The 576,716-nt window shown below is 41.1% G+C and overlaps 6 protein-coding genes and 2 long non-coding RNA genes across 16 annotated transcripts in view; 4 read left to right on the forward strand and 4 right to left on the reverse strand.

Moving 5' to 3' along the window:
• Window positions 1-203,139: 203,139 nt before the first annotated feature.
• Window positions 203,140-227,737, reverse strand: LOC102058641 (solute carrier family 22 member 15-like). Of its 2 annotated transcripts, XM_055719884.1 has the most exons (12): window positions 227,628-227,737; window positions 226,008-226,154; window positions 222,092-222,224; window positions 221,260-221,424; window positions 219,527-219,656; window positions 217,564-217,785; window positions 215,757-215,897; window positions 213,925-214,010; window positions 209,605-209,713; window positions 205,828-205,900; window positions 205,166-205,329; window positions 203,140-204,136 (listed from the first exon to the last, which is right to left on the reverse strand). In XM_055719884.1, the coding sequence occupies exons 1-12, from the start codon at window positions 227,715-227,717 to the stop codon at window positions 204,124-204,126; spliced, it is 1,473 nt and encodes a 490-aa protein (XP_055575859.1). In that variant the 5' UTR covers window positions 227,718-227,737; the 3' UTR covers window positions 203,140-204,123. The 2 variants fall into 2 exon arrangements, with proteins under 2 accessions (XP_055575859.1, XP_055575860.1); XM_055719885.1 differs by lacking the exon at window positions 221,260-221,424.
• Window positions 227,738-230,176: 2,439 nt separating this feature from the next.
• REEP3 (receptor accessory protein 3) lies at window positions 230,177-272,967 on the reverse strand. Its single transcript, XM_055719887.1, has 8 exons — window positions 272,877-272,967; window positions 251,865-251,937; window positions 247,324-247,400; window positions 246,635-246,755; window positions 245,222-245,335; window positions 237,658-237,805; window positions 234,997-235,148; window positions 230,177-234,212 (listed from the first exon to the last, which is right to left on the reverse strand). The coding sequence occupies exons 1-8, from the start codon at window positions 272,906-272,908 to the stop codon at window positions 234,156-234,158; spliced, it is 774 nt and encodes a 257-aa protein (XP_055575862.1). The 5' UTR covers window positions 272,909-272,967; the 3' UTR covers window positions 230,177-234,155.
• A 19,220-nt stretch (window positions 272,968-292,187) lies between these two features.
• JMJD1C (jumonji domain containing 1C) lies at window positions 292,188-458,123 on the forward strand. 4 transcript variants are annotated; one of them, XM_055720847.1, is made up of 26 exons: window positions 292,188-292,527; window positions 346,052-346,216; window positions 400,321-400,434; window positions 418,460-418,565; window positions 423,513-423,637; window positions 424,904-425,047; window positions 425,166-425,358; window positions 425,446-427,118; window positions 430,206-430,378; window positions 430,718-432,927; window positions 435,933-436,134; window positions 437,834-438,048; window positions 439,065-439,217; window positions 442,045-442,134; window positions 443,489-443,616; window positions 443,789-444,002; window positions 444,365-444,576; window positions 445,055-445,333; window positions 445,728-445,896; window positions 446,307-446,397; window positions 446,487-446,617; window positions 447,759-447,881; window positions 448,892-449,031; window positions 451,162-451,338; window positions 456,731-456,862; window positions 457,219-458,123. In XM_055720847.1, the coding sequence occupies exons 1-26, from the start codon at window positions 292,381-292,383 to the stop codon at window positions 457,306-457,308; spliced, it is 7,596 nt and encodes a 2,531-aa protein (XP_055576822.1). In that variant the 5' UTR covers window positions 292,188-292,380; the 3' UTR covers window positions 457,309-458,123. The 4 variants fall into 4 exon arrangements, with proteins under 4 accessions (XP_055576822.1, XP_055576824.1, XP_055576823.1 ...); XM_055720849.1 differs by lacking the exons at window positions 292,188-292,527; window positions 346,052-346,216 and adding an exon at window positions 358,314-358,497; XM_055720848.1 differs by lacking the exons at window positions 292,188-292,527; window positions 346,052-346,216 and adding an exon at window positions 394,806-395,060.
• Window positions 458,124-465,856: 7,733 nt separating this feature from the next.
• Window positions 465,857-481,764, reverse strand: NRBF2 (nuclear receptor binding factor 2). Of its 5 annotated transcripts, none has more exons than XM_055720852.1 (4): window positions 481,586-481,764; window positions 470,137-470,221; window positions 468,540-468,580; window positions 465,857-467,384 (listed from the first exon to the last, which is right to left on the reverse strand). In XM_055720852.1, exons 1-4 carry the CDS (start codon window positions 481,637-481,639, stop codon window positions 466,671-466,673), a joined length of 894 nt encoding a protein of 297 aa, XP_055576827.1. In that variant the 5' UTR covers window positions 481,640-481,764; the 3' UTR covers window positions 465,857-466,670. The 5 variants fall into 5 exon arrangements, with proteins under 5 accessions (XP_055576827.1, XP_055576828.1, XP_055576829.1 ...); XM_055720853.1 differs by having other exon boundaries at window positions 481,462-481,600; XM_055720854.1 differs by having other exon boundaries at window positions 470,129-470,221; window positions 481,462-481,600.
• A 51,786-nt stretch (window positions 481,765-533,550) lies between these two features.
• On the forward strand, window positions 533,551-540,623 carry LOC129736811 (uncharacterized). The gene is made up of 3 exons (XR_008733892.1): window positions 533,551-533,621; window positions 534,640-534,726; window positions 538,088-540,623. It is a non-coding gene; the product is annotated as an uncharacterized LOC129736811 (long non-coding RNA).
• A 13,880-nt stretch (window positions 540,624-554,503) lies between these two features.
• EGR2 (early growth response 2) lies at window positions 554,504-560,418 on the forward strand. Its single transcript, XM_055721119.1, has 2 exons — window positions 554,504-555,548; window positions 555,890-560,418. Exons 1-2 carry the CDS (start codon window positions 555,371-555,373, stop codon window positions 557,110-557,112), a joined length of 1,401 nt encoding a protein of 466 aa, XP_055577094.1. The 5' UTR covers window positions 554,504-555,370; the 3' UTR covers window positions 557,113-560,418.
• On the reverse strand, window positions 559,545-562,644 carry ADO (2-aminoethanethiol dioxygenase). The gene has a single exon (XM_055721120.1). The coding sequence runs from the start codon at window positions 562,576-562,578 to the stop codon at window positions 561,841-561,843; it is 738 nt and encodes a 245-aa protein (XP_055577095.1). The 5' UTR covers window positions 562,579-562,644; the 3' UTR covers window positions 559,545-561,840.
• An 11,801-nt stretch (window positions 562,645-574,445) lies between these two features.
• LOC114018175 (uncharacterized) overlaps window positions 574,446-576,716 on the forward strand; it is a 12,546-nt gene continuing 10,275 nt past the window's right edge. Inside the window, exon 1 of the long non-coding RNA XR_003563599.2 lies at window positions 574,446-576,716. This exon is cut by the window's right edge and continues 3,850 nt beyond it. This is a non-coding gene — a long non-coding RNA (uncharacterized LOC114018175).

Raw genomic sequence — 576,716 nt, forward strand, 5'->3', positions numbered from 1 at the left:
AATTATTTTCTTTTTTTCCTGTCTGAGCTGTACCGCAGACACTCTACACTGTTTCTCTTGAGGGTATGGCTACTAACCTCTCTCACAAGAGGAAGAATTAAGTGGTCAGCTCTGGACCCATCCAAATACCTAAGCTGTCTTCACTTGAAAATCCTAAAGGGAATTATCTGGAGTGGACTCACGTAGTGGCCTTTTTCCAAGTCCTGCCTCATTCCTCATGCTGGAAATTAACCAGTTTCATCCAGACTTGTCCTTCAGATCCTCTGGCTCTGACTTCAAGACCATCAGCCCTCACCAAGATTTGTGAACCTGTTTGCTCTTACTGATTCTTCTGGTTCCTTCCAAAGACCTTTTTTTTTAACCTCTCCATTAAAGCTTCATACTTCCCTCTTTTTCCATCACTGAATTATACTTGTTTTCTATAACGAGGAAGTGTCATGGTTGACAGTGGCAGTTCAGGCAATGGGTGCTACATCAGTTTTAAACTGCTATTAAGTTGTTACCACAAAGAGAAATGCACCGAGGGTTTGGAATCTGAATAACTGGTAGTTTGGGTGAGCATGCCCCCAGTTCTGTTCCCCAGGAATTTTTGCTTTGTGACTATTGCTTTAACTTGCAACAGTTACTCTGGTTTGGTGGTTTTGAAATTATGGATTCTGTCTAGAGGTTACCAAAATCCTGCTAAGAATATAAGCATCGCCTATAGAGAAGGATTTTTATAAAAACTATGTAAGTGTTTACAGGGTGGTTGGGGGAGTTCCCTTCAGAATACAACAAATGTATGTCTCTGCAGAAATAAATTACTATCTAATGATTTCATCATCCAAACTGCTACAACTAAATAAGTGGTTATATGTATTCTGAATTCAGATAAGATTTCTATTTATAGAACATTTATTTATGTCTGAGATGCATTTAAATACAAATTGCAATACCTAATGCCAAGTTTTAGAACATGTCATTCACAATCCATTAAGTATTTAATTACATGTGTTGTAGAAGAGAGAAATTTATAGTCCCCATTTATAGTATTAATAAGGAATGATGAAACCACACTAAATATGTATTGCTTTCTGGTTTATGTACAAGTTTACCACTAAAGCATAGTTACAAGTCATGTTTTAATGTTTTATTATGACATGATCTGAGTGCTGTAATGTATGTAAAAATTAAAAGAAGCACTACTAAAGCATTATAGGCTTTCATATTTAGGCACAAATACAGATTTAGCATATTCTCGGCTGCTTTCTAAGTTGTAGCAGCATGTGGAAAATAAATAGATTTGTTCATTTAAAAGCATCTACCAGGCTCTTCATGACAGAGAATTTCAAACATACTTTACTTTGTATATGCATGTGTGTTTTTCCAAAATTTTCAAACAATTCCCTGCATCTTTTTTAAACTTCCTAGGTCATCTATTACCTAACATGTTTCTTTTCCCACACTTTCTGACCGTCAAAGTCCAGAATCAGCAGGGACAGAAAGGCTTTCCTCTACACTTTTTTCTTATCACTCAAAATTTCATTTCCTATTACTGGCTAAGGAAAAAATCAGATGTTTAGGGAAAAAAATTCCTTATTTCTGCTGTTATACTGTCCTCAGGAGAGGCTATCTTGCTCAGTTCTCCAACTTGCCAAACAAGCAAAGAACAGAGGAAGACAGATGTCTTTGCACATACATAGGGGGAAAAGGTCATTACTTTAAAAAAAGAATAATAATTTAAAAGCATCCAAAGCCAATTAACACTTTCCAAAAAATATTTCCATGGTTTTTGATGAACCCCACTCCCCCCCCATACACACACACACACTTTTAACAAAAGTCTTGGGGAAGGGGGAAGAGGTAAAAGAAAGGAAAAGGCTATTTTTTTTGATCAGTTCTGGTTTTGGTCTGAATACTTACTGCTCTCCTGCACAGTAGCTCCAGATCCTATGGTCTATGTCTTGCTAGCCCTTTCCAGAGGCTTTCACATTTATGAGTCCTCATACAATCCTCATGCAGCTGCTATTTCAAACAACATGTACCTGCACAAAATTTCAATCAAAGCATATCTGAACAGGTCTTTATAGAAGCCTTCATTATTAAAAAAAACTATCTCATGAATAATTACTGGTTGGTTTTGTATGGGAAATGGGAACCAAAACATTAACTCATAGCATTACCTACTAGTCTTTCCATTTTCTATCCCTATAATACTTGCATGTCTCTCACTAGGTTTGAAGACAGCATTTCCTTGAAGAAAAATACTTCATCCCATATCACAGAGGAGAAACAGAGGCAGAAGTAACTTGCTCAAAGTAAACACAATCTCTTTCACAAAGGACTAAGAGAATGCTGATCTCTGGAGTACTGTTTTATAACTAACATACAAATATCTACCACTGCTTACTCAGAGATTCAGAAGGAAAGTAGGCAACCCTGAAAATCATGAGACATAAATCCTAGGTTTTCAAAGGTTATGGTTTTAAGAATTTTTAAAGGTGATAAATCAATTTTCCTAACGAAAATAATTTGAAGATATACCTCCAATTAAAACAGAAGTTTGTGATATGAAAACATTAGAATGTTTTTATTTAAAGCTTGACTCTTCCTTTCATTAAGTAAAAGTGGGTAAACAAAGGTACAAGGAGGCTAAGCAAGTTACCAACCTTACAGCAAAACAGATAAAACAACAGAAAAAGCACCAAAGTCCCAGTTCTTAGCCATACAAACTCACCATGAATTCAACTCCTATCCTTCCTCCAGCTTACCTACCAGATATATTTTGACTGGTGTATACTAGTGATACTAATGCTTCTTCAATTTTGCATAGAAATTCAGAAGTTAGAGAACTTTATCAAGACTTTTTCTTTTCCAACTTGTCATGTACATCCTATATTTACATAGCAGTAGACAGCATTTAGGTTAGGTAGACAAAAATTACTGCTTAGAGAGAGATTGTTATATGGAAATACATCAGTGCCTTTGTATTGGCATTATGATAGTTATTTCAGCTTAGCCCATTAATCCTACTTTCCTTACCAAATCTTTACCATGTTCCATTTTTTACCCTCAGTTTTTCATATTTTCACTGAGTTACTATTTTAAATTCCTTTGTCCAGTCTACTTCCTCTGTGTCACAAGATGTCCTTGACTTTTCCAATTTATTTCCTTTCATCCTAAACTGTTGAAATCCATTCACAGTCTAGGCTATCCAGCCACATGCTCACACGCATCTGTCTAGAGAGAACGCTAAAACACAATATAATCCTTTTCTGGGATGCATCTAATGAGTAGGCTGCTTTCTAAGTAACTTAGCATACAAGAAGAAAAAGCAATTACAAAACCAGAATATACAAAATAATATCAAAATAGCAAAACACAAATAGCTTGGTTCACTGGCTACAGCCCAATTTCATGTGCACACCCTTCCAAACTTGAACATTACAAAGCACTAAAATGAAAGCTGGGGAAATGAACTGCTTTCCTCTCTAGGTCCACACAAGGTGCATCATGCTTTGGCAGTGATTTGTTTTCTCCCCTTCATTCCCCTCTGGCAGCGAGTATGGTCTATGCAGTAGAGACTGTACAACCTGCATCATCCAGAACAGCTGCAGCTTTGTTTGTGCTTGAGGCCAGTGCCTATAATCACAAAGGCTTAATTAAACATCACCCCTGTGCACTTCAGTAAATTCATAAATATAGCATACTACCTATGTTCTTCTGGTTAAGCAGTACTTGGAAAGGGTAATAACAGAAAATCTACATTAACTTTTTTGCCTTTCCTGATCTAGAAGTGCTGTACTTTTAACCTTGGTCAAGCCCACCATCTCTCCCAGGAGAAAAGAAGGGTGAAATGCCTGAACTTCTTCCAGAAGACATCCACAGAAGTCAGTGGTGGAGACTTCTCGGAGCAATGTTTTTATCACCCTTTTGCAGCCAGAAAGTGCCAGAAGATAAGCTATTGAAATTCACAGTGCAACTCCTACTTCATGAAGCCAGTTTCCTTCCTCCCCTGAACACATCATGTCAGGCACAGAAAAGAAAATGGATCTTGCAAAGAATCAAGCCCTACAGTGGCAATCCTACTTGAGTCAGAGCTCAGGGAAAAAGCGGGCAGGAACGATTTCTCACAAGGTAGACATTAAACCTGCACAGCAGCAGCAACAGCACTTGAGAGACCATTGAAATATCAGAGCACAAGGGAAGTATCTTTCTTCCACAGCTATTGCCATGGTCCTGTTCAATGCTTTCTCTAGCTTAAATGAGAAAAGAAGCAGTGTTATCAGGAATTACATCAGTGAAATGGAGAAAAAAATTCTGATTCAGACTGCAAGGCAGAAAGTAGAGGGAAGTGACAGACGTTCTCTCTTGCCACACTCTCATAGAGGGCCTTCATTCCAGTAGAATTATTATCAATGTACAAAATAAAATAAGAGTAAGGTCAAAAAGTTATTTAACTTTCCACCACTGGTGTCAGGACGCGAGGCAAGTCTTGCACAAACAGCAAGTGTATCTATTTTGTAAGACTAACATTGCATAGGAGTTTTCACATACTTCAGCCCTAAAGGGGGAAAGTATTCATTCACTCCCTTGGGTCTAGGAGAACACAGATGAACTTGTTCATTCTTTTCAAGAAACCTAAAATCCTCTTTCATTCTAAGAATCCCGCTTCAGAAAATGAACCTTCTGGAAGGCTTCAGGGGCACAAACAAATTGTAATGGGGATCACAGAGAGCCTCCTGAGAATATACTCTATACAACACCAGGCTCTCAATCAAGCCTGCTGATACAGGAAGAGATCTAACATAACTAGTAGTAAGAAGAAAGGGAAAATCTGAAGTAGTAGCTGCTTTGTAGCCATTTTCTGCCTTGGAGAGCCCTGGAAAACCAAGCGTAAGTAACTGCAGAAGGCAGTCTCACTGGCATTTCAGATGCAACATATTAAGAGCTTTGACTGTAACCCTGCAGGTCTTTGCATGTGACTCATCTCATTATTGTGATTAGAAATGCATACCTAGGTACTGGTCCTACTCTACAGGAATAGAAATTTGCAGGATTAGTGTTAAGACAATTGTACACACAAGAAAACAACTGTATTAACAATTTTAATTTCATATTCATTATTTTAAAAGCTCCTAACATCTACCAACAGAAGCGGGAATAATGGCTTCATCTAGCTTTTTAAGAGTTCACCCAGCACAAGCAGTGCAAGGACGGGAGCCCCATGCTCCTCCTCGGGACCTGGCAGGAAGGAGTCACAAGCCAACAGTTGGCTAGCTGGTCTGTGCACTAGAAGAGACTCTCCCATTTTAACGCCTCTGCTGCATCACTTAAGTTCCACTTCTTCCGATTAAACTGTTTAATTCTGGAGTCGTGTTAATGAAATCCTTTCCTGAACACCTGCAGTTCTCTCAGGGGTCTGCCCCTATCCTTTAAGGATTCCCCTTGCAGGTCATTACCCTCAGAGTCACACATGAATGAGATTTCTTGTGCTTGCAGAAGCCTACTTGTTCCCTTGAGTGCTACTAGCCTAATTCCCCAGTAAAAATAAATAAAATAAAAAAAGCCACCAAAAACGAAAATCCCAACCTAACACTTAAGCACAGACATTGCAGTATCTCCTGGGAGGCAGTCATTTATTCATGCACTGGCAAGCTCCTTTATTTTCCTCATGTGTCACATAATAGGGGGGTATAAATCAAGTGGACAATCCCAAAGTTGGGTGCCATTTGTTGGTCACACCACCATTTATAATACTCAACATTTCTTGGCTCTTGGTAAGCTCTTCCATGTATACATTTTAAAATACATAAGCACTTAAACCCCAGTCTCTTGATCCTTCAGTATTGTCAACAGAACTCCTTCAGTTTAAGTAGCTGTATATTGGTGGAAGGTGTTTAGTGGTACCTAAATGCTCTTAATTGCTTGTCTTCTACAAGATCGTGTAATGACCAGAGGCACTAAAAAAACCACACCAAATTCTGTCTGAGCAAATCTCGACCCCTTTCTCATACCTTTCAGCTCCCACCATTACTGCTTTTCTTGGTTTACTGATGGGGCCAGGGATCACACTTCAGACCACACAACAACCTGCTTGGCCAGGAGCCTGGGTCCCTGAGAAAACCATGTTAAATATTAAAAATTGGAGGTGGTGGGGAGAAGAAAAAAGAACATTAACTTCTCTTTTGCTGGAATTTTACAAGTGTTGGCTTCTAATCAAAGCTACTTAGAAACACCTAAAGGTCTCTCCACTAAATGTTAAGTCCCCAAAAAAATATTTCAGCTTTTGCCCTTGCAGCAAGTACTTTTTATTCTGGTTATTCTGCCTTTTTGTTAAAAAATGTACAGTCAACCACCAAAAAATTACTACCCAAAGGATATTATTTGTGTCTGTTCTGAGCTCTCTCTTATCTCCTGGTTTCATTGCTTTCTGGATGCACATTTAAGCCTGTCCCTGAGTTAGGCTACTGACACTGGTGTTATCTGTACTTTCTGAAGAGCTGTTGTGATAACTGTCCAGACTGCATTGATGAAGGGATGTCTGGACTTCAGCATGATTACATTAAGGCAGACAACAGTCTTAATGAGGAACAGATTTTATTGCTTTGGACTGGACATTTCTTTCCCTTCCTTAACTCCTTACTTACAAGGCAGGATGTGTTTCTTGGTGGTTTTTTGGTTTTGTTGTTTGGGGTTTTTTTACTGAAAAGTAACAGACTTCTTTTTTAGATTGAAATATGGTTTAAAGCTATAGAAAACTCTTATTGGGCTAAAAAGACATTTGCTAAAACTAGATTGAGTCTACATTTCAAATAAGGGATAATTAATATGGATATAGATGACAGATTTGTTCTCTGCCTCTTCATAAAGCAAATAAGATCACAGAAAGTACACGAAGAAAAGTAAATATGAACACTATCGAAATACTGATCTTTTCATTAAAACAGTTTAGGAGCCTATGGCACTCGTATCTAAGGAGTAGACAAAATCACTGGGTTTAGGGTATCATCTGAAAAATTACCACTTGACAACCTATTAGCTATTTTGCTCATTAATCAAGTATTATGAATATTACCTTTTGCAAAACATCATTTGCATATGCAAATAAAAGGTTTAAGCTCAGACAGGGAAAACTGCAGAGTGGCTGGAAGACATCAGACATACTATGAGCAATCCAGACCAAGCAACTGTTATAATAGCAGGCCAAAGCTGTAACAAGCTGCAGGTGTTGTGAAAGACATATGCAAGGCCAAGGGAGACAAAGGAACCATGTACTGGCAGAGAGATAAGAGAGCTGGACAGAAAGATGAGAAAAAGCAGGATGCCTGCACAAGGGGGGAGCAGCGTGTGGGCGCCACACTGGGACCAATCATAGGGGAGATGGAAGCGTGTGAATGAGTAGTTTTAACCTATCACCTTTTACATAAAGCGTGCGTAGCGTGTGTATTTTTAGCTGGGGGTATAAATTGTTGTGGGTCTATTAATAGCACCTGTAGAGTACAAATTGCTGTGTATCCCTTAATGAAGTGGCACTAACTTGATCACGTTGGTCGTATAAGTTGTGTCCGAGCCTTCTGCGTCAACAGAAAACTACATCTTCAATTTAAAAATGCAGGGCATTATTCATTGGCCAATGCAGAGCAGACACGGAAGGAAAGGAAAGAATCATATAATTGCTTCCCAAGTCACACCTTCTAATTAAAATAAAAGAAACCCCAAACCAACAGTGAATCAACAAGATTCAGGCACTGGAAGCACTGAAGTAATTTTTGGAAAAGTGCAAGCCCATGGCTTGTAAGCTCCCAGTTGTTCCATATTTAAGAACACCTGTGCTTGTGCATACACAATATGCTTTCCAAAACTATGCACTGATCAAGTTCATAATTACATGAAATAAACACTCTTCTAGAACTTTTGTTTTGCAAAAATTAGAAAACATACTATTTCAACTTTATGCTCCAGAAAGAAAAAAAAGCCATACTTTCGCTTTCAGGCAAACAGAATTAATACTTTACTGACAATACACTGAATATACTGTGATTATGCAAATTGATGTAATAGTGCCCCTAGCTAAAATAAACCGAATGGTGGGACAAAGATTGTCCTATGTTACTAACTGAAAAGGCATTGTACATCCATTTGACCTATGTTTAATCTCTACCATAGACAAATATTCCAATGAAACAGTTTTAACAGCACTTCAGTTGCCTAAGAAACAGTCTTAACAGCACTTCAGTTGCCTAAGAAACTGTCAGCTGCTGTTCATATGCTGCTATCTTCATACAAGTTTGGTTTCCACATGTCAACTACTTCTGGTTAAAAAAAAAAAGGCACTGAGATCACATGAAAGGAAATTTTGTTCAAATATATTTTTTAAAATATTCTTGAGAATTTTTCTGTTTCTTGTTTGTAGTTGCAGACGCCCTTGCTCAGTTTGTTATATATAATTATTGCAAAATTTGAAATTATGACACTGAGGTTATATGCGGTTAATCCGATATATTACATGCCATTACACTACACAGATATCCTGACTTGGAAGCAGACAGCCAGTGTCTGATACCTGGAACAACTTCTCTATTAATACAGTTATTAAAAGCTTCTTTTTTTTTTGGGGGGGGGGGGGGGGGGGGCGTTATTTTTTTTTTGGACAGTCAAATGTTTCTGTTCTTGAAACTTTTTAAAGTTTATAAATGTGTCAACTTTCTGCCACTTAAGGTATGGGAAATGATGTTTAGCTTATGGACTGGCTTGAATTTGTCCTGCAAAGCTTGCAGTCCCCACCTCACCAGACTGAGGGAACCATGGACAATCAGGTAGCAGCTGCAGCACACTCTGCACTGACACAGCCATGGAGCAGCCCCACCAGCACCACCCCCTCAGCCACCCCAGAGTGATGCTGAGGGCTTTGCTGGCACAGGATCTGGGAAAGCTTAATGGAGACCATAGAGAAGAAAAAAAATGGAAGCTGCAAATCCAGAATTAACTTTTCTGACTAAGCACTTAAAATTGTTACTAGTGAAAGGAGCTGTACTATAAGCAGGCACATAAGTATTTTTTCTGTTTTCATAAAATCTTAATCTGCACATTTTTTTTATTTTTTAAACAGGAAAGCCTATCCACAACTACACACGTAAGAATTTGCTGTATATAGCACCACAAAGCTTTGGTTCTTTTTTTACAAGCCATATAATTTGTGGGACTTCAAAAATATATCCAGAATTGATGACTTGACTACTTAAACATCCCTTTTATTTTCTTCCCAAACTGAAAGCCACAATTTAATCCCTGCAGCTCAAGCAAGGAGATCAGTAGATGAAAAACAAGCTTTTGGGTCTTTAGGCAAATCATGCCACAGAAATTCCAAATCTTCTCTACATAGCAACTAACTGTTCCTTTGTCAGGCAATCCCCCTTCCTTCACACTACCTGCTTCCCCTAGATAAACATCACTGGGAAGTATGAGAGTACAGCTTAAAGGGCAGAAGCATAAGCCTCTTTCCTCCTGCCTCTGCAGAGGATATCCAGGCCACAAACAAGTGCTCCAAGGGCCAGCACAGCACACTAGGTGCACTGCTCTCCTTTCGTGATGAGTCCTGAGCATGCCAAACAAATCAGCTGCTTCAAGTCACACCATTATAATTAAGGCACTTTCCTACTACTTCCACTGCTACATGACATTTCAAGTGCACACTCCACACATCAAACAACATCTGAATATGCTTCTCTGCTTGGACATATGTTTAGAAACATCTTCAGCTTGGGAAAAACAGGTTTAGCTTGCTTAACATAGCAGCACACAAATGGTCTGTGTTTTGGTTCACATCAGTCAAGGCTTATTGTAGGGCGTTAAATTTTATTTCTACCGGATTATACTTCAAACACATTCTGAAATTAGTAACAACCTGGAATTGTTACTTCATGTTTCCAAGATATACTTGCTTAATTAACTTATTTTCTTCTACATTATTAGACAACTGCAAAGAACTAAGCTCATATTGCATGTCTGAATTTTTAATAATTAGAGAACACAAGTCACTTAGGAAATACAGCTATGCGCTTTGCACTGACCAACATTTCATAGGGTATATTTTACTCCCTCTCAGGCCTCAGCCAGGTTCCCTAATAAATCTAAAAATGAGGTAATACAACGGGGTGAATTCATATAGGAAGTCTCTGGACCACAATACACCAAACATCAAACAGTTCTTCACTGCTCTTTTGCACAGTTAGACACCTCTTGTACAACCTCTTTTAAGCAGTTCACCTACATAAGAAAGTTTAGCCCAGGTTTCAGTCCCAGCTCCATCCCACACAAAACTACTAAGACTTTAAAAGGGAAGGTGTCTTGCAGGGTTCCTAGGGCAGTCACATGGTCAACGTTTATAGCACTAGCACACCAATAATCCTGCTAGCATTAAGAGAAAATAAAACAGCTTGCAGCAGGGCACAAGTGCTTCATGTCACATACCTTTTCCAAATTTCTCACCCTAGCATTGAGGATCCTTCTTCTGCAAGCCAGTCCTGCACTCCAGACCCTGATAATCACTACCACTTCCAACAGACACTGCCTCACTCCTTTGCTGCTCATGGCCCTCCACTGCAGTTTGGAAAACAGCAGTTTTTTCAGGTATATTTTTAAGTTAACATGCATGAGTAACCAACAAGGAGGACTGTATCTTGCAAGTCTCCTCAGAGATCATCTGTCATCTCAGGTATGGAGCAACTCTACCAACTCTGGCAAGCCTGAAAGCATTACGGCAGAGGACATCCAACGTGTTTGAATGATCGCAAGGATGCATCTCACCCTCTGCATGCACTTCCAGTAATTTCTCTCTGTACGTACAAAAGGGTCATTTTTAAGGACAGCTGGCTGACTTGAAGTAATCACAGTCATAAACAACCAGCATGCACAGCTGTAGGCCTTTGTAAGCAGGTTCATGTGGCCCAAGAAATTCAGTTAATGCCCTTCACCCAGATCCAGAGTCCTAACACTTCATGCATGAGTCCTGGAGCCTCTTCTCCATCAGCTCTACAAGGGAGACAGACTTCTATGTATGTGTACAATTAAAACAATGTCATTGTTCTTTAAACATCAAAATCCACATGTTCCTTTACTGAGAAAAAAAAAGTACTCAAAAAAGAACTGTTTTGTCCCCTAAAATGCATAAATAGAACATATTCTCTGCCACCAGCTCAAATTTAAATTTGAAGGTGTGACAAATGAAAAATGCACACAACTTATTTTTAATAAAGTTCTTTTAACCCCAAGAAAAAAGCCTTTACTCTAGTCACTGAAATATCTGATGACTCTGGCAAAAAAACATTAGTCGGCTCATTGCTGTCAAACTTAGAATGCCTTTATTTTACATTCTAGCAACAGTAACTTGAATCATATCCTTCTCCCACAGTAACTGGACAGACTGCAATACAACTGTCATCATATGAGGCCTGCCTGCAAGTCAGATGACCTTTATATTTGTGAGCTCCTTCCCTCACTTCCAGAGTGCAAATTAAAAGGAACAGTGACAGATGCAAACCATGGGAGCCTCAAATCACTGAGATGTGCCAATGCAATGGGTACCCAAGCCATTCAGCCTCTTCACGCAGAGCCTGTGTATGCAACTATAGAAAAATCAAGGCTGACTGTGTCTGTAGAGGAGAAATAGTTAACAAAGAGATCTTGAGAAAGCCTCTAGCTTTCTGAATAATTCTGTATCCTAATATGAACGCTAACAACAACAAGCAGTGAAATAAAGGAAGCAGTGCAGTAGGGTAGCGGGGTAGTTTTTACCTGAACTGGTAAATACTATCACACAGGGAGACTCATCTTAAAACAAAAACCTGATAAACTTGAGAACTGAAAATAGCAGAGCCCTCCAGCAGGTAACTAACAATACACCCAAAGTTTTGAAACCTGTAAAGAGGTACTATTTTATGACGTGTTTTCTCTGTTCTTGTGCTTCTGTTTTAGAGGAAGTAGGACCGTGATGTGAGACCTTGTTGCAGTGTAAGTCTGCCGCTGTGCCCAACAAGAACTCCACATTCTGGCCTAAAGTCAGGCCTTTGGAGTATAATTACAGCAAGTGACAAGACAGCTGTATCCTCAAGATGTTGATTTGAAAGAAACATGATGTGTTGTGCAGATAAAATGTGATAGGTAAATGCTTCTCCTTTGGAGACTGAGAGGGGCAGGCTGAGCCTGAAAAGACCAAAGGCACAGGTAAACCCTGAGCTCTGAAAAGACCCATCTGTCCTGCTGGTGGAAACAGCACTTGTGACAAGGGTCCTGCAACCTGGGACTGGGGAGCTGCTAGTGGGTTACTGTCAGACCCTCACCCCAGAACCCAGTGCCTGGAGTCCTTCACCAGCAGCCATTCCTCTCTCAAGGAGGAAGCAGGCAGCAGCAGTCCCCTCTGAAGCACCCCATCTGCAGGGGGGACTCTTACCATCACACTGTGATCCCATCTAATGGGGAGGCAGGAATGGTGCCCCTCTGGCAAAAGAAGAAACTAAGTGGCCAACCCAGCCAGAAAGATCAGGCACTACTTTATCTGTGGTATGGATTAAGCTCTCCAACAGTACTACTGCATTTATCTATACCAGCAGATCCACAAATGCTCTTTGCAGTTTATTTCATAGTAATAGAAAAATCCTTCAAATAGATAACGAAACCAGAATGTGATTAAGACAGATTTTTAAGGTTCCAGTGGTATTTGTCTTTTTAAGATTGTTTACCTTCAATTTCATGTCCATTATTACTCAAGTATGCATTTTAAGGTCAGCAGCTAAGCAAAAAAATAAATAAATAAAAACCCACACCACCAAAAAAAATCCCAAACAAACCTTTGGTTACTTTTCTTTACTTGTTACAAATAATGCAGTATAGAAAGCCCTGCTAAGTTTGCTAGGCCTTCCACCTATGAACAAAGAACGGCCCTGGAGACAGAACAGTCAGATTCCTGACCTCATCCCCACCAGACAGTTCCGTTATTAACTTTAGGGATGGTCTAAAAGGGAAGAGTACGAGCTGCAGTTCCAGGAGCCAGCTGCATGGGCAATTCACAGACTGAAGTTTGCTGCCCATCAAAACTTTTCAAGAAACAATGGAGTAGCCTTTCTCAGCTAACACTCTGGGTCACCTTCAGCACAGCTACACTGCCAGCACAAGTGGAATCAACAGATGACAAAATAAAGCAGGCTATAAATTACAGTGTTTTCCAAGAAAACATTACAATCTGCTGAATATTCTCTTGTCGAAAACAGTTAAAGAGACAGTTGTTGATTGCAGATACGTTTAGGCTTCTTCTCCAGTCCTCAAGTTGCATAAAACTCTGGCTGCCACCAGTCCAACTGAGTACTACATAGCACATGGACCTAAACTTGTGCACAGAGTATTGCTATGGATCTAGAAAGCAATTCTTGCACCTGGCTCTTTTGACACCCATTGTATCCTACTGCTATCAGCACAACATTCACTGAGTAACATACAGATCCCAAGTGATGTTTTTTCCTCTTACAGAAGCATTTTGAACAAAGAAATGGAAAGAGAGCCTTCTAAAAGTTGCACTGAAAAGCATCCAACATTCAAGGCGATGCTTCCACTACCCATTGATTATTATTATGTAAACCCTTTCAGCAAGAAGGATAAGTTGCAACAGAAGTCATGCTTCTGTTAGCTGGAGGGCTAGTTGTTTATTAGAACAATAACACTGAATATACATCCTATGAATGTAAGTATCAGCAAGAAAGTGTTTTTCTCTAAGGCTTACCACTTGTTCAGATGCACCAATCAGTATTTGCTTTCCAAATTCCAAGGCAAGTGCATCTTTGGACACAGAATTTTACTGACAAAGAGAAAGCTTTGACAAAAAGACTGCACATTGAAGACTACATAATTTCCTAACACTTACTGTTTTGTTAATCTCCAGCTACTCAATGCCTCAGTATTCAAGGTTCCATTAAAAGTGGTAGATTTGAAGTCCTTTTGGTTGAAGGGAGGAACGGAAAGCAAAGAGATCCCAATTCAAACTAACTACGTATCAGTGTCTGCTTTAGCAGCAAATCAAAGGCACTTCCCATGAAACACCAGTAACGCACAATGCGCCATCGCAGAGCAAGGCTCCACTTCGCAGACAGCTTCTCACCACCTGCATCTTCACAGAGCCACCATAATCAATATCTCTTGCCTCCATGATTTAGACTGTTGAGTTTACAAAGACTGTTTGCTTCTTTTACTAACAAGACTTTCTCAGGGGTTATCATCACCCTAAGGAAAAAACCTTTTCAAATTTACATGTTTTTTACATGAGAAGCTGCTCACAGCAAGAATATTTAAGTAACTCAAGTCAATATATTAAAACAACATGCACAAGAGCACATAGTTGGAAGCTTCTATTGACACAAAACCAGGCTAGTACACTATAATTAAAGGGGAAGCTTGAAGGCCTAAAGTTTTCCTGTCTCTTCTCCAGGAGAAGTAAGCATTTGGGACCGGGGTAGGAGAGAAACATAAGACCCTGCTTTTGCAGCTATTAAAGGGAGGAAGAAAAAAGAAAATACTTCTGCGTGCATTTTCCAGTGAGGCAAGTGGGCTTTAACCCACCCACTAATTGCTGTCTGCTCCTTAGCAGCAGCCTATGAGCTAATGGCAAGGATGAAGCCAATGCCTCCCCAGCCTGGACCCAAGGCATCAGGCTTCAGCTGAGATGAGGCTTTAAGTAGTGAGGCCTCACCATTTCACAGGGCACTGCTAACAAACAGTGTAACTGAGGAGCACTTACATGTATCTTGGCCAAGGAGTTTTAGCATGCGCTGGTACTCAGCCTCCAAGCTCCACATCACTCTCTCAGTTTAGAGACACCCATCAGCTGCAAGAAACTAAATATGATTATTGAAGCTTTCCTATGTTAACTTGGGCTACGAGCATATATTGTAACCAGACTAATAATTTGAATTACTAGACTATTAAAACATTATTTGAAATAAATTCTTGACTTCAAAGATAGTTATTCTTTTATGGCCAACATAAATGTGACTGATGCATTCTGTGCTAAAGAAACAGTAATAGTTATGCAAAGCTCCTTCACAGAATAGTCAGACTTTTCTACACTTTAAAAAAAATAGAAATATTTAATTCATCTTTACCATACAGCAATCAAATAGACTGAATGAGTGTCAGACTGCCAAAATATACATGATAAAGCGCCCACCACGGGTCAAAGGCTGGCAGATGGCTGATCCCTTTTCATAGCTGCATTTCCTGTTATTCTATTAACAGGGAAAATACATAAAAGAACACTGTCCACATTCATTCTATGAACGTCAACCATTTAGTACAGCAGGAGTTCAAGTTGTATAAAGTTCAGTTGTAGCCGCACATGGACAAAGTTAACCACCATCATCTTATTTAATTCCTTTCTCAGATATCACAGCAGTACCTGTTAGGAATCCATAGGACACAGATACAGGCCTGTTCTCTTCAAACCCCCTAGCTGAAACATACTACTTTTTAAAAGCTGTTGGCACTAATAAAATATATCGAAGTAATTGAAAAGCAACTAAAGTGGTGTTGCCCTGATATCTCTGCTTTTGTCAAGAGCTATAGGAAAATAAAAATGCATAAATAACTTCACCATATACTCCTTTATTTCTTGCATCTCCAGAGATACTTCTGACAACAACAAATTTAATAAAAGATAAATGTCATAGTTTCTTGCAACTAGGAAAGTATGTTAACATTTACTTGTCATGAGGTCACCATCCCTTCCTTTGCAAAGCACTGGGGTATGCTGGAACTTAAAACCTGCTGTAGAACAGCAGCACAAACAACTTCTCAGTGAGTATAAGGGAAGTTGTGTACTGTCCCAAAATTCAAAAACAGGCCTTCAGAAAATGTGGCTCAGCCTCAAAACAGAGTATCGACATCTTCACTCTTCCACTGTTCCCACCTGGGGCAGCTTCAGACCCAAGCCCTACAGAGCTCTATCAGCCCCACTAATCTACCCTTCCTCTCAGCCAGCAAGTCCTTCTTAAGTACTCATGGGCTGTGACTACCAGGAGCTAACGCCATGCTTTAGTGTGCAGTTCAGGTCATAATTCTAGTGGAACCACAAGTACACTTGTAGAACAAAAAGGCAAGAGAACTACAGACTCAGGCCCCTGCAGTCATTAAATTTTACAAGTAGCAGTGATACAGCAGGACATTTTCTCTAATATGTTATGGACAAATTTAGACATCTATCACTGGAATAATTACAAGAAATGTCTAAAAACTAATTACATCTGTATCCATCAGCATATTTATGCCAACACTGTGACCATGTGGTATCTAAGCATCTTATACAATTTATGACCAGAAGACCATTAGTATCATCTTCTTTGGCTTGCTCAATAATACAGGACATAAAACTGTACAATAATTTCTACATCAAGCTAGGTGCAGCCAGAACCTTGCCTCTCTATTAAAAAATCTAACAGTTTAATACTGAGCAAAGGAGCAATTCAACACATACTTAAAAACTGCTTTTTGCCATAACTGGGGGAATGCATACCCTACTATGTGCAAATTTCAGCAGTTTCAGCACTCAGCTGATGGAACATCATCATCAACACAGTTCAAAAACTTCAGAAAGTACTGTATTTATATACGCTCTTGAAGATTACGGTTGATGAGCAAACTGGACAAAGTAACTGTATTGCATAGCGAACAACCTAGGAGGCTCAACGTAAATTATTTTCTTCAGAAGAAACAAGGTCCTTTCCAAAGTTTTAGTATCAAAAGGCAAAAAAAAAAAAAAAAAAAAAGAAAAGTTGCCCTTTCCATGGTGGCTGAGAAGGATAAAGCAACAGCTAAAGCACTGGAGAGCACAATGCAACAGTGAAAATGGAAGATGAACTGCAAATGAGGACTCATCAGCTGTTATGGCTTTTAGTGCTGTGCTGAAGTGCCCATAGAGCTGAAGTGCCTCTGGAACTTGCCTTGCACACAAGCCACCTGGCATCTTATCAGAAAATGCATCTCAAAAGAGACATACCAAATTGTATGAGAGAACAAGACTTACTACAGCTTTTGGCTAGGAATCCAAAATCAGAACAGGGATTTATATTTGTCACTGTGAAGTGGTACATGCTGAGGTGTTACAAAACCAAACCACAGCTGTTATTTGTCTGGACCACAGCTCCACTGTGCTATAATTAGAGAGCAGACAAACCAGAGTGCATTAGGCCTGTAAGTACCAGTATAAATTGCATAACTTTCCACTAAAGACCATGTTGGATACAATTTACCAAATTTATTAAAATATGGAAGGAAGAAAACTGCTTTAGTTACTGCTCTGAAAAGTGGAATTATTAGCACATAAGATGGTGACTGGAATGAGAAAGCAGGAAACACCTACCCTTCCTTCTCATGCAGAGGGCCTGAGCAGGAGTTTCACCTCTCAAAAAGCCTCCCTCGAAATCTGACATCTCTCATCTATGGGGCAGAACTGGCTGAACCCAGAACAACCTCTCTCTGTTCCTGGTCCCTTCCCTTTCAATAAGCATGGCGGGACCTCTGGATGGTGAGAGTACTGCAACTCTTGATTTGCAAGTTGCTTTTTTGGCTGAACAGAGAGACAATATTTGGGGCTTTTTCCATGCAATTAGACTTTGGTGAGCTAGAGAGCTGTGATTCATAAATTCATGGGTGATACACAAGTTGCTCAGTGACTTCACTCCTTCCATTTCAAAGTCACTACACCAAGATCATAAATTTCAGCTTCACACGCTGAACTGGCTGATTTTAATGATGCCTTTACAAGGCATCCACATCTGCCTGTATCTGTAGACTTTACAGTAACTTCTGCTGCATGCTAGTTGCAGTAACAATAATTATGTTCTTGAGGATGATTTCTTTCTACTTACTGATTATTATGATAAGGAATTATTGGGTCTTATTGAGAATATTCTGAAAACAGAGAACTAAAGAATTACTGTTTAAATAAGCAACATTTTCCAAAAGTAATTGTGTCATAGGGTAATGGTAATGACATTCAAAACGTACAGTTCCTCTCCTTCAGGATTCCCTTGAAATGATCTCACACACCAGCCTACTTTTTGTAGGGAATCTTGTGATTGGTACAAGATGGCAGTTTACATATACATATCAGTGCACATGCAGCCATTATTAAAGCATACAGAATCACTGATTTAGCAAGAACTGACAGCTGCATTTCATAAGCTCCAAGGTATACTTTGTGGGGACAGTCTCCCAGCTCATTTGCTTATTTGCATGCAACACATGTATTGGATGATGGAAGCAGGCTGAGTTGATGCCACCAATTTTAAACGAGGAGCTGATGACATTTGTCACCTTCACCATAATGCAGTTAGGGGCATAAAGATAGCCCTTGTTTTCTCACAATCTGAAACATCATTAAATTTTAGAAATTGTATGGAGTTCCTAGGCTTGTAGAAACTTCTAACTTGTTGATAACATTCCTTGTATAGGTGTCAGCTCACATTTGTTGGACTGGAAAAACCCAGAATTATTAAGCTAAAGTTGAAGTAAAATACCCATATCTTTAGCAACAATTGTTAGCAGTTTGCTCTACTGTTTGATGCATGCAGTAGATCCAGAACAAATCTGCTTGTTTGCAGATAATTTGAGATACTGTACTTCCCCATAGTGGTCCCAAAGGGGAATGCATCACAAATTGTACAGAAATTTAATAATACAGCTTATTTAGCTTGCTTTCAAAAGTTCTCTCCCTTCTTGGGCTAAGAACTGATGAGGTCCGATTTGTTGCCAGATACTGTTCCCTATCCAGATACTATCACTGCTGGACCTTGTGATTCACAGCTGTATTTTTAAAAGGAACACTTCTGTCAGATACAGCCATTGCATCTTAGTGTATTTTACTGAAAGCTGGCAAATTCAATTACACCACCGATTCTATAGCTCTCCAAATCTTCATGTAATACTGAAGATTCACAAAGCACATTTGTTTCATGAGTGCTTCAAATGTTTTGCCGACATTACAAATTTCTGCACAAGATTAACTTCATTTTCAACACAGACAGGTTTTGGGATGGTTTCAGTGGTGCCAAGTCTATATGCACACTCTCTCTACCTACAGAGATCCCGTTTACATTTTATTATTGCCAGTGACCTACGAAGCCAGTGGACCACCACCTAAATAAGCATAGAAACATGAATAATTCAAACTTCAGAAGATTCAGGCAGAAATATAGTCTCACTTCAGGACACAAAATCTATGGGTTACAACATTAAAAGTTGCCCAGGTCAGCAGTCACATTGCAGTTTCACATGCTGTCAAAAAGTTGTATGTGAATACTGTACCACTGATTCAATCTTATTGAAAATGATGCATCAAACACAAGAAAAACCAAACAAACCACCACAAACAAAAAACCAAAACATGTGGAAGGTATTATACCAAAAGGGCAGAGCAGCAGTAACTGAGAAGGGAGAGAACTCAAGTCAATGAAACAAGCTCAGCCTACTAAAAAATTAGATTAGATATTGTAAATTGAATAACAATCCCCCTCCTCAGATTACTAAAAGCAGCAATAGCAGAAGAACGAGCAAACTGACATTACTTTACTGGATGTATATTTCAGTGACCATCTTGGGGAAAATCCATCCCCAACAAAAGACTTGTATATTAAAAGACTTTACTACACTGATAAAACCGCATGACTGAAGTTCTGCTGTCTTGAGTAACAGCAGCTCACAGACTACTTCAAACAGAAGAAGTCTTCAATTGCTGGGAAGAAACCTGGCAAAAGCAGCTCTCCCCACTTCAAGTGGCTTTGCCCATACTACAACACTTCTCATCATTACTGCTAGATTTGGGTGATTTGGGACAGGGAGCAGCATGCAAAGTTACAGTGGCAAGTTGGTGGACAATGCTGGTACTGTAAACTAAAATGAAACCTCTAGGGGTATCAAAAACTTGACCAAAATTAGCAGCACTCGAGTGCAACTTTTAACATACACACACAGACACAAATCAAGGTAGATCACAACTACATAGAGGAGCCATTACTGCAGAAATAGGATTCCATCTTCTTTTGTTTTGCAAAAGAAAAATGTAACTAGGACTGCACAATTAGTCCTTATATAAACATAAGTAAGTTCATTTTCCTACAACTGCCAAGTACTTGTTAGATTCAATGGTCAGGTGCTTTCTCAGTACTGATTTATTAACAGTAATTAGCCAGGTATTCAGAAAAAAAAAATTGCTAGCAACCATAGTGCTGTTTCCAAACTCATTTTGCAGTTCTGGAGCATTAATGTGCTGAGTCCTGCTGCTTTTCCTATTAAGCATTAATGGGGAGAGCTGTGAGTCTGGGCACATTGGAGCTCTGGCAAAATACGACATGGTTGCTGGTAACATTGCACACACCATGTAAATATCTTTTTTTGCCTGAAATGTAATGTTGATATTCTAGAGAACACCTGTCGATATAAAAAGATAGTAATTCATAAATCTCTCTAGAGCACAACAAACAATACTTCAGGTAGTATTTAAAGCAGTGTGCCCTGACAAAAAGTTTGACATTTTCTCTTCAATACAGCTAATACACCATTTTCACACAGAAAAAAAAAAAATGCCATTAAAAAAAACCAAAAAATATTGTAGCTTGTGTAACAAGGTAGAAACCACAGGGATGCAGAGCAACTCCAATGAAGAAGGGGACTTTTTCTCCTTTGGTCTATGGTTTAAAGTTAATTAAACATGATCTAACTTTCCTTGGCTTTTCAAACAGTATTTCATTTTATTTTTTTTCCCCCAAGGCTTTGAGCAAGTAACTAATTTTTTAGAAATGTTACAAAATGCGGGTAGAAAGGTAGCAAGAAAAAAAGGGAAAGAAAAAACAGTCCACATAAGATGAGGCCTGGAAGGTGGATGATTCAACATGACTTCAGACAAGGTCTTCCATCACCCCTATAGACTTGTCTGCAATACCTTGCGTAAGCAAAGCACAGACTATAAGGATCCCACACCTTGTGCAGGGTTACAACACTCTTGCACCAGACACCACAGGGATCACCTGACCTCACATCGCAAGACAAACTCTTTTTTAACATTAAATTTTATTCTAGCTGAAATCTTAATTCTGGAATAAATGCAGCAAATAAAGCACAAATAAATTTGCCCATGCATTTCTGGTCTCTCTGCTAGTAAAAGTTCAGGAAAAAAACAAACAAAAAAAGACATAAAGCATCATCTACTTCCCTTGTGTTTCATCCCTTTTGTACAAAACCATGCTATTATCAGTAAAAATGATCAGATCTACAAAAACAACCTACATTTTTGTATCTGTAATAGCCAATACTCTCCAATACAACCAATAAGCCATTAATAGAAACAGAAACACTCTGGATAAAGGAAAAGGCAGATGGTATATATCCCAGGATCAGCAGGGCAGACTGATCACCAACCTAGGTTTGGCAGGGACAGCCCTGAGCCACAACTCTTCAGACCTGCCAGAGACGGGCAGACTCCTGCTGAGCTATTCCCCACCTCTGTGTCCAACTCCCTGGCATGCCGTGCACAAAGGGCACACAGCTAGACGCCGGTTGCTTGCCAAAGGCAGTAAGCTCTCCCCGAGTAGTCAGGGCAACAGGAAGTGCTTTGGACTACAGGGACACGGTTCATACAACCTCCAACAAGTTTACAAGAGCCCAAACTCTCACCCTCCCAACACTTCTTTCAAAAGGATGGATGCAGGAGCCACCATATTTTTCTCTGCCTGCTAAAACAAAGCTCCTCTTTCCCTCTCTGGGAGGCTGCACTCAGAAGGACGCACATCTACCGCACCCGGCTCTCCAAGACAGATCGCAGCCAGACATTAGTTACTGTTGGAGGACATAAGGCCACAGAGGCAATGTGCATACTTGGTGTGTATCTCATTGCTACAGTCTATCCCCAGCTGCAAAACACTACCTTCTTGTTATAAGGTACTTCAGTACAGTGGAAACCACTCCTAAACCAATCTGGTTCAGGTTTTCTTCTTTGCAAAGATATTGATAAAGGTTCTCATATTGCATTTTAAATTCTTTTTGTTGTATTAATATAAAAATGAATTTTTCAAAAGGTACTGTTAAACAGAGTTATTAAGACAACACAGAACGTAGAAAGTGAATGTAAATTTAAAAATCTTTAATGGAGCAGTTTAACTAATTCAGAGGTTTCTTGAACACTCAGATTTCCAATAGGTTTTAGAAATATAGTATGTTTTTGTTAAACCCAATTTTCATTCCATCTAAATCAAATTTAGAGAGAGCCATTAATAGCTTTAAATTTGAAATAAAAACTCGCTTGACAAATTCAGACCCTCTTAAATAGCGGTGTTCATCACAGAATTATTTTCACTTTACATTTTCAGAAATTTTAATAAATGCAACTCCAACAAATGCCAGGTTAAAAAAAAAAATAATCCATTACCAACTATATTTACACTGGAGATTTTAAAGTGAAAATACAACCTTCAAAATATTTTCTATGTATTGACTTTCTTCCTCCATCTGAAGCTTTGGAAAAAGAGAGAAAATATTATCTCCCCGATATTCCTCCTATTCTTCACAGTGTATGGGGGAAGGGAAAGTAAAAATCATATTACATCAAGCAAAATACTATTTTCACAACTTGCACACTAGAAAAAGTTAAAATTGGTCATCCTCAATGGCTTTACTTCAATTCCCTAATTGCTTTACTTCAATTCTTTTCACCAGAAAAAACACAGAGGAAGTAAAATACAAAATACAAAGACTTGTCAAATTTAGCTGTTTAAACTGCAAAGGTGTTCAGTAACTACAGCTCAAAAGTAAGTGAACTATGTTGTTCTTATTTAAATTTCTCGAAATTCATCTTACACTACAAGATTTTTGGTATCAAATAATACAGGGCTCTATCATATCCTGCCATGTAAAACAACTGTTCTGTTTTGGAGGAAGTTCTCAGTATCTTTAGTTAAAAAAACAGGTGCTTTATATTACCACAATAATTAATTTCTTAAGTATTTTTATATTCCAAATGTTCTGTTTCAATTTTTACATATGAATTAAAAAAATATATTAAAGGGAAGCTGATAATTATAAACACACAACAAAAATTACACCCTCTCACTGATTTCACCCACCCACTCTTTATGAATTGGTTTGAATATTATAGAGGAACATCTGTCTTACATGAACTTACCTGAAACAAAGCCAGAAACAGCAATCAAAACATTTTTAAGATTTGACATCAAAAACATCTGGTAAGCTGCTTCATTATGCCAGTGGAGTTTTTTAGCCGTCATGGGCCTAAGTAGACACCAAAACTAAGATGCAATACTGCCTTTCTCTTAAAATATGAAATACAAATGGAGTGCCTTATGTGAGACATTAATTCTTCTCTACCAGTAGAAAACTTCACAGACAACAGAAAATAAATCTTCAATTCACAGAGTGAAATGTTGAGTAATGCGCAGAACATGGAAGGAAATGATTGTTCATTCTCTATTCCAAAACAAGAACAGAGTGTCATGTAAATCAGCAGGAACAAATTTATTTCCAGAATACATAGTTCTACTGTGGAAGTGTTTGTAGATGTACAGTGGCTCAAAACTGAACTGGAAAAATCCACAGCAGAAATATTCAGAGATGGCACCTCAGTCTCAGAAAGGTCCTAAACACACAGCCCTCTGTGCTCAGTGTACCTAAGAAAAATACTACCTGCCTTTCCACTTTTAGGTGGTCACAACCCCCAAGGTCTGACTTGGAGAAGAATTCATCCTTCAAAACACACATTTTCAAAAAGTGGGGTTTTTTTCCTTTGTAAAAAACAACAAGAATACATAGATCACAGCCAAACTGTTACTTAATAGCATTTTGATTAAAGGTCATAGGAAAACTAGATAAAAGCTAATGAAGGGCTCACAACTGAATCCCACATACTGTACTCACTGTAGCCTGGATTCAGGCCAGGCTCCGGGCAGATACAGTATTAGCAGATGGTCTCCTAATGCCAACAGATGATAAGCAAGCACGGCTCTCACCCTCCCAGACCTCTCTAAACCTTTTGACACTGTTAATCAAGCAACACTGCAGCGCACTCTAAGAGGTTCACAGGAGTCAGGGGTGATTTGCTAGAACGGCTGCAAGTCCATCAGAGAGAAATGCCCTGTATGACCATACATTAACAAGACAACGTAACAGCATGGGCAAGATTACCTAACAGAAGCTGAATCCAAGTGAAAAAAAGAATACTGTATCAGAGAACAGAAGAAAAAGGTCACATCAATAATGCATTTTGTTTCAGTGACACAGATTTATTGAGAAAAGGAAATCTTGGACTTAATGTTGAAATTAGCTCTTACAAAACAGTAACACTTTAAAACCATATTAACAGCATTGGTTACACCAACTGGAAGCATCCTCTTGGTGAACAACCACCTGGCCTCAGCTATCAGAGGATCACAGACTATTTCAAGTTGGAAAGGACCCATAAGGATCATCAAGTCCAAGTCCCTGTTCCTTGGAGAAAGAGCATACCTTGACTTTTTATTATCTTTCATTCAGAAATCCAACATATCTGGCATGAATCCTTCAGCTCTTTGAAAACTGCAGAAGGAACAATATATTCCTGCTCTCTACTTTGGCTTCCTACAGAACATTGGAGTAGGTTCAATTTTTGTCTTTAAGGCATTTGGTGGCCTGGTTTCTGGCTTCAAAAAATCTTAGAAATGAGCTGCTCAGGCATGAAAGACTTCAAAGTATGAAGAGTAGAAAGAACATCCACCCAGGACACAGTTCCTTTAGAGGTCAGTCCCAAACTAGAACAAAAGACCAGCCCTGCCCTTTTCAAAAAGGCTGAAAATACATTTACTTAAAAAGACAAAAAATATGAAGCAATAAAAACCAACACCTGACAAGACAGGAATTAGTTACAATGAAAGTGAAACAACTTTGTCATACTATTTGGCACAAAACTCACAGAAATAAGTCTATTGTGACAAAAGCACGAAAGGAAACCATATGAAGCATCCCGTAAAAGAAAAGAAATCTCTCACTAAGTATCCCTCTCTTCGTAGCACAGATTTCTGGCTCACATTGTAAGAATCAAGTGTAAGATATAGTAGAAGGCAAGGTTATAAAACAGGAAGCCAAACTTACACCATTAGAGTTATGTTCTTCAAATAGTACGTTTCATGAGGAACTATAAATCTGCCTCAAATTTTATTTTTACCACTTACTGCTGTCTCAAAAACATATGCACAAAGTTTTCAAGGTTCAACCCTACATACACTGAGAGAAAGAAGGATTACTAATTCACACTGAAAGCTATTGTTAGGTCTTCCTTATTTACCCCTATAAATGCTATTAATTAATTTAGGAGATTATATTTTAGTGCTTTTTTATGTCAACCATTTTCATGCTACCTCTTATTGGCTGCTTTTGGCTGTGACCAGCAATTGAGCACTAAATAACTTCTGTTTATCTGTAGATTTTCAGTTTCTTTTTTCCCTGGTTACTATTGACTGCAGTCTCACTTGTGCTGACAGATAATTTGCCATTAATCATGCACTTTGACTATTCTGAGATCAGCTGTCCCACAGAGATCAAGTTAAGGAGAAGTTAATGATATGAACATACTGAAAAGGGCAGCAAAACAGAACAAAAAAGGCAGCAAAATAGTCTCTACTGTCATTTTCTTTAAGTACAGGAAAATACCTGGTGTTAGTGAAAGTATGGACATAAAGCAAACATGGCGGGGAGCGGGCAGTAAGACATCTAGAACTGATTCTATTATCAGTGTTCAAGTGATCCATGTCTGTGGTAATAGTGGAAAACATTGATCTAGAAACAATTTATTTTTTAGTAAATGGCTTATATTTTCCAGTGATAACATTGCAACTATTTTGGGAAGTGTCCCAATAAGCCCATGAATGTATCAGATGCTACTTTCAGAAAGCATATCGATCTCAACACATACTTGCACATCCTGAAGTCTTCCCTTGCTGGATGCATTCGGTTTAGTCATTTCCTCCAGCTCAAGATTAACGCTCCCCAGCTTGGCCACGCATCCCACACAATCCTCATTCTCACACAGAGTCACACGCAGATCGCTAGGTAAAGAGTTCTGCCATTGGCAGAGAAGACACACGCACTCCTGTCAGTTGGCTGAAGTGCTTAAATCTGACAAAAAGGGAATCTCTACTGATTGCACACCCTAAGTTTTTCTGGACAAAACATTTTATCCTTTCACTACAGTCCTGTTCACCTGTAAACTTTCAAATGTTTTTTTGAGACTTGTGTTACTTTTCCCTCCCAATCATTCTATGGTCAAGATGGCGAAGAAGTTTTTTATTTTGTATCAGTTGATTACAAATGTCAAAACAAAAGCAATACCCATTAAGAGATTTTGCTCTGCAAAACTCTTTCAGAATGTCAGCCCAAACCAAGCTCCACTGACACTTGCTTTACGATCAAGCCTCTTATATTTATTCACCTTGCTACTTTTTATTTATTTAAGTGCTATGAAAAGCCTTTTGAGGGTCCTGAAGGGAGGCATAAAAGTACAAGAGATTCCTGCACGGATGATCGGGCGCTCAGGAGGCACAGCACTGCAGCTTCACAGGATCTGCCCCTCGGGGCAGACCTGCTCTTACTTTGGTTCACACAGCAGCATTGCCCATCCCACCAGCACATGACAAATTAAGCTTGCTTCTGAGAACTACCTTCCAAAATCTGCTCCTTTATTGAAATGTAATTTTTCTTTTTGCAGTATGTATCTAATCCATGCAGCTCCAAACAGACTGCTGCATGTGGGAACTGCAACTACTGCCAAGGACCTGGTCACGCCTCAACAGGGATTACAGGTAGGAAGAACACAACAACAGAAAACACAGGAGGAAGGGGACTTTTTTAGAGGAAGAAGGGCTGGAGAGAGCAGAGTTTATACTACAAAGGGAAACTCAAGCTAGAATAATTCCTTTTTACACAATACCTTTCTCCTATCTCTGCTTTTTGCTGCTACTGTAACAAGAAGGGAGATGAATTTCACCACGAAATATCTAACAGCACACTAAAAGAGAAAGAACCAGGGCATGCTGGATTCAGATTCAGACACTCAAACTGTAATTAAAAGAAAGGATTGTTCTTGCTTCAGGCTGTGATTTAATTCCTCTTTTCAGTCACTTAAATTATTTTGGGGGGGGTTTAATTGCGCATACACACAGATATTATCTAAAACTAAACAACTAAGGATTGCTCCAAAGGCCATTCCTGCAAAATGTCTGTCAATTTCATGTAAAATAATTATGGTTGCCAGTGACTCAAAAAAATATGTACACTAAGGACATGAGAAAAGAACAGGTTACCTTAGACTTGAAAAAATAAACAGCTGACTTTTCCACTTCAGACACCTTCCCTAACTGTTGCAGCACCCTCCAAAGTATCAAGCTGCAACAAGGTCTTTTACCATCTCCTACCAGCATACTCTTCATACAGTCCTTCTACTGCCTTCTCCTCATCTCTCCCCATCCAGGGCCTGCTCTCTCTTCTCTTACCTCTTCCTTTCTCTGCTTCTTTATTGGCTGCCCAACCTCTTAACAGAACAGCCACACCTGCACCTCATCTGCATCAGCCAACCTGCCGTCCCTGAAGCCAACACACAGCTGTATATTATCAAAGTTAATTAACCCAGCCTCATTCCTCTACACCTAACCTCTGCAGAAGTCTGGCAAGACAGACCTGTCTTTCTCAGGTCCAGTCTGGAAAGTGGAATAGTCATTGACCTTTCTTACTGGGAAGTGTAAAGTCCATTCCCGCAACTAATTTTAAAACTAAGGCACACCTATATGTGCTGATCTGTGTGTGTACACACACACAATGCATTTTATCTGGGTAGCTTTTAAAATTTTGCCACTCCATTAGGTTATAATAGCTTTGTCAAATGAGCCAAGTCCTGTGCCTCTTGATAACAAACTTTTCTAAAGTTGGAAAACATTATAATGACCTAAAGCACATCACATCAAAAGCCTACACAGTGCTGAATTAACATAATGTGATAAGATACAATGTGACATAACATCTTCATAAACTTAAGCATGTCAGAAAATAAAATATCTTTCTCTCGGCTTATTCTGAATCTAATCCATATTTAATCAGCCAAATCACTAGCCAGCAACTTTGAAAGTTTATTTAATAACACCATCACCGATTGTCTACAGTGACCCAATTAGAACTATAGAAACAAGGTTAATAAAACACCAAGTCAGAGAACGTGTAAGTCTTCAGTAGCTCTCCATGAGTGAACTAAAAGCCCGTTTTCAGGGCTTGGCATTATTGTATCATGAGCAGAATGAATACTTCGGTAATTATTGTGTGCACAAAAACCTAAGCATATTTCATTTTTAAAACTGCCATTTTTTCTCTATGTAAAAAATAATGCAATGTATAGAATCAGCACAATAATAGAATTTACTAAAATCAGAAATACAGTAGGCAATGATTCTGTGGAACAAAAGATTTGAAGCATGGCTAAGAATACCCAGAGCAAGGCCAGGATTTTATCATCTGAGTCTGAAAAACATTGCTGCAGCTGTGACTAGAATACACTTTTTGTCCAGTTAAAAATATATTTGCTAGAGTAAGATTCTTCATGGTATCTTAGCAATTCTAATTTTAATCTGAACAAATGCTGGGTAGCAGAAAGACATGAGCATAACCCCCTCAAAAGTATTCAAAGAAAACAAGAAATATTTTGCCACTTGTTATCATCAATGCTTTTCAACAGATCTTAACAATGGAGGACCTTTCTGGACTTCAGATACACTCTGTCAGACCTCTCCCCCACCTCCCCACCTCTTTGGGTTTTTAAGCCCTTATGCTTGGTATCAAGGGAAAAGAAAAATTTTTCTATTCATAGATATGTGGGAGGCAAGGCACTTCACCTAAAAACAGGTACATGCACATATAAATACATTCAGGTAGCTTTTGCTTCCAATGAAAATGCTTTCAGGGAAAAAAAAAAACCAAAGTACTTCCTGAGCATTTATACGACCTTTTTCTGAAGCACCACAACAGTAAGTCCTCAGCTATAATGAATACTGCTGCCATAGCCTACACAGCAAACTGCAACATATTCATCAGCTCAGATCCTGTCAAAATTGAGAGAGCATGCCAATTTCAGTGTCAATGAAATTATTATATAAAACTTCATAAATAAGCAAAAGCCCAAACGGGTGCTATTTATCATTTAAGGAAAATATAGCACAGCAATATGGTTTCTAACACTAAGAAACCTTCAAATATAATCAGTTTTACTAAAATAATTTGAGTGGCAGAGGTATTTTCTTGTATTTTCATGACTGTGCTTATCAGCAGTGTTAATAATAGTTTTTCTAACTAAACTAGTGTATTTTAAAGGGCAGCATATACTTCAAAGAGCAGTGCCCCACTAAAACAACAGATTTCTCCATTTCAGCATAGTCTTTTCTATGTTACTTAACCAGTATGTGGTCACTGCTTCAATCTATCTCCAATTTAAAGAGTAAATCAAATTAAGGGGAACAAATTGGTCCCAGCAATATGAGGTCTAATTTATACAGAAGCCTGTTTAAAATCTGATTGCAAATTGCATAATATTATTTGGAGGGTGGAAGCTCTGTTTGGAGCAAAGCAGTCAACAGCTTCTGCATTGTTATGTTCTGGTTTTTCATCTAGACAAGCAGAGCTTCTCCGTAAAGTCTAGTGATACCTGAAGTAGAAAACAAATCTTGTTTAAATTCAGAAATAATAAGATTCACTTAGCTTTAGCAGACACATCTAGGGAAACTGAAGGGGGGTGAAGAGGGGCAGGACAATCTGAGATTTTAAGTGAAACAACTTCTGTTTTCAAAATTCAAAATTAAATATTCTATCAACTCTTCTGGGGGGGGGAGGTGAATATTGGACAATCATATTTCATCATATTATTTTAAATTACTTCTCAGTGAAGAAATATTGAATAACAGTGTTCCAAATATTACTTAAATGTTTCACTGGGAAATATCTAAGACCAAATAATTAATTTCAATCGAAGGGGAAATAAGAGTCAAATTACAAGAAATCATTTTGGCTCTGACAAAAGGAGTTCTACTAACAGAACAGCTTTGCTGACTGCCTCCAGTACTGGTAAGCAGGTGGAACTGGTGCTTAAACAATGAAATATTTTGCATTTCCATTGACCCTCCCATTCCTTGACATGTGCCAATTAACTCTTTGGACTACTGCTTATTGCATATCACTGCAATGATCTTTTCTCTCTACTGAGCTCTGTTATACTGGCTTTGAGAACAGCACATGCAAATAGTGCAGTGAAAACCCGTTACTCCTTGCCATTGTGGGTCTGACATCTCAAGAGAACTGGACGCTTTCTAAGGTCTCCCAGTTGCTGTACTTCAAAGGCTGCCAGACCTAGTGGTGCAGAATTCATTGCTGCGTGCCAGATCACCCACAGTCAGCATTACAGCACAGCAGGGGTTGACACAGACCTGCCATAGTCCTTTCAAAATTGTGTTTATTACAATTGCTTAAAAGCTGAGCAGACGGATTACATGAAGGAAAACTCCTGTGTTTCTGTTGATGATGGCCACTGCTGCTTTCTTCCTTCCCAAAAGTTAAAAAGACAAAAAGCAAAGGATGCGAGCCCTTCTGACTCCTCAAGTGAGACTGCCTTGGCCTTGTTTTGGAAGGCTTCACTCCCCTGTTGCCTGTGATTGCATGCCATGAGCCCTTCTGTTTTCCTTCTCCCCAAGGTCCTTGATTAACATTGCTGTTGTATACCTTACTTAACACATCCCTGACCTTGGGCCACTTTCTTCTCTTATAGCCTTCTGAAGAAACATTTGTAAGACCTTGAACAAATATCACATTTTAGAAATATTAAATCCCCTTAGTCTTCCTAATGCTGCTGTTTCTTCCCTGAGCATCAAGAAGGGTGATGACTGTATTAGCTGTAATCCTTCCCTTTAGTTGCAACTGCAGCAATAATAAGCAGGAATTTATCAACCCCACTCTCATTAACTTGGGTCTGTCATTTAAGAACATGCTTAATACAGAGTATCTCTTGGTAGGTTTTGGTGGCCTCAGAAAGGAATCCCACAGCAGCTATTTCCATGCTTCACCGACTACATTCTCCCCCATCAGTTCTCTAGGTACTGTTTAAAAAGCATCTCCTGACAGGTTAGCAGTCCACGTGACCATACGTGACTTCTGAGATTCTGGGTAAGAGGTATTTCCAAGATGCTTAGGGGCAGACACTCTCTTTGGAAGACACCTTTTCCATTGGAAAGAGTTTGGCTAGTCAGAAACACTTTACAGAAGCTTACCACTGACACCAAAGGTCTCATTAGGGTAGGACCTGTCAAGGTGATCTTTCTTGTCACAGTCACAAGACCGCCTGTAGAGTTCAATGACCATGACTCTACCCGGAGCACAGTCAACCCAGGAGCAGCACAGCTGCTGGGTCTCCTAAGTTCCTTGAAAAGAACTGTTTGCCACTCTGAGTCATGGTCCTCTCTTTGGTCAATAACAGATAAATCCATTCTGAAATTAGGAGACAAACTAGTTTTGCCGATTTTGTGAAACTTTTATGCCTTAGAACATACACTCCAGTTAAAATTCGTAAGGTTAAAAAAAAATAGCTAGCTAACTCCTTGTAAACCTATTAAAAACAAATTCTCTCATAGACTGTGCTGGTATACTTTTTGTTTTCTTAAATATGAAGGGACTGGAAGAGAAAACAAGCTTTTAAATAGTTTTTCTGGGTTTAATCTCCCAAATAATTTTGCCAAATGCACATTGTGATCAAGTGGGTTAATCTGCCCCATTTTATAGAAGCATATATTTGTATTAATCAAAATCATGGGCTTATTTCTTGGGTATTCTTACTGTTGTCCTCATACTCCTGGATTATTTGGAAGAGATGATAGAGCCTGAGCAACATCTTTCAGAAATGTAGGCAATACACAGATTTCCAGAGGTGACTGGTGTCTCTTGGGGCAGGCTGGGATCTTCCCTTCTACCTTCCCTCTAGCAAGAGGGAACACAGTCCAAGCTGATTGCTCCTGCAAAGCTAGTACAGGGACAGCTGCAGAGGATGCACGTGCACACAAATACCCACAGACACAGTCTCCTGACTGTCCTCCCAAGAAGACTGGTTGGGCAGGAGGCACAAGCAACCTTCTCAGCTGAAAGCAGCCAGTCAGCCCTCTGGCACAAACCAAGCTCCCTTCGGTTTGCCAGTTCACGCAGCTGTTTGGCAGCTAGAGCCCTTGTAATGAAGTTACTAAGTAACACAAAGGTGATATAAACCATTCCTTTGACATATGGAACCTGCCTGTGGTGGGGTTTTAATGAACAAAACACAGTAGATAAAGTCTTCTAATACTGAATAGACATTGTAAGAATTAAGTTGTAAATAAAGCATGTCTCTCTTTCTGATGCATCAAATAAGGTTACAGTGGTAAATGAAATAAGGATTACCCAGTACACCACTTTGTCTATTCAAACAATGAGAGCAGTATGTGACAGTATCCTTTTGTTCTTTGAGACAAACTGTAGCCCTACAGCCTGACAACCCTCACCCTCATTGTCTCCTCTCCCCCAGGACATGGGTTTGCTTTTGTCTCCCAAGCATGGCAGATTCGCATGCAATTTGCCAGGTACAAAGCCCACTGATACCACAGACGATTTTCTAATAGCAACAACTTTAAATCTTACTAGCACAAACACTGCAGGCTTGAGCCCAGCTTAAATCAGTGCTGTGTGCAACTAGGAGCATGAAGAGGTTCTAACAACGACTCTGCTTCCCTGGCCTCTTTAAGAAACTGATTTTCAGGATTTACATTTACTAAATCCATGGAAATTATGTTGCTTTCCCATGCCTTGTTACGTGTGACAGTTTTCTACTGCATTCTTAGAGATGACGGGTACCTTCCCAACAGCCGAGACATGAGCAGACAGTCTAGGAAGTTTATAAGAACAGTGAGCTGCATGTTTCCCCAGTGACACCAAATAAATTTATATACTTTTTTTTATTAAGCATGAACAACAAAATGCTGTTCATCACCAGAGTTTTGCTTCTGTGACCAGCTTTCATATGAATCTGAAATCAGAGACATTTCTGTTGAGTCCTGGTCATACTCTGTACTGCATGGACATAAAAAGGAACACCAGGATCCTGGTCTTGGGTACTGCCTCCAAGCTCCTAGAAAAGAATTCAACCTCAATTGTTCAGTTTCTAAGGGACTTACATACTGGTTGCAAGTGTGTACAGGACACATGAAACTGCATTTTGACAGCCAAGTGTGGATTAAGCTGCCTGCAGAGACACAAAGTGAAAGAGAAGATAAATTTTGTCAACAACTTCAGTAGCAGTGGCTGAGGACAAACTGTGAAATGCCTCAGTAACTTTGGAAGTTTTTTCTTGCCCTCATATACAATTAGTCCCAGCGTGAAAGAGAAAGATAGAAGTTTGGGTTCCAGGCAGGCAAGAATTCTACATACCACTGCTGACACTTTAATCAGCCTATTCTACAGGCACACCTAGAAAATACTGTAACCGAAGTGCAAGGAATGCCCAGTGAAGGATCTGGCCTTCAAAACCTTTAAAATAAAAGCAACAAAGTGTTTCAAAAAATTGACAAGAGATTAGATTTGCAATTACAATCCAGTAGAAAGAAAAGAAGAAAAAAACCCAAACAACACCAAACTTAATTTCTTATGCATTTCTCTTAGTTCCCCACCTTCAAAGCCTTCAAGTAACAAAAGTTAAGGAACTCCTTGCCAGCTAAGCCAATCATCTCAGTCCACTTCTGTCTAATAATTATTGGTCTTAAATATCCAACTATGAATTCTCTTCAACTGGTTTTCCTTTACCTTAAATCTCTCAAGTAGAGAAGAATCAAAATAATTCATATTTCTATTTCCTTTCTGCCTCCCAAATAAGATCACCTTGTTTTTTTCCCAGACAGATTATTTAAAAAAAAAAAAAAACAAACCAGTTAAAAAAAAAATGTTTCAAGGCCAATAAAAATGAGTTTACCTAAAAGCATGGAAGAAGCAAGGAGGGTAAATAAACCCAGAAAATTCAAAATTATTATTTCAAAAGTTCTCCATTTCCTGAGGTAAAAGTTAGGTTTGAAGGTTTTTTACTTTCATACTAAAGATGATCTTCTCTTCAGGGGTAAATATAGAACTGAATACTCTATAGTTAATAATTTCTCAGATAAAGATTATAATATTAAATGGTCTTTTTTTGTATCACAAAACCTTACTCTTAAACTGTGAAGTACACAAGAGATTGCTTTCTAAAAGACTACTCGGGGATCATATGGGAAATTTTCCACTGAAAACGACATGAGCAGTTAGTCAACAAGTAAAAATATTTGCAGAGTCAAGCCCTGAACTAAAACAAGCAAACAAACAAACAAAATTATATACAAAGCATCCTTTAGAAATTCACTGCAGATGTGAGAAAAAGAAATTACTTCATTTGGTGTTTTTTCAAGCATCTTGACTTTTTTGTATCACACACAAGAAATAACAACCTCCACCTACGTGATCTCATTTCATTTTTGCTTTTGATGACAGAAATCCAACATCCCGGCTTACAACACATTATACCCTTGTGATGCAGTGGGAGTTTTGAGTAGATAATGACAACTTGGAGAACACCCAAAACACAGTGGAGTTGATAGCAATGCAGATATGGATTCCGGATGCAGAAGCTGTACTGCTTCTGGGACTAGGTTTTTGTTAGTGCTCCCTGAGCTGCCTCTGCACAAGCAATCACAGCCCCACAAGGCTTGGACAAAAACCTAGTCTCTGAAGTACAACTTTCATATTCACCAGTTGATCCTGTAAGGATAAAGCTAATTCCCAGCAAATCAGAGACTGTTTGCTGTCAGTCAGACAGTATACATAGTTCTTACTTCAGGGTAGCTAGATGAGATTGTTGCTTATATTTCCTGCATGGGATTTACCTAACGAAGTTGAGTTCTTTCTTCACCTCCACTGGGATTCTATGTACAGACTAGATATTTTGCAGTTGTTGGGGGGTGGGGGTGGTTATAAAAAAGGAAGAAAAAAGGAAAACTCACTCATCTTTGCAGTGAAAATTCATACATAGACTGAATTTGAGGAATGGAAACCATTATTCTTCACATAAGAGATAAATGGTTCCTGACTACAAGAGAAGAGTTGTATATGTTGGATTTGTTAATTTGTGAGATTCTGACCTAATACAGGACTACATTTCCCATACAGACTTCCCTCGTTTTTTTATATAGAATTGACATAGTTTTTCACTGATTTTCCTCAAGCTTTGATAAACTAAAGCCCCTATCTAGCCAGATAGCGCATCGTGATCTGCCCCTACTGCTGTTGTTCTTTATAAGAAAGGAAAATCAGCTGATATTTGCTGACCCTTGAAGGACAAAATGGCTCCTACATGTTACATGTCAATAGGCAGTTGTCACTAAGTGGGTTACTTCTACAGATAATTGCAAAGTAACTTTAGAATTTGGTGGCTATGCTCAAAACCCCTCTCCAGATCACATGACAGAGCTCGCACTGGAAGTGCAGGGAGAAGGGAACTCCCTCCTCACCTGAAAACAGGGCAAATCTTGAGCAGAAGTCAGTCACATAACCACCATTTCCTGAGCCAGGGGACTAAGTACAATAATGTGTACAACAGAGATAAAAAACACTTGGAAGACAGTAAAAGTCAGTCATGCTGTTATCCTGGAGGGAAGCAGGGAACTTCACTGAGACAACAGACACACTGCAAAGACAATGGCCACAGGTTCAGAATTTAGATTACTTACTATCTTTTTTCCTCAGTACTTAACTCCTTTGCAAACAAGAAAGATTTCAGAAGATAAGCACTTGGCTTGTATCACTTACCCAGACTCTGAATTTTGGGTCATCACATGCAACAGAGTTTTTTTACCTGTTGCATCTTCATTCATTTAGAATTTTGAAGAGCTGCTCTGTTCACAAAGACATCTACACAAGTTTAAGGACATTCTGAAGTTCCATTGAATTAGCACTTAAAAGCACTGTTGGCTTCAATCTACTTTTGAACCATTCTGAGTAGAGCTAAATTAAACCAAATGCCAAAGCAATTTGTTGAAGTGGGTCTTATGACTCTCTAATTGTGCCTTACAGAGTGCCTAAACCAGCAAATTTAGTTGCCAGCTCTCCAGACTAGCCCTGGACTTGTATTTCATATGCATCCCGGGTTTTCAGTGGAAGAATCTAGGACATGATCTGGAGAGCTACCATTGTGGGGGTGCCAACATAATCCAAACCTCAGCACCTTCCATGACCAGCACAGCACTCAACTTACTTATTCTCACCTATAATCAAGAAGAAACGCTAGCATTTCATCATAATTTTGTAAAGAGCATAAAAGGTTAATGGTCAGATTAAGCAGAGAACAGTTATATCACTGTATCTGAGATTCTTTCATTATGGGTGGTACGAGTGACAGTATTTCATAAAATGTGCAAATTATGACTCAAAACCCTGAATATCAACTCAATTTTAAGTGTCTAGATGAAAAATTCAAATGACAACTGCCATTCATCCCAACCAAATATCTTCCACACTGTTAAGCAAATGACAAGATAGTAAAGTAAAATGGAATTTAAGCAGTTTTTCCTTCCCATTCCAGTGAAGCACAAAATCTGAATCCCACTGCTGCTCTCTCAATGACTTCTGCTAATATATTGTTGATTAGGCACTCCAAAGAAGTTTAATTAGTTGCAAGTAATACATTCATTCACATTTCTTCTTGGCTGCTGTTCATCTGGGTCTTCAGTATACTATAGAATATGAAATTGTCAGGCTATTATTTAACACTTATGCCATAGAGAGGGGTGTGATAGAAAAAGAGAGCTTTTCACAACTGAATTGATTTTCATGGAAAAAAAGCTGTTTGCAAGCAAATTGAATAGGTAAGGGAATATATTCTGAAGGATTTCAAGAGGTTAAACCTGTTTTACCTTCTACCATATCAGGCCAAGTCCTCAGTGGATAGAAATCACTGGAGCTCTATTTCAATCAACAAAGCCAGCTCAGAAATTGGCCTTTTTCTCTCTCTCCAAATACTGCCAGTAGCCTGGGTATGTGTGTTTGTTTTTTTCAGATGCCCTTTTTCAAATTCAGCCTTAAGAGAAAGCTCAGAGAATCCACCTGAATATGGCTTAAACTTGGGATATTCTAGTGGATTTGTGTTTCCTCCTAGAATCCCAACCTTTAAAGCTGCATGTCTGAGGTGGAAAAAAAAAAAAACCCAAGAAAAAAAAAAGGCTCCTTCTAGAAAAACTCAGAAGTCAAAAAACGAATCATCCCAAATTTTTGACAGACAATAACAGTTTTCCAGAAAACCTGCTTTCAAGCAAACCACATACCCTTTTTTTAATACAAACCTGAGGTATGATCCCGGATATTTTCTACAGCACAAACCTGCCCTATGCAGGTTTTGCTGGCACTGAAGCAAACCATTACACCCCACTTTTGCTCTCTATTGCCTGCACATTTGGCAGCCATTTACGTGTTATTTTCGAGAGATAACTCGCTCCTTGTGGGGCAGGGTCTAGAAGACAGCTCAGGAAGCCCCTCCGGCACAGGAGGCAGCAGCTGGCCGGTCAGGGCTGCTGCCTGCAGGCAGCCCCGTGGCCTCCTCCCTCCCTCCCCTCACAGCGCCCGCCCTGGGCCAGGGCTGCCTCAGGGGCACTCAGTCGTTCCCTCTCTCCTTTAAATTACCACCATCACCACGTTCAGTCTTTCCAAACCCTCTTATTATGCTGGAGATACTAAAAAACTCAAACAAACAAACAAAAAAACCCAGATCCTCTCACCATTTCTTTGTCTGCTTTTGAGGCCTCGCCAGAGGCCAAGCTGTGTGAGGGGCCCAGCAGCCAAAGCAAAGCCCAGCCTAGTCCCGCCTGCCAGCAGCCGCCATCTTCCCACATGGATAAAACCATCCAACCCACCGCTCACCACCGAAAGCCTGTTACTAACCTTCCTCTTTGTTTTTTACCTCATGGAAAGCTCCGCGGTGCAGCCCCGGGGCGGGGGGCGGGCGCTGCCAGGGCGGGCAGACGCTTGCAACCTCCCCCCACAGCAGTCCAGCGGACGGGTAGCTCCAGGCTCGGCAGGCGCGGTGGGACGCCGGGTGAAATCGGCTTTTGGAAGCAGTACCCACAACTATAGAGACGCCTGAGTGCCAGGGCCTCACTGCCCTTTTCCTGGGTGCCAGAGGAAAAGGACAGCTGCCTTGCACGGGGCAGGTGAGCCTACATGCCTTTTAAGCTTGAAGAAGTCATTCCCCATGGTGCTACTCCATTTTATAGGGCCTCTCCAGCTCCCAGTTGGAGGAAGGGTAAGGAGTAGCCAGCACTGGTGAGTTTGGCCAGGGGAGAACCTCTCTGCCAGGCACACTGCAACGCGGAGCGGGAGCACGGCTGGTTTGGAAAGCATCAGCGCTGAAAGCGGAAAGCAGAACCATGTAGGCTGGCTTTTCCTTCATTCCAGCCCTCATCACTGGCTGGTCTGGGATATTTTGACCTGACGCTCCCATGCGATGGCCGGTGTTCCCAGCAGCAGGAATTGTTTCAGAGGCAGGAGGGAGCTGTGCTCTTTGGTGGGTGGAAAGCACTCCACCAGGGACAATGAGATGCAAACTCGTTGGCTCCCATACATCAGACCAGCACTGGCAATGACTAGGAATGGACGTGGCTGAGTGGCTTTAGTGACTGTTAAGGAGCTGAGGAAGATGTGAAAGCATGGGGGTATGCATGGAGTGGTAAGCCTCATTTAAAAAGATGAGTGGCCAGGAGTGCTTACAGATGTCTTGGAACATCTCTTATTTAGAACAAGAAAGGCTGGGACTGCCAGGTGCTCCTCCAGTCCTGACCGTCACACTGCTGCATGTGACTAGGATGTGACTGATATACTCTGACACAATATATCAAAATGACAAAAAATAATTGAAACATAGGAGGCTTTTTATCACTAAAACCATGACAAGATCCTGTCATTTTGAAATGTCATGATCTTTGGGGAGAAAAAAAAATGTAGTATTCAGAAGAACTGTTTTTAACTTAGGAACCAATAATTATGAAATTGCACAGACTCTCATGTAGCCAGAAAAACCACATGAAAACATCTAGGTTATCACTTCAATGCCATGACAATACTTTGGGCTTCCTAGAGGGTTAATTTACCAGCATGCAACCTCAGACTGCAGATTTGTATGGGCTAATTAGCAAGGTATTCTTAAACACATTAACAAGTTCAGTCTACAAAAACACTGAAAATGAAGCAGAGCTTATCAACCATTCATGTGCTCAAATTTATCTCAAAGACCAGGAAATCAGGCTTCCAGAATGAATGCTCTTCCAGTGGCTTGTTGTTTCTGTAGTGGGTAGCCCAGCCACTGACATTTGTGATCGTAATTTTAATGATTCTCATTTGAAACCTAACAAACAAGCACCCTTGCAGAAACCAATACTAACACATCGTAAACATGAGAAAACAACCACTACAAAAGTTCATAAATAATGATGTTGGCACATTCTCCCAAGGGCCTGGTCCTCCAGTGCCTTCTCCCCTGGAATAGCTTTTAGCTCCAGAAGATACACAGTCACGGTTTTGTACTTAAGTTAGGGGACACCCTGACTGCTCACATGGCAGCTGGTGACAGCTGGTGACACCCTTGGGAATGATAGCAAACACTTGTGGCAATATCAGCTTGTCTTCCAGCCACTTACCATGTTCTGCACATCTGCTCCACTCACAGCCACCCCATAGCTCCCTGCAGCCTCTGTGGGGCACACTAGCCCTCTCCCTTAGCCACCAGCAGCATTTTGCCCTCCCACATCACGTCAGGATGAAGTAGAAGGGGCTGCAGCCCACCTGTCTGGCAGCTATCCCTGCACAAGGGTGCAACCATCCAACATCCAGCAGATGCTTTGCTTTAACTGCTCTACTTTGCCATGGCTTTAACAAAGAGAGCCAGCAGTAAACTGGCTTGCCTTAGCTTGCAAGAATGATTAGGTATAGTCAGAATATCTCAGAATATGTACTGACCTTCCCTACATCAGGGAGGGCAATTAAATGGGTGGGCGCAGCACAGGCAGAACCCTTCGCCTGCATGCTCGCAGTTGAAGGTTACAGCCACTCTATGCCTGATTTGACCCAGCTATTTTATGTTCCTGTGTGGGAGGAGAGCAATGAGCCATCATTTTTCTGCCTTAAAAATTGACAAATATCACCTGTATTTATGTGTTATAAAAACTAAGGAAGCTGACGATTTCTAAGCTAGGAATTTCTAAGAGGCCCAAGGTAACTAAATATCCATTTGCCACTAAATTTCAGTCAGATTTAGACACTTAACTCCTTTAGGTCCATTTGAAAGTCTCAGCCCAAAACTTAACGAAATGCAACAGTGAACAGCAACATAAACTGTACAAATAAATCAAAATAGGTTCAGCCTTAACTATCATTTATCTAAAGTTTGCATTAATGAAAATATAGTTGAATCGAAGTGAGAGCATGGCATGCTTTAGTGTTGGTATTATTTCCAGTTTCCAAAATAAAGCACTATAGCTGTGGTTTAAAGCAAGTATGTAAAGATAACAAATTACATTCAGACAATTTTTCCCATCACTTGAAATGCCAGACATACCCATATTAAGTGAAAAAATATTCTTTCAACTGTTTTTTATGTCTTTTGAAATGTTCTGCTTTGTAATTGGTCTTCTTTTATAGGCATTATTTTAAAGCATAGAGTCAAGGTACTATGATATTCTGAGGATCTGCTGTAGTGCACAGTGATTATGTCTACTTTCTTCTGCTGCAATAGTTATAAAATAAAGTTTACAGTCTGTACCCTACATCATCCTCTTCAACACCGTTTGACTTAAATCTTGCACGGGGTCAGAATTTAAGATTGCTGAGGGAGAAACATGGATAGAGCTTTATGCTCATCTAAATTAATCTCTTTTTAAGTTGTTGCTACTTTGCCAAAATACCTCAGCAAAAAATTTGATCCAATTATTTTCTTAATGGAGTAGATATCAACAATACTCAGCATATCAGTCAAAACACAATTTTTCTAACCTTTGGGCTTGCACTCACCACAAAATGGCTAAAATTCTCCCTGGACTCCTTTTATATTTTTACTGTTAGCACCCACAATGTGGATTCTAGTAGAACAAAAGAACAGGAAATTTTGCTAATTATGCATGAAGCAAAATAAAATATATCATAATTTTCTATAACTGCAATATATTTGGTTTTGGAATGCTGACTACTGTGAAAAAAATATCTTTATTTTTACAGTGAATTCCAATTTTTTTATTTAGACAAGCTTTCTACACAAAACCCCACATAACAGGAAATAAAATGTTTCTTAGTGGTTTTCTGTTTTAAATAGCTGTGTTATATACTGTAAACTCCACAGCAGTCATGTTTGCCATCACATTATCAAGTCTTAATAAGAATCTATTTTTCACACAATATAGTCCATAAAATTATGGTGGCCATCAACAGTGTCAAGTGGCTCAAACAGCCTAGGAAAGTAGAACATGTCTGTTACAAGAATAAAGGGGGCTGTTAAATAATGATATTTATTCCTTAACTTTATCTAATAAGGTTAAAGGTTTTAGCGTTGAATGTATTATTCTAAAATGTCTGTTTGATATCAAAAATCTAAAGATGGGATGTTTGAGAACAAAGCAATAAAGTCTTTTGAATGTCACATAAGAAAAATGAGCACGCTGTAATAAAAGAAATAGTTTGCATAGCCACACAGTGAGAGAAAGAGAGGACTTCATGGACCAGATTTTCGCTTCAGCTGAATATACTCAGTTCCACTGAGGTTAATGTGGCTATGCCAGTATAAACAAGTTGAGGGCAACTGGACCCTATAACAAAAATGTATATGAAATTGTATTTAGTCTGGATGTTGTCTCTCTGCACCTACTTTCAGTCAAATGTAAGATAAGGAAAACATGATTATATGAGCTTTGACGTTAGAAGAAATATAGGAATCAAAATTATGTTAAAAGGAAAAAATTATTTATAGAAAACAGTGGGAGCTGACATTAAGCAATCAGTCCTGTAAAGTTCACAGTCTGTATGACTTGCAAATTGAAAATAATTTCAAGTTACTTGGCTAGGGAAGGAACATGCTGTTTTCACAAAGCAATTCCATTCAGTTAGAGAATAGGGGCGTCTTGGGTGTTAGAACATGGAATATTTCAAAGCTTCACTTCAAAGCATCAGGTTTTCCAGTGGAAACTGCCATTGTGAGCTGAAGAATTCCTTGATGTAAGGTAATTAAGCCAGCAGAATTTTGGTGTCCAACAAAGTTGCACTTTTTCCATGCATACACCCCAAACCCTGAAAGGTACACATTTATTTCTCAGAACAGGCTAGATGAAGAGTCTTATTTTTTAGTTTTCCCTTCTTTTTTCTTTCCTTAGAATGATCTTAAATTTACCTTTCTACTTCTGTTTAAAAAGGTTCGTTTTCTGAAGCTGTTTTACACCCTGAGGCATCTTCTTTCAGATATGGCTTACTGAGCTAATGATACTTGTCAATAGCTATCACTAACATGGTTTTTTTATTATTATTGAATTGGGCAGCATGGAAGGGTATTTACAAGCTCTATTACAGAAATTTCATTTAAAGTTTTGAATCACTTTGGGAAGACACCTATATCTTTTTATTGATGACATTCATAGCCAAAGCATCTCACTTTCTGAGATATGAGTCTCAACTAAGGTACCTGCCTCAAGCACACAACATGAATCCTCCCTGTAGCAGATACTAGGGAAAAAACAAAGCACAGTGCCAGTATCTGTGAAGCTCTTATTATTTTCTCTATATATTTGATATATGTTGGATTACGTGCTTTGTAGGTTCTGTATACTGACCAGCACTGCTGTTGGAACTGACTGAATTGTCACGTATCAGCTGTGGTTTGTGAAAACCATGCATGGTTTAAACAACTGAAGATGGCAGCTGTCACTGTGACTGACATATATCCAGGTTCCAGGTGGCTGATCACTGGGCTTACTCCCTTTTCCTATAGGTGTTATTCTCCTTTAATGCATCTACTTTGATTGACTTCTTTTATTATTATCTTATACCAGACCCGCTTCCTGAGGAGGAATAGCAGTTTACTTAGATAACTTGTCCTGAAATTTTGCTAAATTTTCTCAGAGGGAAGGCTCAGTTCTCCAGCTTTCTATTTATCACAGCTCTTGTTTTCACCCCGTTGGAAAGCCATTTGGAAGCCCAATTCTAAATTTAACAAAACTAAAGTTAATTGAAAATAGCTGTTCACTAGTGAACTAGCTCTTACAGTCTTTCTCATTCTCTAGTCAATTCTTCTCTAAAACATAACACCTAGGGAAATCCAAATGTTTCAGACCCAAGAAACCACTGTTTTCTACTTACTTGGGTTTCATACTTGATTGGGTAGTGTATAAACTCTTCCTGAAGCTTTTCCAAGGTTTAGGTACTCATCACCTTTCTTTCCAGTGTGGATTCTCCAGGTAACATAGTATGTATTTGTGCTACATCTTCCCCTGCCCTCCCAAAGTGGAAGAGATTTTCCTCCTCTCCTGCACTGTCACTCATGCTAATGAAACCTACAAGGACCATGCTTCTACAAAATTTGATTTAAACTGGTCAAGTAGTTCAACAATTCATATGGAGAGGGGAGATGCATACACACAGTTATGAAAAGATACACTGCTTCTCCATGGGAAAACTAGACTAACAATAAACCTGTAGAAATATCCTGAAGCAAAAATTTCTTTGCAGGTCCTTTTTCTTCAGGCTCTTGATAGCTTTTTGTTTCACTCTTTGGATGACCATTTGACCTTTTTTTTCCTACTTTCTTTTCTGCATCTGCTATTTTCTCCTCCCTGTCTGTTCTTCTCTTTCCATTTCCACTCTTTGTCTCTTTTCTCTGGATCAAAGTGGAAGGAAGGACATTTCAGCATCATTAGTTTGTGGACCTACAGGCATATATCACATTGCGACAGACGTCACAAAAATGCAAGCACTTCAGCTGATCCCCAGGACTGACTGCTGGCATCAGTACCCAGCAGACAAGTGCTGGAATTTTCAAAAGAACATTATCCTCCTGAAGATGCTGACAACCTGTCATGCAAAGCACTTGCTAGCATACATGTGGCACTGAGGCAATACAGATTTTGCCAGTCCAGAGTGCCATTCTGGAAAGGTCAAGAAAGTAGTTTAGACTTTCTGTCCTGGCTTTTATCAGGTTTATTTTTGTCTCTATTGGGAAATTGAACAAAACTACAATAAATTAGTTTCCATTTTGATAAGAGGAATACTACACTTGCTCAAAATGTCATTAAAATATTCCTTCTTGCAAGTCATTCCAAAACTCTTCAGTTCAAAACAGATTCTTACTATCCTAATCCCAGGTTGGGGTTAATTTAGTAAATTCAGCCTCCACATTTGGAAAATACATCCTCAGCATTCTCATTTTGTTTTTAGGGGACCTGGGCTAGTAACTTTTTATGGGTTTATTTTTAAATCTAGATGCCTTTTCATGTCATATTCCTAAAACATTCAAAAATCTAAACCACTCAGGATAAATCCACCTAATGAAGTCAGTGGAGTTCTGCCAGGTACAAAAAAGTGCAGGATTTGTCTCCTTGTTCTCATGATGGAGTGCTCCATCAGCAAGAGAAATTGCTGTCTAGCTTTGGCAAGAACACTTGGATGCTGCTGCATATATAATATTCCCTTTAAAATGACTGCAGTTCAAGAACCTTCATGAAAGATTATTTGCTTTAATTAACAAAAACAGTACATAGGTAGCTGTAGCATAGTCTGAAAGACAATCTTAAAATTCAGTTGAAGTAATTTGCTGAAAATAGGCTAAGTAGAGGCTTTCCTGTAATTCAAATTTATACAATAACTTGCCACAAGAGCTTTCTTACAAGGAGAAAATAGCACCAGAAGTGCAAGTTTTAAGAAATTGCAGAAGCAAAGAATAGTTGACACTGGAAGGCACCTCAGGAGATTGGCAAATCCAGCCACCCCAATCAAAGCAGGGTCAACTTGAGCAGGTTGCTCAAGGCCGTGGCCGGTCAGGTTTTTAAATATCTTAGTTTACTAAGCAGGATAAGGCTTCAGTATAAGCTCATATCACTGATTAATATTCTAAAGTATTGTATTAAAAATTCAAAATGTTGATGTGTCCCATAAAAGACTAGTTTCTGAAGTTTACTGCTGACACTTTACATTTCATCTTAATTGAACCTCTGTGGCATCAGTTACTGATAACTGTGAGCAAGTAGCATCTTTTATCTTCAGTATAAAAGACCAATTACATATTTTTGGAGGAGTGATTTATACCTACATGGGTTGAGTCAGTATAGACAACATTCTGATGAAAATCTCTATTCGTGGATTCCTATTAAGCTGTATTTGGAGAAATAAATCTAAGCTTTCTGAAAAACAATCATAAATACATACATAAATTATTCCCTTTAAAATAGAAGAGTTTGACTCTTAACATTTCACAGGTCAGAATCAAGAAAGATCGAAAAAGACCCCTAGTTTGCCCTTGTTCCATATATCTGTACATTACTTCACTCTGAGCAATAGGAGGGACTCATGTGCTTCAAACAAAACCTTTACTGGGGCTGAAGCAGCCCTGTGAGACAGCAAATTTCCAGTTCCAGCAGGTTCTGATGAGCAGAGTCTGATATACTGAGTACCACTGGGTAAGCCTCTGTGGATCAGTGCAATGACCAGAGTGGAGGTGCAAAATTTAAAGTTACCATAAAAAACTGGATGCATACCCTAACTTGAAATATGATTTTATTTGCAGAGAAGTAGCTTGGGAATACTTTTTTTATAGAGCCACAGATAAAATCAAGACTGTTTAGTTTTGCCTTACCCTACAGTACAGGGCATTCTGTATGCTTTGGTTATATGCGTGGAGAAAATAAATTGCGTAACTAGAGCATGCAAACCAGATCTGACGTATGCCACACTGATCTGATTTCACATTGCATAAATGCCTGACAAGTATAATACATAAACAAGACTATATTAATTGCCTTTATCAGTCTCCTAAAATCCATGGATCTTATTCCTGAGTGAATCTGGTTAGCCAGAAAGAAACGAATAGCGGCAAGGACTTCTGAGTAGCCATTTGCAGCCTCCTAAATTGCAAACACATGTACAAGATCTAATTAAAGAGCCTATGAAACTTGCACTTCATTGCATAAATAAACTTTGGAAAACTATTAAAAAAATGTGCAAGCATCATGCACACTTCTGAAAAATTCACCTGGCAGAATAACAACATGAATTAACATTTGGAAGGTCTTAAAAATACCTGGAAAGATTAAGCATTCAGCCTTGGGAACATGACAAGTACTGCCAAAAATCCAGAGCATTTAAAACTCTCCAGTCGGAAACCCCAGGATATTAGTACACAGTGTGCACATGGACATGCATATAGAAATTATACTTGACACTATCATTTGTTAGCAATACACCTCACTACCTCTGTCAGCTTTACTCTCTTACATAAAATTCTTCGGGGCATGGCTCTCACTACACTCAGGAGAAGCCTTCCACAAGAACTGGGTCTTGACTGTAGAAACGAAATCTATCTGATGTTGTGTTGTACACTAATCCAATACTACTACTACAGGATTTGCATAGCTCAATTCACACTCTTCATAATGTTATCATTAAATAACAACACTTATTATATTAGTAAAAATAATAAGATACAGAAATCTAATACCATACTCCTAAAATTATATTAGAGTGCTGATGTTGCTTTAAGATTAAAACTTAACATCACTCAGTGTCCTGGCATTATCTATATTATCTTCCAGTCTAGTAATTACAGGAAGGCTTTACAGTCCACCCAGACAGAGGATTTATAGCAGGCAGTGGAGAATATTGGTTTAAAATGTCTTTCACAATATTTCAGATGTGGTTGTCCAATACAGGGTGCTTATTTTCTTCTTTGTTTGCTGCTTCTATGTTAAGAAAGCTTGATCGTAGCTTTTAGATACAACAGCACATTCTTAATGCTCTCCCAGAATGGTTTCCTTCCAAATCAGTAATAATTCTTCAAATGGATAACTTGGAAGTTGAATGGCAATTCACTGGAAAAAAAGATTCTGAACCTTTTTTCCTTTCTCTACGTAAGAACGGGTATCTAATGTCAATTTTCAGTTCAGTGTAGTGATCATTATTGGCAGGTGTTTTTTTCCGTGAAATATACTCTTTCACCTTCTTGAGGTGCTTTATCAATTTGTCCAAAGTGAGTTTATTTAACGTCTCTGGACTTAGTCCAGAGCTGCTGCTTCTGCCCTAATAAATCTTATTTTTTAACATATTTTTCTACCACCGAGTGACAGGCAGGCTGAACACTCTTTCCTAAAGAAGAAGTTTCAGCCTCAGGATCTCTCATATTTTGGGAGTCCAGAAACCAGATGGTCTCTTTATCTTATTGTGTGCCTTTCTGATCTGAGGAGAAAAACCTTTCCTTTTACTTTTCCTCAGTCCTGAAAGTGTCTTCTTAATCTATTGCCTTTTTTTGTGAGAAAGGTCTTTGCTCACATTCTACTCACACAAGATCTTTCTAAGCTTTTTTTCTTGTATAGGAACATTTGCCTGCTCCTCCTGCCTAGAAGGGGCTTTAGGTCTTCATGTTTCAACGATACGAATCAGATTTACCCTACAGAAGTCAGTGGGTCCTTGCTACTTCACACCACCTGAGGAGCCGGCCCAAGGTCTTAAATTTGTGGTTACTTTGAACCAACTGTATCCAAGGCTGCATCAAAAGCAGCGTGACCTGCAGGTCGAGGGAGGTGATTCTCCCCCTCTACTCCACTCCAGTGAGACCCCACCTGGAGTCCTGCGTTCAGCTCTGAGCCCCCAGCGTAAGAAGGACATGGACATCTTGTAACGGGTCCAGAGGAGGCCATGAAGATGATCGGAGGCCTGGAGCAGCTCTTCTATGAAGACAGGCTGAGAAAGTTGGGGTTCTACTGCCTGGAGAAGAGAAAGGTCCAGGCAGACTTTGTAGCATCCTCCCAGTACCTAAAGGGGCCTACATGAAAGCTGGAGGGGGACTTTTTACAATGGCATGTAGTGATGGGACAAGGGGTAGTGGGTTTAAGCCAATAGAGGATAGATTTAGATTAGATATAAGGAAGAAATTCTTTACTGTGAGAGTGGTGAGGCACTGGCACAGGCTGCCCAGAGAAGTCCTGGATGCCCCATCCCTGGAAACATTCAAGGCCAGGCTGGATGGGGCTTTGAGGAGCCTGGTCTAGTGGAAGGTGTCCCTGCCTATGGCAGCGGGCTTGCAACTAGATGATCTTTAAGGTCCCTTCCAAACTAAACCATTCTATGATTCTATGAGTTAAAGATGCTTCTGAAATTATTCACTCTAAAGCTTTCAGCAGAGAAAAGCTCTTTATCCTTTTTTTGTATTAGATGTCTTTCTTCCTGAGACCAGCATTTATAATGAAATTTATGCCTTCTACCCCCTTAACTGCCTTAATTAGCACTAAGCAGTATTGGATGTGTAAAGTATTCTTTGTCTTAGTAAATCAGGATCCCCATAATCCTGTCCTTTCCCCAGATCCCAGATGCTGTTAGATGCCTTCAAAACATTCCCAGCTCTAGGCAACAAGCCCCATTTCCTCAGCCTCACCTTACAGAACAAATGCTCCAGGCCCCAAGCATCTTGGTGGCCCTCTGCTGAATTGCTTTGGTTTATCAGCATCTTTCCTGTATTGATGGGCCCAAAACTGGACAGAGTATCCAGACGCAGTCCCACAAGTGCCAAGCACTTCCTTCAATTTTCTGGCTCTGCCATGGTTTGTACAGCCCAGGATGCTGTTGGCCTTCTTTGCTGCCAGGGCACACTGCAGGTTCGTGCCCAGCTTGCTATCTGCCAGGACTCCCAGGTCCTTTTCAGCAGAGTGCTCCCCAGCCAGGCAGCCCCCAGTCTGCATCGTTGGTCCGGGATCTTCTTTCTCAACTGCAGGACTTTGCATTTGTTCTTGTCCTCTCCTGTGCCCTTGTGCTTCTCATGTGGAAACATGACAAGCCTGCACTGTTTATCACCTCCTCCAGGTCACTGACAAAGGTGCTGAGAAGGATAGGTTCAGTAGGTACACCTGTGGTACACTTGTCATGGGCCTGTGAGTAGAGTACATCCCATTAACAACTACCTTCGAAGCTTGTCCATCCAATTAGTTCTGCACTCAGGCTGTAACATTGTAACTTGGATAGAGCAATACTGTGGGTGAGTGTTGGAAGCCTTGCTATAGTCTTTAGAAAATGATTATATTTAACAGTTACTGGGTTTGGAAAAATACAGCATGGAGACATTTTATGTTTCACAGTTAACTTTACAAAATGTTCTTTTCACTCCAGTATTTGCAATCCTACCCTGCCTTTAATATTTTTGATAAACAGTAGAACTAATTTGGTATCTGACCAGCTCTTCACTGGAGTAACACCACAAACTGTCATAAAATCTCATAAAAGATTTATGTCAATCTAAGTGAAATCAATGTCAAGCTCTAACCCTGTCCCAGCTAGGTGACTCAGGGTAGCAACAGTTTATCACTGCTTTTTTCCAGGCATGCTGACAGGATTGTGCAATGTTTTACTTGTGGTGAAATTAATATCTTCTGATGAGATATGGGGTTGGGTGTACATGTGTTTCTTCGAATAAAAAGTTTTGAGCAAGGCATCAGAATGCTTTTGATATGACATGTGCGTATCAGAACAGATGACAGCTCTGATTCCTGAGCAGTCCTACGGCACTTGCCATTGTTTTAATTCCTCTGTTTCCATATTGCAAGTGTAGTCAAAACCAATTGTTTCAATTAGCCCTTTAGAGTAAAACCATGTCAATGTCTTGCATAAATACAATGAACCCTACAGCAATATGTAAAATGTCTCTTTTCACATCTCACAGCTTCTGTGTTGACTTCTGCAGTACTGTAATTAAGTCTAATTAAGTAGACTTATGGAGTTACACTAATGGTTATGTATAAGTACATGTCCCTCATAGCTATTTGTTCAAGGCATTCTTCATATCATTTAACTTGCTTAAATTATGCATAGTGTATTTTGCCTACTGATGGTTTTGCATGGTAATTTTATAAAAGTAAACGTGACCTACAGGATTTTCAATATTAACTTAAGATCTGAAGAGATTTGACATGCAACTTAGTTTCTTCCCACTACTTTTTAAACTCAACTGCTATTAAAATTACTCCCTGCACTTAAAACTTATTTAATTTGTACTTTAATTATACCAGAGTAGACACAAGATAATGAGAAAATAGATGAAATTTAAATAAACATCTTTCTATATTTTGATATAACTAACTACAAACTTGAAAATGAAAGTTTTAGAATGGCCTTTATACAGAAAGAAATTAATTACTAGATAAAGCATATTTATTGTCTTAGTCACACAAGCTGTACTTTGCAGACAACAATTTACCAAACTGCCTGTCTTTGCTCTTCAGGAACTCTGCTTATACAATGTTGAGTTGTTAAATTCAAGAAATGTTAAACTGTTCAGCTAAAACTGGATGAGCTAGCTTGAAGGTATGTTTCTTGTCTTTTTGCACTTACTTGAAGCAGCATGTTTTTTCCCATCAGAGAATTCATCCAGCATTTGTCTTCTAGATGTAAGCAAGTCCTGAAAGTAAAACAAGCAATGCCCAAAACAACAAGCAGACTCACATACGTCAATTGTCAATCTTCAGCCACACTTCAGTGTTGTAAGTATTTTATTTCCTTTGAGCCTGGATTCAGCAGACCACCTAAATCAGTGAAAGCAACTCAGACAAATATTACCAACTCGTTACTTAGTGTAATCTTGAATATAGGACTTCCTATTAATGCAAAACACATAACCCATCTGTTGGCTGAGGGGAAGCATCTGTAACACCTTGTTAGGCTCTTAACTGCCCACAGTGTTTGCAGTGAGAAAGGAGTTCTGCTATGGATTTTTATGTGTAAGACACAACATATGTGAACAGCGTGGGATTTTTAACAAACCTATGGTATATCTGGAAGCAATGAGAATGTATAACACTTATGAGGGTTTGATCAAGAGATTAAGAACTACAGAGACCCACATCATATCCCAACAGCTCATCACCTATATAGCTTCCAGACAGGAGGAGACAGAAGATGGCCTACAGACTGCTAGCATGGTGGCAATGCAGGGGAAATTCCCAAAGGCAATAAAATTATGAAGGATTTATCTGGGGGCAAAACCACACAGACCCATATCTGAATAAACAAACACCTGCTTGTGTGGAAGTAGAGTACGATAATTAGCATGAGAGTTGACAGAAAGAGAAAGCTGGCCAGTGCTCTGAGGTAGATCCACCTAGATCTCCTCCAGAGGATACTCTCCCCAAAAGACTGAAAGACTTTTAAATACAAAAAAACCCTGATTTTGTCTGGATAAAACCTGGAATTTTTCCTTTAAAATGGAGAAAGCTCAAAGCAGCTGTGTGTCTCTGCTTTTAATCCATTCAGCACCTTCCTGAGTAGCAGCACACTCTGTCACCAGACCTCTTCAGTCATGACGAGGTCTGCCTGGCCGCTCAGTGCCTCCCCTGGCAGTTCTGCAGTCTTTATGCAGAAGATACACACTCTTAGCTTCCTGCTGTAACTTGTTTGCCAAACCTTGCTGTTCCACAAGCCTGTTCCTGCAACCACGTTCGGTAGCTCTCCACTAACCCGTTATCTCCAAAGCCCCAGTCCATCCCACCTCACCCCATCTTCTTAGAAGAACATAGCATACCTTGTGAAGAACACATGTGTAAAGCAAGTATGACCTTTCAAATTTAATTTTTTTTTTCAGTAAAAGGGTTATTGCTGAGTTGACTAATTTAACAACCCAAAAGAGCCAAAAAAATCATGAAATCCCAGAGGGAGCAGAGGAAGGGGAGACAGATTTCTGACACACAGACTTGCTAGGCATGGCCTTGGTCTCTTAGGGCCTACACTCTCCACATCCCTGAGGTGGAGACTAAGGAGACGTGGGTTACATGGACACAGATCTCCTGATGTTCTATCAAAGAGAAGCCAAACATTCACTAACAGAATGCAGTCTTAGATGTCTAGTATACACACAGACGAGTAACCCACATCAGGGGATGAAGTTAAAATTAACTGAAATTAAGAAACAGATGCATGAAGAAATTGAAACAAGCTAGTATTAAAAATGAAATAAAAGGCAGTACAGGAGAGGGGGGAGAAAGACAAGACTTTAAAAACGGAAGCACAAATAAACCCTAAGAAAATTAATTGTGACTGTTGCTTTTTTGGGTATTCCAGTTGCTGTATTTAGACTTCAGAGGTAAACATCTATGTTCTCAAAATATATGGAGGAATAACAGGCTTGTTATCTTCTTATATTATTAAGTACTTCTTATAGAAGCATTAAGAAACATCATTTTGCTAAACTTATTTGACAAATACTTGAATGCACAACTCTGGATGACAGTTATGTAACTTCCCCAGGCTTATGTATGGCCAGCAGTTTTCAAAGGATGCAAAAAAATAAGCTTTTCAGATTAATTCAATCCTATGTGTCAATCATTTAAGAAATTATTTATACCTTAAGGGGAACAAACACTAAAAAACTACCACCCTTGGCGTGTTCTACTTCATTTTGTTTTGTTTACTGCCTTTTCTATTGGTGCCTTACAGATGTTATTGTTCATTTTTGTACTTTTAAAGCACTCTTTAATATCTGGCATGTGACTGCCCTCAGTGAATAGGAGTAAGAAGCTGTCAGTGTGATAGGCTTGCTTAGAGATTGCTCTTTCTCTGTGCTGTCATTGTACGTGAGATGTACGGAGCCACAAGAAAGCTACAGAAAACAACTCCTTAGTGATGGAACAACTCCCTCCATACCATTATTACAGTTGTTTTTTGTTGCGCTGCTGTGAAGCTCTATTGTACTAGGTGCTGTGCAAACTCAAAACAAAAGTTTTTTCCTGCCAGAGCCTACATGGTGTAAACTATGAAATTAGCTTCACATCACAGATCCTGGAAGAGCACAGGAAATAAATTAGCAGATATGGGAGAAAGTTGAAAAGCCTGCCTTGCTACTCAGTATTAGCTGCACGTCAGGCAAAGTCGATGTTTTTTAATGTAAAACCCAAGTCAGAGGCTGACTGTACAGAAATTCCACTCCAGCCTTCTGTGTGTGACCACGGGATCTCTCCAGGCAGCAAGGCAAGCACCAGTCAATGGAAAAGCTGAATTAATCCATTCTTGTGCAGCTCTAATGACTGAAAAAACCCAAATACATGCATGTGTCCATCTTTTGCCACTAACATGGAGTTGAGAGGATAGATTCAATCCTACTCATCCCTGTGTAGTTTATAATACTATAGACAGTACTGCTGGAATTGATCTTTGGAGGTCACCTCAGATACCCTCCTGCCAAAAGGTAGGATCAACTACTCCTGAAGCTATTTCTGATAATCATTGCCAGATATGATCTGTTCCAACATTTAACCATTCCAGTCATTAGCAAGTTTTCCTGACTTCTGATTCCATATCTCACCTGCTAAACCTATTATGTTTTATCCCAACGGTAGTAGAGATGGAGCAGATTCATTAGGTAGCTGAAAAATAATTTCATGTTGACCCATTTTCTTCTTCTCTAGCTAAAGCTCCTCATAGGTGATGTTTTTTATACCCTTCATAGTTCTTGCTGCTGTCTTCTAGGACCTCTGAAAACTATCCCACATCTTTCTTAACATGCACAGCCACAGCCAGACACTGTACTCTGGTTAGGGCCTTAGCAGTGTGAAGCAAAGCAGAAGCCTGCCTTATCTTGTTTTGCAGACTCTCGTCTTGCTTATAACATCCTCACTGGGACGCTTGCCTTTTTCTTGACAACATGACATTGTTGACTCACATTCAGTTTGTGAGCCATTAATGTCTACAGATCACTGCAATAATGACTAGCTGTGCAATTATTCCCATTTAAGCACTGAAACTTGTTTGCATGTATCCTATTATAGCATATCCCATCTTTTTCACCTGTTTTGCAAGTTCTCAGTTTTTCTTCACACGCTTCCTCTATTCCTCCCTTATGTTTCATACTTTATGTCGAACGCCTATATAGGGAGCAATGACGTTCATCCCTTTAGTGTTAGCACTCAAATCCATTATTACAGGTCTTTAATTCACGCTTATCAGTGAGGGTCTAATGTCTATGAAGGACATCACAGCACAGCCAGTAATGCTCCTTCCCTGTTCTCCCTGCAGGCTTTGCTAATGAAACCTATTCTGGGGCAGCAGCAGCATTGGTGAATTTGTCCTATCAAATGTAACATGAATGCTACAGACAGTGATTTATAACGCCTCTAACACCATTAGAAGGAATTTACAATACAAATTGGGATAGAGACTTCAGTGTCACTAAAACAGTTGTTTGTAATTCTGAAGAGATCTAAAGGATGAGATCTCAACAGAAATGCATTAAAAACTCAGCACCTTGTCTTTGGCAGGCAAGTCAGTGATCGACATCCCTGACAAGAGAATATAGAACAGGCACGGAAGAGTCCTGCAGACTGGCATGACTCCCTTGATATTCAGTTACTACATGGACTTCAGTGTCTTTCTAAGTGGACCTTTTTAATATGAGAAACCAGTTTAAATACCAGAAATATTAGCACATTTACTGTTGCTCTTTATGGTGTAATAGTCACTTTGTGACTTATGAAAATTAATCTTTTAGTTCTACAGAGTCAGGAAGCTGAAAAGGTCAAGTTGCATTGCTCTGAACTTGCACCTTTAGTGCTTTGCTGTTGAAATACTGCATCTTTTGGTAAACACCTAGTCCTGTATAAAAACCACAAAGCTAAAACCACTTGAACACTCCTTTAGGATTAATTAATTTCCCAGAAACAAGCTAATGCATTTTAGAAATAGTTGTAGGCAAATGTTAATAAGAGATTAATCTTTCATGCCTTTGAGAACTTTTTAGACAAAATGGAGATAGGTTCAACTTCTTCTTGAAATTCTGAACGAGATCAACGAGTTTACATACTAACTTTTGTGATGAGACATCTATCAAACCAGAAACAACTTTCGCCCAGAGCAAAAGGATAATACCTTACTGTTAATCCTTTTAACACTAGTGGCAAGATAGTTTCAGTAACAAAGCTTATAATAATTGTCTCTTCATGTGGGACTTTCAGAGAACACTTAGATCTGCTTCTCAGTCTAAGACCTGCTTTGGTTTCAGAAGCTTAGAGGAAAATCCTTTGCAAGCAAAACAGGCCACTTTTGATTCATTAAGGGCAGAGTCCTGTTCTCATTACATTAGGTAATGAAACAATTGCCATGTATGGAGAAAGATGCCACTTCTTAGAAGGCTAGCAGCTTGTGCGTAGGGTGAAAACTAGGAGTGATAACTAGTAACCTTAACTCTGATAAACTCAGGCCTCCAAAAATTCGCTGCTTCTTACCAGCTCAGGGCCGGTGACCTGTCAGCCCTGGGGGGCACAGCCCTGCTGATGGTGTATAGCCCAGCCCAGACAAGGTGCTTTGCCTGTACCCCTCAGAGCCCTTTAGCCCCAGAGACACCAGCTGGCCACCTCCTGTGAGATCTTTGGCCAGATTCTCTCTCCACTGAATTTAAGACCAGCCTCCTGTACCAAAGTACCACCCTTTCCCGTCAAGAAAGAATGTTCTTCCCTAACTCGCAAAGTATAGATATGGTGTAAAATACAAAATGTTTGTAAGATGATATACTGTGAAACCTGTTTCATGCACAAAGAGTTCTTTTCACAACATGGGGGCACTGAACCCCCCCACTATCAGTTCTTGTACTATAAGTAAAACAACAATGCCTTGGCATTTTATGAAATACCTGAAACTTCAGTGTGTGTCACTCAGTGACTGAATGTAGTAGATGGTGATAAAGTTGTCAAGCAAAATGGCTGCCTTCGCATTATGACTGTTTTACATATGTATGTATATGAGACTATATATTATGAACAACAGCATTGCACCCTAAGGTTCAGCAATCATATTTCTCATTACTCTTGTCTCTTTACAAGGTTCATCCCACTGCAGAAAAAATAAACATTTGTATTCACTCTCCCTCCAGAAATAAGATCTCACAAACATCACAATGATGTAGATGTTTAAGATGCTGACATATCATGTCAAAAAAGGTTAAAAAGATTTATCCATGAGAAGCAATAAACACAACTTCCTTGATTAGTGCAAGGCTGTGAATGCAACTCACATGCTACTGCTTGTTTTCAGTATTTTCTATTCTGTGATTAATTGTTTACATGGTGTTCAGTGTTAAGCACTAGATAACACATTATTCTTAGTGTTATGACAATATTCCCTGTTGACATCTTTTAGCTGTCTACACTTCTTGCAGCAGACTTGGCAAACATTTCTTGAATATATAATGTTTGCTCACTTCTGAGTACAATGTTAAAAATTTAGTTGGGTGAGATTTTTAGATCCCATTTTTGTAGCACACTTGCTAGTCCTCTTGCAGTGCTCTACATTATTAATTTCAGATTAATTTTACCCTCTGGCTGTACACATTTAATGGAACTCCCTGTGCAAATACCTCAAGCAAAATGCCGTGTTTACAGTACTTTCCAGGCACATTTATCTAAACTGACAAAAATCAAAAGAACACTATTGAAATGCATGCATTTGTCAGTGAAATATTGAAACATCATAAAAAAAAAAAAAAGTCCCATGTAGATATTTTTTACTTCTGTAATACAGCTCCAGTTTTAGTGAATGCAGCCAATTAGATGTGCTGCTTATCTAAAGCAGGATTGACTGGTCTGTCTGGAACATCATAACAAGCCAAGCACTTATCTTCTGTGCATTTTTCCAGTGTGCAATATCCAAGTACAATGGAACTAATACCACATTCAAAGCAAAATCTGTATTGATCTTTCTTATGCTTCTCAGCCTGTTTTTCCTCCACTCTCTGATGTAAAGCAGTCTGAGTATGACAGGGGAAAAGAACTATCTGGGGCAGCTGTTTACACATTCAGTGGACACACCACTGGCTCACAGACTTCCTTTAGATAAATGGTGATTATCCTTTTCTTCAAAGAAAAATAAGGCAGCCCAAGAAACTGTCATCTTCTTATTTACTCTCAAGCAACACAGTGAATGTACAGGGCACAATTATTAAAGACTGGCATCCATGTGAGTACCTGGTGTAAAAAGAAATGAGATATACTTAGATAAATTATGGCTGAGGAACGGGCTTCCGGCCCTTTTTTCATAAAAGCTGACAATTTTTTCAGGTTATCTATTTGACAGGAAAAGAGTATATGCCATCTGCTAACATGGTACTTACATCAATCAGGTGCTCAGATGTAATGGTAAAGAAGGGGAAAAGCCAAACAGGTATGCCTGAGGGCTCTTACTAATGGTATGTGCTAAAATGCAGACACAAAGTAAAAAGTAACCAAGACAGAAGCTCTCCAGAACTGGCTCCCTCTCCACACCAAGCAGAAGGCCAAATCTTCACTGTGAGAGCAGTATACTGCAGAAGTATAGATACCAACCAGTGATGGGTGACATGAAAGCAGTTAGAAGACTGGCAGCTTCAACAGAAACAAACCATTTTTGGGCTTCAGAGACATGTAATATAGCAGTACAGTCACCCTGAGGTCTATATGGTCCCTGTGAAATGAAGAGCAAAACAAGGCTGGCGCCACCATCCCCTCTATCACTGGTACAAACCGGGCCCAGGTTCTTACAAAGGAAATGAAGAGTGTGTATTTGGAAAGAGAACGGAGATTCCTCTGAGATGGAACAAAACAATGGAGTTAGTAGAGAAGACACAGACATCATGTACATGCTCTCTAAGAACACTAAGTTTTCTTCAGAGATATCAGCAGTAAGATAATACACTGACAACAGCTGCCCTCTTAACCCCTAGGTTAATACTAACCAGCCAATCATCTAGTTAAATATTTAAAGGAAAAAAGTGAGGAAAATAAATACTTATAGTAGATGTCCAACAGCAGACGATAAGTTTCTCATATCTTGCTTAACTGGATAATGTGTATCTTTAATTTTATATGAGGGGAAGTGTGCACACCTTTCAGCTCAAGGAGCTACACAGTGCTGCTGGAGTCCATCTGCAGAGCAATGAATTCTCATAGTGCATGAACTACTCAGGCTGAAGGGATATTCCTCTAGATCCCTAACATTCAGGTGAAGGAGAAGAACCTGGAACCTGCTGGTTTGCAGAGGTAGCTAAAAGGCTAATCAGGTAATGCTGAATTCCAAAAAAAGACACAGAAGGAATTTGTGAGCGACTATGGTAAAATGGAAATAGCAAATACAGCCTGAAGAGCCTTGTGTTTCCTCTGTCCTCTACATAAGTATTCACTGGACCCAGTTAGCCTCAGTATATCCTGGTACATCTCCAAGGGATCCTTCTTTGAATGAGGAAGAATTTGTATGAAAGAAAAACACCTCAGTTACAATCTTACCATAAAGAATGTGGACGACAGGCTAAAACTGAATTTTGAAAGACATAAGGTTGTTACCATATGCAAGTAGCCTTGATAGGTAAAGAAAAATAAAACAGTGATTGGGGAAATTTTATTTTTGGGAAGGCACTGAAAAATTCCACTGGTTACAAAACATACAAGATAATTTCCCAGACTTTGTCATTTATGAATAAGGAAATTGGCTGCAATATTTCTTTTCATAAATAACTCTGCTAATAAATAATATACTAACATACCCAATTTCATAACACTAAATAAGATGAGAAAGATTCAACATTCAGAAAGCTCATTTATAGACATAAACAGATTTTGTTCCTGGTCAGTTTTCCGTTCAGAAACAGTTGTCCTTCAGTTCATAGGAAGTTTACGTTCCCAAAGCCAAGAGACAACAGAGAAAACTTGCAGGTTTTGTTCATACAAATCAACAAGTTCTGAGCTCTATACTGCTGTTTCCAGGTAGGTAAATTAAATAATAATTGCATTATCCACAGGATCTACAGATTCTCTTCACAAGTCTGATACTCACATAACTACTGAATTTCTGCCACTCTGCGTAATGCATGAAAACTATAGAAGAACAGAAGTACAAAGTATGTGCTAAGCATTTGTATTTATACAATATTTCAAGAAGTTGTTTTCCACCTTATACCAAGATTAGCATTCAGGGCAAAGAAAGTGAGGCAGACTTAGAAATCTGACCAGCCTTTTCTCCAGCCTTCTAAGTGTCTGGAGGACTCTGTTAGGGAGTCTGAGACCACAGCCATATGGACAGTAATGACAGTCTGTTCAATGTCATCCTCCTACATTATTCTGAAACACATGCAGATTTTTATAACAAAATATTATCTGAACATTGTCAGTTAAATAATATACATGCTGCATAAGTGAGAGAAGAATCAGCATCCTTTATATATTATTTTGTTCCTCTTTCAAATATTGCAAGGTGCAATACCTAAGCATAACTCCATGGCTACTATTTTTTTCTGACAGTGAAATATGAAAGGGTATATTTTCCTCCATACAGATGCAGATTTCAAGGCACAGTGAATTTCATGCTTTTCTTTGCCAGAAAATTGTTGTGATCTGAATACATTTTAAGAAAAATTACCATGCTAGCAAATGATTAAGAAAGAAAACATCACGTATTGGCAGCAAACAAATGAAAAGCAAATAATAAAGATGGGTAGAAAAGCAGCTCAAAGAAGAATTCTAATCCCCTTCTAAATTAAATAATTAAAAATAAGTAAATGCCTAGGGGAAAAAAGGTGAAATGTAGTCTGTTCTGGCCTTTTGCCCCTATCCACAACATAATTCAATTTACTGCCTTGAAGTTACTCCTGGCTTACCAAGGTGCAAACAAGATCAGAATGAATCTCTGAGCATCTGCCTCAGGGTGAACTCTCAGCCGCTGAAAGATTAAGAACAGGAGTCGCTGCAATCCTCTATGTCCTCTGCAGCACAGCATTGACTAAAGCGGTCATGAACTTACCGTAACTTATGAGTTAGGATGGCTTATGGTTGCTTTGCGTTGCCAGAGCTTTAGAAAGGAACTACAGTGTATATTGGTCAATGTGTCTCTATGCGCAACATGAAAAAGTGCAAAGACCAAAGCAGCATAACTTGCAGTCCCCCCAGCATGTTTAGGGCAGTTGCGGGGGAAGGGGGTGGGCAGGTGGGGGGTAGACAAAAATTTAAAAAGAAAAGGAAAGTGAGAGAAATCATGTCAGCAGAAGCTTGGGGCATAAGTTAGAGCAAGAAGGTAACTTGCAGATCCTAATGCTGAAATCTTCTGGCCTGTAGTCTTGCTTAAACCACCTGTCATTCCAGGCAAGCTCTCAAAACAAGCAGAACCTAAGTTATAACAAAATTCTTCTTCCAGAGCTGTGCCACTGCTCCAGGCCCTCCTGGGTCTTTGGAGACACTGGGAGCTACAGAAACTAACTTAAGATCCTGGGCTGTGTTATTTGGACTTCATCATCACAATCACATTCTTCATTTTCCTGTAAAAACAGCAGTAGCTACAGCCACATCTCACTGCTCCTCTTCTATTTCTTCCTGCTTTGCTCATTGACCTTACAGCCCCTGTTATACCCCTGTCTGGCAGAACAGTCTCTAGCAGGTCACAATTATGTTTACGTCAAACAGGGAAGGTTTTGGACCAAAGAACTGAGATCATGCTGACAAACAAAACATTCTCTGAGTCACACACGCTCCTTACTCCCATTCTTCTTCCTGGCAGAATGTAAAATAGCCAATTTGAGACATATTTCTTCTAAATAGTTTTTACAAGGAACAGTTTAAATGGGACAAAGCACTTAATTTTAAAGACAGTTTTTTGTAGAAGTTAGTGGTAATTTTTAGACAGAGCTGGAACATCTCTTCAAAGACACATTTTTGCACAGATGCACCAATTCCTACAACAATTTTTTGTACCACATGTACAAGACAGTGACTATGATCAAAAGAGAAGCGTTCTAAGAGGCAGGAGATCCAGATTAGAGTCTCTGCAGAGCAAAGGTCAGCCTCAGAAGCTGAGGCACCAGTCTGGCTACCGGATAGCAAAATTCACACTGGAGTCCAGTTTTGAACAAAACTAGACATTTTCATACATATGTACCTGGGGCTTTTGTATGCACATACACACTTGGGAGTGCATGTGTATATGCACCTACACAGATAATTGTGAAGGACACACAGAGACAGACTTGTAACACAGCCAGCAATTTCACCCTGTTTCGAAATTAAACCTCTCAGCAGCACCATCGCTCAGTATGTATCCTGACTGGAATGTTAATAATATGAAGTTTGGTCTACTTTATAATCCGTGCAGTACAATCAAATTTAGCATGATGGCAAAAAGGAGAGAGGGGCTCTTATAGAGGTGATTTCACTGGGATATACATCTGGAACTACAAAACTTGTGCTACCTTCTTGTGTTCCCATCTTCCAAAAATAATTATTCTAGAACATGCTATCAAAGTATTAGTCAACCAGCAACTCTACTCCCTCTCACAATTTCTAGAACTAATGCATTTTCTTATGTTTTTGTCAGCAATGAAGAAACCCAGCAATAGTTCTAATGGCTCATTAAGAAGGAAAACATTTTAAAACCTGTTGGTCACCAAATCACACCAGATACTAGAACATTAATTGCTAGATGAACTACTTGTCTGATCTTGAGACATATCAGTCTTTGCACAGCACAAGCCACTATGCAAGGTATGGTTACATACGAGGTATGGTTACATACATACAAGGTATGGTAACACAGGTTACCTGGATCAGTACTGAGACATGCAGGAAGAGAGGGAGCCTTTCAGGCCTTGTGTGTTGCATCTGCATCACCTGCATTTGCATGAAGAGAAAAGGCATGAGGGCGTTTGTCTGGGGTGGGCACATCTGAGCGCTGTTTGGAAAGGACTGACCTGGACTTCATCATTGTTGTGTCCTGGAACCTGAACAACTCTGCAGTCATATATACACAAGAACAACATGACGCCTTTGAGAATCCTGCTCATAGGCTGAGAATTACGCATGATCATAAGTAAGCTGAGGACACAAGGTGTAGAATTTCTTTAACGGCTGGAAATTTGCTTATTAAAGCATATGTTTGAGGGTGGCTAGCAGAAGCTCTTATGGCATGAGCACTGACTCCTATGGGAAAGCTGTGGCAGTTGGAGTTGGTGAGCAGGTTCAGCATTTGGATGCGATACTCGTGCAAGTGGAGAGTAGAGGCAAGCCACATTTCCCATGGAGCAGCTGAGGGGACAGTGCATGAGGAGATTCCGGTGGAGTTTGCTTCACCATTATCTGGCTTTTGTTCTCCTTCATTTAGATTTAATTTTTGTCCTTTACAAGCACAACAATAAGTATGACACATCTGTTGCTCCTTAACACTCCCAATGCAATACAACAACTGGGTATTCCTGGCTGAAAGGCTCAGACTTTGAAAGGAAAAACCTCCTGAGAAGTTGTCCCAGGATTACATTTCCACAGCTCGTTCACAGCCCCCTGCACTGACAGAACCCCTCCAGGTACATATGAAATTCCAGTCATACACTGCAAAACACATCCAGCTCAGAAAGAACATTTCCATCTTCCTTTTTGTCAGAAGTGACCCAAAAAAATAATCTAGAGGGAAAATATCCTTTTATTTTCAGTTGATAAGCTCTTGCCATTCAACTATTTGTTCCCTATTGATTGAAAACTTCCCTAAAGAGAGGTTTGCTTAAGCACTGACATAACAAGCTTTCCAAATTCAAGAAATATAGGGTGTGTGTAAACACATTGCACAGCACCAAAAAAGCCACAAGGTCCCTAGATCACTTCTCATCTCTTACTGGTAGGAACTAGAATTTCCATTCTACAAGAGAGCTCTCATTATGAAAGAGATTTTTAGTACTGATGATGTTAACAAAAAATTTTGTGCAGAATGGAAGTATGTTAACAATCTTCATCACTGTACAGGGAGACAAGGGGCAGGCAAGGGAGGAATCAGAAAGCAAATCAACCAGATTGGGATTTGCCTACTTACCTTCAGACTGCAGGTAGCTTAAAATACCCGCCAGGACACTGGAAAGCACGGAGCTGCTCATGGCGGTCCCAGACACCCTGCTTACTTTCCAGGCTGCTGTCTGGCAAGAACCCAGTTAGGCAAACCTGCTTTTTATCTGTGCTGAATAAAAGTGTCAATAGGATTCACACAGTTCAATTTCGACAAATGGCAGTTTTCCAATCTGGATGGAAAATTTCCACCCAGGGCTTCTTAACTGCTTGTTAAGAATTGTTAGTCTGCAGCTCACAGAGTACCAGTGCCACACTCGGATCATCTGTAAAACCCTTTTGGAAACATGTGGCTCTCCCTTTTCTTACTAGCATGTAATTTCTGAGAATCCAGTTTCATTACGTCTCAGGCCAGATACGCATAAGGGGAAGTGTGAGCTGCTCTAAACTTGACTTTTAAAATGACTTTTTACTCAATTTTCTTTCAAATATTCAAGCAATGAGCTTATTTAAATGGAGTAGCTTATTACACTGCCTAGGACAGAAATAACATTAAGATGATATAAAGATGAAATGTGAGATGATAAGTAAGCTACTGTGAGTCATTTAAACTAGGTGATGTTTTACTTTTTTAATTAATTCAAAAAATATTACTTTTACAGCACTAAGTTTTCACTGCAAGTAAAAACTATGGAACACTAAAATAGAATTGTCTTTAATAATCAGAGCTAGGGCTAATATCTGCAGTCCTCATTGAGGCAAAACGCTCAGATTTTATACCCAGGAAGCAATGTCTCCCCTGTGGAAACAAGCATACTGATTTGGGCTGAAACTGGTTTTTAAACTATATACTGTAAGTAGCATGTGAAAAAGACACAAATAATCAGGAAGACCCCAGGATTACAAGAAATTATTTTGAGCTGCTTATCAAAAGAATATTCTTGGGAATAAATGGCAACTGAGGAGAAAGAATATTTTAATATTTCCCTCACCCATGGAACAGTTTTCTATTTCCTCCTCAAATGAGAGAGATAATTTCATAGCACTTTCAACACAAAAAGCCAGCATATAGTTTTCACTTTCCTAGTAACAAATATTAATGTTGCCACCAGAGAGTCATGGGCTCAGAAAGGGCTGTTGCTTGGAAGATACAATTTTTAAAACACTTCATTCATTTTCACTTTCTGGAGTTGCAACTGAAACTTAAATTCCCAGTTTCATTCTCCACAGACAAGATCAAGTACCCTCCTGGAAAATGAATGGACACTTGTCACAGCATGTATTTAAAAATAATAAAGCAAGAAAGATCTAGGCCACTTCTCTAAAGATTTGGCCATGACACAAGTCAGGTGTGAACTCAAACCTCTTTGTCTCCTGTCAGGTGGAGTCCAAAAGACAAGTAATTAAGATCCAAATAAGGAAGTTGCTTTTCTCCAGCAGATTTACTGGACTCAGAGTTGTACTTAGGCTGACTTTTTAAGAAAATGCATTAAAAAGCAGGATGTGAAAACAATGGCTGAAAGGTACTGTGGATATTTTCTGATCTCTAATCACATGTTTCAGTGCCTGATGTATGGAGCCTTGGGCACCTAATGCATTCATCATGTGATGGTGTGAACTTCCACACTGGAAGACTCCAGTGGCCCATGTACATCAAAAGTCTAGAAACACCTATTCTTAGCCACTTGACTGAAAGGTAAGAGAACGTGGGTGAGAGCTGTCCCTATAAAAAGAAATAGCTTATTCTACATAATACAAGTGCCTAAGTACTGTTCAAACCACTGCACACAAGCTGAAAATATGGCTAGGAAGGATAACTTCTGTATTAAGTTTTACTATTGCAACTTTTGTCATATTATCTATAAATAACCTTTTGGCATATTTACTCTTCCTCAGTTCTGCACTCTCAATACCCAATAGAACATTTACCTCCACTTCTATCACCCAAATCAGCTACACGTTTTCATCTCTAGAGTGCAAGTCTGAGCTGCATCCTCTATTTTGGTTGCAACACTTGGACTGGAGGGATGGTGGTAATGAAACGAGTTAGTGCTGTTTTGATGTAAATGACACTACTGGATTAGCTAATAGGTAGCATTCATTGCCCATTAATTTATCAATGGAGATTCTGGTATTTCTAGTTCGGCTCTGTAATCTGGCAAGTATATGATTAATACCATCTCACAAAGGGGTGTTTTCAGCTTTGTTGCAGGCAGGCCCAACAAGTTGTCTGCTGATTCTAGACACTAGCTATAAAACTCAAAAGAAGAAAACAAACATGGTTGTTAGCATAAAGGCCATTTTACCATCATTTCCTGCTTTTAGCATCCCCCCTCAATCATTTTATCCCTATGAGTTTATTCTTTAGGAGTAAGCATTCTAGCCTCAGTATAGCAAAGGACTTAACTGTGCACATGCAATTCACTGCACATTAAACGTTAGTATTTTCTCATCCAGAGTTGTATCTTCCTCATGTTCACTTTTCTTTTCATAGTTATTTCCTTAATAGATAACTAATACTCCAATGGAAATAAAATCTCAAATTTTATTCTCTTGGAGCAGCTAAGGACTTTAGACTTGTCTAGTTCAAAGAATAGGAGGCTGAGGGGCAACCTCACTGCTCTGTGCAGCTTCCTGAGGAGGGGATGCGGAGAAGGAGGTGCTGATCTCCTCTCCCTGGGATCCAGTGACAAGATGCCTGGGAATGGTTCAACGCTGTGTCAGGGGAGGTTTAGACTGGACACTGGGAAGCATTTCTTTACCAAGAGGGTGGTCAAACACTGGAACAGGCTTCCTAGAGAGGTGGTCCATGTCCCAAGCCTGTCAGTCTTTAAGAGGCATTTGGACAATGCCCCTAATGACATGCTTTCTCAGCCCTGAAGTGGTCAGGCAATTGGACTAGATGATTGTTGTAGGTCCCTTTCAACTGAGTCAGTCTACTCTATTGTAATTTATCTGTAGTCAGGGGTTGACAGTAATTAGGAGCTCTGCCTTGAAAGCTGGTGGGATTTAATTTAGCCCTTAAGTGCTGTTTCCATTATGTGTATTTCATGTATCACAAAATAAACTAACCTTACATGGGACTGCAAAAACTCATATACACAGCTAAAAATGAATCTTGGAAAGCTTTCTAAAATATGGCCCAGAAAACCCTTTTAAGTATAAAATTTATTAGAATAACTTTCTGTCATAGAAAATAATTGATTGTTAGAAAGCAAGATATCACAAAAAATGCCTATTTGGCAGAATTAAAAAGTAAATTTTAATTCTATTATATACTTTCATACTACTAATGCATATTCATGCTTGTAAGTTTCCAGATTCATAGATAAGCTAGGCATTGCAAATAAAAGATAGAAAACATGTTCTAATAGATTTTTCAAAATTCATTTAGCTCATGAATTTCAGAATTCATAAGAACAGTGGTCCTCACGCCCTGGAAAAAATCTTCAGAATAGGGATAAATAATGTAAATTAAATGTCCTGAACATCACAATATTTTGTCAAGTATACCAAAATTAACCTGAAGAGGAGCAACTCTTGCAAACAATTTTTTTTTTAATCATTCATTCATTGATTTAATATTAAGGAAAAATGCATGGACTGTCCATTTCTTCCCTCTAAAATGTCAAAATTATGCTAATGAGATAGTCTATAAACAGGAAAATGCTTACAAAAAGTTATTTATATATATATATATATATTTTATATATATATTGAGGTGCCAAATCCCTTCAACTCATATTCATTGTGAAAATCACTGGCAAGATGATCAAGAATTCACTTTCTGAAGCATTTTTTTACTAGTTTGGAAAATAACTTGCTAAAAGAAAAACTGTTTTCCCTGGAGGTGAGGTGGTAGTAGGGGAAACCTGTTAAAAATCAAGCTCCCCATGGAGATAAAGACCAGATCCAACAAGGACCTTGTTCATTGTGAAGAGGTTGCTCATCCTTCCCCATAATACTTGTTCAGTCTGGTGGGCAAGAGTTGTGTTTACTAAGATGTGCTCTAAGTACCAGGTATAAGAAATACCAAAACCTGAACAAGATGGTCACCACTAACTTTAGACTGGGAAATAATGCCACTACTTACCCTTCGCTAGATTTCCTATGGTGAAAACTGAGAGAAAACAGACTTCTCACATTAGCCCTCTCAGATGACCTAGGCAAAACATACTGAGCAGATTTTAAAGCAAACATTATATATGGATTTATTTGTATATGCAAACATCTCTAATTCAACACCTGAAGCTCTACCAGGAAGAAGTTATGCCTTTCTGCATATCCATTTCCAACACAGAAGATTTGTTCCCCTATAGCAGATCACTCTATATGCAGAATATGCAAGATGGCAAACACAGTAACAGTGAAAGTCAGTGGTTTATTCAAACTGAAATCGACTAATTCATGTTGCAGCAACTTTCTTTTGCACTCACATATGCCAGAAAGCACCTTTCCATAATTAGTATTTCATTCAAAAGAGTAAGCACAAATAACTATGAATGCACAAAAGATTGGAGGTCATAACTACTGTAATAATAAACATCAGGTGATATTTTCCAGGATTATGCCATGATTTTTACTTTTTGGCTAAACTGTTTCTTCACCATCTGTTTTTAAATGATCCTCACAGGTGGCTGGCTTACAGACAGACACCTCTTGCATTTTGTAATAGGTGTTATACCTCAAAATGTGTTATCTTATTTTATTTTTTAAGTGGGTGATGGTAGTTATCCACGGAAAAGGAGGCTGATAGTCTTCATCAGCCATCCTAGCAACAGTTTCATAACAAAAAGTAAAAATAGGCTATAGGTACTGTTTAGCATCAATATTAACCCAGATGCAAGAGAGGCTTTCAACATCCTTGTAATGTGTAATGCACTGAGACCTAGGTACACAAACTGGCAGGACTCAGATAGCTTTTTTGTTCATAACAACTGGCTAAATAAGTCCACAAAGCAACGGGGAGATGCAATCCAATGAACAAATACATTTTGTGACTCCTTGTGAGAGTAGTTGGGGTTTTGCACGCTCATTAACAATGGCAGGGAATATCTTAGATTCAGCATGCACATGGGGCACTCACCTGAGTCTCTCTAAGCTTGGGAGATTATGGGAAAAGAAACTTTTAAAATTGGAAGGAAAGCATATCTAATTTGGCTACAGCATCTAGCTAAATATGCAGGTTTCTTGCTAGCAAAATCTGCTTTGTGTAAATGAAGACGGATACAGTCTCTTGCAGTACATAACCTGCTTCCCTGCTCCGGCAGTAGGAGATGCAGGGTCGCTGCCACTGTAATGACAGCAGGTTGTCAATGCCTGTTGTATAAAGCAATGAGAAGCAATACAGCTGTCCAACCTTCAGAGTCTTTCAGCTCAGGCAATAATCAAAATATTCATCATCAAACCCATTTTAGGTATTTCTCTTGTGGAAGAATCTATTTATGATACTAAATATTGATACTAACTATTATTCTGGTTTACTTCATATTAGGAAACAAAAATCAGTAAAGAATCTATTTTCTCTCTTCTGCCTTCCAGCAGGGGTAGACCAGCATAGTTCAGTATTTTTCTAGGTGGGCACAGAAAGCTAGGGTGTCTCCCCCACTCATCCAAAGGCAAGTCAGCAGCTCCTGGGTTTGGTCACATCCAGGTACAGCATACACGCACAGGGCCCTTCCCCTTCGCACATGAGTTCAGTGCTGGGAAAGAGGTTCCAAGGGAAAAGCAACAGATCAGATGTGCTCAAGCCAACTAGCCATTCCTCAAATCATGCCTAGCAGGACTAGCAGCTTTCTCTGCACACAATTTACTGTTGCTTGAAAAGTGAAAGAAGTCACAAAACACACAGCCACAAAGACAGGAGGGAAAAAATCATCTCAATGTGTGAAAAGTAACACGCAAGGCCTTCACTGTCTGAGCAGCTGTGCAAATACAGAACTAAATGATGGATCTTGCACCCCGAAGAGCTTGCTAAGGCTCTGAGGTGTTACGAATAGTCACTGATAATTTGTTAAGGATGTACTGCAGGCTTAGATGGAAGATGTGCAAGACAGAGTAATCATATGAGGGATCTCATGAGGTTCAGTAGAAAATGCATGGATCTGAGGAACTGAGACGCTGACTGCTCCCCACAGTGCTGTGTGTATGTTGTGTTACCAACACAGCTCTGTAATGTCTAAACAACGCTGGCGGGATTTCTTTGGCTCTAGAGCTTTTCTCATATGTTCTGCAAGCACAGAAGGTAGAGAAAGAAAAGGGGGCGCAAGGGAGAAGCAAGAGGGAAAAAAAAAAAGCAAATCCTTTCTAATCAATCAGAATTTTTAAGTATTCAGGTTTTTCCAAAGTTTCAAAATGGCATGCTTGTTAGACCTCGGACAGTATTATTCTAGATGGGATTGTACCTGGTAATTGCAATGCCACTTGGAAGTTACCAGTCAGATCCTGCAAATCCTGATCAACATCCCGCAAGGTTACAAGGACCATGCTTTCATACTTTGGAGGGAAAAAAGAACACCACACAGAGAAAACAACAAAAATCACAAAACCACTCTCAAATTCCCATTTTCCTTCTGCTTAAAAGTTCCAGGAAACCTTTAGTGACAGATCAGGGAAAAAAGTGGTCAATGTATATGCACAATTTAAGCAAAAGAAGACAACCACATTGATCCTATGGAATATTTCAGTCAAAACATTCAGCAGTAGCCCCTACCACAACTATACTAGGTTCAGGGGCAGCTCTGAGAAGCACTCGGCTTGCCTCTCACCACAGAAAAGCAAATAACGATTCTGTGCAGCTTTGACAGCCTACAACATACTAAACACAGAAAATAACAGAGTATGCCCCGGAAATCTGGAGATGAAAGAAATACATTTGGTTATCTCTGTCACCTTGACAAGACAACATTTCTCTCCCCCACATATTTTGCAGTATTTTATCTAGGGGTTTTTTTTAAATTCCTGAAGATTGGTATTTCCATGCCTTTCGAACACTTTCCTCAGCATATTTCATTGGCAGAGATTGCTTGGTGATGTTCAGCTTAAATGTACACTTTTCTCCATCTCAGCTGCAGCTCATGGCAGAAAAACATGTATTTCAGCTCCGTGCCACTGACGTTGGGGATGTTTGTACTGGAGCAGGGGATGCATTATGGCGTCTTGAAGACCTTTGTAGCCATGTACCCACCTTCGTAGGGGGAGCTGCTCCTCCACAGAGGGTGCAGCATCCTGAGGGAACCTCTCACCTCTCTATAGCTATCCAGTGACTTCTTGTTACTGAGAGCAACATGCTAAAGAAACTTGGGGAAATAAATCTGGCAAAGCTCCCTGCTCTGCATGCTAAATGGTTTGGTTTATGGTTCTTGGTTTTTTTAAACAATAACAGGCTTTAGCCTTACATAATTGCTTCTCTCTATAAATTACTCAAATGCACTGCACTGGAGAGTGCTGATGGACATAGTTTCATGAAGATTACAAGACAGCAGCTCCTACATTTAGCATAGAAGCAGAAAAAAGAGAAACATAACATGCACGATCTGAGAACAGCAGTGGCTGCTTTCTTATGCCTAATGCTGGCTCTTTTTTGACTAAACAAGTCATACATTCATTTTAATTATTTTGGGGGGGGGGTGTTTAAATATTAAGCATTAATAAAAAGTATACAAAATTGCTAGCTTCTGCATAGCCATATGAAGAGCTTTGAAGGATACTGGGTCCTAACCTGCAAACACTCCCTTACATGATTCCTGCTACTGGTTTCACAGAATTCAAGGACAAGCAGCATGATTTGACTTGAGCAGTCATCTTCCCCTGGCCTAAATTCTAGAAACATACTTAGATTCACTCTAATTCTGCAATGAAATTAGGCATATTAGCTTAACATATTAGTTTAACCCTGTACTTCGCATTTTGCTTCCTGAAGTCCTACAGGGCTGAAAAGCCTTAGCCAAGACTGCCAGAGCAAAAGAACAGGAAACTACTTCTACTCTAGCTAAACCCCACATGTGACTGACTGATAGTTCAAAATCAACACTGTTTCTTTGCAGGCAAGTCTTATTAGCCCATATAATTTGAGCCAGCACTCACTTTATCCTGTGTCCACTTAGTGCATTTTGCTGAAACATGTTTTTTGTGGTAGCTTTTTATGTTATCAGCTTCACTTTCATCCTGTTACATCTTCCTAGATAGGTACAGAAAAGAGCTGGCCTTGTGTAGCCTTCATAATCAGGCTGTTTCTCAGCACTAAGTACCACTTCATATATATATACAGCCTCTTTCACAAAGCCTCAGTGCTGAAGGTCAGTAAGTAGACAAAGTCAATATGTAAGATTCCTGCTGTATTAGTATTGAATTTCTCTGATGTGTTCCTGTTTGGAATTCAAGTCAAGAGAGGAGTACTGATCCACACTTTTCTTACAGTGCTGCTAAACTGCTGCCATGCATTACATCACTAAAACCTGCTGAAGCCTCAGGTGCTGCTGCATTTAAAGACTGCAAAAAATTCATACGTTGATAAGAATGTGCGCCATGACCTGGTGTCCTCTGCAGATGTGAGGAATCTGTCTGACATTCTTCACTGCCCTTAAAAGCCCATCATTATATATTCTTTACTTTTTGGCACAAGGCCTTTTTTTTTTAACCTCTTGTCAGCTACACAGGTGCTTACTTTGTACATCCAACTGACTGAAAAAACAGATACTACCACTTGCTTATTTCATACGCTACTTGCATGTTTTACTTAGCCAGTTGTAACAGCCTTTCTAGTTCCCAAGTAAAGGTTAGTTGGAGAGAACTCTAGTTATGAAAGATTTAGTACAGACCTGATGCAAAGCAGAATATACTAAGGAAGTGGCAGGTGGTAATGAAATATGGTGCAGAAAACCCTGAGTTAGTGTGATAGGAGCTAGAAAGCTCATACAGCCAAGAGCAGCAGCAGCAGCAGCTCAGCATGACAGCATGCAAACACACCAGTACAGCCCCGAACCCATTCAGGCTCCCCATGTCTCCACTTGTAGCAGTGTCCTGGTTTCAGGTGGGATGGAGTTAATTTTCTTCCTAGTAGCAGGTACAGTGCTGTGTTTTGGACTTAGTATGAGAATAATGTTGATAACACACTGATGTTTTAGTTGTCACTAAGTAGTGCTTACCGTAGATCAAGGACTTCTCAGTTTCCCATGCTCTGCCACTGAGGAGGCGCACCAGAAGCCAGGAGGGAGCAGAGCCAGGACAGCTGACCTGAACTAGCCAGAGGGATATTCCATACCATGGAACATCATGGTCAGTATAGAAACTGGGGGGAGCTGGCCAGGGGCTACTGATTACTGCTCGGGAATTGGCTGGGCACTGGTGAGCAACTGTATTATGCATCACTTAATCTTTCTTGGGTTTTATTCCTCCCTCTCTTTTTCCTTTTCATTATCATCATCATCATTATTATTATATTTTACTTAACATTTAACTGTTCCCTCAACCCATGGGTTTTACCTTTTTCAAATTCTCCTCCCCATCTCACCAGCAGAGCAGGGAGCGAGTAAGCAGCTGTGTGGTACTTAGTTGCTGGCTGGGGTTAAACCACAACGAGCAGGCAAATATGGGGATTTCAGGGGATGAGCCTTAGTCAGAGTGAATCCAAGTGGTGCTGCAGCACTGGTGCACACTGTCTTGTGGTTAGAGAGGTGACACCTGCCCTAGCTTCCCTTCAGCAACAGCACTTCTCCACTCAGGGACTTGCAGATTTTGTCACTCATAGCTAGCACAGCTTCTGGAGTTTCAGGTTAGTGAAGCGGTAGTTTCTGCTATGCCCGATGAATGAAATGAAGATCATTGCTACATGTGCATTTGCCTACAGTTCAAAGTAGGAGTAAGAGATGCCTCTATTATTTGCTAGATGGAAAGCTGTGACTATCTATTATTTTAATATGCCTGACACATTTTTCACTTCTCTGACCCCCAAGGTACACAGAAATTGCATACAATAACAGGAAAAAAAGCAAAGCAAATGCATGTCACAATGACTTGATGTTGCCTTTTGCCTAAAGCAATTTGATATAATTAGCCATCTTACAAATAAAACCTTTATATTTTAATCTTTAACCCATTTAAAATAAAAACGGTACACTGGCATGGGTAGCTTGTCATTTTAATACATTTTGATGTTTGCAAGCCTTGAAATATCATGTTCAAATTTGTATGCAAATTTGTATTTCCAATTACATACTCATTAGTTCTTCTGGAACTTCATCTTAATATTTGCAAAACGTTTATAGCTTCCTCTGTTGTTATCCCGAATTGCTTTAGAATGAAACCCAGTATATAAAAAACAAATGAAGAAATCCATTAACACTCAGTAACTTTCTTAAACATCACATTTAATTTCTACGGACGTTATAGTTTGTCACTTCAAAAAGTTCAAATATCTATGCACACCCCATCTGATAACACATTAAAAATCATAGTCAAATGTTTTTGTGTCTATAGCATGGTCAGCCTTCAGAAATGCCCACCTCCATTACATACACACTTGAAAAGCCTGGTGCATTTATCACTGTCTTTAATGAATGTTTTGGTGAATACGAAATACTGGTTCACATCCTTAGATGGAGAAATTTGGGATTACTGCCTAGACTTCAGTGGAACAAAGCAAATTTACAGCTATTATGAATCTGGTTAATTTTTTGTTTAGTTATCCACCTCCACTGAAAACATGAATAACATTTTAAACTCAAGCGAAATAACAGCCACACTGTTAAAAAGAAATACACAAATCGCCATTGCCAGAAAGATCGATTTTTGGATGCAACCTGGAGCTCATCAGTACATAAAATGTATAACATGTAGAATGAGAGGAAAGAAGGGCTGGGAGGGAGCATTAGGTCATCCAGTACCTGACAGTACCCTGCCCAGGAGTGATGGTATGGAAATATATCCAGACAGATGCTTGTCTAACCTGTTCACACAGGTGTCCCTTCTTGGAGACTTTACAATTCCCCCAAGCTATCTGTCACTAACGGATTTTTCCTATTATCAACATTATTTCTCTACATGATGTGTCAGAGCCTGAAAGTACTAAACATAACAAAGGAAATCTCCAACTGATAATGTGGCAGTGTCCTGTTTAGGAGGAAAAAATTTGGAAGGCAGTCACTAGAAATAATATGAACAATTAAGACTGAAACTGTCTTGTGCCTGTGTATGAAGGAGAACACAGGCAATACAAACCAGAAAGGCATGGCTTTCCCTGGTTTTGCATTCAAAGCGAATGCAGTCCTGCTGAGCTCCAGATAAATGCGAACTTTCTCAGCCTTCCATCCTCTGACTCCATTTTGGCTAAAACTTGCAGTGAATAAGACAGCAAAGAAATGACAAAGAGGCCAACTGCATCACAATAAATGCTTGTCAGGTTTCATACTTATTACATGGTTTTGATGTCAGCAGAGAATACTGTAAGCAAACATAACACGGGTTCATACGTCACTCGCTATTCAAGTTAGCAGGCTTGAACACATAACAAGCTTTTTAGCACTAATAAATCTACAACGATATCTTAACATTTTTTAAAAGACCTTAAATTAACACTGATCTTCTTAATTAAACTTTTTTCATTACAAAGTAAATCTGTGCATGAACCAGATCAATTTATTCTAGCATGCCACCAGCATACAAGATGGATATTATATACAAACACGGTTCCAACAGAACTAGTTCTCTTCCTACAGGCAGACAACAGTAATTGCAGTTCAGAGAGTGGGAGTAACTCGGATAAAATTTGTAGCATTATCTCACAGTTCAACATTTGAAATGTGTGAGGCTCAGCAGAAATCCAAGAGTTAGTTTTGCAGGTCTTTAAAAATAAGATACTGGCAATTTCTCCCTTGCTCTGAAAGCAGTATATTAAGGCAAGTAATTATCTAGAAGAGTGGGAACACAGTGACAGGTCATAGGATTCTGAAATCACAAGCAGAAATATTTGTCAGTGGTATCTTTAAAACAAAAGACATAAACCAATTTGAAAGCCTTCCTGGGTTCTTCTTCAACATTTTAAGCATTTTGGGTATAGTTAAAAGCAACTACACACATGAATTATCAGCAATTTCAACATAAAGTGGAAGAAATAGAAATGCTTTGACAAATTATTATAAACTGCTATCAAAAAACATTACTTGAGAAGTGGACATTTGTGTGCAATAAAGTGAGAGATTTTCTTTTACTGCCTTTCTTCCCAATTGGTGAAGAGCATGAAGATGCAGTGACTTTACTGCACGCAATAGCCATAAATTAGATACATGCATGGCCACTGTAAGGGTACTTGCTTCCAGGTCATTTGCAGTTTGCTTATGTCAAAGAGGAACTAAGTAGTGACCATGAATTCCCAGCAGACCCAGGCCATGGCAGGAAGACCAGCAGTCCTCACCACATGGTACTACTCCATGACCTGACTGCAGTGAGCAGGCTGCCCTTTGGCAAGTCTGCAACACACCTGAAGCACGAGCAGAAGGCCCCAAGAATATGGGAACCAGGAAGGCCACTGGGCCCAGCTCACTGGGCCTGAAAAACTGTAGGGTTTTTTCTTCCCTCCTCTGCATTGCTTTAGGGCTGGGAGATGAGGCCAGCTTGAGGGCTACATCCCAGTACTTCAGCCTAGAGCTGGCTCTCAGGGGGGCAGTTTGTTTGGACCGGCCGCGGAAGCATGCTCTGAATTCACTGTAAATATAGACAAATGCCTGCACAGCAAAAACATTAGTGGAGTGGTTAAAAGATGCCCACTTCTCCTAGTCCAGACCAGAAGTTAAGGAGATGAAAGGCCACAGGTTTTCACCCAGTCTGTATCACCAGATTGTTTTGTTTGTTTCAGCCAGAATTTCTCACCAACTAAAGGTCATTCTTAAAAAAGGAGATCTCTATGACTTGTCATATCAAAGATGTTTTCATATTTGAAGGCACAATCTGAATAATTTTGATATATGAATAATACCCATACCAGCCTTCCACCATAGTTATAAAGTCAATTATGTATTTTAAAAGACATATGGTTGTTACCAACGACAGTCTGCTCACTTTACTGGAGATAGAAGCCAAATGATCGCATAGATTACAGTTTGTGCCAACAGTATTTTATATTGCAACTCACACAAAAATTGGCTCTGGAAATGGAAGGGTAAACAAACATGCAGAGCATGTGTGCTGGTTTCAGCTAGGATAGAGTTAATTTTCTTCATAGTAGCTGGTATAAAGCTATGCTTTGGGTTTGTGCTGGAAACAGTGTTTGTAACACAGGGGTGTTTTCATTATTGCTGAGCAGTGTTTACACAGAGCCAAGGCTCCTCACACCGCCCTGCCAGCGAGAAGGCTGGGGGTGCACAAGAAGCTGGGAGGGGACATGGCCAGCACAGCTGACCCCAACTGACCAAAAGGATATCCCATACCATCTGACATCATGCTCAGCCTATCAAGGCTGGGGGAAAAAGAAGAAAGGGGGAGATATTTGCAGTGATGCCATTTGTCTTTGCCAGTAACCATTACGTGTGATGGAGCCCTGCTTCCCTGGGGACGGCTGAGCACCTGCCTGCCCATGGGCAGTGCTGAATGAATTCCTTGTTTTGCTTTGCCTGTGTGCGCGGCTTTTGCTTTACTTATTAAACTGTCTTTATCTCAACCCACGAGTTTTTCACATTTACTCTTCTGATTCTCTTCCCCATCCCACCAGAGCAGAAGTGAGTGAGCGGTTGTGTGGGGCTTAGTTGCTGACTGGGGTTAAACCACAACAGTATGCTAGAGCTTGGAGTGCTGGGCAACTGAGCAAGCAATTTTGGATAAGGTCCTCTAAGGCTTTTTGCACCCCAGGGTTCAAAGTCCTGCTTTTGAAAATCCAGCCAAGTTCTCATCTGCAACTTAATGTACAAAATCATGTTCAATATAAATCAAAGGAGACCTCAGTATCAAAGCAAATTTTTAAACTCTTCAACAGTGAATCCACCAGATCATCTAATAGATATCCTGGAGAAAAAAAGGAACATTTGTGTGTGTTTGACTACATTAGCACAGGATACAGAAAGACACCAAGGAGCAGAGAGGTGGCAAATATTAAGTAAAGGCAGAAGGAAGGGAAGACCCTTGATTAGATGTTCATTTTAAAAAGGGGGGGTTGGATAAATGTCAATAAACACCACTGATAAAGAACTGGGGGGCCGGGGTGTGTTCTGTGATGATGGTAGTGTTAATTGTTCAGCTGCACAGCAATAACAAATGCTAAATTTAAATTAAAGTTCACTGGTTATCCCCAGTGATTTTGGTAAATCTCTAAATCTCAAAATTGTGTGAAGGTGCATTATCACTCCTTTCCAAAAGAAGACAATTTACAAATAATTTATTTTTAGGAGAGACGGAGAATGTTAGATATCTACCATCTCAGGGGGCAAACCTGACAGGCCATCAAGTTCTTTAAAGACATTCCATGAATTATGAATAACCTGTCCATTGCTATCAAGCAGTGGGAGCAATACACCTCAAGAAACTAGGTTAGATCTGTCTTGACTAGTAGCTTAATTATGAAAGCAACAGGACTACTCACAGATAAAACAGCCACTACTGTCATGGTATGCCACCTGAACATGAGCCCAGGTGGCCAAGAAGGCCAACAGCATCCTGACTTGTATCCAAAAAATTGTGGCCATCAGGATAAGGGAAATGATTGTCCCCCTGCACTCGGCACTGGTGAGGCCACACCTCGAACCCTGTGTTCCATTTTGTGCCCCTTACTTCAAGAAAGACACTGAGGTGCTGGAACATGTCCAGAGCAGGGCAACAAAGCTGGTGAGGGTCTGGAGCACAAGTCTTATGAGGAGCAGCTGAGGGAACTGGGGGTGTTTAGTCTGAGGAAGAGGAGACTTAGAGGGGACCTTATTGCTCTCTACAGCTGCCTGAAAGGAGGTTGTAGGCAGGTAGGTGTCCGTCTCTTTTCCCAAGTAACAAGTGACAGGACAAGAGGAAATGACCCCAAGTTACACCAGGGGAGATTTAGATTGGATATTAGAAGAAATGTCTTCACTGGAAGGGTTATCAAGCATTGGAACAGGGAAATGGTGGAGTCACCATCCCTGGAGGTATTTGAAAGAGTTGTAGATGTGGCACTTAGGGACATAGTTTAGTGGTGGACTTGGTGGTGCTGGGTTAATGGTTGGACTTGATGATCTTAAAAGTTCTTTGCCAACCTAAATAATTCTATGATCCACTGTTAATCTTTTAATTCCAAAGACAGACAGGGCATCCAAAAAAGCTGGGCCAGGTCTACGAGAAGGCAATACTCAGAACCAAGACATGAATGTCATCCCACACACAAGAACTCAGCACACCCTCATTGCTCTCTAATATTCCTGTTCTCACTCATGCATAGGTCTTATATCATCATAACCTTCTGGAAGATTGATTTATATGTCCTACTGCAAGTTGCTTACTTGTCAGGATCTTGGCAGATAATTTGCCACTAACCTTGTCTGAAAAGTTACTGTGTCATTCACACATTCAGTTACAATTTTTGCACAAAAACAGAGTAGGGAGGTACATCATTCCTGCTGCAGGTATGACTTGAGATATACTTACTCATAAAACTGGGCAAAACAATGCAAATAAAGGAATAATACTGCCAAACCGTCATGAAAACTGCAATCCCAAGGTCAAAAATACTCTGATAGTTGTCTAACAAAATTTATCGTGTCCTTCCTCCTAAATGCCTTTAACTGTTCACAGTGATTTGAGACTTCTCCCCAAAGTCCGTGGCTTCTCCCAGTTGAATCTCCAACTCCTCCACTGAGCATGCTGTCGCTTTCCCTTAGCTTTTGGAGGAACGGCACGATGAAGGAATGAGTGACTAAATCCTACAGCAATGAGAGGTTACTAGAGCCGTTTCTGTACACTTGATTGGGCTTTTCTCTCAGTTCAATTAAGGGCATTTCTCTTTCTTTGTAAATTATCTGCCAGACTACAGCTTCTCCTGGATCTCAGCAGACATTCAGAGCCACTCCTGCTTTTTTGTAGCACTGATTTATGAAGCCCATATTGGGACAGACTTAATCTATCACAGGAATTGTTTTTTCCTCTCAGAACCCGGTATAGCAGATGTGATAAAGCACCTGTATAATAGGCTTTCTACGCTGCCGCTGCCCGAGGATGTGGTTTACCACACTATTTGTGAATTATGGCTTACATTCTGAGCTTAAGTAATCCTGGGCAGGGTGAATGAATTACAAAAGTGAATTGTGGAGATGACAAACACATGGAATACAGTGGCTCAAGCTCTTGCTGAAAGAAATGAATTGGTTTTTTGACAGCAGAAAGCAGAAGATACTGCTTGTGTTCGACTGTCCAAAGCAAATAATCCAGTACAGTAAGACACTAAGGCGGAGACCAGGTGCCTTTTTGAAAAGGCTAGTTTGTAATTATTGTTTCTTTTCCTACCTTGTCAGGTACGTCTGGGAATAGTTGCTTCTGGGTTTGTCCAGCTGCATTTCTTTATTTAGTCTCCAAGAAACTCTGCCCATGAGAAACTATCAAAATGTACTTATGTGAAAATCCAAGGACAGAATTTGACCCTGCACTGGATATTGGATTGTTTGGCCAAAGGTGTGATATGTGCCACTTAAAATATTTTAATATTCCAAGACTGAACAACAGATTAATTTTTTTTCGAAGATTCAACTGAATACATACATTTAACATCAGCAAATGGTTTATGCATTGTTTCCATCCATATGCCTTCAAGCCACACTTTTGGTAAACAGTATTTTTATTTTGGGAAGATATGTGTCTTTGTCTCATCTAAAAGGACAGACACACAAGAGAAGTTAATTTGTTGATAGCTCATCAGATTAATTAACTTGAAATACTCAATCATCGAGGAACAACCTACTTACAGATTTAGAGTGCTGGTCCTAGTACAGAACAGGAGTTACAGTGCAGTCTTTTAACAATAATATATTAAACACCATAATTGGCTTATCATGTTTTCAGTTATACAATTTATAAATAATATGGCATTTATGACAGATTAATTTGCAAATCTGCCTCCAAAGAAGAACTTCTACAAAATATGCAGAACACATTTGAGAACTGCTCTTCTCCCTATCAAGAGATGATTGCGGAGTTCTGCGTTCTCCTGCAGTTCAGGCAGCATTACTGCGCATTTGAGAGCTTTCACTCAGTTACAAAGAACTGAAAATCAAGATTTAACAGTTTGAAATGTGTCTAAATGAGGAATGGGAAACAAACTGCTGCCAATTCAACCGAAATGTCACATCACACTGAACCAACTGCAGACTTTGTAGGGGGAGAAGGTGGTTTTGCATTACTACCTTCCTCATACACCCTTGGTCTTGTGTCAATTCAGGCAATAGTAACAACTTCGATTCACTAAAAAAAACAACAGCATAGATGTCAACCTCTTCATAGACAGTGTTCATCCATTCAACTCAACACTCATGGAACAAGACCCAGCAGTTTTAAAAACAAATATAGCCTGAAAAAGGCACCTTTTGTAATTGTATGCAACTTATTGAGTATCTCTATTGAGTATATCTACCTGTAATGGTTACACTAGAAACTCAAAAGACTCCCCAGAAGATTTCCTATTTATTACAAGCCTCTCATTAAGATTATATAAATTGATACAAAGCTATGTAGTCTTTTCTGTGTGGCACAAAGCACATGAAAATGTGATAACAGCAATAAGGAAACACTATATATTTCGTACATGTAGAGAAACAACTGAAGGGAGGTGGATTTGGTAGCTAAAAGCCTAGGGCAAAGTCAGATCCATTAATAGCTTCAGTTCATTTGTTTAGGAAGAACGTAATTGGCTTGAATGAGATTCAAATATATCTGATCTTTTACCCATTAAAAGAAAAAAAAAGCCAACAACAAATGAGCTTAATTGGTGACTTATGCATTATTTCATGGCTTATCAGACTCAAGGGATAACAGGATTTTTAAAAGCCTAAAACCTCAACTTAACTCAGCTAATTGGTTTTGCAAATACATACGTTATTTTTAAGAAGCTGCTGCTAAGACAACTAATTTTAGAATAAGCGTTCAGAAGTACCCAAAGTGAGTGTCTAAACATGACAGGACTGATGGTGGATCCTTTTCTGGTTTTGTTTTAGAATACCCTGAACTTTATTTGACGTGTTTTTAAGTCCCAGTATTTGCTCAGCATTTTGGCATGGTTGAGCACAGGACCGTATGGCAATGATGTATGTCCTAGCTGGTTCTTTCTTGAGATAGGACTCTGTTTCCCTCCAACTGACAGATCTTAAAATCAATACAGGACAAAGAGAAAGCACACGAAAATCTGCTAGCATCTGTGCTAGGCTATACAGGTTTATCAAAAAATGTACAGTGTGCCAGCAAGGAAAAAGAAGAAAGCAGCACAAAAAAAGAAACAATATTCTTTGCATTTTTAACTTGTTTGTGCAAGGACTGTGGGAAATGCCCATTATACTTTACAAGGAGAATCTATTTCTTTCATTTTATTATGATGGTTTTTTGCTTAGAGGCTTCAAAGGAACTTATGTATCTGCACCAGCTCACTGAAAATCCACAGAAAGGCAGGCGATGCCTTTCAAACTAAAAAACCCATCAAACTCCTAACACCTTTGAAGTTCCTCTGTCCAAGGTATTCAAAGCCCTTGATAGTGGAGAAGAGGATTTCCTGGTAGAAAGCTCTGTGTATCTTAGTAATACATAGGACATTAGGCTAGGTGAAAAGCTGACCTTTGAGATGAAGAAGGAAGAATTTAGCTCTGTGAGGAAACAAAGTGAATCCTAGCTTAGTCAGAGGTGAGAGTATTTGTAATCAGTTAGGCCTGACAGAGCTGCCCAAGGCTTAGATGAAGGTACATCCTTGGTTCCTTTTAGCTCTCTTCCCTGCATGCTACCTTTGTGCAAATAATTAAATAATACACTGTTATGAGGATACCATTTCATACAGTTATGTTACTTGCCTGGACACAGCTTCTAGAGCAAAATCTCTCACAGGAGACCACAACACAAAGCTACCCTTTGAGAAAAATACATCAGTAAACTCCCTATCTGAGAACCACAGAATTGCAAATGATATTCTGAAGTCTGTGGAAGCACAGGCCCTCCTTGCAAAGATATTCTTGAGAAACACTGAAAAGAGCTGGTGTAGCTAAATCTGCTGCTATGACATCATTATAATACATGGAAGTTTTTCTTTCAATGTTGGTTAAATCTAGTCTAGATAGCAAAGTCAGGCTATCTAAAAAATGTAAGTATATTTGATTAGGTTTCACAGTTCCCCTTCAGAAGCAATAGAAACAAAGTAATATCTTAAATGGGTAAGTTATTCTATATATACTTTATCTCTGCATGTAAAGGCTAGATGACCTTATGGATAAAGCACTTTGGACTCTATCCACCACATTACTACTTCGTCATTTCACTATACACAAAACCAAGCAAGCCGCCAATCTAAACTCAGTTGCTCACTTGAGCTACTCAACAGAAAGGTCAGTCACCCTCCTGAAATCATCTTCTTCATTTACCCATCTGGATCACTGTGATATTTATCAGGAGTTGATCACAACCATTTATAAGCAGCTGAGTTATCATCCATGAGTAATAACAGCACCTTGCAAGTTTTGTGACTTTGATTTCCAAACTTTCCAAAGTATGTGTGTTTTTTCCTACTTGTTCTTCCATATTTCAGAAGGCCTCTTGGATTTGAAAGCACCTAATAAAAATGCTTCGAGGAAACAAATAGCTTTATTTTCTGTAAGGAACTTCTAAAATACCTTTACTTAAATAATCAACCACTATGTCTACAGATTCTCCACATTCATTGCTCTGATTTGCTTTAGTCTTTTTGTGCTATATTATACTAGTGATCCTCCTTGCAGAGGTTTGCAAAAGCACACAATGATCCTACATTTAGCAACAGCACTCTTTAAGACTCCTTTGTGTCTGCTAATATTTATCCCTTTATGCAGTTGTAGATTTAAGGTAATTTTTTTACTTCTGTATATTTTCATATTTCTTTTACCCACTTGCAAAGACTTATAAAGGTTCTCAAAAAAACTGCCAATTGAAAGCTTATGCTATCAGCATGATTTTCAACACATTTTATCTAGCCCTGTCTTATTATCTGAAATAGACATTTTATCTGCCAGAAATGTCTTGATGTCCCTGTAAAATAAATCATATTTTCAGACCATATTCTTTACTCCTTTTATAAGCAGCTAGAATTGAGCTAGATAGAAATGTATGCATTCACTTGTCTAAAACCTTCCAAACGACCCAATTTCTCTATAAAGAAAGTGTTTAATAGTTCAGGCTGGAATATATCTAAGAGCATATATATTGTCATTCAGAAATGGAAAACCCACGGTTTTTTTCTCATACCCACAAGAAAATAATCATGTTCTTTAACTGGAGAAAAATGATTTAATAATAGCCCCAGCAGCCTTTGCATTAAGCGGCGCTTACTCTTCAGCTGAACTCCCTAAGTAATTATGTGGAAATGGCCATTATTATTAGCCTAAGTTGATCCGTCTTCGCATTTATTGTTAAATTTGTATCATACAAAATCAACATTTCCATTTGCATCTTTAATGTTCTCTCTACCTTCAAATATTTTCCACAGTTTTTGTTTATTTCTGGATTAGGTATTTTTCTTCTACTTAAGCACTTTAAATAGTTTTTACAGATTATATATTTATTTATGTGAAGGTGAAATTTCTTCAAAGTCTGCTTTGGCTTTTTAATAGATAATTTATTCTATTTTTCTATAAACTAGGACAATATTAACCCAGACAAGAGAATTGGTTGTTTTACTACTGTAAAAGTGTTGCTATTATAAAAGAGGCAATTAAGTTTGGTGTGGCTTCTAAGTGCATTTCACATTTCACTTGATAAATATAATTTACGAGAATGCTACCATGGTCTGAACTGCTACTCAAAGCCAGCCTCAAAGTCTTTAGCAGACTGAACCCAAGACCAATTTCAGATTTAATTGACTGTCTTTATTGAGGCTACCTTGCCTGTTGTAAAGTATATCATATGAAGATATCTATTTAATTTACTCTCAATAAACACCACCATAATTTCTCAGGTGAAAGCATTTTAAAAAAACCTTTAAAAATGCTTCAGTTTACCTTCTAACTGACCTACTAGAACTTAAATGGCCTAATCATACGGTAGAAGCCTCAGTATGGATCTTTTTGCAGGACCCAGAGTCCAGGCATTACACAAAAAAACAAGCACACACCCCCACAAAAGGCTTATGCACCCTCAGACAATCTGGCGCTCTCACAGAAACACTTGGAAGAGATCTAACTAGGACAAAAATAAATAGGTTTTGATGTCATAACTACCACTTCCTTCTAAAATTCTCAGGAATAATCTTCCCACCCACACAATACTAAAACCAGCGTGATTAATGTATTCCATCCGCATATAAATTATCTGACTGCGTAAGTACCTTTCTGCCTCAGAAACAAGCCAGTCACCTCAGGAACACCTGAGTGCAGCCCCACAGGTGGTGCGTAGTTAGCCCAAGGCGTTAACTGCCCTGCCGCAGCGCCATTCGGCAGGGCCTGCGGTGTCCCATTCCTCAGATTTTCCAGCCCTGCTCAGGAGCGAGCCCAAACTGCCTCTCAGCACAGGGGAAGCGCAGCATGACCAGCCAGCGTGACCGACAGGGGAAAGGCCTGCTGGTTCACATGATTTTTTGAGACAGCCAGCCACTCAAAAGCAGGGCTTTGCCACTCACCCACACTGTCCCACTACTGCTGGGGCTGAGAGCTTGACAAAGCCCAGCGCTGACTGACCTGAGCAGCCCAGCAAAATCCACCTGCTGGGAGGCTGTCAGGTGTCATCAGGAGCTGCACGGGAGCAACTGGAGCTGCTGGTGCTCAGGGAGGGGTGAGCTGGGGGCTGGCTGGAGGAGCTGCACTGCCACAACACAAACGTGGGTTGAGCTGTGGGGTAAAAAGATACTCTTCCGCCTGAAGTGTTATAGTAATTACACTAATTTCCTTCCATCAGGTTTCAGTTTTGCTCATCACCGAGAGAAGGATCTGCTTTTCTATAAAAGCACAGAGTCCCTTCTGTGTCCTAGCATGTAAATCTCTTTACAGAACCACCTGAACCAATCCTTTAGTCACCCTAAGGTCTGTAAAATAAGCACGTATGTGAGAAAATCTTACGTTGAAAGTTTTAGAGTAAGGAAGAGCTCCAGGCCTGGAGTTCAGAGCCCAAGAAAGGACTGGAACTGACTATCAGTGTACGTCATGGACAATGGCAGCATTGTATCGACATAAAACATTTTAGCTGCACTAATATAGTAAAAAATAAACTGAGAGTATCTTGTGGTGCCTTGTGCTTATTTCCTGTTGTTCATTGTTGTTTGATTTGAACAATTTCATAATTAGTCTTCCAGTCTCAGAAAGATTCTACCTTCCAAAGGGGTAAGAGCAATGAGCAATGTAAATGGCACAAAATAAACACTACAGCAGAAGAATGTAAAAGCAACACTTGTGGTATGACTGCTGGAAGGGGATATTTTACTAGATTGGGCTTTTCTTAGTTGATATTTTTCATTAGTTACTTTTGAGTCTGTTTTCAAAATTTATTTACCCTATTCAATCTGTTACATAGATGTGAACATCTTCATTTCCTTGCTGTCTCCCTGCTAGAACAAGCCTTAAACTTCCAAGAGTTTAGGTTCACAATAACATATAGAAAAGAAATTCCAATATAGATAGATGTTGTAATTGCAAATCATTAATGCTTTACAGCTGTCAGCACCAATTACTTAACAGCAATGTGTGAGACATTATAGTTTTGTGAAAAACTATAGTTTTGTGAAAATACTTCTCAGAAATTTCTGCGAATGGTTATGAATTAGCACACATAATACACCTCAAATATAGGAAGCAAGTTCAATTGCAAACCATTCCTGTAGCATAACTTTAAAAGTAGAGGTTAAAAGTAGAAAGAAAAAAAAAAAAGCCAAAAGAACTAGAGATCTTCTAAAGGCCTATGATTCAACCTCCTTTCAACAGTAAGCCTGAAAAGAGAGCTGTCTCATTTTCTTAAGTCAGTTAAGAAAACTGGGGTTTACATGTAAACAGGTCTGATTTCCAAATGTGATGACACACATTACTTGTGACGGCAGTACCAGAGGAGCACCCAGAATACACCATAGTTCTGCTACCACTCCAAGTCTCCTTGGGAGCCCCTGTAGATGGGTACATTGCCAGGAAGGAAAGCCAGGAAAGAGCTCCCCTTCCCAAAAGGAGAACATAAAGATTTTTCAGAATCAATTCATAAAGAATTTTCAGAAGAATTACCTGTATAACATTTCCTTTCCACTAACTCTTCAGTATTGTCAGTGTATAGCCTTACTCTCGCATTTTCATTGTCAAAAAGGTTTTTTAAATTATTTTTTAAAATGCTTAAGTAAAACTAAACTAGAGAGTCCTATATATCAATATATTAAGAATAAAATGCTCATGATAGAAACCGTTAGTCTTGCTAATTTGCTAATTTTTTGGAACAGACACAGGTTTTTACTTGGCTTGGTAAACACTTCCACATATAAGAGTCTTCAGACATCTGTGAATTGAGGCTGAATATAATTTTTCCATTTGACTATCCCTAGCAATAAATACTATGCTCTACAGCAAATGCTGTTCAGATGTGGCCTGAGATCTACACCATCTGCAAATATTCAGGTGACATTTGAGGATAAGTTAAGTTTAGCACACACAATTCTTTGCAAGATGAGAGCTTATGTTAACATTACAACTCCTACAAGACCTTGTCTTGACTGGCACACACAGACATAATTTATTACTAAAGTTAAAAAAATCCACAGATGTAGGCTTGATACTCTGTACTTCAGGAGAATTTGACCTCAAATACTGGAAACAGTTCTCCAGTCTGAATACTCCATCTATTTTGTTTCTTTTTTCCCTTCCCCCCACCCCCCTTATATTTTTGCACACATCCAAAAAAACAGCAAGAAGCCACAGCAGTTTAGTCATATTCCCTTATAAAAGCCTAATTTAGCTATTCAATGTGGCAATGTGCTCTGAGTTGAATTTCTTCTGCTGCTTACCTTATTTAAATGTAACAACAAACCAGTTTCTCATCTATATTTATAGAGCAACAGAAAATAATGGTGTAGCTCTTCCACTGAGTAAACTAAATAATAGCAAGGATATAAATAAAGATCACAGATGAATTAAAGACCAGGTGAACCCCTTTGTTCTAATTGAATATTCACTTGATGAGTCACATCACTTCCTTCCAAGGAAAAGCCCATGGTAGGAGAACAATAGACAAGGAGATCATGCAAACAGAGATTGTTCTTGGCAGACATTTTTCCCCACTCTCCTCTCTCTGGGATGGGAATGGAACAGTTATGGATTTTAGCTGCTTTATAAATTTGGAGTTTTAAAATTCTTCCTAACAGCTAATGTAAATCATCTTTGCTCAAACCTAAATACATATTTCTTCCTATATTCCCCTCACAAATGAACAAGTAATTAATTTTTGGTTTTCTGTAGCCATTTAAATATTTGCAGTTCTGGTGTGCTGCTCCTGTTCCTTCTTCTTTCTCTATTCTCCTTCTCTTTCTCTATTAAACCCTTTTTTGTTGCCTTTGGCCTAAGTAAATATGGACTAATGTGGCAAATTAAATCAAGTTTTCTTCACATATTATTATATTTTGTTATTAAAATGGTCCTTTAAATAATTTGCAGGTTTTACAAAATGGCAGTAGATGATCTGAAGACTTAAAAATATGAGGTTCATACTGAGCCCAACTGTACAGTTTTGTTGAAGCTACAGGGTTTGGCAGATTTAACCACAGGCTTCAAGGGAAGTGTTTGCTTGAATATTTATGAAACTCTTTTGTTCAGACCTATTGGATGCCCTATTTAAAACACTTATCTCCAGGTCTGTACTCTGCTAGCATCTGCATTAAAACAGAAAATGACAAACAGCTCACCACACACAGAAATGTGCTGGGACATCTCTTCTGAATTATTCTAGTTAAACTTGGTATATGTCACAACAACCCCCTATATTCAAGAATAAATTTTGGCAGGCATGTTGTTTGAGAACCTTCCTGAATAACAGAGCTAAACCACAGGAGAAGAAAAAATGTGGACATTTATTACATGAGAATATCTTGCTGATTTAAAAACACAGTTTTATCACATCCTACATGGAAGGAAGCCTCCCAGTGAATCCTGCTAGCTTCTATCAATACCTCTGATTATGCAGGTTTCTTATTTTGCCTTTCTTTCTATCCTTCAACTTGTTTTTGAGAAATGCTGTCACCATGCTGTAGCTATGCTGCCTGTTGCCGCAAGAGCCAGCTATGGTCAATACTACATTAATCCCTTCTGCCTGTCATTTACTCTAGGCAGGTGGAGGGAAGTGCCAGTGTAAAGAAGTTACCTCTAGATTTAAATCCTGAGTGGAGTCAGTGTTGCATAAAGGCACTTTTATACCATGTAACAGCATCAGAACTTCAGGAAAGCTTGGGTTCAGCCAGGAGTCCCTGAGGGGTAGCCTGAGCTAGCCCTCATCACCCCTCTCCGCCCCAGCAGGGCTGGTGACAAAGATCACCCCCAGGCTGCCATTTGAGAGCCTGAGCAGGAAGCCGTGCTGGTCCGTTGACTGAGCTGCCATAACTTAAGGAGACCTCTTTGCCTATTTGATTTCACCAGGTGTCAAAGATCCAGGAGGATACAGAAATGCCTTGTAGCTGCCTTAACTATGCCATCTCCATTCCTCCTCTCAGACTCCAAGTCTAGGGCTGTCTTATGCACACCAAATAATTGCTGGGCTTTAGATATACAAAGAAAATTACTTGAGATTTAAATGGGTGTAATACATCCCTTCACCACCCCCAAGGAATATGGTGTTTTACACCCACAGATATACTTACATTGCTAGGGAAATGTAGGATTGGACACACCCTCCCAAACCAAGACCTGTTTGCAGGATCTTATCCCCGCTGTCTCTGGGGAAGAAATAAGGCAGTAACTGAACATTGTATTATAGTCTTTGTAACATTAATGTTTTGTAATGGCTAACACCTCTGCTATGGGAGATTTCTTCCTTATGTCTTACAAGCACAGAAAATTCCTTATTTTTATTAAAAAAACTAAAACAAACAAACAAACAAAAACCCCACAAACAAACAAACAAAAAAAAATGAAGAAAACTGTTTCAAAAAGCTATCTGTATCAAAGCCATCTCATTCTTATGCTCAGAATTGTATTCTCTTTCCCAAACATAAAATGCCATATCTGGGAATTAAAATTAAACCATTAGGCTTAATTGAATGGTACAGCTGCATTTAAAGTGCACGCACACTCCAAAGATATAAAACCTAACTTCATTCATTTTCTGTCACCCATTTAAATGCACAGTTCAAGTTAAAAAATGGCAGGGCTTCTTTAGGGAACTAATTGATGCTGAGGTATAATCTCTTCAGTTGAGATAACTGGCCTTTCCATTTCCTTGCCTTCTGTTGCCAATACCTACTCACAGTTTGCTTTGGTTTGGCTTTTTGCCTTTTTTGAACAAAAGCCTCAGCAAAGATGAGTTTTCTCAACTTCTGAGAAATTCTACCTACTACTGAAAATCCAGAATTTTAAATTGCTTATCCAGGTGTTAACCAAATTCCCCAATCAATCTTCTCTTTTTCTCTCAGAATCATTCATTTTTCTTATTTTTTCTATCGCAGAATTCCATTATTGTATCAAAGGGATGTGAAAATAGAGCTCTTGCAATCTCTGTCACACTTATATAGTAGAACTGCAGATGACTCCAATTCAGCCCCTGCTAAAACAATTGAAGGTAAATTGCAATACCCACATAATTCCACATGAGCAGAAAACAACAGTTTTGTTTGCTTCATCTTCAAACCTGATGCTACAATTTCATATGCATACAGATAATTAGGTAATCCTTTTGTTTTAAATCTTTCATAGCCCTTCCTTGTTTCATCATTTTCATTGAAAACAGCTGGCAATATCCATCAATGAAAACTGGGTTTGTTTTATTATTATTATTTTCTGTTCAACAGGCTTGTTAAGATACACTGTGAATCATTTAAAAGGCCTTTATAAGCCAGATATATTGACATTAAAATAAAAGCAAGACCTTTTGCTTGCAGATAGTAAGGTGGAGTATTCTATATTAAAGTTGATTTACTGAAAGGCCTAACATACATGACAGCCTAAATCAGCTAAGAGAATAGAAAGAAATTGTATTATATTGTTTGTGAAGAGAGCTGACAGAGATAAAAACATTTTTACATGACGGCTCTTTAAAAAAAAGTAGATTAAGAAAAAGGTTTGGTCAATTCATCTCCATAGCATTTCGGGTCTTGTTCCAGCAGTGACCCAAGAGTAAGGAGGAATAGGGAAGGCTGGAAAAGGGAATGCACTTGGAACACAATGGACTCCATTAGCCAGGGTGAAACGTAAGCCCTTGTTGTCATTGATGTCTCTTGCACTGCTGTTCCTCTTGCCATTAATGGACCAGCCGCGAACATTCACATTAAAAATATGCCATTTTATTTACTAAATGACATGCAGTTGTACATGTAACTTATAAGGCAAATTCTACACTTCTATGCAGAAGTTTCTATTTAAATTCAGTGTACTACACTTCTCTTTATTTTATCACACCCATGTCCTAAACTACCTATTGGCAGGTAGCTTAAAGGGATGTGATAAAACATAATCCAATAGTTATCCATAATATGCATATCCATATGCATAATTCATAGTTACACATATAGTCCGAATGTAAAATTTCACCTCCAAACAAATAACAATGACTTTCTTTAAAAGTTTTAATCCCAGTAAGATGTCAGATGCCTGGTGCGAGCTGCCATTCAAAGAGGGCTGGCTATGCACATGGCGATGAGGCCATCTGTAGTTATTTAAACCACATTCTAAGGGACAGGTGTGCTTCTGGCTTCACTACCTATCTCAGCCACTACCTGATGGGAGCTGGGAATTGTTTTTCATAATTCTACACAGATTTTCTTCTTTTGAAGGGTCTGACTCCAAGCACTCCAGTGACCTGAATGATACCTCTACATCACCCCTCTTTTCTGGGAAAGACAACCGAGGTGGCTGCACTGAAATCACTGAGGAAGCATGACAGAGCACGGTCTTTAGCAAACAGGTTTATACAAGTAAGAGCTGAGGATCCTACCTGTCTAGTCAAGTAGACTTTAAACCCACTGTGGCTGTAAGACTATGACTCTGAATTAGGATATTTAATTTGCATTAAGTCATAAACTGCACTAAGCAGGTACAAGTAGGAACAGCAGATGGAGACAGCAGAATTAGGCCCCTACACTTTTTGTACATATTTCTGGCTTGTAATCCTACTGAGATCACTAATGTAACTTCTCATTTTGAAAAGAGAGAATACCAGTTCTTCAGAGTTTTCTTTCATCTTATCAACCACATTATTACTCCAAGACAGTGTTTTCTAACATGGATTCTTCAAAAACTTGGAACTAGAGTTCCATGGAAGAACATAATCCTGCTTATTAAATTAAATGTAACTAGGGATCCTGTATACTTGCTCTCTTCCCTGCCATTGCACGATTAATTGATGACTTTTTGTTGTTTTCCCCCATGAGATTTCAATACATCATATTTGAAAATACTATTTTTGCTTTTCTCATACCAGACAAAAAATAAATGCATCCGTGCCTGTGATTTTTGTCCAGTGTGCTCTTTCCTAATTAGCAGTTTTCATGTTAAGATGGCTCTGCTGGAAAAATATTTTTGCTAGTGTTTCCAGAGTCTTGCTCTCTAGACATAACAGAGGAACTAAAATGAATACAGGTAAAGTGCAAAGAACTTGGTGCACAAAAATGCCATGTTCCTGGTAGATCTGTCCTCAGATTAAAAGTCCCTTGGCACAAAGCTAGTACAGCAGCCTTACTTTATCCCTTCCAGATCTCTGGGCAGGAACAGCAAGTTCTTTGGGTGGATGGTCTATTTTCCAGCTCAAGATGCAATTTGTGAGCAAACTCCTCTATTTCAAGGAGCTATAGAACTGCAGGGGTGGAAAATGTCAGTTCATATATTTTCTTTATAGTCTGCACCATGGAAACTTGTAACATCCTAGAGTTACCAAGTAAGTTATCAGCTACCTGTTGGGTAAACTTCCAGCACACATAATACCAAAAAGCAGGGAGCTGGATTTTTTTTCCAGTTCAGCTTCTTTCACTGAAATGAAACACTAGTGACAAACTTTTTCTCTTTTCCCCTTTCGCAGAATGTATAAAACCTTTCAGACAGTTCATGGTTAATAAAAACCATCAGTGATCACCTACCAGACAAAAGTACATCTCCTAGTCTTCTTGCATCCCTAAATTCTCTATAAATTTTAGATTCATCAGGTTGATCCAGGGACACAGGGACCTCAGCAGCCCTCTCCCACAACCTGCAGTGTCTGTCTAGGCACCCTCATGGGCTGTCAGCGCTAGTGCTGGTTTCCACAGGAACCCACAGCTCCCCTCTGACCAGTGGCCAGGGTTCAAATATTAGGAAACAGCACAAAGAGTAGCAGCAAGCAGGGAAGATCATCCACAAGCAATGGTGTTTTACATGATTAACATGAAATTTCCCTGTCTTACCATCTTTCAAACTTCAGACTACATCGGCTGTATGCTATATTAGAGGCTTTAAGTACTTTGTATACGGTGGGGGTTTATTCCTTTTTCTTTGGGATAAGGAATGGGAGGGAGAGCTACCTTTTCAGTGATATTGCTTATCTCACAAATATATTTAACTACTAACTATAGACTTGCTTTGCAAAATGCATCTTTTTGTAACACTTTGGCATCATCCTTTTGGTGTGAAGGTAAGAAAGAAGAGGCGGCAGGGGTGTCTAGGACTCCATCTCCAGAAAATGTTCCACTACAAAATGTATTTTTGTCTACCAGAGGAGAGGATTACAAGAATTTTGCTCTGCAAAAATCTGCCTGAAGCAGAATTTCTGTGCTACAGGAAGGTCATCACAAATGTAGACATTGAAAGTCGGCAAAAGAGAGGTTTTGCTGGAAGAGAGGAAAATACTGTTCCCAGAACAGCACTGTTGCTTATGTTGACAAGTGATATCCAGTCTTGCTGCATGACCTTTGGAAAAGGTTGGCTGTGCCTCAAGTTCCTCCTCATCAGAGTATTTAACCCCTAAATCACAGCTAGTCCAGCCTGCCCTGACCCTTTGCAAGCACTGTTAAGGGTCTTCCCTGCTCAGTGGGGAGGGGAGGGGGAGGGGGAGGGGGAGGGGAAGGGGAAGGGAAGCTGGACACTGGGAAGGACAGCAGCAGGGAGGGAAGGGGGTAGAATATTTGGTCCCTGGTTTTCAAATGGCCATAGCCCTGTCTTGGTCTGTCTGGAAAAACACCCATTTTGCATGCAGAGGGAAGAATTTTAAGTAGATTCTTTTGCCACTGAAATTGATCCAGTTTTCAGCAATGTGATTCCAGGCAGTCTTTTGTCCTTCCATTAGATGCAAAAAGAGCTAAGCAATAGCAGTTATCCCTGCAGCAAGATGGTGACATCATCTATTTCTGTCTCTCACATAAATACCCACTTGTATCAATTTTAAAATTAAAAATTAATTATAACAGCAATGGTATAGTATAAATTTATATGCACACACAAACACGCATTGTGTGTGGGTAGACAGATCACGTAAGCATCTGACGTTCATCTCACAGCTGAAAACCAGATTACAATAAAACTAATATTATTAACATGCCAGATACATTCTTCCACTGCACCATATAATGAGAAAGGAAAAGAAGATCTGGTGGAAGGAGCCAGCCATTAAGGGAGCCAGGAGAACAGAACAACTGTGCTCCTTCCTTTTCTGACAGCCCAATGACACGGTGCCAGGCCCTGGTGGCTCATGGCCCAGGACTGTTTGAGAACAGATGGAATATAGCATGTTCCCTTCTGAAATTAAGGCAAGTAAGGGAAAAGGAAAGCAAAAGGAAATGAAGCTCAGATCACTACTCCCTGACCTGCACTTCCTCCACAGTGCTTGATCCAGAGCTCTTTCAAGTCTGCAGAGAGAGCCCCACTGATTTCAAATGGATTTGATTCAGAGCCCAAAGGAGGATGAAAAAATATGTGGCATGCCAAAAAGCTCACTGGCATCATGGCTCTGTGGGGATGCACGGAGCTTTGCCCAGAGCCATGTGTGTTTATCAAATGTTTCCCTTCCTTGGGTTGCCCTTGAGACTTGTTCCATCCAGCAAGACTGAGTGAAAAGATTTAAAATACGGTTTAATTTGCATATATTTGATAGAGAATATAAGAGTTCTTCCAAAAGATTTGTGAGTCAAATAATGGTTTTCCTCCCCCCATCTGGAATAAAAGAATATTTCTCCTTTTTCCTGGCAAAATCTTCCTGCAAGAATATTGTATTAACTCTGTATGTTACTTGAAAGTTTGTAGTGTTTCCTTTTTATTTTTTACTGAACAGTTATTACGATCAACATTTCTTTGGTCTTTTAAGACTGGTTTGGCTCCCTAACAATGAGTCCCACTATCACCACTGATGTACATTCATTTCAGTGTTCTATAGCTGGAAAACATTTCATTTTTCCCTCTAATAGCAATTTACTTTGATGTATTAAAAATGTCCATCAAAATCTCTGCAACTACAGTCATTATAAAAGACCCCACTATTTATGTGGCTTCATATCAGAAGAATTCTGACCAAAAAAAACCCCACCTATCATTCAAACTACCGCTTAGTCCAGTTTTATGTGTATCAGATGGTTAAAATAGCTCTCTGGAGCTTCATATATCATTCTGTCTGGAAAATAACCAAACAATACTCCCTTTCCTCCCTCCCCCAAAATAACCATACAACCTTCGTAAAACACTCTGAAATAATAAATTATACATAGAACCCATTTTATATGCAAATATCCCATGTTCTGCTGTAAGCTAGGTAGTAAGCGTGACATAGTGTGAGCATTTAGCTTGTGATGCTTCCAGAGGACTCCACGCTGACTGCTCTGCCTCACAAATTAGAGTCAAGGCCAAGAAAAGATAAGGAAAATTTAGATTCAGGATGCGTATAACTACTCACAATGAAAGCTGTGATAAGGCCCTAAAATCTATAGTCTTCTGTTTGACAAAATGATTAGAAGAGGTTTCAGTGTCCAGTTGTCAGAAACTCCTCCGTTGCCTAAGCTGAATGCAATGCGAGAAACAAACCAAGCAGGAGAATTATATGAAAGTGACAACACGTTCAATGGAACAAGAGCTGAGCAGACAGCACGCCTCACTCCACGTTCCTGCACAGACACACATTTGAAATGGCAGATGGACAGGCAGCAAGGGCTTTGGAAGGGTCCAATAGGCTAAAGAAGAAATTAAAATGCCATATTTTAGAGTGTGACAAACAAAAAAGCTTCATCAAATCTGCTGGTATGGCCTGCTTACAGATGAAGCTGAAGTTTGGGCAAGAGGAAATCAAATGCCTCCAAGGCTACCAGTGAAGCAAAAAATTACATTAGATTTACAGCCTGAAGCATATTTGTTAGTATTTAACGAATTATGTGCTTCATTTAAATACCGTTGCTGGTAGCCAAATATATTAAAATCACCTCATTAGGCTTTACATCAGTGAAGTTAAAAAATTAAGACAGGCTTTTCTTACCTTCTGTCGAGGTGTCTTTCTACTTGTACAGTCAGTGGCAGCAGGGACCTTTTCCCATATCATTTTTCTCTAGGCATCCTGAACCTATATGATTATAAAGAAAGACAAGGCACACATATGATTTCAAAATACTGCCACGGTTCCAAAATCAAAAACATGGTCACTGTCATCTCCAAAATGCAACAAGCTGAAGCATTTGCAGCTCTGAAGGCCCATGTGCTGCCCATTGGTAAAGACAAAGAAACAGGCACAAGCAAACACAGAGAATTTATTGTATTTCACCAGCGTGCTGCATCAAATACAGGTATAACCCTAGGTGGGGGAAACAGGGAGGAGCCTGGACAACCAGCTTCTGCTCTTCACTTCTCCATCTCTCTTATAGCATGAGTTTGGGCAAGATGCTTCATTACGTGTGTTTTAGCTAACTTAGCTAACCTGTTTGTAACATAAAGACACTCTAAGCCCAGATTCATATTGTCTAATTTTCCCCTAAATTCCTTTGTAAAATATTTTTCTCTGTAAACATTTTTAAAGATCTACTGAGGTAGACATTAGGCTATCTGAATTTAAGCTTTTAGCCTCTTTAGCAAAGTCTTCAATTTATGGGAAGGAAAAACGCAGTATGAGTCACATATTACTTTAAGTACATATGACCAGAGTTAGGGTATCAACCTTGTATGACCGACTTAAAGAAAATCGCCATTTCCATCACGATGAATAGGACACAAAGACTATATGTAGCACTTACTAAGTATTTGCAACATTTGACCAACTCTGTTGGAGAAATCATGACAGAAAGAAAGCCAAATTCTTTTTTCTTATAAATCATTCATTGCCTGTGGAAGGCAGTTTGGAGAAGCCAACACCTTTGCAAACTTGTATTGTGCAATAGGCATGTCAGAAAAAAAAATATATTATGACATTTTCTAAGTGAAGCATTTAAATTTTTAATTTGAAGAGTTATTTTGAGACCAGGTTTAGCACGTTCATTTTTAAAAAAATATTTAGTCATGAATAAAAAGTTTTATATAATAAAAAAATCTTTCTTTCCTCACTCCCTAAGATTTATGTTTTGGCATGGAACCAGAAACATTTTTGGTTCAGGTCACCCAGTAGCTGCTTCTCTAGAATGATTTGCACAGCCCTGCTTAGGGAATATTTGAATACTTGCAGAAAATTTCTCCAACTGCACTGCAGAAAAAAAAGAAAGACTACGTAACTCATCCTATATAACTAGTACCAATATGTCTCAACATTTAAGAAAATATTTAAGATTTTCTATTCCTTAAGTGCTGATTTCCTGTTGAAGCTCTCAACATTTAAGAAAATATTTAAGATTTTCTATTCCTAAGTGCTGATTTCCTGTTGAAGCTAGAAGGACCATTTGCATACTTCCGATTAAATGTCTTCCTAAAGGCTTCGCCAAGTCAAGGTACATGAAGCAAATGATAATGAGAGAAAACTTGAATAACTTGACAGTTATCACAAAATTCTTTGAATAAATTATATGAACACTTTTACCTGGTATTGCCCTTTTGGCATGAAAGTCTTTACTTAAAAGAGTTCCTACTCTTTAATGAATTTAACTTGTGATGATGACTGATATATCCTGTCCTTGCATTCTGGCATTCCTCTGAGGTGGTGATAACCACTTACAAGGTCCTGATCGGTCTGACAGCAAGCCAATGGTGAGAAAAAAGGAATACAGATTCCACCCATCAGCAGCAAAAGTAGTCACATAAAGCTACATGTAAAAGGTGCTTTACAGTAGCAAAAATCAGTAGGAATAAATTAGCTATCCATATTGTCAGTGGCTACAAGTAAGTTAAGGCACCAGTGTTAACTCCTTGCTAGTTTACTGGCCCCAAAGTGGACAGTTATTTCTCATTAGTGGAAAAGCCAGCTGCTAGTTATGGTATTTGTGTTTCTGATGCTGCACTCTGCTTGTTCCACTGTGGAAACTTTTTGTAAAGAGAAGGTTGCCAAATGTATCAAACTTTTCATATCACTGTAATGTAGAATGAAGTCAATTATGACCTGAATTAGGTGTATCAAATTCATCGCACTTAATCTGATCAGCTTTATCGTATGTTGCCCAGGTCAAGAAAGGCAATTTATGAAATGTGATACTGGAGATACCAGTAACATATTATTGATCCCTCTGTTTTTCATTTTACTTCAGACTTAAGTATAATAGAGATGCTGAAACAGTCACATTTCTGTTAAATGTAATACCTCACATAGCATATTTAATTTTCAATTGCAATTCTCTACCGCACAAGCTATTTGGTGATTCTAAACTGTTTGTATCCAAAGCACCTATACAACCAGCACCATTTCAGCAGATTTCTGTTGGTATGTTATACAGCTATGGATTTTTGGATACATCTTTGATGTTAGTCAGTTCTTCAGAATATCATATTCAGAACTGAGCATGTATGAAAAATTAAGTACACTGTATCAGTGCATGCTGTGAAATTATACTCAAACTAAAGCAAAAACATGCTCAGTCAATTACAAAATCTGTTTTCTCTTCACTGATTATAAGAAAAATGGGAAAAGCCATGGAAGAAGCACTACAGATGCTTAGTTTGTATGAAGTAAGTCATCCCCAAGTTTTTCAAGGAGCAATAGCCAAGCTGTCCCCTAAAGATTACAATTTCACAACGTTGCTGTAAGCTGCAGTTTAAACCACATTGCCCTCTTTCCCCCTACCACTCCCATCCTGACAAACACATTGGCCTGTGGAGCTTTGCAATCAAGTCTCCAAAAGCCACAAGTCCTGGCCTTTCCTCTTTGCCAAGTGGGAGTTAAAAAAAAATCACAGATTCTGGCCCCTGCTTTGCCCATGGGGTGCAGCATTTAGGCAGCATATGTGGGAATCAATAAATCAGAGCTGTTCCCTCTACACTCACATTCACAGCACTCCCTTCCCATCTGGCAGGGAAAAGTCCATTACCCCAATTCTTACCCTGGTTTGGAGAAAGACTGGGGTTGCAGGAGCAGCAGGAGCACTTAAAACTGTAAGATATACCAGCCTTTTATCTGTTGCCACAAATAAGTGCAATTAAGGTACATCACAGTTTTCCTACAGCAGTGCTAGTTCTTCCTAAACTTGTTTTCTCACTTCCCTGCGGTCACCTTTTCTTTGGTGAGAAGAGCTTCTCACTTTGTGCACAGCAGTAAAGCAAGATTTCAAAAGAGGAAAGGTGACTCCCTAGCTAAGTACGTGACAACAGGAAAAAAATTTTCTTCTGAATCACTCTCTCTCTGCTTAGCTTTACACACACACACGGATGAAACCAACAATTCTGGATAATTTACCCAGAGAATTTATGAATGTTGCTACAGGTCAGGGGCGGGGGAAGTTGGATCTGCATTGCTCCAACCTGCCTTCAGGATTGCAACTGAAAAACCATTATCCCTACCAACACCTGGGAGCAGAGCTGAGCTAGGATCTGTAGAGTGACTTGGGCCTGGCTGCCCACCCTACAGCCCTCTGCAGGACCTGGCTCACCAGCAGAACCCTTGCAGCTGCTTCAGCCTCCTGTTCTCCATCCATCAGCCATGGGCATCATTCTGGATGCATGCTGGGATGCAGAAGAACGTTTCAGTGTCTCCACAAGAGACTACCTCATCCCCACCCGGCCAAAGACTGTGCACCACTTCCTAGAGAGGAAAAAGGAAAAAGAAAAAGGAAAGAACAAAAAAAGAGGAGGTGAAAAAAAAATCCAAAAATGATAAAAAGGAGGAAATAGAAAAATGAAAAAGAAAAAGAAAAAAAAAAGAAATAAAAATGGAAAAAGGCAAAAAAAGAGAAAAGAGAAAAATAAAAAAGGGAAATCAGGAAAAAAGGTAAAACAAACCAAAGGAGAAAGAAAAAAGGATAAAATGGTAGGGAAAAAAGGAGAAAGGAAAAAAGAAAGAGAAGGAAACAGCAACAAAGAAAGGCCAACATCCTTTTAAACACAGGGAGCCAGAGGTTAACTCAGGAGGTCAGAAGGGAGGACCAGAATGGGAAAAAAAGAAAAAAAAAAAAAAGAAAGAAAATTAAACTGCAGTTTATTTTTACTGGCATAATGAAAACAAATACCATTTTCTGTAAGCTCCTAAAAGGACAGATAAACCTAGCCTCAGTGGTGGCCTGAGTGAAAGAAGGGCAGCTGTATCACAGGGTTACTACAGCCATTAGCATTTTTGCCAGTTGATGAGAAAGCATTTCATACCAAAACGTGTATGGTCAGCAGAACACAAGCATTAACTTATTGCCTGGTTTTCATTTTTCATTTCAATGTTCTGAATTATTAATCTCATCCTAGTCACTAGTTTAACTTTTTTTAAAAAAAGTCTTTATATAATGGCAAGTCTTTATATAATCTAAAAAAGTTCAGGGCTCTGAAGCAGCAACGTTCCCAAGCATGTCTATGAATATAGGCTACTTGAAGTGCAAAATAAGCTTTCACCAAATGCAGTTACCATTCAGCACCAGCAGAACTGCAAATACATTCCTGCAGGAAGACATACATGCAGGCTCTATGGTGCTGTCTGGGAAGGCAGAGAGAAACGTAACACATCAAGGGCAGTGGGCTGATTCAGTCTCCTTGCAGAAGGCTGAGAAGCAGATGGAGGCAGCTGCCTGCTCAGAGGAACCTGTGGGTTTGTGTACCAAAGCCAGGCCAAGGCTGCTGTGACAGTCACACCACCTGGGCACCACAGCATGCATGGCATGACTCACTATGCTGGATAGATTGCAACTGCATCTTCCACTGCAAGACTTTGGTTTTACAAAAATCACAGGCATGCTTCTCCCCGATTTTGGAAGTAATTCCCACTGACTTTGCAAATGAGTTTCATGGAACCACCGTTGTAAATTTGTCCAAAGGGGCTGGAGAAGTCTGCACGGGGTCAGCAGCTGACAAGGCAGTTTGCAATCCGTGATCTTTATCTGTTAAAGATTGTACTAAAGTCTTTGCTTCAGGGAGCAAAGACACAAGACTGGGAAGACAGTAAACTTAAACTGTATTCAGGTGTTGCTGTTGCCAGGGCATTTCAACACTTGAAAAAAGAATTGTTTACCCCTGCACTGTTTTAAAGGTTTGAAAGTGTTCAGTGCTGAATGGGATTACCTCTTTATTTATTTAATTTTACAGATCAGCACAAACTAAACGAAACTTACATATTTCATTCCAGAAGATGAAATTTGGCAGGGGGGGCTGGGGACGGGACATGATAAACAAGTGTTTATCTCAACTCTGCAATTTGAAAAAGCAAACTTGAGAAGAGTGATTAAAAGCACGTGAAACAAGAGGTGTGCCCTTTAAATACCAACTTCTAATTGCAGTGATGTGAAGATGTAAATCTAATTATGCACATTTAAGGATTAGGTATTTTGTTAAAACTGCCTTGATGTAAATTGCACAATCAGTTCTTTTATTAAAACTGATCATCAATTTCCATTCTGGTATTTGTTAATAATAACTGACAAAATACCAGAGACTTACCATTTCTATAAGCACTGCAGTGATGGCTCTACAGTACAGCTAGACCGAATACCCTAGTGCTCAGCTCTAGCATACCTGTGATATTACACAAATGCAGTCCACAACAGGAGTAAAAAACAGCTTAATTTTACCTGCATAGAATATTTCTTAGAGTCTTCAATGGCAAGATATAACCCAATTAGATGAAATTTCCAGTAATTTTGCCCTTCTTCCTAAACTGGTCCACACATCCATACTGCAGTTAATTATGGCCCACTTTCCACTTGACCAAGATGTCTGACAACTGACGAGAGCAGCCCTGTTGGTTTTGGCTGAACCGCAGTCACGTCCAACATGCAGTGAGCATACAGGCACACCTATACCCCACTGCCTTCTCAGCTCAGAGGATAGCACCTCTGCAAAATTCAGGTAGCAGCCTTGTACTGAGCTCACCACTTGTGCTTCAGCTTGCAGAAAGGCAGCCAGGCTTCAGAGGACAGAGCATCTACCCCTCCAGCCACTGGTTTGCCCCAGGGCTTAGTCCAGCTCCACTGCTATGAACATACTGTAACATGTTTATCTAATTTCTTCCCTCGTTTTGACTTTAGCACCCAGTCACTGGTCCTTATTACACCTTTCTCATAAGATTAAACCATCCTTTAATGTTCACTATTTCCTTCTCTGAAGACATCAATGCACAGGATAGTTCAAGCAAAGCAAAGGCGACACCGTATCATTTTAGCCAATCAGTTACAGGACTCTGCTCATTATTTTGCCTTACAAAAAAGCCCAAAGCATCTGGATCAGAATCTGCCCATTACTTCTCTTTCCCAACTATTGAGGTGCAAGAGATCTTGCCAAGAAACATTTAAACAAATTATTCTCCAACGCTTACTACTGTGTGACTCCATTTCCTTCATCTGAAAACCAAGCATTTTCTTTCCGTTGCTTCCTGTAATGTCTTCTTTTCATTTTACAGAACAAGACAAACTGCAGTTCTCCAATAAGAACTCACTTCTCACACATATGTAGACCCATAGAGCCAGGATGTTTTGTAGACTATTGACAGCATTGTAAATTTTTGCAACATAATGATAAATGATGCAACTTAATGATAGTGATAAAGCCCCAGTACTAGGGTTAAGAAAATGCCCAAGGATTTGAGCTTAAAACTTATATGTGTACATGACTAAAACTTACATGTGTAGAACCTGTACAGGACAGAAGAAACACACTAAAATATCACAAGTAAAATGGCAGGCACCACAAACTTACTATTCATTGTACTTAAAAATTCAATTTGTAGGATCTCTTAGATTTACTCAGGACTGGCTTTCGAATTCTGAACATTTTCTTTTTGGCAATACTGAACAAAGATAAATTAATCAAATTGAAGAAATATCTCACATGAGACTGACCAAGACTAACATGTAGTCTATGAGGGGAAAAAAATATAACAGCAAGGGAAAAGCTAGATTGTGTTTATTTCATGTTTGGAGGGAAAAATCAGGTCCATTTAATCAATCTAAACCATTTTGCCTATCTCGGAAATAAAGGTTTAAGGGCAACCTTTCTAAAAGTTAAAAGAAAAAGATTTCACAGATTGTTAAATTTCATCTTCTGAACATCTTTTCCAGAACACTACACAAGTAATACTGAAATCCTCAACTTTCTCTTTCACTGAATTAATTACTGGTCATATTTCAAGCATCCATGCATAGTACTTTGAATCAAAGGTGCTCAATACAGCTCTACAATCATTTACATGAACAATTAATCTTTTGCAGTCAAATTCAATTTTATACAGAGGTACTTACTCTTACACTGTTATTTAACAACCAGAGCCCACATGAAAAAAGTAGAGGAAGCTTGAAATAAGTCTTAATGAAGACTATTTTTGACAACTGTTCTACAGATGCAGCTACCATGCCCATTTCTAAACAGTGGGGGAAAATTGTAGTACAGTGGCTCTCTGATGCTCTTGGTGTGGGGTTTCCTCTTCATACTACAGGAACAGAGGTTGATGGGAAAGATGGAGAAGATACCGGAATCAAGACTGGAAACATAAAACTTGCAAGGTCCTAGTTTCTGCTAAGGGACAAAGTTCCACGCAAACCCAGGCTTTACCTCTCAAACTGCAAATCATTAATACCATATTAAGCAGCTGTAAGTACAGTACTTAAAAACAATGGGACAGGAAAAGAAGAACACCAGGCATACACAGCACTGAGACCCCTCAGAAACTTGCACACCCCTTCCACAGCTTCAGAGCCTTTGGCTCAAAACTCACTGTGGATAAAGGAGCGCACAGCCTGTAAGATTAGCCTTCCCAGTGCCTCCAGTTCTAAGCCAAGAAAGGGAAAGCTGTATTTATATTTCTGTATTATCTTGAAATCTTCAGAGACTTCCTGGCAGAAACAAACATGGGTATTTGCAAGTCCCCCCTCCTGCCATGGCTTCTGCTCCATTCCTGTGCCTATGTGTGTCTGTCCACAGCTGGTGGCCTGGTGCAAAAGGAAGGTGGTGATGTCTTGTCCCCCACAGGCAATGGGGGAATGGGCTCCCTGACAGCTAAAGGGCTAGTGGTTCATGGGAGCAAAACTGAATTCCCTTTAAGATCTTCAACTCTGTAGGAATTTCACGGCTAAGGCAGAACAGGATTTTGCAAGGAGATCATTATTTTGAGGTTTTAGTACTGTCCCTCCACCCATACCTGAGAAGAGGAAGAGTTTGGTTCTTTCTGGTCCTTCTCTTATCTCAGCAGCTTAGAAATAAAAATAACTGGAAACTACAGATGTCAGGTCAGGAGTGGAAAATCATTCTGACTAGGCCAGAATGCAAGGCCATCAGTACCTCTGAAATAACATGCTAGAGTTTATAAGCTCAAACACCTGAGGCAAGAAAAAACCCCAACCAACAGCCTAGCTTATCTCACAGTTTATTTTTAAAACACTGTACTGAACATATTCCTTCTTGAATCACACAAAGGGCAGAAACTGTCTGGTAAATTACTGCAGCTCCAAAGTCAGTTCATATTGATAGGATGTATCATCTTTACATACATCTGAATGCACTAGTTGGCCCACTAAGTTTGCATCTTATGTCTTAAAAAACTGTGGCTGCTGGAGGTCAGCTTTGGCTTATGTTTGCTCCTGCAGTCTCATGGCAAGATGGTCTGTTCGAATCCAGGCGGCAGATGAGAACATTGCTGCTCTGTTCCCCTGCTCCTGTTGGTAATACTCAGGCCCCTCTGAGACAAAGCTCCTATCCATAAGCAACAGAGATCTGTTTGGAAAGGTGTGGACAGGGTGGACTGGGATAAAGACAGGAATTCGGGTCTGCAGTAAGATGTGAAGCATTAAATATACTTTAGCGATTCACTGGAAACCTTGATTACAACCAAGACAGGTCAGGTGGACAAAAATCTCAAAACACAGTTTTCTCCATGTAGAACTGTGAAGGAGTTTTCAGTGGAAAGTCTTTTAGGTGCCTCACATCCAACCTAGGTGACAACGGTACCCGATGAACCGAGAGGCACCTCCGCAGCCCAGGGTCTGGGTTTGCTTACAGCAGCTTGTGGCTGAGAACAGCTGCGGTCAGCAGTTTCACACAGCTCCCATTTCCTGAAGCTCCTCTGGTCTTTCTCCCTGCACCTACAGACTGGTGCACAGCCACCATGTTGACATACCTCTAATTTAAATTCCTACCCAAACTGATTATGATATTCTCACTTCACTGCCCTTGAATGCAGTTGAATTAAGACACCAGAGTAATAAACGGGCTATGATATTAACAGTGATGTATCTCCCCATTCCACCGAGCCAACATCAGACTAATTTTCGTGTGGAAGTCATATTGTCAGTAGACTTCACTGCCATTAAGCATCAGTTAAACATTAATTAATAGGCAATTAAACTTTTACCAGGACATGTTTAGTGAAAAATTCTCCATTGACGGAATAGTAATTGGCCTTCCAAATTTCACAGATCTCCTAAAAATTATATTTTCTATCTGCATGGCCCATTGCTCCACCATTTTAATGTACAGTTCATTTGGCAATCATGTACAGACAGACAGACAATTAATCTATTTCTTCTAACACTTTGTTTTAAAATCTCATATAATACGATACACTTCCCAATAAAATCAAGAATTTAGGAGGACAAAAAAAATGTAAATGGAAGCATTTATCAGCCTTAAAAGAAACACAGGAAAAGACTGTTAATATTCAGAAACTCACTGACATACCAATAGAAATAGTCATTTCCAAGCACTCTTTCCAGGACTGGAAACGTAATGGAAAATTTAAGTCTGATGTTCCCTGCTTCATGCTACTGTGTCTCCTGATTTTTAAAAAAATCAATACAAGCTATTAATCATTTCACCCCATGTCCAAAGAATGCCTTAAAAGGTGAGTGTAAAGCTCTGAGGGGGAAAAAAAACAAAGAAAGGAAAAAAAAGCAAAATTGCTATATAAACAAAGTAATTAGGAGAAAGACATTTAAACTGATATTGAAATTATACACTGTCTCTCACCTTTTTATAGATCTCAACCTCCTCACTCAGCTGAAACACAAAGCCACAAACAAGGATGATTATTTCCCTAGGCTTACTGACCAGCCCAGGAGCAAAGAAAAGGAAGACAGGATTTTATTCAACAGTCTAGAGCTCTTCTTTATCCCTTTTATCACAGGTTTTTTCTTTTCCCTTAGCTTTTGTATGTAGGAAATAAAAACAAACAGAATCATAAAACACTGGATAAAGTCAGCTTCCTTTCATCTTCTTGCAGACTCCTTCCTCTAGAATCACTCAAGATACTAATTTTGGCAACTGAGTACACATTGGTACATCTCAGCTGAGTGCAGAGCTCACCAAAAGCAGATCAGCAGCCTCGCAAGCCAGGAGAAGAAATGCGGTTCTGCACCACGCCAAACCTGCTAATCTCAGTACTGGCGAGCCCATCTGCACCCTACACACAGGTTGTGACACCAGGCTTATGCCCACAGCAGATCTGAGTAGATCCTCAGGAAAAGTAGCCTGTACAAACTCCACTGATCACATGTAGTTATACCGTTTCAGACCACATTGATATTTTCATTACAGATGTCAATAATTAAAGATCCTTTTAATCCTCCTAGCCATCTGTCAGTCTGTAAATACACAGCCATACAAACACTAACCCAGACCTTGTGGGATAAGGCAATGTATTTCAACTCAGAATTTTTCACCACCGATTAAGACAAGACCAGGTGACAAATACCACTGCTAAGGGGACATCAGACACCTCCCAGCAAATTATTTACCAGTGTTTTATGAAAGAGTAATACATGCTTTTAAAATGTTTTATTCTCTGAAACTGCAACCAGCTCAACCAGAAACCTTAAAATAACTGGATTTCTAGATGCTGACCTTTTCTAATTTTCAACAAAAAACTTATTTAATACCAATTGGAAAGAAAAGCCCACACCACTGAAAAGGTGACTTGCATATTCACAGACATCATGACCTCATCACAGCAGCATCTTTAATTTAATGCTGCCTTTAATTCTTGTGTAATGCCAGCAAATTAAAGCCTTCACATTTTAAACAATTATTGATTTGTCTGATTTATGAATAAAAAGAAAGCTAAGTAGTTGAAATGTTATTTGGGCTGACCAAGTTCGGGCTTTAGCTGGAAATGCTTCCTTCTAATACAGGCAAAGCCTGCCCTCTAGAGCATTGCTGTCCCTTGTTGAGAGAAACCCATCTGCGTTAACTGACTTACACCCAGCATTTAGCAAAGAAAAGTTGATTTGTGGGATTGTTTTAGTTCTCTCTCAGATGAATTGAAAGTGACAGATTTTCCAGTTTGAAGTATTTGAGCCTTTGAGCTAGAAAAAGGTTTTCAAGTTCAAGGTTAAATCATAACAAATTCCTAGTTGCCTGAGAAGGGACATGGCCCAATCTAGTGTAGGAATCCAAACATGATGCTTTAGTATCACTGGAGCCATCTCTGCAACAGAACAAAAGGAACTGCCTCACTGAGACACACCAAGGCCCATGCCAAGCTGCCATCCACTCTCCAGCAGCCAGATGTATGAAAAGAAGGCATAAAATTCCCACAGATACAGAAATTTTACATGTTCCCAGCTGAATGCCGCTAGCATAGTCAGTGACAGCACTTGCTGCAATGCACACCTGTATTATGACTCTGGTTATTACACTGACTGCTTGTAACAATGTCACTACATGCCACCCGGAGCTGGTGGCTGCACTGGAGAAGCATTTGCCTAGCTATTTGACAGCGCAACCTTGGTTTGTCCCCCGCTGCTCCCAAGCAAATCTGAGAGACCATGTGGGAAGGGACAAACAGACCGACAGAGGAATAAAGGTATCCTAGCTATGTCCTTCCACTACTGCACCCTCCTTTGTCACAGTAACAAATTCAGTTATGTCCACATGTTAGCAGCAACATATGGGGCATAGCAGCACAAACAGAAACTTTCAACCCTTTCATCATATACGTAGTGATGCATATTGTACCCACTTGGATAAGGCACAGTTTGACCCAAGAACAGATCATAGGAAACAGAAGCACACAGATGAAAGTCATTCACTGAGCTCATGTTGTCTTTGGGGTGATTTCAGACACCCTTTGAGGATTCCAGGCAGAGCACTTCACAAAAAAGTACAGGGTACTTTTGAAACCCAAAGTACTTTACAAAAAATGACAGGCCAGATTCTCAGGTCACTTCAGAAAAATGTATTAAAATTTGCCAACAGAAGCCTCCTGGCCATGGTTCAAGCCAGCTGGATATGCATACTTCAAGCATTGATCCACTTCTGTGCATTCCTAGACCTCTCAGGCAGTGGCACTGTAAGATACATCAAGAACATGGCAAAAGGAGTGGTTTTTTCAAGGGATTCATATTAGCCAATCTCAGAATTTCAGCACCCCACCACAAAAAGTATGGCAAAATCTTGGGGTATCTTTATACATCCACCTGAAATCTTAAGCTTTGATCTGGGACAGCTCATGCAGCGGGAAGAAGCAGAAACAAGAGTGTTGTCCAAAGTGACTTACCTTCTTTCCCTGCTTGGATTCAGCTCTTCACCCTCACCTAGCCATCTTGCAGAGCAGGGAACTAAGCTACAGGCTGGTGTGGGAGGGAGCAATGGTTTGGGGTTTCCTTACAGATAGCCTGCAGTTTGTAGTGATCTGTCAGAATGTGGAAAGAGAAAGTATCTGGCAGAAGGTGGAGGAGAGGCATTTGTGGTAAATGACAGTGAAGGTTCAGGGCTGGGCAGACAGATGGAGGATTACATCAGTGAGAATAGGCAGAAAATGAGAGGATCTTAGTGGCATATTTAATTTCCGTATGCTTGTTCTTTTAGGCAACAACCTAAGCAGCTGCATTCATTTCATGCACAGACATCTCTAAGGATCCTCTCATATATGGAAATCACTGAAATCACAAATGAAATACATCTGTCTCCCTGATGCATTGCAAGAGCCTTTTCACTAGGCACATCTACACAGTGCAGCAGACTCAGAGAAAAAATAAGCAACAATTCACAGGAAAAATGCTCAGTTGTTCCTCTGAGCCTCCTAGGAAACCTTAACTAATCACTTATTTAAAGAGGAAATGTAATTAAATCATTTGGGGTGGACGGAGCCCTGATCTGATGGGAGGAGAGCTGTGCAGCCGCAGCAGCTGAGTATGGTATGGGAAAGTGCATGTTTGCAGACAAACTGTTAGACAGAGCTGGATTTCTCCCACTCACTTCTCTTTACCAGGTGAATATTTTCCTGAGATTTGCCCAAATGTCATCATCACTTTCTGTTAATCCTCACAAAGGTGCAAGAGGATCTTTTAATGATCAAAGGAATTAAAAACCTCACTGCTACTTTGCATTCAGTGGACAGCACAATTGACATAATACCCTGTCCCTTACACTGGGAACCAAATCAGCCGAAGGAACACACCACCAAGAGCCAGCACCTTCTGCTTAGATGTGTCTTGCACAGCTCAGCTGATAAAAACCAGACAGAACACAGTGCCAGACAACATAGATGCAGACCACTTGCCTTTTTACTGTACTTGTACAGATAATAGTATTAGCTATTCTAGCTTTATTCCTTTCAACAATTTTTTCTGTTTATTTTGGAAGCTGGAAAATTTCAACTGCATTAATCTGCTTCAGTCCCTAGTCTCATCAGAAAATGTTTGTGTTCCTCAGACAGAATATGAATCATTGTAATGGACTAACTTAGCTTCCACTTCTACATAATAATGTGAGATGGATGAAGTACGAACAATCTGAAATGCACACTTAACTTACATTTGGACAAAAAGGGAATGGCACATACAAAGTATTTGCTTTTGTTAAAGTGCTTTTGCACTTCCGTGAGCTTGGTTGATGTCATTTGATGATGTTTCCCTTGCTGCTGAAAAGGCCAACATGAAAGCAACAATGATGATGGACTTCAAAGATCCAAACTGTGAGATGCAGTGACATGAAAACAAATACATGTTGTGGTTTATCTAATCCTTGAACTTCTCATTCTACTGGGATGTGAAATAATAATAGCAGAGGAGGGCAGTTCTGCAGAAGTAAATGTGCATTCGGTTTCATGGTTTACCGAGCAAGGTCTAGTCTTCCTCAATGTTTGGAAATTTTTTTGCCTCCTTGACTAACTGGAATGTCTATGAACACTTCCATACTAGGCTAATATTGCTATGGCATTTCCAAAAATGCTTACAATGTGAACTGGTGAAATAGAAGAATGACTAGACCCGAGAACAGTGTTACTGGATAATTTCAGATGAACTATCACTTCTATTTTAGTTGCTGAACATTTTATATGCTGTTGTGCTACTTCAAGGATCAAATAATTACTAGATCTAGATTAAATTGATAAGAAAAATGTGATGGCTAAATTTTTCTTGAACATTTCAAGTGACCTGGTATTTGCATCAGACAGATATTTCAGGAATCAGCTTCCAAAACTGCATTTCTAACATAATTTTTTTTCTATTGAAACTTTTCTATGGTAGTACAATATAAGTTATTTTTTTGTTAATTTTTGTTATTCTGGTTTACACAGAAAATGGCTTTCTAGAGCAGCTGTTAATGTCTCTCACATATACAAACTAATTAAGAGGCTGTGGCCAGCAGGTCAGGCACAGTGACAGACTTGGATAGGCAGAAAACTCTGTCCTCTTCTACACTACTTATCTGCTACCATTTGTCCTCTACTGCAAAAAATAGTTATTTTACCCCAGAACCTGGAGAGCTGAAACAGGCACAATCCATTTTCATGCACCTCACTTGCAGGCTTGCTGCCACCAAATCATAAATAGTACTAATTAGTGATAAGCAAACACAAAGTCACACCCTCAAGGTAAACTAATTAAAATGGTTCTTCTTTACTCAGCTGAGCCTGAATCTGCAGGCTAAACACTCAAAGGAACATTACAAGTGGGATATATATCAACCAAAATGTTAACCAAGTTCAACTAATTATCAAAGAAATGAGTATGCTAACCTAAAATTTTGAAAAATAATTTTCAATGAATTCTTTCCAGAATTTAAGCAAGAATCTTGAACATTTTGGCAGGAATATTTCTCAAGTTTGATCTCCTGTATGAAATAGTAAAAATATGGCATGAAGCCCAGTTTAATCAAGTTAGGACTTCTAAGTCTGAAAACAGACATATGTTCTTCAGACAATGACTCTCATGCAAATTTAGGAAAAAGAATCACAGTAACTTTCCCAGCTAACATAAAGCTCAAACTCAGTTGCTACATTCACTTTATTAAACTGATTTTTCACCTTCATTATACAAGGATAAGGTGATTTACAGTGGTGGATTCATGAGCTCTGTTTCGCCACTTTGGAAGCACAGATCTGTAGAAAACCAACAGCAGCAGCAGTTGACTGGAAGGGTAACTTTCAAAATGAATGTCATTTTGCATTTATGGTCAGCCATAACATTTCTTTCACAGTTGCTGGAGTTGCAGATGCCTTCCTATCAACAATCTGTATTTGTTGTAGTATTTGGCATTCAAACATAAAAAATTTCTCTTGCCAGCTATGCTCTGCCTATATTTCAACACCTTTGCAGTCTAAACACGGGTTCAACCCATAAGAAAAAATTGGCTTGGTTAGTAGTTAGGAAACACTTTACAGTATTAAGAAAATACATTTGGCATTTTTTGGTGTAACGTAAGCCTGAGAATATTGAAAATTAAGACATCTGAGGCACTCTGTAATGAACCTTTTGTTCAAAAGCCAAATCTCAGAACACAACGAAGCCAAATGCTACCACCTGTTCACTGGCATCTTAAGAAGCCTTAAATTTTGAATGCACATACATCCACCAGACTTTTCTGTCAACAAGCCAGGGAAGGCACAAGTAAAGCTGGCAAAGGGGTCAACAACCCCTCCAACTCAAACTCACCCCTGAGACTCTAACTACCAGCTCCCTGAAACTGGTAAGAGGAAAGGAGAAGATAGCACAAAGGAAAGGCCAAAGGCTCTAGTGGTGTACAAATCCTCTTGGCTTTTCGTCTGATGCAGCTGGAATAAACGGAAGGAAATGCTGACTAATAGCACACACAGCAACACTGCCACTACCCACACCTACCCTGTACTTCCCTATCTCTCCATGTCTTCCAGCTCCAGTGGAGAAAGACCAAATCTGGGATGTAACCCCCTAGGTAGGATAAACAGCGGAGGTATGTGCTGCTCTTGTAGTGTTTGCCACTATTCAGTCTTATCAGATACCAGAGAAGCACATAACTAGTCATCAGTTTAATAGCAGGGGATAGGGGAAGTCAACTGCCTCTACAAAAGCCGAGAGAAAGGAAGAAAAGCCAGGTCCTGCTTACCAACCTTTTGTCTCATATTCCAAATAACATCTGGAAGTTCAGGGAGTACATAACAGTCCAATTACAAGCCTATAACTTATGTTGAAAGAACTGGAGCACCCACTACATGGAAGAAGCCATTACAAACATGGAAAAAGCTGTGCCTTTTTGCAAGACAGGATTTGAGGACCACTGACCCTAAACGACTACCAACTGCTAGAACAAGAAAGCTCTCTTGCCTTTGAATGAACTATTTTTTCCACAGAAACTTGCATAGGGAGTGTGAGGAAGATACAGCTACACAGGCCTATTCTACTCATGTCACCTTGAGGAGAAGAGCTCCAGGGCCTCAGCCAACCAGCTAGTGTTCTTCCAGACCAAACTCAGCCATTTCATCCTTGTAAGGGGAGGACTTGACAGAAAGAAGCAGAGGTGGGGGAGGTCTTGACTTCAAAGCCATTGCACAAGATATCTAGGAAAAGAGGAAGGTCAGATGGACTGTGTGCTCTTTCCCACAAATCTGAAACTTTCCTGGACTCTGTGACAGGAAAAGTGAGTGAGAAGTAAAAAATAAGTACATAAAAGAAATTATATATATATATACACACACACATAAAAACAAAAACCAAAAAAGATTTACTAAGCTCCCACTCCAGTGTTTGACATCACTGTTGTATGAAGCAAAACCAATTAGAGCTCCTGCAGCCTGGTGGTGAATAAATCCTGCTCCTGTACTCAAAGAATCCATAGTTCCAGGTTTCACAGCTGAAAGGCAGCCAGATCTGGCGTGATGTGAGCTTGGAGACACTGGGCATATGATCAGTCCCTTCCCAGATCAGTGGTACTTACCAGAGCAAGATACCAGTGACAGAACCTTGTTACAACAGATTGGTACCTTTTCAGACAGCAAAACTGATTCAGGTTTTGACAATAAAATACAGCTTGTCTGCTTGCAACTGTAATGGATAACACAGGTGGCATTTCACCTTGACTGTTGTGATAACAGTAACATAATGGAAATTCATTCTGAACAGAATCCTTTCTGCAGGAATACAAAGATACGTTAATTACACAGGGTACTGAATTTTGATTCTATCTATCCTAAATTATACTTTTAAGTCTAAATCTTGTTCTATTCATGTAAAATGAGAAGACAGTCTTTTGAAGGCACTGTAATTACATCAGGTCAAACTGATATAAGAAGAAAATCAAGCCTTTACATTATGAGTACAGGCTGGAGCCTGGGTAGATGCACAGCAAGCACAGACCAGAGCAGATTATCTGCTTGTTGTATTTACAAAACAGCAGAGATTATATTGTTAAATTCAACTGAAGCTGTTTCAGAGTAATATAGTTAGGAGATCATACGCTGTGCTGGTGCCATTGTTTAGTGGATAAAAGTGTAATTGTAAAATTTAATTTTTCTCATTTCAAATCTTTAAAGTAAGATTGGAAGCACAGAATGAAAATTAATTTACCATTATGCATGCCATGTATGACATTTCTAAACTACTTCTATGCTAACAAACTTATGGTATATGTATTCTAGGGAAAAAGAAATCCAAGAACTGCACTGTGGCATAATGAAAAATAAAGAGGGTTGGGGAAGTTACTGAAAACTGTTAGAGTTTTCTTCCAAGTGTAAGTCTTTGAACCTAGAGGTCTTTCATGTTTTATAGACTCTAGGTCTGATTCTTCTCTTGCTGAAAATGACTTTATGTGACAGGAATTAGGTTACAGAGTTACTCCTGTCTCACATGAAAGGGAAGTCTGAGTTTGGACACTTGACTGAATGCTACCAGATCCTCTTACCCTCTCAAAGTGTTCTCCTGAAGTGGCAGAGGAACAAAATGTTCCCATTTCCACACTATCTGCGACTGCAAGTGTTCGTTCCTACTGCTTCAGCCCCTGTGTATCTTAGCCCAAAAGTGACACTTCACAGGCTCCTAGAAGTCTCCCATCTTAGTGAACTGCTTTTAAAGCACTCCTATAACAAAACCTTTACTGATTTTAATGGTTAAAGTTGCATTGGAACTTTTTTAAATAGGGAAAAGGAAATAAGAAAGGAGTGCTTTTTCTATATGTTTCCATAAAGAAAGAAAAGTTCCTTTTGTTCTTTTTCCCTTCAACTGTTTCTCAGAGCAAGCTTGATCAGGCTAGAGGGATTTAAAATGTGCAACATCTAGACAGATGCTTTTTAGGCAAAGAAAAAAACGAACAAGCAAAAAGTAAGCTGTTACATTCAAGGCTGAGGTTTGTTTAAAACCAGACTTCTCTTCTGACAGTCCAGCTTCTAAAGCCAAAAGGCACAAATTTCATCACTACAAGTAGTATTTAATAAAGGAGAAGGAGAAGTCGGCTGCCTGAGTCTCCAAGGTCCCCTCCTGCCCAAATTCTTATTTGTTTCGGAGCCCACGGGTACCGTGGCTGCTCCAGCAAGCCAGGGAAGGTAGCACAAGACCAGCTTCAAATGAAAAGGATTCCGGTGGCCAAACTTCCTGTATGGAGCACAGTTCTCCATGGATATTCTGATAAAGGAAACCTTCAGGTCTAAAAATACTCCCAGAAGATACAAAGTCAAAAGAGAACAAAACTGATCAGCAGGTTTTGCATTCAATTCTAAAATATGCATTGTTTAAACTGGAAGTGACGATTTGTCAGGAAACCAATTTTGCAATTCTTTTTATTTCATTTTTGTGACAAAATCTAACAGCATGTCTTTTGCAGTTTTCCCTTCTTTATTAATTCCATGAATAGTAGATGTTTCTGGTGACTAATTCACCCTGACTTTTTGGCCACCAATCTTTCCCTTTGTATTCATTCAGGGAACAGATTTCCTTGCAATTTTTGAATGCCAGGACTGAAGAACACTTTAGTGATGGCATGCTACACAAGTGGTACCATTCTTCCCTGAGGAGCTGATTTACCTGCCTCAAGAAAAAACCCAGTGCTTCAATTAAGGTATTTAAATTATGAAGAGAAAAAAAACCGCATATCTTTGTCAAATATTGTCAGCCATTTCCTTAGATGATGCAAATAGACACAATAAAATAATACCATCTTTTACACCAGTTTGCAATGAAGATGAGAAGAATCACTAGTCACAGCACACTCGGAGCAAGCCCCATAAGAGTACTTATGGGACTCAGTCAAAAAGGCACTTCCTTAGCTTGAAACAATAGAAATCCACTTCATATCACCCTATGACAGGATAGGGCATCTCCCTATAGATCTCAGCACTCCAAGTTACTTTAATTACACCAGACTTTGTTTTTCCATTTTAACAATGTGACTATGCCAAATAACCCCGGGTAAAATGAAGAAATCATGTCCCCAGTGAAGTTAATGACAAGCCATGCAGTCATTTCAAGAGATCCAAGATCTCAGCCCAAGTTTATTATTCTGAAATGAATAATCAACTTTTCAACTCCTATTACTCCTGGACAATGCAGAATTTAATTCAAACATCTGTTGCCAAGAGCAGCCAGTGTCCTTCAGATCAATGCATAACCCTACAATAGACAACCATGGAACAACTCGACAATGGGAAATTTCTTTAAAATCCAGCAGTATCATCAGCATTAAATAAGCTTTAGAATGAGTTATTACCTTTTTTCAAAGGCCAGGCCACAGGAACTGGTGCCAGAAAACTCAAGCATAAAACGTTTTTCTGTGCAATAAAATTGAAATAAGTAAGGAAGGCATTCATCACCTTCATTCTCAACTGAAAGTCAATGGACTCCCAGAATCTTGTTTAAAAATACATTCCCTCCATACTGGGTGAGAGAAAAGCCACAGAGCTCCTGCCTGAGCAAAAGAGACCTGTCACACTTTAATCCCAGAGCTCCTAGCACCTCCCTATTCAACTCACTGTCAGGAGGGATTCCCGAAAGTGAACTTGCGTGCAGCTGACTTCGTAATTGCTCTAAGCAGCATCTCAGCTCAGCTTTTTCCTAGTTTCCTTTTCAAAGAGTGGGATTAGCACTCCGGCCCAGGTGCAAGAGATCAGAGGACAAATTGTGTGTGTTCCAGGACCAAGCCTTCATCAAATTATTATGCATAATTTGTACATTGATGTTTTACATCTGCGCACCTCAGAAAATTAAACAATAAAAAAAAATGAAAAACGCAAAGTTCATAAAGTAACTCTTGCCCTGAAGTAAATGGTACAGCCATTAAAGAAAGAAATCAAAGTTTAAAAAGAGGAAAACATACTGTAACAATGGCCATCAGACTATATTAAGGGCCAGGGAAGATTGAAATGGAAACATGTCACTTTGCCACATCCATCCCTAGAAGACATACAGGCAAGCTCACAGCTTCTGACTATTTCTGTATGGCCAGAAAATGACAGTTTTGTACTTTATTTCTTTCATATTACTGATTCAGAGAGAGCACTGAAGCACTTTTAAACATGATTCAGTGCAATAACGACGCTATGTGTGCATACTGCAGAACCAAAGTCAAAGACCTTTTAGACTTCAGCATTGACGTTTTCTTTACACTTTGCATCACAAAATAATGAATGGGTGTGTTAACAGCAACAGGAGCGATAGATGTCATTCCCCGTAACCTCTGCTGGTACATGTTGGAAGGCTTAAGTGAGATCCTGGAGAAACCAGCACTCATTTTAGCAGTAATTCCAGATCCTGCTTCTCTTCAAAAGTACCCAAAGATCCTCAGAATGCCACACACCTTCAAAATCATGTCTCCATGAATGTATCTCTGTCACACCCAGAGTCTCCCAAACAGCACACATGGGAAGAGTACAAATGACTCCAAGAACATGGGACACCAAGAAACATGGTCAAGAAAAACCTACAAGTTACATTATTTCAGGCTTCTTTTCAAAGAATCATTTAGGTTGGAAAAGACCCTTAAAATCATTGAGTCCAACTGTTAACCCAGCACTGCCAAGTCCACCACTAAACCATGTCCCTAGGCGCTGCATCTACAAGTCTTTTAAATACCTCCAGGGCTGGTGACTCCACCACTTCCCTAGGTAGCCTGTTCCAATGCTTGACAATGCTGTTCCAATGCTTCAATTCCAGTGAAGAAATCTTTCCTACTCTCCAACCTAAACCTCTCCTGGTGCAACTTTTGTGATTTCAAATCTCTTTAAATCTTAAAGCTATAATCTTGTGGTCTCATACACAGAGAAAACAGGAGCAAGAGATGGCTTGATTTTCACAAATGGTGAAATTCAGGATTTGATGATCAACATTAATTTCAGGCTCAGTTTTCATTAATCTAGTGACATCTGTGACTCTTGGCTGGAGACTGATACAGTGCTTTTGCAGGAAGATCTGATCACTTTTGACTTCAGGAGTGCTTTTGCACTGCTACAGAATGCAGATATAAACCTGCTATGCCAGCTATGGACTTGGTATTTTAACTCCAAGTATTCAACTCATATCCTGGTTTTACACATGCTACTACAGGAACCTTTGTCACTAGGATAAAGGCCAAAATAAAGTGAATGTGAGATAAATATTCATTGAGAGCACAACTAATAGGGTTTCATAGGGATTAAGTCAGGAATCTGGAAAACAGAGCATGAAATAATAGATTATTAAATTAATTAATTTATTAATTAAAATAAAAATAAATTAAAAGCCTATAAATCATATAGAACTGAACTTGATAAACAAAGCTCTAGATACCACCAACATTATGTAAAAAAATAAAAAGTAATTTTAAATACTGTACAATCATTTCAGTTAATTATAGCAAAAGAAAACTTCACCTCAATGCTTCAATTTTAATTTACCTATTGTATAATCTGTAGGTGGGGAAAAAAACCTCATGATTAAGTTACACCCCATAAACACTCCCAGAAGATGATGTATCAGCATAATTTAAAGGATCAGAATTGAAAATTAAAGTTTAGGGTTTTTATTATCAGAGCTCTGCTGGTTTTGGATGAATAAACACCAGAGACTGCAACAGCATACACTAGTTACCAAGGATATCTGTACTGGGCTCAATCATAAAGTTGCTCCCTGCAGGAAGGATTAAACTCTGGCTCCATTGAAGTCAATGGCACAAGGATTTTTCCCTTCGCGCTTCTAAAGGCACAGTCCAGGAATATGGGAAAGTACAAAGCACCACAGCAAGTAATCTTACATCAGGAGTAATTTTTCTTCTAGAGATTCTTAACTAATGGAATAACAAAATAATGAAAAATAAAGTCCTCTAATATAATGTGATTTCAAAAAGTCTCTGACAATCTCTGTGTCACCTGTAATTAAGAATTATTCAATATTTGCAGTCCTTACTCATCTGCTCTCATCCCACAGTGCCAACCCTGCAGATGTATGGTCAGGTAATTTCCAATTATAAACAATAGCCCATAGGGCACATTTTACACAATGACTAAGTGTGAGACAGGTAAGTGTCAATGGGATTTTCAGACAGGAGTTTTCAAACAGGAGTTACATCCAACATGATTTTGAAAATCTCACTTAGCACCCATCTGGAGTGTTAGCTTCTTGAATTTTTAGAAAGACCCACGTGACCAAATTTTATATGATACCAGTGATGTACTTAGTTTAATGTTTACATTTCAGCGGAACATACAAGAATCAATCTATGCACTACTAATTAACTACAAAAACATCAGCGAACTGTGAGCCCAGGGCCAAGGTGGAAAGGTATCATATGAAAAATGCTTGTGTATTTCCTCACTTAGCCATGGAATTTTAGGCAGAACTAACAGGAGACGGGACAGCAGTGATTAAAGAACCACCACCATGCTATGGCAAACTGACTTTAGGTGTTTGATTTCCACCTTCAGGGTATTAAAAAACTAAGTTTTTGTGGATGTACCAATGATTCCATAATTGAGCTCAAAGTGGCTATTCATAATTGCACATTGTGACTTGAAGCAACAACAAAACAAAGACAGCTGTGTGATTTTTGGCATTCACCACCTTCTCACTCTGTAAGGTCCTGTATGTGGCCCATGTCTCTTCCTAAGCATTTATTTTGCTGCTGTTACTGGAAAAGAAAGTACACAATAATGTTTTAAGGGAAGATTATCAGTTTATAGTTTTAACTCCTTATCTTGCCTTTAAAACAAATATTAAAGACCAGAAACCCTGTTGGATTATTAGCAACTTCTGACTTTAACAAAAAAAAGTAGCCCCTAACTAAGCCCAAGCGAGAATCATCATCTTCAGGTGAAAACTCAGTGTTCAACATCAACTCTTCCTGTCTCTTAGTCCCTCTCTCATATGTTTTTTGTTAGCAACATCATAAGAGCAATACTTTGCTTTCAGCCTGAGTGTCTACAGTCTCAGTTATTCTTACCTTATTTAGCAACTGAAGCTTGCACTTCAGAAACACAGCACTTGTCTGGATATGGACTAATGTAAGAAACAAAAAAAGGGTCAAGATGGGATTATATAAGAAAAGCATATAGTAAACTAATTCTTGGTCTTTTCACATCTCTTTTATACTGCCCTGGCAGCCTCAAGCAGCTTCTGCCCTCTTTAAAGTTACTCTACACTATCAGGCCATTATAAAGGCTCTGGGGAGAAAAGGAATTCATACCAGACATAATTAACAGAGATCTATCATTTTCCTAGTTCCTCAAATTAAACATAACTCCATTCTTCATTATAGTACTTCAACAGGAAATAAATTAATAACTGTAGCACACTTAAGGGTAATATACTTGTAACTTCCACTTCCAAAAAAAAGCAAACATACTGATTCCTCTATACAGGAAAGGGAGCTTCAGTTCTGCAAGCAGATTCTCAAAAAACACCTACCTGTCTTAGGACACAGCGTGGCCAGTGGCTGCGGAAGCCAGCCTGGGGAATTGGGCAATAGCAGACAGTCAAACCACTTACAAACAACAAGTGGGTTGATAGACCTATATGATACAAGCATTTCACAGAATCACACTGAGAAGAAAATTAAAATGCAAAAAATAGCAAAGAGAGAAATTCTGGGGCCAGGAAGGCTGAGAGAGGCTCAGGAAAGCTCTAAGACACACCATAGACAGTAAGAGTGCACTCCTCAGCACCTGGCCTGTGCACTATAGTCCAGGGTTTAAACGATCTCTTCAGTCATTTCAGCTGTCTCCTCCATGACATAGGTTGACAGTGTTCCTGAAAGAGATACTGGACCATCACATCAGTATGGCCAGGATGACCCCCACAACACTCATTTCAGAGGCAACATTAAGTCACTCGCATACCTGTTTTACTCAGAAGAGCACCTGCAAATACACTTTGGCAGCATTCCAGAGCAACAAAAACTACCAAATGTCTCCTTTTTCACTCCTAAGAAAGCAGGGATAAGCACCATAGAAGGGTCTTACCAGTTTTTGTGGGCACTTGTGAGAATAAAGAAATGGTACATTGCCTCCTCTGGCACAACCAGCCAGTTTTCAACAGTGTCAGCGCAGCTTCCAGCTCTCTAAGCAAGAAGCTTTATCATCTGCAGTATGAGAGAAGGATGTCAGGATTCTGCTCATGACTAATGACTTCATGCTGTAATGCTTCAGGACTACACCTTGAGTTAAATAACTTTAGAAAATTAATTGAAGAGTTACCCAAGCAAGAAGAGGGTGAAAAGCTTCAGGACTGCATCCTGCACTTCTAGATGCACATCAATATTTGCTTTAATGTCTCCCTTCAGCTTGTGGCCTCTGGCGTTGTGAGATGTGGGCATAGAGGGTCGGGGAAGGAAAAACAAAAAAAAACAAAAAAAAAAAAAAAAGGAAAAAAAAAAAAAAGAAAAAAGAATCACCTGAAAAGAGAGATAAGTAACTAGGGAAATTACAAAGCTGGCTTGTGCAGTAAAAAGCACAGTGTATAGAATCGATTGAAGCTTTCAGTACAATGGAACAAGGGTCTCATTTCAGCTGCTGATCAGTTTAGATTTACAGCCACAATAAAAAAGGCTATGTGCCATGGTTGCACTTCCTGATTATTAAGAAAGGTTTCTACTTAAGGGTCTTTGTTTCGTTAAGATAGATTCAATACACTTAGTGATTTCTCACCTGATGAGGACTATTCAGACAAAGTTCACAATCAGAGATTGCAATAAATTTCACACAGTAGTAGACTTTTATGTCAACAATCCGTCCAGCTCACAAAATTTAATTCATTGAGGAAAACTTTTTGAAAGCATATGGCCTTGAAAACAAGGCAAACAAGAAAGCTCTCAACTAAAAAAGAGAAAAGTAAAGTTCAAGGAAACATCCGTAGTTACAGGCACCCACAATTCACAGGACAAAAAGCAGACACAAAAAAAGACATTCAAGTAGAAAGCAGGTGCTAACACCGTCTGCAGAACTGTAGCTTTTCTGTAACTGTCCCATTCAATGAAAAGCCAAGAAATGTCCATCTCTGAGCCCTGGATACTATCAACAGCTGGCACTGAAGCATGGCATTACTGAAGACCACCTATATCAGGATAGTTATCTCCCATTTATCTTCTCTGCCATCTAGAATTTGTTTGTGCATATCCCAAAACAAAATTTGGCAGAGAAAATCAATCAGAATTAAAACAGCCTGAGGAGTAAATTCTTCCCCTTCCTATAGAGAACATTTCTTTTGGACAAAAGCAGGTACTGAATAACTACTGAAAACATGCTTAGTGAACTCTACTGCAGGTACAGTCAGGTAGCCAGGAAATAAGTTTGATTTAGCTAATAAAGTAAACAGTTATGTGTGCAGTCTTCTGCATTCAGAAAAATAAGGGTCATTTCAGTTGCTCTTAAGTGAGAACACAAGATTTGAAAATGCAGAATTTGTGTATTAAGAACCTATATTTAAAGATGTCTAAATGGGCAGTATTTTCCTAAAATTCCACATGGCCAGCCTGTTGCATCAGATCCTCAGCTGATTTAAACTGCTGCACTGGTAGCATAGACACCAAGAGCAGCATCAACTCGCGTCTTCCAACATGCTCCTTCCCCAACACATATGGTTCTGGTTTACATAGAGGGAGCAGAAAAAAGACTCCAGTCTTGTGGCTTTGCCAACAGTTTATTATTATTATCTCTGGAGTGCAGAAACAGTTCTTGGTGCTGGGACCAAGACGGGCATTCTCCCCTACAGTCACGCAGGCCGAAAAGGTAAGTCCTCTTGTACGTTACTTTCTCACTTCAGTACATAAACACCATCATTATGCCATTGCCAGTCACTGAAACTTAAAAGCTGACCATCACCCCTGACAAAATCTTTAATAATACTGCGATCTCTGCATGCCTGCCTCAGTTTCTTCCTTTTGCCTTACACTGTTTAAAAGGAATGATAATGGACTAAACACTTGGTGCGAGGTAATTGCTTAATGCAAGTGTGGTGTGTGATAGACCATTGGGACATACCATGGCCCTTCACGCTCAGGAAAGATCTTATGGTCTGCACATGATCAACCTACACTTTTTCCCCTCCTCTCCTGGAAAAAGGAACAAAGAACATATGCAAAGCATAGGCTGCTTTTCAAGATGAAAACAACAGGATGGATTGCAGCAGCAAAAATGCTGCATTATGGTCTCTTCTCTCAGGGCATTTACAAAGAGTCCCAAATACTCTGACCAAAGACACACACACACACCTTTTATCACCAGATAGTCAACAGATGCTGATCTGTTTATGGAGAAAAATTACTCACTCAGCTGTAGTTTACTGCTATGAACCTTGATTCTCCTTAAGGGTAAGGAACACTCATTCAAAGTTGATTTAGTTCTTTCTGGTGGAGCCCTGAGAGCAGACTATGATGACACCGTGTAACACCCAGTGGTAGTGTCAAAGGAACTAGGCACAGCAGCAGAAAAGGGTAATTCACCTTTCATCAAGAGTCACACCAGGTCAGCTCTGAGGGGTGTTATTTAAAGAGGCTTTAAAGGTAGAGCTCTGATTAAGAACTTGCAGAAAGTGTTAAACATCCCTCTTCATCTTTGCACTCAGACTACATCTAAACATTGCAAATTCTTCCCGTGTAACACCTCTAAGATACCAACTTGCAAGATCACATAGTCAAATCCACAACAAAGCTCTCATTTAATATTCATCTGTGTATTGGAGACATCCTCTTCTTTGTATGATACATGCTAAGACTTTTCCTCACCTGTCATTGACTCACATCACACTTTTTCTCTAGTTGTTCCCACTTCTCTAGCACAAACACATGCTACTTGTTTTCACTTTCAAGGCCTTTGCAAAGCTATCCTTTCCCTCGCCACCAACTCTTACACAAACATTCCATATTGCAACCATTTCTCCAAATGCGTTAACAGCCTGGGGGCCTCATACACACAGCAGGCCAAAGAAGTGAATACCCTGCTCAGACAGCAAAGCTGGGATACTTCCACAGCCCACAGCCCTGATTACATCAGCTATTTTTAATGCCCCAGAAGTCATGCACTTCGTGAAGATCTTGTACACAGAGAAGGACTCAGCTCTCTCTCTGCCCTGACAACTCTCTAGCAGTACTCCACTGAGGCCATTTCTGCCCAAGGCAGAGTTCCTGCCATGCAGGACCATTTGTAAAATCTCCTTTGGCTTGTCTGTAGCATTCTCTCAAGTTTTTCCTCCAACGCAGTCATAAATCTGTCCGATATTCCTCCCTGAGTAATGTGTTGACTGCCATGGCATTCTCCCAGACTTGACCTTGTTTCTTTGAGTTTGTCACAATGGACTATAAAGCAAATTCAGCTTTAGCTTCACTGTAGCATACAGACCGCTTATAAATACGCAACTGTTAACTAACTCAAGTAAGGCAAATGCATTCAGTGGTACTGTATTTTACTGCTGGGGAAAAAGGGGTCAATAGGGATTGCAAAGCAACTCCCAGTCACAAAAACTAACATTTAAAATAACATTCAGAAGTCAGGTTTAAAATTCTGAAAAGAGTCACAGATAACAGCAAGGTTGAAGTCTTATTCCAGGCAGCAAAGCAGAGAGTTACACGCTGTAATGATCTGCAATAATCAGATGATGCCAATACCAGCACATGGCACCAGACCCAGGCAACCAGCACAGGGACTCTGGGCATCACCCTCTGCCCCCCTTAGACTCCATCCCCGTCTGTTGTGAGTTGGCCCCCAGCAGCAACCGCTCCCAAGCACAGAACCATTTGAATCAAATGCTCACAAATGGCATATTTCATTTCTGACATCTACTTTTCTCTTTAAAAGTTGTTCAGGTTCCAGACAGGGAAGCTCGAGCCAGGTGTTGGTAGGTGAGCTCCTGGCAGACTATTAACTCTGAAATTCCCCAGAGGCCTCAAAAATGCATATGTTGTGTACAATCCCCCATGGAAATGTAAAGGAAAACCGCTGATTTCTAATATAATCACTTGTCAAGATAAAATGAATTTTTTAAAAAGCACCGAAAATTGCCAAATCAGAGTGTTTGTTAACATTGCTGTAACAACACAAATGATCAACTGGTATAAATGGCTTTTTTTCCTACAGTTACTGAGCCCGACATGCCTAGAGAGGAAGCTGATCTTGACTTGAGTCAAAAGAGTTTGTGCTGTAGCCATTGATCTAACAGCAACAGGACACACCTGGCAAAGGGCAAAATAAAAGAAATTGCCTTAATTTTCAAACTTGTATAATGGCCTGAAATAGCACCCTAATTTTCAAAACTCATCCAAAAATATCAACTTCTGTAATTCATCTACAGAACTTCCAAATATTTGCTTTAAACTTAATGAAGCCTTTGGAAAGATCTTTACCATTCCTCATTCAAAAAGAAATTAAAATTTCAATTCTATTCTTCCCTTAATTCTGAGGAGAAAGTTTGAAAGGCTCATCGTCAATAGGAATAAAATATAAATGTCAACTAGTCCTTTTACCTAATATAGTCCATGCAGTCTGATTCCACTGCTGCTTTCGCCAACATCTCTATAGCAGTTTAGTATGAGCGCTAAATACAGACAAGGCTTGAAAGCTGTTTTTCTGGCAAATTTCTGTTTCAATGCAGAAAGCATACGAGACTCAAATGAAGAACAACTCCTACACTTGGTGTGGATATGCTAGTCATGTTCTGATATTTCTGTTTTATAGTTTTAATAGGTGTTTCTATAGCTTTAGCAGGTGTTAAAATAACAGCTTAGCTTTCTAGCAGCCTAGACCCTCACACCAGTCATAATACTGTCATCTAACGTTCATTTCACTTACTGTGAGTAACAGAGTAACAAGAGGATTAGCCACCTTTTTCGGGGGGGGGGGGGGGGGGGAGGGTGTTGGGTTTGTGTTTTTTTTTTTTAATGAGGAAAACCAGAACTATTTAATAACTTACATTAAGTTCCTGATGTGGAAACTGCTGCAGTAAAACTTAACTGTTGGAAAAGAATTCTGTGAGGCTCAACAAGACAGAATGATTTTGTTTGAAGTAGCTGGGTAAATCAGTCTTTATATTTCATAGTAAGACAATGAATGAGGAATGCAGCACATTTTCCTCTATGTTTCGCAGCATAGTGAATGTCTCAGTGAGTAGTTGTATTACCGACAGCACTAGAAAATTACAAATTTCAGAATGAAATGTGTCTTACCATCACATAACAAAGTAGATACTACAGTAGTGAAGAGATTATCTCAACTGTATTTAAATCACAGATTTCACTAATATCCTATTTTTTCTTAGAAATGAGCTGCGCATATACCAAAGTTCCTGACAACCAAATACCAATTCATTCTCTTGCCTCACTATTCAACAATAGCAAAATAGTAGCTTAGGGTCACAGTAACACTTGTATTGCTTTTCCACTGTGCTGAGAAGAGTCTAAAAGGGAACATGTCATGGTGTTTTGCAGGAGGAGGAAGAATCTCTGACTTGGCTCCAAGGAGAGCTGAGATATGACGGTTGTGGTGGTGAAGGGAACATAAGCATTTCTTTGGCATAATGTTCTCTGGAGCTGTTACTACAGAAAGCTCCAGTGACAGAAAAATGCAAAGTTGCTTTGGACTAGCAATTATGCCTCAGAGTGATACAACAGCCTATTTAATTGTATTTAAAATGCAGCCAGTCTAGAGATTTGAAAAGTGAAGTTAAATCTCACAGGACCCAGAAGGAAGGACTGTGCCAGGATTCACTGAATAACCTTCGCGTTTTTCCATCAGGTTAACAGGCAGCTGCACCATGCTCAGGCCCATCTTCCATGGCTTGCAGCTCTAGCACGAGAGCAGATTTTATCCCGCTTTACAAAGCAGTCACTGCAGTCTCTGTGGTGTTCCCTGTGAAAATGTTTCTCCATCTCCCCAACAGTGGCAGTGGCACTCATTTTTCTGGGGACCGATGGGGAGCAGATATGGTTGTTAGTGTCTTTATAAAGTTGATAGCAGTACTGCTGTGATTCTGCTGCATTTTGCTTCCACATCACACAGGATGCTGTAGACAGACAGCTGGAACTTCTGAACACATATTACATGCAAAATTTGTTGCATTAACCTTCCCTGTTAATCATTTGATTGAATTCAGTGACTCACAGACAAAACAGAGAAGTCTGCCTGTTCTCTTCTGTTCAGAAGCTATGCCTTCCCTGAGCCACATTACGCACAGAATGTATGTGGGGTAACCCAGAGTGAAGAGTGAGTGTAAACCAGCTTTTTCAGAAGCTGTGTAACAACTTTGCGTAGTCACGACTGCCACCACACCTGGCAGGGTTAAAGTAGTACAGCAGTTAAGATGAAGGAAAAAAGTACGTAGAGGGGTGACAGATTTTCTTGTCAGAGAACTCTGAATTTAGCACTATACAGGCTCTCCCAATGTTATTCTGGGCTAGAGGTAAGGAAGCTTCTTGTGCTCATCAAACCCTGCTGTTTCATAGCACTACGCTTTGGCCAGTACTTGCACATTTGTTAGGAACATTCATGCCCCAGAACAGCACAGCAGAATGTGAGATACTTGGAATGCAGGTATATCCAGCTGCCACACAGTCCCATTTTTTTCTCAACACTTATGCAAGAAAAGACGTGCCACACTGGAGTTCCACACTGACATGAGATTGAGGTTTGCTTTTCCACAGAGACTTTGTTTTGCCACATGTGGACTTTTACAACATTAGCAATGTCTACAGCAAATAAAGCAGCAAGACTCTGCATTACTACACTGGGAGACAGGCACTATCCAGTTTACTCCAGATCACACTAGTAAGGCACCTGACTCAGGACCTGTGCAGCCTTCCCTGAGCTTTTCACTTCTGCCTTATCAGCACCACAAAGCAGCTACTGATTTGGCTCAGCTTTTCATTTCTGTTAAAAAAGTGCAGGATGACAACGTGTAGGCTTTTACTGACGGATTATGAACCTGAAGTAAAGTGCTACTGCTTACCTCTGTGATTCCAGACAGTTCCAGCACACACTTGTTAAACCTCTCAGCAATTGCTGTATGCTGCATTAAAAAGCCACAAGGAATGAAATTAAAACTTAAAGGGAGATTGTCAGCATTGACTGCCACAGAAGAGTATGTGCAAAAACCAGCATATTAGAAAGCTATACAACAAAACAAAAGTAGCAGATAATTTTATGTGATCATTAATGAGACTTGATATCCACACTGTGATCAAAGAGAAAAGTGGCCTTTGTTTCAAGACTTCTAGCATTTTCACATACAACTACTCATATTCATAAATGTCTGCAGGATCCCACTGTATACTATGGAGTCTGCTGCAGGAAAACATGAGCTTTGTACCATCTTGCTTTTAGTATTGCCAAAAGCTGTATTCTATACATTTAAAGATCAGAACAAAGCTAACATTTACCGAAATAATAGAGGTACTGGTTTGTTGGCTGTTTTCAATGTTACAGATTGTTTCTGTTGTCTCAGTCTCTAACCAATATATAAAGAAATAGAAATTGCAATTCATTCAGGAAGAAAGAAAAACAAACACACAAACAAAAACCTCTCACGCTCTAATCCACTCATCCAGCTTTGCAGCATGCTTGGTTGTGTTACGCAGGAACCCATTCTGAGTGAGTTTATTGATTTATTCTGGTCTTCAAATAGAATTAGAGTTTTAAAGAAATACATGGATAAACAGGCTTCTCTTTAATTTCTCAAAATTCACAAACAAATCTGCCTATGCACAGGAAAAATAAGCAGGGCATATAAGAGTTCATGATTTTTAGGTAAAAAAAAGACCATTTAGTATTAGACATACTTGTGTCTTTCAGACTACATCAGCTGTCTGCAGACATTGTTCTTTTCTGGCTATTACTGAGTTATTAAAGTTGTCTCTTGCAGTCTGTGCAAAGGAATGTTTCAAAAAGCAGGTTAGTGCAACTGTTGGCAAATACTGGTGTCCAGTTACTACTTAGACAACAAACCAAGGAGCAAAGGGTGTTTGTCTACCTCCCACAGTTAGAACTTACGTAAAACATTTTGGAAACAGTTTTAAAATCTCAGTAACTATCCCCACCCTAAAAACCTTAGTGAAAAAGATTTCTCTCATAGACTGTCTAATTGAAACAGGAGCATTCCATGAAGGAGTATACCACATGAAGCATGGTAGAATGAGTGTAGCATGAATTTGCAATAGCTTAGAGTCACTTCTCAGAGATGTAATTCCATTGATTTCAGCTAAATTGCTTCTGATTTGTGCTATTGTAAGAAATAAAAAAAGAGAGAAAAGAAGAGCTTTCACCTTGATTTTGCACTAGAGAACTCGATAGCAGTTATGCTGTTGACTGCAGTGAGTGCCAGATTCAACTCAGAGCCTGAAGAACACAGTTTTTAGAAGATCTAGTAAATTCTGTTGCAGCTCCCTGGGAGCAAAGACCGAGATGGCAAGTTTCTGCTGAAATTTTTTTGCCGTCCACTATTTGATCTGAAAACATTGGTAACAAAGAGCAACTCTTAAAAAGAAAAAAAAAATCTTAGAAATACCTCTCCCACTGTGCACAAGTAGAGTGAAAACTACTGATGTGTTTCCTTTAGCAGGCACTAAGGCAGCAATGTATGGGACTTGATCCTGCAAACACCACATGCTAGTTCTGCTTTAATCACCTAGAAGGAGTGTAATTTCATGAGCGAGAGCAACATAACTAAGTAGCACTAATGAATCCTGGAATCCATGTGGTGAAAAGAGTGAGAAGAGGAGACTTCAGGTAACAGCACCAGAAACAGTCATTACGTTTGTTCTCAGCGCTGACCCTGGCTGGAAGCTGAGCCTGCTCTTTACTTGGCTGCTTACTATGAAAATGTTAAATCTTGCGCTACTTAGCATGTATGAATATCAATTTGTTTGCTAATAAATAGAGTAAAAAAGCAGTATTTAAACGATCATAAACCAAACTGAATGACTCAGCCCAGCGTGTTTTCTGGATTCTTAACAATTTGCTACAGCTAATAGTCCCTGCTTTCACCTCACACCATTAATTTTCCAAGTCACCATTAATCTCCAAGAAAAGCATTGAGCTTTGATCATTGTTGCTTAATTAGATGGAAAAATAGACAGGTTGTTAATATTAATTTGCTTTACAACAGGCCAACTAAGTTATCTTCAATTCTAAGTGCATTCTACAGCTGTCATTTTGTGCCAGGTAAGAATTAATAAAATTATTAATTTAAACAAAGCTTTTTACTTTTACCAGTGAGATAGAAAATCCTTATCTGAGCTCATGAACAGTCATATTTTACTACCCAACTCCTATTGTATTTTGTTTACCATATGTGAGCCCCCAAGGTAAAGCAATTGCAAGCTTTACCTTGACATTTCTATGTAAATTGCTTGAAGTTATGCATGGAAATCTCATAAGACAGGTTCTGTCTTTCAGGGAAATGAGAGAATGTTCTTCCAAAAACTAGAAGGACAAATTTAAGACCAAAGTCATCAGAGTAAAGGTGGACTTAGATATTTAAAGTCAGAGAATTCCAACTTCTCAGAGAAGCAAGGAACTTTTTATGTCTTGAAAGACTTAGAAATCTCAGCTACTCCCTTAGACTTTAGCTTTCCACAAGCCCTCAGGGGACAGCTTGGTCAAAGTGTCCTATTTTTTTAATCAGAAAAAAATTTTTACATCACTTTTCACAGCTAGTCACTGAACCACTAAAGGGCAGTTTCTGAATTAAGAGAATAAAAAGGTAGTTTTTGCATGTATTTGTCAGCCAAAGAATGGCAAATTTTGTTTGGGTGTGGTGCCTGCATAAGGTCTTCTTTTACTTCTTTATCACCTTGAAGAGAAAAGGGGTAAGGCCTGAGGTAGTCAAAGTCTCTATATATTTAAATGGGTTTCCTGACTAAGCATATGAAGGGTCAAAGAAAGGGGGAAACAGAACACCTTTAACTGCAACTCTAATTCAGGTGGATTTCTTCTATGATATTAGTAGAAAGGCTCCAATTAGAGATAGGTATAGGCTCCCATGAGGGAGCAGGGGAGGGCATTAAATCAACAGTCCTCCCAAAAGTCTGAATTGTTTTTCACAAATTCATATTTTTCCATGCTTTGCGTTGAATATATAATCTGAATTATAGAAATTCAGGCTGAAAATTACTTCTGGAGACACCATTACACTTTCAGGATCAAACATGTTGATATAACTAGATGCTCATTTCATGTCCCCCTAAAAATTCCTACGGTCTCATACAGCTTCCCCACATATCTTTTACCCTTTCAAATCTACCATTAAAATTAGGGCACTTTGCCTATTTTGTAACTGAAAAAAACTAGTAGCATCACAAGTTCAATGAGTTGCTCCTTAGAGTAGCAGTAACACAGTAATCATTATTCTATTTCCAAAAACTGCTTATATATTGGTAAACATAACCCCTGCCCCTCAATCCCCCTCATCTGCCAGTCCTTTTTAGCAAAACCAAACACCATTCCTTCAGCCTTCCTTCACAGGCCATGTTCTCTAAAATTTTTGTCACTTCCCAGCTGTCATTGCATGTGAACCATCTTTCAGTGTGTCAAGATCAATTTGTCAGCTTTAGTGAAGTGAGACTGTCCTGCTGAGATGTCATGAACATGGTGACCAACAGATTGCTTCTTTGGCCATTGATCTTCCAGGAGAAGCAACCGAACAGTATTTTCCTCCAAGACAGGCAATGTTTGCACCTGAATGGCTGACTCAACAATTCATTTGAACATATAAATAATGTTATTAATTTATTTATACATTAATTCTTGGTTTAAAAATATGATAGGATGAGGAAGGCTACTGATGAAAGCTCTGCAGTGGAAGATGACAGACAAAGTAAAATTAGAGATGATTCTCCCTTTAATCAAAACATTCCTCGCATTTTTTTGAGGTTTCTTTCTTGAAATGGGGAGAAATTGCTCTTTCCTGAAATTGCTTTCTGTTATCATGTGATGTACACTTTCCTCCCTCTCATTATCAAAAAGCACATTCACTTATTTTTCCTTTTTAACTTCCTTCAGAGGACAAAAGACAATAACAGTTTGTGTCCATCTAGGAAACAGAGAGCAAAAATTACATCAAACCAGAACACAGCTGATTTAATTCCACTCAGGAACATGGGAGATTTGAAGTGCACAGTTTTTGTGACACAAAGATTAATGAAAAGTTGACAACATAAAATGGAATTCTTTTACCATTACAAGCAAGTCTGACAAGGTTTTGGGTCACATCCTCTGATCTAGATTGACTTTTAGAGGCAAAATCCCAAACCCTTGTCATTGATAAGGAAAGGGTATACCTCATCTTCTGCTGAGCTCCCTAGCAGAAAAAAACAACGTGATGGTTAGGAATTCTTTGACAATATCTCTGAGTCCAACCCCACCCACCTTTTTTCACTGTATAATTTCTAAGTTGTTAATGTATTGCAATAAAATTCAAGATATAAACATTTACACAGTATCATATTTTACTATATACCACACATGGCAAGTAAACTATTTCTTAGATTATAGTACATAAAGGAAAAAGCCCCAAGGGACACCCAAAAGCATACTGAGATGATACTGACATACGAGTACTTCAGAAGTGCAAAAGGAGAGAGATTTCCCTCTCTTCTTTGAGCTTACCCTTTATCCTACCAAGATAACCAGCACCAAAATTACTTTCATTCTAAGAACAAAAAAATCAGATCAGATTCACACATCAGACTATCAGCGAATTAGTATTTCATAATTCTCCCCCATATCTGCAGTGCTGGATGTTCCTTTCTTTTCTTCCTCTGTCACACTATCTTGCCCCTCCCAATTCCCTGCTTGGCCACAAAATACTGAATCTTTCACAGGCATCCTTTTTATGATGGCGAGTGTGACCCTATGTACAGGGTTTCTACTGCCTGAAATGCCTTTGGTTTTCTCTCTTTTCTCTCTCTCTCATGCTGTCCTTCTCTCTTTTAATCTCAGTTGAACAAATCTCTTTTGCCTTTTACTTCCAGTAACTAAGAGCCAAGGCAGTAAGAGATTAACTCACCATAGGATGCCTTTAACTCTGTGAAGCACTGGGGGTAGAGTCAGCACATTAGAGAGTTGGCAGGTATTAAAGCTCTGGTACTGCAAACAAGCATGTTATTAGATCTTTCTACAGAATTACATATAGATATATTTAAGCACTGACAAGGTTGAGGAGTACAGCTATCTCACCTTGGGGTGGGGAATAAATATAAGTACAAAAAGGCAACATGGCAATATAGCATGCCTTAGAAATATTTTCCTGGCATATCCACATTGCCACCCACAAAGCATTAAAACAAGCAAAAATTTGAGGACATCTTAGAGGCCAAGAATAACTATGTACCACATTACTCCATCACCCAGCTTATTCATGCTATGGCTTTTTTCTTTAGGGTTTTGGGGGTTTTGTGTGCATGTGTGCTCAAATCAGCTCCTAGGTGTTCAAGGTGCTTATATCAATGCTATCGATATTAGAGTTTGCGTGCCATGGTCCATAACGATTAGTTGGTTTAGTTGCCAAAACTCACCACTCCTCTAAAGAGGTTATTTATCTGTCCTTAAGGCTGCAAAATTTAAATAGCAGAATTTGTCTCTCAAATAACTCAAAAATAACCAGTTCTTTCTCCCAGTTAAAATCACTGACCTCTAATGACTATGTTTTTACTAGTCGCATAGTGACAAGTGTCGGAGACTGTGAATACAGTATAAAAGACAAAGAAGAGAGCCAGATGGAGGAAGGTGAGTGAGCCGGTTTTAAACTCACCTCTGTTACAAAAACCTTGATGATGCTTATAGGCATGGACTGCACCGCCAGGGGCTCAAGTCTCTTTGCTGAATCACTGCTCTCCAGTGCTCCACTCCCCTGTCTGCTCCACCAGCCTGCTATACCCTCTGTTAGCCCCCCATTCTCAGCTGGCAGAGCGGGACACTGCTCCCAGTGCAAGGCTCAGCAGAGGGGCACAGCTACAGAACCAGAGCTGCACAATTTAAACCCCAGACAAAGTATATTCCTGCATTTACAATCAACTGTTTTCAAGAGTTATATGCACATTTAAAAAGTCACAGCAGACTTGCACACTGCTGTCAGCCCATTTGTTTCCGTTCCGTTTATTTCACTGCAGCATTTGTTTCATGCAGCCGCTAAGAACATGCTTCAGCTATCTTGCTGTTAGTCAATCTCAAGTACAAGGGCAGAGCTAACACTCTCCATTAGGTCAACAAGGCATGACTGTCCCCAGGTTCTTCAAGGCCCTGTCCCTTCACAGATCTCTAATGCACAGATCTCTAATCCAGGTGTAATTCTCCTTTACTCTATACTCCAGCAATAGTAGTAAATCATTCTGCTTCTTCAGCAGCAGCTGCCTGCAAAGGACTAAATCAGGTCTTCACTTTTTTTTTTTACCTGAAACAAGGCAGCTAAGTGGTAAAAGTAACAAGTACTCCCTATTGCCAAAAGAAGGCTAAACCTACATTTGTGGAAGCAGAGGGGAACAAACCAAACCAAAACAACAAACCCCCTCGTTTCACTGGCCAGTCTTCCTCAGCAACTGCTTCACTCCCTGAAGACCACTGGAAAAACATGAAAAAAGAAAACACAGCCTGATTTTTCATCCAATTTATTCTGTCATTTATTTGCTGAAACCAGTCCCTGTTTCCTTTCAGGGTTGATATGTGATTCACATTGATATGTGAAGTACAACAAGAACCTTAATTTATTCAAGTGATACACAACGAAGGGCCAAATAGTCAGACGTTAGACCTTTTTCAGACTTCAAACCCTGCAAGAGGTAAACCCACAGTGACAAAACCAAGCCTTTCTTTTTCTTCCACTACAGCGGTACTTTGTACTACCCTGGACATCCTCAGGGAAGATCTTTCTTTTCCTTCTTAATCCTTTCCAGATTGCAGGCAGTATAGGACAAAGTAAAAGCACAAAGTGAAAGCACTTGGGATAGTAGTTCACAGAAAAAAAATAGCTTTTTTGACACTATGCGCTAACCTTGCCTGAAGAGCAGCAGGACCTTATAACTTAACATGGCCCCAGTGAGGTCAGTCTGACCCTGCAGACATGCAACACTACACTCATGGTGTTCTCACCACACAACCCAAACCATCAGAGCTGTAAAGCCAGCCCACCCCTGGCACAGCTTTGGGTAACAACACATTCACCTGCCTGGAGTTTCCTTCTCATATTTACTCTCCCTATTTGGTACATCTTGCACAACTTCTTTAGACAAAGCTAAATGTCATCCACCACAAAGATGCTGTAAGCAACAGCATTCTTTAGCGCCCCCTTCCAGAGAAAAATCTGTGGTGAAAATGAAAGTAGTAAGAAAACGGAGCACTTACAACATAGGTTTTTGACATTTTGAGGAAAATTCTTTTCATGGGGATGGTTACAAAGTAGATCAAAAGTATATGCTCAGTTTTGATCCTAACAACATAAACCCCATTATACTAAATCATTTCCCCATGGAAAGATTTCAATATATATGAAACTGTCAAAAATCTCCATTTACACATAAAGGGTACTATGTTATGTATATAAAAAAAAAAAAAGTAATATAAACCTACAGAGAAATGGTTAAGATAAATGAACATTTACCACAGAGGCTGGGCAATTCCTAAATGGCAAAGGGTCAGAAAAAAATCTTCAGGTTATATTGGGAAGCATTTCTATTATCTTTGTGACTGAGTAGAGCATAGGGCCTGCTATCAATAAATGTCCATATATATTTTATGGTTTGGCTCACTGCAGCCTAATTCAATTTTCACTGACTTGTTGGAAAAAAACAAAACAAAACCTCAAAAAAGCAGGCCTGCCAACTGTACAAGGAGAGACTACTAAACACACTATTCTATACTTTGACTTTAAACCTTCTGAATTGTATATGCATGGAAGTACCACTACCTTCCTTCATGAGCTAATAAAGAAACCTCAAGGAAACATAAACCATATGCTAAGTTAAGCACATGCTGGGACATTAGTCATGACTTTGTGCTTCTTCTTAGAATTGCTTTAGAATATTCATGTCAGATAATCATAAAACATCCTGAATTTTAAAGAAGTTGAAAGGAAAAACAACTGATCCTAAAAAGTAAGTTCCCCGTTTCCAAGTACAAGCCTGCATCCACAGGGGGCTGTATTCTTTTGCTGGCTCCAGTGATCTTTGGCTGATACAGCTGCGTTGACTGAAATAAAGTTACACTGAACAGGCACCAAGGTAAGATAGCTCGCAGTGTGCTCTGAGCTCTTTGCTCCCTTTTCTCCAACTTAATTTATCTTACCTGAAATAACGTGTGTTTATTACAGGGGTCAAAGCAAGCCTTTGAACCTTTGACTCAAAACATTTTCCAGATTTCAGCCTATAAAATTTCACAAGCCTCCTGAAACCGCTTATATAAAGCAATACAAGGACCACCTACACTTATGGGTTTCTTTTATACTGATAAGAATCAGCATTATATAATATTGACACTGTAATGTCTGAAACAGATAGAGCATACACAGACAACCAGTCTGAAGTCTGTTCTGCAAGTCCCAAAGTAATTGCTTGGTCCAAACCTTGAAATCCTTTATTGCTTCACTTCCTGAGTATATTTGCCAAACTCAGTGACACGCCATTAACATAGATGTTTGTTTTATATCACCAGCCTTTCTTCATACTCATTTGTTACTAAACAGGATTGAAAGCAGGAGGATCAGACCATCTCCACAGTTAGCGTTGGATTCTAAAACACTGAAAACGGTGAATTTACTTTCCTATTCATTCTGAGATACTGTCCCCTCTATCCGAGATATTTTTCCCATAGATTTCAATAGCTACCAACTGTTTAAGATAGTATATTCTCACATCTGCCCAGTCTCCAATTTTTAGATTGTCCACTAATACCTATAGAGCAGTCAAGAAATTAAATCTTTCTGGAAAAAGCCACAGGGATTAAAAGGAAGTGTTGTATTTTGCAGATTTTTGGACTATTCCAAAACAGTACAGTAAGGTACATTCTTTTTCCGACTTTACCATAGAAATTCTGAACTACTTTGTGGAAAACATTTGCCTTCTGCATCATTCTGTAGATTAAGAGTCATTTCTACACCATTCATCCTTGTCAGGTGTGATTCTTTCGTAGTCTGACGTAGCAGGGCTCCACAAAATAGCAGTTAAGTGCAGTGCTCCGTTAGAGCTGAGGAAGATGCAGACCTGTGCGTGCAAATGGTTTCAGTTAAACTCCTTCCAACTGTGTGACAGAAGAGGGCCATACTCTCCAACACAACAGCCAAGGTCATGGCCAGGATGACAACTTCTAACTCAAGTCTTCAATTCTCAGATCTACAACAGACTTTATTTTGTAGCCTCATTCTAATTTTTCCACACCTCATTCTGTGAAATGGGAAGAGCCGGTGTTCCTTCCCCCAACTTCCACTTCCTTCTTTGCATTATGACACTGAACAGGTGAAGGAAAAGAAAAAAAATACAGAAAGAAATAGGTCACCGAGGTAATGACATGCAGCTTCGAGTTAACATGTTACACTCCTTAGGACTCCCCTTTATCTTGGTATATACGTATGCAGCAGCATCAAGCCAAGAGGTCTCTGAGCGAGCTGGCTTGACCACCAGAAGCAATGTTAAGTGTGTTAATATGGCATGCAAAGCTAAGATGCTTCTGGCTAATACCATATTTCACCATAGTGAGATATCATTTGGCACACACCATCAGTCGGCCACCCACCATGTTTAGAACAAACAATAATCCTATCACATCTAGTGCAATATGTTGGCAATTGCTACATTAACAGTGAAAGGAAAATACAGTTTGGCTGTTTTGTGTGCAAAAGAGGCTTGAACCTGCAATGTCAGGCAGTCACTGAGACACAACTGTACCTACAGTGTTGTAAAAAAGTGCACAGCAGGATTAGACTAAAATGCATTAAAAAATTCAGTGGTCGCAAGCAGGTTTTAGAGTTAACATGCACATTAACAATTCCCCTGATACTCATCTCTACCTGGAATGTCAGTGTAACAGTACACATGGAAAAATACTACTTTTTCTCTAGCAAGAAAAATCATCATTTTTTTTTTAATCCATTAAAACATACACATAAAAAGAGTCCTATGAGACATCAGCAAAATCTACATTACAATAGGTAAAAAAAAAAATTTAAAAGGCACAAAAAGCAAGAAAGGCTTGGTCTTGCAAAGTTAAAAGCATCCTATCTTCGAATTAACAAAGCATTTCTGTAATTTCTCTGTCTTCAAGTTCATGAATATTCCTCATGGATCTCAGCAGAGCTACGTAAATGCTTAGATTTAAGTATGTGCTTAAATGCTGTGCTGGGTAAGAAACATAGCAGTTTGAGCTCTGCAGAATCAAGGATTATGTTTAAATCTTCTGTGACTGATGTCGTGCTAAAGTAAATGCTAGTGTTTACCTGAATTACTTATTCTTCTCTCATTCATTTCCACTACATCAGAAATGCATCTTGTTATATTTCAAACTAAATATTTGCTCCTATACATCACAATTAAAGACTTCATGATAAAGGAGAATGAGGCTTTTACTGGGCTCAGAAGTGCTCATTTCTTGACGTATTTCTAGTATTATAAGCTGAAAACTTTTTGTCACTGACAGAATTAGTGTACCTTCTCTGGATGAGTCTGGTTTTCTAGCAGAAGACTAGTGTAAAGGAGTAAAAACTATTTCATTTCTAAACGTTACAGATTATCAACTTGTGTGCTAATTCCTTTTCCCACTTTCATTTTGTTTTGCACTGTACTGATGCTGAAGCTGTAGTGTGCCTACAAACAATCTAATTTCCATAGAAGTTAGCCATGCCCTGGATAGACATGTAAAAAGAAATTGAAATAGATGTTCTCCTCTGCACAAAGAGGTTGGGATCACATGGTTCTTTGATAGCTACACAGCTGAAGCACACTTTCATCTCAAAAGAAAGAAAGTATTCAGTAGGCAACAGAACTACCAACGGTAGCATTCTAGCTACTTACCACTGCTCAGAGAATAATAATCCAAATACAAAAAAGCCACAAGTGATAAACAAATCACAGTTAATAAATCACACAAACAAAGACATGCAAAGGGAACAATAAAGTCATTACAACTCTGACATTGCCCTTGTATTGTCTGTACATGCACTTCTCATACACAATTTTTTCCTGAAGCCTTAAGTCTCTGCTAATTGCTAAGGGAACAAAAGGGACAGAAGACTTAGAATGAATTAATGTTATTTCACCTTAATATCAAATAAATATGCAGCCAAAAGAAAAGCTACCTTACGACCGTGCTATTGGCCTCCCATACTTTAATTCCTTTGTCTTGCAGAATATAGTAGGGGGCGGGGGAGGTTGTTTGGTTGGGGTTTTTTAATATATGTGGACTTATAACAAACCTGAAACTAATTAACTTATTTCACAATAGAAGTTCTCAATTTTTTCAATACCTTTATTGTCTGACAAGAATGAGAAATGCAAGAAAGTAAAATGCAAATTAAGGTCAGTTTGAGCCTTTGGGTGTTTAATGGATAGGAAAAAAGTATTTGCAAAGAAAAACAAATTTACTCTACATTCTAATTTTTCAGCATTATGAGGAATGAAACAGCAATGCAGTCAGACAGTGCCCATTTTGTTAGAAACGCAAACTTGTCACATTTTGCAGGGGAATGAATTTACTGAAAACAGGTCAAGCTGGTGTCACGCACTGCTCTTACACCCAAGGTCTGAGTAAAAATTCGACCAAAAGGCCCAGACCTGTGAAGCTGGCAAAAACATCATGCAAATTGCCATAAACTACATGCACAGTACACTTAGAAAAGATGCCAATATTATTCTGCACTGAAAACACTAAAGGACTGAAAAAGTTTAAAGTCTCTTTTACTTACATTATTGCACATTTTAATTCTGAAGCAAAACAGCTCTTCCTAGTGTCTTTGTAGCCTATTTTCCATGAGCAGTTCCTGCAGATTCAAAGATGCCTCATTGTTTGGTGGGATTACAAGTTTGGCTGATAAATACAAGACCAGAAATGCAATATACTCAGAATTCTGTAAGGTTTTTAAAGCCCTAAAGTATAGAGTTAGTGGATTAAAAACTGACTAAATGACATAAATGTTGAAAACAAGAAGAAAAGAAAGAGAAAAAATTTGTTAGAGGTAATCATGACTCAATAGAAGTCAGTCTCATTGACACGACGGTATTTACAGTTTGGAGGTAACTAGTACATCCCCGCAAATACAACTAGCATCAAACACAACCAGAATGTTAAGCAATGAAGAGGAAAAGGTATTAATTCAGAATGGACCCAGATGCTTGTTAAGTAGAGTCTAAACAAAAAAAAAAAAACCAAAGTTGTTACACACCCCAATTTAAAATTATAAAACAATGAATATAGATTGTCATCCACATCTACAGAGTGGGGGACTCCGCCTTTCACAGCAGCAACTCCAAAATTTAAAGTGCCAAGTTCCAGTGTGATCCTTGGTTGCACAAAAGTAAAGTAATAAGATCAGGAAGTGGTTGCTCATCTCTGAAGAACTGTTGAGATCCATAACCGCACATAACATAAAATACTGCACATGGACTTCTTCTCATGATTCAAGGACACTGAAAAATCAAGAAGGATGCACAGAAGAGGTCTTAGGAATCAAACCAAGGGACAAAGAACAAAAAATAAAAAAGCTGCCTTGATTATTCTTCTTTTTAAGGAGAAAATACCTGTTAACATGGCTCTTAAACCCTGCAGAATAAATCTAACAAGACACAATAAAAATAAAATAATAAAAAAAGAGGCAAACTGAAGTAAGATAAAGCTTTTAATAGTAAAAATTATAAATTACTGATATAAGAAGAGAAATGGCAGGTTCCCTGTTCCTAATATATTCAAATGATTGGATGCCTTTCTCTTAATGATGCTTTTCTCAAACATGATCAAGGATCACTAGGTGAAACCATGTCCTGTATTCCCAGGAGGCTGGAAAATTTATCTATGGACCCTGACGTAAGAGGCGATTTCAGCAGTTTACAGCCAGCAACATGAACTTTCTCATTTATGCTGTCTCTACAATTGATCCTGTGGGCAGCAGGAAAAACTGCCACCTGAAACTGGGGTTTGAACCAAGTAAAAATCTTCTCTCTCCCCTTCCCTCCTTTAACTCCACTGCCACAGTTTCTCGGTGCACTCTCCAAACCACCAAGCCACAGCTAGATCTACTCCTTGCAGCTTTGCTCAGAAAACCATCTGCTGTTCTGAAACAGTAAATTCACATGAAACAAACATCTTCAAAGCGTGCATCATAGGTGAAGTCTGTGAGCTTCTAAATAAAATAGTAATCACACCATTAAAATATACTCCAGCTTATATTGCAAATGCATCTTCCTACCCTTGATTTTCTTTAATCATAAACAAATGTCAAGTTTTGCATATTCCTACTCTCAGTATTCCCTTTTATGATGGCCAATACCAAAGCTGTCTCAAACCAGTCAATCATCACAGAATTCTTATCGTTCTGTCTTATTTTTTTCCCCACAAATGCACATCAATAAAACAGAATACTGTTATGAACTGGGATAACAGAACTTGACTTGAGAGCTTATTGTAGTGAAAGAAATACCTCTTTTCAACACAGCATTTGCAACAACTGCTGTATAAAAGAAAGTTCAACTGTATGATTGTGGCTATTATGATTTAAAAGGATTTCTTATTCCCTCCCAGAGGCATCCGCAGGGTTAGGTAAATCCAGAGAGAGAAACTGCCTAGATGCACAGAAATAATAGCTGACTAAGGAGTTTTCTGAAAATCTCACCCAAATTTAGATGAAACTGCCCAGGTATTAAGACAAGACCATGTGTCTCAAGGAGTAAAGATGAGTTTGTTTCCTGCCTGTTTTTCAGCTTACATTGTTTATTGAGATTCTGCATGTGGTGACTGCATTTCAGGCTTCTCCCTGGGAGCTGGAGGAGGTAGGTCCCACCCACAGCAACTGAAAGTGCACTGCCAGCTGAGAGCATTAAAGTATTCCCCAGGGAGCAGCAGGGCACCATCTTCCCCTTGCGCAGTAGAAGTCTTGCGGTCTCTCTCACTTGGAAAATGACAGTGAGGCAGCCCTTGCCCTATGAAGAGCTCTCAGATTTCACTGATGTTTACCAATGAAACTTAATGCCAGGCAAGGGTAAGAATGTTACATTGTCCAAACAGATCAGTTACTCTTTCATATTGGTCACAGTAGTGAGTATAGCTAAAGCACACAGCCTGGAAAGCTGGTACAGTCACTACCAGTGATGCAGAATAACCAAGCTGCTGGGCACCACTATGCTTTGCATCTGTTCAGGAAAAGTCTTTAAGGGCAGTCCCACATATAAGCATATCCAGACTAAATCAGTCACAGCAAGAAGCAATCTGGGAGAAGAGAGACAAACCCTAAAATAAATCAATTGTAAGTATGGTGCCAAGCAAAGAAGTAAAGGCATTGTAGTTGACATTACACGTGGGTTTTGGGGAGTATTCAAGGAGCCAAAAGCACACACGCACCTCTCCCATGCGCCATGAGAGAATTTGGCTGTCTTATGACACTGCTATGCTCAGCACCACTCCTCATCTGACCTTTTCTTCACTAACTTTTGGCTGGGGGGCATTGTCTCTCTTATTATACTGCTATCCATTCCCATCATCTTCTTGATCACGGGTTTCCAGACTTGCAAGGGCCTTCTGGACATGTGCTTTTTTTCCTTCCTCTCTCTCTCTGCTGTCTTACTGAACCCTCATACTTTATTCTCTCTACTCTCATCAGTGATTTCTTCCCTCCTTCTGCATTCAAAAGGTTTTCGCACTGCCTAATCCAACTTCTTAAAAAGATCAAAAATAAGGATGCACAGTTATTTATTTAAAACTTTTTGTGTGTGTGTGACTGAAATCTAGATTAACCCACAGGAAAATTACACAAGTAACAGCATCTCCATTCAACAAAATGTCTGTTTATCTTCATATACCAAGAAAGACAAGACTGTGTTTAATTTGATGTGTTTTAATCTACATTGTTTTACTTTCTTTTTTAAATGTTGTCATTTTTTTACTATTATGAGGTAGTCCTCACTCCTTTCTCACATCTCGATTCAAGTCTTAACTTGTCAAATTAAGCACAAGCCTGGTAGAAAAACACAAAATTGCTTTAGAGTAGTTAATGTCTTTCCATTACAGGAAAAAAAGAAAAAAAAAGTTTATTTTCTCTACTTTTTGGATACTTAGCTAAATCATGCCCTGAAATTAAAAATTTACATTGTATAGCAAAATATTTTTTCCTGCAAGTTCTTCTGTGCATTATTTCTCTCTGCCAGAGAGCCTTTATCAGCTGCCTCTCTGGACTTCTTCATCTCCACACAGTATTCCTGTTCAGTAATTGACCGAAACCATTCGAGTCTTTCTACATCGAGAAGACTGTTACCAGTGCAAAGACAGCCTGGCTAGGAAGTCCCTGAAGAGAATTACTCTTTTCAATATCATCCTTAATTGTATTACTCAGCAAACAGCATTACTTCCCTGTGCAGCATGCAGTAGCTTGGATGACTCCTGTTCGCGTGGAACTGGACTGGAACATGACATTGGGCTTTTAGCAGAGCCAGACCTCATGGTCCAAGAAGAAGAGCAGCCAACCCAGCCCTCCCTAATTAAGCTCCATGCTTTCCCCGGGACAATACAAGATCAGTCATGCCATGCCAGGACTTCCCAATGGCCGTTCCCTGAGGGCCACTCCCCAGGGTCTGCCTTGTGCTTGCATGTATGATGGGTCACAGTGTAGGATGGAGCTGCCCTTTGTTGGCCTACTCATCTCTTGGCTGTCACCAGCTCCTGCTCTCAGATGTTAACAGCACTCAGCACTGTTCCCCTCTCCTAAATCACAGCTTACAGGACACACTGTCCCCACAAGGATACAACCAGCACACCAGCCACCTCAGGAAAATGGCTGCTGCACATGGGGCACCTCAGGCAAACAGCCACCTCACAGCCACCACCACATGTGAGGAGCCTCAGGCAAATATCTGCCTCAGGTAAATGGCCATCACACATGAGGCTCTGCAACAAAATGGCTGCCTCAGGAGAATGGCCGCCACGCGTGGGGCACCCCTGGCAAATGGCCACCTCAGACACACAGCAGCTACATGCACTCCTACCTTTGCCTATGTGCCCTGCAGTGCTGAGGGTTGCAGGACACAGTGAAATCAGCCAGCCCAAAAGAGAGTTTTTCTTTCACACTCCCAGCACAGGAGGACTTGGAGTCCTGCACTGGAGCCCTGTCCCCAGGGAGCTGCTGGCCATGCTGACCACCTCTCCCCCACCACAGGGCCACCAGGCCAGCTCAGGGCTCGCTCCCCTACCTCTGCTCCACAGACTTGCTATCCAGAAGTGACTAGTGTGACCTCTCAACATGTGGTTTGTGGGCTGGGGGTTATTTGGGGCAGAAAGATGACAGGGGTCCCCCACGCATGGACTCTCCATCACAACCTCAGCTGCTGGGGCACAGCGTGTTTCCTCCCCTTCCTCCCCGAAAGCCCTGAGGCATCCATCACCAGCGAGCTTGTGGCAAGCCACCCTGTCTGGGAATTGCACTCAGGAAGTTTGCAGTGTGAAATTGGAAATAGAGAAATAAATTGTGGAGGTAAACTCTGCTCCCGGAGGCTAAACCCATTGCCACAGTGATCACAGAGAAATGCAACTCACATCTGAAAGGCGGGGGGGGGGGAGGTGCTGGGGCGGGGAGCTGTGCTGCAGATTTCCACAGCCACTTAATATAACTCACCGTGATCAGCACATCTGCCAGGCTGGAGGACGGCGACCAGGGGAAGGAGCGGGAAATCACATTCCTTTCTCAGGCCATTTTAGTTAATACCTGCTGTGACCGTACATTTCCCCGTAAAAACAATCTCTGCATCAAATATTAAAGCATTTCCAGGGAAATGTGTAAATTCAGTACTTACTGCACTCAATCTTTTTTGTTCAGTCCATCAGTCCTTATTAAATAATAGATAACAGGTAAAAAATGATCTTTCACATTAATATAATTCCTACTACTGTTCAAAGAGCAGCTCCATCTGATGTCCACTACCTAGGACCAAGTGATGCATAGTGCTGATTTACACTTTGAGCTAAAGGACAATTCTTTTCCCCTGGGTACAACTGAAACTCTCTACCCGAGCATGCTTGCAAGAGGGTTGCAACCCTGGGGACCAGCTCCCAGGGAGAAGCAGGCATCACACGTGCCCTCAGCCCTCTGGTCTGGGCCATGGCTGGCTCCTAAGGCTTCACCCACTTGTGCTTTCACACCTTTTGCAGCTCTATATGTTCACCCAGGCCTCCAGCCATCTTCCTCCTCTCAGGCACCGGCACCACCAGCAATCCCTTCTCCCAGCTTTCTGCATGCCTGCTGTAGGCTGTCAAGTCAGCAGCCCAAGGCCATGTGCTCCTCTGAGACCCTGCACCAACCCTTGGGACAGCTTTCATCAGCTGCTCCTGTTGCTTCTCCCACACATTTTCTCTCTCCTGCACCTTCTCTTTTTACCTTGCCAGCTCCCCCGAGACTGTTGCCATGGAAATCCCCAATTACAAACCCTCCTCAGCCTCTCTGAGCCCCAGGAACCAGCCCTTGGAAGCTTCTTTCTTCTGCTAGCAACAGCCTCTCCCAGGTCATGTCCCCAGGTGGCCCCAGTTGCCACCAAGGGGGACCTTGCTGCCTGCCCTGCAGAGCAGCCCTTTGGGTTCAAGCTGCTTTCAAAAGAGTCCCAGTACTGCCGCAAGACAAACCCCACACCACGAGCACTTCACAGAAAATCACTGTACAGCACGGCAAATAGCTTGTAATTTATGCTTACAGGAATAGCTGAAATGTAATCAAAAGTGTCGGATACATCAGTGGGAGGGAAAAAAAAAAAATTCAGAACCACTGTGGTTCTTCAGTTTTCCAGTGCTGTGCTAATAATGTTCTGAGTGCTCTACTTTAAGAATTAAAATGGGTCATTCTATCACAATGAAGAAGAAAAGATTTCCAAAAGGAAAAGGAAATGCTAACTGACATATGCCATTGAAAATCTTCCCCATAAATCTTTATTTTGGCTTTGTATACTTTTGATATTGCTGCTGGTTAATTTTGTAACAAGTATTTGTATTTAAATTAGGTTAAAGAAGTTAATATGAAAGAATAAACCTGTATTTTTCAGCATAAGTACAAATAATATTTTCTTATTTCTTGATTAAAATGTCATAGAATCAAAGAAAATGTTATTTTCAAGAAAATGATGCTAATGCTATGCTCCAAGTAGAATGATACATAATGCAATAGGAAAGACAGTAAGAAGTGATTCAAATGTATTCACCACAATTCAGTGATAGGCGCTTTTTTTAAACCATTATAGTGTCTAATGGGCACAATAACGGGAATATGAACAAAAAGCCATTTTCACTTCCAATACACTTTACAATGATGCTTTTGCAATTTAAGTACCATTCCTAATCCATTTCCACAGGCCTTTACCTTAATGCAACAAAATGAAAGTGACCTTAGGGACATTTTTTCCTCTCCATCACACACAATACAGGCAAACTATGTGAACTCCAAAATATGAACTTTTAAATGGGACTGTGTCAATCAGAGCACAGAGACACTTTACAGCCACTGAGGCATAACTACATATTTACTTGCCCAGCAGCATAATTTGCTGCACTGTGATTGCTGCTGCAACTATGGTTTACAAAATCATATTACAATTATTTAACGTAGTTCAATTTGCAAAACCCTCTCTGGAAATTGGCTAATAATAACTGACTTAATCTGAGCAAAGCATTCTCAATAATCACTGTATTATCTTTTTTTTTTTCAATTAATTTGTAGTTAAATGCAAATTTCTTACCTCTGAACAGCCCTACTTGAACTTACTTAAAAATGACCACCCTTGCCAGTTACAAAAGCAACATTAGCTTTTCTTTCCCTTACAGTGAAACATTGCAATTTCCAATGTGACACAATAATAAGTAAATCTAATAGGCATCCACATGTGAGACACTGTGAAGAGGACATAGTTTTTAGAATTTTCTTCGAACTGCCATTGAAAAGCAACCTTATATTCAATAATGAAAAGAGCAACATGCAGAAAAAAACCCTATACACTTTCAATTAAAATTACTCATTTCAGTCATACAAAAGAACACAAGTTTGTCAAGCTACCTTGCTCATCACAGAAAAAAATGGAGGAAAAAGTAAATGTCAAAAAAAAAAAAGTATTCATAATATTTTCAGAAACATATTTTTTCAATTTTTGTTTTATATAAACTTATCACATGGTTATGTTTTCATAACTACTAAAAACTGAAATTAAAACCATTTTATCCAAAAATTATAGATATTCTCCAATCTTGCTTTAGCAAAAAAATCAAAAGAAGCTATTCCAGACTGAACTTTTTTCAGGATGTTTGTCACCTGGTATTAAAAAAAAAAAAGAAATCTTATTCAAAAGCTGTGTTTAAAAGATACAAGTTTTTCATCTTTAGAGAAAACCTTAATGCTTTTTTTTGCTTTTCATATGAAAGGACTGAGGCAGAGCTCAGGAGTTGCATGCTCCTATCTACTATCTCTATCTAGAAATAATTAAGTAATTATTGTGACCCAGTAGTTTGCCGGGAAAAAAGAATTGGTTTGTGAGCCCTGATTACAAAAGCATGGAAGACAGAATGCTGTTTACATCCCTGTCTCTTTCAGGACTGGTACATATGTTTAAGTAAAACAAATTGCCCTTGCCCACCAAACTTGCATCTCTGAAAAACTGAATTGCAAAGCCCTATATAGGTGCTGTGGTGTGGCAGGGAGACGGGTACCAAAATCACAACATCTATCAGAAGAATGGTTCAAAGTATACAAGGTCACCCCCATTTCTGCTTTTGAGAGAAGACCAGCTCCCAAGTAGCCAATGAAACATCTTCCCTCTGACCTAAGAGGAAGTAGGATCATGTCCTGCTTCTTCACAATCACGTTCTGGCGATTAAAAATAAAGACTGTATTCAGCTCTGTTGGCAATTGCAGTAGGGGTGCTAATGAAGGAATTAACAGGCACAAAGTCTAAGCTCTCCTGCTCAGCTTTTAAAAATCAATATGCTACAGTGAGGAATGCCATCTCTACATCTTTGTCTACATGGTTGTCTGCCATTTGTTACACTGATGTTATTAGCTAGTTGAGATGAGGGATGGCAGAAAAGTGGGCCCTAAAAATCCTTTAATTTGGCATTTGGTCAATGTTCTGACAAAGGTTATCAAACAGGTTGAGTGATTTTCATGGACAAAGTGTCTGCATGGTGATAAGCAGTGTCATGGACATAGTGACACAGAAAAATTAATTCTCTTGTCACCCTGGGTAATGCTAGAGACATCCTTGTGTAGTTTTACTGTCATGGAATAAATGATATACTATGTATATGGCACAATATCGTGCTGATTTTGGGGAGGGCATCATGAAGGTGAAATGCATACCTTCTGCTCATGAATGTCAATCTAAATGAAGTCTTGGAAGTGCATACTGCTGTCAGACTGCTACAAAACAAAGAAGACAGAAGACAGGTTGTCTGGGTGCTTGCCATGAATGAGAACTGAACAGAAACTTCACTTTTGGAAAAATCAAAAATCAGAGATCAAAAAAACCCACCTTGTGGGATAACAGAGTTGATTTTAAAAAGCTTTGCTTCAAGGCTGGGGCACATCAAATTCTCTAAGCATTGGAAAGAAGAAAGAAACCATTGCTAGCTAGACCTAAATAACGAGGTTAAAAATCAGTAACAGAAAACACTGTTGGATCTCAAACGTACCATCTGTATATTCTGTCTTTTCTAGATTTTTCCAGGCCAAGGGCTTGACACAACTCCTCAAACCGCACAATGCTCTATCTCCTCCTTGCCTGGTGGAGACTGGCTGTTTTTCACACACATTGGAACATGACAAATGCTTCTGTAAAATGTAAATAATCCGCAAATGCTGATGACACAAAACAGAAAGCAAATATATGCAACTTTCTATAGAGGTGTGTTTATCTTCTGACATATGGATGCATATGCACATATTTTTGCCCCAAATATCAAGAAGCATTAAGTCCCTACCGCATCTTTGAAAGTATGTGTGTACTTTGATTTTATTCTAGTTTCAAGATAATTTCTAACATACAGTAATTTTCTTTATATAACATAGCAGTAGATCAGTCTAACCCTTCCAATATTTTTAAGGAACCTCCTGGATTCTTTGCTGAAAAGTAAAACATTTCATCACAGAGAAGCTGCTGACATCACATGAAGGCAGGTGCTGATACCTGCTTTTGGCACATACAAGAACATGAATGCAAATACTACCACACCAATAGCACCCTTATGCTGCCCCAGGTACCTGTTGCCTGTGACTGGCAGCTGTTAGAGAAACCCAAAAGTCAGCTCTGTTTGTGACTGTATATGACCTACAGCAGCCTGAGATTTTACTGACCATATGGGACCCATATACAGAGCTTTATGACTTAGTATTACATTGACTATACAACTTGAAAATACACATCCAAGGACTAGAGCTAGAAGAAACATTTATGTTACAGGGAAAAAGAACCAAAGACAAAGATGGGATACCACAGAATGATAGCTCTAGAAAGTCTGTAAAATATGCTCGGGAGTTGGGCTTGATTTTATCCTTTGACATTAACAGGAGCTGCTGGCATCGTTTGATACTATATCCAGTGCAATCAAACACGTAATTGTTGTATGTATGATGCCAGATATCCCTTAAGAGCTTCATCTGACATGTGTCACTCATACGAAAGAATTTCATAAAGACACTGCATATTGAGATGTACAAACAGATCCATGAATGCATTATCATTGCATTGCAAAAGGTCAGCTTTTCCTTCTTTTTATTCTCTATACTATTTTTTAAAGAGTGGAACAACCACTTTACTAATATCAGGACTTGTTCTACATCTATATGTTACTATCATAGAAAACATATTTGATTTATTTTACCCTTTGCTACAAACAAAAATATTTTTACCCCTCGGGAAATGCTCAGAAGATTACACGGGGCACAGTCAGGCTTCAGATGGCTTTGTGGTCCTTCAAACACAACCGCAGTACTAAAATCACCTTCTCAAAACACCGTATCAGCTTTGATTCTGTCATGCAATGTACAAAGCAAGACTTATCCAGAGATAGAGAATCTGACATCTGATTGCTCACTGAGCAACACAACCATTGTAGTTCATGGTAGAAGAAAAGGTCTTAGTTCATGTTACAAACTGATCTGCCCACAAGGAAGTCATTTTAAAAGACTGAGCAATAGAAATGGAGCTCTAACTAAACATACCAACACAGCTAAAAATATAGTTTTAATTGTAATATTGAAGACAGTGAATATGAACCCTGATCACCCTGATCAATGAGAGAAATCTGTTTCTTCCATTATAAGAATGTTTCTTTCCATTGCAAGGAAAAAAAAAAGCAAAAATAAAAAAGCTTGAAAGCAAATGTCTTCCAATGGACCCCCAAGATTTAAATAAATTTGTATTTCCTGAACTTTGTGCTCCTCCACCACAGACCTTTACAAGAAAGAATTTCAGTTTTCTAGTTCTTCATTCATTGGGAGTAGAAGTGAAATAGAAGTATTTAGACTCTCAGGAAAAAGTTTGCATCCCTCCTTTGCCTTACTTGTATAAGATCATGGAAATTAGATCAAAAAATGACAGTGGACTGCTTATTCGCTTGGAGCGTGCTCTTTAAAAAAGAAGCAGTATCTGTCATCACCATGAGGGAGGAATAATGATATCAGCTAACTTTCTGTTTCTGTGGGCAGTATTTCTTTTAAACTGAGGTTTTGTAACACTCACTCATTTTTGACTCAAACGATTTACCAAAATTCAGGATTCTGACAGTTGTTTTGATTAGGAGGAGGACATCATGATGGAGCCAAGTAATTTTCGGTTTAAATCATGTTTACTTACATAGGATGTGTGAAGTTCTGTTTCTATGATCACAGGATCAAACACTACAGCCTGTCATTACTCACAGCTTGAAGCCTTGTCCAGCCTGCATCAGACAAAACAGACTTTTTCTTCAGTGGCGCAAACCCAATGACACATCCCTCTAGTTTTTGCTCTCTATCGTGCTCCAGTTCTGTGCTGTACCTTGTTTTTCTCACACGTCATTTCAGTACATCCAGTTCTGTGCTGTACCTTGCTTTTCTCACGCATTTCAGTACAACCCCTCCCTTCCTCTTAAACTTGTTAACATGAAAACAAAAGCTCCATTGGACTGCTTAACTAAAGCCTTGCACATCCTTTCATTTTGGGTGAAGTCTGATAGGGCTTTCTGCCACTCACTCTACAAAGCATATTCCATGTCTATATTTTATACCAGTTGCTCACTCCAGCTTTATTGAGGTTTGGCCTATCTTGTAAGTTTAAAATTGTAACAGGTATGATATGGAATGAAACAGTTCAAATCATTTCCCAGAGCACATTTTCAGTGCTCTAGCTGGAACAGCCATCCCACAGACAAAATACCTTAAGTGAGCAAGATTTCAGACAGAATATAGAAAAAGCTACCAGAGCACCACAAGAATAACAGTTCTGGAAAGGAAGATACTAACATATAGAGTTATCAAATCCAGATAAGGAAGTTCAGTCTGTTAAGAGATTTTACAGTCTGTTAAGAGATTTTATTCAAAAAGTTTAAAAAAGACTAATTTACTTGGGGGGGGGGGGGGGGGGCGGGGGGGGAGAAGAATAGTCATACAGAATAGTCACACAAAAGTAGGGTCAAATTGGTACTCCAGACACCCTACTTTTGCAATCCCATCTACCAAAGGAGGCGTTGGGTACATCTCCACTCCCGTTCCTAACAAATATCTGGCCAGCCTTCTTCTCAACACCTCCCGATGAGGAGTCCAGAACCTTTCTGAGGGATCTATTTCCATTTTACATTACATTTTTTTAACCTCCAACCTGAATTTCTTTCTTCCACACTAAACTGATGTTTTACTGTTCTGTTGCAAGTATAAAAGGAGAACAACTAGCTTCCACCCTCTGTACAAAGCCTGTTGCAAACTGGGATACCGTTATCCTATTTTGTTTTCTTTATATTAAAAGCAATCACATCTTTCAACTTACATTCTATGCTTTCTAAACTCTCTCTGGAGTTACCTCTAATTTGTCCACATCCTTAACAATAAAATATGTGGTTTTGCAAGAACACCACATCGCTCACCTATATCCAGCTGTTGTTCACTCCAAGGTCTTTTCCAGCCATTCATGGTGCCTGGGCAGCTACTATTCTCCTTTTTCCACTCCAGCTTGTCCATTATCTTCCCCAGGTATAGGACTTTGAAAGGCTGAACCTGGTCTTGTTAATTTAGTACTTGCTTTCAAATTAATATGGTCCTTTTGAATTCTACTTTTGTCTTCCATCATTCTTACAGCATAACAGCTTGATGTCCTCTGTTCATTTGACCCATATAACCTCCATTTCATTACCTGAGTCCTTAATGAAAATACTGAATAGAAACAGGTTAGTTCAGCCCCACTTTAAATGCCCTATCACTCTGACAGTGAACTACAACTAGGTTTTAGTGGTTTCCACTCCATTATGTGCAGTGTTTTCATGCTGGACATATTTCCTCATGTAGTATACAAAGATATCATGAGAAAAAAGTCAAAAGCTTAATAGAAGTCAAATTATAAATCCTCCCTATGTACTGTGTCTATTATCCTGCCCAAGAAAGAAACCAGATTAGTTTGACATAATTTGTTCTTCACAAACCCATAGGGGTTTTTTAATCACTTCATCATCTTCAGCAGCTAACTTGACTGTTTAATAATTTGTCACAGAACCTTTCCTGGGGCCAAATCTGGGCTAACTGCTCCCGGATTTCTCCAGATTAGTCCATTTTTCCTCCTTTTATCCACCTGAATCCTGTAAGTGATAACTTTGTAAAACTCAACCTATTAATAAAACAGATTCTATGAAAAAGATAAACAGAACTAATGTCACAGAAAGTGATCTGCATATGAAGAAAAATACTCTTTATCTGAACGATCCCAGGAGTTTCACAAAGGACCATGGCTCATCCAGTGAAATTGCCAGAAAACAGGAACAACTGGGACTGCTTATTTTAGTAAGAATATGAATCAGAGGGGACATGCTGGAAGGATACAAATGAGTGCACAGCATAAAGAAGTTAAGCCAAATGCCCCAGTTAATCCTCCTGTGATGCAAAACAAGTGAGCAAGCAACAAAACTGAAAGGCACACTTTTAAATTATAAAAAAACCCCACATTCTTCTTATTTTAAAAGGACAACATACATACTCTTGCAAGTATTGCCAACAGTCAATAGTGAGGGAAAATGCCGGGCAGAAGGGATTAGTCGTTTCTGTAGATAAGAGCCAGAAGCAAATGCCACCCACTCCACAGAGGATGAGCAGAACACCAGTTTGCCTTCGTGAATCTAAACTAAGAGCACGGCCACAGGGAATCGCTACCACAATTAACGCCAGGGTTTCAGCACAGCTCTTGATGCCCAAGTGCTGATCATGCACACCACCAGCTCACTCTCCCAGCATGTTCCTACACTTGTGCTTCTGCCAGTGATTGCTGGCTACATTCTTCTTCCCCTCTCCCCCTGCTTTCCAATCGTTTCTTTACCATTTTGCAGCCATATAGCACCTGATCAGCTTCGATCACTCTGCACTAAGTACTTGCTCTAGGACCAGAAATCTAAATTGCATGACCAGCCCACAGAGTACTGTGGTTAAAATCGCCAAATTTTCCCTTGCTTACAGCTTCTCCATCTGGTCTATTATTCACATTTCCATGCGTACACTTTCACAACTCACTTGGCCTTTTCTCTTCCTTCAAAATCATCCTCTTAACTGAGAAACTGAGGTGGAAGACCCATTTAGCCGGAGCACACATCAACTACCACACTGCTCACCAACCCCCTCTTTCTCCACAGCAGGCCACTTTCTTTTGTATGATTAAACCTAAACAACTTAACAGCCTTTTGTTTTAATATCTTTGTGAAGTCCACCTTGGCCCAACTTTTATTTGTATTCCCACTTTAGCCCTATACCCCTTGCCTACCAAGATATATTTACTGCACACTGTTCAAAGTTTGCTCTGGAGACAGAATTAATTTCCTCAGGCTTTTTAATATAACCTGTCAGGATAATCTTAGCACTTCAAAAGTATTAGAGGTGTTCTGAAATAAATGCCATTTGTTTGAGGAGGGGGGACTCCACTCACTCCACGCACCCCCCAACACTTTTTAAGGCAAAGAACTGAGGCAAAGAGAAAAAAATGCAAATATTGCACAGGAATTTTGTGTGCCCAAATGAGACACCTCACACCTGACTTTTTCAATCAGGTAACGCAACATTGTGGTTATCAGTTCAAAGCACATCTACCACTGACTTGATGTGCAGCTGCAAGTCAGCACTTTGCAAATCAGACCCCAGGGTCTGTAATGATGCATCAAGGAAAAGAACACACAAGCAATCATGAGAAAAGTGCTTAGTTCACACAACTTGTACCGTAAGAATACACTGACAAAGACACTGAGCAAATCCAGCTCTTGGATTCAGGTGAGCCTTCATTGGGAAGGCACTGTCTTGTGCCCTGCAGTCTCTGACTATATACAACCCAGACCACTGGTCAACTCAACATGCTTCATTCTTTTCCCTTCATTCTTATTCCTTCTTTTTTTTTTTTTTTTTTTCATTATCTGCCCCAAGAAACAGCTTGCAAGTCACATCCATTATTCATTCTTCCCACACTGATGCTTCCCTCCAGTTTGTGGTTGTGTATTTAAAGGCCATTTCCTAGACACATGCACACAGGGCTTCATCAGGGTTGCACAAGTATTCTGAGGGCTTGACTTTGCAAATTTAATGTCTTTTGCAAGTCTGTGGTCACATATGCTTATAATACAGCAGAATTAATAAATAATCGTGCTTTTCACTTTTTCACTTAGTGCCTTATAAGAACCATGGGAAGAACACCACATATCCCATGCCCTCTCTCTCACCTTTTCCTTTGCATATGCACATCCCCAGGCTATGTGGATTGCAACCTGAGAAAGAGAAGACAAAACACAGGCCTGCTGCAGAATGGCATGGCCTCTGTGTGTGAGACCAAAACTCAGGCACTTATCCACACACACTCCCCACACTCCTCTTCCCATGTTCAGCAGCAGCAATTTTTCCTTCTCCCTCGGGATTAGGACACACAAGACATACAAGACAGACTGCAGCCAAAGCCAGGACGTTCTGTTTCCACACCAGTTTCAGCCCTGCTTCCAAGGCTCAACTTGGCACCAGAAACTCATGACTGGCTGAGGCAGCCCCACCAGTCAAGCAGAAGTGGTCCTGGGACCAAAACTCACTGCCATAGCTGAAAGTGTGGAGATGGCCATGTGCTGAAGGGCTCCTGCTTTTGCCTGAGGGATGGTCACACCATCACTATGTGCCCTACCACAATAGGGCAACGCCTTTTACCGCCCCAGAGCAGAGCAAGCTACAGTATTTTACCCCAGTTTCCTCCTCTGCTGAATTTACTATACCATCCATTTCCTCCAGCTCACAGTTGCCGATTCCCAAATCAACTATTGAATGGAAAGACCAGAAAACATCTAGGTCATGCAGAAAATAAAATACTACTTGCATAGTGCCGTTATGTTCACTGATACCTGTACGGAAAATACTCTTCACAATCACTGCAACCAAATCTTCTCTGCTGCTGCAAAATTCAAAACAAGCAGGCAGAAAGAATAACAGGGGATTTTTTAAAAGGCAGGGAGAATTAAGAGAAAAAGTGGAGGGAAATAAGAGTTAAACTTGTGTAGCTAGCATTTTACACCCAAGGTTTTAGCAAAAAAAAAAAAAAAGAATTGCACTGCGTTGAGGGCAAAGACTCATTACTAAGATTGTATATTGGTGGGACCTTGGCGGGAGGAATGTGATAGGCAGTCTGGGCTTTGGCTGGAGTTAAACATGCCCATCAGTGATTCAGATCATTTTGTCCGATAAGCAGTCATGGGTATCTGCTGAAAAGAGACACTGCAGTTTGTGTTTGTTGTGTTGTTTTCAGTACAGTGACCTAACATCAATGCATTGCGGACAGTTAATATATTTAGAGATTTGCAGAATGATTACATTTAATCTTTTCAATGCCCTAATTCTAGCTAGAAAGGCATGTGTGGGAGCAACCAGCTTTTTCAAAAAATACCATGGATTGTGTTATTAAGGTTTAAGTGCAGATTTTAGTTATTGGAAGTGGATTTATTTTGCTAGAGAAAGGGGGATTTCTCTGCTTGGCTACCAATAGAGTGTGTGCCCTTGAAAGATTAATGTTTGCCTGAGGAATTTTTACATTCCTCAGCTACAGGCTTTGCTGTCACACCACTGCTTCTGAAGTTCACTCACCGCAGTCAACTCGAGGGCTTTCAGTACACGGCATGTAGTACAGCTGGTGCCCCCACACTCCCACAAGCTGCACAGGATCCCGGTCTCCATCAAGGTCATCCTCACCCAGCCACCACTGAGCAATGCAACCTGTCTGAGAGTCATGGTGTGTGCTATGGCCCTGCAATATTCCTCCCTGATATCAAGTGTCCCTGCTGAAATTTAGCTGGTGACTAGAGTGGTAAATTATATTACCTGGATAACACTGTTGCTAAAACACTAATTAAAAGGGCTGTTTATCTTGGGAAAGTAAAATATATTAAAAAAAAAAAATATATATATATACATACACACACACACACATACTACAGCAAAAGTACTAGTGCTGGATGACGAGCACCTGTCTTCTATCTAGGCTTTGTGGAAAAAGTGGACAAATATTTTTAGTTAGCAATTGAGAGAGATCACCCTACCAAGACTGCAATAATTAGCAAGTTCCTAAAAATACTCCAACATGAGTAATATTCCCTAATCCTGTGATCTGAATGATCTTATGAACCACCTGGTTCAGATGAAGAAACCACGGAGGCTGAGCTAGGCAGCCTACTCAAAGTCACCCAGTAACTGCAGCCTGGTGCTGAATACCCAGGAGGCCGATTTCCTCTGAAGTTTATTGTCTTCTCTATGTTTTCTGCTTGAACACTTAGTTAGCAAAAGGGTATTTACTCCTCACCAGAAACACACATGATTTCTCAGCAACTTGCATCACTGCATGTTTTTACTGTTTATTTCAGTCGTGTAAGTTACAAAAGCCATTGCTCTTGGCAAGTCAATAAAAAAAGCTCCCATAGTTCACAGGTTCAGCCCCCGTGTTTGTCAAATCTATTAGAAGATAGATTCTGTCATTTACAGCACTTTTCATCTTGTGTAGCCCTAAACACCAGCAGCTGGATTGAGATTGCCTTTTCAGAGTTCACAAGGGACTGTTACTGCTGTCAGATCTAAGCAAGACTTAAAAACTATTTCTCAAAGCAAGATTTATTGGAGGGCTAGCATCTGGTGACAAATGCTGAAGGAATAACAAAATCTTTTGTATTGTGGCGTTTCTTGACCTGTCTGTTTATTCATGTTCATCTTTCCTCATAACTCAAAAGCACAGCTCCATGCTTCTGATGCACCCTTATGGAAACAAACAGAATGCTTCTGCTGCTTCTGTTTGTCCACACCAAAAAAATCAGCTCATTAAAATAGTAGTGTGGAAGCTGCCAATAACTGCATTCCATTGCTTTCACTGCTTTCCCTATTCAGACTTAACAAATCTCTACCAGTTCCACAAAAGGACTGACATGTCTTCCAGGAGTTAAAAGGTAACATACTTCGAAATTTTCTTCATTTTGTATTTAAAAGCTCTGAATTCTGCCATGGGCAGGGACATTATGCAAGAGGGCATAACTACTGCCATTTCAGTGCAACTTCAAAATGTGAGTGAGGAACCCTGGTGTGTCATGCATTCTGGAAGTTTACTGTTGCTAGCAATGTGAGGTTTTGCCTGAATCTTTTCTAGCCCCAGCATGCTGGAAAAAAACTGCAAGAGAGTCTTTTCTGGCTGTCCTTATTCAGGCAAAATTCCCAGCGCATTTAAGAGGTTTCTGCAAGATTGCATGCTTGGAGTCCAAGAAGTGGTTGAAAAGTAGTTTCCCCTACACACATTCAGACATTTGTGCCTGGTTTCCAGTGGGCAAGAATTTAGCCTAATGGGACACCAGCACCGAGGAACCAGAGCACTGTAGAGGAGTAGTCCTCTGTGTAGCCTACCCTCCTCCTAACAGGACTGCTTGCTACCTTGTCACCTGAGCCACAGCCAGAGCAGCCATTTCCACCCTCCTAGACTCCAATGACTGAATTTAGAAGACAAAGCTAAATCCAATCTTCTCAAACCAGCTAATAGGATTGCTGTGCTCCACCAATCTTGAAGTCCCTCTTGTTCTGTGAATATCTTACTGGGGATAATTCATCAAAATAATACCCTAGATCCAATCACAATTAATTCCTTTGTATAACGCAGGCACATAGTGAAAGCTTCCATTATGTCTGTGTTCTTACATCAATATCAGCCAGAATTGTATCACTGCAGCACTTCAGTTCTGACTAGCGCACTGCTAACTGTGACTCTTAATTGGCTGCAATATTGCTGCTTTCCAGGTTTCCAATTTGTATGGGAATCAAATTTGTATTTGTATCGCTGTGTTAGGCATAATATTCCTCTATCAATCTCTTCAGTGATACAGTCACAGACTCCATTCTGTTACAGATGCAAGTATCACAATATTTTAAAAAACAAACAAACAAACTCCAAACGTTAATCAAAACTGGTCGGAATTCCCACCTGTTCTATGTGGACGGCTATCACCCATAATCACATTTCTGTGAGCATCTCCCAGAGTAATTTATTGGCTGGAACCTTCTTAGAAGCAGATAAGTATTATATGTGGCTTACTTTAGAATTAAGGAAACAAAACTTATATTGCAACCAGAACCTGATTCAAGAAAATAATATTATTCCCCATCAGGAACTGAAAAGATCTGACACGTATCAGTAGAAACCAACACAACCTGAATTTTAAAACCTTGTTACAAGTTATTTTCAGGCAACCTATTCCACAAAGACTTGAAGATATATCTAATTTATGCCCCAAAATTAATCCTCTTGTTTTCACGAGATGATATTGTGGCACAAGAGCCCTCTCTTGGGCCAGCATTCCACACAGTTTGCAGGGGGATTCACTGTAAAGCTAAGCACTAGCACAAGTTTTTGCAAAACCAATTCCTCACACTGAGGAATCAGATGTGTGTTTTGAGGCAGCAGAATTATACACTGGACTCCCTGGATGCACGTACACAAAATGCAGTATAAGAAGTTCTCAGTCCTGATCTTTCTGAGAAATAAGCAGATCTCAACTCAGAAGACTGAGATCTGACTGCTTAACTGCATAGTGGTATAAGCAAGTCTTCCTCAACACACTTATAAATCCCTAATAATAAAGGAGTTTAATTATTTGTAGTAATTATTGAGAAATTCATTATGAGCTAGAAAATAAGGGGCCTCATTGGCCCCTACCAGGAAATTTGTCACAGAAAGAAATAAATTCATCAAAAATTATCCCATATGAATTAATCTGGATAGCCCTGGTAAATATATAACCTCTTCCCAATTTTAGTAGCTGCTGTCCAGCTCTCGCACACAAAATGCCAGTGATTGCACATGCAATAAATATTAATGGTTCATAAATTAAATAGCATTATTCTTCTTGACATAACACTATTTTGCAAGGCCCCATGGAAAAGGTAAAGGTGGTTTGCTGAGCAAGCTCTGATAGAAGAAAAATATGCCTTTGGTTTTCCTTTTAAAAGCATTTGTCAGGATTTATAGGGTATATCCAGAAGGCAATTAAGGCGACATTTTACAGAAAGCTACCATATGCCCTCAAATAACAAAGAGCAATAAAAAGAAAGTGTGATCTGTGAAAACAATTTGATTTATAGAATTACATTTATAAAATGTAGATACTTTCAGTCTAAACAATTTGTATAGGAAGAGCTTATGCATATAGATAACCCAGACTCTTCATAAGGAGTAAGCTGCATTGTTCATACTATAGCAGTGCATTGCTAACAAGGCTTCATTTTTGAATGATAAAAGCAAGGTGGGCTCTGTGCCCTCAATTACCACTTCCTAGAAGACATCATCACCAGAGCATAGACGCAAGAACAAGGCAGTGCACTGGGGTGTCTGCTGCCACACAGGCATTAATACTAAAGGGAATCTCAAGGCTAGCAGCGTAGTAGGCACCCAAGTTAGGCTGCCCTGCTGGAGTTACAAGGAACTTTGCCCACCCCTAGCAGAAAACATACAAAAAGGTGAAGCAGGAGGGTGAGAAAGGTTGGCATCACCTTCAGGGCAGAAATGAGAGTTAACGGCTTCATAGCCTCATGGGGCAGGCCTGGAAGGGTCTTAAAAAGCGAAGAACGACAGCATATAAAGGGGAGGAAAGCAAGCCAGTGGAGAGATACAAGAGTGATGAAATGCTTAAATTAACAAGACAAGAAATTAATCTCAGTAGAAGCATTTTAAGCAAATATAAATGAAGTGTGAGGGTTCTCCTAGGTAACTCCAAACATGAGGTGATGAAACCTGAGCCAGAATTTTAATTCTGCAGACACAGAGATGATGCTGCACAGAACAAAATGGCAAAGTAGGATGTGAGAACAAGGGACACACTGAAATAACACTCACATTGCAGGCTGGGCCATGGCAAAGACACAGTGTGGTCTTGTCTTCAGTGCCTGGGGAAGAAAAAAAAATGAGAGAGAAAGTGACCTTTAGCAAGGAAAGGGCAAAAGACTGAATTTTGTTAAAACTGAATTTCCCCAGAAAGTTGTCCAAAGCACTACAAACTTAGCTTGCATTTGCTCAGTGTGAATAGATCCTTGAATCTGAGTCCACATATGAGACTTCCAGAGACAGCACATCACAGGAAAATAAAGGAAACTTAGTTAGATCTCCAGCAAAGGTCTGTCACTGCTGAAGGTGCTTCATTTCAGAAATAAGGATAAACTAAAAGTATCTACCATAAGACACCAGAAAGCAGTTCATTAAGCTTCAGGGTGAAAGACAACAGATGGAGTGAGGGTAATGGTCTGAAGGGTGGCTGGTTTATTTTAAGGTATAGAACACTACAGTGAGATCATATTTTCTGTGGAGGAGCCTGAAATTATACTAGTTCAGAAAAAAGGGTATAGAAGGAAGGCTAACTGAGAGGCCCAAGGGACAGGGGAACATATAAAATGTGCTGGTGAGTTTTTTAGTCACTCAGAAAGTAAGTTTAGAGTTGCTAAAGTAAAAAGAACAGACATTTTGATGGTACAGGTGGACTGAAACTTAACAATTCAGTCAAGGGAAATGCTGAGGTCTCTGCAACTCTCTCTGTTGTCAGGAAGCACCAAACTACATCCCAGTGGAAGGACCAAGCCACCAGCAAGTAAGTTTAATGCAGACAGTTCATAAGCTGTCCATTCCTCATTTGAGATGGGACTTGATCTGGTTTTGAGAAGGCTATGGTTTGAATTAATACGGAGTAATGCCGATGTGGAGATACTGCTTCTTTCTCTCTCTTTAGCACATACGTAATACAGAATGGCATTTGCTTTGTCTCACAAATATTGATTCACTATAGACAAGCTGAGTTGAGGATCAGCACACTTGGGAATGGGTAAGGAAAACCTATTTCTCACCTTGCAGAAACAGAGGGGGACATTAGGTGCAGAAAACAGAGTGACAGAGAACACACAGAGGTATAGAGCTCAAGAACAGCTCATACCCAAGCTGAACTCAAAAACACATGCTCTACACTAGCAGATACTTATGGAGGACACAACACATTTTCCCCATTATTTGAAAGACTTCTGGTTGCTCTGGTGACTGGAGTTCAAGGCCTCATCCTTTCCTAGGGTGTTAGAGAGAGGGCCTCAGCTGAGAAAGTATCTTAGGAGACACTAAGAAGGAGAAAGATCTTGTGCATGTATTAGTGCAAAACTGAAGGATATTCACACCTTGATTCTTCATGAAGCTATTTCTTCTGCTCACTCTATTTCTTTATAGCATTTCAGAAACCTCTAGGATTGAAAAAAAAAAATACTGCCAGATTCGATTAAGAGAAAAATTAAGTAACCCTAAATGCTAGTTATTTGGACTTTGTTTAGTTTCAGGTACTTGACAGTAAGTAACAAAGCTCTCCTGGGGACTGTTTCTGCAGTTTTACCATGATCCCAAACTGAGCTCCAATGCTGGTACTTTGGCAGTTAATTCCTTTATAAATAGAATATTTCTGTGTGAATTCACCACCTGGGTCAAAACAGTCACATATTCAGCATCCAAAGAATCCCATGTGCCCCTGTCACTTTTTATGATCAGCAGAAAATACAATCTCTACATTAAAAGTAAAGGATATAAAAGTGCAGAACACCTGCTTGCTACAACCACAACAACTGCCTCGCTCTGAACTGATGAAATGTGGCAATATTCAGTAATTTATAGAGCAACAAAGACAAAACAGTAGGAGGTTGCACTTTCATGACCAACAAGCCAATAAAACAAAAAAGAGAGGGAATGTGATTTGAGGTAGTCAGACCAAAAGTGACACAGATATTTCTGCTTCCTGCAGTAAATAAAACATGCTGTGTCAGCTGGGAAAAAAACACTCCAGCAATGCTGTCCATCTTAAAAGAACGGTAGCAGTGAGGGAAGGTCATCCGCCACAGCTGCAGCGTATTTAATGTGGAGTTTGTTCCTCAGAAGGAGCCAGTACCGAGACAGACAGGGTCCAGCTAGCCACAGGAGCTGCTCCCAACAACAGTCTTGCAGGCAGCTCAAGGGCAGAGCTTGCAGCTGGACTCATGAGAGACAAACTTCAAACGACTATTTCAGAAAATTACAGGAAGTTATTTCCTCATATCACAGCACCATATTTCTAGGCTATGGACTGAAAAAGAAAGAATCAAGTTTTTCTAATGTGTCCATGTTACCCTGGTGATTTCAATGCCTTTACCTCTGCACATGTCCTGCAAATGGAAGCAATTTTTTTTTCCCCATACTAAGCATTGCTGTTTTTACATCTAGAAATGCTTTCCATCCCACAGCCAGGAGAAAAGGTAATGACTTCAGGGACTTTCACCAATATACAAAAGCTGGACAACAAGTCACTACCGGTTTTGTTTAAGGATTTCAACACCAGTGCATGCAATTTCAGCATAAAGAAAACACCAATTTATACAGCAAATACCTTATGGTTTCTTGCAGCCAACAGAAGAGAGCTTGAGCCATGTGGCCTGTCCCACCACATCAGCCAGAAAAGTGCTTATTTCTCACAGCCAAGGAATAACAAATCATCAGAGAGCAACAAGCTGGCATCTTAAACTGTCCAGCTTTTCCTGCAGCAGGACCCCACCGCTCTGCACATGGAATGTGTTGTCCAAACTACAAAGGGTTCACACATACTAATCTTTACTTTATCTAGCCAGTGATTTGCAGGCAGTGGAAAACAAACAAGCAAACAAATAATGAGATCACAAATTTCCTGAAGCTATGAGAAAAGTAGGTATTGTTTGTATAGTAATTACCCTAGTTCAATTACAGTAAGAATAGTCTTAAAAGAAAAGTTGGTCTCTTTCCTCTAGGGGCAAAAATGAGTAAGAAACTATAATTATCTTCCCTACTTATTTCCATGAGAGTTGAAGTATTTCCTGTAGAGGATGAAAAAGACAGTACTTAGTGTGAAAATAAGACATTTATTTTCAAGAGATATGGGAAATTCTACAGACTACACCTCTCAAACCTTCTGTTCATTCCCCCTAATGTTCAATAATTTTTATCTGAAAGTACTACTTCTTCTTAGATAGACTATCAACTGCTCTCCAGTCACATTATTATACACCAGGCGTGTTAATATATACCTGCAGTCATTCTGCTGAGGTCCATGTTCTAAAAGTGGTCTTGATTATTTTTCCATACTATCTTAGTGTAGTTTCACAGATGACACTGATAGTCCCCATTTACACAGTGAGAATAAATCCCTAAGATCATAACACTAGCATTTCGAAACCTGCAGATGACTTTCCCCAAGAAATTGCACAAATAAATCACTTGAAAGCAATAACAGTATAGGAAAATTCTACAGCTCTAGACAATGTGCAATCAGCCAACGCACACTGTATATATTCCTTTGCCTTTATCACGTCTGACAAGCCTACGGTTTGAGACTGACAACGGAGACTGCCTGTTCATCAGGAACAGGGCAGAATTTATAGAAATACCTCTTGAAAGGAAGCACTCCAGATGGAGCACCAAATCTCCATGTCAGCTCCAGAGTGGTAATAATTTGTGCTCTATTTTCCTATAAAGCAACCTTTTCTTATAAGAATATTCAAAGAGCTTTTGGAGCCATGTGTAAATGCTTCAGCTATAGTACTTCGACTAAAATGACATAGTGCAACTATGAGGATAACAAGCACAGATGATTCAGGATGTAGCAAAGCATATAGATGTGTCTTTTGCCTCCAAATTACCATGTTAAAAATTGTTTAGGTCAACTGGATGGCTGCCTAGCAAAATTTGCTGCTGAAAAAGTCCAGTTTCTAATTCAGAGGAGCCAGATTCTGAGCACATGTCCATTGACATGTGATTGAGAAAATATTAACAGTGAGGGAAATGTCAGGGTTTTATTGAATCCAAGGTACAAGAAATCACTGCCATTGTCAATGGCACAAACCCACCATTTTTACCATTGCTGCCAGCTGTGGGAGTAAAAATTCAGCAGCTCTGCTGAGAGGCCAAGGACTGTGCAGCACTTTTCATACTCACTGCAGTGATACCTCCCACGCATTATCTATACACCATAAAAGAACTCACAGCTCTAATGTGTGTTATAGTTCCAACTGTTGCAGGTAACTGCTTTCCCAACAGGTGATGCAGAAGTACATCGCTGCTGCTGTATTTCACTGTTGCATCTTTAGGAGGCTATCAGAAGGTCTGTCCTGCCTTTGCATGCCAATACTGCCATGTGTGGGGTCCTCCTGAATCTGGGTCTTTCAGGTAGACTCCACAACTGCAAATGGCAAAAGGGTTTTACCTGGCAACAAATCTACCGCTCACAGCAGTAAGGCAATAGAAACCCATGGAAACCTCTCTCTGCAGAGGAGCTGACTCTTGGGAAACAGCTCAGCACCCTGGTTATTTCTTTGTGGGGTTCTCCATGGCACAGGTAACAGGTCTTAAATACATGTGGGAGCACAAGCTTTGCCAGAAGCAGTGGCAAGCTGAGAGATGGCAGGGAAGAACACAACTCTGTTAGCTTTGCACCACAAGGACTTTCTGTGGTAAGTCTTTCCCTGCTGCCTTGACAAGAAGCAGCAAGCTCTGCTTTGTCAAACTTGAACAGATGCTGAGAGAAGAATAAATACACATGCTTTGGGTCAAACCCTGAGAAGTCACCATAGTAGGAGCAGTACAGGGGAATGGAGTAGTCTGCCAGTAAAGAAAATGGCATACTGGGCAACCCAAAGGACCATTTAAAAAGACCCAAACCCAAACCATTTGCAGACACCCTGCAGGCAAGGTCAGATGGCATTTGCAGGCAGCAGGAAGAAACAGCCTCTGCAGCTGCAACCATTCAAACAGAGGCAAAGAACCACCCTGGGGGCCACAGCATCACCCCTCACATCTACCCACCATGGCCCCTGAGAACAGTTGCCCCAAACACTGTATCTTTATGGCTACTGACAGATGGCAAAGCAGGAAATTATTGGCCTTGGGACCTGAGCTCAGACTGATGCATGAAAAACACCCACAGAAAATCACCTTATACAGCTGGAATTGGAATCAATAACTTATCAAGACTAGAGAGAAGAAGGGGAAAAAATCCCAGTTCTCTCTGGCCTGGTGGTTCTGCTTACTAACTAGGGCTATTCTGAAGCAGTCAATATTTTTGCAGAGTGGATGTAATTCATGCACGAGTACAATATGGATTGAGGGTGGCTGAGGAGGAAGGGAGCTAACAGAACAAAACCTGTGACTGGACAGTATTTGGATTTGGAGGAGTTCTAAAGCATCTCCATCAAGTGACACAATTTCTTTCTCTGTGGCAGCTCAGAAAAAAAATGGTGGCACAAGGTCACCATTAATTCTACTCCCAAGGGGAAAAAGAAGTGTTGTCATCATCACTGGTAGGTGAGGAGAGACTAGAAAAATATTAAATCCTGCCTTTGTGTGTTGCAATTGTTATTACAGCTTCCCAATATGTCATATGATTTTCATAAACAAGTATTACATGGTGTCTGTTTTTAGAAGAAATTTTCTGGCATGCTTCAAAAGCACAAAATTCACAGAGAATTGTTTTTTAAAGGAGTTAATAGTGTCTAGAAAACTGCTTCATTTACAGTCTAAAGGAAAAACATAAATACCTTATCAACCCTCAAACTGCATGCAATTTGATGTGCCAGTATCAAGTTAAAAATGAATAAATCCATGCCTAAAGGAACCAACTCTCACTTTCACTTTAGTTGAGGGTCATTTACGTGAGTCGTGTGTATTTATCCAGATGAGAAGAGTATAATACACAATTGCACGGGAAAAAAAACAATCTATTTTTGTAATTCTATCGAGTTTTCATATTGTCATGCAGACAAATTGGTTCTATATTCCTGAGCCATACTGCATTATGCCAGGCGAGAAAGGTACATCCCTGCTTCACTAAGTTGTGGGGGAGTAGACTCAGTGGGATGGAAGGGGAAAAAAAAAAAGCCAAACATAAATTGATGAAAACAATCAATTCCTAGCTGAAGTTGTGGGTGGGCTCCAAGATATTTTGGTAACTCACTTGCACAATATACTGCTGCAACATGTGAAAAAAGAAATGACACGGGAGTATTGCACATACCACGGTTTTAAGCTCATGTAAACCCAGTCACACATTTTGACCACAGTGTTCCTCTGGATGGAGGATGCAGTGAGTGAGCCGGGGTGCCCCATCAAGCCACCAGCAGGAGGCTGACACCCTGGTGGGATGGCAGGCAGCACACCCCCAGGCTCCTCCACGTGCAACCCCCATGGCAGCAGCACAGGGAGGTGCCACCCTTCCTCCCCAGCACAAAACTAAGGGGGACACTGCTGAGGCTCTGCACACCCACAGTCTAGCTCAGGTGCCCACTCCTCTCCATGCCTCTCCAATGCCCAAACCGTAGCTGGCAGTGGCCCAGGGCTGGCCCTAGAAGTCCAGCTGCCAGGACAGGCCCTTGGCTCACCCTGCCTCTGCCCAACACCAACATTGCACCTAGGGAACTTCCTCCCTATGCAAGCAAATGCATTCACTGAAAATATGAACCCATCTCCCTGCCTGCACTGGATGCTCCAAGATAGTCCTGGAGAGGTCAAAAAGCCCTCAAAAACCCACCTCCTGCCCAGACATTAACACAGACTCTCTTGTGCACACCCTTGACAATTTTCTACAGTGAACAGTGGAACATACATTGCAGAATGCAAAGATGAAATAAAAGAAAACAGTATTTCTCTAATGGTGAAAAAGTGGACAGCCAAAGGCTGTTTTCCCCCATCATTTAATACAGCCTGAAGGAAAGCAGTGTCACAGTGTTAGATTACATTTCAACGACAAGATGCACTAGGTGTCCTTGAAGCATGTGTCACCAGCAGTTGCTTTCATTCCATCTCAGCATAGTGGTGGTGCCCGGCTATTTTACATGAAATCACAGCAAGTTTAACCAATGGCAAGTACTGGCTTCTGTGAAGAGCCTGAGAAGCAAGAGGTATATGAAAGAAGAAATTCCTACTAACAGCAACTATGGTGTTAGAAATACATCAGTGGTACACAGAGAAGCCTCATTTTCTAGCATTCAAGTACTTCACAATCGCTAATGTTTTTAACCTCTGCATTCTGGAAGGGTGGAAATACAGGTAAAGGAAGTACCATTTCTCCCATTTTAGAGAGATGCATTCTCCAACTGCATCTATTTGTGTGTAATCGCCATTGAAATTCTTTGCACATTTGGGCCTAAATTGCTCTACAAGGTCATGTCGGGCATGATGGCTTTGCTGCAGTCTTTTCTCAGACCCTAACTCTTCTTTCCTCCGAGAGCCTACCAGCAAGGAAGCAGCTTTTAAGGCAAATCAGAGACCTTCTGACACCCTTATTCATGCAAGGGGCCCCCCTCTCTGCTCAGCTGGACCAGTTAGAAGGAATTTATCTACCTACTAAGTTCAGGTTCAAGGTCCCTTAGCATGTTATTTCTTACATTGTGATAGGCATTTGACTCCACATCCTGAGTATTCAAAGACAGCTAGGTGAATCTGACAACACCAAAATTCACCTCTGAGCTCAGAGCAGTATTATCACACTACTAGGATTCATTCTGGGGACCACTACACATACTGAGGAAAAAAGGGACTATGCAAGAGAGCAGAGCGCTCCCAACCTTCTCATCTCAGTGAACTTCAGCTATTAGCGAAGACTAGCCCAACACTGACAGAGAGGAAGCAGTACAATAGAAAAGCATGCAAACACAAAACACTGTTCCAGAGTTTCTAAGATAGTCTTATTCGGCCCTGTGGAAAATATGCATATCTCTATCACATTGCTAAGCTCGTGAAGTTTTCTTTGACATTTGAAACTTATAACAATCTGACTCAATTTAATACAAGTATTTCTAAGCACATACATGTGGCACTTCTTTCAAAGTAATTTTCTTCTATTATTATCAGCATAACTTGTTATGTGTGTAACAAAGTCTCTGCATCAGCCCAGTCTAAACCTTACAAGAACAGGATTGTAAATTAGGTCTTTCATATCAAATGCATCTTCAGCAGACTCAAGTAAATGAGGAACAAAAGTTTAACACCATCTGAAAACAAGTGCGTTTGTCAGCTGCTGTTTTTCAAATGAGCTGCCCAGTACTCTCATTCTTGGAAAAGTAGAGATAGAGACAGAGAAATTAACTGTATCCCAAGAGCTTAAGACTGAATGCTGAAAACAAACAAACAAACAAAAACTCACTTTGTGTTTCTTCAGATTCAACAAAGCAGCAGTGAAAATTAAAGGCTTGTTTGAGGAAACTTTTTGCCACTGGACAATTGCATAGAAGACAGTTCAAAACAGTGAAAATTATTACCGTAATAAAAATGAAGACATATATATGGTGCACTTAGTTAACAACAAAATTTTGTAATTACACCACCGTTGTTGCTCTTAGCAAATATCAGCTCTAGTCTCACCAAAAGAACTCTTGTTGCTCCCACTGATTTGAACATGGCTGCTCACATGAATTTATCTATTTATCTATCCTAAGGTCATATAATTTTGGAAAAACAAACAAAAAACCCCAAACACGGAAGCCCACACTCCATGTGCAGGATCACAGAGCCAGATCAGAGCCACAGGGCATCCCACTCAGCAGAGCACCTCTGCCCCTGTGCTTCCTGGGCTGCCCCTGAGCCAGCTCTACTTCCCAGCCTTGCTGTGCTCTGTGGCAGCACGCCAGCCTTCAGCAAGTATTGAACTGGACCCAAGTATTCACTATCTTTTGGGTTCAGCTCATCTTCTATAAAATGATGATAAAAAGCAAGCTTTTTGTTGTGGGAAATTTTCAGCTGGATCAGGCCTACAAAGTATTACTGCAAAAAAGCCGAGCAACCAAAGGGGAAAACCAACAAAATTCCCACACCAGCCAAACCACTATGTATTCAGTGAGAGTACTGCATGTATATACTGTTGCTTCTGGGAGGGGTGCTCACAGAGAAGCAGAGGAGACAGTCATCCGTGTTTGGCTGCAGGTTCCTCTGTTGTGAGCACCTCACCCCATGCAACATGTGCATAAAAATGCATGGTGTGAAAGGAAAACCTTGCACAACAACGTAGTGGCCTGGTTGATACAGCTTAACAATTGGCCGTGAAACCAAACAAAACAAAAAAAAGCCACGCCTGTACTTGAGAAATGCCTGTTTGTCAACTTAATTCTTATCATAGAGTCAGATCAGTCAACTGCAAACACAGTTACAGATCTCTGTAATAAAATATTAATAGTTCTTGTATACTGCTTCCACAAGGTAATGTAGGAAAAAAATGAATGTTGCTTACAGATTTCCACATTTTCTTTTTTGTTACTGCTGAAAGCTTATGTCTGAGAAAGCCAGTTTACTGCAGCATTATTCCTTTTTTTTTCCCGGGCAGTATTTTTCCTTTAAACCTTAGAGAATAATTAAAATTCCTCTCACAGGACAATGGTAAATAAGATTAGGGTATGCATTTCAAATGTAGCATACTAATGGCATTTTTGGACTCCATAATAAATCATCTCTATTCACTGCAAGCAGTAGAGTAAATGGACAAAATCTCTGAAATATAAATACCTATATACAAGTCCCATACCTTCACTCTAACCTTATCTCTGGCTTGCCCAGACACCTTGGTATTGTAGATACAATATTAGCTTTTTTTATACATAACACAACAAACCAGTAATCTCATTAACTGCAAATACTGTAGGAATGCAGCAGGGTGCTGATACGTACAAAACCATTTCAGCCTTCGCCAAGGCCAGTTGTCAGCCATAAGCAGCCAAACGGACATTGCTCTATCTGATTCACTTTATCATTTGATTTTACACTTCCATTTAGCACTGAACTGATAGAAGGGAAACATTTAAGTGTTCAGTATGAGGACCACTTATTTCAATATACTGAAGCTGCTTTGTTTTTGTACCTAACCTTTGGGTAATCTCATCTCTCCCATAGGTTTCTGACATTTATGTTTGTCCTGAGTAGCTGCAGTTTACCCTACTGCAAACAGTAAGATCATGACCGGGTATTTCCATTATCTGATAGGTTTTCTCTCAGCTTGCTTTTCTTCTTCCTTCCACATAACATTAGCACAAACCATTGCTGTGTTTTCCATTTCCCCTGTGCCATATCACACCGACTTTATTGAAACAACTACAAATTTTGTTTCCTGGTTTGGGGAAAAACCAGTTCTCCTGGTTCAACTTCCAGTTCAGGTAAATCACAGCCTCTGTTAAACCCTGAAGAGCGTGAAATGGCCAGGCCATGCTATACCTGACAAACCCTGCCCTCGTTTGCAAGATATCCTGCTGGTTTTGCACATTAGACATTTCTTGACATTTCTTTCTTCTAGGAAGTCTTTTTGGCTAAACAAGAATAACAAATGAGTTTGTTTTCCAGTTTTCACAACTAGTAGAAATGAAAAAGGGAATAAAAGATTAAGGAATACAGAGGGTGGGTGCATTTATATTTCAGAAAATGGCATAGATAAAATAGAACCTTTTTCTTCCAACAGACATTCCCCATATCCCCTTTAAGTTTAATTTTCTGCTGTACTTCCCAGATAAGCATTCAATACTACGTGATTTTAGCTCATGCAATCAATGTATATCAGAAAATTGTTATCCTCTAAATGCTAACACATTTTCTTTCTTCAGTAACTTCAGGCTAGAGCAGGTACTCCTCACATGGGTGACTGTTTGGGGGCTTCACAAGGATGAAATGTTTACTATGGGCTTTGGTTACTTCACAGTCTTTACTATTGACTTTCATGTTCCAGTGGCAAGGAAAGGCTGTCACTTTGGGCCCAGCCCTCAGAAGACTTGAGCTTATTTACAGCAGAGTGAGTGGGACATGCCAGCTGACTTGTGCCTTATTTTTGTGTTTGTAGGAAGGCTCCTTTTCTGCACCAGAAGCACCACCAGCATCACAACAGCCATCACAGCCCGAAGGCAGGCGCAGACCCCAATGGGGCTGGCATTAGTGCTGGCTCAGCTCCCTAAAGCTAGTGCCAAGTAGGCAGCTGGAAGCTGTGAAGTTCAGTCAGAAATTTTGATGGAAGTTGCCAAAAAGATAACTAAAAGCTGCTGCAGCTTTTCTTACATCAGGGACTCAGAAGTTCCACTTACAGAAAGCTTAGAAGTGAGATCAGCAATTCAGGGAGCTGGAGAATTTGGTAATATGACAGCTGAGTTATCGTGATTGTAACAGCAACACCATCTGAGGCTACAACCACTTCCCAGGTCATCTCAGCTATTCAGGATGTGTCTGGTCTGAAGGATCTTGTTTAGAAATAGCTGTTAACTCTTTTTGGAAAGATTTCTATGGCAAGGCAGCAAAGTTTGTGATGCAATGATATTAACAAAGCTCACTCACACAAAAATCCAGTAACAAATGAGAGAAATAAATGCACACTCATTTCCCAAAGTACAGCATACATTAAGTCCTCCCCTAATGGATGAGCACCAAAGTGGGTGCCTGAATCATTCCAGTGCCTTTCCAGCACAAAGTATGGTTGTATACAGGACTTCGTCACAATTTTCAGTTCAGTACTTGGAAAAAGCAGTGAGCTTCTTTGAAGGGGAGTCAATCCATTAATTAATAATGGGAGACAAACTAAAACACGATAATGTTAAAACAATATGAGAAGGAAGGTGTTACTGTTCACCTAGACACAGGCAGCTTCCACACAAGCACGGAATTAAACACACGAGCAGGCTGGGGTGACAGCCACATAAGTACACCCTCACCCCACTGCCCACTACACTGCACCTCTGGGGGTGTCCCCACCACACAGCCCAAAACACTGTGCCTCCACAGATGCCCACAAATTATTTCAGACACAGCAAACCCCACAATCTCTTTGTGAGGCAATTCAACATTTCTTTTTGACCCCAAAACAACCTGACATTATTCTTGAAGCTCTCCAGAAGCTCTTTAAAAAGATACACCACAAACAACAAAAAACCCTCCAGATTCCCTCAATCACCCACAGCTTCCCCAGTTTGTAACCCAGCTTTACTCATCATCTAGCTACATACAGCATGTTTTGCCAGCTATAATCCATTTAACTACAAAATATGGGTCCAAGCCACTTCCATTTTTTTCCCCACAGAGGAAAACCTTCTTATTTAACCCACTTCACAGCTTATCCTTCTGACAACATAGCCACACTGCTTATCAGAAGGAGCAGAAAAGACAGGAATGAAAAAAACATAGGCAGAAACAACTCTTTTTAAAATCAAATGCCTGTATTTCTTTCAGAAATTTCAAATGTTATCATTCTCTTATTGCAAGGCATCCTGCTCACCTCCTTCTCCATGTAAGTGTGAGCACCAGCAAGGGTACAGGTCTCAGAGGTATTGCACACAGCGTTGCTTTATAGCTGTCGTTTCTGATGAAAATCTGCATGTGTATCCCACTTAAGCAAGGCTGGATCTCTCTCCAGGACTGCCGTCAGTCCGCATAAGGCCTCCACATAAAACAAAAAGAAAAAAAAAAAAGAGAGAGAAAAAAAAAGAAGAAATGCTGCAGCTCTTTATGTTCATCTGGCTCAGCAATGAACATCTAAATATAAAATGTTTATTGTCACTTAAGGTGAGTTCTGTGTCCCAAGCCAATGCGTTGGCATCCTGCAAAGCCAGGCATATATTTGCAGTTGTTGCCATCCAATATTTTGCATTGTCATGAACAAAATTTAGTGGTTACACTCTGTATCTATTACCTATTCAAATTACTCTTCCAGCATGTGAATGAAACACTGGAAGAGGAAGATGAATGCCCGTACAAACTGCAGTAAGAAAAGAATTATTCAAATGAACATTGTTCTAACAAATTTTTTAATGGAAATAAGTAGCACCTTGACTCCCAGTGATGTTTCACCCCTCTCTGCTAAGCCCAGAACTGGATGACATTACACCAAACTTGTTATGCCAGTAAATAAAATATTTCCATCCTTAATATTGTCCTGTTTGAGTCTTGATGTAAATTTTACACATGAAAGTATTTTTAAGAAAATCCTACAAATTGGTTTCTCTGACCTAAACAGCAATAGCAAAAAAAAAATGCTATCACCAAGCTGATTTTGATAACTTTTTTCCCCATAAAATGCTTTCTGCAAACCAGGCGTTCTTCCATATTTATTTCCAAACCTTTCTTCCATCTTTCAGACTTAAGGGAAAGAAATTCAACACTTTCGAGCATGATTCCAAGTGCCATGAAGAATTATTGCTCTGGGGAAGAAAGAGGACTTTCCAGGACTTTCCCCTCAAATTTTATTTATTTATTTTTTTTAATCTGGTGCCTAGGACATGGACTTCTTTCCATAGACTATTTCTAAAGCTAAGCGCTTGGGAAAGTCCTGTCATCAGGACACTGCAGCAGTGTTCAGATCGTTCTGCACTGGATAGCCAGTATCACCAAAAACTTCCTGAGAATTTTTGAAGGAAAAAAATCTCTATTTTGATTTCAAAAGACACCACTGTCAGGAGCAATTAACATTGTCTAATACCTCTTTTATACCAGGCAATTTAAAGTCCCTGTCACAACTACAAACCAGTCTGTAATTATCTCTCATTTTTCTCATTCTCTTCTCTTGCTTCTGGGAGGGAGACATCCAGCTGTAGCTCTGTAATTTCCCCCTTAGCATGACACCGCATTTCTTTGTTACAGCCAGCTCCGGGAAGTCATTTGGCAGCACAGTTAATGTCCAGCCTGTAAAGGACCAGTCCAAGTCTCCCTGCCAAAAGACACTGTAAGGACATCATGCTGCCATGGTCCGTCCCCACCATACAAGGCAGAAAAACAAGCCAAAAACATTATACTATTTGGAGTCCCTCTGAAGACAGGGAAGGGGTTCAAAACCCTTCAGAGGTTTCAAAGGGGTGCAAAGTTCATTGTGTGAAGGTGCAGGTACAAAGGGCCCCCACACATGAGGGGACGACAGTCCCTTGGTACAAGCCCTTTGGCACAAATGTCCTTCATAGCACTGGGGTGGAAGGGAACAGTCATCAGTCAAGCACATCCCTCTGTGGATCCTTTGAACTGTACCCTGATCCCTCCTATGTATCTGAACTGCTCATCTGGATTTCTGCAGCAGCTGTTTACACCCTCCCTTGGCCTCCTCCCAGCCAAGCTCCCCAGCCTTTGCAGGGCTGGCTGGCAGAAGGTGCCACAGGACCTCCTGCCATTTTCCAAAGCAATAATCCCCATAAAATGTAATGGATCCCAGAGGTGTGGAGTGGGGTTGGGAAGATGTAAACAAAACCCAAAGAAACAACAACAAACAACAGCAAGAACTTGCCAGCATGAACAAGTGAAAAAACATCCTTTGGATTACCAGATCTTCTCTGCCTCCCTTAGCCAGTTCTGACTCTCCAGAACTACCGTAAAACAAACTGAAGAAAAAAAGAAGGGGGGGGGCAGGGGGACCAATATTCAGCCTCTGGTGAATAAGACAGGGAATTAATTATAGGGTAGCAGATCCTTCACAGATGAAGCTTGCCTGCTCTCTGCTCTAATTTTATTGTGCAGCATCTGCCTGCTGCTCCTGGCCTGGCAGTAGCTGCCGCTGTGCTGCTACTGCACCACTACCTGTCATGGGAGAAGGGCGGCAGCCTCTTGCAGGGCTTGGAGGGACAGTCTCACATGTAAGGACAGTAATTCCCTTTCTCAGTTACTAATTGAAGTTGGTATTGCAGTTTTCCTCTCTGACCTCTGGATTCTTGCAGCACGAGCATTACTGTAAGAATCTCACAGCATTGTAATCTGAACATTATGGGGTCTTACTTCCTATAATTTGCTCCCAGGGCAGCACACTGACAGTCCTCCTGGTGCAGCAAATGCCATATACATCTGTGGTAGCAGATCCCCCCCAAGTGAATGGAGAAGCTGGGGGATGGATCAGCCTGGTTTGGTGAGAGCCCCTGCTAAATATCGCTAAGTGCTGCTCCTCCCCATACCTCTGCTTCTGCCCTTGTGAGCGCTGTTGTCCCAGAAAACCTCCAGGCCACAGGGCTCAAACCTTGGCCCTGGCTGCAGCCCTGTCCTGGGGAGTTGCAGGAACACCTCAGATAAATATGTGTGCACACACGTGCCATCCTCAGGCACTGGGGCCACCAAGGTCCCCAAATGCAGTGGTGCTCCCTGTTGGGTGCTAGGTAAAAGGGTGCTTTAAGGGGATTCCAGCCAGTCTTGCAAAAAGGAAACAGCCTAGAAAATGGCCTAAACATTTATATAAATACCATCAACCATGGAGAAGGGGTGCATAGCTATATACAGAGAGATTTTAATCTTCAACTTTTCCAAAAGATATAAAACACAGAAAACAAAAAACAGCCCAAACAATTAGCTGAGTGGTGAGCTTTCAACTCCTCTGATTTTACAATACCACCTAAAAATAACACGCAACCCCCATACCCTGATGATCATCATGAAGAAAAATTTCATTTATTTTAGATGCCTCCTCAGTACTAAGTTCCAGATAGTTCAGAAACTCAGGTTAAAAATAGATAGAATTCCACTTTTTGTTCTGAAACAAGTGCAATCATTAAACTACTGTTAATAATATGTCATTGGCAAGTAGTTGCCCTCGCAAGATACCTGACACCTAATCTATTACCATCAGCTTATATTCAGCTACAAATGAAATGCAACAGCATTTAAAGCTGTATAGAGCTCTTTCAGCTGGATAAAAAAGCATGAATGAAAATCACATACAAATTTTCTTTGCTTATCTCTCAGTTTGGCTCATACCTCAAGGTCTGCATACATTCGAGGGAGTGATTTTTACATTCCTACAGTCTTCTCAGAGTTTAAGCTTTAAGTTAACAAGAAAAGATAGATCTGCGATACCAACACTGCAAGATGCCACTGTATCATCAGTGGCATCAACAGTAATGCCATTTTAATCAACGAAGTTCCCATTCAAGGAAGCACATTTCTGATCTTCAGCCAAATCATGCAAGAGAAAATTGCATTCATACTCCCTGGTACTGCTGCTTCTCAGTAATCCATTATTGCACTGAAGCAGGTCAAAAACCCTTTCTCAAAGGCATTTCTTCTATCAGATCTTCAGAGGAAGGGCAGAAGGGGCAAAAAGGAGCACATCTCTTCAGCCCATAGTCCCACCAAGGATGCTTTATTCACAAGTAGGGACACTCACTGAGCTCAGGACATCAGCGAAACAGTACAGCAGTGTAAAACACTCCCAGCAGGAAAGCTGCCTTGCCTGCCCTGAAACATGAAGCCAGACCTGCCTAAAGCTGAAAACAAGGTTGTGGAAACTGTTCTTTGCAAACCCCAGAGAGTCTCTGCAGAGGGAAAGCTCCTCTCTAGCTGCTGGCACAGGTGCGTACCTGGGACAGAGAGCAGAAATCACGATTTTGCATCTCAGACAGGGACACAAGAAGCCACTCCCTGCCTGTTACTGATATTTAGCACAATGCCGAGATGATGAAGAGTCAGACAATGTCTGAAAGACTGAATCATCTCTGATAATCAGGAAAAGGCTTCACCTGCACCCTAGGACCAACAAGCAGTTGGCAGTGAAAAACTTCATAATCCTGAGCCTTTACCTCCAGTTCAAATATTTCATTTACAAACAGGTAAGCATTCAGTATCTTTGGAAAAGAGGCAATCCACAACCTGAAGGAAATACAGCATGGCTTCTTCTGACTTTTTGTATATTTTATATTTAATACATTATTATCAGCCTACAATATGTGTATGATTTTGGTTCGGTAATTAGGTTTTTTCTTACAGTTGCACTTGGGAAGGCAATCTTTTCTGGAAGCTGTCTTTTCTGCCATTGAACAATTAAAGGGGTATTTTTGGCAGGACATTTTTCTCTCTTCCATCATCTTGGGTTTTGTTTCGGTTCATTTTTCTTTATATCTAACCTCCTGTTTCCAGGTTTTGCACCCACCTGTATTTGCACTGTGCTCAGTCAACACTAAAGCCCAGATATCCCGTCTTTGCAGTCTTAGCGAGCTTTATGGGTTCTGAAAAACATGTAGCTGAATTTCTCACTAGTCTTTCAACAGGACCTTAACCCTCAGCACCTCTAAAAGATTCCTGTGTGCCATGTGCACATCAACTGAACAGCACTCCGCAAAGCTTTGTTAAATCTTTCAAGTTTCCGAAAGTACATACAAATTTTATACCATATTTGAGAAAAGAAAATTAGTTCAGTAGTAGAGACAAAACAGAGAATAACTAGCCATATGACAGGATTGATGGAGGGTTACAGCAGAATATTAACTGCACCAAAGTCAAAATCTCAGTGAAAACAAAGGTAAAGCTCTTTTTGGACTTAGCAAGTGTGTCATCAAAACAGAGTTCTCAAGCCAAGTCTCTAAACCTCAAAAATGCTTTGGGGAAATGCTTGGGGTTTTTCCCCCCTCTGAACGTTGCTTCTTTAACTTGCAATTGTGTCTCATTTTTAGGTTTCCCGTTACCACAGGCTCACAAGCCTAATTGATGCTAATGCTCTGACACACTTAGGTTTGCCCTGGAGCTGTGGCATTAGCGCCAAACACCACAATGCCAGTAAAAAGTCTTGAGAGTTGGCAGAACCAATAAGCAGTGGAGATCCCTTAAATTACCTTTTTCCAGCACCCTGAACTCCCTTTCCACACAGAGAATGAACCAGGGTTATTGCAGAAGCTTTTGCATTTCTCTCCTAATAGTAGGAGCCATGTTGTATAGGGGAGTGGTGGGAGAACAATGCTCCCTGAAGTTGTTTCCAGGTCTCACAAATTCAGTGTGGTGCTGCAGTGCCGTACTCACTTTAAATTCAGGTTCCTTAGGCCACATGCGTAAAAGAAAATCACAGCCTCATTTAGAACTAGATACATCTCTGGAACCTCTGGTCCATAAATATCTTGAAAACACAGGAAACGTGTACTTGCCAGGTCCCCTAAGTACTTTGGAAAAACTACATATTACAGTGTGGTCTTTTCTTGTTTGGTTAGGGTTTATTTTAAGAGCACTGCTGTACGTTTGCAAAGGTTTAAGGCCAAAGTACTGTACAGAGCACACAATTTCTTTCTGAAGCAGTAGCCCAGTGTAAAGAACAAGGGAGAAAGCCAAGACTCTGCATTTTGCTGGGTGTGCTGGCAAAGAACTGTGTTCCCAACATAAAATCAATCCCTACATCCTACCTTTAAAGCCACTTCCACTAAGGTCAGTCCAGGGGATTAAAATCTCAGTTAAGGTATGTTCTTACAGCATGAGTTTGCCTCTAAGACGTCCTAGCTAAGCCCATCCTAGGCACCACTCCATACTTATGTAAGCCACTGACTGTTACCTGCTGTGCCCAATGGACATGCCCTGACTCATAAGGGACTTACGCACACACCTGCAGCAAGGAGACTGCCTCAGATCCAGCCACACTCATTTAACTTGACAGCTACATCTTCAGCTCTAGGTAAGTGTTCCTCAGGGCTGGTATTTCAGGCAAGAACAGTTCCTTGGCATGTCTTTACTCTGGAGAAAAGCATTTTTGTTTGGGTTTCTGCTTCCTCATTTTCCAAACGCTAATGTACTCTACTTAAAGCTGTTGTTTTTACAATCACATTGTTTACTGCCCATATCTGAATCCTGCAGTTTAGGATTGCTGGGACAAGCCTAGCTGCTGGTGCCTGGCCCTAGAGATGGCATACCCCACAGGGGCACACCTGCTCATCCAGGACACACAGCCCAGGTTCACATGGGCTCATACCACCCATACACACAATTTGTTCCACTCTGTTGCATTCTCCTCAAATTGGTGTAAGTTTAAACAGCTCTAAGATGCTTTTAGCCATCAAATAATAGAGGCTATGAGCTCCTTGCTAGCAACCACAGCAAGAGCTGTGCCTACTACTTGAAGTCAAATTTCTGTCTCCAGCAGGGGTTCCCTAACTTGCTCTGCTCTGCTGCATCCTTTCCAAATAGCTATAAATTCAGGTTATTGTTAAGACACTCAAAGCTTTTAAGTAGCAAATCTGAGCTCTGCTCCTCTCTGACATTCACACCAAGCACCACACAGGAACACGTAAGGCAGTTTACTGCAGGACTTCCCAAAATCACTTTACTTAGGTACCCTAACAAAACCAGGAAGCACAAGAGCAACTTTTACGGTTAGCTTCCTCCAGAGACAAAAGTGCACATGGTGTTTCTAATAATCAAAAGTTGCAAAGGCAACAGTTGCCTGATTTACTGTCTTTGAAATGGAAGAGATGACTGGAGGGGAGTGCTTGCCCTTAGCTGCACTTTAAACAAAGTTGTTATGTGAGCAACTAAATACAGCAGCTGAGTTTATGAGAACTCAGCCCTATCATGTAGAGGTGGCACAGGGATCTGTTCAGGTGTTACAGATTCAATTCACTGACATTCAATCTAGGTCATGAAGCAGCCTGGAAATGGCCTAAAACACGCACTTGACTTCAGGCTTAATCTGGATGGACAAGGGAGTTTGTGGTTGGTGCAGATACCTCATGTATTACTCAAACACTCCTGTGATGCCAGCACTGAGCATGCACATCACACACAACACGGAGGAGAGTAGCCATGCACAGTGTGGGCTGCTTAGACCTAAGCACGGACACCAGACAGTTACAGAAATCAAGGAAACACAGCAGCCACTTCGCCACAAGCCAGAAGCATAGTCAAACATAGACATGCATGGGAGAAGAGCAGAGCAGGTGATCCTCCCTCCATACTATCAAGCCTACATTGGTACACAGTTTTAGCAAGCCTGATACTGACTTATTGACAATTTTGGATAGCTAACCAGGCACCTTGCTTTACCAGTGAGCAGCCTTCAAAATTCAAAGTGTTTCCCCAAACAGCCTTCTTTTAGCATTTCCTAGCTTTTTTATCATGACTTTGCAATGTCAAAATGTGTTTATATATATTTAAATACATCATATATAAAGTGCAGTAACCGGACCACTTCACTTTTATCCCCAGCAATCCACAGAAAGAGAAACAAGGATTGAGGCACTTTTTTAAAAAAAATACATTAACATTGTTCTATTATGCTACAAGAAATAAAAAAAAAAAATAAATACAACACTTATTCCTAATCTTCCATGCAAATCCTTGCCTGATTGCCTGTTGTCTGCATGATCCCAAAGGGAACATAAAAGCAGAGCAGTAAAGAGGACTAGAGAAAGAGCAATGCCGGTGGGATGAGAGAGGGTTTGCCAGGTCATCCTTCACTCATCATACCATTTGCTGATTTTTCAGTTAACAGCTCTTGCCATTGTCCTATTCAAGTTTTTAACCTTTTTTTACCCCTTTGGATTTTTCAAGCAACCATGGACATTTCATTGCCTGGGCCCAGCACTGCACCATCCACAACAGGGCTACTCTGCACCTAGTGGTAGGCTGGAAGGATTTAGGTTTGAACAGCGAAACACTGCAGAGGCTTTCCTTAAGCACTTGTAGTTCTCAAGGTCTCATTCTCCGTGCTACAGCCATCAGCCAGCTGGGAAGCAGTGCCTTATACTCTCCCTCCGCTTTCTCAGCTGTTTTATGTAAGCGGATTAAGAGGATGTAGGAGTGGTTCCTTCCTGGTCCCTATTAAACCCTGACAGAGGAATATTGCAAAGTCTCTGCAGCCTCGCAGCCCCTGGTCTGCCTGTCTGGTTTGTTGTCTGGAAGCCCTTTTGCAGCAGGGAGCCAGCAGCACAGACAGACACAGACTGCAGACTGAGAAATGTGGCTGTCTTCTCCCCTTTGATTCACATTGATCTTTATTTTGCTGCCAGAGACCTGGCAAACTCAATCTCCTGTGTTGCAGCTGCCATCTGCAGGTACCCAAGCTCCTCACTGGGGAACAGCCTCTCTCGGGCATGGAAATGGTGATGCGTCTCGCAGAAAGGCTTTTCCTCCCCTTCCACCTTGCTCACTGTTTTTCTACCTCCCATCTGTTCATCCCTTCTCCCTTCCTGGCTGCTCTACATTCTCCATATGCTTGCACCACCAACATCTATATTCTTCCTCACCTTCACATATGTCCATCTGCCAATACGATAGAGTTGCAGTCTAAGCTTTCAGCTACCACCAAGCATCAGAAATAAATGTAATCCCTCATCCTTCCTTTAGTTCTCACCCACCCTCAACAGCATCAAGGAAACCAGCCACCAATGTTGCCCTCTTTAAATTTTATTGGGATGCTACTACTTAACACAAAACCACCAGGAAAGATCAAAATCCCCTGAATTAACAGGTGATTCCCTCCTGTCCTCAGTGTTTAGAGCAACCTTCAAACCCCATCATTTGTAGCTGCTCCCTAGTGTTGGCATCCCAGTCAGAGTAAAAAGCAGTAATTTCAAGGGGTACTTCACTGGCAGCCTCAAAAGCCTCCAAGACTGTCCCACACCTGAGGCCAAACAGCAGGGGACACCAGACATCCAGCTCTCACATCCTGCCTACCCCCTAAACCACTTCCTAATTAAAGATCAATCCCTCTCCCTGTACCAGCATGTTAAAGGTGCAGAGCTCTGTCCTCTCATTGCCTTCCTTAAGCAGAGCATTTTTTAAATTACCTACCTACCTTTGGAAGTAAAGTGCCTGTTTAACAAGGCACACACACCATGTTATCTTTTATCATCTTGTCAGCAAGCTGAGAGTAAAAACTGCAAAACATGATTCTGTTAGAAGGAAGAGCTCATTGTCAGAGCCAAAAATGTATTCAATTACCTTCTCTCCCTACCATAAAGCCCTACTAATGAAACATGCAGACCCCAAAGGGAAAAGTAGGTTCCTTAGCATATCATAAAAGCAAACAGGCAAGTACTGGTCTTACTTCACTTCTAACCATCCTCCTTCACAACTGGACACATGTTTCATGTGTTTGTTACATGAACCTCCACCTCCCCCTCCCCAAACAAGTGTTGAAGCATGAGACAGTTTACAAACCTGCAGTGACAAATATTCTCATTTTCTGCCTCATCACTGTACCATGCACCTCATGACAGCTCTTCTCGTAATAAATAACTCAGAAACATGGTAGATGGCAATTAAACTGTTACCTCAGTTTGCGTATGGGAGTACCTTTGCTCATCTTCTGGCTTTCAATTATATTAGAGCAAAGACTTTTGTTTTAAGAATTGGCAAAGAATAAAAATTAACACTTTGAAGTGCTTGTTTTTTCAGATGTACCCAAAATATTATCACGACTTGTTTTCAGTCCTTCTGTCCACTGCCTAAAACACATCACTTTAGAGAAGGTAACAGAGCTATTCTGTATTTGTATTAACACCTATTTGTGCAGGTTGGAATTTTCCAGGCTATCAAAAAAATATTTTAACTCTTGAAAACAAAGTTGTGTGATCCTTGATTACCATGAATATTCAACAGAGGCAATGTAAAACCATGCTCAGCAGTAGCGCTGCTGCTTCCACCTTACTCTTTGCTTAATTCAAGACTTTCTTCTGATAGCAAATCAAGGCACTGTGTGGGCACCAAAACAAACCTGATATAGCTTGTGAGAGCTAGAAAATCATTACCTAATCTAACACAACAGCAGGCAATATTCCTCTTCCTCCTCCATTACCTTAAGTACGTAAGGTAAGAGTCATGCTGAACACAACTACCAGGTAAGCAGGGTATTAGAAGAAATGTGCTCTCCCTACCATGTCCCCTGGAGCATCTCATGGATGAGCACTTCTGCTCATCCATATGAGGATCCAGCAGGGTATTAAAAAGAAACAAGGAAAAAAGACAAAACCAGAAAAGATCCCAAAAATCAGCACAGGAAAGGGAGACCAACACAGCTTCAGCACCACCCTCGCTGAGGGAAACACACCAGCCATATCAACTTGTATGCCTTGCCACTGAACAGGATGCAAGCACCAAGGGGTGGGGGGACTCCCTGATGGGAAAAAGGGAAGAGAGATCAAAGAGGGAAATAAATGAATAAATAAATAAATATATGTTCCCTTAAAACTTCTATGCGGTGCACAGCTTTCACCTTTCTTTCTCATTTGAACACACTCAAGTAGTCAAATAGCCTCATCCCTGTCAGGAGGTACACACTGTGTGCGTGCTGCATCTCCTTCCTCCTGGGGCTCACCAGCAACTTGGTGAGACACAGGGATGCTGAAACAGATGGATACGACGAGCAGAAGTGCAAATGTCACTATGAACATTTGAATTAAAACTGTAAAGGTGGCATATTAAAAAGTTAAGAGAAATGACATTTTAAAGCAGGTCAAGTTTTGCAAATGGGTGCATTTTTTTTCCATCATCATAACATTCGTACACCTACATCTGAATCCTCTAGAAGGCTTCACAGCTCCATGGACGCTGCTCACAAACTGCAGGGAAGCCCTGCAAGGATGGGAGCTAACTTCCACCCTCCTGGAGAAGCACTAGCCAAGAGGAAAATTCATTCTTGGATTCCCACACAAGGTCATCAAATCCAGCACAAATAAATGGCCGCCTCATTACAAAAGCCCTGCTGAACCCAGGCTTCCCAGAGTGCAGTACCTCTCACTTCACAGTCCTCACCATGCAAGTCACTGCAGCCACAGCCAGCAGGTGGGCACCAGACAGGTGTCATCGTACATCCACATCAGGTGAGCCAAGCAAAGTCTGAATTAATACTGAGAGAGTTTTAAATAACAATGCTGTACAAAGCTATACTATAGCCAAACCCAACTATGCTGGTTTTTCACCCAGAAACTTCATCTCTCCCTTTGTGAGCATGAGCCAAGTGCAGCTCAGCCCCTAGGTGTAGCTCTCCAGTGATGCCAGGAGCCACTGCTGGAACCTGACCACCTGCACCCACACCCACCATGTCTCCTCTGCTAATGCAGCACCCGCACACAGCAGCTTGTTCACTGAGTGTCCCCAGCATAGCTGTTATGACAGGTTTATTCCAGTTTAATATTAAAGCCTAGAAGACTATTTGCATAATTAAACATTGATCTGTTCTCCCTCTCTGCATGTGCCTCTCATTCATGTGAGATACATTAATTCAGTATCTGCCTCAGGACAGAGGTCCTGCAGACATGACGTGGTACCTGTCCCCTATGGAAAATTCTGTCCGTCTTTACAAAAACACACAAAATTTTGAAAACATAAAACCAAGATGAAGGCCAGGGGCATCTTCCTTTCTACACCAGGGAACAAAAGGACATGGGGATTAGCCTCCAGGCTGGCACAAAAAAGGGGATATAATTTTTAGGCTTTGCTACTGCAATGCCCATAATCTTCAGCTGTGGATATTTCCACAAATCAGCATACCCCAGAGTAAGTAACAAAATAAAAATACCAAGCAAGAGGTATATTACAGAGCTGGTTTTCAAAATGTATTGTAAGCTACTAACAGTGGCCATCACTGAACCCACTCTTTCGTCAAATGGTATTTCAGAAAGTATAATGCTCAAGCAATCTAAAGTATTTTTTTATTATTATTTTTAAGAAACTAGAGGAACCTGCTTGACAAAACAGAAAAGAGACCCTATGACCTGTAACACAAATATTGGGCTACTGATGGTCAGCATGCTGTCCCACAGCACACTGTCCTTTCTCGGCTAAGTCTCAACAGGAACCTCACGGGGTGAGCAGTTGTTTTGTCCCCTGGAAAAGCAAGACAGCACTAGTCTGGGAAGATAACCAACAGCTCCATGGAAAGGCAACTGATCACAAATGAGATTGCAAAATCACAGGGTAAGCCTATACAGCTTTGCATAGCCAGGGATGGGACAGACATGGACTCTCATCTAAAGAAGAATCAGCCTTAGTTTCTCCTTTGGGAGAGAAATGACACCACTGAAATTAGTGACAGAGCACTTCCAGCTGCTCCTGGTAAAAGGGAAGAAGCAATTACAGCTCACCACTGATGGTGTAGGGGAAATATTCTAAAAGTAATATTAAGGTTAATATCTGTATGATAGTCCTGTTGCCCAGGCAAAATTTTGTCACTGTGTTACTAAAGTAATTCAAATGGAGGGACACATGCACAGGATCTGTGCTGAGAGGACTCAGCATTTGATGGAGGGAAATTAATAAAATATATATATATCATACATATGGATGCTCAGGGGAGACAAAACCAAGCAAATCTCCATAACCAAATCAGCTGACAAGGAAAAACTCAGGGGATCACTTGTGGCAACACTGGCATCTGGACAAATTTTTCCATGCCAAAAGAGAGTCATCCCAAAGCCGCCAAAGTTTGCAAATATCCACATCCTCAGAGGGGCATTGCCACCCCACTGTGGCAGCACCTGGCCTCAGCCCAACTGAAAAGCAGCAGCAGTTTTCTCCAGCTGCCTGACCTGCCCAGGTTTCACGCTCACCCATGAGCAAAGAATATTGCCTTTAGAGAACAAGCTGCCCCAAATTGGGGCTGAAGGAGTCCCCAACTGCTTTCCCTACCCTCTGCAGAACCATGTGATGGGAAGAGGACTTCTGCTCATGCCAGGAAGGGGCTGGGACAGCTGCCAGGCAGGGCGGGAGGCTCTCCATGGGAAACTGCAACAGGCAATGCCAGCCATGCCACTTTGGGGAAATTTCTTCGGTGTATGAGATGTAAGTTGGAAATAAGCAATTTCTCTATGTAAACTACATAAAAGCATCCCACAGAATTCATGAAAATACCCGAGCGTGCAAATTAATTGCTTGCATGGGAGGCAACCAGTAGATAAACAGCCAACATTAATATTTTGAGTTCCCATTTCCATCTTCTGCTACCATAAATTATTTTCACATTTAAATAACAAACTTGTATTTAAGCTAATCAGGGTTTAACAGTTGAGACACAATTAAAAAATATCAGGAGAATCATATTTTTGCTGCTAGCACTGATTATTCTGTATTTTCAAAAATTGTAATTGGAGGATTTAAACCTTTTTCCCCCTAGCTATCACAGCAGAAAATTGCATTGGGTTTTTTTTTTCTTCTAAAGTCACTTTATCTGAAATTTTTGCTGGGACCTATTAGAATATCTTTTGTCTGCATCAGGTCTTTTACTTTCCTTATATGAATATATACTGAGATCGTGGCAAGTAGTTGAGGGTTTTGTTCTGCCTAATATTTGTAAAACCCATTTTACCTTTTGGTTTGGTCCCTTCCTTAAAGGTCAGCAAGCATCACACCTAATCTGACTTGTAATTATGCTGGAAAACGTGGCTGAATAGGTAAATGCCAACACATTTAAGTATATAACATTAAATGCACTGTTTTCTGTTCCTAATGTACTAGATAACAAGAAAAGCAGAACAAGAGCACTTCTCTAGTGCTGATTTGTAAGCCAAGATGAAATGGAATTATTTGTGTGTCTTTCAGCCAGTTGAAAAGGTCCCTTCCCCCACACAACACTCTGACTACTCCTCCCTGCTCTTATTCAGGAGCTGCAGGACAGAAAAAAACAGCTGTTCTGCATGAGAAAGGAAAGAACCAAAGGTGCAACAGGTCAGCTCATAATGTAATATACCTCACATAGCAGGGCCCACTTGAATTTTGGCAGCCATCTGTTATATTGATGAGATTACCTGGTGACAGTAAAATTCAAAGGATGCATATTTCAGAAGCTTCCATGGATGGAGAGAGCCAGGCAAGCCAGTGAAGTAACTAGCATCACATCCAGACAGTGTCATGCACAGCCTCGTCCAAGGACAGGCTTACCCCCTCCTAGGGGGGAACAGCAATAAATCCATAAATTTAATGAGTTAAGATAAATAAACCAAGGAGGAACAGAAGAGCATGTATGCAGGGAGCACGATGAGGCTGCAGGGAGTCTCCCCCAGCACCAGCGTGAGGCTGGGCAGGAAATGAGAGCCATCACCAAAACAAAGGGAAAGTCACCGAGAGCTCCAGTTTGGAGGCTATCAGCACGAAAAGCCCTGCTGGCTTCTGTTCATGGGAAAAGCAACCCCTAGCAAGCATCCTGCCCACTTCCCTCCTCATCCTGCTCAGACACAGCCCTCCTGTTGACAGAGCTGCCACGGCATCTCTGCTAGTCCGGGTTCAAAAATCATATGTTGACTTCTCCATGTTCAGCCTTTTCACAGTCTGGTTTTCCCACATCACTCCTGGAATTTCCATAAGGGCCTGCTGTCCCTGGGGTGCCTTCCTCTGTACGTTCATACAGGGCTGGACCGCTGAAGCCCAGGCTGACAGCAGCTACAAGGTTGCATTCCTCATCCAAGCTTCTGCGTACTATTTTCTCAGCAGGAGGGCAGTGGAATATAATTTCCGTACTTTAAAAAAAAAATCAGGCAAAAAGCAGACAAACCTAACTTCTTCTGTAATGCTTCTTCACTATCTGTGTCTGTAATCAAAATATAATTTTTCAGCAGCATTTGCATTTCTCCTGTGAGAATGGAGCATAAAAGCAATCCAAAGCCCTAACAAAAGGAACCACGGGTTTCCATGTAAAAACAAATAGCTCTCATCCCACTAAACCCCACAGCTACTGCAAATCACTTGATACAATATTTAATACAAATACCAGACTCCAGTCCCTGACTGAGTCAGGATAAAGAGCCTACTTAAAAAAATAACCACCATATATATCGCCCCACACATCAATATTAAGTGAAATGAAATAACAAAAGAAAATCATAATTTTCCAACCACAACTCTTGTCAGAACCCAGCCTAAGAAAATTGTCAGCCAGTACTTGACTAATACTCACATTAATTTTATTGAGCCCACTGAAGACTGCTGTGAGACTGTTAATATACCGCACTACTGCCACATGCCAGGATAGAAATAGCTAAATCAGATCAAGACTGGTACATTGTAAGAAATTAAAATCTCCTGTCAATCTAGGAAAGAACACAATACTTTTCCCCATGAATATATCACATGCACATAGCAGGCAGAGTAAGACCAGAGGTGCATTAACTTCGACTTTAAATAGCCACTTTCTGTGCTATCATTTGCATTGGCATGGTACCACCACCCTCCCTGCCACAGCCAACGTTTGCTCAGTACAGATGCAGAAACACTGCAAACCCTGATGGGCTGTAAGGGGTGGCCAAACCACAACAAAGGCTACCAGAGTTTGCCACCGGTCCTCAACATCAGCCCACAGACCTATACATGCTATGGAGCCACGATAAATTACATTCGTAACTTCCTAGATCACTTTCAAAAAAGAAGATTGCTGCTTTCAGGGGAGACTCTGGAAAGCTCCACCCCAACCTGCTTGGGCTGCCCAGGACCTGCTTGGGCTGCCCGGGTCCTGCTCGCCACTGCTGAAGCAGAAGCAGCTGAGGAGAAAACAGTGACCTGCTGCGCACCTCACCCAACTCTCATCGCCTGTGGCACCAGCTGCGATAGCGTTTCACATAGCAGTGGCACCTCTCACACTTCACTCTTTTTCCAGCTGAGTTACACAGTTTGGAATACTTCATAAATACAGACACACTTTGCATTTAATTTACTATATGCAAGAAGTTTTGCCAAAAGGCCGTGTGTTACAGCATGTCTCCAGGTATGACATTGACTGGGATTCTCCACCAAGAGCTTGGTCACGAAGGAAATAAGCCTTGTTAACCTGTGTGCCAAGACTGGAACTGTGCAATTTCCTATACCATTTCCAAACCTGGTGTATATCAGTTCCCCATGAAGCATCATTAAAACATATTTACACAGTCTCTATTCAGCTACATGTGCACTACATCTGACTTATATTTTGTGCAAAGTATGCACATGCCAAATGTGATATTTACACATTATTTAAGTTTTCACATATCCCTAAGAGCTGAACAAATTAATACTTTGATTAACTTAGCTGTTTGTTCATATGCGATTATTTTCCAAAATTAATGCATTATTTAAATTTATTCAATAAAATAGCTTCGGGGGTGTTTCTTCTCTGGGTTGATTATAAGCTCTGAAGATCAAACATTCATAATTTGAGCTGTGTGGCTTTGATTATAATTGTTAAGGTAAATCACAGGACACTCCAGCTCTCCCTGGATTGGACAAGTACAGGCATGCTCCTGCACACCAGCCAAATTTGGCACTCAGGGCAGGCAACACAACCTTGACATTTGCTTTCATCAGACTTTCAGCCAAATAAATTTAGACAAATGTTTGTGATAAGGGAATAGGAAGTGTTCATGAGTGCAGCTTGAGCTAGTTCTCTTTAAACTGTGATTGAATACGTGCACAGAACATCTCTCTCCTTCCTGAGCCACCTCCCCAGGATCCTCCCCAATAGCAGCATACTGACAGTAAAACCCTACACGCGCAGTCTGGGATTTCCCATTGCTCAAGAACAGTTATTAAAATGCATCTTGTTCTTTGTTTAATTTATAATATGCTCTCTTTTCTACATGCCCTAAATAATTGCTTTTTAATAGGTAATACAGTTCTACATCATACTGTATGTTAGTATTTCCCATCGGGAGGCTGGGACACGCTCTCTAACAGTGCTGGCTCCCGTACAGAGATTCACTCACTGATGCTCCTGCTCTGACCAGGAGCAAGTGTGCAGATATATGGCTTGTAATCAGCACGTAGTGCCAAGGAAAAAGCACAAGGGGGAAAACAACACTGGAGTGCTTCATGCCAGGGAAGGGTTTCAAAACATGGATGAGTCCTTCACAGTCCAAACTATCCCTTGTCTTTCTAGCGTACATCTGAAAAACTACCAACAAAAGCAATTAGCTCTAGAGAGGTATTTAATTCCCAGCAATATATTTAAGTACTTTGCTATTGCTTTTTAATTGGAAAACATGCTACCAAGAACGTTTACTGCAGATTTTGAACTGACCCTGCCAGTATCAGAATGAGTCCCTCTGTGATTTTCACTTACTATAGTACAACTTTATCAGTAATAACAATTAGTACTTTTTAAAAACAATCTTCTTTACTCAGCCTTACCTCAGCACTCAGCCTTAGGCATTTTGGTAAGTTTCACCAGCTTAATCATAAGCCAGTGCAGTGCAACTTAAAAAACAAACTCACACACACCCTAGGATCCCAGTATGTATACAGCACATGGACATGCATCTGTTTATACAGTGAGCTATCCGAACCACAGAAGTCCACCTTTACTTCAGCACATTGTCTCTCTCAAGTTCCCCATGGCACGCAATAAACATAAGTACATTCTTTATTCTGACTGAAACAGAGAAATAAATGTGTGTATCCTAAATGAGAAAGCACTAGATGACAGATAACTCCTAAGTTAAAAATAAATAGAGCATGGGAGACAACAGTCTGTTCAATATTTCTTTGCTAATCCTTGAATTAAGGTCTTCTCAGTAACTAGAAACCAAACTGAGATTGATAACATCTCATGTATTTAAGTTCACAAAGATCTGTTCAAGGTTTTTCTGTGTAACACACGGGACATAGAGCAATACACCCACTTCTTAAATTCAAATGGACAAGATTTTGATTGGGACAAACATAAATAATATACCATTTCAGTTACTTACCCAGTTGGAACACAGTAAATAAAAGCAGGACTCAGTGAGAATTTACAGAACAGTGCCAATGCTGCAAAACAACCACCAGAAACCCACCCCAGGGGAAAGCAGTGCAGGGCATCCCAAAGGGAGCAGGAAGTGTCATTATTGTTATGGAACACATTATACCTAAAAGGAGCTGACAAGTCCTTAAAAATAAGGAATTTTGGCTTTAAGAGAAGGTTTCTTGCAGAGATTCAAATTTTTGCCATATGCCAAGCTTCTGTGGAGAAAGGAAATATAATACATTTTTTTCTGTAAAACTTAGCCCCTACTGCCACCTGCAGTTCCCGTAAAATGCAGTCAGTCCCTGATTAAGCGGTTCCATTTCCAAGCAGAAGCTGCTGCACACCCCCGGGTGCCATCTCAAACCAGGCAACAGTAAGGATCGTCTTTTCCACAGTTAATATTTAACTGCTTTGCGCTTTTTGAACGAGAGCAGGCTACATCTTGCTCTCACTCACACACACATACACTCCCACCCACCAAAACATATGAAAATGCCACCAAACTCAGCAGGGATACAGCCTAGAGACCTGACAGGTTAAAGCTCTGCCTTAAAGTGTTTGCTGTCCCTTGTGTAAGCGAATTGTGCATATTCACATAGGCAAACCCTGACAGCCAACAGCATCTGTGCGCTTCTCAATTTGTTTCTCTGGCCTTACCAGTCTGGCATGAATTTTGGCAGGGCCATTGTCTCTTCTGTTGCACCCCAGGAGCCGCATTGTGTTCCTTGTGTCTCTCCCCTGCCAGAGCCAAAGCAATGCCAGCCCCAAACCACCTGTTGCAAACAAACAAATAAATAAAATTCAAAAGAACCAAAAATACTTTAAAAAAATCACTAATATACAGGTAAGTGATCCAGTCATTTCTTCAGGGGAGACAATTTAATATCTAAGTGTGTATATGGGCTCCTGTATGGTACAATTTGCATTTTGATTCACGACACACATACTGGAGAGCACAAGAGGTCCTAGCAGTGGTCAGTACCAGAACGTCTGCTGCTAAACCCCACCACAGTTAAATTTTAGGGCCTACCCACCCACTCTCTCACACCCCTTCCTCAGCAAGGCAGGGGAGAAAACACAGTGAAAAAGCTTGTGGGTCAAGATACAGACAAAGGTAAATACAGACAGGGAGATTCCTTACCAATTACCATCACAGGTGAAACAGATTCAACTTGGGAAAAATTAATTTATTTTCTTACCAATTAAATCACATTTGGATAGTGAAAAACAAAGATAAATTACTCTCCCTTGCCCCTTCTTCCCCACCTCAGCCTCCTTCCTTCAATCTCAGCTCCTCTGCCTCTCCCTGCTCCTGGCAGTGTTTCCCACACCATCACCTCTGTCCCCCCAAGGTGTCACCTGTGGGCCTGAGGGGCTTAGCGAGGCCTGGCCATGGGCCACCAGAAACAGGCATGCCCAGCCCATGGCAGCCCGCCCCTCTCTTCACAGAGACCACTCAGCCCTCCTGCCACCCCTGGATGCAGGCACCCCATGCATTCCAAAAGGCAAAAAAAGGGAGTAAAGGACACACGTGCAGTCTTCAGATGCTCTCTTGGGCACATGACCACATATCTCATTATTTTAGGAGTAATTACAAAGCAGCGTTGATTGCATGCATAGGCGGCGTTATCCCCTTTGAGATACTGAGGGCAAAACCAGCCTCTGGCTCAGTGCAGAAGAGGACAAGGCCAAACTGCCTCACACGCCATTCCTGCTCACCTTCACCACCTGCTATAGTCAGCTGCCTTTTTTTTTTTTTTTTTTTTTTTTTTCTTCCCCCATCTCTCCTCTCTCTGCATGGTCAACTCTGTCAATATTCACAACTGAACAAAAACTGTCTCAAGATTCTGTTCATTAACCACATACTTAAAGCAGACAGCAAGGCTTCACAAACCGGCTTGTGCATAAACACCCATTCTATGGCAATTTACTTTGTGTTCTCAAGTAATTTTCTTTCATCTTTTACTTAGCCCTTTCCTCAGTCATTAAGTGGCTTCACTGACGTTTCTTCAAGGTTTTCATGCATTTACTCCAACTTTTTTTTTTTTTTTTCATTCTCCCCCATTGTTTTAGCAGGCTGTGGGCAAGCATAATCCACCACTAAGCTGGTCCCAGAAACCTGAAGGCAAACATCTCACCCAGAAGACAGCAGTGAGCACCAGCATCTGCACCTCACCACCAAAGCTCAGCAAAACAAAGAGGCAGCTTTCCCAGAAGGGAGGAAGGGGACTGCACACTGTAAATGAGCAAGATTAAAAACACTAATCCAGGTGTCACACACAAAGACATCTGCAAGTTATCGTGACTGTGCATCACCCATCAGGTGAAACCACAAGCCAAGGACAGGAAGGAAACCAGAATGAAGCAGGGGCAGGGATTTTGTTTTGAAAGCACTAAAATGAAGCTCAAAGAGCTCAAGCCTGTTTCAACAGGACCTTCTTCAAAAGCCACATTTTGAGATGTTCCTTTTTTTTCCGTCTGTCCCATCACAGTCTTTTCATGGTTCCATTGCATATAATATGCAATTATGGTTCAGTGGAAAAAAAGCAGAGACCAAAACCACCAGGGACATTTATTAATTATAACTCCAAATAACTGCAGCCTGCCTGTGAAGGCAGCTGCCATGTCGAGAGCAGAGGTGAGGCACTGCTGCCAGCACAGCTGAGCTGCCACCCCAACAGGACAGGACCAGCAACTCAGGGGGATCACAGAGGCCAGACAGGAAGGTCTCCTCTACCTAGAGAAGGCAATTTATTCCAGACTGGAAAAACAGTCTCCCTGGATGGATTTTAAAAATTCCTACAGGAAAATGTGGCTGGCTGATGGAGTGTGTTTGTCTGTGGAGTTTTTAGCACAGAAAAACCCTACAAATGAAAAGCATCTAAACCTGCTACCATACACATACCAATACATTGACATAAATAGAGAACTTCAATATTACTAACATCTACAGCTAATAAGCTAACTAAATGAAAACAACCGCACTTACATCTCAGCGTGGTAATGGATCATGGCTCATGCTCAGGCTGAGGGCCCACCAGAGATGGAGCCCTCATCCATGTTACTGCCAAAGAAGCAGAAATCACCTGACGTTTTTTTCAAAGCCAGTCAAATTTCCTCATGGCCGTCCCAAAGCCAGACACCACCATCCTTCTCCCTTCCTAGTTCTGCTTGGATGTGGTCAGAGGTGGGCTACAGCACCAGTGGTGGTCTGAAGGACAGAAGGACTTTTACATCCCTTTTCATTTTTCAAGAACAAAGTATCAGTGATAGATTACTTAAGTCATAGGGATTAATTTTGTTTGCCATTGCAGTTCCATTAAAAGTCTATGCATTTTAATGCTCTTCAACAAAGCCTCCAAATTATAGATTCAGATTAATAAGCACAAAGAGAAAACCCACCTTTCTGCCTTATTGCTGCTGTTTCCCCAAACTCGTTCAATTACCTTAAGTTTTTATGTAACAAATGCAAGATGAAGAGACTATCACCGCTCACCATTAGCCTCCTGAAGCATAAATACATTAGCTAATGGCTGTTTGCAAGCTGCAATGGTCAATTAAATATACAGAAAACATCATCTGAGTGACAGTACAGCATCCCATCTTAATCCCATCAAGACACTGGCAAACAAGCTCATCATAGTTTGCTTCCAGCCCTGCCATCCTCTTAAAATCAGGAAAAACAGGTGAATTTTCCCCAGCCCCTTTGAACTGAAAAGCTAACATTGTTTAGAGCACAAGTGGATTGATTAACTTTCAAGAGCACTTAAGTAAAGACCAGACACTTAGTCAATATTATTTTGCTCTTTCAGCCTTCTTGTCAGAGAGAAGTATAAAACTGCCTTTTAGGCACAGTATAAAATTTTATTTTCATCCTCTTTATTTCATTGTAATTTGTTGCTCTTGAAAAGACAAAGAAAAAAGATTAAATTTTTTAATGCCATTCCCAGATCTTCACGGCTAGTACAGCAACAAGCATGGGGCTACCAGGAGCACATCAGCAGGTGCCAGAGAAGCCCCCGTGCTTCATGCACAGTGCACTGCATGGGCCCCATTGCAGATACTGCAGGTGTCACAGGCAGCCACCCAGACACTTGTCCTGTGCCCAGGCTGACAAAGCCTGCTAGCACTAACCAGAGCTTATCTCAGGGTCGTTTGCCAGCCTGAAGACAGACATTTTCCCTGCAACCTTTCCGTATGAAATCTTAGTATGTGGCTGTCCCCCAGGGCTGTTACTTTTTTGTTGTTGCTATTTTGGTTTTGCTTGGGGTTACTTGCTAACAACAATATAAACATGCCAGGGAAGCACTAACGATCCTCTTCCCATTTTCCCACTTTCCCCCATAACAGTACTGAGTCTGGGATGACACAGTACCCATCCAGGCACTTTGATCTCCCAGCCATTGCCACATGCATCATTGGTTTCTTTGAGCAACTAACTGTCCCCGGAATAAGTCATTTGAACAGAAACTGTCTCGCAACCAGTAGGGAAATGGACATGAGCCCAGCAAAGGCAGGGGGCAACAGCAAAGCCTGCTCCACCCAAGGGCCAGCTCTGAATTACCCACAACATGGGAGGAAAGATCCTTTCTGCCCAAACGAGAGGCCTTGCTGGGCTGGATGCTCACCCAGCAAAACCACACTGCTCCTCAATGCTGTGTTTGATAGCCCAGGTGATTGTCTTGAGCAGGACAAGACAATTCAATGCAAAATTCAGTGCAAAATTTCATTTTGAAGCATGACAGGAAAAATAAGGCAAGCTCATTTCACACAGTGCTCTCCTGGTTTAGGAAAACCCTGGACAGTTATAAATCCATTGAATTTTTAGTACTTCCAGTATATCCTACTGGCACTAGATGACTGCACAAAGATAAATTTCAGTTAGAGAAAGCACTGTTCTCCCTTTCTGGTATATACTTGTGCATACAAAAAGAGAGAACAAAAGAAGACACCTGTGTCAGGTGTGAATTTCAGACTTGAAACAAAAAAAGCATTATTTAAAGTTATTTAGAAGTTATTTATTGATGTTCATTTGATTTCATTACTAATGATTAGGCTAATGCTCAGTGGTGACTAGAGAGGAAAGGGCATAATTTCTGACCCGAGTTGCCTGATACTACTGTGGGTTTCCAGTTGTTGCCTGATACTATTGTAAATTTTCAATTGCATGACTGTGAAATCCTATGCAAAGAGGGACTGAACATAGTCCAGTAGATTCATGTGGGTACCAATGATACACACAGAAAACATCCTCTGGTAAGAAAGCATCATATTCCCATGAATGCTCAGCCATGCAAGAATTAACTCAAAAAAGTTTACCAACAACTCTGTGCTCTGCAAATCTCGTACAGATAGTGATGAGCAAATTCCTTAGGACAGAACTGATGATCATGGTGTGCACATTGCCACTGCAAATACAGACGTTTAAGCAGGAAAGATCTCCTTTCTACAATGTGCAAACCACCTGGTCACTTCAAATTAGAAGGCAGCCTTGATGTAACTGTCTCTGTAACAATTACCTACAGCCAGCATTTGCTTGAATAGTTTCTATTCTAAAGCACAGAAAATACAACCATTTTATTTATTAAATAGGTAACGTTACAGGAAATCCTGCAAAATTGAAGTCACCCGCTGGGTCCTCGGCAAAGGAGATTTGTCTTGGGGATGAGACGCCTGCTCACAGCCCGGGCTCACGCTGGCCACTGTGGGCACCCCCAGCCCTGCCCGGTGCCCGTGGGTGCTGGGAGAGGTGGCTGCTTCGCCATTCCCACACGAAGCCATGGCCAGCCCTTCCCACACTAACACCCATCTCCTCAGGGCCTCTTTCTCGACAGTTCAAATTAAATCGAGTCTTAACACAAACCAGAGATGAAAACAGCCCTTATTATGAGCACGGTGCAGTGCACAGCTTTCCTAATAGAAGTATTATCCATAATTAAATGACATGTGTGTCCATCAGGATAAGAATTAAACCTAACGCAAAGAACTACTGCAGAGGCTCTGAACGTGACAAAACTACCAGGCACTAACCAAAAGGACAGTAACTGACAAAGAAACCAAGCCCAAGCACCGAAGACAATCTATGCCATGTTTTTTAACTTATGAAGACAGCACAAGCGTTTATGCTACCCTGGGACAACCAACGCCAGAATACCTCAGCCAAGGAAAGCGGGGGAGGCCAGGCCGGGTGGCAGGAGCGTCCGTCTCCCGCCCTCACCCGCGCGGTGCCTGCTGGGAGGACGCCCCGCCGCGCTCCGCGGCGCCATCTTGTGGGCAGGCGGCGCAGCTCAAGTAGCGCCGCTGCCGCCGAGGGGCCCCGGCGGGGTGACACACAGGGACGGCGCAGGGGGGACGCGGCCCGCCGGCCTCTGTGGGAGGGCCGGCTGGCCGCAAGAAGGCAAGCAAGGCAAAGAGAGCTTGAAGACGTGTTGTAACTTCGGCACCACAGTAACTGAATTCATCAGTTCTAGTTTACTTCAGAGCACTGGCTTCAAACAGGGCCTTGGCAGGTGCATTGATAAACACTAGCTGTCAAGGGGATCTCTCCCCGTGAGTCTGGCCCACGGCCATCAGCTGGTGCTGCACACCTCACGCCTGCTTCTCATCTCCTCCTGAGGAGAACTATCTATCCCCCATCTCCAGCAAATCCACCACAGGCTCCTGGACTCCCAGGAGAGCCCTGGGAACCCTTCTCAGAGGCGCTCAGTCTGCCAGCGCACACCCTGCTTCCTCACCACATGCCTCCTCTGAAGCAGGTAGGTGCGAAGGTCGACCCGAGGAACACTGATCTTACTGTAACAAAAAACTCTGCTTCTGCTTTAGTAGCAGAAGAATTTAAATGGCAAAGAACCAGCTTTACCAATGCACGCAAGACTTACACGTTTCAGTTGCAAATTCTGAGCAGGCTCTGCTCCCCACCACCACCACCCACCCCCCTTTTTTATGGTTATTAACTGATCACTATTGCACTACAACTTTTCCACCGTAGATTTCTGGCTTAAAAAAACAGCAAGCTGTCAAAACTTATATACTAACCTACAAGTGTAAGGTAGTCTCTTACCAGAAGCAATTTTTAAAAATCACATAGATCTTGCATGATGCATACCATAAACCCACTACAAGTGTAATTATATATAATTAGTTGCGTGTTTGTAAACCCAACAGTTTAATCATGTTTAATTAACCACACTGTAATTGGAACATTTGATAGTTAAATGTTGTCTTGCTAAACTGATGAACACCTGGAACACACAATTAGTTCCACCACCAATAAATTAACTTTAACTAAAATCTGTCATTAGTAATTATGTTCCTTCCTTCCTGGTAGACCACTAGGATTAAAGATAATAAATAGCCAAATCAGATCCATAGCAATTTGTTAAGACCATGCCTGCAGGAGCTCTCCTGCTGCCAGCTTTACTTTTGTGTGATACATTCTTCAACAGAGATGACTAACTGCTGCATAAGTAATTGGTTTTCCTTGCTATTTCATTTCCAAAACTCATTTTTACCATTGTTGGGTATTTTGGGGTTTTGGATATTTTTTGGTTGCATTTTGGTTTGTTGGTTGTGGGGGTTTTGGTGGGTTTGGGTTGGTTTGTTTGGTTTTTTTTGGGGGGGGGCAGGATTTTGATTGGGGAGGTTGTTTTTTGGTTTTATTTTTTTTTAATTGGCAGGTCATAGCACAAGTAAAACTGCACACGCCGAGTGAGTTTCTTTATGCAAGTACTTTGAGCCATTGGCTTACCCATTTCAAGGCACACAGACACGTAAAAAATGAGAGGCCTTGGAAAAGTGTCCACTCACAGAAATTACTGGAACATTTTCAAAAGAAGATAAACCAGACAATACAAAATATACACCATTAAACTGCAGGGTGTTACCTGTAGGTCAAGCATTCATATTTGCTGTCATTATACATGATCATTGGTATCTCCAGTGGAACTATGAGACAGCAAATCTAAACCAGTAAGAGGAAACAAATATACTGCAATGACAGACTGCTTCACTGTCGTATCATAGCCTTGATATCAAGAGATGAGGAGGCCTTAAAAAAGAATTAGACATTTGTATGACCAATAGCATACATTATCATAAGGATTTAATAATGGTTTGAAACAGAAACCTGGTGGGGAGAACTGGGTGTAACATTGCCACCGCTCGGCTTCTTGCAAATGTTCAGTGCCAGCTCTCACAGAATATTGACACCTGACCAACCATAAGATATAGGATGGTGAAAAGAAACAAATTTCTTTCAACCCGGACACATCTGGATTAACTCCATGTTGTATACACAGGTTCTAGTTTCCGTAGGTGTGCCAGCAATATACTGCAGTCTCTTCCTTTGCATATTGGTACAGAGAAATGAGAATCGGGCCCTGCATCACTGTGGATGGGTATAGTAGGGAAAAAAGCACAGAGGAATATAGGAAATTACATGAGTGAGGCTGTGACAAGCAAGAAATGAGGTGCTGCAGATGCAGAATCTCTTTGAAAGAGAGTTAAGAAAATGTGATCACCAGTTTTTGCGGGAAGCTTTCATGACAAGGACACAAATACAGCCAGCTGAATGTTGGCAGTACTGCTCCCTGATAGACAAAAGCCCAGCACAGATATTTTCAGCCCAGGTGACTGAAGCTGTTGAAAAAGCTAGTCAGCCAGTCTATTCAGCTTTACCTGTCATTAGCATGACTATAGGTTGCTATTACATGCGAAGAGGTCACTTAAGCAGTGTTTCACATGCTCCTTTCTTATTGAAAAGCCAGCAGCCTGCACAGCTTCCAGTCTTTGGACCACTGTAGGAACCCACACTGTCAAACCAGTCCAGGCAGAGCTGTGCTGTGATTTCACAAGCTATCAAAATTGCTGCAACATGTTGGTTTTCTGGTTTATTCATCTCAATACCAGCTTGTTTCCTCAACCAGGAGGCTACTCAAAGGAAAAAGAGCATGTCTAGTAAGTACTGTAACTACTTAAGATCAATTTAAAAGGAGCCCAGCATAATTCAGGATCGTGTCACAAGTATGCAGGAGCTGGAAACAGTCTGATTCCCAAATCTCCTCTGTTACTCTTCAGCTGCACTCCCTTTCCCTCACGAACATTTCCAGCTACTGTGGTCAACCACCCTCAGGTGGGCACAAACAGTACTTCCACTGCACATTACAGCCCACACACTTCTTCAGGTTTGGAAGTCTTTGTACAATGAAATTCTGCTACTACAAGAAAAGATCATCCCAGATTTATATATAGTTTACCTGTAGCTGTACATCTGTCTACTATTTTCACAAATTTAACTCTAATGGAATGATTGCATCTATCAAAAATCATCTCTAGGAAATTTTACATCTCCTGTAACAAGTGATACAACAAAAGATGACCTTTCCAATGAACTGCTGATAACTGACTGCAAGGAAAAAATTAGATCTCTTGCATGCTGTAATACAGGATACAGCTATTTGCCTCAAGCAAACTAAAAATTGAATGGCAGAACCAGCTGGTTACAGATGGTAGTGTGAAAAGTTCACCTCCTCCTTTCTCTGCTGCTTAGCTGCAAGAGTATTAGTCAACAAAGCAAAGGATTATTTGTACTTCACTTTGCTCAGATTAAAAAGGATAAATTCTAAAAATGAATCCATAGCCTTCACTTCAAGCAATAACATACAGTGCTCCAACAAAGGAGGAAAGAGCTTTGATGAAACATCAAATGGGATAATGAAAAAGATCACTGAGATGAGTGTGACATGAATACCGGGCAAAGTTTACTTCCCAGAAAAAAGAACTCAAGCCCTGCCTTTATACCTGACCTGATTTTTAACATGGTGTGGGGGTGTATATCACAGGCTGATGACAAAATAAAACAGAGGGTATTTGTCAGCCAGGAAGATTCAGCTGAACCCCTGTTGTTTCTCTGTGCCAAGTCAGCCACAAGGATGGCCTCAGAACAACAAAACGTGAAAGAAAACACAAAAGAAAGCATAACTTGGAGTAGCAATGGAAAAATATTTCTGGGTATTTACAACTCATATTCTTCCTCTGACAAGGGGAAAACTGGGGTGGCTTAAGAAAACCTAACCAAGAATTAAAGAACAAATACCGCCTAGCAACAGGGAAATAGCATTAGAACTTGGCGGTATAAATGAATGTTCAGGCTTTGCCTCTGCTCAGCACTCTTGGCACCTAAGACAGGAAAAAAATCCCCAGCACTCCTTAGAGTAAAATACAGTAAGATTAAACGTAAAACACAGAAAGGAGTGAAAAAACTGAAATCAGTTCAGACTTCCTTTGCAGGCAATCTGTGAGTATCACAGATATATTCAAGGACAGTGCAAAGCAGCCAACTTTTTTTTTGTTTTTTTTGTTGGGGTTTTTGGGTTGGTTTTGTTTGTTTGTTTTTTATCTTGGAGATTTGCAGGTGAAACATGATAAAATCCAGAAAGCAGTAGGATTTTCTCAAATGCTTAAGTAATACAACTTCAAATCAGTTTAAAGGTAATTTCAGATAAAGGTAATTTCACACCGAAGTGCTGAAGCACTGAAGATATTGTTCTAACACAGAAACAGATGAACACTGCAGATGCAACATTATAATCAAATTTCTACACACAAATAAAGCACAGGGGAAGAGCCAGAAGTGATATTTAAGGATGGCGATTGTGACCTTGTGTGTATAATTAAGTCACTTAAATTAACTCAGCTCCCTTTGTTCTTTTTACAGAGAAATGGAAAGGAATAGGTAAGTCCTACACTGAGTAAAGAATTTATTAGGGCATTCCTCCCCAAAACTGCCTTGTCTTCATCAAAAATAATGAGAAAGAGAGCAGCTCTAAGTGAAGAATTTCTAACTCTACAAAGTTAAAAGCTTTAAGGGAAGATACCTCCTCAAAAAATGCAGTTATGTGACCAAAACCGATGCTTTTTCTGACTTGCTATGACATATACGGTAATGAATGACACTGTTTCTTAAGACCTTATAAGATATAATGGATTGATTACATTAGTCCAACTGACAATATTTCTAATAAAGCTGTAAATAATTATTTCTAAACACATAACTGGAAAAACGCTTCTTTCTTCCAAATAGCATCTTTTTACCCAGCAATAACAAAATGCAGCAAGGATATCTAAATAAGTCAAACAAGGTGTTAAACTGATTTGAAAAGATAAGCAAAAATGGAACTCTATGTTTCCATCTGTATTCTCTTCTGGATCTTGGAGACATAGTACCAAACCAGCTTCCACAAAGGCCTATACTCATAAAAAGAGCTGCAGGTACCATGAGTCATGCCAGGGCCGCTGAAAAGATCATTAACTACTTTTCAAGACACACGGCTTTCTGGTCATCAATCCACAAAATTACAGAAGCCATCCCAGGCAAAGAATTTATTAATTCCAAATCAAATAAAGCAAAAATAAGCATGTTCAAAATTTAAATTATCTTTGTTTCCTGTTTTTCACAATGTGGAATAAAAAGCAGAGGAAAAATGCTCTAATACAGCCTGATACATGTGGCAGGAGGCAGAAATAGACCACATAATGGTACCTTTACAATCCTCCTGTTCCAGAGTCTTGTGTCTGCTTTGGGAATACAACTTTATATCATTCTATTTCTTACTAAATTTTATTTCTTGTAATAAAAAAATTGAAGTCAACAGTAACAAAACTTGGTCTTTACCATATCCCTGCTGACCCAATTATCCTTTGAAGAGGTATAATCAGTCACTGTGGTTATAAATGTTAATGCAAGGGAAGGCATTAATAGTATTCAGAAAAAAAAACCATCACTAATTTAATTCTAATCCTCATGAAAGTTAAACATTACAAAAATCATGAATAAATGATCAGAAGATAAAAGTTTGCAGCATATTCTATAGGCTGTTTGTCATCAAGCTTCAGCCCCAGAGGTTAAGTAAATGCACATGCAATCCACTGGTATGTCAACATTATCTAAAAGTTGTTCTGATTGCCAGTTGACTTTCACCTCTTGGGGACCTGATCAGGCTGTCTGAAAAGCATGCATGGATACAGCACAGATTTCAGTGAGGCAGAGCAACCTGTGTGTGCTTATCTCTGCATGCGTGTGTGTACTTATGCACGTGTGCATGTTCAGTTGCAGAACTATTATTTAACCACGGAACTTGCTCAAAACATCAGAGGCCTTTCAGTAACCTTTTCATACCAGATGCATTACATTAAGGGCCAAAATCAAAATGATGCAATTATTCTTCAAAAAGCCTGGGTAAACATCCTGGAAAAAGCAGCAATCACAATATAGATGTTAAATAATTTTCTTTTTAATAACAAAATTGTGTTGCCCATCAAAAGGCTGTAATATTTGTGATGGATCTATTCCAATGTAAATACATTAACTGTTAACCAAAGACACACACTGCCCCTTGCAAGGAGGAGTTTCCAATTCATAGATGAAATGTACAGGATTACATATTATTACATGTATTATACAATATATGACTCCTGTTCAATAATTTCTAGTTCCACAAGTACAGCTAGAATTTGATAACCTTTGTCTAAAAGGTTACTCATCCTGTCCTTTAAATGCACCTCTTAAAGACCTGAAAATTTTCCAATATAGTATTATTTTTAAACAGTACATATTTTTTAATGTACAACTGTATTAAAAAATTATTTACTCCACAATAAAATCCATTTATTCCCCTTTCAAATCTCCTGTTCAGGTTTCTTATGCTAGACATACTGAGGCAAACAACCCATATAAAAATCTTTGGTCTCTTCACACTGTGAGGTATAGTGTAATCTAGAGGCAAAAAAACCTGAAGAGAAAATTAGCATATACAGGATGCTGTTACTTTTCATGATTACAGCTTGCCTGAATATATAAGGCCATCTAAATTTTAAATTATACACATAACTTCAATTACAACGTTATCGCTTAATCTGAAGCTTGCAATTACATTTTGTAAAATAAATTAATACTTCACTTTAAGACACCGTAGAGAAGTCCAAACATCCAAAGTATGCTTTTCGTAAGTCATTAAATTAATGCACAGATTTGTCACCTCTTTTCTCACAAGCTTTGATCAACTTCTTCCATCTTCTCAATCTGCCTCCGCATAAAACTGTTCAACATGCTACAAACAGCATTATACATGAGTCCTCCAACATTTCCTGTCAGATATATAGAACAAGGCTCTGCCCTTCAACTGGTATAGCACCTTCTCAACGGAGGCTTCATTTTCCACCACAGACAGACATTCTGAAACTTAAGTGTTTTCTTCTAACCGGTTTGCCTGTCAGACAGAAGGAAAATAATTATTGAAAAACAGTTTACATGCCTTATTTTTCTTGTCCTATTTTATAGGCTAATATCAAATTATAAAACCAGAATTCATTGATTTTTTTTAATTGTAAGTGAAACAATATTCAAAAAGCTCAAAAATTATTTTTTTCCATTTCAACTGAATGCAGTTTTACTATGTATTAGGCATAATAATAAAGCATAGTAGCGTGTAGTATAATTAAACTGATTAAGTACAATAATTACCAGAAAAATAACAAGCTAGCATATCAATAGAAGCCATAAAAGAAACCCATATTCTTTTGTATCTACACTAAACCTGCTTCGTTCTAAGCTAACAATTCCTTTCTTATAAGAATTTCACACATACACACAGCTTTATTCTCTCCCCCTCCGTAATTCTTCCAGGAAGCCATTCCTAAATTTAGGGGAACGTACTTCACATTTTCTATTCTACTACCTGTTGAAACAATCAAAACTTTCATTTCCCACTTCAGAAGCTTTATTTAGTGCTACCAACAACAGGAAAACATTTTAAATGCCTCTAACACCCAGGATACTAATGAAGGATAAAACACTTCCTCAGATATATATTAATTTTAGATTATGTTCCCCTACAAAACATGACAAAAAGTCATAATCCAATATATGAAAAATATGCCAAGTTATTTTACTGTAAAAGCACAGTAATCTTGCTGAATGTGTTGTCTCCAGTTATTTTAGACCACCTTTCTAAAATTTGTCTTCCTTTAAGGAAACAAAATAGTACTCATTTACATATGATTTAATACATACAGGTGAAAGCTGTTAGCCTTTACTCATCTTTAAGAGCCAAAGAGTAAATTTAATCTCCACTGAATGAGAAAGATGGCTTTAAAAACTTCATGCACATTGTTCGTTCATGCACAATCTAACCAATATGCACTAAATCGTGACTCACGTAAGATAGAGGGGAAAATAAAACAAAGCTACAGTAAAAAAAAAACAAAAAAACAAAAAAACGCCAAAACAAAAACATTACTCTGCCTCTTCGTTTTTAAGCACTTGGTATTTGGGACTCTGTACATCTTCAATGCTCTCGGCAATTGGCTTATTTAGTGTTTCTGGCAGAAGGAGAGTCAGGAATCCCGCTGACAGTCCACTGATTCCAAACACCACAAACGGTACAGAAGGACTAAGAGATTTCTAAAATTAAAAATACATAGTAAAAACCCATCATTGTTTCCTGCTCTTAAAATATATAATCCATATGAACTGTAGTCAAAACCAAAAGACTACAACTTTTCACTTTAGCAGTTTGTGCTATTATCCATGTACTGGCAGAACAAAGAACCCAAATAAATGTCATTTCATAGAAACAGCTTCATAGGAATACTTCCTTTTACGGGCCTAAAAGAACCCAGATACCGAGGGAGCCTTCGCAGTACTGAATGTGTTATATGACAACCATTTCACTAACAGATGAAATATTAACACAATATAGAACTTCAAATTATTTCCAAAAGGGATAAAATACTAGGTATTTTTAAACATCTTGTTCATTTATTCTTGACGTTCAGTGAATGTTACTTTTCATAAAAACATTTTTTTTCCCAAGGAATATAGGTGGTAACAAAATCAGCAATGTCTTTTTGAGATAATTCGGTAAATCTGAGTTACATAAAAACTAGAAAATAATCTTACCATAGACGGCACAAATGGAGCCAAAATGCCCCCAAATCTGCAAGACATGGAACAGACACCCAAGCCAGCATTTCTGTTTCAAACAAAGGATGAAAGATTTATAGTTTCAGGATACACAAATGAATCATGCATGAACACGTCAAAGGTTTTTAAAGACCTCCAGCAGTTACTCTGAAGTAACAACTAGCTGCTAGCAAGATAAATCACACCCTCTCAAACCCTAGCAAAACCACCTTGTTGTGCAATCCTTGAGAAAAGTTTTAACAAACAGAGAGGTTTTCCAGCCTGCCATATGTGGCAATTTCATTGGACATCCCTGTGCTGGATGGAGAATGATTTCAAAATTTGGCAGGATCTTCAGACAGAAGAACAGGATCGGATCTGAATGCTATCTCCAAGAAATAGCTGCTGCCGCAGCAGCCTCTCTTCTGCCACCTCAGATTGCACAGAGGACAAGTCAGTAGTCACCTCCAAAGAGAAAATGTTTGCCAGTGTGAAGCCTGGAAACATTTGGCCAGATGTATCACTAGAGAGGCTGCTGAATTCTGTGCTCACTTCAGTTTTCAGGCAAATCTAAAACAATCTCATCTAGACTGTGACAATCAAAGCATGGGTTAGAACAGCAGGATCCTCTTCAAAGGAAGTTGCAAAAATCCTCAGTGTCTTTCGTTTCCTGATCAAATGCAAAAATCTTCCATCTCTGCGTTGCTCCTAAATATGGTATTTAACAGCCACTTCAGGGACCTGACATCCGCACCAGTCATCTGTGAGACAGCAAGAACTGGCTCATGGCGGCTGCTCTTCTCCCCAAAAAACAAGAGTTGGGGTTGTGCAGAACAACGCCATGGTATGCAAGAGGAAAAAAGCGTTATCACCCAAGAACTATTAGTAAGCATCCTTGAGGTGCTGCACTGCCAACAGCTGACCACCCACAGCTTATCTGACCTTACTGCCCCAGGTTTACCACCACGCTTACTAGGAGACCTACTAAACCTGACTGACTGCATGTGCTCCTACCATCCCACCGAGCACAGCACTGAACTAATGCCAGCCAAAACAGGTCTACAACCAGGGTAATCACATCAGCCTGGGGCTTAGTTCAAGCCAATTAGTCCCGCTGCAGCTGCCTGACAAGCGATGCATACCACGTGGCACTCCTCTAGCTGCACTGCTTGCCCAGCTCTGCCTGGTAAGCGGGTTGCAGCCCTGCCCAAATGCAAAAGCTTCTCTGCTCCTGGCACTGGCAGCTCTCAAATTGCACTATGCTCACCAAGGATTGCTGTTCAACAGAATTATGGAGAGTTCCTTGCAAAGGAAGTCAGAGATCAAAAGGCCAAGTATTTCAAAGAAGTACAAACTTACCTACCGCCACTACCATTATGTGAAAATACAATAGTTTCTCCACAATGAGAATAAGCAAATAAGCTTTCCAAAGCTATCCTAGACAGTCCAATGATCCCGCTCTGATTTCACCCATCACACACAAGGATGTTATTATTTTGCAACCATCTTCTCATTAAAAAAACATGAGTTTGTTTTTCCATCTATATTACTAGAGCTACGATTACATTTATTTCCCAAAGACAACCTTCCTTTCTGTCCAAAATGCACAGTGGTGATGTTTTCTATTTTTAACTGTTTTGTTCTCCCAGAGATATTTTAAAGACACATCAAAACGGAAAAAAAAGCCCAAAGCACAAACATTTTCTCCAGCTTGCTGCACCTCCCCACTTCTAGCATGAGGCGTATTTGTCATTACAATACCAGTTAACTTAAAATATGCTTAACAGTCCTTATGCTTAAAGTAATAAGTAGGTTTAAATAAGGAGCATTAATACTGAAAACATTTATTTTTTCTGCAAAACATCCAATTGGGGAAACAAAAAATAAAGTTTATGCCACCTCCTCTCCACTGACATCACACGGCAGGCCCCAGCGCTGCTGTCAGCGCCATGCCGGGATCGCTACAAAACTTTGCAAACGCCACCAGATGGGGATGTTTTGCTTTAAATTCAACACTTGCCCATCACTGCTTTTCCCGTATGAACTGTAATATTTGCAATTAAATTTTACCAGAAAAATATCAAACATTTTAAACGTAGAAACTGTCACACGTGAGGAACTTTCATATGGTTTAATGTTACAGTCTGATATATTATTTAAAACGAGTGGTCTAATACAGTTGCTGATTTTTTAAACTGTCTTTATTCTTGCATTTTCTCCACCAGCAGTCTGTATATTTGATGCAAAAAGTTACTGTTTTGCCAGAATATTTGTGCAGATTCTCAAATGAAGCAGCACTTTACTTGATTATTTTTTTATTTGAAATCTTCCTAATCACAAACACTTAATTCCAAACACACAGAGCCACTGCTGTAATTCCTGCTAGGTATAAGCTGTCACATACTTGGCACCGAATGTCAGTGGAACTCAGGAAGACAGTGTAACATGAAAACACACTGAAACAAGCAAAAGCTGAGAAATTAAAGCATTTTCAGATTTAATTCTCTTGTTTCTCAACTCCAGAGAAGCAGAGGGGACAGGAAAACAAAAAGTCAAAAACCATGCACACTAAAAGAAAAAAAAGAAAATAAGGCCTTTATTTGTATTCTTTAAGAATACAAAAGTTTGGGCAGGGAGAACGTAAACAAACCCCCACATCCAATTTCAGTCAGCGTGCTTGGGACTTGCATATTAAACCTAAACCTGTGCCAAGAATCACAAACTTAGTATCTAGAAACAGTCAATCCACCTCCATCCTCACAAGTTCTATTACAAAACATGCATTCAAAGCCTGGCTTTTATGCCTCTGTAACATATGGTAATTTGTGAACCTCAAAAGAGAAAAAAAAAAGCCAATGCAAGGAGTCACACCCTCCCCCTGCCCCCCAATCCCCCAGCATCCTGGAATCAAGTGATATATGTCACCATCTTAACTACTTCTACAATGCCATAGGACAGATCTACCAGCCAGAATGCCTTCCTACTCCACGTCAGCTTCCAACTTTGCTGCTTTCTCTAAAGAGGCTCAATTTTTGCAGTAGTTTTGTAGCTGCTATTCTTGAGCTCAAATTCTGAACACGTACTTAAGAATACCATTCAGAAAATCATGTGGAACCAGGACGGGGGTGAGAAGAACAAGCCTGTGTGGTATTACATATTCCTATCTCAGGTTTATCTTGGGACAACAGGCGAGAAAGTAACCTCACAAAGAGTTAGTAAGAACCGTGAAAAATAAACCAGGGGTTTATCCCACTTGTTCAGTAATTAAATGGTGTAAAGCAAATTACTGTCATAGAGAAACTATTAACATGAGTTACATTATGAATATTTAATTAAATAGCAAAGATGTAGAAAAGCATAATCATATGGGAGATATAGGTATATAAGACTGTAAATAGCCCTTGCTGTACCGTCTCCATTTATTATTAAGTTAGCATACACTTCCATCCCATTGTTACATTTGGTTTTGCACCCTGTAATTTTACTCCCAAAAATCAATAATAGAAATGAGAAATATGGCACCTACCATTGCAATGTAAGAAGTTGGTCTTCTTATTTTTATTCTGGATTCACACCTAGAGGAAGTTGCCACAAACAGCCTGGGAAAGCATGCTGGTGCAAAACATGTGACTAACAGAAGAAGCCCTGGCAAGCTGCCTTAACTACAGAAAGAACTCATACTGATATTTCAGGTAAGAATAATTACAGTTAAATATTGAAGCACACTTGTGCATGAAAAGTATTGTCATTTACCCAGAAACTCTGTTAAGTTACCTCAGTACTGTCGGGTATAGTTCAGATGTATAAATATACACGATGTTGAAAGCAGCGCTGACCATCATTTTTCCACACAAAGCTAACAAAGTGGGACTGAGGAGCAGACCTTTCAGGAAAGAGAAAACAAGCTGTGAGCATACATAGTCCATTTTCTTTCTCTTTTTATCACAATGTTGAAAATATGCAGTCCTTTTTAACAGACTATCACTCAAAAAGAATGTTTCATCCATAGATTTTTTTAACTACAAGCACAAAAGCAGTATCTCAGTTCTTCCCAACCATTTTAAGAGCTAGCATAAGAACAGATACATAAAATTATATTTAGGACCAAGAAAACAGGACCTATTTTTTAGAAAAGTATAAAACTTTCACAGCTCTAAATGGAAGGGCTAACGCTTCCAGCTGTAGAGTCAGGATACCTTACCAAGTAACTACATCTTTTGACAAGCACAGACAACATAGCTTCCTTAAATAATTTATTAGATTAAAATCATAGAACTTGATTCACCTCAACAGTTTATTTGCTCCTCAAGAACATCCTGTTGGGACTTAAAATGCAACAGCTTTGTAACTGGAAAGAGTAAATCTAATGCAGCCCAGTTTACTAACAGACAGAGTTTAGTTGGCTAAACTGAAGTGTGCATCTTTCAAAGTGCAAAAGAAACCTGGCTTTCATTATCCTGATTTTGGTTATGTTTGCACCACCCATTTTAATACAAAGATAATTTAATACATTCTCCTAAGCATGAAGAAAGAATGAGTGCTCTGATCAGCTGTATTTCAGGTTCTCTTCCTCAGCACCGCGTTCAGCATGTTTCAGTTTGGATCAGATGATGTTGATTAAATAATGGGAAAGTCTGACTGCTTCTCAATTGCTTTTCTTTTAACTTTGCCCTTGAATATTCTCTGTTCTATTAATCTGATCAAGTCAGATTCTATTTCAACTGAAGCAGAAATTCATTTGTACATAAACTGAAATCCAGAAACTTTATTTAATGTCTTTAAGTATGATGCATTTTTGCCGTTATTTCTGTAGTTGATGCAAAAAAGATGCAGCATTGTCATCCAAGTTCGCCTGTTGCTCAGTAAGAACTGGAATATTGCATACAGTTGCCAGATCGAAAGGTGTGAACCTGGTCCTCAGAGCTGTGCTGGGTGCCATCACAAAGCTGGGACATCCCTTTTCTTCCATCAACCAAACATGAAGTGATGAAGAAGAGATGTGTAATTCTTAAATGTGTTTTAAAGCTAGCTGTTTCTCTCCCAGGGAGACTTCAATTGAATACTGCATAGCCATGTATTATAAATGTAGTGTTAGTGCACTTGGGAAGTTTTGGACTTACTATCAAAACAGAAGAAAGAGTCTGTCTAGACAGAGAAATTAGCACTCCAAAGCTCATGAGTCAATTTAGAGTGCACCGTCTTCTCCAAGTTCCCTCCCTCAGGGGAGGCTGAAGGCTGGCCACGTGGGGAATTACTGCGGGATTAAAAGCACACTGGAAATTCACTGCACATCAGCTTCCTTCTGTAAGTAAGCCCAGACATAGCTGTTACATTTTCCTCAGTCTCGGAGCATATTTTTAGCAATTCTTGCAGAACAATCCACTATTTTCTTTATATCTATAAATTGTAATGCCATTAGCATAAGGAATGCACTTTTCCTTTGGGGATTCTGGTCACCATTTATAGGTTATTTGCTAGGTCTAGCCAAGCAGGTCCACGCAGCATCTTTAACACTTCTACTATATTGTCTAACACCCTTTCACCTGGACGTCCAGTAGCAGTGGTATGCACACAATTCCGCCTGAGACAGTACCGTCAGGGCAACTGTTTCAAACTTTGGTAAAAGGCAAAGTTGTAAGTACTTAGTAAATTCATGTATTTCAGTTTTAATTAATAAGGGATAATCTTCCATTAATTGATCTTTGGATTTTAGAGAAGCAAAATTGGGGGGGGGGGGGGGGGGGCGACACAATGACATGGGGACGATAAAGATGGTGCTGATGTTTAAGACCACCTAGAACATGAGTTAGTCTGTGATTTCATTTTGATGCCATAAACGCCATTAGTAGTCTCATTCGCAGTGTCATTATGTAGATTCACCCTCCTGCTGTCATCTTAATGCGCATAAGTTCACTTAAGCAGTACTGAAACTAAAGGAATCCTTAAATTTCCCTCAGAAAAAAACTATCCACTAAGAAAGGGTCGTTCTCAACACAAAAGGAAATACCCAATACTAAGAAGAGCTGAGAAAAAACTGATTTAAAGAATTGCAAATTTTCTTTTCTTCTTCAGTGGAAAGCATATCAACGGAAGTCACAAGAAGTTATGATGTGTTCAGCACAAGCAGATAAATCTAAAAGAGAATTAAAATCTAGTTACCCCCAGGTGAGAAGTCCCCTTTGCTTGCTATAGCATAAAGCTGACACAAAATGCAGTATCTTCATGCTTTACATCAGCTTTTGAAAGAAAAGAGTATTACAGCTCCATTCCCTCTCCACTGCCACTCTCCTTCACCTTCTTCTAATCTGATACTCACATGAATTAATTGATGAGTTTAAGTGATAAGGAAAGAGGGAGCTGAGGGATGTATCAGCTTTTACTTAACACTGAGAGATTTTTAGTCTCACATTCAGCACATGTTTAATAACAGAAATGTTCTTGGCTTATTCCACAGGGCAAATTGCTTGGATCAGATTCTCATTCACAAGTTAGCAGTTATTTAGGAACCAAGTGAAGATTACAGACATGAGAGACAAGTGCCCAATATCTCATTAAAATCTTAAATCCCTTGTAATAAAATAAAGGATTCTTATCAATCGCTCAGAAGAATGCAGACTTAGACAAACATAGGAAGTGTTCTCCTTAGCAATAGGAGGGTCAGACTAGAGATGCAATAATCCTCATTTCATCCAGAATGACTCATCTTCATCATGCTTGGAGATGATTTTTTTTTCTCCTTAAATGACACAGATCACTCTTGGCCAAGAACCAGCTTTACTCTTACCACAGTGTGAAGCAAGATGTAACAGTGTTAGAAGTCAAGTCAACTGGAAAAGGGAGGTTTCCTGAAATTCACCAACTCTTCAGAAATTAATACCCTATCATGATCAGTCGCTACTGCTTTTCTTTCCGTTCGTTTTAAAATATATAAAAAGAACAAAGAGCAAACTTGTTGGAACAAAGGAAGAAACCGTCTCAATAGAAGGAGCAGCAAAACAACTGAGGACTTGAACTAACACAAGCATGGCAAATGGAATTACAAGATATTTTATCTGTCTGTTTTTCTTCCTGAGACTTTTCTGAGATCAATTTGAAATGGATGCCAGACAGTATTTGTAACTGTTAAGGATAAACACAACCTGTAGAAGGCTACCTTGTAATCACATCACTCGTGCTCCTCAGTCAAAACACTGTGAAGGCTAAAGCACTTCCACTGAAGTGATCCTAAGAAAAATAGGAGCAGAGAGCAGCCACTTCTATTTGTTAGTGTCATGTAGACTTAAGTTTTCACCAGCTAAAATAAATATTATCAGGGAAAACCTGTATTTGAAATGGAATGAAAAGTGGAAATACAAAACCAAGCATACATGAATGTTACTGACAACGTTAGAAAAACCCACATCTTTTGAGATAAGAAATACACTTGATGATATTCCACCATTACCATGACCTGTCCTCACAACTGCACAGTGCAACAATACACAGCATGAGACAGAGAAAGGCAGCAGGCTTCCTGCAATCCCCATGGCTTCCGTATCGCAATTCTGACCTCCATTTCTAATTTGAAAGTAGGAAATATTTTTTAAAGCTTTTTAGTGGTTTGGGTCTTTTAATGATTAATTTAGCTTCTAATTCAGGAAAACTTCAGTTCCTCTTTCTATAAATATTGCATGCCACCAAAACAAATGTAAAATTAAGCTTAGCATCTCACACTGTCAAGATCCAGTCAAACTAACATTACACTGCACTGCAGTCTGGCTATTAAATCCAGTACTTTAAGGCTGACTGCTTAATAGTGATAAATGAATGCAGTGTCAGTATTTCAGACAGAATGCGATAGCTGGGTCTGACCTTCAAAGAGCCACGGGCTTGCAGTCAGACAAGCTTAGTCAATTAACAGGGTCAAAGTATGCAGGAAGTTAAAAGCAATATAGACAAGACCCTGACTCCCTGACCAGCCCCAGAAGCAGAGAGAGGTATAAACAGACAGGGCTTTAGGCCCTGAAATACTCTGTCACAAAATACTCACTAAATTGTTTTGTCAGCTTTTATCCAAATTAACAAACATCTACTCTAGCAGCAGTACATACTTACCAGCATTTGTTGGTAAAACCATAGTAAATATACAGGCTAATCCTGCAAATACCAGGAAAGATGTCATAGTTTTACGTCTTCCAGACCTAAAAGGAAAGAGCACCCAGATAAAAGATGGAAACAAAGTCCTTTAGTATTTTTTTAAATACCAACTAAAGTACACAGCAGCATTGCAACAGTTCTAAGTCTATTGTATCTTGGTAAGTGCTTCAAATCTTGCATTATTTTCCTAATTTTGTGTACTGAAGTCCTCCCACAAAATCTTTCCTATTTCTAGCCAAGTTTTGACTTTTAAGCTATTGAATTTGTAGCCTTGAGAAGAACCCATCTATTTCAGCAACAAGAACTCACAGACTTTTTTCTTCTCTATACTAAGCAAGGCAATGGGCCCTGTCATCAAAAGGGTATTCAGTGCATACACACAAAGATCAAATTAATATTAGTCAAACAAATGTAGTTCTAATGCTTCCTAATCTGTATTTCTCTTCTACAGCTTTGCATAAACATATGCATTTATGACACACAGTAAAACTTATTTTGTATGCTTTTCTGTCTAATAGTATACACATAGAAATAAGCAAAGGCTGTTTCTACTGCCTGGTGTTTTAAAAGAGAAGATGACAGGATAGAAAATCACCAGCCCATCTCTACATCTGCCATACCTAAATATTTCATAATTATTTGCAAAGGAGCACAAGTAACTCTTAGTAACAGTTTGCAGGCATGTAGAAATACTACACATGCTTGTTACTTCCTGAACTTTCACAGCTACTTCTAACTACTAGCCCATACTTGTAGAACTACAGTTTATCTACAACAAATGTACAATACTTGTTCTTAAAATCTTCTAAATTTTTTTGCAACAAAGAATCTATACTTTAAGGATACTGCTCAGTAAAACTGAATGAAAACAGAGCAGCTGGCTTGTCACATTCTGTTTTGCATTAAGCACCTAAAACAACACATATCCTTACTTCAGGAAACCGAAAGCTTGACATTTACAGTTAGCTTGACAAATTACAATGGGGGGGAAAAAACGTAGAAAAGGACTTGGGCGGTTTGTAGTTTAAATGTATGTCCTTGACGTAGGGCTTGGGCGCAGGCTGGGCTAGTTGTTTTGCTTTTTATCTTGACCAAGCTGACAGCTTTTTACTGCCAAAAAACCCAAAAAGTGACATCCTCACCTGACTGAAGAAAATGAGCTTTTTGCCACTGACCTCAGTGAGACCAAAGTATCATTACAAAATACTCAAAACTGAAGGTTGCAGGAAACCCTGAGTAGCTCTGGGCTGCCAGGCTGTTTGGCCTTTGAAAATAAGTACCCACATAAAGCATGGCCTCCAAATACACTGAAAATATGAAAATACAGGGACACCTATCATGCCTTAATGAAAATTGAACAACTCTCACTTCAAAGTTTTGTTTGAAGAGTTTAAGTAAAAATGAGCAATGCTAGAAATTGCTTTCAACTGCAGTTGGTATGCAGTACAAAAATAAGTTGTTCTGAGTAACAGGTGTAAGAGATATATGTTATAGATACTTAACTAGGATACTCATATTCTTTCCATAAAGACCAAACTTTTTTAATAACATTAATCACTGAAAAGCTCATCTCCTGAGTAATTCAAAAGATGAACAAAACTAAAAAAAGAGTTAGAAAATCAGAGTCCCATTTCCATAGCAACTACAGAAACCCCTGCAGTAAATCCCCAAAGAATCAACACTGTTTAAAAAAACAGAGAAGTATCTTACTGAGAAAAATGCCTTTTTTTTTTTTTTTTCTAAGCTATCTACAAATATATGCAGAAAACTAGGAAATATTTTTTTCTTACCAGGATTTCTCAATAAAAAACATGCACAGAGGAAATGCTGGAACTTCTACAAGACCAGAAAGAGCCACATTTAAATACAGATTTCCTCTTAATTCACCAGCATTTAAAGTTAGTCCATAGTACACAAAGCTGCAGGCATACCTAAAAATAACCATAAAAGTTATATTACTAACACAACTAATCTTTAGGGCTAAGGAAGTATTTAAAAGGTAAATTGGGCTGTGTTATGGATTAGCTATGTTCTAGGAAGAGAACTGTTGACTCCCCCCAAAAGGGAAACAAGGCAAAGTGAGCGGTTCCTATTTAAAGAAAGAAACTTCTTGAAAGAAAACAAGTGCTCATATACATCTACAGCATAACTTTCAGAATTTTCTGTTGGCTTAGGGTTTTTTTCGTAGGTTATTTAGCAAATCTAGTAAGCTTAGCTGTAAGTAGCTAATGCTTCACTGTTGCAAAGCAATCCTATGAAAGAAAATTCTATGTACATCCATTGCTTAAGACTAAGTGTCTTCCCCAACCCTAGGGAAGGCTTCCCCAAAAAACTATTATCACTTCCCTTGGAAAGAACTAAGCTTCCACACCCCCACCTGACAAAAACCACACTGGGTTGGAAAGGCCCCAGATATTACAAGGACATTTTGCCTGTTCCCCACTATTCTTTTACTGTCCAAGCAGAATCGGGGCCAAGTGATGTGGAAAAGGAAAGTTTTCCCTGATACAGGGAGAACTATGTCCTCAGTCAGTCACAGGTGAGGGTGATGCCAAAAGCTCCTGAACAACAGCATAAGGGGCTGGGTGACAACTGCTTTGACACCACTCCAACAGCTCCATGCACTGCATCTTAACAGGGTTTGAGACAGAAAAACAGTGCTGCAAGCTCTTCCTCCAGAAAGTAAGAATACCTTTGTGTAATTTCTCATCACCACAATTACTTGTATTAACTTACCAGCAACTTTAAGAGTCTTAAGATGCTTCTGGAAAGGTCCTACTTAGCAAAGATGTTCCTGCCGCTTCTCCCACATTCTGCACATCTCTGCTTAACCCACACATCAAACTAATGACTTTTCTCATCTACATCCTGACAATCATCTCAAATGACATCAAACTTCAAAGGGAAATCTTGGTTTTGGCATTTTGGAAAAGAGCCATTCCTCCAGCAGCTTTTGCAAGCCAATTTGCAACAGCTGCAGCTGTACCAACCAACCAACACCTTCCCTACCCCAGGGGTTCCCTCTGCACTGCCATTTATTGCTAATATATTATTATGTTACATCCTCCTGTGCTTCGGGGTGTTTGTTGGGTTCTTTTTCAAGTTGTACCACTTTTAAAGACAGCACCTAATATAAATCTATGCAATCTGTTCTTTATCTTGTCCACAGTTTTCCTCCACTGAACCCGCGTAATGTGCTGCTGGGCTCCAAAGGCTTATTCTTAAACCAGATTTCTACTGTTGTCTAATCAAGGCAGTCCTTTTCTTCCTAAAACTGGTTCAAATACACATCCTTTCAGTAATTTCTGCTTCAGCTTCTCACTTTGCTGAATGTAAATCTTATGTTCTCACCAGATTGCTTCTTGGTAGGTTTTGAAGCAGTTTCCTAGTAACACACTGAAAATAAAACCCGACAGCAGTAATAGTGAAACATCAAATTTACAACACATAATTTTAGATTATTATCGTCTGCCATCAACTGATAAACTTAAGATTTAGTTTTTGAGGGCAGAATTTTTAAAATAAAAAGATGAAAAGTTTAACCTTTTCCTCATGTCTGACTCATTCACAGCATCTCGGTGTCTTGTTACTACGTACCAGATGTACATCAGTATGATGGTTCGCCACCGAAGGACTGGGTGTTTTACTAAGTTTAGAATACCAGGTGCTGATTCATCCTTTCTCAAAGCTCCTGTGCTTGGTTTTAATTTTAGATTTAATCTCTCTTTTCCATTACCAAGCGCAATATATTGCAACACATCTTCAGCTTCTGCCATTTTCCCTTGGGAATACAACCATCGTGGTGACTCTGGGAGCATACTAACAGGAAAGAACAGAAAAATCAATAATGACAAATTCATTCCTATGAACACAGTACTAAAGTCAATCTTTCCATTTTGTAAATCAATACGTTAAAAAAGTGCCAATGCAAAATTCAGAGAAAAACATTCTATTTGCACTGTTCTGCATATTAAATTCCATGTACTCTGATAATACAGTTAAACTTACAGAAGCATTGTTGGAGATGGTTGACAAAGCACTCAGTTATGTTAGAGGAGTTCAAATCTACATCTTGACTTCTGCTGAACTGACTTCTTAGGAAATGCTACACTAGCATTATCCAGGAAACACCTCAAATCCCAATTATCTGAACAGTCCAGACAGTTTTCACAAAGTTTATTTCAAGCTTCTCCATTATGAGAGGGGCTCTGAGTTGGAGTGAAGAGGAAAGAAACCTTACTGGGGAATTACCCATCAGGCTCCAGCAGCTCGCTGCTGCCCATGTAAGCTTTAAGTCTCTTTTCCCAAGTATAATCAGAATATCCTTGCTTACCACAACTTCAGTTCGTGATTCCTGTTTTTTCCACTTTGTAGCACATGCTCCTGCTTTTATACAAGCCATAAAATAAAGAATGGAGTATCTTTAACTGAACCTTTATTTATTCTGGTACTCCAAACAGAAACATACACCCTACAACAAACTTAACTTTCATTACTTCAGAGGATCCCAGTATATGTAGTGTTTGGCGGAATTGTATTTCTATCAGAAACAGAACACCATAAAGGAAAATGTATTATGCAGAACTTCTTTCCTCAGCCCAGAGGTTTGTTTTCCTTGACTACAGGAAAGGGGTGGTGGAATGGTGGTGGTGTATTTTTTGTGTATTCTTTAGCAGAATTCATTTCAAGAGCAGATCTATCTAAAAAGTAATTGAAATTAAAAAAAAAAAAAAAAAAAGATAAAAGCTTCTGATTTTTATCTGTGCTGTACGCTAGACACAACCTGTAACAGCGTGTAGACAACCTTCTACACTAATTATTTTATTTCTTCTACAGCTTTAACTAGTGATCAGAAGTATACGAGGTGTGTTACTTGGGATGTTAAAAGAGTATTTTTAACAACACAGGCCAGACAAAGCTAGCACTTTTAATTCCTTGAATACTGATGCATTTCATAATCATTTTTATGGTAATGTCCATGTAGGAATTCTAAATGGGGCACCCAAGCACATGAGTGCTAGGAATAGACATAAGGGACCTCAAAAAACAGGCAGACACATAGTGTATCATGCTAAAAAGGCAATTCCAAGTGCTCTCACTTATTTCCCTTTGCATGCGTCTCACAGAAAGAAACTCTAAAATCCCTCTAGGATCACTTCCAAAACTTTTCAGGCGCTGAAGCCCTTCCTTGGCAGAAGACAGTGTTCCTGGCTGATGCTCCAGCTTGCAGCCTCTGGCAGGCCTTCCCTTCCCTGAGCGGATTTGTAATTGAGTTTTATTGGACAGCTGGCACACAGCTGCTCTTTGCAATGCTGGCCACCACAACTGTAACAGCATGCAGAAACACAAGCTTGTCTTCTGGGTAACCCTGACCTTCTGCTTCATTTAAAACCGCTTCTTCCTTCACAGTATGATTTTTTCCTCTTGCTTGGTTCACAAAAGCATACAGAAAAATGTCATCCTTGTTTATACCACTCTCTTGAATGTCATTACAAGAAAAAGTAACTGTTAAATTGCTGAGTATTTTTTCTTATCACTATCATGCAGGTGAACCACTTACAAAGAAAGGAGGAGGAAGAAGATTCCTGGAGTATTCGATACCAAGGCAAGGTAGCGCCATTCTCTTACACAGTAACCCAGTAACGCATAAACAGCAATGCCAACTGCAAATGTCAAATTAGTTAATGAACCTGAAAAAATACAAGACCAAAATGGTGACTACAGAAACCACTGGGAAAAGAAAAAAAAAATCTTAAGCAGAAGCCTGAAATTCCTAGCCTATGATATACCTAAATAAAAGAGCAATTTTGTGAGATATCTTTATGGCATTGTGAACCAGCTGGCTTAATATATTAAGCAAACCCAATGAAGAATACCTTTGTATAATGTAGGGGGGGGTTGTCACTTTTTCTAAAGGGTGATACATGGGAGGGAGCAAGAAATGAACAGGAACCTACAGACTAAGGAGAAAACATAAGGACAGGAAGAAGTGTTGAGAGTGAGTGATTTATTTAGGTCTATTAAAGTAATCTTGAATAGAGGTGGCAGGCTGGAACAGAAATTGGAAGTTATAAAAGTAAAAGGACCGAGTTCAGTACAGAAACAGCTGCAAGCCAGAAGTTTATTACAACAGACTTCCGATAACAAGCATAAATAAAAACGTTAAAAATATGGGGTCAACTTGAACTCCAAAAGCCTAACAGCAAACCCTCTGCAGACTAGCATGGGTCTTGTACTAACCCAGAAATTCTCAGCTATTGCCCACAAAGCCTAGCTCACAGCCAACACCTAAGAGAGCTTCTTTAATACTGCTGAGCTGCATTCAGCAGCTCCCTCTCATCAGGGGGTCTGAAGCAGTTTTTCAGCACCTCTTTCCCAACAGCTGAGCAGAACTAGAATAAAGCACCTAGAGCAAAAGCAGCAGGAAGCAGACTGGCTCTTCGGTCCGTCAGGAGGCTGGCCCTGCAGGGAGAAATGCTGGGGGGAGCAGAAAGAGACAACAGGGCAAGGGGGAAGGAGGGGTGGGAGAGAGAGAGGGCATGAGTCAACAAAGCGAACCCAAGAGAAGAAAATTCAGTACTTAAAAAAAAAAAAATAGTGAAAAGCTATACCACAACTGTCTCATACATCCCCAGAAGTCCAGAGAAGAAATAAGAAAAACAGTGGAATGAGGTAACTGAAGAAATGAGAAAAACATGCTTACAGCCACAGCAAGTCAGCATTTGGACCAAGTTTTTCCCCATGTGGTGCTAGCCAGAAAAGTGTTACAGTCTGAGCTACTCCAGCTTTACAACAGTCTGACGTGCAAGCGTTAAATTTATTTTAAGTCTTGGCAGTGGCATACGAAAAAGGACATTTGAAAATACTGGATGATCAGTACATTCAGCAGTGGAAAAAACACTATCCAGGCACTAAGTCATTTTGTGGTGCAGGGAAGCTTCCAAGAAGACTTCCAAGAATGTCTTCCCAAAAGACCATGCAGCATCGTTCAGAAGTTGGCAGGATCTGCCTAAACATATTTTTTTTAAAATGTAATGCAGTTGTACAAATTGAGAAATTTTAGGAATCAATGTACCAACTCCAAAAGCTCAGTTTTGTTATTTATCAAACAAACTCAATCCCATGTTCCTTATTCAGGCACTCTTCCCAAAGAAATTAGAACCTGGATGAATAACATCACACTTATTTGACTTATTCTACAAATTGACTTTACTTGGTACAAATATAAAATGTAAGGTATTGATAGAACAACATGTGGCACAGTAATAATAATTAAATATTCCCAAATCCCACCTGTAAATGACCAAAATGATTTTCCTACATATTCTTGTGTTAGGACAAAAGACACAAGAGACATTCCACCATTCACAATTCCAACAAAAAACCGTGAAACTGCAAATGTGTCATAATTCGGAGCTAATGCTGTGACATACCCAAAAATGACATCAAAAAACAGACCTGTAGAGAGAGAATGAAATGTAATTAGTACTTATGGTGCACAGCTTGAACTCAGAAGAAAGGCAGGAACCACATTCAGTTACTCCTGAATGAGCACTCTATAGCACTCTTTTGTCTCTAATCTCTCACACTTGGCTTTCTGAAATCACACCATATGAAAATTACAACCATTTTCAAGTCACACACTTGGAAGTCTGCAATGCCAAAGGCGATGTTTCCTTGAGACAATGTTATTAAACAAAAAGACGCTTTGGCTGCAAACACAGCTGGAAAACAAACACCAGGACATGAGTAACCCACTCAAGATGTTTAGGTAAATCATTCTCTCCTACCCCCTCCAAAAAAAAGTGGATTATTTTTATTGGGAACAATATGGTTAGGCAATGTGTGGAGTACTGTGCTCCAATAGTGACAGTCATAGCAAAAGCAGGTTATTTTTCCTCTCCCATTGATATTCCAGTGACCACTGTGCCGCTCAGCACACTCTTACTAACCATTTTAGTGCTGCTCCACTCCAAGCAAAGTGTTTATACAGGTCATTGACTCGGTAGCATGACACAGCAGGTGACCCACGGCCAGCCTCCTGGTAGGATGGCCCACAGGCAGAAAAGAGAAGGATGATGTTATCCACATAAAATGCTTAAGAAAAACCTTTTAACAATCTTACCTGAGATATACACTGGTTTCCTGCCCAGTTTATCTGACAAAGGACCAAATGTAATATTTCCGATAAGCAATCCAGCAAAAAATAGGGATGATGCAAGGCTTACTTTGTAGGCTTCTTGTTCGATTAGGTACCACTGTAAAAAAAAAAAAGAATCTCCTTATCATTAAAAGTATTAACACCAAGCTGCTGCCTTCCTCAAAAATAATAAAAAATTATCAAAATTCTTGTCTTGCCATTTCCCACTTCTAGCTTTATATCCTATTAAAATTTCTGTCACATTTTTTGATAGGGAAGCCAACAGTAGTCATATTTTTTTCCTCCTTTTTTCCTCTCTACTGTCTCCTCCCCCCCCAGTTTCATTATATTATAAGCTTTCAACTTGGAAAGTACAATTAGTTGCACCCCAATACCCAGGCTTTGACAAGGCAACTGCAACTTATCTTAAGTTATTAAAACAAGTGAAGTCTAAATTATTAACAGCTTAGCCATTTCCACATTGAACAAGCTTAGCTACTTCAATGAACAGGTAATGAGAATTATTCATTAACAAGAATAGCACGTTCACTGTTGCAGTACTTAAGAGTTAATGCTGTGCAACTATGTTTCCTGAACCACGAGTAATCCTTGGTGCCCTTCCTCATCATACACATGTTGAATTGTTGAAGAGAAGCAGAAAGGGATTAGGGAAACATCTCCTTGTTTTATAAAAGCTCTAAGAACTACTTATTAGCTACCCATTGATATTTTCGTATCTTATTGTGCATATAAATTTACCATCAAACAGAAGTTAGAAACAAGTGATGGGTTTCTTTACAAAATAAATTTTCTACCTCATCCAAAAGCTAAACTGTGGCAGCATAATCAAGAGTTGTCAGGAAAGAAGAAAATGAACAGACAGTGGGTTGAAATCAGAACGAACCTTACGCTATTTTCCTGACGGGGGAAGGCACACAGACAGCTTGTGCAGTCCCTCTGCTACAAACAAGGAGAATCAGCACTCACAGAAACGCACTGCTGAGATTACAGACATTGCTGACATCATGAACTTGGGAAAGAATGGCAATCAGAAAATCCTAAGTGGTTTTCCAGGGAAAGAATTTAACTAATTCAGTGCAAAGCTTTACCCAAAGAAATATTCAATCCTTATTTGAGTATTTCAAGTAATTCCCAGTGTATTTACTGGAAAATTTACCTTAAAAAATTGGATGAGCATCACACTGACTTTTTAAACAACATATGCAGTATGTCCTTTGGGGAAAGGAAGAAGGATCCTAATCCCATTTGATTTTTTTTAAGTAGAAGGTAAAAAAAAAAAAAAAGAAACACCAAAGGGAAGAGGCCCATGACCAAGATCCAGCACAGCATACTAGGATTTAAGCCCTGAAGCGTCTGCCTTGAATTAATACAGATCCCCAAAGAATATTAGGAATTTACTGAAACTTAAATCAGAGCAATCCCAAGAAACATATGCTTTTACTCAATCAGAATTCACATACTGGCAAAGTACAGAGAAAACACAGCTCCATCCACCCAGTAACCCACCAATTACCAGTGCTCTACCCACTACCCATCCAGCAGCCTGCAAGACACAGGCTGCAGGAGCAGGACAAGATTCAATGCCTTCACAGGACTCCTTCTTTAGTCCAATGTAGCCAGTGTTCCAGCACTTCAGAGTTTTGGGGAATTTTGGATACTCTGGGACAGTAAAACTGCTGTGCAGCAGCAGCATTTGCAGCTGGTTTCTACCGTACCCCACTGGGTAGAAGATTCTACCCTATCACTTCGGATAAAGATGTAGCCCCAGAACTTACAGTTTTTTAACTTTGAGTTGATTTCATTAAAGTATTCCTGAGCACGAATCCTCAGGAAACTTCAAGTATAAAAATATCACAGCATGTGCTCTCCAAGGCACAGAGCACTGCTGACAGAAGTCCTTCTTCTCCATCCTAGCACTCCACAGCACACAAATGCCAAACTCCCTGGTCTCATCTGCAGTGTTTCAGGCTGATTCAAGAGAGAAAACAACTTTTTGCTCCTGGATATGGCTGTAAAAATCAACTTCTGAAAGGTAAACGACCATTTCTACACCAAACGTAAAACATTTCTGAACTCACCTTCTTAAGCACCGTCACTTGTTAAAGCAGGGGACTGAGCTGAGGCCAGACCAAGACACAATTCTAACAGCTGTATTGTCCATGAACCAGGCCTGAGCTGTTCTTTACAAAATCTTAGTTACGCCAAAGTTAATTATGCCGATCAGTTTTTGAAGCAGAACTGAAGAGCTGCTCTGGAGTTTTGCTGAGCTCCAGAGAAGAACAGTGCCCCTGCCAAACCAGAAGACAACTGAAAATATTTAAGTTTATGCTCCATCACCAAAATAAAGGAGATAAACTTTAGAAAAGCAGCTTCCTCTCCCAGGATAGAACAGGAGAGAAGATTGCTTCTGCAAACTGTGACTTCTGCTGCTTCATGTGCCGCTGGAAGATGCTCATATTTTAACAAGTCTGATATAATAGTGCATGAAGAATGTAACTTTTAAAAGAATGCATCTATCTACTTCAGTTGCACAAAAGGGATTTGTTAAATATTTGTCAAAATTCACTGCGACTTGCCAACAAAAACGTTGCCAATTTTGCTATCACAAAACCAGACATCCTCTCAGCTCTAACTCCCCATGACAGTTTGATTTAGTTACTAGACCACTAGCACACAGCAAAATGTGGGCCAGCATCTAAAGATTCCACAAAAGATACTATTAACAATTAAAAAAAAACCCCAAAATTTAAAATAAAATTACTAAAATGCATGGGAACATAGATTTGTTTTGATAAGTCTTGAGAATTACTACATATTTTGGAAATTGTAACACTGACTCCTACATTTAAAAACACAGTATTAGTTAAAATCTGATCTGTGATTATAAATTAAGCACTACTCTGTATCACACATCCTGCTGAGAGTCTGAAATTGAAGGGTGATCTTGGAAGACAGGCTAATCAAAAAATCTGTCTCTGACAGAGGTTATGATCCAATATCGCACCATTCCTTCTCACGTCTAGTCACTACATTTTTCCAAGAGAAACATTACACAGTCACATTTGGGATAACGGGAAGGAAACAAAAACTTTGGCATCGGCTACACCAAGTCCTAACCTGTTGTATTTACACAAGTTGACTGACAACCACTCTAAGAATTCAATCAGCAGAACTCTGACAGTTCACGCTACAAGCCACGCCACCCACGCAGTCTTTTTTCTGGCACTGGCAGCGATGCTGAGGTCACTCACACTGGCCTGAGTGATTACAGCCCAGGGACTAGGGAAAAGCAAATGCAGCCTCTTGTATGGAATTCATAAGGCATAGGATGAAGGGTCAAGCTTCTGTCCCACTCAGCAAACTTCCATCTCTTCCATCTCCCACTCTCACCACATGTGAAAATACCCAGACACGTCGTGCGTGAGTTTCATTTTCATTCTAGTTTTACAGTTTCAGATGCGTCTTCTGTGAGAAACTAACAGAACTCATGGTAAAGCTTATGCGCCCAGCAGATTGTGCAGGCATGACAAACTCTTCTTGGTAGAAAACAGATATTAGGAGGAGCTCATCCTAAATTCCAGGGTTATAAACTGTAGTGACACAATCATTCTTCATTAGTAACAACTTCCTAAAACACACGAAGGTAAAGAAAACTGAAAACAAATAATACAAAGAAAGTTTAGCCTAAATTAAGGAGTTACAGATTTACACCAGGAAAGCTAAACCAGTAATTTTAGTCATAGACTTTTAGATTTAAAAATAGTAATAAAATGGAAGAGCCAGATGGGCGGGTTCCATTACAGTAAGCCCCGGTCAGCTTTTAGAAGCGCCACATCCTGCACAAGAACAAAGAAGCAGTAGGTGCGACAGAAGTACTTGCCTCAGTTACTATAGATGTGAAGTTGTCCGCAAAATGGATACGCTTGGCCAGCTCGGCTCTGCTCGCTGGAATTCCCTCTTGGTCTATGTGATAGTCAGGTACAGCTCCCACGAGCACAATAAGCATCGACTGACAAGCCACGTAGATCTTAAAACAAGACACAGTCATTTACCCTAAACAATCCCAAGGAGACCTGGTCAAATACTGTGAGCTGCTCATTAAACTAACGATTCCCCTTTACCCAGCATCAAACACAGAACGCAGTCTACTGCGATTACATCCCCAGATGTGACGCGGGCAGCTGGGAGCTGCAGGCACCACTCCAGAGGGAACCTTCAGGGAAAGCTTCACCTCGGCACCCTCCTCCCTGTTGCAAAGTTGTTCAGTTTGTTCTTGCAGCTTTGTAGCCAGGCACAGGGAAGGAACATTGTAAGAATTTCATCAGTTTCATAGCTAAGATCTAATGCTTACACCTAGATAATAATAATTATTATTATTACCGCCAAAAAAAATTACATGCAGTGCTGAAAGAATACAGCTGGTAGTGATAAGTCAAAAACAAAAAAAAATCCAAGATATTTGTTAAAATCTCTGCTAGTTCTTCCCATTGCAGAAAGTGAAACCTTGAGCTGATCATTAGGAAAACTAGAACATGCAGGAATAATGACGAATTTCATAAAGAAATCCTTATGAGAATATTATTCATCAACATCGACTTCAAGATGTTTTAAATGCCTTCTAGGCTTTGCACGTGATTTTATTTTTTCTAACATAATTATCCTTAAGCATATCCATACGTTAGCGATTTTCAGCACGTCACCACGGTCGGGAAGGTTTTACGTCTCGGCTGGCTGCCGGCAGCGGGCCGGGGGTCCCCGGGCGATGCGTCCCCTGCGGCCGCGCAGGAACAAGCTACGCGCAACCCACGCGCACCGGCAGCGGCCGGGGGGGCAGCGCCCAGGGGAGCGCGGCGGGCCGGGGGGCACCGCGCACGGCCGGCCCCGGCCCCGCACCGCCGCCCACGCGGGGGGTCTAAATCCTGCGGCCGCTGCCGGGGCGCCCCGCGTAAGGCGGGGGTCGGGCAAGGCGGGCGCAGAAATAAGGAAAACGGGCCGTGAGCTCGGAGAAGCGGGGCAGGCGGGGCCGCGCGGAGGGGGGGAGAGGCCGGGGAAGCAGCTGGCGAAAGGAACAGAACCCACCGGGCCCCCGGCGGTGCCCACCCTCCGCGCCACGCACCGCCCCGAGCCCCGCAGAGCGGCGCACGGACGCGGCACCGGGGGCAGCGGGGACAGGTGCCCGGAGGCGGCGAAGCCCCGAGCCCCGGCCCCCGCCGCGGCGCCGTCTCCCGGCGGGGAGCGCGGGGCAGGCGCGGAGCCCCGGCGGGGCGGGCAGCGCCGCACACCCCCGGCCCGCTGCCGGGCGGGGCCGCCGCGGGGGCCGGGGGCAGCCCGGGGCCGGGACACGCGCCGAAACCGACCGAGGCGGCGCCCGGCGCCGGCAGCGCAGCGGGGGACGCGGAAGCGGGACAGCGCCGGCCGCGGCGGCTCCCCGGGGCGGCTCCCCGGGACAGCCCGCCGGGCGCCCCCCGCCCCGCCCCGGCGCCCCCGCCGCCCGCCTCACCTGCAGCAGCACCAGGAAGGCGGTGAGGCGCCGCTGCCCGCCGCCGAACTCCCCCGCCGCCCCGAAGGCCTCCTCCAGCCCCAGCGCCATGGCCCGCCCGCCGCCGCCCCGCCCCCCCCGCCCGCTCCCACCTGCGGCCCCGCCGCCCCCCGGCCGAGACGCGGCGGCGAGGGACGGCCCCGGCCCCGGCCCCGGAGCGGCCCCGCAGGGCGGCTGCGGCGCAGAGAGAGCCCGTGGCGCTGAGCGATGCGGCGGGTCCCGGAGGAAGCGGCTGCCGGGACGGCGGGGGGGGCGCGCGGGGCACCCGGAGCCGGGCTGCGCGGCACCCGAGGAGCAGACGGGCTCAGCGGCTGCTCCAGAGCTGCGTTTGAAGGGCAGCAGCTCCCCCTCTTCCACGGCCCCGGCGGCGGCAGCAGTGGTTTCCGCCGGGAGTTAGGCTGCTGCAAAGGGGAGGGTCGCTGCGCAGCCCCCCCGCCCGGGGCCGCTAACCGGGCACCCACGGAACAAGCCGGCGCTGCCGGCCCAGTCAATACGACAAACTGAACTGCCATAAACACTCTCTTCGTCCTCCGGCTTTCATCTCATGCGCAGAGTGCCACCTAAAAGCTCCTGGTCCTGTGGGTAACGCGAAACTCCAGCTCAGCTGGCAATTCTAGGATTAAGAATAGAGACATTAACTATAATTAATCAGGCCAGGGGAAAAGGGCTCTGGCAAAAGCACAGCGAGTGGCCGCCCTTGGTGTAATTCCCTCCAGGCTGTCATACCCGTGGTTATGCCGCCGTGTTTCCTAGCATTACATTTAAGGATGCAGCTTTATTATTACGCTAGCTTTATACAGGGGGCTTGTTTTGCTTTGGGAGGTTGGTGGTGGTGGTACGCGTTTCTTGTTGGTTTTTTTTTTTTGTTTGTAGGCTTTCTCCCCTGTTAACCATATCAAGAAATTATTTCTTTGGAGGCAGTTAAGTTAGGACAACCTCCCCTTAGTATTCTTACTGAAAGTGGTGGAAGGCCTGGAGGGGATGGCAGAGCTCAGGGAGCAGGCAGCGAGCGCCATGCAGCGCAGTGGGTAGACGTTGCCCAGGAAGAGCCAAGTGAGGGTCAAAGTGCTGCTTACCTTGGAACTGTGACAGCGCGGATAAAAAGGACTTCTGAAATAATTTCTGAGCTTCCTTATTCATGTAGTCGCCGTACGTTAGCAGAGAGCAGTGAAATCCTAGGCTGTGCCTGAAGTCCTTATAGACTCTGCTCCAGCTGCTTTCATGATTCCTACCCTAGTCCAAGCAGAGTGATCTGTGGTTGAACCCTGGATAAGGCAGGCAGGCGTAAGAAAGGCTCCCGTTCTGTTCCTGAATAGATCTACAGAAAGGATGGAAACAATTTCGGAAGTCTACTGATTTTACAAGACGTGTTAGGTTCCCCCTCACGTTCAATGATGTTTTTCCCATGTTAGTGTGGAAGATACACAATGCTTAAGGTCTCTTAAAAAAAAATTTAAAAAGAGCCCCCAAGAACCTTCACCATCACTCCATCAGTTTCATCTTGCGGCCTAGGACATCTGCACCAGCACCATTTTGGAATCAATCATCCCCAGAGCAGGTCTCACCAGCATAATGTTACAACAGCAAGAAGACAGCTTTTAGCTCACATCCACAAATGTTCCCGTTAAACATTAGTTGAACAAATCAAGGAGGGGGGTGGGGTGTGTGGAATCGGCATTGTTTTCTGACATCCACAATTTCTTCAGTAGGTCGGGGTTTTGTACGACATGAACTGTTCTGACATCAGGAACTGAATCACTGCGAGGTCCCTTACAGTCAGTCTGTGCTTCTGGGGATGTATTTTCATAATGCTTACAAGACCGTAGCAATAAATAGTAGGTTTTTTAAGTCTTTCTCCTCAATCCGATCAAGAAATTACTTCCTTTTGAGGCAGTAAGTCAGGAAGCCTTGCAAAAAAAGGTCCAGAAAACATGGTTATGGAGGGGTTTTGCTTGGGTTTTGCTAGGGGTGTTAACAGCTTACTTGAAGGGAGGTTCGAAAAAGGGAAAGCCCAAGTTTACCTATGCAGCTCCTTCTCTGGGTTAGCAGAAGAATTCTGATGGGGAAATACAAAACAAAATGTTTGCTGGCACAAACAACAGTAAAGCTATATCAATTAAAAAAAAAAAAAAAAAAAAGGCTACTGTTAGGAGTGGTTTAATTTAAAAAAGAAGAAAAAAATCCAACCGTTCCCCAGGAAGCCGTACTCTTTTGGGAGACTAAGCATCTTACTTGGAGTTTACTACAAACTTAGCATCTAATCAAATAGGTAACACTACAGCACTTTCAAGTTGCCTTTAACAAGGCAAGTTTCATCAAGTCTAAATCAGCATTGGGCTCCATGGCAAAACCTCAGTGACAGTTTAACCATACTTTGAACGGTTTTAAAAGTCTCTTCACAATTCAGATTGGTCGTTTCAGCACTGGAATCATTATAATAAATAACAGAATACGGATTACATAGCGACCGGTTTGTTAATCATAATTCAGATAATAAAATATCCACTGCATCCTGCTCAAAGCAGCATTTATTAAAGATATTATCAAGATAAGTCAATGAATAATGAAGCTTTCCCTCCTACAAATATGTAAACAAGTTGACAGCAAGTTATTATTACAATATAAAAATTAAAGCTTACATTGCATTTTTGTAAAGCTACTAACTTCAGTCTCAATGTAGACAGTCTCTGGTCTGTAGCATTTAAAAATACGAGTTCTTGAAAAATGTTACAGTATTGCCTTTGCACATACACGTTTGTAGAAAAATACTTAAAAATACCAACTTTCTATTAATAAAAGCAACACCAAAAATAAAACACATCTTTTGTCATGAACAGCGTGTAAAATGCATCTAGCATTTACTCCACCGCTCCATTTAACCAAATTATCCTCTGTTCATTTTAAAATTCATTATGGTTTGCAAAAAGTGTCTTGGATAATATTCACTTACTTTCACATAGCAAAGCAATTAGCATTAAGTAGCTAGTATTGGCAATTACCTTGTAATCAGTCTGACCTAAACTTATTTGCAGCTGAGGCCATCAATTGAATCCTCATCTCAAACTGTGTATTTTAACACGTACAGTAGGCTCTTGCTAAGAAATCTGAGTCAGTCCAGCTACATTTTGGAAAGGCCTGAAACCTTTACACGATTTAACACGACATACATACTCTCTTTTTAAAGTGCCTTTAACCTCTCTCTAAGTTTTCCTTTAACTATATTAGCGATCCTGTTGGTGGCAGTCAGTCAGTTCTCAGGAAACGCTTTATTCATAAGATGATGTAATTTGACATGTTCTACTCTTTACATTCCAAAACCAAAAAGAATGTTCAATTTTTATTTTTAATTTTTTTCCCCAAGAAGTTTACTGGCAAGAGCTAGACAGATCACTTCTGCAGTTGCTAAGGCAAAAAAGTTTAAAAATTCCCTGTACACAAAGTTTAACAAGATTATGCGATATATCAAAACCAAACTCAACTGAATTCCACAAGCAGAAAGAAACACGTATTGCTGGGATGAAAGCTAATCACGCCATTGTGCCCTACCAAGCACCAGCTGACCATGAACAGCAAGGCGGGGGGGTGGGAATTAAGATCATACAGTGAACCAGTTTCAGGATAAATTCAAAGAGCAAAATCAAGCTGTCAAGGAAAGAATTTTATGGTTGAATGTTAGGCTGAAAAAGCCAGCTAGGACAACACGGGAAGTTTTATCACTTAAGACAGTATCTGAGAGAACACAAGGACATTCATATGGAAAAAGTAATGAATATGAATAACACTGCTAGCTTTCCCAGTGTCATGCATCGTTCAGAAAAAGGAGAATTTATTTAGCCTTTGTCACTGCTTAATTAGCAAGTTAAGTCTGCTGGAAGTTACAGCCTCCAGTACATAGTGGCATGTCGAGCAACTTACTGACCACGAGCGTGGTAGAGCCTAAACTACTCGAATGACTTCTAGCCTTGGAAATGCGAAAAGCACACGACCCCCAAAGCAGGATCTACACGGGCCTGTAACAGGAACTGTAATTCTGAAAGAAGGGCTTACCCTGCTCCTTCATGCAGGATTCTGGTTTGTAGGAAGATGACAGTTTTATTGCCGATAAAATAAACATGATGAGTTAAAGCCAAGATGTGGCAGCAAATGCTCGAGGAGGATGCTCAACTGGAGAGTGAGATTTAGAGATTCCACCCAAGGGCCAGCTTAGTCTAATTTTCAGAGAGGGTGAGACACAGATACAAAAGCCTGTTTCCTCTGACGTCTTACATACCTCACAACACAAGCCAGCCTTTCTGTGCGTTCAGGGAAACGGGTGAGAAGCAGAGACATCCCTGGGGCACAAGTGATGAAACAGGCCTGGGGGAGAAGCTCCTTTCTGACCACTGCCTCCCCCCCAGACAACAGCTCCCTGTAAAAGCTCGATCACAAGTTGCAGTTTAGGTTAGAGGATGGGATTTTTGCCCTCTACTCATTTGGGAGAGAGCAGCCTTCCTGTCTTACCATACGAAACCGCATTTTCCAGTACAGGGACGCAAGCTTTGGCCGTTTAATCACGTATGGACTGGTGCAACTTCTGACTAAAGCATTTAGCTTCCTCGGAGACGCTAAAAGCACCGTGCCATCGGTACTGTTATACCTGACCAGGGCTTTGCACTTGGCTTACAAACGCCTACAATAGCGAGGAACGCAATGCCAACACAGACCAGCTGCATTTTTATCCATACAGTTCAAACCCTGGCCCAAAGCCTACGGCAGGCTACTTCAAACGCCAGTGTACATTAACTGGTCATGAAGTGCCTAACAGCAGGACACCTGCTATAGATGTCATATACATACAAGAAAAAGAACTGCAGCAAGCCCAAGGTTTAAGAATACCTTCAGAAGCGCTGCAGTAGACCGTCACACCTGGGGGAAGGTCTAAGGATTGAAGTCCAAGATCCAAGGCTAAGAGGGAATCGCACGCCATTTTCTCTTCAAGAAAAGTAAAACCACCTCTCCCCATGCCAAGTAATAAAATACTATCTACAGAAAGTGGGTGTTTTCTCCCTAAATCCAGAGTAGAAAGAAAACTAAAACAGCCTAATTCTCAGAATTGCAGAAAATAGAATCAAAGGGGACTCAAATAGTCATTTTGACAAGTCCCTGCCTTGAATGACATTTCAAAATTAGTCCCTGTGCAAACAGTTATGCCATAGGACTCTAGGTTATAAAATGGCTGACTAAATCAGCTAGACCTTTATAAAAAGCTATTTGTATGTAAATATTTTAGTAACAACTTCAGCAATAGAAGAAAGTAGTACACAGCCAATTTTAGAATCTACACATGATATGAAATATACACACATACATGTTCTTTTATATATATATTTATACACACACACACACACACATTCTTAAAGCAATGCAGAGCAAAACCAAACCAGGGCCTGAATAAGCTATCACACATGCCTTTGTGTCAGCATGACTTAAAATACACAACTGATGGGCTGATCAGATCCCTGAGGTCTATCACTGGTATTACTAACAAGTTTTACTTACCACAATTTTAACCAAAAGTTGACTTAAATCGTGTTACATCTCTCTAGGTGAAGGAGAAATAAAGACACAAAACAACAACAAAAAAGAAGAAGAAAACAAAAGACCAAACCACAGACAAAAAAACCACACAGCCTTGTATACATAGAAAGGCACCTGATAATATCGTTAAGTGTTAGTAGCAATTATCTACAGCATACTTAGCGTACTTAAGTAATCATGATAAATTAAAAAGAGATAATCGAATACAAGAATTGCTGGCATTCAAAAGATAAGTCTAACCTACCTAAGAAGTCACTAAAATGACATGTGCAGCTATAAATCAGTAAGTGTGCAAAACTATACAGTTTTGCATACAGTGCTATGTGTACCCCCTAGTTTGCACCTATTAGTATTATATATGTTTGTTAAGCTTGGCAATACGATGCAAGAAGATGGTCTTAAGGATGTACCGTATCAACTTCGTCTTCCCTTCCCCACCATCTACTGTCCTTTATTAAACTGTACGTTTTTAAATTACACAAAGGCTTTTCACGAACTGTAGTTCAGAAAAATATTTCAAGTATACCTATATTTTCACGTAAACTTGGGGACTGACTATGGGTTCACTTTTCACAAGTTCCAAATACTTACAGCTTCTGCTAATTCAATTGGAATTGTAATTATTTTGACCTGTTCAGTTCCTCTGAAAAAAAGCTGCTTCCTGTTACTCATTTAACTCCTGTTTAAGGAGTGCTGAAATTCATACTGTAACTTTTCCAGATTTAAGTCTAAACAATAAGCAATTACAGAAAAGCAGAGTAATACTTTATCTGACCACTTAGGTTCATAAAACCAAGTCCTACCATATCTATTCATATATACTCATTCTAAGAATCATATACAGATCCTTGACACACCGAATTCAAGTTATTATTATACAGCAGTTTGTCTCGCAGGCATTGTGCAATACACCTAGAAGTAAACAGCAGTTCTCTTCTTTACTCTGTATTTCAGTGATCCATACCGTATCTGAGGGGGAGGAGAAAAAAAAAAAAGTAACAACGACTTGAGATCACTTCAGGCAGAAGTATTATTTACCTTTCCACTAATCCAATCTAGTGAGTGTCTTTAAATGTGCTTTGGACACTCCACAGTTTCAGTAAGAGAATCTACCTATGACTGAACGGGATACAGTTTCAAAGAACTGGGCAAGAAGGATAAGTCTCAACAGTTTTCCCAGAATTACCCCAAAACTATTAAAAGATTCCACAGAGATTTATCTTTTAAGTATCTTGAAATCTGGTGATGCGCAAATATAAAGCACTTTGATTACTGCACAGAATCTCCGCTTTGTGGGTTACAAGTCAAAGCAGGCCATGCCTATGGGAACTAAAAAATTCTGAATCTTCTTTAATCCATTAAACAGCAGATGTTTAAGTGTGCACAACCATGACGCTCAAATGCAGATGACAATACCGCTATCTACACCCCTTTCAATGTCAGCAGTTCCTGGAGTTTGGGCTTGTTAGTGCCAGAATTAGCATTACAAGCACAGAGTCCATTTCATCTCCTCTCCCTTTTTCCTCGCTTAGTTCATTTCATTCAGGTGTTTCCCTTAAACACCACAAATAACAAAAGCTCCAAGCTTGGAGCTTTTCTAATCACATACTTCCTTCTCCATTTAGCCTTCTACAACCCAGCTACCATTGATAACCCCTCTAAAGATTAAGAAAAAAGAAATAAATTTCTGCATTTCTAAAAATGCTAAGGTACACTGTCGAAAAACTCAATACTTAACTAAGATTATACTTGCCTCTTTACGGCCTTTAATAGTTTTCACAGATTTCATACTCTGAGTTCTTCGAAGGCCTCTCTGAGCAATCATTTCATCCTCCGAGTGTGTCCCCTCCATCTCTTCATCTGTTTTATCATCTCCAAGATTTTTTTCCAGTGGAGTTTTGTAACCTTTAAAAACAGTTTTATAAAAATGTTTAATAAGACGCACCTATAACTTTTAGATTTCTAAGCAAATCATGAGTTTCATCTTTAACAAACATCCTTTAGAACTGATATATATATATAATACTATATATACGGACCATAGATAATATGATCAGTCTGCCCGCTGTTTCAAAACAGCTGAACATCTAGTCTGCCAGGAACTTGTTACTTATAATTCTGCCATCTGCAAATAACAAGCCACTTCATTCCACAGGTTTGTAATGTAGTGGTTCCTCAATGGTCAAAAATTAAACCATCAGTCTGCTACCATCTTCTGCTTTACCCTGAACTGCAAAAACCTCAGTGGTCATCTTGAGAAGCACTTAAAGGTTTTTGGCCACGATCCTCATGGGAGGGTGGTTAGACTAGATGATCCTTAAAGGTCCCTTCCAACCAAAACCATTAAGTGATTCATATGATCTTTCTTCATACTTTCATACCGCTCTGCATATTTAATAGCAAATTTCCTTTCAGACAGATACAACGTCAAAATACTGTTAGGGCTTGTTTACATCCTGCAGGAACAGGACCAAGATCATTACTGAAGCTCGTCACTAGATGGCGCAAATTGCTTTAAAAACACGTCCTGGAAAGCTCCTCGGGGTCCCGAAGCCCTGAATCCCATCATAGATGTATCTTAAAGCCCCCAAAGGGTTCTTTCCCCGCGCCGAGCTCTCCTTTCACAAAGCCATTCCAGAACTTACAAGCTGTAACACTCAGGGACATCTTCTAAACTCCAAACCCATTTTTATTCATGATCAATGTACATTTTATCTTAAGTCAGTATCTCATTTAGTCTTAATTAGGTTCTTTTCCTTTGGTCATTTCATTTTTGTCCTGAAATTAGAATTGCACTCACCTACTCCACAACTACTTAAGGCAAACTTGCCTCCTCAGCCATGCTAGAGGGAAACACGTCTCTGCCTCCAATACAGTTTCAGTTCATCTTTTTCAATACGGAGGATGTGAAGCACACCTATTACTCATCTAGTTTCTGACCAGGGTATTTGCAGTGACAACCACGCTTCCTTATCTCTTACTTGCAACGCCTCTTCTGATGCATCAGTACCATATTTGCCTTCTCCACAGCAAGCACTGGCAGCTCAGTCACCCTATGATCAATGTCCTACAACTAGGTCTTTTCAGCTAATTTGCACAGGAACTCCCAGCTCAGATCACAAGAAGTAACATTCTGCCAAGTGCGGTGAAACATTCCTACGTGGTGTTACTAACTCTATCCATGGTTTGTTCTTTTTTAAAATCTCTAACGCTGAAGAAAAATCAAAGAAAACAGAAGAGGCATATACTAGATTTGGGTCCAGGAGTAGAAACAATTAAGTTAAACAAGCTCTTAAGAAAGCATTTTGACATGTGAGATTCAATCTCACAATCAGCGATTATTTACACAGCATAAGCTGTACCCGAGTAATTTAAAAAAAAACCAAAACAAACCACACCGCTGTGTTTTGAGCATTTTCAAGCTATTTCAGATAGGTAACTACAGCCATCATACTGAGAAACACCCCCTGCACAACACCTGCAGCGACAGTAACGCAGCTCTTGACGAACTCATGGGCTTTCTCTTGTGGCCAGCACCCCCCATCTTTACACGTGGGATCAATTCGCAGTTCAGCTTAGGGCCGCTCAGGTGGACATTTATTCCTCAGAAACACCATGAGCTACCATGCGATTCCCGGAATTCCTTGCACTCCAGAAGGACCATCACTCTCCAAAAATGGAGAGATGAGAAGTGACAGGCTTAGGTGAAAAAGAAATAGACTAAAGCTATTTCTCTTGTGGGAAATACCAACTACTTCACACTGTAGCCTTGCCACTTAACATGGTGCAATTGACAGTCCTCCACCGAAACCTTCCTTCAGGCGTCACAGGCTGAAGAACAAAGTGATGATGATCATAAAATAAGACTAATTAAAAAATACCTCTTCAAAAACATATATTGGTCACCACGTGCCATCTTTTGAGTGCTGATGTGCATCAGTGTATTACGACAACTTAATGCCTTCATTATTCCTATCACCACATGTCATTTTACATTTTTAACTATCACTACAGACCTATTGAATTTGTTTCCATTAATTTTCTCTTCTTATTTATTGAACTTCCATAAATTTTCATGTTTAACATCTGTACATTTGTTACAAACTACTTAATCACACATCTTTTTACTTACAATTAAGCTTTACTTTGGCAAGGAATTATTGCCGCTAATTGGCAAAGGTAAGAGTAACGAGTATAGTATGACTACAGTGTTAGTGGCTGTAAGAAGAAAATAAGAGAGGACTTCTCAGCTATCATAATATACTTTGCTGAAGTCAAGTGTATCTTCCTCTGTTCCAAGTGTACTGGAATTCTTTGTGGCCTTTTCAATTTCTAACTGGGGTAAAAGTATTTCTGCTTTCCCTCTTTTGTCTTTGGTGACTTGATCTTTTAGCTAGAGAAAAAAAATACTTACCTGAAGATTCACTTGCAGAGGCTCTGATTTTCTTTTTTGCATCTGGTAATGCCTGATAGGGTCTCTGTCCTACTGGCTCATCTCCTTGTATAGTAGTCAAATCATGCATACTGAAACTTCTCAGTTTCTCAGTTATCGCACCTTGACTCTGAAACACAAGAACAGCATCTTTGAAAACAAAGCATAGGTTTAACTTTGCTGTTCAAGTCGGTTTAAGATGTTTAAGCCCATGCTTCCTTGTTGCACTACGGAATTCATCAAACATAAGCATGCAGTAGATTTATATTTGCTTTAAGTATTGCTTTTACCCAAGCTTAACTGTATATTGCTCCTAGACAAAACAGTTACAGAAAAGGTAGCAGCTTCATTATAAACGTCTCATTTCACTGCTTTAATTTGAACAAATAAAGGCTTTTGGGGTGAGGGGAAGCGTTCAAAAGAAAAAACCAAAAACAGTCAATTCACTTCAAATGTTATTTCTCTAGCAGTGCTAGGTACCATGACAGTGGGTTTAACACTTCTGTTTTAAAAAACATGGTTGAAGATAATAAAGGTTTATACTATTTTATATTTTACCCTCTATAAATTTGAATATGCATAACAAAGGAAAAAGTGTTGAAAACACGCTCTGTAACAGTAACTCAAGTAACTGAGAAACTGGAAGCATTACAAAAAGCTCTAGTTGACAGAAACTTGAAGCCACCGACCAAAGAGGTCCTGCCTGGACTACAGGTTAGCAAGTTCTCTTACTAATGCAGCTTTACTGACACAATACCAACCCAAAAATCTGATGCTACATATAAGAATAGTTGATCACATTTGAACATCAGTATTCCTTCACCGATTCTGTATGTCCCATGTAGAAAAGACAAAGACTAAGTTCCCCTTTGGAAAGGAGGGTCGTGAAGCAGCTCTTTCACCTTATATCAGATGATGTTATTACTAAAGGACTGAAGATTATATAGCATAAGCAACTAAAAGAACAAGCACATTACTCAACGTCATGTTAAAATAACATTTAATTCTTCCCTCTCTGGCATATGAGGCAAAAAAAAAAGTATTTCAAAAGAAGGTTAACAAGCCTGTGCATGAATCCCACTTTAAGCAAGTGTTCAAGATTTTGTGTTGTTCTTACAAATGAACGTTTTCAGTAAAATTCCTCATTTGAGCATTATGTTAGCTAGCAGTAGCAGAAATCTGGGTACAATTCCACACATCTCTCTCTGCAACAGCACCAGCATAAGGCAATTCTCGCACCACTGGCCACAGCCATTTGTTCCCACTCTGATGGCAACAACTGTTCGCAGATGATAGACCAGCACACTAAATTATTCCACGTTAAAAATAGCCATGTGAAGTGAAGAGACAGTAGAGTGATACTCCTTAAGCTCACATGGCTACCAAGGCAGAGGGTGGGGGTGGCTGAAACCCAATATTCATTTTCTAATGACTAGTCATTAGTACAGCATGCAAAACTAAGACAGTGTGCTACACAGGCAAGAAGAACCTATTTTAATTCTACACCACCATTCATACATTGCCACTAAACAGTACTGAAGAAAAAGTTCCTTATGAGAGAAGTTCAAGTCTTTACTTTTCTAGTTCTTCCTACACATGTGCAGGATGACTGACAGTTCCACAACTTGCCCTACTGACAACTACAGCCTGCCTTTGAGTTAAAACGCGCTACCAACAGTCTGCGCAAAAACTATTGTAGAAACTCTTACGTTAGTTTTACTCCCTAAAATGGCTTATTTAAAGCAGGAATTCCTGCCTTTCCACTACTCCTCTTCTTGCGCTGCAGAACATTTACACAGTAAACCAAATCAGGAACCAGCTACGCCTCAGAACTTAAGAAACAGCTGCTAGGATGCTAGAGGAAAGACCTGGAAAGGCAGGACTGCTTCTTTTGACAAGTAACAGCTTACGTAACTGCTATAACACGTAAGACTGTTGATCAGTCTGTGTCCACTGCTTGAAGAGATGCAAGAGGACTCGGGTCTCAATCACTGAACACTGATGAAAGCATAAAACTGATCCAGTAGGTTCTCAGGAGAATCCATATAAACTCAGTGCAACTCCACTCACTAAGAGCGGTCAGAATCTACTAATAAAATGGTGACAGCAGCTGGATTTGGGCAGAGGCAGAAGTATAGGAAGACACACTTGCGTAACAGTTGCACAGCGAGTTCATTCATCGTGTGATATACTACAAAAAGACATTTGGAAACTGTACAAGATAATGTAATTAAGAATATAATAATTAACATGCCAAGAAGAATTCACATTACAGCCTGTATTTCCTATTCCACTGTGAAAAGAGGACTAGATCTAAGCTGGGAACATTCAGCCTTATTTTTCAGGGCAGCTTTTATATACAGAATATTGTTTTTCAAAGGGGAAAAAAAGTCAACTATGTGCCATAAAATAACATTGTGCCCCTAAACAAACTGCACACTTGATGAGGCTCGAGCTCCTGCCGAGTGCTGCCTTATTCAGGGAGGATACGGCTGATTCATACAATGGGCCCTTCATTCCAAAACGACTTGCCAAGATGGAAAGTTTTACTCAAGTTACACACAGCAAATATTAAGAAGTTTGAAAGGATATGTATACAAATAAGAGATGCAGCTCACATGCCTGAGATTCACAGCAGGAATAGGGGCTACACAAGCACTGCTGTACTGCACGTACTCGCAGCCACACATTACACCCACCCTGTGCAGGTACTCCCTACAGCACTGCCAGACTCCTGCCTGAATGCAGTCTGCATCCCACCCTAGGAAGATCCACTCTAGCCACATCAGCATTGGTTTCTACTTCACACCACTGCACAGCCTAATCGGAGGACAAATTTCAAGGTGTTTTGTGTGGGTTTTTTTCATTATGGGAAAAATAATAATAATAAAAAAAATCACTGTGCTCCTATAGCACTTGAGATTTAAGATTCTTTCACCCCCCAGGCCCAAAAAAAGCAGATAACTGCTTTCTGCCAAAACAAAGTATTCTGTGAGGATCTCTATTACTCTCAGCTCAGGATAAAAGTGTGGCCAAAAAATATTAAAGACCCTCCCTACTGCAGGAAAAGTGAGATTAAATACTCTCTGTTGCAGGAAACGTGAGAGTAATATTCACATTTAGAACATTAATGCATGAAGAGCTTTGCTACCTTGCTGAAAGTTCGGAGAGTGGCTAGCCACACCTTGCGAGCAAGATGTTTGCCCCCAAAACAGACGGCAGAGCAATACGGTTGCAGGTGGAGCTGAAAGGGGATCTCCTGCCTCTGCTCTCATGTCATGGGTATGGCAGCAGCCGTCACCTCTCCCCAGCCATACACACAGCCCCAAGATGCTGCTTATGAGAAGATCGCAGAGCAGCTGCCACCCCTGCACTGGTGTCCCATTATCTCAACAGTTCCTACCAGTAAGGCAGAAATTCAGCAGGCTGAATCCAGCCTGGAGGCCACCAACTAAATCACACCATGAAAGACAGACACACACATTTACAACCACAATGCAGGCAAAAAAGCACAGAACACAGTGCTCAAATTTCTATATAAATAAAACTTCGAGGAGAGATGAACTGTGAAGTTTGTGTTGTCTTAAAATGCAAGTCTTAAAAAATGAGCTTGCTTCCTTATTCAATAGTATTTCCTGAAACATATTAAATGCTTTTCAGAGACCACACTCATTACCCATGACCAATCTGAAACACTAATTAAAGTTGTAATAGGTTTCTAAATCCAGGTTTTGATAAATATAGCCTACTTAAAGGACTGCTTTTGAGACTACTCAGGCTCTAGTAAGCTATTAGTATGCAGTCTCATCAGCTGACTCTCATATATGAAATGCCATTCTCTATTTTGTTTCTGAGCATGTATTTTTATAGTCTATACACTTGAGCCAGGGAAATTGCTGTAAACAGACATCACACAGTATGTCTGCCTCAGGGACTCTTTTTGTTGTTGCTGTTTAAACTGGGCTTGCACCCCTCAGTGGTCCGGATCACCAACTAAAGCTGCTTGCCTCCATTAGACAAGTTCTCAATGAACTCCACATCCACAAAGCTGCTTGGAGCTTTGTGGCCGGAGAGCTGCAGCGTGCAGCACCCACATTCCCAGCTGTTCTCCCCTTGATCCGATCCCGGCTGACAGCGAATGACTTCTGTTCCCTCTCAACCTGAAGAGGGACTGCTGTCCCATGAATGACCTCTGCAGCATGCCAGGCAGTCCCAGCAGGGAGGAGGGATGAAAGCAATATTGCTGGCAAGCTGAGCTGCTCATAGTCACAGTAGCTGTACGCCACTGCTGGCTTTAACTTATCTCCTTCCTCTGCCATGCCCTGAGCAGGAAGAAGGGAAAGTCTAGGCAAGGCCATGAGAACAGTATTCAACCAGCAAAGAGATTCAGGATGACTAAAAGACATGCAGAAACACAGCCCTCATAATATATTTATTATTATTACTATCACCACCAAATAATGCTTTACAAATGAGGTCACACAAATACTGTTCATAAAGGACAGTACATTTCACAACTTAATTAGCAGCCATCGTGCATGTGTTGATATAGAAACCAGTTCTCTCTAGTAGCTTGAGAAGTCAGGTAGGTGTTAGCAAAATCTGAACATACAGGTAATCAGCATCTCAGAGGATCCAGAAAGCAGATGCATCAAAATACAAGATATACCAGTGGAATTAGTGTTGTGAATATAATTTCCACAAATCTATATGCTATTGAGCTGAATAAACTCCAACAACTTTCCTATCAATAAAGGCATCTTGTTGCTGATTATTTCATACAAAGAAAATTTTTATTAGTAAACTGTAAAAGTCAGCCTAGACCCTATTTGATTTTCTAAGTCTCCTGAAATTAGGATTTCACAAAGTTTTATTTTCTGTCATGTTGATTTAAGTAACACAATTTATTGCTAATGTATGCTATTTAGCAGGTTTTGAAACTCTAAATTTTAGATTAAATTTAGCAGGGGCTAACTAGTACCAGCTAAAATTATCCGTATAGAAATGTAAGTTATAAGCCATGACTCCTGCCAATTACATTTCAACTTAACTGCAGCAGAGCAGGTTTAAATCTATGTCAAATTTCAGCAGACTGACCTGGCTGGCTGACTGCTCCTGCCTCCCACACACAGCCAGCTAGCCTTTAAATACTAATCCCCTATTCCTGTTTCAGCCCTTGGAGAAAACCACTCTTTCCCACACTTGCTCTTGAAAATATTCCAGAAAGTTCACAAGCAATTTTACCACCCTTCTAAAGTCAGCATAAGCAGACATCGTAGCATCTTTTGCTTGGACACTTCAGTGAAGAAAAGCTTTCTTGGAGTTCCTCTTGCATAAAACTTCCCACATTCTAAACTCCTAAAACTCCTAATTTGAGATCTGATATGTCAGAACAAGCATGCCTGCTCCTTAAAGAAAAAAACCACCAACAACAACAAAAAAACCCCCACAAAACAAAAAGAAAAAGAAAGAGTGATGAAAGTGTTTCTCTTTCCCATCATAACTGATCCCACTAATAGGATTCCATTCCTGAAATCCTATAGCATGCTCCACCAGCTCATGCTGAAGGGATCATCTTTTCACCTGCTGGAGGCTGCAGTCAACTTTTGAAATACAGGGAACAAAAAAATAAAAATTAAACAATCAAAAAATATCAAGAACACATGCATTGTCTCCATTTGCTTGCATGGAGCAGTCATGCTCAGCTTTATAGAATGACAAACTAAATAGCAGTTTAACATGCCAAAATTAAAATTTTTCAGAGAGTCTCCTCTTGCATGTTGTGTAAAAGTCTTGTCTATTTTAGGTCTTTGATATTGTGGTGGTTGTTTTGCCCAAGCATCTCATCTGCACTGGACTAATTCTGTACAAATATCCACAGTTATGTTTAACAAGTTGACAAGTAGAGCAGACATCTTGCCAGTCACAGCTGAATAGCAATGAAATCTAAACACAGGCATTTAGGAAAAACTTATTATTTCAGAAGGAAGTGGGAGGAGATATTTCTCTTACTTATTTTATAATATTTCTGTAACACTGTAAGGATTAACACAGAAATATCCACCCTTAGCCAGACATAAGGAAAATGCACTGAGTGTAAGTATCATTACAGGTGCACACTGCAATAAATTCCAATTTGCTGTTTGGCAAAGAACTTGCATTTTAGCATTTGGTATAGTTTTTAATTTTTTTCCCCAGAGTACTTTGAGATTTTGTTTGTTGGGTTTGTTTGTGATGGATTTTTTTTTTTTTTTAGCAACCTATTTTCACTCGGGATACTTTCATTCCTTTAAAGGTGTACTCTATTTCATTCTAAATTATTTCATGTCTCAAGGCAATACTAAGAGTTTGAATAACAGAAGAAGAACCAGTGATCAAAATGAATCACATTCTCAGTATTTTAGCCTCATTATGTCCATATTTTAAAACAAAAAGTTGTATTTTTTACACTATCACCCACATACATCTTTAAAAAGACAGAAAATGAACAAACAAGATATGCATGACTATTTTTCCAAACCTTTCTGAGATACATTTGAAAATACAGTGTTTAGAAATGTCTTTGATTTATAAAGCAAGAATTTAACATACAGGCACATAAATTTAAGTTAAATGCTAGCTGTACCTACTTAACTTTGACAGCCAGGGATCTCTACATTGCTTCCTGTTACCTACTAACAGTGTTCATGTTTTCAGTTCTGTTACTATGGCCACAGCACTTTCATTTATTCCCATTAAGTAGGTAATCCTGATTGCTTTAAAACTGCCATTTAACTAGCATATGCACATCTTTCTTTCCATACTATTTTTGTGTTTTGGTTTAAGTTACTGTTGGGGAGGATACACATTGCCTAAAGTTATACTCGTTTTGGTGGGCCAGAAATTGCTTAGAATCTAACTTATGAGCTTGTATTTAATTTTTCGAGAACTAGAATCCTGTGAAATTCAGCTGAAGGTGATGAGTTTTGCAGAAACTTAATTTAGAAACAACCACAGGTTACTTCATAACGTAATGAAAACTACATGACAAAGCAAGAGTATGCTAAACAGCGATATGCAAGCATATGCTTAGTGTATTAATTTAATAATTAAATCAACAGATTGCAAACAAGTTAATTGTGTCAAGAGAACTTTTATCTGTGGTAGTAATCTTTCATGCCTTACTTCATATGTGGAGTTACCTCAAGTTGATTGGAGAGTAACAGCAGAAAAGCCAGAAATCCTTTAAATAGTTTGTTTACCAACAAGAAAGCACAACAGAGACAAAAAAGAAACAATGGTCATCTTTACCAAAAGCCTGCTTAGAAAACTGCATGCTATCTTTTGAATTACAGTCAACTGATCCCTATCATCCAAGAAATAACTAGAAGCCACCTTTAAACACACATAGAATGAGGAAGACTAGAGAGCTACAACCTTTAAATTGTGTTCCAGGTTTTCAATGCATTTGCAGAATTAATCTTTTTGTTTAGGAATGGCAAATCATCAGTACAATTACACTGTTCTACAGCAAGGACAAAAGCAATTAATGCAAGCAGAAAGTTACCTTTACAGCTGCTGTCACTGCAGCAGTTGCTGCCAAATTCAACCCTTGTCTTCCAAAATTCACCATGGTCTCATAGCCTCTTTCTTTGGCTTGTACGATGTACTCATCAATCTCCTAAAAGCAAAACACTGACATTTTAGAGCACTGTGTGTTAGAAAGTCACATTACCCCACAGTATTATTTTTCCATCAATAAAGGAAGACAGAAGAATTCTTTAAGAAAACATTTAATGGAACAATTACTTTTGCCTTTGTATACTGATGTTTCACTCAATTATACTCTCTCATTTAGAAAAGGATTACAGCTGGTCAAACAAGAAGTTAAAATAGATGAGTTTTGTCCGGCTCAGAAACACAGCAAGTTCCTTACAGATAGTAAGCTTAACTTGTCAGACAAAAGTTGTTGAAGAAATAACATGCTTCAGATGAAATCAGAGAGCTCCTTCGAAAGGTAGTAGGCTCACAAAGAACTTCTGAAGCCAGAGCTTTGACATAGTTAAGTACCACGGACAATACAGTCATGACATTTATCCCCAGCTGTGGTAAATGTCCGAGTTGGAGATAAAGTCTTCAAGGTAGTACACAACAGCTAGCAGACTACGTGGGAAAATCCCTTTAGCTTATGAAACTGCAAACAGTTTATGGTTCAACCTTCAGAAGGTCAAGATGACCTTACTAGTCATACATGTGGCAAGCATGCCAGGTACCTGTTTTGCCTAACAAAGGCCAAGCCCAGCACTGACTTTTATGAGTGCTATTTTCCATACTGGGAAGGTTTTTTTCAGTGGTAGTCTTCACACCTTGGCTGATTGCTCTTTCCACACATCCAAACAGGATACTGAAAAAGAGCTAAGCAGATCTGTGGCCCTGTCATACTTTGGCTGAAGCTATATATCCTTTAGCTGTTTTCTGTTGCAGACTGGTCTTCCCTTAAACCTCAGTAGGAAGGCTCTCCTCTTACCCTGTCAATTTGCACACCAGAAGAGTCATCAATGTCATTAGTCCTGAGAGTTTTTGTTACTAGGTTATGCTAAAAAAACCCACGGTTACATGAAGAGCTGTTGCTAAAACTGCACCGATGCTTTTGCACGGAGAATACTGCACCAGTTCATTCAGGAGGATGTCAAACTGCATCCCATCCATTCAACTGGGCTCCCCAAAGCGCACTAAGTAGACCAGAGAACAGCAAGCTACCTCATGGCAATAAGAAGTAGTATATTGTCTGCTCATGCAAGCTTAACAGAACCATATATATGGACAGTCATATGCACTTGCCTCTACTAGTCCAAGTTCGTGCTGTATGGCAGATCAGCAACACACTGATACGCTCTTATCGTGTATCTAGCAACAGTTAGTATTTCAGCATATTGTTATTTCCATATTAGGCATTAAAAGTAAGAAGTTTTTTTCTTACCCTTTCTTTAGAAGAAAGAAGTGGATGGAGAAATTTTCTGTAGATTAAACTTGCCCCTCTAGTATATGGGGAAAGAAGCCAAATAACAAAAGCTATCTTCAGTTCATAGTACAGTGGAAACCTACACACAAGTTAAAGGTTGCATGAGATCAACAACTGCAGTGAGAAAATGCACAGTAATTAATCATCATGAAAAGATCTCTTACAAAAAACACAATTACATATTAGCATATAGGATTCTTCACATACAAGAAGTTATATTAGGCAATTATTAAATGAATTAAAATTAAAACAAATTAAAACAATTAAGACAAGATTAAACAAGTTTAGACCTATGGATTTAATGTTTTTAATTGATTGTACCGTCATTTAAAACATTGAAACAGTTAATATACTTGCTTTGCATTACACATTCCTGCACAGAGAAATTATAGTCCATCCTTTTAAGAGTTCCATTCCTCTATTCAGTTTCTACAGGAAAGGTGGAAGTTTTATAGTCCCTACTTCAAGTGACAGTGTAGAGCAAGCTTGAACACAGATGTTATACGTCACATACACTGCGATCTTTTCCTGAAAAAAAAAGGCTATCAACAAGCACAACTTCTTTATAAAAATGAAGCCGCCACAAGTCAAAGAACATCAGGAACAAATATAGTTTCAGCCAGAGTTCATAAAAAGCAAGCTCTTACCAAGAGATTGTTAGGTCAGTTACTGTTTCAGTGACTGTGTAAAGAGCAAACACAATCCAATACATCATCCAGCGAACCTGAAAATTAAAACACCATCTTCAGAAAGAATTTTTATTTTGCCTTTACACAGAATACACTATACACTGTACAGACAGTTCAGAGCTGTCACAGCAAGACGTTCAACAGCAACTCAGTCTGCATCAACCAAGTTTCAAGCGAAATTACATGAAGGTCCCAAGGGTTTTCTGTTCATAAGTAGAACTGGTGGCAGCTGCAACAAGCTGTGTGAAATGGCTGGGTCAACAAGGTCACAGACTCACCTAAGCTGGCTTCACAGATTTGATTCTGCCTCTAGAAAGCTTTAGTGATAAGAAAAAACACTGCAAAGAGTCAGTAGATTATTGTAAGTTATGAAGTGCAATTCCCACTATAGCACTAAAGGGTATTTCACTCTCTTCCACATGTTTATACCACACACACAGAAATCAGTGTCAGTAAGTCAGGCAGCCCTTGATTTCATTTCATAGTCTACGTTACTCAGCTACACTTTGCAGTTCAGTTCTACACGTGTGCTTAGCATTATGGTATTAAACACTGGGACAAGGTAGGGAAAAAAAGCATTTTCATGGAAACTGAATTCTATTCATATACCAGGAACCACAAAATTCTTGTTAATAAAAGAGCTCCCACATAAGCATCTTAATGCTTCGCATTATGTTTACATCTTTATACTTTTTTGTTTTTGAGATTGACAGTATACATCATTGTTTTGAAATCAGAAAATGCTCTTGAAATACAGGTTTTAGTTCTGTTTTCTAATAGTTAACCACATCACTCATTTTTCTTGAACATTTTTTCAGATTTGGCTGCCTAAACTGATTACATCTTTCAGAATACATATAGAATTAGTTCTTCATTTGTCTTCTCTAAGATACCAGTGGCCAAATGCAATGTATTTCCAAAACAGGTCTGTGCAAACCACTACTGGTTATTCATACTAACTGAATGCCCACATGTTCTTTAAATTCCAATGCTATCTATGCTAGAAAAAAAAAAGCCAAACAGTTTGTTAAAAAAAATGAAAGAAAAGAGAAGAAAACCCATCGTAACCAGATGCAGGAACCTCATTTCATCTGTGACTAACAGACTAACTCTCCTGGTATACCCAGAAAGCATTAACCACATTTGTTAGACAGTAGTTCAAGTCCTAAACTCATAGTACCCTCTTTCAAAAGGAGGAACATACATACTTTCCTACAGAGGATGTGGCTCAGATTTAATCTTCACTTTTAAAGCAATCTTTTTTTGAAGTGGACTTAAATAAGTACTCAAAACTTAATGCTACCCTGCTGCCTATTTCATAGCTGTGCATTATGCTTTAAAACCACCTCCTTTGTCACAACTCGAGACCCATTTATCTTAAATGCTTTTCTGCATTTCAATTTGAAAAGAAACTCAGTCATGTGATGACATTCTTCACTTCAATCTCTCAGAGGATTTAGATATTTCAGGCTTGAATAAACTAAGACAAATGTACACAACAGCTGAAGTCATCTCTGACAGGCCATGTGACATGTAGACTAGTGACCCTCCCATGAACCAGAGTCAATACACAAATAAAAATAAAATTAACATCCACTCTTGCCCCATCAACCTAGGCATGACACAATGCAATTTTTAGGATGCCATGCAAGACTTAATTTTTTTCCAATATATTTTATCCAGGCTATTCATTCTTTAATCAACATCGATTTATCCAATTAGGAACCACAGTAGAAGTAGTTTCTCTTGTGCTGCTAGAAACAGTAAGAAATGCTCTGCAGACAGGCACATGAGATCTGCCAGGAGTCCTGCTGAGGTCTGGGCAAAGATTCTCAAAAACACAAATCAAATCGTATTCTAGTACGACTAACGTATTAAATACCAAAAGTATCCTTAACAAATGAATCTGAGCAACTTACAGCGGGTTTCATACCAGAAAAAAAAAACAAAACAGGAAAAACAGATGGTCATATTTGACACTGCCCAGAAGACTATCATCTGCTTAACTCTTAAAGATGAAGCTACAGAAGCTCTGATTGAATTTTGCTTTTTAGGTTAAAAGCGTGATTACAGATTTGTTTTGTTGAACTTTTTTTTTCTACCATCCAAGCATTAAGCCCATCTTTGTTGGCTTTGGCTGAAGCACATCCTTTCAAGTCAGGATTTTTAAGCTAGGATTTAGGAAGACTGCTCACTCAGCCTTCTAAACTAGATTTTAGATGCTTATTACAAGCACTTTAGTGTAACAGTCAAAAAACTCCTCAAAGATTTTGGTCAACTCCATTAAATCAAGGTAATTACAAGAAGAAATAAATCTCCTCAAAGACACAGATCCTAATTTCTAGAACTAAAGTCCGTAAGTCTTTTAAATTACCAAAGTGAGCAGCAACATTTTTTTTCCCCTTAAATAATTATGAACAACTTGCTGCATCATGACCTAAACAGCAAGTCAAGATGTCTCTACTCTTTGTTTGTTTGTTACTGGTGGAAGCAGTGGCTAAGTAAAAAATTTCACTGTTACGAAGCTCTTGCAATATAGAAAACAAAAACAGATGGCTCCTAGCCACACGTAATCCCGGAAAGGAAGTTGTGCTTGGGCCATAACGTGACCAGCAGCACAGCTGTGTCATTTGGAAGGCTGCAGTTAAACCTACACCCTCTCCACGAACAAAAATTACCTAGCTGAGAAGATGAAAGCCGTGGGTTGTCCCTGAGATCTATCTGGACACTCGACCCAACCAGCAATCATAGAATCACAGAATGATGTGGGTTGGAAGGGACCTTAAGGATCATCTAGCTCCAAGCCCCCTTCCATGGTGGGGACACACCTTCTGCTAGACCAGGTTCCTCAAAGCCCCATCCAACCTGGCCTTGAACACTTCCAGGGTTAGGGCATCAACTCCTCTGGGCAACTTGTTCCAGTGCCTCACCACCCTCACTGTAAAGAATTTCCTCCTAGTATCTAATTTAAATCTACCCTCTTTTAGTTTAAAACCATTACCATGGAGTGGTAATTCACCAATGAGTTAATGTCATTCCCTGTCACTGAAAAAGTCACTGTGATGGGCCTCATTCATCTCCGCCCCATGAACATTTTGTATGCAACTGCAAGTTCAGGGACTGCTCAAAGACCACAAGTTACTGAAAGGCAGTGTTTTCACAGTAAATGAAAATATACAGATGAAAAAATATGGTTCCAGGTCCTACTCAAGGTCTTGTGTGGATAGGCATCTCTGATTTCTTGGATTAGAGCTTGAAACTGCTGTCCTCTACTTAGCCTGTAGATTCCTTTTGAGGGAGGAGGGAGGAAAAGCAGATTATAAATTATTTGCATTATATAACTTCCTGACAGGGTAAAGTAAGCATGAGACAGAGGAAATTCTTCTCTGATTTTTGTTGATACTTTTTTCTCCCAGAAGCGTAGCTCTGGCAGGCACTAGCCCTATGTGCACAAATAAGCTCTAATCAGCTCGTACACCAAAACTAGAAGAAGTGGACATCGTATTCATACTTCGGAGCCTTGATGGAGCAATCAGACTAAATGTAAGACACACAAGGGGAGGAACAACAGCTACAGCATTCTACCACTACAACCAAGTATGAAGTGGAGACACCACACATCCAGGCAGCAGCATTAGGTCACAGCTACGGCTGCTGAGTTTAAGTAACGATGGCACTGAGCCTCCTGAGTCAGGCAACCAAGTTAAGAACAAGATTCAGGACAGAATACAGGTTAGCTGCGGAAATCAAGTTAGGCTACCTCTTATAGTAGGGAAGTAACTCAGTGACCAAAGCTCCTCGTGACTACCAAAAGAATGTTACCCCGCTGCAATCATCATTGCTCACACTGAAAAGTAAATTATTTAACAGACTAATTCGAAACTGCAGTAACTACAGTAATTGTGTTTTTCTCCATTTTACTCTGTCTGTTCTGCTTCTTTCTCCCTCAACACCTTAACCAAATCTTTCCCTTCCCAGGTCACATTTTTTCTCCTCTTTGAGGAATGCTAGATGAACTACAGCTACCCCTTTTTTCTCAGGCAGATTTTGAATGCCCTGTTATGCTCCATACAATGACAATTAAACTGCTGCTACTGTTCAAGTGGTCACTGAGAATTAATTTGTCATTAGTTATACTACAGGTGTTGGCAGAATTAGAGAAACCTTTTTTCTACCCCTTGCCCAAAAGTGCATTATTTCAGACACTTTGCTGAAACACAGCCAACACTCTAAGGTTTATGTTTAAAAATCCTCCTAAAAATATCCATATACAGCATGGTGTGTTGGACACATTTCAGCAAAGTCTATGAAAAGCCTGAAAAACCTTAACTTTAGCCCTCCAGACAAAGCCACAGGACTACCACTAGATTCACACAGGTGTCATATCTAATACTAAGATAGTCAAATCAAGTTTTCATATCATTTACTACACTGCATAATGAAAACTTGACAGTTGTGTGACTGCATTTAATTAAGCAATTAAAAGGAATGTGACTTACATACTCCTTCACATTTTTTGTCTTCACAGCTTTGTATGAGTAATATGCAGGATACAGCATCCCAAACACCAGCCTATTGAAAAATAAAAAGAGCTTTCAGAGTCTGTTATACCATATATGACAAAACAGTGACGACAACACATCATCAGAGCAATGCAGCCAACTTGAAAAAGTCCCGTTCTCTAGCTTGGGGGAAAAAATAATCACAATATTATAGGTTGCTTGGAGAAAGTTTAGCAATACACAAAAATAGAGCAACATGAACATAAAAGGCTGTAAGGCCTGAAGACAACAAACAGTTTCGTAAGACTGCCTCTAATAGATAAGGTAAAACTAGTAGCTCTTCTGGTTCAGCTACAAGTAAAACCAGTCCTGCAGTCTGTCCATACCAAGACTACTGCCACATTGTAAGTGCTATCACACTTAAAGAGCCTCGAAACAAATACAAGCAGGTAATCAGAATCATCTACTTTTATCAGATTACCAGAAGATTCTTCAAAAGCAATTTTAAGACAAGACAAGTTACGTAATTTCATCTCTTTTTGCTAGGAACTCTGCAACAGCAACACATGGAAATAGAGGCAAGTGGGATTAAGCTAGTTTTGCTCAGCCTATTTCTACTAAAATTAATCAAAAGTAAGGTGCAGAGCAGTGTGAGAAGATGCCAAGCAATCCATGCTGATAGCAAGATCAGAACAAAGACCTGCTCTAACACAACTCGGTTACAACACAGTATTTTCTAGTAAAAGTCTTGGCCACAGACTAGTGGAACAGTTCTTTTATGAGATATTGAACAGCAGTAGTTGCCATCTCCCTGACAAAGGCAAGAGCTCCATACTTTTATTTCACCAGTTTGTTACACTTTGCCAAGTCAAGCAATTGCCTGTCCCTAGTTCAAGCTGGCCTAAAGCAGCAATTACAGAAAGTCTGGCTACATCTCTGCAGCATCACTTACAACTTGCTCAGGATGGTTATGTGGGGGAAATTTACACTTGCAGAGTCCCCTTTTCTGCAGATACTCAAAACGTGCCTGGATGTGACTCTGTCCAACCTGCTGTAAGTGAACCTGCCTTAGCAGGAGGTTGGACTAGATCTTCAGAGTTCTTCCTTCCAACCCTGACCATTATGCGATTCTGTATGGCTATCCAGAGATCTTCTAAGAACATTCAGAACTCAATTTAACTTCTTACAGTTAGGGAAGATGCATCACATAGGGTTTTTTTTAATAAGAGTCTGCCTGGGACAGATCGGGCATGTAAGATTTCAACCCACATGGTTCAAGTTCACCAAAGTAAATAATCAACTAAAATTTAAGGCTTTATAGTTGTGTCAGGTAGCTCTAAATAAGTGGTTCTCCAACAGAGCCACTGCAGAAGACTGCATGAGACTACCAAGCTTTACTTTACTGTTAGACCCAGGAAAGAATTCTAAGAACTTGTAGCCAAATGTACTTTTTTTTCTTTTTCCCTCTCTTAAGCAACTACTCCAAGAGCCTTTGTCTTCTACAAGATGTTATTTGCAAATACTACCACAGAACTTTCCTAGTGTCCAGGACATCAATGTAAGTTTGAATTCAATCTGTTTGATACCCACTATCTTCCAAGCACCACTCCGATACACAGGCAGAAAGTCTTCTGCTTGGTAAGAAGAAAAATTTAGAGTACTAAAGTTATCTGCAACAGTTATCATATAGTACATAAATCGGGAAGAAAAAAAAGCAAGAATTGTTAACAGCAAAGGTGAGATACTTTCTTCAACATCACAGAACCACAAGACACCATGGAGAGAGGGTTTCTCCATCTTTAGTGCAAGACGTGGTTACCTGTGGAAGGAAGCCTGTTGCAGGGGCAAGGGGATACTGGTAGAGGTACTAACACTAAGTGGTAAATGGCACAAGTAAAGGGCAAGGATAAAATTATGGAAGTGTAGTTGCAGAATCCATGTCTGAAAGGGCCTTTGGAAGTCATGTAATCTAATCCCCTGCTCAAGCAAAGGTTTACATCAGACTTGGACCAGGCTACTTAAGGCTTCAGCCAGTCAGGTCTTGGAGATTTCCAAAGACAGACTTCACATTATCTCTGGGTAACCTGTTCCAATGCTCAATGAGCCTCCTGGTGCAAAGTTTTCGTGATACCCGGTCAGAACCAGAAGTTTATGCCCATCATCTCTCTTAACAGATTAGCAAAGCAAGAGAATGGGCCTGGCTCTCATAACCTCCAAAAAGTTAGGTACTAAGTCCCCCCCCTCAAGGCTTTCTCTTTTCTGGCTGAACAAGCCCAGTTTGTGACCACTTTTGTGGCCTCCACTGAACTTTCTCAAGCAAATCAACATCTTCCTTGCACTAAGATGCCCAAAGCCAGATGCAATCAAATGTACAAATCTCACATCTACATCCCCATCCCCTCCTGAATGGGTCCTATGTATGTATTTTCCTCATCACGTAATTTAAAAATTTTAAAACTCAATTAAAAAAAAAACAACCCTCAAACACTGAGCCATATATTTTTTTGCCTTTAAAGAACAAAGGTGGCTCTAAGAAAAAGTAAGACAGTAATAATAATTACTACCTGATTATAAGTAAAGGTCATAACTAGTTAATCATGTATAGCTCTTTTCTAAGATGCAGTAACTACCCACAACACAAGACTAGATGTGAACAAATATTCCAGGGCATGTTTGCAGTCTTCACACACCTGAGGCCTTTGCTCATACAACAGAGCTGCTAATGGCCCACAGCAGCAGAGGAGCTAAAGGGCACTTCAGGCAGGTCTCCAGGAGGTCAGCTTCCTCTGTAGTGGGACGGGAAGGGGCACTGCAGATGACTTAATATTGATGTGAAAAAGCATAACTGGTGTACCATAGCACTAGCTTAAAACCTGGATCTAGATGCTCAGAATTTCACAATGCATGCTAAACTGGAGTTAACAGAAGATGGATTCTGAAGCTCTTTTATATGTATAGGCAAGCTGCTGCTCCACTGCAGCAGGGCTTACCTACATGTTTCACATGTTGAAATGCCTTTTGAAAGAGTCCAGACCACTCGAATTCCAGTAGAGCATACTAATCTGTAGAAGCCTCTCCAAATACAGCTCTACTACAATCCAAAACCCTTTCATCCTAAGGCTAAGAAAAGCAACAGTCAAAAACCCCTGAATGGTTTTCTTGCCCAACTAGGAGAAACGTCTGCCAACACAAGTTAAAAAGCTCACTTTGCCCAAATAACAGATCTGGAAACAGAAGGAATACCAGACCAAACACCCTTTATTTTGATGAAATTCTGTAGACAAGAGCTCTTCCTCTCATTTTTGTCCCTGTGGAATACCCTGTTCAGTAACCCATCAGCTCTAATGGTTCTTAACTCTACTTGTTCTTCTGGCTGACATTACAGCCATTAAGTACCAGAGATAACGAAAGCTTTGTTAATCCTTAAAAGTAATACAGACTTTATAAGGGCAGAGATTTACTTGTTCAAATAAAAGATACAAAAGAGGTTCTCGAATATTATAACCACTGCTGTCAGACAGCTCCATAATTATATGCCAGCAGTTACTGGTTGTCATGCACCTCTCCCAAATTCTCAAAAAATATTCCAAAGTTATTTAAATAGACTGCATATGTAAGTTTCTTGCTATGAAGCACAGGAGAAACAGTTTGAATCACTCAGTCCACAATTTTTGGTCTATACTTTTCCACTCATTTTACTGTCAAGTAGCACCACTTCTATTAAAAAAATAATCCTATTTTTAAATTTAACAGCAATTTATCTTGTGAATCTGTCATCCTCTAAAATTTATCTTGTGAATCTGTCATCCTCTAAAATCTGGTAGAAACAACAACAGGGACAGAAAGGAATTTTGAAAGCACTGGTTCAGAAACAATTGATCTTCAAGCAGAAAGCTTATTACAGTAACAGTAAGAAGATCATAAAGCTAAGCTAAAGACAACCTTAAGTTAAAGGAGAACACTTGCATGAGACAAACACAATAAAAATAAGTAATTTTTCCCAACTAGCAAATCTTTATGTTACTCAATACTGGCCAAATCAGGAGCTAAAAGAATCCCTATTTCAGTACTCTTTTCTTTTATATAATTCTTCTAGAAATCACTTTTAAAATCACAGAAGAAACTTAACACCCCAATATATCATTACTTATTACTGTTCAATACTGCTGTAACATGGTAGTGTTCACAAAACTGCCACTTGTTCACTGGAAGTGAGTAGACAGAACCAAAATAAAAAATTTAGTCAGTAATAATAGGAACCAGTACTGTTAAGGTTTTATCTCCTTACAGCCAAAGTTGACATTTTAAGTGTGGCATGATGCTGCTGCCAGCTCTTGGCATCACTACCTCCTTCACACAGGCAAAGTCATCTAATCTTAGCTAAAGCTACCAGGCAATGTGACAGTAGAAAAGCCAACTCGTCACCAGTGCGTGTAGCTGAAGGTCAGCAAATTCACTTTACCCTCAATCTATACACGATAGATTAGCATACAGGCAAAAGGGAAATCACTGCAGCTGACTGAAGCAGAAACACACAGGACGAGCAGCAGGGAGCCTGGGCACAATCGTTAACACAGCTACAACAGCCGAGCATTTTCTAGTAGTTTTTGTTTGCACTGACACCCCCAAAAATCCCAAAGCTGTTAGCAACACCTGCTGCTACACATTATAAGCACACCCCTCCTCTGGTATGTCTACAATAACCATACTATGTACTTCATGGATGTGCCCAATTATTCCAAGGCTTTTCAAATTTAAAAGCTTGTTATTTTTAAAAGTGCAGTTTTTCACCCTGGGTATCGGCACACTCCACTAATATAGCAGTCAAAACCAAAGCCTGTTTCCACAGTTGGGAACTGATTTCAGCTGTGATGTCATTTACTTTATTTTACTAGTAGATAAGGATAATCCTGCTTACCAATGTAATTTTACTTCCAGTTGTATGCTTAGGTATTTCACTTTCTCAGCTGTACTCAGCAACTGATGTAGTGGTACAGCTACTTCCTCTACAAACATTTTGGTCATTTAAAGACAAATGTTCCTCACTAGTAGATTAAAATCAAAAGACAAAGCAAACCAAAAAGTATCAAAAAAGCCTTGAAATCTGAATTAAAAAATGTCTTTGTGTACCCATATACCAGTATTAAAAGAAACATAACCTACTGCCTGTATTATCATATAATCTACAGTCTTACAGTTTAAATAGCCATAAAGCGCACAACTATTTGAAAAGCTCATTTCTGAAGCAAAGCAACTGGATTTGCATTTGACTGATAACTGAAACATCAGTCACCTGTACACACATTGCTCTGGCACTGAGCATATTTAGCCTGGATAGTAAACAACTCGAAAGGTTATGTTTAAAAAAATAAAAAATAAAAAAATACAACTAAGACACAAATGAAAGCCATCAAGTCGCTCAAAACGACTACTTGCATCGTGACTCCCAAAACATTAAGCCGTCAAACCAACACTGCATTTAAGACTTCAGTCTGTTCCCATCTCCAAAGAATTGCCTGAAGCAAGGAATAGCGTTTGGCACGTCATTCTTTTGTTCCTCTGAAATGCAGAAAGACAAGAGCCACAAGTGTTCCCTAATAGTAAAAGCCATTCAGGAAATTCGTTCAGCAGCAGATACTTTGAAGACAATGCCATTTGCTAAGTTCCCTTTCCTTAACAAGTTTGATAACAGAGATGACACCCATTTGTCCACCCACTGACAGACTGATGATCTTGGCACAGACTGATACAGAGCCAGACATTTGCTAATGTGCCTCTACAGTGGAAATATACACCTACATCCTGAAGGATCACTTGACAGCATTTGGTAGGTTGGAGAAAAAAAGAATCCTCCCCATCTCCACAAAACCATGGAAGCAAATATAAGTAAATGCTATACTTCCTTACTTTGCAGGTAAAGACTAGTATTGGGAAGGGGAACTGGGCATAGGCAGCAAATTATATGACAGGAATGGAAGATGCCCTATCGTACACACACAAGCTTTTCTAAGAGCTGGTCAGGCACCACCGAAATACTGGAAGTAACACAGATGGCTCCCAGCTCTGTGTGTGGTATGAAAGCCTTAACTGTACTGCAGTATCTATGCAGAAACTAGGTCTGATGTTCTTAGCGTTACTTTGCTTCTACATGAAATATAATTAACATTCCATGTTATGGTTAGCAAGTTCAGTTTAAACAGTATTTCTTTTGAAGGGAAATTTGCTAATGGAAACTAAATAATGGAATGAAATCTAGTTTGAATAACAATGCTCAAGTCTTTGGCTGGCTGTTCTTGGCTTTAAAAAGGCAGATAGCACCACACTATTTAACAACACGTCCACTGAGGTTTCAATGAGCACACACTGGAAAAGCATACATTTTTTTGCTTAGATTGTATGCTATTCATATACTTGTAAGCCACTCCCATAAAAATTAAGCAGTTTGGATTTTCTCGGGGTTTTTTTTGGCTATAAAAGCAGTAAGGTTAATCAGTTATGCACTAGGTTAAAAACGCTATGCTCCTCTGTGTGGTACCCTCATACTCAAAATAAAGCAATAGGAGTATCTGTAAGTACCCTATTCAGTGCAGCGGGGAACCTGCATGTGGTGGCTTGACACAGGCCAGACCCCAAGTGCCCACCAAAGCTGCTCTATCACTCCCCTCCTCAGCTGGACAGAGGACAGAAAATATAAGAAAAGGCTCATAGGTCAAGGACAGGAAGATCACTCAGCAATTACTACCGTGGGCAAAACAGACTCAGCTTGAAGAAATTAATTTATTACCAATCAAATCAGAGTAGGGTAATGAGAAATAAAACCAAATCTTAAAACACCTTCCCCTGACCTCTCCCTTCTTCCCAGGCTTACCTTCACTCCCAAGTTCTCTACCTCCTCCCCACCAGCGGTGCAGGGGTATGGGGAATGGGGTTTCAGTCAGTTCATCACATGCTATCTCTGCCGCTCCTTCCTCCTCGGGGGGGGGGGGGGGGGGGGGGGGGGGGTAGGGCTCCTCATACTCTTCCCCTGCTCCTCTGTGGGGTCCCTCCCACAGGAGATATTTCCCCATGGATTTCTCCGATACGGGTCCCACAGGCTGCAGTTCTTCATTGACTGCTCCAGCGTGGGTCCCTTTCACAGAGTACAGTCCTTCAGGAACAGCCTGTTCCAGCATGGTCCCCCACGGGGTCACAAGCCCGGCCAGCAACCCTCTCCAGCCTGGGCTCCTCTCTCCACAGGACCACAAGTCCTGCCAGGAGCTGCTCCAGCGCGGGCTGCCCACGGGGTCACAGCCTCCTTCGGACACCCACCTGCTCTGGTGTGGGGGTCCTCCACGGGTTGCAGGTGGAGATGTGCTCCACCACCAACCCCCACAGGCTCAGGAGCACAGCCTGCCTTACTGTGGGCTTCTCCACGAGCTGCAGAAGAATCTCTGGCACCTGGAGCACCTCCTCCCCTCCTTCCTCACTGACCTTGGTATCTGCAAGGGTCGTTGCTCTCACATATTCTCAGTCCTCCCTCCAGCTGCAATTGCACAGTCATCATCCCCTTGTTAAACACATTATCCCAGAGGCACTGCCACCGTTGCAGATTAGCTCAGCCTTGGTCAATGGCAGGTCTGTCTTGGAGCTGGCTGACATTGGCTCCATTGGACATGGAGGATCCTTCTGGCATCTTCTCACGGAAGCCATCCCTGTAGCCCCCCCACTATCAAAACCTTGCCACACAAACCAAATACACTGCAATTAAATGGAAAAACCATGACACTCGGTCATGCCCACCAAAACCCCCTGAGAGTTACAACTGGGTAGTAAGTTCTAGACTAAGCCAGCTATCTTCCTAGGTTTTTACACATCTAGACAAATGAAAGCTCACCCTGGCATTTTTGTCCTGAATGTTTTTGAAAGGCACTACACTAAATAGAGTCTTGCACTCCAGCACCTGACAGGATTTAGTTCCGTTTTGCCACCAGACACCATTCAGAGATACAACGCTAACCATAATCTACACTGAAAGGCTACATATTTGAGTAACTACAAAGAATACATTTGGACTAAAAAGCTAGTCTGTTACAAGGACAGGGGAACATGAGGATAAGCTCCTGAACCTCACACCAAATTACATTCTGCTTTTTCTTCCACCCCCCAGCCTTGGGCAAGGAGCAGGGGAAATCACATAAATCCTATTAAGAAAACATGTCTGCTAACAGTAGCAAACCTTAAACTCTGCAACTTCTTTAGCAGATTAGTTACCAAAAGGCAAGAATGCGACCAGAAACAGGTCTGTTAAAATCTTCACAGCATTCATATATATAGAATATACCCAAAAGCCATAGAAAAAAAGTCTTAACAGTTAAAGGATATATCCAGAAGCACTAACAGATCTGAATAAAGCACATTCTTGAGCCAAGCAAGAAGGCTGTTAACTTTCCAACCTAGATAGATGGAATTCTCCAGAGCACCTGCCAGATTCTTCCAAAGCACAACATAACCAAAAGTAATGCAATTACTCAAGCAGTCAAAAATCACCCTAAAGTTTTAAGAGGAAAGGTGACCTCCCTACCAATCCCACTATAAAGTGGGACTTTGATGTGTCAGGCACATTTATTAAATAAGTCCTAAGTATAATAATTGCAACAGTCTGATAGGAGACAATTAAGCCTTTCTTCCAATGCAGAGCTGCAGGCTCCAATCCATATATCCTATCTACTCATGTCCATGGGGTACACTCTGTTGACTTACCCCAAAATAGGGAACCTTTTGCCAGATATTCTTCCAGTTCTCAACATGGAAGCAGCATTGCCTGAAGCTTAAAAGAAGTCTAAAAAGAGCACACCAAATAATGAGAAAAAACTATCTTCTGTAAGGCATGCTCTGTATTGAAATCCATGCAGAAGTACTGAAGACGTTATGGGCAAGATATATCAGTAAGATTAACTGCTTATTCACATAGGCTTACCAGGTTTCTCTCAGAGAAAACAAGATTTAGATGCCAAGAAAACAGTCAGGCCTTTAACCCATTTTTTTTTTCTGAAGAGCAATTTCTTTGAGTACAAAACAAGGATTTTCCTTTCCTGCCATTACCCTAACTAAAATTCACCTACAAATGCACCCTCCTAAGAATTCCCATTTGTTTTCCACATATGCTCAAAAAGAGTTGAAAGCACTGGAAACTTTCATACCATTTTCTACATTGCCTGTTACTCATTCTACTTGCTACTACAAAACCCTATATAACACAATAAAGATCAGAGAGGAGTCTTAATTAACAATTTACTTGATACCTGAATACACATTAGATGTGCTACCTCCTTCAGCAAGAATTAACCTTGAATTTCCAACTCACAGCCTACACACAGCTTGCAGCCTGTTAGGCCAGATCCATCAGCTGGCAATACACCCCAAAAACAAGCCCCGTGGAGTCCCACTTTCCCAGCAACGAACCTATTGCATGTGTGTCCTAACAGCCCTCTCTCAGGGGCCTGCAGCATCTGGAACAAGGTACTGCTAAAAAACAACCCCCAAGCAAAATCCAGGCTACCCTCTCTAACAAGTCAGCCTGAGGCAGTCTTTCACATGGGCAAGCTACTTCAGTGCTCTAACAGCACAGCTCTCCCTGTCACTCCTTGGAGTTGACAGGGCATTACTGGCACACAAACCCTGTGAAACAACTTGCCTCTTGTTCACATGTAGATCACGCACAGTACAGAAGTACTTGTGGAGAAGCTATTGCATATCAATTTCGCTGGAAGAATCTATGCCAGTGTCTGGATATGGTGTCCAAAACTTGTGTCCAGGACTGAACAACTTTTCTTGTGCTGCTGGATAGCCTAAGCATATTTTAATAGAAAGGCAGAAGCCTGGAAAGACCATCACCATGTCATAAGAAAAAACCAAAAGTCAAACCACCAGCTCTCAAAGCCTGTTCAAAACATACAGTCAAAAGACTACTGTGTAGTACAGAAAATTCCAAAAAGCTAGTACTAGAAAGCAAAGTGAAAAAGATAGTAGGAATAGAAATGGTTATAAAATTCTTAGTGACTTCTCTGCATGCCTACCTATTCACTGCTTTATTTTAACACACGTGTTTGATCACTAATGTAAAAACACCCTGACTATCCCACACTATTTCCTGTTTACAGGCTTACTAAGCTCAACCACGTGTGCAGAGCAGTCAGCAGGTGAGCTCATAACTTCCAAGCACCCACACTGAAGAACTGAAACAAGATGCATCTGTAATACTTACATGTGATAAAAACCAAACACAGACGGCCTTCCATAAAGAGTAACCCTTATTAGAGAACTTGATCTTTCACCTAGCTCTTACCTCAAGCTCAATAGCAACATGTCATCCCTGCTAGAGATGTATTAATTTCCAAAGCTGCTCACACTCAACTTAAACCTCAAATAAGTTATCTTCCTTCAACTCTAACTTAAATAGTCCCTAATTTCACCTGTTGCTAGGACTGTTCACCAGTTTGGAAGCAAAGTATTTGCGGCCTCACAGCAGCCAACTGCAGCATCAGACAAGAAGCACAACTGACCACTGAGACCTAGCCAACAGCTAGGAATGACTGTGTCTACTTCTCACACAGCTCTTAAAAGAGCCTGGCATGACTTTGAACAAAGAAAAAGTGTCCTCGTACTAAATCATGCTTGTCTTTTAATGATCAGCAACAATCAACAGCTGGATTAAAGATGTCAGAAGAGACCAACTGACTGATTTGTTATTTTCCTTTTTTTAAAAAAAAAGGTCAAACCAACTCTAGTTTTCAGCAGGTATTTTCTATTTTTATCTAGTACATACATGAATAAGCTTACTCCACGGAATGGGTAAGCAAGAACACAAAACCACAATTATTTTTGAAGTTTAAAGATGAAAGTTGATACCTACATAGATGTTGAAAGAAACTGTTGCATAAACTCTAACAGGATAAACTCTGTTTAGGTAATTATGCTTTAAAAGAGTTCACATTATAAAGGTGACTGACAGAGAAACACATTCATGAGCTTCCTTGTTTTTGAAAAAGTTCTTTATACCTACTGCTCTCGGAGGTACTACAGCCTACACAGTTTTCATGAGCAATAGGGTCCTCTCAATTTAGGATATTTCTGATCATCTGCATTGTTAGTGATGTCTTTTAGGAGCTCAAGTGCTGAACAAGATTAACATGAACATTACAAATTCAAGAATGAGGTGTTTAAAGCTCATGACAAAGTTAAAGTTACATATGCATGATACTTAGTTTTTAGCTTTGATAAACTGAAGTAAAAAATTACCACCTCTCTTACCTACTTAGTACTCTTGGCCTTGTGTCTGGTGTCTTCAAAATAATTTTGGAAGCTCCTACAATTTTTCAATTAGGTCTTAATTTCTGTATAAGAACATGAAGTCCTTCATATCAAGGATATTCCAGAAGAGACCTTGCAAACACCTTCCATTTTAATCTATCTGGTACAATAAAAAATTGTTCATTACAATAACTCATGTTAACTCATGTAAAGCCAGCAGTCACCTCTTTTCAAATGTTTCTCTGCTCTGTGCTACAGTAAATTTTGAAACAAGCAAAAATAGATGGGTTCAAGGAGCTAAAGCTAGAGTAAAAGACTAAAGCAGATAGTATTCTCTCAGTACTGCCAACTCCTGAATGTTTTAAAACATGTTTAACAAAGATCCCAACCCTGGAAGAAATGTTGTCAAAAACATGAACAACATTATCTCCAGAATAAAACCCACCCACCCCCAAACAAAATACATTCTCATTACAGCAACAGTACTTAATGTTTAAAGTAGCCTCACTCATTAATGTATCTAAGTCCCAAAGCAAGATAACTCAGTATTTTAAGTGGCAGTGATCTCTTCCACTGACAGGAAAAAAATTTTTGGTTGTCTGAAAGGATCCAAGGCCAGCTTTTTCTCTGTTAGTGCTGACTTGTGCATATTTACCCTAAGTTATATCATCTTCAATCAGGCTATGGAGGCCATGATGATAAGCCCATGCATAATTGCACACTATATACATCCAAGCCTCAACTGCATGTGATGGGGAGAAATTCTCTGTATTAAAGTGTTCAAGCATATTTTCTCTATGAAAGTTCAGTAATCTAATATTTCTAACACAATTCTCAATATTAGAGGAAAACCAGTTTATATTCTCTCAAGTTAAGACTATAAAGCTGTGCTCATTCTCAACCATTTTTAGAATCTAAAGCTTTCTTCAGCTTTGGAAAGTGGCTTTAAAGTTTCCCCATCCTGGCCTCTACCATCACGTAATAGTCTAGACACATCCCCTCTACTACCTCAGAGTACCATATAGTTAACCAAAAATGGATTTCCACTGGGATTCTGACCTTGTCACCTTTGCTTTTTCACCCTACATTGGTCTGCTAGAAACTCCGGAGAATCTCACAATTTAAAATCCACACTCATGCCACTGCTTGCTGCTCTAAGACAGCATCCTCTCCGAACATTTTTGGAGCACCATCAACATTAAAATAACTGGCTATAGGAAACTATCATTTAAAATAGGAGTGGCCTCAACTAAGAATTACTTCTGCTTGTTCCAAGGAAAGCCACATTTTATTTTTGAGCCATTTGCAAGTGAAAGACACCACACTGCATGTAACTATACATTCATCATACGGGTTGCATTTTTTTAAGTGGAAAAAAATGTGTCCAATACTGCTACAGGCCACACTATGTGGAATATTAATCTGGCTGGCTGATTCTAGAAAGAAAAGTGAAGTTCATAACCCAGAAAGCTCCTACTTATTCGTTACACATCCTAGAACCTAAGGGTGTTGTCGCAGATCAGCCTCAAGGGTCCTGCCTCTCCCAAGAAAATGCTACAAAAAGACAAGAATCAGAACAAAGAAAAAATGCAACCAAATACCACCAACTCTTGAAGTAAAAAATTAGGTTTTATTACCTCTTCCCCAGCCAGCTGGGGTTTTTTTGCTTTTGGCCATCAGAAGTTATTTACATCTCAATTTTTGCCTTAAGGTCCCTGATTTCCAAACAATTCTGTTAATCTTATGACACAGAAAAATATTCCTGAAGCCTCTTAGAGCATTCAAAAAGCAAACTTCCCCATTGTACACAGAAAAAGGCTTCTTTATGAAATTTGTATTTGGCAAATACTGTTATGATAACATCTGGACTTGCCATTCCAAAGTATACGTGTTCCCTCAATTATAACCAGTGCTTAGAGAACTCTGAATATGCTAATAAGACACCAAGTCAAGAACTGACAACATGCAGAATCTCTACTACACTTATTCATGTAGTTGTATTAGTAACTTCACCTTCATGTTCAAAAGTACCATGCTAGAAGACACCTTCATTTTCTCCTTTCTGAACCCAAATCATTTATTGCTTTTTCTTGAGAGACTTGTGCATTAATAAAGCAGTTTGAGGGATAGGTTTTGTTCTTAAAAGCAGATAATTCACACTATGCTAATTAACCAAAGGTTCACTTTTGAGAGAAGAATTCTGTTAACACAAATGTGCTTGATTGGTAATAGGTAAACAGGCTAAAAACCCAGAAGATACAGAGGGTATATGTGTGCCACTTCAGAAAGGTCATTTGCCAAATGCAAATGAAAAGGTCATTTGCCTAATTCACATCATCCTCTTTACACAAATGTAAAATCCATTTTGTCTCACACATACAGTTAACTTTTATTCAAGAAAAACTACCACTTAAAGTTCTATATGTAGAATAGTAGAACCAACACCGCTTATATTGCATATATGGCAAACTAACGACTGCCAAAGCAGTCATTTAAAACATGTATTTTATGTTTCTGTGGATATGTCGTCTTCCAAGTAAACTTTAAGCTGTTCACTGCTGAAAAATGTGAATAGGTCAGCTTCTTCTCTGGCTTCTAAAATGGTCTAATAGTAAATACACCTCAACTGAGTAACACTAGACATGCTTTTAGACATAAGGGAAACCATGTGTTCTAGAACAGAGTCCGAGTCTGGAAAAAAAGATTAGCAGAAAAGAGTGAATAATAAAAGCACAAAGCCAAAGAATTTTATTGTTTTTTTTAACATTATGGTTTAAGTTAATGTTACTATACTATCAAAACTATCGAGATACCTCTAAGCTAGTGACCATTCCCCTCACTTTCCATGTAACATCAGTGAGTTACAAAACGAGGTGTGGGGAGGAAATAACAAAACCAGACAGGGGTAGGAAGGCACAAGCACAAACTGTTTTCTGATTTTCCCCTTCAAGCACTACAAGTTCCAACAGCTTTATTAGCAGAAGAAAGTAAAGCATTATGTCAGACATCTCACTTCAGGAAAAATTCTGCTTTATGAATCCTTGCATTTAAATTCTGGGTTACAGGCTGTTGAAAGAAACTGCACTTAGTTTTCAACATCAAATGCAAGTTCCAACCATCTCCAGGATACGTAAGCAATATTTCAGAGATGACAAACACAGGGAAAACATTCATCTAGTTAAACTCACTTCCACGTCAATGCTTGCAGACTAGCTATAAAACAGCAGAAACAGAAGTAACACCCTATTATTTTGTCAGTGATAAACTGAACTGGAAAGTAACAGTGATGGCTGACAAAAGGCTCCATGCAGAGTCAGCCACTACGGGGTGGTTTATTTCCCCCTATGTCCGAAAGCATCTCATCAGATTGGTTATTCAGTGCCACCAAAGCCAGTCATGTTTAAAGTCAGACTGGTAAGCAAAAAACCTGCAATAATCTTTCCTACCTAGACTCTATATACCTCATCTCATTTGTCCAGTAGTAAATTGCTGCAATCTAGTTTGGCAGGTCTTTAAAATTGAAAAGATTCACAACAGAGAGATCATAATGTTTTCAGCTGTAAAACTGTAATATTTTCTTCTCTAAATACGTAATAGTTTCACATAATAATACAGGTTTTGACATTCCAAAATTTTAAAAGCAGAATAAAAAGGATCAGCAAGCTTAGAGAAAGTTTCTTCACACATGAAGCACCAGTACAGGGCTTTTTGCCAGACATGTTTTTACATACATCTTTTAATACTTTCTCATCAAGGATTAAAAGTATTGAGCCAAAGCTACACTAAAAAAAAAAAATAATAATCAGAATTTGGCTTGGGATCCTCCTCAGCATTATATGAGCTTACATAGAAAATAACCAGGAAAGACAAGCTGTTCCATCTAGGTTGCAGAGATGCTCAAGAGCCTTAAATATGCTCGGTCGAAGCAGGCATTGGTTTGTGGAACATGCAAGAGTAGACATTGTTTGTTTTAATTAGAAACATCCTTTTGTGCCAGACCATGCAGTTCTTGGTATTTCTTTATCTACATTGCACAGGACACAGATGTGGATTTCAGCACGTTTTGTAACAGAGTACATGCCAAGATCATTAAGTAAGAACATCAGACTCCACAGTATGCCTCTAGTTCAACTCCATCTGCTTTGAGCACGCATTAGTCCACTTCCCTGCCACAGGCCATGACCACCGACCACACATGCTCTGCATCTACACAATCCCACAAACACAGGAGAGAAAAAAGCAGCTAGACTGCATAGCAAACACTGATTTAAGGCAGTGGAGACACTTCAACAAATTGTCAGAGCTAGTCATTTTGCATTGCACTAACTTAAAGAATAGGTATTACAAGTAAAGTTTAGTGAGCAGACACTTTATGCTGTACATATTAGGATTGCCTAACTGAGAAGCTGAACTATCAGAAGTGCTCTGATGGTTTCATTGCTCAATTATGTAAATGACTTTAAACTTTCGCACAGACAATACACTTAATCCCTAGACTTACATATGCTTACACATTTCAACCTATAAAATTTAAGACCCTTTAAAAAAATCTGACACCTTGTTTGATTAGAACAGCTGCACTGTTATTACTGGAAGTAGTTTCAGCACAGGAAAGAGTAAGCAGCAATGTGCAAGTGAAGAACTTCGTCTGAGAGTATGCTTTAACTAGCCTGTTACTATGCTGATACAAAAACAACACTAGTTTTGTCCTGCAACTTTTCAGTCTCAGCGTAGCGCTTACCTAGCAACTACAGGACAGCAGCACGAGCTAGCACAGTTCAATGCAACTAATAAAAGATTAACCTCTTTCAAGCATGCTAATTTTAATTTGGGTTGACAGAACAACTAGACTTGCCCTGTGGCCACACAACTTTTGGCCCCTGTGGAAAGTGGAGAATGAGGAGAAGGTGAAGGGCAGGATGGCCCCTGCCAACATCAGGCCAGTGAGATCTGTTTAAGCATAGCATGAAGTGCTAAGGATAACTGATATGTGGTGACTGAATCTTTGCAGTTCTGTGGCGAGACAGCACATCTCTCCATCTCAATCACTCACACTATGACAGCAACTCCTTTTTCCCCACAGGTGCAGCAACAATTTATAGGCCTTTAAACTGGGAGGATACCGGAAGGTATTCAGCATCCAGCAGCACTCAACATCCTTCTTCATACTTCAGCTGGAACCATCCTGCCAGAAGAGCAGGCTACAAACAGTCAAAGAACCTCTCCCACAAATGGCCCTTCTGACTTGAAGGTTAGGCTGTATATAGCTATTCCTTCCTCACAGCATGTGGTGGTATCATTACTTAATTCCATCTGATGAATTATGGTTGTTTCAAGACAACACTTTTGACAGCTTGTTGATGAGCAAACAAGAGGGTAAATATTTTTTTACTTATTGCTTTTCATTAAAAAATTTGTATTCCAGGAGCAAGACACAATCCAGGTTTACGGTCAAAGCATACACAGTTACATAAAACAACACCACCACACTAAGCCAGGTATTTCTGATGACAATCCAAATACAGAAGCTATGGGTTCAGCCACCCATCCTCAGATGCCTAGTAATTCTCGAGCCAGCTGGATATCTGAAACGCCAAACAACAACAATAGTATAAAAAAATAGAGTAAGAGAATGCCTTGGAAACTACCGTGAAAGAAACAGCTCCAATCTGTAAGGTAGCAACAGCTGAAATATTACTACCTACCTTCAGGTCACCTCCTGCATGCCCCAACAGTCTTTGTCCCGCTTAATATAGTTACATTTATAATCTAACATCAGAATGCTTTTACTTGCATCTTTTACTAGTACATCTTTTGCTCCTTGCAAGGCTCCAAAATGGAAGTGGGGAAGACACAAGTTACAAGTACAAGCAGGCATTCTAAGTACAAGCAGACAGAAAAGTAACCACTAGTACCCAAGACAACTACATCCTCCTGTGGACCACACCAACTCTTCCTTCCAACAGTCATGACTGCTGACCAACTGTACTGGAAACAAAACACGTACTTAAACATGAGGGTACAGAGAGCGTTGCAAAGCAACACAGATGGGGGAACTTCCATTTTAAGTGAGGAGGGGAAAAAAGTTAACAGATTACAGCAGACAGTCTGCTTTAACAGATTGCAAGAACAAAATGGCCATCTACTTTGTATTTAGGATGCTTCACATCTTTGCTTGGCACAAGAGCACAGTCTGATCTCATCCATACCAGGCTGTGACTGACAAGTACTCAGCATGTTTACTATTAAATACTGTCTCAGCAACTGATGTGTATACAATTGCTCAGACCTTACAAATGAGAAGAATGAGCAATCAAAACAGACTAAAAGTCAGGCACGAGCTCTATTAGAAGTTAACAAGACAGGCAGCCACAAATTTAAAAAGCTGTTCCCACCATTAAAGACCAAGAACTTGACAAGGCATACAACTTCTTGAAGTTTTCTGAGACTCTGAAATAAATTACTATCTTGTTGGTTTTGGAAATGAAAAAAGGAAAAAATCTGCAGTAATCATTCTGAAAACTGTTGCAATAGCTAGTGTGTTTTAGAATTAATAACAACCTATACTTACTACAGCAGTACCCCATAGACACAAATTAAAAGACGTCTTAATTATGTGTTTCAAGTCTTCTGCTTCTTCACAGCAAGGAGAGGACATGCAATTAAAACAAGGTATTTCACATGTTTAGATGCCTAAGTATAACAGCATTTATAGAGCAAAGAGAAAAGATTTCATTAAAATTAAGTTTTGCCAAAGATGATTACGTGGAGCAAAGAATTTGAACCACTCCCTCTTTCCTGTGCATGACTCTTCGAGACAATTCACATGCAATTAAAAATTCTAATTCTCTACTAGCTCAATTCTCTAGTTCCTTAAAGCTTTGACCAACCTATTCTAGTGGAGCTGATTAACCCCAAATTGCCAGTTCTCAAACTGAATCAGAAGTCAGTTTCCTTGGGACACGCGTGTCAGAACAAGCCCTCCATGTCAAAAGTCAGCAGAGGGCACTGCGACACACCTGCAAATTAATACATTGCTGGTCTTTTGGCCCTGAAAAATATAGGTCAGTCAGGAGAAAATTCTGCTGCACCCAAAACAACGGCTGCTCCTTCCAATCACTAGTCAAGACAACAGGGTTTCTTGCACTTGCTACAGGCATCCGTAACTCTCATATACAACAGAAAGTCACCACACCAAAATTAAAACACTACATGAATAAGAGAACCTCAGGCCTCAGCAGCTACATAGCAGGTAAAAATATTTCCATCCTTCTTATAGCATTTAAGGAAAAGGTAGTCCACACCTCCCGACACACACACACCTCATGACACGCAAGTCAGAAAAACAAAGCCACTGGAACAGGTATGTCTGGAAAGCAACCAGGAAGGAAAGCAGATCAAATAAATAGAGGAAGATAGCATAATGAACACAGAGGGAAGGAAAAAAAAAAAAAAAAAAAAAAAAAAAAAAAAGAGTACAAGGAGGACAGCCTCAAGACCACTGAAATAAAGACTTCATGTCACACCACATGTACTTCTGTGCTACTTCCCACCTTCCTCTTCCACGTGAATTTTGCTCTATTAATCAAAATTAAACAATAGTCTCAAAGCTGTCCAAGTTCTCATTGAACACTTCCCCCTTCCTGGGAAGCTGAACACTGGCGAGCTAGTTAAGTCCCACAGCTAGGAAACAAGGACACAAGAAGGTGGAAAGGATTTATAAATAATATTAAGGACTCCCTTTTTAGCAAAAATAATTAGGGCACACAAATTAGTGACCAATGGCAACCAGAAAACCAAACCACACAGAACTGCACAACACATTGTCCTTTATTGCTTCTTGCAATAAAACTGTGGATAGCAGTAACTATTCTCTACATTCTCCATGCTATTGGTTAAGCCCACAGAGGACTTAATCCTCAAAATGCAAATACAACCCCTTTCAGGGAAAAAACAACTTCACAAGAATCTGCTCATTAGAAACTAAGGTGCTCATTATCACTGATACTATCCTTTCAACAAACACGGTCTTAGTTGTTGTTAAAATGTTTCTGGTTGATGATTTCAGGTAGCAAAGTAAAATACCCTCAACAGCTACGTTTGATGTAGCCTCTTGCCTGTAGTGCTGTGTACTGCCCATGGGAAGATCACACCGACAAAGTGCACGAACAGCAATTCTTCCCACAGTCTCTCTCTTCCAAACCAACATCATCCTTTGCCAACAGCAGAACACAATCCTCTACTTTGCAAATTTCAATTATCTGATAAGTCTCTGGGAGGGCAGGGAAAGGGAGAAGGGCTGCTACTTATCTAGGTGACTAGATCACAGCAGGAAAATGTACAGGATAGTATGAGGAAACTTCCTGACAGCAAATAAAGTTTTCAGATTAAATTGCATGAGAGAGCTTAAGGGGGATGTTTGTCACCAACAAAACAAGGAAATCCTCTTACACCCTGCTTCGGGTCACACACTCCTGGTACATACTTTGCACAAATTCAGATGTTGTCGGACTGCTTTGTGAGCAGATTCACCTCATTTGCCTGGCAAAAAGTCACACACAGCAAATCTCTGCTCAAGTGACCCAATAAGCACTGGGGGCCCCACAGTCACAGAGCTTCTCAGCAAGGAACACGAGGAAGGCTCAGCGGCTTAAATATTACTCAACATTGGTAAGGGAATATTATTCAAATGAGGAAAATAACCCACCAATTTCACAGAAGAGCAGTACAAGGCCTAAGGAAAAGATCAGAGGGTGCGCCGCAGTCTACTCCTTCTCAGATAAAACTTGGACAACACGTCAAATGACACGTCTCACCTAAGAAAGTTTTCCCCTTTGGTTGCCAAAACCTCAGCTTTATGAAGAGCAGTACGCTGTAAGGCTGCCCGGCCCTTCAGCCGCCGCCGGCCCATACCCACCACAGACCCCCGCCTCCCAAACATCCTCCTCACTCTGCCACAATTAAAAAGAAAAAGTTACCAAACGCATTTGACAGGTTAATTTGGATCAATTTACAGTCAAGGCTCAGAAATTATGTGTGACAGGCACCAACGGCCTGAGCCTCTAGGCTCTACGGCCCTGGGAAGCCGGCAGCGGGAGGCACTCGGTGCGAGCGGGGCCGCCCTGCGCACGCCAGGGCCCCCGAGGTACCCGCCTGCCCGGTGCCGGTTCTGCAGGCGGGTCTGGCAGCGCCGGGGCCCCCGAGGTACCCGCCTGCCCGGTGCCGGTTCTGCAGGCGGGTCTGGCAGCGCCGGGGCCCCCGAGGTACCCGCCTGCCCGGTGTCGGTTCTGCAGGCGGGTCTGGCAGCGCCAGGGCCCGCCGAGGCACCCGCCAGCCCAGCCGCTGCCAGGCGAGTGTCGCCCTCGGGCAGCACCGCAGCCTGGCTACCCCGCTGCTGGCGGGGCCGGGCCGGGCCGGGGGGAATGCGTTCCGAACTAATTACACAGCTAAAAGCGAAGGGGGGGTGTTTTGGCACAGCACTTCTAAGCCCTGGGTTGTATGCGGCACCTCGGTCCCCACCACCCGCCCGCCCGCCCGGCACCCCGCTGAGACGATGGGGGAGGGGGGGGGGGGGGGGAGAAGGGGCGCCACCTCCCTTCCACTGCCCCCCGCCCAGCCCCACCGGGGGAAGCCCCAGGCCCGCCCAACGCCCCGGGCGACCAGCAGCTCCCCGCCCCACCGAGGGCCGGCGCTGCCCACTCCCCCCATCCCAGCACTCACACGACGGCCCGCGAAATCATCCAGGAGACCATCGCGGCGGCGGCGGCGCGCTCCCTCAGCCAGCCCGGGCCCCAATGGCCGCGGCCCCGCCTCCGCCCGCCCCATTGGCTCGGCTGCCGTGCATGCGCGCTGGCGGCGGAGGGGGCCCGGCGGGTCGCTTACCCCCGCGGCGCGGCCGCGTCCCTCAGGGCTCGCTCCGGTGCCGGGCGGGCCCGGGGACAGGGTGCGCTGGCGGGGGCTGCGGGCGGGGCCCGCGCCCTGGGTCCCTCCACAGCCGCCCAGTCTGCTTTTGGGCTGACGCGCGAAGACAGCCCGTCGGGCCGGCGCACGAAGAAGGCGGGAACCGATACAATTAATTAATCAAGAACACCATGAGGCACCCCTGCCCCCCTTGCCGTCTCTTCCCTTCACAGCACAGTGACCAGCTCTTGCGAGAACGGCAGGTTGGGGCACTCACCCCTTGCTATGTCCCCTACCTGCGTACGCTCAGTTTGCTGTAGGCCTGGCAGAACATTCCCCTCACACCATCAACGCTGGCCGCGCTGTCCCGAGGTGGCTCGCATGCTGCAGGACCCAGTGCACCCAGCACTGGGGCAGCTTGACAGGGCCCGACAGAGGTGCGGTGCCTCACCTGGCTGGCAGGGGCTGAAGCCCTCCCGGCAGAGCCAGGCTGGGAGGCCAGCTGCCTCCCCAGGGCCCCAGCACCCCTCTGAGCCGCCACAGGAAGGTGCTTCTCCTCCATACTGGTTTACAAGCACTCAGGGCCAAAGGCCGCCTAAAGTCGCATCCTTGTGTGGGCCACACAGGCTGCTGCACACTGTCAATCCAAAAGTGCAGGTGGACAGGCAGATACGCATGGGAACGATTAGTGCCTGTGTGCAGTTACCTTTGTTCCTTCCCAAATATGTTATCAGCTGCTGCCCAAGGCAGGACACCGGGCAAGGCAGACCACAGCAGGACCCAGTCCAGACACTTTCTACAAGCTCATGGTCTGGCAGGTGGAGACATGCAGGAACAGCTGACTACTCCCTGATACCTTAGCTAACCCATCGCAATCCATCTCTGCATACCAGCTTCACACTTTGTGCGGAACTGTTTGTACACAGAAAAGGACAATACTTTGCCAAAACAGACTGCTTCATCTTTTCTCAGAAGAGGGGTTTGTAGAAAGCTCTGCCCATGCCATCTCTGGAAAAATTCAACTTCACTTTACCAATAAACGTGACAGAGCAATACCTGAAGCAGTAGATGCTGATACTATTGAACATGCCACTCAGCAGTTAAGGCAGAGAGGAAGGAGGTTACTGTTTTCAGCACTGTTCCTGCTCACTCCCGCGGTGAATGACATGCCAAGGTCAACATGACAATCTGTAGCAAAAATCAGTTACTCAACATGTCTTAAAGTGAGGATAGTAAGTATTTTTCCTGCCTGCCATATAGTGAGAGTAAACGGCTTAATCTTCGTAAGCTATTGTCTTATTCAGATGAGAGGTGCAAGGTGAGTACAAGATGGTTTCTGTTCTACACTCAAGCACCAGAATTCCTCACCGCCTTGAACCAGTAAAACCTAGCTACAGGCATCTTCACTCCTCTGCAGCCTTCAAACACAACATGTGCAGTTAAAAGGCTAAAAGTGACTTAGGAAAGAAAGAAAATGGTAAATAAACAAGCATGGAACATTTTAACAGTGACAGTGTTTGAAAACTGTCACTGTAGTTGTGTGCTGTGAAATCTGAAGTCTGAAATGGGAAAGTATACCATGATGTAAAAACGAAGGTTATTTTTACCATGCAGGGATTTGAGTCTTGAAAATACTACTTGCCATCTTGAGCCTTTCCTTATCTTGACCTCTGCAGTGGGTAACCGATGCAGGAAGAGGTAGAAAGGAATTTGTTTGTGGGCAGTTTAAAGTACACCACTCATCAATCTTATTTTTGAAACAGGCCTAACCTGAATGCATTCTTCCTTGCATTCAATGAAAGGAGAAATCTGAACCCCTACTTATATGCCCCTTGAATAACAAACCTTTCCAGTGGCAGACTGTACAAAGTAAGCTTGCACAGCAACGCATTAAAAATATAAATTACTTTGGAGAGGTTACATTTTAGGTTCCAGTTCTGTCAGCTCCTGCTCAGAGGCAGATCCTGTGCAGATCCATAACACTCCAGTGAAGTCTGTAGCATTCCAGCCCATCTAGAGTAAACTGCAAGATGAGAGCTATAGTTTATAGCATATTAAATAAGTATACAATGGATCTCTTAACTGCAAGCAGTTGTGTGTTTGATACTATCTCAGAGAACCATTCCAGAAAAAGACTGATACTGTTTTTTACTGTCCGAGACAGTGTATACATTAATTCCATAGTACCATATTTTATTTCATATGGAGTATATTTAAGAGGAAAAAATAGTCTTTATTTTTCATAAAGACATCTATTTTTCTTGTGTTTGTTACCATAGCAACATAACCTCTGGTGGAGAGCTAAATTTACATTTAAAGAGGCATTTTTTAAAAGGTAAAGGCAGATGGCATCTAACAGTAATTTATCTTGCTAAGAAGATTACACTTTCATAGAATGTTTTGAGACTTAATTCAGTGCAAGAAGATGGGTGATGTTTGCTGGGCCCTCAGCAGACAGGCACAAGGATGCCACATGGACTTCCCTGTATTCCAGTTCACAGAATGTTAAACCACACTCCTGCACAGCAGAAACACAGTGAGGAGCATAGCAATTAAATCTATGCCATGTACTTATTCAGACCTGGGGTGCCTTACTCATATGTCTATTTTTATTTAAGAAAGAGACTGCCACCTATCTTACTATAGGATATTTTGATCCCCCAAAAAAACCCACTTAATATAGTTAAAAATTGCTTTAAATAGTTTTAACAGTATTTGAAAAAACACTCACTTGAAAGTCACCTGCCCTCAATTTTCTTTGAGCTTCTTTGTATATATACATTGTATAATACCAAACATTAATGTTTAACTTTCACCTCCTTTACAGGTAAACAAACATTTTTCCTACTTTGCAGCTGTGAAAACAGCAACTGAGAAACATTTAGGAAAATACTAACGGGTTTCCAACAGAGCTATTGACTCCAGCTGTGGGATTTGGTCCCCTGCAGGATCCCCCTTGCACTAGTCCCCCTAGTGCTCATTCACTAGGGGAATGAGCTCCACAAAGACAGCACCGCTTTCACACAGCTCCCAGAAATCCACATTTGTTAATCATGGTGCTGGATTTTCCTTAACATGGGCGGTTTATACAAATATATTCTAAATTAGTCTTAAATATAGACCAATTTGAAATTTCACCAAAAAATAGTGATTTCTTTCAATCACTGAATAATAGAGATTTGTAATTTTGGAGCTAGAATATGGAACAGATTTGTTTGTTGAAACAACAGAATACAGAATGGGTGGAGGTAACTATTTCTTAGCATACTCTAAGCTGGTGTGATTCCCATAACAGATTATTGATTAATATGGTTGAAATTTGTTGTTTATGCTACCTTCTAATAATTAACTTTTTGTGTATCTTTCCTATGCATGAAGTGACAGCAAAGGTAGGCTCTGATCACTAGATAAACAGCCCAGCAGTTCTACTGCCTTAACAGGATATCCCCCAAGAGTGATGTTGGGCAATACTGCAGATATTTTATGAAATCAAAGCAGCTGAAGTTTTTTGTGTAAAATTCTGGACATGCCACTTCTTGCTCACATGTGTGTTCCAGCCTCCCAGTGCAGCATCTTGCTGGGAAACATGGCAAAGCCAGTCAGTGTCTAACACAGCTGTGTCTTAGGCAATTTTTTTTTCCCCCCCAATATGGAGATAGACAGTATACCAACAGGCCATAAGCTTATTTTTCCAGAAATATATTCATGTGAAATGTTACCGTTCCCAATGTGGAGCATTTAAATTCACAAAAAGAGGAAAAGAAAAAGTTTCAAGTTGGTTATTTCTGCATTTTGTTTATTTTAATCTGGTGGGTTTAACCACTGTTGTCCTCACAATTTTATTGAAGTCTGACATTCCTTTTAAAGCTTTTGCTTCTATATTAATAAATAAAATCCTTAGGTGCTTAATAATTTCTTCCCGTGTTAGCCAATGTACCCAAATGCAAAGCCTGAAAACTCAAACAGCAACAGGAATGTTATGTTAAATTCATGGTTGGCCATTTCGTGAAGTCAGTTTACTTACTTTTGTGGTCCTGACAATTACAGTTTATATTGAATTTTAAGCAATACAGAATTTGGAGTTAAAAAAAAAGGCATCTAGCTGGGGTTATAGGATGACTGAACTGCATAATAGAGGTAAACCTTTGCGAGCAGAGAAGGTAACTAATGCAAGAACAGGCCCAGAGATTTTTTTAATATTTTTTTTTCAAGACTAGAAAAGAATGAGGTCTAACACTGTTAATTCAGTGAGTTATAGGTCACGGAAAGCAGATAAGGTCAAGACATAGCACTGAGAGAAATCCAGAACAGCCCTGTCAATACAAAGCCAAAGCACTTTCATCACTCCAGCACTAGCCTGTTTTGACTACAGCATAATAGAATAGAACCAGGCAATTCAGACAGAATCCAATCGATCTGATTAACAGTACAAATATTAAAAGGGTACTCTGCAGACTTTTTTTTAAGAAAATTGTGCTGTGAGAAGGCTTATCACACAACTGTTGATTGGTTGTATCAATTTTTAAAGGCTGTTTGCAATGGATTAAATGCCTCTGGCTCCTTGTTTCTTAGCAGAAACATAAGAGCACCCCTTAGGATTCCACCCCCCCCACCTCACCCCCCCTTAAGGGAAACATGATCTGAAAAGGAAGGGGAAAGTTCAGAATTGCTCCATCTGAGACTTGTTCTCCTGGCAGCAGTCTTATGTCCATCCTACCTTATTGCTTCCATTTGGGGTTGAAAACATATGAGATGCAGCCCTGCAAGGGCAAGCAGAGGCAACAGAGAAGCAAATTTCCAGATCACCAAGAGTGCCCAAGAGAGTCTTGCAAAGCAGCAGTACTTTACCTGTTGCTCCCCTACTTCTCTGTGTTGATAAGCTACAGACAGAAAGGTTTTTGACCTATATTGCACACAGACCTGCAGACGTTACTCTGTAGATAAGTGTAACCACAGACCAGGGTTACACACCCATGCCTCTCAGCAGGGCAGTCCACTGGACAATTTTGTATAGTTATTTTCCCCCCTGTTCCCAAGTAGAGTAGCATTAAAGCTGTTAACTTGTTTAAAAGCTGCAGCTGAATGTTAGAGTAAATATATGCCTCTCTCAAGAGAGCAAACCCATTTAAAATGATGGGCTACACATACTCTGGCATCTGATGTTCTATCCTCTCTCTGGGTTTTGAGATCTATATACAGAGACACAGGCCAAAGCCATATTATTTCTTCCTGTCTGGGTAGTATCTATATTCTATAGGGATACTATATTTTTATATTCCATCACTACTTGTGATGCATCAAATTTAATTATTATAGCAGTCTGCTGGAGGTTTTTTTTTTTAAACACACTTTCTGCTTTTGATGTTTCTGATTACTATGGAAAGCTTACGCTATTTTATAGTCTGCTGACTAAGCTCATATGCACACCAGCTGTATTTTATCAGGGAACAATGTTTGCTTTTTGAACTGGCTGATAGATTTCACTTAAAATGAAGAGGAGATACACGTTCTTTGGCAATACTTAGAACCTTGTTCAGCACAATATCCATTTGCAGAAAGTCATAGCCTCCAGCTAAATGGTGCACCAGCCCATGGCTACCAGCCCAAAAGGGGGGAGGAAAAAAAAAATATCATCTTTTATTTGAAGTGCTTTTTGGTTCTATCTGCTGCATAACAAAAGCAGGATTACACCATGTCATTTGGACAGGTGTCTTGTCCTACCTGTTCCTGAAGTCTTCCAACAGAGATTACACACCTTTTCTTAGCTATGTTTACTAGTCCTTCATTATCATACTAGGAAGCTTTTCCTTTTATCAAAATTAAGTTGAGTCAAGGGGTATTCGGGAGTTATCACAACCCCCCGAAGCATGGAAGGAAAATTATTTCATTTCCTTTTGCAGCAACTTTAAAAACTGAAATCAGTACTTAAGCTATTACATATTCCCTTGAAGAAACAACCAAAATTCCTTATAGCACAGTTTTTAGACATTTAGATTACCTTTATTACCTCTGACTCCATTGAAATGCAGACCCCAAACACACACAGCTCCAGAAGACCCTAATTAGTACCAAGAGCTGAAGGACTACAATATACACAATCCAGCAAGTCGAAAGGCTGCCAGCAAAGGACGCTGGGCTATCAGGTTTCCCTTTCCTTCTCTCCCACCCTTCCAGGGCAGCACAGCACAGTTAGCTGGGAGAGCTGCTCAGCGGGGGATTGCTGCTCTAAGTCAGGATAGCAATTCCTATGTACAACCAAGAGTCAGTCTTCAGCCAGCTGACTTCACCATGCCTTCCTTGTTCATCCTAAGGCAGGTCTAAGTAAAAAAATGCATTTGCTGGCCAGTAGTTAAGGAAGCTGTTTGATTACACAATATCCTGATTTATTTTTTCTTGGAGAAATGCTTTCTTTTTCTCCCAAGACCTGTCCTCTCTCTGCATTCTTCCCTAAATTGGGGAAGAGGTCTTTTTTTAATAGATTTTAAAACTGGAAGGGAGTATTAAATCATTTCATATGACAAACCCAAGACACAGAAATGATTCATTCATGCGTTGTGTCAGATAACCTTTGCTTACTGGAAGCTGCCAACAAAGGGTATTGATTTGAAGGCATCAGAACATTGATTTTTTTTTTTTATAACTTCCATCAGTAAATTGTTCTTCTTTATAGGAAACTAGGCACATGGTTTTCAACTTGGAATTTGCCTTTAGTTTCTAGTCATTGGTTCTTGCTGTGCTCTAAGTGATAAAGAGCTTTCTTACTCATCTCTCCACAAGGATTTATGTGTTTAAGTCACCTTTCAATCTCTTCACAAATTAAACCGCAAGCTTCTTTAAATGACTTCTGTTTTCTAGTCCCTAAATGTTTTAAGGTATATTTCTAGCCTAACCCAAATTTTTTCCAGCACTTTCATATACTGAACTTCGTAACCAGATTTCCGTTAACTATATGACTGAGTGGCATAAGATAATAAATCTGCCAGTTATGTTTAATTCTCATTAAAGGTAACAAAATATTATCCTTTTAGCCACCTCATCTTACCAGGTGCTCACATTCAGTTGTTTGTCCTCTTTGATCCAGGCATCTTTCTTGCATGCTACTTCTGAATACCCCAGCTACTGGTCTGAAGGGTTTGTTGATATTCTCTGTTCTTGAAGGGCCCACCTCTCTAACACAGCAACGTTTACTTTGCTTTAAAGAGCCCAGGTTAATAAACACTTACACAAGGATGCTGGTCTCCCTCACTGGAAGATAAAGGCACAGGGCTCTTCAGCAATCTTCAGCCACCTAGGGAAGGGTGGAGCTGGGATGGACACAAAAGCATGGCTGGATAGGAGCACCCTTGTATCCTTGCTCCTGCAAAGGACTCAGCAGCTGATGCTGTGCAGGCTGACTGAGGATGTCCTCCCTTCCCCCCCACCCCCATCTCTGACAAAGCTTCTCAGGCTTGTCCTTAGGTCTGAGATCAAAGTTTAAGGTTTCTGTGATATATAGCACAACTACATAGAGTGCACAGATAGCTCAACATCAATAGGATCATCAGCCCTTATACTGTATCACACTTTCAATTTACAAAGCATCTATAGGCAACATTCATTTCCACCCTGCAGGTAACAAATACTTGCTTCTTACTGTACAGGTGACTAAGGTCAGCACTGAAGAAAAAGGTTATATGACAAAGACTTTTTTTGTCTTCCTTCTTGTTTAGTGTCGCTTAAACTAGCAGATAGGCACAGCAAAACATTTCTGTTGGTCCACAGGCCCCATACTGTAAAATGGAAACCATTCGTTTCTGCCTCAAAAAGATCTTTCCCATCTTCTGTGGCAAGGAAGTCACGCTTTAGTCCTTGCCTCTTTTTTAAACAGGACATTACCAGCTAACAGGGTACATTTCTATGTAGTCTTGTATCCTTAGAATACGAGTGCAAGCTGTTTAAGACATTAGCAATAATTGTCAAAGTCTTGAAGCATCTCTGGGGAGCAGGAGGAGGCTTGCACAGGAATTTTGTGCGCTGCTGGAAATCCCTACCAGAGTGTGTTACTCTGTATTCTCATCAGGAGGCATTCTGAAGATGCACCTCGTACTAGGAACTCTGCCACTTTCCCTTTCGAAACAGCCTTTTAGTTCTTAGGAAAGTTGACTCTGAGAAATTGAGCACAGACAGTCTTTCAGCCTGTCTAGACGTTCTGGATGCCGAATGTTTAATGTCCTTGTACAACATAGCTGGACTATGGCAGTGGAAAATGATGAAGACAGGAAAAACAATAGGCAGAACTTCTGGTTTAACAGGCATAAATACACCGCTGCTGTAGCTGCTCTGAGCTGGTAGCCTGCACGAGGCTAGGGAACAATTATCTACATTATATCAAGGAAGCTCTGTCTAGACAAACCAAAACTTCTTCCCACAACAGTTTACTCTTTTTTGCATACCCCTTGTCTCCCAGAGGTTGCTACAAAGAACTGTTAGCCATCAAAAACTGACACTGAAAGGCACTGTCCTGCAAGGTAAAGGTAAGAATCAGGAGTGTGTTTGTTACAGCTTCCTTTCCCACCATATTTGTGTATGGACACAGTTCTTCCACATGCCCTTTTTTCACTCTCCCACATTTTGGAAAGCAATCCACCAAGATACATGAAACCAGAAGTAACACTTGGGGGGGAGGCGGGATGGGCAGGGGCCAGGGACAACTAAAACCAAGGAACCAAAAAACAAAACCAAAATGCAAGCAAAAACTCAGGAACCTCAGCAGCTGATCTCTGAATTACTTCAGACCACTAACTCCACAGGTGACAGATGCTCAACAATTAAATGTGTGATCAGCTGAATTAAAAGACATGAAGATAACTTTATGGTTTTGAATAAACTGTAAAGTTTACATGGTTGACCCACTGGGTTCTCAGATAAAAATCAAGTACTCCAGTTCCATCTTTTAGCATAGAAGTCATCTTGTAACTAATGCAAATGCTGGAAGCAAGACATGAATATCTTCCCTCATCTTATTTCCTTGCAGATGGGTTGCATCGCATCCGTAAGCGCCAATAAGATCTCCCATATCAATTACTTCAGTCTTCAATTGGATTAGCAGTTACCACCAGATGTTTGCTTTCAGACCTTTTTTTGTATGAAAAAGCACACTTAAACAGGAAACAGAAGTGTTAAATTGCTGGGACATAACTTAGAGGGTTCAAAGCAGGCTAAGACTTAAGAAAACTGGAGTCAGCATGAGACTCTGAGGTAGTGCTTGTTATAACCATTTCCTTGAACTTCGATTTCCTCCTTCTGTTGTCAGTAATTTCAAACAAGACAGTGGATTTGCATTACATTTGGGCATGCAAGAGACCCAAATTGCAGGTTTAATAAGAGCTATTTGAGTCCTCTTCCTGTAAAGGGAACAACACTCCCCAGTCCAGGACATCAGTGCAGTCACACAGGCTGGCTCACCACCCACCTTGGACCTTGACCTTTCTGAATCATCTCAAATAAAGCTCTGTGCAGTGATCTAAAGTCTGCTTCAGGTAAATAACATCACCAGGATTACAAAGCCAGCTGAAATTACTCGCTGGCCTTTTCTGAAGTCCAGGCTACGTGTAGTGCTTTTAGATATAGACTGGCTTGGGTTGGGACGTTTCTGCACACTCTATTCTCTCATTGCTGTTACGATTGCAACTCAGTGTCATCTTTCTTTAGATGTGGTCAAATGGTGACTATTCCCATATAGTTGCTGCTGCAACTCAGTAATACCAGGGCAAAGTTCTCTGCATTTTGATTAAAGAGGAATAGATGACAGGGAGGGGAAAAATAGAGGACCAAGATCCAAAGATTTATCTTCAATTACTTTTCTTCCTTTTGCTTCCCTTCATCTACTTCTAATAACAGAACTAATAAATATTTTGGCCTACTATTCTTAAAAGCACTATCAGTATCTAAATAGAGAAAGGGTGGCACAGTGCTCCCTCTGGCACTCATTAGGTTCTTTGATTTAGGACTTGATAGCGAGAGCAAGCCCACCTTCAGACCACTTACTGGAAGGACGTTCATCTCCTGCAGACCTCTGTAGTCTCTGTTCAGGTCTGTCCCCCGCATGCAGCCACCTGCACACACCTTACTAAAAATTTCTTCAGCAAGTGTTGTATTATGACCATTTTTTAATATTAAAAGCCTGCACATCCTAAAGCAAATTGTTCCTTTGGATTCCCGCCTATCACCCTGCAAAGTAGTATGGGACAGGACCAGATAAGTCCCTGTATAGATACACATTTCAAGAGACCGATTTCTTAGGATTAATAGAAACTTCAGGTCCAGAAGTCATACACAACAGGAAAACAATGATACAAAGAAGTGTGACGGAGCATCAGTTACACTGGCAACAGCATCAATGCAGAGGTACCCGCAACTACTGAGGACTGAGCACATCTTTCTCTGCTAATCCTTCTTTCCAACAATGTTTTCTTCTAATTCAGACATATTTACTGTCAGTGATGCTTCATCTACAGAGTACGCTCTTTCCTAAGTTTTAGACTTTTACCTGTAATTAAGACTTACCTCAGTGAGAGAGGGGTAACTCCCTGGTTTGTTCACAAGGGCAGCAGGTCTGTGCTTGCACCCCCAGAGCAAATTTGCTGGAGACAGGAGAGCTATCTGCTGGCTAGACTTCAGCAAACTAGATGAGGAGAGGCAGTTTCTGCTTCTACCTTTTCCAGTCCAGGGTCACAAGCACCACAGGAGCACAAGGCACAACCTGAGCAGCAGTGAGGATGCAAACATAGTGAGCAGGTAGCACTACTGGGATGGGAACCCAAGGAAGATAACTTGGGAAGGTAGATCTGGGCAGAGAATCAGATGCCTTTGGCACCACAAGATAAATAATGTATGTATAATATAGACTTAGTCATAATCAAGGTGTTATTAATACAATTAAGAGTGGTTGCTGGAATCTTTTTTGAAGATGGAGTAAAGAAGGAGCCCCCCTCTTCCCAGTGACAGCTAGTGAAAGGACAAGAGGCAATGAGCACAAACGGAAATAGGGAAATCCCAATTAAACTTAAGAAAGGAGTTTTTCCACTGCAGTGTTGAACACTGGAACAGGTTGCCTAGAGAGACTTAAGTCTCCAGCCTTGGAGATATTCAGAACTTGACTGGACATGGCTCTGGGGCAGCCTGCTGTAGGTGGCCCTGCTCTGAGCAAGGGGGCCAGACTAGATAATCTCCAGAGATTTCTTCCAACCTCAACTAGTCTGTGTTTTGTGACTGAGACAATCTCTTCATTCAGTTAAATGACACAGCAACAACAAACCACAACCTTCTTAAGTCCAAGAAGATGAGCAAGTCCCTTATCTCTCTGCTTATGTATGTCTGTGCCTTTTCAGATTGTCATTGTAAGATGTAATGTTTCATCACAGTTCTTGCAATAAGGGCAGACTTAAATCAATTCCCTTTCCAGGACCAATTTTGAACTTAGCCTGAACCAATGTTACAGACCCTGGAACACTCCTAACAAGAACAGTAAATTAATCAAAGAAAGTTACTGGCTCAGTAGAAGATTTGTGATAGTTTTAATTGGGATAACAGTGCCAAGATAAAATAAGAAAGTCCTGCTGCTTGATCAGCATGGAATCAGTAACATCATTTGTTTACTTCCTGTGCCATACAATACTATAAAATATTAAGACAATCCTTACCAAAGAGGTAAATATTGTTAAATAATAGCTATTACTGAATTGCGAGGCACACAATGCTAGTTTGTTAGCCTTTCCCAACACAGAAACTCAACAAGACAGGCAGCTGAAATACAAGAAACCTGTTTATTGGTTTTAATCCAATTCGGAGCCAATTTGCTGGCAAAAGGAAACAACTACCATCACACAAAAACAGCCATCAGAGAAGTTTGTTAAAGGGTAGATACCACATGTGGTAGCTACTGTTTTAGACAAAGCTGATATCAAACAATTACGCTTGATAATATAAAGATATGGGGAAGTACTACAGTTACATTAAGAAAATGCAAAGGAATTTGGATAGCAGAGTAGTAAGAGAGTGAGGCCAAGACAAACAGAAATAAGTTGAGGACAACGGATATTACAGAGCCTTATGAAAGCAGATGTTAGCTAAAAACTTTTTCTAAGTGATCATGAACTTTTCTTTCTATCTCAGTTTCAGAAGGACCCAACCACCTTTCTGGGTTTTGTGTTGGTTTTTTTACAGACAAGGAAGTAGCCACAAGTAACCTAGTCAAGTCATCTTCCCCTACCTAGTGCTAGTTCAACAACACCTAAACTCAGCTGCTTATCACATCAACTTTAGATCTTTTCTAAACTCCAAAGCTTCCCATTAGCTTTTTATTGTGTAGCTGCAGACTAAACCACTTCCTTATCACAACCATCACCTGTTTTACTTGTGTCAGCATAAGTAACACCATCACTCAAGTGATTTCAGTCTAAAGCCCCTGCTTCTGAAGGGGCCACAAACACAGCATAATTCATACAGAAACTGTAGTAGGCAGCAAGTTGCCTGAATGCCAACACCAACACAGCTCTTATTAGTGCTTTTTTAAAAAGTACTTAAGAAGCTTTGAGATAAATACTGAGAAACATATACCGAGTACTAATAAAACTTCTGCCTCCTAAATTAGAGTTGTTAAAAGTTCTCACAGCACCCCACGCATAATGGATTGAAGCACTTGGAAAAAAAGAGTCTGGCTAGATATAGTTGCCCTTGTTTCCTTTTACCTTTACTACACAATTAACCAGTGATCTCCATTAAGAGTAAGAATCCTGATTTGGCTGCCAGTTAATTCAAAGATGATCTATAAGCTTATTTCAGTGCTGAATATATCCTATTATTTTCATCAGTAACAGCACCTACTCATGAAGCAATCTCCTTAAACACCTTTCATCCAACACAAAAAAGTTCTTATACAAGATTCTAGGAGACTTTAGCACATCTTGAAATTAAGATAAAAGTCTGCCATAGAAGTAATAGCTGTCTTTTCAGGGTTGTTGTTGGGTTTTTTTCTTTCTTTTTTGCTGTTGTCCACCTACTGACCTTAGAAACCTACTAATCATAAAAGCACAATAGGAACAATAGCCAAACATTTATTATCAGGTAAAAATAAATAAAAATACTCACACACTAGATAGCCCACAAAGTTGGTCTCCAGGAACCTATAGAAGAAAAGCATAGATTTCTATATACCTGACTATAGTGCTACTTAATGAGCTGCCAACAGTACCAAAGCACTTACTGGCCTTTATACAGCTTAGGTGTGAGTGGAAGGAAGCACTGCTGGAGGTAAAGGCTCCTGGGAAGGTGATTAATTCCTTTTTAAGTACGATTGGTTTCAGGTTTTACATGTAAGTGATTGATAGGAGAAAGGAGCATCGTTGCTAGGAGCAAATGGGCTAAAGGCAGGCCTTTCTCAGGAGGAACATCAGCACTACTGAGGCTGCTCAGGCTCTGCATATGCCCCATCTCTTCTGGTGTTTTGCTTTGTAGGCTGATCCCCTCATTTAAGCAAAAATTTGTTTTCCGTTCTGGTGCTTTATTCCGAGGTGTTACAGAATGTATTGTTCCAGGAGAGCTCTGTTAGGGGCTGACAGATGCACCTAAAGCTCAGTCTGATTCCTGAGAAATACCAAAGCCTCAAGCTGGCATCAGCAGCTCACTGAAAGGTACGGAAGAAACTTGAATGGAACTCTAATCTTATTAGGCTGGCCACAAAAACATTACGCTGCTGCAGCCTGTGCATCTTTTTCCCTTGCTCTCTAATGCTTGTGCCTGTGCTGAGTGACCATTAGCCAACTAGGAAATGGCATCTTCCATCTGTGGCTTGAAGAAATGGAGAATGTTTTCCTCCAAGAAAACTCAAAGAGCTTGGAGTAGTTGGAGACTGTCTGATAAGGCCAAAGCAGGGCCCAGAAATTTCACCTGAGGAGTTAAGCCTGTAGGTACTCAGGGAAAGGTGGACACTCAGAGACAGCCTTGTTATGTCTATTCCCCACCGTCTGCTTTTTATCTCTGTAAGGGTGTGAACCCGGCAGGCATGTAAGAAGCTGTTTGGTACCAAGTGTAGTGCTGGTCTAACAGTCCTCTGCCCTCAGGCTGCAGTTAAATACTTAATGCAGAAAGCAGTGGCGGCTGTTAAAGGTGGTGCCACCCTCACCTGGAGGGAGGTGGCCTGCCCTGTGGCAGAGGACAAGGGGTCAGTGCATCTCAGCAGCTCTAGGGCTCAAATCCCAGGGCTCAGCAGAAGCTGCCCCTGCAGCTGCGTTGGGCTGAGCTGGCTGTGACTGCATTGCAAGCAGATGTGGGGTGTTTGTGAGCTTTGCTTTGCTGGCTCATGTTAAGGCAATGGTAAGTGTTTGAGGGTGACAAGAAGAAAGTGGGGAATATGAATGGGTTAGTATCTTAAGATGTCAGCAAGCTTCTGAGGAAAGGAATGTATTGAAGGTCATATTTATTTAATTTGTTCAGCCGTGTTTTGATGATACCTCATTAACTGGAGCAGAAAGCATTGGTGGAATCAGAGTGTGTTGTTGAGTATTTATCTGTTCTAGGCTACAAATTGACTGTGAAACATCATGTGGAGGCTCAGTAGTGCTCCTTACTGTTGTCAGTGTTGATGGAGTGGCACCCTGTGAACTACACTGTTTTCTAGTGCAGATATGGCTGGAGCGACTCGCAAATGCAATAAACTTAAATCTTCCTCCTTTGTGTGCTGCAGCAACAGCCCGGGTGGTATGGAGGAAGTCCTAAAGGCAATACCTGAGCACGGTGGGGTGCTGCATTCACCTGCAGTGTAAATATAGCAGTAAATTTGCAGTCTTTTTACAAGTGAGAAAGCCAAGACACAGGAAAAGATCAGGGGTGGTCAGCTGACAGTTCCAGATGGAGTTGTGGCTGTAGGCAGTCAGTGATGCAAATGATAGTAAATCACCATATAGGATGTTAGTGGTAGAGCTGGGGAGGTAATCCCATGAACCACAACTCTTACAGTCATGCACGTTTGCACCCCTAGGTGTTTAATGCAGCCTGCGTTAAATAGCTGTCTTTAAATAATTGCATTTTCCCACTGTCCCTGTGTCCCATTTGGTGCTCAAGGACTGCCTCACCACTCAAATAATTATGTTTTCAAGGAAGATGTTTTTGGTAGACTGCATTAATAAAAGCCCTTGGACTCTATGTAGAAATCGAGGTGAGATAGCTGCAAAACAAAAGTTAGATTTGTGTGATGTGTGAGGAAACCCTTGTTTTCTCTTGGCTATGAATTTTCAAGTTAGGAAACTTTAAACCAAGTGATGCAAGTTTCTAGTAAATATAGATTCTTAATTTTAGGATGCTGAACCCTGGAAAACATCAAATGTGACTTTCCAGATTTCTGAGGAATTACAAATTCAGAAGAAACTGATGTTTGCTGTCTCCCAAGGAAAGGTAGCATAGATCTGGAAGTGTACAGCACAGAATTTTAGGAAGAGCTGGTTCAATATTAACTCTGCTTAGGAGCTGTGACAGCGACAAGTCATTTTGCCTTCCACTCTCAATTTTCCTTCCTGCAAAGTGGAAATAACCATTTCTAAATGCAGTATTTATCTGTATGAAGAAGGTGCAATTTCTGCCTGTATTGGCTGTGCTGCATTTCAATTGGAAAGTTAGAAATAGCTCTCAGTAAAGATCTTAATTTTGCAACTGACCAATGTGTACGCTTTCAGGGAAGTGGGACTGAAAATACTTGGGGGAAAAAAACCCTTTATTTAGCAATCTGTGATCCAAAGGATACTGTTAATACACTATATGCATGACAGCCTTTTCAGGTGATTAAATGCCCAGCTGTAGTGGGGTATGTAGCCATAGAAGCCATTTGTTGAAGATATAAACAGCACCATCAATATTTTTTTCAATTACAGCAAAAGATGGAAGATGCAGTGATTTTTGAAATCATGGAAATAGCTTTTTGCTTGAAGGGATAGAAAACTGAGTCTTGTTTCCTCCACCTTCCTATTCACATGCCTTTGTGGTAGGACCTGGTTGCCTCTTTCAGGTGGGCTCAGGTGGTTAACCTTGGTTTGATGTGCAATTTGGGTGAGAGGTGGGATGGACCAAGCAGGTCATATCTAGCGTCAGTGTTGTTTTTCCTTTGTTAGGATGGCTGAACATTTTTACTTTGCCTGTAAATCTTGGTGACTGCTGAGTCACCGTATTTACTGACAAAGCTGCAGTGGGGGAGTTTGCCCACAGGCTGTTTCCCAAGAAGAGCCATTCCTCCCTGGGCCTTAACCTAGAGGCATTTTGCTTTGGCTTTTTTTCTGGACTTCTCCAGCCTGAAAGTGTCAGGTGTGTTTTGTTGTTGCCCATGGGCACCCAGCTCTGAGTGTTGCTCCTGAGCTTCAAGAGGATGATTCCTCTAGCCTTCTCAGAGTAATCTGTGAGAAATGGCTTCCTTACACCACTTTCTTCAGAAGATGAATCAATTCATACCATCCCTAATCCTTTCCATCCTGTGAATTTTATAACTTTGAATTTTCAGTTCAAGTATTGCATAATATTTATCAAGGCAATAGAGGAGGTGTTGCTTTGAAAGGGGAATTAATATATTAGTTTGACACCTGCAAAGGCTTCTGAGAAAGGAAGAAGTCCTGCTGAAGTGTGATACAACACAGATTGTCCAAAAGTTAGTCTTTAGGCTATCTTCAGGCCTTGGCCACAGCACCGTTACTTGATGTTCTGTTGCAGCTGGAGGCTCTGAGTTGACTTATCCACATCCTGAGCATTTAGTGATCTCCCAGTTTCCAGTGCTTTGCAGAGAAACAAGGAGAGAAGGAGGAAGCAAAGAAGAAATGAGTAAGCAAACAGAGGCCAAGAAAATAAGTTGCTGAAGGTGGAAGACATGTTCAGTAACCTGTGCGTCTCTTGTATGCTGATGCACCTGAATGTAGTCATTTTGACTGTCCTAAAGCACATACGGGTGACAAATGCTGTTCAACTGAAAGAGAAAAGAGCTGTAACAAAGGGTGGCCAGGGGGCGAGGCTGCCCTGCTGATATGCCAGGGCTCTTCCTTAAGCTCTCTTCTGGTCGACGTGACAAGCTGTTTGAGCAGCGCTGTGCTGGGTGGTGTGGTGGGGAGCTGGGCAAAGGTCCTCCCCTTCTCACTTGGCATGTGGGAACTGACAGCTGACCGTGGGAATTTACACCTAAATGTTGGTGTTACTTGATCTTACTGATACTTTCAGGTGATAACAACTACAAAATGATACAGCAGCGTTGAACAATAGCGTTTAGTGAATTCTAATCTAACTAAAACACAAAATGACAGCACTTTGTGATAATGAATTTTTGGAACAAATTACAAATAGTCGAATCTTAATATATTGGTATACTGTGAAAAATTCTCAAGTTCAGTCTGTTAGAATCACGTAACTCAGCTTTTTTGGGCATATTTTATCTTTTCTTGCACACTAATGTAATCTAAGTGTATAATTCAGTATAATCTCAAATTACTCTGGCTAAACAAGAGGGAACCTAATGAAACTATAGAGTTTTGCTATGATTAATATTTGTTTGGTTGTCCTTGTAACTTACTTCTTTTTATACCCTTTATGAATAACTGCTCAGTACTTGCATAATTTATGCTCATTCTGCAAGGCTGGGGGACTTTTTTGTTGGCTGTATCATTACCTTGAAATGTGGCTTGAAGATCTTACTTAGCTCGAGCGCACTGTGGTTTCTTCTACACAGCTTCTAAGCAGCACACCTCCACGTATCCCTAGCCTACTGCCACTGGGGTGCCAGGGAGCTATAGGCACTAGGTTCTAGATGTTAGGTGTTGTAAGTTAATACTGTGAACAAACTTGTCATGGTGAATGATGAATCTTTTTTTTTTTTTTTTTCTTCTTTCTGTTAATTAACTTCTCCTGTACCAGAAGTTATTTGTTCCACTGAAATATATGGGAATGTGCCAAGCTGGCACTCCTGATTTATTGCTTTTGCCTCATAATCTATTTTTCAAAAATGCACTATTCAAATTTGCTTTCTAGTGCTAGATGAGAGATCATTAACCTGCTCTCTTGAGAGCAAGCGTACCAGTGAGGAAAGGTAGAAGCTTACCAAAGCTACACCTTTAGACAGCGTGAAGGGAAACCTCTTAATACGCAAACATGGCATTACTACAGCATGGCTACGGGCTGCATGGAAAAAACAATAAACTGGCAGCAACTGCTGCAGTTCTGTATATGTGCTCCAACCCACCCCTTGGGTGCTGCAGCCCAGGCTCTGGGTCGGGGCACACGCTCTGCGTGTCCCCCCCCCCCCCCCCGGCCGGTTCCCTGCCCTGCGGCGGTGGCGGGGAGCGTCTCCCGGGGCTGGCGCGCTGCCGCCGGACCGCCGTGGGGTGGGCGAGAGGCACCTGGCGGTCCCCCGGCGCTCCGCGGCCGCTTGCGGCAGGGGCGGACGGGTGGCCTTTGTCTGGCTGCGGGGAAGCTGGCCCGGGGGCGAGGGCACCGCGGACGGCAGAGCCGGTGCTGGCTGTACCGGGCTGCGGCAGTGTAGCCGCCCGAGCTCCCGCCGGGCCGCGGCGGTGGGCGGCCGCTCGCTCGACCGAAGGGGGATGCCCAAAGCGGCCGTGTCCCAAACCCCGCCGCAGGGCCGGAGTCGGGGCGCGGGGTGTGTGTGAGGGTGCCGGTGCCCGCTCACCGCCGAGCCGCCCGCCCGCAGGCGGTGAGGCGGGGGCCCGGCCGGCAGGTGAGGGCCGCGCTCCGCCGCCGCGGGGCCGGGCAGGGGGGTGGTGGCTCGGGGCTGCCCCGGCGGGAGGCGACCTCCGCGAGGGGGCTGCCGCTCTGCGGCGCCGGCGCCCCCGCGCACGCCTGGGGGGTCCCGCCCCAACGGCGGCGGTGAGGGGGTAGTCCCCGTACCGCCCCAGCCCGGGTGCCGGTGCCGCCGCGGCCGGACTCTTTGCCGCGCGGCGGCGGCGGCCGCTCGCCCCCTCCCCGCGCGCTGCCTGGCGGAGGGAGACGGCGCGTGGTGCCGGTCTCCATGGCAGTGGGCTGCGTGGGCGGAGTGGTCGGGGCCGCAGCGCGGCGGTGAGCGAGCGCGCGAGGGAGGGAGGGCGCGCGCGCCCCCGGCCCTCCCCCGCCCCTCGGTGTTTGTGTCAGGCTGCTGGCGGCAGCGGCGGCGGAGTGGCCCCGCGGCGCCGGCCCGGCCGAGGGGCGCCGACCCAGCCCGCCGCTGAGGCGAAGAGCCCCGCGCCTGCCCCCGCTCCGCGCCGCTCCCGCCATGGGCGGCCCGTAGGGGAGCGGGCTCGGCGGCTGGTGCGGTGCCTGCGCGGCGGCGGCCATGGCGGTGGAGACGCGGCCGGAGCTGGTGGGGAAGCGGTTCCTGTGCGTCGGCGGCGGCGGCGAGGAGCCGCCGGACAGCGGGCGCTGGCGGGCCGGGGTCATCCGCGCCGTCTCCCAGCGGGACTCCCACAGCCCCGACCTGGCGGTAAGCGCCGCGTCCCGGGCCGGGCCGGGGGGGCTGCGGCGGGGCCGAGGCGGCGCCGCGGGGCCTGCGGCGGGGGGCGGCGGGGCGCCCCGGGCGGGCCCGGCGTGACACAGCCCTTCGCTGGGGGGCGGCGGGCGCGGGGGCAAGCGCGTGTGGTGTCAGCGCCGGGCCGGCGGGGACGGCTGACGTGGAGCCGCCGCCGGGGGTCGGGGCCGGGGCGAGGCGCGCTTCCCGTCCGTGTGTGCGGCCGCCGTGCGGGGGGACGGAGGCGGCGGCCCCCGTGGTGCCCGTGGCGCGGCCGCGGCTCCCGGCCGTGCGGCTGCCGTGGCGGTGGCAGGGGGCGAGTACCTGGCCTGGCCGCCGCGGGGAACCGGCCCGCTGTGGAGCGGCGGAGCCCGGGCGGGGGGCGGGTGCGTCGGCTCCAGGGGAATGCAGAAACTGCCGTCGTGCAGCGCTGCCCGACTTGAGTCCAACGTGCTGGACGCGGTAGCGAACGCTGTTCTTAGAAGAATGTCATTGTTGCTCTTCCTTTTATGTCCGCTGTCACTGTTTTCCTAAGGGGTGTAGGAATGTGCGCGGTGGAGGTTAGCGAAGGAGCCAGGATGTGTTCTGTTGTGCTTAGGCACACTCTCGCTGGGGGGGGAAACACGACCAGGATTTCCTTGGGTTAGTGTTCTGAATGCATAATCTGTAAAATGGAGTTTTATTGTGCTCCATGGGCTCGGTCGTTATTTCAGTTCTGAATTCTGTGGTCGAATGAGTGCAGCGTTACCTCTGTGGTTGCCCCTTTCCATGTTTTTATGTCACTCGGTGCTTCTGAAAGCACATTTAAAAATATCACGACTATGTAAATGGACATTACGTAGGCTGGAAAAAGGAATCACCGAGCTGCGCTGGGCAATCCATATTGCTGCTGCTAAGGGGGAGGCATTCGCAGCCGAACGCAGGTCGGGGTGGAATGGTGCCTTTTTTATAAACTCATCAAGCAAACAATTGCCTGATTGTAGAGATTTTTGATTCCTTGGTGTGAGAAGTGTGATTCACAAAGTCAGGAATTCATGTTTTCATATATCCCAGGCTCTAAGCTTTGTTTTGAAAACAGAATGTACGTGACACTTGAAATGCCACTTTTTCTACTATATTGTAGGTGTGTCGTGTGTCCCCCCCCCATTATAATTCAAGTAGCATGCTGTTCATGCCCTTCTATATTAAGTGGCCTGTGTTTTCAGCCTTTGGTTATATGTAAGAATCATCTATGATGCTTTATTTTTAGAACTTATTTTGGATGTTATTCTTGCAGGGTGGTATTCTCTAGAATCTATATACAATTATGGAAACACTGAGTAAGGTTTAAGGAGATGTTTACTACCATTTACAAGTCAGAGCCATAATTTGTAAACTCTATGGTCAGAGCTGACATAAAGAGAGAAAGGGTGCTAAACCGAGGCATTTCAGGAGCTGTATCCATTATGTTAAATGGATAATGTAGGCTGCCTATAGTAAGTACTTGCTTCTCTTCCTAACTTTGGTATCTGAGCATTTTTTTCTTCAGGCACTCTTTCATTACAATTCTTGGTAATTTAAGGAAGAGTTGTCATGTTATAGCTGGTTTCTGAGGCAGGATGACTAAGGGTATGCTTACATGCCGTAGTGGAGCACCATTTGGATAGATCTAAACTACCTGAGAAGCAGGATGGATGCTCCAGCCTGCACTCAAAGCCTGGGTGCAGTGCAGTGTTAATGTGGCTGTATTCCTTCTGGTATTCAAGCTAGCTATGCAGCACTGCATTATGCTATGTAGATACACTCGTAGTCGTCTAGGAATGCTGGAAGTCTGGGAAGGTTTTGGAAATACTATCTAGGTCTAAAGAGTCCCAGACTAGTACTTAACTATTGGAGCATCATTGCCCCCCTCTAAGTGGAGTATTTTGTTTTCGTGTTACCTGTTCGCTGTCCCCAAGGCACAAACAAGTATAAATCACAAAGGGAGCGGGTAGAGGAGGAAATTATAAGGTTTCTGTTGGCAACAGGTAGTTTCTGTGGGTTGGCCCCTCTTTTTGCATTTGTAATGAACATTAATCTCTCCTTAGTGGATGTTTGCTAACATGAGTATTCTCTTCCCCTACCCCCAGTGAAGGACAAGGACACTTTTCTGTTAGCTCTGGTTCCATGTGTGCTATCCTAGATGGAGTGAGTGCTGCTTTTATCCTTCTGTGGCTTTTGTTTTGAGGTGGCCATCCCTATGAATAGCTCCAGACCCTTCTGCTACTCGTCAGTGGAGTGAAATGGTAACCCTTGCTGACAGCTTCATTGCTGCCCACAGGGTGCAGCATGAAAATCTTAAAATTGACTTTTTGTCAATTTTGTGTGATCCTGGTCCCTCTGGGTGGGATGGACACTGTAGGAACAGAGAAGACTCCCTCAGCCACAGGAGGGGAGGAGGGCAGCAGGGGGCATTTTTCAGGATGCTTTGCAAACAACTGGAACTGAGTTACTTTTCGGAAGGAAATATCATTTACATTGGCTCTGTGTCTTTTCTTCCTTAATAAGTGTGAAGCTCCCAGTCAGTTTCAACCAGTTTAAGAATGGGGAGAGGTCTGAAAAAGGTTACCTTCCCCCAGTCTGTGAAAGCTGACATCTGAGTGGATGTGAGAGCCCTCCTCCCAAAAACCCATAAAGGCAAGGAGGTCATGGCATTTTGTGTGCTCCTCCTGGAAGAAGAGGTGCTCTCCAGCTGGCCAACCAGCATGCACTGAGTTCAAACCAGCTACAGCATATGCTGCCTCTTGCTTAGAACCTCACAGAGATAGGTAGGTGATGGGGGATGGAGCTGATAGTATGTGAAGGTGGGTTTAAGGGTGTGAGAAAGAGCTGAGCGTTAACAAAAGCATGAGAGCAAGCGCGAGTGTTTGGATATGGGAATATATGGACAAATGGAGAGTTTTATGAGGTGAAGGATCTTAGGGAGACATGGGCAAACTTAGAGGCAACTGACGTAATTAATGTTAAGAGGCCACAGGGCTTGTAGGAGCAAATCTGCAGGAAGCAGAGCTTCATTAGCTTTGCTGTAAACAAAACTACTCATTAGATCAGGAACTCCAGACCTGAAGGCTGGACTAGCTGCTCTGCTGGTCAGAAGGCCAATGAAGACTCCAGTTTTCATGTGCTGTGAAGTTTGTTTCGTGATTTTATTTTGGTAACTAAATTATTTAATACTTTCATAGTTGAAATTACTGTCCTGGTCAAGAAACCATAGAAAATAACTGGGTTATCCAGTATTTTCTTCCTGATAGGTCTCTCCTATTCCATGAAAGTATGTTAAATGACTCTTCTCTTAAACTTTTCATGCTTGCAACATAACTGATATGTAGTCTCTGATACTGCTCTTTTTCTTTGTTAAAAAAAAAAAATACCCATTTTATGAAAAAACAAAGTGCCTTTTCTCCCACTATTTTATGGCGATTTTGCTTTCCTTAGCTTTGCTATTAGTTTACCACTACCACTAGTGGCGGTTATGGTGAGAACAACTGATGCTGGTTGCGAGTGCTGTTGGTCTTTTGGAACATGAATGCTCTTGCTATTATATGCAGATCCTTCTTGTGTTCGTCTTAGTCATTCTGTAATGTTTACAGATGTTTAGAAACACCTGTACAGGCACAGTGCATATACAATGTATAAAATTTATTCCAGGAGGTTTCTTGATTATTTTCATGGTCTGAGTCACAACTTGATAGTTAGACCTCTTGATTTTTCGTTCTTGAACGTTTCTGTTGCATGAAAAGCATTTACTTCAAAATACAAGTGAAAAAAATATATTCATATACATATATATTTATTTGCATGTGTGTGTTTCAGTAGTCATTGAGAGAATCCATAACTGTTCTTCTGTTTAAGTAACAGAAGGTATTTTTGGAGAAAGCTGGGAACTCTTTATTTTTTTGTTACTGCTGACTGCCTGGAAAAAGCCTGTGTGCTGCTCTGATCACAGTGATAACTGGGCAAATAAAGAAATGGCCAGGAGGAAAAAGGTGGAGTCAATGCCATGTAATCTCTCTGGTCTTTGCTGTCCTGTAAGAATTGCTTTCTGGGCCACAGGTTACAAAATGCCTATTTAATTAATCATTACCGACAAGATTTGACATGGTGACCACAGAGGTGGTTTTCTATATTGTGCTTAAAAAGTGATTATTTAGATGAGTACATTTTTCAAAATGTAAATCAAATTTTTCAAGTATCTCACCAGAAGTGCTTCAGAGCTCTGTGACTTGTCATGGTCCAGCAGTTGTATATTGCACATAGTCATATGTTCAGCCATATATTTTCTCCACTTAAGAGAAAATGGAAATAAGCTTTTAAACATGTAGTGTGCAACCCTCAATAGGAAGTATAGTTATAACTGTGCATAGGGAAATACATTGTGGCACAAATCACCTTGTTAGATACCCTTCATGGAAACCTAAATACTAGTGATAATTTGAAGTAGTTGTTTGATTTTTATTTACAGTAAAATTAATAAGATACAGTGGGGGAAACAATACATTAGTAGTTTTTGTAAATTGTATTTTTTTTCAGTATCTCATCTTTGGTAATGGTCAAACAAGGAATTGTTAAAAAGTCTGGTAAAACCATTTGAAGAGAATAGCGGCAAACTTTGCATGTCAATTTTAACTGAATTTGCCCTTGCTTAACAGTAAAATGAAAGTTTGCAAAATGTAATGGAAACTTATCACTACTGTATTACAGATAACATGAAAATAATTTGAAATAATTGATAATTTGAAAATAAAAGAAGATATTTTGGAGAAGTACTCTATGCTGATAGTTTCTCACTAAAATATGAGATTAAATTTGCCTCTGCTGTGTGCGTAGCTGCTCTTACCCAGTCTTTTTATGACTTGGAATTGTAAAAGTTTTCCTGCTTTTGCATTCCCAAAACTTTCTGAAAGTGATACGGCACAGAATTGCACTTACGTAGGTTACGTTTGTGTTCTGCCATATACTGATTTTTAGTGTAGTGTTTTGCATGTTGTCCTCTGTTTTCCTTTCACTAAGCTAATGAGTAAGGAGAAACTGAATCTATTAATTTTTTTAACACATTTGAGTTAATCTGTTTTAAAATGAAATGGCTTTTTTCATGTGTCATTTTAGAAGTACATGCTCTGCAGCTTGGGCTTTTTAACCTTCAAATAAAATGCGGGAAAAACTTCAGTAAAAATATTGTATAAAGTAAATAAAGAAATATGCTTTACATGAGTTGTGCGTAGCTTGTTGGTGGTTAATAGAATTTAAAAATACTACATGTTTCTGTACTAGCATCAGGGTTAAAGATGGAGAGCAAATTGTTGGTGAGGAGCCTGTCATGTTATTTACTCCAGCTCTTGGAGATGATGCTAAAAAACATGCCAGAGTGTATCATATCACTGCTGCCCCTGGTTCCAGACAAGGAATGTTGTTGTAGGATGCATGTTGTGTGTGTTTTCATTGAAGTTGATTTGAAAGGAGTGGGAGAAGGTCAAAATGCAATAGGGATTTAGACAATTTGCAGTTGTTGCTACTGTTTTGTACCAGTATTGAAGCCCACAAGTCTTGTAAGTTTTGGTACGTATTGGCTGGGCAATCTTTTCTTGGCTCAGCACTAAAGAAAACTTCCTATTTCCTTTCTGTGTTTCTAGTAGGATTGAGCTTGTCATCCTGTGCCTGTGAATGTCACCTCGTCTGTCTTCCAGAGTTAGTTCAGTTAGTGTTCAGGAAGGAGTATCTCTTTCATAGTGGTTTGACAAAAAGATCAAACACAGGAGTGTTCCTATGAAATTGACTGCCAGGATTCAGTGCTTTATATCCTGCCCTTCCCTCCTCTTTGCTTTTGTACCAATAGAAACCTGGATATAGTGTAGATCAACAAGTAAATTTACTTAACACTGATGGATTTTGAGGAAAGATTATTTCCATGTCAAGATTGAAAACAAATTTTGGGTGTCCCGAGCTAGAGATTAATCAGTTTATTAATTTGCTGCATAGTTGCAAAGTATGCAGCAGTGAATGAAATATAGAAAAAGGAAGGTTTGATACTGTACATAAATCTTTCAGAGGGCTTTAAGAAAGATATGTCAGGCATTTTCTTAATCAGAAAAGCATTCACTTTTGCCTTTTATTTACCATGCATACAAATAATGTATTATTCCACATTTGCATTACATCAAATTACTCTTGTTCCAGGCGTGTCTTAAAAAAACAGGGTATAGTCATTGTAAAGTTTTAAAGAATGAGTAGTCATTTTATAAGAAGCTATTCTTACTGTGCACATACCAAGATCTCCAAACCTGCTTGAGAATGGCAGAGCTGTTCTTTAATGTCAGATTGAGCAAACTGTAGAAGTGGTACTTTTAAAATTTGGCCCAAAATAATCTCAACCTTCTGATCCTACTATCAGTGAATCGTAGAAATGCTGAGTTCCATCGGTGATTTTGAATTTGCTGGGATCAGGCTTGACCTTCCCTTCCAATAGGACTCAGTAAGCTGCTTCTGCTTTTGCTGCAGGAAAGTAAGTATTGATCATGCAAGAAGTTTACCTGAGGGTGGCAGTTAGGTGGTTGTCTCGGAAAAGGCTCTGCTGTGATGTGCTGTTATTGCCCACTTTGATGCTTTGGATGCAGATGTTCAGTGTTGCTGCAGGGATGGTTTCCCTCCTAGCCCTACTAGGGTAGGGACTGAGGCCGGCTCTGCTTCTTTCTAACCAGCTTGTTTGTAGAAGCTGGTGGAGAATTCTAAGTTACACTAATGCTGTGTTGCTTTATTATATTATTGACCTATCCAGAAAGTTACTGTTGTTAGTTGATGTTATTACCATGTTCCACTAAGTTTGATGTTCTAAGACAGAATGAGAGTAGGGGAACCAAAAGAACTAAAGGGATTTTGCTGTGTTTTGTGTTCTGGTCAATTATAAAGAAATATTATTATTCTAGTTTTGCTTTAAACAGCTGTTATCACTTAATTCTGAATTAAGTGGAGTGGAGCAACATAATCTGCCAATGATGAAGTTGCCTCCATGTATACACAGAAACTGGGTTTGAGCTAATTCACGTACTCTGTTCAGAGCTTCATGGGCACAGAAGATGCAGAGTAAGTGTTAAGGCTTTTAGCTTGACCTTCCCATGGCAACATTTTTGGAAGTTTTGGAGACTGTGGTTCCACAGACATTTCTCTTGGTGGCACTGCTGGCTTAATTTTTTTAACCCTGAGCAGTTTCCTGATCCATTCAGTGTATGGCACATCAGGCGGTTGTACTGAGTCTGAGGAGGTGGTATGGGATCAGTCAGAGGCAAGTGGTTGAGGGTAGGAGCAGCTTGATCTGGCACAGTTTCCAGGAGAAATTTCTGTGGACCATGGCCTGAGTGAAGTAGTTGAAAAATATCTTTGACAGTTGTAGTTGCTGTAACTAGTAAATGTGTCCTAACCTGCTCAGCTGTAATGCAGGGATTTTGTATTGCAGTTGAGTTAATGATGTTTATTCACTCGGTACAAGTAATTTATTCTTTCACTTGAATAAGTAAATATCTGTTTAAAATAATCCATAACATGATCATGTGATGTCTGTTGATGCTATGCTGACTTGCAAAGGCAAGGTTTGGAAGAATAGATGTGAAATCAAATGCTTTGAGGGAAACTTAAAATATGTACACCTCTGATGCCTCAGTAAAATATTGCATATAATATTTGTGCATAAATGTGATCTTTTTGAGTCTTCTGATCAGCACTGTAGTTAATGTAGATGTTGAAGTGATTGCAGTTAAGCTTCACTGCAAGTATCTTACTGCTACGTACGACAACTCAAGCAGACACTGCTAACCTAGTAGTCAGGTTGACTCCCCAGGGTTGGGTTTTTTACTAACTTTTACTAAAGGAACAGGGCTTCTAAATAAAATGGTTTAAAATTTGCAGTATGATTGCTCTGTGAAAGAGAGCACTTGCTGAGTCATTGCCAGGTGGCCCAAGTCAAGTACCTTCAGTCCTGCAGGTCTGGTGAGAAGGGACTGGAAGGCTGTATTTTGGAGGAGTGTTGGCGAAGACAGTTCATTTTGTAACAGTCCTCCAGCTCATTTCCTTATTTTTTGCTGCTGTTGGCTTCTCTTGATTTCTGAAATGCAGAATGTAAATTTACTACCTTTCAAAAACAAATAACCCAAAACCCAGTATCAAACAAAGAAACTTGTTGGGGTAATCATAGAAAATATGTGATTTAAACCGTTCAGTTAGCATAGAAAAACTTGGTGAAGGAGTGAGAGGAAACGAGCAGTGAAGTCTTTGACTGGAGTTTGTCGTTAATCTGTAGTTTTTCTTGCATCTTAATTCTTCCTAAAGCAAAACTCAGAGCCTTCAGTTTCACAGCCTTGGTCATCATCAAAGACAGGAGCAAATAAGTGCAAGCAAGGCATGGTGCGAGCAGATTTTAGGGGAGAGGTTAATGACCTCTGGGCTGTAGACCCACAGTGATATTTAAAGGATTAGGACCTAACAGTGGTCTAGTGCCAACATTTCAGTCAAAAATACTGAAGCTGATGTAGTTGAAGACCAAATGTGAACAAGGTACAGTGGTCTTAAGAGCTGCTGTTGTGACACTTAGCTGTCATACCTCTGCAGTTCTGGCACATATCTGCACATCCTCGGTGTTTCCTTGTGGTGATTTCGTCAGGGACTTCATGCAGCAGAGGTCCTTGGGTTTTGTAGCCCTTGCTGGATTTTTCTTAAATTAATTTGTAGGAAACTTGTTTGAATCCCTGTTAACTTTTCAACATCCTGTGGCAAAGAAGGGTCAGGTTTTAACTGTGTGTTGTACGCCGGATTGCTTTCTGCTGTTTCAGACAAGCTTTCATTCCTGTGTTGTGTGGTGCAAGTCAACGGTTAGCCCTTTTTTGCCATTTGCATGCCACTCAGGATTTTATTAGCTCTGCTCCTCTTCATGCTATGCGGAAATTTTCTTTGCTGTTTCTTCATTTGAGAGATGCAGAGGTGCCTATTTGGTCTGTCAGTCCCTACCAACCCTGCCCAAATAAATATCTCTTTGAACCAGATTATTCCAAAGAGTATGCAGTTTGTTTGCATATCTTAAATGGCTATCTACACAGAGACCCATATCTTTACATTATTTCCTTTTTTGCAGGTTATTCTGAATAATTTGATTGAATACTGCTGATTTGGGTTTATATTTTTCCCAGGAAATAAAGTAACATTTTAAATGAGTTTTCAATTGTAAAAATTTATTTCTTCAATCAGGTATGTTGACAATTATTTTTTTTCCCCAGTTATGGTAAACAAATTGCCCGTTGCATGGCCATTTATATTTAGTATACCCAGGTGCTGGTCAGACCTTGGTAGTGATCTAGTTAATAACAGTTAATCAGTGAATAAAGCCTAAAAAAAAAATAAAAAAATGTGGTAATTAAATACTTCTGGCTTGCTAACTGTTAATCCAGGTGGGCTGTCCTAAATATACTTGATCCTTCTGTATACTGTCATATTTTATCATTTATATATAGGTCAGAATGTGATGTGGATATTTTTAGACAATGTCATGACCACTTCTTAATTTGATGGGTAGCTTTTCTGTATAATGGGGTACTTATCTCCTTCTGCTTGGTCTTTTAAAAGAGATAAGAAGTTTTGACTCGGTGAAAGACATTTTAATATCTTTGTATAAACAGAAAATGTTTTGGGTGCTTTGTTACTTTGTACCACATTTTTTCTTTAGAAATTTGTAGTCTAGGCTAATCTGTTCTTTTTGTTACCTGTATATAGCTTTTTACGAAATTTCAACTTAGTGAGAATCAGGCCTAAGACAACATAAAATATAAAATGAAAAATCTCATTTGATAAATTATTCATTGTCTAACTTTCTAATTCCATCAGATGGTTTCCTTTGAAACTGAATGTAGCAGTTTCATAAAGCATTGTAAAGATTTTTATACTTTAAAATGGAAAGACTTAGCTTTGTGTTGACACTTGAAAAAATGGCTTGCTGGTGCTACTTAATTTTTTTTAGTTCTGTAGTAGTGTCTTGTCCAGGTGAAGTAAGATGTGTGTACGCTTTGATGTGTTTTTTCCTCCGTCAAAAATTTTTTGACGTTGAATGGATTTTCTGTTACCTAATTTTGATTATTTAAAAAAAAATATTTTAGCTTTCGGAGATGTTTAAGCGTGGCTCACGTTTCACGCTTCGGTTTGACCACGAACATGGCAAAGTTGTGATCACAGCTCAGTGACTGGTTTCAAATGTGATGAACAGAATACAAGTTAAGTTTGCCCATATGTTACTTTTCTGCTAAAATAATGAGCAATAAAGAGCTAAATAATGGCAGAACTTAATAGGGCCCTTCAGTTGGTACCTTTGAAATGGAAGTATCTTCAGGGGGTTCTTGGGTATTTAATGCCGTCCTTTTACCTCGGGCTAATGAACCTTTTTATGTTGGTTTTTTTTTTCTAAGGTAAGTTTTATTCTACCCGTTTTCAGGTACCTGGATCTTGTGAGTTCAGTAGTGTTTACCGATATATTTGAAAGAGTTTAGAGCTTCAGTGGACATGAGAAATTAGTTCTATGTCTGTGTTTTTCCTTCTTTTCTTATAGAAGTCTGGTTTTGGTCTTGAGTTTAGCATGCCTACGCTTCAAGAAGTTATGTTGTCAATTGAGGAGAGTGTCAGGACATTCTTGGCCATTAGGGATCTTAGGACTGGGTTGGCCAGTTGGAGTGGGGAAAGAATGGAAAAGACGTACCTTAATTTTTATTTTTTTTCTTCTGAAAACCTTTTGATCAATTCTTGAGCTTTCTTTGATCAGTGCTTCTTATGGAAAGACTGAGCAGGCACATAGAGGAACTAGAGTCTATAGGTCAATTAAGGAAAGAGAGGACCGTGATGGTTTAGATGTATAAACCCATGCATAGTTTGATGTAAATTGACAAAGGAAGGCTCCTTCTGACTGTACAAAAGCCAGCATCCCTTCTTGTGAGGCTTCTGCCTACTGAAGCAGTGGGTCCATTCTCTTAGCGCAAGAAAGTACTGAGAAATTTGTGAAGAAAAAAACCCCTAAATGTTGAAGTTCAATACCTGCATTTGCAGTTTTACTCAAAACTAATGGTTCCTTAAATTCAGAAAAGCAAACTCTCAAAAAGCATTGATCATTTAAAGTCAGAGACCAGAGATGAAGCTAGTATTGCTCTTTCATTAATTATAGCTTGGGCCATGTGTGTATCTTGTTCCTGAGGCCGTCAGTTTAGTGTTTCTCAGGGCAGTTGTAGCACTGAGCTTTTTTTGTGGTGGCTCTTAATTGCTTTGTTTCCTTCTCTTGCCAGGACTTGCCTGCATCTGCTTGTTACTTGTCAGATTTTCACTGTAAGGGAAACTCTTTTGGAATGTAGCAGGCATGTGTGGCTCTTCCATGGGACTGCATGTACAGGACAGAGAGCTTGAACTGAAACCTTACTTCGTAGCAAGGTAGCTGGGATAGGTAACTGTAGGTTGGCTATCTAGCAGCATAGTTCTGGGATTTGGAAAGTTAGGTCATACATACTGCTTCCCTAATGCATACTATGGTAGAGGGAGATGTTGCCTGGTACTGCGGTAGGTTTGAACTACCTGTGGGTCACAGAAGAGTGGTTCTGAGCACATTTATGCTAATACAGTCAAGTTGTTTCTGAATTTGTGCGGTTTGGTTGGCTGCCCTTCCAGCTGATTTTTAACTAAAGCTGCTGTTGAATTCTGTTAGAGAGCTCAAACAGGCAGGTAGCCTTGATGGGGATTAGTTTATCAGATGTCTAGTAAAGTGCAAACTCTTGACTTTGGCTTTATCAACCCTCAGGCTAATCAAACTCTACTGAGTGGTGTTACTGTCTGAACCAGTAGAGCTGCAGAATTAACCTTTTCCTTTCAGTGTGGAGGGGTTTGGTTTTTTTTTCCTTCAGATCTTAAAGACAGTGGTGTCTAACTTAAATGTATGTGTCACTGAAAGCTACTTCTAATTAATACCATGTGCTTTCTTCACTGCATCACTGTTGGCTTTGCCCACATCCCATACCTTTCTTTATTGGGCCTGTCAGCTGGGCAGTGGGAGCACAAGGTTTGGAACTGCAGGCGTGCTGATTAGCCAGGCAGCTGACTCACCATCATTAAAGTGTATGGATTTGTAAGTCACTTGTTTTGCAAGCCTCTTATAAGAAATCATGTGTGGACAGAAACTTACAGATCTTCTGAGACCTGGCAGTAGCTTAAAGTTAATAGGGAAGTCTTGACTGGAAAACAGGCTTGAAAAAAATGTATACCTAGAAACAGTAGTAGAAAGTAATAAAAAAAATTGTGTGGTGGTGAGATAGTGTCTACTAGTATTGGCATTTATGGTTCTAAAAACTAGAGGTATTTCATAAGACAATATATCCACTTTGCTACAGAACTTGAAAATTGCTGCAGTAGTACTTATGCTGTGGAGTATGCAGGACTTCTGCTATGTTTTGTTGGTTGGGAGAAGAGTGCTAGAGGTTGTGGGTTCTGTGGTGTACAGCACTTGTAGTAGTGGTGAAGGCTGTTATGCTGAGTGGTAATGATGGAGTAGGGGCATTACATGCTGCTAAGTTGTGCTTAGAAGTATTTTTCTATTTCTTCATTGGTTGCTTCTGTGTAGTCCTTTTAACTGTTTCGCTACACTTTATTAACGTTATTTAAAATGGAAGATAGTTGCTCAAATACTCTAATGAAAGATGTTACTAACAATCTGGAAGAAAATAAAAGTCCTGGTTTAGCACAGTCATGCCAAATGGGTTAACAGTTTGAAGGGTGGTTAGCCTGTGACACGGTCAAATTTGCAGTGGTTTATAAATCAAAGTATGTGTGCATTGTGGGGAATGTGCACCTGGGGAAAAAGATACAACAAAAATTTTTATACAGGTTGTACTGATTAAAAAAACCCCTAATAAATCCATAAACATTTTCACAGAGCAGTTGATATCATGGCCATTCCAACTAAAAGGCATTGTGGAAGTGCTTTGAAATGAGTACTGTAGAATAACATCCCCATGCACCTTGCTGTGTTCTGTTTTTTCTTACCTTCCAATGTTAGAAATATCAATCTACCAAGGTAGCCAGCATGAGAAAATTGGCAATGGTGTTACTCAGGGAGAAGGTGTCTTACTGTCATGTAAGTATAAACAGGAGAACATGAGACGGCATTCTTTCTGGATGTATGAGTCGGGATTATTGACACTGCTTTTGATCTTCTCTTGTCCTGTGCATAACACTCCTTCTGATACTGCCCTGGTCTTGTTTAGCATTTCCTGTTCCCCACCTTCCCCACTGAGCTGTACTTTAATTTTGCCTTAGATCACAACTCTGTTGCATCTTTCTTTGGTCAGAGTACTTCAGGCTTTTCATGAACATCTTGTCCTGTCCTCCCAGTTGGAAGACTTCCAGTAAACCTCCTTTCTCTCGGGCAGTAAGGCATTGTTAGCTAACTAATAACTTTCATATTTAATGTGAAGCTCAAACCTACTGATACTGTTGGTTGCTCATCTTAAAGACATCAAGGCTGCTTCTGTTAGCAGTAGATGGTTACACAGGTTTGTTGGTTGGTTCTGTAGGTAATAAATGCAGCAAAGATGTAGTAGTGATGTGTTTTTGCTGAAGGTGATCTGAAAGATTGAGGGGGTTAACTTAAAATGGATTTGTGTGTATGTGATTTTGTTTGTCTGAAGGTAAGACTGAGATATTCGAAGGTAAATAACTGTGAGTTGCATGATAAACTTCTGCCAAGTCTCAGGGCTGGAATTGCTGAGATTACCATTTCTGTGTTCATGCAACTCTGTTTACTTTGTAGGACACTCTTTGACCAAGATCTCACTGTGGTAGGTGCTGTGCAAACAGAGCTAAAATTGTCTCTGCCTCAGAGTTTATGAAATCCAGAAGGACAAGGAGCTGAAATGAGGTTATAATGATGTGTTGTTTGTGTACAGCAGCCTAACCTTTGGGAAATCTTGTGACAAAGAGATAGGAGAGGTTTTTTAGGTGTATAACAAAGTAGCTCTACTGGTGTTTCTTGGTTATATCTGTTAAACATGAAGGTTAGCCAGGGATAAAACTCAAAGGTGGCAGGCTGAAACTTTTTTCTTTTTAATTGTTGTGGTGTTTTTTTTTTTTTTAAAAAAACAGCCAAATGACAGAAGTTTTGCTTAAGTGTGGATCAGAAGCAGGACTTGGCATTTTGTAGCTGAATCTGAAGATGTTGGAACCAAGCCCCAGTAAGTTATGTTGATAGAGAAAGGAGGCAAAATGATATAGAAAAGAGATGCTGTCATGATGATGTAGTAGAACAACTATTGTGTAGCAGTATTGTGAAATATGTGTGCGGGAGTAGAGTTTTGTGAAGTCCAAAGGAAAAAAAGAGAAGTGGGGTAAGAACCTAGGTAAGACCTAAATACAGGTCTGAGGGTAAGGACTTTGGAGGAGTTGATAGGAATGATGCTGTGAAAAATACTGAAAGCCCTGTGTTAGCCACATCGAGCTTGAGGGTACAGACTAGGCCAGTTAGTGTCAGTGAGTGAGTTTAAATGGTTTTTGTGACCCTAACTGTATGGTTGTGCTGAGTAGTCTGACTGAGCTCCTTTTTTAAATACATTCTGGACTTTTTTCCCTCCCAGCACAGAGAATGTATTTTTAATTTCCATCACACATTTTATGTTTCTGTGGTAATGAACTTGGGAAATAATTTTTGAAATAGATTATGCTAGTGACTTTTGAACTGTGTGCAGAAGATTTTCAGTCTGGGAAGTTAAGTGGTAAGTGGAACCAAGTATTTCTAGTGAAAGTGTAAGTTAGTACTGTTCTCAAAGTTTGAATGCTAACAATAGCTTTTTACTCCTAAAGGCTTTAGAATCACTTTATTTGAATATTTTTCTCATGATCTAGTAGGCCTACGGTCACTGACATCATAAGGGTTGGTGGCAATCTGAATTGCCTGCAGGCTTTTTCATATAGCTCTTGTGATGTGAGTTGTTTCATGTTATGGACGTGGCAAAGACCACTTGATTATCACTTTATTGTAGAGGTTTGAATAATTGGGAGTGGCAGAGGAGTTGAGTAATAACCAAATTAACCTGGATGGCTTAAACCATGTAATAGTTGAGATCCCTTTTCTGTAAGGAACTGACTAATTTGTCAAGATGTCAAATTGGTCACAAGCCAAGCTAATCACTTCTGTGGGTTGCATCAAGACAGACAGAAGAAATGCTCCATATGTTCTGATTTGTATTCATTCAGTTTTGCCTAACGAAATTTTAGGTGTTAAGTAGGGTTTATGACACCTTCTTGTTTTAACATCTCCAACCTGTGAAAGTGGTAAAACATGATGAAATATGGACTGTGCTATCATTAAATGCCCTCATGACTATAGTTCTTAATCCTTCCACAGGAGGACAACTTTATGGAGTTGTCAGGGAAGGCAAAAGAAATTGGTGCTTGCAGTCCTCTGAGGTTTTGTCTCTTGAATTGGGAGTAGTTACCCTAATTTGATAGATTTGGAGCTACTATGAATATTTTATATTGACCAAGTTATTGGAACGCTTAACTGTGTGAACATAATGGTTTAGTTTAATGGGGAAGAGGAGGTGGAGGTGTCTGGGGAAAATAAGCAGGAACAGAAAGAATTTTGTGTCTTGGCAGGGAATTTGAGTGCTGTTAAGCCAGTGACTGTGTCATCCCTTGGTTATTTTTTCTTTTTCTTTTTTTTTTTTTTTTTCTTTTTTCTTTGTTTTTAATTAAGCCTACAGGACCGGTGTTGTTCAGAAGAACCGAAGCTGGATATGTAAAAGAAGATATTTTTTTTCTTCATGTTTTTCAACTCCCACTCACAAGAGTGGGTTGTAATTCAAGGATTCAGACTGAGATGTAGGAGTCCTGAAAATGGGTGTGCCTGAAAAAAATCAAGATAGCCTTAAGTATCATCACAGGATGTTAAAATAGACATTCTCTAGACTGACTTTGCAATCTTTCTCTTTTCTCTGTGCTTTAATAAAAATAGGAAATCAGTTTGGTCATAGGTCCCTAAAAGGGTCATCTGAATTATCAAAGTCAGTGAACGAGGTAGACTCACTGGTTGATGAAAGGTACTAATGATGGTTATCCCAGGATTTTGTCAAAGAGCACAATCAGAGGAATTGGTTGTATGGGCAGGTTCTGTTGCAGCATCTGGGTCCCTGGAGGTGGATGTGCTGAACCATGAGTGGGAGTGAAAGCTAGTTCTGTAACTAAACTCAACTCAAATTCTACTTTTCTTCAATTCACTGTTAAGATCATCAGTGAAGTTTTTCTGTCTTATCCTGCTATGATGGGAGGGAATCTGCCTTTGTAAGGAAAAGCCTTTATGAACCACATTGATGACAGTTTTGTATCCTCTGTTTACGGTGTATGTATAGTAGGCTGTTAAGTAAAAGGGCAACTGAGATGGGAGATCATCTAGATTTGGCAAATATGTGAAGAAAAAATAGGAGCCCTTGAGAGACGGACATTGTTGCGTGGGTATTGGAGTATAGGCAAACCAAGTTTCAAAGGCAGAGAAACTGTTATTAAATGTTTTGGTGTAGGCGAGGGCAGGGGGGACACTAGACAAGCTCTTCAGCATCCAAGTCTTTGTCTTTGAAAGGGAACCAACGGGGATGAAGGAACGGGAAGAGGGAGTTGAAGAAGTGCTAAAATAAGTTTATCTTCCAGGAAAGAAAAATCATGTCATTTGTTTGGAACATGAAGAGGTGAATGGAGGGGAGAAACATTACTAGGTTTATGGCGCTTTACTGAGTTCATGGGTTTTGGTATTCAGTGAAGTTTGTTCCCAGGCTTGTTTTGGAATACATTCTGTAGGTTTCCGGTGTGGATCAGGGCAGAGAGTTGCAGAGATGATTATTTTCTGAAAGATGTCCCACTCTGGCAGCTGGATACTTCCATCCTTTGTAAATGTCTCTTTAATGAGCGCCACTATTACAGTGTCTGCTTAGCTTCCATTTAAGCACATAGTACGTTGGATGAAGGATATTACATTCTGTAAAGTGCAGGTGCAAGGCAAGATCCCAGGATTTTGGTGTCTGTGTTGCAGAATGTGTTTACTGTGGTGGCATTAGATGTGCTGGCAAGTCATTGTCTGGCACTAATGTAGCTGGTAAGCATTGGGACAGGAGCCAGCTTAGTATTTTGTGCAAAAGAGAACCCTGTAAAACAAAAATGTAAACTGAGTTGTGATCTTTTGTGGTAAGCAGCAATATGTTTATTTGACATCAGTCCTGCTCACAATTTAACCAGTTGTCATGCATTGACTGAGAATTTTGACAAACCATAGGGTGCAGTAACTTGAGAGTTTGAATGCTCAGGTGCTGCTCACATTAGTGTTCACAGATTGCTCTGTCCAACTCCTTCCTGCTGTTTGCTTAGCTGGTCTTTGCCTACCTTTCTTCCAGGGTTGGTTTTGCTAATGTGGCACTCTAAGCTAGTAAATCTGTTGCCAGTTAAGTACCAAAACCCTTGAGTTTACTTAGGCAAATGAACTGCTGCACTGCAGATGCAAGGCATCTGCAGATCCTGTGTAATTTGCACTTGCTGGTATATTCTGTTCTGGTTTATTGATGAAAGTAATCATAAAAAGGGAAACCTAAGTTTCTTATGTTAGAAATGTCTATTTACTTGTCAGTGCAGTGTATAGCACAGTGAAATCCTGAGCCATAATTAGTGTTCAGCACTGTTGGCAATAAAAGTAATCCATTTAGATGATCTAGTAATAATGATCTCTTGAATAATTGAGGCTATGAAGCTTTATTGTAGGTTGTCTTGCTGGGTTTTGAAATTATATTTAATGCAAGCATATTTTCCAGAAAAGGCATTTAGGCTTAATTTCAAGGTTCCAAGTAGCCAATCCATCTTCCTTTGTTAGTGATTAATCATTGTGGTTAAAATAGGATTGTATTTACTATTGAGAAGCATAACAGGGTGAATTTCAAGTCCTGTGATTCCCCTCTTGATGCTCTGCTGCCTACTATCAAGTCTCTGTCTAACATTGAGGCTTGCTCTTAGTGCTTGAGCAGAAGGCTGTGATTTACAGATTGAAAAGTCCATGACATCTTGGAATCCTTCAGTGTGGTCCAGAGGCAGGCTTTCAGTACAAAAGAGTTTTAGCTAAATTTTAAAGTGAATAAACTTCTGTTGAAGTACAGAGCTTTTTGTAAAAAGCAAAGCATCAATGATCATTGCTAGTGCTTGGCTTGGTTTTCAAAGTCAACTGCTTAGTGCAGCTGAGAACTAACGGAACAGATTTGCAGCCTGTTAGAAACTCAGTTCCTCAGTTCATCTGGCACTGTCTTCCCCAAACTAGAGCTCATACTGGGGCAAAACAACATTATGAAAATTGAATGTACATGTTTTCTGTGAGACTTCCTGTTGCCCAGAGTCTTTGTAATTAATTACTTGAGGATATCAATTTATTAGCATTCTGCTAATGAAAAGCTGTCTGTAGTATTAGGTTTTTGTCATGCAAAGATGCTTTTTTGAAAAAGTGTCAGATCCTGGTGGTTCAGCATTATCCCTCATCTTCTCAGCAGATGATTTGTTTGGATCATGCAAATATATGTCACCTTCATAAACAGCGAAGAGGAGAATTGCGTATCGGTTTTCTGTGAAGCTTAGGTATCTGGGGGCTGCTGACTGTGCAGACTTTTTGATGCTGGTAAGCAATAGTCTACTCTTAGTTTTAGTCAGAGAATAAAGATAATAATAAAAAAAAAAATGGAAGGAGCTCCAGTCATGACTTTGTCATAGTAGCCTATTACAGTCTGGTGTTTTCCTGTGAAGTATTTCCTGGTAATATTTGCAAGTTAGTCATGTTTGTTTCTTTGTTAGTAATCTGAGTATATAGCATTAAATGGATTTTCCTGCTTATTTTCAGTAACTTCCCAGCACTCCTCTGCTTCTTCCTCCATTTTTTTAGCATGTTTTAAAAAATGTGGATATTGGAGATGGATACAGTACTTCAGCTTCAGTCTCAAAACATATGTTGGATAAAAATAATTTTGTATTTCCTTTCTGACGTTCCTCAGCTTCATTAATTTGGCACGACATTACTTAGAGTGCTGACCTGCTACAATCAACTGTATAGCTCATGATCAGTGCTGTTCATGCTCGTAAACTATTTATCCAGTCCCAACATCACATTTTCCCCATTTGTCTTTTTTCATGATTATCTCCTGTACTGTAAATATAACCTTTCTTGTCTTTGGATGCATGACTGCACTTCTCCACTGTGGGTATGTTAAAATTTTGACAAACAGTGCCTGAATGGGGGGGGGGGGGGGGGGGGGGGGGGGTGGGGCAAACATCAAATTTGATCCTCCTGGAGGGAGTCTGCAAGCTCTGACATGGCAAATTGAGTGTATCAGCAAACACTGGCTTGTGAGCAGCAGGCTAAATATTTTAGTGGAAACAGCTCTTGGGTCCTGGTTTGGAATGAGACAGCATTGGTGTCTCAATGTCTGTGCACCTGCTGTTCGTCAGCCACAAGGGCAGAAAGCTGCTGCCTGGCTTCTGCTGAACTCCGTACCTGCAGAGCAAGGAGTAGGTATCCACCATCTCTTGCTACGGCAAGATGCTGCAAGTCATTGATGTCTTTTGGTGTTCTGTGCCTGTGGAAGGTGGGCTTTGGGCCTACTGATGAGTTTCAAGCTCAGTGGGAATGGGAAAGCAGGAGGAAAAATGTTACCAGCGTGCTTAACTTCAAGTGTAAGGGAAAAAATACTACTACCCCAGACACTTTGAGAAGTTGCCAGCTTCTCTTCTAGAGAAAGAAATGAAACAGCATGCTGTGCTGGATTCGAAGGCCTGAGAACGAAGGATTTTTGTTAAGATATGTTGACATTACATTTTTCCAGGGTTTTTACTTTTACTCCCAGAGACAATGAATTGCTGCATTCCAATTACTAAATAACTTGCTTCTTTCTGGTGTTTAATTTTAACACTAAAGCACATGCAGTATTTTTTTAAATGTAATGGTGACTCCAGATTTTTTATCTGTCTTCCTCTGCTGTTGTTCTAGTAAGTGGACCACCCTCCTACTATCTGCAGTTTTTGTTGTAAAAACTGTCCTGACTGGCTTTCCATCCTGACATTTGATATGGCTCCAGGCACTCTTACAAATAGCTCTCTACATGTGTGTTATTTCTGCATCTCCCACATATTTATTATTTGGGTTACTTTGAAACCATTTTGTTAAATTTTAAAATAATTTGTGGACTTCAGAATGTCACTAAATCTTCTATTAATCGTTCTTTACCTTGTTATTTTCTGTCTTTGTGTAACACCCGTTTGCATGAACAGCCTTCTCCACTCTTTGAGAATCTTGATGGACCAGCTGTGATCAAGTATGCCCTTCTTATGAAATATATTCCACACTGTGAGACCGACCTCGCTTGAGAAAGGAGAGCACATAAGTGGTGAGGCCCAGCACTAGGGCTGGACTCTTTAGCTCCCTTTGGCTCTGTGGAGCCTGCAAATGAGGTGATAGCAGGGGAAGAGGACTGCACAACTACAGCTCTGTGAACCAACTGCAGCAAGGACATGCTGAAGAGAGTAGGGGTAAGCGCAGCACTGAAACAGCTGCAGCTGTCTGGTAGCATCCCCCCTTTGCTTCAGTGCTGGCATTCTCATCCCAGTTTGCTCTTTACTCATCTCACAGCTCTGAGATGCCTGGCATTGCCGGTTGTGTATTCTGACAATAGTGCCAGTGTGATCCAGCCCTTCTCCCTGCACGGTTTCCCCTGTTTTCCTTTAGCCCTTTGTCCTCCTGTCATTCTGGAAAACAGATAGCAGTTATTCTCTATTTCACCAAGGAAGAGTGCACCTGAAAGGGCAGATCAATACTCTTTGAAACGTCTGTCCAGGGAATGGAAAGAAAGTGGGATCAGCAAAATTGATTTGCTTAGATGTGAATAGAGGGCTCTGCCTAGGCCACTAGTGTACTGAACATAATAAAACTCCCAAAACAAAAGAACAAACCAACCAACCCTCCCCCGATTTGGCACTCAGCAGCATTCTCTGCCATGCCTTACTTATTAATACAGTATTTACTGCTTACAGACTGCCAGTTTTCTGAAGTGGGGTGGAAAGAAGTTGGAACCACTGCCTTGGCATAAGAGGCTGCCCTTTGCAGGACTTTTTCCAGAGGAAATTTACTCATAATTTCTTCCTAGTGAAGAAACTTTGTTAGGTGTGCATGACTTGCATTTCCTTTCCCTCCCCAATGTTATTGCAGAGTAAGATCTGCACTTATGCTTTATTGAATATTGTCTGTAAATTGTTTGGCGTGAAACATCCTGTTTCAGAAGGACGTACTTTTAAAATGAATGTTTAACTAGAGGAAATACTTGTGAATTTTCAAACAGCTCTCTTTATAGTAAGTGCTGTATCGCTGGAAAGATGTGCTGTGTGGTCTTCATATAAATGTATGAATTTCTCACTGAAAGATTCTGAACTATGGAGCTGTTACTGGTATACTTCAGTATAATGGTCTCATATGCAGTTGTGATTTAGTAAGCTGTAGCAGATTTCAAGCTGTCTGCATTGCAGCCTTTTTGTTATTAATAGTTAATGATATTCTTCTCTGGCTGTAAGCAGATCCTTGCTTTCTGCCTTCCCCCCCCCCCATCCTTACAACCTTGTTTTGTCCTCTTAACTGAGGGGGGGTGGGTGGTGGTGGGCGCGGAAATAGGTTCAGAGCTATTTTGTAGATGATCTGAACAGATTTGGCTTGAGAACAATGCTAGCTGCCCTCTCTCAGGTCTGTCAGGCTTCCCTTGGCTGCAGTGTTGGCCTGTAGGCATGCTTATCATCCAAACACTGATCATCTTGCCTGGCAGTGCAGTGCGCTGGCTTTAGCCTGCTGATGACCCTGGATTATGTTCTTGTTCATGACATGTCTGCAGCGAGTGCAAGGTTCCAATTATATTTGCCTTCAGGCAGTTCTCAAGAGATGGTGGGGGGAGGAGAGGGCAGGGAAGAAGAGAAGTAATTTGTGTAACTTAGAAAAGTCTTTGGAAAGACTGTTTCAGGGAACAAATCTGGATTTCTAGCATAATCCTTATCTCAGACTTGTAAATTGCAAATACCAAATACAAAATTTGAGACTAGGTCATTTATTTATTTCTTCACAAAAGGAACACTGCAGAAGTGATCTGGTTTTGTTTTAAAGATAATGTAAGGAGAAACTAAATCCCTGAAAAAAGATAGTTTTAATGTTTTGCACTTTAGAAACATATGAGACAACAGAACCGGAATGGGAACAGTGTGAAAGGCTTTAATTTGCCACAGGTTTTTCTTTTTTGGTGATTGAATAATATCACCAAAACTGCTTGGTCAATACATCTTTTTCTTTACTGCTGTACTTGCCTGTTATCTCTTCAGTTTCAATTTACTTCAGCTTTGCTACTGCTTTTACTGGTAAGCAACCTCTTTCAAGGCCTGGGGGCAGAGAAGGCGTGAACTCTTCACATAGCAATGAATGGGTGATATTGTCATGCCAAATGCATGACAACATAAACTGTAACTGAGCCATCAATAAGACTTTGGAAATGACTATTCATAGCTTGTCCTGCAAACAGATATTAAAGAAAAAAGACATTATGTTTTCAGTTACAGCAACAGTCCCCCAAGTTTAATTAGTATTTTCAGATAGAGGATTTTCCTGCTAAAAATTTTAAGAACAACATGTGAAGTGAAGGACTTTCCAAAAGTTTGTTTGGAATCAGTTGGTCATAACTTCCATTTTAGGGTCCAGGCAGCTGGTGTAGTTCCTTATTGGCATTTTGAAAACTAATTTGAGTGGAGGGATGTTTGATGCTTTGATTTTTTTTTTTTGTTCCCCAAAATATTTTCATTCTTACACTAGAAGCAATGCAAAATTGATGAGTTTGCAAAAGTTAACATCTTTGCTGTGACTGATTTAACCATGCAGTTAGTCAACACCAAGAGCCACTGTTGGCAGACACCCTTTGCATGGGAGGTTTGGCAAGTTTTCACCAACAGTACACATAAAGGATTGTATGTCGGGTTTTCATGTCATCATGCTGTTCACAAGGGCATAAAGGGCAATTTTAAACGACCAGTATGTTCTACAGTGCTTGGGCAGAGAGTTGGAGTGAACTCATTGTGCTTAGTATGGGGAAAGTTTATTCCTGTAAACAGTGTGACTACAGAGAGTGTTTCTTCATGTGGTTTTATGTGAACAACTAGAAAGAAATAGTGTTATAGTCCGTGGCAGTGTGCTGTTTTAGCATACTCTCTTTAGAAGAGAGATTTGTGTCACTGGTGGGCCCCAAGAAAACAGCAAGATGTCCGCAAAACTTAATTGCGTCTCTATTTGAAAAATAATTAAGTTAGATTAAGGTGCTATGTGGAAGACATACTGAATGCTGTCAGTGGTACAAAACATTTGAGAGCCTCTTAAAACAGAAAATAAATAATTAGGCATAGCCAGTTCACTCGGTGAGATTTCATAGACTGTTCCTCTTACTGAGCAGAATTCCACCTCTCTGTTAGGACACTCAGAGTTTAGAGGCAGGTTTATAAGGGAACGTATGTGGAAGGCAAGGGAACCTTGCTTAGAAAGGTACCTCAGAGGGGAATAGAAATGAAAGAATTTGGATTTGGATAGTCTTAGAAAGCCTATTTAATTGGAACCCAAATATCTATAACCAGGGTGCTCATTACATCTCAGTGGATCAGAGAGACTTGGAGAAGCTTCAGGATTTTCTGTAGAAAGGGTGCTGTGACTGGTGATTTGGTGGCTTAAATGGACGCCATTCATGATCAGTCTTCTGTAGTCAGTGATTCTGTTTACTTTAAGGAGAGACAAACAATTTTCAATGTTATGAATTTTGTCCCAAGGACAAAGGAAGAAAATACCTATTAACTGCAAGTTGCATTGGCCAAGATAAAGAAAACCTGATCCTCTCATGAGCGTTTGTATGTGCTTTAATGTTGCAGACATCATCAATATTACAGTCACTGTGTATTTGGAGCTGCCAGCAAGACAGTGCTTACAACTTATGTGCAGTGCTTTAAGTTGTGACATGCTTTAATCTAAACCAACTTCATTCAGCAACAGGACATGCAGCTGCTTTTTTTTGAGCAGATTGGTACCACAGCTCTCAGTGCCTCCTATTTTTGATGTGTGGCAAAAAAGTAGCCTGCTTTTCTGGCTGCGACTCTACCTATAGCAGTGCTTTCGTAAGCTTTCAGGCATAGCAGGGTGTGAGGCTAGTAGTATTCAGTGACTGAGGGTTTGTGACTTGGGTGAATGTGCAGCAGTAGGAAGTCTGGGAAAATTAATATTCATGCAGTTACGATGTCAGAGGGATGAGATGGGAAGGAAGCTTTGTATCTCTGTACTGAAGACAGACGAACAAAAAGAAAAGGGAGGAAAAAGCTGCTAACTCCTAAGGATGCAGTGTTGTGGCTCAGTGCTGTACTTCAGTAAGAACAGTGCAGCTAAGTGGCTCAACTTAGAATATACCTTGCTTGAGATGTTTCTTTTCCTTGATGCTCTTTCAGGAGAGGAGGCTCTTGAAATGTCTGCCTTCCCCCCCTGCCTTTACAGATGTTAAAACAGATTTCTAGCTGTAGCTACCAAAGCAGGTTTTTTTATGGTTCCCTCAAAGTTGATGGGTAAACCAAGACTTTATTAATTTGTTCTCGGCTATGACCCCAATAAGAGGACTGATACCAGTGAAGGAAAATGGGTCATTAATCAAGTTTGTTTCTTAGCCCTGTCCTGACAGGTCTCAATATGCAGATGACCCCTATCCTAGGTAGGTAACTTTAAATAGAGGACTTCCAAGAGCTATTCAGAAGAGCCAAGAGTCTTTAAATTCTTTTGGAAATGGGATAATCCTCATAACACCAGTAGACGTCAACCCAAATACCTTATTATTACCTTTCAATCGGTTACTTTAAATAGAGTAGCTTTACCATGAAGGATGGTATTTTAAAGCCTGCCAAAGATCTGCAGGCCACATTGTCTTCTGTTTCCACATCATCACACCATGCTAACCACATAAATTGGATACCTTCCAAGGGGTTTGAGCATCTTTACAGTACTCTGAAATTCCTTCTGGCAGTCATGGATGGCAATTAGAACTTAAAACAATGCATAGAAGAAGTTTGATCTCATAGGCAGTTGGATGTCAGTAAGTTTTTTCTCTTGTCTGTGGCCCCCCCCCCCCCCCCCCCCCCATTTTCCAGGCAGAACAGTTCATTATTAAGCTGTACTATCAAAATTCACTGGGGAAACAATCACTGATTCCTCTGTCAAACCAACAGGGAGCTTGATAGGAAACTTTGCCACGTTGTTCTGGGTAATGGTTAATTGTCAGAGCAATGCTTCAGTTTCTTTGTGTAGCAGATACTGGTGTTATTACAAAGATGGATTCCCAAATAGCAGAATCTTGGTATTCCCCAAGAGATGCTAGGTGGTGATGCATTAACTCTACTTTGAACAAATTCTTGTTTAGTGCAAAAACAGGTAAAACTTTGTTTAAAGACACAAATACTTTACTAATTGCAGATCTTTGTGGTTAAGCAGCTCACAATTTTATGAGCTATCTGTTGGTAGCAAAGTCTGTAGGTGGGGTTATCCATTGACATGAAGATCTGTGAATCATCCCTTGTCAGAAAACAGTCATTTGTGATTTGTTGTACCTAGAGACCTGCAGGTCAGTGTCAACAGGTCAAACCTGGCTGTCCCAATCTGTGTAGTTTTCTATAGTAGTCTTGGGGTTCCAGAGTATGAAAGACTTCATGAAGATGCATTTCAAATGCAAAGGTATTTGTTGTTAAGCTTACAAGCCACACACAACCAGCATAAATAATGTCACTGTATGCATTCAAATGTGTACATATGTGATAGTATTTACAAGGGTGGGTGGCATTGGTGCATCAGCCATTTTTAAGAAAAGTAAATGTTAGAAAGTTTGTTTTTAGTGGTGAACAAAGTGAGAAAAAAGTCTTGGAAATGTATTCACTCTTTTGTTGTCTGCCAGTCATTTGATCGATTATTATTAAATTTCACATGAGCTTTTCTGAAAACAACCAACCGATTGCAAACATGAAGATCCTTCCATCTGATTCTGTGTGGAAAATGGAGATGTTCTGAGGAATGACTGGGTAGGTCAGTGTTAAGTGAATGGGGAGGTAAATAACTTGTTTGAAGTAGTTCAGGTGTGGGAATGATTGGCTGTAAATCTGAAGCATTTCATGAGTGTGGAGAGATTGACAAATCAGCTGGCCTTCTTTGTGGTAGAATCTCTGGTTCATAAAATAGTCTCCAAGATAGTCTGTTCTGAGCCCAGTGCCCCTCAAGTGAGTAATGCCTCAAGCAGATGTGCTGCTTCTAGAGAGATCCATGTTCTGGCAGGAGAAAAGGCTCAGTGTTGGATCCTGGCTCAACTGGTGTGTTACTTCTCTTACGGGGCTGTTAAAGGCCCGGGTGACCTCCCTAGCTCTGGAACAGCCTCACTGATTCTGTTTATCAGACCTTGTACAACAAGATATCTATGCTTATAGTATTATTGTTTTGGCAGAATAACAATCACGTGTAAGATTTCACATATTATCTGCAAAACTTTCTTTGGTCCAGCATGTCTCTTGCTCGTCATGCTGAAGTGAGATTATGTAGTCTGATTATTTGAAATGCTGTATTTGTGTAGAGCAAGATCTATTTGCTTAATGCCTAGATTGTTTTGTTTCTTTGCATTGTAGGAAGAGTAGTTTTTGGCACATGCTACTAAAGTGGACTACAGAGAGAGGCGTAACAACGAATGATATCAACAAATGCTCCGCTGTATATTGGAAGTTGTTCAGCTAAGTCTCAGACTGTCTTCATAGCTTATTTCAGTGAGGTCCCTGTGGTGAGGGGTTGGAGAGAGGCTACGTGGTCTTCGTGTATGCACTAACTGAACAATGTGCTGATGGAAGCACTGAGAACAGATGCAGTGAGAGTTAGCTCTCTGATCTTTCAGCTGAATTTCTAGCTTCCATCTCCTACACAACCAAGCTGCTAAGTGAGAGTCACATGCATGGATACTTGAGCAAAAAGCTGTTACTTAATATAACTATTGTACTTAGAAATGTTCTGTACTTGTCGATCCGGCAGCTTGCCCTCTGCTCATGCAGCTTGGTTTTATTTGCACAGGGGCCCACGTGGCAGCGTGGGTTGCCTTGACCCGTATGTGGATGAGCCTGGGAGTGTGAGAGCAGGGAGAGTACTTGTGTGACCCCTGACAGAGGCTGCTGAAGAGAATTTCCTGAACTTAACGTTGAATGTGTACATGCATTATGAGTAGGATCCATATCTATAAAATAACCTGTATTGTAGTTACTACTTGGCATAACTTTGAAGTAATTACTGTGGTGTAAATATTTTTGGCAGAGGCAAAGCAGATACAAATGATTATTTTGGTATTTTAATAGATTCACTGGAACTGCAGAATAGTTGTTATGCTTTCTTGTGATTTTTTTAAAAATATAATCCTAGAATGTGAATTCAATAAAAGTGTAACTGAAGGAGGCCCTTGCAATTGATATTCTTCAGTAAAATAATTGTATTGCTTGTTTTAAGTTTGTTATGTGAGAAACTTAAGCTCACTTTAACAAGGAAATATGGTCTGGTCCCTGGAGGTTATTTAGTAGATGTGATAGACCATTCTGTTTACAAGTTCATATAGCAAATATTCACAAATTTATATCGGTAGGGAACTAAAAACCCAAATGAACCTTAAACTGCAGTTGTTTTTGTTGTTGTCTACTTCTAGATCCCCTTTTTCCTACCTTCTCAATGCTAGCAGGCATTTTCAGAATAAAATAGTGTTGCCGTTTTTTGAGTCCTTTTTTGATGAAGTTTGTATCATCCGGTTCCTTCCAGTTGGATTTGGATATACAGCTTTACAGAAATATGTCATTCAGGTATAGTGTTATTAAGCACTATTAATATATATAGAACTATATATTTTATATATAAATATATAACTTGTTAACTATATATAGAACTTGTTTCGCTGATTTAAAATGATTCTTGATTTCATAGACAAAACCTATGTGTGTTTATTGCTTGCTTACTCTGTCTTCTGGCATGGGCTTTCTGAAACATGTTTCATTCTTTCCACTTAAAAGAAGAATTCATAGATATTTTCCTTGTCATGTAGGCATATGTTTTGTTCCTGTTAACTGCTATTGCATGCCTGTGTCGATTCCTAGCTGCAGGAAAATAAAAGTATGAGGAGACTCTCTTTGTAGATTTTGCTTTCAGCTCTCAAGGTAGTTTGTGGATTAATGTAGTGATGATCTAACTTCAAAATATTAGCTTCACATAATAATAAATTCCATTCTATAAATTCCTATTGCTATTACGGATATTTTTGTTCTCTGGGAGAAAGTTGATCGGTAGTTTCTGTCTGACCCACTTAATTGTTGGAAGAAATCTGATGCCTGGCTCTTGCCATTTTGGCAGTCTCACAAAAGGGCTAAATTATTTTGCGAGTCCTGACTTGCCAGATGTATGAAAATATCTCTCTGCACAGATAAATCAACAAGCTACTGCAGTATTTTTGGATCTAGTATTGCTGGGCAGGTATGGTATTCCTCAGTAAAGAACCGCTAGTCTTTTAGAAGGAAACTTGCCAGGCTGTTTCCAGGCTTGCAGTTTTTCCTTGCTTCCCGAGTTTCTGGCTTCTCAGACAACACTGTAACTCATTTCAGAATGTTTTAGGCTGCTGTGTCTGAAACGGGAAGTAAGTGGCTTGTTTTCTCTCTCTGTGTGTGTATGTGTGAGGTGACCTGGTAGCAGCTAGCTGTTTGATCTTTTTGACAAGAGGCAATGTGTTTTAGCTGCTACAAGATGTCCTTTTTTTCTAAAAGACACTGTAGCTGTAGAAGTTCAAGTTTTATTGGTGGTTTTTTTTTTTTTTTTCCCTGAGAAAGTTTAAATCATTACTTTAATTGTGCTGCATATTTTTTCTTGGCAGTATGTCAGAACAACTGACTGATTGCTTTGAAAATGCCTGGATCCCTCTATCACCACATCAGTGATGGTGCAGCACACAGGGACTGTTGATTGTGGCTCACCCCCAGCTGATGTCAACCTGCTGTCCTAGCATTGATGTATTGCTGACATTCTTAGCAGCATCACCGTTGCTGTTGGTTGACAAGCCCTTTTGCCCACTTGAAAGGTCATGCTTGAGTTCTTTTGGTTAGAGGATCCTGTAAGAGACTGGGGAAGATACTTTAAATACTGCTTATATGTATACCTTGTTACACATTTTGATGTTCTAATGGTGTTCAGTTGTTTCTCAAAGAGTATTTCAAGTGAGTTTGTGCCTCTCCTGCCAAGTTACAATTGCCCACCCAGGTGCTTCTGAATCTGTTTTTCCTATATATTTTCTTGTGTTATTGCTGTTTAGGCATCCTCCCTAATGATCAATTATATGAACCGTGTCCATACGTTTTTCCCGTTTTGGTTGGCAGAAACAGAATTTTAATGGTCTGGTCTCTGGTAGTATTTTGTGTCTGGTTGAGAGTTTGTCAAGAATGCAGAGAAACTTTGATCTTTCCTGCTCTATAAATACTAATATAGGTGTGAGGCAGTTACTAGATAGTAGATATACTGTCCTGCAAAACGCTTATAGAGTAAAGGAGATGATTTAGGTCTATTATTCTGAGTTTTTTCACTTCATCCATTTCTATTTGTATTTCAATTTTTAGTGGCATGGTTTGAAGTAAAGACTGCTTAGTGTAGTAGATACGGGATGCCTAAAAGTGCTTAGTCTGGTGTTGCTGCTTGAAGTTCATTAACTTTAATAACAACTGTCTCATCTCTCCATGATTAAACTAGAAAATTGGGGAAGTTTCTGGACTTCATTGGAAGGAAAAAACCCCATATGTACTTGAAGAGCCTTGTTTGCTGTGCGCATCTGTCTTGCTGAATAAGAATTTCCTCTTTGGCATTTAGACTCGCTTTCTCTGCCCCTTCTCCACCTCTTAACAACTTTTCTTACTGGCAGTTTTGGAGGACTACTGGTGGGCACATCTCCCCGCGTCCTTCAAGGGCAAAGCTCTCCAGCAGTGTGTTGTCTTGTGTTTATTTTAAGTTTGTGGGTGTTTTTGTTGTTGGTTGTTTGGTGTGGGATTTTTTTTTGTTGTTGTTGGGGTTTTTTTCTTTTTTTTTTCCCTCCTCCCCCAGCCTGGTGTTAGGACAGGTGCAAAGAAAATTGGAGCAGTGGTGGGGAAGCTTGAGCACTTCCATTCTTTTGTCTGTCATCACTGATATTTGAACATCTTGACCATTTTCAGTGAAATACAGGCTACGTGAAACTATGATAACTAAAGACAACTTTTTTTCATAGAGAATTCAATGAAAACTGTTTGGGTAAGTAGGTAGTCCAAAGGTAAGATAGGAGTCCAAATGAACACTTTGCATACAAAGCACAGGGAGCTCAGCAGGTGATGATTTAATTTGTCACAAACCAGTTGTGCAGAGTCGTGGATGTGCATGAGCTGCAGTGTGTGCAATCATATCCCCAGGAGTCCAGGCTGAGTAAAGCTAGTAAAGGATAGTGTTGTGGAGGTAAGTTTGCAGGGTGAGGGGGAAGGAAATTCGGGGCATAGTAAGAGGTTGGAGCGTGTTATGGGAGGAAATTTTGCAGCTCCATAGGGAATTCATAGTGAGAGTATATTTGGGAACATAAGAAACCACACACTTGTGTTCTGCTTCTGGGAAAAATCTTAGTTCTAAAAAAAAAATAGAAATAAGGAAATAGCAGTGTTGATGGTGTGTCCTATATAAGCCATTGTTAATCATTATAAACAGTGAAGCAAGATCTAATCTCCCAAGCAGTTTATGTATGTGATGTGGAGAATGTGATTGAGAATTATTTTTTTTTAATACCTGCAGCCAGGTAACGTGGTTCAAAATTGCACCGCCACAGATTTTTTCTATCTACTGATGTGAAAATGTCATAGAAACTCAGATTTTACTGCTGAAATATCATGAGAGACTTCAAGATATGTAATTACAAATCAGAACTGAAATCTGTTCACCTTCCGTGAAGTCTTAACTGTCAGATGATGACTAAATCACCTTTCAAGTTATAGCAGCACAAACTGGAACAGGAGACTAAACAATTATTAAATGAGCACAGTTCTCCCTATATAGAGTATTGGTTTTGTTAGATCTCTGATGCTTTCTCGTGCACTTGGAAGGAAAATTCAAATATTTCATTAGAATTCTGTAAGAGTAAAGACTAATGGATTATGTCTGTACTGCTTGTTGGGCTTGAGCTGTACACAAACCCAAGCCAGGCAAACCCGCCAAGGCAGAATTCATTGTTGCCTGTTGTATACCTTAGTATTTGCATCCATGCCTTTGTTTCTTTTAAGTTTTGGAATGCTAAGAATTTTGGGAGGTAGACTTTGAAACATCAGAGTAAAGCTCCCTAGAAAAAGCCTTGAAGTACTAATTCTTGGGACTTGTTTCTTCATTGCTTTTTTCCCCTCTACACATTCAGATTTAGCTGACCATATGATGCTGTTTTGTCTCAGCTCATTTCTTATGTGAAATTGTACTGATAGGCTAGCTGATAGATGAATTAAATAGGAAGTCGATGATTACAGTTTGTAGGTTTATGTGATGCTACTCTGAGAAATAATTGAATGCTGCCTGAGTATTTAATAAAATATGGAAAGGTGCTAGTTCTGGGAGGTGAGAATAAAGTGAATAAAGAATAAAAACTTGTCAGGTTTGGAAATTGCAATACTCTTGCCTGTCTATCAAGCAATCCTGAATATGCTTGTACTTTTAGAATAAGGGAGTTGTCACAACACTGAGTGGTGAGATACTTCATAGATATGGGATGAACAGTGTATTGGGTTTGCATGGCAAGGTTTTGGTAGTGGAGGGGCTGCAGAGGTGGTTTCTATGAGAAGATGCCGGAACTTTCCCCCGTGGAGCTAATGTCAGCTGCTGGCCAAGGCTGAGCTAGTTTGCAATGATGATATAGCCTCTGTGATAGCGTATTAAGAACGGGTGTGTGTGTGTGATAACCCGAGTGATTCCCGAGTGATATCCCTGTCCTTGCCTTGACCCATGAGCCTTTTGTTATATTTTCTCTGCCGTGTCTGGTTGAGGGAGAGGAGTGATATAGAGTGGCTTTGGTGGGCACCTGGCATTCAACCAGGGCCAAACCACCACAAACAGTGATCAAGAAAACTTTTATATTAAAAGAAAAAAGAATAGGCTATACTGGGGCTATTTGAGTGTCTTCCCTTCATTTTCTGCTGATGAAATAATTGAAGAACCTATGTAGCTGTAGAAGTAGCTGTTGCCACCCAGAAGTTTGTTGTATTAGTCTGTGAGAATCTAGGCTGGGTAGTGGTAAGTACTTCAGCCATTGGATTGCAAGGGGTAGATAGAGTTAGTCACTAGTAGGTTGTGAATATAATTGGGTATAATGAGTATAACAATGATACTCTTTCAAGAAATGTCTTAAAGATATTAATGTTCTTCAGTTACACTCTAGCAGTGGGTACAGTGTATGTCAGCTGTGTTTAACCTCTCAGATGCTGGTAGGTTGTCACCTGCATGAGGTATTATTAATTTGCCCTGCAGGGTCTGTGAATTATTGGTCAGATAGGGATGCCAGGGCAGTGATGAGATGTGGTATTTGCAAGCTTGAGCATAGTAAAACTTTTTCCTCGTGTTCTGTGGGTTTATTGCATTTGTGTATCTGTTGTAAGATTACAATCTTTGTACTGTGTGAACCATACCAAGTGATAATTTAATTTCCTGATCTGCATAAGCAGAAGATGTAACACTAATCCTGTTTTAACTCCAGTGAAATAAGAGGCACTGCACTGTGTGTCTGATGGCAGTTTTGGCTGTACCTGTTGGCATTAACAGTACATACACACATTTCTGCTTCCTGGATTCTGCCTGGCTGTTGGACATGCAATGCGGACTTTCTTGTGATTTGCCTTTGTAGTTCAGGCACATACATGGTTTCTTATTTTTGTCTTTCCCATTCTGCTTTTTTTATCTTCTGGAGGAGTAAATTGGTCTAATTGTTACATTATGTGGCATGCTTGATTAACTTCACAGACTGCTGCCTTGGCTGACAGTTTAACTAGAAACCTGACTACTTTCATGCTCATGGATTAGAGTGTAATTATGCTTTCTAACTTTTAATACTTCAGGTAAACTTTTAACTTGAGTATTCACACCCTTGGAAGTGGGGAGGGGAGGGAGTCTTGCGCATGTGACGTGCAAGAATATTTAAAGAATGAAAACTCATCAAATTAGCTGGCTAGCAAGCATGCTTCCTAAAATGTTGATGAAGCTATGAAACTAGAGTGCAGAAAACCTGAAGGCATCTCAATAAGCTCTAGTTGAGTATCATTTATGTAATTTCATATTGGTTTGTGTTCTTTGTTATTCCAGTGCAAAATGTAATTAAAGATAAAGGCTGCAAAATGAAGCAGTAAAGTGTTAGGAAATGGTAATGCTGTCAACTCAGCTGAATAATCCTACCTGCCACACTTTGTAGTTTTAATGGATTGCAGCAAAATCTTAAGGACTATTAAGTTGAGGTGGAGAATTTGATGAGTAATTTTGGATTTAGGGTGGGGGAAGAATGTAATCATAACCTAAACAACTGGAGTAGTAAAACTATAAACTTCAGCACAGTATTTTAAACAGGCTATTGCAAAGCAATTTTAGCAGAAAAATTCAAGGAAAATGGAATTGGCCATGTCTGTTGTTAAAGCCTGCACTTACCTGATAAGCATTATCATTATGATAAGCATAATTAATAGCATATTTTAAACTTATAAAGGTTGTTTTGGAAGTCTGTGTTGGGCTGTCTGTGTGTGTGTTTTCCCTGTGCGCCCACCCTCTTCTCTCAGTCTTCCCCCAGTAACATGTTTCCTGTGATTCAAAATTAGTGACTTGACTCAGCTTTTATGTAGTTCTCTTCTAGTAGTTTCTTTGGCTTGACCCATCTTTCACACTTCATATAGGCAGTGTTCTTACCCAGTTCATACAAAAGAAAATCCCTAAAGAGTGAATCTATGTTAAATAAAGTGGACAATTAACAATTTGGAAGGTCAGATTGACTGGCATGTGGTAGCGGTTTTATGCATTCTGGAGCTACAAAACAACTAGAGAATGCAGAGCCGGTTTAGACAGATTTACAGCTGCTTCCCCTCACTGACTCAGGGCAGCAGGACCTGCAGTTTCTTTTCACTCATCATGTTTTGTGAACTCCTGAATTTTCTCATTTCCTTTTTTTCATGCTTCAAATACGTGTATATTTCCTCCTCCTGTGAACCTGTCTTGTTGGCTAATTCAGATGCAGCAGGTTTGAGGATGTTTAGGACTCAGATTAATTTTTAGGGAAAGGATCCTAAAGGCATGTTTCCCTCCATTGTGCCTGCAACTTCTCATTTTTCAGTCTGATTGAAGCCACAACTGCCTGAACAAAGATGGCCACTACTTGCCTTCTGTTTTCGCTACTGGGAATGAAGCCAGTGGCCCCCAGGGGAGAAAGTGGCTTGGTGTCTGTAGGGATGTAGATGATGACTTTGAGAAAGGATGAAAGCGAGGTAACAGTTACTCTTTGCTGAGAGGCAGCCAATGGCATCCGTCCTTCTGAGAGTGTAAGTAAATGGCAGCTGTTGTGGAAAAAGGGCAATTGTTTTGAGAGGCTCTCTGGAGAACATTATTCTTCATTCTCTGAAGAGCCATAGGAGAAAATTGCTGCTAAATCTAAACTTCTTCTCATAGCCTCTTCATTTCACTAAATAAACTGTAAGATATTAATCTTAAATATACATGCATGCAGATGATTTGGGGAGCGATTTTGGTAGCGCGTATTTAAAGGATATTTTACATCCTTTGAACTAGTGAACTTTTGAGAATTCTTTAAAAAAAATTATCCATTCTGTACAGAATGAGTAAGTGCTGTAATCCTGTAGGAGATGACTATAGTTATGCATTACTAGAAGCTTTAAATCTTAGGTTTAAGTACTGAACTTCTTCCCAGCTATTTGAAGCTAGGCTAGTGTCTATGTAATGGTGACCTACTTGTGCTTTTCTTGGGTTAGTTATTCACTGTACAGCTCTTCTGGAAGCAGCATTTAGGCAGCTTTTTTCCCCTCTTGCCTCTGCTTAATGAGTAAATTTCTGACTTCTCCAGTACAGTTCACTCACTGGTACAAGGTGACATTGTGACTCGGGTGTGTTACTGAGGGTTGTTACTGATGACTGTGACAATTGGCTTCTCAGTAGATTCCCTAAAAGCAACATGAGTGGCCCATGTCAGAGAGCGAAGCAGAGCGAGCTGACAAGTCTCTGGATGCGCACTGCAGTGCTGAGCAGATGTATTTGAGCTGGGTTTAAGCTGTTGTAGCCACGGTAACATGGAATTCTAAGTAAATGCTTTGGCAGTTGGCCTGGTCTTTGCAGATCTTCTAGCTCACTTCTAATGTCTCTGTTCCTCATTTCTTGGCTAACCTCCAAGATGTACACCAAATAGTAAAGGTAGTGTAGGTAGAGTCTGCATGTGCAGTTTACTTTTGTCAGGTATTACAGGCACTTGCTATCTTAACTTACTGCTTTGTGGTGTTAATATTATGTCATCACAAAACCTCTGGAAACTGGCACTAATGGCTTAAAACCTCTCTAAGATAGAGGTGGATCTGCATGTGCTGGAAAGCTGGAAAAACTAACCCTGTTTGGTATCTTTTCCAAAAGTAAATTCTGCAGACTGTTGATAATACAGTTCCATTTCAGTACTGAGCATGCCTTTGTCCTCCCTTCTATAGAAAAGTAAGTAGTAGGAATGCTAGGCCAATGCTTTCCCACATGTGTATGTGTAGATGGGAACTAATACAAGTAATTTGGGCTTATATACATATTCTATATTGCCATCCGGCCAGGCTGCTTCTTGAGTATATTTGTTTAAATGAAAACTGTACTCAAATACGATAATGCAATTGGTAGTGTTTGCATATAAAAGCACCCAAATTCTGCAAGCTGTCACAGTTATAGGATATTATTGATCTATGGTCCTTATACTGAATTGCCATTGAAGCATATGTGTACGCTTCGTCCCTTATGGGCAATATGCTGCTTCTGAATATACTTTGAAAAAAACCTTTTGTAATGGCAAGTTGTACAGACCTGCTGGAAGAAATATAGAGTGTGATAGAAACTTTTATTGTTTGTTGCACTCTTCCCTGAAGCATCTCATACAGATGTTTGCTCATTTTCTTGGCTTATCTTGAATGGGGAGATGGTTGAATGACTGAAAATTAGGAGACGGATGGGCCTTTCTGGGGCTGCCTTCTGTTTTTTTAAATGTGACATAACTGCATACCCTGAAGTGTCCCACAAAACTGGCACCCGCCCAAACACTGGCAGCTAGATGAGGCAAGAAACAAATAATGAAAAAAAGCTGCTCAAAGAAGCTAAAGGCATTAAAAATTAAGTGAAACTGGAATGGAGAAATAACTGTCTCCTTGAAAGGTCCCGTAGTCTTATTGCTGTTCAGCTTTCATAAAATAAAAAAAATAATTGAAGAGTCTTTTCTTTGAGAGACTTTTAAAAAATTTTTGATTTTATAACTTCAATTTGTGTTGCAGATAATACCATGTTTTATCAAGCCATTAAAACTTTTTGTAGGTATTTGTAGCAGCAGTCTGCTTTTGTTTTGCTGTTGTGTCATGAAACATGGCTTTCTAGTGAGCCTGGTCTCGCTGGGGGTGTGCTGGTCCCTTCTCTTATGCCCTGTGGCGTGAGACTGCTGTGCAGTGCTCTCCTTTCACACGTACCTTCTCTGACCCACGGATAGTACTGATTCCTGGTGTGGTAGTGCTGCTCTGCTTTGCCAAGGGAAGTGATCCCTCTCTGCGAGGGAGTGTGGTTCATCTCGGGCACTGGAGTTTGGAGGCCATTTGGTAGCTCAGTCCCAGCTGTGGCAAGGAGGACTGGGGGTCAGGAGCAAAGCCGTGAGCGCCGTGGGGCTAGGACTGTAGCATTGCACAGCACGGGCTGCAGCACAAGGCTGTTGACTGTGTGGCAACATGATTACCTAGTAACTGTATATATTTTTTTTTTTTTGATTGGATGTTGCTTTCATTTAGGATTGACCCATGACCACGCCACTGCTGTATTAGCTGTTGAGTTGGAAGGAATGCTGGAGAGGAATTCTGCTGTATTTATTATAATATCTACTAACTTTTGCTTGCCTTCTTTTACCCGTGTTGGCTATGAAGTGAAAATGGATTTTCTTTAACAACAACAAAAATTTATAAAACAAGCCTAAAATTGTAGTTTGAAGATCACTGTGGCACGTAATTGAAATGAAGTCCCCAAATTCCATGAGATTGCTTTGTTCCTGGCCTTTGTGTCCTGTGTGCAAAAGGCTTTTCTTGTAAATCAATACCAGATTATCCATATATAAAATAATATTTTATCTGTAAAAATGAAACAAGCTCAGCTTTTCAGCAGCATCGGAATCGATCATTTATTCCTTCTGTATAGGCTCATGCTAAAGCACTGGGTTTTATGGCATGTGATAAGCTGTTGAAATATAGAGCATGTTGTTTTTAGCAGGAGCCAACGATTTCCTGATCTGTGAGGATATTGGGATTATATTTCTGAGGTTGCGTAGTAAGGATTTCAGGGCAGAATTTTTATAATTTCAGCCTATTTTTTTAACTCCAAGATCTGTGGGGGGTTTTTTTTTGGTGGTGGTTTTTTTTTTTGTTTGTTTGTTTTTTTTTTTTAAGAACTCAAGGGGAGGCAGTGGGGGGACGGGATGCAGGGATTGAAGTCACTGAGTTGAAACAAAGGCACCAAATGTGTGAATATTCAGTTTTCTGAAACTCTGTTTTTATGATGATTAACACTTAAATAAAACCCCCTTTTGTTTAAATATATGTCCATGGTTTTTGAGATGTTTCTCTGTATGTGGTATCAGCTGCACACTATTCAACAATGCGGAAAAATGGGTTAGCATTAAGTAACTGTTTCAGCTATAAAAAGCAAAACTAGAATAAATCTTAACAGCCATTGTCAGGTAGATGAGTACTACGTGGTGACGGGAGTGAAGACTTTGCTGGTAGTGTTTTGGAAGATTTCAGGCTTGAGTTTCTTTGCTTATGTAAAACAGTGGTCTTTGTTTGGCACTTCCAATGGCGCTGGGAGTGTTGTGTAGCTTCATTGATTGGTTCCATGCAGTGGAAATCTGACCTTTAGCAGATGTTTGAGAAATTGCCAGCATTCAGTGTGATCAGCAGACTAGACAGTTTTTTCCTTGTTATGTCGATGAGAACTTTCATTAGATTAGTAATGTGCGTGACAATGTTAAGCTTTTAAATAATTAGTAAGCTTTCTGAAACAAGGCAGGTTTTCCTGCAGTGTAGAGCTGTGTCGGGTCATTTATTTTTTTACTATGTAGTTTTTGCAGATTGGTTAGCTAACACAAATATTTTGATAATTCAAGTGGTGTGGGGTCTTTTTATTATAGTAAAGACATTTAGATTTTAAGTGAGTTGTGATTTGTCTGCTTTTTTCTTAAAAGATCAGTTTTAGCATGCTGTTATAGCATCAGTTTGGGATAAATGCTTTCAAAGAAAAAAGAACAAGCTTAAATGGGCTGGAGAGGGGGAGGCAGCAGTGAAACATATCCCATCTGGAGCATTTGGCTTGGAACAGGATGTTGCATGACTCCATGTGAAGTCTGCTCTCACGAACAGTATCCTAAGTAATGTAGGAGATTCAGCTGCTCAGTGGTGGGAGTTTAGCATGAAACGAGGTCTGTTTTCTCAAACTCCAACGGTTGGAACTACAGGAAAGGGGTGGGACTTAATAAGAGATTTATGTGATAACTCAACAACACCAGCAGTTGCCAGATTAAACCCTTTCCTGCAGGTGCTGGCTTTCCTCAGAGCTCTACAATTGTCTTTCAGTATGTTGCATGTGGGAAGAAAAATTACTTAAAGGATTAGAAGCTTAATATGGAAAAAATACGACTGAGTTGCCTATTTCTGGGTTTAAATTTAAAAATAAAATAATTGCAAAAGGATTGATCTTGTCATGGCATTAGATATCTTGCATACTTGTGCACTTTTTTGGGTGGGTAGGAATTTCCTTTTATATATATATATATTTTTTTTTTTTTTAATTAACATCTTGGGTGCAGAAACATGTGAAGAAACCTGCCTGTACTAAAAGCAAGGAGTAGTCTTAACTGAACAACCAGTCCTGCCTTTGTGGACTGCTGGGCAGAGTCTCTTTTCTCTTTTGTGAATATATGTTTTTTTTTTTAAATCAAGGTTGGAAAGGAAGGGATGTGATGGTAAGAGAAGCCACACACATTAGAAAGCCTAGAAATCTTTGCCCTTTGCTTTCAGTACTCAAGAACAGTTCATTTTTCCAGTGCTGTGGAACTTGTCAGGTATGTTTCTTTATTTTTGTGATACCCATGAATTTGTGCCAAAATTGTTTGGCAGCTCCTTTTGGTATCTAATAATCTATGTAACAAATCATATTAAGTTTTTTTTTTGAGATATGCAATATTCTGATCCCTTCTTATGAGCAAAACTGGAAAAGCTCTCCTTGCCTGTGTGTAGTGCACTTAATGTTACTTCTGAATCCTGTTTATTCAGCCTTTGTCTCTTGATCTATATGTGAGGTACTGGGAGACGGCAGCAACTCTTACTGATTCCCAGAGTGGGTTCAGTGTTTGTTTCTGTCTGGTTTGTCAGTGACCTTCTCCTTCCCATCCTAAGAGAGCAATGTAAGAATGGGTTTTAGCTGTGCCTTTCCATCCTCCCTCTTTTTTTCCATGTAGTGACTTGGGAGTAAGGCACCTTGGCCTTACATACACTTACATACACTGAATAAAAGTACTGGTACATGTATATGTCTGCAACGTTGAGAACTAGTCTCTATTCAAAGTATATTGCAGTTACGTGATGGAGGCCTGGGCTGTGCTTAATGTTATTAATAGATTGTGATTGGTGAGGTATTTATATCACAGTGAAATAAATGTATCTATAGCTGTGAGAAAGCCAAAAATGAACATTACTTCCAAAAGTATTTATTGCACATTCTTTTTTAATTTATGACAGTATTAATGTTAGTTGACAGTAGATGAACATTGTCTCGCCTTTTTTTGTGTCTTGGATGTTAAATGAGGTTTCATGAGTAAGAACTGTTCCTTTCTCATTCACAGTAAGTTTACTGTAACACAAGGTATATTATACATACAATTTACAAGGAAATGAGACTGATTGTAAGAAATAACATCCAGATTTTAAGTAGTTGATACAGTGAAGCAGAAAGCATTTGGTAAACCAAGGTAAAAACCTTAGTTGTCATTCCCTGATAAGTTTTGAAAACAGATTCACTTTATCATTATCAATGAATACTTCAGTTATCTTATACCACTAAGACTTCTGCAGCTGGTGACTCCTTCAGTTAAAAATACCTTCTTACACTGTGTTCATTTTCCTGAAGGGAACATTTGTGTCCCTTAAAGGGAACAGAAATTTTATTGCTTATTCCCAAGGGGAATGGGAATGACTGTGATGTGAGTATGCTAGATCTTCTCTTGTATTGATTTATCATAGTACAATAAAATTGTCAAGTGCAATTTGGCTCGGGGAAGGCTGTGTTTGCTTGAGTTACCTCTGGAGGTCATAAAGGTCCTATGTAGTTACTTGAATTTTTTTCTGGAAGTCTTGTCTATATTCTGTATAACTGTAACAGTAGGTGCACAATCTGTTGCAGTTCGTGGGGTTTTTGTTTGTTTTGAAGATGTTTCCTCATTCAGAATACTTGAAGTAGGTGAAGTGTGTTACAAAAAACTTGCTTATGTTGATAAATTTCTTTAAAGATTCTAATTAAATCTAAGTTTAAGTGAACATCAGAATCACAAGGAGCTCCTCGGAAAATAAACTTACAAATGCAGAATGAGTGCTAAAAGTTTGGGGGAAGTTGTTCTGCATTTTTGGTATGTGGCAATGGTTGAATCACTGGATGTGTAACACTGTATCTTAATTTTTAATCAACAAGATGATAGTGGGGAAATAAAGGGGAGAAAGGAGGAGGTGAAAAGTATAGTCCTTGTATTTGTGCTTCAGGTTTAACATTTTTAATCGTTCAGTTCTAAAAAGGATTTAAGTAACTTCTGTAAGCATCAGAGTCAATACAGTAGGTATGTTTATCATATGTATCATTTCTAGCATTAAAAGTTGCCTTGGACATACAGCAAACCCTATTTTTTTTCTTGTTCCAGAAACTTGCACAGATGGTGAGCAAATTATGTGCAGTTCTGAATTAATGCTTTTTTATTCTCTTCTCTGCAGCATGCATTTTGAACTGTGGGGAGGACTTTTTGAATCCCAGGCACAGCCCTTAAAGTTACTGGCTATAAAATCATTGTGCATAAACAAACTTACTTTTAATTTATCATTGTCTTTGAAATGCTGCTTATTTAAAAAATATTATCCTTGCTGTTGTTACAGGGAGTGTCTGTCTGAGTTTTTCACTAGTAAATTACCCAGACATAGCTAATGCAGTAATTAAAGTTATTCATTTGGTTCATTAGTCAGCTTTTGATATATATTCACTGCCAGTGTTTTGTTCTTATGTCTTTACTTCTGGGCTTAAGCAGTAAGGGTTTGATTGTGTTATCTGTTGGATCTATTATTCTGTTGGTGTTATCAGTGGATCTTTTGTTCTTCTTTAAAAAGATCTTTGCAAGAAACTATTAGGAGAGCAGAAAATGCATAACATGTTGTCTTCGCTATTTTAAGTTGCAGTACATGGGACATTTCTAGGACGATTTCTAATTAAAAAAAAGATGTGCTGTAAGCTTCAAAAAAATAATCATGCAGTTAAGGTAAAAATCATAAACACTTCTCTGTAGTTTGGACAATTGTGGTATTGAAATAAATTAGTTAATCCTTAGGCTATAAAAGCTTGAATGACTCTCCTCACATACTTGAGAAATTTTGTTGCAGGACAAAAAATAATGTTAGGTGAGAGAGCAAAAGTGTTATCTTTTGAAAAACACTAGTAGACAAACATATTGAGAGTATTTTCATGTACATATTGTGCATAATTTCTTTAACATTAAGTGCTGTCCACCCTTATATTCCTGAAGCTTTTATGCATCAATAATTCTGTCTATTTGAAGCAGTCCTTCCTGTACTGTAGCCTTAGCAGCAGCAACACTAGTGGGCAGTTGTTGAGAGGAGCCAGTCATCTTTGTATGTCTGTAATCCAGCATGGTTTGTATCGTAACACCTCAATTGCACCTGAAAACCCACTGACATTGGATCTCTATTGCGTTAGTGTAATGTAAACATACAATCTCAGTTCCCAAAGAATTTGTGGTCAAAACGGGCAATACTGGGTTGAAATGATTATATTCTTCCAGAATATAAATACTAAAGCACAGAGATTGCAATTTGCCCACTGTTACGAGCTGAGTGCAGAAACCCTGCTTAAATATCAATGTCTGAAGTTTGTTGTTTTGGTGTGTTGGTTTTTTTTTTTTTTACACAAACAGTCAGCTACTAGAAGACTCTTGAAATACATTGATAAAAGGTAAGTTTTTGGTTAAGCTGGGACCAAATTTTTTGTGCGCGTTACTAATGAGTCTCCATTCTGATGTAAAACATTACCTTAAGACTGTGAAATGGAAAAGATGATTGCCTAAATTACATACAGTGCTGCTGTATTTCTTTATAGTTTATAGAGTTGTAATTTTCTTGGTCAGAAATTTCAGATATCTATGACTGAGTGCCATTACAGCAAAGAAGAGGTTGAGAATGTACGTCAAGACAGTTGGAAAACCCAGGGAGCTGTAGTTACGTTCCTCCTTCTGCTCCCAAAGTGCTGCTTAATTTGGGCAGGATGTTTCCTTATGTCTTGTTTGCTTGCATGTGCCACCACCCCTGGTCTTAATCTCCTCTGACCTTCTAGTAGTACTTGGAGATACCTCAGTTCAAAGTTAGGGTGAACCTTGGTCCCGGTTTGTGCACATTTATGCACTGGTGTGCTATGAAGTGTAATGACCCAGTTGTTCTCTGTAAAGTCTAGCTTGGCAACTTGGTATCAAACAGAAAAATAAAGGAACATCATATACACCTGAAAAGTTTTAATCCTTGGAAGCTTCAGCCTGTGAGTACAAATTTTACTTCTCTAATGCTGTGGTTAATCCATAGGAAAGGAGTAGACTTCTGTAAGTTTTGTTTGAGTCCTTGGTTAGCAGGTGTCTTCAAGCTTTTAGCTACATCAGAAGGGTTATATGAGAGTTTATTTTTAAATGAGTGATTACTTTCCAGTATGAAGGTCTAGACAAAGATCAACTATGTGAAGGAAATATAGTTTGGCGTTTTTTTAAGATGACTTGCAGAGGAGATTGAAACCCAAAGGCTGAAATGGTAACAAGAAGCTGTCTGACTAAAACACAAGAGTAATTCAGCTTGCAAGATAGCACTGAATACAGTCACAGCGCTAAAGGAGAAAGATTCAGGTTTCCAAAAACAAAAATTGAACACAGCAGGAAAAGCTGAAATACCTTTGCATCTTAGCTAGGAAGGTCTTAGGAACTGTTTGTTTTTGTTATATTGCTTAGAGGTGATTTAGGCAGGACTAGGAGAAACAGTTTGCAGACCGTGGTTATAGATGGCACATTAAGTGGAGGAAAGAGGACAGCAGGTTACTATTGAGACAGTAAAATGTTCTTCTCTGATAAGAGATAAAGCTTTAAAGTAGTTGATACAGTATACTAACTTCCCATTTCAAGAATTCTAGTTCTTTTAAGAAGGAGAAGACACCTGGAAAATATCTGCCAACATTTTAAGTGGATGATCAATGAAGTAGATAAATATTTCACTAAATTTCTTTTACTTGTCAGGATTCTTACCTTGATGCATTTCAATATTTTTGTTTGAAATTATTACTATTTTCTCATCTACTTGATTAGAGTTGTTTGGTTTGTTACTTAATCTTGATTGTAAGAACAAATATTGAGTTGTCATCAGAACTAAAAAAAAATCACCATTTTTATAGTTGATAATTTATAACAAGTATGATATACTGTCTCTTTTTGGCAGACGAACTTTTGTCTTGGTTTTCTGATAACTCTTAATATTTCTCCATAGCTCCCTTAACTTCTGTAAGCTGACCAAAGAACAGCAATGAATTGTGTGAGGTTGTCTGATTATATTGCTGCTGTTGGTATGAGCTAGGCCTTGGGAAAATATCTCCTGTACAAACCAAATCTGCTGACCAGCTTCCTGTGCTGTTTGTCACCATGCTAAAGCTTTGCTGATGCCTTCTTGGTATCCCTGGCTTTATCTGATAAAAATGAAATTGTGAGCCCACTTCTGGTTTGTTTGGCCTCATGTCTGCAGAACAATGTAGACACACACAGCAGCTGAGAGGCACTTGGTCTCTTTTTCCTAGTCTGAATTTCAAGGTACAGGTATATAAAGCGGAACTCAAACTCAAAACCTTTCTTTCATGGTCTCTTTTTTTTGTTTGACCTCAGAGAAAGATTTGCTGTTGAAAAGGGCAAGCGTTGATTCAGGCTCTGCCCTGTGGTTTTGGGAGGACATCACTTCTCATACTGATACACAAAACAGATTGAACCTTGGTCTGGATAGATGCTGATAAATACTTCTAGGTTCTGGTCTAATCTAGGGGTTAGTCCTTTGAACCTTGCAAAGATGACTGTTTTGGCTCTATACATAGTGAAGATCCCTAACTGAATATTCTTGGTAGAAATGGGCAAAGTCCTGTGCTTTTAGCACTTCTTTTGGTTCCCTCTAGCAATGGTTCAGGTTTGGGCTATGCAGCTGGAGCGAGACATCAGAACAGCTCATTTAATCATAGTAGCTCTCTGCTTAGGCCCTGGTCATCTCGTTAAGTTCCAGCTGCGTGGTCAGACTGTCCCAGGAGGACTGAAGTTGTCCTGTTCCCCTGTGAGCTTCTTTACAGCCATACCTTGTTAGCTAAGGCTACAGCCAGGTGAATTGGTGAAGTTTCTTGCCTCAAGAGAGGTAGATTTCTCTTTGTAGCTAACTCTGATTTTGGGGGTGAGGAACAATAGAAAATCATGAATTCTAACTAGGAAGTAGCCCGTTCCTTTCACCACGTGCTTTAATTCAGCCTCCTGCAGTGCTTTGTGTCTGCTGACAACCTGCTAGACAAACTTTATCTTCATTAACAAGTTATTGCACTGTAGAATTTTACTGAACGCCATTAACATTTAACAGTTAATAACTATTATTTTAAATGGCTTTATCTCTAATCAGTTTTTTTAGTCAGTTTCAAATACGAGATATATACAGTTTAAAACCAGGGTCATCTTTTTTGAACTGAGATTCAGCAACAATGATTCCCTATTAAATGAAAGGTGTTGGTCTTTTTAGTGTGACACTAAAATGTGCATATATGCACATATGAATTGCTTTTAACTAGCCATCCAAAATCACAAATGTCTGATTCAAGCACAAAATTCCCTCTATTTTAAAATTGAATATGTAGACTCTCTGTAGTATATGAGCTTCTTAACAATTGATTTTAGAAATTAACACACAAATCTAGATGCAGTAAGAAAAGTTTCCTGTGTTGTGTGATGGTAAAGAGAATTTGAAAGACTTTTTTTTTTTTCTCCCAAGCCTGAAGGACAAGGAAGCTTGTATGTAATTGTGTGTATTTCATCTAGTTATTACTATGATTTAATAGTTCATGGTATCTTAAAATAGTGAGTTACTTTTATTCCTTATTTTGGATGAGTAATTCAGTGTATATTTGGCATCTAAACCATTTTTAAAATGGGGCTACATGACTTTGGTTTCTATGTACGTCCAGTACAATCATGATTTAATTTCTGGTTTGCACGTTACGTTACTTTGCTGTTAAAGTCTGAATTTGGAAAAACATTTGCAAAATAGGTATGTCAAATACTTTAAATACCTAAATGATTTAGATAGCTTTTAAAGTAATAATTTGGCACTCCTGTGTATTATCTTTTTCTTAGGGACAAGTCTTTTCTGAAAAACTACTTTACAACTCCAAATTGCATACAAGAAGTATGGGGTTTTTCTCTTGCATTTCGGTGTAGTTCACATTTTCTCCCTTCAGTTTTCTCTTTAGAATTAGTATTTTAAACTGAGGGATGCAAGACACGTGTGTTAAATGTTTTTCTTTATTTCTCAAAGATGGTATTGGGGCATCCATGTAGGATGCTTTTTTTTAATTCTGTCTTCCCTGCAATCTTACTTTGTACTCTACATGATGTGCTGGTTGCTTAGCAATCCAAGCTACAGACTGCAGCAGGCTGTTGCAATAGTACTGGTATTTTTCTTGTTTTGCAACCATTGTTCTCTGCATTTTTTTGCTGCAAAGAACACTTTATTGTCAGTGTTCAAGCATGCATTTCAGGGAATGCAGAATTAGGCTTGAAAATAAACCTGTACATGTTGATGATTTCTGTGTTTATTCCCCTCTAATCTAATTTGAGGCAACTGTTTGCTTGAAATAAATAATTATTTTTATTTGAAGGCCTCTTTGTTTGTAGGATTTTAATTTTAAAGTTTGATATAGGGAAGCTACCTTGAAAATTCATGTTTATTGAAGCATGTATTTGCTACACCTGGTCCTGTTCTCTTCTGCACATTGCTTATATTTGACATGTCTTCCAGCAAGTGTGTACTTCCAGTTTATTCAGAAGCCTGTTTGGAAAGCAGGGTTGTCTTCCTTATTGTTCTGTGTATGAACTGTATTGAACAATGTTGGCCTCAGCTTGAGTGTGTCTGTGTGTTTTGAGCAAGGGTACAGGCTCCTCTATATAGTTTTGTAAAATTTGAGCAGATGATTCTGAGGCTGCAGATTTAATTTTTTCCTCAGTAATGAGAGCAGTGGTTTTGGAGGGCTTGTTCCTTTGTATTTCAGAGGAGTTGTAGCTGGATGCTGTTATGCAGGGTCTTTCCATGGTTTACAGGAAATAAGTGGTGGTCCATTCCTGCTGGACAGAGCCAGAACCATCACTCCACAAAAAAAGATGTCCAGGCAGTTCTGAAACAACAGAGACTGTTCCTTAAATAGTGGAAGAATTGTAAAAGTCTGATTAATAAACATAAATTAGTTTTATCAAGATTTTCAGGTCTTCTAAAGACGTACTGTGGCATTGTGAGTGTCTACTCACACCTGCTAAAAAATACAAGTACATTTAGTATTTCTTTGTCAAATGTAAATACTTTCTTGTCTACAAGTGCAAGTGAAATTTTTGTACTTAGGAATGAATGTGTCTGAATAGCAATAAAAATGCTGGCTATTTTTAAGAATATATGGAGGCAATAAACCCCATTTTTTAATCCTAAGGAATTTGATAGTTTAATGCCAATCTGTTGCCATTATTCCAGCTGTTTTGGGCGGTTTCAGGCTGTATGGGCCAATACCAACATATTTTCAAATACTCTTTTTTTCTGTACTGTTTTGCTTTAACAGCTTGTAAAATGCAAATGTATAGCATTCCAACATAGAAAGGAAGGGGTATGATGATTCTTTTATGACTTATTTTTTTTTTTTTTTTAGTGCAGACTGACTGAAATGCTGTTGTGGAGGATTGGGGAAATTTTGGTAGCATGGAACAATATTGCAAGCCCTTTATTAAACAAAACCCCCTATTGCTGTCTTTGCTATTTCACTGCTTTTCCATGTGGAAATGGGTAGCACTTGTATAGCATAGTAATAATTTTACTGTGTTAAGCTGTTTTGCTTTACAGTAAATTGTGCTTTGATTGCATTTGATTAGGTAAAGATATATTTAGAAAGACTTGACTGCTGGGTAATGCCATTTCCATCAAAGAAACAATCTGTTAAAAACCTGAGAAGGCAAGGATACTGAGAACAGGATGGGAAGATTAAGTTTTATAAGAACACTCTTACTGGCTCCATTCCCTGTGTACTTACAATTAGTTTTAGTTTATACCAGTTAGATATTTGGCAGTCGCATCCTTCTCCATAAGTAGAAGGAGAAGTTTCTTGGAGCCTAGTGTACTTTGTTATAATTTTCAACTACATACAATGCTAAAAAAGCCCACCAGAGCTGTGCAAGTGGTTGGAGTTGTGTGGGGTTCAGGCCCCTGGAAACCTTCCTGCCCTTTCCAAACCTGCATTGCTGCTGGTGGTGGTTCAGTTTGGGATACTGGGCTTGGCACCTCCATCCGCCTCTGTGGACAGCAGTGAGAGGCACTGTCTGCTCACTGGGCTCCTTTCTTTTCTGAAGGTAGATTTTTCTCTCAGAACAAAGAAACTACCAGCAACCTCTTTACTGGGCCAAGAATAAGCCATTCTTAAACATCCCATAAAATGTATGTGTCCCAGTTTGCAGGTTGCAGTTAACCCTGCATGTTAACATGAAGAGAGAAATAACATGGACTTGCATTTTAATATGCTAATTGGGGAATTTTGTCCTGACATCTTGTAATGTAGTTTCTGATTCTCTTAGCTACGATGTGTAAGTTGGAGGTATGAAACAGGAATATTTTTTTTTCCTCTGACGGTGATACTATGGCTTTTAAAAACAAAACACACGTACACAACTTGTAAAAGATTTAATTTACTGCCATTGACACATTTTTTTTTTTTACACTTCTGTATTTTCTATTAAATTTCTGCTGAATTACATAGAAGGTTTGTATTTTTGTATTTATCTGACCATCACGAGGTTGGAAAATGACAGCTGGTTTCTGATACTTGATTACATAAAAAGCGTTTTAGGCATGTGTTTTAAGTTGTACAACTAAGACTTCAGAATTCCACGTATAACTGTTAGCACCTGAATTTTGAGTTCTTAACTTATGAAAATGGTGTATAAAGTGTATATGCATTATAATTGCACATGGTGTAATATTCTGTTTCTTTCTTCTAGTTTGAAAATGTTACAAGTGAAGCCCAGTAGGATGTGTTTTAGGACTCCCCTTGAAGTCAGTAGCCAAATTTGTGTTGATTAAAGACTTTTCAATGTGGTACAAAAGTAGAAGTGTTTTCTTTGCCTTTTTAAAAACATCTTAAAGATTGCTTGATTTCTTGATTATTTTTTTCCCCTAGAAGTAAATGTTTTGTTAACAATTTCTTGGTGGTAAAGGGGAAACTGTACACTCCTCCCTTAGGACTGAAAACACAACTTAGCGTTCTGTTAATTACAGACCAGGTGTATAGATCACTTCTGCATACCAGGTTAGAAATTCAGTAAATAAATGCTATACAGCACTGTATTTTCTTGTTGCTAGAGATTACTTTGCCTTAAAATTATACAAGTTTTTAGTAATTCTTGTAGCTATATTGCTTGGGAGCTCTTGCCAGGGCAAACCTAACGTGAAGTCAGCCTCTGGGTTGTTAATGCTGTAGTTGTCTTCAGCACTAACCAGCCCGTGGGCAATGCACACACTACTATAACATGGAGTTACAAACAGAATCCACCCTCTCACGTGTTTTCAAGAAAGTGGATGGTGCGTCAACTATGTTTTTTAGCGTTTGAAGTCAAATTTACTGGAAGTCAACACTGCTTTCATGACAGTTTAAAGGGTTTCAGAACTTGCTTGGTCAGGCATATCTCTTTGGAGCAGAAGTGACTGGAAAACTCTGGATCACAGCACTACATGTAGGGAATTTCACCATGATTGTTGTGTTTTGGCTTTGAAACGGCAATATTTTGTTGCAATTGTTTGGCTCACTCCATTGGAAATTAATTTGCTGTCTTGCTTTACTTGGAAAAGATGCTAAAAGCTTATGCTGCTTCCTGTTGGAAAATAGTAGTGAGTTACAAAATTAGCACATTAATGCCAGTTACAACTATAATATCGTCCCAGTGGGAGTTTCTACTTTTTATGCATGTGAATGCATACGTGGTGAGAAGACTTCAGCCACTCTGGGAACACAAACTGCTGTGCAGCTGACAAGGCAAGGAAGCATAATTTGGCTGAAAAATCTCAAAATCAACATTTGTTCTTAGGGAGGCAAATGTAGAGTTTCTTGCTGTACAGAGTTTTGTCAGTGAAGCAAGAAAGATTAAATATTTTCAGCCTTTACACTCCTTAGGGGGTCTAACTTTGGCTCTACATCTTATTTTGTTGGCGTAGGTTGCTGGATTGCTTCCTGTCCTCCTCCTTTTCCCTTTTTAGTCCCTTTCATAAATTGTGCTGCTTGGGATGCTGCTCTTCTCTGTGCGGTAGGTCAGTGTGCAGAGAAAGAGGAAGCCTGTGTTCTTCAGAGGCTTTACCGTTGGCTTAGAAAAATTAATAATTGGTTTTCCTGATTTAAATATTTCCTAGCAAAAAAGAGAATGGATGAAGGAGTGGGCTCTGCGTTTAGTGTGTGTTGTTTCTGCCTTTCAAAAATGAACTTTCAAAAGCCAGCAGATAGTTAATAGTCTTGGCATGGAAACCTGAATGTTGTGGAAGCTGGCAGAAGTATCTCCCAAGTAAGGTTGTGTGTGTGTTGTACTAGAGGAGGAATATGGTGCCCTGGGCAATGGCAGACTGGCTCTGCGCCATGCTCCATTCTCCACTTTTCTTGGAACCGCTCCGTTGAAGATCTAATTATATGGTGCCAGGAGAATCTGCAGATAGCTCAGCAATAACTCCCACTGTCGTTACACCAGATTTCAGTTTATTTGGGGTGCAAAACTTGCACACAAACACTAGATTGTATCACAGTTATCCACAAGTTTTGGCTAGTGTCCAGAAGATACAGTATATTTTAATGTGGTGGTTTCTAAACTGCTAACTCCAGTTTAGACTTATCGGCGTTTTTTCAAAAATGTTTATTCACTTGATTCCCCTTGCCCTCTTAGACTTTTAAATTCGCTGCTTTGTGAGGTCTGGTATTTAACCTCTTACACCCTGTTACAGACTACCCAAGTAAAATGTCCAGGACAATTGAGTGGAATTTGGAGGAGGGAGGGGCCAGGAGGAGGGTGACTTTAGAGAATGATTTTGGACTGCACTATCAGTTGAGGTTGTCTTTAATGTCTGTCATTTGATCAATTGCAGAAGTAAATGTCTCATTAGAAGGGTTCAAAGTAGCTGCAAATACAAGATGCTGCTGCTAAGATGATTTAAGATATGATGTACTTTACTGCCTGTGCTTTAAAGCATTACTATGCTTACTCCTAACTGTTTCGATTCAGAAATTATTACTCTAATTTCAAATACATAATAAAGTTGCAATTTATAGAAATTAAGCTATTAAAAAGTGCTTTTTACTGAAAGGTGTCAATTTACAATTTTTTGTTTTGAGGTTTTGCGGCTGTTTTCTACTTGCTTTGTTAGAATAACAGGTGATAGCTCTAATAATGAACACAGAGGTGAGAGGGCATTTTTGTATACAAACTGTTCCTATAGGGTTGATTCTAATACCACCGTGAAGACTAGCAGTAGCTTCCTGATATTTTCAGTGAGTGAAATGGGCAAAGGGAAAAGGTAAAAGAGTAGTTGCATTGGTGAAGAAGGTGATGCAGAGATTGGGGATGACTGGATCAGCCAGGGTAGTTTTAGAAAAGTCTGAGAAGTGGCAGCAGGCAAACAGCAGAAATTCCAGATGTTGAGGTGATGAGTCCAGAGGGAAAGCTCTGCCCTTGGGAGATAGCAGGAACGGTATTTAATGCGGACAGCTGCCCTGCACACGCTTTATCTTGACCCAGTCATTAAGACCAGGCAAGAAAGAAAATGAGTATTAAGATGAGATGTGAGGTAAGATGTGGAAAGACCAGATGGCCATGAATGTGGTATTGGTGACAACGAGCATGCATGATGATGGGGCAGTTGGGTGTCAGTATTTGGTAGAGGGATGGATGAAAAGGAGTCAGGTGGGCAGCGAGTGATAGCTGCGATAGTGAGCAGTGAGCAGTTCATGGAGGTACTGAGGAGGGGGAACAGTGAAATAAGTGAATAGACTTGAGTGTAGCTTGACAGGAGAAGAAATTACTTTTCTTCCTTTTTATTTGGACAGGTATTAAGTGGAAATGCAATAATGGGCTGTCATAGAAGAAAGTAACTGCAGTAAGTTACCTTCTTTATACGATGCTTTAAAGAGGGAAGGGGAAGGGAAAAGGAAAGAAGTGTGTAGGAACAGAATGGGAGTAACATGGGTTAGGAAAAGTGTGGCAGGAACTGGGATGATACAGGAGTGAGAAGAGGCTTGGTGCAGATTGAAGTTGTGTACACAGAAGGGAAAAGGACGAGGTGAGAGGAGTACTATGTAATACAGGTTTGGAAAGTGTGAGACAAAGTCTAGACAAGGAAGTATGTTGCAGGCCTAAAATTAACCAAAGTTAAAAGAAGAATATTTCTGTGACAGTGATTTAAGTTCTCAGAAGCAGATAGAGGAAGAAACTCCAGTTTCAGAAGTTGCCTTGGGTGTGGCTGAGAGCTGAAACTCAGGAGGGTGGCAAAGCATCGTCTCCGCTGCAGTTTGTGTCACAAGCAGTGACTTATGCCAGATGTTTTTTTCTTACTAATTTTCTCATAATTTGGAAAAGAAAACAATTGATTACATTGATTTTTTTCTTTGAATTTTAAGTAGATTCTGTCATTTTGAAACTTTTAGAAGAGTTTGTGTATGCTAATGCAGATAGCTTTCGAATAGCTTTTTTGGCTCAGAGTTTCCTCTTCGCTTTACAAGAGGAGACAAAAGGTTTGGCATATTTAGCTTAGTGAACGTGTCGAGGAGAACTGTATAACCTACAGGACAGAGATGGCACAAGATCAAATAATTGCAAACTGGCTCCAAAATAATTTAGCTGGAAACAAAAGGTGGGGTTTTCCCCCCCCCCCCCCCCTCCAAAGGAGAGGGATTCCAGGACAGAAACAGCAAGAAACAGCTGCTTCTGCTAGGTGCTGCGTGTTGAGCTTGGTAGTAGCAGGGTCTGCAGACTCAGGGTGTCCTTTCTGGCTCTGCTCCAAATTGCACATACACACCCCCCCTCCCGCCAACTCTTTATTTGGTTGGTTTGTATTATAGGACAAGTATTTGAACTGAGAATGAGAATTTTTTTAAAAACTTATTTACTGATATGTAAATAGCTGTATGTATTATTTGCATGGTACTAGTAAATACTTAGTGTTATACTTCCCGCTTATGAGATAAGATACCTAATGTTAACAGTAATGTTTTAGCAAATGTAACCCTCCTCTCTTGACCACAAATTCAGTGCCCATAAAAATTTCTGTGGTACAGGAACTGATTATATAATTTCAATACTATAGCAATAACATGAATGAAACTCTGGCATTAAATGCTAAAACACACACTTTCAGAAGTGTATGTAGGTGCACATATGCTGTGTATATGTAATAATGTATGCCCTTTCCTTCTCTTAAATTTCTCCAGGTATATGTGGAATTTGATGACCTTGAATGGGAAAAGCGAGAATGGGTTAAAGTTTATGAAGATTTTGCAACCTTCTTGGTGGAGTACCAGCTGGTCTGGGCGAAGAGAAAGGACCCAAGCCAGACTCAGGGATCAAAGATCAAACAAATTCAATGGCCTGCATTGGTAAGATCCTTGAACAATAGCATTTACTAAACTATTTTAATCTCTTTAATTCTGTCCTTCTTAGGAAACTGCCTAGGTTACTTAAACAGTGGTGGAAAGTGGTGAGCATGGAGCAGGAGGGAGGATAAGAAGAGGATAAGAAAATACTAACAAACCATGTTTGTGTTGAAAGGATGGGAGTGATGTGATAACAGGCACTCGTCTTCCTTTTTGAATCAACTTTGAACACTGCAAAACCAGTCTGAGTGACATAATAGAACTAGTGGCACTTTACACAGTAATAGCATCGTACAAACATAAAATTATCTTACTGCTCTGTGGGGTATTGAAACTAAGGTAAAAAATAAACCCTTAAGCTTGTGATACACTCCAGTCCCACAAAGAAGGTATCTAAAATTCAGAGTTCAGAAAGATCAGAAAACTGAGCGAAGATCAATAAAACAGTGATAATTTTATGCCTGGCTTATGAGATGGTACTTATGATTCTTTTTCTTTCTGGATTGATGCCCAAACATTAAAGCTGCAAGAACTGCTAGGAGGTCATGTCCGTTTTTGACGTGGCTTCAGGTAGACCTAATGAATACTAAGGATCTCATGAGATAATCTAATAAGCAAAAAACATGTATTCTTTTTTCTCCAAAGAAATGAGTAGTGCTACCAAAGTCTTCAGAAGAGCCAAATAAATATGAGAGTTCAGGAACATATTTTGTTGGAATTTTTTTGCTTTGTAGAGATTAGGGGAAGATTTTTCACAGACCAGCAAGTGAAAGGGAGCTCCAACAAATTTGTCAAAATAGTGAGGGCGAGTCTTAGATATATTTGATATTCAGCTTAGTATTTCTAACTTCAGTCTTGGGTTTTTAGAAATTTTTTTAGTTGTAATGAATTGAGGTGATGGAATTTTTTTCCTCCAGACTTTAGCTTTACCTGTGTTTCATTTAAATAATTCCCATTTCTGAGCACTTGATGCACTCTCTGAAATGCTGTCACAATTACTTCTCTGCAGCTGTGGTTGGAACAGTCATGCTGATGGTCATGAAGCAGGCTGTTCAAGAAAGCTTAGTGGTGGAAGAGATGCATAGATGGCTTAGGATGGACTTTCTTCCTCTTCAGTTAGTATTCCTACTTGACTCACCCTGTACGTTTGTGCTAATGTACTTGAGTAAAACAAGCTAACTTTCTGGATGTACAGGCTGTTTCGTATACTTGCTTGTACAGGCAAGTTTTCTGTTTCATGTTAGTATATCCTTGAACAAGAATTTTTAGTTTTAGGGAGTCATGTCATTAGCTTTGTGAAGCCACCCATCTCTCCCTGGTTGAGATGGGTATTCCAAAATCTGTTAGCAACTTAGAACTTAGTGTCTAAGTACTGTGCTATTTTACATGCTTTTATTCTCGCTCTCTAGGATAGAGATCAGTCTTGGGTTTAAAGGGGGCGTATTTCTAGAAAGTATGATAGTCTGGCTGCTGATCTGGTCCCCAAGTTAAAAGTGTTTGCTAATGTATGAAAATGTTTTAGTCAAACCTTTCTCTCGGAGACTTTTCCAAATTTCTACTGGCCTAGCAGAAGGCAGAAACATTTTTTTCTTTCATCTCCATCTTTTTATTTCTTGTTTTAATGTTTATATTTGAGGTAGCTGGTATGTTCTAATGTTTAGATTTGAGGTAGCTGGTAGGTTTGAGAAGACAGACTTGCATAAGATCCACCTCCTGCTTTTACAATTAAAAAATTGGAATCTTATAGTCCAAAGTAGGGCTCAGATGGCTTGTTGGGTCACAATTTCCAGATGTTAAAAGATGACAAGTTCTCAGCATTTGTACTTGGCCTGGCTACAAATATTCTAGCAATTGTTTTCTGAGTCAAACCCTCTAGTCATCCATTCCAGAAAACCCGTATTTGAGGGAAAGTGCAGAGACAGGATATTAACTCTAGTTAGAGCAGATTCCTTCCATAGAGACCTCCCAGAATTCTGCTCCGTATCAATAGCTGCACTGAGCACACCAGGCCCTGGGGAACAGGGAGGGTGTTCAAATTGCCATAATACTTCTGGGTTTTGTTTCCAGCCTGTTTGAACGCTCTGGTGTGGTGGAGTGGATGACCTCTATGAGGGTTTGGATTTGAGGGTTTTTTTGTCAAAACAAGACTTACTAAAAATGGGAAAGCATTGGAAAAGGTGGTAAAAATTTTTGATTTTTCCAAACAATGATAGGAATGTCTGTACTTCTTATGTGTAAACCTGAGTGTGGTAATACACGCTTTTGGAAAAGTTGAGTCTTGCTGTAGTTGTTAAAGGAAAAGTCCAATTTTTCCCATGCATGTGAACTATATTGAAAAAAAAATATCATGTACTTGACTATCTTGTCTTCATACTTAATGCCAAAATAAAAGTTTCTGGTAGAACTTTATTTTGGATGCTAATGCATATGCAACAAAGCAATATTTGAGTGTACTTTATGTAGTAGTTCTACAGGATCTTTGCCTTTAGTGGAGTGAGTGGAAAGTGCTTGTATGTTTAGATGGCTATCACCACCTGTTCTCTTTGATCAACATACTCTGTGTTTACTGTGTGGTATTCAAACCTGATCAGGAGACAAAATCTTTAATTTCCTGTGGGGCTTTCTGTGGGCAGTCGTCAGTCTGGTATCAGTGTGCTTCACAATTATTGATTTCTTTTAGTTGTGTGATACAATGTAACCCCACTTCATAGATGAAATTGCTAGGATGCAAGTTGGTCACAAATGTTTGTGATCTTTACATGGGTGAATGCCCCAGGTGTGCCGTTACTGAAAGTGCAGTATTCATTGATCTCATGTAGCTGTGCTTTAAGCTTTTAGGCTCATGTCAGCTGCTGGGAAAGTGAGGAAATGAGAAGTACTGCCTCTTTCTCCCTGTTCAGAAACTCAGTAACAGAGGAGGGATAGATTATGCCCTGAATTCAGTTTCTCTCATAATGAGATTATTTTTTCTTTCAGTAGAGCTCCCGACTCGTTCATGCCGAAGGTGAAAAGTTGACTGTAAATGAGCCTGGAGGCCTGTTGGCAGCAACAGGAAATATTCTTCATTGTGTCAGGGTCGCTGTGATGATGTTGACTAGGTACCTGTTTCTGGGCCGCTGTGCAAGTCTGTGAAAGAGAGAGTAAGTGTAGTGCCTCAGCTTGCTCACGCTGTAATCACACACTTTTCCTTCTTGTGAGATGATTTTCTGGCGATAACGGAGAACTTCTTGTCTGCCTAGCTGACTGGTATAATTGGAAATCACCCTTCATGTGGGGGTATTTACAAGCATGGAAAAAAAGACTATCAGGAAGCGTAATGGCAGTGGTGGTAAGTGATGTCAGCATAAATGTAGCTTAGACATTGGGAAGAGAGTGTTTGGTAGACAGTGCTTATTGTTTACCTCAGGTAACAGAGATGCTTTATAGATGTCAAGGCCGAAGAAAACTTCTTGGCCAAAGGGGTAGCATAGGAAAAAAAATAAACATGGATTTTGAAAACTTAAAAAGTATAGGTAATGAAAGCGAGTGGTGTGTCTTTCCATGTTAAGGGATTAAGAAAAGTAACATAGATGCTGAAATTGAAGGCATCAGCTTAGTTTGGTAAGCAAGGGGTGTGTGTTACAAAGATATTTAAAAAAAGGGGTAGTGATGGGCTAGGAGAATTACCAGTACTTCAAAAATGAGGCAGAATTGATTTTTTTTTTTTAATTCCTCAGGAAACAACTTTGAAGTAGTTGAGAGGATGGATAAAATTTTTTGATCTGTGGGTGGATAAGAACAGTTGTGTTTTAGGGGGAGTAAATTATTAATTTTCCTGATGTAGAAATAGTTTGAGTACTAGGATGTTAGAGATCAGTGATAAAATCATGCCTATGATACAGTTCAGGCTGAAGTCTTAGGTATATGATGGGTATCCCCTCAGCACCCAAGAAAGGAGGTGAAAGTAAGTGTGTGGGCAGGGGTGGAAAACTGGAGCCAAGGTTTTAATGTGGACAGAACAGAATGCTTCTGTGAACTGCCAGTTTGAATTTAATTACAATCTCTCTAATTGCATATTAGACACATAGTGTAGAAGGAGAAAAAGGACTGTAGAAGGAGAAGGACTAAGGACAGAAGCTACTAGAGACATTTTAGAGTATAATAGAATAATGTGGAAGAAAAGTTTAAGGTGATAGGCTTAACTAGGAGAGGCCACCATGGTGAAACTTAAATAGCAGTTTGGGTTTTTTAACAGCATCAACTTTACATGGTGAATGGTGGGGACTGAGTGCCTTAATATTTTTTTGTTTGTTTGGGAAGAGGGTTTTGGAAACTTCAATAATGTGCTGAAATGAAAATTTATTGTTGAAGGTCTACAGATAGAAATGGAAGGAAGAGCTTTAAGACAGGCGTTTTAAGGGGCATGTTCCTTCACCTTGGCAAGACAATAAGGAAAGAAGGGTAATTGAAAATGCAATTAATATTGAAGGAGTTTAAGGTGGATAGATGATGGCAAGTTTGTACTTTCAGGAAAAAGAACTAAGAGAATACAAGAGGTTGGAAAGAAAAGGATTGGAATTGGAGATAAGGAAAATGCATTGAATGGGAGCACGCATGAGAAACTTTTGCACTTGCAACGAGAAAGGAAGAGAGTATTGTAGAACAGGGGAAGGAAAATTATCTTATTTTGGCTTTTTCCTTTTGGAAGAAACTGACAGTCTTGTGCAGGGTAGATGCCAAAGGACGAAACAGTTTGACTCTGTCTGATATGATGAAAAACAGGATTGGGGAATGGTACACTTAGTTGGCAGGGCAGAGGTGTGTGCCTGGGGAGGTTACATACAGGTACAGGTGATGGGTCAGTGGTTTTGTGCGCTCTACTGGGTATGGTTTGTTTTGTAAAGTACGTGTTGCCTGTTGTTATAATTAAACCAGTGCTGCTTGTGAATTCAGTATGAATTCATATATAACAAATCAGAAGAATCCATACTAATTCTCTGTTGGTTTGAGTATGGAGACAGTGCTTCACTAGCTTTACGTACTCACCTTGTCAAACCAAAGGATTTACCCTGTGGTCTCAACTACTACAAAGGTCTGCAATAACTGTATCGGTCCCAGTTTTGGTGCTGGCGTACCGCAAGAACTGGTTGTCTTGCAATTGTATATCTGTGAAGAGTATACATATAAAAACTAAAATACATTTCATGAGGAGATCTTGAATATGCTTGTGTCGTAATGCAGGGTAGCTGCAGGAGCAACTCAGTCTACTCCCTGCACCCCAGCCCCACTGGTGGAAAAAAAAAAAAGACTGTGTCCTCCATCCGCCTGTCTCTTTTTCTTGGAACAAGTGAAGTCATTGCTAAACCAGTGGCTTGAGAACAGTCTTTCCTGGGACTCTGTCCAGGGCTCTGCAAGATTAGAGCTTTAGCCAGGCTTATAACGAAACCAGGGACAAAGAGTAGGTCTTCATTGGCAATGACTGACTCTTTTTCCACTGTGAGAATCTGGAGCTGATTTACAGTGGACAGTGCCAGTGGCACCTGTGGGACTGTGGGCCTTTAGTCTGACCATCGTGCTAATGAGGAGGTCATCTTGCAGAAGAATGAGATGAGGTTTGTTCTGGGTGGTGGTGGATGTGTGAGTTCTGGTTAGATGTGAATGAGCCCGTATGTTCATGTGCTGACTGCATATTAGGGTACTTGGTGGTAAAGTATAAGAGTAGAAGTGTTCATGGACATGTGGAGGATAGACTTGTCCTCTGACCTGATGTAGCCTTTCCCTCCTCCCTCCCTGCCCCTCTGTCCCAGCTGTCAATTGCAGAATCCTTTTGCTTGACTGCATTCTGCTTCGGCTGGCTTGATTGTGTTAAATTATAAAGCAAACATGAAGTGCCAGTTTATTGGCATTTGTGTCATGATTAAGGAAGGAAGTGTACAGATTGAACAACAAGCTTCTATAGATCTTCCAGAGATTCTTGAGGCACATCAAATTCTTTATTTTTGGCACGATGATGGAAAGTAGAACAGGTCCCTTGTTCATTCCTGTCTGTACTGTGACGCACTACCACTTTTTTACTCTCTCAGGGATTTGTTTTGTTCCTTGCCTTGATGGTCTAATTTTAGCATTTCTGAGTAAGTTTCTCTTTTATATGTTGGTCCCATGGATCAGACATCCCCTTCAAAGTCAGGAGTTTCTGTAGATAACTGCTAACATTCCCCCTTCTACTTCACTGCAGCCTGTCCTCTCTGCACAATGAAAAATGGAGGTATATACACTGCCAGATACAGTGATTAAATCCTAGCAGACACTCAAAATACTCCAGTAGTAAAAAGAAATAAATTCACAAAGGATTACTGTGTATATAGAAAGCAAGGCAGAGAGAAGACTCAGTCTCCTGAGTCCTAAAATATAAAAACTTTGAGGACATTTCAAATTTGAGGGGAGGAAGTGCTGTAGCTTCCAGGAATCAAAAACTAATAGTGGATTTTCTCAGCTTCTCCTTTCCCTGCATCAGAATTCTAGTGTTTGTATACCTTACTAATATGGGGTAAAGAGGAGATACATACAACAGAGAAGAAAATCCTTGGAACCTGTCAGCTTCTTGGAAAATATTTAAGGCACTTTAGAGCTTGGGGAAGAGAAAATTTAAGTAACTGACTCAGCAGAGCACAAATGACCTGATTTTTGCTGCATTGTGAAAGACAGTAACATGCAGAAACAGCACTTGGAGATGGTTCAAAGATTACTTCGCTGGAGAGTATGTTACTGTAATATTCCCACAGAACATAAATGTCTCAAGCAGTACCACATCCCGCCTGTGTACTTTGGCACTTGCTTTTTTTAAACTACTGCTTACTGGGAGCCGCTGCTCTCCACGCAGTCTTCTAAGCAGAGGCCATTACCTTCCCAGGACATGCCCCAAATGAAGAGTAATAAACTGAAATCTGCCTCCCCAGATGCTCTGTTGTGAAATATGGGTGTTGTCTTGTGGCTTCCCACTCTGGAAATGAGTGACCGAGTGGAGAGCCTCACTGCTGTGCTGACTTGTATGTGGCCCTGGTGCTTTCTGTGCACTTTACACTACTGCATTCTTTGTTCCAAGGTCTTTTGTCCCAAGGTGTTGGCTAATAGCAAGCTTATACTTAATTTTTGTTTTTTACTTTATTCTTGAATTTCTAAGCAATGGAGACCCTTTCTATTTGAACAGATTTAGTTTTGTAAAAGCACGCCTTCCATATATAAAATGTTGTTTGTAGTTAAGTGCTATGCAAAGAATTGTTTTTAATGTCAAATTAATTTACAGGAGTGCTAGAATTCCAAACAAGAGTATTTTCTGACCTTGTGCTTACTGTTATTTTAAGGCTGAAGTAATTTTGATCATATGGGCCTGGGAGTTGCCATTTTGGCAGCTTCTCTAGAGAAAGCTGCTTTAATATGTCACAGCATCCTGAAGGTCTCTGTACTGCAGGTTCTTTCCTGCTAGTAAAGCACTTCTCCTTGTGCTCCAAGGATTACACAAATTAAATAACTAGATATTGTTTAGCGTCCTTCAGCAGCAACACTAAGCAGTACTCCCAGTTCAGTGTGCCTCTGTCACTTACACCTGTTCAAAAGACAGATAGCAATGAAATGCTGTTAATAATTTGTATGTGCTTCTGTAAAAGATGGGCATAAAGATTCTTGAGGTTCTATGTTCAAGCTAAGTAGCTGAAGCGGAGCAGAGTAGCCACAGTTGCAGGGAGCTCAGTGCAGGATAGTTGCTTGCATATTGATTTCATAACTGATGCTGAAACCTATATTGGTTCAATATATGGTTATGCTCCTGTTGATACTGTAGTCAGATAAAAGTCAGTGTAGGTGTATTTGAACTGCATTCACACTTCCAGCTTTAGTGTTGACCTAATCCACAGCTTCATCAGGTATAAAAGCAAAGAGCTAGGCTGGATCCTCTGGAATTGACTGGAAAGTCCCAAATCTTTGATTTAATCCCCTCCCCCACCCTAGCATTCATGAGAACAAATTTTCCATTTGTGCTTAAAACACCAAATCACTTTGTAGCTGTCTAGATAGTTTGAACTTCCTCAATGAACTAGAAGGATCAGCTCAACTTGGAGATAGTGTTGAGCAGAATATAAGCATGTGTATGCAGTTGGTTATTTCAGCACATTATTTTTGAAATTCAGCTTCCAGAGCTTTGGCATTGGAAGAATGAGTACCTGCAGTGCCTTTTGTTATCTCCATCAGTCTGGTAGCTCACAGTCTAGCTGCTGCTATTTATATAAGTTATGACTTATATTATAATATACATGCATCTTATATACTTGCATATATGTGTGGGTATATTTATAGAGGCATGTGTATCTAGAGATATGTACATAAACATAATTTTTTCTCCCTATATTAAAAAAAAAATATTTCCCAACCTATACCTGTTGAGAGTCTGTACAGTGAGGGAAAGATGTCAGTGTGGTACTTGTCCTCCATCTGAACGGTGGCTGTCCAGAATAAGGAAAGCTGTGCCAGAAGACTTCTATCCACAAAAAACTGCTTGGTGTTTTTCTTGTGATGGTGGGGAGGAGCAGCTGGGCTTTACACCTGTCAAATCCACTCGGCAGCTAATTTTGAAAGCCACCCACTGTTAAAATCTCCACTGCTGCTTCTGTGCATTAATGACTTGTCAGCTGTGCAATACTGAAGCACTGCTCTCTTTGTCTTCACTCGAGTAAGATGAGTTATGGAAGGTGTAATTAGAGTTTTATGAGTTACTTGTTCTCCTTTCCCAGAATTCCAGCAGTTTCTTCTGGGTTTTGCTGTGAATCTGGTGATGTGCTGTATTGAAGTCTTAATATCCACTTTAAATGTACAGCAGCACGGAGAACCTGCCCAAAATGCAAAGCACCTCTTCTGGAAAAGTATTTCAGTACTTTACTGTGTCGATACACAAGGCCTTCTGTAGTCTTCTACAGCTGGAACGTAGGAGCTTCAGGTGAAATTAATGTCTGGATGAAGTAAAAATGTTGCAGTCAGGGCCAGACACTGTGTTTTGCTAGGTTAGGGTGAAAGTCTGCATTTTGCAAAGTGCTGAGAATCTGAAGGAAGGTTTTTTTCATGGTACTAAGACAGCATATACTTTAGCTCCACCTGAATTTTGGTTACTAGCATATAAACAAAGCAGCCGTTGCTTCCAAGGTCTCCTTTTCTATGGAGTGACTCCACAGAGCATTTTGTCATGTCACAATTGTATCGCAGTATTTTAGCTTCTCCTCCATCTACCACAGAACTGGTGCCCATGAAAAAATATTCTCTTGATTTCTGGGAATTTCTTGTAGCACTTTTTTTTACAGCAGTAGCACCAAGTCTTGTCACTGGATCTATCTTTCAGAATTTTGAATAAGTGGGGTAAGTGATGGTGGGGAATCTTGTGTTGCTAAATTCAAAGACAGAATCGACAACACGGATTGGAGAGGAGACACAATGGAAGACTTTTTAGTCCTTTGAGCCCTTGTGGTGTGGAACAGGATGTTAATATTTGGGACAACAAAGAAACTGGATGGAGAAAAGGATAGTTTTTTCACCTCCTGGGGTGAATATGTCACTTGTGTTGCTGGTTAGGCTGTTGGGCAGGAAAGGTTGTCGTAATGTAAGGCTATGGTAGTAATATTTAAAGTGCTTCTGCTTTGCAAATGGGTTAAAAACAAAACCCTAACTTCCTTTCAGCTCAATCTGTTACGGATGTGGTTTCACACTGAACTTAACCAATCCCTTGCTGATGCTGAAAGGGACGGTGCTACTACCTCCCCTTTTTTGTACTTTGGCTTAAAACCCCTTCAATTTCAGGTAGATCAGCAAGCTCTATCACCTAGGGAATGTACACATACACTCCCCGCAGCCTTACACAAAAATGTTCCATGTGATAGTTCTAAGATACACTAAACTCTTGTGAACTAAGCAGGGATCAGGGATATATGTGAGAATGAAGTGCTATTGTTTATTACTATTATGCATTGTCTATACCAGAAAATATTGATTACTTCTGTTTTATTATATATTTCAATTTCATTCCATCGTTCTGTGCTCTTAGGGCTCTGCATTTGAAAGAGATTTTGAAATGAGATCTTGGTAGTTAGCTGCCATTAATAGAAACTTTTGCTGGCAAATGTTGCAGGCCTTCAGTTACACTACAAAAATTAAATCAAGTACTTGGGAGCAAAAGTTTGTCCCATCCTGCCCCACCCCCCGCCCCTTTTTCCTCCTTTTTTCCCTTCCTTTGTCGTAGGTGCTAAAGCATTGTAAATGGGGTCTGCATGTTACATTTGTCATGAGTGATCTGTTTTCTTATATGGCAATTTCTTGAGGGCCACGAAAAGTCAAATTTCCATAGCAGCCTCATAAACTGCTTAAGTTGTTCTAGCAATGATTTTGATGTTGTACATCTAGTATGTTTACTTTTTAAATTTGTCTTAACTTCTAAGGAGAAAACTGAATGTAGGAAAGAAGTTCAAGAACAGCTTGTCAGCTTCAGGTGTTTAACCTGCCTGAGGAAGCTGGGATAGAACCTGTGTTTTTTATCTTCAATGTCCTAAAATTTCTGGTAAGTGACTATCATTCTTAATTTCTGAAAAACAAACTCTTAAGTAGTAAAACCAGTATGTCCTTTATTCCTGGCTTCACTGCCATAACAGCAGTTGCCAATTCTTTTCAGGTGCGTGTTTGTATGGGGAGCATGTTACTTTCTGAATTGAATGGGGGAGCATTTACGTGGACACAGATTTCATCAGTGGTTCTGAAGCCTTTCTCAGATTTGGTGGCTCTGCATGTGCCCCAGCTGGGCAGGAGGAATGGAAATGTTGGTTGGCTGCAGGTCGTGCCACTCGTGACAAGAATGAAGATGTGATTAGGTAGTAACCACAGGGTAATTGGAATTGCAAGGGAGTATTGATGGGCAAAGACGAATAGAGGAGGAAGCTGTTGAAGGCACAGGTTTATTTCTTCTGCTGAGTAGTTTTCTTCTAGTTGTTTGGGGGTTAGTTGTTGTTGTTGTTGTTGGTTTTGTGGTTTGGGGTTTTTTTTTGTTTTGTTTTTTTAATAAAAGAAAAAAAATACAGGTTTTTTTTCTTTACGTGCTGCATCCAGTTGTCTTCAGTAGGTTCAAAATCCATTTTCTGTGAGCATGAGAGGCCAGGACTGGGAGCATATTGTTCTACCACTTCCTTTCTTGTACCTTTGGATTAACATCCTTCCAGCTGCTGGTCAGATCAGGAAGTTGAGTCAAGGGCTAGAAATGGCAAGTACACTTTCAACGACTTTTTAAAAGAAAAAGCAAAAATGTAAAGTGAAGACATTTCTATTCACAATGTGTGTCCTGTTAGGATGATGTCAGCCTGCAACAAATGATGAACAGCGCTGAAACAGTTTTAATTTTTTTGAAATTCATCAGGTATTGAGAAACAAGTACTTTATCATATTTGTGGTTTTATAACAGTTCTGCTTTTCTACCTTCTGCTGTGTGGAACATTTACATAAATGGGGGAAGGGCATACAGTGAAACTTGGTTTTGTGTTTGGGGTTTGGTTTTTTTTTTCCCTGTTTTACCTGCTCTTCCTTGCAGTAAAGCTTGAGGTTACTTCAACAATAGTTACTAGTAATTCTTCAAAATATTTAATCTTATTTTGTGTGCACTGCATGTTTAAAAAGCATTATTACATAGAATACATTTAATATGGGAAGGTGAATCAATGTTAGGAACTGTAAATTTAGGGCTTTATAAAGTATTTAGGAATCAAAACAATTTCAGAAAAATATTCATTAGACTGACTTTGTTAGCAGTCAGAATAGTCTACTATTGATTAGGGAAGGAGTCTTTGTTTGAAAATAGTATCCTTTAGCAGTAATTAATATTTTACTAGAGAAACATGGCTGACCTCATCTAACCCCGAGTACGTCGGACTTCTTATTTACAGATAGGTGAATTATTAACACAATGATACAGTGTTTATTTTTTGTCTACTGACTGTCATAGGCTCTACACCAATCATGGATAGAAAAAAGTATTTTATTAAACTTTTTGGTTTTTTACTAGCTGCTTTTGTGTTGCATTTTGATTGCTTTATGGAAAAGACTTGATCTGTTAGTTAACCAATTGTTAGAAATTTACATGAAGCCTCTCAATATTCAGTTTTTGAACAGAGCTGTTTTAGAAAAAAAAATTAATGATTCTTAAATATAATGCAACATTCTGAAAAACTCTTGACTGAATATTTTAATTTGAAATTTTTCATCATTTTTGAGTTGAAGACATTGGGTAGGTAGGTACCTCATTTATTTTAATAAATGATGCAGAATTATATTTCTGTTCATGGCTTTTGCAGATGGCTTTGAAAAATTCTTACTTATTTCATTGAAGAGCTTTGCTGGGATTTTAAATGCGTATATTGGATTGCTACGAACTGTATTAGTACCATCACAATAGGAATGAAGTACTCATTTGTAGGGCTGAGTGAGTGGATGCCTTTGGAAACACTGAAACATTTAGCTGAATCCTGAAATGAGCCGAATAGTACTACTTATCATTGGTTGATAAATTTAGCCATTTTGAAAGCATAATAATAAAGTTCTATATTAAATATGAATACAACCAAAATCCATTTATGTGCTTTATAGAAATTTTTTGCATTAATATATTGCATTTAAAGTTTAACTGGCTTTTTAGAGAAACATGTTGATATGCATTTTGGTGTATTTGTCTGGAATAGGCTGTATTTGTTCTAACCAGTATTCTAGTGAGGCTCTGTCAGCAAGCTAAAGCCTGTTCATTTTGGTTCCAGTATTTCTTTTTGGCCAGGTATGGTTTTGCTTATAGTACTTTTACTACTGTAAATTACAATGCTTTTAGTACTTCTAATACTTTTAAGTAGTCCAAATGATTCATAAAAATTTCTTACTGCTTTTAAATTTAAAGCCAACTTCTTTTTTGTATCATGATTATCTAAAGTGTTACAGAAATGCCAGGTTATATCTTCATAGCTTACAGAAAGGGTAGTTTGAAGATGCACCATAACACATTTGCTTTGAGGAATCTTATTAGTAGTGGGTTGTACATGAAGAGGTCTTGACACCTCTGTGAACTGGTGCTACAAGTTTGCCAGGGCCAGACCTTACTGAAGTTTCAGGCAAGATGCTAATCCTGAAGACTGGGCAGCACCTCTGGCTTTCAGTCTCATTCTGTAGATTACTTAGGGCAGACTTAATCAATACTGTTTTACTTCTTTGGTAAGAAGCATTTACAATGTGATTTGAGAGCTGGTAAAGAATTTGCTATTGATTCTTTATTGGCAAGTAGAGTGATAGGCACTTGTGCGCAGTCATTTTCTAAGACTCATAGTGCAGTTTCTGTGGGGAGAATGAGAAATATTTGGGGCATTTTATTGGTGATTGAGGGAGAATTAAAATAAGTCAGAAGTCTTTTGGAACTCTTTCATATTGGAATTATCTTAAAACTAAAATAGAGTCACTGTGTGCATTTATTAAATACTTAGGGCCTTATGGATGTTTTCCTGCTTCCTAGTAAGACGCTAGCTTCTGTCCTTGTGGAAAGAAAAAGGCAGTTCCACATTTGAGATTGCATCAGAACTTTTGTAGCAAACTGACTTCTGTCAGGCATCGCTTAGACAGACAGAATTCTATGAATCTCCACTAAGCACCATCAAGTTTGCTGGTGAAGGTGGCTGCAGACAGTGGTAGGATTTGATTAGTCAAGACTGGTGCAATCCTAGCAGAACAATGTGTTTGACTTGATTTGCAGGTGAAGGGATTGCAGATGATTTTTATAAGCCTGACCAGTATGTGTCACCTGCTGTGACTTTTCACTTCTTTTCCTCCCCCTCCAAAATGTGGTCAGGTAGAAACGCAGCTCTGCTGTACGTGCAGCAATTTGTTTCCTTTAGATGCGCATGATCTCAGATGAGCTTTTGTTAGGGAAGAATTCATGCAGTTTTCCATATGCTCTTCAATTAACAGTTTAGATCTTCTGTCCTTTATATATATAACCTAGATCTTGGCAGTTAATCTGCATATATAAGCACTGTGGTATTCATATTACTAGAAGGTTATGATTATAGGGGGCTTGATGGCATTCTTAATTGGTCATATGGTTTTTCTGTGACAAACTGTTTTCCTGTGTTACTGTCAAAATACCCAGTGAACTCTGATTAATTGTATTTTGGCACATGGCTTTGAAATTACTGTCACTGCTGTAGAATGTTGATTTCAACATCTTTGGCTGCTACAGTTGCACAATCTTTTAATGATAGATGAACTTGGAGTTCCTTCAATACAAATGACATTATTGGCACATGTGATTGTATACTAGATTATTTATCCACTGTACCTTTTATTGGACCTTTTAAGCCCTCCTCTGAATACCTAGCTTAAGCTTCCTTTCAGAGTGGCCTCTGATGACCAGTGTCATCTCCTTAAACATTATGAATGCACGTACGAAGTACAGATGAAAGCAGGAAGCACAGCTGTTCTGCACGTCCAGGCAGGGGAGGTTAACGCTATTAGATGTCACTTGACTGGTCCTTTATCAGTCTGCCTTTTGGTAGTATGAAGTATGATATCTTACTTACCAAGAAAATTAGAAAACTGTAAGTCATTCTGTGCCTGTCCACCTGACCCAGGTCTTTCTGTTTGTGTTATTTTAAGCAAATTTTGGGTAGTAAGGGAGACAGACTGGCTTTTCCCCTGGTTTTACAGGATTCTGAACACTTTCTTTTATGTATTAATGCTATTTTAATATATGCTTTAGTATATGTATTTACACTGTGTCACTGATGGTTATTTTTGTGGTGTGTTTTTTTCTTTTTTAAATTGAAGTAATTTAATTGTATAAAGTACAGGTTACTTAGCTATGAATGTTTTTGGCACAGTGAGATTGTGAAAGGCAGTCAATAGCTAGTTACTTTCTGTTGGGGAAATATTTTTTTTTTAACATATATGGACCTTTTACACTGATTTTAAGCAGGGTCTTAGGATACACATTGTGAGTTTAAAGCACTAGTTGCAGTTTGCTTTCCCAGTACAGTTTCAGTACAGTTCTTTCAACTAATGTAATCCAGGTTTTTGCTAGTTGCCTTTAGAGTTTGTCTTTTAAATGAACTGAAATATCTGTTTATTTTCATAAATGAGAGATGAAGATGGGAGGTAACAGAAAGTAATTTCAAGATATATAAAACACAATCAATTCGGAATACTCTTGTTAGCCAGCTATAATTTTTTGACTATAAAAAGTAAATGGAGAAAACACAGTAACTGATTGTATTGAATTTTGTATGGAAAATCAGCCATTAAGCCAAAGCAGATACTTGCTTTTTTCTTGAAATTATGTTTTCAACCATGATCCAGAACTTCAAAGAGCCAAAGAATATTGGTAACCATGTATGCACATGAAAACAGTAATGTTAATTTACCAGAAACTGAGGCTTATTTTTCATTTCCAAGGTAGATATGAGAACGTGGGTATGAACTACCCACAAACTAACTGTAATAAGTAAGGCTAATTACTTTTCCTTTTCTTTTATTTTTCTCTAGCATTCCCTTCAGAGAAGTGGAAATAAGTTAAAAAACCCATATGTGAAATAATTTTCTATACTGTATGTTTTTAACTGTTATAGTTCTTGGCCAGTGGTTTTATCATGATCTTCAAGTAATTTGTTCTGCATTTTTTTATTTTTTTATACAGTGTGTTTTGGGTGTCCAGTGTCAGAGATTGTAGCTTGGATCCACCCTCACTGAACCTCCCCCCACCATCCCCCTGCCTCAATGGCTTTGATCAGTTCACCAGACCATATTTCTGTCTCTTCTGTACAGTCAAAACCTGTATTCGCTTTATTCTTTACATTTAATGCTCATTGAACAGTCTTGCAGGTTAGTAGCTCTCTGAGGGACGAGCTTGCAAGTGGGAGCAGTTGTCAAGTGGGGTAAATAACGTAGTTCCTGACTGCGACCAAGTGATGAAATTTGTTAGCAAAGATTTCATCTTTATACTGCATGTGGAGAAAGGCCAGTTTCTACCACATTGGTACGGACTCAGTAGTGCTCTGCTTTCAGATTAATGGGGCAGTTTACAGATCTGAGTCATTTCTCCTGACCCATGCACACAGTGATTTGCAGCTTGATATTAGTTCTAGGCTCAGCTTGTAACCATGAAGGCTGGAAACATAATTTTATTACTGGAAAGTCCTTCTCTTGAATAGTTTTGCGGCAGAAGGTGAGTTCAGTTATGATTTCTTATGATCCCTAGGCATAAAAATAGCCAAGAAGACACCCCTCCACTCCCCTTTTTGTCTGATTTCCAACCTTGACAAAAATTTTGCAGTCATTCAAAAATTTGGCTATACGTCATTCTGTAATTCTTCTTTTGTCTACTGGGATTGCTGCTCAGCTGAGACAGGAGGATTCAGTCACTTCTTCCTTTGCCTCCAGGATGTGCTGCTTGTTTTGAGATAGGAGGTTGTATCTCACTGTTTGAAAGGCGATACCATCAGTAATGGGATAGGTATGAAAGCAGTAGAATCGTCTACTTGAACTGCTCATATTTGGTTCCAGGCTATGACTGGTGCCTGGTTTAATTCTCTGCTGCTGTTTGATAACAGTGCAAGCCATATTGGTGCTTCTAGAGCTGTCTTGAGGGGCTTGTGTTGGGATGGAGGCTGCTAGCAGGGGAAAAAAAGGAATTGGGAATTCATCAGCAAAAAACAAAAACGTGAGTGTGCGGAACTGAGGAAAGAATGCAAACATCACAGTGTCATTGTGCTATTTACCATTGTTGCTGGTGGTTTTGATCGTTTTTCTCCTGTTCAGCATCAGCTTTTGTTTTTCTAGATTGAATTTGTTAGCACATAAGACTCAGTCTCTAGTAGCTGCTGGTTCACTCTTCCTACCTGTAGCCAGAATGAGGTACACACTAAAACATAGCTTTTTCAGGCAAGTGACTCCCAGAATACAAGATCATAATCTTCCAAATTCAGAGAACTGTTGCAGGAGCTCACTGGTGTCAAAAGGGGGAGTCTTTGTTCTCCCTGTTTTCTTATCTGCAAGAAGAGAGGGAAGGTGGTTCAACGTATTCAGCTCTTTCACCAGAGCACATAGATTGTACTTGCTGAGATAAATAGAATCATAGAGGATCTGGAGGTAGCTGTGGTCTCCGTTTTACCTTTGAAAGGAGGATTACTGCTGCCACGGAAGATTGCAGATGAGAATTAGATGGAGTCCAGTGGTGTTTTTGCTTTTGCTCCTTTGTGGAGATGTTTTCATGCTGTCATTTTTGCCATTCTTGGAGGAAAGGATGGGAGAGATGGGATGGGAGAGAATCCCTCGCCTTGGTTCCACGTGGGGTACTGAATAGAGGAGTGGCTACTGAGAAGACTGTATGTTTGTGTGGAGTCCCGGATTACCAGTGACGTACTTTTACAGCTTTCATCAGAGCTCTTGGAAGAAAAACTGAAAGCAGGAAACCCCCGATGCTACTTCTGCGTAATGAAGACTAAGGAACTGGGGTGATGGGCACAGACAGAGGAATTTTATAATTTCACAAATTCTTCACAATATAATCTAGGTTTGAGGAATCGTGGATCCCTTTTCTGTAACACCTACAGATTCTTCACTTTGGACACGTAGGATGCTGAAGGGATACATTCAGCTGCGTTCTCCTCTTCATCCCCAGTTGTCTTCTTCATTTTGCTAGGTTTTGTGCAAGGATCCTTTCCACAGGACTGATGACTGTAGGGAGGTCATCGTGTCCAGATTCAAGATGTTCTCTGTGTAAACAGAAAGCTTTTCATTCTGGGTGTTTCCTAACCCTTTAGGAACTGAGCAGTAAGCTGCATAACCTCTTCTTCTGTGGTTTTAGAAGAGGCTAACCAGATTTATGAGCAAATTCAAGATATATAACAATCTTGTGATGAGTTTCTTCCTGTGGCCATCACAGATAAAACAGTCCTCTGGATCATACTTTTGAATCCTGTGCCCATAGTGCGGTTTGTCAGGGCAGTGTGTAGGACATGCTTTTTGAGGTCAGATACAGGGCTTAGAGTACAGACACCTCGTCCTTTGCCACCTCCTGATTGCTAGACCTTTGTTTTAAAAACAGTGCTTCTTAAGTTTTCTACTAGCTTCAAATCTCTCTTCTCAAAGCACTCCCCTTGTGGGAGCTCTGGTTCCATAGGCTGCTGAGGATTCAGCTTCAGTAGCCTTAATTTTCTAAAGGAACTTGAAACAGTAATAGTCAGGGAGGGGGAAAGAGAGTTTACAGATGTAGACCCAACATGTCGATGTGCCATTTGTTCTTTCTCTCTTACTCCCTTTACAATTCCTGAGAGCCATTTGGTATTTATTCAGTGTCCTGGTTCTTGGGCTCCTCTTATGCTGTCAGCTGTAGTTTTGTGGTGCTGGTACCTGCCTAGTGTGTAGGGTGTGTGCCCCTCTTACAGCTGTGCTGCCCCCTCTTACAGCTGTGCTTTCCACCTGAGTCAGTCCAGGGATGGTGGAGCGAGAGCTCTGCATTTTCCACGGGCTACAGGATTGTTAATGACAATTATCATCTTTAAGTAGTCCCAGTTCTCCTCAGAGGGCAGGATGTTTCAGTTGTTAATTGCTCTCTACAGCTCCCTTCTCGAAGTTGAATGCCGTGTTGCAATATTGCCTGTACGGGGTCAGTGACAGCAGCTCACAGGACACATAGTATGCAGCTGCCTGCAGAAAACACTTCACTGCAGTGATGAAGAAGACATTTACATGAAGCAGCTTGTGTGCAGTCACCTGACAAGGGTGCAGTCTCCATGCTAAAACGCCGGCCTTTCCCGTGCCTGCTGGTGTGTCTTCGCAGCTTTGCTGTCTGGCTGGTAAGGAAGCTGCTGGAGGGCCTTCAGTGGAAGGAAGTGGGTTGTGGCTGCCTGAACAGCTCCCCTATCGATAGCCCTGTCCCTGCGCAGCTGGGGAGGCTGGCAGAGACTCTCGCTTGCTGTGACTCACAGGTGACAACGATTCTGTGATGCTCTCAGGTATCCCAGGATGGGAGCTGGCTCCTCACAAAATCCCAGTCAGGGCTGGTGGTGCAGTCCCCAACGTGCTGTGCTCTGACACGTCACATGAATGAATTACATCTCTGGGAGGAGCTTTCACTGGAACTTCTAACAGCTTGGATATTACCACAAAGCCCATCACACTCCTGTGACATTGAACACAATGTTTAAGCCTCTTGTTCATCTTCAGTTTGACAGAGGGAGGACCATTACTTGGATGGGAGAGGAATAAGTTACTCAATGAGTATAAGCCACTTTCAGAAACACATTATAGAGGTTAATAGTTTTTTGGAAGCTATTTTCCCTATGTACTGACAGTTTCTCTATGTTTTTAATGGCAAAAACATTGTCAATTGATACTCATTACTGTATGCAGGCTGTCTGAATTTGACAAAGATCTTATTCCTTGTAAAAACAGAGAAAGGCAGGAAGGGGCTCAGTAAGCTAAATACCAAAACAGCATGATGACTTCCCACATCTTGAATTTATGGAGGACAAGTTGCGGGAAGGGATTAAAAAAAAAAGCAGTATACAGATAGATATGTAAATAAATGGTTATTTTTGTTTATCAAGCCATGGAGTGCTGAAAACCTATATGTATTGATTATGCAGTTGACATCATCCTTTAATGATAACTTTTTTAAAAAAATATTTTCGGTTTATGATGCAGATCTCCAATATCACCATAGAAAATTGTTGTAGCCATGTAAAATGTACATGCAATTATTTGCAGATCTCTGTATTAATACCAGTCTTGAAATACAGTTTCTGTCCCAGTTATTTATTGCTTTACCAGGAAAAAAACCCCAACCCATAACTTACATCACTGAAAACTGGAAGTTAAACTCATTGCTAGTGAAACTTACAAATTCTAGACAGCAAGATCAATTATTTTGGTTTGAGAGTCTGCATTATACCATAGGAAGGGACTAATTCATCATATATAAAAATATCAACATAAGACCAGGTTTAACTCCTGTATTTGTTGTTTCTTTAAGAAAGAAAGTATTAAGATTTAGGAAATGCTGTTTTCTCTGGATGACAGCATTCTCTTGAAAAATACTGCCAAGTGATAGGTAAGTATGTAGCAGCTGTTCTGAGGGTGGTAATGAGCAGTGGAAATTAATACATTTTTCGTGACTTGTTTCCAGCACTGTAGGTTAATGGAGTCAATAGTGTCTCTTTGTTGTAGAACCACATCCTGTCTGGCTGTAAAGGATGGGATTATTAGCCAAGTCTGTCTCTCTCAGAGTTTCTTGTCAAGACAGGAACTGCTCCTTGCCATGCTGTCTGACAGCATTGCTCAAAAGCTCTTCTGTCACATGTTCTTCTTTCTACCAAAAGCACTGGCTCCTTTTCTGAAGGAGTCAGGATGAATGGTAGATTCTATGAAATCTGAAGATTTTTTTTGGATGTGGTTTTAATGACCTTTGATGTCAGTGCTTTCACTGCAGTCTGCTAGTAACAAACAGTTGATGTAAAAAAACCCTGGCATTTTATTCCTTTGGTGTCAGGCGTCTCTGATGTTTCTTTTGGGTGCTTACATGGTCAAAATGGATGTGTGTTTTTATTGAGGGTGTTAAATTTGTAACATCCTTACTGGGGCTGAAAGGCAAGTTGCTATATGCAGAATTATACTAGAGGTTATTTGCATGTAATATTCAAAGAAGAGCAGACTTAGAATTTACTGTCTGCTAATGTTGATCTGTTCTTTTGATTTGGCAACGTGCTGTGTATGAATCATATTTAATGGCACAGAGAAGGCACTGCACTCTGCGAGGGAATGAGGCCATGCGTATTGCATCTGTTTGAGTCAGCAGCCAGCATGTTCTGCTGCAGCTCTTGTCGGAACAGTCTGGAGGTTATTTGAGGGTACGGTGAGTCACGGCGGTGCCTTCTTCACTGATCATTAGTCTACCGGGTGACATGCGTCTCTAGCACAAACCTCCATTCGTTTGGTTGTAAGAAAATAATTTAAAATACAAAAAGAAGGTGTGATTACTTGAAAAGAAGATGATTTCTGGTTATAAGTGTGTGTGGGAACCCTATAAGTATGTAATTTCTAGGTAGTGAGGAACTCATTTGCAGGTAGAAAAGTTTTCCTTAATGTGCCCAAGGTCTAGCCATTCTGTTTCTATAGGACTTGTGCTTTCTATATATAAAAACAAATCTGGCTGATATATCCCTAATACTGTATATGAACTTGCTGCTTGAGCAGAGTAGATTCTTCAAGTGTAAGGCTAGGATTTTGTAGGAAACATAAGTATGACATAAATTATACATTAATTCTGGTTGCAGCCACCTCTCCTGTATGATTTTGTGAATAACAATGCGAGTATCAATTAATCCCAGTTTCATATTGCCATTACAGGAAAGCCTATGAGCAGCTGAAGCGAGAAGTACTGTAATTTCTCTTGCTAAAGTGGTAGGAGCAGTGAAAGCAGAAAGAGGCCAACTGGGATTGACTGTAAAAAAAGCATACTTCCTTTCAAAACTAAAAATAAAACCTGTGAATCCTGACTACCAAAACTTGTCTACCAAATAATTATGATGCTTATTTACATAGTCTTTCATCTCCTTCTAGGGACTGGTCTGAACAGTCTTCTGTTGAAAACTGTTCCAGCTTCTGTGGTTGCCTTGCAGCACAGGTTTTTAGGCTCCTTAGCTCAAAAGGCATCTGACGAGGTAGGTTGGTTTTGAGCAGGGTCTTCTGGGTTTGTGTTCTGTGGCAGCCTGCCAGATTGGGAGGAGCATAGTTGCTTGGCTTCTGAGCAGCAACACACTTGGTGTTCAGTTTTGGAAGCTCAAGAAGATCCTCATCTCAGGCTATCATTTTGTTTTAGAAGAGAGAATATTTTAGAAAGAGAATACATGTAGTTCCAGACAGGGGCTCCTGTGCCTGCTGCTCTTTTGTTCACTGCATTTGATTAGTAAACGAAATACAGAAGTTCAGATTAGACTTGTGATCTCTGTGGGGTCAGTATACTTCCACATGATGGAGTTCCTGTAATATCAGTTTCCATTTTGAGTTTAGGAGATAACAGACCAAACAGCTCTCAGTTTTAAAGCTGTTATTCAGGTTGCAAAGTCAGCCGTTGAAAAATTGGAAAACTTTTATTTTTCCTATGTGTGGGTGAGGCTGGAGGATTAAGTTGCCTGTGCAAATTTACAATCCTCTGTTCCTGAACTTTAGCATTAGTTTTTACTCTTAACAGAATAAAACAGTAATTAAAGTTGCATGTGTAATGAGAGGATGTCGGTATCTATGCCTAATATTCTTTCTTGTCATCTCTCAAAATCCAGCTGGTAGACAAACCACCAGTTTTTCTGTCAACAGTGTGAGATGGTCCTTATCTGGAGCCTAGTGATGCACTATACATTCTCCATCATTCTCAAACTCTTCAGTATTTTTAAATTTTAAATAATACAGATGATGTATCTTTGTTCTCCCTTCTGCACATTACCCTGTGCCTAGTGCTGGGAATTGTCAAGAACATGCTTATTCCTAAAACCTGAAAAGTTTACTAGCTAGCATGGGTAAAAGAGAGGTGAAAAAAAATTTCTGTGGCGCTCTACAAAATACGTGATGGGATATGAGATATAATTTAATAAATGTAGCTAAAACATGGTTGATTAGATTCTGTTATGTGAAATATTTTGGAGAATCTTTTAGATGTTCTGCATAAAACTATTTCAAATACTTCAAAAAATATCCAGAGTACAAATTTTTATTATATCTTTCTTGGACTTAAAAAAAGGCAAACACTGAGCAGATTATACCTTGATACATGGTATATTAAATATTAATCAGGAATTGAGTTCTCCTGTTCCATCACTGATGCTAGAAAAACAAATGATTGGGTATCTTTTTAATATAAGCATCACTTTTTTTAATGTTTACTTTAGGTCAAGAGTTATATAAGGCTTATTCCTAGTATTCCTCAAATATGATTTCTGCTCTAGTTTCTGATGCCCAAAATAGTTTTCTAGTTAAAAAGCAGTAATTACGAAGACAGCTATACTCTGTTTTCCTCCTTTATAAAAATTCATATCAATAATGCTGTGTGTTCAGATGAAATTGAAGTCAGGTCAATTGACTGTTTTATGCCAGTATAGCACAAAATTCAAGCATGCTTTTAAACTCTGAAAGTAAAAAACGTTTATACTAAAAGCCATTGTTGGAGAATAAACTACAATGCCTATGTCTCTCTGTCCAGAAGGGATTTGTTGATATATGCTTGATGGGATGTTGGTGCCATTAAGAATGTACTCTTACAGTCTAGAATCTTATAAATGCTTTCTTTACATGCTCAGGAAACATAAAGCAAATTTTTCTCTTCCTTGACTGAAGTGTATATGTAGGGGTCTTCTGTATGATCTTGAAAATAATGTCAGTGTATCTTTCTCCTGCTCAGTCTGTGTTTTTACAAGCTGCTTTGTTGGCAAACATCCTTTTGAACAGCCTCAGGAAGTATTTTCATATGAAGTTCACCCAAGGTGATGATTCAAAATGCTGTTTTGGTGTTTGTGCAGGCCACCAAGGTGAGATTTATTAACACACAAAGACTTTGTGAAATAAAACAATGAAGCTGGGAAAAGTATGGCTTTTTGTTTGGTTAGAGGTATGGATTTCTGATGATCTGAAGATACGGAAGTCATCAGTTGGTCTACTGTCTTTTTATATTTGTATCTTTTGATACTCTCTCCATCATGAGCTTTGTCTTGCTAGTGTTTTCTTCTAGTATTTTGTCAGTAAGTCTATCAAGTTTTTACAGTAAATTTAAATAGAGCTTTTGTATGGCAAATATTATTTCAGGTTTTTAAAAATGCATAACGTGCATTAAAAGTATTCGTCTAAGCAATCTTTTTAACTACTGACAGTAAGAAGAGTATTAAAACCGTTACTGCAGCCTTCTTTTTCAGATAATACAGATCTTTACAAATGCAAGCTGTCAACTTAAAATGTTTTGTTATTTCGGCTTGTAACCACCTCCCGAATGAGGTACACAATGATTTCATACAAGTGTTGATGGTTGTTAAGTGCTAATGGAAACACAATGTTTTGGTAGATCAGCTGTTAATCTAAAATAACATTATCTCTAACTTCAAATTTCTATGAACCTGGAATTCCTTAAAATGAAGAACTTCCTTTGTCAAACTCTTCATTTTGATGCAAACCTCTCTGTGAAGCTCTTGGATTCAGAAATACATTGATGGCTTTTTAAAAAAAAAACAAAACAAAAAAACCAAGTATTTTGGTGCTGGAATACCACTAGCCCTCTAAAGTAAGTAAGTCTAAATACAGACTTGTTTACCAAGGATTTTAGCATCATCCTGAAGAGCAAGTAGTGGTCATATGTCCTTAATTGACCTTAACTATGGCTTGCTGTTTCAGTCTTGGTTTTAGCTCTACTGATCAGCTGGACAGCAGCAAGCAATAGAAGAGCAAGTGTAAGGACAAAGCAAACCCCAAAACTATGTCACTGTAGAAACTAACAGTGCATGTCTACCTGGCATAGCGAATGCAGTCTGGTTGCCTCAAAGATTGTGCAGTAGAACTGTAAAAGTAAAGAGGGTCAAAAGAATATATTGAATAGGTAGTAACTTCTCCTCAGGAGTCTTAAACACGGGCTTCTGTTCTCATGCCCGGAAGAGGGCTGATGGTGGGGGGCACAGACATTTGTGAGGCAATGAATGCCGTTGAGGTAGCACACTGAAAATTATTGTCTTGAAGTACCAATGGATGCCCAGTGAAGCATTGGAACAGCAGGTTCATAACAAGCAAAAGGAAGTACTTTATCCATAAAGGGAATACTGAAGTTATTGCTACATTGCCCTTGCTGCCGAATGCTGTACTGCGGTGATAAAAAATGTACGTGGATGTGGCAGGCAGTTATGCTGACTCGAGGAGAGGACCACCAAATAGGATGTGGACTCTGGCTCAGGAAGCTGGTCTGTAAACTGCTGTTTTTCAGTAGCTGCTAGATCATTCTGTGTGCCCTTTTTTGTTTTCCAGGAGGGCAAAGTGTGTGTGTGTGGGAACTGCAGCAACCAGGTAGTGATCTTGTCTGACCTAGTATCACTGCTTGTACTCTTGTGAAGGAAGAGATGGGAATAACAGTAGTTAGCAGTTCCTGCTGCTATTATACACTGCTTAAAAAAAATCTTGTCAGCTAGCTTCTTCAGGAAATATTTCTTCTTTCCCTTCTAGGTTTCTGATTTTTTTTTTCTTCTTGTAACATCCTTTGATGTGGTTTCGGGAGCTATATATGTGGTCAGGGAGGGAATTGTGCTGTTCCATTTTGACATGCCTTTTTCATGTCTCTTTCTGCCCTCTTGAAAGTTTCTCTTCATGCCCTCTTGTGCCCCTGCATTAAAGTGAACAACTCTGTAGTGTTTTCATCCTCCTCAATGAAGACAGGATAGACAACATTAACAGCACAAAGAAATGGAGCTGTAATGTCAAACTTCTGGGCCTTCCCATTTTTCTTTCCTTGCCCTTACTATCATCAGAAGTTGGTTAGCAGCCACCTGGGTTGTAAACTCTCATCACTCTCTTCAGTGCACTCGTCACCATTCCAACTTTGAGTTCCATAATATTAGCTGCCATGCATGGCCATGGGTATTTGTCAGCCTAAAGTATTTCTTACCTAAGACTTCAAAGCCTGACATGTATCTGAGAGTGGCTTTCTGACAAATAGAAGTTTCATCCAAGTCTTCTGTGACTGGTTAGAAGTGTACTTTACCAGAAAAAAAACCAACAAACCCATACAGCAAGACAAAATAATCTGTAGTTTTCAGTTTGTGATTTTCATGGTTGTGGCAGGAAATCCATGTAATCCCTATGTTTGGATATGGCTTATTTTGGGCTTTGGAAATGCAAGGTAACTTAACTTTTTTAGCCTGAAGTAGCCTATGCAAGATAAACAAACCCAAACAGTAAAGCTGTTACTGAAGTTTAGCTTCAAAGTTGTCATATCTCAGCCAGCGTTGAGGGCTACTACTTACATGTCTGTCAGGCACAGAGATAAAACCAGTGTTCCATCAGCTCCCTGACTGCCTTTTACACACAGAGCCTCATCAGTCCTGGGCACTTCTTAAGAAAGTCTTCAGTTTGAATGTAAAATTGTCCAATGCCACTGCACCTTGAAGAGAAAAATGGAGCTACTTGAAGACAGCTTCCTGCCATCAGTCCCACAAAATAGACATGTGCACTCAGCTGCTTTGCAACCATCAGAAAAAGTGGAAGAATTAGTGGGGAAGCCAGATTAAGAAGGTATCAGCTAACCCGATTACTGCATTAGCTGCAGCAAAGCCTTAGGAAAAGAGGGCTTGTAATCTCAGTTGCTGAGAGAATTGATACAAGGAAGCAATTTTTACTTGTACAAAAAAATCAAAATTCAGGGTAGCACAATAACATGATACTGCCACAAAGTTCCCTGAGTAAGATCTTTTGTAAGCTGTTTCAAGGACCTGTTCAAAGGTCTACTGATGTCTAGCTATGCATTCAATCCCTGTTATCTTATTGATGTCAACATTAAATGATTCTCTTCTAGTGAAGTTAGGTTAGTCATGTATCTGTTAGTTTTGTATTAATGACTGTGCCCTTCAAGGAGAACTACAAGCCTCGTAAGGGGAACATCTTACCCCAGGAGGTGACAACAGCCAGATAATTGCAACAAAGGCAAGAAGTCAGCAGAATGAAACAAACTAGGGGAAAGGTAAAGGTGGCAGAGGAGAATTCAGGACTAAAAGACTTGTGTGTCCTCCCCGCCTGCCAGACATGCAGTAAATCAAAAATACACTGTAACTTTAAATTGAAGAGAAATATTTATAGAACAACCATTCATAACTAATTACCAATAGTATCTTTTAGGTAGAGTTTGGAAAATATACTTCTATAATTAGACTGTATAAATATTCTTCTGAGTCTTGGGGGTTGCTTTGTGGAATACCACCTAGCCCCCAGCTTTGTGCAAATCTGTGATAAAGAAATAACCTTAACTCTGTGTGTTAATTGGCTCACGCACACCAGGTGGATGATTCCACTTTTGGACAACATATGATCTTCCCATGTGCACTTGTTGGCAGTCGTCTTCAACCTTTATCTACCCACCTGAATGTTCTCAAATTACAGAACTATGGATTAAGCTTTTATGTTGTAGGTCAAGATTTTGAAGTCTTAGCTATGAGATATAAACTGAGATATGACACAGGCAATCCTCAGTTACACTTCCATACTTCAAAAATCCCTACACAAATTCGAGCACCTGCATTGAAGGGAACACAACAGGAGTACTACACAGCACCTGCGCCCCGCCTCTACATTTAAACGTGCAAACATACCGTGTTCCCACTGGTTAGGGTTTTATGTGTGTTATGGTGGAGGGAAACAAATTTTCATCATTTTGGGTGGGTACAAGGTGCAAATCCAGAGATGTTTAGGTAAAGCTCTTCAGGTGAGCCCCAAGCTGTCTCCTGTGCCAGAAGCTGGGCTGTGCAATTCATGTAAGGATCTGCACGCTACTGCAGCATGTGCACTGAGATAATTAGCACTAGATAAACTGTACCAGGCACTTAAAATTTCACATGTACAGTAAGTAAACATCCACCTGGCATCCTTTGTATTTTCTGATAGTAGTGTGGATGTTTTGATAGCAACTCTGCATGTTGAGACCTGTGATTAAAAGCTGCTTTTTTTTAGCCCCACCCTGGCTTGCTTTTGCCAGTGAGAGCATTTCTCATGTTTAAGGTTTCTCAGCTGGCGTGATTATCTTTGTGGGGCTGGAAGAGGTTTCTCTGAACTTACAGAACTGTGAAGGGGTGGTGCAGGTAGTGCTTTGGTCTGCTACCTCACACCTGCAGTTGTGAGGAAGACTGAATCTTTATTTTTTTCTTCTATAATTCTGAGAAAAAACCCTCATGTTTGGAAATGAAGTCCTGAAACATGGTGTGAATGTAGCAAGCGTAGGCATCTGCTTGCTGCTTCGGAGAAGCAGTAATAGTAGATCAGGAAGTTATAAGAGGAACCATATACTGCAATAAAGGAGTAAATGCCAAAACACATGACTTCCCAGGGAGCCTTGCCAGCATCGGTCCAACAGAGGACTTCGTGTAGGAAAAAGTGTGCAGTTGCTTACCAACCTAGCCCAGGACTTCGTGGTCTTTAGGTTAAGGTTAAGATTTCCTCATGTCAAAAAGTCTGCTAGTAAAACAGATGTGAATTTTTGCTGCTCACAGAGGAGAGCTGTTGATATGTTTAACGTAAGGGCCCTGTGATGCTGTCTCTGCTTCTCTAGAGGAGGAGCACTTACTAAGGCAGTGTTAGGAACGTAGAGCAGCTTGTGACCCTGTGGTGATCAGGGACAGCACTCGAGCCTGGCTGTGACACACAGGCTGTGCCTACTGGAGCAAGTGATGTGGAGCAGCGCGGCAGATGAGCAGGGTGTGATGCCCTTATAATGCACACTTGTGCATTTTCTCTGGACTGCTGTTGTCTCATCTCCCAGGTGGGAGGGCATGGTGGGAGCTCCTTGAGAGCATGCCTGGTGTGGATCTCTCACAGGCATGCAGTTTGCATTCCCAGTGCTGCTGCAGGGCTGAGCATGGAGTTTTGTTCGTGACTACGCTCCAGCACCAAAGTAGCAGGCATACTTCAGTCTGGCTTATCTAAGGAAAGGTAGATATATTGGTTACATCAGTCAGATGCTTCTTCTACCTTTACATTATGAGCATTTGAGGTAAATAGATGAGTTTCATGGACAGACTCTTGCTAATGTACCACTGTTGTTTTAAATCACTGCTGTTAAGAATATGAAAGTAGATACAGTTAAGGAAGATCATCTGAGGGAGGCGTTAGTTTCTTTCTAATTGCTTATGATGCCAATATATTTACATGGTAAGCTTATTTATACAATACATGGTTACTTCTTCCCAGACCTGAGTTAGTTCAGTTCTTAGTATGAGAACAGATCTTTTTCCAGGCGTGCTTCTCTGAGAAGCATCTAGTCATACTTAATGCTCTTCAGTGTAACTTATGTTCTTTTTCTTAATCTATTCTGGAAAAGAAAAAGTCACTAATTCACATACATGAGTTTTAACTAGCTAAATTGACACTATAACAAAGTAGGCCTTTTATTTTAACAAGTACAGGGATCTTCTGTATAATTTTTTTCTTACTTTAACCGCTTTACTAGAACTTGGTGGTACCTAGAAGAAAACATATTACGGGATAATATAATTTTTAAAAATAAGCCCAATGCTTTGTTTAGTAAGTTTTGATTGGTCCCATTTCACCTCTCTTCTTTGCAAGCATGAGAATTTAAGCTTTCTTAATTAAGAAACATGAATGCTTCTGAAATTGATGGTCATCTAGTCTCTGCTTTTAGTGTGGGAAAAACTATAGTAATTTCAGCTGTCCCAATGTAGTAACTGTTATCAAAACACACTATCCCTGGGAAATCCTTTTGCAAAACTTGGTATGAAAATCTGTTTTCTCTGGATTAAGTGCTGCAGTTCACGGAATACTGTACAGACTTCCAAGCTGATGGTTGACACCCTCTAAATTTTAGTACTTTGTGCTGTGGAGAATAATACTCATTGTTCTAATGCAAGGATTTTTTTCCCCTCAGTCAGCTGTAATAATATGGTAGAGGTAGAAAAAGCTTTTGTTTCCAGCTGAGTTCATTTAAATTAGTAAACCAAACTGGATTAGACCATCAGCCATTGTTACCTGGTTGAGGTAGCCACAGAAATGTACTTTTTGGTGAAATAAATTGTTCCTAAAACATAGAGAAGTAAACCTTCACAGGGAGGTTGTTTGGTCAAGCGGTCCCTTTCCCCAGTGGAGTGCAGTTTTGCTGCCGACGTGGGAGGTAGGAGAGAGGTTCAGGTTCTGGTTCAGAGTGAGGAGTAATGGAAACTGCTCTGAAGCAGTTGGGAGAGGATCTTTAAAGTGGGCTTCCTTTTGAAATCTTGTCATTCCTGTATTCCACTGCCTGCTTGTGCAACAGGCAGAAAAACTAGCAAGCAATTCAGTAAACGTTAGAGACAGAAAAGTTGTCAAGAAACAGTACTGATTTTCAGACGGAAATTGTTTAATATGTTAGCAGATGTCTTTCGCTAACCTGAAGGAATCCAGACTGTGTAAACATTCAGGAATACCCCTCACCCCAGACTACCCCAGGGACATGGAGGGAAGCTCTGGAGTAAATGCTTAAATGGCTGTTTTGCACATAATGCAGAATCTGGTTTGAGTGCTCCTAATAATTGCTATATTGAAATTGCCTTTTAGCAAGCTGAAATGCAATTCTTGCCAATGCTTTTTAATTCCTAAAATGACAGGCAAAATATATTAAAGTATATTTGTCTGAGCTGCATCGCTTAGGAAGCATTCATAGACATCAACCTTTTGTGTTGATTGTCCTCCTCTTGAATGAGAGTTTTTGTTTCACAAATACTGGGGGGGGGGGGGGGGAGGAGAAAAAAAAAATTTGTTGCACTTTCACAGCTGCACTGAATGTGGCCTGGGAGTATCCCCTGCATGCTCTAGTAAGGAGCAGTTGTGGGAGGGGTGCCAGTGCACCACCGTTACTGTGGTCTGGCTGGCTTCTGCTTTCCAGCCACACTGCAACAAGGCAGTACGTGGAAAAGCGGTTATGCCTTTGCTTCCTGCTGTGTACTCCTGCTAAAAGTCAGGTTATGGTCTACCTTCTGTGACACGATACCTCCCCAGCAAAGTCTGCATGAAAATACATATTTATTTTTTTTTCTTTCCTATCCCCATCAAGCTACTTTCATCCTTAAAGTGTAATTTTTAGCCCAGTGTTAGAGTTCTCTGTTTGGAAAAGCTAGATCATGCAGCAGAATGCCAACTCCAAAAAAGTATGCATTTTATATTATTAATACTATTATAATTTAGAGTTCAGTGGGATGTCTGTGCATCATGGAGAAAGCACAAAGCACTTTTTCAAAAGGTCTGAGTTTTCACAAGTGAGAAATAGAGCTGCAAGGGTATTACCAGACTGGAGAACAAAAAGGATGGGTTTCACTTTTTCTCTAAAGTAATCATGCCTGAAAGAATGTATACTGAAACTGGAGTTGGCAGGATGGTTTAGCAAGGCGGTGGACAAGTATTTCAGTAACTTGCCACTGCTGTGCTAAACATTTAAACACTGAAGTAACAGGTCAGTTCCTCTTCATGGGTTGGGTATATGGCTGAATGTTAAGATGGACATGTGTGTTGCATACTGTTGGGATTTACATTTTCCTAGCTGAATGAATTGTTATGTTCTAGTTGTGAGGCTAATTCAATATATTTTATACTAAACCTTTTTTCCCCTCCTACTGCGTATGTATGAATCAAAGTAGTTTCTAATATAAAGTCCATCACACTTTGCACAGCGCAGCTTTTCTGAGTACCTTAGCTTTGTTCAGCGGGTTGCTTGTTTTTTTCTATTTGTCTTGGAGGATCTGGTGTCTGATTATAATGGAAATGAAACTAAATTGTATGTATTTGGCATGAAACATCTGGAGTTGCTGGATGGTTTAGATACTAAATAAATGTGTTAGGGTCACCTTGATTATTTTTGATAAATGCAGACTGGGAACATTTCAGTGGCAAATAAAATGAGATGGAATGAAAGGCAAAAATGAAGTAGTAATTTTCACTCATAGGTTCTATGTTAAAATACTATGCGTCACTCACAGAGGATCAGCTTTCTGAAGCCTGTGTCAGTGACCAAAAGTGAAGGCGTAACTGAAGTTAACAGAGTTTGTGGGGAAAATACGTAATGGAAGAAAAATCCTTGGTATTTTTGTGAAATAATAGGTGGAGCAAAACTTGTAGAAGAGCTAATACATTTTATTGGATTGACAGATACAGAATGAATTAAACTGCTAAGCTTTAATAATGCAAATTCTTCTTCAGTTCTGAAGTAGAAGTGCCAATCTTTATCTTTAGACCTTAATAACTACAACACTACTACTGTAACAAATAGCTGGTGTCATTATAATGTTTTAATTAATTTCTGTTTGAAAGGTTATGAATTAAAGGCTGATAATGAAATGAATAGCTTTGTCCTTTTAATTTCCTTAAAAACATATAACTTAACTAGTTAAACCTTACTTTCCAACTTCATATGCCTCCCATCTTCTACAAGACCAGTTTTAATTTGGATGCTATAATTATATTCAATACTCATCATCATTATTTACAAATTTGTTTCACTTCAGTCTCTTTTGCCACCCATATTTGTGTTCAGGAGCTTCTGTAACAACTTCATATGAGTTCTTTTGCCCTTCAACTGAAGCATGCTACTATCCTCAAAAGAAAGGTAATATTTCTAAATATAGAAACCTAATTTAGGTTCTGCTGTGACAACTAGTGGTCCATTTCTTTTTCTTTACAACGATGAGGTATTTATTTCTGAAGTCCATTGATATGTTACTTAAGTCATCTTTTATCTTGAAGGCAGAGAAAAAGTTGCCAATAGGGAGAAATGAACAATTCTTGTAAACATACTTGAGTTTGAGAGATCTTTCATAGCTAGAGTATCTGTTCCGTTTCCCTAAACTGGGTATGTATTTTCTTTTATCATTAAAACCACTATAATAGCCACTTAATAAAAAGTGTATTTACTTCTGCTGATACAAACTCAAACCCGTGGATATCTTTAGGGTTAGCAGATTTATGGAGAAAGTCAGGTATAGCTCAGTTACAGAGAAACTTTTAGAGACTGAATAATGGCTGGGAAAGAGAAAAGAAATGTGTCTATGCAGGTATGCCAGGGTGATTTTTTTCATAAGGAGAGGTAGTTCTAGAAGTAGCTATGCTTCTTTCTGAATAAATTATTATCTTTTATATTAATTGGAAAACAACCCCGCTTCTTTTTTTTGTACCGGAACAGGTGGGGGGAAGGGAAGGTTATGGGTTTTGCTTTTTATAGGCCAAATGGCTATGTGATTCACAGAGAAATAGGTCATTCATTTTATAGGTTCTCCTGAAGTAATTCAATGTACAATGTTACAGCACTGTGAAATACAGGCGGAGGGAGCGGGAAAGTGTCCTAGAGATTCAGTGCTTGCCCTGTTGTCTAGCTCCATTTGTGGGTCTTGGTCTGAAAAAGCATTCTTTCGGAGAAAAAAAAACACCTCTCAGTGAGGGTTACTCTTTTGTTCCCTCAATACCTAGCTAATGTAAAGCTTTTTCTTGTTACTTTGGGGGTGGGGAAGGCAGTAAAGTTCTTAAAATAATTTTACAGATATGAGAATATAAAGACCAAAGAGAGGCTTCATTTTGAAGCTTCCATCCATTGCTTGCTTTCTAGCTTCAATAAGCACAGCTTGAGGACATCTTAAATAGGGGTTAAAACACCCCCCCCCACCCCCCCCAACTTTGGAATAGTCTTAGGTTTGATGCTGTTATCCGATTTATTGATAATTTTGTATCAGTTACACCTGACATGTTGGGCGAAAAAATAATAGTTTAAGTCAGTTGAAATACTGTTAGAAAAAATTGAACATGATTAGGAGAATTAAAAAAATTTAATAAATTACGAGGTTTGAAAGGGAAAAAATGACAAATGTTTCTCATCCTCACAAAGCATGCTGTATCTTGCAAATGGCAAAAGTACTCAGAAGTGACACAGCAAAGAGAGGGAGGTATGAAACAGAACAGCATATGGGGAGAGTGCGCTAGTGATTTATGCTGTTGAGAACAGGTAGTACTTTATTAGAAATAAAGGACCGCTCCTCCTAGTCTGTCTGTGGAAGCAGGGGTCCCCAAAGGGGGCCTGTTTTCTGTGATAGAGAGAAGGTAGTGAGGTAGAGAGAAGCTTAACTCTTTATCATTTAGTACTCAAGCATTTTACAGAGCAAAGTTATGTTTTTCACACTAGTTGGCTTGTTGGTTTGTGGCCCAGGTACAACAAAAAGTAGTAAGTTGTCTTGGTAGAAAACAGGAGACTTGCATGGAGTTTCTAGGTGTGTTTCCAGCTTCCAAGGTGGTTGTGTGGTGACAGTACACAAAGCTTGTTAATCCACTGCCAGCTGTTGTGCCTGTTCACTCTTTCTCACCCTTCTGGTAGTTATTTTCCTACCCCTTGTGCCACTTTCTCAGTTTACATCTTCCTTTTCCTTTAGTGCCAGGTGCCAGCAGTGGGGGACACTTTCTGTTCTGGTCTCTGAGGCCATAGCCCTTGCTAATCAAGAACAGTGATTGCCAGGAAAGGAAACAGCCCCTTGCTTGCCAGTATTTCTCAGTTAAACATCTGTGAACTCCAGGGGTTTTTTTTGGTGTGGGGTTTTTTGTTTTGGGGTTTTTGTTTTTTTTTTTAAGGCCTCTAACTGTGCCGAGGTTGGGTAGGCTTTCACGGGAACAGCCAAAGCAGAAATCTTTAACACATCCAGTTTGTTTCAAAGCATTGTGCTTTTAGTAGAGGTCAACAAAGCCAGCATAGGACCCTTTCCCGGGGGGCTGGAAAACAAATCTTGTTTTCTTGAGGATCAGTGACTAGTGTTTGATTTGAATGTAATTTATGGACAGCATTTGAACTTGAGTGTGAGACTGATTCCTGCTACTAACCACAGCTGAACTAAATGAAGGGTTGAAGTTCCTTCAGACAAAAGGTTTCAACAGTTAAGCAGCTGATAAGTAGTTGCTGTGTAACTGGTGTATCAAGGGAGTTCAGTGTGTGTCCTTTTTGAAGGCAAGGTCTTGAAAGAGATGAGAGTTAATAATCAAGGGAGCAGTGGAGGAAGCCTGAAAAATGGTAGATTTAATAAAGGTGACTAAATATAGTATGTACGAAAACATTAATACAGTTCAAAAGTGAAGAGGGGGAAAAAAAAAAAAAAGAAAAAGCAAAGGGGGAAGGCTCAAGATGCAACTGGCAATGAGGCTGGAACTTAAACCATCCAAGAATTAAGAGAAGGCTCATGTGGCTGAGGAATTGCAGATTTCTTGGTGGGACTTTTGATGTTGCTGAATGGGATGATAAGGAAGAATGAGAAAGCTACGCAAGATCCTGAAGGGATTTGAGTGGGAGTGGGAAGGAAAGATTCCATCATTAGCCTTCATGATAGGGTAAATGACAGCAAATTTACTACCATGGTAGATTACAGATGCGCACATCATACTGTAGAAGACATAGAGTAGATGGTCTGATGATCTTAAGTGGAGTTATAGTCCCTGAAGGAGAGAGCCCTGAGATCACTTACTCTGCCTCCAAGTACCTAGAAAAAATGCCTTTGGAGAAGAAGGCTAGTGCAGTATAGCTGGGAACTTCAGCGTAAGGAGAAAAGCTTTGACCAACTGATGCAATTTACATTCAGGTTTTAGCTCTCAGCAGGAAGCTGTTGGATAAATCTTTGTTTCTGTCTTAGCATATGGAGAAGTGCCAGTGGGTAGAAGACTAGTACTAATTGAGAAGGAAAGGAGTTCCAAGATTAAGGAAAATTACAGTCAGGCATTGCAGCTAGGGAAAGGTTTTCACTGGATAATGGGATGTGGTTACTAAGAAACAACTGAAATGTTGTGTATACATATTAGAGAGCCTGGACAAGAAAATGGAGAAATCCGAGCTTCTGATAGAGGTTGGGATATAAGACATATGAGTATCAGAAGCGTGGTAAAATGCTTTTAATAACTGGACTAGATGTATTTAAAATGCTTTGTGCTGTTCAGAAATAACTGAACAAAAGCAAAAGTTGTGTAGTACTAATTACACGGTAGACTAGAAAAAATGCTTTGGTGTAAAAGGGACAGACAAAAATCAGTTTGGATCAAGATCAGTTTGGAGAAAGATGACAGGAGGAGTAAAGAATCTGTTGTTAGCCCCGGGGTTAGACTCAAATAGGGATAGGGATCTCTGAAGTGTTAGATAAATACTTCTTCTTATGAGGTGGTTTACTTTCCCAGGTAGAGATTAGAGAAGAAATGATAGGGCCAAGGTATTCCTGGATGTGATTGCTGGCAAGTTTCTTCCTTAAACTAGTCACTGAACCAACAGGTAATCGGTGTTGCTTTGGTCTTCATTTTAAAAAGCAATGAGGATATTCTAGAAAATAATTTTGGATAGAGGATTCGGTTTCATTTGATGCTTAAACAGCTGGTGAAAGAGCTGGCTTCACTCTCTGCCCCTGTCTAGCTGATCCTTGCAGTCACACAGCCAAGGTGTGAGTTACCATCAGCGAGGTGCCCCTAGAGAAAGTGAGTCAGTCAGGGTGGCGGGGTGAGCTCTGGTGGGTCAGGCTGCCAGAGGAGGTAGAGCAAGTGCTTGGGGCTGGTGAGGCATTCAGGACCTTCCCATTCAGTGGCAGTTTACAGTTAATCAAATAAAGTTGAACTTAAAATTCCACTCCTAGTAATCATGAGTTAATCCAGTTTGAAATAGGTGAAAAAAAAAAAAAAGGTAGGAAAGTTGGTTTGAAATTCAGGTTTTGAATCTTAGTGGCAAATTTAAATAAGCAAAGCTGATCACAGGTGTAAAGAGCCTGAGGACTCAATTTCTTGAAGTCACAGGTACATAAATCTTGTTAGGAGCCTGAATCCCAAGTAAAGATGAGTTCTCCTGTTCTGCAGACCAAAATGGATGAATAGCCAGCCTGAAGATACGTAGTAAGACTAAAGCAGGAATCCTGTGAGCAGTAGGTGGGGGGAAGACTTCATTCCAATTTCTTTGTTTCTAAGAGTTGAATTTGATCTTGACAGTGATGTGAAAACAAATAAAAAGAAGCTTTTGTATGGTAAGAAGGGTAAAGAATAACAATACACAACTAAAACATTAAATATTTTCTGGCTTAATTTTCAGTAAGGATGATGATAACTACAGAGGAAAAGGCAAGGTGCACAATGAGAATAAGAGAATGGAAATTACTACTACCAGAAGGAACTTAAGGGTTGTAAAATACTCAGAAATTTCCATCTCAGAATTAGGAAAGAATTAGTGCTGATTGTAACTATTTTAGCTAATCTTTCCTTCAGGGTGGTACCAATGATTGGAGAAAGCAGTGCCAACATAAAGAGGGGGAAAGGAAGAATTATGCAAGCAATTAAGAGACTGTCAGTCTGCCCTCACAATATATAAAGCTTTGGAAGGCATTTTTGCAAGGTGGGGTGGGGTGGAGGGGAGGAGAATAGTCAAGGATTTGGGAGATTAAAGAAAATGAAGTAAAATACAATGTACCTACTTCAAAGAGTGAATTTTAGTGACCCAGTACCTGTCTTTCAGAGGCATTAATTTTCTAGACAAGGAAGGCCAGCCTGTGGCTTTCAGGGTCCAGCATGATCTGTCAGAACCTCTCCTAAAGTCTGCAGGTAAGTCTTCCCATTCAGCTCCATGGTGGGAATCTGCAGGCTGGGATTAGTGCAGGTGGGGCAAGCTGGTACCTCACAGCTCTTGAGAGTGCCAGAACTTTGGGCCGGGGAGCAAGGTCTTGAGAGTCTGCCTTTTGCATTGCAGCCCCCAAATAACCAACGGTTTATAGCTGTTGAGAGAAGCCACGAAGCAGGTGATGTTGGTCAGAGAAGCTGGGCAGAGGGGCAGATGGCATAATAAAAACAGACTTAAATATAGCATTAATTTGGGCATGTGTTTCTAAATGCTGTTTTATTTGGGAGATGTAAGTGTCCCTGCAGATACTTGAGAATCATAAGACTGAAAAAGACCTTGAGATCATCTAATCTAAATTAAGGCCGTTGAAATTTGTTGTGTCTGCTGCAGAGATCAAGAAATTATTCCTTGCAGCATCCTGTTTTCATAGCTGTCTTCCCCTCCCAGGCTCTTCAGTCTGTATTAATCCATGGCATTTTAAAAAACTGTGCTTATTTTATTGCTCCCTTTTGAGAACATACCTGTCTTGAACAATATCCAAAACTCCGCTCGCTTTATAGTACTCCAACTGAGTGCAACCTGTGTTCAGCATTCATAGAGCCTAACATTCATATATCCCAGTACTGTGTTTGCATCTTTATAGCATGATACCGTTAATTCATAGCAGTTCACAAATTGAACCTAACTTTTTTCTCTTATTGTGGAATTTCTCCTTAGCCAGTTGTTCACCGTTCAGTATTTCTGCTGTTGACTTCTGCTTAGCTGCAGTGTTTTTCATGTCATCTTTTTTTCTCAGACCACTTGTCCAGTTTGTCTTTTTGTCCTCTAATATAATTTGTAGTCCCACCAAGCTGGTGGTTTGTTGATTGAATAAATGTAGTCTTATGTTCTATCATCTGGGTCACTAATGAAAGTAACAGTGAGTAAGAGTAGACCCAGTGTAGGTGACTTTGGGAACTGCATTCTAGATATACATTTTAACAGTGAGCTAGTGATTATTTCTGAATGCTTTGAGGGTGTTTTGTTTATTCCTTTTTTCTTGATATGCATCCATGTTAGTTTCATTTGGGCTTAATCTTGTGTTACATGAATATCGTAGGAGGCAGTATCAGAAACCTTGCTTAAGTCAGGATATAGATCTGCTTCTCAAGTCGTCTGTTCTTCTATCTGTAAAGGAAATTTGCTTTGACATGATCTATTATTTTCAAATTCATGTTGGCTTTCACTCATTGCCTTGTTTTAAGTGTTTACAAATAATAGAGTGGTTATATCTGCTGTGTGCCTCGTCCCCTTCCCCTTTAATCATGGGTTATTCTAGTCATCAGCACCTTGAAAAGCTACATCGTAGACCCCCTGAACAAAGTTGGTCAGCTTTGTTCTGAGGCAAGAAAATGTAATTCATATCATTCCTCTAGACTTTTGTAATGCATTCCACAGTATGTCAAGTGATGAACAATCAGGAAGACAGGGATTAGTAGCATGAACAGTAAATCAGGTAGGAATTGGCTTACGAGATGTTAGCAACGTGGTGTTGAAATAGGTGGAGCAATGCAGTGGTGAAACAGGTCTGGCTACTAATAGCTGTTCACGTTTGGGAATGACTTGATTAGCATTTTCACTAAAAAAAATGTTTGGACTAATTGGTTAAACTTGGTTAAATCTGTGGATGGTACAGAACAGGAGGAGTCCTTAATGCAGCGGATGAGGGGTTTTTATGTGACTGAAACTGAATGTCCTTGAGAAATGAAGTCATAGAAATGGAACAAAATGTAACTGCATAAAACACAACGTGGTGGCACAGAGAAGGTTTTGCCCTCCTGGGCAGTCAGGGGAGGACTGTGAACCTGCTGTGTGATGTCAGGATGTGATCACAGGGGTGACTCTTGGACATGCAAGATGTGTCTTGCTGGAATGGAGGCATGCCAGCATCCCCGTGCAGCTGCCCTCGGGAGTCCTTTTAAACTAATGTACGTAATTCTGGTCAGCTATGCTGGAGAATATAGATAAACTGAACAGGATACAGGGAGAGGATGATTAAGATAACCAGGGTGTAGAAGTACAGTCTTACTCTGAGAGACTAAGTGAAAGTGGATAATGTAGGCTAGTAACCTTGTCATGTGCGCTAGCAGGGGAGGGATGAGGCAATGTAATGAGTGCTATAAATAGATCTTTGAGGTAAATACTGTCTGATATACCATACAAATGGATCTAGAAGATCCTGAACTCACAATACAGACCTGAGACACAAATCTGAAAAAAAAGCAGCAGGGTACATTGCTTCTTTCTAACATGCCAGTAAGTTTGAACTTGGAGAAGAAATGCATTTCACATTTAGTGGGAAACTTCTAAGTGAGATGTATTTGTGTGACCTTTCAGGGACCCTAGAGAAAGGAGATGAACAAGATCTGGATCATTTTGATTTTATCTTCAAACTCACAGCTGTCACAGTTTGAAGATGAGTGAATTTATAAAAAGCAGAAAACTTGTTATCTCAGAGAGAAATACTTTCAGCACCATCTGTACTGCGTTTTCCTGAAAGGAAAAAAAAAAAAGCATTTGTCCATCAAGGTTGCTACTGGACAAGCGTGTAGGAGGGCAGATGCGAGAATCTAAAAATAACACTGGGGGGAGGGAATCCATTATGATATCTAGGTTATTTTTTAATTTGTTTACTAGATAGACTGATGGTGTTTCATCATTATTTCAGCATTATCCTGATGCTGGGATATATTGACTAAAGCCCCGTCTGTTCCATCAGACTTTTTATTATCAAGTGTAAACTTTTAACCTCGACTTCTTAGTGGTTTATGCCTATAAGGTTTTTTGTCTTTGAGAAGCTCTCCCAAACCTTTTTCACTATAGAGTCGGGAACTGAACCAGTGTATTAGCAACTGTCTCTGTGTAGGAAATCTGACAAAGTCACAGTATGATTATAAAACAATCATAGCAGGAAAACAGATTGCTCAAGAAGGTTAAAAGGTATTTCTGTATATACTCTGAAACTAGATTGTATCTCTCGGTGCTTACATGACACACAAAGGTGAGGTGAACAGTCTGATATTTTTGAGGAGTATATACTAGCATGTTGTCTTGGTGATATGAAGCTTTTCACAAAGATAATTAAAACACAGTGCATCGATGTTACTTTAATATTAAAGTCTTAGTGTTTGTAAATATGAAAATGCTACTTTTAAGATAAGATACTCTTATGCTTAAAGTGTATGTGTTTAGGATATAAAAAGGATGTATCGCAAAACACTGAGAAATGTCAAAGTACAACCTTACTCCCAACAAGCTGGGACTAAGAGAGCACAGAGGCACTGAATCCAAAATGAGTAATCCTCTCCTGCCCTGAGTGGCCTTTCCCGATTAAGGGAATCCATAGGTAGCCAGATAGAAAGCCTGCAAAACTGGCAAATGGAGTTCCTGGTTTTTTTGAGACATTGTGGAAGTAGGGAAGGAAGAAAGAATAGATGTTGTAGCCTTTTAACTATTCAGCAACACACACACCCCCCCCACTTCTGAATATATTGCAAACTGAATGTACCTATTCTACAGCTCTTATGCCTCCTGACAAACGGGGAAATACACTGCTGTCAGTGAAAGGGAGTAAATGTAAAGACTGGAGGAATGGCCTTGATGAGTCTTTTGCTTCTCAGAAATGGAATCCAAATTCGTGTGTAACAACTTTATTCGTACGATAATCTGAAGCAGGTATTGCCATCTTTCAGCTTCTACAGGATGTGTTCCTCTAAAATACTGCTCTCGCTTCTTGATATTTTTTCCAAGGTTTTTATACTTCACCTTTTTGTATGGTTTTGAGGCTTCTGTTGTTCCAGATAGCTCCAGACAGGAGCTCCTATTTAACTTATCTTTTTCTGCTGATCCCAGCAGTGTTTCAAGAGGCAGTTTCACCCCCACTCAAGAGGCAATTCCAACTGAGTTGTTACAGCCTACTCAAGTGACCATTTTATAGCATGATGTCAAGAATATGTTGCATGCCCTGGGTGTGGCGTCAGGCGCATGGGGAGCATTTCGTATTACAAGAGTGGCTTGGATACTGTCGTAGGATGTGAGAATGGAAAATACCAGCAGGGGTGCATTCTCACCACTGCCGTAATGGAGGAAGTGATGCCTGGAGTGAGGCTCCCTCAGAACCGCACCCCGTTTTGCCTCTGATGGAGCCAGTGGCTTGTTGCCAGGAGGTGGCCTTGGACCAAAGGGCCTGCCAGCAGCCTGAGCAGTCGGGAAGCCCAAACTACAGTGGGAAGCTGAGCTTTCTGTGGTGAGGATGCACCCGAGTTGTTTTGGAGAAGAACAAATAGAGCAAATTAAAGAATGCAAAATAAAATACGGCCCATTTAAGAGACAGGAAGCTGACTTAAGCTGGTGAATAAGATAAATAGAGGGGGAATGGTAGGACAGAACAACTGAAAAAATGGCAGAATTTGGGGGGAAAATAGCACTCTGGAAATCAAAGTGGACAAGGATGTAGGGGGGTGAGATGAAAAAAGGTGAGGCAGGTATTTTAAGCTCTGGGGAATAAAACCAGAGTTTTTATCTGGTGACTCTCAGGATCTGTGTGACTCTCAGGAAGTGAGAGGTGCTTCAGAGAGCGATTGGGAATGTAGCACGAGAGGGGCAGGAAGTGGTAGGAGGGTGAAAGGTGGAGGCCTGTTCTGTAATGGACTTCAGTTGGTATGAGAGGGAGGCAGTGCTGGATGCTGAATCAGAAGAGCAGCAATTCAGTGGATGTAAGAAGCCCAAAACTGATGTTCTCAAAGTTGTTTTTCTGGAGGTGAGGCTGGAAGGAGGCTGGGTAAATGCATGTTACATCCAGTAAGTTCAGGGAGAAAAGGATGCAATAACATTGTGAATGTTGACGATCGGGTTGGAAGGAGAGAATAAAGCCAGGAAATGAGTTGGAGGGAGTTTGGCATTATGGTGAGGGAAGCAAGAAGGCTGGAGAAGCATGAATACTGAAAAATGTGGATGGCACCCAAGTTAAAAAGGGTTTGATGAATATTGCAGAAAGAGTATGGGTAAGAACATTGTGATCTTCAAGCTGTTGTGCTTGCTTTGTGGAAGACAGAATCGAGTCCCAAGGTTAATGACTGTTGTGGCACATTACCATGACACTTGGGAACTCGTATGAAAATCGAGGATTTCATTGTGTAACGAGTTGTAGAACAAACGCAGAATGAAAGCGTTTCCTTTCTCCATGGACTTAAAATCTGAGAGTAAGTCAAGGGCAGATGACACACAGAGACAGGCAGATGGGAAATAGGAGGCATTGCTGATGAGGGAAGATGAGGCTTCTATAAAGCAGTGGCCAAGCCCTTGTCAAGGTTTCAGAGGTCAGTACAGCAAAGCAGAGTTTAAAGGAGAAAATGGAAAGATGTCAGTGATTCAGCTTTGCAAGTGTTGCCAGTAAGCCGTTCCTGAAATTGGTAAATAAGCAACAGCAGGATTTGGGAGATGCTGTTACTGAAAGTGCAGTTTGATGTGATGGGACTGCTGGGGTAAGGAGTGCAAGAGTGGGTGTGATGGGCTGGAGGTGTTCATGATGGCATTTTGAATGGATCTGAACATGTATGCATTTATTAAGGCCAGAGGAAAGGAGGCTTCAGTAATCAAAATGAAGGATGACTGCAGGCTGGTGCTCTGAACTATGGGGATGGGTAGTAAAACATGTGTGTTACAGGCTTTATAAGAAATATCTGCAGGAGTTCAGTGTAACCTGGACCCAGAAGTGAGAGAAACCAGGTCACACTTAAAGATTACATTGATGTTACTGAATTTGAGTGAGTGGCAGGGTCACAGCATTTTTGCTAAGCTAATGAAGGGAAAGGGCATAGGAAAACAGACGTTTTTTACAGCAGTCCTGGGCTTGAGATGACAGACATTCACACAGGGATGCCTGAGAGACTGCTCAGTATTTTGTCTTTGAACATAAATCTGGAATTAGAGCGCTGTTCTGTAGGTTCTAAGTATAAGGATTTGTATCTGTAAGTGGCATACTGCAGAGGCTAGGTAGAGAGAAAAATGCCAGTGACAGGCTGCTAGCAGAAACTGAATTAGGGGAGGGTGTAGAATGGGCTAGGAAGAAAAGAAACTAGGGGCAGCAATTATGAAAAATGCTACTTGTGTAGCTTAGACCTGAATGAATGAGTTGAATTTGTATGAAGGATTGGGGTTTTGTAACAGGAGAAATGAAGGCAACTTAATCTGAAATTATTTGCCAACAGTCAAAATCTGTAGTTTCTGAAGTTTGCAGATCATTTAAACACTGGCAGCAAACTGCAGCAAGTAAGAAAACTCATGCAATACTATTGCCTGCAGTGATGAATTTTTTTTTTTTTAATGCCATACTTCTGGTGTTTTTTTTACCAAGATTATTGGTCTCCTGTTGCAGCAGGGACACCAATTCAGCCACAAAAATAGCGCAAGTTTACTAACAGAGTGTATTCCCAGAGCTGCAATTACAGTACTGGTATGATGAAGTAGATGGAGGTGAAGTAATGGGGAAAATTGCAGAGTCATGTTGATGCATGCAGCATTAAACTCCATGGTGCTTGCCCAGGGAAGGATAAAAGTTATTTTGCAAGTTGATCGAAAAATATTGTGAAGATAGAAAACATATTTTAAATCTGATTAATGTGAAATACACTGTAAGATCAGTTGGCACTGGTAACACCAGTGTATTAACGGTAGTTGCTCATGTTTCCTCCATGTGCGCTATTGTCCTCAGCTTCTCAATTTTGGAAAATTATTAAAGATAGTCTGGTGAAGTTTTTGCATGTCTGGATGTCTCCAGGTGAGATCTGTCCATCTCCGTAACCAAAAAGGAGAATTTACATGAAGCATTTGCCAAATGAACTGGGGCCTAAATGCCAGTTAGTCTGTTTGCTGTGCTGCAGCCTCAGTAGTGATGATTATTTCTCACACGTTATTCCTCCTTTGGACTTCGGTTTCTGCATTTAAGTACACCGTTTGAACTCTGTGCACAAATACATAATCAGAAAGTTAATTTCTCCACTAACATGAGACGGACCGTAGCTCTGCCCTTACGCTGGATGGTTTCTGCCAGAGTATTGCCATAGAACCGTTCTGCTTGCTAAGCAAATGCAGGGCAGCACAGAGAGGAAGAAGATAAGTACAGAAGCGCTAATTTAAATGAAGGCCGATTTGAATAATTTTCATTTGTTTTAAAGTTTAAATACTAACTCATTCGCAGTATTCTCCACGTGCTTTTCCCTGGCCAGCAGCACGGCACCGGCGGGTTTCTCGGTGTGGTTTGCAGTTGAAGGGGTTACTGCCCTCGGGAAGGCTGCAGCAGCACCCCCCGCCTGTGCTTGGGTCCCCCGTGTCGTTGCGGCGTTGCTGGCAGCGCGGGGCGCGCAGTGCCCCCCGGCCCGGGCGCTGGCTGCCCGCGCTGCAGCTGCTGCCGCCCCGGCCACAATGGGCGGCGGGGGGCGGCGCTGCCCGCACCGCTCGGGCACCGGCCGCTCAGCAAACGCCGCCTGTTGTCTGGGCGCTCGAGTGGAAAACCTGCCAGGGGTTTTAAAAGGGAGGGGGGAAAGGAAATTAAAAAAAAAAAAAAAAAAGAGCAGCTCTTGCAAAACCGTGCCAGCACAACCCGGCGTGCCTTCCGCCTCCAAGCAAACAAAAAGCAAACTGAAAACCTCCAGCAGAGGAAGGCGAAGCCATATGCCACCTGGAATTTTTCATGCGGTCTCTAAAAATACAAAACCTGCGGTACCGCCATCCTGGTGTGCATGGCCTGAGCCTGAGCCGAGGGTGTCTGTGGGGTGCTGCTGTGGAATGCCAGAGGAACACTTTGCCATACTTGAAGTTACAGCTGTGGCTTTAGGAAGGGAACATTTGCGTTTTGCCATCGATTTTCATGATTATCTGTAGTTCTAGTGATTATCTGCAAAATAGGGCACACTGTGTTACCAGTAATACATGTATCCTGTGGCAACGAGCCAAGACAGTAATTGAAGGTCAGGGATTGTTTGCCGAGTGCAGTTCACTGTGCTGCCTGATTCCATAGGGGACTGGCAGTGCCAAAGAACAAAGGCAGCTCTGTTCTGCAAGCTTATAGTATGGCTTGTTCAACAGAGTTCAGGCCCAATTGTGAGGCGAAGCAAACAGTAGTTGGAAACTGTGCTAAAATAATGTGACAATTAAGTAAGCTGCTCTAAAGTGTTGTATTTTGCAAATGTCATAACCAAGCTTGGATAGGAATATTTTCCACAGACTTTGGGATGCTTGAAGACACTAATTTTTAAAATTCTTGTTTAAAAATCAGTGTTGTTGCCTTCACATGGCAGATCTGTGTTTTGTTAAGTATCCACACATACATTGCGGTAAATTTAGTAAGCTGTAAATGATGTAAATGTCGTATGTTGCTTTAGTGTACTTAACATTAGCCGCTACACCAGTAGCAACTTCATTATTACTTTTAGACTCTCAAAAGGTGTTTTCCCGCTTAGTGAATTTTCACCAAGATCGCCTTTAAGTGAAACGCTCAGAAATAGAGTTGCGGGGTTAATATTCCATAGCTGGTGCCACTTGAGAATCTTTAGCAAAATCCCTCTGTGGTAATGGAATAGGTGGTGCTGCACTGGGTATTAATATTCATTGTTACTAAGTTGCAGTCTATTAATAAAGCTTTGTCCACATGGGCAAACTTGCCCATCCTCCAGACAGTCTTGTGATTTGTATTTTAACAGTGTCTGTCTTGGATGTTATTAAGGATTGCCTGCTTTGGCAGTTGCACTACATACCACACAGCTATCACAGTGCCATTAGTTTAATAGTAGCATGAAGTATGTTGTACTCTGTAATAGGCGTAATTCATTTGTTTGCCCTTCCTGAAATAACTATTAGTGTTTGGACTCTTACTTTAGAGAAATGGTAAAACAAACCCCTGAAACCCTCGTATGAGAGAGGCACAAATTTGGTGGTGGTAGCAGTAGTATGCCTTTGGGACGTTCAGTACTTGTTGGAGGTAATCTAAAATGTGCTTTAAAACTTAAATTGGAGATCAGACAAGTACAGAATTAAGTTTGGAAAAAATACTTTTTCTTGACTACTTGACAAAATCTGAGCTCAGGGTATTTCCTTGTCAGCTATTACTGACAGGTCAGGTTATATTGGTTTTTTTTAGAGATGGTGAAGCCCCTGTAGAACCAAGTCTGTGAAAAGCTGGCCCACTCACTTGACAAGCTGTCCTGTTGCTGTTTGGTGGCAGAGAAGGGGCATGCTTCTTGCACCAAAGGGGCAGAGGCAGTACAGACTGCGGCCCCGAATGTGGAGCAAGGATGCATTTTAGTCTGCTACTGCACGACATGTCTAGGTACCAGTGAAAGTGGCTGATGAATTATTTCTCCCTACCACAGTGCAGGGGGGGTGGAGAAGAAAGAATTGGAAAGAAATTAGGTCAAAGTGGCGTTACTGAGATGTTTCATTTTAATTTTTTTTCTCTGGAGATTGGGGAAGTGCAGTCCCGCTGTGGCCTGGCTGGGGTAGGGGTTGTGTTTTGGGGGAGCAGAAGGGGTCGGAGAGCCCCATGCTCTGTTGGCAGTTGAAGGCAGCAAGCTCGAAGGCAAGCGAGTCTGGTGAGGGACTGTGACAGGGACGCTGGGGATGAGAGGAGCAACTGTCTGGCCTGGGTGGTCAGGAATAGATGGAGGCTGCTGAGGGCACCGCTGCATCCTCTCAGCCTTGCAGCCATATAAGGCTGCTCAGCTGCCTTGGGCTGTCGGGCAGGAAGACCACTTAAAAGGGAAAATCAATGCAGTAAACCACCTCTGCCAGCATCCCTTCAAAGCAAAATCCAGCGTTGCAGTTACGTGGTTTGAGCGTAGGCTGGGTGGCACACAAAGGTGGTGTGCAGGTAGTGTGGTTCCTGCCCTGCTTGTGTGCGTGCGGCATCACAGCTGTCATGGAAGAAATCCAGTTGCTGGAGTGTGTGGTGGGTAGAGTGCCTTCCAGTTCAACTTAAATTTTTAACTGTACTTCAGTATTTTATTATTTCGTAGCTCAATGTTTTATAGCATTTGAATACACATTTAACCTTACATCATTTAGAATAATTCAACATGAGAACAGAGGCGTAGTCATGCATTGATTTCCCATTATTCTCATACTTTCTTGGCAAACTATGTGCTTTGTATTTTTTCCATGAAGTTAAAAAATGTACAGCTGTTTATGTTTAAAGGGTTTGGAGGAAATAAATGCCTCTATTGCAACCTCCCTTGTGATTTGTTTTTTCCTTTTTTTTTTTCTTCTTTTTTTATATCCACACTTGTGTATGTGAACTAGACTCAAGGAATGCACAACAGGCGTTATCGCTAAATTTCTGTTTGGAAACCATTGTCTCATTAGATGGTGCACTGTGCACTTTTTTCCCCTGGACTGTTACTTAGGTGGATTGATGTTTTGATGTAAAACTGTAAACAACTAGTTGGCTAGTGCCATTAACTTCTGTTCAACAGTGGGAGAACATGCTTTGTTTTTTTAGTGTCATCAAGGAGAAAATCGGTTGTATGCTGAAGATCAGAAGGCCGTGCTGGGGAGCGTTTTGCAGCGCTGGGGCTGGCCAGGGCGGCTTGGGCCCGCGGGCAGGCCCGGCCCAGCGCTGCCCCTGCTCCGGCTGCGGCTGGACCCGAGTCAGGCCCTGAGCTCATGCCTGACCCGCCCTTCCCTTCCCTCGCCTTTGCGGGGGGACGCGGCCAGCACCGCAGCGCTGCTGCCTCTAAACAAGCCCACCTGCGCGAGGGGGGGAGGGCACCCTCCGGACAGACGCGGGGGCGGGGGAATGACTTAGGCCGTGAGCCAGGCTGCGGGTTTTGCGGGGTGCCGAGGTGTGGCGTGCACCGGGCGGGCCCCCGCGCCGGTGGGAAGCTCTGGGCCCCCGGCCGCCCCGGCCCCGCTCCCGGGCCGCTGCCACACGTGGCCCTCGGCTCCGCCCCCGCGGGACGTGGCCGCCTCCCCGCCCCCGCGGGCCGCGCTCGCCGAGCGCCGCCCCTTCCCGCCGGCGTGCTCCCTCGCTCGGCTCCCGGCGGCGCGGCGCGGCTCGGCTCGGCTCCGCTCCTCCCCGCCCCGGCACAGCGCCGCCATGGCCGGCCCCGCGCTCGGCGCGCCCGTCCTTATGTAAGCGCTGGCGGCGGCGGCAGCGCGCCATGACCCAGCAGCGGGGACGCGCCGGGACCTCCGCGGCGGGCCCAGCTGCGCGCTAGCCCCACAAAGGGCGGGCGGCGCGCCCCCCTCTTCCTCCTCCTCCTCCTCCTCGCCGCCGCCGCCGCCTCCTCCCCCGGCCCCCGCCCTCCCCGCCCCCGGCGCGGCTGCCCGGCCCGACCCGGAAGCGGCGCGGCGAGAACCATTTTCCTTGTGAGTTCAAAGGCGGAGGCGGGCGCGGAGGTCCCGCGGGCCGGGCCGCCCAGCGAGGTGCGTACCGACGGGCGGGGGGCGCCGGCCGGGGTCCCGGGGTGCGGGGCGTGTGTGAGCATCCGCCGCGGTCATTGAAGGGAGGCGGCGGCCGCCTCCGCGGGACACCCCCACCCGCGGACATCTTAACTTTCTGAGGGGCGCCCGCGCGTCTTTGTTTGCCCTGCCGGGTGCTGGGGCGGAGCGGGGCGCGCCCCCGGCCCCGCGGCGCTGCCGTGTGTCCGTGTTCCCCCCCCGGCCCCGCGGTGTGCGGGGCGGCGCACGTGACGGGCGGGCTCTGGCGGGCGCGGGGGCGGGCGCGGCACGCGGCTGGCGGCGGCTTTGTGCGCGGCCCGGCGGGGGGGGGCGGTGCGGGCCTTGCGCCCCCGGGCCGGGCCGGAGACACTGTAAGTACCGGGCACCTCCCTGCCCCGGGGGAGCGGCGCAGGGGCGGCCCGCGCCCTTCCCAGGAGCGGGGAGAGCGCAGTTGGAGGAACCGAGGTGTGGGGTGGGTTTTTGGTATTTTATTCCGTGAGCGAGGTTGAATTCCCGCCGGTGCGGCCGGCTGCTGAACTTGAAGGGCTCGCCCGGCCGTCGTGGTGGGGAACCCCGCCGTTACGGAACAGCCGCGGTAACGTGCCATGCGGCACCCCGGCTGTCTCGGCGGGGCAGGGGCCCGGCTGGCGGGGCTGCCTGCGGCGGGCCCGCCGGTGCCTTCCCCCGCTGGCGGGCTCCGACACCCCCGCCGGGGAAGGGCCGAGTCCCGCCCGCAGTAACGCCGTGACTGGAAACGGGCCCTTCCGCAGGGAATGCAGGCGGAATAGTCTGCGAATGGGAAAACTCGATGCGCGATTTTTATGTCAGATCTGCTTTATTTATCTTGTGCTCTTTTCCACTCGGTAATTCTGCCTTTGAGTACAAACCATGGCAACAACCGGGCCTTGGAAGAGAGCTACAGCTATTTTGAATGATTAAGTGTCATAATGAAAAGGTGCCAGTGTTTGCGCTATTGCAGACTAAACAGCGAGGCTGAAGAACAGTATGTGGGAAAGTTTGCTGAATAGCACGTATAAATAAGTTTACGTGATCTTTTCAATTTTGGTGGTTTGAAGAGGAAAACCCGTAAAACGTTACAGGTTTTAGTTCAAGGATAGCTTCCTTGGCTATATCCTTAGCTTATGAAAAGCTGCTCTCCTTACGGTATGAATTTCTCCGGAGAGATTGGGGGTGGGGGAGGGAAGGCAAACGCAGTTCATGTGCATAGGAAAATGTGCTTTTGTGGTGCGGGGAGCAGGCTTGAGGCGCAGGGTGGCCGGCGAGGCAGGCTGCGAGCTCCAGTGAGGCGCATGAGGCAGTAGTACGTGCGGGCTGAGCCGGGCAGCAGCTGCGAGCTCAGCTGTAACCCGAGCGTTTGCTGCAATGAGCCTTCGGGGTGTCACAGCCTGGCAGCGCCGCGGCTGCAGCAGCCGGCAGTCAGCAGCTCGCAGCCGAGGTGCGGCGGCTCCCGGAGCTCCGGCCGGTGCCAGGGAACTGCCTGCTCACATGGTGGGGCGGCTCACCACGTCTCCAGCTGCTTAATTGCATTAGGGAGAGGTAAAAATGCACCGTGCGCTTGCTGGGTACTGCTTCATGGGGAAAGCAGGGCCTGTGGTTGCCATGGGGGGGGGTTGAAACGATAAATAAATAGATGAGTTGTGTTACTGGGCGTTAGAAAAAGCAGTCTGTGAGTAATCCACTGTGTTCACGAGTATTTGGTGAATGCCGTCGAGTAGTTTTGAGGTTGTTTGCTGTGAAGTGATGGTACTTAATATTTTCTGAAAAATTTTGCTTGGATTTCCGGAAGGTACAAAGCCAACTTCTCTTTGCAGTCTCAGCGCTGTGCCAGATGCCTCCCATAGGGAGGATATTTCTTGCATGAGCTGGGGAAAATCATGGGGAGATAGAGGCGGGGGCGGAGTAAGAAATGTATTTTATTTTTGGTATCGGGGAACTTGGTAGCAAAGCAACCAACGTATGTGTATGTTTATGTTCCCTTTGGCCAAGCAGGGAAATTTGGTGGAAAAAAAGTGGGATTTTTTTTTTTTTTTCAAGCAGCCATCTGGAAGAGTGCTGAAGTCAGATGACACTTAAGGTTGAATGCCTGAGTCCTTTGCTTAATTGTAGTCCTTGGGGAGTTGGGTTAATGTAGATGGTAAAATGAAGCTTTATGCAAGTTTGAAAGTGAGATATTTGCTTGAGGAGGTTCAGTTTTTCCTGGTTTCAGCCAGTACGCTTGATTCTCCCTAGCGTTGCCCTCCACTTTCAAAATGGAAGAAGGGAGCGTCTTCCTCTGAAAGTCTGCAAGGAGCTTGTTGGACCTTCTTACATCCATTTTCATGTTGTTACATGCCTCACATGCTTGCCTATAGTAGCTGACTCTTGCCTGCTGTGCTCTTAGTCTGTTTTTCTTTGTGTGTATGTGATGCGAAGCTTGGTTATGTCTTCCATCTTAAGATTTTTCAAATCCCTAACCCACCCTGGTTTGGATATCTCCTTGGTGGCCTTGCCTGTCTCTTGGAGCTGACGGCGTCTGGACTTTGCTTTCCTAGGAAGGCCTCCTTGTATTAAAGGGTGGGGTTTTGTTGCTTGATAGTGGGAATGTTGGGGTTTTTTTCTGATAGTGTCTGGAAAAAAATCTCAAGTTGTATGCAACTGAGCAGCCATCCGTGTATGAGGCGGTGTATGACATGGCGTAGTTTTGCTTTATTTATTTACATATTTTTGCTCTGTGCTTGTGGGATAGCCTGCATCTTCCACATGCGTGTTTTGGGGGCGTTGGCCTGTCTAGAGGCTTAGATCTATGAAAGCAAGTGAGAAGGCATTACGTTTCTCTTCTCAGAATAATCACGCTCGCAGATCTATATTTGGAACTGGTTCTTTTAATACCAGCAGTAAGATAAACTGGTGGCTCACACATACCTTAATCTGTAGTGTTGTCTGAATCCTGAATGATAACTGCAAGCCGCATTCCACACTGTTTCGTTTCAGCTAATGATGTGGTATATCCTGTTGTTTGTAGTCGGAAACACGTTTCTTGACCTGAAAGCTATTGCACAGAAAGTTAGAAAGGAGCCAGCGCGGAAGAAGTAGAACAGTGTACACAAAGATGCAGGGGTGAATTAAGAACTGAAAGACTACAACGTTGACTTTTTAAAACAAAAGTTTGTCCGCTTGTGAGTTTATACACTCAGTGCTTTGTAATTTCATGACGTGAACTCCACCCTCTCTTAACTCAAACCATTAGCAATACAGGATCCATTATAGAGAAGTGATGCAAGAGCAAAGGCCCTTTCTTAACTATTAGAGGTTAAATAATTATTTACTATTCAGACTCTGCAGTTAGCATATTATCATATTATCCTGACCCTCCAGCCCTTTAATCTAGTTACCCTGTTGAGATGGCTGACTGGCTGATAGGTTGTTGGGTTTTTTTTCTTGCTTGCATGAGGAAAGGTAACAGCTGAAGTGAAACCTGAAATAAAATGGTAAAGGAATGCATGGCATTAAATCTGAGTATTTGTGGGCTTGGATATATTTATTATAAAGTATTATGTATCTCCAGTGAAGTATTCTCTCATTTGTTTAGTAAGTGCCAAAGCTGAAGCTCCAGAGAGACTTGAGTTATATTTAGCCTAATCGCAAGGCAACACCTTTGTAAAGTAGGTAATGAAGTCTGATAAAACCTTGAGTGCATCTCTTATGAGCTGCCTGCATACTGGCTGAGGGCAGGTCACTGACTCTGCTGCTGCCCTGCTTAGGTGGCTTTTGTCAAGTTAGGGGATTGCTTCCTGCATCAGCTTCCCCATCTGTAAATAGGCAGCAGTGATCCTGCCCTCTCCTTGTAAGTACTGGGGGTCTTTTGCTGTGGGGTGTTGGCATGTGAGCTAGTGATGTCCTGTTGCGATAGCGGCATCTCACAGATGTTGGTGTAGCATTTGCACAACGCTTCATGTGGTTTGACCTGCCCTTGTTTCTCCTCTTTGTCTTTTCATCCTGCATTTTAAATTTAGAATCTGTCTCAAAGGGCTTTCTTCTTTTCCTGTTTTCCCTCGTTACTTTTTTTTTTTTGTCCTGTAGAATAACTTTCCTCTATATTTTTTTTTTTCTTGTCTCCCCGTATTTTTTTTTCCCCCTTGTATCCTGCATGTTCTTTCTGCTGGTCACTTCTTTTGTTCACCCGTGCCTTCCTCTTGCAGTTCCTGTCTGTCTTCAGAGCAGCATTTTCTCTCCCCCCCCATCCGCTGGGATTTCCTTTTCACCTGACTCATCCCCTCGCAGTACATCCCCGCTCAGTCACGCTCTCCTTGCGCTTCTCTTCAGGAAACCCAGCCAGCAGGGAAGGGGACCGCCAGCTTGTCCCCCTCTCGGCGGAGACCCACTGAAGTCATGGCTCCCTCCCCGCTCGCCTACTGCATCCCGCTGCGCTTGGATGAGGCAGGGTGTTTTTGGGGCAAAGATTGTACGGGGGCATCGTGCAACCCGTTATTTCCCTGTGCCCCTTCCTCCACGCCTGCTTTCTGCAGCGGGGCCAGGAGGTTTCCTGCTTCCTCCCACATGCTGGGGAAGCGGCGAGTGGCCCCTCGCCGCTTCCCCAGCATGTGGGAGGAAGCAGGAAACCTCCTGGCCCCAGTGCAAAAGCCCCAGGACCGGGCGCTGTCGTTTCCAAAGCCGTTGCGCCGGAGCAGCCGGTTGCTGCAGGGAGGAGCGGCTGCGGGGGTGGCAGGCAGCAGAGTCAGAACAGTTGCAGAGATGGGCAGGGAAATGAGATGGTTGACTCGAGGCAAGGTGAACGATTTCAGCACAGGAAGGGGGGGAGCGTTTTCACGTCTGCAGTCTGTTTCCACTTCAGCGTTCTTAGTGTAATTACCACTGCGCTAGCTAGTCCTGCAGGCAGAAGGAGAGGATCTGCGTGCTAAGCTGTATGTTTAAGATACAATCGTGCTCCTGTACTTTGAGCTTCTGTGGTAAACACTCTTGCTCAAGCACAGTGAGGGAAAGGAGGAACGTATGGTATAGTTCCCTTTTCTAGCTGGTTTTCCAGCAATGGCACAAAGGAAAAACGACAAAACACAAAATCTTCCTTTCTTGAATAATTAGTAATTGCTACTCTGTTTTAACATGTTTTAGTGGTAGAATTACGTCAGTGTTTATACAGTCCTGGGGGTTTGATGTGCTGAGCTTTTTTTTTTTAATTGGTTAATTTTTCTTTTTTTTTTTTTTCTTTTTTTTTTTTTCCCAATAGACATTCAAGCCCTTGGTTGGAAAAAGTGTATACAATTCAATTACTGCAGTAGAATTCCTTGTGGACAAGCAGCTGGATTTTATAACTGAAGATAGTGCCTTTCAGCCCTATCAGGTAAGAAATCTAGTTAGTGTATAAGTACTGTCCTTCGAGCTTAGTTAAAATCCATGTGTTTATTGTTAAGTGCATTTTATAGTCAAGTTCTGTGTTACAGGAATGATTTCCTATTGATGATTGGCAGAGATTGTTGCTCATTTTGTGAAAGATTATATTGGGTACTGTATCTGATTCTAGTGAATCTGATCATGTCAAGGAGTACTATGCAATTAATATTATTGAACCACCTTGAAGTAAAATACCTGACCCCTTTAAAGGTTAACCGATACCATTAATTGTGGAGCAGATAAAAGATAGTATCCATCCTTTGGAAGCCAGGCTTTCATTTCTAGGTATTTGCACTACAGTGATACCTGACTTACTGGTTTTCTGAGAATGAAAAGCAGAAACTGTCAGTTTTTAAGAAAAAAAAAAAAAAGCAGTTGCTAGTGTTTCTAAGCCTGCTAGGATTTCCAGTGTCCTTGGTTTTAATGCCTCCTTCATTAATTAGAAGCACATTAATATATTAATGTGTGTGCATTTAAAGAACACGAGAAGCAGTCATCCCCCCTTCCCTTAGAAGAAGGTCTAAAAATCTCTTATGTGACAAATTGAAAAACATTTGGAACCTCAACTCGTACTGAACTGATTGCAATTAGAGTAGCCATAGATTCTTTCTTACGGCTAGGATGGTACACTGCGGTGATACAGAAATAGTATTTTGAGACTTGGAATAACAGATGGCCCTGAATAAATGCTATATAATTGTGTCCTGACACCCCTTCTTCCCTCCTGCTTCACCAAAGACGTCCGTCCTCCCCCCCCAGTACCAAATACAGGGCTAGAAAAAGAGAAGTTACTGAGAGAGACTCCTGGGGAAAGGAGAGAGGGTGGGTCAGTTTGTGGAAGGGGCTGGTGCTTTTGTATGTCTGCGGTGGGGAAGCCAAACGAGTTCAATGCTTCTTGTTGGGGTGAGGTTACGTGTTACGACTCGAGCTGCTCGAACAGCTTGGCTGTGCCGCAGAGGACAGTGCCACTATCAGACCCTGTGCTGGCGTCTTCAGGCTTCTAAAAGCAGCACAACCTTGATCCTCAAAAACAGGAGGAGGAAGGAAAAAAAGCTTGTGATGTTAGTGAGCTGAGCTGGATTAGCCCAGGGTGCAGCGAGTGCTGTGGCTTTCTCTAGGGAGGGGGTCAGGATGACGCAACGCAGAGTGGGATATCCTCCTTGGCAGCAGCGACCTCTTAAATCAGCTGAGCTGTGAAGTGTAAATTCACCCTCAGAGTCCAGCCGCAATCTTCCAGATTCATTTTACAAAGCAAATACTCGTGCTAGTGTCTGTCCTTTGCCTGAAATCTATCAAGATCATGTCTCTGATAACGTTCATTCCAGTAACAGTAATCAGTCTCTTTTTGGCAGTGGATCATTTCTTACAAGATGAGCTGAGCAAAACAAATTGAATATACGAGAAGGACTGCCTTTTGTAAAACGGTCCTGTTGCCAGGTCTGGCTGGCAGTAACATAGTGATGCTGTATGCATTTTAGGTCCTTCGCTTCAAGGAGTATTGACTGACACAGAAGCACCTTAATTTGGAAAAGAACATACAAATTGAAGGTGTCACTTTTGAAAATGTGTCACATGAACAGCTGGTTTTATAATATCTTGGTAGGTAATACTGTAATCAACAGCATTAGCAACTTCAGTTTTAATAGAGATGTTGACCAAAAACTGGTACAAAGCAGTAGCTTGTGAAAAATAGTTCTAGATACAAGCTTGGTCTCCTTGACTCTTGACCTCCTTTTTTGACTTGTAGAGGACAGCTCTCTGTGAGAGGCGTGGTTGTTTCTCCCTTGTCGTGGAGCAAATGGCTACCTATTGAGGCCTGAGACGGAGGCTACTGATCTGCATCAGTCATATGTAGTTCGGTGACAAGAGATGGCTAAATTGTTTTAACATTACAAGAAGGTTTCTGATGGAGATTTCATTTAAGTGCCTAGGCATAAAGAATCTGCATCTAAACTGGATAGTGCTCAGATACTGAATGCAGAAACACAAAATAACATTGAGCTCACTGATGAGTGCTGCAAAGATTTCTTTATTTGGATGGTTATTAGGAAGTTTTAGAAGTTACTTTAGAAATGTCTGGGGCTAGCAATGTTTCAATGCCAAGTTTTAAGAGTAAATGGTACAGATAAGAGCCTTACTGAATGGTAATGTCTTTAGGAGAACAGAAACTTTTTTAAAATGTGCTAACTGAATTATGTACCCAGCAGTGTGTTAGACACAAATATTAACTTGATCATTATGAGACTATTCTCTCCTGAAAGACGCCCAAAGTGGGAGGACTGTTTCTATTAGTTTTGCTTATTATCTTTTGTTAATGCTGGAAATCACATTCCTAGCCTTCAGTTACTTTAATTAAAGTAGTTTTTACTTGTACCTTTTTTCTGGAAGGCCTTCCTTTTCTTTGCCATGAAAACAGGTCCTAGATAAATCTTCGGCAAACTTTCTGTGAAGATCTGCTTTTCTAAAAAGAAAAAAAGGGCCTTTTTGTTCCCTTGTCTGGTTTGGAATACTATTAACCTGCTTATGAGCAGAAGACAGAACTGAGGAACCATTCTTGCAGAGATGAGTTAACTTTGAGTCATTCTAATTGTGTTTAGGTTTTGGTTTTAAGCTCTCATGGCTGCACATTTTCAATATGAAGTCTTTGGAGACCATGGCGATCTAAACACTTTTTTATTGCATTTTGCTGTTAGTGCCTAAAATTCCAGTACCTTTCTGCCAAAACAAACAAAAGTTCAAATCTGTTGGGAAGACTCCATTTCACTTCAGATACAGTTCTTAACTACTGAGTAATTTTTCCCATCGTTGTGTATATGTGTAATACCTAGTAATGGGCAGCAGATGGGCAATTGGTATGCATTCGCTTCAGATCAGTTCTGATCAAAAACCGCAGTGCCGTTTAACATAACTATTGGGCTAAAGGGATTCATGAATAAGGTGATGCCTGTCCAGTTTAAAGGTGACAACTGCTCAAGGCAAAGAAAACAGCACACTTGGCATCCTTTTAGTCTTGGCAGGAAGAACAAAGTTGGAGTAGGCAAAGAACTAAATTACTGTTGTTACCAGAAGTGGTTCTTCAAGAACAAGAGTTAAAGAGACTTTGGCAGGGCTGGCTGGGGAATCGTGAACCATGAATTCCCATGCCATGTCTGCTGTTTGCATAAATAAACATGTTTCAATTGTTAAGAGATCCAGCAATCTTCATAAGAGCTAGATGAGTATCATTATTAAAAGTCGGGTATGCAGCTGTGCTATACTAGCAGTCTTCCATTTTTTTTTTCTGTTTCTTCTCAAGGTTTTCTATAGCAAGGATTACCCTTGTCAGTGAAGTTGTTCTTTACAACTAAATGTGTTCTGTGATTTTTGTTTTTCCTTATGTGTGTAATGCTTTGAATCCTGCCCTTTTGCATAAAAGTTCTTTGGATTCTGTATGTGTGGTGCCTTAAACACCAACCTACAACTTGCTTCCGGTGGCTTTTATCTTTGTTGCTTCGTAAAGGATACAAACAGTATTATTCTCTACGTGAAACCTGTGTGTGACCAGGAGTGACTCATTCATTAATCTGGGATGGTCAGACCATTTAGTCATGTAGTTCTTTTTATGGTGGTAACAAGGGGATCTTGCGGATAAAGCAGATATGAATGTTTGCCATGGTACTTTGCTTAGCAATGAAATGAAAATTCTTTTCTTGCAGGAAATGATAGAGATAAAATTTACAACATGCATTTTCTACGTCAGGGTAGTGTCTGTAGGAAATAGTCTTGAAATGGGATGTGTACAGTCAGATCCTTAATATTTCTCTACTTTGTATTGCCAATATATCACGTATATTTTGTGATAAAGTGAAAATTGACATGTACTGAGTTTTATAGTGGTTCTTGCTATAGATTGAAAATGAACACACTTTCAAATATATTTGTTACTGAAATACGTTAAGCAGAACTATAGTAAGGCTACAGAAATACAGGCATGACCTAAATAATTAGAACTGAAAAGTTTCTGTAATAAGATAGTTGTACTATCCTGTGACAGCTATGTGTGTATTTGTTATGATACATGTAGTAAGTTAAGCAGGAGCAAAGCTGATTGTGCCTTAATTTAAGCGTTGTAGTTTACTTGAAGGACTATAGATGGGGATGTGAAGCATTAAAGCTGAGCATATGGTATGTGTGACCTCATCAGTGTGGTGTTTTTGTCTGGGTGGTGTTTGGCAGTACCCGTCACGGGCACTATCAGGCTGAAGTGTGTGATTCTGCTGTTACTGGCTGAAGCAGCTGGAGTCAACTGCATTATTCTTTGGACAAGCAAATAAAGAATAACAAAAAGTGGTTTATATCATGTTTTTCCATAATAAAATACGCTTATGGAAAGAGCCAGAAAGACTTGTGTTTTGCCCAAGCAATCAGTGTATTTCAGCTGTGTGTCTGGATCAGGCAGAGCAGGGTGTGTGATAGATTATGTATTTCCATACACATACACAAAATAAATACACATTTCACGTATGTATGATAATTTATTTCCAAAGGATTTGTGGGCACACAGCACAGGAACAAACGTACACAGCACTGGAACAAACGTGCACAGCTGAGACAGGGCAAAGAACTTGAATTAAGTTCCTTCACAATCATGACACTTCCTGCAAAGAGGGTATTTCTCCACTGAAGGAAGGAAGTGGAAGGGTGTGCACACAGCCTTCAAAAAGTTCTCCTGCATGTTGGGTTTAAAAAAAAAAAAAAAAAAAAAAAAAAAAAAGAACAAACCCTGCCAAGAGGGAATCAAGAACATACTTCAGTTCTTCTCTGTGGCGAAATGTCTCTTTAAGCCACCCTACTTATATTGTCCTTCAGACCAACTATTTTTTTAAGACAAGACTGGTTGCCATAGTGTTTCAAAACGGTAAGGTCTTGCCTGTCTACCTCTGTGCTGAAGGTTGCAGATGTAAAGATAGGGCACTGAGAAATCCCCTGTGGGAGGTGTTACATGCACAGTGATAGGCATGTGTACTTTGCTCTTTTTCTAACTGTGCATTGCACATTTGAGGGCTGGCAGGTCAAATGTCTTAACACACCTTAAAGATTGTTGAAGTAATACTTTCTGGCTAATCATGAAGTGGGTACCTTGGATTCAGGATCTAATACTGCATTAATCTTACTTGATCTATTAGAAATTCAAGTTTCGAATGCCATGAAGGTAAGGGTTGAGAAAAGGGCATTGTGCAGCTCCGATACCCACCTTTTCTGTTTATTATGGGCAGACGTGGGGTATTTTAGGCCTGGATGCTTTTGGGTTTCATGACTTGTTTGCTCTTAAGAGCAAGCCAATGGTGTTAGCAGGGCTTGTGTAGTAATGACTTGTGCACGTAAAAACTTCTTCAAACATTTTGAAACGGGGATAAAATAATATTTTTCTGTCGGTATTTTAAGCACCCCATAATCACACATGCACTCCTCTTTCAGACTTCTCTTACTTTAAACTTCAGGCTTAAAAATAGCTACTGCAGCTGAAAATTGCTTTTCCCATAAACTTGTACCTCCACTGACTGGGCAGGCAGGAGCTTTTGGGTTGGTCCCACCCTTTGAGGTTGACAGAAGCTGCTCGGGAACTCCTGGTGCTGGCCAGCTGGCCGCCGTGGCTGTCATTTCTCTCCTCCCGCTTTTGTTTCTTCCATGGGCGACAGAGATGCACACAACTTTCTGCATCTTTAACTCTTCTCAGCGTTGTGTTTAAGAGCTATCTTTATTCTTTCCCATGTCTCTGGTGTCTGGACCACCCATAAGCAGTCCAGCTGGCTTCTCTGGCAGCGTTGTGGAGAGGGATGGTCTAAACAGCTTGTTACCGACACATCTATGTTTAAGTGTGCAGATCCAATGTGGGGGGAGGCAAAAGGCTGTAGCCAGCTAGAAGTGGGTCAGATGACTCATACCATCCCTCGCTCCCAGTTACACATGTGGGACAGAAGAGTCATCAGAGTACTCGCAAAGAGAGGAATGAGGGAGGAGGGATTGGCACCCTCCTTTTGTAGAGTCAGAGGGAGATGTATGTTGTCTCTCCTAAGCCTGTATTTGTGCCTGCCTTTGAAAAAGAGCTGCTTCCCTGAGGACCTTATCTGTCGTTAATCTCAAAATACACGGAATAAAATTGTACCTTTCTGTTTTACCTTGATTTCTTACGAAATGAAGGGGTTTAGTAATTTTTCTGTTTCTCTCAGCGAGGCTTGATACAGGAGTGGAGTTCTTCCAGATCTGACAAGCCTTAGGGAAATCAGCAGTGTGGAAGGGAGGCCATCAGTCAGCAGGTGGGTGGTTTAGCTGCCACAAATATGTGTGGCTCCTCCAGGTAGTAGGAGGGAGTTCAGGTGCAACTGCTGAAGGCTATGGGAAGGTGCGCAAGGAGGAAGGGGAGGGTGTTGTGAGGTCCCTGGAATAAGCTGAGATTGCTATAGTGGAGGTAGGCCTCAGATCCAAAGGAAAACAGGTTTTCTTCCACTGTCATAGAGAAACTTTATTTACTCTTCCTACGATTTTTCAAAAATCACGGTTGATTAAATTGTTTGACTTCATTAATCCTACTCCAGGAGGTAGCATTGAAGTAAACAATTTAAAAGTTAGGAATTGAGAACAGATGAAACAAAACTTGCTTCTTCTTTGAAGGTGAAGATCAAATCCTTTAACTGAAGTATCTTAGTACTTCTCAAAAGCAGTTTTGGGATTACTGAATTTACAACTCCATCCAGTGTCTCTGGGTAAGGAACTTCCTGTGTTTCATCGTAAATTATTACTTTTTTCACCAGTAAAGGCCTGTGGAAAATACTGCTCAGTAGGAAGAGTGGGGCACCTTAACCTTGGTTCTGTGTCCTTAAAATTTCCAATCTTCATATTTGATTTATTAAAAATTAATTGATTTCAAATAAAATGTTATTAAAAAGTTCAAATATTTTTTCTTATGTGATATTCTTGAACAACACTGTTTTCGTGATCTAGACACAAAGTCAGCTCCTAGAGAAGTCTGTTTCACTTTATAACCAGATGGTGCTTTACCATCATGTTCTTGCTTTCCCAAGTAGTTGCTGTATGTAGGGACTGCGAATCCTTAGTGCTTTGGGGAACTCCGAAGTGAGGAGGGTAAAATCTCTCTGTTGTTGCATGGGAGTGCTTACCTAGGGAGGGAAGAAGAGCAGACCTTCCTGCATTTCAGGTAGGGGGGAAACTGAGTTTCATTCAAATGTGTTCTCTCCAGAATTAAGCTTTAGCTTGACATGATAAGCACAACAGCTCATTCGATGAGGTGCTTGTGGTACTCTTTGCTTTCGTTCCTTCCTATGACATTGCTTTGTTCAGAGCTGCTGCTCTGTAACTTTTTCTTACAAGATGTATTTTTGAAATTACACCTAATAGAAGCACTAATTTGTAGTCTGGGGTTAGTGCTTCATAAGAACTGCTCCACAGCCTTCAGCAAGCTGCAGTTAGTAGAGGTTGAGAGCTATAGCAGTTCCAGGTGTGCATATGGAATTCCTTTTCCAGGCCAGACATCTGGGGAGAAACTCAAGTGGTCTTATACAAACTTGGTTTTTTGGTTTTTTTTGTTGTGTTTTTTTTGTGGTTTTTTTTTTTTTTTTTTAAATTAAAACCAAATACGAATCTTACTATTTTCTTAGACATTGGAAAAACTTAACTAATAAGAAGTGCAGTATTTGTTTTGATGTACAGGGCTTGGTGTACAGTGCCTTTCCTGATCAAGCTTAGTTTCTTTTTAACAGTGTACTACAAATATAGTTCTAAATTTTTTATTCACTGCCATTGTTTGTAAATACTTTCCCCCCCTTCAGTCTAGCAAACATTTCCTGTCTTTTGAATGAAATTAAAATTAACTATTCCTGTTTTTTCCCCTGCACCCCCCTCTTCTTGTGTGTGTCTGCCAGCATTACTGGGAGTAGTATTTTAGTATGCTTTTGCTGAGCAAGTGGGTTTGAAGCACAGTAATTTCTGTGCATCTCTCATTATTCTGTACTTTATGATTTTAGTAGTGAATTTTAAGCATACAGTTTAGAAACTTATTTCAGCCATAGGTGCTAGGGGTTTACCAAGTGTGAATGTTTTCTTCCCTTTTTCTATCTTCTTTTCACCACTCTATGCCACTTTGGTATATGGTAGATAAAGTCAGGTTAAAGCAGTATAAGGATGCATTAAGATTTGCTGGCTTGTGTGGTGCTTGACAGCTACCCCCCCTCAAGTGGTGTAGTTCAGTCTTCAGTTATGTTTTAACAGGAATTTTTTGATTGTGTGTGCTAGTAGATTTATCGATGGAAAATATTGTGAAATAGATGAGTGTTGTATCAAATTTAAACTGAATGACTTTCCTAAGTTTACCCCAGGGAGCTTATTGCGGCAACAACTGAAATGCGCCTGTTTTCTTATTAGCAATTTAATCTTTCCTCTTTGCAAGACCATTATTCATCTGTTCCATAAAAGGCATAGCCACTGCTTTCTCCAGAGTTGCAGAGAGCTGTAGTGTTAATCCAAATATGATATGCACTCCAGCTGGTCAGACCTCTGTTATTTATAGGGAAAATTCCTAAAATGGCTCCAGCAGGTCAGAACAGACCTCTTTGCAGAAAAAAAGCACACGATGATGGCTGCATTGCTTCTGATACGGTGTCTTGGAGCAGAGGCAGCATTTTTACGTTTGCAGTGATGGGCTCACTGTTGTATGCCCAGCCAGGCAGTTGGAGAGTCTGCACCGTATGCCTGAGACAAGAGAAGATTGTTCTTCTGAATGAAATTCTGCAAGAAAATGTGCTAATTGTTTTCCTAGCCCAGATTCATTGCTTCTGTGCAGTGCTGCCTTAAATCCTACCAGAAATTTAACTGTGTAAAGCTCTGTGCAAATAGTGTGCTTGTTTAAGATGTGAAAGAAATGTGTTTTATTCTGAATTGCTTTCTTATTATCAGCATGTGGGCCAACTGTGTTACATCGCACTATTCTAAGAAACACATTTTCAAACAAACCCTGGAAAACCACTTGAAAATGGAACATCAATGTAATAGTAATTAAGTGGACCAAACTCCACTGAAGCTGGCTTTCAAGAATATTTTGAAGATGTCTGATGTATTCTTTTCTCTTAACGTAAAAAAGGCAGTTAAGGTATTTTTATTTTTGGGAAGAATTTGTATTCTGCCCATAACCCTCACAAGTTACAGGGGGAAAAGAACTGGAAAGTTGTATGTTCCCAGAGCTCCTAGTTGATAAATAGGAGTGAGGATATTTGCAGAACAGACTGGGTAGCTTTGTGGCTGCTGGCAGTGTAAGTTGGTGGTTAGAGCAGATTAGAGCAGAGTGTCATTTGCAGGAGCCAGGTACTCTGGTGCACGATTCTGGGAGGTGGTGTTGACTCTAGGAGCTGTCGTCAGCCTGCCACGTATTGGATAGTGTTTTAATTTTCTTCTGCAGATTTGAATTGAGAGACCTTTGCTTTTTAATACAGTAAGCTCTTACTTACCAGTAGTCCCATCAAAGAATACTGTGTTGCCGAGTAATGCAACTGATAAAAAGATTTGATGAAGGTAGCTACCACGAGATAAGAGATTAATTATCTAGTTTGTCATTTTCTCTGGTGATGGTATACAGCTTTCCAACTCTGCCAGTTCAAGCTGGCACAAGTAACTTCTGTCCCTGATGCAAGGAAGATGCGCCTTCTCCAAAATGGTCAGTCTTGGAGCAAGAACTGATTTCTTAGCTTGATTTCTGGAGGCATTAGACTGCCTTTTTAGCAGCCCACTGGTTCAGACAACTGATTATCAACAGAATGTACTTTGGTTTTGCTTAAAGACACCTCTATCTGTACCCATTGGTCTTCAGCTGATAATGATTTGGGGGAGTTGTTAGATACCTTCTGAAAGCTGTTCACAGGGTATCTGGGTCTCAGTTTAAGTTTTAATAGCAATGTACAAAAGATTTTTTCTCCGATCTACTCACTTGACTGCTCTCCTGGTTAGCATCAACTTCACTCTGCTAATTGCTTGCTTCAGGGACGTGTCTGCACTTTGAGGTTTCTTTTCCCATAGTGGCATTTAGTTGCTTGGTAAGTGACTCAAAGGCTTGTTCCAGTATCACCACATGACGTGGGAGTTACTGGCTGAGTCGGGTAGGACCAGTACTCCCTCCCTGTTTCTCTTAGGAGTAGATAAAACAAAACGCAAAATTAGGACAAAGTTGCATATTGCTGAGATAGTGGTGATAAATTTATGGAGCCTACAGTGAGGAAGGGGAAGGAAATGTAATTCAGTGCAAAAGCAAATGTACAGCTGTGTCATCAAAATGAAGAAGATAGATATGGAGCAGTGCTACTATTTGCTTGACCTTTCCTTTGTTTGTACATGGAGAATGTAAGTAGTAGAAGTACACTGCACTGCAGTCCTTCAAATGGAAGCTGACAGCCCACCAGGTTTGTTGGGTAGGAGCCACTTGTGTGGGGAAGTCTTTAGATCAGATGTTAAAAGGGAACGTCTGGCACTCCAGGAGATTTTGCTGTTCTGATCCAGATTGTCCCAGCTGCTCAAAGAGAGGGTGACATAACCCATGAGCATAAGGGTCATCGGGTTTTTTTTAATCTCTCTTTTCAAATGCAAAACTGTTGTAGAAGTCACTAGAGCAGTTTTTAGGTTGTTTTGTGACAATGTCTGCCTGGCCCAGGTTTGGTTTTGCTTATCTGTTGGTGGCTGCTTGCTTCCCTGCTGCGTGCTTGTTCCGTATGCTGCTCTTGTCCCTTCTGCCTTTCTATACTTGATCGTCATCTACAGATAGAGGAATTAACAAACTGACTTGTAAAAATCGAGCTTTCCCATGTGCCCATTTCACCTGAGGCACTGGGAGTCTTATAGGAAGGCAAATATCTCTGTTTATTTTTGTGTTTGTAAGTTAAAAACCAGGAGAATACTATGAGTCAGATTTTTTTCCTGTATGTTTATGTTCCTAACTTTAATATATTTTCCATAGGATAATCTTTCGTGTTTTTAATAGAAATTTATGGTATTCTTAGGGGGGTGAGTTATTTCTCTAGAACTGAGCTAATCGGTGCAATGATGCTTCTTCAAGCCTGAAATCATGACTTGGAGAAGTGTGTGCAGCCCTGCTCCCCTAATTCTCAAACCTGCTAATTGAAATTTTAAAACCAGTATCAGCTCTTTGGTTGTTGAACAGGGGAAATGAGGAAGGAAGTAGGAGTGCGTGGGGAGAAGTATGAAGCATAGGGAAGAGTGGGGAGCAAAAGAAAACCTGGTGATAGCTTTTCCTGAGGGTTGTTAAGTTTCCTGACAATTGGAAAGTTACTAAAATTTTTAGTCATTTTTCCCCGCTGTGGGTTTAATTTTCTAATTATAGAAACGTAGTCATTGCTGTTATACAATGAAAATAATCCATAATCTTAAATGTTGGTGGTCTGAAATACCTATAAACATTTGTCCTTGTTGGAGCAGTGCGTTCAGTGCCCCTCGTTGGGAAGGAGTTAGTTATCCCTGCTCTCTCTCGCCTGGCCTCTGCACGTCGGCTGGGCGTCCCTGCCATCCCGGCCTTCCCTCATGCGGTGTGCACAGGTGTGCATCTGTGCACGTGCGAGCAGGGCTGACCTCAGCTCGACTTTCTCGCTGGTAGGGGTGAGGGTTGTGCCTTCAAGCTTGACTTAACTGGTTCAGATGTAGCCCAGCAGCTGCCGGGTTTGAATGAGGTAAATTGTGACTGTGCGCTCAGAACAGCAGAAAATAGGTCAAGTGTGGGTTGGGTTTACATGGAAAGCGCTAGCGTCGCCTGGTAAGCCTAAGCCTCTTCTCTCAGCTCAGACAAAGCCGTTTAAGGTAAACTGGGAAGTTACGATCTCCCCAAAAAACTCTCTAGCTTTCCGTATCCTTGGTGTTTCTGGCTGGTGTTGCCTTTCATGAGAAGCCTGGAGCGGGAGGGAGGTTGCCCTAGTTGCAAGGGCAGGCAGTGGGTCAGGTCGATGTGTTCCCCCTGGAGCGGTCCCCGCTGGAAAGGCGATTCTCTGCTGGCTTGTGCGCAGCAGCACAGCCCTGCAGCCGTCAGTGCCTCTCTGACCTCCTGCCCACCAGCTGCAGCGGCGTGGCAGCTGGGGTAGCCTTTCACTTGTCAGGAATAAGGAATATACTGTTTACCAGTGGTTTGTGCCTGCATATGTGTCTAGAAAGATGGTTGAAGCAACAGAAGATCTGTATATTTTTGTCTCAGCTAAATGTGGTGATTTCCCTGTAGGGTTTTGGTGTGGTCTGTGTGGCATTGGCAGCGCCTGTGCCTGGCCAGTGATACCTCTGGGGGCGTGTTAGTTGCCGCCAATTTTTCTGTTTTAGTTACACTCATCTTTTTGCCACTGGAAAAAAAGTCTTGCAGCATAGCAGAAGGGTACTGCCAATTAATAGGTGGTGTTCTTGTTGAGATCTTTGGTATTCTGCCCATCCAGATTATATGTCACTGTTTTGTTTTATGTAGGTTTTTTTCCCCAGCTCACTCTAATGTCAGGTAGGACATCATTAAGATTGAAGCTTCATTAAAAACAACGCTGGTGGAGATTACAGATCACTGATCTGTCAGGTGACAAAACCAGTGAAAGATAAAAGGAGGAAGAAAAAAGGAGGATGGCTAGTTGTCAACGAATGAAAATAAAGACAGAATTATACAAACCTTTCAAACAAGGGGTAAAAATATACGTGGATGTGCTTGAGGCTGGGTACAGGTAAGGTAGGTATTTAAGTATTCTTTTTCTTTTAATGGCAGAAAATAATCTTCCAAAACATGGCATTAGAGGACTAGTATAAATTCTCAGCAGTCTAGATTTTAAAACCAGTCCTTTTTGCTGCTACTGCTCTCAGAAGACTGTTGTGGCAGTCCGTAGACAGATGTTGACTGATCTTGTTCCTTGGTTTTCAGACTGCAGTTTTGAAATTTAATTTCTATGCAGCTGAAGTTCCATGCAGTTGTAAAAATTATTTGGTGTAAAAAGAAAGAAAAAAAAAGGGGAGGGGGGATGTGTGTGAGGGGCTCAGTTTTATGAAAACTGATTTCAAGATGTTCACTCACGGAAAAACAGCAAGCTGAAGGTTCAAGCTTTTGACACTTTGATCTCTGAATTTAAATATGGTCCCTCTGCCATTAAAGTGCTAACAAAGTGCTTATTCCCATGTGCAGCGCATACTGTGTAAACATTGTAAACAGGACTCTCAGGTTGGTTATGTACTAGTTTTCATTTAATTCATGTCCTAAATTATCAGAAAACCTCTAAGCAGCCAGAGGAAGCTATAGTTAATTAAGCCACAGATGGTGAGGACTAATGTGGTGTTGACCTTTGCGAGGACTGCAAAATCTACTTAGTCTTTCTCTGTAAAACACTAGCTGAAATGAGTTCCTACTGATATTAAAAAGATGTCCTTGATGCATTGAAGCCAAATGCAGAGACACTGTGGCCAAGAAAGGCACTTTCCCAAAGAAACGCGTGCTAGTTCCTTGCATGGTATGTGTTGAGATTTTGTCTTCAGGGCTCCAATTTAAGCCTTTTTAGTTGCAAAAGCCACTCTTTTCCAAGACTGGTTTTCCTGGAATGCATTTTGCCAATTTTCCTCTTCTCCATCAATGAAAATGAAGAGTTGACAGCTGACTGGACTTTCTACACCTTCCTATAAGCAGCATGCAGCCTGTGCAGTGGGAGGTAGGAGTGGCTATTAGAATCCACTTTTTAGTTGTTTTGTGCTCCAGGGTTTCATGTTTCCATTTATTGAACTCATTTCTGCCCCTCAAGTCTGTGAAGAATGACTTGGAGAAGTATTTTAAAATTCTGAGGAAACATCTCTCAGTAGTTCAGGTCTTGTTGGGAAGGTAGAGAGCTGTGGAAATGTGCAGGCGGTCCCTCCACAGACGTGCCTGGCTGCCCAAATCAGAAAAGGAGCCTGTGGCCATTTGAGCCTTTCAGAAAGCACTTTGCATGGTCTATGGGCAACAATGCAGGTTCAGCTCATCCAGGGATGCCTCTCAGTGTCTTGGACATTATTTTGTTTGTGAGTGTGGCTTGAGTAGGGGAATTCTGCACATATTTGGGTTTTGTCTAGTTTTTCTGTGGGTACTGTCTTTGAAATTCTTGCTTGATCGTGACTTAAAGGAGTTTCAAAGTATTACAAGTGATCTGCACTTGTTCACTTGTGGTTTTGTATGATAAATTATGTTTGTCTGAATAACCTCTCTAAAAATGCTTCTCTGAACAAAGATTTCTACTTTCTGGTTAGAGCAGTGTGATATGTTAACCCAGTGGTATGGTCTGTTGTTTCCAATCTGCTCTATCCTTTTGCATCAGAAGAAAGAACAGATGTACTCAAATAAACACTGGCTCACTTCATTATCTGGGAAAATTTTATTCTTTATCCTTCTCATGATTTCCTAGGAGTTGAGCATGTCCCCATTGGTAGGAGTTGCCACCTAGAGAGACATGCAGCTTACTGAAGTGTTTTTTGGATAATTCAGCAGAAAGTCCACTCCACCAGAAGTGAATTTCTCTTTGGACTGGAAAGAAGGAAGAATAGCAGCAAAAATGAAAAGAAAAAAAAAAAAGAAAAAAAAAAAGATATTGTTTGCCAAGCTTCTGATAGTCACATTGCTCCATGTGACTGTCTCCTAGAAGGGCAGGAAGGATTATCTCAACCATATCTTTCTAGCCCATATGCCCTTTGTCTTCCCAGTGTTACATATAGTCGTTTGTGGAGCAAGGGGTGTTGCCATATGAAGTACATAAAGAGCTTCGTACAGTAGATTTGAAGAAGAAAATTTGCAGTCCCATTTCTTTGATTGGCATTCTGATTTGCATTTTGTAAGGATTTCAAACCAGCGTTAACATCCTCCTGGAGGGAGGTATTCCAGGACTCGTGGAAAAACTAGTCTAGGAGAGGGTACCATACTTGTGTGAGCAAATCTGCTTTCAAATGAGGAAAAGTCTGGAGGATAATCCTACAGGGCATTTAATTTTTCTGTGGGTTAGTCTGTCAGTCTTGCTACTTTGACCAAGAAGGAGGGGAAGACTGAAGGTCATAATTGCCAAGGTTCAAATCTGTAGACAGAGTTGGTTTTTGAGCAATAAAAGTACAGGGTAATGAAAAAGCCTGGGCACTGCAGACTCATCCGCTCGTCTTCTGCGCTAAGATGGGGAAGGGACTGCAAGTCACCATCTGTCTTTGTTGCCCCATCTCCCTGGTTTTGCCAAAGTTTGTGGTGTGCACTAAACAGCGTCTTAAACCATCATCTTATAATTTAACACATTACGCATTTAATTTCCTGGGTTTTAGATGTTCAGATTTAAGATTAATGGTGGAAGGTGGTCAGTCACAGCACACACGTTTTTTCGTAGATATATGTACACAAAAGAACAGAATTTTTGAGATTTCAGGAAGCTTTTTTATAGCATCTTGATACTGAGCTTCAGTTGTCAGTTACAATTTTGCATCGCTGTACTGATTTCTGTTGAAATGTTTATGTCTAGAAGCAGAACACTTTTTTTGTGGGGGTGGGGTGGGGCAGTGTTTGACGATATGTTCAATGTGTGTTTTGTGTGTATCTGTATTTAGAAACCCTGGGTTCCTTTCGATATCCTGTACGTAATCCTGGTCATACCTACATGCAGTTTGTGTAACAGATCTTTGACCTCACTTGTGCCTTCTGTAGCTCATGTTTGAGATGAGCTCATCTTTCTTCAAGAGTGAAGAAAGTAGTACAAAATGCAGTTTGCAGTCTCCTTTTCTAAGTGTTCACGTGAAACGCACTCAATCAAAGGTACTGGTAAGTCGTGCACCTGAATAGGAGAAAGAACAGAAAAGGTTCAAATGCACTCTCTGTAGGTTGACCGGTATCTTCAGAGTCAGGTTCAAAGAAGTCAAAGATGCTTAGGAAGGATGTGAAATCTTAAAAAAAAAAAGAAAAGCAGCAGTGTGCATTGCCTTCAGAAACACATGAAAAGTGTCTCAAGATGACACAGAGACTCAAAAACTTTGCATAAAGGACTCATCGAAGTAGAATAATGTTAAGACTAACAGGTCTGACGTATGGTACCTAATCAGTGTGTATAGTCTTGAAATGAAGATGCAGATTTTCTTAACTGTGACTGAAGGAATTACTAAGAATGTTTGACGTCTGCGTGTTAACTGTATTTTTAAGTCAGCCAGACAGACAGACTTCCAGTATTGCAGTGCCTCAGTCTGTTGCTTAGGTCTAATGCTTTTGGATCCGAGAGGGGAAATTTTTGTTACAGGAATCTCTTGCAGCTGCTGTGAAAGAGAGTGCATGGGAAGGAGGACAGATGAATGATCGTCACACAGCTCCAGTTTCAGAATCTGTTGGGTTCCCTTGGCAAAGCATTTCCTCTTTCCAGTGGTGGTGTTGCTTTTGTATGTAGGATCAATGCAAAAATGGATTTACACAGGGAAGTAGAACAACTAATACACTTTGTGGAATGACTCAGGAGAGGAGGTGTTTTGCTAGTCTGCTATCCTTGAATAAATTCTAGTGCTGACCTTCTTGGGCTTCTGGTAATGCTAGCAATGTATACTTCACCTAGCTGGTGGTAGAGGTCCTGTTGATCTTGCCCTTCACTTTGTTCCACTTTACATGTATTAAAACAATCACCTTGAGCATTCCTTTTGGATCCGAGGCCATATCCTTTTCAAAAGCAAAAGGAGAGTGAGTGATTTTCTCTTGGTAACTGAAGCATTGATTCTTTCTCCATAATGGAGCACACAATCTTCAAGTGTCAGGAAGTGAATTTTGAATTTGAGATAGACATCCTGTGAACAGTGGGTTAGCAGGAGTAATCTCATCCAGATGAATAGAGAGAAATTGCTCGTGTCACTTGAGGGCCTGGCAGCAATGCACAATTCCCTGAGTGTTGCTTGTATCTTTGTATTCTATGGATGGAGCTCTTCATAATAAATTGTAAAACATCAAGGAACTTGTTGGAGATCAAGGAAAGAAATTACTTGATCTCAGCTGCAGCACTGATAAAACATTTTACATTTTGTATGTGGAGTATTGCTCTGATTATTTTAACTGTCTGAAGTTCTCTTGGCACAAATGCATGTTCCTGCAGCTCAAGGATTTCCTAGGCCATCTTTGCATGAGGAGTCGCCAGGCGTGGTGCAGATTTATTTCACTGCCACAGCCTCAAAAGGCAGAAATAGCAAGTTTGCTCTGAAGTAGAGAAATAGATACTCCCAAGAGTCTAGAGGTGAACGGTGACTTAAGCCACGCTGTCTAAAATACGAATAAGATCTTGTGCCTAGTTTTTCCGTGTTAGGACAACAGTGCCACCAAATGTGTCTTAATTTCCCAGATGATGTCCTATTTAAATAGTCAAAAATAATCTTTTCCAGGAGGACTGAATATAATAAAAAATTGAAGCATGTCTTATTTGGAATTGCCTAATTAACAAAGACCTACATATTTGAAAATCAGTAATGGTGTTTCTCTCAGAATGTTTGTTTCTCTTAAAATACAGCTATCTCTTACGCATTATCTTTGTGGATTTTATAGCTATGTTTATGCTCAGTATGTCCGTACTAAATTTTATAGATATGATAAACAGATACTTATTTTTTAAATTCATTTAATCGTTTAAATTCTTTCTGCATACCTGTAAACACTGAAGTCTTTAGAGGGCAATTTTAGCTTGTAGCAAGACAGCATTTATGAAAGTGTGATCCTATTAATAGCTTACAAGTCTGGCCACATGTGGGGTCTGACATACCATGTTCCCATGAAATAACTTCTAGCACTATGTTATGCTTTTAAGTTTTTTCTAAAAATAGCACAGGGATTTGTAGGCAATCAGTAAAATTAGCATAAAACTACTTAATATTGTACTCTTAAAATACATCTAGGAAATTAAACAGAAATGTTACAAGTAAACATAACATATGGTTCTTTTTTTTAATCTCTACTTTAGGACGACGTAGACAGTCTAAACCCAGTTCTCAGGGATAACCCGCAGTTACATGAGGAGGTAAAAGCCTGGGTAAAGGAACAAAAGGTTCAGGAGATTTTTATGCAAGGTAATTATGTGGGAAATTCTGTTATTTCTATTCTGTGTTAGCTAGTTTAAGGCCATTAGTTGTGTTGGACTCATCTCATAGTATTTGTGATATAATGGAGAATATATTTCTGACTTGGAAGTTATTTTTGGAAGTATTTGTTAATACAAGAAAACAAGACTATGTAAAAAGCTGTGCGTGACTTCTTCAGACTGTTCATAACGTGTTTGATGTTTTGGTGATTACAGCAGAAGCTGAATATCATGAGTCTGAACGTAGGTATTTTATAAAGTTTGTTGTGAAAATAAGCGCGTATGAATGGCAACCACACACCTTTTAGCATGTTTAAAACTGTTGTGTGCTCTGTTAGTGTTACTATTACGTGTGATAACTTCTCAGATACCTGCCTGTTCTTGCAGTTATTCACAGCTCTGTCACAGATGAAGAATACTTTCAGATCTCCACCCCACACCCTCAGCCCCCGATTGAAAAGTGCCTTTCAGATCAGTTACAGTTTTGTAACTCTGTTCTAATGCTAGAAGGTTGCAGCAAATGCATACATCATTTTTTACACTGTAGCTACAAGTTAGGTGAAAACTAGTATGAATTAGAATAAATTATTTTGGCTCAGTCTTGCTGATAATAAAAATGTATATGCATTTGTGCAATATATTCATTAACTTTCTGCAGAACTGACAGACAGCTCTACAGAGGCATTCCTAGCTATGGGGGGCAGAAACTAACCTCTGTAGGATCTGGGTTAAAATAAAATTCCCAGGCAAGCAGCAAAGCAGTTTCAGGACAAAAATGCTTAAGCATTCTGTAAATTAAGAATGGGAGGGGAGCAGTAAATAATCTGGTATTTTAAGGATGGCACTGAGGTTTGCTTACTGTCCCTTTGATAAAACTAAGGTTAGAAAACCAAAAGAATGTGGTAAGTATAATATCCATGTTACAGTTAAAAATGTCTGTCTTTCCTTCTGTGGAGTTTCTGATTTGACTAATGCGATTGTATGGGCCACAGAGAAAGCATGCTGAAAAAAGCAATCTGTGGAATTGTGTAGATAGGAAGTTCGTATGTCGCTGTTAAGTGATTTTAGATTCTATCATAATACCCTCAGATACAACATGAACAACATGAGTTAGTAGTCTGTTGGTGAAATTTGCAGGCAGAACTAGATTGAGAGGTGATGTGAAATCAAATTAGGGCTATAGGAAAAGGAAACTAAAATTGAGCTTGTTTGTTGTATTTCATTAGAGTAACAATACTAAGAAAATTACCAAAGCTTTTCTGTACACTGGCACAGACTCAATACTTGAGCAAAGCCCCAGCAATATTGGAATAGTCACCTAAATGAAACTGCCAGCCTGTCATCCACACAACTCATTTATGTCCCATCTTTCCAGGAACTGTATTTTTGTCTTACATATATATAATTTTATATAATTTCTCAAACAGATGTTCAGATGCTTGGAAGTGCACAAATTAGGAGTATTTTAGATGAGGAGGTGAATTTAATTCAAACGCCCTTGCAGACTAGCTCTCCTCATCTAAGGAAAAGCTGCAGTTCAAATGCATTGCTCACCTGCTGTGGGTGCAGTGTGACCGGAGGAGAGACGCACTTCCTCGGGCGGTGACATCCCATCCGCCGTGACAGCCTTTGCAGTGCCACCAGCTCAGCCCCACTGGACGGTGGTCAGCCAGCAGAGAATGCTGTCATGTTCTCCTGGGGCATAATCTGCTCCTGGTCCTGGAGACTTTGCATTTGGCACGAATCTTTCAATGGCTTACAGGCAGCCCTCTAGCAGTGCTAGCTGCTGTAATCTAGTCATGTTATCCTTCTTTTCTCCTCCCCTCCCTTCTCTGGTTTTCTTCATCTTCTCCGTTATTACCATTTTCCTGTTCCCTGCAATTTAAGCAACATTTTCAGTTATACCGTGTCTAGACACATCTATTAAGGTTGTTACCATATTCTCTTGCTTCATTCTCTACAGCATTTTTAGGATCCAGCCTTTTCCTTCTTGTCTATGATGCTGAAGTCTTCATCTCGTATCTTACTATTTGCTACTTAGACTACCACAGTTAAAACGCACTTTTATCTGAAGAAAGAAGAGGGTCAGATAAAAGTATTGAAATCGGGTTCGAAATGTTTGAAAGAAACGTGCCAATTTGAGGAGGGGGAATTTTAGTCAGAACTGGTCCAGTTATTTACAAGAATGAGACTAAAGAAAAAAAATGGCCCTTCTAACCTGTTCTTTGGGCAGCAGTCACAGCAGCAGGCTTTGCAGTAGAGATTGTAGATTTGACAGGAAAGTAGTTTATTCCTTGTTTTAAAAAAAAACAAAAACAACCATCACCAAAAAACTCCTCCCAAACTTGGCCAAGTTGAAGGCTTTAGGGACGAATAAAACCAGTTCAAGGAACATAGTAAAATGTCTTTGATACTTAACAATTAAAATCTTTGAATTTTTTCTTCTTATTAGATTTACTATCACTACAGTCAGTGAGGCTGCATGTATAATAATCGTCTTGAAACACTTGAGTGTGCTTCAGCCCTGGAGATATTTCCTGATAGCACTGCACAGGCTGTTTCAACAATGTGTAGCTGAGCGTGATTCAGCCAGGGACTGGAGACAAAGCCAGGCTTTTCCTGTAATGGCTGCTTGTGGCTGGGCTGGGCTGGAGCTCAGAGCCGTCCTGTGTCGTATGACCACAGGCTAATCTTTCTCCTTCTTCGTGACACCCAGCAGCACATTAAAAAAAAAAAAAAAACCAAAACCCAAAACCAAACAAAAAACCAAACAAACCACCACCACGTTTTTTAAAGGTAGATAAAGTGTCTTTTAAAAATAGATGGGATAATAGCTGGGAGGAGGGGCAGACACAGATTAGAGCAAGGAGTAAGAGGAAAGAAATTGGCACTGGGTCAGTGCAGAAGAGTATAGGAGAAGCTGGAAGCTGATGGGGAAGGATGAGGCTTGTAAGATGAGAAGACTGGGAAAGGACTTGGAAGGCAGTGGCCTGGAATCATAAATGCTAAAATGAGAGAAGCTGGGGAGAGGCTGGTTCTGGTTATGCAAGAGACTGAAAATCATTGTGCAGTTAACAGCAGGCTGCAAGAGAGGAGGAACTGGGATAGGAACGTAGGAATGAGAAATGCACATGAAGAGACACAGGCAAAATTTTACTGAGACTGTCTGAATAAGGCAGAGCTTTGGGACAGTGATTAAAAGTTCGAGACATGGAGAATGCAGTTGGGTCAGGCAGCCAGAAGTGTGGGAGCTGAGCTGGAGGCGTTTTGCAGGGGCATATGGAGTAAGCGTTGGAGTGGAGCCATCAGGAAATGTGTCCCCACGGGAACCCCGTCTGGTCCAAGACAAGGAATGAGAGACATAAGCTTGCAGATCCTTCCTCTTTTTATGGTCATACGTGTCAGTGATTGGCAGCACCCATGCTGGTGCACTTCTGACCCTTGTCTGTGCAGCTGGAAACGTGCTCCAGGGACGAGTTAACACCAGTAGCTCAGAGGGTTCAGTGGGTCTCAGGGTTTCAGTTGTGCAGTGAATGATGTGAATGTGGGTGAAAGAAGGGTGCCACTGCATGGTGTTTCTGTTCCTAGCTGTTTTAGAACCTAGATAATCACATGCAAAAGGTATTTCAGAAGGCCTTGCTAAGGTTCCACAATTAAATCCTAAGACCACTTGGAAATGTCTAAATTATTACTGCTTTTGCACTTCTCCTGACTTCTCAAATATTGACATTAAAAACAGTCCTTATGAACATGCACTTCCTTGTGCAGAGGTTATAATGGACTCAGTCATGTGAATACAGATATTTTGCTAGAGAAAGATCGGCAAGGTCCCTGTCTGTTTGCTGCAGATGTTTGAGCTTGCTTAATGTACTGGGCAGGGGTTGGAAAAAATCTTTTAAGACTAAAGACAGGGGAATTCTGGCCTTGCCTGTGCGGTTGAGCAACTAAGCACTCTTAAATCATTTAAGTTAGGCTTTTTGTAGGCTGCCACTGACTGGTTTTGCTTCCGTTCCTGTATGCCTGACGTGGGGTTTGGTTGCAGAAGTAGCAGAACCCACACAGTTGGAACTGAACTCAGTGGCAGTGTGCTTGGTCATACAAAATGCTATATAAACACTTAAGTGCAATGAAACTTTAGTGTGTTGATAATCAAGAACATGGGATAAAATTGTTGAATCTCAATTTCTGGGTCTTGAAACCAACTACAGAAATAAAACTACTGTATCATACTGTCCCCCCCACCCCCACTGACTTTTGGAGGTGAATTAAAATGATTCTGCAAAGTGACTGTGTGTGGGGTTTCTTTGCAGTTGCTACATCTGAAAACAGGAGCTAAAATCTTCACTCAGTGTGTGTGTGTGTGTGTGTGTTTTGGAATATTCTGTGTGGCCATAGCAGGGACGGGATCACTCGGCTGCCTTTCCAGCTGCTGTAATGGAGAGAAACTCTGTGGTCACTTATGGGAAAGACTTGGCAGATGGAGAGCCTAACCACTGAGATGTAAATCTTTTTGCCAGCAAAGCAGCTGGGCATGTGACTAGCCTGTTAAATAGCTTCTGTATAACCTGCTGCTGCCACTTTCTGGCCTTTCAGATTACTTTCCTATGGTTCCTGTACGTAGGCAGGAATCTGTCCATCATTTCTCATCATGGTTGCAGCAAGATTTAGTTAGATAAGAAAACAGTATGTTAAAAATACTAGCAGAATTGACCTTAAGGCATACTTGAATGTACCAGTTGCGTTCCAAAATGTCTTCCTGAGTAAAAGTCAAATCCACAGGCAGTGCTGTGCCAGAATTGCCTGTAGTTTGCTGACCATGCCGTGCACGCTGTATGTTTGCTATGAGGCTGAAAACCCAGGAAAACCCATTGATACTTTTTTCTTTCCTTTTTTTCTGAATTCCTCAATGGCTTTTTCATTTCTTCCCCTTCTAAAGGTCCGTACTCCTTAAATGGTTATAGGGTGAGAGTGTACAGACAGGATTCTGCCACCCAGTGGTTTACTGGTATCATTACCCACCATGATCTCTTCACCCGCACTATGGTTGTTATGAATGACCAGGTGAGTTTTGGTATGTGTTACTCGGAAAACAAGCCTCAAGTAAACTACACGTTGGGAGTTCTTACAGGTTTTTTTGTGGTGCTCTGAAATACACTAAGCTGTTCAGTTCTAGCAGGGCGAGTCTTATTACTGCGCTGAAACTGCAGCATGACTTTGCATTGGGCTAGCAATTAAAACCATCCTGAGGCTGAATGTTTGTGCAATCATGTGATTAATACCAGTTCTACAGTTTTGCTTTTCTTCTGCTCTCACCATTTGACTAGTGAAGTCTTTGAAGGGAAGCGATCTGGTTTTAAGAACTGGTCTTCCCTGTCAGCTCTGTTGAGAATTTCTTTTCTCAGCGCTGAAATCTTCTAGCACTGCAGTAGCGATTACTTCTTCCAAGCAATTGAAATAACCGCCTCCCACAATTTATTGAATTAAGCATTTACTTCAGCCCTAATTTACATTTACTGAGGTGGGGTTTAGTTGTATTTCTGAAGTTGATGTTATAAAAAGAATTAATACTGGTATTTTTAGTGGCATGGCACTAATGAATTTTATTTCAGGAGACCAGGGTAATGATTCATTGTTAATATGGGGAATGACCTGTCTCTGCCTTGAAATGACTGACAAAATCATATGTGACAATAAAATTTAAGACTAGTCTAATGCTCAGATACATTCTTTCCCTTAATTTGCTCTAATTAATTTTCCCCAAATGTTATTTTTTTCACTTTGTGACACATTGGTTAAAGATCTGGTTAGTATTTCCTCCCTTCTGAAATATCCCTCCCTAGTAACATTCCACCGCTCTTAGAGTTGTTCTCTCCAGTTATTTTGGTTCTTTCAGCAGTTTTGCTTCTGTTGGAAGCAGTATTGTAATGTGCTTCTGCAGGATATTTTATAGTGCATTAAATACATTTTACAAAATGTCTATTTGAATTTCTGCTTAACATATACTCTGTGAAGAGCTCAGTGTCTTAATTTCAAATTTGCAGATCAGTGAAAGGGGGGAAGGAAGTGGTGGGGTACTTCTTTTAAAAAACAAAGTTATTTTTACACTGACATGTAAAGACACATTTGCTTTGGTTTTACTCTTTTCCCAGCCTTTGTTGAGATTCATGTGTTAGATCTGCTCGCTTGGATTAAGTAGGCTTTTTCTCTGATTAGTCTTTAGCACACAAAATAGACTGGTGAACAGTGATACAGAAAATACAGGTTGGGCAGTATGTGAACATCTGCTGATCTTTTTTTTTTGTTCTTTTTTTCTTTTTAATAAACCAGGTGTTAGAACCGCAGAATGTTGATCCTTCTATGGTTCAGATGACCTTTCTAGATGATGTTGTTCACTCTTTGTTGAAAGGTGAAAATATTGGCATCACTTCACGCCGACGGTCTCGTTCCAACCAGAACAGCAACACAGTCCACGTAGATACATTTATCTTTTTAACTAAGTATTTTTCTGTATTGTAAATATTAAAGATACATGTTTAAAGTCACTGATTAAAATTGCATTTAAGTTCATTAATCACAAAATTATTTTTAGGGTCATTATACACGTGCGCAAGCAAATAGTCCAAGACCAGCAATGAATTCCCAAACTGCAGCACCAAAACAGAATTCTCACCAGCATCAGCAACAGAGGAATACTCGGCCAAATAAGAGGAAAGGCTCTGATAGCAGCATGCCTGATGAAGAGAAGATGAAAGAAGAAAGATATGATTATATAGGTCGAGGAGGTAAAAGCAGTTATTGGAAAGGGAGGGAGAGCTGCTTAAAACTGTATTAGACTGAAAATGTGATAGAAATGTTTTTATTTTTTACAGAAAACCCCAAGAACAAAAATAAACACTTCCTTAGTAAAAGAAGAAAACCTGAAGAGGATGAAAAAAAATTAAATATGAAGAGACTGCGGACAGACAATATCTCAGATTACTCTGAGAGCAGTGACTCAGAAATTTCAAACAAAAGATTAACAGATTCGTCCTCAGAGCAAAATTCAGAAAACGAGTTAAAAAGCAAGAACACTTCAAAGATAAATGGAGAAGAAGGAAAATCCCAAACTATTGAGGGAGTGGAACAGACACTAACAGATAGGCGGTCTCCATGGGATGAAATACAGGAAGATAAAAAACAAGAAGAGACAGAAAGACTGAAGTCATCCATCTTAGATCAGCAGGAAAAATCTTCACTCCATGCAGCAGAGCAGCCAACACCTTATGAGCAGAATGCCAAGGATCCACATGTTCAAGAGTGCAATGCAGAAAAACATACTGCAGAATTAAAAAATGATCAGTTTGTACCCAGACCTCCTACTCCAAAATGTGGTGTTGATGTTACTAATAAAAACAATGCTGAAAAGGAGAGCCAGGATAATGCTGCAAGTACCTTTGGTTTGCAAACGGTTCAGAAAATAGAATCTCACAGCAGCGATTTAAAACAGCAATTTGCAAATGCAAATTTCCTTGAAGCAAGAAAACAGGAAGCTGATCAAAGTTGGGTTAGCGGTGTTGTTAACAAAACTGAATTGATCCAACCTGGGGTTGTAAAAACGTTATCAGTAAATGAACACTTAAATTCTGAAAAAGAAAAAGTGCAGTATGGCTCGTTTATGTCTTCGTTAAGTGTAGCTTCTCTAGCAGAAGAGAGTAAACTGCATAAACAAAGTCCAGTCCCCGATTCTGTGAAGTCAAAACCTAGTGCTTCAGTTGATCATCCTAAAACAAAGTCACCTGATGTTAAGCCTAAATTCACCCAATCTTCTGATACTGTGAAGTCTAAGGTTAGTTCCCAAAACAGCCATGCTACTGGATTAACAAGGTCAGCCAATAAAACTGATCATGATTTGCCTAGGTCTAGTTTTCATCCAGTTCCAGCTAGAGTTAGTGCTCTAGAAGCTACTAAAAGTCCTCTTATCATTGACAAGAATGAACATTTCACGGTGTACAGGGACCCCACTCTGATTGGACAAGAAACAGGAACTAATCACATTTCACCTTATTTGCATCAGCATAATTATCCTCTGCATTCCTCATCCCACCGAACCTGTTTAAATCCAAATGCTCATCATCCTGCATTAACTGGTTCATCCCACCTGCTAGCTGGGTCTTCAGCTCAGGCTCCCTTGTCTGCTATTAACACTCACCCCCTTAGTACCGCATCTCACCATTCTGTTCACCACCCTCATCTACTTCCTGCAGTGTTACCTGGAGTGCCTGCTGCCTCCTTGCTGGGTGGCCACCCGCGACTAGAGACTGCTCATGCTAGCAGCTTAGGCCATTTGGCATTAGCACACCAGCAGCAGCAACAGATGTTACAACACCAGTCTCCACATCTTCTTGGACAAGCTCATCCTTCTGCTTCCTATAATCAGCTAGGGCTTTATCCAATTATTTGGCAGTATCCAAACGGAACACATGCTTACTCAGGACTCGGTCTGCCCTCCTCCAAATGGGTCCACCCAGAAACTCCTGTTAACGCGGAGACTTCCTTGAGAAGGGTAAGTTGAACTCGTTTCTTAATGACATATTTAGCTGGGGCCGGTGTCTCCCAGCAGTGGTTCTCTAGGTACAGATCTGGTGGTTTGCGTCACACAGTGTTTGGTGATGGCGGGTTTTTTGAGGAATGAAATTCCAGTAGTAACTGCTGTCTCGCAGTGGGCGTGAGTAGGGAGTTAGTTCTTCCAGACCTTGATTTCCCAAGTATTTTAAAGAAGAAATGTTTGGTTTTAGTTTATGACCAACTGAGGTCAACCAGTGGGTTTTGGACCTCAAGTCCACAGGGTAAATTCTGCTACCTCAAACAACGAAAACCATTGTGTAAGTTAAGTACTAGGAGAGGTAGTACTGTTGTCTTTACAGTGAAATTCATGTATGCTTGCTAAGCAATGGAGAAAGGCTGAGATGGGTGGAGTACTAAATCCAGCGGGAACTTCTGAAAAGAAATACTGTAGCATTTATAAATCTTTCTTGCACTGCACACCCATGTCTCTTGTCTTTACACCTATCTGTGTACCTTCTCTTGGCATATCTTTTTCTCCCCTTCTGTTCCTGTTGACACACATCCCTGCCTTCCCATCTGCGTTCTACTCCTCTGTATTCAAGTCAGGGTGATTCCTCTGTCTGCATGCTGAGTATAACCACTGAAGTCTCAGAAGAAATGGTTTTGTGTTTTTCAGCCTAACGCCCAGTGCGGCGGCGGCGTTTGGCAGGCAGACGTGGCAATTACAGGAAAAGTTTTCTCAGCTCCTGCAGGCTTGGGTTATGGCATGCTTATTGCAGGCACCTTAGAGGAACAGTGTAAGATGAAGCATGTGTAGCGCAGACAGAAACTTTGGAGAGCTTTCCTGCCAGCTTCAATCAAACCTCCACTGAGCATGTGCATACTGATCTTCAGAGGCTTACAACTTGGCCTAATTTGGGCAGATTTTCACAGGGACCACAAAAGGCATGTCACTGACAGTGGTCCTCCTGCCAGATTGTAAGCCTTTGCGTCAAAACTTGGAGTTCCTGAATGGTTATAAAGATTTTTTTCTTTTTCATCATGGGGAAAGCTATTCTTCCCCAGCCTCATTCTTGAGAAAAGCCAAACCCTTGTGGCTAAGTCTTTCCCAAACAGCCAGCTTGAGTTGGCCTTGCAATAAGAAGTCAGTTTGATTTAAATTGTGATAAAGTGAAACGCAGCAGGGAAGAAAAGACTAAGAGAAAACTATAGGTGGATTTATCTTTTCATGTTGCTGCCTGCTCCACCCCATGCTGAAGTCCATTTTAAAGAACTTTGGGTAGACTGTGTTTACACTTTGGCTGCCTGAAGTATGCAGCCCTGCATACTGAGGCACGTAGCTTTTTAATTATGTTGATATGTGGCAATTGTCTTGTGGTGACTTGTCTTCTGGCTCTTGCGCTGGAGGCCTTTTTTAAATATGTCTTAGAAACCCAGAATGGGCGTTTCCGAAGTAGGTTTGAATGGGTGCCACAATTGCAGAAAGGGATCTGTGTTTCAGCTGTAACAGCAGCAGCCACCCTCTGCTGAGGGCTGAGTGTGTCTGTGTGTCACGGGAAGCGTGCCCCCCAGCCCACCTTTTCCTACCCTCCACAGGTGACTGTGGCAGCTCCCGTCTTTGGCCTGGGCCGTAGGTGGTTGCAGGTGGAGTCACAAAGCTATTAAGGCAACGCTTGGTGCTCAAGCAGATGTTCCCCACCTCCTCTAGGGAGAAGGTGATGGGCCTTTTTTGCATAATACTTTAATACAGCTTGCAGGCTATTCGTGGGAATTCACCGCAGCGTGGGAACTCCTGGCCTAGCAAACGTGTGCACCAAAACTGTTAGCACAAACCCAAGAAGTTGCTTTACATATTCAAAAGTACAGAAATCAGAACTTGAAAGTTGTAGCACCTGCAGATCTATTCTGTGCTGTGTGCGCGTGTCATGAGAGCTCTTGGCGTCCCTTCTGCTGTAGCAGTTCTCAGCTGGGAGCCCCCGAGGCTGGGGAGGAGAGGCATGGACTGCTGAGAAGCAGGGAAGGGGAAGTAGTTCTGGGCAGGAGTTGGGGGTGGAGCAGCTCTGAGAGACACTGGGGTGCGCCTGGGAGTTTTGCTCACTCTTGTCCTGGTCCCTTCTTGGCTGGTCCCTAGCACTTGAGCACCACTTCAGCAGGGTGCCCTGCCTTGCCCTGCCTTGCCACTCGTCTGTGTGGGTTTCATGTAAGCAGGTCTCAGAGGAGAGAGGGAGAGGGGAAGAGAGATGGAGAGCTGCTCTTGGCCTTTCCTGCAGAGTTGTTGCACAAGTTTCAGAGAAGAAATGAAAATACAACGTACCCAAGTAGTCAATTAGAAAATGGTTCATAAATTAAGACTTATCACTGTGTGTGGAAGTGAGGATGGTTTCTATTGCCCATCTTTTGAGTGTTTAGGCACACATGACAGAGGTAACGTGTGCTATGCGTTTGCCCTGGTGCAAACTATGGCAGATGTGTGCGTACCTTTATGGTTTTAGTACTGTGCTGCAGATGAAATTAGGCCAAACAAAAATGCCTGGCAGATTAAGATTATCATACTTAATCATTTGCTTGAGAGGGAGGAGAGGAACTGTCCAGGAAAGAGATACGTCTGTCCCTTATATTGAGGTTTTTTACAAAGCTGGGGATGAAATTGTTTTCCAGAAATACTAAACCATACTTGTCTTTTGAAAGAAATACTTCTTGCAATTCATTGAAGAGCTAATGGTCTGTTTACTCATAACTGAAGTCAAGTGCCGTCAGACTATCATTGGTTTGCTAATTTTGATGAGCTTGAGATGCTGTTCTAGAATTAAATATTCATGCTGAATACTTGAAAATTAAACAGTTCTAAGAATGCTTCCAAAATGTGTAAACTGTTTTCTATACCACAAGTCCAGGGGAAGTACGGTCAGATGTTCCAGTTGATCTGAAAGTGACTTAAAATGTTAAATTTTATTTATTGTGTATGATTTGGTGCTGCAATACATTACTTCACTCTGATCATTGGTAGGGCTTGATACAGTAACTCTTGTGGTCCCATGATTATTTTGAAATCTGATTTTGTTTTTGTTTTGGTTGGTGTTAACAGAATACTCCCAGCCCATGGTTACACCAGCCCACCCCGGTGACCTCAGCTGACAGCCTCGGTTTACTGAGTCACATTCCCGTGCGACCGTCCAGTGCAGATCCCCTTCGACCTCTCAAACTGACAACGCATTCCAGCCCACCGTTGTCCAAAAGTGTTGTAGAGCATCACAAGGAGTAAGTTTGCGTTCCATCTCCGTGTGAGAGGGTACATTTCAGCAGCCGACGTTGTCTTACAGCTTCCTTTTAGCTCATTTGTGAACGTGGCTGTCTGCAATACAGGGGGGGCGGGAAAGCAGCTTGCCGGTGTGCTGCAAAACAGACTCTGCCCTGGTGACTTGGAGTGGTACTTGAGTTCCTGAGTCATCTGAAGACTTTTGAAAAATTGTACCTAATATAAAGAGAAGTTTATTTTGTGTTAATAGATAACTTTGGTCACAGCATGGGAAGAAAGGTCTTCCATTTAGCACGTCGCACTACCTTCAGACTGACCTCTGTCTGGTTAACCTTTTTCAGAGAACTGGAGAGGAAAGCATTCATTGAACCTTTACGTTCTGTTACAACTGCACCAGTGAAGACAGAGCTAGAGCAAAACAGAACACAGACAGCAAAGGAGAGCCATATGCACAGACATTTCACAGATCCAATGTTGAACCAGCTGCCAAGGCCACCACAGGAGACTGGGGAGCGACTGAGCAAATACAAAGAAGAACACAGACGGATACTCCAAGAAAGTATTGAAGTTGCTCCTTTTACAGCCAAAATAAAGGCACTGGAGGGAGAGAGAGATAACTACTCCAGGGTAACATCCTTATCTTCAAGTCCCAAAAGCCATTCAGTAAAATATGACAAAGATGCCGAACGCTCTGTCTCAGAACTGTATAAAATGAAGCATTCTGTTCCACAGAGTTTGCCACAGAGTAACTATTTCACCACTTTGTCTAATAGTGTAGTAAATGAACCGCCAAGATCATACCCGTCAAAGGAAGCTTCAGGTGCATATGTTGATAAGCAAACTAATTGTCCTGCAACAGCAGCTAGTCCCCAGTCTCTCCCCTCTTACATTTCTTCTCTTTCAAAACCTCCACCTTTAATTAAGCACCAACCAGAGAGCGAAGGCTCTGCGAGCAAGATATCTGAGCAGGTTTCACAGTCAGTGCAGTCTCACTCTGTAAATTCTTTTAGAAGTGACAGCAGGAGCCCTACTCAGTTGTCAATCTCGTCTTCAAATACACTCCGGAGTATGCCTGCCTTGCACAGAGCCCCTGTGTTTCACCCTCCTGTGCACCAGAACCTGGAGAAGAAGGAAAGCAGCTATAGCAGCCTTTCACCTCCGACTCTAACCCCCGTTCAGCCCGTTAATGCTGGTGGTGGCAAAATACAGGAGTTGCAGAAACCACCAACTTTAGTACCTGAGCCTAAGGAAGCTCAGAACGTTTACAAGGGCACTTCTGAACAGAATTTGTCAGAAATATGGAAGTCCAGTAATGCCCCAAATAATGAGAAAGCGGATTGGCATGTTGAAAGAATAAGTGGAAAGTCGCAGTCCGCTACAGCATCTGTTATTGTGCGTCCTCCTTCTAGCACGAAATATGATAGCATACCAGTAATGCAGTCTGCTTCCAAAGATCGAGTTAGCGAGAGATCTTCAGCTGTGACAAATCAAGCAGATTGCCTGAAAACAGCGGAAGCCAGGGAGACTGGAAGAATCATTCTGCCAAATATGAACTCAGACAGTGCTCGCACACAGTATGAAAAGAAATTTCCAGCGGTCTCGCAAGGCACCATTCCTCGTGCTGTCACCCCTACCACAACTATGATTTGCAGTACCAAAACGGATGTCACCGCATCAGCAGCAACAACTACCAGCGTGTCAAGTTGGGGTAGTTCAGAAGTGACTTACTCCTTATCAAACACGGTCTTGGCCTGCACGTCACTGGAGTGTACTGCCTCGAGAGCGGCAAGTCAGGCGGTGGCGCAGACCCAGGAATGCAAGGTCAGCACTCCAGCTCCAGTTACACCCGCCACTGGCAAGACAGGCAGCGCTGCTCAGCCCAGCTCGGGATTCTCCACCTCCACCGACTTTGTCCATTTGAAAAAGCACAAGGCAGCGTTGGCTGCAGCTCAGTTTAAAAGTAGTAACACCAGTGAGACCGAATCCAACCCTGTGAAAAATCAGACATTTTCAGCCTCTGTCTCCCTAGACAGTGCTATCGTCTGTAATACAATAAACAAAGCGAACTCTGTAGGCAGTGGGCAAACTTCCCAGACGAGTCAGCCAAACTACCACACTAAGCTGAAAAAGGCTTGGCTAACAAGACACTCGGAGGAAGATAAAAACACTAATAAAAAAGAGAATTCAGGGAACAGTGTTTCAGAAATTATTAAGCCATGTACTGTCAATTTAATAGCTTCTACATCAAATGATTTGCAAAACAACATAGATAGTAAAATCTTGGCAGATAAGTTTGTGAAGGAAGATAAGCACCCTAGGAGAAAAGCAAAACGAACTTATGAGTCTGGCTCTGAAAGCGGAGACTCTGATGAAAGTGAGAGCAAGTCAGAGCAAAGGACTAAACGGCAGCCCAAGCCAACTTACAAAAAGAAACAAAATGATTTGCAGAAAAAAAAGGGTGAGACAGAGGAAGAAGTAAAACCGAATGGTGTCCTTAGCAGGAGTGCCAAAGAAAAAAGCAAGCTGAAGTTACAGAGCGGCAGTAACAGCAGTGAGTATATTAACCTGATTTGGAAGAGGCGGACTAATGGGAAGTCTTAACTGTTAATCCTGGAGGGTTTGTCATGTATGATAGCTGGGAAAAGAGTTAAAAAGCATGCTTGTGTAAATGAGTAGGTCCAGATTTATCTGTCTTGAGGCTATTTGAACTATCCTGGTTTAAGAAATTCAGCGTTTTCTGTGTATATGTATATATGTTAACAAACTGGTTCTTGGCCTAAAAATAAGCAGTAAACAAACTGGTTTATGCTGTCCATCAGAATTGAACAGAGTGGTGCGTATAGTTGTGCCATTTGTATAGATTTTTATTTTTTTATTATTAAAGATCTAACACATTTATTTTTAGAGCACTACTGGAAGGAAAGATTCTCTGTTGAACTTTAATTCATCCTTTGATCAGGAAGCCAGAGGCAGTTCCTTGAGAGCCTGATGCCACTCTGTTATGATTCGGTTAATTTAATGAAAGGTTTGAGGGAGACTCATTTCACACTCCTAATGAGCTTGTGTATTACATGGCGTTAACAACCCTCTTGTTTAAAAGGAAGAAAGAAATTTAGGGAAATATAGATTTCAATTTAAATGTAATACTGTAGCATGTAGCAGATTGTAACTGGATTCATCTGAAAAGAGAAACTGGTCTGCCAACGTGAGGGATTTTATTTTAAGAACTTACCTTGTTTTTTATCCCAATTTATTCTTCTCCAAGGACTTATTCTTTTGTCTTTGTTCTGGTTGAGTATGAGAAAGTCCGCCATTAAATTTTTTTTTTTGCAAGAATTTTTAAGTACAGGTAGTAAGAAAAATTAGTCCTGCTCCCTGTAATTACATTCTTTGGCTTTTCACTGCCTAGTGTATGAAGTTACTTTTCTGGTATCTGTGAGTACTTGATTCCTAAGTTGTTCTGGGTGCTCGAAGACAGACTGGGTTGCAGTCTGTCTGAGGTATTCTGGCTTGGGTCCAGTGATAGTAGTATTGCATACTTTTTTTTTTTTCCCCTTTCCCCCACCCAACTCAAGGGAAGATCAAGGAGAACGTGCCTATAAAATCTTTCTGGGTTTTGCTTCTTAAACTGAAAATGTATGCGTCTAACATGGGTCTTCATGACCTTTTTATTGTTGCAGAAGATTTTTTGTGGGTTTGTTGTAGAAGGATTGCTTACCTAAGATAAGGGAAGGCAGTGACTTCTTGTCTTGGCTAGTGGTACCTGAGAATAAAAGCGATACGTGATAATGCATTATGGAACTTAGCTTGGGAAATGGGTGGGAATGGGTATTGCATTCTGTTGTCAGTTGCACAGCCTGTGTCCTGCACATGAACACACTGGGCCTGTCCTTGTGGTAACAGCTTCTTGTGCTTCCCATCTTCTCTCGAAGTCTTAATAGACCAGGGCTCTTTCTGTCCATTTCTCCTACTTGGCCCATTACATAGATGCTTCTGATAGTCCTGTCCGTTTATCTTGCGGGGGGAAGCTTTCTTATAATTTCTGAGAGAGAGCTGGTCAGAGATTTTCTTAAAAAGAATTGCTTCCACAAAGGTTTATACAAAAATACAGTCAACCTTGAGGAGCTTTCAGGAAAGAACAGGTCCCCATGGGACAGCTGCCTGGGGTCCCTGTCGGTGGCTGAAGATAATTGTGCTTCAGGACTGGGGGCTCGGTGGCAGTTTTGCAACGTGGGTGGTATGTGAATACTGCCAGGGTTGAAAACTGCTTTGTCCTGATGCCGTTTTGGAAAGCCCCAGGAGCCTGTGTGCTAGCCAGAGCACTCAGAGCTCCAGGCTGCAAGGCTCCCTCCTGCAAAGCAAGGCGTTTTACAGTTCTGCAAGCGTTGGGGGTCTTCCAAGTTCCTGCCCACAGAGCTTGAAGTCTAGCAGTTCCCAGATGCCACCCAGGATCTCTGGTTCCGAGGCAGAAAACATTGTTTTGGACTAGCAAACCTGTACTTTGGCCTTTTCTACTCTAGAGTTGTAATCCAGTTACCGTCATGCTCCTTAGGCAAGTTGAGAGCGCGTTTTGTAGGCCATGAACTCAGGCACAGGCAGTCTGTCACTTGCAGAGTTTGCGCAAGTCGTTGCTGGCAAAATACAGATCTGAACCCAAGTACCAAGTCCAAAGTTAGTACCCTGACCTCTCTATCGTTCTTTATCCCTCTTTACAGAATGTGAGCTTTTCAAGAGTAGTGATAGATGAAATGACAGGTACTTCTGTCTATCTGCAGATAAAACCAGTGCCACTTTTTTTTAAAAGTCATTGAAATGAAAGCCTGGTTAAATAATGACAGGATTCAGTTTCAAAATGCACGTGTGCAAATTGCACATATTACCCAGTACTCTTCTTGCTCCTGGTGTTACTCAGTGTCAGATCTGCTGACTTTCATGTTGAAAATAGAACTGTACTGCTTAGCCTTGCAAAGCCACAAACTTGACAGAGAGCAAATTGATTCTGTTCTTCCTTATGCCGGATATTTTAGATCAAGTTCAGTTGAGTTACGTGTGAATAGAGCTGTTCTTCTGTAATCATATCTGTAACCCTCAGCGAAAATGAGTTTTCAAGAAGTAGGATTTCTTGGGTTTTTTTAAGGTTTGCTTTCGTTCATGAAATTGTTGCCATTTTTGCATACATCTTCACTTGAAGCAGTTCAAACCTTTCTTTCTTGAGGTATTGTATTTCTTGGCTTGTTTTGTAAGAATGAGATTCTGAAGATGGTTTTGATGGAATATTTGGTGAACAGTACAGCTAATATAAGAGAAAATACAGTGTCCTGGGTATTCCTGGTAGCTCATCAGATAGTTAACTGTGCTTCTGCTTGTCTTAAGTTTAATTGTTACCTATCCTTCTTAAAGTTCAGTGCTGACAGGTGGGACAAATGGAAGTAATAATGAAGTATGTTAGGCAGGTAACGTATGTACTTTCAGAAATGTTGAACGCTGACTGTTCTGACTGGGTTCTGCCAATAAGGTCTGCCAGTACCTCATCTGAAACTCTGCTTATTTTTGCAGCTGGTATACCTCGCTCAGTGTTAAAAGATTGGCGCAAAGTAAAGAAGCTGAAGCAGACGGGAGAGTCCTTTTTGCAGGATGATTCTTGCTCTGAAATAGGACCAAATTTGCAAAAATGCAGAGAATGTAGGTTAATAAGAAGTAAGAAGGGAGAAGAACCAACTCACTCACCAGTGTTTTGTAGATTTTACTACTTTCGGCGGTAAGTACGGCTGTTTTCCTGATGATGTGGTGGTTTAACTTCTAAATACTGACAAAGGACTTGCGTGCTTGAAAGCTTGTCTGATTTTTCTGGCTCAGTCTGCCTGATAAAAGACACTGTCTAATTTAACAGTATTTACATTTGTATTTCTTCTTTTGTGGATTGACTTCATTGCATTTAAAGCTTTATAGCAGAGACATCAGAACAGCTGCCCAGTGTACCTTAGGCAAGCAGAAAATACAGCACATCACCATTACACAGGTGTCTGACATTTGAAGTGGGATTTTCAAAAGGCAAGCTTCAGTTGTTCTAGACAAGTTGTACAACCACAGAGTTGCATTTATTTGTAATTGTTCTTATGCCAGTATATGGTGGGAATGCTGCTCAAGGTTTTCTGGGAGTTTTCTGAGGACAGAGGAGTTGTGACATCCTTTTTCACAATTAATGGCCCTTGAAGGAAAACTCACAAGTCGGGAAGAAAATTCCCCAGGATGCAGCGTAGCATATGTGGTGCAGGGAGCACAGCTATTGAGACACAACAAAATGGCTTTAATTTGCGCGTGGGCTATGTTGTCAGTATATATCCAGCTAACTCTGGACAGGAAATGGTTTCCTAGGTTGGGTTTAACTTTTTGTAATGAAGCTTTAGTTGCAAGACGCGGTAGTCCTACAGGAATCATTTCAAGGTTGGACTCAGAATACCTTCTGCATAAGAATATTTGCTTCCTAGTGCGGCAGTGTCACAGTTCTGGGTTTTTACTTCTGCACAAAAGAGAGAACATAAGTGATAAAATTTTGCCAACATTTTAAAACACAGTTACAGAATTTAAAAATTTGAATGTTTTGAATACTTGGTGGTGAATTTTACAGCAGTTTAATTATTTTCACTGTGTTTAGATGGTAGGGCTTGAATTGTAAACGAAGTTTGCACTACTGTTGGAAGTCACAACTGCAAATTGTTTCTTCTTCATGAAATACATATCTGAATATCATTTTTGGTACTTAGTTCTGAATTAAGGACTGTTTTACTAGCATTGTAAAATTCCTTAACTATTATAATAATAGCGTATGTATAATGAATTATCCTGTACTGTGCAAGATGGAATAATTAATTTTATTGCTTAAAAAGAGGCCAAATATGGGTAGGGTTAGTAGAATGGTATTGGGTAGGATAACAGGAAAGCCTTTAGTTATTTTAAAGGTCAGAAAGCAGCAGGTACAAAAAGTTACCTTTTATTAGTGATATATTCTGCCTAGAAAGACTTAAAATATAGTGTTTTCTGAGTATGAGAGCAGTAGGATAGAAAGATCTATAAAATAGACGGAATGATTGCTGTCACGACACTCCAAAAATCAAAGGCAAGGAACAGGTGAAACTTTGGGGGGGGGGGGGGGGGGGGGAGATAATTTTCCTGTCTGCAATTTTAAAGCAGTAATAAATATTACAGGGAGAACATGCTGAGTAAACTGAGTACAAAAAGTGCTTTAAAAGTTGGTTCTAGTTTTCATGCTTTCTTACTGTTTGTTTTAAAACTATGTTTGGCAGTAGGATTTATTTTTAAATTAGAAGATATGGCAGGATGCTGAAGCAGGTAAAGAAAACTTACTGGTACGACATAAGCAGTAAGGTAAATTAGCAAGTAAACTGTAAGTCACAGAGTATGTTCTATGCAGTTAAACTGTCTGTTTTCATTTTTAGGTTATCTTTTAGTAAGAACGGAGTGGTTAGAATAGATGGTTTCTCCTCTCCTGATCAATATGATGATGAAGCGCTGAGTTTATGGACACATGAAAACTATGATGATGATGAACTGGACTTAGAAACTTCTAAATACATTCTAGATATCATAGGTGATAAATTTTGTCAGTTAGTAACATCTGAGAAAACAGCCATGTCCTGGGTGAAAAAAGACGGTAAGGATGCTCTTAAGTGTTCTGCAGTTTACTGTAGTGTTTGCGTTTGTCGTGACCCATTGCTTCCTTTTGAGTAGCTCACTTCACCAGATTGTCACACTGGATTTTTCTAGGCTGTTTTGTAAGAGAGTATGTCGGGAAGGGGCAAGGACCTTCCTCAGCGGGCCAGCCCATTCCCCCTCCCTACACTGGTGGCTGTGCTGGGCCAGGTCCAGGCTGCTGTTGGGACTGGAGCAGCCTGGTTCCCAGCTTGGCCTCCAGCTTTCCAGCCAGAGCGGCCAGCTCCAGGCTAAGGCCTGCAGTGAGCCAGGTACTGATTCCTGCCAACAGACGTTGTGTTTCTGAGGTGTCTCCTTCCCAGAACAAAGGAGAATAGCATGATAGCATGTGCCACGTGAAGCATGTGCTAACAGCATCATCTCCCTACCAAAGCCACGGTTCGTCTTTCTGGCCCACAGCAGATGGGCACAGGCTGGAAACGCACTGGTGGCGTGGCTAATTCCAGGCAATAGGAGGAGGAGGTAGGGCAGAAAGCAGAAGTATGAGCCAGGTCTCTGGGACAGGCACCCCCCACCCCCCCTCCCACCCCCCCCGACTCTAACCATCCAGCTCACCGGTTTGGCTTCTCTTGAGATTAAACATGTCCCATTGGCAGTCAGATGAAAAAACCAGCTCTCTTCATTGCACGGGGTTAGAAGTACATGTTGAAGAAGCTCTTCTTCATACTTGCAGCCTACTCTTGTTGAGCAGGAATGTTCTTTCTATATTACTTTGGCCTGTGTTTTTTGGATACTTTAATTTCTTTATAGTGTATGAATAATAGCATTGATGGGGATGCTGTGTAATGCAACTAAGAGGGTAAATGCTGATGGCCTGTTTATGAAGGATCACTTTCCTCCCCCCACACCCACTTGCGTCTGAGGGGAAAATTACGAATGCTTCATCTATAAAGACTATTCATTCTGTGCTTTGCATTTAAATTTCAGTCCTTTTATTCTGCTTTTTTTGTATTTCAGCCAAAATTGCATGGAAGAGAGCAGTGAGAGGAGTCCGTGAGATGTGTGATGCATGTGAAGCCACATTATTTAACATTCATTGGGTCTGCCAAAAATGTGGATTTGTGGTCTGCCTAGATTGTTACAAGGCAAAGGAAAGAAAAAGTTCTAGAGGTCAGTTCTTTATGAGCTAGAGCATTGTATAGGCTGTTTATTCTCATTTGTTGCAGAGCTGCTGATCCACTAGTGTAACTGCCTTTCTGTAAAGTGTTAAATTACTGCTTGTGTGTTTTAGTTTCTCTTAGATCTTTTTTGCCTCCTTTTTTGTTGGTAAATGTAGAATCAGTCATTCAGAAAGCAACTGCTGTGGGGGCTATTTTAGGTCTTTGTCCGCTTTTCAGTCTTTTTTTGTGTGGATTGTCTTGGATTGCTGGTGCCTTGCCCCTCAAGGTTAAATCTTGTTCTTAGCTGTGAGACTGGCACTCCGTTACACCTCCCTGCTTTATGGTAACTCACTGCCAAGACTTGCCTTGATATGAGTGCTTTCTGGGGTCCTCCCTTCGGAAGTACATGGTTTGTCTTATTGACTTAACAGCCTGGTTTTTATTATAAAAAAAGAAGAGATGGAGAAAAACAATTTACGTGGTATTCAAAATGAGCATTAATGGGGGTTTCACAATCCAGCAGCCTACACACATACTTCGTTTAATTCCTGTGCTTTAATGGGAATGGCTAGTTTAGTCTATAGTGAAGTACAACAGGACTGACTTACAGGCCTGTGATTTCTGAGTGACCCAGCCTGGTTGCAGTTGAAAGAGAGAATGGCTTGGAAGATTGATCTGGTGATTCAGCCCTCGGCTGTGACATGGTGCTCAGGCTGCTTGTTGGAAAGGACTGCCTTCCCCTGGGTGGCAGGCATTGTGCCCTGGCACAGTCGTGCGGTCAAACACTGCGCCAGGAACTGATTCAAGTATAATGCTGTTTCAAAAAGCATTTCCATGTTTGTCATAGCAGCATAATGTCACAGATGTGAAATGTCGGTAAAATAAAAGTTTAACCGTTAGATGGCAGATGTTTGATAAATGGAGAGACCATCCCCTTTGTCCTTCGCTTGCGGTTAGAGGTCTCCTCCACTGTGGTTCTAGGATGTTCCCAGAGACTTCCATCAAATCCTGAAGTTTCTAGAGAACTAACGTTGGCGGTTTTTAATACTGAGAACAGTCATTAATGTTTCAGTGCTGGAGGCTGCTTCAGCGGCTCTCAACTGGCTTAAGCCTCTGTGTGTGCATGTGTCTGCATCCATCTGACGTGGCTTGGGATATACGCCGAACATTATTTACCCTAGTGGGAACACGCGGTCAGAGGCTTTTTATAGTGTGCGTGTTAACCAGCCAGGAAAGTTTTAGTAAAATACCTTCAAAGCTTACAAAAAGCAGTATACAGAAGCAGGCTTCTTTTCAGTCCCCTTAACAGGGAAGACTTTCTCTTTACCGTTCATCCCAACATAACGTGCAAAAGCAGTACGATAGCGTCCCTCTCCGCAGCTTTATTTCTAACGATGCTGTAGGATTCATGTGAACTGTATCTCTCCTTTGGCACTCGCATACAAAGCTCAGAACCACGTCTCTATATAATTACACCATTTTTCCTGGAACTGGTAGTTGTTTTTACAGTTGCCTGAATGTAACGGGGAAGAACTGGTTTCCCCCTGCTTCAGCAGGAATGCTAGAGGTTTAAATATTCCATACTTAGGTTATTTATCAGCGACTTCTATCAGTACTGCATGAATGAATGACTCTGCATCCATTGTTACCTTCAGACAGTTCGTGGCACCATCAGGTGGAGTGCCACGTTATGGCATTTCAGTGATAAAATACATGAAGTAGATACAGGCTATTTTGGTTTTTGATTTGATTTGTTTGCTACCCGTTACATATTTCAATGTTTTAGGAGTTACGAAAACTACACAATGGCTAACAAATCTAATATTTATCTGAAAGGAGCATTTGGTACGTGTGTATCTATTACAGTGTAAGAATGTAATGCTTTAGATGTGCTAAATGCTTTCTTTAGTGTACTCCTTAGCTTACGTTGCTGGAGCTGAGCAAGCTAGTAAAAAGAACTCTTTTTGTAAAAGTAAAGTCTCTTAAAACTGGCAGTCCATTAGATAGGATACAAGACCAGGGGTCGAGAGAGAAATTGCATTCCTGTTTCTGCCCCAAAATCACAGAGCAAATTGGGGACCAGTTGCTTGGCCAGGCATTTTTTGCTCTTGTTCTTCCTCTGTCTTGTCTTTACACTGCATATTTTTCGGGCAGGGACAGTCTTCCTGAAACATTATAGAAAGCCTGTTTCCTACCAGTTAGGCCCTCTTTGCTGCCACAGACAATTTTCAACCAATACATACAGACTTGTGGTTTCATGGTTGCTTTAATCTGACGTATGGTGCAACTTCCCTCTCTGTGCCACCAGTAACATCGGTGCAGCTGCGTGGTAGACCAAATCAGAGAGTTGATTCGGTTAAAAGTTCATGTTTAGCTTGTGTGGCCCTCTCTGGTTGAAGACAGCCACTTTGGAGCTGTTGGAGCGTGGATTGCATCAAATTAAATTAACCATACAATCACAGCCTAATTGTGTCTCTTTTCCATGTTAGAATTCATCAGGGGAGTCTCACTGCCTCAACTTAAAGGATTCCAGCTTACGCTGAATTGGCAAGTCACTAAACATAATAAAGGGAATATACCTCAAAACTTTGAGGTTGTTGGCAGGCGTCTGTGTTACAGATGCAGCTATTTCAGTATTGTTAGAACTCTTTATTCTTCTCTGTATTGTGAAAAGTAGCTGTTTTATGCCAATCTTTGTCACACAGGATACCAGGACAGAAGACTCACAGTGTGTTTAGAAAACCGTTTCTAACTAAAACAAATCTGAAAAATGTTAGTTAGCTCTGTCTCTATACCACTGTGAGTAAAGTAAAACAATTGGCAATGTTACTTTGCAGATAAGGAGCTGTATGCCTGGATGAAGTGTGTGAAGGGACAGCCTCATGATCACAAACACCTGATGCCGACACAGATTATTCCAGGCTCTGGTAAGACCACCTGTGAGCAAGCAGGATGTGTTTTTTCCCAGGTCTTTCTGTGAAGAGGGCCCAGAGTTGTTTCTTGAAACTTCGCATTTTCTATTTAAAAACCTGCAAATTGTGTCAAACCATTGCAGGAAGGCAAGTGATGCTGGGCATTTAACAGCAAGGGGCAGAGATGATGAAGGGAGAAAGTGCAGTGAGCTGACAGATGTCTGAAGTGCTTTTGGGGACAGGCAGTGAAGAAATTGAGGGTGTTTGGTGTAACTTTTTTGTACCTTTTCAGAGCAGAATAAAACAGCCAGAATGTACTTAATAAATCTGACCTTACCTGTTGAAAGAAAATCTTAAATAGTGCTGCTGAGGAGCATTATGTGGCAACAGATCTTTGGGGATTCGTTTTTTACTGTTTTCTGTCCCCTTCACCCACCCAAAAAAGAAAAAATTCATGTGTGGTTTTGATTGGACATCTGATTGAGCATCTTAAAGCAAAACACAGGGAAAGAGCTTGTGATAAATGAAAAACTTCAGCAGTAATCCTAAACCCAGCTAAATTCAAAATTTTTGTTACAACCAAGTAAATGTTATGAAGAAGCATGGTTAGTTAGTGTGGTAGTTGTTAGCACAACTTCACTTGTGATCTCTGGCAGCATTGATGCAGACCATAGAAAAACTCAGAGGAACCCTTAAACTTGTTAAGTAAATTCCCAAGTTATTTTAAGCTGGAAATACAGACGCAGTCATTATTTTATGGGCTGTTGCATGTTAGTTCACGTAGAAATGAAGGTTGGTTAGATTCCATAATAAATTCAAATTGTGACATTCCCCAGAACAGGTTCCAGACTGAAACTGGTTTTAATTTTAAATTGTGAAGTGAACCACTCATCTGGAAACAGCACAGTGAAGACTCCCTACGTAGCATTGATTTGGTTCTTCTGTGCGTACCCATTACCAAACAGCCTTAAATTACATGATCACGTAGTAATTTTTTTGTCAAGACATGGCTCGCTTCAGTCTGTAGTTTGACGGTTTCATTACGTGAAGCAGTGATGCACCCATTGAGCAATGAGTAAATAATGAATGACTGGTTTGCTTGGTTCGTGCCATGCAATGGGAATGCAGAGTGAAGGTTAGATTCTTCAGAAGAGTGGTGGGCACTTATTTAATTAAAGACCTTGTCTCTTCCTGCACAAGCTTTAAGGTAAATGGGACAGTCTTTTCTAGTATTTTTGAGTGTTAAATTTAGCGGTTTTAATAGTTTAAATTTTTAAAAGGTTTAGAGGTAGCATTTTAGCATTACAGTGCATGTATTGTAAAGAAGGTCACAAATCTTCTGATGGTTTTCTCTTTAATTGTCTTCTAGTTTTGACAGATCTTTTAGATGCTATGCATAATATTAGAGAAAAATTTGAAATTAAATCCCATTGTCAGTGTACCAGCAAGCAGAGCACGCAAGCTGGCAAGCTCCCTGCGATGAATGGTGTGTCTCAGGTAAGTCTAAAATACATCACAGTTTGTTCAGGTGTTCTGATTCTTGTGGATTTTTGTATTTGAATAGTAACAGTTGCATTTTAATTTACATACACGGTGGTGAAGTGCTAGCCTTGTTTTTGAAATACATTAAAGCAAAGTGACATACTAAAAATAAATTTGTTCTTTACAGGTTTTGCAGAATGTCCTTAACCACAGTAATAAAATTTCTCTGTGCATGCCTGAGTCTCAACAGCAGAATACTCCTCAAAAGTCCGAGACAAATGGTAATACAAGTCCAAGGAGTGATGTAAGCACAGACAGCAAGTTAACGCCGCCTGAATCCCAGTCACCGCTGCATTGGTTAGCTGATCTTGCAGAGCAGAAAGCCAGAGAAGAAAAGAAAGGTATATGTTTGAAATGGTTATACCATGTCCGTGACTTTGGGGGCACTAGTGATACGGAATTGAAGAGCCACTAGTGGAATGCGTGTGTAATAAAGCAGTATTTCCAGCTACAGCATCTCTTATTTGTGACAGGTACTCACTCAGCTGCATGTCTGAGATGCTGAGGAAGGCCTTTTCATTGTCACACAGTTTGACTGCATTTTGAAGGATCTAGTTCATCCTCTGGTGTGTTTTCAGGTGAATAAAGTGCTAGTGCTACAGTATATTACCACCACTATAAAATGCAGGATACTGGTGCTGTTCCTATGTCTGCATTGTAATACAACAGTATAAACTTCTAATGTAGATTATTTTTGTTTTAGAGAATAAAGAATGTCCTGGAAAACATTCAAAGGAGGAGAAAGACCAAGATAATTTGGAGTCCCAGAACTGTAAAAGCTCCCCTCCTGCATCGCAGAACAATGAGCAGGGCTCAACCTTACGAGATTTGTTAACTACAACAGCAGGCAAACTGCGTCTAGGTTCTACAGATGCGGGTATTGCTTTTGCTCCAGTTTACTCAACAGGAACAGCAGTAAGTGTTTACAAGACAACATGTTTTTTATGTCAGGATTTGATCACCTCTGTCGTTTGTTTTGGTACTTTTTAGTTAGAGCAGTCTGATAGCTGTGTTGCTTTAAATACTCGTTTATAGTTAAAACTTATATGCACACATATGCCTTAACATTTTTATTTTTTATTTATTTTATATATATATATATATATATATAAAAAGAGTTATAATTGATAGCTACTATAAAGAAAATGTCCGTTAAGTTAAATAAAGCCTTAACCTGACAAAATAAAGGAAGCTTCCAATATATTGTATTTTGTAGTAACTCTGTATTTCTGACTTTTTCCGTGTGGGAATGTATGCAGTTTTCTGCAAAGGAAGTAGATAACTGCAGGCTTCTAATTGGTAATGAAATGTTGTCATTCTACTGCAAAAGGAATTGCATTAACTTTATTTGGGTGTGTGTTGTTTAAGCATACATTTGTTTGTTTTCTAATAGAGTGGCAAGAGCGGAAGGACTATGCCGAACATTCTTGATGACATAATTGCTTCAGTAGTAGAAAACAAGATTCCACCAAACAGAGCACCAAAGATAAATGTAAAATCTGAAATAAAAGATGAGCCAAAGGATGATAGAAAATGTATTCAGGATGACTGCAGTAAACGGTACAGTGATATTCAGTATTCATGGATCTGTGATAAGCATGTTTTGTGGCTCAGAGACCATAAAAACAGCAACAACTGGAAGCTCTTCAAAGACTGCTGGAAACAAGGAAGGGTAGGTATTGAGCCGTTCAGTCTATAAAGCGACCTCGGTGTGAGCTCTGGGGGAGGTGTGTTGAAGGACAGATTTGCCTAACTCCATGTTTGAAAACGTATTGTTAGCAGTGGGCAAAAGCTTGTCAGGTGTAGCCCACATACGAACCTTGTGTAGTTAAAACTTCACTTAACTGCTGAAAGTAAATAAGAAATTACGGAGATTCATATTCCAGAAAGATGCGCGTGTGACATCTCGGGTATGGCTGCTGTTGGAGGAAGTCTTAACAGCTCAGTAGGGCCGAGGTCTTTCAGTGTGCGTTTCAGATGCGTTTGTACTGCAGTATCAATGAAGGTGTTTGCTTGTGAAAGGATATATATTGATTTTTTTAAATTATCATTTTATTGTTTTACAGCCTGTTTTAGTGTCCGGTATGCATAAGAAAATGAACTTCAGTCTGTGGAAAGCCGAGTCAATTAGTTTAGATTTTGGAAACCAGCAAGCTGATATTTTGAATTGCAAAGACAGTATTATTTCAAACACCAACGTCAAGGAGTTCTGGGATGGTTTTGAAGATGTTTCAAGTACGTTACTTTAAATGTATTATTCCATTGATTCTGAACATGGTCAATGTTAGAAACTGCAGTTAAAAATATTCTTTATGGATCTTGAGGCTTTGAAGAAACTTCATTTTAAAAAGAAAGCTCTGGGTAATCTTTCCAGAGAATGTGATGGAAGCTTGCATTTTGTACGTTTGAAGAATTAAAGGTGCGCTACTGTACTTGTAATGTCTGACTAAGAAACCAGACAAATGTCATTGTTCCTCAACTGGTTGAGTTGTTTTGTATCATTCTTGAGTCTCAAAATGAATTATCTCCTGTTTCATGAATGAAATCTTTACAGACGGGTTAAGAGCTCGTTACCTATTTTAGTTGAGTAAATGAAAGTACACCTACAGTGTATTAGTTTTTAATAATTTCTGTGTTACCTGCAGAACGGCAGAAAATAAAAAATGGGGAAACAGCTCTACTAAAACTGAAAGATTGGCCTTCTGGGGAAGATTTCAAGGCTATGATGCCAGCCAGGTATTTGAGTTTAATATCTCCGTGTTGGTTTTTTTCTCTCTGTGTAGAGACACACATTCACTTGCATTCTCCTTCCTCTTCTCCTGCAGATATGAGGACTTACTAAAAAGTTTACCCTTGCCCGAATATTGTAGTCCAGAAGGAAAACTAAACTTGGCTTCTCACCTGCCAGGATTCTTTGTCCGTCCAGATTTGGGACCCAGGCTATGCAGTGCCTATGGTGAGTATGCCCTTGAAGTGTAGTAGTTACCTCTTCCCTTAAAAGTGAGGGATATCGCACGTTATAGTGCTTGATAGAAGGCTGACCTTGCTTGGAGAATTGTTCACTGAATTTAAGAGAAATACTTGACTGATTTGCACAGTGCATACACCTCAGGCGTAAGAGTTAATTTGCTTCTGCATTTCTTTCTGTGTTTTCTTGTGCTGTTACAGTCTTTTGAAGCATAGAAATGGTTAGCTGCTTTTACACAAAGGCAGATCCTATCTTTTAATAATGCTGTATGACAAAACGCTGTGAAATATTGTGTTCATAAGTCTGGTCATAAATCTCAGTGTATTTCTCGTTATTTGTATTGTATGCTGTACACTCAAAAACGTGTTCAGAAAAGGTTGTTTCCCTCGGACCTTTTCCAGCTGCTCCTTCTTTTGCAAACAAATTTGTTCAATTCTATTTTACAAATTGCTGTAATAGGACAAGAATTGAGTTGTAATTTGTGGCATGATGACTTTGATTTAGCAAGTTCTCCAGATGTCCTTCGAAATAAACTTATTAATGGTGTTGATAAAGGCATGGGTCCAAAGAACTGAACTATTAATGACAGTTTCATGTAATCTTGCTGCAAGGCTTAGTGTCTTTTTGACTTAAGCATGTATGTTTTCACCTGTTAGAACAAAAATTAATTTTTCTTTCTGCTTGGGGATTTCTTTTGATGAAGACATCAGCTTACAGCCAGTCATAAAAGTGACACATTCAATTTTACAGCCTTGTGTATTCATTGCAGTTACATTTTGGTCTGAACAACCTGAAAGGTGGAGAAGGAACGTGGTGGTTAGGAAATGTCTCTCATTATTCTGCTGAAATGTGCTTGGTTCTGACACAGCTGCTACCTAGGGACAGTTACCTGGGCTGAGAGATATCTCAAGAGCTCTATTAAAAAGTAACGTTTTCTGTTTAGCAAGGGAAACAACAGCATGTTTGTAGTTTCTGTATCTCAGTACTTTCCACATTAAAGCCTGTCTGTATGTAAAAAGCTTTTCTGTGATGTGTCATGTACCTTCAGAAATTCCTTCTCAGCTGTCGCACGTTTTATTTGAAGGTGAATATGCAATACAACAAATCTTAATTTTGTCTTGTAACATAGGTGTGGCTGCTACTAAAGACCATGATATAGGAACCACAAATCTCCATATTGAAGTTTCTGATGTCGTGAACATCCTTGTTTATGTTGGCATAGCAAAAGGAAATGGAGTACTTTCCAAATCAGGTAAGGAAAGCTCACTGTAAGAGGTGTAGATGTACTGAACGATCTGTCGCTTTTAAAATTGACACTGTTCTTCTGAAAGGGATGAATGATATCCATAAGTACTTGCTTAAACCTGGGAGATTCTTTGTTTCAAGAATTTGCACACACATTAATTCTGCATAAAATACACTGCAGTTCATGAATTATGAAATGGTATTTCAAACTCTCTTCACTTTTTTTGCCATTAGCTCTAATTGATGTACTGTTTCTGTGGCAGGGCTAATGAAAGTGCAGGATGAAGGATTTTCTCTGGAAGCTGTGGTAGTCCTAACAATTATGTCAGGATGATGTATTTGCCAAACCTTCTGTTTACTCTGCTCCCTCTGGATGCACTGCGTTTGGTCTATTGAATTTGGACTGTAATGTAATTTTTCAGGACTGGAGAGCTTAAATTGGTACATGTTAGTCATCTTGTATGAGGTTTATTACTTATGTGAAACAGTCTTTGAATCCCTGAAATAGTTTTGTTTCTTCACCCTTATTCTTTTGTCCCCATGCTCCGTAATCAGCAAATGTAGATTTTGGGTGTGACCAACAGAGCTGCAGTAAAGTTCACTGTCTTCTATTTGCTTCGTTTTCACTTATGCACTGAGTTAATAGCAGCAAAACTTACATTGGGAGAGTTCTAATTGCAGAACAGCGTGCAAAACACTACTTTTGCTGACTGCAGGAAAACACCTTTTTTAGTAGTTTAATTTTTTGATGCCAGCCCTGCTCGTTTATTTCAGGTAGGAAAATATTTTACCAAATTCAAGAAATACAAAAAAGTTTAAAAATTAAGCATTGCTTTTAAGCTGTTTATGACGTTCATGTTCTAGTAACTAATTACAAATACGAAACAAAAAGATCATCTGGGGGCTTCTCTTGTATTCACCAAACACTGATCTGCTCAGTCCTCACACAAGAAGTTGAGAAGGGTGTTGGGTTTAAGTTTTTCTCACTTTTAAAATTTTTTTTTTGTTGAATCTTAGGAGTTTTGAAGAAGTTGGAAGAGGAAGATTTGGATGACCTTTTAAGGAAGCGGTTGAAAGATTCAAGTGAATTACCTGGTGCTTTATGGCACATTTATGCTGGCAAAGATGCTGACAAAATAAGGGAGTTTCTGCAAAAGGTTAGATTTATAATACATATTTTAAAAATATAATACAAGTAACTGGTGGTAAATCAAAGGGAGCTGGCAAAACCCACAAATCCTGCCCCTGTGCTTAGGGAAGGTAAGGAAAGGAAGCAAAATTATTTCCTTTATAGTGCATAAATCATAATTTACCTGCTACATCATCAACAAATCAAGTAAGTAACGTGATAACATACTCACTTGTAAGAGTTACAGGTAGCCTGCAAACTCTGAAAGCTCAGAAGGCCATGGTGATCTATTCTTGTCCTTCTCTTCATACAAAGGATAATTTGTAGGGTAATCTTTTTCTGTCACTGATCCATTCTTGCATTATCAGATGCTGAAATTTTTGTGAATTGTCCCGTGCGAAACACCCTGACCTTGCAAGCCAGCAGCCACTGATCTTCATAAGGACTCTTGCGTTGCTTCACTTAGCTCAAAGAACATGCTTTGGCTCCTGGTGAAGATGAAAGCAGTGGGGGATAGTGCACCCAAGGCCAGCAGACTTACTCAGTGCTAGCTATGGTGTAGATGTTCCTTCAGCTGCATGTGAGCCATATCAGAATCTTTCAGGTTGTTACTTAGAGCATAGGATGAGTATCCATCAGTGGTATTAGATTTAGAGATACCATCTTGGAAGCAGTTTTCTGTGCCCTGTCCTTAGCATGTTTTCATGTTCTAGAAGGTGGTCTTGACAGATGACAGAAATACCAAATAGCACTTGAGGGAAAGTAGGCTTCACTGTCTTCACTACGGAAGGAAAATCAGATGAGTTTTAACTAGCTGAACCAAAGGGGTCCATAAACAGGCTGGAGGCCAGGGTCTCTACTGTGAGCAGGAGGAGCCTAAGAAATTTAGTAGTAAAGATTCTCATGGACAATAAGGCAGTGTTCCAGTCCCAGGGCAGCTGTCCTCTGGTGACTGAAACGTTTGCTCTTTGGCAACCTGAACTGCGGAGGGAGTAAAATAAATACAGCTAATTCCAGGAGAGATGAATTACACAGTGAGACTTCTCCGTTCAGTCAAAAAGCCGACGCTCACAGAGTGGGTGGTGGCTCTTCAGTTCAGAAAAATTGTGAACAGAATCATGAATGCGAGGGAATAGGTGAACAGTGAGTATTACTCGGCATTTCTTCTTTCAAAGCAATTAAGGGATATTGTGAAGGTCTTTGAGCAGCAGGTTTAAAACAGAAGCACTTAAGATGCTAGGTAATAAAGTTTGTCATTTACTGCCACAGCTTGCCGTGATATCCAGAGTGAACTGCTTACCACCTTGTATTTTTCATGTGGTGGTATTTTTGAAATAGTGAATTGGAGATTAATTGTTAACTAGACCTTGGGACTGCTTTGCTGCTGAGAAAAGATAAAATCTTAGTACATTTTTAGTACAGAAAAAAGGTGGTGGTAAACAAGAACAGTTTCAAGCTCTGCATCACCTAATTAAGTATATTTAATATCAGTATGGATAAACATCATTGTTTTTAATGAGATAATTGTCTCCTGAGTCATGACAGATGGATTGGATATGTGTTTTTTTATCTTTAGTCACTATGATTGATTAGCAACTGATAAAGGGTGATACTTGTTCCCTGTGGTTAACTTGGTGAGAAATGGTTATTGCAGTAAGTTTGTTGCTGTCAGAAAGCACTTTTTTTATCTCCGTCATTTCTTTCTGAATTCCTTGATGGGATGGTAGGAAAATAAGTTACCACAGAGTGGTTGAGATTGGAAGGGGACCTCTTGAGGTCCTTTTGTCAACCCCTCTGCTCAGGTAGAGTCGCCTAGAGCAGGTTGCCCAGGACCGTATGACCCTTAGTTTTATCTGCTGCTTTTTTCCTGAGCTGAGGCTATGGTGTCATGTGTCTGTGTCAGAACTGAAGGTCGGAAGCTTGAGGAATTGGCAGCAAAGCTTTACATTTTGGAGTGGGAGTTGGAGTGCAGATGTCTTCAGTTCAGTGGGACTTCCTAGTTCCTTTGAGGTTCTTTTGAATCCCTAACTAAAATTCTCATTTGGGTATGGAGAGAGAACACCGTAGTTTTGCTTTGTAAGTTAGGTATACTTACAACTTGGCAGCAGAAGGTTCAACTCTGTTTGAAAGTGACATGGGATCTTTTCTGTACTTACAGATAGCAAAAGAGCAAGGCTTAGAAGTTCTACCAGAGCATGATCCAATACGTGATCAGAGTTGGTATGTGAATAAAAAACTTCGCCAAAGACTTCTTGAAGAATATGGAGTAAAAACCTGTACGGTTATTCAGTTTCTTGGTGATGCTATTATTCTACCAGCCGGAGCACTTCATCAGGTAATGTACATCTGTTTACAAACACACAGGATTAAGTAACGAATACAACAAAATAACTACTTCTTTCCCCAAAACATAACTACATCTGTATTCAAATTAGATTTTATTTTCTTCATAATAGCTATTAGTATATAGGAAAGTATGACAAGGTACATCTGCTTGTATAGATGACTAGCCAGTACTAACACATACAGCAGCTTGAATGATTGAAATAATACTGTTCCGTTTTTCCTTTAAAATAAAAAATGAGCAGACTATTATGAACCACATTTTTCCACTCGTTTCATTAGCAAATTTTGAAATAAACTGGTTTTAGTTATGGCAGAGTCAGGTTAGTATTTTTTTTTCTTCTAAACCAAATGTTAACCTGTCCCAGGACAGACAGGGAGAGTAACCCAAGGAGATGAAGCCACCTGGATGTCAGGTGTCATTGTTTTTGTCTTCAGCAGTAGAACTTCAGAGACAAGTTTGGGTTAACAAGATGTTTCTGTAACAGGATTTGGAAGTCGTTTTCCCGCTCCACATTAAGTTTCTTTTTACAGAAGGTACATCAATCACTAGGAGTCGTCATTGTCCCTTCAGCAGTTTTCCTTACTGTCAGAAACAGTGATACCACCTTTGCAGCAGCTGGGCTGATTTAATTCTTACTTAAGTCAGAAAAAGTACTGCCAGTAGGGCAGTTCTGGAGAGACAGCGTGAATTTGTGTGGCCAGCCTTAGTCCTCTCCTAGCTCATAGGCTTTGTTACTTTTTTTTTGGTGGTGGGTTTTTTGTTTGGTGGGGTTTTTTTCTCACAGTCTCCAGGCTGCTTGTCCTTGGTGAAAAGAGGAAGAAAGCACAATTTTTTCGAGACGGATTTTTGGGCAGTTCTAGATTCATTGTATTTCTTCACTCCGTGGACCTTTTCCCATTTCAACAGGAAATGGAGCCTGCTGTGTTGCCAGCTGTCAAGCACCACTAATTAGATATCTGACTATCAAGGAATGAGGAGCATCCCCACCCTGCAGTAGCAGGTGTAAACCATCTTGCTGTTAAATATTTATCATTGACCTCCACCCAGGTTCAGGCAAGGCCAGGCCTTTCTGAAGTAGGTGCTGTTTGGTTTCTGATCTGCAGATCAGCTTCCAACTGCCACCTCATCTGGGCAGAGAGGAAGCAATGGCTTACCATGTCACTGTGACCAGGGCAGTAGGATGTTCTCTGTGGGGGGAAAAAAAAAAAAAAAAGATGTCTGGTTTGTTGTGGTGACAGGTGTTACGTCCCTAATCTGTCTGCTAGCTATGTCAGTTGCTGGGGCATTGAAACCAACAGGTACCTTACCCAGACTAGACTCCTTTATCGTTCCAGTAAGTCTGTAGATGGGTTTCACGTGGTCATATGCTAACCTTGGATAATCTGGGTGGATTTGTTTTCTGGCAAAAGAAAGAAAAAAGCCTCAAACCCAGGTGACCAAATCTTGGGTCGTTATAGGTTGCCTTTCCCTGTCTCCAGGGCTTGGTGCTGCTTCACAAAGGTGAAGGAGTGTCTTGGCATTGATGTTATTCTTGGCTCCTGTTGGGCTAAAGCAGTTACAACTCCCAGAGTCATGTATTGCATCCTCCAGTAACCTTAGCTGATCTCTTGAAACAAGGGAGATATCCCAGATAGAAGAGTGAAAAAGGAACCCACAGAAAATAACAAACATACTGGGAAATTTGTTATATATAGCATGTGGCAATATATAAAGGCATACAGGTTATAAAACATGAAGTAGTGGGACTGTTCCAGGCTTCCCTGCAGTTCATAGGTTTAAAGACCAAAAATAAGACCACTCTCATCTTTATCTCCTTGGCTTTAAACTCCAGATTGCTTTTGAAGTGGTAATGTTCTAGCTTCTGGCACCAAGGAGTTAATAACGTGGTGTTTTTAAACCTTAGTGGGTGAAGCTGAGAACCTTTTCATCTTCAGTAAGAAGTTCCTGTGAATCTGCCATGTAGGAGGAAATGAAAGCATCTTGTTCTTTCATGTACGTGTACGGTATTCTCTGTAATAGAGGTGCATAAATACTGACCTTAGGGATCAGCACCAACACTTCATACATACAAAGCACATTTAAACATTTAAAAGTGAGTCTGAACAAGAATACGTAAATAGGTTAAGTTTACATGTTAAGTGTTTCGGATTTACGTGCACATCATGAATCTTCAGTAATTAAAACTGGATGAGAGTTGATACTTAGTTTGGTGGTAAATTATCATTTCTGGTTTTATGTGCTCATGGTATTGTCGTGGGGCAGAGGAAATCAGGGTGAGGGGCGGAGTTAGGGAGCCCAGCTGCCTGTGGTCACTGCATAGTATGGCTTAGACACTTCCATTCCGGAGCCAGTCAGGATTATGGTCACACTGCTGCTTCTGATGTGTTGGTCTAGAATTCTGCTGCTCTTAACATGGAGGTGGTTGTGTGTACTGTATATTCTTCTCCCCTACCCCAGCTTCTGTGGATTCATGTCTAGCTTTTAAAGGGACTTGTGCTTACTATTTTATGGTAGCATAGAACATTCCTTTTGCTTCCCAGGTTTCCCCCTCCTCCCTGCGTACCTGCAGACAGCAGTCACGCTTCCCTTGTGGTCATTTATTTCAGTAGGCAAAGTCGTACTGTTCCAGTGGTGGGGTGGGAGGGAGAGCCTCTCCAGTGAGCTGTGACGGTCGGAGTAGCCTTGCCAGTACCTCTGGTGGAAGGAATTGCTCTCTTGGGGGGAGACCAGAAATAGATACAGCGTTGGCCTGGTCTCCTCTGCAGATGGTTCTCTGAATGTACCGTGAGTGATGCACTGCAGGATTGTATCTCCTTTCTTTTTGGCTGTACAAGTAGGGGAGCTCAGAAGTGTCCCCCGCGTTGCTAACATCTGGGCCATGTTCTCTGGCACTTGGAACAGCAAGCCCTCGGCTCTCCTTGGAAACTCCCCCAGCTGAAAAAGGGGTGGTTTGCTGTTCCTTTGAATGGTTCCCTCTTCCTGCTGCTCTGGATCATCTGGTATCACAGCCATCCTCTAGGGATGCCGTCCCCGGTTTTAATTTGGTGACTCCAAATTTGTAAAATATTTTAGCGATAATTTAAAAGCCAGAAGTGCTTGAGTCAGTGATTGAAATGTGTTGTTCAGGCTACGTGCAAAACTTGTTCATAGTAGAACAGGTTATTATGGTGTTGGTTTTTATAGTGGTATTATCTTGATTTAGCAGCCGGATTATATATTGTAAAGCAACATGCTGGAGGTAATGCGACATCCCGGTGATGTTAGGATAAGGATGTAGGATAAAGGCCTGGGAGTTACGTATGCAGAGCTGCTGGGCTGAGCGCTGGCCCTGGAGCTAAGCCGTGGAGGAAATGGCTGATCCTCAGCATCAGGACAGAAGGGAGACAGCTGTGCGGTGAGGAGCTGCAGCTGGGAGGGTGGATGGCCCTTGCCTCCCTGCCCACTCGCCTTTCCCGTCCTGGCCCAAGTCTGAGGCTTTTCCAGTGTTCCACCCACCTCCCAGGCCCTGCTGGAAAACCTCTGCTCTGCGGGGCCTCGGGGGCAAAGCTGTTCTCTTGCTTCAGCTGGAACCGGGACGGTCCTGGCAGTGCTGTGGTCCTCGCCCCACCAACCTCCGGGGAATCCTTGCTGAACACGCTTACTTGCCTGTGTCAGTGTATCAGCTGGTGTTACAAATGCTATGAACAGAGCTGCGGGGGGCTGTCAGCAGGCCTTCCGTGGTGAGCACGGGGCCAGCCAGGTGAATCTGTCCTCCCCCACGGACTCGCACACTGATAAGACAGGCCTGGGAAGGGAAGGAGGTTTAAGGCACGGCAGGGGGACAGATCTGCAGGCAACAAATGCTGCCTGTTCTGCAGTGGAGGGAGAGGAGTTAGAACCTTGTCTCGGTGGGGAGAAAGTGGAAGAGTGGTGTGAGATTTGCATGGGGGTGGAAAGGAAAACAAGGGCAGGTAGAGACTTGAAGCAGGTGAGATGCCTGCGGGGGAAGAGAGCGGAGCTGGAGCCGGCTGCACGGTGCAGAGACGTTTCAGACGAAGCTCTAGGAAATTCCCCAAGCACTGGTGGGAGCTTGGTAGTGGCACTTCTGCAGCTGCTGTTCCCTTGCTCCTGGCTTCCTGCCATTTGCAAATTTTGTGGCATCTACAAACCCTTGTTGTCTCTGGAATTATTTTTGTTTTGATCAATTTGCAGGAGGGAACAGCACAGCTTTGTCCTTGATGGTTACGAGGCTGCAGAAACCCCGTGTATGATACTAGTGTTGAGATAGCGGTTACCCTCTGGAATTTCACCCGTAAGGCTGTAAAATTGGACTCGGGCAGTGTTTTTGAAGAAAATTTAATTTTCAAATGAAGTGCAGTGTTCAAAGCAAAGGTTTTCTAAATGTCAGGTATCACAGTGGAAGTATTGCGGTATGCTTTACAAACCTCTAGATTTTGCTAGGCTCAAGCCTAAAATATGCAGGTCTTCATCAGTGCTGAGCAGGGTGGGACTGTTTGTGAGGATGGCAAAGGCGCTCCCTCCCCACCCACCCGCAGCTTGGAAGTTTGCAGAATTGACATTGCACAACTTTATGAGCAGTTGTTGGAATTTTGGGAAATGTGGTGTTTCACATGCTGAAGAAACAGTGTAATTCGTAAGGATTTCGGGGTGAAACCTGATGCTGTGTGTTTCTGAAGCGGACAGACAGGAGCTGGTAGTCAGGTCACAACCAGGAAGCGTTTTTTCCTTACCCCTGTCCTGTAGGTATGACCTGGGTCGCAGGAGATGGTGTCCATTTCTCACAGTAGTTACCTTTTATCAGTAAGAAGTGTTCAAGAGAAAAAAGAAAGTGCTTCCCTACCCCGGGTGCCGACCCTGCCCCTTTGTTCTTCTTTTTCTTTTTTTTCCTTTTTTTTTTTTCCCCAATATTTCCACTGGCAATTATTTTGCAGCAAATGTGGCAAGCTGTGCCTGGCAGAACACAAGCTTCCCGCGTGTCTGCGTGGCCCGAGGTGCTGGGGGGTCCCGCAGGGCAGGGCTGCTGCAGAGTCGGTCTGTGGCTGCGGCGCAGGCGCCGTGCTTGGGAGGTGGCCGTGCAGCCGATGTGCGCAGGGTGCCTGTGCAGCTGGTGCAGGCGCTGCATTCATGTCGGAGCCCCTGCAGGCAGAAGTGCCGGAGCGCAGGCAGATGCGCATTGTTCAAAGTGTACCTTTTGCCAGAAGCTCATTTAGATAAGTCGAATACTCTTAATTGCTCTCTACATAAAATGTATGAAGACACCCTCTAGTCTGATAAGCCCATGGTTTGAAAGATCTCAATGCCCACTCTTTTCTCAGGTGTCTCTGCCAAAGGGTAACCCCACAATACTAATTACCACTCTTCTTCTTGGTGTTTTGGATAGGTGCAAAATTTTCACAGCTGCGTTCAAGTAACCGAAGACTTTGTGTCTCCAGAACATCTTGTACAGTCATTTCACTTAACGCAGGAGCTGAGGCTGTCAAAGGAAGAAATCAATTACGATGATAAACTGCAGGTAGGAAATGAATTCTGCTCTGGAAGCTGTTGAGAAGGCAGGCATGCCGAGGCTCATTGAAATGCGGAGCAGTGCGTGGAGCTACTTCCTCGCTGCTGTTCACACAGAATAACAATGAGCAGCAGCATGAATGCCAGGGGTGTAAATGACTCTCCCTTGAGTTGCTGGTTTTATTTAGTTCATGTTATGTTTCAAAATACGTAAAAAGGTGTTTCCTTTTGCACTGGTTTGATGCAGCCTTCGTTTGTGGGGGGTTTTTTACCACCCACTAGGCTTAGGGCTCAGTCCTAAACGCAGTTACTTTGCAGAGTTCCTTAGTCGTAGGCCTCACTAAAATCTGTCTGATGTTCTTGCAGGTTAAAAATATCTTGTATCATGCCGTTAAAGAAATGGTGAGAGCTTTGAAGATTCATGAAGGTGAAATGGAAGATACAGATGAGAACTAAGCACGCTCTGCTTTTTTGTGTTAACATCAAACGGAGGTTATTTTTTCTAATACATGAACAGTATGCACACTAATGTAAGCTTCACAAACCATCAGTGCCAAGAAAACGTAGTCATCGTATTTACTTGTTAATGACACTGCAGCGGTAGAGCTTCATATCACAGCCACTGTGATTACATGTTAGACTTGCAAACAATTAAGCAGCATTCTGCTGTCCTGTATTATAATGTACATGAAGTTTGTGAAATGTCAAAGATTTAAGATGATGTATTTATTTTTGGAAGAAAAACACAAAATTCTATGCTATATTGTTGATCAAATGTAAATGTGACTTGTACAGTTTGCTAAAATAATTCAGATATTTTTCACTACATTGAGACAGGTTACTGTGAGAGTAGGACACAAACACCAGCTATTGCCTGCATTTGGGATCTTGCTGAGTCCGCACAGCAGTCATGTCATAATCTGAAAATTACTGCCAAATAATTGTAAACTTTGTAAAATATAAAGTATATAAAGTAGATATTAAATACAGACACTTCAGTATTTTATTGAAGCTATTCAGTGTACAATTAAACATTTTCAAAAGGTGTAATTTATTTAAAAATTGTCTCATTTTGGTAAAATTTATGTGAACTTTTAAAGCTAAATATTAAACTTAATATGCTATGTAAATATATACATATATACATTCAATGATGTATTTTTTTAAAACATTGGCTTGCTTTAATTTGTTAAAAGTGGAAGTGTTACACATGCTTTGTACATTGAAGTTGAAAGGGGTTTTACATTTTCCATTAAAATGACTTTATCAAATGTTGTCTCGTCGTGTTTGTTTTTCGGTGTCCGTGGCCCGTGTGTGAGTGTTGGCAGTACTGGCACATGCATCTCTGATTGTAACGCTTGAGATGTTCTGCCGGGTTCCTGTGCACCGCTCTGCCCCCTCCGGGCTTGAGACAAAACTGCCAGGGGAAGTGCTGGAGCACAGCTCTGACGGCTGAGCCAGAAAGAGCCTCTCCTTAAGAATAAAACAATTTAAGCATTGCATATGTTCTGTCTTCAATAATACAACACTTACTGTGGGTGAGGGGGGAAGGAGTTGTTACAGAACAATTTTTTTTATACCGTCTTGGCCTTTTACAGTTCAAGCAATACCACAAAATAATGGATGATTAAAGAAAAAAGATTCATATCTCTTTTATTTAATAATGATAAATGGCAGACCACTGAGCAGAGCTCTTGGAGTTAGTGTGAAACGTTAAGGTGTACGTGGATTTAAATTAGTGAAATTATTGAAGAGTTTAGATTTGATACCAAACATTAGGCGCAGCCATCGACTAGCTCGTGACGTGTCCCAACTGGGACGTAACTCGCCTGGTTACTGCTCCCGGTCTGACAAGGTCTGACCAGGTTTTGGGTCACCGAGAAAAAAACCAAAGCAAAACCAAACACCACAACAAAAAACTCACATAAGTTACCTTAAGAAATAGTGACATGTGAAAGCAATTTCTGGTTCCAAAAGTAATGTTCTTTAGTTGGTTTTAAAATTTTGAATTTATTTGAAGGTGCAAAGAAATACTTTGGGGTTAATGTCGCTGTGCTTGGCAGTAGGTTCTCAGCTTCGGACCCGGTTCCGTGCAGCACTTTCCTTCGCAGTGCCAGCGGCACAGATCTGGAGCGTTGGCCAAAGATGCAAAACCTGCTGTTGTAAGTTTGCTTAATGACAAGTGGACTTCAGTCACACGTACTTTTTTTCTTAAGCTCAAGATACGTAAAAAAGAGAATTTTTATCAAGTTGTAAGTATTTTTCCCTCTGAATCGGGTTTTGATGAGGTACTTTTTACATTTGAGAAATTTCTTGAGGCTGCTGAAATTTGCATTCCTGCTGCAGATGGCCATATCTCCCCTCCACCCCCCTGGTGTTTTTTCTACACAAAGAGCAGTTGTTCTGGCCTGAGCAGTGTCTGTTGTCCCAGCTCGCTCCTTGTGCTGGGATGTCTTTGCAGCTGAGTTGAAGGCAACGGGTTGGTTTCCCCTGGGTTGCTCTTGGAAAGTGTCACGTTGCTACGTTGGTCCTGGCCAAAGCCTCCGGCTTCCTGCTCTACCTCTTCCCACAGGCGTTCCGGTGCTTTACTGCCAGCGACTGCAGAGCAGGCAGCGCCCGGTGCCTCGAGGTCTGAGCTTTGGTACCATCCTCTGAGCCCCCACGGGGCGCTGGCTGCTGCCCCAGTCACCCCACAGCACCTACAGACGTGGGGTGGGATCCCTGTGCCTGCCAGCGGGGTCGGAGTTTTGCCTCCTTGCGTGGGCACCGAGTGAACCGCTGAGCAGAGCCTGTTGCGAAGTGTGAATGTTAAAGTTCTTCCTTGATGAGCCCTTTCCTGCCACCTTTGCTGATGAATCCTTAGGTGTATGACAAAAGTTGATAACCCGTGAAAACGTGTGGGTGAAGCGGCAGGAATCCTCCCAAAGGCGGCCTGAGAGATGGACGGGATTTTAAGACGAGTCTCATTTTGGAAAGGCAAAACTGACGGGCTCAAGCTGCGGTGTTACATGGGGCTGCACAACTTGCTGGGGTAAGTAGATCTGTGTTGCTTTTGTAGCAAAGATAAATGGATAAATTAGCTTATGAACTGCATAAATAGGATTTTGATTAGTCACTATAAGTTGAACTGCCTGCTCGATTTGTTTAGTGTAGTTTCTCTATGGTAAATTGATGCAGTAGTTACACCAGATGTATAGCTTGAAAATTTTGTGGTTAATGAGTATATCTGATGGATCTGCAACACGTAAAAAACATAACACGACGCATTTTGCTAATTGCTTTAGGAATTGCTGTGCTTGCAGATGGCCTGGCCTGGCCTCATAAACTGCCCGCAACAATGACAGTGTCACCCAGTAACTTGTGGGAGGGAAGGAGCCAAAAGCGAGTGAACAAGGAGAAGGTGGCACAAGCCAAGTACGACGGGGGGAGCGCTGTAAACTGTTTATTGCCATCAACTCAAAAAGACTGCAAGTCGCATGCCGCAAGCAGTAACAGACCACAAGAAGTTGTTAAAGGTAACAGTTCAAATACCACTAAAAGAGGCCAGAAATTCTTGCTTTTTTAAATACTGAGTGTACCAAACTCAGCTGATTCAGTTACCTTGAGATTTCTGACTCTGGCGCAGCAAAGCAGAGCTCCCCGCTCCCCTGCACCAAACGGCGCTGGCGGTGTGCTCACGGCCAGCGCAGCCTGAGATTTTCATAGCTGATGTCTGAGACTAAGGAGGGGTTGTGGGGAGGAGTGTTGTTTGCAGGTTAGTTTTCCCTCTCAGCCATTTCCATGTTCTGCAAGGTGTTACTGGCCGTGTTCTTCCCATCTTCAGTTCCTAAAGACTCTGCAGACCAGAAAGCCTCCTAATCTCAACTATTTTAGTATGGCCAAAAGTATCTGATGAGATCAGCTGAAGCTGACGGACTGCAGGAGTGCTGTACACTCCTAGAACGAGAATATGAATGTCATCTTTTGCCACCTTCCTATGGACACCATGGCTGTCTTGATCTGCTATGCTCTCCATGGAACTCTTCCTCTTTTTTTCTTTTCCCCGTCCTTTGAAAGCTCGCGTCTCAAAGTCATCAAAACTGCAAGCCCTGGTCTCCACACATACCCCTTCCCTCCCCCCTTTTCTGGCTCCTTCTCTACATCTCCATCCACTGCCGTACAGTAAGTGACCGTGGCAATTTTCTTCCTATTGTAGCGCAGAGGTAACTAATGAAGAGTAAGTAATTAGCAAAGAATAAAGTGGGGCTGCTATGACCTGAGGTCTTTCATCATGGCGGGCTGGCTGCATACATGGTTTAGCTGAAGCTGAAGTTACCGGGTTGCTGGAATTGTCAGCAGTGAAACCACGGTCCCTGTTATGCAGGTCAGACGTAGAGGTTTATAACAATCTGAGTTAAAATTTAAAATCTATTTCTTCTATTCTTCCAGCTTCATGGAAACTGATGAGATCTGTGTGTGCAGACCGAACCCCTGCCTGATCAGCACTGCGTTCTCATGCTCTCTGACCTTTTCGGTAGGTGGTGATTTTGTTCGTACCCTCTCCCGTGACATCCTGTCAGGCCCTCTCCCGCTCTCACAGCTGAGGCCTTTCCCGCCCCGTGCCTGTAACTGGGAATTTCCCTTCCTTCCTCCTTCCACAGCCACCGTCGCCTGTTCCGCTGCTTTCCTGAGCAGGATGTTTGTGCTCTCCCCCACATCCGCGCTGGACGAGCTGCCTCTCCTCGCCGAGGCTCCCGCACCAAGGCTTCGCTGTGCTTTCCCCTCCTAACCCCCTGCTCTGCCGCAGACAATGTCCGCTCTCCACTGTGCTCCCGTTTTCCACCTTTTGACTCGCGCTTTGTTAGCGGGCGTACTGCTTCTCCTCCGCCTTTGTGTTCCTGGGATACGTGTGCCCCAGGAGAGCAGGGCAGCCCTCGGTGGCGTGGGGGCTCCTCTGATGCAGTGCCCACTGCCCCGTCCCTTTCTTTCCATCTCAGCAGGGCGGCCTAGGAACCTCTGACCGAGGAGCAAACGACCTGTAGCATTAGCAGCGCACACAAACTAACCTCTCTGCTTTTTGTCATTTGTTCTCACAGGTTTTGAAAAGGAAGTTACGATCTATATATAGCTAGCAGGAAAATCTTGCCTTGCAGCAAATTAAAGAGAGGTTTTACCTGGTGCAGCACACAAACAGTGGCATTTTAAACACAAGCCTTTCTAAAGCTAATTGTTAACACTGGAGGAGTTTCACCGTTATGTTTCAAAGTGAGCATTTCTGATACCTTCCAACCCTACCAATACAATATATTCTTGACACAGATGCCTGTTTCTTCTTCCAGTCCCTGGGCATGTGGTTTTATCGTAGCTCTGTGCTTCCTTAGTGGAATTAAAGAGTAGGGTTTAGTAGCTCTGAGGCAGGAAATCCTGTATTTTCACAGCTCTAAGGATTTCATATTGTTTGATCTCAATAATACCTTAACTCCTGCAGCAAATAGGCCTGGAGGAACACTTCAGATGATTACAAGACAAAAAACGCCTGGGTAAGTTCAGGTTCCTTCTGGTGAAACAAACACAGGAGAGAAAGAAGGCGGAGGAAAAGATGGCCATAGCTCTTAGCTCTGAGTCTTTAGGGAGTGACGAACCTCTTTTTATACAGGTGAACTCCACAGGCCACGTGCTCAGGCAGAAAGGCCTTGCGGACACTGTCCAGCCTACACCTGGTTTGGGGGCAGCCACACTACCACGCTGGTTAACTTTGGAACAGTTTGGCCGGTTGACTTTGTTTCCTATTGTATTTCTTAGTCCTTTGCAGTAAGGGATTTTATCACCTGTGGCTGTACTTGATTTTCTCCATCTGTTTTGCTAGTGAGCCAGCTTTTGTGGCACCAGAGAACAGCTCGGCTTGGAAGGGGCCTCGCGATCACCCCGTCCAACTTTCCATGGGAAGGGCAGCCTGGGCAAGGTGTGCTCCCACCCCTGGCAGCTGGCCAGCAGGAGGTGGAGGTGGTGAAACAGCTGCTACTGACCTGGGAGCAGGAAGGAGTTCAAGGCCGGAGCTCCTGAAAATGAAATGCTCTCAGAGGAAGAGGTCACAAGATCCTCTTTTCCCTTTATGTAAACCCAAAATATAAGACCAACACTTCTGTATTTTGGGTTTCGCTGCACTGTAAGTAGCAACTGGTGGCGCAGCCTGTGGATTTTATTCTCGAGAGACTCCACATTGCTTCTTCCCCATTGCTTTTCTTTGGTTTCTCCTTCTGTGGAGATACAGCCAGAGATTGGGTAATCGCAATTTCTTTTTGCACAGCATATGTTTGTTGGCTATATTCAACAGGGATAGTATTTCTGTGTTCCAAGACAAGCGTGGTTTCTGTGGTAAAGCGAAGTCTATGAATAGAACTCAGTGTCGGGATGCATGTTTAAAATTGGTTCTCGGTGAGACACTTGAAATAGCGGACCCAAGGAGCTGTTAGCTCTGCCCAGTACAAAACCGCTGGGCTCCGCCACGCCACCCGTGGGAAGGGAAGCTTTCCACGCGCTGTGCCAGGCTCTGGGTACACGCAGTGTCACTGCCCGCAACTTCCCGCTTTGTTGCCACTGTAGCTCATGCAAAATCGCATCACTTCCCACACGGGGCTCACACGCGCCACCGTTTCGTCATGCCTGAAGGGGTGGGGGGGAGGGCAGGGGGGGGCTCCCACACGTGGTGCTATCGGGGGGGGCACGAGGCTCTACATTCGGGTGGGAGCCAAGCTGGCCGGCCGTCATCCTGCTGGGGGGTGAGGGGGTCACCAGCCCTGGCCCCGTCCCCCTGTCCTGTGGAGGCGGCTGTGGGGCATGGGGAAGGCAGCGTGCGGGGGGTGCTGGCAGCCACGCCAGCCGTGCCAGGAAAGCAAACCAGGCATTTCTTCTTATCATTTCACGACGCCAGAACTCTAAACAAGCTGACAGGTGATAATCATTTGAAACGGGTTTTAAACTGTTGGGGCATAAACTAATTGCTGACAGACACTGGCAAAGAATTTCCTTAGATTTATCGCTGTATACCTATGAAATTTGTCCTCTAGTGGCGAGTATTCTCTATACAACCTTTCATTCTTTAAATGGACTGTGTAATTGCTTAGCCCTGAATTCAGACCAAAGAATTCCTTACTTGGGAAAATTACAGTATTTCATCTTATTTCATACACTTAGCTTTTCCCCTGGAAGGTAAAGGATTTTCTAAGGGAAAGTCATTATTCAATGGATTCTCAGCTGCAGGATGCTTTATAAATGTCCCCTGCTGCTGCTGCAAGGGGCAATCCTACCTGCTCCCATGTAGCACCGCTCTGCCAGCTTTGCAGCCTTCCTGGCTGGCTGACACTGGCTGTGTTTGAAAGGGAGGGAAAGAGTCCAACTCTTTACTGGTATAGCCCGCTCCAGCTCCAGGATGCTGTCTGTACTACGCAGAAATATTCAGCTTTCCGCATTACCTTCCTGGGGCTGGTGCAAGCTCACAGCCATGCTAGCAGTGTTTATGCTGCAGCTCAGTGCTCGGAGCCTGTTAAAGGGAACGTTGCACCTATTCTCCCTTCTGCATCGCTCATGGGAGTGAAAAACTCTCATGCCAAGCCATGCTGCCTGGAGTTTGATTTCAGCAGTGGTCACGTGTTGAGTCGGCAGACTGCAGGAACAAACAAACATTTGCATTGCAGGAGAGAGAAAAGTTTTAACACCACTTTCAGTGGTAGCAGTTTGGAGTTTTGCCTCAACATGGTCTTCCTACAGAGAAGCAGCTTCCTTCGCATCGGGTGTTTTCTTTGTGCAGCTATATATGAAGGGGCAGTTTAGTCTTAAAAACAGAAGGCAGAGCTTGCAATTTCCCTCACCCCCTGCCCCCCCAAAGAATCCTGACTCTTCAGTAGAGGTAGCCACACTAAAAATTCCTTCTTATATAGCTTCTGTTGCAGAGACAGCCAAAAGGTCTCTCTGTAGCTATCAGCCCTGCGCTATCATCCCTGACAGTGACATGAGATAGGTGCTTAAATAATTTTATTTCCTTCTTGTAAACACATACCATTTTCTTTGCTTTACTTACATGAACAGAAACACTCCATTCCACTGCCTTGTCACCTGTCACAGCCAGCCAGGCAGGTGATAGTGGAGGTTGTAACTTGCCCTTCTGTGGGAGCAGTGAGCTGGGGCTGACCTGAAACAGGCTACCTCATCACAGCTGTTCTGTGGGGCCACGTGCTAAGCAGCTCCGACTGAAAAATAACTTATTTTTCCCCAGCAGGATTAGTCTACTGCTACAGTTCAGTACAAGAGACCTCCTCTAATGAACTCGTCTTACCTTTGTTTCTATAGGCTTTCTAGCCTCCAGTCCCTACTCTCCTTCAAGCAAGCACAGGAGACATCAGGTATACAGAGGTTAAGGGGAGAAGCTGCACAGCAGTAAGGTGTTCTTGCTGCAGTTCCAAGTCTACTCTGGAAGAAAAATGTACTCTTAGAAAACAAGCTTACTTTATAACAGCACAAGAATAACTTAAAATAAGGTAGCTTGCAACACTTAACGCCTTTCATTAATCACTAACAGCTAAAAGTTAACTAATGCCTCCACTACCCATGGCAACACCCTGCCTGGGGAAAGCCTTGGGTTCAGGTAACGGTCTAGTGCAGGGGCAGGGCATGGCTGACCCACGCTGAAAGGGGCTGCACGTGAGGGCTGCACTGCGCTCCTCAGAAACCAAAACCCTGAATGGGCGCACACAGCTCTTGGCAGCACGGTTTGTTCAGCTCCAGGTAGCCTGTCCCTGAGCAAAACCATAGTGCTGCTTCCTCTGACAATTCGGCACTAAGTAGGGGTTACAAACCAGCTATTAGACAAGTCTCTTCATGTATAGGCAAGGCTCGGAGTTCATCCCAGCTTTCCCATATTTGCTGGATGATGAACACAGAAGTTAGCTGTACGTGTGTACTAGCACTGTTAGTATAAACCTTAATTCGTTTTTCATACTCTGCAACATTTGTAGAAATTTAACACACGTTTAGTGTCAAAACACCTCGGGTTTTATTTTCATATCCTTTTTGAATCAGGTTAAACTGTAAACAGTTTCTTCTTCAATCAAATACTGCCAGCTAGAATTACTTCCATTCATGCATCACTGAAAACAAAAAGGGCATTTTTCCTTAAGTATAGATTTTTCTTTTTTGAACAATGTCACTTTATACAGAAACCAATAGCTAGATTCGATGCACCCTGATTAGTTATGTAAACAGATAACCCAAAAAACCCTCATCAACAGAACTAATAAGTTGGTTCCTTCACAGAATGGAAATCAAAATCTTTCCTGACTGGAGGTTAAAACAGACAGGAATATGGAGCGTGGCACATCAATCCATCTAGGATGTGTATAAATTGCACTTATCTGAATTAACAAAGTTATGCACAGTTTAAATTCCTGCTAAAAAGCATTTTTCAATATGAAGTGGCAGCCAACTGGCAACCGTAACAGTTAGGTTCTGCACCATCATTTATGGCATTATAGATAACTATTACATATAGCATACTCTAAACCCCTGAAGGATTGTGTTACTTGAAACATTCTCCAGGCAGTCATTTGGTTTGAAACACTGGGAGAAAGACTAAAGAGCTTGCCATCTTATACCGATTATGGTACCTTTAAATTCTATGAAGTAGATCAGATACGATGTGTATTTCACAGTAACAAAGTTGCTTTAATGCCTTTTCTCCAACAGTAGGATTGTGTTAGATGTTTCTGCCCTCAGATCACCAATGTCCTGGTGGTTTTCCCTTTTCATAGGTTTGGGTAACTACAACGAGCACTTTTTCCTGTTTTTTAACTATTCATCAGTCCTTTCAGTATATCTTCGGAGAGTTCCAGCAGAGGGAGTTCAGGGGATGGGATGTCCAGTGGGGGAAGGTTGGGTATTGGAATGTCCTTTGCCTTCCCAGCAGTTGTTGCAAACTTCTGCCAAGTTGCAGCTGAAGAAGTTTCTGAGTGTTGCTGCAGACCCCACAACTCTGACTTCTCCACAAAATCGGCATCTACATCCAGCTCCTTGTCTACTGGAGATTTTTGGAGTCTAGCTCTTTCTGCTTTTAACTGCTTATTCTCTCTCCTTAATCTCTCATTTTCAGCTACAAGAAATTCTATGTGCCGTTTCAAATCTGCAATTTTGGTTGCCTGCTCTTCTATTATTGTTTTGTCATCTTTTGGAGCTTTACTCCCAATACATGCTTCCACAGGCTCCTTTTTTTTCTGAAGCAGAAATAACAGTGTATCTGGGTCCCTGTCAAAGACACCCTGAATATCCTGTGGATGTGTCTCTGTGGAAGGGCTGTATTTCTGAGTAACAGGAACCAGTACGTTTTGATCATCAGCGTCTTCAGCAGATGGTTTATAAGAAGTCTGAAGATGTGCAGCTATTTCCTTGTCAGCATTCTGCTGGGCTTTCAGCTTTTCCTCCCTCTTTGCCCTTTTCCACCTCTCCTGGATGAGCAATAACTGTTTCATGTGACTATCCCTTTGTAATTCCAGTGATAGCTGAGCCTGAGTAAGAACAAGATTAAACAATTTAAATGGTGATCCCTAGTCCCACCTGAATATTCACAACTGTAGTCACATGCATGTAAATATTTACATGAAGAACATCGCAGCATGTCCGAGGGATGGGGAGGAGCTTTTGTTATTCAAATACTAAATCCAACAAGAAGTGCTCTCTCCTTGTACAATGCAAGACATTCAGGTATGTCACCCAAATTTAGCGTAACTACTGGTATTGTGAAGGAGTGAGTTAACATATGGTCTGCGAACTAAATGTTTGTTTGTTTATAAGTCACCGACCAGATTACAATATCTCTGAGCAGAGGCGCTAGGAGTTTAACTGACCTACAACCAACACCCAGAAGGAAGAGAATCACTTGGCATGCATAGCCACACCTAATCTAAACCACACAAACTATCTGCATGCTTCTGTGATGGTATCTGTGTAGACATATTAATAACAGCCAGCACTGCGGAAAAGTGCTCCAAGGCCAGATGTGGTCCCACATGATTCAGCCATATTTAATGAAGGGGGTGGTGTGGTAGTTAGTAACTCACAGGGACCACCTGGGTAAGAGGCTACCATTTTTCTGCAAGAATGACCCTTTGGAGAAAAGGCAGATGGTCTGATCTGCAAGGGCTATTTGCTTTGATAATATTGGCTAAACTCAAAGCCTGCTACTGTAAGAGTGCTGAGCAGGCTACACTACTACATTCACAGATAGATTTGTGCAATGACTAAGGAAAGGTGTAGTGCTGTTGTTCTGGAGATCCCCCAGTCAGGACGAGTAAAACCAAAATTACAGACTGTAGATGTGATGCTCAGCTTTGCATCTCAGCAAAACAGCCTAAGTGCCTCACAGCAAAAGTTAAATATTAAATTAGTTTTATCACCTACTTGAACATGCGTTGCAGACTAGAAACTATTGTTGGAGAAGCCCTGGATGGGTTAGCAGTTCTCTTGCCCCCGCTCCATGCACACTTGGGAAAACGCTCCAAGACGACTAGCATCACTGCACTTCTAAAACTCCTGGTGCAGTTGACATAGGTTCAGAAAACTACGCAGAGCCTAACATGCAACAGAGGTTCAGGGCACAATATGACACGCCGGCACACAACAGAGCTATGGCCAATTTCGGTATCTGCTGCACTTGGTCTCACCTGCTCTGACTGGGTCAGCTTCATAGCGTCTGTAAGGTATGCTGCAGAAGAGAAAATTCATAAACACTTAAGACAGGGTTACAAAACCTGAACGTTTCCATAAAAGCTAAGAAAAGGCTTCAGACCTCCCATATTCTGAATCTCCACATAAAAGCAGCAGCCCAGAGGCAAAGTATTTACCAAGTTACAGTGGCTGGAAACACCTGCTGTTTTTTTCAGAAGTCTGGAAAAAAATTATTTTAAGATCATGTAATACATGCTACGGCCTTCCCATGGCTCAGGTTGTTCCAGTTTGTTTTTCAGAGGAGGACAGCAGCCATTTCCAGAAAGTCCCAGAAGAACAACTTTCCCCTGAAGGGAAGAAACACAGCTAAGGACCAGACTTTTAACATACAAGCATTTTAACACAAAATGTGGTAAGTAAAATCTTCTTGTCCACAGCACACCAACATTACAAAGTCATGCTTTTTAATTATATTCCTGATGAAGGGGTATAGTCCATAGTTCCCCACTTTTTTCATCAGCTTCCCCTCCAAACCAGAAAATGTGCTAGCTTACAGTCAGAACAGCACTTCAAACTTTGAGCATATCTTGCTAGTGCTGAAAATGACAAGGTACAAGAAATTATTAACCAGATTTGGAAGGATGTAAGATAATGGCAGAGAATCAGACAAAGAAAGGTAAGAAACATTTTTGGGTTTAGTCTTGGTATATGAAGTGAGGGAAACCAAACAGAAAAGTCTGCATATTAGAATGTAAGTGCTACCCCTCATTGCTATGAGTATTCATAAATGCCAAAGAAATTATCAGGTTCTTGGTTTATGGGGTTTTCTAGTATTTATGAATGGAAAGTGGGAATGTCTGGTATCTAGGTTACGATGTTCAGAGTAGTCATTTATTTTGTCTCCACACAAGCCCAGTCACATGGAAATGTTCTACTTATTGCACCAATTAAGACTTCCTCTTTCTTCTTCTGCCAAGCAGTTGCCACTCTGTCATTCAACTGATGGACCCCAACACAAATAATTAAGCATGACTAGTTAAATGGACAGGTAAATGCAAAGTCTCACTTAAGAGACGCTGTCAATTGCAGTGTCAAGGCCTGTGATGCAATCTGCTGTTTCACTCGAGTTCTGGGAAAGCTGAGCTCATCACCTGTTCTTGATTCAGGCATTAGGAAAGGGAAGTAAGTGAACTTTTGTAAGCAAACATTTGTCTAAGTATTTCCTTTATCAATAGAGAAAGCAGGTGACTTCAGCTATGAAAGCATTGAAGAAAATACAAAGTGTGAAGTGAAACAGGCTTACAGCAGGTCCCCAGCTGCCATTTGTGTATGACACAAGGTGTTGGCTTCACCATCAGTCAAGAACTGCCTTCACAGTGATAACCAACCCTAGCCACAACAATCTTGGAAACACCTGACTTTAGCTACTCATATTAGAAAAAAAGTTTCCAAAAGGGTGCTTGATCTGGACTGAAAAACAAATTCACATTTTAAGAATAAAAATTTTGCAAATAACTAGATATTCTACTTACATGAAGCACGCAAATCTAGAAACTAATTTTAAGAGCTGGAATGTGAGAATTACCTACTTACCAGCAGCTTTTCTGTGACAAGAAATTGCTTCTTCATATTTTCCCACTGCCAACAAACGGTCTGCTTTTCTGCTCTGCTGGTGAGCCTTAAAATAAAAAGAGCATTACATCAATGAGGGTTAACCGACAAATAGTTATACCTGTTTTGAAAGTAATCAGTATATCTAAGAAACCTGTACTGATTCCAATTCTCCCACTCCCTTCCAAGCTTTATAATTTGATTTCTTCTTTAATGCTACCTTACAAGAATCTGTACTGCACAAATAACTGAAGTTTGTTAATGCAGCAAAGATGGTGTGTACACAACAAAATCCTTTTGAAACTGTTCCTCAGAAAGTACGTTCTCCTTTGTCAGCAGGTATTTACTGTAGTTATGTAAAAAGACCAGTAGGTCATAGGAAGCTGTAAGTATTTAGGAGCAATTCACCTGGCAGAATGCAAGATACTTGAATTATGTTACAGCTTACAGCTGGTTTGACATTTTCTGCTGCCCCATGCCCAAGAGGCTTTGCCTCTTGAGTGAAGAAATTGCAAAAGATCTTTGTTTTTTTGTTTGCAGCTTACACCAATTAATGGAGGCAGCACAGCCATAGTTAAAGATACCAAAGTCATGTTGTTGCTGTCCAACAACACTATACTAGTGTTTGTAAGCCACTAATGTAAACCACTAAGGTAGACTAAGGATGTTGCTGAAAGCAAGCAATTGATGCAAGTATTTGCATATGCTCAGTGAGAAAACACTATTGCATAACCAGCAGCACAACGTTCATAGAAGCAAGTCTTTTTGCCATTACTACAAGACATGAAATTTATGGTCCTTCCTCCAAGACAAGCTGTGTAATATGAAATGTAATATCAAAGACTACAATCACTAACTGGCAAGACTGTCAGTAGCACAGACTGTTCATGACTGCTTTACTTCATGTTAAGTTTGAAGCAAACAGACATCAGGTACTGGGCACTGACTCTGGGAAACAACACAAGACACTTCCAAATCTGTAGGAAGTTTTTGCCTGTTTCTTTGTTTAAGAAAGAAAGGCTTTACCAAGTCGATACTGATTGAACCTGTAGGGGAAGCAGAGCTGAGAGCCTGATATCTGCTTCTGTAATCCTTGTCTCTGACCCATACAAACTCTTTATACCCTCCCTTCACCCAAATAAAGGCATAAAACATCTCAGACTTCAGATAGTTGGTAAATGTACGTTACTGACTCACTTTAAGCATCTTCCAGGATCAACGTAAAAATGAACACATTTGTCCATATCCAAGACATTAGAACAGCTGGTTCCCTCCAGGCCTTATGGAATCACACTTTTCCGTCTCCTCCAGTCTTGGCAGAAGCATTGAAGGTCAGATAACCCAAACAGGACGTAACATGATTCTGTCAGGACTAACATGATACTCAGGCTAACATCCATTTAAAAAGTAAGTTCCAAAATGCACCTCAATTTCTTTGTCATCTTTTCCTCCAAACTGACTTATCACCTACAGTGTTACAGTAAGTTCAATTTTCCACCAGAATTTTAGCAGCGCTCACAGCACAGAAGAGAATGACTTCTGCAGAAAACACTCTTTTGGGCAACAGCTGCTCTTAGGCAATCCCTACCATTTATATCACTGCATTTAGACATTTGGCTTTTCTAAAACTGATTTTATATGCTAATATGGAATGTTCTTTAAAAAACCCCACAGCTCCTTGATTCTTCGCAACTAGTATTTTGGTTGTAATCTTCTTGCTCACTTTCATTCAATGCTCAGAGCATTGTCAGCATTCCCTGTTCCTTCTGCCCTGAGGTTAAATAATCCCAGAAGAGGAAGTGTTTTCTATTGGAAAATCATCTATTTTATGGGCTTTTTCTACGGACTCCTACAAATGACATATGCCAGAAAGATAAACTTATTTCCTACTGAAATGAACAAACGGTATCAGCTCATATAGAGCCATCTCCTTGGTTATTCCTGGCAGCTCATCCAGTTACAAATTAGCTGTATCATGGACATAAAAACACCTGAGCTGGGCTCCTTGCAAAACAATTTTTCAATAAATTAGTATTGATACAGCTGCTTCTGCAAACTGCATGGGCAGGTCTGAAAAATCAGGGAAAGAGGAAACAGGGCAGCTAGAGACAGAATTCTGAGCTAAGGAAGCAATTCAGCAAGCCATGGGCCTGGTTCCATTTCTTAGTTCCTACACAGAAGAATTTGAGTCTGATTGTTTTCAGTGGTTATGTTCATATGTTTTAAACTTGGAGCATGATCTTACTCAAATCACTTAAGCACAGGCAGAACATTTGAGGACAGTCAGTTGTTATTTGATTGAGCAAGTAAATGATTTCCATTCTCAATTAACTCCCAGTGAAGCTGAATGGAGTCTGAAGTTTGGCTTAACTGTGAATAAAATTAAGAAAGCAACAATCCAGAGATGCTAGCATAAAGAAAAGCTAGGATTCTCGGATTACATGGTCAGAATGCCTTTCTTGCTGTTTACAGCAAAATATATTAATGACAGGCCATCTTACTCTGATGCAGAGTGACATACTTCCCCAGTGGAAACAACAGGAACCGCAGTAGAGAAAAATCAGTTTCAGCACAGCCTTGTGTGAGAAAGCTAGGTGTTTTGCCGTTGGTCATAAGCGAGGAATTTCTCATTTTGTATGTTTTCTTGCCAGCTTGACAAAGAAATATTTGCTCATTTATTCTACCCTGTGTTTGTTCCAACTAGCTCATTGTGGAAGGACCTAGGAATTTCTCCCATTTTCATAGCAGATTATTCATCACCAGTTTGAAGAAATTAGTGGTGCTGTTTCCTAGCAGCAAGTGATGAAGCTGCAACAGAAGTACTTGGATGCTTAATAGCCATGTATCACGGATAAGCTTCTACATCTTGTTTAGTCTGCTGGTTTATTCTTAGTGCTCAGTTACACTTTGCCCCACAGCATCCAACCATTGTTAGCAAATCTATTTTGATTGATACATAAGCGGCCTGTATCCCATTATAAAACTGGCAATGGAAGAATTGGCTCTTTATCATAAAGTGAAAAAATGGCTCTCAAGTTTTTCCCTGGTCTGATGTCGTGTTAGAGGAAGGTGTTTACACCAACAAATCTGGAGCTGCTATGCTAGTTCCCAGTAGATTCAAGCAGAACTGCTTTGACTTTGGTCTTGCTGCTGTGATGATTACAGAAACAGCTGCTGTCTAACTGTGGTGGGTTTATATATCTGATTGCTCTTTCCTCCTCCAGTTGCAGTACTGGAAATAAATGTAGAATGTGGCGTGAGAGTAATTATAATTTATGAACAAGCTATGGAATTGAAGGTGGGAAGCAGGTCGACAACTACTTCAGATGTCACTCCCAATCCAGACAAACAGGAATTCCCAGTAGGCAAATGGGCAGGCATAACAATTTGACTCTCGTAAAAGGAAGCAGGTGTGAGTGAAGGATGACCAAGCTAAAAAGCTTCCTCACCTTGCTCCAGCATACTTGGTTCTTAAAAGTATTTGTGTGTGCCTTATTGCATCACTTGGAACTACTCTGGATCAACTACAGAAGCAGGTAAGCTAGACAGCTTTCCTCAAACTTTCCAACTGTAGCTGAGATATTAAGGGATGATACCTGCACTTGTAAGTTTGTGCTGCTATGGTGGAGAAATGCTCCTATTTGATTTTTCCACCCAACTAGCCCAAGTCATTACCTATGTAATCTCTGAGCAACAGAATAAAAAAATAATCAAACAATCCTCTGAACAGCAATGCAGATCTCCTCTTTGCCTAGAGTTTTCTTTAGAAGCCAAATAACTAACACCCACCTTCTTTTTTTCCCCAACGTAAACTAGACAATGATGTGACTGCAGACCATGAGAAGTGAAGCCATAAGGCCCACTTGACAGATCTCTTACCAGTCCCTCAAGCTAAAAATTAAAATGCTAGTTTTCTTTCTACAGACAGTGCACCATTACAACTTCCACCATGTGATCCTAGCTTAGGGTGGGGTGGGGTAGGGGGGAAGCTGCTGGTTTTCCCATATGATACCAGTTGATGGCTAGCTATTACAGAAAGGAGAGTAACAGGAAAAAACCTGCTCAATCCTACAATATTTTTAAAAGACAGATGTAGTACCACTCATTTTCAAACAGGTTGTCTACTACCCTCTCCTAAAAGCAGTGATTTGCAAGTCCTCCTGTAGCTGAGACAGGTAGGCTTGTGTGTGTTTTGTGTTTCTTTGCTCCCCTAATGGGAACAGCTCCTCACTGGCAAAGCCTTGCACAAGATATTAAGCTTGCAGCCTTCTTTGTTCATTTTAAGGGACTCCCTAGAAAGCAATATATTTTAATACAATTACAAAGCAGAGATTACAGTGCATTACTTGCTAAAAAAGTTACAAATGAAAGCAGGAAAACACAGCTGCTAAAATGATGGGGCCTGAGGAAAGCTAACTACAAAGTAGTTCTGTCTAATATAGCAGTTTCTAAATTTTTTAAGTGAAACCACTGTTTGCTGCTAACACCATCTATTTTATGCTACGGACTGTGGATACCGGTTATCTTTGCCAGAAAGGATCAATACCTATGCTCACTTACTGCTGAAAGCAAAGATGAAGGTATTTTTTAAGAGATGAGGGATCTGTTTGGGGATTTGTTTCCTTAAGGATACAGGGTTGTTTTTTCTAAGAATGTATTTTGAAGAAAGGAAGCGTCAGAAAGCGCACACTGCATTGCTTCCATATTGTACAAAAGAGTGCTAAGTATCTCCTATGTGGCTGTTCACGGCAGCAGGCCACAAAGGGTGGGATGAGGTGGTGCACTGTTGTTACCCCCCACCCCACAAACCCTCTGTCAGTGCTACACCTACAGAAGTCTCTTTCAAACCCATTCTTACCAGCAAATAGTGGACTTAAGTTTGCATGCATATGTCTGCATATGCATTGAAAAATGGAATGCAGAGAGAATACAAGTGGAAAATGACCTGAGAGGTCCAAGAATAAACTATGGCCATCCATTTTTTTAATTAAAAAAAAAAAGTGCAATCACAATGAATAAAAGTCAGGGTGGCTATGAAAAACGCTTGTATTTACAGGCAGTTGAAGTGAAAATAATAGAGAGCTGTACTGTAACTTATGCTAAATAATGGGAACATATTTGCCACTGAGCCTACAGAAATGGTAACTTGTAGCTTTCTTAGCAGACGCAAGCTCCCTTATACTTTTTGTATTCTTTAGAGAAAGATAGAAGTGACTGAAGGAGAAACAAAAAAAATGGCAGAACCCATTGTGGCTGCTCAACCAAGACCACTAGCCACAGGTTAGCTCAATTTTCTGTCTTTGAAAGCCTGTACTTAGCAAAGCTGACAGAACAATGACTGAACTGTAAATTACAGGTTAGTGTGACTATAGAGCAAAACAAATATGTGAAACTCTCATGAGAATGTATTCTCAATATTAAGACTCAGTCACTTCGTATTGAGCTGTAAAGATGTTGAAGTTCAACTCGCTAGTAAGTGATAGTGTTAGAATTTAAATATATGGGCAGACAAGCAACCAGTTGTTTAGCCAACCGTTATTTCACTGAATAGCTCTAACTGACCATGCATTTGTTCCCAACCTATTCCAAATTTAAGATAAAATTGTTAGTCCGATTTTCCTTACCATGCAAATGCAATTAAGAGATCTGGAATGAAACCAACTTACATTCACACTGCTCAGGTTCAGTGGAGTCTTCAAAACCCCATAGAGGTATAGCTGCAGCTCTTTCCCTGATCACCTGCAACTTCATTAAGGCATGACATCCTTTTACCTATTGCCCAGTCAAATTGTCTTTTTTGTCCATTTAATATGATAAAAGCACTAAATACCTCAAATTGCTTGTCAGAGCCATTTCATATACCTAAAGCTCTCAGTTGCTTTGGTAATGCTTTTCTTGTCCCCATATATAGTGCTGCAGCTGGTACTACACAGGTCTTGCTAATTAGAGGTTATAAGCTAAATGAGAACAGTGCGACTGCCCTGATGATAAACAACAACCTGGGCTCCTATATGTAGCCCTCAACCACGTGGCTCAAGCTGCTACAGCAACTGAGCCACCCCTCGGCAGGGACAACTGAATCATCACAACAAATAGTCCAGTAAACAAACTATTCCAGGAGCAATGATTTCAAACAAGTGGGGCAGAAAGTCTTCAGCTGTGACTTCATTCTGCTGCCTCCTCAGGCCTCTATGAGATGGTTTCATTTTGGTCTTTAAACTGTTAGGCATGCTTACTCGGAGCTGAACTGCATGGCTTGATGTTACGCACGTTAATGCCAGCATGACACAGCAGAGAGGCACTACTGGTAGGTACCCGAACAGCATAGACACCAGTGAGGAAATAATGCTTCTATCAACCACCTGTAGCTTAGCTAATTATGTTCTTGACTGGGAGCCACTGCAAGTTCTTAGGTGTGCAACATGGAGCAGTTCTGTGTCATGCTTTAGTAGTAGTTATGTGACTGAATAAAAACATTGTTGAGCTTTTCCAAGGAGGCGATTACTGATCTGGCTGTTCAGCTGAGTATCTGACACATCACCTCCACGCCTCCAGTCACTTTACTCAGACAGATAGGCTGCTGCCTCTGTGGGTTCACACCTTACGTTTCCTTTAGCTGAAATGAATGGCCCCATATAGATCACATTGTTACTGGGAAAACCCAGACAGGGCTTCTACTACTGTGGTAAAAACAAGCTTTCTGTTGGGCATGTCTATATAATGATACTTCCACTTTTATTATTACAAGCTTGTTTTCTCCAGTTTGAGTTCAGAATTGAGTGCATCTGCCTCTTCTTTCCATTTTAGATTGGAAGAGCAATTATAGCAGCTTTGAGGCTAACTTTTATTTAAAAGAAAAAACAACAATGAAAGAAAACAAACTGGATTCAGTAGATGTTTCTCTAGATTAACATAATATTGCTGTTTTTCCAACCAAAATAACAGAGGCACAGGCTGGCATTAAGTCTCAAACACATTGGCCCATGTGGTTTAAATCCTTCAGTATCTGGTAAACTTTCACACATGCTTTCTATTTTCTCCCACTACTCTTGCATATTTATTCTGCTTGTTATTTTGCCCTTACGTAGATGTAGTATTCACCTCACTTCTAAATCATTTTTTAAATTAGACCATTGATTGGCTTGCATGGAAATGGTTGCTACCACTGGCTTATAGCATTAACATTAAAAGCTTCTATTACATGAGATTTTGCAATATACATTTTGTTGTGTTATTCTCACTCTAGCCACTGGTCCATGCTTTCTGTTTTTCATCAAAACAACAGCTCTCCACGCTGGTTTACTTACACTTCAAGAAACTTCTAGGCAATAGATATTCACCAGATTTTTACCAGATTTTTGGGCTATATTTTATTACAAACCATACAAAGTACTATTACATTGTAAGAAGAACACAAGGTAGAGGTGGTATGGCTCTTCAGCAAATATTCTATGGGAGGATACTGAGGTTATGCAGAGTTATGGGAGGATATTCTGTGGGAGGATAACTGCAGAGTTATGAGGTCCTGCGCGCTGGAGACCGTTCAACGAGCAAGTTTCCTTTCTAGTCTGTTCTTGCAGTTGATACTATTTGCCTCATGTTTACAGTGTTACTTCTAAGCTTCTAATGGTCAGCTGTGTGTGGTTGTGCTTCTTAACTGGTACCCTTTGCTCCTATACCCAAGGTTAAAATTACCACTGGATGTGTGATCAGAATTCTTTGCCTAACTCAGATGGCAGTAGGAATTGCTCCTACAGCAGGCAGCACAGAGCAGCTCTTAACTGCACTTTTTTTACATAGTGCCTTTTCTTATGAGACTTATCTTCGTGCTTTTGCAGTAAAAGATTTCATCTGTTAAAGAATGTTGAGATGTCTTAGTTTATGGCACTGGATTATGTGTGAAGTAAGTGTTCAGCTGGACTAGATTCCCCACTATATGGTTGCCTGCAGGTGCAGGGACTCTAATTAGTCCATACCAATTTTAAGTTCCTAAATATTTCATTCGGAGGGCTAAAGAACTGGCTTCCCTATTAGCAAAAGCATCAGAATCAGGGCTTTAACCTGTTCTTTCAAAATCAAATGCAAAGCATACATTACACCAAGGCAGGGAGAGAAAAGGATAAGAAAAAGAAACAAAATGGATGCTGAAGTATCAGAGCTGCCCCAAAACACTTTCCTATGGCTTGCATAACTCGGACAATGGCAACAGATTTGGGAAAAGTTGATTCAATTTATTCCTAAATGAAGTATCACTGGAGACAACGAATACCTTGAGGACAGCTCAGTAGAAAAATCAAATCAGCAGTTAGTATTGTAGCACAAGCCCTAGAAAGGTTGAAAGAAGGAAAGATGGGGTTATACTCAGCATGACTATTTGTTAAGCATGCAACAATGGCAGAGAAGGTATACAAAAAATATTAATAACTTTAAAAGGAAAAAAAAGGGTGTCTGAAAAACCAAAGCCCAAATTTTAAAAAGACAGGTCCATTTCTCATTGAAGTCATTAGACCTGAAGGTCAACAATTAAAACTTCCATTCAACAAAACCCACTATAGTTAGAGATTATTTATTTATTTTTAAACAGCTCTGGAAAGTAAATAGGTATTTGTCTTGAGTCATCTACAGAGGTAAATCGGTTGATTTAGGAAAATAGAAAGATATTTAAACTTAAGAAAAAGAAATATCAATGATAATTTAAGGCATTAAGACCCAGAGGTATAAAGATAAAATACTATTTTGGAGGGAACTGTTATCTTTCAGAAAACCGAAAAAGAATGTAATTGAAGTCAGCAGAATACAATAAGGTATGGCATGCCACCTGTAATTAGAAAGGCTAAGCAAATAGTTAAATATATAAATAATAACTGAACTGAAAGTCACCAATACAAGTGATTAAGTGCAGCTGGCATGCTACATGTTGACAGAGAAATGGAGACATTAGGATACTGCAAAGCTGCTAAGGATTTGCATTTTTGTCAGATCAGCTCCCCAGGAAAATCAGGACAGTATCCATGCTTTCCAGTAACTAAGACTAGATGCTCAAATACACAACTAATTAACAAGTTTTGCAGGACAGAGCAACATCCAAGAACTACAGCAAATGCTAATGAGAAGCCTTAACTAAAGAAAAAACAATTTCACAAAAATTAGCAAGCCATGATATACTGAAAGAAGGAAAATGTCTTGTAGTTGAGTCATTCATAGCAGATAAATAGGCCTAATGATTACTGTATTCAAAACCACTTTGTGGTTTAGGGGGGAGGGCTGTTTGGTTGGGTTTTTTTCCCCTCCTCTCTGATGGTCTGGCACCTCTGAAAAAAGTTGTGCTTCTCCAGTCCACAGGAACTAGACTTAAGTAAGAGAAGAGATTTATAGGAGAAGCAAGTGAAATACATGACATTGTATAGTGTCAAAAACTTACATGAACATTCTTATATTGGAGGTTGGCACCTTCCCTGAATGTTATTGCAAACCTGAAACTAGCTGCAGAAAGGGACTGTAAATAGAAGATCTTTGCAAAACTCTAGTTCCTCCTGTTCATGTCCTTGTAAAAATGTAGGCATGTTCTAACTACAGTACTGTACCCATTTAAGCTCATCATGAAGAGTTTTCATGGCGCTTGACACAACCTGAAAAGACGTGTCATTTTCCTGTACTAACGACTGTATTGTGCAGCAGTTTCAAGAAGTTTTTGTATTTCAGGATACTCCTTAAAAGGGAGTCGGAACATATATGCAGGCAACTTTGTAATTTTCTGTACAAAACTATATAAATAATTTTCCTGTATCATCTGTTAACACAGAAGTGTCTTGATTTTATTGTTAACCTGGTGCTAAACAGGTCTGGTAACTGCACATTCCTGTCATGGTCAGAGGATCATCAACCAGGTTTTAGTCATACTCTTGTCACTCCTACAATCCTTAGTGAGGGGGTCTCATTAAGAAACAGTACTAACTGGGGATATCTACTGTCACAAAGTTGCTACTTTCAGCCATTTACTAGTGAATATTCAATAATAATCTTCTCCTTAGAAGCTCATGTACTAGACATACTTTTTAGAAGGTTTTTATAGTGCCTGTGAAATCGCTATAGCTTATCCCTCCTGCATTACTGTGCTGCAAGTTCGTCCGACTTTAAACCCATCATATCAACAAGTTACAAGAGCTTTCTACCTCCTGCTGTTCCCTATTTCAATCAGAATTCCAGTACGCAGAGTAAAAAGTCTGAGACAGCATGATGCAGACATACCCAGAGTAGTTCTGCACCATCAGTGTAGATCTAAACAGATCATCTTCCTGCTGCACCATCAATCCCTAATTCCATGGGTGGCCTGCAATGCCATTTTTACAAGCCTTTCTGAAACTTGAGAGAACAGTCCAGAAATACCTGACTGTACGGAGCAGGCAAGGGTTTGCCAGGGCTGACACCAAGCGGGAACAAATAAGCTTTGATTAAAACCCAAACTGACACAAGCCTCCATGGTTTGCATGGCAATGTCTAAACAATTTCTGGCTCACACTAATTCCCGGAAGCACTCCAGCAGTACCCCTGGGGTGCTGCTCCTGGCTAATTGGACTGCTGGCCCAAAGCTCATTTTCTAAGGGAATAATGCTCTCTGTATCACCGCATCTGAGGCACAATCGAAATAAGCTTTGATAAAACCCACAAGGCAGCAGAGAATTAACCGTTCTTGACCCTAGAGCTCATCTACGTGACAGAAACCTACCCATTTAGGCTGCTTAAAATCTGATTAGCTTGTGTGATGATGCGTTTTTCAGGCGTGTTTCTGTTAAAGTTCCTCAGAGATTTAGTTTGAGCAATTACCGATTTAAGATTTTACAGCGTTTCGCCTTCTGAAACTGAAAGCAGCTAGTCAGTAGCGGGCCCCGCTAAGTCCCTCAAACTCTTTAAAGTCACGCAGATAGGGCCTGTGTCAGCTGAAGGTTTCCTGACAGAACTTGCCTTGTGTTTGCAGCTTGGGCCGGGCTAACCCCCCGGCCGGGGTCCGACCGCGCCGCGCCAGGCAGCCCCGCGCCGTGTCCTGCCCCCGCTGCTCCCGCCCTGAGGGCGGCAGCTCCCCCGCACAGCCCCCGCGCCGGGCCCGCTCTCCCCGGCCGCCCAAGCCGCCTCACGGCCGCGCCAGCCGCTCGGCCCCGCTCCCCGCCGGGCAGGTCAGGGCCCGGTGCCGCCGCGGCAGGACCTGGCACAAGCCCCGAACAGGTGCTGGGGCGGGGGGGGGGTTGTGTGTGCAGGGCGGAGAGGGCCCCGATTACTGTTCAAGTCGCGCTGCTCCGTCCGGTTACCCACCGGAAAGCGGGGAGGGGGGTCGCTCTGCTCCCGCCGCGGGCGCTCGCTGCCGCCTGAGGCCCGAGAGCGGCGGCAGGGCCGGCTGACAGGACGCCCCCCCTGTCCCCCGCGGCCGCGCGCTCACCAGGTTGAGGGGCCCCTCCATCACTTCCATGGACGGCGGGGGCTGCGGGCACATGGGCGCGGAGGCGGCCCGCTCACCGCTCCCGGTGCCGCCGGCCCCCACCGCCCGCTCCGGCCGCCGGCCCCGCTCCTCCCGCGTCCCCGCCCCGGCGGGTTGTAAACACGGCAGCCGCTTCCGCCCGGCCCGCACCGGGCGGCGACTCGCGAGAGTCTCGGCGTCGCGCGAGACTCGGGCAGTGTCGCCGGGGCAACGGGCGCCGCTCGGGGCCCCGCCCCTCCGCCGCCCGCCCTCGCGCCGCCCCAGCGCCCGCCTTCCCGCCCGCGGGTGCGCGCGGCGGCTGTGTCGGGTCCTCGCTGAGGGGAGAGGGGGACTCGGTCCCCGGGACCGGGTGAGCGGCCTCTGACCCGCGGAGAGGTAGCGCCGGCGGCGCGGCACGGCCGCAGACCGGGGGAGGACCCCGCGCCCTTCGCAGGGTGCAGCCACCGTCATTCCTTTCCCTTTGTTTTTTTTCTTTCACTGAGCGCTGTGTGTGGCACAGGTCGTCGGTCTGTAGGTGCGCGGGGTTTCCGTGAGGAAAAAAGCACGCGACACGGTCACGAAGCGTGGCGGTAAAAGCACCCATGGCCTCAGGGCAGCCAGGTCGGTGCCGGTGTAAGGGAGGTCACGCAGGGGAGCCACAGACACGAGTGACAGCGAGAAGCGACCTTCCCTGGCAAGGGCGCAAACCCAGCTCCTGCCCTGGGGGTGCAGTGTGCCCTGAGGTCCCAGCGAAGGAGATGGGATCCGGGCAGCTCTGCCAGCCCCGGCGCCGGGCGGGTCAGGGGGACGGCGGTTCGCTCTCCCCGTGAGGGGGGAAGCAGCAGCTGCTGCTCGTCGTCGCTCGTACAGGAATTGCAGTATACGAAAACAGGTGACAATGATGGTGATACCAAAATTGCCCTATCCCCGTGTATATGCTAACAAGACAGTATTATATTATATTATATTAAATAATATTCATAAACTTTCTTGAGGAAGATCAGCTAAGCAGGGCGCTGAACAGCAAATAAGCTGAGCAGCCAGCTTACTGAGAGTCACGATCATCCTTATCCACACAAAGCTGTGTTTTATGAGGCCTATAGAGAAGAAAATTGCCGTAAAGGGATTGTGTATAGATAGCTCTTTTAGGTGGAACTAAGGATAGCATGAGTTCATAGCAGCATGGCAGTAATAGACTGAAAGGGAAACGAGGACAAGCCAAAAAGGGGAGCGAGAAGAGCATAGAAGGTAGGGGGGGACAATGAGACATCTAGAAAACAAGTAAAAAAGCTAATTACCAGCAAGTAAAGAAAGCCCGGGATTCCCTTTGTGCCCTTTGTAGATGGGATCCTCAGACATGAGTGGCGTCTGTGGGTCTCTGAGGGAGCCAATGTGGCCTGATACGCTGTAGCTCTCAGCTATTCCTGTGCTATGTGGACTAGCTTTGCAACACAGGAGTGCTTAAGGGAGTTTTCCTTCCAATGTATGTAGTTAGACAAGATAGTCTCTCCAGGCAAGGAGCTTCCAAAAGATGCTTTGCTAGTTCCTGTTTTCATTTGCAAGAATTTATCTATCACTTGGTTTAATTACATACCACCAAGTCAGATCTGATGTAGTCCGGAGTGATTTTGATCTGGAGCCCACTGATTGAATAGTAAATAGGTGAAGTTGTCCTGTTTCAGTCATTGAAGGGATAGATCAGCCAGGATGGAGAAGAAAGGCTACTTGGTGCTTCACTGCCAGTACTTACCCTCAGACATATGAGATGGTAAAATGTTAATTGTTTTGTTGTACTGAGCTGTTGTGTTTTCCTTCCTCTTAGTTCATGGACACACACTTTCCTTCCTCCTTAGATCATGGCCATACACCCATGAAGAGGTAACATTTATATGTCATCTCTAGGAGTATAGCTCCCATCTTGACCGTTCCACTTGGTCACTGTTCCTCTTCATAATGACAAGCCCTTCTGTAGCCCTTCGCCCTGTGCTGCCTGGCTTTTTTCTCTGTTTTGCCGATAGTGCTACAACAGGAAAAATTCTGCCTAAGGTCTTTACATCTGAACACAAAACTTGGTTGTTCACTTGTTAATGAAGTTATACTGAGTTGTGTCACAATTTACTGATTCTCTTGCATCTGTATGTGAGATCTTACTCACTAAGCTGGTTGATTATCCTTTTCCAAACTGCATTAATCCAGAGGCAATTTTTTATGATCTTGCTGAATACTATGTAGGATGAGATTTTTGATACACTGGCAGTAAAATTGCATACTGTCAAGATGTTATTTCTAGACACTTTACTAACTTTTTTTTTTATCTTTTGTTACTGAACTGCGTATTTTATTTATTTATACTATATTGCTGATGTTTGTGTATAATTTTTAATTTTGCGTAAAATGTTTGACTCATGACAGGTAGCTGCATAGCTGTTTTTTACTATATGCTTATCAGTTCTCCATAAATGATACCAATTTGCTAAAATAGATCATTAGGTCGAACACTTTCTTAGAAATAAAGCAAACTCGTTCTGAGAAATGTTTTCCATTACTCCCACTGCTGGCTCAGGGAAGACAATTTAATTTATTGGGTTTTAAGAGACACTTAATGTTCATTTCAAGACACATTACCTTTAGTGGAAAAAGGAGCGAGATGCTGGGCCAATTTACCACTTGTGGAATGGGAGCTAAAGAAATGAGGAATATTGTATCAACAGAACAAAGGTTTTAAGGGCTCTGTTGCTGAATAATTAAATGTATTACAGCGTGCATGTTGTTCACGTAACCAGCAGTGGTCATTGCTGTTCCTCTGTCAAGGCTGGCAGTGGCTATAAAGACTCTCTAGGAAACCGGCCATGCCTCTTCTCATCCAGGTACTGTTAGCAGATGCTTAAATGGAGCATTTGCCTTGACTTGTGTGTCAAAGGGTTTTTTTCCTATACCTAACTAAATCTGATAAAAAACTGAGGGCAAATAAAAGGAACCTGACAAGATAACTTTTTAAAATCTTACGTTTTAAGAACTGCTAGTGATAGGCAGGATTTGCTTCAGAACATTCAACTTCCTTAGTTTCTAGTGTGGTTTTGTTTTGGTTTCTTTTTTCAGATGGATGGGTAGTACTTTGGCAAAACAAAAATATCATTGTGCCCTGGTCCTTCAAGAAGAATCGTGTTGTCAGTTCTTGAAGTGGCTGTGGAAAGCAAGTAAAATTTGTAACCTTATCTGTGTGGCATTAAGTTGCCTTGTGATATAGTGATGTTATTGCTACTTCAAAATCTAAATTTGTATGGAAGTTCTCCTTTGCTTAGAGAATTGTCTTGGGACTCTTTGTAGATTTTTGTCCAAAATTCCAGGATCCTGGAGTGCTGGTTGTCACCTATCCGTTCCAGATGGCATTTCTCCATTGCACTGGACTGAAAATGGCTATCATTTTCTATCAGTGTCTACAGAGTTGTTCTAAGAGATTTAGAGTTGCCTTCCCAAGGAAACAGAACCATAGTAAATAGTCTAGTATGTTATCTATAAACCCATCAGTGAAAACTGGATGATTATTTCTTCTTATTACCACCCTTTCTGTGCTTTGCATGTTTTGCTCCTCCCTAGGGACTGCATGGGAATAGTATGTTGCCTGTATAAGTATAAATTAAATGTTTGTCTAAAAGAAGAACTATTAAAATGTAATTCTGGGCAGGATGTGCCTGTCAGCAGGAAGCTTCCTAAAATACCCTGTGTTTTAAGAGTGGAATTTTAGAGTGGGAGGGAAGTGTAGAATTGCTATTTACCTGTCTGATGCTGCTTTTGACACACATGATGAGCCAGCTTCATTTGACTGTCACCTCCTTAGGAGGCAGAATTCCTCAGCCCACACTTCACTTAGCATTGACTACTTCTTTATTTACTCTTTGTGCCTTTGCATTTTATCTGGACTGTGCATTTTCAGTTAAGCTCCAGTTAAAGACAGGCTTCTCAGTCATGGCATTGTAGGAAGGCCCACAGAGCCTCCCACACAGTGCCTTCCTCAAAGAGAGATGGGGATGTCTGTTTCTTTGAAGAAGCACTTTTGAAACAAAAGGGATTCCCCTATGCCTCTGACAATTTATTTCCCACCACACATGTACAGAGCCATCGGACTGGTGGGCCTCCTTCCATTTGTCAGATTTTTCAGAATAACCGGATTTCAGAATCTCCCCCTAGATGTGCCATGTCTCTTTGGGTTGCCTCTGGGGAATGCCTGAGAGGAGCTGAGGGCCAGGCAGTGGATGAAGGAGAGCTTTGACAACTGGAGCTGAAGGAATCTTATTCAGAGAGCTGGGAGGTTCAGGACAGTGATATCTTGGAGAAGGTGTAAACTAAATCAAAACCTTTTCCTGTTGCCTTGCCCCCTTCTTTTGTGTCTTTTTTGGATTTTGGCTTCTTAAGGTCCTCAGTGACTTTTTCCCTTATAATTACATGTGGTCAGCAATTGGAACCAAAACCCAAGAGGGAGTCATTAAAATGGGCAGAAAACTTGCAATTAGAATGCCTTGGCATGAGAATTTTGTTTCTGAAAGAACTTCAGCACAGCTTAGAAATCAGCAACCACAGTTCAACAATTTCCTTAGCTACCAGAGCAACTGATAGAATTAGAAACCAGTCACATTTGCAAGGAAGAAAGAAATGGTGAGTTAAAAAACAAGAACACAACCAAGACCATGTCTGAATAAATTTCCAGTCATCTGTACATAGACTATTTATTGAGAAAGATAAGAAAAACTAAATTTTCATAATCCTGATTACATGCAGAGGATTGACCCAGTTGCATGATTTTAGCTGTATTTATTTTATTTAAACACAATGTATGCCTTCACATGTGTTTACTGAAAAGAGGAACCACAGCCATTTAAATTAAATGTGTTTTTAAATATTACTGTTTAAAAAAGAAACTATTGGATTCCTGCATACTAAGAAGTAATGTGTATGACTGCGGTGCTCTAGAATTAATTAGGTCTCTTATTTTAGTTTTAGAATCAAGAAGATATTTTCTCATTGCTTGCAGAATAAAATAGCTAAATCCTCTGCTTAGATCTGAAAGTAGTTTTGCCCACAGCAATCAAACTAATATTTTCTTTATAGCTCATTCTCTCTGTAAGCTTTCTGCTGATTTCATTAGGCTTTAGATCAGGTTCCAAGTAACTAATTATATTTATAGAGTGATTTCTTTGCTCAGTACAACTAATTTAGGTAAAGGAGTTGGTGGGAATGGTGAAAAGCTAAGTAGTATTCCTTTGCATTACTTAGTCCAGGTGCAAGATACCAGGGAAACTGTTTGTCTTTGTATTCATAAGCTCTCGGCATTAAGCTGAGCCTAATTTTTTCCATTTTCAGTATTTGGTGAGAGCATAACAACAAACAGTTGATATGTGGACTTCTTCCTTTATACTGACCAGGGCTGATGTATTTCTGACAGCAAAAATGGGAGTCAGAAAAAGCTGGCCACTGGAAAGTGGTGATGAGGAATCAAACTTGGGTATGTAAGGATGTCCATGTTTTTCGCTCATGCTCCATTGCCCCAAGTTTCTTCCTAACATTTCTTAATACGTGTTCTCTCCTACAGCTTTAATGTAAAGCCACCACCCTCCCTTTCATCACTTTCCCACCCTTGCCACAAAACGCCTCTCACCTATAACCCACACAGGCCTGCCCCTATTTCCCCAGCTCAGATCTGCTGCTCTACTCATGCTCATCTTTAAAAGGGCCAGTGCTGCATCATTGCTTCTGTTCGTACCTTCCTAAATGCTGCCACAGGCAGCTGAATAATGCTTCTCTCAGCTGGCCCCATCCACAAAAATAAAAGACCCTTCAGCTTTGGTTTCTGGAGATTTAAAAAGCTTGGACAAAAGTAGGTTTGTTTAACAGCTTTACTTTGCTAAATGATATGAAGGTTCTGTTCTTCCATCACTTACACTGATTCCTTTCTCTTTTTCTAAACTGTCTCTCTTATCCTAACTCCACAGCTGTGTTTCTCTGTCTGGACAGAAAATTATTCCCTTCCTTGCCCATACAAACTGCCTCTTTTTGGAAATCCAATGAACATCACCTGTCCTATGTGCTCAGTCAGAAATTTTCTGGTTTGTTTTGTTTTTCCTCCCAGACCGAAATGCAAAGAAATAGGCCCATTTCAAGTTGACTTTCTGACAAGAGTTCTGGTATTTGACACAACCCTGTAGACTACAATGCTATGTCAGGTCTTTAAAAGCTGGACCTTGATTTAACAGAGGATTCTAGCAGAAGCCACTAGGTTTTTGGAGGCCTGAGCCATAGCACCACGCTCTGTGATCTAAAGTTTACTGAGGACCTTGAGTTACTTTTTTTTTTCTGGTATGTTTCCATTCCTGAGAAAAGCAAGAGCTGCAAGACTGACTTAAAATATACTCATTCACTTAATCAAGTGAGAGCGAATCAAACCTTTCCAGGCAATTTTGTTTGAAGTATCTGCACTCTTCTCTGCATCGCATGAGGTGCCAACACCAGTGGGAGTTTGCCTGAGGTAAGAACTGTGGGTTTGGATGTATTCTTCCATTTTTATTAGGTCTTACACTCACAGGAATTTTGTGCTTTTTAATCTTGTAACTGTACAAAACTTATCTGGGTATGGAGGAAGATAACTTAGTGATTTGCTTTAATTATTCTCATAACTGTTCACATCATGTTATATGAGCTAGTCACACTTTAAAAATTCCAAACCCACTTTTACATCAAGAAGGTGTTTAACTAACATCCTTGTGTTATAGATCTAACCAGTATGAAACCAGTAGCTCAAGTGAGCTACCAAGATGCATCAATACTCAGGGCTCCTTCCCACTTGATCCCAGTTGTTCATTAATTTCACTGTGTCCATTTTAGCTTTTTAATTTCCTTTATGCTTTTCCTTAAAATACTTTATATGGAATGACTTCTAGCAAAAAGCAAGTTGTCAAAAAACCTGCACCAAACCTCCAGCTAGACGTGTTAAATATTTATTGCTCTTAATATTCAGAGTATAGCTGCAGAATTGAGTAGTATTTTTTGGAGTGCACTAGTACTGAGATTTCTTTTGCTGGTAAGCATGTCCGCATAATCCAAGGCAGTCTTGCAGCCCTAATCTTTCAAGGCAAGAAAAGGGATTGAAAGTGAAACCAGAACATGAAGAGGCAAACAGACCTTGGAAAGGTCTCATGGCAAGTACTATGGAATGCACTACATTTTTCAATACAATTGATTAAGCAGGACTTGTACACTATTTCACATAGTCAAAATAAGATGCAATGACGTCTGATATCTTGGCTTCAGAGTCTGCCAAAATGCTTGTCATATGACAAGCCTTCACTTCTGTTTTTAAAATACAAACAAATGAAAGACGAGCGCTTTTTAGTGTGTACCATGAAACTAAATTTCTATGTAAGCATAGGCATGGATTATAACACTGAAAGTTCAGAATTAACCCTGAAAATGTCTATTTCTAAGAGCTCTAAATTCTTGGGAATATTTCAGTACAGGTTTTTACTTCAATTGTTTTGTTGCAGTCTTTTAGCTAGTACTCCCTCCAGTACTGGTATTTAGGGTTCAACATTTAGCTTCTAAAGGGTCATCTAACTCTCATAAGATGGAGTTTATTCAGTGGGTAAATACCTTGTTTATTATAAAAAAGAATAATGCTCGAAATTGTAAGTTGAATCTTTCAGTTACAGGGGCAGGGGAAGGGGGAGATGGATGTCCGAGGCAGGCACAGGACAACATAAATAAATCCCATCTGACTTTTCACCAGAACAGAAAATGTAAGTAGATAAATACAATTAGCTATTTTCCAGTTTGAAACACAGCAGTAAAAGCCAGTTCAGTGGTTTTGTTTCCTTGCTGTCAGTTAAAAATGCAATCTAGAATTATTGCCAATATAAGTTCCAAATTTTCAGATGAACAGGTTCGTTGCTGACTTAAAGCTGAAAAGAAGGCTGCTGTCTGCAGCAGCAGAGGCACATTCTCTGGTTTTTCAGGATGAAACCATCTTCCATTTGAAGATCTAGGCTGCGAACACTAACTGCTATCTATCTCCTTGGCCACCTTCTACAAAGCAACAATAGCATTAATTTGGGTAAAAAAGAACAGAACAAGTGTTTTCCATGTGCCTGACACCTTGCTTCTCAGATAATAGCAAGGTTTTAAATAAATTGAGTTAGTTTTTCCAACTGAAGTAAAGAATAATCTTTTTTTTTCACTACACAGGCCACCATCTTTTGGGAAAGGCCCTTGTGCAGAGTCTATGTTAATCCATGCTTTTTAAAGAATGAGACAACTTGCAGTAGAAAAAACATTCATATCAGTTACAGACACTGGAATACTTTTGATGGATCTAATTTTCAGCCTTTGGCTGGAAGGCAATTTTAAAAGAACCAACTAGTTAAACTTGAGATACTTCTATTTCCTCATAAGATTTACTTCTCTTCCTTAATCTGTAACTCTCCATAGTGAGTTTTCTCTAACCATCAATATGACAGTACAGCAATATTACCTCATCAGTCATGATTTACTTAATGTTTTCTGAATTTAGTAATATTTGATTAAAATTTAATGTGAACATATCATATCATGCCACATATATTATTGCATCCATTAATCAGGTAACCATGATAATGAAATGTCGGAAGATTGGATGAAAAAGGAGCTGAAGTCTTTGATATATGTTTGGCATGGTTTTGTGAGTGATTAACGAAAAGATATCCAGTCAATTGTGTAAAGCTTCATTAATATACATTTACAATCATCTATGTACTGTATCATCAGATATTTTTAACCTTAGTTAAACTTGATTTTTTAATTTACTGAATGACACTAAATATTAATAATCCTGAAAAATATATAGTATTCTATTAACTCTCATAATGCCAGAATGATTCATAACGTGTCTTAATGCTTTTGTAACAAAATATGTACTAAAAATATTGTCAGAGTTAATGGATCAGTTTTGTTATAGGTGGAATAACAAATGCTTTATGCATGGCTCTATAAACCTCAAATTACACAATTGTATTAAAATAAATGTAAGTCACTATTTCCATCTACTTTTTTAATATGCAAAGGTAATCTAATCTAATCTGAAAAAACCTAACCTAGCAAAGCACCTACTCCAGTTTGGCAGAGGAGGTATTGAAGACAGTAAGACCTGGGTTCATACTCCTAAGTATTTTTGTTGAACACATAAGGACACGCTCTCCAGGTAAACTTTGAGAGATGTGTCATTGTTTTCCTGGTATTTGTGGCAAGAAGCAACTGAGGCACTGATCCTACAGCCTAGATCTGTGTAGGATATTCAGAACACACGTGCTTCATTGTAACATGATGAATGTTCCCAATGACTTGCAGTACATGCCACCAATTGTATATGACATGTGTTGCACTTGCAGTGTGTTTTGGAGTCCCATGTTGAAAAGCTGCAGCTGTTTTATGTGTGTTATTTGCCTCATATGTTTGCTCACTTTTTCTGAGAATTTATTTAGTTCTCATTTGTTGATTGCTGTGAATTACGGAGAATGCTACCTTTTTTTTCTTTTCTGCAGCTGCAGGTAGGTAAATACATTTTTACATTACAACAACTTCAAAAAACAGATCTCAAAAATATTCAGAACAGAGGTGCCATGTGTTTTTTTAACGTGTCTTGTGATTTTTGAGGTGTATTTGGTTGGAAGCTGTACACTGATCTCTAAACTGAAATATTACCACTTTGGTAGGCTGCTTGGAGATACTTGTTGTGTGGTGTTAATCTGCCTAAGCACTGTGAAGTGTATCAGCAACCAGTCTATGTTATTATCCCACTATATCTTGTCTTCAGCTGATTCAAGGATGATTTCTTCAGTAGCGTCTAGTGGGCAAAAGCTGTTAGCAGTCATAGGCTACTTGGATAACATCTTAGTTCTGAGCAAGGTGGATGAGTACACCTTTTAATCTACCAATAAAGGGCATTAAAACAGTCAGGCCAGGATCTGTGAATCCTCTAAACTAAATTCAGCCAAAATAAGCCCATGCAACTTCATCTAGCACCTATTCTGTTAAGAAAGGTGAAACTATGGATTGAAGAAAAAATGATGAGGTTGGTTGCTACCTATTTGGTATGAATGTATTTGTAAACAATCTCACCGAATCTCGCCTCTTGTTCTCTCTAGCCTGCTTACCTGGAGATTGACAGAGACGTAGGTGGAATAATAATTGTTACTTATAAATAAGACTACCCACCCATCCAACAGTATTTTTAATATATTCATTATGTGGGGGGGGGGGGGGGGGAAAAGTATGAGTGCACAAGCTCTGTGTAGTGTTGCCCACTTATTTCACACCAGTTAGTTCACATGCTACATTTAGCACCAATAGTTCTCAACATGTGTCTTGAGTGTGCAGACTGGTGATGAAGAAAAACAGATTGTGTACTTTCTTTACATAGCTGTGAGGAAGAATTAAGAAGTTGCAGAGTGCAGAATACTTTCCTGGGCATAGGTGGACTTCTGAAAATTAATTTGCTTCTGAGCTTCTGTCAGTTAGACTAGCCATAACTCATTTTCTGTGGCTGTTAATCCTGCCTGTGAGGGGGTAGGGATAGTCATTTTCTTTGTAGCTGAAGGCAGGAACAGCATCATAACAAATAATGACTTTAGGATAAGCCTAAATGGATGAACTGCAATTGGAGTTGTCCTTCAAAATTAAGAACGAGAGGACAAGAAATGCAGAAAACATGATCTAAAGTAATATTACTTTCAGCTTTTGTGAGTGCTTTGTAGCCTAGGACCTGTAAAAGCTTGCAAATGCTAAGGCAATCGATGTTGAAACATCTGTGTTAAGCAGTTATTTATTCACATTTTTACAGGTGGGGAAATCAGAAACACTGGATACAAGTGTCCCTTGTACAGCTAGCAGGAACAGAACAGTGGGTTGTACCCCAGAGACCTGTGCTTTGACTTTTAGACAGTGCAATTCATCACTGTAATAGCACATTGCATCTAACATGCATTTCCATGTCTTTTCTGTAGAGCAAGCGCTTTTCCTTCACATTTACAGATTTGGGATAGGAGAAAACCCATCAGAGATTTAATGACTTTAAACAGTGTTTCATCTTTTCATCTTGAATTATAACTGGACAAATGGTGTCAAACATAGGCACAGAAAGCCATGAATAGGGACTCCTAAGAGTTTATGGAAAGATTCTATTTTGCTCTTTTTTCTTTTCTTTTTTTTTTTTTCTTTTTTTAATGGAAGAGATGAGAAGAAGTTGTCTTCAGGAATGTGGCAATTGCTGCAGAGCACTTGTAGTTATTTCCTCCTAGTAGCATCTGTTTTTTGAGGAGAGAAAAATGCTGAGATTATGCTACAGCCTGGAGCTCTAGCATGTCGATAAGGTACAAGGAGAAGGAGTCCAAATAAATTAACTGTTGTCAGACTTTAATTCCAGTGACTGGGATTTTAAGCAGTTGGAAAAAAATGGTCTCATGTATTTGGAAAATTGTAGCCTGTTTTGGCAAGAAGGAAAGTAAGAAGATCAGAGCCTGTCTCATGTCACTGAAGTGTTTGAGAACTTGCTTCTCCTGAGATGGAAGGGAACTTTCTACAAAATTAAAAGTGTTTGTTACATCTGTCTAAAATGTGTGGCCCTTTTCTTGATGTAAGAAGGTTTGCACAGCTTCAATCTGCTCTTCTGGGCTAGGAAGGTCTACCTTTTAGTAGTCAAAGGGATTTCTTTCAGGGATGAACTCTGACAGTTCCTTGGGTTTTGTTGCTGGATTATGTAAATATTGGTGCAGAGCTCAAGGAAAAAGAGCAATGTGAATTTGCACCTGCTAATGTTCTTGTCTTTTTCGCTGCAGCAGTCTGACGTGATGAAGTGTTGCAAATACTTTTAGTTATTCCTTAATATTATGGATGCAAAAAAAAGAGGAGGGATTGTTTATGGCAGACTGCAGCTTGCAAGTTAAGAATCATTTGTTTGTGTTCATACTTCTACATTTTTATATTCGGATCCAATGTCTCTTTGGCGGGCCTATGAGAATGATGGGGAAATGCATTTTACACTAAGCTTTGGATGTGAAGATGAATTTTATTCTGTTCTATTCCCTGCATTTTTATAGACTTGTACATACGGTTTTCAGCATGGTATTTGAGAACCTAATTGTGCCTTAAGCACAGGTGGTTTGTTCTCCTCACCCTTGCAGCTAACTAGAAGAACTGCATGCAGTGTAGGTTCTTGCATACAGTGTAGGTGGGGCTTTAGATAGGTGCTGTAGGGCTTTAGTTGTTTATTTGGAAATGAGGGTGCTACTATGGATAAATCAGGGAGACCAAAGTGATGAAAATTTGCTTAGCAGAGAGTGATTTACGTGGGATAACTCGTAGATAGCAATTTGTGCCACACACTGAGAGCTGGCCATTGAGAAATTTCTGTCTTTTCTGTACAAACACACAGTCACTCAGTAGAGGTCCCTTTGTGCAGCACTGAGCCGAGTTACAGTACCTGAAATTTCAAATGACAAAGGAATCTTGCTGTCAGACTCTCTGCTGAGCTGCTGATACAAAGGGCTGTGGGAGGCGAGTAGGAACACCAAAGCGTCTTCAATTGTTACCAGATAGCTGTTCACAGAAAGGTCTTCCCAGAGTTTGCTGCATAGAAAGCACAACCCACACATCATTGTTATTCATTCGTTCAGTTTAAGAGGCTTGTTTTTCACAGATGTGCTCTTCCTGTTTGGCATTTGTAACTGAGGATTGTTGTTAGTTGAAGAAAAGTGTCATCCAACTATGAATTGAGATTTTCAGCTGATTCATGAACACCTTTGTTAACTACAGCATAAAAGGGAATATGGCTGTGTGTGAAATGTAGGTTAAGCTGTATTTCTATCCCAGTAGGTTATACTACTCTAGAAGGGTGAAAAAGAAATCTTAATTAACAGTTAAGCAAAATTTTCCTACCCATTTTTATCTCAAATAAAATTAGTAAAGCAATTAGAACACAGAGGTAATTGCTATGTATTAGTCTCTCTTATTCATATGGAGCCTATATATATATATATAGAGAGAGAGAGAGAGAGAGAGATGTGGATTTAAAAATAATTAACCAAAACTGATGTACATGGTAAGTAAAGTAAGCAATGTGTATGTTTTAGTAAGGCTTTCATGTCAGAAAATTGGCCAGACATGCTAAGAAAGGGTGGTAAAACTTGGGAGAAGGGGAGGAAATTAATTATCTCAGAGTAATGGGACCAGAGCCATTCATGCATGTATAGCAGATAATTTGTGGAGCTTACATTAATGTGAATCTTGAAAGTTATGATATCTAAGTTAATGCTGCAGCCAAGTATCATGATCACAGATAAGCAGCTGTTTATTGTTGTTCCAGGGAATAATGATCAGAGTTATTTCTGCCCAAATTTTCTTCAGCATACACGTGTCATCTCATTTCTAGCTTTACTAAAAGGATCTAGATTTTTTTAAAAAGTAATAAAATACTTTTTAAAAGTAATTTAAAAACAGTTCTTCATACCAAAGTTTAACTGTGAAAACAGTTCTGAATTTCAGGTCTGATTTGACAGAGCAGCTTCCTTTTGGCACATGAATTAAATGGGCTCTCTGACAGTCCCAGTCACATCTGTATCTGGCTGGGTACTCCATCTCTAGGAATTCACGCTCTTCTGAAACAACATTAGGCATGAATCTGGCTACTCGTCAGAAGGTGATCCTTGCTTAGGCTTCCTTAGATCAGAGTGACCTTTAAATGGTAAGGATATCTTTTTAATACGTAGAAGTTCTTCTAAAAAATGATAAGCACAGAGAAAGTGCTCATAATTAAAAAAGCAAAAAAGGCTGAATAACAGCATTTGCCAATGCAACAAACTCTGAGTGCAGTTTTGCAGCAGAGTGAGAACCCAACATATATCCTTTGAAAATCAGTTTACTAAATTAAGTGTAAAATATTTATATGAACTATTTCATTGACTATTCTTTCTCAAGGTTTTGTATTATTTTTGCAAGATTATTTTTAAACCTAACATCAAAGATCTAATTTCCTGTATCTAAACCTTGTGAACATATTGGAGAGAAACATCCAAATGGGAATCAAATTTATTCACTCTGTAAATTACTGCTGTATTTAACATTGAGTATTCTGATATTCTTGGAAATTTTCCTTTTCAGTGAAGTTATCACTAAGAAGCCAGCAAATCAGTTTCAGTGTAGTGCAGTGTAGTGGTATTGATATGATGTGTTCATTCGGAAAGAATGAGTAGAAAAGACATCTGGATGGTGTTACTTCTGCAAAGAAAATATATTATGGCAGAATGAGGCACCAGAGTGACTTTTCTGATGCTGTGCAAATTGTGGTTGTTCCTTAGCCCACCCAATTTCTGTTCTGAGACATGATTTTTAAGATCTCTTCAATGACTTGGCTCAGGCTGAGATTTATAGGGGCAAAGGCTACAATCTGCCTGGCAGCTGCCCCCAGCTAATGACCTCCTGTCTGTCCTGGGGAAGAAGGGCACTGGCAGTGTGCCCTTAGTTCCAGTCAGCCCTCTCGTTACCCAGTGTGAGGTATAGCTGCTATGCTTACTTCACAATTGCCCACAGTATGTGTCCAGTTCTCATCCTGGTGTAGTGTAGGGCAACAGTCCACATGTGCTGTCACGCCTTCAGCCCACAAGCCAGGATGGTCATGGGACTCATCACACTCAGGACAAAACATGAGACCTCTCTTTGCATTAGCTTTTCTCACAAGGACTTTTGCAAATGTGCAGAGCAACAGGGAGCTCCAAAGTAGCCTGTCTCCTCAACCTTTTCCAAAGCCACCTCCTTAAAGGATCATCTCATAATGAGGACTGATTGCCTGTTTGATCTTGGCAAGCCTCAATTTCACACTAAACCATGCAGATGCCTGAGAGCCACCACAGTAGCACTTGTGGCTGGGGGTATTAGTGCATACATGGATCCCCGCACAGTGTCTGTTCTGTAGTTAAACACCTTAAATAACCCTGGGAAATTATTCTGGCTGTATTCAAAAGTGGTAGCCTAGCAACTGATTTTTTTAATTTTTTTTAACCGAACAGTGAAGGAAGTGAGTTCTAAACCTCTTGAGGGTGCTGTTTATTAAAATTTCCACCCTGGAAATTACAGAGTATCTTCCTCTTTCCTGAAAAAAAATCTGAACTAGTTACAACAGAAATATTTCATTTGCTTGAGCTGTTAGCAATACATGTTAGAGTTAGAATACAAAGGAAGCTTTCTTTTTTCCAGAAAACTAGAAAATATATAAGCATGCAGTTTGTTAGTGCATGTATTAAATAATAACTTTACAAAATGAGGTTAGATGGGAGAGGATATAGGCTGAGTGCTCTATATAATGGGTTAAGAACCCATAATGAGAATTAGGGTGCCTTGTAAATATGTTGCAGTCACATCATCAAGATTAAATGGGATTGCCCAATCAGCAGTGTGGTGACAAGTCATCGATGTTTTTTAGCCCATTCTGGACTGCCCTTTCCTGTAGCTGGTGAAGGCCGCACTCCATGGGAAGTGATCTGCTTGTAGCCCATGTTCCTGGAGCAGGGGAACTAGATGAAGGTTAATTGGCATTTTAAATTTGACCATCTTAGATGCCCATCTTAGGAAAGGGCAATTATACAGTTTTCTTTTTTTTCCTGCTGGAGATAAATGTTCTGTCTTGCTCTTTGTTAGTATAAAAGGTCTTGTTAATATAAAGCACCTCTGCACTGTGTAGGCATTTAAGTCCCAGTCCATGAAAGGACTTAATTCTGGTCATAGTATCCTTAACTTCAGAAATGCTTCAGGGGGACTACCAAAAAACTACAATTAAATCTGAGCCTTTGTGCTTTACTGTGCTGCACCATGAGACGCTTCCTGTGCAGACAAATATGCATGTGGCTATGTATCTTGAAATTTGTCATTTCACACTTGAATTGATGATATTGGGTCATTTTTACTATATGTGCAAGGTATTTAGAACTGTATTCTGATAATGATTCCTTTAATATCTGAGACATGGAAGGCAGTTAGTAAGTCCTTGTGTATTGTTTGCATATGTTTCAGAGTTTGGTGATCCTGGAATGTCACAATTTGATTAGTTAATCACTGTTTTGAATATTCACATTCTTTTCTATAGTGTTTTATTGGTGTTCTGTATTGCAGACATTATCCATTGATGTTTAGTTTACTCACTATATTGTAACTGTGCTTCCTCTCCCTTGCATTGTACCCATTGGCAACAGGTTATTCAGAGACTGCTTTAAGGTAGGAGATGCCTGAAAAAAGTAGTGAGAGAAAGATGTAATGACAACAGAAATTCAAATGCTGTGATCCCTGTTGACCACTTTAAGTGGAGACAATTACATTAATAATGTCTATAGTAAATATGCTAAATATCAAGAGTAGGTTAACTTTATAAAATTGTAGTGATTATCTGTTCATAGCTGAGCCATGTCCAAATGTATAGCAATAACCTTGTTACTCTAAGAGCTTCTATCGTACTTAGGGTGCCTGTTTTTCCTCCACAACACTAACAATGTGCATCCAACATGTCAACCCAGACAAGTTTTGGATAATCCTGTCAGCAAATGTAAAATAGAGTAGCACATGGGACATGGTAGCACACACAGCCTACTAGCCATTGGATGGTGGCAGACCCTGTTCAGCCCCAGATACTCACATCTGTGCCAGGCACAAATCCAGTGTTTCGTTGTGGGGACTTGACCATTTCTGGGCTGAGAGGTGAGGAGGAGCACCAGAGTCCTCCCAGAAAGTTTCTCCCAGCTTTTCCTGAAATGTTTAGTTGTGAAATCACACTTCTGTAGGGTGTAAAGTATTGAAAGCTCTGGCCTTGCTCTGGCAAAATACCTATCAGTCTCACTATCTCATGCTCTGAGCCCGAGACCTCACAATGAACTTGTGCCTCTAACTCGCCACCTGAAAGTCTGTAGTTCATAGTGCATAAATTCCTAGAGTGATCCTGTCTTGCAGCTCAGGCTACAGAGCAGGAGAGACAGCACAGCATGATGCTATGGCTGAGGCCACCAGTACTGTTCATCTGGGCACAGTATCCAAAGGAACTGTGGGAGGGAACACACTTTCCAGCTCCCGTTGAACAGAGTGGTCCCTTCTATTGTGTGACCTGACAAATGACCTGCTGCAGGTCAGAGCAGAAGACACATGAGAGGTCTGTGTTAGCTGATGCTTTAAATGCTTATATAGTTACTAATGTTACTATGAATACTCTAAAACAGTGTTGAAGCTCCTTGGTGTTTCAAGTCCGCACTGCTTCACCCCTTACAAGCCCATGCCCAGGGAAAAAATATTCTAAATCCTCCCATGTCCAAATTCCAAATTTAAGTGGAAAGAATTACAAAATTCCATGCAAAATGTTTTCCAGGATTAAACCAGGGCTTTTTTACAATTAAACCTTAAAATTATTATTATAAAGCAACTACTATAAACCAACAAATTATTTTAAACTAGTTTGCAACATGAGAAATACAGAAGTAACACATTGGCTTGTGCTTCAGAATCAGAAAATGAATCAGGGATTGTGGTTGCTGACAGGCTTTGCTATTAAAGAGCTCAAGGGACCATGTTCTGTTTGGAATGGGAAGAAGCTGGTATAAGGCACCATCACTTGAAAAGCAGGGCGGAAGACAGCCATTGAACCACCCACCAGTCAGCAGGACAAGGATGCTGGCTGTGTGTCGCCAATAGGGAAGAAGAGAAATATCTCCTTTCTCCCTTGGCAATGGTTCATGCTAGTTACCTGGAACAGGCCTTTCCATTTGAACATCTCCATAGCCACACACTAGATGAGAGCTCAAGATTAAAGGAGAAATCTTGTTCTGCCATCTCAAAGGCAAATCTGTCATCTGGTTGGCTCATCTTCATAATGAAAGCATAAGCAAAATTTTGTAAATACTTTTCATTTCAAAAATTAGAAATTTATCCAAGTGAAGGAAGGAATTCTTAATAATGATCTTCCTTTTTAAAGCTGGGAAGGGGAAGAGAGGAATATGCCAAAGCCCAAATCGATGGAATTTTTGTGTGAGTAAAAGAGACATGAAGGATATGATGGTCCAGCCTTATCAATGTTACAAAACTTGGAGCAGGTTCTTGTATTGGAAGCAAACAGCACCAACTCAGTATAGGACAAGTCAAATTTAAAAGGGAGGTGATGTAGCATAAACGTGACAGAGAACCACATACTCCTCTAAAATGTTTGAACTTTAGAAGAATCCGTTAAGCTGTATTACAAACAGTTACAGAGCAACGTGAACCCCTTACTGAAAAGTATGCTTCGCTGTCTATCCCTGTAATGACACAAGTCAGCCTTGGATTTATCATATAAATACTGCTAAAGGAAGATTTTAAAAACATGTGCAGTTTAATAAAAATGTTTCATGTAAAACTGCACACTAAGTTAAACAAGGAAAGGATTGTGTACTTGAAGAGGCTGCAAAGAACAGAAAACTTCACAATTCTTGTGTTTAACATTACTTTTTAATATCCTTGCATTAAAAATGAATGATTACTTTTTAATATTACTTGTAACCAGCTATCCCCTACTGTATAGATACATTTCTTGTATGATTTTATTACATGCTCAATAATAGTACCTATAAGCTCAGATTTCTTTTGAATATAAATGATTGGAAACAATATCTGCCCTAAAGCATCTTTAATGTCATTATAGATGGGTAGGAGTAAATTAAGCGGTATTTAGCCACCAAAGTCTTTAATTTCATTGCATTTGAGTAGGAGTTAGACATTATGAGGTCCAATTAAAAAAGTCACTAATGTTTTTACATCTGAGTAGGAGTAAATTAAACAAAATCACTCCTGAGCTGCTAATATCATTTTAATTGAATGTCATTCAGTTTCGAACTGCTGTTACAACACGGTAGATAATGAGTCAAGCTCAACAAATCATCTGAGCTCCAGGTACCATGGCTACTAGGGGTGAAGGTAGAGTTTAGGGATGGAGAAGGAAACTGTTGGAAGTTAGGAATCTGACAGGAATGATAGCAGACCTGACATTTCTTGGTTGATGAGACCTACGTTCATCTAAAAATATCACCCTAACAAGAGCTAATCTAGCAAGGCTGCAAGCCAGGTCATTATTTCTAGTGTTCAGACATTAAAAAAAAAAAAAAAGAAAGAAAGAAAAAGAGCACATTTATCGAGAAGATGCGATTTACAGAGTGAACGCTAGAAAGGCTAATTCCATTTATTCACACCTCATGAATAATTCATTGTTTGATTTAATGTTAATCTTGATGATGAGACAATGGTGAAACAATACTAGACAATATATAAATATGTGAAAAATAAAAAATCATATCCTATCACAAGCATTATTATTTTTTGATCTATAACAGATAATATTGCATTTTCCTCATACCTGGAAATCTTTTCACTTCAGTAAAATAGCAGGTTTAAGACAAGCTGTGGCATTTCGTATAGAGACTGTTAAAGAGACTAAAATGAAAAATACTGTTCATTGAAACTCAAATTACTATAAAACAGTAGATATTTTCCCCTAACAGAAGTTCAACCCATTACAGAATGCTAGGTGTCCATCAGGAGAAATTGCAGGGTTTTAAACCTATTACTAATTTGTGAGCATCAGATCTGTTCTGATGTTGCTGTATGTGCACATGACCGACTGCTAAGAGCAAATACTCCTTTAAAATATGCTTTTAATGTAAGTCCCAAGAGATATCTGACTGAAGCTCAACACCTTGTTCCAAACTCAAGCTCGGTGTTGGCTTTGTTTATAGTCACACACTTTCATTTGGCCTGCGTGATCAAAAGCTCCTGTCTCTTTGCAGAAAATGGTGAGGGTGAGGACATTGCTGTGGTTTATGTGTGTGCATGTATCTGGAGCTGCTTGTTGCTCATTATGTGTTCAGAAAGTCCCATCAACTATCTCTTGGCTATGTAATCAAAATCATATAGAGGAAAAACTGCAGTTATGACTTTCTTTCTTATATACGGGACAACTGGAGGAAGTCCACTTCAGCAGATACCATAGACCTGCCTTGTCTCTTACCTCTGCAAGACTGAGGCCCCTTCAAAGGATCTGAGGTACACTGCTTGTTCTTCCTCCATGGGCAGAGAGAAAGTCAGTGCTGCTGGACAGGAGAAGCAACTGCAGAACTGCAAAATGTCTTTCCAGAGGCTTGAGGATACCTTGTTGTAAAAGGATGCATTGTATATAGCGACAGCAGTCCCCTCTTCCTCAGGGCTTCTCCTGCAGCCCCTGTCTCCAGACGACAGTTTGTACCAAGGCAGCTAGAGCAGTCACAGGAGGGACGTCTTGTGGCTTTCCAGGATGGAATCCCCCTATTCTCCATCCTAAAGGTTAGTTCCATTCACTCCAGCAATGTGCTTTTGGCCATAGATCATACCCCAATTTTTACAGGGTGCTGTCTGAGTTGCTGTTTTGGTAATGAAAACATTGTGCTGGAACTGAGCACGTGCCAATGGATGATTCTGAAAGCTGTCCAGGCTCTGAGAGCAGTATGGGTCTGTGGAGGTAACCGCAGAATTTCAGTGCAGCATTTCAGTTGTAGGGTAGGAAAGTTACAATTCCTTCTTGGCAGAAAGGACAGAATTTCCCAGCACCAAGGACACTGTCTTTTCCACTGCTTCAAATATGATGCTTTGACAAAAATGGCTGTTGTCAAACTCTGCTTCTTCCTAAGTATTTCTCTTATTTAATTGTGAGATTCTCCATTGACTCTTTCAATTATAACCTGCTATGTGTCAGTCTGTAATTCTGGTATCTTTTACCTGTCTTGCAATAAATGGATGTCTAACTAGACATTCTGCACAACTTGAAATAAGTGGACGAAGAAAATGTAACTGCCAGTGGTGTAAAGGGGGAAGGAATCCACTAGACTCTGGTGAACGCCTCAAATGAAAGGCTGGAGTTTGGGACAGTTATGGAAAGAGGATAGGAGGTAGAATTTTTCATTTAGATAGGTAGGTTTTGCTTTTGGAACTGATTTTCCATTGAGCAAATAAGCAGAAATTCCTGCTTGGGATTCAAGTCTGGCTACTTTTTGTATTCACCTTCCATGATGGGGAACACCAAGGAGCCGCAGTGCTGAATTTTGGCTCAGTATTCCCAGCAGGCAAGAGAGCAAGCTCTGTGAATTAAGACTTAAGACTTTTATGCAGGGTGTGTGAAGACAAGTTTAAGACTGAGCGTGGGCTAAGCTCTCTGTGTAGATGTATTGTTGCAAACATGCTCTGGGACATACCAAATTGTACTGTTACCTGAGGGAACAATGATGAAATGTTTTGACATAGCCTTTTGTCTTTCCTGTGTAGATTGCACTTGAACATGTTACAGCTTGTTTTAACTAATATGTTATGTAGATTGGTTGTGTCTGTGTCTGTGAAGTTCCAGTGATAGCACTGCAAAATAACCCTTACAGCATCTACTTGGGGAACACTGATGATTCCTGAGGAACTTAATGACTTCTTTCACGTCAATATTTACTAAGTAGGTAGGATCTTAGTTACTGAAATGCAAGGATACAGCTCTCACTTTGGAATACTGCTTAATGCCATGTCTGTGGCTAAGTGGCAATTTGTGAAACATTCAGCATGTGCACACAAAGTTGTTCCAGTTGCTCTCTGTGTCTGTCAGCCACAGAACAAAACTTCTCCAAGACATCTAAGAATACTAACTCAGTATTAAAATATTAGGCCTGGATCTTACTTTCCTGGAAAATAATTTATCTCATCACGGTCTTCTATTGCCATCCTTCTCATTCTTCCATTCAATATCCCAGAGTCTAAGGGGTTTGTGAATTGCACTTAGAAGCACTATAGGAGCAGGATGGGTTCCCAGGTAAAACGAAGGTCTCTTACCCACACAAGTATTTCTGGGATAGAAGACTGCATAGCTGATACTTCTGCTTGAAAGGAGAGCAGGTTGGGCCAGTGAAGAAAGCTGTCAGTGTAACAGAAGATACAAGTAATAAATGTTTTCCATTAATTTCTTTCTCATGTCAACCTTGATTTGAGCACTTGCTTCACTGAATTGCTTTTAGTTAGTTAGGGAAAGTTCCTTAGTGGTTGAAGTGTCCACTCGCTCTGGTTTAGCAGTCCTTTTGGACACTTTTATCTTAAACTTAAAAAGGTTGATCAAACCCATCTTTACTTCCAAATGGGTCACTTGAAATGAAAATCCATATATTTCTCAAAAATTTCCAGGTGTAGATATGGTTAGGCATGTCTTATGTGAATTTAGATTACTCATGAATTAGCCTTTTGCCTCATGTTGCTCTTACAGGCAAGCACTTAGTTTCCTATCTCAGAAATATGTATATCCTTCATAGTTGGAAAGTCAAGTTTCACTCAGTGTCTGCTAGTTCAGAGGGGAGGAACACTTTCCCCTATGACTGGAACACATAAGCTACTCTCAGCATGTAACATGCAGATACTTCTGAAATGTGTGGGCACAAAATCAGGTAGAAGAGCTCTTGAAAATGCTTTCAAACAAGGAACTTTAATTTTTCTGTAACCATAAGTTACGGAATTAGTTTGATGGCAAGAGTTATGTTTGCAGTGTGTTTTCAGTTCTTGCTTTGAAGTGTGGCAGTAAATGTAAAAATCAAACTACTCATTGAATTAATCACAGGTGAATCTAGTTTGACCTCTTGCAAATAGCAGTACATTCAGTGCTAGCTGAAGGCAGGAATGGTGATCCTGAGAGCTGTTTGTTCACAAAGTTAGAAGGAAATCACAGAACTGGCTCTTTACACCCTCTACCCAGCTATGGCCTGCAAAAAGCTGAAACGATGAGCTACTGGGGACTCCAGGCCTGAACAACCTCCCCTGTAAACTTATGTACCGGAGTTGGTGAAGTTTATACTCATTGCAGGTTTTGCACTATTCTGAGAGGTGAAAAAATCATTACAGGTTGCAATATCCAAGCCACTTGCTGCAGGCATTCATTTTGTATGTATTTCAGAGCACTTACAGGTAGAGTCACATTAGGCCAGCCTAAGTTTCACCTGGGCAGTCTGGGTGTCTATATGCTTGAGAATTATTTGGGTTAGAAAGAAATCTGGACCATTAAAGGTCTTTATATGAAGGACACAGAGCTGATACTTTCAAGGAGAAGGAAGGACTGCTATTCCCTTTCCCCCACGCTCTGTGGTCCTTTGTACGCTGCCTGCTTGGGCATGGCAGTGCTGCCTGTGACCCATTGTCCAGGATGAGCCTCAAGGAAGAAAGATGTTGTGACTTTGCCTATACAAGCTGCTAACAGTTGTAAGTGGGACCCTGTGTTTCTTTAGGGGTACTGTGGGGAATATGCATGCACCACTTGCATCCTAGATTAGAGCCCAGACAGGCAAATTCTCTGCATAGTCAGTTGAAGAAAGATGCCCTCGGAGTACAATTTCCAGCATTTAAGTCAGATGCTTAAAACTAGACAGTCTGTATGCATCTTGGTAGCCTTCCCCTGTCTGTATTTTGTATACTAACCTGAAAACCTGTATGATAGGAATCTAATGCTTCCTGAGCCTGTGGGCAAAACTGGCTAGATGATCCACTGCATGGATAGTCACACTAAAATGCACTATGTTCTTTCATCAGTTCTGCCAGGGGACAACAGGACTGAGATTTGGAAATTCTGTTGCCCCAGCATCTCTGTCTTTCCCAGGCATGCAGTCGTCAGAAGTACTGCTCAGATAGTACTGTTTTGCTTACCATCTGACAGGATGCAGCGGAGCAAAGTTTTGCCTATAATTTGTTATACGATATTTTTCTTAGCAGTCAGGAGTTTGTGATCAGCTTAGTTTTATATGACTTAGTGGTGACTGGTTTCAGATCTCTAAATCTAAAGAAAAGAAAGAGAAGATTTTTGTGCTTTTATCTGGTGTACTTTTAAAAGTTGCTTATTTGTACCCCTGTAGATAAAACTGAAAAATGACCTTTTAAACTTGAACAAAACAGAATACAGCGTGGAGTAGTGCATTCTGACTACAAGTTACATTAAACCTCAAATTATTTAGTCAAAATCAATAGTATGTCACAAATTTAAATGGAGCTCTTCAGAAAGTAGGTCACAAACTAGAGCTTCAGATTAGTTTAATGACTTGCATAGGAAAGTACATCCCTGTACTTGTAGTTATTTTCTCTCCTAGGATCTCAGATTTCACAGTCTGTGTACCTATGTGATAAAGAATAGATGCTGGCAATGGGACATCACAGCACAAATACCCTTTTCCTTTTTATGAGGTTTAGATAGATGCATTCTTGTTCAAGCTGATAAAAGTTGAACTCAGGCAGTCAACAACTAGAAAGAAATATAGTTGTCAAAATGGGTTTCCAAATTTACTACAGCCCATGAGACTTAACTGTGCTGGCATCCAGGTGGAATATGTCTGTGATTCCCTGGTATAAACTGAGTACAATACATCACTTTTAACATCTTGTTCTGAGTATCTTGGATATGTTTAGAAAAAGTTGTTGCCAGCTGGCAGATTGCTGGTGAGGCTGAATACGTGAGGCTGCCATTCTTTTAGTGTCGTTACAGCCCCACCATTCCTTCTTCTATTCTTCTCATCCCTGTAGTTCAAGGGAGGTGCTTTGCCTGCACCTTTTCTTGTTTTGAGTTCCCCAGGCCTGGCTTTCTTTATCAAATGTCACCTTTGCTGCAAATTTTTATTGTAGGATTTTTAATTAAAAAAAAATCAAATCCAAACAATTAGTTTCTTTTTTTTTCTTAGCTAATTCTTTTACATTAGTGTCAGTAATCCGTAAGTGCCAGTAGTCTCTGAGATACTGGATCTCATTTAATTTCGAAAGAAGAAGAGAGCTAAAACAAGAAAATGTCACAGCATAAACAGACAACAGAAGGGAAGAAAAAACTAGATAAAACAGTTTCTTATCCTCCTACTTTACATTCATTCACTCAGCCATATCACATGTAACATCTAAGCATTATCATCTCTTGAACTTACTTATCACAAGGAGAGTGATAAGTAGATCTCCCTTAATTTGCGCGATTGCATAAAGTCACAGGGCCTGAGGAGGGGATTATCTTCCCGCCCAGTAACGATTACAGGTTTAAAGGGCCCATTGTTTGTTAGTAGAGGCAGTCACTATTATTTCAGCAGTTTTTTCCCCAGAAAATGAATATGAAATTAAAGATGTTTGGGGGTTTTATTTGTTTTTTAGAAAAGATTATTTTTATCACAATATTTGTTTCAAAATTACAGAATAAAAGCTTTGAAACTATGCAAGTATTTCTCTAGATATTTTTTTAAATTAAAAGTTACATTTTTAGTCCAAGTGACTTTTCACTTAGGAATTTAAATTGATTTTAAAAAATTAAAGTGAAATGTTTAAAAAATCTTGAAGGATTTTGATTGACTTAATCTGTGTTGTATCTGGCTCTCCATTTGTGGAAAGTTTCATCTTTTTATTCTGATTCCATTATTTTCTAAAAATAGAGGGCATATTGAAGAAACTTAAGTATTATAATTTGAGCCATTGAGAGGAAGAACTAATACTCAGACTTGAAATTGTATTACCCCATTACTTGAACAGATAGCAAAAAACCTAAGATTTTGCACAAGTTCTAGTTCATAGGAGTACTTTGTGACAAGAGTAAAACAACCTCAGGTTTTGTATATAGGGAGTTTCGCTGAGAAAAGATTAAAGAGTCAGAAGATGATTTCCTTGTTCAGAGGCACAAGCCCCTTCCAGCCAGCGCCACCTCGAAATTCTTGCTTTTTTTTTGAAAGGTGATTCCATTAGTTTCCCAGATTAGCTCCAAATTTCAGAGTAGATTTGGGTTTGCTTTTGCTTTGAGGAAGTAGGGTAAGATTTATTGCTTCCTGCTGGTTAAATTAAAGACTGATCTGTTTTATCTATCTCAATCATAGTTAGCCCAACCCCAAAGTTATTTGATAGCTTAAGGAAAAAAAAAAACACATAACAAAGGACAATCAAAATTTTGAAGCATAGCATTTATTAAATTTTAACAAAAGCACTAGAACCTCAGATTTCAATTTTTGCCTTTTACAAATTAATACTAATAGCAAATTTTTTACAGTTAAAAAAGTTACTACCAAATTATTGTGCAACTGGAGAAGTAACATGATATTTTTTTCTGGGTCAGAGATTTGGGTAGGAAAATTTCCATTGAAAATAAAACAACAAAAATGTAGTGTATCCTACTGCCTTGGGATACAGTAGAGGAAATGACACAAGATGGCTTACTGTCAAAGTCTGTAGCACCACATTTAGTTAAGCAGAACTCTGCAATGGGGATTTCTGTTTTCAAGTTATCACATGATATAATTTAGACAATTTTGAAACATAGGTTTGGGAACTTGTGCATATACTTTTGCAATTTGTTCAGAAGATTTATGTTGTATCATCCGGTTTAGTTGCAGGTATCTGTGTTAACCTGTTGTTCTTAGGTCAATGTTTGAAATATCATGACTTCAGGTGTTATATATACTGTAATTGTCCCTCAGGACTGATATAGCCTGTGTGAGCAACATTTACAATCATTTAAAAAGATCTGAATAAATAATTAGAAGAGACAGTTATGAAGTTTAAATAAAATATTTCCCTTTCAAAACCAAACCAGGTGAAACAGAAGCTATATGATAGGTTCATTTGAACAAATTTCTCATTCTTAATTAATATGTTTTAGTGTTCCGAAATTAAAATATGAAAAATTTTAGAATGAATGAATAATGTTCATGAAGAATGAAAAATTAATTTGTGCTGTTCCAAACAAAAAATTTCAACTCCAAACCAAATGTGAAATAAAAATGTAACAATAAGATGTTGTCCTTTTTAGAAATTAATGGAATATTACAAATGACGTGATAGACATTTTGTATTTTTTTCATTCAGAAAATGTGGCGAGATTCTGTCGTTTTGCTTGCATTTGAGAAAGGAAGTCTTTTGAGATCTTATGGTCTCAGAAGATGGAGAAAACTTTTCATTCTGGGTAGAAATTATAAATATACTGAGAGTAGTTCTGTGATTTATTCTTCCCAGAAGAATTGACCTGGTGGATGAGTCTAAGAGTGAAATCTGAAAAGATACCAGTGACAGCAAATGTAAAGACAGTTCTTTATTCAGACATCCATCTCTGAGCATTGGTGTAGCGGAGAAACCATTTGGTTCACCTGCCTAAGGCTTACCGCATCCACTGTTGCCCTTGATATTTTATAAGCTATTTTTCCAAATAATGCTTGCATACTGAAGTATTCTGTTGCCTGAGACTCACTATCATATGAGTCTCAGAGAAATGGCAAAATCAGCTGATACACAAAATTCCAGAGGTGAAAACTGGGGACGGTTTCTGAAAAATCAAAAAGGTAAATGCCAGAGAATAAAAAGAAATATAACTCGTACTATAATCTTGAAGGTAGCTATCTGACTGTGGATCTATAGATTGAGGAGTTTTTGCCTGCTGTGGATATATTCATCATAACAGAAAATTATTTTGTAGTCAAACTGTTAATGCTATACAACAGTGCTTGAAAAATCTTAACTGTAAGGGCAGTTGTTAAGCACACACATAAGGGAAGGTACTCATGTTAGCAAGCCTTTGCTCTCATGGAAAGAAGCCAGCCATAGTGTAGTACTAATTATCAGTATAGAGCTGCTTACTTTTCTCATATTGGTATAAATAATACTGGTGAGAAATAACTCTGGCTTTGAATTTCTCTTGGTGATTGCCTACATAGTGGGTAGCAATGCCAACCCTCTTTCCTAGAACGCCCAAAACGGATGGTCCCCACACAGTGATTTTATATAACAACCTGTCATGGACAGGATTAGGCCATCACGGAAAGGCAGACACTTTTGTTTATTTCCACCAGCAAGAAGATGTTTAAAGGCCCCTCAGCCCACAGACTGTCATACAGTCAACCACATCCTCATCTTGCTACCCTGACTAGAGTGTTGGTCTTGTGCTTATCCTGCTTCAGCTGCAAAGCTAGTGCAGCAGAGGATGCAGCAGATGAATATGGGATGGATACCTTTAGTGCTAGCAGGGAAAAGACTGCTCCTCCAAAAAGCTGAGTATTTTCTTCCTACCTGAGAGCAGTTCAGGGCATTTAGTACCTCACAGGAACATTGCAAATCCAGCCAGCTAGTTAACATTGCTAATACTTTTGAGCAGGTCAGCTGAAAATGGTGATTATGTGTACAATAGATGAATAACTGATAGGTTTGCTGGTTTTAGTTTAGAGCATATTTCGTGGTTTAATGGTTTCTGACAAGCAATATGAACAAATGCTGAATTGAAAAAGGCACTAATGTATGGAAGCTCACAAATGTGAGTGTCAGTGGCAGCGATTCTTTCTTTCTTGTTTGCTACCTAGCCACCTCTCATTATGTTATTCTTCATGTCTTAAAGTCAACCAATTCCAGGAACAAATCAATACCAGGGAAATCCTTTTGTCTTCTTCTAAGGCATAACATGTAAAGAAAGCTCAGTCAATATGTCTTTTAATAACATCTAATGGAAATGCCTGGATTTCCCTTCATGTTCTATAATTAATTGAGCTCCTTGCCACCCACAACGTATAGCTGTTCCCCTCTATAATTCTCTTTTGGCTTAATTGTCATTTGTTTTTCTGTTCTATTTGTCTTTAGCTATTTCTTTTTTCCCCCCTTTTTTTTTATGTTGTTGGATGTGCTTTGTACTTAGTTTTATCTTTCTGTGCTTTTGCTTCTAAATGTCAGCATAATTTTTCTGCCTTATAATATCGGAGATGTTATAACCATCAATCAGTCCAATAGAAGAGCAGAAAAGATTAGATACCATTTATCTGTATTGGTTGCCCATTGTAATGACCCAGTGGACAACATGAACAGATAATCTGTTGCTTTGATGGAAACTAATTATTCTTAAGAGTGACAGCGTCGAAATAGCTTTTGTGACATTGTTTTTAAAAATGATGACTACCTAGTCATTGCTAGTGTAAGACTGCGATTCTGTGCTGTTCCTCAATGATTTTCCTATATAAGCAGCAGGATACCTAGAATTTTATTTTTTTAAGGAAAGAACCCTATTTGCAGAGTCAAAAATATCTGACATCCCCTGTAAAATGCCTATTAAATTTAATACAGAAAACACTGTGCTAGCTGCTGAAAAGTAAAAGTGCACTGCCATCTTATTTCTGTCGTATGTAGTTGATCTTGTTGTTCTGTGAATATGAAGCCTGTTTTATTTTGACAGCTAATAGTTCTGCTAGCATACTGTGCTGGCATTTCACCTCTTGAAAATAAAGTTTCCTGAAGCTAAAATACATGTCTAATTGAATGATGGAATTAAAAGCAAGTGATACAGTTAAAAATAGCTGCTTCCATCCTTTCCAGGCACGTGTAAATCACACAACTTTTACTCCATGTCAGTTAAAGGACTGGGGGGAAGAAAGGCAAAAAATAACTGTGCTGTGCAAAACCTTTCAAGAACCTCCTTAAAATTTGCCTATGTGAGGACTTGGTAAATGGCAGGATTCTTCAGTATGTCCTGAAATTCAGTACACTCAAGCTGTTGTTGTCTAGGAAGGCACGAGGGAAGAGTTTGGGGAATGGGGTCTCCTCACTCGTACAGATGTCCATCTGTGACCTTAGACCCTTACGTAGTTACAGGGCTGTGTGTGACACATAATGGGTGGAAAGTGCTTGCATGGCAGCTATCATGTACCTTAGCCAGTAGACAGTAGCTTCCTGAGTGTCCTACAGCTGTTGAAACTGGTGGCCTTTGGGGCTAGTTGAATAGGTGAAGTGCCCTTTGGTAGGTTTGCTTTCGGTGGGCATGGTGGGTGTGAGCTGCAGCAGCTGAAGGGCTGGTGCTGTTCCTACTCCCAGAGGTGTGTGATGGGCAGCTGGAGATTGCCATGTTTTCATCCCCACTGTCTGGCAAATTATTGACACATGTGAGAGGAAGCAGAGCACTATCCCTGGCTTCCTAAACAGGTAAGGAAAGTACTAAGCTGAGAAAGTTAAGCAGACTTCCTTTAGGTAGATGAGTGCTTTTTCAGTGCTGTCATTTGATTTCTCTGGTCAGTACGAGTTTGATGTCTGGAGATACTACTGATGACCTGGCCTGGTCAAAACATCACGTTGGCCATTTTCATGATCAGCTCTGACAAGATTTAATCTCACTTGGGCTTTTGGAAATCAAGATTTCAGTTCCACCGTGCTGCAAACCCATGTACATGGGATCATGGAACTTGGATCTCTGCCCAGCAGTAAGTGCAGATCAGCGCCAGCAGTCTGTGCTCTTCTGTGGTCTCAGTGAGCCTAACCACAAATTGAAACAGTTGAAGAAGTGATAAGACTTTGTGGTAATATCAAGGCTTGATTGCTGTGCCCTTCTCTGCAATGCTTTCTTGAAGGTATGGAAGAAGAAAGCTCAGAGGTCAGAAGAATGGGCTTACTAATTCGAACAGTTGGAACTGATGCATGTTGTGAATACTACAATAGCCAGCACTGGACTAAAGTTGGTTTCATGGGCACTAATGGAAATGTCTTACTTATATAGTTATTTGGAGTCAGGAGCAAGGGTAGGTATAAAAGTCTAGACTGTTAACTAATAATCCAAAATAACTTAAAGGCATAACCTAACCTCATAAAGAAAATGAAATACTTCACAGCAGAGCTCCCAGGAATCCTTTTAAAGAATCTGAAAATGAAATTGTGGTGTTTCAGGATGGAAAGAGTCAATGGTACAAACGATTTCAAGTTCTTTTTCAGTGAAAATAGCACATTGGAAATACATATTTTTTAGAAGCACACTTACTTCAGTGTGGTCTCTGCAGCCAGCTCCCAGCTATTCAGACCAATCCATCTCTACTTTTTCTTCCATAATTCTCTCTTCTTCCCTCTCTAAAAGGAACATTAATTTTCCTTTTCATAAAAGTCCTTTCCATAAAAGGACTGATTAATTTTGCTGATTGCTATTGCAGGAGTTCTCGGCAAAGTATGCTTTAATCCTATATATGTATTTTATTAGAAATACATTCAATAGAGACATCTCTATACACATTTTAAATGTGCTTGTGTGTGTATGTATTTTTTAAAAGTCTCATAGAAATTCCACCATCTCTTTCTATGTTTTTCTCATTCTTAAATTGCTCCAGTGGTAGAGCCTGCTGTAATCAGCCCTTTTTAAAATACACAAAGCAATCTGTCATCTTCTACACAGCTTTTCAGATCCTTCCAAAGTGTCTATCTTAGCATCATTGAAAGAAAAAAAACCCTGATGTTAAGAATTGCAAAGTTAATGGTTAATCAACAGTGTCTGGTCCTCATCCATGGGACATCTTGTAGAACAATCAAGCCCTGCTCCGTCATAGTCCCAAGCAGTGATTGCTTCTGCATCCTATGAGGCATGAGGCACTAGGGATGAAGATGGAACACCTCAGTAGCTAATTAAACAAGGCAACTTACAACTGAAGTACATGCCTGGCTAAATAGGCTGGAGTGAAGAGTCTGTCAAGCTGATCTGTCTTTAAGTGCTTTGCACCCTTCACTGTACCTGGTTGAACATTAACATCCCAAATTTGCTGATTTTCACCAATATCCTGCCACATGCAGAGAACTAGCTGAAAGGAAGATGGTATTTTTTGTAATGTAGTTCCTTGAAGCATTATCCTAAAAAAGACATCAATCTTCACTGTTGCAAAGAAACAGCACAAGATGTTTTAAACATTTTGAAGGGAAAATGCATTGCCTATGCTTTCCTATTTCTATTCTACTATTTCCTCACTCACTGGGATGTGTGTTTTTATAAGAATCCAGAAAGGAAGTATCTAAAGAAAATGAAGGAACAGTAGCAAAGCAAGTTATCTGTTCTTCCCTGCCTGTTCACAAATTTTCTAACCTTGTCTGTGGCTGAGCCTTTTAAAATTATCTTATCTGTGCATTTCAAAGGTCACCAGAACTTCTTTCTGAAGAGCCAGTGATGAGAGTTATGCAAAATAAAAAGCAGGAATAAATACAGAGGGAAAGCTTTTCCTCAAAGCATTTTATCTTCATCTCCCGATCCTGCCTGGATCAAAAGAAATACATATGCAAAATCTAAAGGAAATAAGCAAAATATTTGTTGGAAATAGACATTGAAGAAGGACTGGGGGTTTGATGAAAAATACAGATGTAGAAGCATGAATGTGAGGAAAAATAGCATCAAGAAGCTGCAGCTAGTGCGGTTGTGAATAATGATCATCTCTGAGAGAGGACAGCAGAGATCACAGACTGGTATTCCAAAAATCTGTGGAAAAGTCTGTGCTGTAATAGAAAGATGTCAGTGTAGAGAAAAAATATTTAGCAAATTTGGCAATAGTTACTAGTGTCTGGGCAGAGCTGAAAATTAATTTTTCCTTTGTCTAGGAAAGGTTGTACCTTTAAATGATCTCCGTAAATTTATGAGGTGTCCTTGGACAAAGAACTGTGCAAAGCAGTTGGAATAGACAATATTGGGACCCAAGACTCCTAGACAATTTTGGTAAGAAGCTCAATTCTTGTTAAGAGTTAAAACTCCTTAGAATAACTGGAGAGTTTGTAAGGTTTGGGGAGAGCGCCCAATTGACATGGTGGAATTTTTATGAGAATGAGCATTGACTGTTTGTACCAGTGAAAGAGTAGGACTGGTTTTGAGTGGAAGATTTTGGCCACCTATTGTGAGTGATGTGAATTTTAAGGGATAAAAACAGTTAACATGAAACACAAAGATGCTTGTGCAGATAGCTCATTATAATGTGCATGATAGCGGTCATGAGGAACTGTTTGATGTGGTGGAGGAATGGAACAAATATGGCAGGATGGAAGTATAAAAATTGAAAATTTACACACATTCAGGAGCCCTTCCAGGGTATCTAGCAGTGTTCCTAGGAAATACTGGCAGTCCTGTAACATCATAATTAAAGGCAGATAAAATTTCTGAAAGTTCATGAGTGAAACATGAAGCCAAACCCTACCTTCAAAAAGAGTTTAAGACACAGACACCTGCAGTGTCTAAGCTGAAATGGGGATGCCACATGCAGAATACAGGACTAGTCCTTGAGCAATGACTGGGCACCAAGCCTTACTATAAGTGCTATGCTACAGCTTGTACTCTCACTTTTCTGTGGTCCCCTCTTGTAAAGCAGCTTAAACAGGAAAGCTGGAAAGTGCCCATATGCTGAGGTGGGGTGATGGAAGCTTCTCAAACAGAGCTGAATACAGTGTCATGCATTTGGCAACTGCAAGTTTATTGCATAGAAGTGCACATTATTACATGTAGTTAATCTACCTCCAGTGCTGAGAGGGAGTATCATACAGAGGGAACAGTCTGCATTGCTCATTACAGAGAGACAGTCTGAGCAAGTCCTTCTCTGGGCACTTTGACAAGATCCCAGTTTTGTAATGATAAAAGCTCCTGGATTATTATTTCTGCCCCCAAGAAATTACCTTGGGTTTGTATAAATGTCTCAGTCCTTAAATGTCTATTTCTATTCATTTTTTTCAAAGCTAAGATATTTCTAAAGCTGCATTTGACGCCAGAGACCTTTTATAGAAGATGGTAGGGAAAGCTAAATTTTGCAAAACCATTGGCCAAGGAAGTACACTATAAAAATATTGACATAGGCTAAAGTCTGGAAGTACAGATGCATCATTGCAGTAACTCTCATCTTAATTGTCTGTTTTCTGTTAAAAATGCAAATTGCCATAATTGGAATGAGATCGGACTTAATTTATATTCTGTGTAGCCAAAGTGGTTTGTGAATGTTTTCCCCTACAAAAAAATGCTTTTTGAGATACACAAATTATTCACAGCAGTTTTCAGATATGTGGAGATATTCCTGCTTTCAGTGCACTAATTCAGAATGGGAAATGCTCTAACTGAACCTGAAACTAAAATAAAAGAATCTGGGATTTGATTTACCCCGATACTTGAGAAAAAAATCCCTAAAGCAGAAAACTAAACCATCAAAACTTTTTTTGATTTAGTTTCAAATCCTCTTACCTGTGCTAAATTTGTAAGATCAAACAAAACCAATCACAAAATAAATGGAAAAAGATTTACTCAAATTGACTTTATTTGAATTTTGCTACTTGTTTCATCCAGTGCAAAACTGGCACAAGACTGAGCCAGACAATCTTGCATTCTTCAGTTAAAAACACCTTTCAAATCAGGTGATCTATCAGCCATGTTTTCAAGGCAGTAAGGTGCTTAATGCCCGTGTACCTCTTGGCGGGTGTGAAGATTTACCTAATCATTCTGCATTAGTGTAAATAACTGTCCAACACAATGTATAGTGAATTTGTCCCTAAGGCTTAATCTTATACCACTTGCATTTCAACTTCAGGGAGGGCATTATGTGTGTAAGGAGAGAAAAAGTGATGCCCCAGTTGTACACTGGAGCTCAGTTTTGGTCTGAGCACTGAATGTGCAGAGTTTGGCTAATAGCAGTCAAAGTTTTCTCATTTCATTGATATTCACCCAAACACCCAAACTAACCCTGAACTGATAAAATTAGCAGTGGAATCAGCAGAATGTTGCAAGACAATATTTCATTTCCTGCAAATGTTTTTCCTGCTAATAAACATCTGCCAGAAATGACTCCATGGGGGCAAGAACATCTGAAAATATGGAAAATTTAAAGAAGTATTCTTCCATGTTGCTAATGACTTGGTCAACTGAGAGTGTGAAACACAGCTCATTTTTGTTTGTTGTTAGGCAAAACATGCTTGATTCCTAAGTGCAGAAAATATGAGCTTTTGATATCACTACTTAGTCTAATTGACTCATCTGAGTCCTGTTTGAACCTTATGATTCATCATTTTTCAAATTAGTAGGGACATAGGTAAAATAATCTGTGGATATAATCAGTAAAACATTCACAATGCTTTCCACTGTAATGGATTATCCTGTCATTTACAGTATCTCTTATTTCTGTTATTATCAGGGCTTCACATCCCAATTAAAAGCCTCATTAGTTTGTTCCTGAGGAAGCTGCCCCTCTGCATTGCTGCTGACAGCTGAAGGAAGTGTGTCAGCTTGTTGTGTAGAGCATTATTTGCTTGAAGTTGGCAGCTCACTTTACCATAGCCGTCCTCCTGCTACATAGGAGATACTTAAGTGTCAAGCATTTTCAGGCCATCCATCTTCTTTGGCCATTCCACCCACCCATCCTCGAGCCACATCCACCGGTGCTGGTGCCCCTCTCTGCCTTCCCTTTGTCATTATGTCATTGTCAGTTGTTCAGTTTATTCAGTGATTAATCATCATTTGGAAGGTTCTGCTGGGAGTAAACAGAAAAGGGGATATTCCTGCAGGTGGTTTCTCTCTGATTAGTTAAAGCCACAATGGCTGGCTGCTGAGCCTTTGTTTCGGTTTCTTCTGAAGATTGCACGGGCTTTTTTCTTACCAGAATTTAACTGGGCTGGTAACTGTGGGCCTGCCTTGGGTATCCTACTGGTGTATGCCAAAAATTAGACCTGTTAAGCTCAGCGATTTCTGCTGATCTAACAGAGGAATCAGCGCTTTTGCAGAGATTGGTGGAGGGTTTTTTTAGGGACTCCCTTGTTACGTGTCCACACTAACCCCATTACCAGTTTAGCAGCAGAGCTTTACACTATTCATTCAGAAGCACCAGACTGGCTGCTTTGTGTATAAAAGATGAAATGTCACCCAGAAGATGAGGGCAGTTCAGCATCTCATTTCTCCTTTGTATTTGCACCAACTATTTGGTTAAGTCAAGTAATAATAACTTCCAACAACCTCTGAGAAGGGGGAATGATGACTTTCAGAATGTGGAAAACAAGGGAGCTCTTCTAAGCTTTGCTTGTGTCTTCTGCACAATGGCATAAATGCAACTATTTCACTGTCTAATAAAGCATGGTTAGTTTTGCACCTCTCTGGGTCACACAAAAAGTCATATAAATATTGCATGTATTCTCTCTACTTCTATATTCCTTGACAATCATAACTTACAAAAACTTGCGTTCAGTTAGAAAGCTGGTTGATGACAGTAACAGCTATGCCATGGTTCCAGATCTGTTAGCTTGCCTGAGTATTAAATTGCTCTTCATATTTCTCTTGCAGATTAATATTTCTTTTTATGCTGCAGCAGCTTTTAATGTCATCAAAAGGAGACAAGATGAATAAGATATGTGTGGGAGGATGAAGCAGTGGTCACTCAAAGTATCCTACTGTTTACTCTGGCTGCAGAGTTTATAGTCCCTCCCACAGGGCAGCTGGCACTGGGCTATGATTTTAGTACTTGCATTATTTGCAATTCACAGCCTCCAGTCATGAAACGACAAACTCTGAGCATTCAGGTAAACTTGCAGCAGTTGTATTCTGACAGGCAGACTTATGAATGTGACAGGGTAACTCTGAGTGACACGGTGAAAGGATACTTTTCTTGCGTGCTTACTGTTTGCTGTATTACATGCCTAAGAAAGGGTGAATAGGTGGGTAACTGTGGGTGGGAACAGTTTGAAGAGCAGCACAGCCAGACTTACTGAAACCTGAAGAAGATGCAGTCAGGGGCTTAGGTGGTTGTATGTTTAACTTAAAGTGTTCTCAATTTTTGTGCAAAAAGCCCTTCTTTTGGTGTTTTTTTACCTTGATTGGCAAGAGCTGTTCTCCACACCTTCTCCACATGCAGGAAGTGAAAGGCAAGAAATCCGAGGCAAGCAAATAGCAGTGGTGAATGGGATAGCTTTAAGAAGAGTTTTGTCATGCAGACCTGCTATTCTAGCTCGACTGGGTATGGCCATAGTGAGCATTCCTCTGCCTGGGAATGATTCTCCGGGGGTGTTTCAAAGAGTAAAAAAGCAGCCTGCATGCCCTTTATTGTCCTAAGGCCTAAGCTAGGACATTTCGGGGGAGGCAGGGGAGATAAGACAGGCCAGCAGTTGCATGTGTAAGTCTGTACATGGCCCCTGTCCACACCAAGTATGCAGGCATGGGTGGTAGGTAATGTGCCAACAACTGCCATTCTAAGTTACACCAGCATCTCTTCAATTCTGCTGAAATCATGAGTCAAATGAAGGGGAAAAAAAGTAAAAGCAAGCTTAAAAATCATTAAGATTTGGAAAACCAGTTGTTTGAGTGTTTATTTGCCCATACTCCTCTAAGCTTCTGAAAACTCTCGGTCTACCATTTCTCACCAAGATCAAATTTGCTGACTAGCAGCATTTAAAAAAAATGAACGGAGGGATTTTTCCAGAGCCACACACCTCTAAGAGGGAGCAGCACTTCAAGGAAAAGCACCAAAATCCACACGGTTTTTAATAACATCACAAGACCCGGTAATACCGCTGGCTATCACTATGAGGGGCCTCACCCGCCTGGCTGCATACGCAGAGCCCTCTGACTCTTTCTGTCTGTGAAGCACCTCTTCCTGCCCTGCGTACCTCCACAGATGGAAGTGTGCTTATCCAAAAAGGAGCCCTTTGGCCTTTGCAATCCTGAGTAACTGTATGGTCCAAAATGGGAGGCTCAGACTAGAAGTCTGACAGGAGGAAACCTTGACAGCCAGGTCTTGCCAATCAGCAACAATTTTTTTCCAGGAGTTGCCCAGGACACACAAAGAAGGAGCCTCCTCTGGCTGTTCTAGTTTTGGCCCTTCTTTGCAATTACTCTGCATTATCAGAAAAACCTGGCTGTAAAACACTTGTCACTCATAGTATTCACGTTTGCCAATGAAGATCTGACTCATGCTGTATCCCAGCTGTTTCAGTCTTTTGCAACTACTTTTTTATTGGTGTACATAAATAAATTTAAAAAAGGCCTAGACAGTAATGGAGCTTTATAGAGACTTCTTCAGAACAAAGTGCTATAGGAAAGAATTGAATTACATTTTAGGGTCCATGTGGGTGCTTCAGGTAAAGTTCATAAAGCTGCCTGCAGTTTCTTTTTCATGAAACATAAGCAAATAGCAAAGATGGTGGCATGGTGTAGCTATCACAAGACCCCTTGCCGCCTTGGTGCTTCCCCTCATCATTCCATGGCCAGCATGGAGGAGTAGCAGTCAGCAAAGGGCAGGAGCCAGGGACTCCTGAGGATACAAGGGACCCTTCCCCTTTGGAACAGCAGGCACCTTCTCACCCCAGAGCAAAAGCCTCCAGGATGTGTAGCCAAAAGTCATCCTGGTCGTTGGGGTCACCATCAGGATGTCAGCATGGGGTGCATTTACTTTAACTGCACCCAGTCCTGTGTTTGGTGGTGTGGTGGTGGCTCCCCAGGGCCATAAGCAGTTCTTCCAGCCCAGGGCCAGGTGGTCCCTGCAGCCTCAGGGACTGGGAGCACCACAATAGCTGATTAATGCTTTTGTGGTGGATACTTTTCAACGTTAAAATTTTCCCTTCTTGATTATTTTTGTTTACCCAAGCTCTATTTAGTGCATCACAAAACTAGGTTAATATGGCTTTGCTATACTGTTACAGTTATTGTTTTTTAATCAAGCTACAAAATCAGGTGGACTTTGTATGTGAGCATAGGCTTTATAGTTTTCAGTGAAAGGTTAATTTTTAAAGCATGGAAATTAAGTTGGTGTGTTGTCCATAGAAGCTACCTAATTTGCCAAGTTTTTATTTGAGAAGTAATATTATTCTTTTAATTGAGGATGTTATTGTGAAAATTCTTAAAGGTTTGATTTAAAAGAAAAATACTTAGAAACAAAGAAAAGAGGTGACAGAGAAAGGGAGATCAATAAAGCAAGCTGGCTACAGGCAGCAGATACTAATTTAAGAAATAACAAATTATCATTACACTAAGTACACAAAATAAAGTACTTACACTCTGGCTTATGCCAGAGAATCTGTACATACTGAGGGATTTCAGAAGGTGATAGTTTTTGTTAATTGATTAATACTGATAATATGCCTGGTACTGTTGTACAGTGAGATCTACCCTATTGTTACTAGCGCAGCCCCATTGATAAAAGACTATACTAAATTAACATATAGCTGCAGGTGACATGGCATCCTATTTTTACATAAATCACACATGCACTCTGATCCGGCTCCTTCAAAACTCTTAGATGCTTTTCCTCAGACCTCCTGTCACTGGAGCCATTTTGGGAGTGGGGCACGATGCTGTGATTAACTCATTCAAGCAGCTATTTTTGGCATTTGCATATTTCCTATAGAGCAGAGCCCAAGACTTCACTCGGATGAAATCTGAACTGATCTGGTCACATGTGATCTGTGTATGAAGGATGCTGGAATAGTAAAGGAGTGTCATGCTTCAAAAATGGGAGAAAAGCCACTGATCCTAGTCCCCTCTATTTTTAAACATGATTAAACCAAATATATTTTTTTTTCGTATGTGTGTGTGTGTACACATATATATATATAATATAGAAGAATATCTTTTGTGTTCTTGTCAGTTTGGTGAGGTTTTTTAGATCTTGGGAGCCAAAGAGTAACAACCAAATTATATCCTGCCCTTCCTATACTGGTGTGCTTTTTGGAAGTAAAATCTTTTTGGAAACAGGATGTAATTGGTTTTGCTCTGTTACACCTCCTGAGGAGTTGACTTTATGTAGCAGTGGGTCAACAGTGCAGCTATGTTATTGAAGATTTGTGGGTCTTCCTCTTTGTAGCCTTTCACCACTTTCTCTAAATCAAACTTTATGTTGTTAATGGCACTGAATTTTTCACAAATGGGAACATCTTAATATACTGAAAAATTTCATCTATTAATATTTTACTTCCAGGATATTTTTTTCCAGTTATTTTCATTGTTTCTCACAATGTCTTTTATGATCGTATAATGGTACTGCATAAATCCTCAAGTGAACTCATTAATGGATATCGGGTTCATCAGTACATAAATAGCTTCTACTGCGTGTAGTAGACAGACCATGTTTGTGTGCTGGAGCAGGCAAGTAATGACAGTGGTCTTTATTCATTCTCACACTCTCACTTCTTACTGCTCTTAACAGTTTCTACTTGCATGTTCTCCCCTGTTGATGCAATTTTGACTTGGGTGATGAGTGAAAGGACAACTTTTCATTTCTCAAAGAAAATAATGAAGCAAAACAATTGGTTCACTAAGCACTGTTACCTTTAGGATACATGAATTATTAAGGAAAAGATGATTTGGATCAGAAGTAGAAAGGCTGCTTAATTAAGGCCGGTTAAAGGAGCAGTTTTCTGGGAACAAAAGAACAATGAAACATAAATATGTGTACAAAAATATGCCTCAGAAAAGATTTGTGAATGTACTCTATTGTGAAAAAAAGGAAAGGTATTTATCTAAGAACATGGAAGACTTTGAACTGCATGAGGGCTATTTCTATATAAATACTTCTTCCTGTAACGATGAAAGGAAAACAAATACTGACTAGCATCTCCTTTCTGGCCCAGTAAAACTGATGAAAGCTTCTCAGCCAAAACCATATTAAAATGGAAAATGGAATTTTGTTTAGAATTATTTTTTCCTTGAGTAAACAGTGTAGATTTTGGTGGGAAATCTTCTTATTGTTAAATGTAAGCATTTCAGTGCCTTGGACCTTTTGTTCAGAACCACTGATTACATGTCTAAGTCTTAATATCACTTTTTGGGGGGCTTCTTCCCCCTTCTGTGGAAATTTTTCAAGGCATCTATCTTCTCAGACTTCAGAAAAATGACAGGACAGCAGAAAGAAGAAAATGAAATTATTTCTTATTCTGGAAATCTTAGTAGCTGATGGTAGCAAAAATGTAATTTTGCTTCTGTAGGCTCAAACATCCAGCTGCTGTGCCAGATGCCTCCCTAAACTGGACACAAAAAGAGATCGGCCTGCAGTGGCTAAGAAGCTGGAATAAATTATAAACTAGCAAAATTAAGAGAATTACCTGCTTAACTAAGAATCATTCAAGCCATTCATATGAGTATATGTTGCAGCTTGAGGTAGTGTCCCTCAGCTGATAAAATGTTTTATAGCAATGATCATAAAACCACATGTCATTTCCTTTGTTTGTATTCTTTTTGAGCTTTGAGAATACGCTCAAGAGATCTTGAATTGTGTCTCCTGAAATGACAAGCCTACACAATTCAAGTGTTGTCATACGATAGGTGTATGAAAGAGCGGAAATCTTGCAGATCCCGCTGGCAACATTGATGCCAATAGCGTTGGCTGGAGGTGCAAATGTTCCTGCCGGAGCCGTTGCAGTGGAAATGTGCACCAGATGAACAGCTGCCCTCCTCGCTCAGCAGGCAGATTCAGCATGCTGAAATAGCTGCTACATAAAGCACAGAGAGAAAAGAGCAGATAAGCACTATTTCAGCTGTAAAGCACAGGAAGACGTGTTTCCCATTGTAACTATAAAAAGTATTTTAATATTTATGTAGCATTTATTCTCATCTCTATGAGTGGGGGATTTATATAGATTACTTGCTGTACATAAAGACAGGAAAAAAACCCCAAATATTCCATTATGTTATTTATTCCTCCACAAACATCCATTACGCAGTTTATTTTCCAATTAATCCTACTACCAAACAAATGTTATTCTCTTTCTCCATCCCCAATGGTAAATTTCTTCTTGTGAAACAGTTTTTCAGTGGATGAATTAATGAAATGATGCTTGGTAATTTTGTTGCTTTTATAAGAATAATTGTATAACAGCAACTGGGAACCATGCTATTTAAGAAAGACCATTTACAAAAAGAGAAAATGCAGTAGTCTTCAGAAAGGTTGTGTTCATGGCAGGTTGTAACTGAGATGTGTGTGTGCATGAGGGAAAGTGGAAGATAAAGAAATGGAAGGGATTTGTTATTTTTCCTTTCTTCTCTTCCCTATTTTTAGACTTAATTTAGTGCGGCCCCTCCCCAAAGCTTCCTAAAGAAACTGAACTGTGAGAGATGGAAGTTCTTCACATGGATAATTGAGTTATTTAAAGGTAGGAAACAAGAGCAAGAGTAAATGATTGGGTTGCTCAATGAAGAGACATCACAGGAGACTCCTTTGAGAACTAGTGCTTGTCCTGGGCTGTTCTACATCTTCATAGATAAATGCTTGTAAAGTGAGTGATGGTGTAGTGGTTGTGTTCACCGATGTGACGTTGTTTAGGAAGTTAAAGAAAAACATTGAAAAAATAAAGGCTTTAAAAGATGTACAGAATAGATTCATGCTATAGAGTGTCTAAGAAATAAAAATGGCAGGTGAAATTCAGTACAGACTAAATTAAATTAACGTACATAAGGAAACACACCTGATACTGCATGCACAGTAATGGGCTCTGCACTGATCACTGTCATAATGGCATTATCACAGGCCTTGAAAACATTTAGGCAGTGCTCGGTAGTGGGCAAAACCTGAACAAAATTGGGAAAGAGAAGGAAACAGAAGATAGAAAAACCAGTTTGCTCATTGCAGTAAACCATGACTGCAGCTGAAAGGCTAGCGCTTCTCTGTATGGAGGAGAAATAATGGAGGAAGAGATTACAGAAGCTGTAAAATCCTGACAGTCAAGGAAAGTGATGCATAGGGAATTCATGTTCCTTGTTCCCTCCTATACAACGACCAGGAGCCATCCAAAAAAATTAACAGACTGCAGACTGAAAACAAGCAAAAGAAGTGACTTCTCCACACGGTGTGCAGTTAAACTCTGGAAGTCACCACCACAGGATGCTGTGGATTGTAACAGGCTTACATGGTTCTAAAAGCAATTAGAAAAATCAATGGAAGGAAATCTATCTGCTAAATGCAAAGATGCCCTATCTGGCTTAGAACACTCCTGAGCTGCAAATTGCTGCAGAGCAAGGAAGAGTGCCATAGACATAGCACTATACATCTACCCTGTTTTACCTTCTTTCTGACAATTTGCCACTGGCTACAGTTGGGACACAGGATGGCTAACCACCTGATTCACAGTGGTTGTTACTGTCAGGTGATGGGTACGGTCAAGAAGGTGGAAGAAGTAGCTTGCTTTTCCTCAGAGCTGTGGAGATCTGATTACAATGGGTAGCAAAGGGCTAAATGGTAAGACAGCTGCTTGATGTGTTTTCAGAAGGGAAGTAAGTAGTGATCTTGGGAGAAGAGATGGAACAAAATACACTGAGATCAGAAAAGCCAAGCCTCTCGAGAATCTTGAGAATTGTCTTGGCTGGTAGTGTTGGCTTTTGCAAAAAGGAGGTGGGTGTCACTGTGTTTTCACAAAATGTTATCTGAGACATGAAACTACTGCTGCAAAGAGCTGAGGTAGATTACTACCTGCCACGGTGACCATGGCATGGCTTAGGCCATGAGAGGCTCACCTCCTCCTGTTCTGCACAGGCAAACATCAGCAGGAAGCTGACTTGTCAGGGCTTTTTGCATGGAGACAGGGCTGAGCTCTCAGGACCTACTTTCACATCTACAGAGTGTGCAGTTGCTCTGGCTATGCAACCTTGTGCAAATGGAGGTTTGCAAGGTTGGATCCACAAACAGCCTGGTGGGCTTTTGTTATATTCTTACCTGTTTAGGTAAAGATGACTTCATTTTATTCAGTTTATTATTCAAGTTTATATTTGCCTTAGGAGGAATGAGAGTTTTGCTTTACTCTCCTGAGAAGAATGCAAATAGATGGGGAGTATGTTTTTTACATATTGAGTATCTGGTGGCTTAAAGGTTGAGCTCAGTTGCATAACCTGAGGGCTACACGTCTTGATGTACTGAACAACCACAAAGATGTAGTTGTTTTCTGATATTCTGATATTCCTTTTTTTTTTTCTTTTTTTTAAGAAAAATTCACATTTGGAATCTCTTTTGAGCAATGCTTTGAAGTAGAGTGTAGCTCCCAGAGGTGGGTAATCTTAACACTAATTTACTATACAACAATGTGCATTATTAAAGGACATGTGAATGATTCATCCAGTGAATGAAGAAAAATTATTCCAAATTATTATTGATGAGTTAATCAAGATAGCCATGTCAACTTTCTTTTGTCCATTAGTGTGAATAGTATTTCACAATCATAATAATAAGAGCCAAATGTTAATGGCTGAGGTAATCAGACCCTAATGAAGAGCAGTGAAAAGTGCTCTCTTTAAATAGTTTACAGTCTTCGTAATCACTGGAGTGGTCAGTTGGTCCCATGATTCTTCATATTTCATAATGTATGTTTACTATCAGCTTTTGTTTTTAATTTCCTTTTTCTTTCTCCAGAACGTGAGTGAACAGAGAAATTAAGAAGTGTAAAGCTGTGTAATAGCATACCAAATAAAACTCATTTTGTGAAATTAATTCTTTCTGGGAGGAAAGGATTTTACACCTGAAATTATAGGTATCTAGGAGCCTGCTTCTGCCTTTAATTTCTGTTCATCGTATAATTCTTTTGTTGAAAATAATCACTGTCATTTTTAAGAGCTGAGCACAGGCTTAAGACTTATCCAGCAGACCAAGACCCTTGACTGCTTTGGTATAGGAGCCTTTTGAGGAAGAATATTTTAATTGCTATCTTTCCCAAGTAGTATGCTTGTGATCCACAAATACACAGTTCAGGAACTGGTTTGTGTGACTGGTTCTGTCAGTAAATTTGCTCAAATGGCTTTTCAGGATCAGTGTCTTTCTCCTTGCTTGTATACTTACTTGCCTTTCTCTCCCTGTAGCATCTGAAATAGTTCTTTGAAAGTGTGTTTTCTTCTTCAATATAACATTTGAAGAATCAATTAAAATTATATAATTTTGTGTCATTTTAGCCCAACTCGCTCAGTACTTGTATCTCTGACCGGTCCACAAAACACCCATCCAGCTTCCTCCCTCTTTTCCCAAGTGACGAAACTTACTAGCACTGTCTAATATAATTGATACCACTGGTTTACAAGATCAAAAGCCACAAAACTAGAAAGTGCCACAGGAATGTCCTAGGTCACTGCTGTGGCAGCAGATAGAAATAAAAAGGGAAAAAAGCAGTTTGGCCTAGGGGGAAATGCCTTTTTGGCTCCAGTGTCCCTTTCCAGTTCTCTTTCCTGGACAAAAACCCTTCCATCTGCAAGTCCCTCACTTAATGGATTGCTCTGAAGGCTGGAAGGGGTGACTTGAATATTCACCTCCTCACAGTTTCTAATGTGGGAAGAACACAATGTTATTTTGCAGCACCATGTGTCTGCACCAACTTTGGTGTCATTTTGGACAGGGACGTGGCATCATCAAGTCATTCCTCAGGCTGCTAGAGGCCGTGCACCAGTGTGGGAAAGACCTTTCATCAGCAGGTCCAAGCCCAACTCGTCTATACCCTACAGACTACTGAAGTCTCATCCACACAGCCCAGTTGCCTGTCTCGCACCACTGTTATCTGGATGCTCATTGCAAGAGGAGGGGGAGTGTGATAAACCTGCCTGTTGAGATGCTGCCTTGCATGCAGCTTCCCAGAAAATTCTGTTCTGCATCTTTGTGTGGCAGGCCATGCTAGTGGAAATTTAGGAACCTTGTGGACTTGGCTCACCTGGCGAATTCTCAGAACATTGCAGCATGTGCTCCAATGGAATGGCAGCTGTGAACCATGATGCTTCTTTCAGCCCCCCTGAATGGGATAATAGATGCAGATAGGTATTTCAGCAGCTGCTGAATTTTTTATCATGCTCACTAGAGAAGGATTCAGCAATGATGTTCTGCTGAAGGTTGTGAGAAAGTTTAAAATTTGGCTGCTTTCTAGGTGTGGAAATACCTAGAACAACCTAGGTTGTTCTACAATAAGGAACAACCCTGATATGACAAGGAGTTGAGCAGGTTGTGAGACACTTTGATCAACATCTCCAGTAGATCCAGCACAGGCAGCAGCAGATGGCCCTGGCAGTGTAGTGCAGTAAAGATGTATCAGTATCCTTCCCTAAAGGTCTCAAAGAAGGTGTTTGCCACATGACTGCTGGATGACTCAGCCAGTGTCTGCACAATGTCGGGTAAAGTGCATGGCACCAGAGGAAGGAATCTACCAGGTGAGACTGACCATATTCTTGCAGGAGGCTGAGGTGTCCTTAGAGCTGGGGGGGATAGAAACCTCCTGCTCTTACTGTCAGATGTATATTCAAGCCCTTTGCCCTCGAGGGGAACTGCTGGGCAGGAATACAAAATTCCTCACTGTTTAGAGCCTGGACAGGCTGCAAGGAGGACACAGGCATTCTTCTTTGTGGTTTAAAACATTTTATTTGTTTTTCAGACTCAAATCTTTGGGAATATTCTTGGAAACACAGGGGATAGCTGTATCTGGGGATGCATAAACATACTGATAATTACAGGAGCTATTTGCTGTGACTCTTACCCACTACAATAACTTGAGATGGTAGAGTGTCAAATGAGAAGTGAGAAGGAAGATGTGACAGCTTAATTATGGTTATTGCTGTTTGAGAAGACACTACACAGCTAGTAAGTGTACACTGTATTTAGCACATCTTGCTGTTTCCTTGCATCTTGGATTGTTAGAATTAATGGCACTGTAGTGTAGGTCAGAAACACACTAACAAATAGAAAGTAGAGGCAAAATTTGCCTTAAAGTTATGCTAAAATCTCCAGGATGTGTATACATTTGTATACAACAGCATGGCAATAGGAAGGCCAGGGGGGTGATATTTTTCCTGTTAGGGGCTTGCTTGCAAATAAGAACTTTACTTTTCATGTTTTGTTAGCTCTTGTTGCTAAGTTGAATTTGCCCTGGTGTGTGTGTGTGTGTGTGTGTGTGTGCATTTGCTTGTGCTCTCTAGGGATGGAGGGAAAATGCAAACACATTTTTTGGATGTGTGGCCCATCTAAGGCATAAGTGTACATGTGACACCAGGCACTGTCACATATACATCCAGAAGGACCAGGCTGTCCTGGCCTGATAGCAATTTTTGAAGTGATCTTGTCTGACAAAGTATAGAATACAGGTGGTCCCTCTGACTTCTGGATATGGAGGGTTTTGGAAATTATGCAAAAGTAAAGTTGGGATGAACTGCCTTAACAGGACTTTCCTGAGTCTTGTTCTTGACCCTGCCATGCTATTTATTGCTTCTCACTTATGTAATGCTTTTTTAAAAACAAACAAACAAACAAACCACCATTATGTTATATAAGCTATTAGTAGGAGACTCAAATTGTCACCTGGGTAAGCTTTTGTCTTCTTTTTATCTGTTTTTCTTTGCACTATCTGACCTTTAGAAAAATACCATTAAAATACATTTTCTGCTGTACATAAATGATTTTAAATTAATCATTTACTAGAGATATGACATTTACATGCGGTGTGAGTTACTTATGCATGTGAAAGAAGTGATTAAGAGAGCTTTTTTATATCAGGTGTACATTTCTGCTAAGTGTCCGCGTGCGAGCAGTGGCCTTGTAAAAACTTTGACGTTCCATTTACAGGTTACAATCACATTTCTTGCCCATCGCTGTGCTGCTGCTCATTTTACTTTTAAATGCTTGTTATCTTCTTCAGACACTTGTTTGTGAACTTAGCCAGAGACGCAACATGATGCTGAATTCTACTCTATCTCTGTGAGTCATTAATTTCAACCTATTCATGTCCCCATCTGTTTCCTTCTGAGGCTGCTTCCTTTGATTGGACCAAAGCTTTGCGTTCACACAATATGTAATTTGTGTAAATGTATATATCGTTTAGCTCTCATGCTCTTAGTAATCAATCTGTGTAGCAAAGGCATATCTTTCCCCAGGAAGGGAGGTGTGGCAGCAATGGTGTTCTTGAAAATGGCAGTCTGGGATTGTTGGTGGCTTAGAGCAGCAGTCTGATGCTGTAATACTGCTGGAAGATCAGCACCTTGAGCTGTAGGAGAAAAACACAGGACTCCATATTCTGAGAGGAAGTGTGGCCCATGAGATGAGGCAAGCCAGAACAGAGTATTTCATGCTCATTCCTTGCAGCCTCCTCTTGCAGCTTCATGCCTGATTCCTCCTGTGTATGGAATAAAGTCCTGTTCTCTTACATATCTGATCAAGCACAACACGTAAGCAGCTGGCTGTAACCCAGCATGAGACTATGGGTGTATGTGAGAAAGATGGAGGTAAAAACAAAGTAGGTGAAAACCCTCCACAAGTGTTTTGGACTACTCCGGTGTCTTCCAAAGATACCAAAATTCCTGTTTACAAAGTGAGACAGCAGTTAGCCTCTTCCTGTCTTTGGGGCCTGCATCAGCACGGTGCTTGTAAAAAACATACAAAATACAGTACAGGATTTTTACATTTTTCTGTTTCTTCTATGCTTGGCTTGGCAGATGTGTCTGTGTACCCATTCAGTCTGCTTCCATGCATCTTCTGCAGATACCAATATGCAGCACGTAGTCTTTGCATTCGTGTTGTCTCCAGTTTACAGGCTGCTCTCAGTTCTGCTTGCCTGTCTCAAAGCCCTTCCCAAACGGGGGTACAGCAGTGGCAGGTATGTCTCTGAACGCACAAAATGGGAAACTTTGTGCTTAGAGGGGTATCTTTGTTACAGCCAAATCCTCTTCCAATTTACTTCAGCTGCAATAAAATTTTAGCTTGCTTTCTTTGAGAAACATGATCTGTCAAATGATTCAGTGTGGGGTTGTTTTTTTCCCAGAAAAAGTTCCTCTTTTTTCTCTGAAACAATACGATAACCTGCAGTTTAGCCAGTCTTCATTTTTCCTGGATCTGACCATTAATTTTGCTAAAAGGAAGAAAAGCACAGGGAGTACCACTGACCATAAAAAGGCAGCTTTTGTGTTTCATGGACTTAGCTGGTGGTTGGTGTTCATCTCTCTTTGCTGCTTCAATTCAAGCAAATACTGGGATTGAATTTGGCAAATTAACATGACAAAGTCAATGTCAAGACCCATTACAATAAAGAGAGAGAGAGAGAGTTCTTATTTGCAAGGTTGTGTCTTAACAGCCTGGTTGCAGAGGAACACTTTCCATTCTTGAATTGTGTGGATCATGTAATCATGAGGAAAATAAGTCAATGGTGATTAATTTGTTGATATACTTTACCATTGTATTTTTTTTTTTCAAAAGAATTCCTAAGAAGGCAACAGAAATTACATCTATCCTCCAATCACAATCTTCTAGATTAATTTTCCAGAAGCACTTAGGTAAGCTGTTCTTCATTCCTGCAGTTTTGTTCAACGACTTCAGTTGAGGAAGACTGGCAGCTGCTTGAAGTTGTACCTAGCAACTTCAAAATTTTCTTTTTCTTTTCTTGAGAGGAGAGTGTGATTATGGCATCTGGAGGATCTTCCCATGTGGCTCTCTGCAGCTTTCAGCTGGCTCTGAGGGCCGTATCCTGCTCCAGTTGAATCTGTGCAAGGTTTGTTACTGTAATTTCATTGTGCTTACCTGTGTCTCAGGGAGTTGGGTCTTAGTCCTCGTCTAACCATGACAGTTGCATAGGTTCTTTCTCCTGATTGTGAGGCCTGGCATGTCTGTAGACTCCTGCAGTCCTTAATCTGGCAAATACCCTGGTACAATCAAAGGAGCAGCTCCTATGCTTAAACTAAGTGACCAAAACAGAGCCCTTAGCATCAATGCAGGTGACTTAGCAGGACTGCTCACTGATGTTAGTCTTCTTCAGGCTGTTACCAAAAATACCACATTTTGTGCTGATTGTGCTGTGCCAAGGAAGTTTCTGGGTATAACTGTTGTTGGAATAACATTCAGAAGAAGTGTACTCAGGTAAAAGTCCCTAATCTATCCCCTTGGATCCACCCTGCCAGCACCTTGAATTTATGGCAGTTGAAAATTTTCAGCATGTTGCAGGTTCCGATCAGTTGTTTGCATGCCATTTTAACATAAAGCTTTCAGCCTCCTTTTGCTTTGCCAAAGGATATGTTCCATTTTTTTCATGACTGTTAAAACCAAATGTAAATGCTGGTGGTTTACAGTGCTGAGACTGCTGCACGGGAACATCGGTGGGGAAGTTTGTCAATGAACTCTCAGAAAGGTTAAGGAAGAGCAGTGTTGGGAAACCCAAGCCATCAGCTGTCTTCTCACTTAGAGTTGTTCCAAGTTTGTTGTAGTTATTAGTGCACAGAATTAATTAATTATAAAATTAAATGCTTAAATGAGTTCTTTTGGGGCTTTTAAAATCTGAACAAAACCAAATAGGAATGATTCAACTGTTTATATCAAGGACTCCTTCCAGGAATATTTGATTGCTTAACTACAGTCCTCACTAATTCCTACCACTCTGCTTGGGGAAAATAGACTCCTGAAATCGTAGTTTTAAATCCTCTTCACTATCCCTTCCTTTTAATTTCTTTTTGCTGTGACACTACCTTTGACGTGTAGTCCCATCAACACACTGTGGTAACAACGTGACACTGTCTTCCAAATATAGCTTTGCTGAGGAATGTCTTTTTCTGACAGTTAATATTTGGGTTTGTTGCTCTTTTAGCCCCTCCCTTTAGAGCTGTGTGGCTGTTCTGCCAGCTTTGGTAAGACCAGTGTGTGTTTGTATGTGTGCATGCAGGGAAGGGGATTTATTCTTTTTGGTATCACTGTGTCAGTAGAATGGACATTTCTGGGGGTTAAATTGATAAAATAAGTATTTCCTGTTTCATAACAAATACTGCAAATACTTGCAATTTAAGACAGTATGTCTCAGTAACGAAAACAAGATATATTTCTAGTAATAGCATTTTCTATTCACTTCAAAGTGCTGTGGATTCAAACTCGGCAGTGTTAGGTTTTAATAAGATGACATGCTTTTCCTCTTGAATGGCAACTGCTCTGTTTCATTGTTCAGAACTGATTTACATTTTAAACCAAACTGAACGCAACAGTTTTGAACAAGAAAGAAACAGAAAGGTAGACTGAAATATTTGTAATTATTCCTTTTTTTTTTTAAGCAGGTGACTTTTTGGAAGGCTATATTTTGCAGTCTCCAAAATGTTTAAGTTTCTGTTGTGTGAACTCATGTGAGAGGAGGAAGACAGAGAACTCAAGTGCCTCATTCTATAGTGGGAAATTAAGTTTGTGGGTGGACTTTTCACAGGGCTGCATTATGCTTTGTCTCCATGTGACATGCTGGTTAAATGGACAGGACAAGCCTTTGTAGTTTTGCAATGTCCCATTGTTATTTAGCACATAAGAACAGCACAGTATTGGTGCAGCTGTTCATAAACCGGTGATTTGAAAACTTTGTTTAGGGCAAGATGGAAAATGCTATATCATAATTCTGAGTCTGAGTCCTGAAGATGCTTCTGGCAATGTGAAACACTCCCTTTCCTTAAAAACATGATTACCTCTAATCCTCATTACGTGATGCTGCAAATGGAGACAGTACTGAGCATCTATTAGCAATTCAGATACACAAGGCTGAGGTTGAAGTTTTGATCTTTTATGCTCTCCAAGGATCTCTGAAGAGTATTTTTGGCCTGGGGGTTTTACACAGCCCTATTTTGTGAGAAATGCTGAGCCTCCGTTTCTTTTCTTTCTGCTTTGCTGAGGGTGGGGTTCTGAAAGCCACTGCTGAAAACTTCAGTTGTAGCCAGTCTTTTTGAAGTAGTTGCATTTTAAATACTTTGTGAGCTTAAAGTATTCTAATTTCCCCTGGAATAACAGGCACCTTCCTCTAACGGCAGCTGAGAGGAGACTAGCTAACAACACTTTTCACACCCACTCCCCAACTCATGTGAAATCTCATACCCCAGGGTATCAGACCTGTTCTGCACTGCTGACCTGGACGTTAACCTTTTACTTCAAGAAGGGAGGAAGGGTTTGGCCTGAACTGTGGATTTGGGATGTTTGCTAGAAGGCTTGGGTGTATAAACCAGTAACTAAATGTCTTCATCTGTTGCAGCTTCCACTTTGTATCAGGGGCTCCGGGGAGCATTTACTGTTCATGGAGTTCCAGAGAGCTGGTGCCATGCAGGGACAGCAAACTGAAGGGTCAAGAGGATGTCAGGTATGTGCTCAGCTGAGGTGTTTCAGACATCCTGGAAAAGCTGTACAAAAATGCTAGAGTGCATCTGACACCTTTGTACATTCCTTGTCCAGGCTATAGAGTCCGGGAGCACCACTCTGTGGCACTTTAACCCTGATACTGAGAAGTCTACATGCTTGTCTGGCAGGTGTGTGTATGTGGTTTGGAAATTTAGTTTTCCTGTATATAAGGCTTGTTTTCTGGATACTCCCAGGTTTTATCATGGTTGTTGAAATTCAGTGTGAGAGGATAGATCTGTTCTTGCTATTATTTACTCATAGGTGCTTGGTTTAGGAAGCAGCTATACAGAACAAGATGACAATACCAATTGGCATGTTGATCACAGTGAAGGCAATATGTCACATGTATATTTCTTCCACTGAATGTGTACAAATATGGGACTTATGAGATTACACTCTCTGTTGCACTGCCTGCCATATAAAAGATTAAAGCTTGGGGCAGTTTGTTTGATTAACTCCAGTGTAGCAGAGTCCGTTGCCAGAATGTGACCAGAGGAACTGAGACAAAGGATGATCTTCAGAACGTGTTAACTGCAGGGGAGTGGGGGCAGCTTTCACAAAGGTCACAGAAAAGGGTGCATCCAGGCTCGGTGGGTAAGTGATCTCCCTGCAGGAGAGAGCAAATGCTGCTTTTACATATGTCAGGCTCTTATTTGCTCATGATGTGACAGTACAAAAGACAATCTAAATTAGTTAATATATTCATTATTTTATTTTTTCTCTTTCTTGATGAGTCATTGTAATTACTGAAAACTAATGTATTTTCCAATATTAAAATATTGCATTGGGCTATCAATATTCTAGTGTACTCTTTCATGTTCAGAATGTGGAAGAGGGGGTTTCTAGAGGATAACTTCCTGTATTTAATTAAGTAGCTTATATGTACATAGTACTTTTAAGAAAACTGAAATGAATAATCTCACAAAGGATATTGTCAGGGTGCAGAATATGAAATTATATATTGCACTGTCTTATTTTATCATTATTTTCCATTAATGAAAATCTTAAAAACAAAAAACCAAAATCATGACATGACTATTCAACAATTTTACCAGCAAATGATCTCACATCAGTGTATTTTGGATTTTTTTCTTACAATCAGAAAACACTGCCTACAAAAACTCTGTTGGTCTTTTATCTCTGCAGAGGGTCACCTGGAATGATCTCAGCATTTTCATACAAACAGTAAAGAGCTGCTTTTTCCAGTGTCAGATTTGCTTTCTGGTCCAACAGGTATGGGAGTATGTGATGAGGTTCTATTACTATGAAATACATATTTATAATTTTTAAAGCACCTCTTTTCAGAAGCAAATTAAACTCTTTGGACAGGATTTGTAAAGTTATTTAGGTTCCTAAAATGAATATAAACTCTAGCAGGGACTTTTAAAATATGAATTAGGACTCCAAGATACTTCTCAGAATCCGGGTTAGTTCATATTTGCATCTTTGGGCCAAATGTAGCCCTGAGTCACTTCTGGAAGACAGGATTTAGGAACCACTATCACTCAGAGATGTGTTTGAAAGCATGCAAATATTTTGCTGAGTAAGACCAGACTTTAAAAAGTGTGTGTTTCACATTTTGTTCCGTTTGGCTGACAGACACCATGCTTTGCATTCTGCAGTATGCGTATGGCTGGTTGAATTTCAGTGCTGTGTTTCCTGAATATTCAGGCTTAGTACAGAAAATGATGATGGACTTTACTGCTGGCACCAGTACTGCTGGCACCAGTGTATGAAAAGATAATTTTCTTACAAGCTGCCTGACACGTCACCCAGAGTCCCTTAAGGTAACCACTCTGCTGGTGAGCCTGGGCTTCCCTGGGCTGTCATGAGCAAGCAGTTTTAGACTCTGTTGTTATGATGTCCTAAACTGGTTGAGATAATATCTCAGGCTAGCATGTAAAGCCCTGTAAATGTTAAATATTCCCAAAAGTCTATTTGTCCTTGTTCCTTGCTGAAAAATAAAAGAATTTCATTAACATATTTTGTAGAACGAATAACCCATCTTTGCTTTTTTTTCACCTATTTCCTTCTCAGTAATGAGAAAAAAAAATCAGCCTTTTGATGACTAAGGTACTGGTTACATTCACAGGCTGTACATATCATGTTTTTAGAGTTCTTGGCTCTGCAAGAGGTTTAGGATTATGAACAGGTTCAGTTTAAGGTTCAGCTCTTTAGCAACAAGGCTGTCTGTGAAGCTGCTGTTGCAGTATCTTTAAGCAAACTGAACTCTTCTAACCTGATGGCTTGATTAGGAATAAGGACTAAAATTACCTGAGTTTATCTCTTTTGATATAATTTGGGAATATTTAGGGCTGAATATATTGTAGTCAGAGCTTTGCAGCCATGGTGTTTCATTTCAAGTGTACTCGTTAAAAAACAGCCAAGATCTGGTTCAGAAGCACCTGACAGCTGCTGAAGTAACAATGTATTTGTTAGAATTAATTTTAATGGTAAATCTTCAACACAAGAAGATGTGCAACTTGGTGTATGGGGCTTGTTTAGTGCCATGGCGCACATGCAGGCAGCACCCACTGTTCAGCATCAGCCACATACAGGTGGTCAGCCTGCAGCTGCTGTGACTCACCGGTGAGGATGTAAGTGGGAGAGCATCCTTGATGCCATGCAGCAGCCAGGACAGTCTATCATCTGGCAGGTCCACCCTCTCCCTTAACCAAAGGAGCCCTGCCTGAGGGGTATTTGGCACACTTTAACACAAAGTTTATGTAATACACAAACAGAGAACATACTCTATTGTGAAGGGTAATTGGATGAAGACATAACTATTGAAACACTGAACCGGGAGTTCTGATTTACGTGCTTGAAGATAATTTGTATCCTGATCCAGCACAAGACTTGGATGTATGTTTAACTGTAAGACTGTGAGCTTCATTGAAGAAATGCAGTTGCAGAAGCGTTTATAAGATCATGATTGTACTGGTGAGAGACGAGGGAGCATCTTTGTGGATGGATACACAGGAATAGTGCCTTCTTTTTGTGTTTTTACAAAACAAACAAACGAAAATTGCCTAGAGTGGAAAAAAAATCATAATGGCAAAAAGATGCAATGAAAAGCCTGGCATTCTTCTAGTGGTCAACAGCCTTCATAACAATGCACATTGTTCTACAGCAGCATGTCAGCCACCCAGAGTATTTAGATCAGCAGTGGGGGGATTCGTGATCCTGAAGAAAATTTATAATTGTGACAAAAATGAAATGAAATCCAATTTTCCTCCTTTTAATGTATTTTATCTTGAATTGTACCTTATGTGACAGGACTGCAATTAATATCTCTTGTAAAACAGAAGGCTCGTTAAATTGGTCTCATTATGGTTGCCGAGGTGGTGTGCTGCTGTTGAACGGGATTCCCCCATTATCTGTGTTTGACATGTACTCCTAATCAACCAGGCCAATTCTGCTTTATCAAAGGTCTGTCACATGAGTGGAGATAATATTTATTCTGACTTGTACTATTAGTGTAAAAAATGTAGGTTGCTTTGGCAGACACATGGCCCTCTGTCACTAATGGCCACATAGAGCATTTGTTGAGGTGTTCTCTGCAAAGGTGACTAAATATAGACCACTTCACCTTTCAGTACAGAGGCCCCAGGTCATCTTGGTTTTTTAAAAAAACCTCTACTTTCAAGGGATATTTATGAAATTAAATTTAAATAGACTGTGAGGAAATCTCACAGTAAGAAGTGTTAAGGGGCAAGATTCTATCAATTCTGCAATTTCCTCCACAATCTATTGATGGGGAAAAAAAAGGTCCAGCAGCCCTGCATATCCAGCTTGCTTTGGAAGCTTGTTAGCAATAAATGTTCTCCTTTCTAAGAGGTCTTAATATGGATCACAATATTACCTCATTTGTTGAAAATTTTCTGAACACTTGGTTTTGTTTGGTTTTGTATCAATACTCAGTTTATCAGAGATACAGACGTTTTCTCTGTTTATAGAACTGTTCATAGGAAATTGATGGGGTATAACAGAGGTGATACTTTAGTCTATTTGGTTTAGCAACACTAATACACTAACACAAGGCTAAAGAACATCACCCTTAAAAGGTTTACACAGATATTTTAATACTGTTACAGTGTTACATGTTCAAAAGAAACATTTGTAGCTGAAATGCAGCCACCTGTTTCTGTGAGAAACCACCTACCCCAAACTGCAAAAAAAATTCCCTTGTAGTTACATTTAAGAAATTTTGGGTAACAGGTAGATCCATACAAATTATATTTAATCATTTTTTTGGTATATATACATATATATATATATAACACCTATACAAACGATACAGACATATTTTTGATTGTTCATCCTTTTCCTATGTATAGAGCATCTCTTATCAGGGGAGGATGCTTCCTTGTCTCCAGTAAGACAAAGCAGCTTCTGATCTGAGGGAGAAGGTGGGAATTGGGAGGAACAGGAACTGATAGTGCTTATGCCAGCTGTTGGAATGATGCTGCAATAATCTGACCAGGACTGATTGCTAGGAGAATGACAGAGGAATGAGGTGCAAGGGTGTTATTGGCTATGGGAGTCCTTTCGTTGTTTAAACTCTTTTTTTACATCAGCATAATTTCTTTCTTAGATGACTATGAAACTGAGAGAACGCTGACCTGCATTTTGCAACAGACCCCTTGGTACAACAGTGCTGACTGTTGGCTGATACTTCAGACAGGATAAATGAAGCCAGGAGAAAACAAGCAACCTTCCTCTCCAGAAGGAGGGGTGGGAATATGCTTGTTGCAGAAGACACTGTCACATCAAGGAAGAAGGTAAGGAGCTGTAACAGTGCTAAGCCTGAATGAAAGCGGATACTGTCCTGCAAGTGCCTGGAAGAGGTTTTACAGGAGGGCCCTTATAAGCATAGCTTAGTGCCAGATCTTTTGGCCTCTCCCTTCCCTTTGTCTTGGGGCTCATGGCTGAAATGCTGAGTGTCCAGGAACCAAATGATTTCCCAGTCACCATTCTGTCCCTGGGAGATCTTTATCTGCTAATGAAAGCCTCATGTTTATGATTTGCTCTACTATGCTCAAAAGCTTCAACTGGGACTATAATTCAGAAGACAACATTTGTCTCCTTCTGCAAGAGGTGATCTGAGTTGGTGTGTTGATGCCAAGAGATTTTGCCCTTTTTTCCCTGTTGAGAAGGAAACTTTCCTTTTTTGTTTCTTTCTTTGTCTTCCAAGGTGAAAAGCTCACTGTTATTTCTCTGGTCCCACGCAGAATGATGGAGCAATAGCTGTATTTTACAAATTAACAGAGACAGAACACCGCACTAGAAAGACTTTAGTCTGATTGTTCATAGGCACAGTGTGTAGAATGTTGAAATATCATATAGAGATACCATATGCTAAATCAGTCAATCACAGCTTGTAAATTATTATTATTTTTTTAGCCAAAACATCTAAAACAGTTAAGCTAAAACTGAAATGAGGTTTCTGATCATGTAGGTAACAATCTTCCTCTTTTGCAGGCTCATCTTCCATGAGCTTCCAGTTATTTGTAACACTGTGTAGCTTGGTGCATAATTAACGAGCTTACTATAATGCCATGTTTGTTTATTCATACCTACTTCAGATTTATTAGATGAAATATCCTGAAAGTCAGTGTTGGAAATCAGAAAGCATGAAGCTAGCCTTCTAATTAATAACTTGAGATGATGCTTTTGCAGACGTAAACCATCAGTTAAATCAACATGACTATAGATAACAGAATGGTCCTGGTGGGGTACTCTCTGCCCCCTGAATCTTAACCAGTCTCATTCACAAAAAGTTCCTGCAGGCCTTGTAGAGCTGCTGCCTTGTACATGCAATGATCTGCTTGTTAGCTGCATGGTGGCACTCTGAGCTAGCAGGAATTCCCAGGTATTGCTGTGCTGGTAACAGTCCATGGCTGCATCTTACTTTATGGGGGGTGATTGCTCTTGGGTTCAGAAGGGTTTGGAGCCAAATCTCTTTAGTTATTTACAGTACTTGGAGAAGAGGATGTCCACATGAACTGAAGTTTGCATGGATTATCAGAGCAGAGCTCTCCTTGTCCTTTCAAATTTTCATTAATTTTTATTGCACAATGTATTGTCTTAAGCAATTTGCAAGATGTAGCAGGAAGGATTTAGAAACATGGGGCCATGTTTCTTGCGGTAAGTCCATCTTTCTGTCTTTAGTGGACTGAAGTTTCAAAGGGAAAGTCCAAGAGTTGATAAGGGTATGGAATAACTCATTTAACAGGGCTGAGTGGGCAAATGCCAGGCAGATCATAAGTCCAGGCATGGTCTGACGGAAGAGGCTGATGTTCTGTAGGAACTTCTGAACATAATTAGCAAATAACAGAGGCCAAATCCTTTCCTCTGAGTCTTCCTAATCTGGAGGAAAGAAGAGAAAGAAAAATCTTGCACATGCAGAGCTCAGAGATGTGCATTATTCCAAAACAGTGGGGCTGAGAATATGACTTTAAGTGTTTAGGGCAAAGATGAGCCTTTCAAGAGTCTTTCATTTAGAGATCTGGAAAACTGGAGAAACCGAGGTGAAGATCTCTGCTTGCACTGACAGCTGATTCCTCACGGTCAGTGATACTGGGGTCAGTTTTGACTGTTTGTGAAGGACTTCTGGGGTTTTTTTAATAATTGCACAGAGACATCTCCATATTTTGTCAAGAGTATGTAATGGAACCAAATGGCAGTGGTTTATCTGAAAATACTGAGGCAAAGTTTTTGAGTTAGGAATGTTAGACTGTAGGAGTCAGGCTGGTATTTTGCCAGAAAATGTGATTTTGGGGAATTCAGTGGAAATTTCAAGAGATTATAAACAAAACCTGTCTGGCAAAAGGTATGAAATCTGATGGTTCTGTCTTCTGAAATAAACTTAAGAAATATTACAGATATATGAACAATTGAACAGTGCAGGAAGTGGGGCAGAAACTCCTTCCTTTAATCCTCCTTTAATTTCTTTCTGACCAATCTCATTTAAGTATCAAGACAACAGATTTCTAACTACACCCAGCAAAAAAGGTAACTGTTTCTTTTTACTTTGTTTAAATCTTAAACTTGGTGTGGATTTTTACAAAGGAATGTGTTTTTGGAAATTGGCAGTGCCAATGGACTTACAGTTTCCAAAGGAAACTCAATGCAGGCTTCATCAGTTGGGGGGGTGGGGGGGGGGGAGGAGAGAGAGTGGGATGGGGGGATGGGTCTCTGCTGCATTTTAGAAAGAACTTAAAGGAGTCAGACTTCAATTCTGCATCTTATCTAAATATTCCCCATAGGTAGATATGTACTCAGCTAACTAGCCACTAAAGCTGCCCTAGAAACATTTTCCTTACAGTTTAATATCACAAAAGCCTTCTGGTTTAATTCCTTATACATAAGGAAAAACAGAACGGGTTCCAGTGTGAATAGGACAAGAAAATGGGATGCACATGTGTGTGAAGTTAAACATATGTGTAAGTGCTCAAAGTACTGCAGCCTGTACTAATAAAAATTACAGATTTGGGATTTTTCAATTACTTTTTCACTGAAAATGGTTGATGAATGACTTTATTCTTGCTTGGAAATATATTTTATTTTAGAGTTTTTACAGTATTTCAGACTGCACAAAACATACAATTCTTACTTGTAGAGCAAGTAGAACAAGCCATTATGCTGGAATGCTCTGTGTCTTCCTGAGTCTTCTCCCAGTTTCTCTTAGATACTACAGACATCTTGAAATGCCTTCCTTTTTTGTGCTTATATACAATGCCTATCTTGCACCCATACTTTCCATCCTCGAGATATACTATACTGAAACAGTGTGAAAGTTAAAAGTGATTTTGGCGATGTATCAAAGTTATTTCAGGAGTAACCTTGTTCTTAATTTTCTATTAATAGGCAGTATTTTTATAATAAATTATTTTTTTTCTGGCAGCCCTTATTAATTAAAAAGAATTTTTGTGTTTCTCCAAATGGGTGGCTCAGTGCCTTTTTATTGGCTATAAGCCTAAACTCCAGCAAGTGTGTGATCAAGTACACCAGAAAAATCCTTTGTCCATTGCTAAACCTTATGAAATTGTAGATCAAAAGAGTTTTCCTGTCTTACAAGGACTGTGGTACTATTCATGGCCTAAAAATGACTGTCAAAGTAATAAAACAACTACTGTTGTCAGGAAAAGATTAAAAGCAGCAGCTGGATTGTACACAGTCAACTTTAAAATCGTTTTCTAGGAAGGTAGATGCTTTAGAAAATGATCTGGCTTTTCAGTTGATTTGCCATGATTGGCAGCCCCATAAAATGGCTACTGACACAGGAACTTGCAAAAGAAAGAAGCCTTTTTTTCCCTATAAAGAGAATATTCTGCTGCTTGCCTTCTCCCAAATTGGACTCTGCACTTGGAAGTGAGATGTAATGCAAGTGTCATGGTGATGATGGGTGCCAGCCTTTTCCTCTGTTTTACCCAATTTACCTATCCTTTTTTTTTCTGAAATCATTTCTGCTGTCAGTTTTCTGCAGCTTGTATTTTAACCTATGTTCTTTTTACTATTTTAGTTTTGTTCCTCGAGTTCATCTGTACATTTTGCAATTCTCCTTAAATTCAGTATGTTGCAACACCAGTTTCCATGTAATTTTCCCAATATTGTAATCAGCTGGAACAGCACCAAATATATCTAACCTCCATTCAGATTCTACCTTAATCCCTGGTATCAAGGAGTGAAATTTTTTAATTGCCTCCAAACTTCTAGCCATCCTGCTCCTCAGATTAGCATGTGTGCAATCTTTATTCATGTAAGGTCAGTGTAATGGTTTCTTTAATTAATTCCTTCCTTTCAGTTTTCATTATCTTTCTTATTTCTAGTCACCCAGACTTTCTTGCTCTACCGAATGAAGTAGGCTATCCTATCTGTATCACAAGATTTGGCCATCTGCCTTGCACCTGTTGGTGACTTTTCCCAGATTGTTGTTTTCTCTGGCATTTTCTTTCCCTATACCTTTTTGATTTATATTTATTTCTTAACCTCTTCCCTCAAACATTTTTGACTATATAACTTGTTAACTTGGAGGGTAGTTTTTCTTTCTTTCATCCTGACAGCACCATCAGAAATCAACTAAACGTTTTGCCAACCCTTTCCTTTTTCCTGGCTTCTGATTCCAGCCATCCTAGTATATCAGACTGTAATTCTGGGATCCGCATTCCCCTGTGAACATCACTGTACCTCTCCTCACCTCTGCTTGGCTGAGTTAACAAATATAAGGCCTGTTTGTCTGTGCTGTTTTCCTTTAGGATTATGTGCAATGGAGTTATGCAATGGACAGCTTTGTTCCACTGCATACTTTTTTCCATGCACTGGTCTTAAAACCATGTATATGTTTGGCTTTTGTGGATCTAAGAATGTATATGTGTTGCATAATTTGTCACAACTCAAATTCATTAGTGGTGGCCATGCCAGCCCTGTAACATGCCCAGTTTCTAAGCACGTACATTTTCTTCTTGCCTATTCAGATGTTGGGCTTGGAACATACTGCCTCACAGTTATCAGGTGACATCAGCAGCATTCTTCCGATCTGCTAATGATGAAAAACATCAGCTGGGAGCCAAAAGTTACTGTCCCTTCTGATCTTTTTTCAGTGCTCTGCCTGAAAAACACAAACTCCTACAGTAGGTGACAGTTGAACCGATTCAGAAGGAATGGTGTGCAGAAGAGCTGCTGAGTAGGAGAGGTGCTGGATGCGGCCGCTGGCACAATGGCAGGCAACATGGTCCACCCCCTCAGCAGTTACCCCGCTTACAAGCTCCTTTTACCCAAACCTATAAGCACCACCATCTGAATGCTTTCAGCTCCTTTTTGGACTCATGCTCTTAACAGCAGCACCAAACCTCACCCTTGCTGACCGTGGACCTTGAGAAAGAAAAGAAAAGGACAATGTCTGATGTTTTTTTCAGATCTTTCTGAAGGAGAAATACAGATAAAAGCCAAGCTCTTTGTGACTGATTTTTTTCAGTATCTACTTGAAAGGCAGTGGGTCAGAATTAAGGCATTTTTGCTGCGGAGGAAATGTGTGGGATGTTGGCTGCAAGCCAGTAGCCACTAACATCCCTGCTGCACTAGGAATACTTGAATGAAGTGGGCGTCAACCTCGGGAGAGCGGGCAGCACTACCTACATCAGAGGAAAACCTCTTCATTGAGATTCAAGGAGTAAAACAATTGAATGGAGATAACTGGTCTGGTAGATTTTCCTGCGAGGGACAGCGAAAACACAAGAATTGTCATCCAGTCTGGAAGAACATCCTCTAAGGTCCTGAGCCTGTCAGGTCCCATTCAGTCTGTGGCAGAAGAGATCCATACAGTCCCTAACTTCTCTGACAGTTTTAAAGTGTTATCTTCTAGTTCTGTTTTTTCAACACAAAGAAGGCTGAAATAACATCCGGAGCTTTCAGCCAGTAGTCCTTGCTACAGCCAGTCTTTTAGTATTTTTTTATTCCCCAAACCAGAATAAAGATCTGAAGTGTGTCAAATGCTTCTATACAATATAATTTACCCAAACACTCATCCTGCTTGTGTCCAGCTGAATAGCTACTGGGAAAAAAAAGTGATTTCTAGAGTTCCTTTGTACCACTAAATTATGAATCTGAAGGATCAAACAGAATACTCCCAGTGTTGTCTTTCTCATTGTTATTTGCCCTAGCTGCAGAGTTAAGCCATCTTGCTGAGTCAGTCACCAGTTCTATCCAGTCTAAATATGACCACGTTTTTCTTGAATCAAGTCCATCAGCAAAACACCATGCCTATGAAATAGTTTTTCTTTCCATCTCCAGTAATGTGATATGTAAGCAACAGATTTTTTTGTCTGAAACTACAGATCTGTTCTCAGTATGCATAAGGGAAAAGAAACTCCCATCTTACTTGTGACGTCATTGAATTATTAGAAAGTAATACATTCATTTTTTCAAACAAAGAAAATGGCAATGATGGAAAAAGGGAAGGAAGTGTTTTGCAAAAGTGTTGGCACTGGACAAAAGTGGTCACATAAAGACAGAATGGCTAGAATAGAGCATCACAAATACTTTAAAAAGCTCTTCTTGCATGGAAAATAAAGACATCCTGGACAAGTGAAAAAACTACTTCCATGTAAATCTAGATGTTTACATGGTAGTGATGATTTAGATTTTGGACACAGTTGTACACGTTGGTTCAAACATGTCTGGTCTAATAACACTGAGGTTACAGAAAGCTAGGTGCTAGGGGATCCAAAATGACAGCTAACTAACAGATGAAAAAAAGTGAATCTGACCAGGATTTGGGAAAACTAGACCCATGAACTCGAATGGGTCTACCAAAGCAGACAGGGTACTTATTTGCTTTGTTTTTATCATGGATAATAGCTTTGCATTGACAATTTGTCTTTCATATTCTGGTTTTGGAAATGACCTGTAACAATGTGTCGGCAATCCTTTTGCGGTGTTCTGCCTCCTGTGCAGAAAGCCTGGGGAGGGAGGGAGACAGCTTTAGCACCTCAGGGCTATATAGTTCCTGTGGCTGATAAACTGAAAATCACCAAACAACCAACAGAGCAGGTCTAGGTGCGTTGATGGGTAATGTCTGGTATGAATCAATCAGGGGGAGAAATGTACTTCCTGGAGCAAAACTAATTGTTGGACCTCTAATGAGTTGGAAAAGTGAGTTAGGACTGCAGCTTGAGAAAAGGGATGAGGCTGAAGAAATGGTACAGCCAGGAGAGCCCATCAACTACTGGATGTGGTGGAAGCTGCAACTGTGAATTTAAGTGTGGACATCTGTGAGAAGACTCAGAACAGAGCCAGGAGTCAGAGATGAGGAGAAGGACCTGGAAGAAAGCTTAATGGCAGCAACATAGGCAGGAGAAAAAGAATGCTGCAGAGAAGGTTTGGATGCAATATTGGAAGATGCTTAGAAACTTCAGCAAGAAAAATAATCTGAGGGGTAATATACTCAGCAAGGTGGAAGAAAAGAAAGTAACTGTAATGTATTCTACTGTGAAGAACCTTTCTTTTTCTGAGATACCTGGGTAGCAAGCAGCAAATTAGCAAATCCATAAAACAAATTTTGAGGGTAACCACACTTTCTGCTCTGACAGAAAAGTTTAAAACGTCTAACATAGTTTTTGTAAGGAAAAGGAAAATGTGCCGGAGGGCTGAGAGTTCTTAAGACCAAGTTATAAACCTTTGAAAATAGGATTTTATAATGGAAATGCAGAGATCATTAACTATTGTAAGCACCTCTAAGAATGACACCTCTATAGTAAATTACATTCAAATTAATATAAAACTGTAAAGATTCCCTGACAGCTTTGATTATGTAAGTTGATTTTAGTAGTTAAATGTTGACTTTCTATAATGTATTCTCCAAATATTATACTGAATGCTGCATCATATATAACAATTACCATGTCACAGTGCTATTTTGTGTAAATTAAATTATTGACAGCAATATAATTTTGTATTCACTTTATTATTTTGATTCATTTTTCTGTCAAAATATACAATGACTCTTCACTAGATTTAGAAACCAGAAAAACTCTTTAGATGGTGAAGTATTTTTCTCCGCACATTATTTTTCCTTAGTCTGTAATAAGGTTGGGGGGGAGAGTGAAATGCAACGTTTCATTCCTTCTCCGACATTGTGTGTGTTTTTAGACACGTTGTTAACTTTAAATTGTGTTACAGTGAGTGTGCTTACCAGAAAGCCTGCAAAGTCCAGGGCAGCCCTGGCCAGCTTCTCTGGGCATGCTGCAGACCTGGAACTTTTAGTGTGTTCCAGCACAAGTGCTGTCCTGAATTACAGAATTTATGGTATTTATGATATGATCATTATCCAGCCTACCCTTAAGGAAGGTCCGTTGTACATCACAGGGTGAATACTTCCTGTTCTTTGATATTTCTTATGGATAAAAGTGAAAAACATCATCTGTTTGGTGCTGCTCTTTCTTCACACCTTTTCTTCCCACGTCCTTTGTGGGTTACAGCAACAGTGACTGACCCTCCTTGGATGCCTGGAAAGCACTTGCAGGTTATTGTTTTAATGGAAAATGGATACCTGTAACATAGCACTTACAAGTTTTCTCATTAACCCTCCTCCAGATGCACAGCCTGTCAGCTCCTCACGACCTGCTCGAAGCTAAAGTGCAGAAACTGGGACACCAGCTGCATCTTCCTACTGGATCTTGGCTCTTTTCCAGGCAGGTACCCTGATCTCTGCTGCAGAGCCAGTCCAGCTGGCTCACTTTACGTAAAGCTCAAAGTCTGTGTCAGAAAGACACAGGCAGGCCTCAGAATGACTCTGAAACATGGTTTTGGCCATCATCCTGCAAGGTGGAAGAAATGCACTCAGCTGCATTTAGGCAGAAACAAGGTCTGAATCCAGCATGTCATACACTGTGGGCAAGGACTCTAATTCTGGGTATAAAAATTTCCTCCGTTCTGAGTGGTGGTAGAAAGGCTCAGAAAATCTCATCTTCTCAGATGGTCCAGACCAAGGAGGTTGGGGAAAGCCTACCTTGCAAATCTCAGTGAAATTTAGTTATGGCTTAGATGCAGCCAAGCCTTAGCCACATCTGCACCTGCTCGGTAATAAAAAGCAAAGGCACATCGGCAGTCTTGAAGGCCTGGGAAGCAGTTTCTGGTCCCTGGGCCAGTGAATGCAGACTTGTGGCCACACAGCTGTGGGCCAGCTCCCTTTTCAGCAAACTGGCCCAGGTCTGCGCCCCATGTAGTGCGCTAGGAACTTTAAACCTAAAGTTTATTTTTCAGATGTTCTTTGCAGTTGTGTTATTCAGCTGAACTAAGCATGTGGAGCCGAGGAGGCTGAGAGGAAAGCTGTGAGTTGCCAGCATGGAGAGGATGGGACACGGGATGAGAGGTAACAGGGGAGGGCCAAATCCTCTCTGACTTCACCATGGATTTAGCAGTGTTCTCCGAATCATCAAAGTTCCTTTGTCTATTGACCTGAGGTTGGGAACACATAAAATACATTTGCTTCATATGGCACCAGAAGATGGCAAAAACTCATCTGATACTGATTAAGTACACTTAGCTATTGCACTTGCATTTAATTCAGTATAAAATGTTATTATACTGTTACGTCTGCAGCATACACCAAATTCTCCTGTGCGCTGTTTTAAGGGACAGAAGCCCAAAGAGACACTTGGCAGTCTCTGTTGGAGATTAGTGGTAGTGCTGAAAGTAGATGTCACTTCGTAACCTGGTTCGTTCCTTTTTTCCTTTGCTTAGCCTCTGTTTGATACACAACATTCAAGATCTACGGTATGGTGGCATTAGTAATAGTGTGGACATGGAAAAGAATCTGTTTGCTCAAAGACTAATCTGTTTTTCTATTAGATGGTCTGATAGAAAAACGCTAGAGCTCTGTCAGCCTTGCCCTCCTAAGATATTGGTTATTGACATGTATTCTGTTGGCAAACTGAACGCATTAACCATTACTGCAGAGAGAACTGTGGAAGCCCCATGTCAGCACGACCATTTGTGTTAGCTGCTTTATAAAATCCCAGAAAGTCATCGATGAATGGATTTCCTTCTAGCTTCTTGTCTAACATTTAGCAGCCGTCCCTCCTTTGAATGTTTAACTTGTAAGGAAAGATCTTATCCCTGCATCTTTCTGTGTGCAATTCCATGTATCTTTCCCTGTATGACGCCGTTTTGCACACAAACGTGTACAGCAGTACGGTTTTAACAGAACCAGCCTCACTTGGGAGCAGACAAATAGACTTGGGTCTTCTTCTGGCACAGGCACAAAACGCTAAGCCGTGATGCTGAATTTCTCTTTTGGCCTCATTTCTTGTTTGGTTTGCCAATGTGGGAGTTAATCATATAAACACAGAAGTATGGGGGATAGGGAGAAATACATTCTGTGTTGTCCTGTTCATGTAGCTCTGTTCTTTGCTGGCTTTGTTAATGTATTGCTTACAGCAGTTTAAATGGCAGGGGTGATGAGGAACAGGTGGTCGTGAGAAGGAGTTAATGTGAGAAGACATAGAGAAATCATGTTGCTCAATAGGAGTCGCTCCTCCCAGCATATTTCTGTGCTAGCCCATACAAGTGGGACTCTATAACAGATCCTGTTGCTACACCAGAAGATACAATGGCATTGAGTTCCAGTGCTAAACAACTATATGTCCTGTTTCAGCTAATTCTAGCATCTGAGATTTTAGGTGGCAGTCATTCCCCTGACGTGTGAGTGCCCAGACATTGTGGTGGTGAGCTAGGCCTTGTTAGGACCTCAGATTACTAACCCAGAGAGAGGAATTTTGCACAAAAGGAGGATTTAAAGCTATGACAGAGCAAATGAACCAATAGCTGTTCAAGTTATTCTGAGAGTTGGGAGAGATGAACCTGCTGGGCAGGTATTCCCTAACAATGTCATTTTGACTTTACTAGCCTGCCTTCTCCTTGATGTATCCTCTATTTTTTCAAAGAAAATCATCTGCTCCTCTCAGTTGTTTCAAAGTAAAGTCACAAGAATAGCTTGTTCCCACTCTATTCCAAATATAGCTGTTGGCAGCAATTGCTGAGATAAGGGGGAAGGAAAAGGAACTACCAAGGAAGAGGAAAGGCAGGAGGGGGAAGAGAGAAGAGAGAGCTGAAAAGGTTGGTCAACAGAGAGTAGAGAGAGATACATGAATGAGAGGGCATGTGAAAGGACAAGAACAATACACCACAGCAGAGAAAACAAATCAAAGATAGAAATAAAATCCTGCAAAACAGGTGGAAGCAGCCCAAATACAGAACAAAAAGGACCATGCCCACCCTCAGGAGAAGTTTGAGTTTTAGCCTTGAAAAGTAACCAAACCTTAAATAAAATCATGTCCAATTTTGACTTCCACTCAGATTGTAGGGGTTATAGCATCAGAAAACTTATGCTAATTTACACTGCTTGAAGATCTGGCCCTAGAAATTTTAAAGCAAAATGTGCTGCTTATTTTAATCTCTTGTGGGATTTTTAAAAAATTCTCTGCTCCAATAAAATTTGCTAGCAGTTCTTAACAGTAAACCATCCATTGGGTAACTTTGCTGAAAATGAACCTGAACACCTTTCGTCTCGGGAGTACATAATCAGGATGGTCTTCTGGTGAGACTGGAGCATGTAGACATGCCCTTGGGAGCAGAAAATAAATGATGATAAAAACTAAGGAAAAGCCAGAATCACGCTCAGACTGACTTACCCAGAGGAAAGAGCTGAGTTTTCAAGGCTCAAGGCAGACTGGTTTAAGACCAAAGCACAGAGAAATGAGACACAAATGGAAACAGGTTCTGAGAAGTGGTGCATAGACAGGGCAAACACAAACGAGTCCTTGGCAATCTAGAAATCCTGTGAATGGCTCCAGCTTCCCTGGAGGGGTGGGAAGTTTCTGAGAAACATCCCACAGAGCTCTTCTGCTTCTCTTCTCAAAGACTGCTTGGAAAATGGTGCCAGAGTTTTGCTTTGCCTCCTGCTCTGCTGAAAAGAGATGCCACACATGACCTCACTACTCCTCAGCTGAGGATAAAAAGCCGTACCCAGTTCTGAAGGTGCTGTTTCCTATAAACTGAGTATGTCCGGAAAGCCTTCTGACAAGCCTTCCAAGTACTCAAGCACTAGGTAATGGGACCAAGAGGAGAACTGAAAATGTGACACTTGCTATACTTCTTTTATTTCAGTCCTCCAGGGTCAAAGGCCACTTGCATTGTTAAGGGCTAAACTCCATCAGTTCTCTCCCTGGACTAAAGGCCCAGTGCAGCCATGGGACAAGGTGGTGTTTACACAAAGCACAGGAGAAATGAGGACAGCAGGAAATACAAGGGTAAGTGAAACTAGTTTCAGAAGGGACTGGAAAGCAGAGCTTAGCAGGCAGACTATCGCTATTCAGAAACAAAGTTGTCATTTTGAGAGTCTTGTCTCGTAACTGATACATGTATCCGAGTTATTTTCCCTGTTATGAGAAGCAACGCTTTTTTTTTTGTGGTTTGGTTTTTTGTTTTTTTTTTTTGTTCCCCCAGCAAGCATCATGCAGAGCTGCTACTTTTGCCTTTCAGGAGGGACACCCACCCTGTGGCTTGCTCCCAGCACTTCCCTGGGGTGTGTTGTCTCCATCCTGACCCCCTTGGGGCTACGAGAGTCACAGCCTGTGGGACTGCCATCAGGCAGCCCTGCCGCCCTGGCCTGGATCTCTGACCCAACAGGGCTGTACTTTGGTGTCTCTATAGGTAGCACGCCTGTGATGTAAAGCTTTAGTGGTGCTGTTATATGGGGAAACACCAGCAGCACTCAGCCCAGTTCTCTGCTTTTTGCTCAGCTGCCGTGTCCTCGCCGGCTCCCGGGAGCGTTTTCCCCCAGGAGAGGGCAGTGGAGCCCGCACACTCTTCCCGCTCCCCTCCCGCCGGCTGCGGGGAACTTCCACTCCCGCCGGTGTTACATCAAGAACGAAAGGGGCGAGCAGAGGTAGGACTTCCAGATTTAATACATCGGCTAGAAACCGTGTAAGGGAACATCAAGGAAATGTTCTGCACACTTAATACGAGAATGGGTTTTAGGCAAACAAATTTGTTGTTGCTTTTATTTGACTGGAAGTTTTCCCTGTCACACATACGTGTTTGCAGCCACACAAATTTAAACTAGTAACTTGCTGATTCCACACGGGTTTGTTTAATTCCTATAGCCCGAGTTAGAAAATGTTATTGACATTTAAATAACCCTTCAGGATGCTGCTAAGGGTCTCCTGAGCCAAATCCTCACAATAAAGTCATTTACTTGTTTCACATTTACAGGCATTCATCCTAAGACAACAAGCAGCCCTGGCTGAAAACAGCAGTGTGGTTTCAAGGTACTGTAATTAAGGGTAGACTGGGATGCCTTCTCCTCTACTCTTTAACCATCCCCTTCCCCTAGCATGCCAGCAGTCAGGCAGCTGTTTTCTGTAGGTTTGTGTTTACAGCAGGTTTCCCTGGCTGGGTACCAGGTTTCAGTGACCGGCCAGCACAGGCTGAGAGGCTGCATCAGGCCTGTGAGGGGCAGGCAGGGTATATTTAATGGAAGTGGCTTTTGCCTACAGCCAGGGAATCCAGCAGACACCCCTGGCAAAACAAAAGGCGTTAGTAAACCAGCATTTCTTCCTGTGAGGACATGACAAATCTCTCTCCCCCAGTGAAAAGGGGCAAATTTAGGAAACTCTAAAATCCAGCATTGGAGAGAAGAACTTCTCTTTTACGTGAAACATCAAAAACACACACCAACCCCAACCTGAATCTAGTCCAGACATCCCTTGCTGTTGTCAAAGGACAGGGTCACCCACCTCCTATCCAGGAACAAGTCCCTACTCCCAAGGGCACCTGCTGAGCCAGGGCTGCTTTAACATTCCTGAAAGCAGCAAGGTGCACAGTGGAAGTGGTAGGGTGCATTTCCCAAGCAGGCCTACTAGCATTGCTGCTGTTAGCACATGAGGTCGGTCAAGTTTTGCTACAAAAGCATAGTAACTCCCTGGACAGATGACTCCAATGTGTGCTGTTAAGCTGGTTAAATGGTATTGCTAGCTCCACAGATGATGAGCTGCCTTTTCTTCCTCAGCCACACTCAAGCTCAAGTATGGAGGCAAGGACAATTTTATTTCTACAGCTCCTGTCTCAGGTACTTGTGGTAGAGAGTGACCGCAGGAAAATATACACAGTGCAACATCTGCTAGTACCTGGTTAAAAGTGCAACTACAATAAACCCAAAGGGGGCTGGTTTCAAAGAAATTTGGAATAAAAGAGAAGTTCTGCCCTTCGGCTCTGAACCCTCCTCAGTCAGTGCTACATCCAGTCAGACATGTCATGCATGTATGAGGCACAGCTCCTTTCTTGGTGCGAGTGAGGCTTTGGCAATTTACACCAGCAATCTGTCTGTCATATGAAACCACGTGGTTTATAGGAACCACAGGAATCAGTAGGACTTTTTGCGTGTAACGCTCATTGACGTCAGTGCAAGTTGGACCGTCTAATACTCGGAGTCTGGTATAATCAGCCAAACGGGATCAAAGGCAAAAAGCACATGCAAAGCACTACAGCAAGAATATCTGTAAAGGGACCAGAAACATTTGAGTTTCATCTGTCAACATCTTCCTGAAGACCAAGCACTAACTACATTTCAATCTCACCCCGTACCAGATCCTGCTGCCATTAAGACAAAGGTCCTATTGAGATAAGTGACTTAATTGTCCCTGTAAAGGCTGGAAGTCAGACATAACTTACCCCATTCTTGAGAAGGCTTTTAAAGTTAACCAACAAAGTCAACTAACAGTAGTATTCCTTAGGTGAAGATAGCTAGGAGGTACATTAAATTTTATTTGTGTCAGTCTTCCATTGAGTCCTTCTCTGTGGTGGAAGAACATTAAATTCTCCAAGTTAGTTAAATGCTGGAATTGAGATGTGGGGAGGTTAAGGTGGGACGTGAAACCTTGGTTCTTCTTTCTCCTGTGTTCATTATGACTTAATGTCATCAGTGGGCACGTGATATTTTCATACAATACAGGAAGATGATGCAGAGTATCCCCAAACCCTGCGTCTGATACATCTGCGATGTTTTGCAGTAAAGAGGATCCTCTGCTTAGAGTCACCTGTTTCTCAAATTCATGTAAAGTAACTTGACCCACAGCACAACAGATTCCAATATTTTGTTCTTTCATAGTAGCGATTAGACCAATTATAGCTCAGCTGTAATGGAAAGGTACAACACAATTGCTCCTACTTCTCAGTCAGATTTCCCAGCACCTGTCTCTCTCTGTCTCTCTCTGTCACAATTTAACTTTTAAATTGAGATGGGTTTTTAAAAATTAAAATATCTAGAATCCTACTGAAATTGAGCACAAGCTTTCTTTCAACTAAATCTCCTATGCCAAACTATTGGCTGTACATTAAGTGCTAGGGAGGACGGGTAACAAAAACCTACGTTAAAAACCACTAGGTATTATATATAAACAAATACTGTGCACACTTCCTCGATCACAGGTGAAGGAAAATATCTAGGTTTATCCCTACTATTCCTTAGCAAGTATGACAAATGCCCCTGAAATGTGTACTTTTTCAGGCATGCTCCTGTCTAGCCTGGGCTCTGCGGTGACCGGACAAGTAGCAAACCTGGAGCATCACTGAAGGCAGTGAAACAAAAAGAGAGGAACTGAGAGCGCCTTTCCCAGCTGGGGTGTGAGGTGTTGCATGGATAAAGAGGGGCCAGAGAGACAGACACCCTGTGACAGCCTTTGGGATCCCAGGCAGAGGTAAGTGCAGGCACTGTGAGGAACATGCCACGCTTCTGCAGCATGTGCTGTAACGTACTAAACCCCGTAAATACTGGTATATGTGGCTAAAACTGAAAGTGAAGAGTTTTTAGCCTTCCTGTGTATTCTCTGGCCTGACGATTTGGAACAGGAGTGTGCTTTTGTAGCGTCTCTCATATGTTGCCACGTTTTACTGCTGCTTAGGTTGTCAATGGGATTTTTTTTCTGCAGACCATGGAAAAGGGGCCTTGCATGCTACAGACCATATGTGAGAGTTGCTTTCCTAAACGCAGGAATAAACAGCCATAAGCCGAAATATTCCTAAGTAATGAGATTAGTGACATGAGCATAGCATGGGATACAGCTTTCAAAAATAATTACATCTGACACCCTCATCAGCAAGAAGATGTAGGGGCTGCAAGCTTGGGAACAGCATATGAAAGACTGGCTTCTCCTGGGAAGGGAGGCACAAGGGAGGTTATTTTTAGTTCTTGGGGAGGGGGGAGGCTAGAATTTAAGCACGCTCTGCTTCGATACCCTCATTATGGAGGAGATCTTGGGGAAAGAAAAGCAAAACCGGGAGTGGAAACGGTGCTGGGGATGGGGCCTCGGGAAGCTGTGGAACACGGCAGCGGAAGCAAGAGGCTGGTCCGCGCAGGGTGCGAGCGGCGGGGGGGGGCATGGAGGGGGCAGCCCCGCCGCCCCCCCGTCCCCATCCCCGGCTGCGCCCGTCGGTACAATAACAACCCCCCGACGGCGGAGCGGGCGGTTCCGTTTGCGCGGCGGTATATATAGATCAGACACTTTCCAAAAAAAACAGCGACACGCTCGCTCCGCGCGGCGCCTCTTTCCACCCGTAATTCAGAAAAACAAAACAAAACAAAACAAAAATTTTATTTTTTTTAAGAAAGGAGAAGCCGGATTCCGTGAATGCGGCTGTTTCTGACCCGCCGCCGCTCTGCGGTTACGGGCTGCTGAGAAAGTGAGCGGGGCCCGGCGGGGCGGCCCCGGGACCTCCTCTGCTTTTCCGAGCTTTTTAAAATTTTCCGGAACGAGCCCTAAAAAGGGCAGGGGGGCGGGGCCGGATCCGCTCCTTTTTAGGACAAGGGCCCCGCCACCGGAATCCCCCCCTGGGCGGCGCGGCGGGCGGCGGCGGGGCGCTGCCGGCGCGGCGGGGGCTGAGCGCGGCCGGGGCGGGTCGGGGCCGCCCCCGCGGGGCGCGGAGCGCGGCGGGGAGGGGGGGGGTCGGGGCGGGCGCGGGGTGGCGGGTGCCGCACGCGGGCGCCCACGTGACCGCCAGGCCCCGTTCCTCAGTCCTTATATGGGCAGTGACGTCCCGGGCATTCAGGGGGCCCCCATAAATACTTACCGCCAGACTTGTCCTCCAGCGCGAGCTGCGGCGGGAGCGCGGCTCTCCCGGGGCACCGCGGGCACCGCACCGCCGCGACGGGGCGGCCGCCCGCCCGCCCGCACATGCCTCCCCGCGCGCCGCGCCGGCTCCCCGCCGTCCCCCCGCGCCGGTAGTGGGAGGCTGGGGGAAGCGCCCCCTCCTCTCCCCCTCCCCGCCCCGAGCGCGCACCGCCGGCCGGGAGCACCGCTCCCCCGGCCGCCCCGCCGCCCCCATGATGACCGCCAAGGCGGTGGACAAGATCCCGGTGACCCTCGGCGGGTTCGTGCACCAGCTCCCCGAGGGCATTTACCCCGCCGATGACATCTCCGCCGCGCTGCCAACTTCGGTCGCGATCTTCCCCAATGCCGACCTGGCGGGGCCGTTTGACCAGATGAGCGGTGTGGCCGGAGGTAAGCGGAGCCCGCGCAGGTGCGGGCCGGGCCGCCCGCAGAGGGCGGCGGAGCCCTGGGGCGGCGGGCGGGCGGGCGGGGGGCGGACTGGGACGGGGGCCGCGGCCTCCCCGCCGCCCGGCCGGGGTCCCCGGCGCCCCTCGCGGCAGCTCTGCCTCCGCGCCCGGCTCGGGGGAAAAGTTGCGGCGGGCGCGGAGCCCCCGCAGCCGGAGCGCAACATGTGCGCGCCGCAGCCCCGCGCCGCGCCGGGCCGGGGCGGGCGGCGGCCGGAGCCGAGGCCGGGGCCGGGCCGCCCGGCGGGTGGCGGCGCGGAAGGCTGACCGGCTCCTTTTCCCCCCCAGACGGCATGATCAACGTGGACATGGGCGACAAGCGGGCCCTGGACCTGCCCTACGGCGGCGGCTTCGCGCCCAACGCCCCGGCCTCCCGCAACCAGACCTTCACCTACATGGGCAAATTCTCCATCGACCCGCAGTACCCCGGCGCCGGCTGCTACCCCGAGGGCATCATCAATATCGTCAGCGCGGGGATCCTGCAGGGGGTCAGCACGCCCTCCTCCGCCGCCCCCGCCGCCGCCCCCGCCGCCGCCTCCTCCGCCTCCTCCTCGGCCACCGCCGCCTCCGCCGCCTCCGCCGCCTCCCCCAACCCGCTGGCCGGGGCCCTCGGCTGCACCATGGCGCAGGGCCAGCCGGCCGACCTGGAGCACCTCTACTCGCCGCCGCCGCCGCCCTACTCGGGCTGCGGCGACCTGTACCCGCAGGACCCCTCCTCGGCCTTCCTGCCCGCCGCCGGCGGCGGGGCGCTGCCTTTCCCCCCGCCGCCCTCCTACCCCTCCCCGAAGGCGGCGGCGGCCGACGGCGGGCTCTTCACCATGATCCCCGAGTACGGCGGCTTCTTCCCGCCGCCCCAGTGCCAGCGGGAGCTGCACGCCGGCCCCGACCGCAAGCCCTTCCCCTGCCCCCTCGACTCGCTCCGCGTCCCGCCGCCCCTCACGCCGCTCTCCACCATCCGCAACTTCACCATGGGGGCGCCCCCGGCGGGCGCCGCCCCCGGCAGCGCTCCCGGCGGCGGCGGGGGCGAGGGCGCGGGCGCCCGGCTGCCCGCCGGCGCCTACAGCCCGCACCACCTGCCGCTGCGGCCCATCCTGCGGCCCCGCAAGTACCCCAACCGGCCCAGCAAGACGCCGGTCCACGAGCGGCCCTACCCCTGCCCCGCCGAGGGCTGCGACCGCCGCTTCTCCCGCTCCGACGAGCTCACCCGGCACATCCGCATCCACACGGGCCACAAGCCCTTCCAGTGCCGCATCTGCATGCGGAACTTCAGCCGCAGCGACCACCTCACCACCCACATCCGCACGCACACCGGCGAGAAGCCCTTCGCCTGCGACTTCTGCGGCAGGAAGTTCGCCCGCTCCGACGAGAGGAAGCGGCACACCAAGATCCACCTGCGCCAGAAGGAGCGGAAAGGAGCCGCCGCCGCCGCCGCCGGCGGGTGCCCGCAGCCCGGCGGCGGGAGCGGCGCCGCCACCCTGGCCCCCTGCGCGGCGCGGACGCGGACGCCCTGACGGCGCGGGGTGGGCAGGACCCAGCGCTGAGCCGCTGAGCCGCCGCCGAGGGCGGCGGGGCGCGGAGCCCGGCGGGGCGCGACGAGCACCTGGTGGCGCCGCGGGGCTCCCCCGGGCCGGAGCGGGCCGGGCCGGGTCGGGCCGGGCCGGGCCGGCCGGTGTACATAGGGGCTGCGGCGGGAGGATGGATGCATGCAGTGCCGTCGTGGTGAGGTGTCCTTGGTGCCTTGTGTGGTGTAGAGCCCGGTCCCCTGTCTGCATGTGGGGGGTGCCTTACCGATCCGCTCCGACGACAGCGGCGACACCGAGACCGGAAAGTTTTCCCTCCCTGGTTTTAGTATGGCTGTACATTTCTGCCTATTAATATTGGGATTTTTTTTTTTTTTAGAGACTATATTTTTGTACGCACTGGCTTGGGGTTTTGTTTTTGTTTTTCTTTCTGGTGACTTAAAAGTGTTACGTTTGTAGTAGGACTTGGGACGGGTTGTAAATACTCTGGCTGGAACCGACGCCCGTTGGCCGCCGGGACCCGGCGCGCAGCAGATAACCCGAATAATGCACAACCACTAACGGGAGCTGGAAGGAGAGAGGGTTTCTTTCTGGCCGCTCTGTAAATAAACTTTTCGACCATAGGGTAGGTGCTTACAACGTTTATAAAAGACGACAAATAAATCTCTTAATTATGCTAAATTGACAGCTTTATTTCCGTAGGTTCCGCCGCCCGGCCCGGGGGAACGGGTGCCGCCCGCCCGTCCCCGGGGGGCTGCGGGGCAGCCGGGCCCGGGCACCTCGGAGCGCCCCGCCCCGCCCCGCACGGCCGTGGCGCGGAAAACCAGCGGCCCCGGCGTAGAAGCGCTCGCTCTCGGGAGCGGGGATTCCCCTCGGAGACGACAGACGGGATAATATCAGCCCGGGGAGCGGGGTGGGTTTTTTTGACTCGCTTTCTGTTTTGTTCCGCGGTTACGGTCCGCCCCAGGCAGCCTCCCCGAGTGGGCTCCGCAAAAGCGGGTACGGCCGCCCCGCGGGGACAGCGGCTGCGGCGGCACCGGGCTGCGCGGGCGGCACCGCGCCCGTTCTTGGGGCTCCGCGGGGCCCGGGGGCGGCGGCGCTCACCCCCGCGGCACAGCCGGGCTTTTCCTGTTGAACCCATCTGGCCGCAACGGCGCTCTTGTTTTTTTGGTTTTGGGTGGGTTTTTTTAACCTGTTTTGATTATTATTTTTTAAGCAGTTATCCCGGCCTGGCCCCGCCAGGGCCCACCCTCGGGTCCTGCCGTCGGTGCAGGGCCGTACCGGTCCCGCGGGCTCACCCCGCTGACGCAGCGCCCCGGTACGGCCCGCACCGCACAGGCGAGCCGTGCGGGAGGGACCTCGCCGCTAACGCCACAGCCCGGTGCCGCAGGGAGCGGGGGCAAAGCCCTTGCCCGTGCCCTGGTGCAGGGTCGTGCTGTGCAAAGCGCCGGTGGCACCTGCTTCTGCCGTCCGGAACGGCCTGCTCCCTGTCTCCTCAAACGGGCACCGGCTCCTTGGGCAGCTGCGCTTTCCTTGGGAAAGGCGTTCAGCAGTAGTTGAAGCAATACGCCCGGTTTTGAGTTGGAGGTGAAGCAGGCTTCCAAAGCTGGGCATGGACCAGTCCTTGCAGGATGAAGCCACGCAACGACACCAGCTACAGAGCCGCCACACTCACCACCCCACCGCCCCTTAGCAGCACAAGTATGCCTTCGCCTTCCCTGCTGCATCTCTTGGCAGGTTGCAGCTTCATCACCTGATGTCGTGTGCTCCTGGCCCCCAAGAGCAACCACAGCCTGCTGCCGGAGGGATGTCACGGGAGCGCAACCCCACAGGAGCCGGGGCCTCCCTGGTCGGCATCGGTGGGCTGCAGTACAGGCAGGTGGATGAGGTTCCAGTGCTCTCAGACTGCTGCGCTCCCAGAGGTACGGCCTCAGATAACTGCAGCTCCGCCGCAGCCAGAGCGTCGCGAGCAGAACTGGGATCTCAGCTAGCCAGGTGCACAATCCAAGGCTCCACTCGCACTCTCCAAACTACCCTCTGCAGCCATGCTACAAGATGAAAACCCCAGTCAAAAGCAAACTGTGATCAACAACATGGAAACTAAACCAGCTGAATTAAGGAAACTGCTGATGACTAGCATACAGCTACAAAAGAACCTTACATTGCGTACTGGTATCGGCAATCTTAAACCTGTGCCTTTGCCTTACAGTAACAGCCAGGTTTAAAAGTGGTGATACTGCATGTGCCTGGATTTGTCTACAGGCACCGGTGGAAGATTTGGGCGAGAACCGAGCGTTAAGCATCGCCTTGTGAAGAACGGCCACTCGCACCATTTGGACTGTTAGGCAAAAGAAACCTGCACTCTGTACCATACTTGGTTCCAGACTCTTGTACTTGTGAAGGAAGTAATGACTGGTCAGTGGTAAGATATCCTGTATTTATTCTATAACTCAGCAATAATAGTAATTTTGCTGTTGTGAAAACACAAAAACCAGACTGCAGAGAGAAGGAACGGCATCATGGACTTAAACCTTCTGCTTACAGATATCCAGCACGTATGAAGTAAGTTTCAATTACTGAGTGAGCAAGAAGTTACACAAAGAGGCTTTTCTTTAATGCATCTCAGGTTTTGCTATTTCCCCCAGCTTTAATACCTTGATGCTAACACCAATAAAAAAAAAAAAAAAAAAGTTTTGCCGCGGTTGTTAACAGCACTCCGCAGCATAAGGGACCATGCTGTCCTCTATGGAAAGATGCATTAAAGTCCTATCCCATTAAACATCTCGACTAGGTTTTGCACATGGAGGAAAAAAAATTAAAAACCAAGCAGAAAGACCTAAGGGGAGGACAGAGCGGACGAGATAAAAATGTTCTCTGTCGCAGTTTGTTTTTCCAGTACAGGTGTTTGCATGCACCACGCTATCTTCTTTGTGGACTTTTGTAAAAGGATGATGGTCTTCATTAGCATCGGAGAGGGTTAGAAACGGGCTGTAACACAGGGAGGCATTGCGTTATACTTAATGACTACATTCGATACAGAATTGTTGCACATTAACTAATGCTAAGCTGCAGGGGAATTCCAGGAAAAACAGGTAAGCCAGCTGCAGAAATACCAGACACTTTAAAGTGCTGTAAGAATAAATGGAAATCGCCTGAAATAATTTCCACCATTTTTTCCTTGCAAAAGAATTAATCCATGCATGCATAATGCTGACTGTATTTTACACTCATTCTTTTGCAGGAAAAAAAAAACCAACCAAAAAAAAAAGGCAATGCCGTATCAGAATCATTTAAAAATTCACACAATTCACACATACAAGCCACTGTACAGGAAAAACAAGTCTGCTTTTATAAATACACAAAGAAAAATTAAAGCCAGTTGTGGAATGATTTCTGGAGCAGGTTGGTACATCGCTTAGGAAGTTGGTCAGTCGTGTTTATTATTCAAATTCCCACGTTGTGACCAAGCAGGCCAAGGCTGCCCCGGTCTGGGTCTGGGGTACGAAGTGTGCGTTGGGATGAAGAGGCACGAGACCAGTCCCTGCAGTGCAGATGGAGTATTTCACCTACAGAAAGTTTCTCCCTTGTTAGAAAGACCGCATCCCCTGCCGTGGACAAACCACATCTCCAGACTGCTTCCATCATAGCAAGGCAAAATTCATGGTGTCTCTTCTATGCTATGTTTATTTAAAAGCCTTATGAAAAAGTAGTCTTTATAAATAGTATAAAGAGGGAAACTGCAAGGCTTCGAAAGCCCAAAGTGTTCTCTTGTCCATATAAAAACACAGACCCTACTTTAAAGAGAAGACATCGGGTCAAATCTTATCTGTACCTAGGGTTATGTGCGCTGCTGTATATATAGGGTTTGCAAACGTCACGTTTCTAGAATAGCTTCCACGACTCAACAGTGGATAGTTGGTTTTTCTCTTAAGATGCCCACAGCTTCTGCTGCCCTCTGCCACTGCTGCATGAGAGGTTCCAAGCAGATTAACGAGCAGCCGACTAGTCTCCTTCTCCTAGCTGAAGGAAATATGCATAGACGTACTCTGTAATTCTCAGTTGCAATAGCGAGATCTTAGAGGCAATGCTTTAAGGTACGGATAAAAAGTGATTCTGAACCTGACAGTGCCCCTTAGGAGGGGGAGCTCCCTTAACTCCAGCCGCGGGGATTGCTGGCATTTACTGGAGGCGCACGTCCTGGCTCAGGAGCTGTTCTGGGCCGGTTTTTGGCCCGCAGACTCTCGAGGATGGCTGTGGCAGACGGCGTGCCCAGCGGCTGCAGCCAGCCCAGCCCGCTGCCCAGGCTGGGGAGCCCACCCCGCCAAGCCGCTCGCGGCGCCCCACGACACCTTCGCCCTCCCGCCGGGGCCGACCCCCCGCACCGCACAGGGCGCCGGAGCAGTTCCTCCTGAGCGCTGAGGTGAGCAGCAGCTTAACGGCGCCGCTCCGCCCCACCAGCCCAAGGGGAATAAACGCACCCCGGCACTTTGCTCCCCCCGACTCGGCACGCCCGGCGGGCCTCGGCGAGGAGGTGCCTGCAGCACTCCCGCGGAGCCCCAGCAGCGCCGGGCCCGGGCCGCCTGGCAGCGTGTGGCCGGGCCGGGGCGTGAGGCGGGCCGGCGGCGCCGGGCAGGGTGCAGCGAGCGGCGGGCTCTCCCCTCCGGGCGGCGCGGGCCGAGCGCCCACCGCCCCAGCGGCCGCCGGGCCCGGGCCGCCGCCTCAGAGGCAGACGCGGGGCCCGGGGTAGGGCTCGCCCCCGCACCAGAAGTCGGCGGCCTGCGGGGTCTCCGTCAGCCACACCTCCCGCGGCAGCGCCAGCGGCTCGGCGCCCGCCGGCGGCCCCTCCAGCAGGCGGTAGTAGTGGCAGTCCCGGCCGTGCTGGGGGTCGTAGGGCGGCGCCAGGATGTCGAGGAAGGCGGCGGGCCCGTCCACGGCGTCGATCTGGTGGAGGTTGTCGGTGTGCGGCGAGAGCAGGCACGGCGGGGAGGCCGGCGTGTAGTGCTGCCGGGAGCGGTACAGGGCGCGGTGGCAGGGCCCGGCGGCGGCGGGGGGCGGCGGGGCGGCGGCGGCGGCGGGCAGCGTGTCCATGCAGGCGATGCGCAGCGTGCCGTAGAGCACCTTCAGCATGCCGTTCATGCCCGGGTGGTCGTGCAGCGGGATGCAGGCGCCGCTCCGCAGCAGGAACACGCCCATGCTGAAGCTCTCCGTCTCGCAGATGTGCATGTAGCTGACCGGCGGCACCACGCCGGCCCACGGGAACCCCCCGCCCGCCGCCGCCGCCGCGGCCGCCGACGGCCCCCGCGGCGCCAAGTGCAGGTCCTCGGCGCGCACCTCGTCCAGCAGCTGCTGCAGCCGGTGCAGGTTCTCCCCGAAGGCCGGCCCCGCCGGGCTGCGGAAGGTGATCCGCGCCTGCCGCGCCACCCGCTGGATCAGGGAGGCCATGTTGTCCCGGGGCATGGCGGCGCCCGACCCGGCCCCGCCGCCCCCGCCGCGGCAGGCGGTCCCGTCGCCGCTTCCGCCTCCGCCCCCTGCCCCGCCGCGCAGGCGCGCCCGCGCCGCCGTGCACCACGGGGCTCGTAGTCCTGCCCGCCGCCGCCGGGGTCCCGTGGGGGCGCGGAGCCGGGGGCGGCGGGAGGGGGAGGGGGGGGGGCTGCTGCTCCCAGCAGGGCCGGCGGAGGTGAGCGGCCGGCGGGGGCCGCGGTGTGCGGGGCCCGGCCGGCTGCCGGGGGGGCGCGGCGGCACCGCCTGCGGCCGCCATCTTAGCGCCGCGGGGGGCGAGGCGGGAGCGGGAGCGGGAGCGGGGCTGCTGCGGGCAGCGCCTTGCGGAGCCCGTGGCGGAGGGACGGCGGCGGGGCCCCGGGCGCGGGCAGGGCTGTCACCCGCCCGGAGCCCGCGCAGCGCCCTGCCTGCCCGGCCGGGGACGGCACCGGGGCGTCCGGCGTCCGCACAGCTGCGGGGGGGCCGGGGGCCGGGGGCGCCCGCGCGGAGCCCGCTCCTCGGCCCGCAGTTTGGCGAGCACGGCAGCGCGGGTACTGTGGCACGGACGCGCCGCAGGCTGGATAAACAGTTTGGTGTCGGACACTGATTGCGAAGCCGTTTTGGCACGTTTATCGCTTCCCAGCCTCCCGACACCGCCTCTCCTGTTGGAGCACCGGCCCGAGGTCTCGCTGCGTGGCACGCGCTGTCCTTGATGTGTCTCCTTGCAGCCGCTGTTGAGCGTGGTTGTATCTTGGTTCGTTATCTGTAACCGCAGACGAACATCGAATGAGCACATGGAGTTCCAGACGCTGATCCTCAGAGAATCCACGTGTGACAGAAAGCATGGATAATCTCTTGGCTCGGTTCCAGCCTGGCGGAGCCTGCACGTGGCTCTTCCAGGCTGATGTACAAAAGGGTACAGCATTTATTTTGCCAGGGCGTTACATGCGACGTTTTATTTCATTTATATATCTGTGGCAACGATCCTGTCACCTTCTTTCTATGACTGTGCATAGCAGACCATGCCTGGAAAATACTTGGGTTTGGAAATCGACCTGTTAGTGCTGGGATAAACAAAGTTAGGCAGTGGTCACACAAATACACGGACTCGTACCGCCTTGAGTTCAGTTATTTAAGCAAGTGTTCAGCACCGACGTAGGCGGTAGGTCTAGGCCCACCTGGTTAGATTCTGAAAAACAGCCGAATGACAGTACTCAACCAAATAGGACTCCAGTGGCTGCAGCCCACAAGTTAAAAAACTTAGTTTAGAAACAAGGTAAACCAATGTGTTTTCTTGATGAAAGGCAAATACAAGTCTTAAGATGTGCATTAAACTTAAGTAAGATCTGTGTGGCTTTACAGTATTATTACATACATTATACGTGAATTAAAGACAGAGATGTTGCAGACATGTGATGGCCCAGTAGAAGATTAAACACTGACAGTGTAAACAAAGATTGGTGACTTCAGTCTCTCTGCCCAAACCTATTTCCCTCCTATAAAGAAGTGGTGCACAGAACGCACATTTAGGTAATGGCATTGTTGCTTCCTCTTCGTAGAGGAGGATGTTCATTTGAGTTGCTCCTTTAGAGTTCCACCTGAAGCTGTAAAGCATTGCAATCTTCATCCGTTTCATCTTCACACACTGATGTTCTAAGTAATTCTCTCTCCAGTGCCAGTGTTGCAAGCGCAAGGTGAAGATCAGGTGGCATTTCTGTGCTTCGCAGGAACGGGGCTGCCTGGCAGGATGCTTAGAATGAGGGGGCAGATGCCTTGGGTTGAGCCCTGGTGTCTTTAATGGCCTGTGAGCCTTCCTGTGTTGGAGTGAACTGCTGAGGACACCGACAGTCTCACCATTGCTGTATTGATTGGCAATTGGCATTTTGTCAGAAGCCAAGGGATGTGGAAGGGTCCGTGTTCAGTGTGCTCTTACTATTCAGTCCCCTTCTGCAGGACAGTCTATTTATTTACAGATGTATGGACTGGAATTTTTGGCAGTTATCTTTATCAGTGATAATGATAAATTATCTCTCTATTGGCTTAAGCTATCCATTTGCGTCCTGCCTCAGCAATTATGTTTTATGCTTGCAAGTGATTGCTAGAATGCTCACTTTTGAACACACTGGTTCTCTTTCTGTGCAGCACAAAAATAAGCTGTTTTGTGGAAACAGAAATGTTGGGTATTGGTAGGACATTGTGGGCTTACAACGTGTGGTTCTAAGGAAGATTGGCATGGAAAACCAGGATCCTGAGTTCTGATCTTGACTTGCTGGGTGATATTAGGTGAGTTAATTGACCCTTTTAGTGCTTATCACTCGGTAAACCATGAATCACACCTCCTGTGTACAAGGGTGTTTATCAAGATTTTAAGAACATCTTTATGTGAACATTCCCAGTGCCACGTTATGTGGCTGATAAGGTTTATATTTTGCATAATGGATCACCTTGTGATCCTCGATGTTTTTAACTACTGTATTGATTTCCATTTCTAACAGATACAGGCAAAAATATGTCCTTGGCACTTAACATTCCAGTTTAATGCTGTATCACACCCACACCTTGCAGTGCAGTAATATTTAAAAAAAAAACCAACAACAACCCCCAAAACAACAAAACCTCGAAGGAAAAGCAAGGCTGCCGAGCCAACTGACAAATTGACACGTTTTTTTGTTCTGAAAGGATGGATTCTTAGCTGGCCTCTACCATCTTGAGTGCGCGTGAAGGCAAAAAAAATAATCATGGTGTAGTTGCTCGGCTGGGCTTTTAGACTGCTTTGTGGTGGTGATGCAATGACCAAAGTTCAGCCCGGTGGTTTTGTGATCCGACCAGTGTGAGGGAGGTCAGGTTCAGGTTATGGTTTTGGTCTCCTGCTGTGTTTGTTTTCTTCCCCACACACAGAAAGAGAATGTGTTAAGTGTTACAGCTGTTTTCTCCTGCCCACCCTCCCCCTTCTTTTAGGCTCTTCTCCTTTCTACCTGAATTCTCCTGTGGGACTGACAGTTTTTCAGCTTCTCACTTCTTTGTTGCCATTAAGTATTACAATTCCCACAGAGTCTGTAAAATATCCCATGCTCATTTTCACTTTCTTCTAGGAGTTGCTTCCCAGATCCTCTTAATTTGGTTTGAGAATTTGGAATTAGCTGTAACCATCAGGTGAAACAACAATCTTGAATAGACAGCCACCTGCTTAGAAGGTCAGTTGTTAGCTGTAATTAAATGTTGTGTTACGATGCTAGAATATTTTACAAGGTGTAGAACTTGGATAGCCAGCACAGAAACCATCCTGTTTTAGAATGTTGCCAACAACTGCAGATGCGTGTTTACATTGACGCAGATTCTTATTTTTTGTCCTAAGAACATCTTTTTTGCACTTTTCCTGCCACCAGTTCTGTAAGGGCATATAGATTTCTTTTTTTATATAGCTACTGCTACCACCAGTCAAGGAGATAGGTACGAATGCTAGCCAAATGCGATTCAGATGAGAACAAGACTAAAAAGAGAGGAGACAAACATGCCTGTAATATTCGCTGGCTCTCCAGTAATGGCTTACGTAAAAGAAAGCTGGTTATCAGTTATTCATCAGAGAATTTATGTGTCATTTGAAATACAGAGGAGTGCTAGATATAACTGTACTGAAATTAAAAGGCGAATTAGGTTCATACATATACACCAAACTTCAGGCAGATATATGTAACATCAAGACTCCCACCCACCTTTACCACTTCATTACTGACACGCATCCTGTATTCCATTAACCACATCATTCACCCTTCGCTTCACTCTTCATTTGTTGTAGCCTCTCTGTTAAATGCACTATTTCTATATGGAGAGCACACCATTAATGAGTTTTATTGGCAGTTTGCTACTGAACAGCCTAGAGCAGGAGCTGGAGTGACTCAGAGTAGGAAAGGCTGTGCAGCGTGCAACTCCCTGTGCATGAATTTGCAGAGATAACAAGCTTCATTCTGATCCTCTGAGTTTAGCTCCACTGGTTTCATGCTTTCCAGTGGTGCAAATCAGGCCTGTGCTTGATGACTCTGACACCGCCCAGGTTAGGCTGCGGTGAGGACGCTGTGGGTTAGTCACGACCTTATTCCTTCTGAACTCTCTGACTGTCTAGGACCGATCCTGGATGTGAGGAAGAAGGAGTTTACCAGTGTGGTTAGAAACTGCCCTCCCTTCGTGCACTCCCTTCTGGACGTGTGGTTTGCAGGAGGGTACCTCTGGCCAGCGCTGCCTGCCTGCGTGCTGTCGCCCTCGGCCACTGCAGCTGTGGAGCTGCGCGAGGCACTTGCCAGCTGTACGCGGCGGTGACAAAAAATGGAGAGAGTGAGCGGGAGAAATCCCCTGATGGTTGTAGAAAGAGTTATTACTTGAGTTTTCTAAGTTTTTCATCTATCTTTAGTGTTTTCCAACTATATAATCTGGGAAAAATATGACCTTTATGCCTAAAACATAAAAAATATATTCAAGAATAGTGTTGAAGTGTCCATAATCCTGAGTCCTCAGATACAGGCAGGAAAGTAAAAAAAGATTTACTGAGATTTAGTTACTGAGATGAAAGAAACCCACAGCTCAATTTGCAAGTGTAATTCTGGTCCACAAAAAGCTGTGTATTGCCGCTCTTTCTTATTACTGGCATAACTTTCAACATAAAATATCAACAGGAATGCGTATGGATACTTTGTTATGAAGAATGTAATTAGAAATTAATGGGAATCATTGATTAAGCTGGTTAATCTTACAACGTATGGAACACTGTCATTTGGACCATCACTTTTAGTCTTTTAAGTGCCGGCAGAAAAGGCACCGTTAAAGGTGTGGTATGTTTACTTGTGATTTCTTCTCTGCATATCTTTATTTCTGGCTGTATTAAATTTATTTGATATTTTACATAAGTGCATTGAAAACCAGGAAAATGCATAGAAGTCATTTATCATTTTATTGATATAAATTCCTGTTAATTTAAATGCTGACACTACCTGTTGGGAAAGTTGAAACCTGTTTCCTGGGATAGCTGGTACGGAATGAAAGTCATGCTTGGCTGTAGTCCCGCTGCTCTGTTAGCATGCGGGGTTTGTCTGGTTACTGGTGAAGTGGAGGACCTGGGGCCGGTCCTGTTGCCCAGCGGTGAGTGCGGGGTGCTGTGGCCGCACCACCGTTACGCCAGGGAGTAGCCACCCGGTGCTGGCTGCGCTTTTGGCCCTCCGCTGTTGTAGAAACTGCTTCCCTGTAGGTCCTTTGAATTCTGTCACTGCCTGCCAGACCCATGGGGCCCCTCCAGCCTCTGACATCAGTGCCAAACTCCACGTGTTTTTTTTTTCTCTGTTACTTTTTCAGAGAATCCCGAGGGTCCCGTTTGGCCACTCGGTGGAAAACCGGAGGGTGGGAGAAAGCTTGCAAGGTCACCTCTGTTTGGAAGCAGCTCCCTTGGCCCCCAGCCCTCCCCTCAGCAGCTGGCTTTCAAACGGCAAGGGAAGGCGGCGTTGATGCGGCCCAGGGGAAGGGCCCGCTCAGCGTATGAAGACTCAGTGTCCTCGTTGTGGGGCAGCGATGGGGAAGGCTGCTCCCTTGCAGGGAAAGCCTTGCGTTTCTCTCTGCGTGTCTGTTCTCCCGCTGTCGCAGACTTCAGTGCCGTATTTACTTTTGCCTGCCTGGAGCTAGGTGTGGTGTATAAGCACTTTTGTACTAGGGTAGGGTGTGATTCTGCTCTGTTAGAGCCTGAGGGTTGCAAGTAGATAGTTTACTAATTCTGGGGTCCCAGAGGGCACGAGGTGTGGGTCTCCTACTGCTTGTGCTATGCTAAGTAGTGATCACGCACCAACTTTTAGGCAACCTGACTAGCAAGTTCTAAAATAATCCAGCTTATGTGGCTTAAAGAGTTAGTGCTGTGCAGCTGAGTCACTGTAACCTGCTGGGTGCTCGCTCACAGCCTTCCCTCGCTGCCAAAACCACTTTAGCACAGACTACCCTTAAGCTAAGCCATTCCTTTTTGCAGTCACGAGTAAGGACCGCATATGGTCACGCAGGTGATAAGCAGTAGTGCATGAAGCCATAGTAACCTGATTGCCTTTGGTTATATGTGTAAAATACTGTTTTAAGGATCCCTTTTCAACAAGAGAGAATTATTTCATTTTTTAACCATTCGGGATCAAATTTATCCCAGTGGGGATCTATACAGGGTTAATCAATAGTGCTAAATTTAAGAAGGAAAGAATAAGTATCTTTTAAGGAATAGTCAAGGAACATTCTTCTATTTTAAATAAATGATACATTTTTTTCATGGAAAGAGTGTGCAGCAAAAGAAGAAGTGCACAGTAAAATTTAGTGGGTATTTAGTGGGACAGAGAAATTTCTTTCAGTGTTTTCAGGTGCTTGTAGTGTTTAGGTTAATTGGTACATCCAGTAAAATCCTTCTTTGTCCTATAGGTAAAGGGTCTGTATTAAACTTGTGGCTTCCACAAGGAGGAGGAAAATTTTATGCAAGTGTTTGAACACGAGAGGTGGACTGAGGGAAGCAGAAGGAAAAGGCCAGGACCCGCAGGACTCCTACAGCCACCCATGCGGCGGTATTGATCTCTCTTAAAGTTGTGGTTTTCAACCAGGATTTGACTTAATTCCAAGACAAAAGTATGAAAATACAAGAACATGAATTAGAAAATGTTGGCAATTGGTTAGTAGAGGAAAATGGTGAGGCAGAAGAAGGAAGGAAGGGATGTCAGTGTGAGTGAGATGTCAGTGTATGAGGTCAGAGAGGCAGCATGCAGAGGTGAGTTGGTATTTGAACGTGCAGGGAACGAGGCAAGGAGGGGACGGTTTGGTTCCATGACATGCAGTTGCGGGATCAACAACTGTTAAAGGGCACATATAAAGGCATTTGGAAAATCAGTGCTATGTGTAGGCTAGGTTTTGAAGTGTGGATTGAAATGATATAAAAAATTTCAGTTTCTTTAAAAAGGAAGGACGTAATTTTAATGGTATGTTTGAGGACACAGTGAAAAGTCACAAGCTGGGAAATAACAAATGCTTATCAAAGCTAGAAACGTGACCTTTGCTAGTTGTGCTCTAGTACTGCCGGTGTTTAGAGGACCACATGCTCGTTTTCAGTTAGAATAATACGCTTGTCAGTAGATGCCACTTCTGCACTATGCTATAGTGTTCATAGGTCTCTCTTCAGATGATTGAGGAAAAAACCCCAAAGTTATGAAGGTATAAAGGAAAATTAGCTCAGATATTTTACTTGCACATTTCACAGCATGGTTGCAAAAGTGTGGCAGATTTTTCTTGGAAAATTAGGATGCATTCCAGCAGAAATTGATGCAGACACTCAGCTTTTTCCTGAAAAAGAGCTTTCACTGTTCCTCATAGCTAAGTATTTAGAGCTTGCAGGACAGGGCCTAAAAAGCCACGCATCCTTCTGGTTTTTTTTGTTGGGTGGGGTTTTTTTTCCCCTCCAGGAAAACAAAACTCTCCATGTTTCCATGTTAAAATGACTGGAAATTGAACTTCGGGGGATCTAGCATGTGATTACTTTTTTTAGACAGGATTTTCTTCGTAGCTGAATAGGACTGAGTCTTTTTTTTCTCCCAAACCAGATGGTAAGTGATTCAGTACTTTTAGCAGTAGAAAAATGATTTGTTTTCTTTCCTCAGTAGTTGGTGTGAATGTACTTTTCTTTACCTATTTACATATTATGTAAACACACTTTACCAGCATTTATGTATATAGTTTATAGTCCTAATCCTGCAGACAGCCCTGTATAGGCAAGGCTTTGCACACAGAAGGAGCTGACATTGCTTACAGAGAGCTGTTCGCATGGAACTCGTGGCAGGGTTGTGACTGTATTTTTATGTATGCAGTCACATTTATGACACTGTATGAGGATGCCAACAGAACCGTAAGTCCACAAAACAGCTGAGTAACTTTGGGCACTTTTTTCACCTAAGTCTCTGGGGATGCCTTTGATCTGTTCTGCTGTCTTCCTGTGGTAGGCTGTAGTCCTTTTGAGTTAAAGCTAAAAGCTTCATCCTTGTTGCAGTGTTGGGGTGAGTTCATCCTGGTGTACAGGGGGAGTGAGGGCCTCATTCGTGTGACCTTTTGGACTTGTACTGATGCTACTAGGGAGACTTCGGAAAGGTTTCCAGTAATGGTGAGAAATATTTGAGAGAATATTAATAAAAAAATTCTTTCCCATGTGTACCTGATATCTCGATCTTACCTGCATCTATGTTTGTGTGTGTATGGTATTAAAACCAAATGCTACATGCACCACTGCTCCTTGTTTTGTGCTAAATAAAACATACATGTAAACCATGTATTTACACCGTGTCAGCATATGGGTATTTGAGGCAGAACGGAAGGATCTGAAGCTGATAGTGGACTGCATTGTAGGGAAACAGTATGTTACAGTGTCCAGCCACTGATTCCTTATACAAGAAGGTGCAGGCGAGCTTGCCCAAGTGCCCTTACAGTTGTCCTTGCCCAGCAGTTAAGAACTGTTTTGTACATCTGATGTGCTTTTACCCTAGTTTGTCTGAGAATTACAACGCTGAATGCATGGAGCCATACTGCAGCTTTACTAAGATGATAATACTCCACTTAAAAAATAATGGCCAGTTTCTGTGTTTACAAATGTGGCTGTACACAGTTGGAACGGGACTGTCTGATTCTGTTCTGGGTTTTCGCCTCATCTACGTACGCTTAGCTGAGTCGCTGCGGGTTCGCCCACAGAGGAGCTGGCCACTTGTCTTGTTTTCCAGGTTTACCAGAGAGTCGAAACCCGGATCTTGACATCTCCCACTTGAAAAATGTGACAATCTTCTGCTTCCGTGAGTTCTAGTAGCGGAAAAACCCCCACATGAATTAGTGTCAGAAATACTGTGCTGTGGCATGTCAAGTTTTTCCTCTCAATTAAATTGTTCAGTGGAAGGGTGGCAGAAGAGGGCCCTTGAAACGAGCACTTTTTTGACATGGATCAGTAGGCAAGCTGGGGTGATTCACGGTGCCTTGTATTTGTGGAATAAATGACTTTTCTCTTTATGCAAGGGGAATTGTTTCGGGTGAGTGTGCCTCTCAGGCTATGTGGCTGTTGATGTGGTCACGCAAGGCGGCAGAATACTGTCGGCAGGACACACAATCCTGCGGGATGCTGCTGCGTGGGGTAGCGTGTGGATCACGACTGGGGTCAGGCTGCCTGCTGGGAAGAGCGAGAGCTTGTTTGGCCAGCGGGCTCTGTGTGTTCCGTACCGAGAGCCGTGCCTCTGGACATACCTCATCATGGTTGCAAACGCTCACATTTGGTAACTGGGAATTGCTTTTTTACATCACCAGAAACAAAAGCACAAAGCAATGGTTATGAACTGTAAACACTGTATCTGTACAAGAGCTGAACGGTGACTCCGAACCCAGCTCTTGCAGGCATGCAGGGACAGCAGGATTAAGATTTCTGTTATCTTAGACTGTTGCTGTGCATGCTCGTGCTCATTGTAATTGCCTCCTGACTGGCAGCAGAGTGCTTGCTTCCCAGTGCCGCAGCTCCTGGTGCCCCCTGGCACCATGCTGCCTGTCCCTCACCAGCCGGGTGTTGCACCGGGAATGACACCGTGTGACAGTGGCTGTGACACGTATAGCGAATGAAGGCGGTCCAGCAGAAGTTAAACCAGGTGATCTGTCAGTCAGGGAGAATAAGCAAAACGTGCCCTCAGTGCAGAGGGCTCTGAAGAAACAGGGTTGGAGACCAGTTACCTGTTACCTCCTGTGAGCTCCAGGGAGTAAATAGTGTGGAGAAAACTTGGCTCAAAGCTTTTAGGACTAAGGAATTGCCGGAAGCTCTAGGTTACTTAGGACATAAGCACGCATTTATAAGCACTGGAAGTACTGAAGAGAGTTTCTTCTGGTTTCAGTTAATAACAGGGCATGTTGTGTACGGTTTGTTTGCTTGGTTGGTTCATTTTATTGTGTGTAAATACACTGTAGAAACAATTTTGTCTTTGTTCAGTGTTACTCAGCTGGCGTGCTTCTTGTAAATCTAATGAATTAAGGGGAGTAAGTAACCTGCTCTGGTCTGTCCATTTAAAGTAAAGGCCCGCGAGGGATATGGTGGGACTGCAGAGGAGTGAGAAGGATGGTGAGCAGAGGAGGCAGTGTGTGCAGCAGAACAGAAAGCTCCAGGCCACGTGTGCTGCGGGCACGGCAGCACACCGGTGATGCAAGTTGTCTTGGTGAAAAAGGAGTTCTGCTCTTCCATGTGTGGTATGAAACTCAAGCTCCGCTGAGCTTGGTGGAAATGACGTGGTTTTGCACTAGGGCAAGTGAGAGCAGAATCTGGCCAACTGTTAGTGGCTTTTTATATTTGGGCCTGAAATAAAGTGGCTGTGTATGCAAATAATTGTGCAAGTGTGACTCCTAAGCGGCTTATAAAGGGAGAATTCAGTATTTAATTGTAGGAAATACAAACTGTTTGGCACCAATTTCCTGGTTTGGCTGAGCTGTACTTGACCTGTGACAGAGAGAGCAAAGGTGATTTCAAGTCCTGGGATCCAAGGGGCCAGTGTGTAATGTAACTCAAGGCAGAGTCAGCGCATAGGCTGCTTTGTAACTATAGATGCTTATTCTGTGTACAAAACCAGTTGATTCATTCTCTTTTGTTTCCATTATCTCATCTCAATCTTTATGTGTGAATCTGAGCTATTTTACTTCAAGGGGGTGGCATATAACTAGAATTAAAAAAAAAGGATGTAAAAACAAGAAGTTTGTTGTTTTGATATAAAGATGTTCTGATGTAACCAAAATGATCAAACTGGTTAAATGTGTGCAGCATCTGAAAACTGTGAGAAGCCTAACAAGTTGAAAATAACCTTTCTTCTGTTCTGTGTCCTGCATTTCTTGCAATATTTTGACCCATGCCTTGGAACAAGGATAGTTTATCCCTTGGAATATAAAAGAGACTATTGGAAGCAATCACGTTGCTGTAGCTTAACACAATGTCACTCCTCAGCTGTGCTTCAGGAACCAGCTGAACTTCAGGAACTCTGCTCTCATGCCCTGTGGTGAAATGATACCTGTTGGGAGCTGTGGTAATCTCACCACAGGTTATCAGCTGTCCTTATGCCTAGAAATGTGGCCATCCCATTCAAACTCCTGAGAGCAGGGGATATTTTTCCTGAGGCCAAGATTTAAAAATGCTTTCGCTTTTCAGAAAACCTTCAGAATTTGACAAAGTAAATGTTACTTTGCAAGCTTCCCCCCACCCCCCTTCTATGATGTAAAAGTATAGTGCAAGTGTGGGTTGTGTGGAGAGGCATCGGATTTTGTTGGGACATAAGCGTGAGCCTAGAGCTGATGGGGTAGGTTTGAAAATACTTCCTGGCAAAAGTAGCACTGGCTGAGCATCAGAAGCTCGCATCCAGTTGACATCACTGGAAGATGCACATGCAATGTAAAGTACGATGTGGACTTTAAGCTTCTGTTCCTGTGGTATGTGAGATTTTATACTACACAGAAGAGTTGGACCATTCACTTTTCTGGGTAACTGATATAAACCAGGTATCTGTGACCTCTTCCAGTCTGCTGTCTCTGGGGTGCGCCTCCATGACTTTAACGGAGTCCCACATACACACAACAAGGATAGTGTGTCTGGCTGAAGGAAGGGGCGTTTCCATGTTCTGTGGCTGACTGAGTTCCCCTATGATCACGTCTGATGTACAGGAACACTGAAACCATGTCAAGAATACGGTCTCTCTCATAGAGGCCCAACCACACAGAGAAGTCATGCAACCAAGTTCCCTGTTGGTGTGTGTCTCCTCCCTTTGACTATCTGTCCTTTTAGATGCAGGGTGTCTGGGACAGGCGCTGTCGGTCAGCGTGCCAGAGCCTGCGGGCACTGCTGGAATAGAGGGAGCAGCTTTCCTTCCGCTCTGCTGCTTGGGTGTGACTGAGGGCTGAGCTGGAAAGCTGCTGGGTGGCTGGCTTCCTTTTCTAGGTGGACCCAGCGAAGCAGGTGGATTGCCTGAGGAGTCCTGCATTGCTCTGGCTGGCACCAAGTGTGGCTGGATACCTCAGAATTCCCAGAGCTGCTCAGCTCTAAGCCCTGTCTATGCATCTACAGCACCAGGAACGTCTCCAGGGAACGGAGGTTACTAGATTGGAGGATGTGAGTTACATTAAAAGGCCAGTCCCTGGGGGTTTAGGAGTGATAGCAGAATAAATACTTATAACTTGCTTTCATGTTACATGGCATGGGACTTGTTCTTCCTTGCAGATGACCTCTCCAGTGCTGCTCTGTGATAGCTCCTAAAGCCTTGATTTGACACTACCCTCTGGTGTGCTGTGGGCCAGCAGATCTGCACAGCAGCAGGCCCACCAGTCTTCCTGCAGAGAGTTAAAGGATTTTTGGAGAAGCTGAGTGATTAAAAAACCTGCCACTCTCTTCTCTGGCAGTTCCCTGCGTTCAAAGTGTCCCTCCCTCATCTCTGGCATAGCTGGGCAGCAGGCTGGGGAGGCAAGAAGCACTGGTTTTATTGTCGTTCAGATGCTCGGGGCTGGTGATGTTAGGTGCTGTAAGTGTAGATTTTTTGAGAGGAGAGTTGTAGAGGAGGGAGAAGCATCGCTATGAAGTGAACTGGAGGTGTAGTACTTTGACATCTTGGCACACAGGGCTGGCTGAGGAGAAAGGAGTAAGTTTAACCGAAAGAAAATCCTCTTAATCTGGGTGATGTCAGTTTGTCAGTTTGGTAGCTATGCAGCTGCAAGCCTGCTGCTGCCTGCTTTGCAAGGGGCAGACCATTAATTACAAGGCATGCAGAGTGCAGCACACTTAGGGCTCTGTGGTGCTGACAAGCTGATACCGCCCAGAATAACTGCAGAGAGCATGGTCATGTCCAACACGAGGTACATTTTAAGAACTGAAAAAACCCTGTTACCCACTGTGTCACTCTTGAAGACAACGTGGCGCACACACATGCTGAAACCTAAACCTCCCTTGCTTTCTGCTCCCCAGTAGCTTCATACACGTATTCAGCTTCTCCTTAGTGTGAGCCCCAAGGCGAGTATCAGTGCAGCACAGGGGTCGGAAGTGCTTTGGGGTTCCCTGGGCCAGCTGGATGTGCAGCAGTCCTGTGCCTTTTGACCTGCGAAGCACTGGAGCACTTGGGTAACGTCGCTGGGCAGGGCAGAGGGGTGGAGCAGGCATACTGTGTATATGCAGTGTATATGCAGTGTATATGCAGTGTACATGCAGTGTATACTGTGTGTACACAGTGTATGGATACCTGGCAAGGCTGAGAACCCATTTTGGGGTGCGGAGGCAATATTGTGGGTCAAAGAATGTGGGACAGAGTTAGGTAAGAGGATGTGAGAGCACGCTTGGTATTTGGCTGCTAAGCAGGAGGCAAGAAAGGATTTTACTGTTTGTGGCTGGAGGGATGGATCAGGTTGAGAAGAATCTGGTTGGGCTGTGGTGTAATTGTACAACATATCCAGAATTTGCAATTTATCCCAGACTAGACTGGAAACGTTCTGGTATTTTTCTGTAGTGCTTACAAGCATCTGATAGTGACCGTGCTGGGCACCTAACTCGCTGCCCAGAGCACTGACAATTTGTCCCCTCTTGTTTGTCTGCCCACACCTGCAGATTTAATACTTCTTTCTTTTTTGGAGAATAGAGCCCTTTCCTGTCCTGTCCTGTCTCTTGTGCCATTCTCAGGGAGACGTGGTGCAATGATAGCACTTCCTAGTGAGGGGCTGGTGAATCACTTTGTTGGTGTTCATGAATCTCTTTTTGCTACCAGTTTCTGCACTGGTCTTAATATAATTTCCAAAAGCAAAAGTAATTTCAGGGCCTTTTCTTTTCGTTAAAGAGACAATACTGAAATTACCTCATTGCATACTGTACCCAAGCTCCCAGTGCGCTGCAGAAGAGCTCTTCCAAATCTATTTGTGTAGCTGAAGGTATTGCCACCTATCCAATTGATCCAAGTGCAGAGCTTGCTTGCAGCAGGGCAGGGAGAGGGAGCACATACGTTTGTCTCACAGGCTTTGATGGGTAGTCCAATAACTTAGCTTAAAGTTTAAAGCTGTGCTGTGGGTCTGATAACCTCTTGCACGGGAGCAGAAGTGCT

The sequence above is a fragment of the Falco cherrug genome, chromosome 9 (assembly GCF_023634085.1).
Source record: "Falco cherrug isolate bFalChe1 chromosome 9, bFalChe1.pri, whole genome shotgun sequence".
Taxonomy (NCBI): domain Eukaryota; kingdom Metazoa; phylum Chordata; class Aves; order Falconiformes; family Falconidae; genus Falco; species Falco cherrug.

Coding starts and splice junctions, on each gene's coding strand:
- LOC102058641 (XM_055719884.1), bottom strand. CDS start 227,717: ATGGCGCTGGGGCTGGAGGAGGCCTTCGGGGCGGCGGGGGAGTTCGGC. Junction 214,011..215,756: donor TTTTTTATTGAGAAATCCTG/GTAAGAAAAAAA, acceptor CTTTCCTTTTAG/GTCTGGAAGACGTAAAACTA. Junction 205,901..209,604: donor CTATACCCGACAGTACTGAG/GTAACTTAACAG, acceptor TGTTTGAAACAG/AAATGCTGGCTTGGGTGTCT.
- EGR2 (XM_055721119.1), top strand. CDS start 555,371: ATGATGACCGCCAAGGCGGTGGACAAGATCCCGGTGACCCTCGGCGGG. Junction 555,549..555,889: donor GATGAGCGGTGTGGCCGGAG/GTAAGCGGAGCC, acceptor TTTCCCCCCCAG/ACGGCATGATCAACGTGGAC.
- REEP3 (XM_055719887.1), bottom strand. CDS start 272,908: ATGGTCTCCTGGATGATTTCGCGGGCCGTCGT. Junction 246,756..247,323: donor ACTGACCTAACAATCTCTTG/GTAAGAGCTTGC, acceptor ACTTGTGTGTAG/GTTTCCACTGTACTATGAAC. Junction 237,806..245,221: donor CAGTGACAGCAGCTGTAAAG/GTAACTTTCTGC, acceptor CTTGTGTTTCAG/AGTCAAGGTGCGATAACTGA.
- ADO (XM_055721120.1), bottom strand. CDS start 562,578: ATGCCCCGGGACAACATGGCCTCCCTGATCCAGCGGGTGGCGCGGCAG.
- JMJD1C (XM_055720847.1), top strand. CDS start 292,381: ATGGCGGTGGAGACGCGGCCGGAGCTGGTGGGGAAGCGGTTCCTGTGC. Junction 444,003..444,364: donor AGCCAGAGAAGAAAAGAAAG/GTATATGTTTGA, acceptor TTTTTGTTTTAG/AGAATAAAGAATGTCCTGGA. Junction 456,863..457,218: donor ATTACGATGATAAACTGCAG/GTAGGAAATGAA, acceptor ATGTTCTTGCAG/GTTAAAAATATCTTGTATCA.
- NRBF2 (XM_027817122.2), bottom strand. CDS start 471,883: ATGAAAGTGAGCAAGAAGATTACAACCAAAATACTAGTTGCGAAGAAT. Junction 470,222..471,826: donor TTGCGAAGAATCAAGGAGCT/GTGGGGTTTTTT, acceptor TTTTATTTTAAG/GCTCACCAGCAGAGCAGAAA. Junction 467,385..468,539: donor AGCTGACCCAGTCAGAGCAG/GTGAGACCAAGT, acceptor GTTCTTACTCAG/GCTCAGCTATCACTGGAATT.